Here is a 572241-nt window from a genome sequence, read left to right as displayed (position 1 = left end):
TCATCTAAAAGTTTGTACACTTTCTTTAATTTAATTTCGGCTGCATTTTCTCTTTTCCTCATTCTAGAACTGTGTTTTTAAAAGTTTAACTTCATTGCACTCAAAATCTTAATTTAATTAAGATTCTTATTTCCATTCTTAACAACGGAAGCAAGTTTTCTTCAGATGGAAGTTTTATTTCTTCTTCTTTGCCTTCAGGAATGTTATTTTTGCATAAAGCGGTGAGCATTTTCTTTCTGCGTTATTCTAATACAAATTTGTTTCTATTGCTTGTAAAATTTAATTTCTGATCTATTTGTGAAGTTTTATGACGGAATTCATCACAAGGAGAAAAAGTATTGTAGCAAATTCGCCATTATTAATATCAAATTAGAAAAGTTAGTCAGCAATGCGCATCTCAAAAATGGACATAAAATAGACGTGTTAGCTGGCCTATTTTTTCATCTTCTTTTGCTAAAAGGTATATTTGATTTATGCTCTCTATGAATGCCCGGAACATGAAATCCAGCAAAGAATCTATAACTTCCCATATTTGTTCTTGAAGTGGTGCTCGAAATCAAGTTGATGAAAACTATCACAGAGAATCGCACTGTTCTCTTTTGGATATGAATGAACGGATCCCTTCAAATGGAATAATATGGCAAATTAACTTAATACCGACGTCTCGTGCGTCAAATACGAAGAGCACGATAACAATGATATTTTGGGGATAAAAATCGAAGCAAATAATTGAAAGAGAGGGCACTTTTTTAAAAAGAGATTACAAAATTAAAATGAATGGTGCAAACGATGCATTTTAAATTGTATGAAATTAATTTTCATGCGATCGAATGAATATAATTTCATTCAAAAGAAAGACCAGTTGGTTTTCTCTTTAAAATGGAATAAAAATGAATAATATTTCTTTTAAAATGATGAAATGAAATATTCGCATTCGAAATATTCGCTCATTTCAGTAGTGCTTTAAAAGCATTATTTACTCAAGGATCCCTCAGGAAAAGAGCAAAAGTATGAAAATTTTCCCCTTAATCCCCATTAGCTGGTGTAACAACTAAATGTTAATATAATTAAAATCACAATCTTTCTAATAATCTAAAAATATTTAAATAATTTATGCTTTTAACTGAAACCACTGAATGTGAAATCCTCCATGGCCTATTCTAAAATGGAGTCAGCAAATTTAACCTAGTTTCTGTTCTTCAGGAACTTTCAAAAAGTACTTAGATTGAAAAAGAAGAATTTGCACTGGAACTCAATATTTACATCTCAAGCGAGTCAAAGAAAATTTAAATAAAAAATATATTTTTCACCATTTGTCAGATGCTTTCTTTTTTTAAAAAAAATAAGTCAACATTTACAATAAATATCTGAAGGCGTAGGAAATACTTGCAAACTTATAATTTCTTACAAAATTCCTTTTTTGAAATTTCCTTTGTTCTTTTATTTTTTATTTATTCTTCTTCTTTTGCGTTTTCCCAAAAGAATAAAAGGCACGGTTCTGTTATACATCCTTTCATTTCATTTGCAAATACCCTTATTTGCAGACATAAATATAAATAATTTTCATTTTCTTCCATTCTCTTCGCCATCTCCACATCTCATTAAAAAAAGCGCAAAACATCAAAGGGAAAATTGAAAGGACTTACAAATGAGAAGTAATTCGTTGAAAAGCTGCTTCGTACACATCATGACATAACAATAATTAAATCATTGCTTTAATTGCTTTTTATGTTTATTAAAAATATTTTTTAAAAAAATGTTGAAATTTCCTGGCACGTAGATTTCAAGTTTTCATGCGTTCTATGAAATTTGCAGGAATTGGACCTTTGTTCGGGACGAAGGTATTATGACTCTGAACTTTGAAGTAACAAAATTTAGTTGAAAATTACGGTGTTTCAGTTAAAAAGGAAAAACTACAAAAATGCCGAAAATAGCCTCTTCCCGAACCCTTGCTCACAGCAATGCTGGTAGTAATGAGATAATTTTAACATAGTTAAAAAAAAGGCAGAAATCTTTTTTCAGCATGAATTTAAAAACACTGGACACTATTCTTTCTCGGATTCTGAAACATTCCCGCGCTTTTGGGCATGCGTCAGGGGGAGTAATTATTCGCGGTGATCCGTTTATCTTTCCACTCTTAGCGAAGCGCAAGCATCGGAGAGCTCTAGTCTCGGGATCTTGGAGGGGGTAAAATACATATGGAAGTTTGTTATGATTTTAAACTTAGCAATGACAATTAAAAAAAATAAAAGTGCTTGATATTTAAAAAAAATTGTAAATGTCTCAAAAAATAGAAATTAATTTCTTTGATTAACAAAATTATGTTGTGTTATTGTTTAAAATAAAATTTTTTTATTTACATATTTCATCTGTAATAAATAATTTTGAATAATGTCTGAACATATTTGTTCTAATTAATTAAAATACAGGGTGGTTATAGTTAAAGTTCAAGTGTTTGAAGGACTGTAAAAGAAAAACTACTTGGAGTATGTTGAAGAAATGTAATATATGTTATATTTACAACATGGGGAAATGAATTGCACAATAAAAAAAATTAGTTCTTTCCACAGGTGGCGCTTTTTTACGACAATATTTTATATTTTGTAATTATAACATTTTTCTTTGTTAAGATTTAAAATGCGCAATGTATTACAAAATTTGTTCAATATGGGATCCTTCAAGTCTTATCAAATTTTGTAACGCAAGACAGCGTGATCCACAGTAACACCTAATGTTACCTGATGAACTTCTAGGACATGTCTAGTAATTCTGCTTTTTAAAGCAACAACAGAGTTAGGTTTGGCCTTGTAGGCGCGATCTTTTAACTATCCCCACAGACAGAAATCGCAAGGATTCAAATCATCTGAACGAGGTAGCCATGCATTTTGGAAACATCTGCCAACCATACGATCCTCACTAAAAGTTCGGTGAAGCAGTTGTGTAACACAATGAGAAATATGAGGTGATGCTCTATATTGCATGAATATTGTTGAATCGAGGCAGTTTCTGTCTTGCAAAGCAGGGATCATATTATTTTCTAAAATTTGATCGTAACTATTGTATGTTAAGGTGTAGCGAACTAACCCTGTTGATGTAAGTTTTTCGAAAAAAAAATGGACCAATAATAAAGTCAGCAGTCATACCACACCAAACTGTAACAAACTCTGAATGCAAGGGTTTCCCAAAAACAGTATGCTGGTTGGATGAGCCCCATTCCTACAGTTATGGGTGTTGACTTGTCCGGATAAAGTAAAAGACGCTTCATCAGTCCACAAAATTTTTCGAATCCATGATTCGTCTTCATCCATTTTGGCAAAGAATGAAGTTGGCAAAATCAGTTCTTTGCTGTGGATCGCCTGGTTTCAAGCGCTGCAAGATTTTAATTTTATACAGATAGCGTCTTAAAATGTAGCGCAAGACTTTGCGTACGATCGCCCATGGTTTTGATGAAGTCGTTGCTGCATTTCTAGCGCTTACAGATCGTCGATCCATTAACCCTGAATCAATTGCTTCCCTAATCTCTTCCACAACTTCCTGATTCATAGATCTTCCTCTAGTTCCAGGGAGCACTCCAAGTTCTCCTGTAGCTTCAAATTTATTAGTCATTTTCTTTAAGCTGTTCACAGACATCGGTCCTTTTCTCAAATCGTTAAGACGGCGATATCCTTTCAAAGCAGCACTATAATTGCTATTCTTTTGTTAATAACATTTTACAAATAGAGCGCTTTCTATCTTTGACAAAGTCATGGCTATAGCTCAAAGATACATGATTTTTATCATCATAATGATTTCAAAATTAAAGTGGTATTCATTTTGACATAGACAGAACAAAAACAACGTTTTAATTATCTACAGCGCCATCTATTGCAAAAAAATGAACTAAAATTTTTTTTATTGTGTAATTTATTTCCTTATGTTGTAAATATAACATATACCAAATTTCTTCAACATACTCCAAGTAGATTTTATTTTACAGTCCTTCAAACACTTGCACTTTAATTGTAACCACTCTGTACTTTGGAAATATCTATTTTTCAATAATTTATTGATACTATGTTATATGTACAATATCTGTAAGAACATGCTACTGATGATTGAGTAACCAATATTGGAGGGTATGCAGGGGGTCCCATTACTACTACAGATTACCAATTAATAAGAACCATGTAATTCTTTATCTCGAAATTCACTTATGGGGAGGGGTTTGAGGGGGTTCCTTTTGTTTTAAACCTGATCATTGAATTTTTTGTACATTTTCCTTTCCGGGCAATCAATAGCGTTTCATTAATCATGCCTAAAATCTCACGAATGAACAATAGTCTTCAGTTCATCTCCTAAGTACTCTATTGTTTTTAGATTTTCTGGAAGTTTTTAGACTTACGTAGTTGGTTTGATATTGTCATGCCAAATAGGGATCAGTAATAACAACAATCTAAGTACTTAAGGCATGGTACTATCTTCGAAAAATGTTGAAACGGATCATTAATTCTTGTATACAATTACGTCACGAGGGAGCCTAAACTTTCATACACATTTAACTAGTTTTTCTTTCAACTGTGGGATTGGATTAAGTGATGTAATGCATAAACATAAAATTGTCAGTCATCTAGATGTTTCTAGAGTTTCTGCTTGTCAACTCTTAGGAGCATCCGCCAGTTAGTGCAGCATGAGAAACAGATATTTTTATTTTGAGCCTAACTAATCTATTTACAGAGTGCTGTGTTACTATCAGTTTTATTAGGCTCAACAGCTAGGTAATCTGCAACTGTTTTAAAGGTTTCTCTAACGTACCTCTAGAGGAAGTAAGTAGAAATTGGATATCGGGAACAATGATATCTGATAATTTTCCTGATAGTAAATTCGCTTATATGAAGCAAACACAATGCCTTGTTTTGTCTTTAAAATTTATTTCGGTACAATCAAATCAAGAGTTTTATTTCTCTTCTCATCCATTTTAGCACTGATGATTTTCTATTCGTGCCACTCTCTGGAATGACGTGAATTTTGTTCTTTAAACAAAGATTGCGTTCTTGCACATCTTTTCTCATCGCTTACAATCCTTTACTTATTGTTCATTTTTTTCGAAATTCAAATGCTTCTGAATTGCGAATTGAATTAATATCTTGACAACACTTATCTCTTTCACAAAAAAAAAAAATCGATTTATCTATTACCAGTAACTGATTTTTTCAGCATTGTAATACTGAAGTCGTGAACATGAGTATTTTCTAATACTTCTAATACCATCTTCTAATACCCTTTTCAAATCATGGAAAATTTATAATTTTAATTGTAATCATTTTCACCCATTTTACAGATAATTTTATGAAACTTTTTTCTGTGTTTTTATTTTGGTAGAGCTTACATTTTTTCTGACTTTTTCAAATTATTTTTGTTTTGTCTACGAACATATTATATTTTTATCATTTTAACAGTCTAAATATGGAACAACTTTGATATACAATCATTTTTGTCCAAAAAATATTTTATCGTCAAATCTTAGCGAAATGGCTGAATGTGGCGTGAACGGCAGCAATAGCGTTTCCAATCGTGAGGTTCCAAGGAATGCTGCAGTAAATTAACGGAAATATAGAAAAAAAAATCAACAAATGCAGTAAAATGGAATGCACGCAAAAAAATTTAATCTAAAATAATGAAAGTAAGCAGAATGAGTACGTGCAGCAGGAAAAAATTAGGAGAAATGAACAGGAAAGATCGAAATACAGTAACATAACAAAATTGGCGGCAATGTAACCCCAACAAAGAGCCACCAAAAAATTGCCAACCACGCAAGGCGCCAAATGATTCTATATCAAAGCTTAGCCCTAAATATTTCTGAATGTGTGTTATCAAAAATTGTTTTGTAGTTATTTTTGATAATTTTTAAATATCTTTTTTTTTTCTGTTTGATGTTGCATGACATGATCATGTCATATCGGGTGGATGCTAGATTTAAGTTTAAAGCTAATTTTTCCTTTGGGATATAATCTAATATATAAAAATCTCGTGTCACGGTGTTTGTGTTCGTAATCCTTTGAAACGGCTCGACCGATTTTCATGAAATTTTTTATCTGTATTTGGTAGGTATGAGAATAGATCGTAAAGTATATTTCATAATCTAGGTAATTAGAGTGTCCCTATCCAAAATTTTTTTTCTATTTTTTTGACAATTTTTTTTTGTATTTTTAAAAATTTTATTTGACATCAAAAATACCTATACTCCAAATTTTTACCCTCCTATCCCCATCCTCCCATTTTTTAATCGGATGCATCAGGTGGAACTGGCAAAACATTTCTCATTTCACTAATTCTCGCCGAAATACGATCTAGTAATGGCATCGCATTGGCCGTTGCATCATCTGGCATTGCAGCCACTTTATTGGAAGGAGGCAGAACAGCTCATTCAGCATTTAAGCTGCCACTGAATATTCAAAATAACCGAGACGAAGTGTGCAACATAAAAAAACAATCGTCCCTGACCACAGTACTGAAAAAATGAAAAATTATCATTTGGGATGAATGCACTATGGCACACAAACATTCTCTCGAGGCGTTGAATAGAACACTCAAAGATATAAAAAACAACAACAAACTATTCGGCGGCACTCTATTACTCCTTTCAGGTGATTTCAGAGAAACACTTCCCGTCAGTCCACGTTCAACGTACGCTGATGAGATCAACGCTTGCTTGAAATCATCGCCACTGTGGCGTAATGTTGAAAAAGTCCAGCTAAAAATAAACACACGCGTCCAAATGCTACAAGATCCATCTGCTGACACATTCTCGGACCAATTGTTAGATATCGGCGGTGGAAAAGTTGTTGTCTATGAAAATACTGGATTTATAAAATTTCCCACTAATTCCTTCACTATCTTTGATTCGCAAAATGCTCTCATTGACCACATATTTCTCGATGTACGTACATAATTCATGCGTGGCTGGCAGAAAGAGCCATTTTGGCAGCTAAAAATGTGGACGTCAACGAATTAAACTTCACTATACAGCAATCATTGTCAGGCGACTTAGTATCATACACATCGATCGATACAGTTTGCGATGCTAACGAAGCTGTAAATTATTCAACAGAGTTTTTGAACTCACTGGATTTGCCAGGCATGTCACCACACCTTCTGCGACTGAAAGTTGGATCTCCGGTTATTTTACTTCGGAATTTGAACCCACCACGGCTGTGCAATGGCACGCGATTGGTCATTAAAAAATTGATGAAAAACGTTATCGAAGCCACCCTTTTGAATGGCAAATTCCGAGCCGAAATGTTTTCCTGCCACGAATTCCAATCATTCTCACAGACGTGACAATTGAATTCAAACGCGTTCAATTTCCTATTAGACTGGCATTCGCAATGACAGTCAATAACTCGCAAGGCCAAACGATGTCTGTTTGCGGATTCGATTTGGGCATACCATGTTTTTCACACAGACGATTATACGTTTCATGTTCTCGCATTGGCAAACCATCGAGCTTATTGGTGTTGGCTAAAGACGGACTCACAAAAAAATATCGCACACTCAATTACTCTTCGAAATGAATATTGATTTTCTTTATTCCATTTTTATACTTTACGATAAAAAAATATATTACTTTTTTCACTTTGCGTTTAACCTAGATATCAAACAATGTATATGTTCGTTACGTTAATGAAATACACTGTATTAAGAAAATGAATGGTTGGTCTTCTTTTTTGTTTGTTTTTATCTGCGATCATCGTCCACAGCGCTCCATTCCTCTTTCTGTCTTGGATCCCATTCCCACACACTTACAATACATTCGTTATTTTTTAATTAACATCCAAAATATTCACTAGAAATAATTTTTACGGCAAAACAACATTTGCTGGTCAGCTAGTAATGTAATATATATATATATATATATATATATATATATATATATATATATATATATATATATATATATATATATATATATATATATATATATATATATATATATATATATATATATATATATATATATTACATTACTAGCTTATACTAATTGGTAGCGACAGGTAAATAAATATAAGCAATATTTTCATTGAGCATTAATATCAACACGCATGTCAAAAACTATCTTTTGTAAAAATGTTTTATTGGACATTTGTGCACTTAGCTTTTGTCAGCGACTAAGCTCTAAAAAATTTTACAAGATACAATTTTTATTGTAAACAGCACTTAATTGTCAAACAAAAAATAGCCATAGATGTCATGTTAATCATAGCTAGAATTGGATTAGCTTCTCCTATGACTTGCGGTTAAGCCTGAAATTCCCCAAAGACATGAAGTTAATACACATGCATTTTTGGGTGAACCGGAGTATAACTCCCTTCTTCGCCAAGTTGCGATAACGCGCCAAAGCTGGCAATCCTTATTATGCACTATGGTTGGACATCTGCACCCTTGCTTTTGAACATTTCGCAAGACCGCTGTTGGCGATTTTTGAAAATTATGCCAAGCATGAGGTTAAACTCCGGTCGTACCGTATTTTTTAATGTCTTGGATTTTTTACCTAACGGTGGAAAAAAAGCGAGTAAATTTGAAGTGAAGTAGCCAAGGAATAAGGGTAAAACGCATATAATTTCTTAATCACCAATCGAATGCATAATTAAGTAAGATGGCTCTTTCCTTTGGACAACTTTAATCAAAAATTCGTCGGATTGCAATTAGATTTGAAAGATAAAGAATTTTTCTGTAAAGAATTTCACTGCGTAACTTTATTTACTTCGTTATAAATTTCATTTATTGTATTGAATGAATTAAATTTTATGTTGATAAATTAAAATCGTTGATATTCATTAGATTATAAAGGTTAAATTTTTTTTATAGTTTACTAGGCTTTCCAAAAGTATATATATATATTTTTATAAATACTATAGAAAAAAAATGAAGTTTCGAGAATTATCCTAAATCCTTTTAGTTATGATCAGCATCTACTGCTCTACTCTTGTTCTCTTAATCAATATTATTTAAAAAAAATAACTCGCGATATGTTTTATCAATGAATTTCTCGGTGAATAGTTTGATTGCGGAATTTATCCATTATGCAATGTGGGACATGAAAAATGTTTATGGAAGGCAGTTTGCGTCTACATACAGAAATTATTTCGTCAGATTTCTCCAGCAGATACAATCTAGATGTTCCATATCCTTTTTTACCAATAAAAATTCGCATATTTCCTCCTTTATCATGAGATAGATAGAGAGTATAGATAGCAATGGTGAGAATAAAAAATAAATTTCGCTCAGTAGTTGAAATTAACTTACAGCTACCTTGTGAACCACTTGTGGAGCTTGCAGTATGTGGGATCCGAGATATGATGATTCACCCAGGGATTGATAGTTGCTGGTGACTGAAACAACTTCCAAGTATATCCACAGCACGAACATGGACAGCAACTTCTGTGAATTCTTTCTGGAACTGAAGTGACGATAGTTTTCCGAGTGACTTCCAACTCTGACTCCCAAGGATAGTGATGATACAGACGTGGATAAGGTCTACGCAAAAGCACTCTCCGTAACTCATGGGGACATCTAGCCATTAGATGGACAGTTTCTGAAAAAAAAAAGCCCACTTTTATTACAACAATCCTACATCCTCTAAATAATTAAAGAAGTAAAAGAAATTGGTTTAGTATTTTTTCTTAAATATTAATGTAGTTTTAAATAGTACGCTACAATATTTAAAAAAAATATTATTAATAAAGATCTTGATGTGCCATTAAAAATCTTGATCGTGTCATTAGTCCTAAGCATATAATTTTAGTATAAACCCTTAAACTGACAGACAGCATAACCTTTTTTACCACTAATTGATAAAACTGACAGATATCATCTACTTGGTTTCTACAGTTTTAATTTTACGTGGACAGAAGCAAAATATTATCCTACAAAACTAAAATGTAGCTGTTACTACTAACAACGATTTTATCTTTAGAATTAAGTACTAGAGTAAAATATTAACTCACCAAATTTAGTGGAATAATTTAATGAGAAATTTCACTTATTCCATCTGAATACGATGCTAGTTTAATTGAACTTACTGACTTTTACAAACGTATTGCAATTTTGGTTGAATCTAACTGAAATAAAAAAAAATTCTGACTCTGCTTGTTTATATCTGCGTTGATGTTTAATTTAATTGTACGAGATCATTGCTGAGATGAGCAGTTGGCTGCTGCAGAAGCAGTAGGTTGGCTTTACTTCCAATGATCAAATAAATTTTAATCTATGGTGTAAAATCAAAATTCAAAATCCATTTAGAAATGAATGAGGAAAAGACAGAGAATGAGAATTAGAAGCAATAAATGCTATAAATATCAAAAGTGAAAATGTTTGAAAAGTGTCCACCGCCTTCCGATCATCCCAATGGATATTATACTAGTGGGTTCTTTTCTCGCATTCTTAAATTACTTAGAGAAGAACCAGACAATTTTTACGTTTAATGCATTATTAAGAATTATCTATTTTACACTTTAAAATATAAAGTGATTTTGCGTTAAATTTACACTCGGATTATTTACTCCTGCTATTTCTCAATTTCTCTATAGTATGAACGAAATTTTATTTTCCTGAAAAGTGAGAAAGACATACTTGCATGATTTTCAGTCCTAGTTTGTCTTCATTTTGAAGTATCCAGCAGTGGGGTATTTTCCTTTTTGAATGAAAAAATATCTGACGATACTGAAAATCCCATTATATCTTCTATGGAGATATTGGATGGAATGTAAGAAAATGTATTTGTGGAATGTTTTATTTCAGCGGTAGTTGTTCTTCTCCTGTTTATATGTGCATATAAAATACGATGAATAATACAACTATATTCAATATCTGTTTTCTTTTATTTATAGTAATTATGAATTTTTAAAATTAAATTTGTATGGAAAATTCACAATAGAAAGTGTTTTAAAAATAAGAGACATTTTTATGTCCCATATTAAGCGATTCTCTTCGAAAACTCATGGATTTTAATGCATTTTATTTAAAACCACATCTACTTCTACTCCTAAATCTAGCTATTTCTTTTTAGTAGTTAAAATGCTTGTGTAGAATTGTAGAAAATCTATGCGTTATTTCCTTTAATTTATTGAATTTAATTTTCCTGGAAAGGGAAATGTTATTTAAAAATGTATAAAAAGAAAACAAAGTTTACTGTAAGAACATTTGAGCATGAGTTGATTCTTGATGAATTTTTGTTTAAAATTTTCATATTTACTCAAATACTTGACATACTCTGCAATACACTGAAGCACGAAAAAATGTGGTATGCATGGAAAACGGAGAATTAAAAACTCATAATTTACATTTGAGACAGAGGTTGCATCGTCGAATGCAAATGTGTTACCAAAATTAGCATAAAACGCAATTCTGCAGACACACCCTAAAATCTTAAAAAGGGGCTTACTGGACGTATGCTTCGGTTCGCAAGCAGCGCTAATCCTAGAGAACCAAAGCGGAAAGCATGAGTCGAAGAAACCATTTGCACGATGAGATGCGTTGGAAGGCTGTCGGTATGTTGCAAGTTGGTGCAACACAATCTATAGCTGCCAAGAGCTGAATGTACCTCGTAATGCCTTCCATAGACTGTAGAGCCATTATCAGAGGGATCAAAACGCAAGTAGAAGACATGTGTCTGGATGCCGGAGAATCAACATATCATCAGACGATCATTACCTGTTGCAATGCACCAGACGCCGGTGGACACTAATAGCGAGACAGTTAGCATCGCAGCTCTCAGCTGTTGATGGAAGGACCAGATTCCGACAACTGTGCCATCCAGTGAGCGTGAAGGTGGACTGTCCAAACCTCGACTTGTCGTTTGTGGGTCTTTGTCTCCAGTCCAAGTCAAAGCGCGGTAGCACTGGGTCTGCGTACATCAAAGCTGGGCACTAAAGCAGTGGGGCCATGTACTCTTTATGGATGAGTTTCGATTTAACACTCAGTACGATTCCCGAAGGGAAGGGATATAGCGGAGCCAGGGACACGCTTCTGTGTTTCAAAGATTGTCAAAAGGGACTATTACAGAAGTGGCGGTTTACTTGTCTGGGCAGGCATAACAGTGATCGCCCGCACTGGCCTCTACTTGTTAGCTGGGGGTTTCGACACAGCTCTCTGATACCCGGATATAATCCTATATACTCTTGTGTGCCCTTCTGTCGCTGCAATGGGTACTAATTTGAATTTTTTTGCTAATAAACGCGATAATGAGTGGAGAAATTTAGAAGAGAGGGACTTGAAGATTTATTACTGAGTTTAACATGTAAATTTGTATGATGATGGATATTTCCACCATATTATTTTTAATTATTTTATATTATATATTTATACGAGGATTTTTTTAAACATTTTCCCTTTATTTATGTCGGCCTGATTATTTCACAAAAAAAGAAAAAAAAATCATACAAAGAAGGGTTAAACCATTTTACAGATCAACATTATCTTCTTTCCTTTTACAGATTTCCTCGCATTTTTACATACATTACCACAGCGCCTATTTAAAATATAATAACAAAGCAAAATATTAGTTCGGACATATGAGCTTATTTACATGAGATACAGGAGTACATTCGACTTCCGACTCATTGGTTGCATATTTCGCCTTAGTGGAAATGCCAAATTTGCTAGCAAATGAGACCATTTTTCGAATCTAATAACGCTTAATATTTAAGACAGCAACTTTATATGACAAACCTTTTATGACCTTTGGAATATGACAAACACGTGATATATAAATTTGACATATTTCCGCCATTAATTTGTTGGGAAAATTAATGAAGGAAATATGAATTTTATTGAATTTTAATTAAATCGTTTCAATATAACTTCATATCCATAATTAATTTCAAATCGTTATACAGGGTGTCTCAAAAACCTTGATTGCGGCTTTTATTCCTTAAATATTGATCGTAGACATATACTGCAAATTACAAAGTTGCGTAAAAAAAAGGTACAAAATGTTATGAAATCGATTAAAATTTTCAGGAGATCAAACTTCAAAAAATACAAAATTTAAATTTTTATACGGGCCCCGTACAAAAAATTTCCCAGTGAATAAAATGTGCCCCATTCTCTAATAAGGTCATGTACAAAATTTCAGAATTTTATCATGGAAATTCACAAAGATATGTTAAAACAAAGTTGGAGAAGGATTAATCACAAATTAAAATGCAAATGTTTACAGCTTCAGTATTGATGACGCGACGCAGGAATGCATTATAAGAAAATTAAATATGCTTCATATCTTTAGCTTTAAATACAAATTTTAAAATCTATGCTTCTTGAAAAATACTTTAAAATTTTATATCACGAATTACAGAATATAACTTAAAAATAACACAGTCAGTGAACTTGTAAAAAATGTTATGTAATCTTTCATTATGCAATCTTTCCTTTAAGTTATTATTTCTACCCATTTTTAATACTTTTGAAACAACAAATAGTAAAATTATTATTTATTTATTCAATCATTACTTTCTTTGTTAATTTGTGTACTACCCCTAAAACACGAACATCCGATATGATTTTTTCTCTTTGCGAACTCATATCCAGGCATCGAAAATTAGTTTAAGTCAGCATTTATGTAATTCCATATCTTTGAGACATTTTGTGATAAAATGCTGCAATTTCGTACATGATCTTATTAGATAATGGGGAACATTGGGAATTTTTTTGTACGGAATTCGTATAAAAATTTAAATTTTGTATTTTTTAAAGTTTAATCCCCTGAAAACTTAAATTGTTCATAGCAATTTGCACCTTTTTTTCACGCAACTTTGTAATTTACATATATATCTACGATCAATATTTCAGGAATAAAAGCCGTGGTCAAGGTTTTTGAGACACCCTGTATATTAAAGATGTATTATTTCATTGTCTAATAAATGTTCTGCTTATTGTTGTACGTGGACCTTTATAATTCAGGTTAGTCCCATAACATCACAGCGCTATAAAAAAAGTAAATGTCATGTTCATCTTTCTTGTAAATTTCGCAACATTGTAATGATTTTTTATTTGTTTTATAAAAACTCTTTACAATATAACATCAAGCACATTAATAATTCATGAAACAAAGAAAACGTATGGATTGTTAGAAATTGTTAGAAATTAAACAAAAAAATTTCTTTTCGAAATTCAGAGAAAAAATTGCACGAATTTTAAAATAATATACCTGAAAAAATAATTTTTTGTATTTTAAGAGGGTGTAAGAATCATGCTTGTACTGAAATATTTTCGTAAATAATGGTGGAAAATCGTTCAAACTTTCATTTGATTAATGAATTAAAATTCTAGTTAAAATTTCAATACAATCACTTCGAGATGTACGTTCCCATCCTTCAAAATGCATATGTACAAAGTTTGGTAGTAACGGACTGGTCTGTAGAACGTCAACACACACACACACACACACACACACACACACACACACACACACACACACACACACACACACACACACACACACACACACACACACACACACACACACAAACAATCTCTCACTTAGGTGTATCAAACCTTATCATTAAAATAGATTTTTATTCGAAATTTGATTTCAGTATAATATACTCAACCAAAGCTCTTTTTATTAAAGATTCGAAACTATAATTAACCTGTTTTTAAAAAAAAACTATTTTGGATATTTTCAGTGAAAAAATAATCGGAATGGAACTTTTATTCTTTACAAAAGTAATGATTCGGAAAATTCTGAGAGATGATACTTTTTCAATGATATTTTGAATATTTTCCTTGATACTGCATTTGGAAAATCAGATTCATATTAGGTGACTGTGCTTAATTATTCAAGAAATCATGTTATTCTTTCCCTCAGCATGTATAATAACGTAGATATTTAGAATTTTTTTTCATATTTGAGTTTTGGGAAGATATTTAGCTCAAATCACAGAGTATTGCTAGTATCACATTGTATAAATGCTGCATTTCTAATAAAGATACAGGTAATTCATTATCGATTTAATTTGCATTTGCCTTCAATTCAGGATTTTCTCTTTTATCAAACAAAAGGCTGAAATGTGTAATAGTTACTCATCGTGTTCAAAACTCAACAACCAGGAATGGCAATCAGATAATAATAATAATAATATACGGATCACTCAATAATAATATAATAATCACTCAATACGGCTTTTAAAAGGGTTTACTTATATGTTTGTAATTCAACCTATATATATATATATATATATATATATATATATATATATATATATATATATATATATATATATATATATATAAAGATTGAAATAGATTTATATTGACTAACTATTAAATATTATTTAATAAACCTTATCGGCCGTAAATGTCAAAATATTTGCAACACATTGTTGCTGCAGTCAAGGGCTTTCCCATTTTGTGAGTGTTTTTCCATTTACTCAGCTGAAATGGATTCACTTTATCCATCAGACCAGACAGCAAATCAATTGGGAGGACAGACCTTTCCTACTGTATACAGTCCCTGGGCAAATGAAGTGCGGTTCAATTCTAATACCGTTGCAGATTTGACAGCATCGGAACGAAGAAAAGGAAACAGCAAACAAGGAAAAGATCGCCAAAAAGCTCTTTTCTGGGTCCGGATGATATCCCATGCCTTATTCAAACGAACCGAAGGAGAAACACGAAGCTCTCTCCTTTTCTTCTTCTTCTTTTGTTTCAGACACTTACTACTTCCTTCTGTTTCCTCTTGGATGCTGATGCCATCATCTGACGTCTAGTGGTCAGTCCTCAGCTTCTTTTTCTTTGCCTCGGCTTGCTGATTTTTCTATTTGGCAATCTCGTTTTCTTGGCAGTCGGTGGCAGCAGTCATTTTCGGAGTTGCTATTTTAACCGCCAACGAGAGGGTAGAAAATATTTTTCTTTTTCCTTACTTGCTGAACAGAAGAAAAGAATGACATAGTTGAATATGTAGGGTTCAGATTGGTATCGATTACGGTGTACGTTTAATAATGCTTTTTTTATTTAAAATGAAGGCTCCTTAAATTTTAGATAATGAACCATTGGAATAATAAAGTATATTAAAACTAGGATTTTGTTAAGAAAAATATTTCTATCTCCTTTCTCCCTCGCTTTTTTTTTATCTTGCCCTATTTTAACAATAAATCCAGAGAGTGATACTGTCAAACAAGGAAACGATCAGCCAATGAATGATTTCAATGCAGCAAGTGAGTTCCCATTAACATAGTGATAAAAGAAGGTTACAGTTTTTGTGCAACAGAAAATGAATGAGTGAACTCATATTCATTCTTCCCTTCTGGATTGCTCTATGTAGGGAAATATTTAAGTATTTTTCTGAATGAAGGAGATTTTTTGATGTAATACTATTTGAATTTGTGAAATTTTTGACACTATTTTTAAAATAACATAATTCGTTTAAAATTCACAATGCTCTTTGGGTAGAAAAATTATTTTGATACTGTAAAAATTTAGGAACTTTGGTATGAAAGGTCATTAATTGAAAACATAGAAATTATTAGTGATAAATGAAGGAAATTTAATTAAAAAAGAATAATTTAATATGTTTTTAAATCTTTAAACACAAAAATAGATTTCTTTTAGTTGACTTTCCTTTGAAATTTTGCAAAAAAAAAAAAAAAAAAAGATTCGTGTGAAGTTTCATGATTTAATTATATTTCTACAAAATTTTATTCACAATCAAGCGATTTTATCCGTTCACAAATGAATACACCTACATTTTTAACTCCTTATCCTGCGTTTAAGAAATAATTGAAACTGAAAAGTCGTTTCATTTTATTTTACAATTGTTTTCGCCTTCAATTTTTCAAATAAAGAAAATAGGAGATTTTTTATTTTAGTGTTGATATATTCAATAAATAATCAGTTTATTACATATTAAGGGTGATAAACGTTTTTGAGCAACCAATTTCAAACAAAGAGAGAAAAAATAAGTTGATTTGTGTTTGAAATTTGATTAAAAAAAGCCGAGTTTTCATCCTCTGAGGGATTTATTATTTTTGTTTATAGATTCATGGCATCTTAGTGATTCTATGACAAATTTGATACTTTTTGCTGCTATGTATGGTCTTTTAATGTAAATCTATTTGTAAAAATTGAAATTAATGTAAAACAGATAAAAAAAACAGCAATCGAAACTCTTACTCTATTAAGAATATTCTGATGGCGTTTTTGTAATAGCTTTGTTATTTTTTTTGTTTTTGACTGTAGTCTTATTGATCATTTACTTTAACTTCTTCATTTTTAATATACAGGGTGTCTTAAACAAGATCGTATAAGCTTTGCACAGTCAGATTCGTTGTTTGGAATGCATCAAAATTACTCAAAGAACTATACCTTTATAAGCCATAATTTTCAAGAAAACTGCTAAAGAAAATTTTTGGTGTCATATCTTGTATGTGGGAAAAAAATCATTTATTGAAGCATAAACACCGTTACTTCAAAAACTAATAACTAAATATTAAATGTTACTAAATATTAAATATTTTAGTAATATTTTTGCTAACTTTAGCAAACATACAAATTTATTTTAGTATTTGTATAAGATTACATATAAAGATGTTTACTGTTCTTATTAAGGACATGAAATGACATCAAGTTTTTGAATCACATTTAAAAGGCTGCACCAAGATAGCTTCAAGAGAAGAATACATGGTGAAAATGAATTCTTTTCGTGAATTTTGAGACATGTGTTTTATCTTTATTGAATGTAATTGTAATGCCTTACAAACTGCTAGGGAGTATTTGCTTTGCTATCCATCACATCGCCCTCTGAATGCCCACATGATCCGTAATTTGGACAACAGACTGTGGAGTACTAAAAACGTTGCCTCATAAGCACTCTCCTTGGTGTTGGTGGAAGAATGCACAAAGGGCTTGCCCACCACAGGAAAATGCAAAACTTCGTCGGATGTAGGAACACTTGCCAGGAAGATGAATGCGAGTAGCAGTACTGTGCTCAACTATTACGAGCAGAGGGGCTGTAGCAATACACAACCGTTCAAGGTCTCCATCCAGGTGAATTTCAGCTATGCATTGACTTTCGTCAGTTGTTATTGCTACTACATGAAGTCGATAATGCACAGATTAAAAACAATTCACATGTGATGGGATTTCAGCAGTCACAACAGCCATTTGTGTTCAGGATCCAGTCGTCGTGCAGTTTGTCAGCAGAGACATCAACACCGTTGATCTGTAAATGGGGCTGGAATGCTAGGCAATCGATTAAATGTACCATTTTTACTACCTGAGCGGCTCATGGGACATTCATTTTTTATATTTTCAAGCTGAATTTTAAGTGATGTCCTCAATGACATTCCCTAAATGACATGTAGACTGTGACTCAGCATGATAGAGCTCGGACGCATTTCAGACTTTTGTGCGTCATTAGTCCGATATCAAATACGCAGGCCGCTGGATTGGATGTGAGGGCCCTGCTTTATGGTCACCACGATTTCCAGATTTGATCCCTTTAAATTTCTTCCTATAGAGAAATTTGAAGGAATTGGTTTATAGAGACAGTTACTTCAGTTGCTCTTCTCCGTGGGAAGTGTACTTTCGTAAATACTAATATGTTGGAAGTATACAGTCATTCCATGATGCACGTATGCTAGTCTCCATACACACGGGAGACATTTCGAACATCTTACTTATGCAAAAATTACGCAAATACCGATGTTCATGTTTCAAATAAGGGCTTTTTTATAAACCAGATATGACATCATGTATTTTTTCTCACTCTTTTTAGAAAACTGTGGAATGAAGAGCTGCAGTTATTCCGATATTTTTTATGTATTCCAAACAACGTAGCTGAGTGTGCCGATTTTTTCTGGTCTTGATGAGACACCTTGTATTGTTCAAAAAAAATTTTCTACTACGAAATTAAAGAAAGATGTCCATGTTTGACATTAACTACAAAATTAATGTTGTTTTATTTTCTGCAATTGATTGGGTAATACATATTTCAGTTCCAGCATCTATATCATGTATAAAAAGGAAAAAGATTCTTGTCATAAATTTCTTTTGAAAATTCACAAAATTATGGAATATTTTGGGCAATATTGAGCAATTTAAGAATACTAAGAAGTAACGAATGCCGAATTAACAATATTGTAAACACAATAATATAATTAACAATATAGTAAAATCCATATTCCTTTAAAATTCTCACTTTCCATTCTCCGAAATCTTCCGCAGGCCAACGGTATTTTCTAGAAATAAAAACATCCAAATCTTTACCAATAGAAATCAAAATTTTACTATGGTTTATTTTTTCTCTTAATCTAAATTTAGTTCCTCTTCCCATTAAATCTCTTAAAGAGTTGGATTATATAATTTTTAAATTACCTGTAATGATATGACTTGTTGACCCTAGGTGTTGATAAAGGGCTGATTTTATTTGTTGTTGATTTTAAAGGAAATTAAAATAAAAATGAATACTGATTTTGTTAGATCTAAAGTACGTGGGATTTATTTTAGTAAAACATTAAAAAATGAAATAAAAATTTAAAAGAAAAATTTGTTATTACAGTAATAGATAAATCAGCAAATAATTTCTGTTTAATTTATAAATATTATTATAAAGAACTTTTAATTAATGAATATAACTCTAACGCAACTTATATGTTACAGAACTCAAGGAAAAAGGAATTAGATAAAATAATGTTAGATTTCGCAAAAAAAAAAAAAAAAAAAAAAAAAAAAAAAAAAAAAACCAAAATTAAGACTTGCTCTCTAAACTTTCCTTATTTATTCCCAACAGTTAAATTTCATAAAAATCCATTAAAATTCAGGTTCGTGACCTGTAGCACTGGCAGTTATAATTACTATACGGGTAAACATTCCTTTAAATACTTAAAAATTATCCTGGACAAGATAAAAGATGAAGACAACTTTATTATTTCTAGTAACAAAGAAGTACTGGATTTTCTTAAAGATAACAACATTAATAAACTTAATACTTATGATTTCGAAAATTTATACACCGATCTACCTTCTGAAAAATTAATAAAGGTCTGCACTTTTATATATGACGAATATTTAAATGAAAATGTCATTCCTAAAAATAACTGGCTAGAGTTATGTAATTTTAATATTACTGAAAATTACGTTTTTAATAGTATTAATTTTTGTATACAAGTTAAGGGCATTCCAAAGGGAACAGCTTTCTCAAGTGCTTAAGCTAATATTTTCCTGCATTACAAAGAGAAAAAAATAATTAATTATAATTTAATAAACAAGTGGAGGTATATTGATGACATACTTTTGTTAAACTTAGACAATATTAATATTATTACTAATTACTATCCAAAAGATTTAATTCTAACAGAAACAAATAAAAATAAACTTGAGGTTACCTTTCTGGATTTAAAAATCAAAATTGCTAATGATAAAACAATAGTTGGTATCTACGATAAAAGGGAGGAATTCAACTTTAAAATTACAAAACTATGTAACTATCATTACAATCTAAACTCTAAAATTTTCAAAAATCTAATTTTCTACAAGTTAACAGGTTCAAATGGGTTTGCAATAAAAAAAGTTCCTATATTGATGCATCAAATAAACTCATTAAAAATGAATTTCCTAAAAATTACTGTAATGTCAACTTTTTTATTAAACAAGGTATGGTTTGGGATTAATCCCTTACCTAAAATAAAAATAGAACTTTCCTTGCATATTAGATCACTCAATAGATTGCGCTGGGAGACTACAATTATTATTTACCTTCAATTCGTTAGCTTTGTGTTTTTAAAAAGCGGGAATCACAATCGATAGCTTAAAATTTCCTTGCCTGCTGCTGGTATGTACTTTCCTTTTTGTTTTTCTTTAGTGGTGTAAGCGTTTTAAGTGTTTATTGTTATTTTGTTATTTTTTTTTTTTTTTTACTTATTAGTGGTTTTTTTTCTTCTAATTTGTTATTTTGTATTGTCCTTTCTTTTAAAATGGTATATCTCTTAGGCCTAATTTCAGCATTTTCGGGTCACGATGAATCATTATTAGACTTTTTGTCTGCATTCTCTCACAGAAAAAATCCCCTTTTTTGAATCCCTGCCTGAGGGTGACCCTTGAAAAAGTCTTCAGGCCGGATTCTTTTTTTATTTGGTTTATTTGATTTTCCTATTAACTTTATTTTAATACTTTTATCTGGAATAAAAGCTATAACAAATGTCCCCCGCAAACCAGCTGTGGATATTTGTTATTTCTTTAGTCAAAGATGGCTAGTGATAAATAACGTTGATCTGTATTGTGATGAGGATATTTTAAATTCTTGGTTTAACAGTCTAATATATTTTATTATTAATTTTTTTTATGTGTTTTACCTGAAGTGACCAGGCAACATGTATACGTTTGTGCATAATCTTGATTTCGATTTTTTTTCCAAATTTCTTAAACATGCCTTAAATAGACTTTTATGCAATTTTTTAATATAAAATGAAAACATGTGAATTAAAAAATAAGCAGATACAATTTTATTTTACCTATTTTTTTCTCTGAAATTTTAGTACTTATTAATGAAATCAATGTCAAATAATGGTAAATGGTTTAGAAAAAATAATAAACTGTCTTTAAGTCCTTAAATCGCAATATCTTTGACTTCAAACTACATTTTTAACTGAAAGATGTAAAAAAAATGTAACTTAATTAAAAAGATTAGTTGAAATGATATTTGAAATTTTAACTTTGAATCAATCTGAATCAGTTACCATTATCTACCGTCGAATTTCGAGATCTTGCTAGTCTAGTGTATAAGATGCCGTTACTTTCTAACAGCGTCTTGTCCATTGATATTGTCGGCTGTCAAAGATTCGTTTATTATTAGTCGTTTTGGTTTAATTTTGGAAACATTTATAATATAGAGAAAACTAAGTTGCACAATATTTGTGAACTTGTATTAGAATTCAATAAGGGAACTCAACATTCAAAAATATAGCAAAAAATTCTCATAATTTTCACTTCTCCTATATTGTAAAACACTTATATATAATATTGTTCAAGTTTCACAAAATTATACAACAAATTATTTTAGAGAATTGTACTATTTGGGTCAATTAACCAGGAAGAAACTTTAATTGACGGTGTTTTTGTCTCTTCAGAGTTTATAAAATGTATTGAAACATCGTTAGTAATTGATTATTATAAGTAATAATAATAATTGTCGAATATAGGGAAAATTTCCCTAACGAAGTTTTTCTGCACTGTTTTCGAGCACATACTCTGCGCTCCTGTTTGCAAAAAAATTAATTACTTCTACGCAAATTAAATTAATTAATTATACGTAAGGAAACAGTTTTCTTGACTAGTCATACATTTATTTACATCGAGTCACTTATTATTTTTATATAATTTTTCGGATAAGCAATTCCATATCACGGTTACGAATATTTCTTCAAGACATTTATTTTCTTCATAAGCTACTAATTTCACAAGAAACTCGCTGGGTTTCAGCGTGATCGTTAAAATAAATTTGCTCTGCTTTTCCTCTCGAGCTATTGATCGCTCCCACTTCACGCAAACGTCTACTTTTCATGACTGCCAAGCAAACGAGAAATCTTTTTTACATAACTTTCAAGCCAACGGAATGCGCTGCCATCTGGGGTTAGGAAAGATAACTAATCCCGACAGTAATAAACTGTCAAAATTGTACGCTGCATCACATATTATGAATAAATCAAGAAATTTCACTATTGAAAATAAATGCAATAAATATGAACTTGTAAATCATTCACCTTCATATTCTTGTTTTGAATTAAGGATTCAAGTACATTGCTTTCAATGTTTTCATCACAACTGTATATGCTGGTGTGTATATGAAATCGAGGAAATTATCTAGAAATCTACTTTTTTCACATTCTTGAAATAAAATATGTTGCACTATGTGAGGTTTACCCTTCATTATTTTCACGTCTCATTTGCAAGCAGTATTAGGTCTATTTTTAGTCGGACCTCATAAATTCTGGTCCGAGGACAGATGATGGGGGAACGACATCGAACACTGAAACAGACTTTCGAATCTTTTTCTTCTTCTTCATGAGCACAATAGCCCATTGGAGACCTTGGCTGTATCAACCACGCGCCCTTTCCAGCGCTTTCTATCCCCCGAAATTCCCTTCTTTATCCTCAGAACATTCAGGTCTCGTTCCACATCATCCAGCAATCTAGTTGGAAGTCTTCTTCTGGCCCGGGATCCCATGGGAAAATAGAATTTTTTGAGGCGCTATCTTCAGGGTTTCTCCAGGTATGGCCGAGCCATCTTAACCCTCCGGATAACCAGTATTATCCGTGGTTGCCTATAGAGTTTGCATAATTCAAAATTGAATCTAGTTCGTCAACATCCTCTCTGTAGTACTGGGCCAAAGATAGTCCTAAGAATCTTTCTCTCGAACATGTTCAAAGAACGCTGTGTGTCCAAGTTAAGAGGACTTTCGAACCTGGAACCTATCAATTCCGAGACTTTATCATAAGACTACTACGGCTGTATCGTCGTGTGAGTACCGAACCATCTATTACTACTATATTTTTGAATTATTTACTTTCTTCCGTCAAACAAACAAACGAAATTTTCCATTGCTTCAAGTGTATTCAGAATCAATGTCAAATTTTGACAAGTAGGTTCTTCTTAATTTACAGAGCTTTAAAGTCACAAATTCAATTATAATCACCAGGTAGATTAATTTACGAAAACTCGTATATAAATGGTTTCTTCGTCTGAGTGCTACGGGACTTAAAAGACTCGCTTTATGTTCGTCAAACAGATATATCGGTCAATAAGAGAGACCGTCCAGATCTAGCCAGCAAAATGTTAATGACCGAGCCATTACATTAAAAAAGATCGCCACAGCAAATACCCTTGCAGAAGAGATAGAGTTCAATAAAAAGGCTCTATGAAAGGTCCATACCTGAATTGTAATTGTGTAGATTTTTTCGTAGTATACAAATAATTATCAAACGTTGCATTAAATGAAAAATACAAAGGGAGACAATTTAAGCTTTAAAACATAGCTTGATTTCATTTTTCAAACTTCGAAATCTTCAAAAGACGAAATGTTTTTGTCCTCTTCGAAGTTGTTTGGTAAATTTAGAATGAAATAAAATATTTGGCAATTATGTTTCAATCAAGTTTTGTAAAAGCGGAGAATTTGCCTATAATTTTGTTCCCCTGTGAAGCAGTAAAAATAAGGTACGAATGATTATTTGCACTTATGAATGAGAATACACATGCGGTAAGATTTAGAGTTACTAGTTTTTTCCCTGGAGCGTTTTCCAAAAATAACCGATGGAAACAGTTTTGACTCCAAACAGGAAACTTGGTAACTGAAGAAGAATGCCAAAAACCTGAAGTAAAATAATTTTGCGAAGTTTTCTTTTTTCGCTTTCTCTTATGCGAAAATGTCGAGATCTTAAAAACACTCGACCACAAGATTAGGGTAAATTTCAAAATTTTAATAGTTATTTATTCCGAGAAAGTGGTTTTGGAATTATACCTTTCTACTAATTGATGTGGTAACACAAATTACAAGAAGATAGATAAATGAAATTTGGTATGGGGTCTGAACAGAAAAGAAATAACTATAGCAAATTTAGTTCTCGTCTATTAACAGTAGAAAACATAAATTGAATATTCGACACTTTTCACTATGTTATGAATTTAAACACAAAAAGTACGCAAATATGTGAAAGTAAAATGAGAAAATTTCCTTGTGGATATTATGGATTTTTAAAGATTTTTTTTCATCTAATTAATTTGCCTCTTGCGAATCAGCGAGATTCGCTATTTTACAACATCATTTATATTTATTCATCTGTACTAATAATTTCAATTTAAAAAATTCAACTATTGATGTTAATAGGTAATTGCGATTTGCAACATTTCAGTATCGAAGAAGAAATCAACATTATTTGATGTTTAAATAATTTCGATTAAAGCATTAAAACAATAAGACCCTAAAAGGTAAAATTATTCTTACAGCAGAACATGTTATTTACAACCAAGTTAACCATAAATATTTAAGAATCACAAAGCAGTTAAAAATATTTAATACTGGTATAAAAACTTTTATACCAGTAATGAGTCGCAATTTTTCGATTCACTTATAAATTCTGTTATGTTTCTTAAAAAAATTATTTTTTGTATTTATTTTAGAGTTGAACATCTCTTGTATGTTTTCATCTTTATTTAAAATGTTTTCACAAACAAAGAAAAGACAACCTTGAGAGGATCCCCCCTCCCGCAGCACTAAAATTAAAATTCTTTTTTGTTGTTGTTTACTCAGCAGAGAATGCAATTTCTTTGAATTTGTTGCGTGTCTCTTAGCATTAACGGAACTTTAAAAATGTTTAAGAAGCAAAAGAGTAAGCTACAGAATGACTCTGCACGGAAATCCAGAATTTCCTCGCACCGGTGTAGAGTATTTCTCACCATTTTTGTTTGTCTTCCCCAAACTGCTTTTATCCTTCGAAACAAGTTAAAGTTTTTTAGTTGAAGCCTTTTCAAGTCAATTCCATTTTCTTTGAAAGAAGAAGTTTTATTTTTCTTGTACGTTCAATCCATTGAATCCTGAAAATAACTTCACTTCCCAATTGTTTGGTCTTCCGTTAAAACTGAAAAAATTAAAGGCTCGCAACTGGTACTTTTAAAAATTTTGTTTTAAATTTTATAAAGTCTACTCAATGAGTCAAAAGTCGTTCTCTCTCACACTAAGAACATGATAATTGGCGCCATTAAACTACATTTGAAAATAAAATTTATGAACTTTCATTTTATATAATTCCATATGCAGAAGAAAGACTATATTAATTTATATTTTTATATTTCTAAAAAAATTTCGACATTTAATCCATTTTTATCGTTGAAGAGTATTTACATGCGAGATTTTTTTTCACCGCTGTTTCTTCTAGAATACGAAGTCCTTTTGCACGATAAATGCCGTCCTACTATTGGTTTAGATCCATTATTGTTTGAATCGACTGACATTTTAGCATTTGTCAGATTCCAGGCCCCACCTTTGTCTAATGATTATAAAATGAAAGTTACAAATTGAATGGAACAAAAAAGGAGGCGATTCCAATAAAAATATATTAATAATTTTATTCTTAAAAATAAATTAAATTCTAGGGAAAGGTGGTAATGAAGAGGAAAAATAGATTGTTACCATTCGTTCGTGCAGTATATTGACACAGAAGTTCAAGTTAATGAGCTTAAATCGTTGAGGTTCTGATCATCAATCGACTGATGATCGCATCCGCGGATAGATAGGTGCAAATGATCCGCCTATCTGAACATAACACTCAACGCAATTTATCTGCAAGAATTTATAACTTGTTCGAGATGCATTCCCAAGCCCATTTATACGAATCGTTGACTTTTCATCCATCTATCCTTCCTTTCATTGCCTTTTAATATTAGTAGTCCCTTCTTTACTTCCATTAATCCTTGTCTTGGAAGCCAAACCAAATTACTAGAGTTCTTGATGAGTGGTGTCAGTAGACTTTTTCAGAGAAGCTTGTAAAACTTTGAAATGATTTGTAAAATCCGTTTATTCTTTAGAATCGATCCCTTTTCTCCTTTTCAAATGTACAAGTGAAATTCAAATTATTTTACAATAATGTCAAGCAATGGTTCTAAATTTATTTTGAAATCCATAGCACTTCTTGAAGTAGAGAAAAAGATGTAATACAACAGCACATCGTGCGACAAAATGCGATTCATTTTTCAGTATATGACGCGAAGTTAAATGACATGTGTAATCATGTTGCCATTTGATAATGACGCATGTGCAAGAAGCTCATTATAATGGCTTTGAAGTAGACTCTGAGAAGCAAAAGATGGAGCGATTTCATATATGCTCGTTTGTTAAAACTGTTCTTGTGTGCATTTAATCAACGCGCTTTTGTTAATGTGAAAACTGCGAAAGGATTTCATCAGTCTGCCAATTGCAAGAAAAAAATGAGTCTAAATGTTCCTGAAGGAAATCGTTGTTGTATCGTTCTGCTTTGCAGAAATTATTCGCTCACTACGATTTTCGTTCTTATTTCGAGGCATTATTTTTGGATATTTTGTCAAAATTTATTAATAATAGCATTTTTTACATAGTATAGAATTTCTAATAATAGTATTTTATTTTAGACCGTTATTTCGTTTGTTAGTCACTTTTTTTCCGTCTTCAATATATTTCTTTTTCTATCAAAATAGTAACTATCATTGATTCGAAATCCTTTCATTTTAGTAGCATTGATTTGTTTTAATCCTTCATCGATATCAGAAAATATCTACAGAGATGATCGAAATATCGGTAATATCGAATATATATTGGATATCTAATCGTATTTAATAATCTATCGAATATATATATCGGATATTTTATCCTTAATCGATAATATCTATTGAATCGATTGAGATTATCGTAATGCCGGTAATATCGGATATCGAGAAAAATCGGCCTTTATAGATTCAAGATTTTCATTTCATCTTCTGGATCACGGAAATGTCGTTTTCTAAGGGGGAAAAATGGGATTATATTGTGCCAGGTTTCTAAACAAGTATGGACAAGTGTATCTAAAAATGTGATTATCACTGTAGACAGATTCAAAATATATTGTATAAATACGGATTCTACCAATATTGTTATGGTCAAGTTTATCATCATAGACACCTTTCTCTGTACCAAATTTTATTTCTATCATAGATTTTTGCAAGCCTTTAACCGTGAGGGGAAAAAATGGAAGGATAGTCTTACAGCTACTTTCTTTATCTGATGACATCTAATTAATGAACGAAATGAAATCAAATTTCATCATGATAGAAGGCATGGAGAGAGGAATTTCAGGGGGAAAATGTGTCAGAAGTTGTCTAAAATATGTAAAGCTGTCTACAAATGTAAAAAAAAGTGTTGTGGTTCGGAAAGTTTGGTGCATTGAAAATGCTACGTCTGCTTAGAAGATTCTACTGTTAAATAACAAAATATTATGTTCCGCAAATTTCATTTCATTCATTGTATGGATGTCTTTCTGTACATATATTTTTTATTACTCAAACATTAGAGAAATTTTGAATAGTTCGTTTTCCCCGATCTCTTTGTGACTCTTTTTGTTTCTACAGCACAAAAATCTTTCGAATCTGGGTGTTTTATATGATAATTTTTTTCGTGGATTTCCTATCCTTATACTTTCCATAATCTGTATTTGAAATTTTGTTTTATTTCGTTTTGTAGTTTTTTTTAAAAATCTTTTTATGACCGGCCAGCGTTTTAAAGCATCTCAAAATTTAGTATCTTTAAGAATTTATCTTATTTGCTTTTAGAGATTGGCTTCTTTTCTCGACATGTATAAGAGATAGTTTTTGTTACGAAAATCTATTATAATTCCAAGGAACGTTGCTTCAAAGTTTATCGTATTTTCTTTTCATGAAGCAGAGACGTTACGCTAGAGAAATTTTCTTTTATATTAAAATTTAGCTTTCCACCAATACAAATAGAGGAAGAGGACATTGATCCTGAATCGATTTTTTTAGTATTCAAAAGAATACAAAATGGTAAGTTCGGCTTCTTTATAGTTTTTGCTTGGCCATATAAAATATCACAATTGGTAACATGTTGTAATCTGAGTTCAAACAAATATTCCTATTTTAATATTTTCTCAATAATTTTCAATGCAGCTTTCATATAGTCGATTCTTCATATGCATAATTCAGTTTCCTTAAATGAATATCTCGTTTTAAGCTATGCGAAGCCAATTTTGGGACTAAAGATTTGAAAAGGGTTTAGCACCGACCTTTCTCTTGGAGCTTTTCTTTTCGGAACGAAGACACTGTTTAAGCAACATATTTTAAGGAAGGGCATTGTAAATCTAAATTATTGTATACCGACCGTGTTTGACAACCTTCTGGTTCGATAAAATATTGGTTGCATTAAATTTAAATGTCTGGCGTACCAATTTTCTTTAAATCTCTTGAAATTTCTCCATTAATATATTTTAAGGCATTAAATTATAACAAAGACAACTCATACCATTTTAATTGCCTCTCAACTAATCGGTTTGTTACGTACATCAACATTCGTAAATGACTTGCATCTCGGTGGACTATTGCCGTTTTCGGTAATATAACTTTGGTTCTGATTTTTCATGTTTACTATCTCGATAATAAAAGCAATTATTTTCCACAAATTTCAACGATAAAAGAAAATCATTCTAATAAATATGTGACGGAATAATGAAAATATCTTGAATTATTCCAACAATAAAATCTTAAGTAAAAAATTATTCAAAAATATATTTCTAAAAAAATGTCTAAATTAATATTAAATTTACATAATAAATGAATAGGCATCGATTAAAAACAATTTTTTTAAAAATTTAAATAATGTAAAAGTCAATTTTGTGCAATAATATTATCAACAAATATCGAGAAAAAAGTAACTCACTTAATTTAATCTGAAATGTTTATTTAAATCCTAATTAAAATTTCAAAAAAAAAAACTTTTGCCAAGATACTCATTTGTATCTTTTAAAGTTAAATTTATCAGTGCCAAATTTACTAGCTCTTGATTAAATAGTCTGTCCTATAGTCCGCTTTGCCGCCCCAAGGAGTATTAGGTTCCATTAACATCTCACTGCCACTAAGGAATGTCAAGAAACAAACTTTGAGTGAGATTGACTGGTAATAAATGAGTGCATAAGCACTTGGAAGAGTGTAAGGGCGAGGCTTTAAAAACTTTGCGGGTTAAATGCTTATCTCTAATCCTGAAGTTTCAAAAACACTGTTCAGAAATTTTTCTCAGAGTAACGTATCAAGGATATCTTCTTCCATATCATGCAAGCATGAATTAAATCAAGATCTTGAGATTGATTTTTGCTCCCTTCGCCAATGTTGAATGTTATTACTGCCACCATTAGTTCTATATATTAATGTCATTTACAAGTCGCTCATTAAATTAGAAACCTCTGAATTGAGATGACCTGGAGCTTGAAATGCGACTAACGAATAGCTATTACTAAGAGCAATTCCTAGAGACTTATTCTCTCACGGTGATGATAACTTCCGCGTGGAACTACATATTCATATGCTCATGAATTTTTTATTACCACGATAAATATTAGTTATTTTCCGTGCAGGTCACTATTTTTAAATGGAAAAGATAGTAAGGCTTAAATTCTTAAGCATCCGAATTATAATAAGAGAGTTGCGGATATTGTCCAGCGGGACAACGTCCTTCATCCTTAAAATACATTTGGTCTATCCTACTCTCACTTCAAATCATGCCGTAAATAAAGAATTCCTTTGGCTATAAAGAATGTAAGAATTTTAAAATGTTTGTAGAATGGATTTTTTTTTTGTCATGGTAAGTATATTGCCTGTTTCATAGATACTTCCTCAGACATTCTGATACTTCTCTCTTTAGTCTGAAGGGAGACATAGGAATACAGTTTAACAGAAAATCCTCTAAAGTACTCTACATTCAACAAGAGTTTTTGAGTGTTTGCTGTCTAGAAATGTAATAAACATGTATTTAATTCTTCTTTACCTAATTCTATTTCCCATGTAGCCCTACGTAAAGAAGATTAATATTTTTATAAAACTGTTTCCAAAGTAAAAGTATTCTTAATATATTTTCATAAATAATCTTAAAAATGACGGTTTAATTCACCAGTTTCCATTATAAATATCCTTTATGTTATTCTTTGTCTCAATTCTGTTGTATTTATTTTTCCAAAAATAATTTTTTGAAACCTTAATTTTGAATATTTCATAAATATTTTTTTAAAACTACTATCTATATGCTTAGAATCATTAAGAAAGCAAAAGAACCAGTCCTAATCACACATTCGATTTCATACGGAAGTTTATAGCAATCATGTCATCGATCATACCTGAGGCAATCGGAGAACAATCTAAAAACTTCCACTGCACTGATAAACATTCACAGGAGCAAAACACGACGCAGTTCCTCAGCCTCAGCCACAGCCAATGCACCCATCGCCCATTTCTAATGTCACCAATTTTTTATTTTGCGTGAAAGCTCGCGACTCTTAGATATATCATCAGTGTTCATTTGATCCACATCTTCCTTTCATTTGGAGAAATATAACAAAATAAATCTTTAACAGAACTGTCATCTGAATGAACGTCAATGAATTGCCCTATTTTGAAAGCACTTCTAAAGCTTCCGAATTCTCCATGCTTATTGTGCAAGTTTAATTTAAAGTTTAATCAACTTAAAGCGAATGAAACCTTTGTTTCTGCGATAAGACGTCGTTCTTTAAAGTTGGTTCATATATCTAGATGAATAATATTTATACTGTAAGCGAGCAGTTATTCGCTCAAATCGGCTGGTTTAAATAGAGACGAAAATAATACATGTTTACTTTTTGAAGAATTTGTATAAATGACTTCAATGATATTTCCTTTAATGCAGCACTTCACGAATCCAGATTGCAGGATTCAGTAGTTCTCTGTTGCATTCCTTTGCATGTGGACGTGAACTCAAAGAGCCTATGAAAGACTTGGGTGGAGAGGGATTTTTGGGTACTCTTTGCCGTAGCTACCGAAGAGTCGATATTCGCTGAGAAGAAACGAACAGAATTTGGCTGTATCGGAATGGAGAAAGATTGTTGATCAGTATAAGAGTTTGGATGTGGACATTCTTTTTTAAAATACAGTTTTGAATCGAGTCTTCATTGTGAAGTGAAAATAAATATAGCAAAATATCCTATTTAAAAATATACCACTGCTATATATATAGAAAATAGCACCTTAAAATACCACATTTAACTTTATTAATTTTATTAAAGTCCTTTTTTATGAAAAGATCATCTGGAAGGGTTATTACTGGGACTGATTGGGTGTGTGTGTCGAAAATGCGCATTATGTTTGAAGATTTCCTGAGTATGCCCTGATTCTTTCGTCTGAAAAGTATTTCGAAATTTCCATCACTACTTGCTGATGTAGCCATCTTATTCGCTTAAATAAACTCCTTTTTCAGCGGCTGAATCTCTTCACATCACTTTCAATAAATAGGAAATGCAACATTTATTTTAAGTTTCTGTAAGGAACTTTTATTCTTTTTTCTACATAACTGTTGCCTTTTTTTATTTTTATTGTGGCTAAAATGTAAATTAAATGATGGATAATTTACCACTTCCACTGCCATTACCATCATTTTGTTATGGTTTCTGACTTTTATCATGTTTTATTTACTAAATATAGAAATTAATTTCTTGTTCTTACATAATATTTACTTTTCTGACATTTTATAGTAAAAATGAGTTGATTTTTTATTAATAATCGAAATGAATTTTCGAATAAATTTAAATGTCTTATACGTAAGCGAAATAAAATGAATTCCTCCTCATTTGATTGTTAGCAATTCTACTATATCTAATATTTAAGGCGCGAATAAATGTTTAAAGCTTAAAATGATTCTAACAAATATTTTTGTACCAGAAGAAAAAACAGAGCACAGTAATGAAATAAATCAACAACAAAAATACCTGTCAGTATTTCGTGAACAGCATATATAGCTGTGGAACTGTCGCTTGGAGAAAATTTATTTTATTCCTCCCTTGGGCGCATTTAACTAAAGAATCCGAAATATTTCTCGATGCACAATTCGAACTGGAAATAAAAACCGCCAATATTTTTTGGTAACATTCGCAATAAAATGTTTTGAATTTGAGGATTTAAAAGAAATAAAAGTTACAAGATCAAAGTTTCTATTGCAAATCTTCATAAAATTTCGACCGTACAAAGAAGAATATTTTTTAGTAAATTTCTTAAATCAGAGCTTAAATTAAGTTTATAAGTATTAAAGGCAATGAAATGAATTTTTTTTTGTGTTTTATAAACTAGCATGGTATCAAGAATTGATTCTTTACGTTACACACTCCATGCCAATTCAATTTTTAAGTCTTTAGGCCTTTTATACGTAGCTATAGAAGAGATGTTACATTGCAGCGTAAGTTAATGCACAAGTACACGTTAAATGACTGCGTCATTTGGGCATGACAAATGTTAAATAAACAATTAAGAATTCTGACGGATGACAAATTCTTAACTGTATGAATTTAAAGAAGTGATCTCATGGGATTTTGGCAAAGAAAAAAGTTATATGGTTCATTCTTAAAAAATGTCTTTAATGTCGACTTTTAAATGAGATGATTTAATAAATTAATAACATGAACTTAATGAACTACAAACTAATTAATTACGTATATTCAATTAAACTGATGTGGGAATAAGAATTATTCTTCAAATTATTTTTAATTGCATTAATCAAACCTGTAGATGAGGTAATTAGGTCTAGTGAGGCATAGAAAACTTCATTAGTGTTCATTTAAGACAGAATGAGATGCTTAGGGAGGCTTACTTTGCATTATTATATATGGATATACCTCCTGATAGTAATCAAATAATGTAAAAGAAATAAAAAAAATTCTGAGATAAGTCCGAAATATAAATACGAATAAGTTCTGAAAGTTGCATTATACATCTATGCATCAAAAGCATCTTGTTTCTTTAATGCTCATATTCCTACTAGAGGCAGCTTTCCGATGGACATTCATTTAATGAATAAAGTAATTAAATTTTCTTTTTTTTTTTGTCACCCTGTGTCGTGAATGATTTATTCCTAACCCATTCATCCAGCGGAAGCGCAGAGCTCTCGATTTTGATGATTAAAAAGCCGAGAAAACTCAATTTTTTTTATTTGAAAGTCATTAAATTTCACCTTATTTGGGATTGTTTGCTAAATGGTCGAGGGATTATAAAAGATGCTAAGAAGACAGTATTGAGTTTCCAAAGATTAGGGTTGTAATGAAGTTGCTTTTGTTTTCGTTCTTTTCGTTTAATTAATTTCAGTAAATTAAAAACGTTTAGTCAAGATATTGTAGATTTGTTAGTTTTATTTCCTATCCTTTTTTTAAAGTTAAAGACGAAGCTGTTTATTCATGCTTTAAAGCTTCGGAATGGAGAATAAATGCCATGTGGCTAAATAATTTCTTTTTTTATTAGTTTCTTCATCTTCTATTCTTCTTCTTCTTTTTTGTGTTCATTCTGATGTTTACTGTGGTTTTAAATAAAATTATTCTTGTAGAAGCTTCTTCCTCTGTTATTTTATTGGACCGTACATCTTCTCTTGAATGACGACCTCCCACACTTAAGGAGGCACATACAATTTAAAATAAAACGAAGTTCCAGAATATATTTTTGCTCATTGTAAGTTCAATAGAGCACACATTATATATCTCTTACGTCATGCACATTAATTACATATTTATAGATCGAATTTTTAAATGTTATTTACAACTTTTATTATTCTTTTGAATGAAAACAAAGCGGGTATTATAAATGGAATGAACCCAGAATACACACTGAAAATAGGTTATCAAAGCTTTATTAATGATATCTGAACGGAGCTGGTTTTATTATATGCATTAATTTTTAGCTAGACAGATTCATTTTTATTATATTTTATTTTAGCTTTTCCTCGAGTAAAATCAGTACGGGAGCTGGATGAGCACGCCATCAGAAACTGTTGGAAAGATAAACGTTGACATTTTCACCTTGTCTCGGTTCCTGTCTGGTTTTTCGTTGATGGACCTTCCTGCTCGAATGCCTTGACGCAGAATTAGTTTTTGGATCGTTTCTCACCTAGAAGTGGCTATTGGTGATATCACATCATGTGATGCGATTGAGACACTTCGCAGTGAAGATTCCTTTAATAAAATTTTAAAAAATATAAATTCGACTCTCAATCGGAATGGAACTTGACTCTTAATCAAAAAGACAATGTAAGCAATTTCAGATATAATTATTTATTAATTAATATATTTAGAAAGTAGCATATCGCATGTCAAAGGGCTATTTTTAGATCATTTTGATGTTTTAACTTCTTAAATTACATAAGATTAGAAATAATTATTTTATTTATTATATATCTTTTCACTTTGTCTTGAAATATAAAACATCATGAATGATATTATCTTATATTGGACAGTATTTACGTGTCTACTCATTTTTTACTGTTAGCACTTTCACACATCTTTCATTTATTAAGGATAGATAATATAGCAATGAATAACCTCTTACACAGAAAAGGAATGCGATGCAATAAATTCAAATTCACACGCACAAATCTAAAATGACGTTAATTTAATTAAATTAAATCTCAGAGTATTCAAAGAACTCATACTACAGTTCATTACGACTTTATCTAAAGCCAGAGAGATCGTTCCCCTCCCCTTCATAAAACCGAGGGTTTTGAATAAGACCATGAATGCCGTGAATGGCACTGGTGAATAGTAGTTATGAAATAGAGATCTTTGATTTGAATCTAGCATTTTTATTAAATCTATTGTGGAAATACGTGCTTTGGATACTGTTTTTCTGAAAGATTCACACCAAAATTGAACACAAAATTTCAATTATAATCACAAGATATTATACCGAATTTCATTGGTTTGAGTCTTGGCGTTTATTACTTCATTTACATACGCGCAAAATTGCAGACTAACAGACGTTCAACAGTGAAATGGATTTGGCTCGAAATTTGATTATCTCTATTTTAGATGCTAAACCTGCGCATTAAAGTTTATTATAGCTATTTGCGCTTTGAAATTATTGAATACATTCGTATTCGAACAGCCAGACTGAATTCCTATGAAAGGATTTCGTTAAAAATTGTTGGAAATCTATAAATTGCCTCCTAAATCCGTATAGCAAATGTCACCGTTCTGTCTCAAAGCGTTTTTGAGTTATCGTGTTCACAGATTGACTGAGAAATTGTCACAAATGTGTTTTTCGAACTCGAGAGGAGTGAAAACCTCGAATTCGATTTTTTCTAAGTTTACGGTATTTTCTCTATGCTTCGTATACTAGAAAGCAAAAAGTAAACTAATTTCTTTCAATCTTATGCAGCAAAATTTTTACAAGTACCTGCAAAAATTTGTTATTTGCAATTGCCTATAATGTGTGAACAAATCTGATATACTAAAACTGAATGGAAATTAGAACTGAAAACTTGTTAGAAGATTTATTCTCTCTCTTAAATAAAAAAAAACATTTATGAAATAAACTGTTATAAATAATTTTTTATACTTTAGTCATACATTCTGAGTTTCAGAATAAATGATTTAACAAATGATTCATATTCAAATATTCAATCAAATGAAACCATCTTGCTAACAAAATAAAAAAACAAGCATTCATTTTTCAGTACATATATCATCATTATTGGGAGCCATCCAAATATTTACAACAAAACTAAATTCGCTATCATTTGAGACTTCTTAATTTCATCTGTCTCTTTCCTGTCTACAATTCATTCGGAACTGGCTGATCTCCCCCTCCTTCCCAAGCCAATCAATAAAATATTTGAAGCAAAGACCCCTCCGTCGCTTCATAATCCCTGAGCAAATTAAGCGAGGTTAAATTCCGATACCGAAGCAGAAGATTTGACAACACCAAAATAAAGAAACGGCAACAGCAAATAAGGAAAAGATATCTTTCAGCCAAGGGGGAAAAAAAAGGACTAGTTCATGGTCCGGATGATATCCCCTTCCTTCTTCAACCGAACCGAATGAAAAAGAAGAACCCCAACCCTCCTTTTTCTTTTGTTCTAGACATTTACTCTTTCCCTTTCCGCTGTTTCCTGCTAGCTGCTGAGGCCATTATCTGACGTCCGGTGGCCAGTTCTCTCCGTTTTGCTGATGTCTCTCTGTGCCAATCTCGTTTTCTTGACATTCTGGGACAGTAGCAGTTTTGTTGGTTCTTTTTTCTCTCGAGCGGGGAATGACAGAATATCTCCCCCCCCTCCTCCTTTGCTGTATATATATATAAAAAAAATGGATGGCGAAGCCGAATACATAGGAATAAGACTATTAGACTGCTAAATTCCTTTTTTGGATTATTTTTTAATAAATCAATTTATTGCATTGCTTGTATTATTTTTATGCTTCAAATTCAAAAATCAAAAGTTGTTAAGTACGAATAATGTGTAGACGTTTCCCGCTTTCCCGATGGCTTAAAAGCTAATTTTTATAATAATATTTTCGGAAGTTATACTAAAAAAATATAACCTGACAAAAAACTCTTTTTAAATTTCGAGGTATTTTTTCACAATTTTCAAAGTATCTTTAAGATACATTTGGTGTCTGTATGTTTACTGGATAAACATATAGACACACATTCACTTTTATTATTTGCAGCCATTGCCTACATTCCTTCCTGCAAACAAATAAATCATTTGCTCCAGTATGGAATTTTTTTCTCTTAAAACGGAAGTTTGCATTGGTTATTTAAAGCATCTGTGTATAAAATATAGTTGGCGCTTCAATTATTCCAAAATTCCTATAACATAAATAGAAAAATTTTCACCTTAATCCCTATGGGAAAAAATTATAAATAGGAAAAGTCCTCAATGGCTGTGAATCCATTTATTATAAAAAAAGTATCTGTGGGAGAACTGAAATCTTCGACAATTTATGTTCATAGCTGACTCTACATTGCATTCATACCAAGATTCACTATAGATATTAAATCGGTAAAATATAAACTATCAAGAAATTAATTAGAATATTTTAAGCAAGGGTGGGCAGAATTTTCCAGGGTACGGGCTACTTCTAATTTTTTCCAGGTGTTGTGGTCCACCCAGTGGCGTAGGTGTGGTGAACTAAAAAAAAGAAGGTCTACAATATTTATTATAACTTAATATAATAAATACGGAATATGTACTTACCTACATAGCTACAAACATAATAATAATAGCCACAAATACAATAATATAAAACGATGCATTTAAAATCAAACAATTCGAAATAGATTTAAAAAATATCATGTTATCTAAAGTTAGTTCTCATAGTTATAGTTAGTAGAAGACTTACTGTCCGCCACTCTTGAAATTCTCGGTATATAGTTTTCGTCTGTGTAGCGGAAGCGATAAGTTGTGTTCATTATATTTATGCACATTTATAAATGCACATTTACACAGGTAGATAGAGCAAAAGAACAATGCAAAATGATATGCAATTTCTTTTTTTTAAATTAGAATACTTTACTTCATCTATTAGATTCCAAAAGTTATTCTTAGGTCCCGAGCTACGTGCTTTTAAAATGATGTCATTGTGAAGGAGAAAAATTTCATTTTTCTCAAGAGATAAAGAGAATATAATGTTCCATAATCTGTTTCTTTCGGTGTGCGCCCATTCATTTTGTGACAAAATTTTAAAACGAGAATATTAAGTACATTTTTTTTATATTTTATTTTTATATATTATACTGTTTCAATTTGTTTGATACCATTAACAAATTATGAATTAAACTGTGATTTAATTCAGTTAAATAAAACAAATATTTTAAAAAAACTTGAATAAAATAGGGAAAGAATATTTAGTTTAGAATATATTTTACTTCATGAGTTTTATTTGACTCCAAAATGAACAAAATAAAATCGAATCGGCTAAATATCTTAAAAGCACGTTAATCTATATTTTTTAGAAATTTTTCTCCGTTGACTTGAGAATGCATTTGGCGATGTGCGTGATAGAATATAATTTTTTCTGCAAAGTAAATTCTATCAAAAAAGTAGGGTGGAAACATTAGCTTCTAAAAAAGAAAAATCAAATTTTTACTCTCCTTTTGCTGCTACCTTTTGTTTTTACGACTTTGCAAAGCTGCATTTTAAAGTATACTATTCGGAACTTACATAAAAATGCCATAAGTGAAGAACATCGGATGAAAGCGCCATCTTACGGGAGCCCAAACTCATTAATCAAGATGACGCAGCAAAGAATATGATTGCTAAATATTTCATCGGTCCTCGTTTTTGTTGTGATACCAAGTTTTCCTACGGCTATAAATTTTTCCAACTTTTTAAATGGACATGGAAGAAAAATACTATACGGCGTCTGATGGAATTTAGGATCTTTCAGAGTTTATATTATTTGTTTCTTTGAACTTTATTTATTTTTCTATATTTGTGTGCTCGATATTTGATAAGAAAAAGTTTTTTTTTCTTTCCTAAAATCTATTACCATTCTGAGAGTATTTTAGAAAAGTATTCTATCTTTTCCTTTTTTTCTTCTTTCCATTGAATAAAGAACATTTGTGTCTCTGTTGCTGAATTTCTTTCTTTAATTTAAATGCAATTTTTACAAGCAAATTACAAGAATAAGGTTTTGAGCTGGAATATGATTTTGGATTTTAAAATGGTAAAATGAAAATGTTTAGCTATTTTACCATTTGAAATCATTTTGGCTTGATAATATGAAAATATTATGTTTGATTTTATATCCTAAAAGCGCAGAAAAGCCATATCATGTATTCTCTAGGTATATTTTAATACAACCAGAGATGATTAGAAGAATGAAGAAAACAATGCGTTGAAACAACAATGCAATGTAAAGTTTAACAATGCCATACAATAATATGAAGTAACAATGACATGAAGAAATGTTCAAGAAGTCAAAAAGTATATTCGTACACCAAAATTCCCAAATAAAATAATGTTAGACAGTAAATGGGGCAACTTTATTTAACTTTATGTGAAAGAATAATAGAATATATATATTTCAATTTTTCTGCTTTTTTACTTTATGTTTCTCCAATGGAAGTAAAATCTAGCCAAGATGTCACAGACCGCCCCTCATGTGATCCATGGGTAGCCTTCTTAGTGATTGTATTTATAATTTTAATTGCAATTCTGGTGAAACTGTTATCGGGTATTTGGTTTCAGCGACAGCCTCAAATGAAAACAAGGATTCTGGCTGATCGTCTGAGCAGAATGTTTGAGTACCTACTAAAAGTGAAAAACACACTTAAGAAGCTTACAGTTAAATTTTTCCAATCAGTGGCTGACGAAGAGAGGCAATCCATATTAAAGAGTTCTTCAGCCGGAAAAAAGACGGTTCTTGTCTTTGAACCTCAGGCAGTCCAGGATGGAACGGTAACACCTTTCCCTCATGCAATCATCCATTTCCCAGAAAAAAATGAAACTAAAAAAGTTGAAAAAAGTAAGTCAAACATTGCTAAAGAGGAAATGAAAAGTCATATGATTCATATATTTCCCGATTTCAACATTCTAAAGAAAAATAAAACGGTAGGTTTATGGGAGAAGAAGCTGAATATTTCTGAATACAAGGCAAAAATGCAGAAGCCGTTTGGCCTTCCTATTAAAAATTACTTTCCTAATTTCAAGAACGCCCCAGATACGAACAAAATATTAGGTTCAGTAAAAAGCAGCTTAAGCCCTGTTAAGAGCAAATTAGGAAGAAACAGATTGATTAATGTTGGAAATGAAACAGAAAACAGCTTTGTGAGAAGCGAGTATAATCCCGAGGACATAAGATTATTGGTTGAAGGTTTTAGAACGAGATTGCCACTCTTTTCAGAAAAAGATAAAAAGAAACAGAGAAATTCTACTTCTAGACCTCGTTGGTTGGATCTTGAATCCGACATTTTACAAAACTGGATGGATACCTGTTTAGAAATCAGCAAAACAGCGATCCCAGAAGAAGAAGAAGAAATAGAACCAGAAATGTACATCTCATATAACAAAAAGGATTTTAGCAAAACATTCTTTTCACATCCCAGCTTATTCCCCTTTGCGGCAGTGGTCAGAATATTCAAATTAATTTTGCAAAGTAAGAAATTTTCTTTAAAATATTGTGTGAAAAAAAAAACCCAGAGTACTTACAGTAATTAAATGCAATTTAGTATGCTCGTGTCATATAGAAAGCAATTACTCTCTTTTGTTACTCAATATCATTTTGGTAAAACTGAATTTTTGTTAGATCAGAAATATTTTAAAATATATTTTTGTAAAAGTGACCAAGATATGTATCTGAATTTTTAAAATGCATTTCTCTAATTCATGGATATTAAAATATTCGTCTCAATTGAAAGGCGTTACATATTGTAAAATATGAAACCTAATTGATATCCGAGAACTAGACACTTAATGCCTCAAACCGAAAATAATCCCATTTCCGAAAAGTCATTCAGAATTCTAAGAATTCAAATACAAATTTCCGATAGTGAGCTTCAAAAACTTTTTAGTTTCAATAAAATCAGAATTGCAGCAAACTCAGACACAAAGAAAAGTTACTGCAATTTAAAAAGTATTAATACGGTACAATTTTATTAAAAGTTTCCAAAAAGTTCCTATTTTTAATATTAATAATTAATAATAATAAAAAAATTACATATTTTTATAAAGAGGAAGAGAGCAAAAAGTTTTCCTTGTCGAAATAAATAAGAAATAAAAGAAAATTCAATGTCATTTGACATTTTCAGCAAATTTTATACCTATAAATATCTCAATGAGTCCGGAAAGTGCGAGAATTCCAGTGCCGGAAAGTCTTGAGCCATTTTTCGTGGAAAAAAATGGAATGGAATCGTCTCTACCTTCAGAGGAATTACAGAAAGGGTATATTTAATGAGCTGTCATTGAAATGCATGGTCAGTTTTTAGCCTCTTATGGTTATTGTTGTGGTTTGAGGGAAGGGTTTGCTTAATTTGTTGTTGTTGAATTCACACTCAAGTTTGGTTCAACGATTTTAGATACATTTTATCGTTGTCATAGAATTAAGAGTAAATTTTAACATTATTACCTTCGAATCTCCTTTGGATATTTCTTTCTTCAAAAATGTATTTTTTTTACTTATCAAGCACGAAAACATTTGATGATAAAAATGAAGTTGGTATTTTAAGTTCCGTTTTTAGAATTATTTTTTAAAACCTTTAAATAAAGCAGATGAAAAATATCATGAAATCTTCAATGAATGGGAAATAATTTTAGCAACAAGGACCTTGAAAATGCGAGCTTGTTTTTAATTATTAAAGTAAAATTGAGCATATTTTTACTTGCTTTTTGAAACTCATCAATATTCATTTTTTTAATAATTTTTAGCTTTTTTTATAATTTTTAGCTTAGTTAGTAAAAGAAAACGTCGTAATAAAGCTGATAAGCAGTTATAAAAATATAAATTCCGAGTGACATTATATAATTAATTTAATTCTGTATTTAATAAAGTTAAAGATATAGCAAAACCGTGCAACGTTTTAAAAATCATTCCGATTCAATTGGTTCCTATTCCAGCGACACTCATCCTGGGCGTCGTCATCCTGGCCTTCGTAGTAATAGCCTTCGCTAAAGTGAAGGAAACTCACAGTTACAGCTACATCCGCGACCAGATTGCAAAGACGAACACCTTTCAGAATTTGAAGCAAGCCTTCGGTGCAATCCAAAAATTCCACGCTCCGGAAGAAGTGCTGTATTTGAAGTCGCCCACATCTAGTTGTTCCAGTCGGGTATCCTTGCAAGCCATTCTGGAAGACACGATATCAACACACCATGGTCAAACTTTGTACGACTGGGATTGGATAGAGACGGTTTACCTTTTCAAAGAAGGATCATGTAAATTCCATAACGATTATTCATAAGTGTGAAAATAAAATAGTTTGTACTCTTCAGGGGTCATTGAAAGGCTTGATGAAGGCATTTTCGTGTTTTTATTCAGGGCAGAGAGGCAATGAGGGAAAAGAAGTAACAATTTGCAAATATCTGCCGAAGTCGCAAAATTTACGTCATCTTCTAATCGGCATACATTCTATGAACTGCATGATGCAAATATCATACAAATAGTGCAATGTGAACCGTAATGCATATAATACAATGCTCTACAAGAATCTGCAATTACCGAATGTGTCCCTTTGTTATTTCATGGGTAGTAAATGCTCAATAGGAAGAGTTTTTCAAAATTTTAGTTAATTAAATATTAACGGAAATATTGATGCTTTCTCTATAACTTCAGAGCATATAATCGATCGAAAAATGTTTTTCTTTAAAATTTTTCAGTGATATTAGTTTTATTTCATCACCAATTGTCTTTAATATCAATAAATTTTTAAAATTAATTTTAGACACAAATTGTAACAATAGTTTTTACTTCGCAACGAAACTTAAATTTATTTTTTTGTTTCACCGTCATATTTCATGTGCTTTAGTCAAAGCCAATGTGATGACAAATATATTATTTTCTTGGACATGAAATTCATAAACATAATTTTTACTTTTGCTTTAGGTAACACGATACAGTTTTTAGGCCGATCATTTTTTCTGAAAATTGCTCTATATAGAAAAAGTAATTTGCAGAGTGAAACAGCTGATGTTATCAAATCAAGAAAAAAAAAAAACAATACGGCTGAATCAAGCCTAAAAAATATACTACTATATTTTGGATTAACGATCAGAATTTTAAAAACATTCCTTCTTTCACTTCAAAGAGCAATTTAAATCTTTTTTAATCACACTATTTTTTTTCACTTCCTTTCTCCAGGGCATGTATTTAGTTTGGATCACTGTTGCTGAAAACCATTAATTAATATTTGCTGGTGTTTCGCGCCATTTTGCTTTTTACTTAATATATTTTCAATTTTTATTAAATTGAGTTTATTTTCTTCTTACTAAGTATTCAATGGAAGGCTAAAAACATAAAATCCTATAATAATAACATAAGAAGATTGGACAGTAGTCGAATCATTCGGCCATTATGGAATAAATGAAGTAAAAGACCGTAAAGCAAGCTAATTTTCCATCTCAGTTTTATTTACGAATAGAATCCTATTTCCAAAGCATGATGGTGTCATTGTGCATAAATTTCATTTGTGGGGAAAAAATTCATGAGCAATCATACAAGAAAATCGGATAGAATCATTTTTTCATCAAATTATTCTATCCCAAATGATTCTATGGGTTTTATATTTAGAGCAATATCGAGTGGCATGCTGTTTGTTGAGTGAAAATATGGGCAAGTTTATAAACGAGCCGTCCGGCTTAAAGATGATGGAAATAGTGGTGATGAAATCTTCTTTTTCTCATCATTTAATAATCATTGAAGACAGAAAAAGGCTTGAAATAGGGCGATTTATAGCCCTCATTCTGAACTGTTTTCCGAACGAACAACTGTTTTTTTTTTTTTTTTTTTTTTTTTTTTTTTATGAAGCCTTATTGATCCAACAATGTAACGATTCCGAATCCAAAGTTGTTTCTCATTCTCTGTCTTTTAACATATTTACAACAGCATGTTGAAAAGTTCTTGTTAATTACCGTTCTTCTTCATGCTCCAAATTTTAAATCAAAGAAGGATGTAGCTGAGAAAGTGAAGGCTAATATTTTTTTTCCTTTACTCAGGATAAAAGTAAACTACCTTCACCTTCCGTCTTGCAAATAATAAAAAAATTGTTACTATTGGTTAAACGTAGCCATAAGTAGTGATAAAGCATAATTTTTTCGACGAATTTATGCAACAGAATCTGGCATGACGAAGTCGAATCACAAGTGCACTGCGTACTGTTATTCGTTATTTACCTGGTTTTTTTTAAAAAAAAATCATTTGTGCCCAACGGGGTGCATGCATTTCACTGGCTCAAGAATTTTAATTCCTAGCCGGCAAATGAGCTGAGGGGGTTGACTTCCCAAGTATTAAAAAAAATAAAGTGGCAATAAAGGTTCTTCTTCAGAATACAGTAGTTCGATTTTGATTTGTCGACTTAGAAAAGTTATGCGATCAAAAGGTGGCCAAATTATCAAAACATTTTTTTTTCACATAGATTATAAAATAAAAAACTAAATTAAAATAACTCATTGGCATGTTTACTGTTAAAAATGGGAAATGAATGAAAAGAGAAGTTCAAAAATATGCATTGCACAAGACAGAAATATGCCTAAATCAACCAGTATACAAATCTAATCTCAAAGAAAACTGATTGCTTGCCTAAAATTCGTGCAGGGAGAGTGAAAAAGAATTTAACATTCGTAGTCTATAAAATGACTGCCTACATTTTCGTATTTTAAAAGCAAAATAAAATGATCTGTCAAAGAATTTATCTATGATGTAATATCTCTACTAATAAAGAAGAGAAATGCGTATGCATGTATTCATGCTCTTTAGGCAGAGCGATTGACATAAAGTGACCGAATTCGGCACAAACAAAATTAGAAAAATGAAAACACGGCTGCGATTTAATAAATTAAATATTAAGCTTTTAATTTTTTAAGCTAAAAGTTTCAAATATATTACTACACAAAAATGAATTTTACATCTGTTTCAAAATTTGAAAAAATTGTCTTTTTTTATACTACCAATCTAATAATCGGTAGAATTTTTGCTGAATTTAATCAGTTTTTTAAAAAAAATATATTTTTTGCCGAATACTAGAAATAGATTACATTGTTGCTGTTAAGTTCAACTCATTTTCATTGTTTCATAAATTATATGATTACATGATTGATTTTTTCAGTGTTAAAAGCTAAAGAAGAAGTCCTTTGTTTAATACCAGGGTAGTTTACGAGACCGATAAAAAAAGTGAAGTTTCAATACCAAGGAATTTATAAAATAAATAAACAATATTTACATTATAATAGTGCCATGATATCAAGGACTGATCTCCATTAGAGAGGTTGATATGCACAATGAGCGGAGTCTTTTTAAGACAATTAAAGTCATTTTCTTTAATATCTGACCATTTCAATCATGGATATGATGTTATATTGAAACGATTTAACCGTAATTAAAAATAAGCAACATCCTCGGTGAACTTATGGATCGCCATAGGCGAAAATGAAGAGTTAACAAAGAAACATGATTGATTTATGAAGCAGTAAGAAGGTAGGAATTAAATTTCAATAATAAAGATTACTAATCACTTTTATAAAAATCTTTAAAATTGGTAAAAGCAATCGCTGATAATTGAAAATCACTGATAGTTCTCCTAACCTTTCTGGGGAAATTCGAAAGATTTTTGTACATCTGAAAATGTCCGAATACTTGTGATCATAAAAAAAGACAAAACTAAAAACTTTGTAAATAAACACATCAATAAACCAGTCATCGTAAAACCAGACTCTTCAGATGACTTTAAACAGTACGTGAGCAGAAAAACAAATCATTCATGGATGCTAATTCCACTCCTTCTAGATTTACTTCATTTCGAATGAAATATTTTGTAGCTAACCAAACCTCGAGCGCCATATTGAAACGAATCAACTGCAAAAATCCGCCAGTGTTTATTAAGCTGCTTCTTGACTCCAGATGGAGGGAAAAAAATGAACTTGCTTCCTTGGGCACATTTAACTGAAATATTCTGAAATATTTTTCGAGCCGGAAATGAAAATGCGAATATATTTTCAGGCAGAAGATTTAAAAAGAAATAAAAATATGAAAATCAATGCGTTCTGTTGAACATATCGGAGAAATATAGCCAGCGGGGAGCCTCATTTTCATTCAATGATTCGAGCTCTCGCATAAATTAAATTTGTGAATTTCATCATGAAACGTAATAAACTTTAATTAAGTGATAAAAGCTGTATAGTTGCGAAGGGAGAAATCTCCTTCATTTAAGTCATTAATTTCCTTATCTTAAATGGAGATCATTCATATTTATATGATACGCGTGAAATGCACTGTCACAAATCAGTTTGGGCATTTTTACCAATAAAAATTTGAAAATTCGACAATTATTAATTTGAAGGATAGGAACGTGAACCATGCAATTTTTTGAAATTTTAATGAATTAAAAATTAAGAGAACTTTTGGCGTTCTCCTGTGATTCATTTCCAAAATATAATACCATGAAAGAAATTTCACAGCGTTTCAATATTTAAAATTTTTTTAATGATTTAATTTAATAATTATTTATAACATTTCTTGAATTTTGGCAATTGTTTTAAAAACTGTTTATTTAATTATTTTTTTCTTAATTTCAAACAGTAGCTTCCATTGTCGCCCCCGAGATTCTCGACCGCTTTCACTATTTCATCAGATATTGAATTGCTTGATTGGCTTCTTCTACTGAGTGCGCAGTTCAGACAGTGATGGCTCTTGCTCCAGCAAAAGCCAAAAGTTGCCTTTTGTTGTTGTTTAAGAAAGGCTTTTGTTATTTAAAATGAAAGAATAAGAGCTCTGTTGTAATTTAAATAAGGAGAGAATAAATCTTCGGGAGAGGCCTCGCCAAAATTTCCTCTAATATTCTCCAAGAAAGGGCTTAGTGCCTTTTCCCCGCGTAAAATTGTCAATCTTGGGTGAAGTGCGAATGAACTGCATGCTATTGGTGAACAACAGTTACAAAATATATATCTTTGACATTTTTAAGGAATCTATCGAGCGTTATTTGGAGATAATTTTGGCGATTCATTCCTAACATGAGATTAATAGTACTCGAGAATCAAACGCGTGTTTTATACGCGTTTTCTCCAACAGAAACAAGCATGTGGTAATGAACTACAATTTTAGTCATAAAATGAAATACCAAAATTCATATATTTAAGTCATCCCGACTTTTAGTTGTAAAATTTACATATCGAAAAATTACAGAAGGACAGAAAGTCAACCTCTCGACGGATTTCGCTCCGAATTTGAAATTTGCACTTGGTATTACATCTGTGAGCCAAATTTTTTCCATCGCCCTTTCTTCGTTTTTAAGTTATCGTGTTAACTTATATTCGGACAGACAGACTTTCAGTGAGTGAATTTGCTCAAAGTTTCATAGGAGCCTACGAATTTGTTGTATAGACCCTATACCAAATCTCATTCGTCTCCGGTTTAGATCGTTTTTGAGTTTTGCCACGAACAAAAAGAAAGATAGACATAATACAGATGGACTGAAAGAAAGAAAGATAGACAGATGGACCGAAGAAAGTCTAAAATATGGAGATTCGTCAAAAGTAAGGGTTTGAATTTTTTTTAACGTTGACAATGCTTTCTCCAAACTTTATATATGAGAAGTTAAAGAGTGAAGCTACACTTGTTACACAGTGAAAAAATTAGAAGATGGACAAATTGCCCATCTACGTTTTAATACTTTTATGTTGTCCAGTATTGTTTCTTAATGGAAAATCGCACACAATGAGAAGAATATTTGATTAGCTTTATTTTCAGTAGAGTTTATACAGAAATTCTAAAAAAAATTAATGTCCTGAAATTTAATAAATTTTTTTAGGGAGGGGATATCTGATTTAAAATTGCTTTCTAAATGCACGGTACCGAAATTATAAATTTTAATCTCGGCTGTAAGCAGATAACTCAAAATACATTTTGAGTACAACAGCAATGTGAATTCAGTAATATTACAATCATTTACAAACCGAGTTCTGACCCGAACTACGCGTTGACACTGAAAGCTTGAGTATTCAAATCATTAATATAAGTATCGTTTCTGGGTTAATTATCTGTTTAGTCATTGGAGCCGCAGATCTCCACTGACGAGCCAGCAGATATTTTGCATTTTAGTTATACACAATAGAATGTGTAGCTATATTTTGTTCAATCATTTATATGGGTCATTAAAGAATATAATTACATAATTTATAAAGTAATATCCATTATAGAAAGCTTCAAAAGGCTACGTAAGCAATTAAAATATTTATTTAAGCAATATTTGTGGGGTCGTTTTAGGCAAAATCAAGAATGCGAAGAAAACAAAGAATATTTCGCGTTTGGTTGGGTTTTCAAAATCAGAATTCTTATTTATAATAGAAAAAAATTTAATTGTTTTTCATTTTGTTTTTAAAAGCACACTACCATAATTAATTTTTCAGTTATCGAGAATTTTATTCAGATACATTTTAATGTGTTTTTAGCTTAAATATTAGAAGCCTAATGGACAAAGAATAAAAATGTATATTCACCATGAGCAATCCTATAATTTATTCTCCTAAACAGAATCTTTTTTCAATAAATCTAATCTTCTGCTCTTTTCCTTGTTAAAAGGAAAAGAGCAGAAGATTGTCTAGAATTCTTCCGGTTGCAGAAGGTTGCCAAGGATTCATCAATAGTTTCACCAATACTTGTTATCTACAAAAGGAAAATGGCGTTGCAGACTTGAACACGTTTAACATTCTTGAATTATTTTTATTGAATGTTCTACTTTGGTTCTAGAAATGCAGCGATCAGCTGATCAATCAGACAGTTTAGTATTTTTTGATCCGCACGGATTTTAGAGATGCGATTATTTATAGATGGGGTTTTACTATTACCAGGGTTGTCATTGAATGAGAGGTTTATACACTGCACATAAAAATTATGCATTCATGTGTACGTTTTCTATTTTCTCAATATTAAAAATACGAACAATATAATATAATAAATATTATGTCGTTATTTCTTATTTCAAAATTTTGTTCAATTCTATTTAGAGATACTATTTTAATTAAAATATTATTCGTATTTTTCTATTTATTTTTTCTTAATCTTTTGAATTAAGTCATGATTTTTAAATTTTTCTTTCCTTCCCAATATAAATATTATAAAGAATTTCGTATTTTTTTTGTATAATTTGTGCTCACTTGTTTTCTTTCTATAATTTCTCAAACCTCAAGCTTACTCAAATTACTATTTAATGACAAAAACACTCAACTAACCTAAAAACAATTTATTTACATAGTATACCTGAAATAAAATAAGGCAGAAAATCAAGTCCGTGTTTCTTTAAAATCAGGTCAAGTCTATTTTATTTATGGATAGAGATTAAGATAGCTACAACAGTATAATACACATAATTTTTTTAGCTTTTAATTAAAATGAAAACACAGTTGTCAATGATCAAAACACACTGCGCATGCGTGAATTTTCTACGCCAGTTGGGATAAAGCAAGGCAAATTAGAAATTTTCAATTTCCTTTATTTATGCTTTATTTTAATTTAAAATTACTTCAGAATGAATCCAAAAGTTCGATTCATTAAGAATGTTCAATTTTAAATGCATCAAACACTAAGAAAATAAATAGAATCATTTAAAGTATTCGGTCGAAAACATGTTAAGCCTAATCTCGTAGGCGTGGGGGAAAAAACTGAAACCTTATTCATTTTTGGCGGGATTTGGCCTCGGATTTTTGGAGAGAAAGTTAGTTTTTAATTAATAAAAAATCAATCACTCAATTAGAAGAATAAATAGTAGCCTATGTCCTATTCCAGACTATAATCTATCTCTGTGCTAAATTTCATCCAATTCCTTTCTAACGTGATTGACTAACATCCATCCGTCCATCCATCCAAACTTTCACTTTTATAATAGTAGTATAGATCAACTCCATCTGATCAACTTTGTTTTTCTTTTTCCAATGCAAGGCTTTTTAGATGAATGTATAACAAAATTTTACACATAACAAAAGTTTAAGTTTTTCCTTTCTTCATAGATGTATGGAAAATAAGTTATTTAAAAAATACAAATTAAACATTTAGTAAGCAAGGCCAATGAGCAAGGATGGTATATGCAAGTCAAATATAATAAAAATAAGTTTACTTGATTTACTGGGAAACAAAAAAAAAAGCACATTTATGAATAATTCATATAAAGCAAATTCTTCTGGCTTTCATATATTTTTTATTTAAAGATTTGTTACAAGTTCATAAATATGAAATTTTGTATTCAATGACTCATTTTCTAATGTGCCAAAAATTCCCAGATTTGTACACTTCTGCAATCTCTATCATAATGGGCAGTTTTAATATTTTAGAAACTTAATTATAATTTAATAATACTTAATTTTCAATCCCATGCAAATGGTGCAAATTTTAGTGAATTAAAAAAAAATGTTATTAAGATCCCATAATATTTACAATAACGAATTATAAAAGACTAAAAAGTAAAAAATAATAAAAAAAAGAAAATTTTGATATTTAACACTTTAAAAATCAGTTTTTATTAAATATATTTAACATGGGGGATATAAAAATTGTAATTAAAACGATAGCTAAATGATTAAAATAATAAATATCATGATTTTGGGGCATTATGCTTTTTTTTATAATTCAAGAATAATACTGTTCTCTATACAGAATCAAATAAAATTATATTTTTATAATCAATTTTGAAAACATATCATTTAAATAAATCAACGTTTTGCAATGAGCCGATGCACAAACAAAATTTTAAATACTGATCTTTGCAAAAACTTTTTTGTACTAGAACTAAAAGTCAGTGCAATTTAAAGAACAATGAATACAAAAAAAAAACATCAATAATAAGAAATTTAATTGGCAAATTCATTCTTGTATTTAACGCGTTGCAAATTAATTTTTAATATATATATATATTAATCAAAACTATATTCAAATGGTAATTACTGGATTGTCCTGATTAACGGGTTCAAACTGCTATTTAAGCGAAGAACTTACTCATTTTTTAAAACTTCATTTAGTTACTTCATTTAAGAAGGTGACAGATGTATCTTTATCATGCATGCATATACAAAACAATTTCTGAAATCCGTTTTAATGACATACGATGAAAGCATCAACCAGATCAATCCGTCTAGGATCCTTGCAATAAAAGCATCGATCAGTTGACTTTGTCTCCCCTGCGTTCTTGAAAGATGAAATTTGCGACTCGAAGCAACGCTCTGTTTTATAAAGGAGGTAAATGAACCTTTTTTACTTCAATCTCTCTCTCTCCTATTAAAGAATTATTCTAAATATGCTAATTTTGTAGAAACTCCAAACTCTCTGAGAAGGAAAGAAAATTAAAAGTTTGAAAGGGGATCGAATTTAAGCATTTCCCATGAAAACCTTTAAAGTATATATTTAATTCAGGCTTCCTCCTCTTTACTGCACAATCACTGGAGAGATTAAAGAAATGACATAATGATTTTTCTATTGAGATAACAATGAGAAGAAAATATCATACTCTTTATTTTTATAACGAATTTTAATCAAGAATTTATTTGATAAATAGCTGTGGAAGTCAGATCCGATGCAAAATAGAACGTCATGTCATAGATTCTTCCAAACAGAGTCAGTACGTAATAATTCAATTTTTTGTAGATGGAACAGCCATTTGTAATTGAATGTGTTTGGCACTCAGTGGTATGTCACGAAATGTAGTTTTTCGATGATGCAATAATTTTTACACGTGCGATTGAGTTCTATTGTACGGTGCATGCCATTCTAAACGTATCCATGATTGTAACACTGCACATCAGGAAAGCCGTACCACGTGACATCCACTCAATCACTTGCACATTCTTCATCTGACTACGAATGCGACTTTCGGTATGACTTCCCACCGACTAAAATTTAATTCCTGGTCGTTGAGTTTGGTGGAATTTTTGGTGCAATGCTCTTTCCCCTGTCGCTTCCGTTTCACTCCACAACACACTGTCAGACTTCTGACATTTGCAAACCACTAAAGAAATTCCCACGTGGAATAAGGCAGCTCGAATCAATGATGCATTCTCATTTGGATGCGCCTTAGGTATCATATAGAAGTTAACATATTTATTTATTAACTTTTTCCTTATATTTACTTTCTCGTACAGAGAATGTATTGTGATAGACAAAAAAATTCAAAATCGTAATTTTGTCGAATCTTTACGCTGCAAACTTCTGTGAGTTTGAAAACACATTTTTAGAGAAGTCTGTCTATCTGTTAAAAACGTTTTGAACTAGACGGATGAAATTTAGTGTTAGGTCTTAAAATCAAATTTGTAAATTTTTATCAAATTTTCAACAAAATCTTTTCAGAAGAAGTCTCTCTGTCTAACTATCAGAATATTAATTAACACGATAACTGTAAAATGTTGAAACAGTGCGCAGGTGTTTTCCTCGTCATCTGACCGTGGTTTAAAGTTACGAGATCCTTCCCAAAATAACCCCAGTGTTGTTTTAAAACGGGACGTTAATGTAATTAAACTAAACTAAATATCCTATTGGTATTTACTTAAATTTCGACATGAAGACGATTACCGTATTGTGTGCTTACATCCCTAAGTGATATTCTTGTTGGAGAAGTAACAAATCAAGGAAAATTTAACCCCGCCTTAAAGTTTTTATTTTTTTTAAATGCTTTCAAAATATAACTTAAAATAGTCTTTGAATCAACTATATTTGAAAAGCATATCTGAAAGAACTGGTAGAAAAGAATTTGAAAAACCTTTCATGCCATCAACGCTACTTCTTAATAACTCTGATGATTTTACTATTAATATCTCTGATTAAGGCAACTTATAACTTTACGTTCTAAGAAGTCTCGACTTCGTAGATAAGCTGATGCATCGTTAGCTTGCTGATATAAAGTGCAATTCATATTTCCTTTTGTAGATGGTCACGAATATGCAACACTCCATTAGAAAAATTGTTTTAAAAAAATTATGTTTAGTCAAATGAAATTTGTTAATAGCAAAGTTAGAAAGAAATTTAGCTTGGATATTTTCCCAATAATTGGGAAAAGACACACAAATCTAAGTTTGTAAAACGATGATTATGATATTAAATATAATTTCTCCAAATTATTATTTTGAAGCGAAATTAACGAACAAATGAACAAAATCATTAAATAACTATCAACACCACAATACCGTTACTATCAGCATCACAGTACCATTAAATTAATTTTAAAATAAAATTTAAAAAGTTTTTTAATCATTAAATAACTATCAACACCACAATACCGTTACTATCAGCATCACAGTACCATTAAATTAATTTTAAAATAAAATTAAAAAAGTTTTTTACGAATAATGTTTTCCATAACTGTTTAAAAGTTCAAGCTTAAACTTTGAAATGCATTAGAAACGAATTAATATCTTAAAAATAGAAATTTGAGTTCTAAAATCAATCATTCCACTGGAAAACACTTTTAGATGCAAAATTCTTCTTACTCATCTTCTTTTTAATAAATTTTAGAAAATTTTGAAATAGTCATTAAAAAGTCCACTTATTTCAAATTGGAGAATATAAATGTCATCGTATAAAGAAAATATAAAGAAAAAAGGTCATCTTATAAAGAAGTAAAGCATATTACAGAATACTGAAAATGGGAAAACAGAGCTTCCATAAAAAATACTTTTTTCAATTTCTAGGTGTACGTTTTACATAAAAAATAATGCAGATCAAATAGATCAATATCTAAACTTTATAAAACAACATATTCAAAAATTTTATATGAGATCTCGACAAAATAGAATAATTTTATTTCTTTATATCAATCATTTTCATTTGAAAAGAAACTTGTTTGGATTTTTGAGGAAAAAACCTTTTGAAGCAGGTTTGTATCAAAATATCAAACTTGTAGCAATTTTCAATCCAAAAATATGTCTTCTTGATTACAATGGTAGGAGTGAATTTGTTTGACATTTATGCTCGCTCTTTGATTGCTTTGCCTCAAAATTTTCTTTATTTCAATTTGGAATCGGGTATTAGAAAAAAAAGCAATAGGAATCATAGATGAAACATAAACATTTCACAGTTTGAATTTATTCCAAATCTTCAGAAGGGACAAAAATCTGCGAAACATCTAAGGATAGTATCCACAATTCGGAAATATATCCTTTGATATTTAAAATGAAGGCATTGAAAAAGCAGATATTAAAAATGTTCTCCACCTCTGCAAATATCAGACTTGCTGATAATTGAAATATAAATAGATGATTTAGTTCGAGAACGGGAGGAGAAAAAAAAGACATCGGATTTGTGACGGGCTGGAACCAATCGATAATGGAGTTGGGGCGTTGTTTAAGCTTGGGAATCTAGAATAATAATCGTTTCGTAAAAAAGCCAGGAAAATTAATTTTTAATAAATTTTGCATGGTCAGAAGTCAAGAAAAATGAAATGAGCATGACACCATCGAAAATTTATTATTTCTTATTCTAATAGATCGATTTTTACCCATTTTGATTGAATATTTGAGTTTTAAAAGGCTATCACTTAATAAAATATGGAGTTGATTTTCATTTATTTAATTGGTGAATGCTAGAATTTATTACAAATTGCTATTTTAGTTTAAAATCCGACCTTTGCGGTTACTGGCGTAATATGTGGTAATGCGGTTGAGCATTTCTTATTAATATTTGAAGCATCTATTGCAGATGACTTTGGATGGTGAGGTTCAGGGATTTTTTTTGTTTTTTTTGTTTGGAAAAGAAGTTCCGAGCTGATAAATATTTTTCTTGCTTTCAAAGCTGTCGATTTGGGAGAAAAGGATATTTCTTATGAAAATAGAGTTTTAATTATTTTTTATTCAAATAAAAATGAATATCCAACCGATCGCACAATACATGGTACTTGTTATTATTAAAAGAAGGTAATGAATAACAGTAAACATTTGGTGATGGAAAAATTCGGTTCACACCTGCATTAAAAGATGAAGAGAAGTAGGGAGTAAGAATCCATTTGGATAATTCGTTGAGAAATGAATGGTTCAGGGATATAAGATATTAAAAAAATTACTTTTGTTGAATATGATGAAGCCATGTCATCTGTAAATTTAATTTGTTGCAAATGATTTCATTAATAATCTTTACTCGTAATAAAGGCGAACATGTGCCCGTGTGTATGTTGACACTGATGTGATAATACAGACATTTAAATCTAGAACTATCAAAATGAATACAGATGTATTTTGGAAGGTGAGAATGCATACATTTTTCCGATATATTCAAAAACTTTCAGTTAGGATATCAATTTATTGAAAAATGAAAAGAAATTTTCAGGTTTTTCTCCCATAATTGCAAAAACTAAACAACACAAAAATTAGTTTTACATCATGAAATAAAAAAAAATTATTGACATCGTTAAATTTTCCACAATTTTTGCTTATTGTTAATTCTTAATTTTTTTAACTAAACAAGGGTCATCATCTTCAGCTTAGATTAGCCAATCTGCATTTTGATGCATTGTGTCAAAAAATATCCATCGTTTAAACAGTAAATAAAAACCGCTGCCTTTAAGAATGAGGCAATGAGAAGATCCTAAAATAGAAAATGAATTTCTCAAAGAAACATAAAAATTCCTGTTATGAAGAAAATTATGGAGTCATTTTGGAGCAATTCCTTTTATTCTAAATTGTAGAATCCTGTAACTAAAGTCATTTTTGTAGATAGAGTCATAGTCAGAAGCAATATTTGATTTTACAAGCATAAAAAAATTCTTTTCATTTTTTGTTTGAATAATTTTATGACGGATGAGAGAACGAATGTAGCTGAAATCCCAATTGGGTAGTAAACCTGAGAGACATTTTTATCATTCTCAAATGGATGGATGTATTTAAAAATCAATGTTTCAAAAATTTTGCCGACTACTGATGTCAAAGAGAGGAGTCTATAAGGTTCAATATGTCTACTGTCTTTTCCTAGCTTTAGAATTGGTTGAGTTGTTACAACTCTCCCTTCAAATGGTACTTCTCGATTGAAATTCGATATGAATGGACATTAAAATGTGATAGAACTTGACAGGCGGACTTTTAATAAAGTAGGAATTTATAAAATCCGGACCTGGGAGAGAATTGAGGAACTTCAATCAACGTGTGATTACACGTTCAACAGTAAAGAGTTTATTATAACTATTATTTCATACTGGAGAAACCAATAAACGAATAAATAAAATTTTAAAAAATCGATAAGTTTTGCTCATATTAATAGGAAAAAAAAGATTTATCTGAATATTAGGTCCAAAATGAAAGAAAATGAGATTTAATAATGTTTGCATAATCTATAAGACGAAAATCTCTATAATTAAAATGATAATAAAGATCTCTATAATTTAAAATACTGTTTTTTAAAAAATAGTATTTTTTACATGTATTCACAAAATTCTTATTAACTTTTGAAGATTAATTCATTTTATAAGCCGGACAATTTTTACATTGGATCCTTCCTGTTTGAGGAACATAAATTCTTGCGAGATGTGGATGTTTCTTTCTGTCTTTTTTTTAAATAAAAAAGAAAGCGATACTGCCAGCTCTACCATGATGCTGAAGACTCTGAATAAAATGTGCAATTTGAAATATGAGAATCTAATATTGATTAAAAAAGTTTTTCTCAAGAATTAAAACAACGAAGATCTCGAAAAGAAATTTGATATCGTAAAAAGCTATGCATTTCATTCAGATTGATTTCTTTCTTCTTCTCGATATTGGAAGTATATTTTTATGCTGAAATAGAATTGAATTCAAAAATGATAACTAGTAGGTTTGTCCGAATGTGATGCAGATTTACTATACTGTTGTGTATGAACTTAAACTTCAGATCTAGTAAAGACAGCGAAGAATTAAAATGTGTTAGATTGTTTATGTTGATCGAATCGTATTATATTATTCTCTATATTATTCTCTTCAATCAGTTTGAGGAAATCATCTGCTCTTGGTTTAGCATATTTGTACCAAAAGTTGGGTTTTTAAAATTAAAACCACTGATAATCATATAAGGGATAAATTTGATTTATTAAACTATTAAACAAGGAATTAAAATGGGAATTGTAGCTGACTATTATTAACGATGATTATGTATAACAATTAGATTTTGACATAACAGCTTGAAATTGGAAACTTGAATTTGGCATTTTCAATGGATGCGTCAACTAAAAATTCTAGAATTTACTACAGCTATGACACCGCCTCTATAAATGTCAAACTCCTTTACAATGACCCGTTCCCTGAATAATGCGAAAGGATAATTTTTAGTTGGTATGAGAAAAGGTACTTCTAAATTAATAAAAGAAACCTTGAGAAAAATATTCGGCACTATTTTCTTGTGTAAATGCTTCTAGTATTGCACTGGAGAGGAGAAATTTGATGTTATTCACCATTCAAAGAGGCAAAAACAAAACCCAAAAAGAATAGAAAGAATCTAGATAGTGACGAAAACAAAATATTGAAGAAAGGAAGTAAAAATAAAATTGCTTTCGCATCTGATCCACCACAGGAAAGAATGTATTTGCTAACTTTGAGTACTTGATTTTCTGGGGTTTCAGTTTTCAGATGTATTTCGTTATGATGGAAAGGAAAGAATCCTTTTTCATGTGTGTCATACTTTTGATTTCATTTTTGGTGAAAGCTTCATGTCTGCTTCCGTTAAACAGTTGACTCATTTGGTAGTTGCTGTAATGTTTTACAAAAAATATCCATTATAATGATCTCATTTTATTGAAGTTTTTTTATGAGCATTACATTTTTACGTCATGTGATTCTTTTGCTTTTCATTTTTTTGTTACATTGTTGGCTTAACATGCGTCATGCCTAGGATTCATTATAATAATAGAATATATATTTTTATACGTTTGATACTTTCTTTCTTATATCAGTGAAAGATAAGTGATTCCTTCTCTTTTTCCCTTTCAGACCAATAAGCGTCTGCCATTTTGATGTGTGCGAAGAACACATATTTGAAATGTATGATTATGTGCAACGTTGCTTCCTGTCATAATGCGTTTGTCATTGCATTCTGATTTAATTAAAATTTAATTAATATTACGAAGAAAAAATAATAATTTCTTATCTAGTTAGTTAAAATTTTATGAACAGTAAAAACACTTTTTAGCTCATTCCATTCCTTGCATACTCCAGAAATATGGAAAATATTACTGCAAATGAACAAAATCCTCTTTCTTATATGTTCATTTATTCATAATTCGAAAATTTAAATTAAATATTATTAAAAATAATAATTAATGAATGCAATGAAGGAGTTTTTTAATATTATGCACTCCTTCATTGTAAATCGCCATAATACTTCGGAACAACAATCCATTTATTTTATTAAACTTCTGTTTAATATTCTATAAAATTCCGCTCTTTTGTTTGGGTAATAATGAAAGTGTGTGCAGTTTTCTGAAGGTGGACTTATTACATTTTTTTAACTACAAACTAAAAAATGAAGTTATATGATAGTAGATAGAAAAGAAAGGGACAGAAATAAAGTGTGTCGCAGTCAAAGATAAAAAAGACATTATTCTTAATTTTATTTATTTAACTTTTGATTATTACTTTTATTTTGAAATTTTATTATGTTTTTAAAGATGGGATTTTAAAATCAATCTTTCATCCACCACTTATTGCTAATGCAATGCTTTGCAAACTTACGTGTTCTCAATGAATGCACACCCAATTAATATATTTGAAATTCGTTATTTTGAATCGATAATTTGTATTCCATATAAGTAGTGCTATTTCGTAAGGAACTTGCGAAAAAAATTAATTTCAAAATAATAATTTATATTATATCAAAAATATAATCTGAAAAATGGGTCAACTACATATTCTAACTACAATGTATCCGGTTTGGCACTTAAAAGGAAATATTCTGCTTTTAAACATGTTAATAAATGTGCTGGTTTTAAAAATTAATTAAATATAAGAAACTGAAGCTTTAAATTTCATGAAGTTTTAAGAAAATAATGACTGAAATTCAATTTGAAAGTGAGTGAATCGAGTTTCGTTCAGTAAACAATGAGAAGATATGAATTCGCCATATAAATGGTATATAAATTCTACTACTGTAGTGAAGACCGTTTATGCTCATGCAATATAAGTGGAAAGTGCTTTGCCAGTTCATTTTGGAATCCATTGCGATTTTTAATTGGGCGAGAATGCCAGATTTTTTAATAACACAAAACTATATGGTATGGAAAATGTTTTTGAAATTTCATTTTCTAATCAAATTGCACATCACAACATTGAGATGACGATCAATTAGATGAATTTTCTGCTGGATCTTGTCGCGTGTTTTCAACTTCATGTACAGTGATTCCAGTTTAAGGCAGCGAACTTCAGATGCCCACTAAGAGGTGCGTATATTAGAATTAGGTAAGGCTTAAGACTTAGAAATAATGTTACCGTTAGAGCTCGAAAGCCGTTAATGTGCCTTAATTAATTAACTCGCCTTAATAATTTATTAAATTACCTTAATTGAATGCTCACCTGAATGCCCCCAAAAGTTTAGAAAAGTAAGTAAAGAAAATGTTAGCAGTTTGTAATGCAAAATATCCAAATGTCGATGTAGGTGTCATCGAGAGAATTAAAGTACCCGACGAAGACAGAGCAAAAACTAATGGCCAATCGATTTTAGCTGTGGTTCTTTGTAAAACAAAGGATGGGTTTTATAAATTTGGTACTAAAATGGATATTTTAAAATGGTTGTATCCCAGATCTGAATTCTGTGTTTGCAAAGAGAGATTTGTAACGAAAGTAAAGGTCCCTGCTGTAGAAATATTTTTGCGTCAATCAAGAATAAAACAATCTTTTGGAATCGTGAAGGTTTCAAATAATATGGCTGCAAATGTAAATGTACCACAATTAGGTGTGCTTGCCGCAAAAACCAATTGCTTTGCAATTCAGTGTGTCACCAATCTTTAGATTGCTCCAATAAGTAAGAATTTTATCATATGTTTTACAAATTCATTTAATCAATTGTAATAATATGTTAAACAGTTTGATTCTTTGTATTGAAATTTTTTAATTAATTGATGATTGATTCTATCAACTGATTTGTTGTTTGCCTGATTATATAAACGTGATTCATTAGAATCTAAAAATAAATAAATAAAATTATGTTAACTTCCTTAATTGCAATAATATTTTAAACCGTTTGATTCTTTGTATTGAAGTTTTTCAGTTGATGGATGATTGATTCTATCAACTAATGCGCAGATTGTTCGATTGTATTTACTTCATTCTTTAGATATAAAAAATAAATAAATAAACAACAATTAATTTAAGCGTACAGAAGCGTTAACGAGTGTCTAGTAAGTAATATGCAGATTAACAGGAAAGGTGATTCGCAGATTACCTAGGTAATTTCAGAAATGAAACAATTTTCCGCACTTTTACAGAAAATCCTGCAAATGAATTGATTTTTGCACTTTAACAGTAACAATAATAACTTTTCTGTTATTTATGTACAGAAACATAAAAATTAGATTCTTGCAGAGAGAATAAGAATTGATTTAATCCAAATTATAAATTCTGAGCTGTAGATGCTATATATTTCATTTTCGACCCTCTCTTTAAATGAATGCAAATTAAAATCCTGAATAATACCATCGATCGAAATTTCAGTATACTTTTGAAGACGTTAGTTTAGCTGAAAAGATTAAAACATTAGAAAACATACCATTTTATTTGTAAAACTACCAATAATAAAAAATATACATGTGATGATGCAATAGATGCTAGAGCGTTTACCCCAGGTACTAGATTTGGCACAAATATACTTTAGGAGGCGAAAATATGCACCTCGGAGAGATGTTTTGAAAATTTTAATTCAACTGCATTTTGCCGCTTTTCCGCGATAACATCCGAAAATGTTATTACGCTAAAAAAATTTTATATTGTTTCAAAATTTTTAAAAAAATGTCTTTTTAATAATGCGAATTTAATAACCGCTCAATCTTTATTTTAAGTTTGGCATTTAAAAAATATTTTCTGACACATTTCCAGCATTAGAACAAACTGTTTCCCTAAAATTCAAACAATTTTCGTTGTTTTGTCAAATATTTATTCTCGTGATTTTCTTCCATTATTAAACGCTTAAGAAAAAGAAAAAGAATTTGATTTAATTTTGTTACTAACAAGACAATTAAAAAAAATTGAAGTTTACATAACCACGAAATTTAGATGATGTATGAGCTAATGCATTTACATTTTTAACAGGGCTTTGATGTTATGGAGCCGAACTTTTTTAGAGAGGTTTATTTACGCAGTTATTTGTGAGATAATTAAAATAATGCGGCTTTATTGTCTGGCAATTTGACGGCATCATGGACGATGAAGTTCCATCTAAAAATGAAATGAAATGTAATCAATATCTCTGGCGAAGTAGCTGGCCGCAGAAGGCGACTAATAATGTATTAGATGCAATTCTCAATTTAAGTCATGAGGCCTTTCCTTATTTCATGATTAAATAAGTTTATTATGATATTATATATCACTCAATTTTAAAAGTGCGCGTAGTGTAAACCTAGTTAGATGATATCCTTTAGTATTTATCTGATAGAGACATTCTTTTATAACAGAAGAAAAAAAACCCAGAACATAAGTACAACATTGTGATCCGTAAAGAATGTATTCATCTAATTTGATGTCAAAACATTTTAGAATTCATATCATATTCATATTATTAAATAACACGATGGAATTTTCAAATATTTAACATCATTATATGATCCATTATAAAAACACTTTATACTCTTTAAATATTTATTAAAAATATGTCAATATTTTAAACCGTGTCATATCATATGAAGTTAATTTTTAAAACTTGAAGAGACAAGTCATAAAAATGCCACTTCAACAAAATAAATTATTTTAAATTTGGATCAGTTGATTTTCTAATGGAAAAGCTGCTTGCAATTAAGTAATGTTTTACATTAAAATTTCCTACAAAGCAATTTTAGAACATCCTTAGACTAGATTTTCAGAAGGTAATTTCTTTAGAAACTCACCAATAGAGACGTTTTGACGAATGGGCACAAGACAGAATTATTTTCAAATTCTCTCAAACATGTTGATTATAGACAGAATCCCCTTTAATTAGACGTTTCAGGTCGTTAATAGAGTCTCAAAAATGCAGTTAGTATTTTTTTTTCCATTTTTATGACAGATCTTTCGAATTCAGTCTATGTCCCTGACTGACTTTCAACTGCTGCTTCTATACATTAAAGATTAAAGGAAAGATAAATTTGGCTCACCCTTTTTTGTCATTGGATTAGATATTACTGCGGTGGCTAAAACACAAGATTATCACCCAAAGAGAGATGATGACATGAAGAAATGACGATGTTTTCATAAGATTTTTAAAAGCATGTAGTTTCACACGACCAACATCTAGAAGTTTATTAGCTGTAGCTTTAATCTTTTAACATTCCTTCCAAATTTTTTTGCAGCAATTGCTAACATTAAAACTTTTTACATGGAAGGCGAATATTAGAATAAAAAAGATCAGTATAGACGTAAAAAAGAGCGAATTTATAATTGGTTATCTTACTTTTGAGCGCCGTTTCATTCTGTAAGGAAAGACGAGCATACATTCATTTAAAGTATCCATAAACATGTTTTTAGAAAGACCTTTAAAATGTATACTATGGGACCACCATAATACGTTTTTTAGATCAGAATATATTAAATTCAATAGTAGAACACAATTTCTTATATAAATATGAGTTTTTATGAATAAAAGAAATTTCAATTACGTGTGAATTTTGTTTAAAAAAGTTATAAGATTTTGTTTGCAGTATCTACATTATTATGTGGAACGATTTTGGGTTGTTACGCTCTATATTAGTCATAAATAAGTAATATTTAGTTTTGTTCTATACTTTATTCTGTTTAGTTTTAAATTTAATGTTATCTATTATGTGTCCATGCTTTCTACAATTTATGTTATTGGAAATCATTTTCAGGAGCTTTCATGCATGTATTTTACATTCTTCTTTCCTAGAGCAATTAATGAACTAAATAAGAAACACGAAATTCTGATGTGAAATTAATTTCATACCATTATCATTGCATTCGCAGGAACATTTGTATTAATTAATAGTTCTTGGCAATAATACTTACTATTACAAAATATTTCAAAATGCTTAAAAAGATATGAATGGAAATAACTTATTAAAAATATATTATTATTTAAATTAGACAATTTTTACTCATCTTATTACTTTAAAGAATAGAAATGAAAAAAAAATTCAAAATTTCTTCAAAAAACTGTAAAAGTGCAATGAATGTCTGGCAGCGAAAAATATCCCGAGTTTAAAGAAAACAGTATTTTCTTTAATAAAAGCATAAATAGCCGGGAGAAAAGTAAATGGAAAATAATTTTCCCAACAGAAACTTTTTGCGTCAAAGATTTAAATCAGATGGGATATTAAAGAGCTTCAAGTAAATAGAAAAAAAAACGGTACACACTCATCTGTACGTGTTTTTGTTAAAAAATGGAGTGGGAACAAAATTAATTTTCCCTTGCATCCGATAAAATTATAAGATGGGCATTTTAAGAAAGCAAATGACATCGAAAGAGAGCAAACCGTAGGAGTTTGGCTTGAATAATCTGACTTTCAAAGGAATACTTTCCATCACGAGAAACTGAATAGGTAAAAAAAAAGAATTATTAAAATTATTAGCGAAAATGAAAAAAAAATGATAAAAGTAAAATTTATTAAAGAAGGAAGTGAACTAACTTTTGGTTAAATAGATCGATTTTAGTATTTTATCTTTGTAATAAATTTGTAGAATTCTGTCAAAATTTGACTTACTTCCATTCATAGAAAATTTGAGCACAAAAATTCAATATGCAAAAATTGAGATCGGTTAAAACTGGCTCACATTTCGTTATCTACGATAAAGATTTGTGTTGAATTCTAAGCCAGAACTGTCTCTAAGTTCGACTGTCTCTCCACGTAACTGCCTGATACATATAAACGCGACAACTCAAAAGTGCTGGGATTTAGATAAAAGAAATTTGATCTGGTTGCTAAAATTATGGCAGCTTCCAATTCAATCAGCCGACAAAAAAATTATTAAAATACATGTTTGGTATTTTTTTTAGTATTTTACAAAGCACAAAGCTTATGTGCAGGATTCCAAAATAAAAAAATCTTTACTCGTAATGGTGATGCCCTTGTCTAAGGATCACAATTCTTTTATAGGAGGGACGTCGTAGATTTATTACAAAATATGAATGAACGTTTCGGAGAGACCATTTTTACTTTGTTTTATTAGCAACGGCAAATTCATTAGCCAAATATATTGCTGCAGTAGTACCCATGAATAATAAAAATATTTTCATATACATTTTATTAATTTAATTGAGATGCTTTTCAAGTAAAGTATATCTTATTGGTTAATGTCAAATATCCCTTTGATTTTTTAAAATGAATCTTAAGTTTAAGTCACTTATGATTAAGATGTTACATACTTGTAACATCTTAATATCAAATCATCTTAATCATCTTGTATCAAATTATAAAATGGAGTATGTTTAAAGCTCAGAAATATTTTAATGAATCAGTTCTACAAATGTTAAATTCCAATCCACATAGAAATGACAAAAGGCAAATTTATTTCGGACTCCCAAATCAAACTTACCTATCCTCCATTATAACTTTTTCTCGGACTTAAACGGAAGCAATAAGCTATATTTATTGCCAAAGTTCAAATATAAATAGCACATACAAATTTTAATCTCTCACAGCTGGAGGAAATTATTTTGAACTATACAAGTATCCCTAATATCCTTTAAATAAGAAGCATTGCATCTCTGGCCTGTCAAAGATACAACATTGTATCGTTTAGCATCTACACTTCTCTAACTCATTTTTGTTTATAACTAGAATTTCATACCTAAGAAACTAGAATTTGATTAAAAAAGGATTATTAATGCTAGCTGTATAATACGCTCATTTTTTAAAAACATTTCTTTGTAATATCAGAATATTTTAAGACGTAAGATATATATACATATATTTGTAATATTTATTTTTTCAGTTATAAAATGCTTTAAACCAGTATGTTAAGCAGTTTTTCTAACAACAGCAAGCTAAACTAAGTAATGAGTGGATCATCTTTCTCTTAAGTAAACAAATGTCCTAATTTTATCATTAGTAATCAACGAAGACTGAATCGGTCGAAGGAGCAACACTCTGTCAAGTAGGAATATTATGCAATAAAATAGTTCAGTGCATCAATGGGAAAAATCTATACAGCAAAAAATGTTATACTTCTTTGAATTTTTTTTGTTATAAGAGATTTAGCAATTAAAAATAATGACCAAATCCAAATTGGGATTTCAAATTAAAAAAAAAATAGCATTAAAGTAACGCTTACTGGAAGCAGATAAGCACGGTAGAAGTACAAATGCAACTTCTGGGTTCATTTTCAACTGATTTGTCTCGTAAACTGATCAGAAATTCACGAATTAGAGATAAGAAAACTTGAGGAGAATAATAGAATCAAATAAATGAATGTTTCGAGAAAAGTTTCCCGAAGGCAAAGCACAGAGGATCGGATGACAAGATCATCGAATGACATGGAAGCTTAGATGTATTAACATCCCTTTTTGAAACAATGTTGGGATTATTTTGGGACAGACCTCGTCATTTCGAACTTTAATCAGATATCGGTGATGACATTTGGGCTAACAACCACTTTTTGAAGTTTTTCTGTCTCACAATTCGTATGTATTAGAAAAAAATGGGACATGAAAGATGACTGGAAATATATCGGTTGCAGCTGACAACGACATATCCAACAAGCTAATCATGAAGTGAAAATCTTATATGATTTTGTCCATCCATTTAAGTGACAAACCGTTATTCCGAAAGAAAAGCTCTGAAAGAAGATATTTTGGGCATGAAAATTATGTTATATGAAGGGTATTTGCTGAAAAGTAAAGATCTGAAGCTTTAAAGATCATTTATATAAGAGATGAGACTCACCTCATTATATGAAGGTGAGTATCTATATCACCTCAATATATCTCACCTCACATATTCTTCTGAATTTTTTTTATGTTTATCGTAAAAAAAACCTTGAACGTTCAAGAAATGAAAGTCATGTGGTTGTGCTGAAATTCCGAATGAAATATTTTTAAATATGCACTGTAAATATCAAGATTCTATAAAAAGCTAAGCATAGATTGGAACAAACATTCGTTTGAGAAAAAAGCTGAACTAAGTGGAAAAAGTTATGTTAGAGCAGGTGGTCATAAATATTGAAAATAAAGTGAGTATTTAATCTATAGAGCTATTAAAAATGGCCAACATCCTCTTTTATTATAGAATCATCTTGGAAAAAATGCAATAGCATGAAAAGCCAAGAGATACATTCATTTTAAACTTCTGGAATTAAAGATGAAATTATTCTTGGGACATTTTTGAGTGAGTCTTAGTTATGGAGAGAGATTCACTCGTGAGAATGAGATGACATTTTCTGTATTCCAGAAGCTCGAATTTCTAAAATAAATATTTTCATCCAAATTTGTGATAAGACGACCCACTCAATTCAAAAAGAAACACATCTCTACAACTTTTATTGGTAAAAGTGTGAAATTTTGTGCGTGATAGATGAACGTTTTACACTATACACTCTAGGGTCATTGTCCTATTTTACACTTTAGGGACAATATCACAATTCAATTTTTTAAACTTTTGTCTATCAACCACTACAAAAGCCAAAGAATTTCCTTTCATTTCCTAACTTATTTAACAAAGCTTGATAATTAGAAATGTTTTTGGTAATAAAAGCTTATTCCACATTTCTGGGATACTTTTATATCGTTTTTCTCATTATTATTATTAAATCTTTAAGGAGGGGACCATCCTGGTAATGGTTTCTATTAAACATCCACCTTTCAGCATAAAGAGAAATGACAGATAGAAGAAGAAAAACAGAGAGAAATGAACGCACAAAGAAAAGGCAGCAGTGACTAATGAGTTTCCTTTAGTCAGTGAGGATAAAATGCTTTCATTCTTGTAAAATCTTTATAACTCGGGCCAAGTATCTTTTGTTTTGAACAATATTTTGGAGTCTAAATTTCTTACTGCGGCCTTGGTGAGATGAAATTCTTTTTGTTATAGGGGAATTTATATAATATTATGTTGTTGTTTTTTTCACCGCTCGTTTACTTCTTCGCAGACAATATAGCACCTTTCTCTGTGAGAATATAAGTGGAATCTGAGTAAATATGCCGCAAAACACCCGTGTCTTATGATGAACCAGTTATTTTTTAGTTAAAAAAACTTCGATTAAAGTTTACTAGGGGAATGAAGAAAAAAAAGAAAAAATGACCGCTACAAAAAAACGTCCGTCCATTCCGTCATGACGTCCCATTTCCAAAAGTTTTTATCTCTTCTGCAAAATTTCAAGGGAACAATTCTTGAGAATTTTAAGGCACAACATATGGATGTGGGGGTGATTTTGATTTGCAGTGCTACCACGAGTAACCTATTCAGATAGGCGATTAGCAACAGCGTTCTCAAGTGCAGACAGTGTCCCTTGTCTCAGAAGAGACGGTTTGCAGTTGCTAATGAGCTCCACATGTTTGAGGCAATACGAGGTTGGAGAACCGCAAACATTCGCATTGATTATTTACTGCCTGTATAGATAGCGTATTTGGGCAGAGAACTTTGACATGTCAAGAACTTGATTATTTCCAGAACAATTATTTTTACCCAGAAAACACGATTACTGTGGATCCAGCTTGATCCATCTCATTGGAGCTCTCATCATATGCTTTTTCTGCCATGCTCTTCATGGTTTTAAGCCTAATGGAAATATAGTAGGGAAAAAACCATCGAGAGGTGGCCACATTTTCTTTTACACCTCTCTCTCCCTTCCAAAAAAGGAAATTAACCTCACCTTCTGCCTTTCAGATCAGGGATTTTCTTTCTGATTTAAAAGTCGTTGCGTTTTAACAAAATTTTGCAGTGAATTATTTAGGACAAAAATAAATAAAAAAATAACATCTTTCCAAGTTTTACAACTATGCTTATTTAAATGAATATGCTACTTTTCCTTTGATGACGCATCTTTATTTTATAGTTTTGTTTCTTGGCTGCATAGATGGATTTTAGCAATCGACTTCGTTGACAAACACTTGTTTTCATGTAAAAGAGTTTCACATTTAATACACTCGTGTATTTTCAAGACCAGTCCAATACTTTAGTATTTTAGAGATTATTAATTTATTAAAGCGATTCATTTTATTTAAATTTGAACTATTTACAAGTGACCTATGAAGTAACGAATCGGAAAACTAAATTTATCTAAAATGCATAATAGATTACGAAGCATAAAGTTAAAAAGTAATAATATTATAAAATTTAAAAAGTTCTACGAAAACACGCTTTTATGAATGTACTAAAACAGAGAGATATTCTTATTAAAGAAAGAACATCACATTTAGATCATAACCTTATGAAAAGCAATAAGTGTTAGAAGAAAAAAATTCTTAAAATGGATCAAAAATTTAGTAGATTCTCATTATTACTTTCTCGTATGCCGAGTATAGAGAAATACTATAATCGTCAAAAAAGTTCGAGGACGAGATTTTGTCGAGTCTTCACGTTTCAGACCTGCATGAGTAGGAAAAACACATTTTTGGCATCTGTAAACACGTTAACTGAAAAGCGCTTTGAGCTGGGCGCGTGAAATTAGGTATATGGAATTAAATTTGTAGAGTTCTATCAAATTTTAAACTAAATCGCTTCCAGGGCAGCCCGCCTGCTTGTTTGAGTTCAAATGAGCGAGAAAATCACGAGATGGTCAAAAGAGAATTGAGCACTGCCAAGCGAGTGCGGACAGCCCGATGAACGTCTATCAAACTTTGAAAAACGATGTTCCGATCGATGATTGATCCGAAAAGGTCAATCGAAAATGACCTTTTCGGATTAAAAGTGACTTACAGATAGAATGTGGTGATTTTGCAAGCCTGGGAAGAGGAGCAGTGCAAGCCAAATCCTCGGCTCGATGTCCTAGAGCAGATAATCACAATCGAATGTGCGCCTATACCCAACCAATGGCAAGAAATGCCAAAGCTCTCATTTTGGGATCAATAAACAATGTTTGTCAGCATAATGAGACCGTATATTTTCTAAATGAATGGAACTTAATGTTCAATACACACACTTTTTTGCTAAAATGGGAAGCCAAATGAGAAGTATTTTTTATCCAACAAATATCGGTTCAGTCTAGAAATAGAAGAAATTATAAATTAAAGCAATATAAAGTAGAGGCTGTTTTGCAAAAATTCTAAAACTAAAATCCACATCATGTCTCTCAAAAACGCGTCATCGGTGGAATGAATAAATTTTTCTCCTTCTTAGTATTAAAAACACTATTGGCATGTTGCCTCGGCAGCAGACTGCATTGCTCTGGACACTTCGACTGCGAGCGACGGACCATTTTATGAAGGAGCAGCTTCATTTCTTTTCTTTTTTTCTTTTTCTTTTTTTTCTACATTTCGTTATAAATGAGGCAAATTATAATTCTGCATGAAGTTGAAAGGATTTCAGTTTGTGAGATGAAACAAAATAAAACCTTTTTTGCCACCGAGCAATCAGAAATCTTATTGCTTCTTTCGATTCATTGCGGGTACAGCCAACTATCTTTTTTTATTATTTCCTTTCGTAATCAGAGATTCATTTCAGTAAACTGAGTATTTTTTATTATAGCTTTTTACTTAATGACGTTTGTTTCAGCTTGTAAAATTGGAATTTTTGATTGCTTTTTCATTCATTTTCTTGTGTGATGCTTTGAAATTTTGTACATAAATATATTCTGTTGGCAATATTCATTTCTGCATTTTCTGAACTTAAATATCAGTGAACTCACTTATTTAATTGAACTTCGAATTAGCATGAGAGACAAAATAGGGTGAACAACTCATATAAAGGCATCATAATACCTATAATAATAAATGACAACGTGAACGTTCTAAATAAAGAGAATCCATTCCAATGTCAGGATTCTCGCGGAAATCCTACTTCATTGATTTACATACATTTGGAAAATTGAAGAGGCTCATTTTATATTGAAACCTCCTCAATACGTTTGCATTTCATAGTTTAATATAGAAGCATAAAACATTTTTTTTTTTTTTTTACCTAAACCAGAATATTTTAATAAAGCGAGAAATGATTAAAATGCTTTATCGTTGCGTGAGTAATTCAAATCTTTCGAGTTATAAATTCGCCATTTTCTAGCAAATATAATTTCGAATGAATCAATTCTAACAAAAGACTCGAATAAGAAGAAACAGGAATTTCAGCAAAACAGTTCCAAGATCGTATGAAATATACGGCAATATTTTCATTTGTTTTTTTTTTAATAAAAAACAATCTCCATACTATAATTTCAGAAAGTAATTCAGTATTATATTGTTTCAGAAGAAGAATAAAGAATCACACAGCAGGTTTCCAAAAGAAAGCAAACAAAATAATAATCTTAAAATGATATTTTTTTGTTAGAATGTTTTTAATAATTCTTCTTAGCATTTTTAGTAGCTATCATAAAGATCGTGATTTTATTCATTCTTTGGATTATTGAAAGATTATCGATTGCAATACTTTTGCCTTAAAAGTTTATTCTTTTTGCAGCTTTCATTGCTGTCAATATGTGTCTTTTGTTCGCATTTAGTTTGTAGCTTATATAAAAATTTGTACAAAAAGAATTAAAAAAAACCATTATTGGCGGCTTAATCAATCACATCTAAAATCGCGTAGTTGCCGTAGGACAGTTCAAAATTTATAGGCTAAAAAATATTAGAATTTTTTTTTTCCTTTTAAACCAGTCGCCTTTGACAACCATTTGATTCACCGAGACTAATACTCATTAAAATTTAAAAGTAAATATTTTATGCAACTTGGTCTTAATGGTGTTCTCAGTCAATTGATTTTAAATTTCAAATTTTGATAGACTCTAATTATTTTAGAAGCTTTATACAGTTTTGTTCATTGTGCCATGCATTTTCCGTCTATGTTTTTTATTAATTACATCACAGAATTTTTTTTAAGTAAACGAAAGTTTTTTTAACACATTTTTATTGAAGTTTTTAATTATATCACAGTAAGAGTAGCTGAATTTAAAAACAGGAGCACAATAACAATTTTCGTCAATATTAGATGCTCAAGTTAATTTGGTAATTAAATTAATCAAGTTAATTTAATTACCATCAATCATAAGTACAGCTAATTTTCAAAACTTTCATTAAAACCAAGCTTTGCATTGATACCCGCAAAATCTAAATTTCGGAAAAATGAACAAAACTTTGAACTGAAACTGAAAGTTTGATCATTAACAAGGGAAAAAAAGTCACGATGAAATATAACAGTTAACAACGAAATCATTTTGACTATTATTTCAGCAATGGAATATATTGTAGTAAAATATATTTAAAATATTTTAAAAACTGATTGAAATTCGAAAGAAATATATGGTATCTTTGGCAGCAGAATTACCATCAAATAATAATTATTGAATTTTAAGAAGAGGTAAATACCATTTAGTGCAATAGAGTTTTCGGCAATTATCATGGAGAAATCCAAAATTCTAGTTATTTTTTAATGAAAACATTTTAAGAACAATTAGGACACATTCCCATTTTTCAAAATATTTTGTTTTATAGTTTAATAAGTAAAATGACCTTTCCTATGGAACGATAGTATTCACACACACTCATCTTTATCATTAGAGGGATTTCCCAAACACTGCATTATAATAAACAATTAAATCTTTTCTTGCACAGTAGATTTTTTTCCCCCCATTTCACACTGAAATAATTAAAAGGCAGTTACAAAGCCTTGCTATTAAAAGCCTAGGGCAGAATTTCAGTTTGTGTTTGTTAATATTTTTACTGAACTTCAATGCCACTCATTCCGTAAATTCGTCAGGTTGGTTTGTAGTGGGTGTATGGTGTGAAAACAATTAGCAGGCCTTAATAACGAACGAAGACTTTTAATAAACACGAAGAGACAATCACAAAGGCGACAATGCCGAGGCGAACACAGGAAACAGACAGCAGCACAAAACAACAAATAGTAACCCACAAGTAGTAATTGGTAGCAATAACAACCACAGCACACAGAGCGGCCAGACAGAATTCAGCAGGAGGGGGAATCTTCGTAGCTTCACTCTATGGTCTCTCCAAACGGTTGCAATTCGTCACTGTCTCCTCACTTTAGTTATATCTAATTGCTAACACACTACTACACGACTGGCTACTCCTCACAGATCCGATGTTGCTTCCACAATAAATAACAAGACTTGCCACACAACTCAATCGCTTGAGCTCCAAACAGCCCTAGTTCTTCGCTGGACTATTCCGCCCTTGCTTCTTATCCTCTCGACGACTCGATACTTGCCTACGACTGACTACGATCGATTGCAGCTTGCCGGTCTTTTACTGCTCCCGGGAGGCGGGCCGAGAAGGTTTTGGACCAATCAGGCGTATCTCGGTTTCTATTGGACGAAACGCTAAAATTCTCAAAGTTTCCAGTAATATCTTTTTTATCGCCAAATTCGTAGTCAAGTCGATCAATTATTATGTAGTAAATTTCTTTTAAACCACACAAAGAAAAGCACTTGTCATTCTGTCAGCGCATTTGGGATATCATGCTGTCGAAATATTAGACTCTTTTAATTACTAATGATTTTTTTTAATTCATGAAAATAGGAATGGAAATCCTGATATATATATATATTACAAGATCGCCTGTAGTCAAAATGAATTTATAGCCTCACACACACATTACAGTTTGTACAATAACTTAGTGTTTTAAATATTGACTCCAATATGTATATTTATCATAATTATTAGAAAATTAGTATTTCATTTTATTATTACAAAATATTAAATCTTCTAAATACTCTAAGAGGGGTTATCTTTAATTCCAATATTTATTTAAATCCTGTTCAGAATAAAAAAGAATAAAAATGAAAAAGATTGAAAGAATAACATTTCTCCTATTTCAGAGATATCGACGATTTAACTACAGTTTAAACTAAACACAATAATAATTCCCCTGTTTTTAGAACCTGAAAGATTATTCAACTTAATCATATTCTATTGAACCTTCAAAAAAAAAAAAACTTTTTTAACTATTCAAATCAAGAGTGTCAAATGAGTAGGGGTAATAATTGAAAATGATACAAAAGATTTAGAAAGTGCAAAAGAATTGTGAATGGAGTGCGATTTTAAGGTTAATGCTCAAAAAATGGCATTAAAAACAGAGTTACTCTATTATATTTTATGCCAAAGGAATTAATTTAGCACATTTTGAGCCAAGAATATTGTATAATACTTATAATAGGTTCTTTATACCTATAAATGACTCTTTGAAAGACGTGTTAAATCAAATTTACCGCATATAAATATGTACATAGTTAAATTCCTACCTCCCCCACCAAGAATTTTTATGAATAAAATACGAATAATTTTTTGCAAGATCATTCTATGTATAACTAAACAAAAGATATCCACACTTCGAGACAAAGCTGAAATCTTTTCTCCAAATAAACCAATGTTTCAGCACCATTACTGAATGAAAAAAAAAATCGCCTTTATTGCTAGCTTTGGAGCTAAACACATGCTTTTTATTTCAAAAATAACTATTATTCAACGCAGTAGCCGTTTTTCGGTCCATTTTGATAAGAGGAAAGTTTGAAAAGGCGCTATTTATCATCATGGAGATTTAAAAAAAAGAATTTCGACGTCTCATCAGTCAAATGCTTGAATTCGAAGCATCAGGATGACAATAACGTTGAAAAGCCACGAAAGTGCTGCATTGGTAATCATTACAAAAGAGCACAGTTTTTTTCCCCGGCGGCTTCCGAAGGATGATTTATTAGTTCCTTTCGCCGAGATTTCTTTTATTTGCTTATTTAGAAAATTGAAAGCCTCATCAAAACTTCCAAACGATAAAAGTGGCAGATTCTTTTTTCTAGATAATGGGTGAAGATAGTTTAAATAAATTCAAAGAATGGTGTAAAGCAATGGTGCTTGGATTTGGTCAAACATTTTTTTAACCAGTAAATCTCCTTTAGTATGCAAATTTGCACTTATTTTGAAAGTCATTCTTCTTGGCTGTAGATAAATGGTCTGATTTCAGGACAGCAAAAATAAAAGAAAAATTAAGTGAAAGAAAACTTAAAAATGAAATAGCAAATTTCAAGTTATCTTGTGAGAACATTATTATTTTTAAGTCATTATTTGTCTTATTTAATTTAAGCCATTAACCAGTTTAAACCTGTTTGAAAAAATCATGAGGCTTCTTTATTGGTCTTTATATCTCTCTCTCTCTGTCTCTCTCTTTGTCTGTCTCTGTCTCTCTCTCTCTCTGTGTCTGTCTCTCCCTTTCTCTCTCCCTCTGTCTCTCTCTTTCTCTCTCTCTCTCTCTCTGTGTCTGTCTCTTTGTCTGTCTCTGTTTCTGCTCTCTCTCTCTCTCTCTCTCTCTCTCTCTCTCTCTCTCTCTCTCTCTATATATATATATATATATATATATATATATATATATATATATATATATATAACGATAATTTTTTGAACTTTCAATTTCAATTTTTCTAGATGGGAAACAAAGTTTTGGAGCTCGACCGATTTTGACATGGGAAAAAAAAAAAAAAAAAAAACACCCATCGTTTTTCTAAATATCGAAGCATGCGTTATCTGATAATTTCATGGCTGTTTTAAACCGGTTGAAACTGGTTAGTGACTTAAATTCATTAAGACAATTCGTCAGAACTCAGAAAATGAATCATTTGGAACCGAAGTTGTAACTTTAGTTGGCGATCAATCTCCAAATGGACACCCTTCTTCATTATTTTCTAATAATCCTAAAAGCGAAAAATGGATGCCTCAAAAGCGACGAATCGCCAATTTGTTATCACATTTCTATCAAATATCACATTTTCTATTTATTTCATTTTATACAATCACGTGCTGAAAATGACATTTTTCTAGATTTCTTTTGCAGTAGTCATTAGCTTATTTTTTAATCAGAGCTTTTGTAAATGCGATGGCAACAAGTTAATAAAAGCTAATTTTTTGCGATGCTCGTGCAAATTAAATTTTAGTTTCATTTTGTGAGAAATGAATTGTTGAAAAATATAATTTAATTATATTTTTAAAAATTCAATAAAAATAGAATTTAATTTATAGATCAAAACATTAGTATCATTGAAACGATTATTTTTTGAACTTCAATAGGATGTAAAAATAAATTTTGTGCCGTAATATTTTCGCCAATAAATAAAGCTCCAATTTGTTGCCTACGTACATTGAGGCTTCAAAAATCTCAAGACAAAATAACATCATGTTATCAGATGATAATAGTAATCTTGACTATTCTCATAATTGAGAAATATAATGACGATTTTACTCTTTTGTTTTCACGTTTCATTTTTTCTCTTTTATTTTTATTATTTTATAAACAAAATTTAAATATTTTTTGAAACATTTTCTCGACTTATAAAAGTTTCATTTAATTGAATTCTAAAAGTGTCATCACAACAAAAAAATTTTTGAAAAAGAAAGAATTTCAGAAATTTAAAGATCCATCAGAATTTGTGCTCCCAATTTAAATAAACAGATTAATATTATATCTATCAGGAAATTGATAGTTTTAATCAATAGATGTTTTTATCTGCATTAATTAATATTTTTATTACATATAAACCATTATTTAATATGAAAATATCTTTAAACCCTATAATAAATCAGAACTAAAAATAATTTATTTGTAAGAACTAATTTAATGAAAATATATCTATCTTTATACATAGGTAAAATATTGTAACACAAATACAGCTATTACACCGTTTTTCCCAAATTAAAGCTATATTATTAAAATTCGCCAGTACTAACAAACTAAGAGAAGAAAGTTATTTTAAGTGTAAGAGCAAAGATTTTCCGTCCGATTCCTGCAGTATATTCGGGGTAGAACCGGTTAAGCTGGCGTCCTGGCATAGGGGTAGCGCGTCTTCCCCGAGATCTGGGTGTCCTGGGTTCGCTCCCGGTTCGGGCATGGTTGTTCTTCATCTGCTCTATCTGTGAGATGTGTAAATGTGCTCTCCTGTAAAAAGGGGTTGTGCAAGCGAATATGATGCGTGAGTAGCTAAGACGTACTCTTGGCCCTTGTTGGCGCTACTAAATCAAGAGACGTTCCCTTGGCTTAAAACAAGAGACGTTCCCTTGTCTATGGCATGTGCCATTATAAACAACAACAACAAGAATCAATTAAAAAAAGTGTCTAAATGCTCCTCATTATTCTGAAACTGATTCGATGTTCCCATCAAGTGTTTGAAATATTTTTTAATGCAAAAGTTTGTATTCATACACAAGCTCATTTTTTTTTTTTTTTTTCAAAAAACAACATCTAATTTCGAAAAATCATCAAAATTTTCCTTGTTAAAATATTTTAAATACATATATAACTTTTCAGTTTTGAATAAGTGATTGATGAATTGTTAATATTTGAGATTTTGAAATTCTAATACTAAATGAGGGTTTCTATTTCATCAATATATTACAAGGCATAATGAATATTTGACTATAATTATGACTTGGCAGAAAATGTTTAATAAATATTATACGATTAAAAGCATAAAAAGTATCTTTTAAAATTTTCAATGATTTTGATTTTAGATGATTAAACAAGATGTAAATCATTCTTTCAAATTTTATTGTAAAGTATTTAAAAATATATGGTAATAATAAAAATTTTTCACACCAACTTGATTTTCGTTTTATTTAGAAACAACTTCAATTTTTCGAAGGGATTCATAAACACAAGCATTCTTGTTTTAACTTGACATTTTTCCTTTCAAAATAAAGGAAAAGGTTTTGAAAAAGAACATCACTGCATGAAACATATTTTATTCCGCTAATATTTCGAATGAAGTTTTATTTATATCATTAAGAGGACAAATGGGAGCCGGATACAGTTGCAGGAATGTTTTGTGAGATTTTCTGTTTATAAAAAAACATAGAAGAAGAATTCTGTAAATAATTCTTAGCTTTAAAAAAAATTTTGTTTTTTTATAAAAGCAAATTAAGAGTTTAAAATGCTTCTGTAAACTCATTGTTATTATTACTCTTGTTGATAAAAAGGGAGTAGATATTAAAATATTATGGAAATTATTTTAAGTCTCATTTGGTTGAAACTCGTGCATTCAAATGGATAGCATTATTTTATTTATGATTCATTTATATGCAATGAGAAATTATTTAAAATACGCCCGAGTATATCATTTTTCAATTGCTCCAGAAATTTTTCAAGCTCATTTTACTTATTTTAAATTTGAGATTATTCTATAATTTTTGATTATTTTAAACACTATGCCTCTCAAATGCTATTTTTCTATTATTTACTTGTAATCAAACATATATAAAAAAGCATGCATTGGAAATTCTTATTTAGGTCTGTTTCATCACTCCTAAAAGTAAACTCCAAAAGATAATATTATTCTTCCTTCCAGCTAGAATACCGTATCAACGACTGAAATAAAAACTTTAATAAAGGAAAGTATTAGCAGAGTGATTTATTTGCTAATTTTGCATAAATTAAAATCGGCACTACTTTAAAAAAATATTTTGGCTGATTTTAAACCTATTTATTCTTAATTTTGACTATCCCACGTAAAACAGACAAGATATTTCGAACCATTTCATCATTATCTGCTTTTGATCTAAACCTTTATGCAAACACTTCAAATGAAAATTCGTCATAAATTGAACCACAAAAAAAAAAAATCAGTTGCGAATCCTGGGCATTTGTTTCTTATTTATATCCCCACAAACGAGTTTTGTTTAATTATATTAATGTCCCGTTTTAAAGCAACACTTGGGGTACTTAGGAACGTACCTCAAGAATTTGAACCGCGGTTACATGACGATGAGGACACCTGATCTGGTACCCGCCTCTGCAAACATCCACTCTACACCAGCGGGAGGGTGTTTGGTCCCGTCGGATTTAACGCGCACCAGACTCGCTTACACGACGGCATTTCGATGGTATCGGGTCTCGAACTTGAAACCTTCCGGTTCCGTAGCCCAGACCTTACCAACAAGTCACAGCGTCCTCGCTGTCCTTGAACTATCACACTAAATCGTCTATATGACTATTGTCAAGTTGACGTAGAACTTTTATGTTGCATAGCATTTGGCAATGGGAATATCATTTTAAATAGACATAAAGATCTTAAAACGGTAACTTGAAGAAATGAAATGGAATATAAACAAATAGTAACTATTCAGAATACAAATAACTATGAAGGCTGAATGATCACGTTCTAGCAAATTTTTAATATTATTTTTCAAAGTATTCTTGTTGGAAGCTGCTTTCAGGAACATCTAAATAAAAAGAATTAGGAATAATTGACCTCTTTTGCCACTCTATTCGTAGTGAATTGTTCGAATGCTAACAATCTGCTTACAGGTAATTATGAAAAGAAGAATCAAATTTAATTTTCCCCCACCCATTTCATTCAAATTATTTATTTGCAGCTCATCCTCTTAATTGTCAAATTGTCGAAGAAATGGGAAGGTAAAAGAAAGAATTTCCCAGAATTGTGGTTGTAAATGTCAAACGCATTTGTTTCTTCTTTTTATCTTAATGAGTGTGTTAAATTAAACACTTTTAATCGAGAGATCGTAATAATCCTAAATTGCTTTTATTCTTCTTGTTCTTTTTCACTGAAAAGGGGAACTATTGCCTCAGTATTTTGATTTACTAAAATGAAGCATCAGTCATAGGGAAGTTTGGCTGACTAATTTATAATTTATTATAAATCTTCTCTCAAAAATTTCGTTCTTCTTTCTTTTTAGATTATAGTCTAAAATTATATTTATTTGTCTTTTCAATTTGTATATATATTTTTTAATGCAAACTATTCATAAAATTATATTTATTTATTTTTCTGAGATTGATTATCTTTGATGTTTTCAGTGTAGAAAATTTATTAATTATGCAGAATTCCTGTTACAGAACACTTATTAAGACAAAGATGGACAGTAATTTGCTCTTTTCAGATGAAATTTCTGAATAGAATACAAAATAAATAATAAAAGAAGGGAAATGCCCATTAGAATCACAATGAATAGCGTGACATAGCAGAAAAATATCAATTAATTCATGAAAAAAATAGATATTTTTTATATTAGCATATTTGTGATTCAATGAACATTGGTGATTCCTCCTTTGGTATTATTTTGTCCTAGAAAACTTTATTCGGGCTTTGTCTACAAGAGTGACATTTTGGAGTTGTAGAAAACTGAATTTTGTCATTAATATTTTGAGGTAACATTTTATTGCTCATAATTTGAATGTTCAAAGTTTAATTAAAATATGTAAGTAGTTAGCAACATATAAAAATTGCTTTAGTGGCCATTTCCCAATACAAATATTCGGAGGGAAATTTATCTACAACTGTTTACGAAATGAATAAAAATATACGTCTAGTTTTTTTAACTCGTTAAAAGGAATATACGAAAATATGTACTCCAAAATTGTTTTTTATATCCAACATAATATTTATACATGACATTTGTGTTATACAAATTGTTTCAAAAATGGACCAAACGATTTATTCCTTAACTGTTGCCATTAACCGTATACTTCCATTTGCAAAATGTTATTAAATAATGTGCTCAAAATATATGGAAATACTTTGTCTTGTATAGAGGGTAAAAATAAAAGTTACAGAAATTACATTTTTATATGGCCTTCTTAAAGTATCAATAAGTGAAATATTATATATATATATATATATATATATATATATCAAGTGTAAGACCAGTACATCGCCGGCCGGCCAACCGCGATCTTAAATAATGAGATTATTTTCACATATAAAAAAAGCAGAAAGATTTGAAGTGTCGAATTCGACTATCAAAGAGCATTTAATGCAGCTTGACTTCGGTAATCAGTGTTTTTATTTGAGAGAAAGATGATAAAGACGATGAGAAATGGATTGATTACAAAATTGTCGAGCGAAAACCTCCATGAGATCATTTGAATCAATTGCAGTCAAATTGAAAAGGGAAAATATACGCTTTCAGACAATTATGCTCTGCTGCTGGAATCCTCTAAATGCTGCAAACAACTCCTTGGGTCATTTTTTTAATTGCAAGCCCAACAAGTTATATGAGAGTTGGAGTGAAAACTATCAAAATTATGGTAAATCATTCTTAAATAAAATCGTACTCATCTTATTGAATAAATCTCATTGTTAATAAAATATATATATATATATATATATTTTTAATTTATCCAAATATTTGACGGAAAAATTTTCAAACAACCTAATATGTAAGTGTTTATAGAGAAGAAGTGTGTTGTGCTTTCCTCAAAAGACCTTTTGTATAAGATTACATTTATTTAGAAAGAGCGTCGTTCATTTTCTTGATCAGATAAAATTAAAATCAAGTAATGGCTGTCTTATGAAATATATTAACCAACTTTCGTGTATATTTCTATAAATACTGTGAGCATCATAAAATAACAAGTATTTAAAAATTATTTGACATAGATTGCATTAAAACGTCTGAATATGGAAATAAAACTGGGAGAACATTTTCTCCTCATCAGTCCTGTTTTTTCACATAATACGAATATTTTGAACTCTCATGTGCTATAAGGGGTGCTCAAATGAAAAGGAACTAAACGCCGTAATAACGTAACCGTTACCATATTTGTCTATGCCGCTATGGGGGAAAGTAGCGAGACATCTAGAGATACGATTGGAGTCTCCGGCGCAGATCGGAGAATGCGTGGGCACCCACATGCGCTGGAGAGAGCAGAGGCTCTTATAAAGAGCGCCATCCAATTGACACTATTTTTTGCATTCTTCAAGCACAGAAGAACCATTAACTCCGATGTGTAATGTGAGACACTCCGAAGACTACGCAGGTCCATCATGAACAAAAGACCGGGGCTACTCACGGAGGGTGTGGTTCTGCTCCATGATAACGCGCGTCCACACGTCTCCAGGGTTACACACGCGGATCTGGACAAGTTCAAGTGGGAGCAGCTCGACCATCCTCCCTACATCCCGGACATGTCGTCCTGCGATTTTCATGTGTTTGTCCCCTGAAAAAACATCTGAAAGGGAAGCATTTCAAAGGCGAACTCAAGGACGCTGCGAAGGATTGGGTCTCGTCACGGTCACGGGAATTCTAGGAAGAAGGAATCCTTCAGCTCATTAATCAATGGGATCGTTGTGTTCAGGTCTATGTTGTATACTTTGAATAAAGTATTCGTTTATATAGACAGTGTCGTTTCGTACCTTTTCATTTTAACATCCTTTGTAAATTTTATTCATATAGCTTATGTTTGAAGGATCACATACCCTTAAGTGGACAAACCGATGGGCAATAAAACCTAATTCGAAATAGATCCTTAATTCTATTTCTATAAATAGGGTGTCATTTATCTAATTTATTGTGTGTTTCAGTAATCGCATTTGACGTTAATGCACTACGACGGACAGATAACCAATTTCTCTTTGCCAGAATGAAAACAAAACTAGATACAAAACTACAATATTTGAGCAAAAGCAACATAAATCATTTCTCCATGTCAAGTTCGAAACTTTTTAAAACATATTCACATACAAATTTAATTATTTACAAATTTTGTTATTTTATTCACATCTAAATCTTGAAAACTCTTTAAAATATCAAGATAGAAAATGTATGACGATTAGAATACATTTTGTATACCTAATAAAAAGAAACAAATAATAAAAAAAAACAATATTATATACAAATAATATATATATATATATATATAAAATAATGCTAAGAAATATTTTTGTTTAAAATTGTGGACAAAGTAATTCAAACTTTTCCCTAAAGATTAAAGAGAACGTATTATTATGTTTCACTTTCAATATTTATTTTCATTTAAAAATATATACAAGTTTGATTGTTCAGTATAACAGAATCATGTTGCACAGAATCATAAATATCCTTTACGCATCTACTCAAAAACTGAACTCGAGCCACTGAAAATTTCTTTTTAAGGGAGAAAAAAAAACAAAAGAAAATAAGATGTTGGAAAAAAAAATGCTCGCGTTCAGTGCTTTATGCTTCTTTACAGAAAGTTTTGAATCTAGAAAAGCAGCGTTTTTCCCTTTTCGGTAACGTTTCCCATACTTTTCTCAAAACAATAGACAGAGAAAAACAGAATTTCAAATTATGAAGAAAGAAAAATGACATCTTTCATTTGAGTCCTTGCTTTTTCTCTCTCGTTTAAAATGAAACTGGGTAAAAAAGAAAAGAAAAAAAAAAATGCTGTTATTTAAAATATTCTGATATCTTTCTGCTAGTTCAAATATTTTACTAAAACGTCTGAATCTATTTAGATGTGAGAATTTTCCCAGTGACAAAATAAGTTTTAAATTAAATTTTTTGTGCTCTTAACTCAGTTTAGTCGAGTCGTATGCACTGCGTTATTTCATCGCCACTAAATTGTTTTTCGGTAGGAAAGTACAAATGGACGTTTTTTAATCTTCCGACTCATTTGTAGAGTGCGCTAATTGCATGTTCCTGTTATATAAGAACTTTATTCATACGCCACAATATTCAGAATTTTATAATTTTATTTAGAGATACGTTTTAGTTTTTCTCAAAATTCCTTAAATTCATTTCCATCAAAAACATTATCACAAAATAAATAACATTTTAATCATAAGACTATAGGATGAGGTTTTTTTCATATATTATCGAATTTGATTTAATGATTCTTAATAATCATAGATTTAATATAATTCGAATCGTTCTGATTAATTTGAAGAAATAAATAAAAACTGTGAAAAAATAGTGCATTTCTGAATGTTTTTATTAATTAAATATTAACTTGTGCACAAAGTGAAAGTCAGTGAATAATTTTTAAGGTTCTTAATTCTCTCGAAAACTTTACTTCCCTACAAAGAAATAAATATAAAAAAAAGAGCAGAAAAAGAAGAAATTTCTTGAATTTAAAAAAAACTTTGAATAACTTAAATGATAACTGTACTGTTTATTTGAAAAATTTACTATGCAACTTCAATAAAAGTGCAGTAATGAATTTTTTATAAAATCGCTTAATGGCATTCATTTCTGGTTATAAAAGTTTTAAATTTTCTATCCTTGTCGAAAATTGGGATTTATGCTATTAATATTAATACATTTATATTCCACTTCCTATGAGGAAAAATATGGCAGATCAACTTAAAAAGTATATATAGCTGAAGTAAAATTAAATATTTTTGCAAGTAAAAAGGAAATATGAAAAAAATGTTGATGCGGTTCCTGGTGGGAATATGAGGGCAGTATAAAATTAAGTTAAATATCTAGTGCAAAATAGTGAGCATCTTTTCAGACTTTCGAAATAAAAAAACAACAACTTTGTTAATAATTGAAAATTAAAATTAATTTCTCCATTATTTTATTTTATTTATTTATTATTTATTTATGAAAAATATCATGAAATCTTCAATGAATGGGAAATAATTTTAGCAACAAGGACCTTGAAAATGCGAGCTTGTTTTTAATTATTAAAGTAAAATTGAGCATATTTTTACTTGCTTTTTGAAACTCATCAATATTCATTTTTTTAATAATTTTTAGCTTTTTTTATAATTTTTAGCTTAGTTAGTAAAAGAAAACGTCGTAATAAAGCTGATAAGCAGTTATAAAAATATAAATTCCGAGTGACATTATATAATTAATTTAATTCTGTATTTAATAAAGTTAAAGATATAGCAAAACCGTGCAACGTTTTAAAAATCATTCCGATTCAATTGGTTCCTATTCCAGCGACACTCATCCTGGGCGTCGTCATCCTGGCCTTCGTAGTAATAGCCTTCGCTAAAGTGAAGGAAACTCACAGTTACAGCTACATCCGCGACCAGATTGCAAAGACGAACACCTTTCAGAATTTGAAGCAAGCCTTCGGTGCAATCCAAAAATTCCACGCTCCGGAAGAAGTGCTGTATTTGAAGTCGCCCACATCTAGTTGTTCCAGTCGGGTATCCTTGCAAGCCATTCTGGAAGACACGATATCAACACACCATGGTCAAACTTTGTACGACTGGGATTGGATAGAGACGGTTTACCTTTTCAAAGAAGGATCATGTAAATTCCATAACGATTATTCATAAGTGTGAAAATAAAATAGTTTGTACTCTTCAGGGGTCATTGAAAGGCTTGATGAAGGCATTTTCGTGTTTTTATTCAGGGCAGAGAGGCAATGAGGGAAAAGAAGTAACAATTTGCAAATATCTGCCGAAGTCGCAAAATTTACGTCATCTTCTAATCGGCATACATTCTATGAACTGCATGATGCAAATATCATACAAATAGTGCAATGTGAACCGTAATGCATATAATACAATGCTCTACAAGAATCTGCAATTACCGAATGTGTCCCTTTGTTATTTCATGGGTAGTAAATGCTCAATAGGAAGAGTTTTTCAAAATTTTAGTTAATTAAATATTAACGGAAATATTGATGCTTTCTCTATAACTTCAGAGCATATAATCGATCGAAAAATGTTTTTCTTTAAAATTTTTCAGTGATATTAGTTTTATTTCATCACCAATTGTCTTTAATATCAATAAATTTTTAAAATTAATTTTAGACACAAATTGTAACAATAGTTTTTACTTCGCAACGAAACTTAAATTTATTTTTTTGTTTCACCGTCATATTTCATGTGCTTTAGTCAAAGCCAATGTGATGACAAATATATTATTTTCTTGGACATGAAATTCATAAACATAATTTTTACTTTTGCTTTAGGTAACACGATACAGTTTTTAGGCCGATCATTTTTTCTGAAAATTGCTCTATATAGAAAAAGTAATTTGCAGAGTGAAACAGCTGATGTTATCAAATCAAGAAAAAAAAAAACAATACGGCTGAATCAAGCCTAAAAAATATACTACTATATTTTGGATTAACGATCAGAATTTTAAAAACATTCCTTCTTTCACTTCAAAGAGCAATTTAAATCTTTTTTAATCACACTATTTTTTTTCACTTCCTTTCTCCAGGGCATGTATTTAGTTTGGATCACTGTTGCTGAAAACCATTAATTAATATTTGCTGGTGTTTCGCGCCATTTTGCTTTTTACTTAATATATTTTCAATTTTTATTAAATTGAGTTTATTTTCTTCTTACTAAGTATTCAATGGAAGGCTAAAAACATAAAATCCTATAATAATAACATAAGAAGATTGGACAGTAGTCGAATCATTCGGCCATTATGGAATAAATGAAGTAAAAGACCGTAAAGCAAGCTAATTTTCCATCTCAGTTTTATTTACGAATAGAATCCTATTTCCAAAGCATGATGGTGTCATTGTGCATAAATTTCATTTGTGGGGAAAAAATTCATGAGCAATCATACAAGAAAATCGGATAGAATCATTTTTTCATCAAATTATTCTATCCCAAATGATTCTATGGGTTTTATATTTAGAGCAATATCGAGTGGCATGCTGTTTGTTGAGTGAAAATATGGGCAAGTTTATAAACGAGCCGTCCGGCTTAAAGATGATGGAAATAGTGGTGATGAAATCTTCTTTTTCTCATCATTTAATAATCATTGAAGACAGAAAAAGGCTTGAAATAGGGCGATTTATAGCCCTCATTCTGAACTGTTTTCCGAACGAACAACTGTTTTTTTTTTTTTTTTTTTTTTTTTTTTTTTATGAAGCCTTATTGATCCAACAATGTAACGATTCCGAATCCAAAGTTGTTTCTCATTCTCTGTCTTTTAACATATTTACAACAGCATGTTGAAAAGTTCTTGTTAATTACCGTTCTTCTTCATGCTCCAAATTTTAAATCAAAGAAGGATGTAGCTGAGAAAGTGAAGGCTAATATTTTTTTTCCTTTACTCAGGATAAAAGTAAACTACCTTCACCTTCCGTCTTGCAAATAATAAAAAAATTGTTACTATTGGTTAAACGTAGCCATAAGTAGTGATAAAGCATAATTTTTTCGACGAATTTATGCAACAGAATCTGGCATGACGAAGTCGAATCACAAGTGCACTGCGTACTGTTATTCGTTATTTACCTGGTTTTTTTTAAAAAAAAATCATTTGTGCCCAACGGGGTGCATGCATTTCACTGGCTCAAGAATTTTAATTCCTAGCCGGCAAATGAGCTGAGGGGGTTGACTTCCCAAGTATTAAAAAAATTAAAGTGGCAATAAAGGTTCTTCTTCAGAATACAGTAGTTCGATTTTGATTTGTCGACTTAGAAAAGTTATGCGATCAAAAGGTGGCCAAATTATCAAAACATTTTTTTTTCACATAGATTATAAAATAAAAAACTAAATTAAAATAACTCATTGGTATGTTTACTGTTAAAAATGGGAAATGAATGAAAAGAGAAGTTCAAAAATATGCATTGCACAAGACAGAAATATGCCTAAATCAACCAGTATACAAATCTAATCTCAAAGAAAACTGATTGCTTGCCTAAAATTCGTGCAGGGAGAGTGAAAAAGAATTTAACATTCGTAGTCTATAAAATGACTGCCTACATTTTCGTATTTTAAAAGCAAAATAAAATGATCTGTCAAAGAATTTATCTATGATGTAATATCTCTACTAATAAAGAAGAGAAATGCGTATGCATGTATTCATGCTCTTTAGGCAGAGCGATTGACATAAAGTGACCGAATTCGGCACAAACAAAATTAGAAAAATGAAAACACGGCTGCGATTTAATAAATTAAATATTAAGCTTTTAATTTTTTAAGCTAAAAGTTTCAAATATATTACTACACAAAAATGAATTTTACATCTGTTTCAAAATTTGAAAAAATTGTCTTTTTTTATACTACCAATCTAATAATCGGTAGAATTTTTGCTGAATTTAATCAGTTTTTTAAAAAAAATATATTTTTTGCCGAATACTAGAAATAGATTACATTGTTGCTGTTAAGTTCAACTCATTTTCATTGTTTCATAAATTATATGATTACATGATTGATTTTTTCAGTGTTAAAAGCTAAAGAAGAAGTCCTTTGTTTAATACCAGGGTAGTTTACGAGACCGATAAAAAAAGTGAAGTTTCAATACCAAGGAATTTATAAAATAAATAAACAATATTTACATTATAATAGTGCCATGATATCAAGGACTGATCTCCATTAGAGAGGTTGATATGCACAATGAGCGGAGTCTTTTTAAGACAATTAAAGTCATTTTCTTTAATATCTGACCATTTCAATCATGGATATGATGTTATATTGAAACGATTTAACCGTAATTAAAAATAAGCAACATCCTCGGTGAACTTATGGATCGCCATAGGCGAAAATGAAGAGTTAACAAAGAAACATGATTGATTTATGAAGCAGTAAGAAGGTAGGAATTAAATTTCAATAATAAAGATTACTAATCACTTTTATAAAAATCTTTAAAATTGGTAAAAGCAATCGCTGATAATTGAAAATCACTGATAGTTCTCCTAACCTTTCTGGGGAAATTCGAAAGATTTTTGTACATCTGAAAATGTCCGAATACTTGTGATCATAAAAAAAGACAAAACTAAAAACTTTGTAAATAAACACATCAATAAACCAGTCATCGTAAAACCAGACTCTTCAGATGACTTTAAACAGTACGTGAGCAGAAAAACAAATCATTCATGGATGCTAATTCCACTCCTTCTAGATTTACTTCATTTCGAATGAAATATTTTGTAGCTAACCAAACCTCGAGCGCCATATTGAAACGAATCAACTGCAAAAATCCGCCAGTGTTTATTAAGCTGCTTCTTGACTCCAGATGGAGGGAAAAAAATGAACTTGCTTCCTTGGGCACATTTAACTGAAATATTCTGAAATATTTTTCGAGCCGGAAATGAAAATGCGAATATATTTTCAGGCAGAAGATTTAAAAAGAAATAAAAATATGAAAATCAATGCGTTCTGTTGAACATATCGGAGAAATATAGCCAGCGGGGAGCCTCATTTTCATTCAATGATTCGAGCTCTCGCATAAATTAAATTTGTGAATTTCATCATGAAACGTAATAAACTTTAATTAAGTGATAAAAGCTGTATAGTTGCGAAGGGAGAAATCTCCTTCATTTAAGTCATTAATTTCCTTATCTTAAATGGAGATCATTCATATTTATATGATACGCGTGAAATGCACTGTCACAAATCAGTTTGGGCATTTTTACCAATAAAAATTTGAAAATTCGACAATTATTAATTTGAAGGATAGGAACGTGAACCATGCAATTTTTTGAAATTTTAATGAATTAAAAATTAAGAGAACTTTTGGCGTTCTCCTGTGATTCATTTCCAAAATATAATACCATGAAAGAAATTTCACAGCGTTTCAATATTTAAAATTTTTTTAATGATTTAATTTAATAATTATTTATAACATTTCTTGAATTTTGGCAATTGTTTTAAAAACTGTTTATTTAATTATTTTTTTCTTAATTTCAAACAGTAGCTTCCATTGTCGCCCCCGAGATTCTCGACCGCTTTCACTATTTCATCAGATATTGAATTGCTTGATTGGCTTCTTCTACTGAGTGCGCAGTTCAGACAGTGATGGCTCTTGCTCCAGCAAAAGCCAAAAGTTGCCTTTTGTTGTTGTTTAAGAAAGGCTTTTGTTATTTAAAATGAAAGAATAAGAGCTCTGTTGTAATTTAAATAAGGAGAGAATAAATCTTCGGGAGAGGCCTCGCCAAAATTTCCTCTAATATTCTCCAAGAAAGGGCTTAGTGCCTTTTCCCCGCGTAAAATTGTCAATCTTGGGTGAAGTGCGAATGAACTGCATGCTATTGGTGAACAACAGTTACAAAATATATATCTTTGACATTTTTAAGGAATCTATCGAGCGTTATTTGGAGATAATTTTGGCGATTCATTCCTAACATGAGATTAATAGTACTCGAGAATCAAACGCGTGTTTTATACGCGTTTTCTCCAACAGAAACAAGCATGTGGTAATGAACTACAATTTTAGTCATAAAATGAAATACCAAAATTCATATATTTAAGTCATCCCGACTTTTAGTTGTAAAATTTACATATCGAAAAATTACAGAAGGACAGAAAGTCAACCTCTCGACGGATTTCGCTCCGAATTTGAAATTTGCACTTGGTATTACATCTGTGAGCCAAATTTTTTCCATCGCCCTTTCTTCGTTTTTAAGTTATCGTGTTAACTTATATTCGGACAGACAGACTTTCAGTGAGTGAATTTGCTCAAAGTTTCATAGGAGCCTACGAATTTGTTGTATAGACCCTATACCAAATCTCATTCGTCTCCGGTTTAGATCGTTTTTGAGTTTTGCCACGAACAAAAAGAAAGATAGACATAATACAGATGGACTGAAAGAAAGAAAGATAGACAGATGGACCGAAGAAAGTCTAAAATATGGAGATTCGTCAAAAGTAAGGGTTTGAATTTTTTTTAACGTTGACAATGCTTTCTCCAAACTTTATATATGAGAAGTTAAAGAGTGAAGCTACACTTGTTACACAGTGAAAAAATTAGAAGATGGACAAATTGCCCATCTACGTTTTAATACTTTTATGTTGTCCAGTATTGTTTCTTAATGGAAAATCGCACACAATGAGAAGAATATTTGATTAGCTTTATTTTCAGTAGAGTTTATACAGAAATTCTAAAAAAAATTAATGTCCTGAAATTTAATAAATTTTTTTAGGGAGGGGATATCTGATTTAAAATTGCTTTCTAAATGCACGGTACCGAAATTATAAATTTTAATCTCGGCTGTAAGCAGATAACTCAAAATACATTTTGAGTACAACAGCAATGTGAATTCAGTAATATTACAATCATTTACAAACCGAGTTCTGACCCGAACTACGCGTTGACACTGAAAGCTTGAGTATTCAAATCATTAATATAAGTATCGTTTCTGGGTTAATTATCTGTTTAGTCATTGGAGCCGCAGATCTCCACTGACGAGCCAGCAGATATTTTGCATTTTAGTTATACACAATAGAATGTGTAGCTATATTTTGTTCAATCATTTATATGGGTCATTAAAGAATATAATTACATAATTTATAAAGTAATATCCATTATAGAAAGCTTCAAAAGGCTACGTAAGCAATTAAAATATTTATTTAAGCAATATTTGTGGGGTCGTTTTAGGCAAAATCAAGAATGCGAAGAAAACAAAGAATATTTCGCGTTTGGTTGGGTTTTCAAAATCAGAATTCTTATTTATAATAGAAAAAAATTTAATTGTTTTTCATTTTGTTTTTAAAAGCACACTACCATAATTAATTTTTCAGTTATCGAGAATTTTATTCAGATACATTTTAATGTGTTTTTAGCTTAAATATTAGAAGCCTAATGGACAAAGAATAAAAATGTATATTCACCATGAGCAATCCTATAATTTATTCTCCTAAACAGAATCTTTTTTCAATAAATCTAATCTTCTGCTCTTTTCCTTGTTAAAAGGAAAAGAGCAGAAGATTGTCTAGAATTCTTCCGGTTGCAGAAGGTTGCCAAGGATTCATCAATAGTTTCACCAATACTTGTTATCTACAAAAGGAAAATGGCGTTGCAGACTTGAACACGTTTAACATTCTTGAATTATTTTTATTGAATGTTCTACTTTGGTTCTAGAAATGCAGCGATCAGCTGATCAATCAGACAGTTTAGTATTTTTTGATCCGCACGGATTTTAGAGATGCGATTATTTATAGATGGGGTTTTACTATTACCAGGGTTGTCATTGAATGAGAGGTTTATACACTGCACATAAAAATTATGCATTCATGTGTACGTTTTCTATTTTCTCAATATTAAAAATACGAACAATATAATATAATAAATATTATGTCGTTATTTCTTATTTCAAAATTTTGTTCAATTCTATTTAGAGATACTATTTTAATTAAAATATTATTCGTATTTTTCTATTTATTTTTTCTTAATCTTTTGAATTAAGTCATGATTTTTAAATTTTTCTTTCCTTCCCAATATAAATATTATAAAGAATTTCGTATTTTTTTTGTATAATTTGTGCTCACTTGTTTTCTTTCTATAATTTCTCAAACCTCAAGCTTACTCAAATTACTATTTAATGACAAAAACACTCAACTAACCTAAAAACAATTTATTTACATAGTATACCTGAAATAAAATAAGGCAGAAAATCAAGTCCGTGTTTCTTTAAAATCAGGTCAAGTCTATTTTATTTATGGATAGAGATTAAGATAGCTACAACAGTATAATACACATAATTTTTTTAGCTTTTAATTAAAATGAAAACACAGTTGTCAATGATCAAAACACACTGCGCATGCGTGAATTTTCTACGCCAGTTGGGATAAAGCAAGGCAAATTAGAAATTTTCAATTTCCTTTATTTATGCTTTATTTTAATTTAAAATTACTTCAGAATGAATCCAAAAGTTCGATTCATTAAGAATGTTCAATTTTAAATGCATCAAACACTAAGAAAATAAATAGAATCATTTAAAGTATTCGGTCGAAAACATGTTAAGCCTAATCTCGTAGGCGTGGGGGAAAAAACTGAAACCTTATTCATTTTTGGCGGGATTTGGCCTCGGATTTTTGGAGAGAAAGTTAGTTTTTAATTAATAAAAAATCAATCACTCAATTAGAAGAATAAATAGTAGCCTATGTCCTATTCCAGACTATAATCTATCTCTGTGCTAAATTTCATCCAATTCCTTTCTAACGTGATTGACTAACATCCATCCGTCCATCCATCCAAACTTTCACTTTTATAATAGTAGTATAGATCAACTCCATCTGATCAACTTTGTTTTTCTTTTTCCAATGCAAGGCTTTTTAGATGAATGTATAACAAAATTTTACACATAACAAAAGTTTAAGTTTTTCCTTTCTTCATAGATGTATGGAAAATAAGTTATTTAAAAAATACAAATTAAACATTTAGTAAGCAAGGCCAATGAGCAAGGATGGTATATGCAAGTCAAATATAATAAAAATAAGTTTACTTGATTTACTGGGAAACAAAAAAAAAAGCACATTTATGAATAATTCATATAAAGCAAATTCTTCTGGCTTTCATATATTTTTTATTTAAAGATTTGTTACAAGTTCATAAATATGAAATTTTGTATTCAATGACTCATTTTCTAATGTGCCAAAAATTCCCAGATTTGTACACTTCTGCAATCTCTATCATAATGGGCAGTTTTAATATTTTAGAAACTTAATTATAATTTAATAATACTTAATTTTCAATCCCATGCAAATGGTGCAAATTTTAGTGAATTAAAAAAAAATGTTATTAAGATCCCATAATATTTACAATAACGAATTATAAAAGACTAAAAAGTAAAAAATAATAAAAAAAAGAAAATTTTGATATTTAACACTTTAAAAATCAGTTTTTATTAAATATATTTAACATGGGGGATATAAAAATTGTAATTAAAACGATAGCTAAATGATTAAAATAATAAATATCATGATTTTGGGGCATTATGCTTTTTTTTATAATTCAAGAATAATACTGTTCTCTATACAGAATCAAATAAAATTATATTTTTATAATCAATTTTGAAAACATATCATTTAAATAAATCAACGTTTTGCAATGAGCCGATGCACAAACAAAATTTTAAATACTGATCTTTGCAAAAACTTTTTTGTACTAGAACTAAAAGTCAGTGCAATTTAAAGAACAATGAATACAAAAAAAAAACATCAATAATAAGAAATTTAATTGGCAAATTCATTCTTGTATTTAACGCGTTGCAAATTAATTTTTAATATATATATATATTAATCAAAACTATATTCAAATGGTAATTACTGGATTGTCCTGATTAACGGGTTCAAACTGCTATTTAAGCGAAGAACTTACTCATTTTTTAAAACTTCATTTAGTTACTTCATTTAAGAAGGTGACAGATGTATCTTTATCATGCATGCATATACAAAACAATTTCTGAAATCCGTTTTAATGACATACGATGAAAGCATCAACCAGATCAATCCGTCTAGGATCCTTGCAATAAAAGCATCGATCAGTTGACTTTGTCTCCCCTGCGTTCTTGAAAGATGAAATTTGCGACTCGAAGCAACGCTCTGTTTTATAAAGGAGGTAAATGAACCTTTTTTACTTCAATCTCTCTCTCTCCTATTAAAGAATTATTCTAAATATGCTAATTTTGTAGAAACTCCAAACTCTCTGAGAAGGAAAGAAAATTAAAAGTTTGAAAGGGGATCGAATTTAAGCATTTCCCATGAAAACCTTTAAAGTATATATTTAATTCAGGCTTCCTCCTCTTTACTGCACAATCACTGGAGAGATTAAAGAAATGACATAATGATTTTTCTATTGAGATAACAATGAGAAGAAAATATCATACTCTTTATTTTTATAACGAATTTTAATCAAGAATTTATTTGATAAATAGCTGTGGAAGTCAGATCCGATGCAAAATAGAACGTCATGTCATAGATTCTTCCAAACAGAGTCAGTACGTAATAATTCAATTTTTTGTAGATGGAACAGCCATTTGTAATTGAATGTGTTTGGCACTCAGTGGTATGTCACGAAATGTAGTTTTTCGATGATGCAATAATTTTTACACGTGCGATTGAGTTCTATTGTACGGTGCATGCCATTCTAAACGTATCCATGATTGTAACACTGCACATCAGGAAAGCCGTACCACGTGACATCCACTCAATCACTTGCACATTCTTCATCTGACTACGAATGCGACTTTCGGTATGACTTCCCACCGACTAAAATTTAATTCCTGGTCGTTGAGTTTGGTGGAATTTTTGGTGCAATGCTCTTTCCCCTGTCGCTTCCGTTTCACTCCACAACACACTGTCAGACTTCTGACATTTGCAAACCACTAAAGAAATTCCCACGTGGAATAAGGCAGCTCGAATCAATGATGCATTCTCATTTGGATGCGCCTTAGGTATCATATAGAAGTTAACATATTTATTTATTAACTTTTTCCTTATATTTACTTTCTCGTACAGAGAATGTATTGTGATAGACAAAAAAATTCAAAATCGTAATTTTGTCGAATCTTTACGCTGCAAACTTCTGTGAGTTTGAAAACACATTTTTAGAGAAGTCTGTCTATCTGTTAAAAACGTTTTGAACTAGACGGATGAAATTTAGTGTTAGGTCTTAAAATCAAATTTGTAAATTTTTATCAAATTTTCAACAAAATCTTTTCAGAAGAAGTCTCTCTGTCTAACTATCAGAATATTAATTAACACGATAACTGTAAAATGTTGAAACAGTGCGCAGGTGTTTTCCTCGTCATCTGACCGTGGTTTAAAGTTACGAGATCCTTCCCAAAATAACCCCAGTGTTGTTTTAAAACGGGACGTTAATGTAATTAAACTAAACTAAATATCCTATTGGTATTTACTTAAATTTCGACATGAAGACGATTACCGTATTGTGTGCTTACATCCCTAAGTGATATTCTTGTTGGAGAAGTAACAAATCAAGGAAAATTTAACCCCGCCTTAAAGTTTTTATTTTTTTTAAATGCTTTCAAAATATAACTTAAAATAGTCTTTGAATCAACTATATTTGAAAAGCATATCTGAAAGAACTGGTAGAAAAGAATTTGAAAAACCTTTCATGCCATCAACGCTACTTCTTAATAACTCTGATGATTTTACTATTAATATCTCTGATTAAGGCAACTTATAACTTTACGTTCTAAGAAGTCTCGACTTCGTAGATAAGCTGATGCATCGTTAGCTTGCTGATATAAAGTGCAATTCATATTTCCTTTTGTAGATGGTCACGAATATGCAACACTCCATTAGAAAAATTGTTTTAAAAAAATTATGTTTAGTCAAATGAAATTTGTTAATAGCAAAGTTAGAAAGAAATTTAGCTTGGATATTTTCCCAATAATTGGGAAAAGACACACAAATCTAAGTTTGTAAAACGATGATTATGATATTAAATATAATTTCTCCAAATTATTATTTTGAAGCGAAATTAACGAACAAATGAACAAAATCATTAAATAACTATCAACACCACAATACCGTTACTATCAGCATCACAGTACCATTAAATTAATTTTAAAATAAAATTTAAAAAGTTTTTTAATCATTAAATAACTATCAACACCACAATACCGTTACTATCAGCATCACAGTACCATTAAATTAATTTTAAAATAAAATTAAAAAAGTTTTTTACGAATAATGTTTTCCATAACTGTTTAAAAGTTCAAGCTTAAACTTTGAAATGCATTAGAAACGAATTAATATCTTAAAAATAGAAATTTGAGTTCTAAAATCAATCATTCCACTGGAAAACACTTTTAGATGCAAAATTCTTCTTACTCATCTTCTTTTTAATAAATTTTAGAAAATTTTGAAATAGTCATTAAAAAGTCCACTTATTTCAAATTGGAGAATATAAATGTCATCGTATAAAGAAAATATAAAGAAAAAAGGTCATCTTATAAAGAAGTAAAGCATATTACAGAATACTGAAAATGGGAAAACAGAGCTTCCATAAAAAATACTTTTTTCAATTTCTAGGTGTACGTTTTACATAAAAAATAATGCAGATCAAATAGATCAATATCTAAACTTTATAAAACAACATATTCAAAAATTTTATATGAGATCTCGACAAAATAGAATAATTTTATTTCTTTATATCAATCATTTTCATTTGAAAAGAAACTTGTTTGGATTTTTGAGGAAAAAACCTTTTGAAGCAGGTTTGTATCAAAATATCAAACTTGTAGCAATTTTCAATCCAAAAATATGTCTTCTTGATTACAATGGTAGGAGTGAATTTGTTTGACATTTATGCTCGCTCTTTGATTGCTTTGCCTCAAAATTTTCTTTATTTCAATTTGGAATCGGGTATTAGAAAAAAAAGCAATAGGAATCATAGATGAAACATAAACATTTCACAGTTTGAATTTATTCCAAATCTTCAGAAGGGACAAAAATCTGCGAAACATCTAAGGATAGTATCCACAATTCGGAAATATATCCTTTGATATTTAAAATGAAGGCATTGAAAAAGCAGATATTAAAAATGTTCTCCACCTCTGCAAATATCAGACTTGCTGATAATTGAAATATAAATAGATGATTTAGTTCGAGAACGGGAGGAGAAAAAAAAGACATCGGATTTGTGACGGGCTGGAACCAATCGATAATGGAGTTGGGGCGTTGTTTAAGCTTGGGAATCTAGAATAATAATCGTTTCGTAAAAAAGCCAGGAAAATTAATTTTTAATAAATTTTGCATGGTCAGAAGTCAAGAAAAATGAAATGAGCATGACACCATCGAAAATTTATTATTTCTTATTCTAATAGATCGATTTTTACCCATTTTGATTGAATATTTGAGTTTTAAAAGGCTATCACTTAATAAAATATGGAGTTGATTTTCATTTATTTAATTGGTGAATGCTAGAATTTATTACAAATTGCTATTTTAGTTTAAAATCCGACCTTTGCGGTTACTGGCGTAATATGTGGTAATGCGGTTGAGCATTTCTTATTAATATTTGAAGCATCTATTGCAGATGACTTTGGATGGTGAGGTTCAGGGATTTTTTTTGTTTTTTTTGTTTGGAAAAGAAGTTCCGAGCTGATAAATATTTTTCTTGCTTTCAAAGCTGTCGATTTGGGAGAAAAGGATATTTCTTATGAAAATAGAGTTTTAATTATTTTTTATTCAAATAAAAATGAATATCCAACCGATCGCACAATACATGGTACTTGTTATTATTAAAAGAAGGTAATGAATAACAGTAAACATTTGGTGATGGAAAAATTCGGTTCACACCTGCATTAAAAGATGAAGAGAAGTAGGGAGTAAGAATCCATTTGGATAATTCGTTGAGAAATGAATGGTTCAGGGATATAAGATATTAAAAAAATTACTTTTGTTGAATATGATGAAGCCATGTCATCTGTAAATTTAATTTGTTGCAAATGATTTCATTAATAATCTTTACTCGTAATAAAGGCGAACATGTGCCCGTGTGTATGTTGACACTGATGTGATAATACAGACATTTAAATCTAGAACTATCAAAATGAATACAGATGTATTTTGGAAGGTGAGAATGCATACATTTTTCCGATATATTCAAAAACTTTCAGTTAGGATATCAATTTATTGAAAAATGAAAAGAAATTTTCAGGTTTTTCTCCCATAATTGCAAAAACTAAACAACACAAAAATTAGTTTTACATCATGAAATAAAAAAAAATTATTGACATCGTTAAATTTTCCACAATTTTTGCTTATTGTTAATTCTTAATTTTTTTAACTAAACAAGGGTCATCATCTTCAGCTTAGATTAGCCAATCTGCATTTTGATGCATTGTGTCAAAAAATATCCATCGTTTAAACAGTAAATAAAAACCGCTGCCTTTAAGAATGAGGCAATGAGAAGATCCTAAAATAGAAAATGAATTTCTCAAAGAAACATAAAAATTCCTGTTATGAAGAAAATTATGGAGTCATTTTGGAGCAATTCCTTTTATTCTAAATTGTAGAATCCTGTAACTAAAGTCATTTTTGTAGATAGAGTCATAGTCAGAAGCAATATTTGATTTTACAAGCATAAAAAAATTCTTTTCATTTTTTGTTTGAATAATTTTATGACGGATGAGAGAACGAATGTAGCTGAAATCCCAATTGGGTAGTAAACCTGAGAGACATTTTTATCATTCTCAAATGGATGGATGTATTTAAAAATCAATGTTTCAAAAATTTTGCCGACTACTGATGTCAAAGAGAGGAGTCTATAAGGTTCAATATGTCTACTGTCTTTTCCTAGCTTTAGAATTGGTTGAGTTGTTACAACTCTCCCTTCAAATGGTACTTCTCGATTGAAATTCGATATGAATGGACATTAAAATGTGATAGAACTTGACAGGCGGACTTTTAATAAAGTAGGAATTTATAAAATCCGGACCTGGGAGAGAATTGAGGAACTTCAATCAACGTGTGATTACACGTTCAACAGTAAAGAGTTTATTATAACTATTATTTCATACTGGAGAAACCAATAAACGAATAAATAAAATTTTAAAAAATCGATAAGTTTTGCTCATATTAATAGGAAAAAAAAGATTTATCTGAATATTAGGTCCAAAATGAAAGAAAATGAGATTTAATAATGTTTGCATAATCTATAAGACGAAAATCTCTATAATTAAAATGATAATAAAGATCTCTATAATTTAAAATACTGTTTTTTAAAAAATAGTATTTTTTACATGTATTCACAAAATTCTTATTAACTTTTGAAGATTAATTCATTTTATAAGCCGGACAATTTTTACATTGGATCCTTCCTGTTTGAGGAACATAAATTCTTGCGAGATGTGGATGTTTCTTTCTGTCTTTTTTTTAAATAAAAAAGAAAGCGATACTGCCAGCTCTACCATGATGCTGAAGACTCTGAATAAAATGTGCAATTTGAAATATGAGAATCTAATATTGATTAAAAAAGTTTTTCTCAAGAATTAAAACAACGAAGATCTCGAAAAGAAATTTGATATCGTAAAAAGCTATGCATTTCATTCAGATTGATTTCTTTCTTCTTCTCGATATTGGAAGTATATTTTTATGCTGAAATAGAATTGAATTCAAAAATGATAACTAGTAGGTTTGTCCGAATGTGATGCAGATTTACTATACTGTTGTGTATGAACTTAAACTTCAGATCTAGTAAAGACAGCGAAGAATTAAAATGTGTTAGATTGTTTATGTTGATCGAATCGTATTATATTATTCTCTATATTATTCTCTTCAATCAGTTTGAGGAAATCATCTGCTCTTGGTTTAGCATATTTGTACCAAAAGTTGGGTTTTTAAAATTAAAACCACTGATAATCATATAAGGGATAAATTTGATTTATTAAACTATTAAACAAGGAATTAAAATGGGAATTGTAGCTGACTATTATTAACGATGATTATGTATAACAATTAGATTTTGACATAACAGCTTGAAATTGGAAACTTGAATTTGGCATTTTCAATGGATGCGTCAACTAAAAATTCTAGAATTTACTACAGCTATGACACCGCCTCTATAAATGTCAAACTCCTTTACAATGACCCGTTCCCTGAATAATGCGAAAGGATAATTTTTAGTTGGTATGAGAAAAGGTACTTCTAAATTAATAAAAGAAACCTTGAGAAAAATATTCGGCACTATTTTCTTGTGTAAATGCTTCTAGTATTGCACTGGAGAGGAGAAATTTGATGTTATTCACCATTCAAAGAGGCAAAAACAAAACCCAAAAAGAATAGAAAGAATCTAGATAGTGACGAAAACAAAATATTGAAGAAAGGAAGTAAAAATAAAATTGCTTTCGCATCTGATCCACCACAGGAAAGAATGTATTTGCTAACTTTGAGTACTTGATTTTCTGGGGTTTCAGTTTTCAGATGTATTTCGTTATGATGGAAAGGAAAGAATCCTTTTTCATGTGTGTCATACTTTTGATTTCATTTTTGGTGAAAGCTTCATGTCTGCTTCCGTTAAACAGTTGACTCATTTGGTAGTTGCTGTAATGTTTTACAAAAAATATCCATTATAATGATCTCATTTTATTGAAGTTTTTTTATGAGCATTACATTTTTACGTCATGTGATTCTTTTGCTTTTCATTTTTTTGTTACATTGTTGGCTTAACATGCGTCATGCCTAGGATTCATTATAATAATAGAATATATATTTTTATACGTTTGATACTTTCTTTCTTATATCAGTGAAAGATAAGTGATTCCTTCTCTTTTTCCCTTTCAGACCAATAAGCGTCTGCCATTTTGATGTGTGCGAAGAACACATATTTGAAATGTATGATTATGTGCAACGTTGCTTCCTGTCATAATGCGTTTGTCATTGCATTCTGATTTAATTAAAATTTAATTAATATTACGAAGAAAAAATAATAATTTCTTATCTAGTTAGTTAAAATTTTATGAACAGTAAAAACACTTTTTAGCTCATTCCATTCCTTGCATACTCCAGAAATATGGAAAATATTACTGCAAATGAACAAAATCCTCTTTCTTATATGTTCATTTATTCATAATTCGAAAATTTAAATTAAATATTATTAAAAATAATAATTAATGAATGCAATGAAGGAGTTTTTTAATATTATGCACTCCTTCATTGTAAATCGCCATAATACTTCGGAACAACAATCCATTTATTTTATTAAACTTCTGTTTAATATTCTATAAAATTCCGCTCTTTTGTTTGGGTAATAATGAAAGTGTGTGCAGTTTTCTGAAGGTGGACTTATTACATTTTTTTAACTACAAACTAAAAAATGAAGTTATATGATAGTAGATAGAAAAGAAAGGGACAGAAATAAAGTGTGTCGCAGTCAAAGATAAAAAAGACATTATTCTTAATTTTATTTATTTAACTTTTGATTATTACTTTTATTTTGAAATTTTATTATGTTTTTAAAGATGGGATTTTAAAATCAATCTTTCATCCACCACTTATTGCTAATGCAATGCTTTGCAAACTTACGTGTTCTCAATGAATGCACACCCAATTAATATATTTGAAATTCGTTATTTTGAATCGATAATTTGTATTCCATATAAGTAGTGCTATTTCGTAAGGAACTTGCGAAAAAAATTAATTTCAAAATAATAATTTATATTATATCAAAAATATAATCTGAAAAATGGGTCAACTACATATTCTAACTACAATGTATCCGGTTTGGCACTTAAAAGGAAATATTCTGCTTTTAAACATGTTAATAAATGTGCTGGTTTTAAAAATTAATTAAATATAAGAAACTGAAGCTTTAAATTTCATGAAGTTTTAAGAAAATAATGACTGAAATTCAATTTGAAAGTGAGTGAATCGAGTTTCGTTCAGTAAACAATGAGAAGATATGAATTCGCCATATAAATGGTATATAAATTCTACTACTGTAGTGAAGACCGTTTATGCTCATGCAATATAAGTGGAAAGTGCTTTGCCAGTTCATTTTGGAATCCATTGCGATTTTTAATTGGGCGAGAATGCCAGATTTTTTAATAACACAAAACTATATGGTATGGAAAATGTTTTTGAAATTTCATTTTCTAATCAAATTGCACATCACAACATTGAGATGACGATCAATTAGATGAATTTTCTGCTGGATCTTGTCGCGTGTTTTCAACTTCATGTACAGTGATTCCAGTTTAAGGCAGCGAACTTCAGATGCCCACTAAGAGGTGCGTATATTAGAATTAGGTAAGGCTTAAGACTTAGAAATAATGTTACCGTTAGAGCTCGAAAGCCGTTAATGTGCCTTAATTAATTAACTCGCCTTAATAATTTATTAAATTACCTTAATTGAATGCTCACCTGAATGCCCCCAAAAGTTTAGAAAAGTAAGTAAAGAAAATGTTAGCAGTTTGTAATGCAAAATATCCAAATGTCGATGTAGGTGTCATCGAGAGAATTAAAGTACCCGACGAAGACAGAGCAAAAACTAATGGCCAATCGATTTTAGCTGTGGTTCTTTGTAAAACAAAGGATGGGTTTTATAAATTTGGTACTAAAATGGATATTTTAAAATGGTTGTATCCCAGATCTGAATTCTGTGTTTGCAAAGAGAGATTTGTAACGAAAGTAAAGGTCCCTGCTGTAGAAATATTTTTGCGTCAATCAAGAATAAAACAATCTTTTGGAATCGTGAAGGTTTCAAATAATATGGCTGCAAATGTAAATGTACCACAATTAGGTGTGCTTGCCGCAAAAACCAATTGCTTTGCAATTCAGTGTGTCACCAATCTTTAGATTGCTCCAATAAGTAAGAATTTTATCATATGTTTTACAAATTCATTTAATCAATTGTAATAATATGTTAAACAGTTTGATTCTTTGTATTGAAATTTTTTAATTAATTGATGATTGATTCTATCAACTGATTTGTTGTTTGCCTGATTATATAAACGTGATTCATTAGAATCTAAAAATAAATAAATAAAATTATGTTAACTTCCTTAATTGCAATAATATTTTAAACCGTTTGATTCTTTGTATTGAAGTTTTTCAGTTGATGGATGATTGATTCTATCAACTAATGCGCAGATTGTTCGATTGTATTTACTTCATTCTTTAGATATAAAAAATAAATAAATAAACAACAATTAATTTAAGCGTACAGAAGCGTTAACGAGTGTCTAGTAAGTAATATGCAGATTAACAGGAAAGGTGATTCGCAGATTACCTAGGTAATTTCAGAAATGAAACAATTTTCCGCACTTTTACAGAAAATCCTGCAAATGAATTGATTTTTGCACTTTAACAGTAACAATAATAACTTTTCTGTTATTTATGTACAGAAACATAAAAATTAGATTCTTGCAGAGAGAATAAGAATTGATTTAATCCAAATTATAAATTCTGAGCTGTAGATGCTATATATTTCATTTTCGACCCTCTCTTTAAATGAATGCAAATTAAAATCCTGAATAATACCATCGATCGAAATTTCAGTATACTTTTGAAGACGTTAGTTTAGCTGAAAAGATTAAAACATTAGAAAACATACCATTTTATTTGTAAAACTACCAATAATAAAAAATATACATGTGATGATGCAATAGATGCTAGAGCGTTTACCCCAGGTACTAGATTTGGCACAAATATACTTTAGGAGGCGAAAATATGCACCTCGGAGAGATGTTTTGAAAATTTTAATTCAACTGCATTTTGCCGCTTTTCCGCGATAACATCCGAAAATGTTATTACGCTAAAAAAATTTTATATTGTTTCAAAATTTTTAAAAAAATGTCTTTTTAATAATGCGAATTTAATAACCGCTCAATCTTTATTTTAAGTTTGGCATTTAAAAAATATTTTCTGACACATTTCCAGCATTAGAACAAACTGTTTCCCTAAAATTCAAACAATTTTCGTTGTTTTGTCAAATATTTATTCTCGTGATTTTCTTCCATTATTAAACGCTTAAGAAAAAGAAAAAGAATTTGATTTAATTTTGTTACTAACAAGACAATTAAAAAAAATTGAAGTTTACATAACCACGAAATTTAGATGATGTATGAGCTAATGCATTTACATTTTTAACAGGGCTTTGATGTTATGGAGCCGAACTTTTTTAGAGAGGTTTATTTACGCAGTTATTTGTGAGATAATTAAAATAATGCGGCTTTATTGTCTGGCAATTTGACGGCATCATGGACGATGAAGTTCCATCTAAAAATGAAATGAAATGTAATCAATATCTCTGGCGAAGTAGCTGGCCGCAGAAGGCGACTAATAATGTATTAGATGCAATTCTCAATTTAAGTCATGAGGCCTTTCCTTATTTCATGATTAAATAAGTTTATTATGATATTATATATCACTCAATTTTAAAAGTGCGCGTAGTGTAAACCTAGTTAGATGATATCCTTTAGTATTTATCTGATAGAGACATTCTTTTATAACAGAAGAAAAAAAACCCAGAACATAAGTACAACATTGTGATCCGTAAAGAATGTATTCATCTAATTTGATGTCAAAACATTTTAGAATTCATATCATATTCATATTATTAAATAACACGATGGAATTTTCAAATATTTAACATCATTATATGATCCATTATAAAAACACTTTATACTCTTTAAATATTTATTAAAAATATGTCAATATTTTAAACCGTGTCATATCATATGAAGTTAATTTTTAAAACTTGAAGAGACAAGTCATAAAAATGCCACTTCAACAAAATAAATTATTTTAAATTTGGATCAGTTGATTTTCTAATGGAAAAGCTGCTTGCAATTAAGTAATGTTTTACATTAAAATTTCCTACAAAGCAATTTTAGAACATCCTTAGACTAGATTTTCAGAAGGTAATTTCTTTAGAAACTCACCAATAGAGACGTTTTGACGAATGGGCACAAGACAGAATTATTTTCAAATTCTCTCAAACATGTTGATTATAGACAGAATCCCCTTTAATTAGACGTTTCAGGTCGTTAATAGAGTCTCAAAAATGCAGTTAGTATTTTTTTTTCCATTTTTATGACAGATCTTTCGAATTCAGTCTATGTCCCTGACTGACTTTCAACTGCTGCTTCTATACATTAAAGATTAAAGGAAAGATAAATTTGGCTCACCCTTTTTTGTCATTGGATTAGATATTACTGCGGTGGCTAAAACACAAGATTATCACCCAAAGAGAGATGATGACATGAAGAAATGACGATGTTTTCATAAGATTTTTAAAAGCATGTAGTTTCACACGACCAACATCTAGAAGTTTATTAGCTGTAGCTTTAATCTTTTAACATTCCTTCCAAATTTTTTTGCAGCAATTGCTAACATTAAAACTTTTTACATGGAAGGCGAATATTAGAATAAAAAAGATCAGTATAGACGTAAAAAAGAGCGAATTTATAATTGGTTATCTTACTTTTGAGCGCCGTTTCATTCTGTAAGGAAAGACGAGCATACATTCATTTAAAGTATCCATAAACATGTTTTTAGAAAGACCTTTAAAATGTATACTATGGGACCACCATAATACGTTTTTTAGATCAGAATATATTAAATTCAATAGTAGAACACAATTTCTTATATAAATATGAGTTTTTATGAATAAAAGAAATTTCAATTACGTGTGAATTTTGTTTAAAAAAGTTATAAGATTTTGTTTGCAGTATCTACATTATTATGTGGAACGATTTTGGGTTGTTACGCTCTATATTAGTCATAAATAAGTAATATTTAGTTTTGTTCTATACTTTATTCTGTTTAGTTTTAAATTTAATGTTATCTATTATGTGTCCATGCTTTCTACAATTTATGTTATTGGAAATCATTTTCAGGAGCTTTCATGCATGTATTTTACATTCTTCTTTCCTAGAGCAATTAATGAACTAAATAAGAAACACGAAATTCTGATGTGAAATTAATTTCATACCATTATCATTGCATTCGCAGGAACATTTGTATTAATTAATAGTTCTTGGCAATAATACTTACTATTACAAAATATTTCAAAATGCTTAAAAAGATATGAATGGAAATAACTTATTAAAAATATATTATTATTTAAATTAGACAATTTTTACTCATCTTATTACTTTAAAGAATAGAAATGAAAAAAAAATTCAAAATTTCTTCAAAAAACTGTAAAAGTGCAATGAATGTCTGGCAGCGAAAAATATCCCGAGTTTAAAGAAAACAGTATTTTCTTTAATAAAAGCATAAATAGCCGGGAGAAAAGTAAATGGAAAATAATTTTCCCAACAGAAACTTTTTGCGTCAAAGATTTAAATCAGATGGGGTATTAAAGAGCTTCAAGTAAATAGAAAAAAAAACGGTACACACTCATCTGTACGTGTTTTTGTTAAAAAATGGAGTGGGAACAAAATTAATTTTCCCTTGCATCCGATAAAATTATAAGATGGGCATTTTAAGAAAGCAAATGACATCGAAAGAGAGCAAACCGTAGGAGTTTGGCTTGAATAATCTGACTTTCAAAGGAATACTTTCCATCACGAGAAACTGAATAGGTAAAAAAAAAGAATTATTAAAATTATTAGCGAAAATGAAAAAAAAATGATAAAAGTAAAATTTATTAAAGAAGGAAGTGAACTAACTTTTGGTTAAATAGATCGATTTTAGTATTTTATCTTTGTAATAAATTTGTAGAATTCTGTCAAAATTTGACTTACTTCCATTCATAGAAAATTTGAGCACAAAAATTCAATATGCAAAAATTGAGATCGGTTAAAACTGGCTCACATTTCGTTATCTACGATAAAGATTTGTGTTGAATTCTAAGCCAGAACTGTCTCTAAGTTCGACTGTCTCTCCACGTAACTGCCTGATACATATAAACGCGACAACTCAAAAGTGCTGGGATTTAGATAAAAGAAATTTGATCTGGTTGCTAAAATTATGGCAGCTTCCAATTCAATCAGCCGACAAAAAAATTATTAAAATACATGTTTGGTATTTTTTTTAGTATTTTACAAAGCACAAAGCTTATGTGCAGGATTCCAAAATAAAAAAATCTTTACTCGTAATGGTGATGCCCTTGTCTAAGGATCACAATTCTTTTATAGGAGGGACGTCGTAGATTTATTACAAAATATGAATGAACGTTTCGGAGAGACCATTTTTACTTTGTTTTATTAGCAACGGCAAATTCATTAGCCAAATATATTGCTGCAGTAGTACCCATGAATAATAAAAATATTTTCATATACATTTTATTAATTTAATTGAGATGCTTTTCAAGTAAAGTATATCTTATTGGTTAATGTCAAATATCCCTTTGATTTTTTAAAATGAATCTTAAGTTTAAGTCACTTATGATTAAGATGTTACATACTTGTAACATCTTAATATCAAATCATCTTAATCATCTTGTATCAAATTATAAAATGGAGTATGTTTAAAGCTCAGAAATATTTTAATGAATCAGTTCTACAAATGTTAAATTCCAATCCACATAGAAATGACAAAAGGCAAATTTATTTCGGACTCCCAAATCAAACTTACCTATCCTCCATTATAACTTTTTCTCGGACTTAAACGGAAGCAATAAGCTATATTTATTGCCAAAGTTCAAATATAAATAGCACATACAAATTTTAATCTCTCACAGCTGGAGGAAATTATTTTGAACTATACAAGTATCCCTAATATCCTTTAAATAAGAAGCATTGCATCTCTGGCCTGTCAAAGATACAACATTGTATCGTTTAGCATCTACACTTCTCTAACTCATTTTTGTTTATAACTAGAATTTCATACCTAAGAAACTAGAATTTGATTAAAAAAGGATTATTAATGCTAGCTGTATAATACGCTCATTTTTTAAAAACATTTCTTTGTAATATCAGAATATTTTAAGACGTAAGATATATATACATATATTTGTAATATTTATTTTTTCAGTTATAAAATGCTTTAAACCAGTATGTTAAGCAGTTTTTCTAACAACAGCAAGCTAAACTAAGTAATGAGTGGATCATCTTTCTCTTAAGTAAACAAATGTCCTAATTTTATCATTAGTAATCAACGAAGACTGAATCGGTCGAAGGAGCAACACTCTGTCAAGTAGGAATATTATGCAATAAAATAGTTCAGTGCATCAATGGGAAAAATCTATACAGCAAAAAATGTTATACTTCTTTGAATTTTTTTTGTTATAAGAGATTTAGCAATTAAAAATAATGACCAAATCCAAATTGGGATTTCAAATTAAAAAAAAAATAGCATTAAAGTAACGCTTACTGGAAGCAGATAAGCACGGTAGAAGTACAAATGCAACTTCTGGGTTCATTTTCAACTGATTTGTCTCGTAAACTGATCAGAAATTCACGAATTAGAGATAAGAAAACTTGAGGAGAATAATAGAATCAAATAAATGAATGTTTCGAGAAAAGTTTCCCGAAGGCAAAGCACAGAGGATCGGATGACAAGATCATCGAATGACATGGAAGCTTAGATGTATTAACATCCCTTTTTGAAACAATGTTGGGATTATTTTGGGACAGACCTCGTCATTTCGAACTTTAATCAGATATCGGTGATGACATTTGGGCTAACAACCACTTTTTGAAGTTTTTCTGTCTCACAATTCGTATGTATTAGAAAAAAATGGGACATGAAAGATGACTGGAAATATATCGGTTGCAGCTGACAACGACATATCCAACAAGCTAATCATGAAGTGAAAATCTTATATGATTTTGTCCATCCATTTAAGTGACAAACCGTTATTCCGAAAGAAAAGCTCTGAAAGAAGATATTTTGGGCATGAAAATTATGTTATATGAAGGGTATTTGCTGAAAAGTAAAGATCTGAAGCTTTAAAGATCATTTATATAAGAGATGAGACTCACCTCATTATATGAAGGTGAGTATCTATATCACCTCAATATATCTCACCTCACATATTCTTCTGAATTTTTTTTATGTTTATCGTAAAAAAAACCTTGAACGTTCAAGAAATGAAAGTCATGTGGTTGTGCTGAAATTCCGAATGAAATATTTTTAAATATGCACTGTAAATATCAAGATTCTATAAAAAGCTAAGCATAGATTGGAACAAACATTCGTTTGAGAAAAAAGCTGAACTAAGTGGAAAAAGTTATGTTAGAGCAGGTGGTCATAAATATTGAAAATAAAGTGAGTATTTAATCTATAGAGCTATTAAAAATGGCCAACATCCTCTTTTATTATAGAATCATCTTGGAAAAAATGCAATAGCATGAAAAGCCAAGAGATACATTCATTTTAAACTTCTGGAATTAAAGATGAAATTATTCTTGGGACATTTTTGAGTGAGTCTTAGTTATGGAGAGAGATTCACTCGTGAGAATGAGATGACATTTTCTGTATTCCAGAAGCTCGAATTTCTAAAATAAATATTTTCATCCAAATTTGTGATAAGACGACCCACTCAATTCAAAAAGAAACACATCTCTACAACTTTTATTGGTAAAAGTGTGAAATTTTGTGCGTGATAGATGAACGTTTTACACTATACACTCTAGGGTCATTGTCCTATTTTACACTTTAGGGACAATATCACAATTCAATTTTTTAAACTTTTGTCTATCAACCACTACAAAAGCCAAAGAATTTCCTTTCATTTCCTAACTTATTTAACAAAGCTTGATAATTAGAAATGTTTTTGGTAATAAAAGCTTATTCCACATTTCTGGGATACTTTTATATCGTTTTTCTCATTATTATTATTAAATCTTTAAGGAGGGGACCATCCTGGTAATGGTTTCTATTAAACATCCACCTTTCAGCATAAAGAGAAATGACAGATAGAAGAAGAAAAACAGAGAGAAATGAACGCACAAAGAAAAGGCAGCAGTGACTAATGAGTTTCCTTTAGTCAGTGAGGATAAAATGCTTTCATTCTTGTAAAATCTTTATAACTCGGGCCAAGTATCTTTTGTTTTGAACAATATTTTGGAGTCTAAATTTCTTACTGCGGCCTTGGTGAGATGAAATTCTTTTTGTTATAGGGGAATTTATATAATATTATGTTGTTGTTTTTTTCACCGCTCGTTTACTTCTTCGCAGACAATATAGCACCTTTCTCTGTGAGAATATAAGTGGAATCTGAGTAAATATGCCGCAAAACACCCGTGTCTTATGATGAACCAGTTATTTTTTAGTTAAAAAAACTTCGATTAAAGTTTACTAGGGGAATGAAGAAAAAAAAGAAAAAATGACCGCTACAAAAAAACGTCCGTCCATTCCGTCATGACGTCCCATTTCCAAAAGTTTTTATCTCTTCTGCAAAATTTCAAGGGAACAATTCTTGAGAATTTTAAGGCACAACATATGGATGTGGGGGTGATTTTGATTTGCAGTGCTACCACGAGTAACCTATTCAGATAGGCGATTAGCAACAGCGTTCTCAAGTGCAGACAGTGTCCCTTGTCTCAGAAGAGACGGTTTGCAGTTGCTAATGAGCTCCACATGTTTGAGGCAATACGAGGTTGGAGAACCGCAAACATTCGCATTGATTATTTACTGCCTGTATAGATAGCGTATTTGGGCAGAGAACTTTGACATGTCAAGAACTTGATTATTTCCAGAACAATTATTTTTACCCAGAAAACACGATTACTGTGGATCCAGCTTGATCCATCTCATTGGAGCTCTCATCATATGCTTTTTCTGCCATGCTCTTCATGGTTTTAAGCCTAATGGAAATATAGTAGCGAAAAAACCATCGAGAGGTGGCCACATTTTCTTTTACACCTCTCTCTCCCTTCCAAAAAAGGAAATTAACCTCACCTTCTGCCTTTCAGATCAGGGATTTTCTTTCTGATTTAAAAGTCGTTGCGTTTTAACAAAATTTTGCAGTGAATTATTTAGGACAAAAATAAATAAAAAAATAACATCTTTCCAAGTTTTACAACTATGCTTATTTAAATGAATATGCTACTTTTCCTTTGATGACGCATCTTTATTTTATAGTTTTGTTTCTTGGCTGCATAGATGGATTTTAGCAATCGACTTCGTTGACAAACACTTGTTTTCATGTAAAAGAGTTTCACATTTAATACACTCGTGTATTTTCAAGACCAGTCCAATACTTTAGTATTTTAGAGATTATTAATTTATTAAAGCGATTCATTTTATTTAAATTTGAACTATTTACAAGTGACCTATGAAGTAACGAATCGGAAAACTAAATTTATCTAAAATGCATAATAGATTACGAAGCATAAAGTTAAAAAGTAATAATATTATAAAATTTAAAAAGTTCTACGAAAACACGCTTTTATGAATGTACTAAAACAGAGAGATATTCTTATTAAAGAAAGAACATCACATTTAGATCATAACCTTATGAAAAGCAATAAGTGTTAGAAGAAAAAAATTCTTAAAATGGATCAAAAATTTAGTAGATTCTCATTATTACTTTCTCGTATGCCGAGTATAGAGAAATACTATAATCGTCAAAAAAGTTCGAGGACGAGATTTTGTCGAGTCTTCACGTTTCAGACCTGCATGAGTAGGAAAAACACATTTTTGGCATCTGTAAACACGTTAACTGAAAAGCGCTTTGAGCTGGGCGCGTGAAATTAGGTATATGGAATTAAATTTGTAGAGTTCTATCAAATTTTAAACTAAATCGCTTCCAGGGCAGCCCGCCTGCTTGTTTGAGTTCAAATGAGCGAGAAAATCACGAGATGGTCAAAAGAGAATTGAGCACTGCCAAGCGAGTGCGGACAGCCCGATGAACGTCTATCAAACTTTGAAAAACGATGTTCCGATCGATGATTGATCCGAAAAGGTCAATCGAAAATGACCTTTTCGGATTAAAAGTGACTTACAGATAGAATGTGGTGATTTTGCAAGCCTGGGAAGAGGAGCAGTGCAAGCCAAATCCTCGGCTCGATGTCCTAGAGCAGATAATCACAATCGAATGTGCGCCTATACCCAACCAATGGCAAGAAATGCCAAAGCTCTCATTTTGGGATCAATAAACAATGTTTGTCAGCATAATGAGACCGTATATTTTCTAAATGAATGGAACTTAATGTTCAATACACACACTTTTTTGCTAAAATGGGAAGCCAAATGAGAAGTATTTTTTATCCAACAAATATCGGTTCAGTCTAGAAATAGAAGAAATTATAAATTAAAGCAATATAAAGTAGAGGCTGTTTTGCAAAAATTCTAAAACTAAAATCCACATCATGTCTCTCAAAAACGCGTCATCGGTGGAATGAATAAATTTTTCTCCTTCTTAGTATTAAAAACACTATTGGCATGTTGCCTCGGCAGCAGACTGCATTGCTCTGGACACTTCGACTGCGAGCGACGGACCATTTTATGAAGGAGCAGCTTCATTTCTTTTCTTTTTTTCTTTTTCTTTTTTTTCTACATTTCGTTATAAATGAGGCAAATTATAATTCTGCATGAAGTTGAAAGGATTTCAGTTTGTGAGATGAAACAAAATAAAACCTTTTTTGCCACCGAGCAATCAGAAATCTTATTGCTTCTTTCGATTCATTGCGGGTACAGCCAACTATCTTTTTTTATTATTTCCTTTCGTAATCAGAGATTCATTTCAGTAAACTGAGTATTTTTTATTATAGCTTTTTACTTAATGACGTTTGTTTCAGCTTGTAAAATTGGAATTTTTGATTGCTTTTTCATTCATTTTCTTGTGTGATGCTTTGAAATTTTGTACATAAATATATTCTGTTGGCAATATTCATTTCTGCATTTTCTGAACTTAAATATCAGTGAACTCACTTATTTAATTGAACTTCGAATTAGCATGAGAGACAAAATAGGGTGAACAACTCATATAAAGGCATCATAATACCTATAATAATAAATGACAACGTGAACGTTCTAAATAAAGAGAATCCATTCCAATGTCAGGATTCTCGCGGAAATCCTACTTCATTGATTTACATACATTTGGAAAATTGAAGAGGCTCATTTTATATTGAAACCTCCTCAATACGTTTGCATTTCATAATTTAATATAGAAGCATAAAACATTTTTTTTTTTTTTTACCTAAACCAGAATATTTTAATAAAGCGAGAAATGATTAAAATGCTTTATCGTTGCGTGAGTAATTCAAATCTTTCGAGTTATAAATTCGCCATTTTCTAGCAAATATAATTTCGAATGAATCAATTCTAACAAAAGACTCGAATAAGAAGAAACAGGAATTTCAGCAAAACAGTTCCAAGATCGTATGAAATATACGGCAATATTTTCATTTGTTTTTTTTTTAATAAAAAACAATCTCCATACTATAATTTCAGAAAGTAATTCAGTATTATATTGTTTCAGAAGAAGAATAAAGAATCACACAGCAGGTTTCCAAAAGAAAGCAAACAAAATAATAATCTTAAAATGATATTTTTTTGTTAGAATGTTTTTAATAATTCTTCTTAGCATTTTTAGTAGCTATCATAAAGATCGTGATTTTATTCATTCTTTGGATTATTGAAAGATTATCGATTGCAATACTTTTGCCTTAAAAGTTTATTCTTTTTGCAGCTTTCATTGCTGTCAATATGTGTCTTTTGTTCGCATTTAGTTTGTAGCTTATATAAAAATTTGTACAAAAAGAATTAAAAAAAACCATTATTGGCGGCTTAATCAATCACATCTAAAATCGCGTAGTTGCCGTAGGACAGTTCAAAATTTATAGGCTAAAAAATATTAGAATTTTTTTTTTCCTTTTAAACCAGTCGCCTTTGACAACCATTTGATTCACCGAGACTAATACTCATTAAAATTTAAAAGTAAATATTTTATGCAACTTGGTCTTAATGGTGTTCTCAGTCAATTGATTTTAAATTTCAAATTTTGATAGACTCTAATTATTTTAGAAGCTTTATACAGTTTTGTTCATTGTGCCATGCATTTTCCGTCTATGTTTTTTATTAATTACATCACAGAATTTTTTTTAAGTAAACGAAAGTTTTTTTAACACATTTTTATTGAAGTTTTTAATTATATCACAGTAAGAGTAGCTGAATTTAAAAACAGGAGCACAATAACAATTTTCGTCAATATTAGATGCTCAAGTTAATTTGGTAATTAAATTAATCAAGTTAATTTAATTACCATCAATCATAAGTACAGCTAATTTTCAAAACTTTCATTAAAACCAAGCTTTGCATTGATACCCGCAAAATCTAAATTTCGGAAAAATGAACAAAACTTTGAACTGAAACTGAAAGTTTGATCATTAACAAGGGAAAAAAAGTCACGATGAAATATAACAGTTAACAACGAAATCATTTTGACTATTATTTCAGCAATGGAATATATTGTAGTAAAATATATTTAAAATATTTTAAAAACTGATTGAAATTCGAAAGAAATATATGGTATCTTTGGCAGCAGAATTACCATCAAATAATAATTATTGAATTTTAAGAAGAGGTAAATACCATTTAGTGCAATAGAGTTTTCGGCAATTATCATGGAGAAATCCAAAATTCTAGTTATTTTTTAATGAAAACATTTTAAGAACAATTAGGACACATTCCCATTTTTCAAAATATTTTGTTTTATAGTTTAATAAGTAAAATGACCTTTCCTATGGAACGATAGTATTCACACACACTCATCTTTATCATTAGAGGGATTTCCCAAACACTGCATTATAATAAACAATTAAATCTTTTCTTGCACAGTAGATTTTTTTCCCCCCATTTCACACTGAAATAATTAAAAGGCAGTTACAAAGCCTTGCTATTAAAAGCCTAGGGCAGAATTTCAGTTTGTGTTTGTTAATATTTTTACTGAACTTCAATGCCACTCATTCCGTAAATTCGTCAGGTTGGTTTGTAGTGGGTGTATGGTGTGAAAACAATTAGCAGGCCTTAATAACGAACGAAGACTTTTAATAAACACGAAGAGACAATCACAAAGGCGACAATGCCGAGGCGAACACAGGAAACAGACAGCAGCACAAAACAACAAATAGTAACCCACAAGTAGTAATTGGTAGCAATAACAACCACAGCACACAGAGCGGCCAGACAGAATTCAGCAGGAGGGGGAATCTTCGTAGCTTCACTCTATGGTCTCTCCAAACGGTTGCAATTCGTCACTGTCTCCTCACTTTAGTTATATCTAATTGCTAACACACTACTACACGACTGGCTACTCCTCACAGATCCGATGTTGCTTCCACAATAAATAACAAGACTTGCCACACAACTCAATCGCTTGAGCTCCAAACAGCCCTAGTTCTTCGCTGGACTATTCCGCCCTTGCTTCTTATCCTCTCGACGACTCGATACTTGCCTACGACTGACTACGATCGATTGCAGCTTGCCGGTCTTTTACTGCTCCCGGGAGGCGGGCCGAGAAGGTTTTGGACCAATCAGGCGTATCTCGGTTTCTATTGGACGAAACGCTAAAATTCTCAAAGTTTCCAGTAATATCTTTTTTATCGCCAAATTCGTAGTCAAGTCGATCAATTATTATGTAGTAAATTTCTTTTAAACCACACAAAGAAAAGCACTTGTCATTCTGTCAGCGCATTTGGGATATCATGCTGTCGAAATATTAGACTCTTTTAATTACTAATGATTTTTTTTAATTCATGAAAATAGGAATGGAAATCCTGATATATATATATATTACAAGATCGCCTGTAGTCAAAATGAATTTATAGCCTCACACACACATTACAGTTTGTACAATAACTTAGTGTTTTAAATATTGACTCCAATATGTATATTTATCATAATTATTAGAAAATTAGTATTTCATTTTATTATTACAAAATATTAAATCTTCTAAATACTCTAAGAGGGGTTATCTTTAATTCCAATATTTATTTAAATCCTGTTCAGAATAAAAAAGAATAAAAATGAAAAAGATTGAAAGAATAACATTTCTCCTATTTCAGAGATATCGACGATTTAACTACAGTTTAAACTAAACACAATAATAATTCCCCTGTTTTTAGAACCTGAAAGATTATTCAACTTAATCATATTCTATTGAACCTTCAAAAAAAAAAAAAACTTTTTTAACTATTCAAATCAAGAGTGTCAAATGAGTAGGGGTAATAATTGAAAATGATACAAAAGATTTAGAAAGTGCAAAAGAATTGTGAATGGAGTGCGATTTTAAGGTTAATGCTCAAAAAATGGCATTAAAAACAGAGTTACTCTATTATATTTTATGCCAAAGGAATTAATTTAGCACATTTTGAGCCAAGAATATTGTATAATACTTATAATAGGTTCTTTATACCTATAAATGACTCTTTGAAAGACGTGTTAAATCAAATTTACCGCATATAAATATGTACATAGTTAAATTCCTACCTCCCCCACCAAGAATTTTTATGAATAAAATACGAATAATTTTTTGCAAGATCATTCTATGTATAACTAAACAAAAGATATCCACACTTCGAGACAAAGCTGAAATCTTTTCTCCAAATAAACCAATGTTTCAGCACCATTACTGAATGAAAAAAAAATCGCCTTTATTGCTAGCTTTGGAGCTAAACACATGCTTTTTATTTCAAAAATAACTATTATTCAACGCAGTAGCCGTTTTTCGGTCCATTTTGATAAGAGGAAAGTTTGAAAAGGCGCTATTTATCATCATGGAGATTTAAAAAAAAGAATTTCGACGTCTCATCAGTCAAATGCTTGAATTCGAAGCATCAGGATGACAATAACGTTGAAAAGCCACGAAAGTGCTGCATTGGTAATCATTACAAAAGAGCACAGTTTTTTTCCCCGGCGGCTTCCGAAGGATGATTTATTAGTTCCTTTCGCCGAGATTTCTTTTATTTGCTTATTTAGAAAATTGAAAGCCTCATCAAAACTTCCAAACGATAAAAGTGGCAGATTCTTTTTTCTAGATAATGGGTGAAGATAGTTTAAATAAATTCAAAGAATGGTGTAAAGCAATGGTGCTTGGATTTGGTCAAACATTTTTTTAACCAGTAAATCTCCTTTAGTATGCAAATTTGCACTTATTTTGAAAGTCATTCTTCTTGGCTGTAGATAAATGGTCTGATTTCAGGACAGCAAAAATAAAAGAAAAATTAAGTGAAAGAAAACTTAAAAATGAAATAGCAAATTTCAAGTTATCTTGTGAGAACATTATTATTTTTAAGTCATTATTTGTCTTATTTAATTTAAGCCATTAACCAGTTTAAACCTGTTTGAAAAAATCATGAGGCTTCTTTATTGGTCTTTATATCTCTCTCTCTCTGTCTCTCTCTTTGTCTGTCTCTGTCTCTCTCTCTCTCTGTGTCTGTCTCTCCCTTTCTCTCTCCCTCTGTCTCTCTCTTTCTCTCTCTCTCTCTCTCTGTGTCTGTCTCTTTGTCTGTCTCTGTTTCTGCCTCTCTCTCTCTCTCTCTCTCTCTCTCTCTCTCTATATATATATATATATATATATATATATATATATATATATATATATATATATATATATATAACGATAATTTTTTGAACTTTCAATTTCAATTTTTCTAGATGGGAAACAAAGTTTTGGAGCTCGACCGATTTTGACATGGGAAAAAAAAAAAAAAAAAAAAACACCCATCGTTTTTCTAAATATCGAAGCATGCGTTATCTGATAATTTCATGGCTGTTTTAAACCGGTTGAAACTGGTTAGTGACTTAAATTCATTAAGACAATTCGTCAGAACTCAGAAAATGAATCATTTGGAACCGAAGTTGTAACTTTAGTTGGCGATCAATCTCCAAATGGACACCCTTCTTCATTATTTTCTAATAATCCTAAAAGCGAAAAATGGATGCCTCAAAAGCGACGAATCGCCAATTTGTTATCACATTTCTATCAAATATCACATTTTCTATTTATTTCATTTTATACAATCACGTGCTGAAAATGACATTTTTCTAGATTTCTTTTGCAGTAGTCATTAGCTTATTTTTTAATCAGAGCTTTTGTAAATGCGATGGCAACAAGTTAATAAAAGCTAATTTTTTGCGATGCTCGTGCAAATTAAATTTTAGTTTCATTTTGTGAGAAATGAATTGTTGAAAAATATAATTTAATTATATTTTTAAAAATTCAATAAAAATAGAATTTAATTTATAGATCAAAACATTAGTATCATTGAAACGATTATTTTTTGAACTTCAATAGGATGTAAAAATAAATTTTGTGCCGTAATATTTTCGCCAATAAATAAAGCTCCAATTTGTTGCCTACGTACATTGAGGCTTCAAAAATCTCAAGACAAAATAACATCATGTTATCAGATGATAATAGTAATCTTGACTATTCTCATAATTGAGAAATATAATGACGATTTTACTCTTTTGTTTTCACGTTTCATTTTTTCTCTTTTATTTTTATTATTTTATAAACAAAATTTAAATATTTTTTGAAACATTTTCTCGACTTATAAAAGTTTCATTTAATTGAATTCTAAAAGTGTCATCACAACAAAAAAAATTTTGAAAAAGAAAGAATTTCAGAAATTTAAAGATCCATCAGAATTTGTGCTCCCAATTTAAATAAACAGATTAATATTATATCTATCAGGAAATTGATAGTTTTAATCAATAGATGTTTTTATCTGCATTAATTAATATTTTTATTACATATAAACCATTATTTAATATGAAAATATCTTTAAACCCTATAATAAATCAGAACTAAAAATAATTTATTTGTAAGAACTAATTTAATGAAAATATATCTATCTTTATACATAGGTAAAATATTGTAACACAAATACAGCTATTACACCGTTTTTCCCAAATTAAAGCTATATTATTAAAATTCGCCAGTACTAACAAACTAAGAGAAGAAAGTTATTTTAAGTGTAAGAGCAAAGATTTTCCGTCCGATTCCTGCAGTATATTCGGGGTAGAACCGGTTAAGCTGGCGTCCTGGCATAGGGGTAGCGCGTCTTCCCCGAGATCTGGGTGTCCTGGGTTCGCTCCCGGTTCGGGCATGGTTGTTCTTCATCTGCTCTATCTGTGAGATGTGTAAATGTGCTCTCCTGTAAAAAGGGGTTGTGCAAGCGAATATGATGCGTGAGTAGCTAAGACGTACTCTTGGCCCTTGTTGGCGCTACTAAATCAAGAGACGTTCCCTTGGCTTAAAACAAGAGACGTTCCCTTGTCTATGGCATGTGCCATTATAAACAACAACAACAAGAATCAATTAAAAAAAGTGTCTAAATGCTCCTCATTATTCTGAAACTGATTCGATGTTCCCATCAAGTGTTTGAAATATTTTTTAATGCAAAAGTTTGTATTCATACACAAGCTCATTTTTTTTTTTTTTTTTCAAAAAACAACATCTAATTTCGAAAAATCATCAAAATTTTCCTTGTTAAAATATTTTAAATACATATATAACTTTTCAGTTTTGAATAAGTGATTGATGAATTGTTAATATTTGAGATTTTGAAATTCTAATACTAAATGAGGGTTTCTATTTCATCAATATATTACAAGGCATAATGAATATTTGACTATAATTATGACTTGGCAGAAAATGTTTAATAAATATTATACGATTAAAAGCATAAAAAGTATCTTTTAAAATTTTCAATGATTTTGATTTTAGATGATTAAACAAGATGTAAATCATTCTTTCAAATTTTATTGTAAAGTATTTAAAAATATATGGTAATAATAAAAATTTTTCACACCAACTTGATTTTCGTTTTATTTAGAAACAACTTCAATTTTTCGAAGGGATTCATAAACACAAGCATTCTTGTTTTAACTTGACATTTTTCCTTTCAAAATAAAGGAAAAGGTTTTGAAAAAGAACATCACTGCATGAAACATATTTTATTCCGCTAATATTTCGAATGAAGTTTTATTTATATCATTAAGAGGACAAATGGGAGCCGGATACAGTTGCAGGAATGTTTTGTGAGATTTTCTGTTTATAAAAAAACATAGAAGAAGAATTCTGTAAATAATTCTTAGCTTTAAAAAAAATTTTGTTTTTTTATAAAAGCAAATTAAGAGTTTAAAATGCTTCTGTAAACTCATTGTTATTATTACTCTTGTTGATAAAAAGGGAGTAGATATTAAAATATTATGGAAATTATTTTAAGTCTCATTTGGTTGAAACTCGTGCATTCAAATGGATAGCATTATTTTATTTATGATTCATTTATATGCAATGAGAAATTATTTAAAATACGCCCGAGTATATCATTTTTCAATTGCTCCAGAAATTTTTCAAGCTCATTTTACTTATTTTAAATTTGAGATTATTCTATAATTTTTGATTATTTTAAACACTATGCCTCTCAAATGCTATTTTTCTATTATTTACTTGTAATCAAACATATATAAAAAAGCATGCATTGGAAATTCTTATTTAGGTCTGTTTCATCACTCCTAAAAGTAAACTCCAAAAGATAATATTATTCTTCCTTCCAGCTAGAATACCGTATCAACGACTGAAATAAAAACTTTAATAAAGGAAAGTATTAGCAGAGTGATTTATTTGCTAATTTTGCATAAATTAAAATCGGCACTACTTTAAAAAAATATTTTGGCTGATTTTAAACCTATTTATTCTTAATTTTGACTATCCCACGTAAAACAGACAAGATATTTCGAACCATTTCATCATTATCTGCTTTTGATCTAAACCTTTATGCAAACACTTCAAATGAAAATTCGTCATAAATTGAACCACAAAAAAAAAAAATCAGTTGCGAATCCTGGGCATTTGTTTCTTATTTATATCCCCACAAACGAGTTTTGTTTAATTATATTAATGTCCCGTTTTAAAGCAACACTTGGGGTACTTAGGAACGTACCTCAAGAATTTGAACCGCGGTTACATGACGATGAGGACACCTGATCTGGTACCCGCCTCTGCAAACATCCACTCTACACCAGCGGGAGGGTGTTTGGTCCCGTCGGATTTAACGCGCACCAGACTCGCTTACACGACGGCATTTCGATGGTATCGGGTCTCGAACTTGAAACCTTCCGGTTCCGTAGCCCAGACCTTACCAACAAGTCACAGCGTCCTCGCTGTCCTTGAACTATCACACTAAATCGTCTATATGACTATTGTCAAGTTGACGTAGAACTTTTATGTTGCATAGCATTTGGCAATGGGAATATCATTTTAAATAGACATAAAGATCTTAAAACGGTAACTTGAAGAAATGAAATGGAATATAAACAAATAGTAACTATTCAGAATACAAATAACTATGAAGGCTGAATGATCACGTTCTAGCAAATTTTTAATATTATTTTTCAAAGTATTCTTGTTGGAAGCTGCTTTCAGGAACATCTAAATAAAAAGAATTAGGAATAATTGACCTCTTTTGCCACTCTATTCGTAGTGAATTGTTCGAATGCTAACAATCTGCTTACAGGTAATTATGAAAAGAAGAATCAAATTTAATTTTCCCCCACCCATTTCATTCAAATTATTTATTTGCAGCTCATCCTCTTAATTGTCAAATTGTCGAAGAAATGGGAAGGTAAAAGAAAGAATTTCCCAGAATTGTGGTTGTAAATGTCAAACGCATTTGTTTCTTCTTTTTATCTTAATGAGTGTGTTAAATTAAACACTTTTAATCGAGAGATCGTAATAATCCTAAATTGCTTTTATTCTTCTTGTTCTTTTTCACTGAAAAGGGGAACTATTGCCTCAGTATTTTGATTTACTAAAATGAAGCATCAGTCATAGGGAAGTTTGGCTGACTAATTTATAATTTATTATAAATCTTCTCTCAAAAATTTCATTCTTCTTTCTTTTTAGATTATAGTCTAAAATTATATTTATTTGTCTTTTCAATTTGTATATATATTTTTTAATGCAAACTATTCATAAAATTATATTTATTTATTTTTCTGAGATTGATTATCTTTGATGTTTTCAGTGTAGAAAATTTATTAATTATGCAGAATTCCTGTTACAGAACACTTATTAAGACAAAGATGGACAGTAATTTGCTCTTTTCAGATGAAATTTCTGAATAGAATACAAAATAAATAATAAAAGAAGGGAAATGCCCATTAGAATCACAATGAATAGCGTGACATAGCAGAAAAATATCAATTAATTCATGAAAAAAATAGATATTTTTTATATTAGCATATTTGTGATTCAATGAACATTGGTGATTCCTCCTTTGGTATTATTTTGTCCTAGAAAACTTTATTCGGGCTTTGTCTACAAGAGTGACATTTTGGAGTTGTAGAAAACTGAATTTTGTCATTAATATTTTGAGGTAACATTTTATTGCTCATAATTTGAATGTTCAAAGTTTAATTAAAATATGTAAGTAGTTAGCAACATATAAAAATTGCTTTAGTGGCCATTTCCCAATACAAATATTCGGAGGGAAATTTATCTACAACTGTTTACGAAATGAATAAAAATATACGTCTAGTTTTTTTAACTCGTTAAAAGGAATATACGAAAATATGTACTCCAAAATTGTTTTTTATATCCAACATAATATTTATACATGACATTTGTGTTATACAAATTGTTTCAAAAATGGACCAAACGATTTATTCCTTAACTGTTGCCATTAACCGTATACTTCCATTTGCAAAATGTTATTAAATAATGTGCTCAAAATATATGGAAATACTTTGTCTTGTATAGAGGGTAAAAATAAAAGTTACAGAAATTACATTTTTATATGGCCTTCTTAAAGTATCAATAAGTGAAATATTATATATATATATATATATATATATATATATCAAGTGTAAGACCAGTACATCGCCGGCCGGCCAACCGCGATCTTAAATAATGAGATTATTTTCACATATAAAAAAAGCAGAAAGATTTGAAGTGTCGAATTCGACTATCAAAGAGCATTTAATGCAGCTTGACTTCGGTAATCAGTGTTTTTATTTGAGAGAAAGATGATAAAGACGATGAGAAATGGATTGATTACAAAATTGTCGAGCGAAAACCTCCATGAGATCATTTGAATCAATTGCAGTCAAATTGAAAAGGGAAAATATACGCTTTCAGACAATTATGCTCTGCTGCTGGAATCCTCTAAATGCTGCAAACAACTCCTTGGGTCATTTTTTTAATTGCAAGCCCAACAAGTTATATGAGAGTTGGAGTGAAAACTATCAAAATTATGGTAAATCATTCTTAAATAAAATCGTACTCATCTTATTGAATAAATCTCATTGTTAATAAAATATATATATATATATATATATATTTAATTTATCCAAATATTTGACGGAAAAATTTTCAAACAACCTAATATGTAAGTGTTTATAGAGAAGAAGTGTGTTGTGCTTTCCTCAAAAGACCTTTTGTATAAGATTACATTTATTTAGAAAGAGCGTCGTTCATTTTCTTGATCAGATAAAATTAAAATCAAGTAATGGCTGTCTTATGAAATATATTAACCAACTTTCGTGTATATTTCTATAAATACTGTGAGCATCATAAAATAACAAGTATTTAAAAATTATTTGACATAGATTGCATTAAAACGTCTGAATATGGAAATAAAACTGGGAGAACATTTTCTCCTCATCAGTCCTGTTTTTTCACATAATACGAATATTTTGAACTCTCATGTGCTATAAGGGGTGCTCAAATGAAAAGGAACTAAACGCCGTAATAACGTAACCGTTACCATATTTGTCTATGCCGCTATGGGGGAAAGTAGCGAGACATCTAGAGATACGATTGGAGTCTCCGGCGCAGATCGGAGAATGCGTGGGCACCCACATGCGCTGGAGAGAGCAGAGGCTCTTATAAAGAGCGCCATCCAATTGACACTATTTTTTGCATTCTTCAAGCACAGAAGAACCATTAACTCCGATGTGTAATGTGAGACACTCCGAAGACTACGCAGGTCCATCATGAACAAAAGACCGGGGCTACTCACGGAGGGTGTGGTTCTGCTCCATGATAACGCGCGTCCACACGTCTCCAGGGTTACACACGCGGATCTGGACAAGTTCAAGTGGGAGCAGCTCGACCATCCTCCCTACATCCCGGACATGTCGTCCTGCGATTTTCATGTGTTTGTCCCCTGAAAAAACATCTGAAAGGGAAGCATTTCAAAGGCGAACTCAAGGACGCTGCGAAGGATTGGGTCTCGTCACGGTCACGGGAATTCTAGGAAGAAGGAATCCTTCAGCTCATTAATCAATGGGATCGTTGTGTTCAGGTCTATGTTGTATACTTTGAATAAAGTATTCGTTTATATAGACAGTGTCGTTTCGTACCTTTTCATTTTAACATCCTTTGTAAATTTTATTCATATAGCTTATGTTTGAAGGATCACATACCCTTAAGTGGACAAACCGATGGGCAATAAAACCTAATTCGAAATAGATCCTTAATTCTATTTCTATAAATAGGGTGTCATTTATCTAATTTATTGTGTGTTTCAGTAATCGCATTTGACGTTAATGCACTACGACGGACAGATAACCAATTTCTCTTTGCCAGAATGAAAACAAAACTAGATACAAAACTACAATATTTGAGCAAAAGCAACATAAATCATTTCTCCATGTCAAGTTCGAAACTTTTTAAAACATATTCACATACAAATTTAATTATTTACAAATTTTGTTATTTTATTCACATCTAAATCTTGAAAACTCTTTAAAATATCAAGATAGAAAATGTATGACGATTAGAATACATTTTGTATACCTAATAAAAAGAAACAAATAATAAAAAAAAACAATATTATATACAAATAATATATATATATATATATATAAAATAATGCTAAGAAATATTTTTGTTTAAAATTGTGGACAAAGTAATTCAAACTTTTCCCTAAAGATTAAAGAGAACGTATTATTATGTTTCACTTTCAATATTTATTTTCATTTAAAAATATATACAAGTTTGATTGTTCAGTATAACAGAATCATGTTGCACAGAATCATAAATATCCTTTACGCATCTACTCAAAAACTGAACTCGAGCCACTGAAAATTTCTTTTTAAGGGAGAAAAAAAAAACAAAAGAAAATAAGATGTTGGAAAAAAAAATGCTCGCGTTCAGTGCTTTATGCTTCTTTACAGAAAGTTTTGAATCTAGAAAAGCAGCGTTTTTCCCTTTTCGGTAACGTTTCCCATACTTTTCTCAAAACAATAGACAGAGAAAAACAGAATTTCAAATTATGAAGAAAGAAAAATGACATCTTTCATTTGAGTCCTTGCTTTTTCTCTCTCGTTTAAAATGAAACTGGGTAAAAAAGAAAAGAAAAAAAAAATGCTGTTATTTAAAATATTCTGATATCTTTCTGCTAGTTCAAATATTTTACTAAAACGTCTGAATCTATTTAGATGTGAGAATTTTCCCAGTGACAAAATAAGTTTTAAATTAAATTTTTTGTGCTCTTAACTCAGTTTAGTCGAGTCGTATGCACTGCGTTATTTCATCGCCACTAAATTGTTTTTCGGTAGGAAAGTACAAATGGACGTTTTTTAATCTTCCGACTCATTTGTAGAGTGCGCTAATTGCATGTTCCTGTTATATAAGAACTTTATTCATACGCCACAATATTCAGAATTTTATAATTTTATTTAGAGATACGTTTTAGTTTTTCTCAAAATTCCTTAAATTCATTTCCATCAAAAACATTATCACAAAATAAATAACATTTTAATCATAAGACTATAGGATGAGGTTTTTTTCATATATTATCGAATTTGATTTAATGATTCTTAATAATCATAGATTTAATATAATTCGAATCGTTCTGATTAATTTGAAGAAATAAATAAAAACTGTGAAAAAATAGTGCATTTCTGAATGTTTTTATTAATTAAATATTAACTTGTGCACAAAGTGAAAGTCAGTGAATAATTTTTAAGGTTCTTAATTCTCTCGAAAACTTTACTTCCCTACAAAGAAATAAATATAAAAAAAAGAGCAGAAAAAGAAGAAATTTCTTGAATTTAAAAAAAACTTTGAATAACTTAAATGATAACTGTACTGTTTATTTGAAAAATTTACTATGCAACTTCAATAAAAGTGCAGTAATGAATTTTTTATAAAATCGCTTAATGGCATTCATTTCTGGTTATAAAAGTTTTAAATTTTCTATCCTTGTCGAAAATTGGGATTTATGCTATTAATATTAATACATTTATATTCCACTTCCTATGAGGAAAAATATGGCAGATCAACTTAAAAAGTATATATAGCTGAAGTAAAATTAAATATTTTTGCAAGTAAAAAGGAAATATGAAAAAAATGTTGATGCGGTTCCTGGTGGGAATATGAGGGCAGTATAAAATTAAGTTAAATATCTAGTGCAAAATAGTGAGCATCTTTTCAGACTTTCGAAATAAAAAAACAACAACTTTGTTAATAATTGAAAATTAAAATTAATTTCTCCATTATTTTATTTTATTTATTTTCGAAATGAATGTCATCTTCTTGTGTATATATTCATGTTTTGTTAATATAGTAAATTTTGTTTTTAAAATAGTTATTCTGGTGACATACTACCTGAGCAAGTAATAGTATACCTTACAAGTAGTTGCTCTTAAAAGCTGACAATCCTTACTTGGAAGAATGTCTAACATAACTCTTCAGAAATCTCGTGGTTGTTTTTTCATTGTATCAATCACCATTGCGAAAATCAGAATTTACAGTTTAAGTAAAAAGATCACATGCTCATTCTCAAAGAGTTCATTAAAGACGTTTTAAAATTATTATGCTAATGTGCATGCCTACAAATAAACTGAAAGACAAGGTTATTTTTCAGAACTGGTTTTCATCCATAAGGCATAAGAAATCGTAAGAGAAAAACTAAAACAGTTATCCATAATCGATAAGCGACTACAAAATAAAAGAAATTTTATGTTAAAATGATTTGCAAAAAAGGACATTTATTTACTTGTATTTTTCATCTACTTTTTATATATATACCTTCGTATTTTAACTGAAAATGGAAAATTTCATCCACACCAAAACAAATGTTTATTGTCCTATTTTCTCGTTATGCAAGATGTTTCTAATTATAAACGTTTTGACATTGTCCCTAACTTTAGGCATTCTGACACAGGGGGTCACACTAAAAAAATCCTTGCTAATAGATTGGCCTCTCGGTCACAAAGATTTAAATCATTTTTCCAAATCGTCCGATACTCAGAGACACTCTGACTGTCTAGATAAGCCTTATCAGCACAACCCACAAGGGAGATTATAACCCCTGCTTTCCATCAAAAGCTTTCCACCGTGTCACAACTTCAGTTCAGCATGCGATGCTTTTAAGCTCATTAGTGCCATTTTAATGCACCTCTAACAGCAACTGAATTAAAATATGTAACCACTCGAGTGAATGCCCATACATCATATTCATAGGCTTTAAATTATACAATTCCATTCACTTGGTGCCTCAGCTCTATTCACTGCAAAGGATCAGTGCAATTTCTAGCGTTTACTCTCCCAGTGCATTTTAACTACATGACCTCCTTTCATTAAATTAGAATGAATGCGCCCTTAAATCCGCCTTTAATTACTTGAAAATCCCTTCGATGAATAAGACACTAAAGTACCTAATTAAATAATGTTAATTCTAGCTATCTCTGAAAGATTTGCGTTTCTCTTGATATAAGCAAAGGAAATAATTCGATGATGCTGCCTGGATGTAATATTCTAAGATTCGGCGCGAAAATGAAGGATTAAGTGAGAAATTCGGGAGTTTGAGGCCAATTTGGCTGGTAAGGAAGTCAAACGCAAAGAATGATTTAAGGAATTAACAGTAGCAGATAAGGTGATAATGAATTCAAACAGTGCGATGCAAAAGTGAAATGATGAATAATGTTAAGAAAAGCTTATTTTCATGGATATCCAAAGATTTGAAATTTAAATCGAATGAATTTTTCTTTTATATGAAAGCTTAGAGGGCTAGTAATGTAGTAGTAGTATAATAGTGTACTGGTCTCCACCATTATTTATTTACGAGAAAAATCAGCAAAATATACTACTCCATTGCACATTTTCAGTAGGGAAATTTCTTGACAGATTTCTCTAATTCCAATCACCTTAACCAATGAATACGATATTAATGGTTGAATCTCCACTCTCACACATTTTTTTCCATGTTCAAGACAAATCACATAATAAAACTTTGACTTCATAAAATTGAGGAAATCATAATAACTATATGATTTCCTCAATTTCATTTCCAGTTAATTTCCTATATATATAATTTAATAAGACATATTTCATAATTATTTTAATACCGTGAAATGATCGCTAAAGACAGTTAGCAAAATGACTAAAGTAATAATATTAAATAAGTCACCGTAATCTATTTTGATGTGCTACAGCTTATCAATACAAAAATATAATAAAATTATAGTTGTAATAATATTTATAAATAGAAGTATTATTTCAAATTATATTTGTATAAAAAGTGATAGACCATTTTGATTGATTAGCAATATTTAAAATAATGCAAAATTAATAAGACAGGCGAAACCGGTCAAATTGTTAAGAATGAGGGCTCAATCATTTTTTTTTATCTTTCGAAATAGAAGAAAGAGAGTTGTTGTTGTTGTTTCTAATGGCACTTGCTGTGATTTTAAGATAAGGGTGGGTCTCTTTTTTTCAGTAGTGCCATCTAGGGCCAAGATGACTACTTCGCTACACACACGTCACAACCCTTCTTACGGGGCGGACTTCATTCATGCATTTCCTTCACTCATCTACAGAGCGTAATTTAGAACTGAATCGAAGAACGATCACCCCTTATCCAGTACCCCCAGTGGTATTACTCTCGACATGGAGGACTTTGCGACCACGACAGATTTATACGTGCTCCAGCCATCACACATACGAGGAGTCTTCGGCCGGCGGGGTTCGAACTCGTAACCCAAGGGACACGAATTAAACGCTCTATCACCCAGGTTATTCTGGTCCAAAAAGAGAGCACCCGACTATTGGTGAAGCAGCCATACATGAGTCATGAACATTCATATGAAAACAAAGTTGCAAAATACCTGCAATGCTTCTAGCTAGAGAGCTCGTCGAAACTTTTTCTGTCGAATATTTTTCACTAAAGAATACCTGTAAAGTGCGCTCATGTCCAAAATTAAGGCCACAAAAAATGTTTTTCAAAGTAATTCTAAATGACTACAAGTAAAATTTAAACAAATTATATTTTATATATTATGAAGGACCGGTAACATAACATTAACCTTTGTTGTGGGAAAAAATGTTGTTTAGCATTAGTTTTTGAGTAACTACTGAAATTAGACCGTTTAGGCATCTGGGAGTTTTGCCTGCAATTTTGTGAATATTGCATTAAAACAAAAAATTTAACCTGTTTCCAGTGAGAATGAGTTCTCATTATCGTTTAGAAGATTCCCTTAGATGGAGAGCTGTTGGCAGGCTTGAAGTTGGGCAGTCTCAAGCGGAGGTGGCTCGATGGTTACAAGTGGCACCGAAAGTGGTATCCAGGTTGTGGAATCAATTCCAAACAAGTGGTATTGTAACCAGGAAGGCCGGCCAATGCCGTCACAGAGCAACGACGCCTGCACAGGATCGCTATTTGGCATTAACGACGGCATAGGCTGACAACGGCTCCTCAATCTGCTCGTGATCTTACTGTTGTGTCTGGAATAAGAATTTCCTGACAAACAGTATACAGACGTCTAGCAGAGAGGTCCCTTTATGTCCAGTTGACTGCATCCAACAGAAAAGCTCGGTTGTGTGGTGCCGAACACATCAGTCTTAGGTAAAGCAAGAATGGGGCGTTTTCTTTTCAGTGATGAGTCGAGCTTTACCACACAGAGTGACACTCGTCGAATCTTCATCTGGAGAGAGTGACAAGCTCGCTATCTTCACTCCTACGTAAAAGAAATTGACAGATTTGGTGGCAGAGAAATCCTTGTCTGGGGTCGCATAATGTTGGGAAGTCGAACATCATGCACGTCTTCGATGCGTGTACTGTCAGTGCACATCGCTATAGGGAGGAGATCCTTGAAGCCTAAGTGAGGTTATTCCGGGGTGCTTTTGGCCCAGACTTCATGTTTATGGACGATAACGCCCGTTCACACAGAGCCCAAATTATTGATGATTTTCTTGAGGAAGAGGATATTCGACGTATGGACTGATCCTCGAGGTCTCCGGATCTCAATCTTATTGAACTTATTGTTTGGGATGGTCTCGGAAGAGTCACTGCACAACGTAACCCCCCTCCTAATACCCTACTAGAGTTAAAAGCAACACTTTTGGAAGAATGGGCTTTGTTGCACCAAGTATTTATTGACACCCTCATAAACAGTATGAAAGCTCGTTGTGAAGCCTGTACAGCAATGCACGGTGGTCACACTCCATATTAGACAGGCTTTTCCGGAGATAAATGCTTTGTCTTTGATTCATAATTGATATACCCTGTTTCTTAATTCCCAATTAAAATCTTTTCCATCTTGATATGTGTCTGCGTTCTTTCTTCCATTGTAGTGAACCTCTGTGCCAAATTTCGTGGCAACACAGTGAATAGTTTTTCATTTTTCGCATATTTTATGTTTGTGACCTTAATTTTGGACATGCGTGTACTTTTCATCGATTTTTTTTTCAAAAATGAGGAGCAGTGATGACGTGTTTAGAAATCATACACCTTTATATGGAAAGAAACCATTTGAAATCAGTTTAGAGCTTGTGGCTGCGGAACTCTATCGTGGGTTATCCCCATAAGCAATATACAACGTTTTTGAAATTTGCCTCAAAAGAAGACAGGCAACCATTGATTACATATCGATCTTTTTTTATATATAAACAACCAGCGAGAGTTATAGCCTCAAAATTCTCTGGCGTGTACTATAATAAAAGTTCTGGCCTTGTCCCCCACAAGAAATTCCGGACAAGGCATTTGTAGAAAGGCCACTAATGCCTTGCTTGGTATTAATCAGTAACAGCCACAAAATGTTGCTCTTAGGTGTCCCTTGGGAGTTTTTTTTGACGATTAATACTTTGTATACGGTTAACAGTAAAAACGAATTTGTATTTTGAACGTGTTTTTCCCATATAATTGGGAAAAAAATTTGATTCACAATTAAAATTCTGGTCGGAAAATCAGAAACTAAATTTCATATAATTAAGTCACTGTGTTTTTCAGTTATCGCGTTTACATGCTGTGAAAGTACAGACTGACAAACGGTCAATTTGCTGACAAATTTGGTTAAAAATTTGATATTTTTTGTATTAGATCTGTGCATTATATTTTATCTATGTAACTTTCTTCATTCTGTGGTTATCATGTTGACTTACTTTAGGACACACGAACAGAACAGTATTTCTCTGAATGTATTTTATTCAAAATTCGATAGAAATCTGCAAATGTGTTGTAAAGACCATATACCGAATTCCATCCGTCTAGATCAAAGCATTTTTGAGATATCTTGTCATCAAACAGAGAGACATAAAGTCGAAAATCTGTTTTCCGAACTCAGGGGACTTTGAAATGTTTAGGTTCGTCAAAATCTCGAGTTCATTTTTCTCGGTGATTATAATACTTTCTCTAGACTTTGTATATGCAAAAGTAAATAGAAAGGAGAAATAATGAGATGGCAGAACATGAAACTTGACTCTCATTAATATTACAGTTTCATATTAACCTTCCAGGAAATGAATCAATACATGTAGAAGAAATCCCAAAGAAAAAAAAAAAAAGAAAAAAAAAAAAAAAAAAAGGAAGTATCTTTCTCACCGGGATTTCAAATTAAAGCAAAAATCAACAGTGAAGAAATTTCTATGAATCCTGAGATCACTTTATAGTGCGATTATTCTTTGTAGAAATCAAACATTGTTTGTTTGTTTTGAATATGAATTGATATTCCATTTAATGTCCCTGTTTAATGAATGTGGCAGTGGAAAACGTTCTAAATGTTTTTTAAGACTTATTCACTCTAATAACTGATTAAAAAATCCATTACCCTTTGGACCATGGACTTTTGAATGAATATTTCTTCACTACCATGTAATTTGGAAATACTTGATGGTACTTTTTAAGCAGTTCTAAAAAAAATAAGCTCTACGCATAAAAACATATTGCAGTCAAAGAACCTCTATTGTCAGATTTTTAAAGATAACAATAGAATCTATGACTGAAAATCATTAGTTGATTAAACATTGTACTTGAGAGACGCATTGCACCGGAGGTAATATAAATGAGTTGACGACAGCGATTGCGCTTCAAGAGCAATTGTTCTTAAATGGTTGTATTAATTGATTTTCACGTGTGCAATGCTTCTGATGATGAGATAAATGTGTTGCATTGGCAGGGAAAAAACAGACATTCATTCAGTTATCATCATTATTTTCAAATATTTTTTTTTTTCTTTGAAAGCAGGAAAAGGAAATTCACCGAACTTTTTTACTATACAAGGCGTCTCTGAATTCATGGACCAAAACTTTAAAGGTGTGTAAAATACATATGAAGAAGCATTTTTTGTATAGCAATATGGTATCTGAAATGAAAAGTGTGTACGTACAAGTACGTGTAAGTAAGTACAAACAAGGCGGAAAAATGTAGTGTCTACCAGATTTAAAAAAGACTATGATAAAAACTTCATTGCAAAACTTTCAGTCACCGCTGCACTTACTGAAATATTATATAAGTAAAGAGCTTTCTCTTCATTTCCTCAACATTTATTGTTTTTTCCGCCGAAACTTTCCATTTTCATCCCCACATATCTATGCAAAATATACTTCTTTATACGCATTTTATATATCCTTAAAGTTTGACCTAAGAATTCAGGGACACCCTGTATACTTTACAAATTCTCAGTGTATGGAAAGCATACTTTTATTTTTTCACACGTTTAGCCATTATGTAGAAACCTACTCAATTTATTGACAAGAAAAGTTGATCCTTTGCAATGAAACACTTTCACAAGTTCACTGAAATTTTCCCAAACTAGCATGCCCAGCCGAAAAGTATGATGCAAGCAAGGCAAAAGCTCATAATAAGTACGGTGAAAATGACGATGCATTGAGAAGCAAAGCTAAGTTTTTGCTTCTATGCAAAACTGATTGTGAAAGCCAATTTCATGGAACTTGTTCGCAGCAATGAACATATAGGTAGGTTCAAGTGTGATTAGGCAACGAGCAGAAATGGGATTGGTGAATCAGAAAACAAGCGCACGTTTCAACAACCACTATCTCAGTTTTTGTAGTTACGCTTTCAAATGGATGACGGAGTGCATATCCTCTTGCAGATATAGAAAACCGGGACTCAAATACTTCCTCACTTTTATCGATTGCGAAATAAATTCACTGACAAAAACTCCTGAAACTTCTGTAGAAAGTAGGAAAGTGTGTTAAATGAAGATCTAAACGATGATGAAATTATTCTCTTTATCTTAATAGCAATTTTGTCCCATTTTCTAACTTATTTTACTTATTTTTAATACGCAGTTGTAATACATATTTAATGAGATCGAATTGGCAGAAAAGCATTTTCGGATTCTTCGAAATTTCTTTATTACTCATTTTCACTTACTTGCTTCTTTTCTTAGATTTTTCTTTGATCTATTTTGTAATCTTCACCTGAAGGTATAATAACTGTTAAAAGCAGGATTTCATGCTCGAGGACCTCATTCTTCCCTCTTTTATTCTTTCTGTGCAAGTTAAAAAGAATAGTAGTGTATTTTCTACGTTTGATGGTTCTGGTTTGGCATAGTTATACTGTTGTCCCTTTTAAAAGTAGCTGTGAAATTTTTTTTTCGTATAGAACTCATCATCAATAAAATATGATGTAATCTTAAACATCCATTCCAAACTTTCAAGTAGTATTTTTAAAACCTTGGAGGGGAGAGAGACAGCTCAGGTTTCAACCTCGTTATCGTGTTTCAAAATAACAACATCTATCCCATAATAGTCCCAGTTGCTTTAAAACGGAACATTAATATAACTAAAACTAAACTTAACTAAAGCCAAACTTTCAAAGGATAGTAGCACCTTGATATTGATAAGCATTATTCTTTACTTATTTGTATTATTCTTAACTTCTTTGACTGTAAATGTTACTTTTAAGATAAAGTGTTTTTTTTTTTAGAAATGGAAAAAGGTCTGAATTTTAATAAGAATTGATGTTTATACTTATGCAGACAAATATACAATGTTAATAATACGCAAATTTATTCGCGGAGTCTTATCTTATCTGCTGCTGTGCGCAGAATTTCCTGGTCTTCAACTTTCATGCGCATGGTTTTTAAAATGGAATGTGTCCCTTTTGATTAATTTAAGAAAAAACTAAAAAAATAATAATAATAAATTTCATTTAACAACCAAAGCTAATCTCGCAGGAGGGGAGAAATTTGGAATAATTAAACTACATTCTAAGTGGTTAAAGCAATAAAGCCAGTCCTAAATCTTTTCAGATTTAAACAGCCGGGTCACTCACCTATACCTAAATTACTAAGATGTAGATTTGATCAAATGTCTAAAATACGAGTAGCCCGCAGCAAAATGTCAGAGATTTTCGGTACTTCATTTTTAATACAAATAGGATTAGCATAGGATGAAAAACAACCTTGACTTTAAAACTTTACATAGAAACAGCTTTATTTTAATTAAAGTTACTGAATCAACGGATGAAAGATACTGCGTGCATACAAAATCATCTTGGTGTGCAAATTCACGCTTAGCAAGGGATTTACTGTATTTAAGATGGTGAGATAATAGCCTTTCATTTCACTGCAAAGGGTCTAAGTCATTTAATATTTACAGTTGAATGGGACTTCCTTTGAAATATTTTTTGAAGATTTGAAATAAAAATATGTTTAAATTCTGTATGCTAAATCTATTTTCTATTAAATCTAACCATGTTTAAGCCATTTTCAATATTTTATTTCAGTATTGATATAATATATTTTATAATTTTTCTCTTTTTTTTTTATTGGTCCTTTCTGCATCTCCATTTTGTAAACTCTGAAACATAAATATTTACACAGTTTTAATATCCACGTTTAATGAAGTATACTGTTTGTTTATTCTTTCTTTTTTATACTCTTTTTCCTAAAACAATTTGCTTAAATATTTAAATTATGTTAGGAGCAAAATATGTTTAAGCAAGTGATAAGATAATTAGAAATTTTCACCAAATTATACAACTAAAAACATAAAAAAAATGCAATTGCTATTTATGTATTTTTTTTTGTTTGTTTGAAATTAATTAGATCAATAATTAGTTGCACGCACAAATATTAAAGGGTTACAGAAATTTTTTAGCTATCATCCGCTTACTAATTGCAAATTATGTTAATAATATGGCAAAAGGTCAATCTATTTATTTAAATTAAATACAATTATGCTATAAACAACTTACATATTTAAAAATGTAGTTTTTGCGCCAAATATCCTAAAACAAATTTTCAAACGGTATGTTTTCAAAATCAGTCATTGCATCAGAAGTAATCTATTTTGCAACACGCTTAATTTTAAAACGGCAAAAAGCATATACTTAATATTGCTTTCAATAATGATTTCCGGATATCTCCGGAACTAATTATTGCGTAATAAATAATATATTCCGCAATGGATTGCAGTTACCCGATTGGATCCGACAAATAAAACCCATATAGATAGTTTTCTCGGTAGACTCGAAATTCACAAAATGGTAGTTGGTTCCCAATTGTATAGTCACATTCAGTTTTTTTTTTTAAAATTTAGAATAGTTAATATTTTATTGACATGTTATTAAGCTTGATAAGGATATTTCGTGCAAAATATTGCTATAAATTATAGCTCTACCAACAATGGAAGAACAGAGACAGGGAATTAGATTGATTGAGTTTTCAAAATGAGAATCTTCAAAGTTGACAGAATAGTCTAAAAGTTTGCTTTAAAAATTTAAGTACTTCCGATTTTATATTTGAAAATGAATTGGTGATGCATTTTTCAGGCTAGTTAAATGTTTCAATACTTTTTTCCTTTTTTTATAAATCAAGTTGTTTTTTCCTAAACATGAAGATCCCTAGAATTAGAATCTGGCGAATAAGTTTTGATTCAGGGTAACGATTGAGATAAAAATTCTCTTTCTCAGTCTTTAATTATTAATGTAGAACATGTTGCCTAGTATGAAAATCACTTTAGTAGAAATAGTGTTGCAAATACACAACATAAACAGTAATAATTACAAAATTGCGATATTGGTTTAATATGATAATTTGTAGTATCACTGAGCAAATTCCTTTTTGCTCTCTCTCAGTGTATAACGATATATTTTGAAGTCCTCAGAAGTTATTTCAGGTCCAGGTACTTTTCCGTTTCCGAGGGCCTTTGCCGACAGTTAAATTATTTTCGCCAAATCGCCAACAACAGCAAAAATCATAAAAAATCGCCAACATTTTGACGATTTTTTTTACGGCCCTTGAAAACGGAAAGTTACTCTGGTTTAAACTGTCGGATAATTCACATTGTATTCGCTCTTTAAAAGGCATGTGGTACTTACTATGTGACACGATCTTGGCGCGTATTCTCGGAACTCGAGAGGCGAACGTTTTCTATGAAGCTGTATGAAATCAAAGCATTATGGCTTCCGAAATAACATATGCAATAAGGAATGCAGCACTACTATCGTCATTTATTTATTTATTCTTTTAAAACTTTCAATAGAAATATCCAATTATGGTATCGCATGACAAATAAAATACATATAGATGACAATATACAAGCAAAAGAAAGTACAGAAAATAAGGAACAATGAAACACAAAATAAACAAACAAAAATACTTACATTTCATCGAACAATATAGGATCAAGTAAAAGAACACAACAATCAATTAGCAGCTTTTATTCGAGAACATTTAATCTTAAAAGCGTTAAAAGGTGCATAGAAATCATGAAGATCTTCAGAATTTTATTTAATAACTATAAAATTTGTACGAAAAAAATTGCAGAGTAATATATTTTATAAATAAATTTTGAAATAATATTCTGCTTTTCAGAATACTGTTCGGCATAACAAAATGAGTACAATTGAGTATTTCAGGCTAAAGTACCATATAATTTAGGTTTCTAAAGGAAAGTAGGCTGTAAGATGCATTCTTTCAAGATTTCAAATAATGGATAAAATAAATTTTACCAGATAATGAAGAATTTGTTCTGAAAAAAAAATATAATTATAAAACAAATAACATAAAAATTTAATTACTATACCTAGATTATAACTTTTTTTATTGAACGGATCTTATATAAAGTTAAAATATTTTCTTACAGAAAATCCTTTCTGTGAGAGTACAATTAGAATCACAAATGGATCACTCCGAGTCGCCCCGAGGCATCCCGAAAAATCAAAATGACCGAACGACCACGACTGCACTGCTGAGATCTAAGATTGATTCCTAAGGACAATCACCGGTCACGGTACAACTCCTCCCGTAGGAGCACGCTATCGTTAGCAAATCACCAGCATCGCACCATTTGGACGATGAGAACCAACCACCATACTGGAAGCTTCTCATTCCTATGTCTGAGGTGAGGTGCCACACAATAGGTGAAGGCGTACGGCAAGATGTCCAACAAGATCGGTGTAACAGGCTAATGGCGCTATATTCTGCATTCGAACTCGAAACACAGGCGACAGAACACAGCCGAAATTTTCTCAAAGACAGCATTTGCAGAAAGGAATAGCCTTTACCCAAATCACTAACCAAATATCAGCACAACATAACAAAGCTCCGTGTAGTACAACTGGATAATTCACTAAAATCCATACTCTACAAGGGCAGGCTCGGAATTTTATAGTCTCTGTGAGAATGCATCGTACGCATGAGGCGAAGCCAATGACCTTGAAACTTGATAAAGATATCATCAAAACTCCTTCACGTTCAAGAAATAAAAGTCCTTACTCGAATATGCAGGAATTCCAAATTATTGCACCCAAATTCGTCTCCAGGTCGCCAAATTTTTCCCCAAAGCCGTGGATCGACGACATGGCTCCCTTATAAATAAATATCTGTAAAACTCTCTTCCTTACTATGAGACATATTGCACAAGGAAGCAGACTTTGCAACAAACAAGCTTTATAGCAAATAATTGAACGGTGAATCAAAAATTAAAAATCTATATTATGGCTCTTTATAACTCCATTTTTTTTATTTCTAATAAAATCAGAATTATTTGATAATAGTTTGCACTACCCTACTATAAAATTGTATATAAACTGCAATGTTCTTCCTCGCAAAATTCTTTAAAGTTTCTCTTATTGCACGTCTCATATTGCTATAAAGTTTCTTTTATTATATTCTTATTGCACGAATCCTCTTCGGGAATGACTAAGAATAACTCACAGTTGGATTCTTAAAAAATCAATTATGAGGAAATTAGGTGAAACGAATGCTTTTCCAGCAGGGTAGTAAAGAATTAAATAATTCTTAGGTCAGAATTCCCTGGTTTAAAATTTTCTCTAATATGTTTTTAAGAAAACTCCAGAATAGATTATTAGGAACAATTACTTGAAAACTGAAATTGGTAAGAAGTTTAAGATAAATGAGAGCGAGACTGTGTTGCACGCAGCTTTTGTGAGGCATAAGTGCTTTTTTAATTACAGACAAATTTCCTCCTTAATTAGATGCTAGGGATTCTAAGGAAAGTTTTAGAAATATAGTTACTACCTTTTTCTTTGTTCTGTCGTATCGCTGCCAGAAACTCGTTAATTATCATACCATCGGTGTTCTCTTGAAAAAACTGTTATATAATAAAAACATATAATAAATGTAAGTGCTTTTCGCGAGGAATAAATTGCCTAAAAAATAAATTTTTACATTCGAAGGAAAAGAAATTCTGGAATTATACTATTTTGTTTATGGATAGCATCAAAGAATACACTTCAAAAAAATTTAAGGAAATCATGCTTATTAGAATTAAGAAAACATGCTTTAAAGTTATCAGAAAAGAAAAGTTCCGTCATAGTAATAAATTAATAGAAATATAATGACGAATAATAATTAGTATAAGAAGTAATTTTTCCGAAAATACTTCAATAAAAATTTTTACATGAATGCATAAGGGATTCAGTCCAAAAATAACTGCCAGAAACTTTGTTTATTATTGTCAGAAAGTCCAACCCTGTTTAAGACGACGAATCAATCATTCAGGCGACGAATCAATCCTTCGTAAACATAGTTCGATCCTTAGCTCATGATAGAATTAGTAGTGTTATAGTTAGGAAGAGAGCAAAAAGTTATAAGAATACAGAAATTTTATGATCAAGATTTGATTTAAGGATAAATTTGCAATACTTATCCAATGTCATTATTATTACTTTTTTAATTCTTTATTGAAATTTCGATATAAATTTTGGACACATAAATGTACTTTTCCTCTATAATTCTTCTTTGCATGCGAGTAAGAATTGAAAAGAAAAACTCTTCGGCAACATGGATTAAAGATTTGTAAATGGCAGAAAGCCCCAGAAATTGCGTATATTTTAGAGCAGTTTCCAATTCACTATATAGTTATAGTAGTAAAACTAGTAATGTAATTCACAAAACTAGAAACCTATGATTGTCAAAACATCACAGAATATTTGATGATTGCTGAATTTAAATAAGCACAAATTTGATGCAAAGATACGCTTTCACGATAAAATGAAATGCGTACATACAAGGTAAGCTGGTGGATTAGTGGCATTATAGAAATAAGAAAGATATTAGTAGTTGTTTTGGGCTATGATGATGATAAATGTCGTTTAGAATATAAATAGGATTATTTTCATGATAACTTTCTCTTAAAATTTTTATTCTCGCTTTATAAATTCAATACAAAATTATAATTTCTCTTTAAGTTAAAATGGGAAAAATTCAAAATTTAAAGTTATAAAGATTAAAATACAAAATAATTAGCTTTCAGTAAAAATTTTCTCTACAATTAGACTGAAAAAAAATGAATTTCTAAATTTTCAAATTTAATTGGCACAATGTTTTGAGTTCTGTAATGTCGGTTTGAATTTTTGAATAGTGGGCATCTTTCAAAGATGCAATCAGGATCACTTAGTTCGAGAACATTATCCTTTTTAGTAAAAATTATTTTGTGAGTTATTTTTTAATATTTATTATTTTATACATGGACAAGTTTTCGAATTGGTTAAATAGAATTACTTCATAAAAATTTTTCTTCTTTGTAAAATCAGCATAAGTAAGCCTATCCTTTGACCTAACTGTTTCGGAAAACTTAAAAAATATGCAAGAAAATGACAATTTTATGCACGCGTTGGCAAAATTAATGGAATAACCGTTTAATATTATATCTTTTACCACTTTCTCGGATAAGAAAAAAAGAGAAATTACAATTCAATTGACAATTCGAAGTTGAAATAATTATTACTGCATTAAAAATTAATGTATTCTTTAAATCATAAATGTTAATCTGATACCTTGGATAATTTCTGTCTAATGTTTTGAAAAATCAGAATTTAAGGGAAATATTGATAAGATGTCGTTTCAAATGTGAAGCTTCAACATATCTAGACATAACTGTTTTCATTAAGATTTCAACTTTAGCAACACATATTTCACTCTCCTAAATATATCAATTCCTTTATTGAAAGCTGAATTTCTTGTTGCCATTTGAATGGTTTACGCCAATCCTTACCTCCCATTTGGTCAACATGGCCAGAATATCAAGTTCAACATCAGTCACCAATGGTCACTGATTCAGCCACTTACGTGGCGCTTAACTTGTTAACTTTGCATTTACGGCTGTAGATTACCTGCCTATTTTTACTAAAAGGGGCCATTTTACTCATATATCACAATGAGATTTCATGAAACAATAAATTTTAATGTAATTGAAACAAATAAATAATTATGAATTTTTTTTTCATATTACCTAAATTTATTATGATACCTAAATAGGAATTTGAACCACAGATTATGATACCTAAATTGGAATAATTAACTAAGAATTAACTAATCATACATTTAGCGACATTCGACTTTTATTGATTTGTGCATGGCTCAGCAAAAGGATATGAATATTTTTTATGAAGGTTCTGTGTGTCGGCCATAATAATGTGCATTTTTCATGCACACACAAACAGTTTAGCTTACAATATTTTTATTAATATTACGATGCTTGCATAAATTTTGACACGCTTCATGACTAACCATTTTTCTCCATTCAACTTTTAAAGATTATTTTATGTAAACATGACCTATAAAAAATATCTGGCGCATGCATAACTAAAACATAATGTTCTAAAAAATACCTTATACTGTCAGTTTACCAATATAAAACAAACAAAATTATAAGAAAAAAAAATTCTCTGAGTTTCCACCATGATGGTAATGGAATTTGGATTTTATATTTTCTAAATCGATATTTTTCTGCTTTCTAAACAATTTTGTTGCTAAATAGGATCGATTTAACGGCCACAGGTGTCTTTAATATCTTTCACTGATCTTTATAAAGTCATTCGCTACATATTTTCAACAAAATCTGATGTGAGAAACGTCTTTCAAAATTCTTTCCTCATTCTTTTAGCATATAAATAAGCACTTACTTATAGTGGTAATCTTTTATCTATGTATTATTTTTTATGATTTTTTTTATTTGAATTTACTTTTAGGTTTTTAAATACTCTATGTTAAGAAAAAAAAGGACCCGTAAAAATATATGACACGTTTAGCTAAATATTTATGCTAAAATGCTTGTTTAGTTGAAGGACGCCGGAAAAAACATTTTTGCATATTTTTTGTAGAATTATTTTGGAATAAAGAAAAGATTATAAGAATAATCTACCCATATTCTTCAAGTATGATTGCATGTTTTTTTCATGGTTTTATAAAAATCATGTTCCTCATTACGAACAGTTTGGGGGAAGATTCCTGCATAAATCTTTTTAAAATAGCATAAATTTCATAGAGCATAAAATATTAAAAATATAATTCAAGAAAGAATAAGTAATGAGTTAATTTAAATGCAGAATTTTTCCTAGAATATTTAATAGCTTTTTCATAAAAACCATACAAATACTGTTTGTTATAAAGCTTGTTCTATCATTTTAGCTGTCTCTGCGAAAGATTAAAAAAATCTGTTAAATTATCTTAGCATTTTCCTGAAAGAAAAATGCCTTAGGAAAAATGGAATCTTTCAAGAGAAGCATTTACTTGTTTAGGTTTATCGTTTTTCTCAGCCCAATGACACATTATTCTTCAATTCCAAATGTTAAAAACGGCACTATTTATGAAAAAAATATGCACGATTTTAAATCTTTAAATCTAAGATAAACAAAAATAAAAATGGAAAATTTCGCATCGCAGCAGTGTTCTTCCGTTGTAATGATAATTAGAAACAAAGGGGGGGTATATGTGTCAAAGATATTTGGGAATTTATTTGGAAACATTGTGGCATAGTCATTTTTTAAGCCAATTTTTCCGATTTGATTGCAAAGCTACTGCATTCTCTACATCAGGCAATTTACAGTAAGCATACAAAAAAAAAAAAAAAATAACCACTTTATTCGGATGAAACTTTCTCATATTTTAAATCTAGCTATGAAGGAACATACATTGTTCTCCCATGTGTGGAAAGTTATTAAATAAGCCATACCCACTGGAGTCACAATTTTCCTTCTTCAGTCAGAATCTTAACTGTTAATGAAAGGAAAAGTAATAATATGTTAAAAAAGAGAGAGATATATATATAGGAAAAAAGTGTGCTAAATATTATTTAAAAGGATGATATCTAAGATGTTTATTTTTATTATTATTAAATACCTTTATATTTGCATTTTAAATCCATTTTTTAAAAAACTCGAACTACTTAGACCAATGCAAGGCTGTAGGAAAAGGATACCCCAGATTTAAATTGTTATATTTTAGCTATCAGAAACAACTTAAAGTATCTTTGTATAAATTATTGTACTGAATACTTTATATAAGCCCTGAGAAGAGAACTTTCCCCCACGTTTAATAGATTGAGTTCTCGAACCACTTTTATTTTTCTTCCCTTTATTATTATTATCTGAAGCCTCATTATTTCATCCTTTAGCAATTCTAGCAACAGCATTCATTTAGTAATGGATCATATATTTAAAATAAGGATTTAATGATGAATATTTTGGAATTTTTTTATAGAATATTCTGGCTTTTTATGACTTTTATAGAATATTTTATTCTGCTTGACCTACTCAGCGAATTGTTTTTTCATTTACACTTTCTTGAAAATATTTTACTGGGATAATTTTTCTATAATGTCACATTCTGAAATTTGTTTGCGATGGCGATAAATGTCTCTAAGCCCAAGCGCCCTCCCATGAACGGCGGGTGCTGATTGTTTATTTTCTCTGTGCATCAAAATGACGACTGCAGTCAAAAAGAGTGCTCTAGATTAAGAATTCACAAAAGGTGAAAATGTTAAACATGCGGTCGGTGAAATGAAATTCGTCCTCTAAATAAATGAATTCCCATTCACTGGTTTCACTGATTAGGAGAGAAAAAAAGCGGAGAAACAAAAATGATGCTCCAGCTTATGAATCATCTGAAGAGACCATTTTATTTAGAGAAAATGAATTCAACCAGTTAGATGGGAAGAATAAAATCATCGCAGGATTAAAACAAAATTGTTGTAAAGGGAATTGTTTTTTTAACGAATGCTATTTATTATTTTATAACTGGAGAAAGGCCCTAAACGCATACCAGAAATATAAAAAAATAATTGTGTTAATTTTAGTACTTAATAAATAAAGTGAAAGTGACTCCTTTCAATGGTCTCGGTGATTATGAGTGTATGGCATTTATAACTTTAGAAAATAGATTTTGAAATAACCAAGACCACAATGCCTTTCTTATAGTATAAATAGAAAATTTATATTTTCACTGTTATTTTGCAACATTCTACATCAAAATGTATTAATCATGGTGTCATAAAAGATAAAATGACATCCGAATAATACCGAATGAAATTAGAATTATCTCGAAGTAAAGGTTATTAGTTTTAATGTGTCCTCCGCTGTCCTTAAAAATACAAAAAAACTATACAATTGGAAGAAAATTTTATATTTTTTCGTTTGACGTCCTTCAAAGCAAAAGTTTCTATGAATTTTCATAATTAGGAGGAAAGCGGTTAGTATGGGTGGTAGTAGATTTCTAGGATATGTTGAAATATAGCATCTCATTAATTGCAAAAAGCGCAGGCCTAATCCTTCCAGTTCAGATAAGTGGTTGACTGACTTATTACCTTATTAATTTTCTTTATTAGTGAGCCATTTACTTTTGTCGATTTACTGTACTGTACACATAAGAATAAAATAATGAAGTGGGTTTTGTCACTTAGCTTATTTTATTTAGATTAACTGGTGGTTTTCTTAGCTGACTATAATCGTTACTTCGTTTTTCACATCAATATTCGTAGGATAATATAGGTCATAGGAGAATCGGGAGTTGCAGGCCATATGATTAGAACCTAAATTTCGCTAAAGAAAATGTTGCCAACGTATAAGAAGAATATTGCAAAAGAGGATGAAGGCAAAAATTCTGAAGATTCCATGAAGGCTGAGATTACAAATGCTTCGGAAAAAAAGGCCCGATGGAACTGCTTTTGGCCATTATAGAGTACTTCGAAAAAACGAATAAAAATAATGGAATGTTTCGAGGCAACATCTGAACAAAGTCCGCTGTGAAGCAAAGTTGGTAGAACGTTTGAAGAATACAAATGCACTACTGAAACAGAATTTCTGAAGTTTACGAATGGCCTTGCAGAACGCTTAAAGTCATGACTCAAATTTTATAAGATAACATGGACACCGATTAAAATTTTTATTCGGGTCTTCAAAAAAGTATCTAGAATTAATATACAAAGTTCAACACATCAACCTGTTTAATGCGTTGTTTAAGAATTAATAAGTTAAAAAAGCTTTAAATAGCTCTTTCAACTAATTCGAAAAGTTTTTCTTTAATCGATAACTTAACATTTTAATTATTATTATTACCGTTACAATTATTTAAAATCAAATAACTGATGATGATGGAAATATAAGAAGATTTGCTTATAATATGATGATTTGGATACCGAATACAAATATATAAATTTTTGTTTAAGAAAATTAATTGATTATATTTTAAATCTTGTGTTATTTTGCTTTGTCAATACTACCTAATATATTTAAATTTGTGAAAAATAACAATATAAACATTTATTCTCAAAAGTAATTTGTAAAATTTAGAGAAAATATTTTAATAGACACTATATAAAGATGTGTATTCAAAAGAAGATTTTAACTGGTTATACCTCATCCCAGTGAAATTATGTAAATTTTATATAAAAATAGTTGATAGTATTTTATACTATAAGCTGTTTTCCTTTATGAAGATAAATTTTTAATGTCAAACAAAATTTAACGTAAAATAACAAATTAAAAAACGAAATAATTTTGAGAAGGACTTTGAATCTCAAGTTGAGATCATTTGCAATTGTCATGTTCTCTTATGATGACTCCATTTGAAGAGAAGATAAAGTCATTCCGTTTAAATGGTTCTACTTTTAAAGGATCTGGCAGGTTTGTCCTCACCGCCGGAGGCATTATTTATCTTAGGAAACTGCAGCGAAAATTTGGCTCAAAATTATTTTTTTAAGCGGTTGAATATTAATTAAATGAATATTAAAACGGAAATCATATGTTTTCGTCTCAGTTTTTCGTTACACAAAAGAATAAAAATAAAAGAAAAAATATGTCTCCGTTCCTTGTCAAAATTCAGAACAAATGGTATTAAGTAGTTAGAATTATTCTGTGACATAAAGATGCACTTCCTTTATTAGAAGAAAAATATAAATAGCCGGAAATAAAGTACTTAGAAAATGTATTTCAGATTCAAATCATTTGTATCTTGCATTTGCATTGCAAGTTTCAGCTTCAGTTTTGCAGTTTCAGTTTACAGAAATTGAAAGGAATAACAGAAATTTACATCATCATTTTTAAATAAAAGTATTCCGATAGTTACACAGTCTTGAAAAGATTTCGCAACAAAACTAATTATTTTTCTGCAGATGGTTGAAAAGTTTGAAGATAACGAATTTGTTAAAGTGTAAAATTGAGGCAAAAATGGTTTGAATTTCCTTTTAAACAGTTTCATCATTATTTTTCGATAGTATTGAAGATAGATACAAGAAATGAAAAAAAAATGAACCAGGATTCATAAATTTGTAATACTTTCGATCATATATTCAAAATCAATCAGTTTTAAGATATGAAAGACGAAATACACGTCCGAAGTGAATTAATCAAAGCGTACAAATCGACCTTTTTGTTGAAGACAGCAGGAAACATCCGACTAAATTAAGGGAAGGAGTTGAGATCACGCCGAATGGATACTAATTTCGAAATTTCTAATTCTGCGTGAGATTATCATAAAATTATTTAATGGAGATTTTTTAACATCGTATTTAGTCGAAGAATTCTTAGAATTCTCATTTCACTAGTCATTATTTCCAAGACTTTTATTCTATTCTTATTATAAATAAAAACGATACTGGAAAATTCAAAAAAACTATTTTTGTTTGAACAAAATACCAGAAGTGGCAGATATATAGAATAGATGAATTTTATTTTAATTATTGAAAAAAACCTTAACAGTTTATTAAATGAAAGTTTTCCTAATATCGTAAAGCCGTGGTATTTATTACTACATTCCAAACGTGCTGCGTTACTTTTTTCAACTAGTCATTTGCAGTTATTTCAAAAGAAATCTAATTAACTTTTAATTCTGAGACTCAAAAGAATTACAATCTATTTATTGTTTTTTATCTTTATTCTATGATCAGATTTTAATTTGCTTAAAAATCTATTTTCTTTATCAAAAATAAAAGTAAAAAATATTTAGCAATCGGAACAAATATTTCAGTTAATGATTTAGATAAAGGCCATAATAATGAGTTAAGATGAAGAGTTTAAATAATTTGAAGTCATTTTAAAATGAAAATAAGTTAGAAAATTCTTTAATCCTATAGCGACTGTGTGTGACATTTGAAATTGTGTTTTAAATACTGACAAAAAAAATATTTTTGTTTTATGCAATTTGTTAGTCATGAAACAATTCAAAGAACGTAGTTGATTCTTTTCGTTATAACAACCCTTCATTATTTTACTTTTATACCGACGAATCACGGACTGTACAGGGAAACGAGAGAGCAGCAGCACTCTGCTTCAAAACCGAAGACACCGCCCCGAAAGTATTTAATGTCAAATAAGCTTCCCATTTTTATGAATTTTGAATTTGAAAAACGTATATCACTTGAATGACTTAATTAAATGCCTTTATATTTGTTTTTACAGTCATCTATGAGTGTCAAAAATAAAAGTCCTGTTTCTTTTTCTTATTATATGCAAGAAGGGAATGAACTCTTTCAAAGTCATTAAATTCTGTCAATTAAAATGAGAAACAAAAGCAATTTTCTCTCAGTTTAATAATCCTACATTTTTTTCCTTTAACATTGTTCATACCAATTTCATTAAATTTGGAAAATATTAATCCGACTTCTGTTGGGAAATAAAAGCAATATTTAGTTTATCTTGTAACAGAACGGGTGGAGTGCCGTCAGGTTTTTTTCTTCAGGATTAGCGGTTTCCGAAGGGCTCATTAATAATGAAGAATGGAAAAAAAATCGCTAAAATAATCGACTTATTCATTATGAGACTTGTCACACGCATTTTTCTTGAAAACACCTACTGGAAATGTAAGTCGTCGATTTATTTTTTTCTAATGCAAGGAGAAATGGAATTGGGAAATGCATTTATATTGCAAGCGAACTTCTTTCAACTTCATTGTTTACGCATATCGCGAGACAACTGAACCAAAATTTTGTCTCCATGTTAGTGGCAATTTATTTGAGAGAAGATAAAAAATAAAAAGTTCTGAGAAGGTCATTGCTGTTGCTACTGAATTCATATTAAAATATGGTAGCATAAGTTCTGTTTTTTAGTTGCAAGAAGAATATATCTTTAATTGTATACTTTAGAGTAAAATTAAAAACCAATACACCAAAAAGAAATCTACTAGGATTGCCATATTAATTTTCAAAATGTTTCCTTTGTTCTGCGATTTCCAAGGAAATAATCTTTTAAGAAGGCTTGTCGTGAACTTAAAACGACGAATAAATGAATATTTTTATAAAGAAAAACGGTATAAATTAGCATAAATGAATCCCAAATCATAACTGAAACCTAATCACGAAATAAAATCCATTTTAAAAGACACAATGAAATAATCAGTGCATCCGCAAAACAGTAAATGCGAAAGGCTTGGAGGGTGTCAGTAATGAAGGTAATTTGAGCGGAAGTAAGTGATAAGAAAATATATTTGCGTGCAGGCGCTGAATAATTTTTGTAAATTGGTAGAATTTCTTCATATTTATTTTCAGCCTAAAACGCATTGATGCTTGCCGATTCTGTAATGGTGAAATATTTGGATTTTGAAAATCGTTTTACTTATCTTCTGATGGAAGCAAAGACAAAATAAAACACTTGAGGTAAAATTCCCCTTTAACAGACGACAGTGATCCATAGCATTTCATTTATTTTACCTTTCGCAAATAGAGAATTTTCCAAATGCTTCGACAATCACATCATTATATCGAGACTTCTTTCTTTTCAAATACAGCATGGAGTCAACAAACTTCTTCGAGTGTGTTGCCAAATGACATTTCTTTTAATTTTGATTTATTTATATCCCCCACAAATATTTTATTCAGCAAAGCAAAACTATAAAGGATCTTAATAGAAAGGAACACCGGCTGAAAGGTATCCATTTGGCTAATTTTAATCAACAATGAAGAAATAATAATTACAATAATTCATAAGACAAATGCTCCGAAACTATTTAATTCTATGATTCGATTTGCACCTTTCATTTGTTATTCACAATCTTTTAATAAAGTTTCTGTTTGAAATATATTTTCTTTCTGAATTTTATATTTTTATTCGTAATATTATTCAAATATTTGCATTAAAATGCCATTAGATCTAGATTTTTGATTAATTTACAAAGAGTAATCTAATTTATTTAATATATTTTCTATTAGAATAATATATAATATAATAAACATTCATTAACGTTGCAAGAGTTAGACATATTTAAATTTTACAGACTGTTCGAATCGTTTGTTTATTTTATTTGAATACATATTTAAATTTTACAGACTGTTCGAATCGTTTGTTTATTTTATTTGAATCAGTTAACAGAATTCTTATTTATTTATATACGTCAGTTAATCTGTATGCTAGGCAAAGGAAAATCGTCTTAAAAAAGATCGGAAAATAATACAATTTGAGAGCAGTTTGCTGAGTAAGTATTCCATGTTTGTGTTTTTTAAATTTTCTATTGATTTATTATTTTTTGAATATAAATGTAGTGGGAAAACGTTATGATCTGTGACTACACTAGAGACTTGTAAAAATTATGTTCTTTAACAGGGTATCCCAGAAAATCATTGAATAAACTTTTATTCCTCTAAATATTGCCCCTAAATATATATTTCCAATTACAAAGCTTCGTTAAATAAGATGAGCAACCGTATGAAAATACTTTGATTTCTGTATCGGAATATAATAAAAATTACTAAAACTAAATCTTTATTCGTAATTATAAAGCTTCAATGAATAAAATATTTTTCTTACGTTCATCTTCGGGCGCATAAAATTTAACGCTTCAACTTGCAGATATACACTAATTTTTAAATTTAGAGAGACTAAATTTATTAAAACATTTGTTCCGGAAATATATATTTCTTCAATTCAGAGGGATCGTTACATGCAAATATTTTATTTGTAGTTTATCATCCAATCATTATGAATTGAAGGAAATTTGATAATCCCTCATAATGTTTCTCACTTTGATTCGTCGGCCGTGCGATTTACAAAAAAAAGAATGCCCGAAATTGAACATTAATGTTAACTCAGAGAAGTACTGGATTGCTGAGCAAGAAGATAAAAGTCTTTACTCTCACTTGTTTGCACTCACTTAAACGATATTTAGTAACAAAGAACGTTTGGATATACGGAGAATTTATATTGTATATAATTGTTATGCCGGTCTCGTTGTTAAAGAACAGAAATGTCTTTTTCCGAATTCCTGATATCCTTTATAGTAAATCTGTTTACAGAATGGTTTAGCGATTCTAGTCTACTAGATCTTTATTTTCCCTGAAAGGACCTGGGAGTATAGAGTGTTATGCAATTGTTGCAGAAATTGACATTTTGGTTAATTTTTATTGTTACCGCCATGCTAGTTTATCTAGAGCTCAGCATTCCAAAAGGGACAGTGTAGAGATTATTTCGACCGAAAAACCGGCATCCATGTAGTAATAGATAACTACAGGATTTACACAGACAAGAGCATGGTTAATCTCTGGATCTTTTCAACGGGGGGTCCTTCCTTAAGTAAAATCATATTTTAAAATAATCTAATCTAATCTTAATCTGTAAAGTAGACTTAATCTTCAAAATGATTCCTTTTGTAACGAGACGATCCATTCATCATACAAGAAATTCATCCTCAGTGGTCATTTTCTATAAGCATGTGGTGTGGAATATCGCTCTGTTTTGAACAACACAGACAGAGCGATAAATTTAATGAGTTGCGATTTGTATTATTTCTAAAATAACGAATGAATTTATTTTGGCAGCACACAGATATCGATCCTTATTGAATAATTCAAAAAATGTGTCTTTCAATTGCAAGTGATGAACTCCATCGAATAGGCGGAAATAATGATAAAAAAAAACAACTTTGAGTAGTTGGCAAACATGTTCATTTTGAACAAGTTTTTGAGCACATCGATTCATGAATTACCTGACCAGTTTTTAAGATTTAATGATAGCTAATGAATGCATTTTTATTTTTGATTTTGCACTGATTTTCTGATTTGTCGCAAGCATATTATCCTTGAAAATTACAATGAAAATCTTACTCAAGCACCAGTCGGAGATATGCCAAAAATGGTCTAATTCAATACATTTACTTCAGAAAACTTTACAGAAAAGATATGAAACTTTATGACCTTATAGACGAGTGTAAGGAAACATTTTACATGTTAACATTTTTTCACTATGAGGGCCGTATAAAAATTTAACTTTTGTTATTTTTTACTGCCCCTCTTCTTTACAGAAGCCAAATTATTTTCATACATTTTGGTAACTTATTTGATGAAATTTTGCATGTGGGAAAATATATCTAACTGCGTAAGGACATAAACACTTATTCTAATTTTTAGGACATCCTGTTTATAGAGATTTATACAGGGAAAAAAACAATCATAGGATTTCCATTTGCAATACAGCGAAAATAATTGCAATGTGTTGTACGTTATGGTAGAAGTCATATTACGATAGTTATATTCTATTAAGATAGTTATAGCTTCTAAGCTAGGTTGCGATAAAAATATTAAAAGTTTCATTTATTTTGTGTATTATTCATTCCCTTATATCAAGTTTCTCACCTGCAATTTTTTTTTTTCAAATTCAATTTTTTTCTCTTAAAAATATTTCTAAAAATATTTTCCCCACAAACTGGATTTTGATTCTAATTAATCTTTGGTTTTTTATGATTTCTTTAAATGTTTGCGATATTTTTCTCATTCTGCTTTCATTGTATGAGAAAAACTGTTATACTGTAACAGAAAGCATTAAGTTTGTATTGCATGCATGTCTATGGTACCCAACTGTAAAGCATTGGCACATTTGAGAATAATCAATATTCGGTTTCAGCCAATCAATAGTCAATATTAGCACATATGAAAATAATTAATATTGGAAACTAGGTGGGGCCCGAATCGAAATCTGGAAAAGAATAAATAAGCCTTGGCAATTTTTTTTGAGAAAAAAATATTTGACTTCCCCATTACATCTTTGAAAATGAATTATTCTTTTACAGGAACAGATACAAACCTGTTTTATAAATGAACGTTTTGGTCAGCGATCATTTTGAAAGTATTTTTATAATAATTATGATGAATTTAATTTAAGCACCAAATTAATGATATATGATATTTATATTTTGAATTGATAAAATATTTTATCTCGTATCTCAATTTTATAAGTTTCCTGAACTCCAAATAAAACATGAATTTCACGCTTCCTTCGAAATCATGACATTTTTTTTATTCAATCTATTTTTACATCTGGATAAATTTTCCAACTTTCTCTATACCCTAACTCTCTAATGTCCTTCAATGTCATTTGCGTGCACACATAAAAAGAAAAAATGTAGAGAATCTTAAAACTGTATCCAAAGTTTTAAAAAATTCTTAGAAACCGATTTTCTTCTGGTGTGATGTTGTTGCAGTAGCTTCGATGAAGAATTTCACATGCATCGTTCTGAAATGCGAGATAGAACTTCATAAATTTCTTAACAAAATTGTTGGTGCCTTATTATTGTTTATTTTTCGTGATACGCTTGTGGAATCACATAAAAAAAAAATCGCAGTGTAGAACATCGCGAATCCAAGCCTTAAATCAAATTTTAATAATGTATTTGACGAATCTGAAAGCCCTTTATGACATGGTTTGTGTTTTTAATCATGTAGGAAAACTCTTCATTTATTGGGAAAATTGAAAACGTTTTAAGAATATCTAAAAAGTATAAATTTCAAAATAAAAAAGTTAAAAATATTCCGAATTATACAAGAGAAAAACTGAAAAACTGCGATATTAACACAAAACGGTATTAAAAAAATTACTATAAATGCTAAAAATGACTGATTTTTTATAAAAAAATATATGCAGAAAGCTTTTTTTAAAATGAAAAAAAAAAGAATGATGAATAATAAATATAAAAGTAAGAAAAAAAAGAATAAAAATAATTACAAATATTAACAGAAATACAAATAAAGAATATAAATTCAAAATTGAATAGAAAATAGGAATCTAAATGGTTGTTTTAAAAATTTCTTTCTCCCCCATTTGCAATTCTAAATTAAAAAAAAAAAAATACAATATTTTTCGTTTGGATGTAAATAAATTATGAAGTCTAAACTTGAATATTGATCCATTTGATTCAGTTCAATAGATACAAGTCAAATAGAACTTAAGTATAGAACTCAAGTTTACATCGAGTTAAAGATTATTTCCAATGGAAGCATTTTTTTAGAAGAGAAATGATACGAATTTAAAAATAATCCTCTCACAAGAATTATATATTTGGAATACAAGTACAAACATTCAGAAATATTCTGTTTCCTTGAAAGTATGATGCACTTTTAATTGATTTTTGCATCAAAAGAACTAATATAATTAATTTTCAGAGTGCAAATTATTTTTTAAGCACAATTTATATTTATCACATAATGATTCAGCAGATTCATTCACACTCAGCTACAGTCGCTCCAAACCATACTCGGACTTCAAAGATACACTAATACAGTCAAACTTTTTAAAGTAAAAATGATAAGAAACGTAGTTAAATGAATTTTCGATGGTGTATACATTGCAATTATAAAAAAAAATAATAAACATTATAAATTCATTCATTTTAACCAGAAATTATGGCAAAAATATTGATGCACAATCCAAACTCGGACGGATAAGAAAGTTTTAAGAATTAGTTAATATTTCAAATAAATTAGTAATTTGTATGTAAGCCCTTGTTTCTTATAATCATTTTAAGACGTCAGATTATACCAATTTTTCACAAAAATTAATTTTAACAACACTCTTTTCTCTGCAGCAATACACTTTTCAATCCTTCTTTACTGTTCCCGGAGAGTTTTTCTTAAGGTACTTCCATTTATTTTCGATGGAATTTATATCGGGGATTTGGGGTGGACTATCCATGATATGAGGATAATCATAAAAGAGCCAGGTAAGCACTTGATAAACTTTATGTTTTGAGTCATTATCCTAATAAAATCGCCAGTGGTTACCAAGTGAAAGTTTCTGTACGCATCCTGGCAAATTTTTCTTTAAAATTTCGAGGTCTGCGTTCTGATCCATTCTCCTATCAATAAAATTAAGAGTTCCTGGACCAGCAACCGAAAACGAGCCCCAGACCAATACTATCACCATGCTTTACCACAATTGCTTTCAAATTGTTTGTGCTCAATTCTTCGTTCGATTTTCTCCAGATGTAAGGCTTGCCATTGTATCCAAAAAGGATCTCATCAGTAAATCAGTAAATAAGTTTGCTCTCGTCCGTAAATAAGACAGTTTTTCAAAGAAAAAATCCATGTTTTCACGCTCCTTATGAATTTAAGTCTTATGGTGTGATTTCGCTTATTTATGAGTTTTTGTCTGGCTTTTTTTCCGTTGAGATATGTCTTATGGAGCATATTTCTTATTCTTTATGGGCTGACATTTTTTTTTTCTTTTCAACAATAATAGCTAGCTTTGGCACACAAAAAAAGGAATTTGCTTTCACTTTTCTTATTAAATATCGCTTATCTGCTTAAAGGAAAATCTTATTCTGGACTGTCTTAGGCTCATTTTCCATCTCATTATTAATTTTCACGCGTGTCATGAGCCGTTGAATAACTGCTGTTGGCAATCGCTGACGTTTCTTGCATACACTCTCCATCTTCACATGCTTAATAATCAGTTTACTTAATTTAATGCTCACTTGGCCCCTTTACCTTGATATTTCAATTAAATTAGTGTTTACTTCCACGGTAAATGAAAATAACACAATTGGGAAATTCCCTTGAACAATTACTCCGTTAACCATACAGTTGGCAGTAATTTTTACAGAGAGTTTCAATTATTTGAAACTTATTTATGAGATATCCGAATATGACTTACTGCTTCCCTTTCACAAATTTTTATGTCTAAATTGTTAATTATAATTTATGAATTGGCGCTATTCGGTTTTGTTATTTACTGTTGAAAACACTTTTCGCGTTTTTTCTAATTGATTTAGTTAAAATATTTTGGCAAAACAAGTTTTTTTCTTATGACGTCAAAGTTTGGCTTGTGGCTAGGGTTTATACAAAAACCGGTTTTCGAATTCGATATTTCCAAAAAAAACCCGGAAGCCGTTTAGCCGTTTTTCGAATTTTTGTCAAAAAGAATTGAATTGGGAAAAATAAAATTCTAGTTTTTTATTTTATTTTAATTTATATAAAATAACAAAAAAACGAAATCAATATCAAAATCAAAATATAAAAAACAAAATTAAAGATTACATATACATATTACTTACACAAAATAATTTAATTTCTCCTAAGAAAATAGGATTTTAAAAAACATAAATTCTCATTCTTATTTTGGATACAATATTGCCTGAAATTGAAAATACTCGTTCACTAGTTACTGAGTTTGGCATCAAATTACAAATCTAAGTTTTTTGTTCTTTTATTCGTTTGTTCAAATAATGAAAATTCAGCTTTCAGTGTCTTTGGATTTGTAAGTTTTTCTTCAGGGTCTTCAAGAAACTAATCAATTATATTATTTCCGACAGTTATTTTATGAACTGCTTTCAAATGATTATGTAGATTGCTCGTAGATAATCCTTTGCAGCTGAACATTTTATTACAATGATTTCAGATTGCCTTGTCTATCCCGAACTTTTTGAAACTATCCCAACCTTCCGACTTACTCATTTTTATCTAAAAAGGAAATTAAAGTTATTGAATAAATATTTTTTGACGTTTATTCTACAATTTTATTATTTTAACTATTAATATTAATGCAATTTAAAATAATCTTATCTACACATTTTCTAGGAATTTTGAAATAAATAAACACTTCTTAATCTAATTCCAATGTTTGCTGAAGACATAATTTATGTTAAAACGTTGCGAAAGAAAATATGGAATATTTTAACACCCTGTGTTTTATTTAAAATTCCATTAAACAGAAGCCAACACTTCTTATTTTACACTAATTTTTGATAGGAGAAATTTATATAATAAAATTTAAATTTTAAAATGTAAAATAGAAAATATAAACATAAAAATTAAACATACTTAATATTTACGTTATTTTTACCAAATATAACAACTTTATATTTTTGTTTCCAGTTTTCACCTTCACAATATTAAGCAAACCTGTCGTGATTCGAGACGGATCAGATTCTGAGACCACATTTCGACAATTCCATTTCATTAAGGGGTGAGATGCCGAACGATGAGCACATTTGATCTTGGATTTCTCGCATTAAATATTTTTTTAGTTCTATCTTTTTTTCACGTGTATGTGAGTGTTATGTCTTTTCTGACAGCATTTTATTTTAACTGAATATTTCGTATTGATATGGCTAGTTCAAGTGGTGTAAAAAAGCTTTCAGGAGTGGTACGAAGAATATTTTATATGATATCATTAAATATTGTGATCAAGAAGCAGAAAACGGGAAATTATTTATTCCTTTCACACTTCTTCCAAACGAGCCAGTCAAATTGCTGACGTTTCTATTAGCACCGACTTCATATCGATAGACAAAACATCCGACGAGAAGCAAGAGATGAACTTTATCAAACTTTTGTTTCACCTAGAAAAAAAAATGTAAAGGGATGTTCATGAAAAATATAAATTGACGAATTCGAGGCGCAACTGTGCAGTGCACAAGCACTGGTCAACGCAACTCGCAACGTTGAAAAAATGTGTTTGCTGTCCTTTGCATAGAAGGAATAGCAAATCAAATAAGTTTAAAATTAATTTTTGCATAATAATGTGAATTCTTAAAACCGGTTTTCTTAATTTGAAAAATTTGTTTTCGAATGTGACAAATTTACTTTAAAAAACCGGGTTTGAAAACCGTTAAACCCTACCTGTGGCGACTATATCGCTTCCTTCTGAAGCGTTGTTCTTGAGCTCCAAATTCTGAATGTGTTGATGAATACTTTATTTTCCATAAAACCATTGGCGCATTTTATGTTTCAATTTCTTCCAACTTGAACAAGATTGCCGATCTCCTTGAAGTCCTTCACATAACTGAAGTAAAATGAAGTAAAAATGGTGTTGAGCAAAGCTTGAACTCATCAGCACAGCGAATAACCAGGCATTTTGATTTCTGACAGCAATTCATTTTACAGATGATGTCTTTCGACGCAAGAAAACGAAGAAAAGATCGTTGTTGACTTATTACCCACTTAAGTTTCTGAACGCTTCTCTCATTCAAATGTTGACGATTGTTAGCTCAGAACATTCAATGATTCAACTGCTCGTAACATAAATCTTCAGAGATTCGCTTTCCAAATGAATCATTTGACAATAAATCTAGAGCTGGTGAAGATGTTGATCCTGATAAGGATAAGACGTTTTGCGAATGCCAAGAAAAACCTTGCTACGGGAAAGTGCTTGTTTGACTCCATTTTCAGGAAGTACGGTAGCTGTTTTCGTAAAAGATAACAGAATCTTTCTGGTGAAGTGTTTTTCGAATTTAATTGGTGCATATTAAAAGTAGAGAATACGAATAAGAATTACAAAAAGAGCCGATGCAACGATGGTTTGATTTATCATACACTTATTTAGAGCCTCCTTTTGAATGTAAATCCTAAAATTCACAAAAGGCCTTTGGTTACAAATGCATAACTAAATAGTATCGATGCTTTTTAAAAATATATTCAAATACTGGAAGAATAAAGACATAAAGTATAAAAAAATTATTTTTCTAAATTGTTTCCGCTTTAATGCTTATTTTTTTTTAATCTACTGTAAAAGTTAGTATACAAAAAGAATTTTGTTTTGAAATCAAATACATTCTTAATATATTTCAGAATATTTTATTTCTGTTAATATTCAGTACATATAGATATGCTAATATCAGCAAAATGTTAGCATTTTAACTTTTGAAATCCTTTCCTTATTCGCAAGTAGGAAGCAAAAATTAAAAAAGCAAACTTTTCACATTAATTTCTTTCTGAAATTTTTAATCCGTAATTTTGCTTTGATAGTATGATTCAAGGTATAAAAAGGAAATATCTCGAGTTTCTTTTATCGATTATCTTTATTTCAAAGAAAATGTAAATCTCTCGAACTGTTTGTTGCGTTTTCCGTTTATGACCATGAAATATTATTATTTTAAAAAAAATCTAAATAGATATGCAAAGGGAGTAGAAAAAATTTGACACGTTACTAAAGAAAATAATACTCATTTTAAATTTATTTATTTCACAATAATACCATGAAGGGGATGTGTTATAAAACTATAGCGCGCTTTAAAAAGTATTGATTCAGAATTAACTGCAATGCATAATTTACATTAAAATATAACAATATTTAGCACCTTAAAATATTTTTTAAAAATTAATATAATATTAATTAATAATTAATAATAAAAAATTAATATTAATTAATAAGAAAACTGAAACTAAATTTGTTTGTGTGCTAGTGCTCTGCAGGGCAATCGATTTGCCCAAACTTATCCATATTTACATTAGAGATGAGAATATTAACTTCGGAGCTTTTTTTAAAAATTCTAATTCATTAAAACCTAACCACAATTTGGGCGTTTCTAGTAATAACTATTATTACTAGAAATTATTACTAACAAAATATTAAAAAATTACGTCGTTTCAAAATTTAAAAAATTATCATTTTAATGATATCAATTTAATAATCATACAAATATTTCTGAAATTTGGAATGAATTTGGCCTTTCAAAAATATTGCTTGGTTCATTTCCAAGAATATATTACATCTATTTCTCTAAAAATCAAACCGCTTTCATAGTTTCATCAAATAGTTAATCACCTGATTTTCTTCCGTCATTACAATGAAGAAGCTAAAGAAGAAGGATTCTATTTAATATTTATATCATTTACCAAATAGAAAAAAAAAGCGAATATTTAAAATGTTCACTTTTGAAGATGAATATTTCAAGATTTAGAAGGATCGGATATTTAGATTTTAATGGCGCTATGATGTTATGGATCTGTCCTCATTAGAAGGGCTCATGTACATGATAAACGGAATTTAACTTAGACAATAAAAATAACAAGGTTTTAATGTCAGATAATTTAATGGAATCATGAATATAAAGTCATGTTAGTATATAATACGCTGAAATACGAGGCACACAAAGGAGTCAGTCAAATGTAAATAAACCGTCATAAGAACGTCTCCGATTCCTTATTGCGAGCTTTTACTGCTGCATTTAATTGAACGCTTCCCTTATCTGATTAATGGAGATATGTATTATGAGGAATATTATGAGGAATTTTCGGAGAAGGATTCGTTACTTCACGAAAGAAAGAGGAAATGTAAACAAAATTAAGATTCCGGCGTCAAACAGAAAGTTGAATCCAGCTCAAAATCTGGCTTAACGGTCGCCAGGCAAGTAAAGTCTATAATTGCAACGTTAAAGCATGAATTCCGTTATTTTGATGAATACCATACGCTATTTTATGTAATGACTAGAAATTCTGCGAAATAACTGATAAATCACGATATTTCATGAAATAACTAAAATTTCTTTGAAACAGCTGAATGACACTAACGGTAAACACATACATTTTAATGGATTCGAAGTTTAATCTATTGTAGACTGATTCCATTTAATTCATATGTTTCAGTCGTATTAAATAGCATGGCGAATTTTAAATCAATACATTACGTATTAATAGTTTCTCAATTAGAAAAGTCTCTCATTTGGGCGAATAAGTGGGTCGCCAAATGAATAGGCAGTTTCTTTAAATACTCCATAATCTCGTGTTTTTTTAGGTTAATTTTCTTTTATAACTTTATAAGAATATAATTTAAAGTTTTTTTATAAAGTATATTTTTATATTAATGCTGTCATTTTATTTAATTTCCTAAAATCTAAAGCTTGTTTTCTTATATTTTTGAAAAGAAATGAACTCGATGCATAACAATATTACTGTAATGTAAATAATAGCAATTCACATAACAATTGTAGATTTTCTAATGAGTGTATGATGCAGTATTGTGACGACTTTTGTGAAGCCAACTCTGCTTTTTTTTTCTTTGAGCTGTTCCGAATAATTATATAACCGAACAATTTAATAAAATAATGACCCATTCAAAATAGTCATTTCAAATATATGAAACAATAAATATACATATGTAGCTATATGTGAACAATAAAAAACTGAAATTGTTAACTAAAAACAATTATTCTGTTTCTTAATTATTATTGAAACTTTTTTAAAACAAATTAATGAATAAAAATGAATTAATTTTGCAACAAATTTATTTTTATTCATTTTCGTTTCATTTGATTTATTTCATCCTTGTAAAGTTGAAATTCTGTTGATAGTTATTTTTATTCTTGTAAAATGAAATTCTGTTAATAGTTTTTTTTTAATTAATTTTCTAATCAGCATATTGAAAGTGCATTGAAATCTTTTATATCTGCATTCTCAATAAAAGTTTACTCATTTGATATTTCCAGAATTTTATAATTTTCGAATCCATAAACTCCATTAAATATTTATTCCTTACCAGCATCATCACCTGATAATCAATAAGTGATAAAATTATTTCGAAATTCTATAATATTTAGGAGAATGGATTTTGAACTAAAAATTAAATAGTAAATATCATTGCGAAAATAATTTTTATTAAGTTTATTTATTTTATTAAACAGCAAAGAAAATACTCACACAACTTAAAATCGTTAAGCTCCGATTATGAAAAGAATGGAAACTGCTGCGTGTAACGAAAGTGAAGCTGCAGACTTCTGGATCAGTAATTTTGCATTAACTTTTTCCACCCTTTCTCTTAATACCTCCTTCAATTAAAAGAAGTAACGCGGTCGGTGCCGGCAGTGTTTTAAATTTAAATTTGATTTCTCTTCTAATCAAGCAGGTAGAGCTCCAGAGAGTTTGTAGAGGATTAATGGTCTGAGAACGACTCATTAATAACGGAGCTTGAAAAAAAATCCCTGGATTAATCGGCTTTTTCGTTAAATGACCTGCCACTCGTAATGGGGGATTGGCTCCTGCGAGAACACCTGCAGTCGACTTGCGAGTCAACTTGTCGATAGTTATTTTCAGAACAAAGAAGAGAGAAGGATTGCGGGAGAGATTAAAAATAAATTTATATTGTTAAAAAAGAGCCTTTTTGTTTTCAGCACGTTCAATGCAAGTGAAATTTAATTTGAATAAGGAAATGTTATTCATAATATCTATTATATTAAATGCAAGCCGACTTTAACGCTCAACAAAGTCTTAAAGAGAAAACTAGGCTTTTAGAGTATCTCGTACCATTAAAAAAGTTTATTGTGTTTAATTTGAATTATATCGCTTTCGTGAAATTGGATATTTTTGGATCTTTCAACAATATATTTTAATGCATCAAATTGTGATAAATATTTAAATTATGATAGTTGTTACATGTTTATGTTTATGTTTATTGTATGTGTAATCGTTCCAATGCAATTAAATCTCATGACATGATAGCGTCTTCAAAAGCATATCTTTCCGTTAATCTGTCTTTTCAGTGCACACTGTCGTTCACTCAACTATAACTTCCCCTTCTTATTCATCCAGCGAACTGTTTCATTGGTTACAATTGTAAAATTATACTGCGAATTTTATTTGCATTGTTGAAATATTCCTATTAAAAAATAGCAACTTAATATACCAGCCATATTACTTAATATCACATTAGTTGTTTTGAAATGAAAGAAAAATGTTAAAAAAACAAAATACAGTAATGAATTTCTACAAAATATGAAAATAAAAATGGAATTATTATTTTTCATCTTCCAGAATTAGAAGAAAAATGCTATTAAATATTTGCAAAAACAAGAGAAAATTTTTGAAATTCATTGCAAAGATGATAAGTGTTCTTTCAAATATGACATGAAAATATCAATATAAAAGAATAGAATATGACTCAAAAGCTAAAAAACTGACGATTATTACTCAAAGAACTCATAGAAAGTTTGCAGGCAGGCGGAATAAAGTAGAAATTATTTGATAGCTTGAAGAACGCATTCTTATACAGCAACCCCAATTGGAGAGAAAGACAGAAATGCTGAAGGGAAGAATAATTCACTCCCTGACTTGTTCTGGCTTATTCCTTTCACATCATCCTCTTAGTGCAGTTCACAGAAATAGGGATCCTTCGCTGTACTGACAAAGAAAATGGGATCGTCTTTCATTGTAGTATTTCCTGGAGGAAAAAAATTGGAAAACATGCAACTTGGATGCTCATGAAAGAAAAAACAAACAAACAAATTAACTAACGTATACATTGCTCAACTCTTTTCGGTGGAGCAAATCGTGTCTTTATTCAAGGAAAGTTACATTTCTCCATCATGGAAGATCAGGTCACATTCCATTGTTTGTTTATTGTTTTGCTTAAAAAGTCAGTATATCAATTGTTGGATTGAAAAGTCACCAATTTTCAATCCATTTATTATATTTTGAAACAAAAAGTTCGTGGGAATTTTTGTTTTTCTAATTTAATTTATTTTCGAGGAGTAGAAGGAAATCGAAAGAAATTTTTAAAGTATACTTTAAAAATCCTTTAAAATGTATCGCTAAAAATATTACGTTCTGTACAGATATTTTTTATTTATTTCTCTAAAAGAATTTAGCAATGAGATTTTTCCATAATTATCGTATTCTTAGATTTTTATCACATAATTTTAAAAATGTCATTCAAATTTACACTTAAATGAATCTTAACATACTGATTGAAAAGAGTTGATCTGTAGAATTACTGATGTACGAAGCAATTCCTCAGTTTCATTATTAGAGCTCATTTCATTATTCGTTTCATTTAAGACCTTCTTTAACGAAAATATAATACGAACTCATAATAGATCTAAGTCTTTTTTTCTCCAGAATATGTAAAACATATAAAAGGCAATGAACTATTTATGGAAACAACAGTTTCTTCTTTTTTAATGGTGTTATTTTTTTATTGTTTCATATTAACTCATAACAAAAATATCATAAAATATGCAAAAAAAAAAAAAAAGAATTATGTATTACACAGCGAATGCTAATCAATATAAATAAACAAAAGCTAAATGCTCGAATAGTTTGACTCTTCAAACCCGAACTTCTGAATATAGTTTCCTCAAATTTTGTTTCTCCGTGAAGAATAAGAGAAGAAGAAGAAATTTCAAATAAAGTTTGTAAAAATGAAGTGCTAATTTTTCAAATTAAAAATTAAATTACTATATATAGAAATGATAATTTTATTTTTAGTGTTGAAATTATATTATAGATATTAAAAAATAATTTTAATCATTTGCCTCCGAATTTCCACTCCGGATGTTAAAACTAAATTTTGAATCATCTTTTAAAATTTATTACGAATTCTGGTTGAAAAAAATAATTTTGGTGGTGTTTCGAAATCATTCGTTATCGATCAGGATTTTTCAATATAAATATTATTTGGGGCAATTGTTAAATTTTATTTTAAATAGTAATAAAATTGTAATCGGCAAAGGGAATATGTGTATTATTACTCTGAACTTCATGATGTTACCAGAAAGATCCATAATATTTTGTTCTTGAGAAACGCAGACCCTATGAGTTCATATTAAAACTTCCGAAATAATTCATTTGAAGAGGAAAGTTTGGGCTATGACTGCACTTTTAAGCGAGCCTCTCATAGATTTTATATAATGATGTCTGTTATCATAACTCAACTGAAGTAACATCAAAAATATAGTTTATTTTTATAAACTCTACTTAGCGAATTAAAAGCACATTATAGTCACACGGCAAACATAATCTTAATTATGAATAGGTGAATAAGTATGCAATACCAGAAAGGAGAGAAAAATGATGTCCTGTGAAGTATCTCTCTCCTGATCTATTCAAATATGAATTCTGTAAGGGAATAAAATATTTATTAAAGAAAACTTCTTATTTATTTATCGGGATTTTAAAAGCTAATATTTTATTTAATATTTATTATTAGTCTTTAATGAATGATTTTAAAATTGTATGAATCAAATTTACTTAATTACGAACTTTGAACAAAACAACACATCCGATTTTTGTTACTTTCTATAATTACTTACGTCATACCAAATAAAATAAAAACTACTCTCGGCAAACTGGATTCCAAAGGTAGATTTCTTTTCATCTAAGTTAGTTTTTAAATAACTTTCAATTCTTAGACAAAAACAATGAAATATTAAAGTTTGAAGCATTCGTCGATACTGAATTTATTGCTATCGGACAGTCCTGTATTTATTTCAAGATAAATGATAGGTAAATGATGATTAGGCAATGAATGTTATGAAAATAATATACAAATATAGGTTGTTACAAAGTTTATATTATTGAAATCCATTGAAGTTTGTAAGTAAATCCAAAGGTTTGTATTAGTTGGCAAAAACTAAACATTTATTTTTATATTTTAAATATATTTGAAGAAATTAGCTATTTTTTACAAGTATTCTTCATTCAATTAAATGTGAAGAATACCGGCTTTTGATAGAAAGTAGGAATTTATCATTTGAGTTCTCATTTCTATTGCAGTAAAAATTGTCTACTTTTCTTAACTAATGTTGGAATTCAGATCTTATCTGTTGCAGTTTTGAATATTTCAATTATATCTATTAATTGCAGTAAAATAAAGTTTAAAAAAAAACATCATCTTTAAAATATATATATTTTGGTGTTTATGTATTAACTGCTTTGTAACTGTTATGTAACAAACTTTAGGCTTAATAGCATGCCGTAGACGAACATTATATTTAACTGTAGCTATTGAAAAACTCATTAAAAGAAACATTTCCGTTCATTTAAGGTTCTCATTTGAATGATTTGATTTAATTTTTTATCTTCAATATTAAGGAAGTTATAGCGAAATCAAAATTTCTATCCTTCGCCATTTTCAGCCCCTTTGAGCTAGATGGCCCATTTAAGAACACATCAGAGGTTTTAACAGTTTTTATAACATAACTGAAGTCACAGAATCCAATACTCACAGACACACACACACACACACACACACACACACACACACACACACACACACACACACATACACACACACACACACACACACATACACACACACACACACGCACACACACACACACACACACATACACACACACACACACACACACACACACACACACACATACACACACACACACACGCACACACACACACACACACACACATACACACACACACACACACACACACACACACACATACACACGCACACACATGTGTGTGTGTGTTTAAAGACGGAATTTTGCAACTAAATTTTTTCACTTAGTTCTTAGTATGTTGGGGTTTTAAAATTCTATATAATTGCTTATACTCGATTAAATTAAACTTTTTCCATATTCTGAAAACTTAATTATCACTTAATCGTTCATTTGATTAAACTGTTATCCCATTCGAGATGCACCATCCTATTATGAATTTCAGACGAAAATGGATTTTAAGATCGCATTTAACTCTTTAAGAAAAATATAGCTTCCGATCATTTATATTTATTAGATGACTCACATCGCACTGCGCCTTACAATTATATATCTTGAGTTTTAATTACCGTTTCATTTGGAAGACAAAAAAAAAATCGTTTCCTGAAAAATACAAATGAGGGAAAACAGAAGAAAGCGGATTGTCTTTTGTGTGAAATTCGAATGGACAGTCTATGTAAAATGATGAAATTGTCTCCCTAATGAATTATTTCACTGAAAGTCTTATTAGCCTGTCGAGAAATGAAAACATGGGGCGGTTCACATTTTATTTAGGAGTAACAAGAAATTTAAAAGGCCAAAACAAAGTTATGCCTCGAAATTATAAAATGCATGTTGAAAAAAAAAATTAAATTAGGTAAATATATATTGCAATATTTTTATATTATTTTATAAAACAATATTACCTTCTTAGACAAACATCTAGAAAAAAGCACGTTTTCATGGAAGAACAGTATATAGCAGGGTTTAGCATGAGAAAATATGAATTGCAAATACTTTCAAAATAACATTATTAAATGAATGTTTCATATGAAATCCCTTTTATTTAAAAATGGATTTTGATGGAACTTATATTCATAAAAGGCGACATTCTTGTCATCTGAAATATTTTGCAATGACCTGACCTCGACAGAAATGATTATCAAAAGATATGGTATTGTTGTAGTTATATTATTCAATTTGATGTACATTCTCAGACTCTTGAGGGTTATTTTATTTATACAAAGTCATTGTTGTATTTTAAAATTGTCTGATCTTTTTTCTGTGCCAGTGTTTTAAAATTGTTTAAGCTGGAACAATTTTATACAATAGTGGTTCTTATGCAGAAAAACGTTATTTATATCAATAATTTTGTGCAACAAAATATGAACAATTTTATAATATCAAAAGCTGTGGAAATTTTAATTATAACAGTAAATAACCTTATACGAATCATTTCGATATCAATAATCTTATAAAATAAATTACTTTATTTCTCTCTCATTTAGTTACTAGTTTCGCTGTTGCTTTTGTAGAAAAATCATTCATCCAATCATCTTCATTTATCTCAAATCGTATTTTAAGAACTTATCCTCAATGGATTGACTCATTTAATTAAAATTTTATTCCATACTAGTTGCGTCATTTAAATGAAATATGAAAAAAAAAAATGAAATTTTTTTAAATGATCTATTATGAGAAGAAAATAATGAAAATAAATTTTGAGCCTTTTTGTACTGACAGAAGAGTGATTATGAAGACTATTTTAATCAAAGTTATTTCGTCACTGTCCTTGTAAACAAAGAATTCTTGGTCAGTATTTTAGTACTCGGATGAACACTTTAGGGAATGTTAAAGAACACCAGATTAAATGAATCAATTCTATTTGCAAAATGAAAAGACACATTTACAGATTTGTGACCTTTCGTTAAATCTTGTTATTCTACCCATAGATTTAATAGTGTTTCGCAAAATACCTGTTTCCTTGTCTGGCTCATAAACCCTTTTTATTTATCTCCTCGAATCTCGTGAGTCAGCGATGGATAGCGACTAATCGATTCTTATCCTTATGACTTCATTACAGTTCAATGAGATAATCATTTTTGCTGACATTTTCCCACAAAAAATTGTTAAATCTGTAGTATGAAATGCCAAATTTTGATATATAATATCTAATTGCAAAAAAACTGATTAGTAAGAGAGCATAATCCATTACCACTCATTAATATCAGGCACTCGAGAAATGTCATTTTCTTCATAAAATCCTTGATATTTTGGTTCTTAAGATATGTCACTCCATTTTCTTTTCTGCATTAAAGCTTTCTGCATTTTCTGCTTTTCTCATAGAGACGAAAAGCCATATTCGTCTCTATGATTCGTAAATTTCTTAAGATGGGTCATTCCGTTGCTTTTTTCACTTACACAATGAACTTGTTGTCAACTCGAAGTGTTTCGTCTGCATACAAGATTTCGCTTTTCCAAGATAGAAAACTCATGACGAAAGATTAGTACTATATGGACTTTTTTCTTTTATGTCCATCCCAATTGGTTAATCTAAAATGTCAGATATGAAGTATTGTCTTGCTTCATATCTGATGTCTGCGGTGCTTCATTTGACCTTTCTGTTCATAAGATTGATATGATTGTTCCTCGTCCAAGAGATTTTAGGAAACCTTGCTTCATAGATTTTAAAAGAAAATCGCGTCAATTTATTGTATTGCGGCTTCCTTCGAATCGGAAATCCACAAACTTCCACTCAACATCTGCCAAGAGAAATTCGATCTCTGGAAGTTGAAGTCAAATTGACACATTGATAATCTAAAGTGGTTTATCGGCAACAATAGTAAATGAAGTTTTAGTTATGTTAACGTCCCGTTTTAAAGCAGCATTAGGGATATTTTGGGACGGACCTTGCAATTTTAAACCACGTTCGGATGACGTGGACGACACCTGGCACCTCCCTCTCCAAACTTCTACGCAACACCATAGAGAGAAACTATGGCCCAGATGGATTTAACATGCACATGAACCGCTTACACGACAGTTCTTCGGTGGAATCGGTCTTCGAACTTGAAAATCTCCGGTTCCGAAGTTCGAGATCTTACCACCGCGTTAGTAATAGTAAATGAAAGATAAGTATCGGGTATATGATGAGTGTGATCAATGCTTCGGCACACAAAATTTCGTTACCATAAATATAATCATCAGTATGTAACTATTGTGGAATATGCATTATCTTTTGACCGGTCTGTGTATTCTCTCATTGCGAATGGATTCAAATCACGTGACGTTCGAAGGTAATCAGAAGGCTCGAAAGTTTGTCATCCCACATCCAATAGCACATTGTCTTAAATTTCTGCCAAGATATATGTCTTACGGCCAGTAGATTAATATTTGAATTGAAACATTTCCTTCTCTCTTCATTTCATGGATTTCACATTAAAAAAAAGCATTTCACTTTTCTTTTTTCTGGGACTTCACATAATAGGGAAACATTTCTCTTTTATATCAACTTTTCTTTTAAGAGTTTTTGCAACAACCACACAGCTTCTTTGTTATTCAAAATTTTCCACGTTGTAAAAAGAAAAATTTGAAAAAAAAAATTAAATTTCAAATTGAGTTTTGAATGCTGCAGACTCCCGACTATCCATCTGCAGAAGTGTTCGACAAAGTTGAAAAAAAACTTATTTAATTTTTCCTTAGTAAAAAAAGGTGTAATTTAATGTTAGACTTCTTAAAAAAATTATCAGCTTCTCCTAAGACTGCCATCGTCAATGATAAAATGGGATCAGTGTTTAACGATCTTAAAGCATGGCTTATTGATTTCTGAACCTTTCTAATAGCTTAATATTTGCTTTAATAGCTTAACCTTTAATATTTGATTATAATATATTAAAATTTTTAGTGGATTTTAAATTTTGAATTGGTACTTGGAATTTATTGCAACTAAACATTTAAGTGTAAAATGGGGTTTATTTGTATGCTAATTCTTCATCTCTTAGATTAAACTTTTTACCAGCTCTCTAAAACTTAAAAATAGTATTGAGATTATTTTTAGCACATAAGGTGGGTTTATAAAAATTTCTTAATAATATTTAAATGACATTTTTAAGGTTAAAAATTATTTTTTATTGCACTTATAAAGGAAAAGGACTTGTGAGAAGATTTAAAGTAAAATTAAAAGATCTTAAATAGGCTAAGCTTCTATTTAATGAAGGAATAGTTTAATTTTTTATAATCCTTTTTCAATTGCTCTATTTGAATTCCCATAAGCATGTCGATGTGCCAGACACAGCATAGAATATAATAATTTTAGTTTATGAAATCATTAAATATTATATTTATTGAAAACTCTGAAATTATTACATTACATTGCTTCCAGAAGACGTTTGCATATTTTAAATTGTAATATAAATCAAATATTTTTAAGCGTAACTTCACTGCATACTCTTTTAAATAATTTTATGCGTTACGTTAAGCTATGTTAAATGGCAAGCATTGAAAACAATTTATCATAAGTTGAAAATATTGAATTAAACTTAGTACTGGAAAATATTGTGTTATAAAGTAAATATAATACTTAATCTTCTATAATTCAGCAATAAGATACAAACCTAAATTATTCTAATGAAGCTAAGCAGGAAAGATAAAATTAATTTTAATTGTAAATTTATTTTCAGATCATTAGTTAAGAATCTTCATAATAAAGATAAATCTATAACCTTTGACTCAGCACTTTTATTTAATTATTCAGAACATGGAAAATCTTAGGTACTCCAACATCGATATACATAAGATACCTTAACCTGCTGGTCACTTCCAACTTATACAAATGAAACTAATTTTTAATTTTTAATTCAAAATTTCAACAACTTTTTCCAGATATGTTTGATTTTTATTTATAACTACTGCCTAATTATATGATACTATGAGTTTGTTTTCAGCGCCGTATTTTGAATTTCGAAAATTGGACACAAAGATTGTGATCACAGTAAAAATAAATTATGAAAAAAACTTTAACTTTAAATATAAGAATTGGAATATTTAGAATATTAATTTTTTTATATTGATATCTAAAGAGCTACTTTAATTTATTAATATTAAAATAAAAATAATATAAATTTATTTTTAATAATTTCATTTGATCAAATTTTTTTATTACTTGTTGAGGGTTGCGTCTTGAAGACGAATATATGAACCAATATTATTCGCAATAGGGTTATTCCAAATGATAAAATGTATAAAGCCTATTTTTCGGTTCTGAATTCTCTTGTTATCGCAATTATTTTTAATACAGACAACAATAATTTATTATTACTAATTATCCCTTCAAATCAACCATTAGATCGGCGCGGCATGACGAAATCTGGATTTTGCACCTTAAAAAGCAAATTCGCCCTGTGTCTAAATTTTGTGAGCTTAGGAACGCAAGAAATACATTTGCTTAATATAACCTTTCTGCCACAATGTACGAACTTCATTGCAAGGAAGTACCATTCCTTATTTTCAAATATCTCTAAAATGCTTGAAATAACACATTCTTTTTTTATAAATCAAACAAACATCTCCAGTTATAATATTCTTTTAAAAAAAGTCAAATTAATTCACAGTTTTACAGACTTCCTTCACTTGATTAGATCCATGCTTTGTTCACGTGGTATCGGAATGTTAATCAAGCTTAATCGTGCAGTTGTCATTATGATGATCAGTCGAGCCATTCTTTATTAGAAAAGCCATTCTTGTGATTGGTGATTATAAAGAATGTAAGAAGCTCTATTGATTAACTATGATAATGAACATTTTGACAGCTAACAAGCTTTTACTTATTGGTGCGAATTATGCAATTTTGAAACATATGCGTATTAATTTTTAAAACATTATCTGCATATTGCAACCGTTATTTGAAGTTTGGGACAACCTGTATTTATTACAACGCTACTCAGACTCATTTTGAATATGAGTTATCTAAAACGGATATATAACTTGAAATGCTTTAATATTTTTTAATAAATAAAAACTATATAATTTTTTCAAAACAATAATTCAAAACACATATTAAAAATTCTTATTATAAAAAATTCGGTACCGGCAAATAAAATTCTTCTATTAAATAAAATTAAGAGCGCGCAAATAGCTTTTAGCTTCCATGTGTCATTTGAAAAGAAATATCCCCAGCTTATATGTAGAGAACACGTCAGAGTTTTCAAGATTTAAACTTATTTTCTTAACACAGCAGAAAGAGCTGGTGGTAATATTGGGATTAGAATAAAGTAAAGCAACTTTCTTTTCGAGAAAAACTTTACGTGAAGGAGCCGAAGCTGGCTTCAAAATTAAAATCTGAGCTTTATAAATAAGAAAATAAGAATCACAAGCTTTTCTTTCTTGGTTATATTTTAGGAATTATTTCTGAAAGCTGAGAGATAAACTTTAAAGATACAGCTGCAAAATTAATTTATTTTCTGCAGTCTGTGAATAAAATTGCCCAACTTGATTTTTTTCCCATCATATTGCCATTTAAAAATGAATTTGTCATGAAATAATAAAAATTATTTGTAGCTGGTTGTGTGTATTTAAGCCAAGGAAAGATGCCTTCTTGTCTCTTTTCTTATTTATTTTGCCCACACACACATATAACAACACATGGACGATGACTTCACATATATAAGGTAACACATAATACTATATACAATTAAAGTAGAAATTGCCGCTAACAAAGAGCGAACGAATACTTCTTTTTGCCGCTAACAAAAGAGCGAGCGGTGCCTACTTGCACCAGTTTCACACCAACTCTCAGGGAGAAGTGTTTACAAAAACAGCTTAAGTGCGCTTCCCCCACATTCCAAACATACATATGGGTTAGCGCATACTGCGCCATCTATGTTCAGTATTAATCTTTACTGTATGAATACATATACAAAGAAACAAAAATACAAATAAAGTAATTAAATAAAAACAAAATATTATAAATAATAAAATCACATAAACATACTCCCACCCATCAAGAAGTCATTCTTGATGCACAGGTAAGATACACAGTTTAACTATAGACCTTTTAAAAAGCCCTTTCAAAGTTTTTAATGTTACTACTCTTATGGCCCCATCCTTACCAGGATGTATAGCTACAATCCTACCAAGAGGCTATGTTGCTGGGGGAATATTGTCTTCTTTAATAATTGCAATATCTCCGATTTTTTTTGTTTTGACATATTACTTCTAAATCTACAACATACAACACAATTTAATACACATTTTCTAACTATTCTTTTAACATTTAATATCCAAAATGTTTGGCGTAAAATACCCATTAACAAATTACCACATGCATGCAAATTTAAAATATGAAAATATTGTACAATCAGAATACTTAATTTATGCTGGTTAGGTAATATGATAGGATGTTTTGCATTATACTGCAAAGATGCATTTTGAAGACGCCCTCCCACTCTGAGCAACCCGTCCTTATCAATGAATGGACAAAGTGCTGATAGTGGGCTTTTCTTTGGCATTCGTTGGTTTGACCTTATACAATTGATTTCAGCATCAAAAAATACAGTTTGAACATATTTTACAATAATAATACGAGCAAAAATTCTTTCCTTTGAAGTTATAGGTCCAATTATACCTGTAGAATTATTAACTTTACCAGTTTTACAATTATTTATAAATCTAATACAAAAACATAATACATTAATTAACTTAGTATATGACGAGTATTTTTCAATTAATGAATCTATTAAGTCATTTTTCAAAATTGCAGCAAATACACATGCAGTTTTTTTCTTTTCCTTAAGGACAGAGTCATTGTTTTTTAATACTGGTTGCTTTGGCCAGTCAGCCTCTGATGATGTTAGGAAAGTAGGGCCCTCCCACCATAGACGACAGTCTGGCAGATCCTTAGGAGACAAACCTCTGGATCCTATATCTGCTGGATTTTCCTTTGACGGCACATACCTCCATCTATTTTGAGGGATGAGGTCCTAGATCTCTGAAGTCCTGTTGGCAACAAAGGGCTTCCAATTTCGAGGAGGTGAAGACAACCAGGAAAGAACAACTTGAGAATCTGTCCAAGCATATATATTAATAACATGATCATTAAAAGTTTTAATTAGAACAGATAATAATCGGGCTAACAGGAGAGCTCCATTTAACTCCAGCCGTGGAATGGATACAGGCTTTAGCGGAGCTACCTTGCTTTTAGCTGCTAAAATAGTGACTTTCGTAACACCATTATCAGTTCTTTGAACCGCATAAATTACACAGGCATATGCTGATTCCGATGCATCCGAAAATCCATGAAGAGTAATTTCCTTTTCTGTAGTTAGAAGCCATCTCGGAATAGAAATGTGACATATTTGCTGAAATTCCTTTTTGAATTTACGCCACTTAACTGCAAAATGTTCCGGTAAGGCACTGTCCCAATCAAGTTTCAGCAACCATAACTGCTGATAAAAGATTTTTATTAATATTGTGCAAGGTGAAAGAAAACCCAAAGGATCAAATAGCCTTGCTGATTGTGATAGAAAAGATCTTTTGGTGATTTCATTCTCCAAATTAAAGTCAATTTTAAAAACAAAGCAATCAGTAGAAGAGTTCCAAATAAGTCCCAGAGTTTTAGAACAGTTTTTTGGATGAATTTCCACATTAGATTCATTAGCACTCAGGCATTCAGCTAAATTATTTAAGACATGTGGAGAATTAGAACGCCACTTTCTTAAGTGAAATCCTCGGACATCTAGAATTTCCGACAATTTTTGAATTAACGCGATTGCTTCTTCATTAGATTTTGCTCCAGCCATCAAGTCACCCATATAAAAGGAATTTTGAATTATTTTAGATATTTCAGGATTTATAATTTGAGAATCCAAGCCTATTTGATGTAAACATCTAGTAGCTAAAAATGGAGCGGATGAAGTTCCATAAGTTACAGTAGAAAGTTTGTATTCCTTAATAGTGGAATCAGGTGAATTTCTCCACACTATTTTTTGCAAATTTTGATCTTCTGAATCAATTAAAATTTGTCTATACATTTGCTTTATATCGGAAGTGAAAGCAACTTTATTTAGTCTGAATCTGACAAGAATAGTAAATATATCTGGTTGCAATAATTTTCCTACCCCCAAAACTGAATTCAACGAATTAAAGTTAGGCGGTTTGCAGGATCCATCAAACACAACTCGAAATTTGGTTGTAATGCTGTCTTTCTTTTGCACAGCATGATGAGGAAGAAAGTAATCCGGTTTAGAAAAATCAAAATCTTTATTAGGTGACATATGCCCCAATTCTTCATATTCACTCATAAAACTCTTGTATTCCATTTCAAATTCTGAGTCAAATTTAAACTTCCTTTCCATAGCTAGAAGCCTAGAAATAGCCATTCCCTTTGTATCTCCTAACTGATTAATGTCCTTATAAACAGGTAATCTTACAACAAATCGACCCTGATTATTTATCCTGCAAGTCGATTTAAAATGATTTTTACAAAATTCTTCTTCATCTGACATAAGAAACTTTTTATCCGGCAACTCTTCCATTTGCCAAAATTTTTGCAAAACAGAATCAATGTTACAATCACTTTCAACGGAAATCAGATGCGATTGTGTGTACGATGATGAAATAGAATCTCTTCGAATCTGACCTGCGACAACCCATCCAAATATTGTGCTTTGCGCAATTGGTTGTCCTTCAGACCCACTAATTTTTCCATTACGAAGGATTGAGAAAAAGCAATCAGAACCTAAAATTATATCACATACTGATGGCCTTGAAAAATCTTCATCTGACAGAGGGATCCCCTTCAAATAATCTAACTCTTTAATGTTAATATTCTCAACTGGGATTTGAGAAGTAACCTTATTTAAAATAAAAGCATTAACTGTCAAACATTCTTCACTAAATCTTGACCCAATTTTTAAATTAACTGAGCCACGTGTGGTTCCTGCTTGAACCCCACTTATCCCACTTAGAGACACTCTAGCATTCTTTCTTTTTAGTCCTAAATTATTTATTACATTTTCACTGACAAAACTGGACTCCGAACCACTATCTAGTAAAGCTCTGAATAAGAAAGAATCACCCCCACTATTATACAGTAAAACCTTTGCCGTGGGAAGGAAGGTTATAAATTTGGAGTTGTTTAGACATGTGCTAGAACTAACAGGCCTTTGAGGTTCCACTGATTTATTGCGTTGCGTTTCTCCCCCTGGGCGGATGTCGTCTTCGGAGGGGTGTTTTGGGGTTTGATCGTTAGGTTCGGGTTCGGGTTCGGATTCTGAAACACGTGCACTATTTACTACCCTTTTAACATCTTCATGCAAGAATGAATTATGGTTTCCTTTACATACGATACACTTTAAATGGCAATTAGTGCAATCCTTAATTTTATGAGAATTCAAACATAAAAAGCAAAGATAGTTTCGCTTTACAAAATTCTTCCGAGCATTCAAATCCATATTTCTAAATTTAATACACTTAAACAATTTATGCATTCCCGAACATTTCAAACAATTTTTATCACTTTTATTTCTTTGAATATTTTCACATGCAACAAAATTAGACTTAGTAGGAATTTTAGCATCAGATTCATTATAAACCATTAATTCAAGAGATGAACATCTGGTATTTAAAAATTCCAAGAATTCTTCCCACGTAGGAAATTCTATTTCTGAAGTTTTCACAGACCAAAGTCTTCTTGTTTCAGGATCTAATTTTTGCAATAACAAATGAATTAGCCATGGATCTCTGCTAGATGCCTCTTCTCCTAAAGATTTTAACCCTCTCAAAACCTCATCACTCGTGTCAACTATATTTCGCAAATTCGTTGAATTGGCTTGAGAGATGCCTTTTTGTTCCAAAAATGTTTTGATTAATGCATTAATAATTTTCTTCTTCTTATCATACCTGTCCATTAATTTTCCCCATGCTTCTTCATAGGAATCATTGGACAACGGTATGTGCTTAATTAAAGAAGCGGGTTCATCAGACAACAAACCCTTTAAATACTGAAATTTTTGGCTATTGCTTAGTGAAAGCTGCGAATGAACTGTGGATACAAATAAATCCTTAAAGTTCATCCAATCTTCAAATTTACCAGAAAACACTGGAATAGTAAGTTTTGGTAAACGAAAATTCGAAATAGATTGCACTGAAGAATTTTGTGTTTGAGCAGAAGAAAATTGAGATCTATTAAAGACATCAATTTTATTTTGAAACTTTAATTTCAAGGAAAAATATCTATTTTCGAATTCCTCTATTTCAGAATCCTCAATAGTTAATTCTGAATCTAATTTTTCGAATTCTTTCAAAATTTCTTCTAACCTCTGCAAACGAATCACTACTTCATTTTTTGATTCTAATTCATCTGCAGAATGTTCTAATCTAGTTAAGGAGGCCTTAACCTTGCCTCTTGCGACTTTAATTTGCGTTATGTGTTCCTTATATCTTTTCGGATCGTCCATGTTGAAAAGAAATTATATAACAAATCGTTTGCGAAACGGAACCGAAACTAAAGAAAATTATGTTCGCTCGCAATTCGAGAACTTCTTATTAACTCTTCAGATGTTCTTCTCTTTAAACATCAAACTAATAATCAATAATAATAAGAAACAAATGAAAGAAACTTATCTGTTTCTCATGCTGACATCTCGTCGGTGCCTCCAATTTTATATGTAGAGCTGGTTGTGTGTATTTAAGCCAAGGAAAGATGCTTTCTTGTCTCTTTTCTTATTTATTTTGCACACACACACATATAACAACACATGGACGATGACTTCACACATATAAGGTAACACATAATACTATATACAATTAAAGTAGAAATTGCCGCTAACAAAGAGCGAACGAATACTTCTTTTTGCCGCTAACAAAAGAGCGAGCGGTGCCTACTTGCACCAGTTTCACACCAACTCTCAGGGAGAAGTGTTTACAAAAACAGCTTAAGTGCGCTTCCCCCACATTCCAAACATACATATGGGTTAGCGCATACTGCGCCATCTATGTTCAGTATTAATCTTTACTGTATGAATACATATACAAAGAAACAAAAATACAAATAAAGTAATTAAATAAAAACAAAATATTATAAATAATAAAATCACATAAACATTATTTGATTCTGGTATAAATTTCATTCTTTCGGAATAAAAGTTTTTTGAATGACGACTTTAATTAATTGAATTTAAAATATCGAAACGAAATAGAAAATGGGAAGGATTTTAAAAGTCTAAAGTAATGTAATTTCATTTCAAAATACTGTAATTTATCTATTACAATCAAAATGGGGTTTTAAAGGTAAAAGTCTGATATAACATTAAAATTTTAGTTGAATTCATTTTTATATTCGATTTGATTCCACTTTGAAATATGAATATGCATTTTAAATTAATTATAAGGGCTTTTAAGTCAATGCCTTTGACAATGAATATATGGTATATCTGTACGAAATCTGAACTGTAACAATCCCATTCCTCAAAAACAATCAAATCAGGAATTTAATTTAATCATACGAAATATCGATTTTCAGAGCGGTGATATTTGATTCATGCTAACGTATCTAGTTGCATGATTGGGAATTGTGACTTAAAAAATAAAGAAGTCCCCTCTCAGGGATTTTGATTAAAATATAAATTTGATACTCAAAAATTGCAAAATGGAGATTGATTCTTTTTTTCGCAAATTAACAACTTAGCCATGACCATAATCAGATATCCCTCCAAGAATAAGCAAAAAACAGAGTGAAAGGAAGAAAACAGCTCGGAGCAGTGAAATCTGAAGCTCCTTCGATGCTTATTGAACCTGAATGCTCTTGGAAGTCAAATAGAAAGCACTATGATTTATCATACCAGATCACTTGCTGCTGTGAAACCTCGTTTAGTGGAATGATGCACCACTGATGCTCCTTGTCATCATTACGAGATGTTTCCTACAATTTACGAATTATTTCTCTATTAAATTATTCTTACGAATTATTTAAACAAACATTCGCAATGTGGAATTTATGCAGTTATGGAATCTCTTTGAATGGTTTTGTTTTTGATGTGATAAAGCTATGAGGAATAAGAAATTGCTTTTGCTTTCCCCTGCGAATTTATCAAATTATACTAGCATTCTTAGTACTCTAATAAAATTTGAAAGCTTCAGCTTACTGTCTTTTGATTTTCTGCCATAAGAGCTGGCATTGGATTTCTAAAGTGCACAAAATATAATATTATGTATATGAAAAAAAAGATATATCTAAACAGATTCTTATACAGCATCTCTTTGAGAATTTGCCAAATCTGAAACTGGATTGTTTCTCAAAGAGAAGAATGGATTCTTACAGCACCTAAGACGAGATGTTGACATCTTCCTTCCAATAACGAAAGAACATGCATTTAGTAGCGTGAATGTTAGGTGTAGTATAATTGTTTTATTTGTATTCTATATATATAGTTTATGCTGTGCACGAAATCTTATTATGATTCGGACCTAGAGATTATTAATCAAATCAAAGCAAGGGAACAAATGTCTTTGAATGCAAGGATTTCTAAAAGAACTATTTTCTACAATTTCAGGATTTTTACAAGAACTATTTCCTACAATTTCAAGGATTTCTACAAAAACTAATTTCTGGAAAAATAAAAGAGTAGAGAATATGTCGACGCAACTACCCGTCATTGCACAAAATGCAAGAAAAAAAAGAGAAAGAAATGAGAATTTTTAAAAAGAGATTTTTAAAAAAAAAAAAAAGAAAAAGACAGCTCCTTTTATTCCGAACTAAAGAGACGATTATAAAAGTTGATGCGCGTAGATTTTCAGCAGCAAAAATTCCCAAATGAATTTATGAACACGAACTAAAAGGCACCGATGGCAGGTTTGCAAACTCAAGAATAAAGGAGAAAAAACCCTTGAAAAAAAAATGACTTAACATTTCGAAAATAAAAAGTACGAAAACAAGATAAAACAACAACAAATATGGAAAATACAAATAGAATTTTATTAACAGCAGTTTTATTTTTCCATGTTTTTTTTATTGGATGCTTGTTGCCGTATTATTCTGAAAAATGTATGGAACTTTCTGTTTATTCAAGGAAGCATGTTTTGAGGAAGAAAGGTTTTTACTTATTTGCTTTAGCGAGTTAAAAAATATATTATACAAAAAAGGAACTTCATTACAAACCGACGTCAAATATGCACGCTTAAATAATTTATTTATGTCGAGTTTTTACCCAAATATTGATTCTGATGAAGTTCAAAAAATAATACGAATATGTTTTTATGTATATAAACTAATATCAAATAAATTAGCAATTTAGCGTTATTTTTTCTCAAAATTGAATTTATCTTCTTCAAAATGTTAATAAATTGAATGCTTGCTAGTTTTATTAATATTTTACTTTTTAGAACACTAAAATTTATTATATATTTCAAGGAAATCAAATCCAAATGAATAAACTCTGAAAATATCAATTCCTTTTGGTGCTATGTGTATTTTAAAAAAAAATACACTTCTCTATAATTTTACTATTACTTTTTTTGTAGTAATAGTATAAACAAAAGAAAGAAAACCGAAACTTTATGAAGAAAATTTTCGATTATTTTATGCTTCCTTTGAAACCATCACACATAAGCTATTAAGTTGCTTAAAAAGCGAGATAAATTTGTTACAAATATTTGCAATAATACCATTGGGTAACTCCTGAGGTTGGAGCGTTATAGTCAAGTCGATGATTTAATTGTGGGGTTTGAGCAAATTTTAATATGTGAAAAAATTTTACTTTAATCACAGATAATGAATATCATATTGTAAATTTTTTTTAAAAAAAAATACTCTATTTGAATAAAAATGGTCGCCAACTTGAAATCGCTCTATAAATTCCGACAGTTAGGTAATTTACACATTTTACTCAATAGTTCAAAGGGAGTTTAAGACTGAGATTAGATCTCTGTCTACAATGGCGCAATCAGTTACATACGTGCATACATAATAAACCTCCAAAGTCTGCTGGTGTACTGTCAAAATTTCTGTACAATTATTAAATTAAAGTATCCGACTAGGTTCGGAGAAAAAATGACACACAATTTTTTTTTATTGTACCAAATAACAAAAACAGACTTCAAAGACCATTATTCGAAGAAAAAATACAAATTATTGTTTAAAAAAACTGTTTATTCAATGAAAATTAAGCAAAATGTTCAATGTTAGGAAAAACAGATTAAGTTAAAAAATAATGGAAATATTGAATTTTTATTTCATTTATATATAGCTCAAACTACATACAGAATATAACAGACCACAAGCTAAAAATTATTTTATTAAATAAAAATTTTATGAGCATATGAAGTGATCGTTAATGATTTTTTGCCAAGATTTGTCTATGTTTTGAATTTAAAAAGTGTCTGTAAAACATGTCTAAATGAAGCTACCTTAAAATTCTCGGTCTATAATACTCTCAAAAGCATACCAAATTTCATTAAATTTTATAGGACTGATTTGGATATATCATGTTTTCCGTGATTCAATCACAGTGAAATATTCCTTCTTCAGGAAATGTTTTTAGATATTGTACTTGTAAATTAGCTCATCCAAATGCGCTGGAAATAAATCTAGTTTTCACGCGCTTTTTAACAAAAATGTAAAAAATAAAGAAACTACGGCTGAGTAGGTAGAGAGTTAATATAAACATATCAAATATTATTTTGAAGAATTTTACGGTAAAAATAAAATAAATCACCCATTTTCGGTTAAAAATACCATTGTTTTCGATTTCATTTTTATTTATTGTATATTATTGAAACTACTGTATTCATATTTCTATATCACATATATTATATACAAAGTCTACTTTAGAATCTAGAAAATGTAAACTTTATTTTTAGATAATAATTTTAAAAAATCAAAATTTTCCGGAAAAATCATATTTACAACTTAATCGGATACCTTAACGTAAAAGGTTAGAAGTAAATTTTCTTTACAGAAGTAAAACATTTCTACGTTAAATTATTAGAATGCATAAGAGATTAAATTTAATGCAGATCTTGGTTAAGATAACTAGAAAACCTGCTAGCTGAAGAAATAAGTTGATGATGAGTTTTGTTCAAATAGTTCAGATGTTTTAAAATATTACAAGCGTCTTAGTTCGTCAAGGATTCCTAAGATTACCAAACAAATGAGAAAAAAAATTACTCTTTTTCACAGAGAATACTAAAATGTCTTTTAATATCAACGGAAAAACAATCCAACAATCCTGCATGATGATTTGACAAACGAAAGTTTGTGCTGAATTTGCACCTTGTATTTTCCCCTAATAAACAAAAAGGAATGAAAAGGGCACGTGGCAGAAACGAAATTTCAACTCCTGAAAATGCTTCTAATCTTTTGAAATCGATTTCACAGGCGATAAAATATATCTATGGATTATAATTTAAATACAAAAGTAACAAAAGAGTTTATAGTTAATTTAAAAAAAACAAATTAAAAATTAACAATAAATAAAAACAAACATTAAATAGTTCTGTGCAAAAATGAAAACAATTCTCATTACATTATTCAATAATAAGGGTACTTACTACGCACACAAAAATTTTTTTATTATCAAGTGATTATTATCTTATTATCAATTATTATTATTATCAATTGATAAAATAATTTTTAGTAAGTATTACTTAAACATTTTGTTAAACCATTTGATGGCTCAAATTTGCTCAAATCATCAAGAACAATTGGGATGAAAAGAGTCGGTGTTTGTTGCATGATAATATTCAAAGTCAGCAGTTGATTGCTATCCACACATTTGTTGACAAAAATTATTGTTTGTGCATTGAATCATTCACTGTATTTCATCTGGTTATACTATCACGTAGCATACTATCACGTTTTTTTTCCTTTTCAATACTTAAAAGTTAAAAGAATCTGTTTTGAGGATATTTCGGCCATACAAACATATTTTATGTGTGCGACGGGAGAATAATGAAAAGCAAACTAGAGCATACTTTGAATTAAGTATTAAACTTCTAAAATTAGAATATTGAAGCCGGATTAAAATGAATTATAATTTCCTAATTAACAAGTTGCTATCTAATATTTTGCTCACAAAAAGTAGAGGATATTTCAAGGTCAATATGAAGTGATAAATAAAAAAGAGCATTTGATTCTTTTTATTCATCTAAAAAGAAAATTATGGTGAAAAGATGGTTATTCTATTATAGACATTTTCAAATAGTACATAGATATGAAAATGTCCTGAAAGTAGTAGCTGTCTGCATTTTCTCTTAGCTTGAAAGTATGCGATTTCTCACCTTCTGCTAAGACTCTTCAATCTGATGAACACGAAGTCTCAAAGCTGAACAAACACAGAGACACTATGACAACATCACTTAGAAGCGCTGTAAGAAGATTGTGGTATCTTTTTCAAAAGATTAATACGTAATGCAAAGATTAAAGAAGAATCTCCCATCTGCCACGACATCAAGAGATGAGCGCTGTTTGATCTTTTTGGCAGAGCAGAGCAGACACCACAATGACGAATATGCAGGGGCATCGTTAGAGTCCTTTTAAGCTATTGAAATGGAAAACGGCGTCCCGTATAACCAAGGAATTAACTATAACAAAGTGGCTACGTTAAATTTCTTTAGAAAAGTTAATGTCATTAGCCGCGAAACAAGATAGAAAAAATAACTCAAAAAATAAAGGATATCGACAGAAAAATCCAGTTAGAAAGATGCACATATACCGTAATAAAAAACACAGGAAAAAATTTTTATGCTCTTATCTGCAAAGCTAACGAAGATTTCGGTATTAAAATTATAAACTTTCAGTAACTTAAAAAAAAAAATGATTCATCTTAAAATGGAAAAATGTATTCTCCGGTATTCCCCGAAGGCATTTTTCAGATCTTTTTATAAATATTTTTGTTTAGTTCCTTCTTCACTTAAATTTCATTTCGCCATTGTTTAACTCAGAAAACTATAAGATAATATCGGAGAATACAATTTTCTATTTTAGAACAAAACTTTTTTAAATCGCGGAAAGTTCATTATTTTAATCACAGACATCTCCGTCAATTTTACAAATAACTCCATGAAACTTTTTTCCTATGTTTTTATTATGGCGCAGAGTACATTTTTCTAACTGAGCTTTTTGACGGATATCCTTTATTTTTTTTAGTTATCTTTTATAACTTTTTTATTTCTAACATCGTAACCTGTCTTAAGAAATTCAGCATAACCACTTTACAAAAATACACGTTACTTCTCTGGTTATACGAGACGTCGTTTTGAATTTAAAGAACTTAAAATGACTTTACCGACAATCCTGTATATCAGACTACATCAAGATGAGTTCTATCAACAGCAAATAATGTGCGTTCTGCCTGAACACCGTAGAAATACATAATGCAGAGCGATAATCATTGACACTTTTTTATTTGATAAGTCACTGTTCAGTCTAATTATTGGCATTTAAACTGGTGTAATCGAGGGAAATTAGAAAGTCACCGTTTCATGAGAGAAAATGACTCTTTCCTCGATGGTGCAATTTCGAGGTGGATTGATATCATCACTAGTGGCTGTAAATTCCTGATATGATAAGAAAAGTATCGTTATTTTCATAAGACATCGATGAGGGTGTGCGTCTTAAAATGAGAACTTTGCTGGATCAGTCGGAGATAATTCTTTATTCATATGCTATAATAAAACTCCCAACCACCGAAATCTCATCGACGACATGCTCCAGAAATAAACACATTGACGGACATTCATCTTTTATAGCTCTTAATTTCATTAAGTATTCTTAGAATTTACTGAGAAGATGTATGGCAAACATCCAACATATACCACAACACATAAGAGCTGGAAGTTGCCCTGAAGCAAGCTCTATCCAAGAAGCTGGAGAACTGGCCCCAAGAACTGGCCAGTGACCATGACCCTACTCTAGTCCTATCAGTGGGTATTGACATCCTTTTTTTAATTTCTTTGCAAACGAAGATTAAGAAAGAATTACCAGAACTACCTCGTCCCTGTCACAGCATTTGAAATAATTTGAATGATACTAATCGCAATATTAATACGGGATCTGAAACTAAATACCATCATTGACCATAATCGAATCTTCCGCTGATATTGCGGTCTGTCATCTGGAGGTAACTATGTTTCAAATCTATTATTTTACTATCCCCCCCCCACAGCAGAAACAGACATCCTTTTATAGGGTGGATTCTATCTAATGTACTTGGGGGAGAAGGTGAAATGTGCTATGCCTAATCGAACAAACACAAGCCTTATCTACAACAGATTACTTCTGATAATTCATTTCACAACAGTCTAGCACCGAAATTTTTCTGCAGTGTTTTTCAAAAGTATAAGTTACCCAAAATTCAGATACCATTCCACCTGCACATTTAATCACATAACTCGCTAATTTGGGCAAAAGTAAGGAAATTAATTCATCCGCTACGTAATAAATACATCCAATTCATTTCGATGACGGAAAGTAATTTCTTTCTCAGAAGATAAAATCTCCAATTACATTTTAAAAACAATCCTTCAACTTTTAAAAATAAGGGAATGTATAGTTCAAAAAGATATTGTTCAGATTAATTATTTGTTCACATTATTATACAAATGAAAATGCCCCAAAAGATTATTTTCGTTTAAAAGTAATGAACGGTAACTTTATTCGAAAAGATATTTTAATTTATAGTATAATTTCAAAATACAAAGATTTAAATTTAGCCACTCATTTTTATTTATTCAACCTGTATTCTTCAAGTTATTAATAATAAGTTTTTTCTACTAAGCGCTTTTATCTTAATGAATCGTGAGAAAGGATTTTTAAATATTTAGGAATTATTAATTTTAAAGAAATAAATAATGTTGTTACATTGTCTAGATTTCGATTCAGAGCTTTATATATAGATTACTGACAATATAGAATCTTTTTTCCTTCATAAAACTATATTTAAATATGCATAATAGATTTTAATAACAAAAATTCATTAATTGAAAGAAACTTTTATTCAAATACCAGAGATATTTAATGAATAAATAGTTCTAAAATTTCTATAAATTTCATATTCTTCATAGAAAAAATAAATTTTTTGAATTTTATCTTAAATTAAATTAAATTAAATTCGATTATGAAAGTAAGGATGGACTACTTTAGAGAAAGCTAAATTACACTGAAACATCCATTTTGAAACTAAATATTTCTTATTCCAATATATTATTTATAATTCCAAAAAGTCTGAAATAGAAAATAATTGTGTAATTTTTCTTAATATTACAATTTGCTAAACATTTCTTTTTCAAAAGAATTTAATTTGAATACGGCAATATTGCTTTGCTTTAAATTTTGTTCATTTTTTTTTTTTTGACATAGAAAATGTTATGTAACTGTATCAATAGCTGATCGTTAAAAGTCATAAACAATCATAAGATTGCCGAAGTAATATATTAATCATGAAAATAAGAAAAAACAACAAAATATATAAAATAATTATTCAACTAAGAATATAAAATTAATAATATTGTACATTTCTATCACAGAATTTTATTTTCACCATTATAACACTTAATATGGAAAATACTTTATCGCATTAAATGATATTTAGATGGATAAAAAAATATGAAAGAAATAGTCATAAGCCGATTGATATGGTAACAGATTAAATGCGGAAATCGTATCATTGCTTTTTTTTTATCTTTAATGATTTACATGTCACTAAGATGACATACATTTCGGACAAATTGGGGAGAGCAATTAAGCAAAGAATGATGTAAATAAAAAACATGTGTTTAATTTTCCATAACTAGAATTCAAAATTTTTATTAGAACTGAATATCTACGTCAATTTCATAGCTTTTAGTACTGATATAATATTAAATAGATTTCAAAATTATAAACAATTTAATTATCTAGCTAATATTTACAAAATTAATTAATTATTTATATTGCAATTACTATATGAAATAAATAAAAAAATATAATTAACTGTCTGATGCCTAAATATGCTGAAATGGCAAAAATTTAGTGCAAATATACTCGAAAATCAAATAAGTTGCAAATGGGGTGGTTATTATTTTAATACAAGTAAAAGTCATTATGGCGATCCATGTGAGTTCATAATGTTTTTCTAAAAACTGTGCCAAAATCAAGCAAACTTTTCTCATTACATAACAGGAAAAACAGTCTGGATCAACTGCTTTTTCTAATTTTTAATTAGAAAAAACTTTAGACTGTAAAAGTATATTATAAGATTTTAAGCAAAAATAATTCTTGCTTTAAAAATCCTCTCCAGGCTTCCTTTTAAACTAGTTTAAAAATATTTGATAGTAGTGTTCAAAAATAACGGAAAATGGATAGGCGTAATATTAAATCATCATTTACTCGAATTTAAAAAATGAAACAATTAGAGGTTTAACAAACTATACATATTTTATGAATTTATGTATGTGTACAAAAGCATTAGCAGCTTTTGTTGAGAGCCTTGTCGACTCATTATATGGATCTAAAGCCTTTAACAAAAACTTTTCAATTTTTTTTAATAAAATGTCTTATTATTTAGCATGTAAATTTTTTTCCATTCTTTTCAGGAATGTCACTTGATATCAAAATATAATTCTACTGAGCTGATGTTTATTAAAAATATTCAAACTTATAACTTAAATGTATGAAAATTTAAATATATATCAATCATTAATAAGAATATTTCTTAACCTGTTAACCGGGTAATTAATTCATATTCTATTTGTTTCCCACGGAAATATTTCGTCATACACAGTTAACAGGTTAAATATTTTCTGTAACAAGCATTTTTCAAAATTTTATTTATGTTTTCTTATGAATTTTTAGGAAATTTATTGGCACAATGAATGGATTTTTAAACCCAAATACTCATCATTATACAAATTTTTCAGTCACAGCTACATATACAATACAATGTGATAAGCAAAATAGATTGTTTTACTTTTAAGTGTTCATAATCGCAAACATTAGAGCGCTTTTAAAATAAACGGATGTTTCTCTACTATTTTATTTTCACTTGTGGAAGGATTTATGTAGTTCCTTTGCATCTTGTATACATACGTTTTAAACAAAAGAAATTCCCACAAGCTTTTAAATGACTATCGGCAAATTCAACCGCCAATAGCAGCTCTATTCATTGCTGAAAGTTCTTCGTTGTTTACCTGTTCCAGAAAGATTTTAGAATGAGCAATCTCTCGAAATTTTCTGCAATAACATTTTCCCAAATTTTTACTGAAAAAACATTGGAATTTCTGTAATTTCTAAAAACTTTAAATAAACCTTTGTAAAAAAAAACTTTCCTTGTGAACATCTACTTTACAACAAAAAGCTATGTGCCAAATTCGGAAAATTAAGACTTCTTTATTTGTCATATAAAGCTTTTTACTCCACTTCATCATTTAATTTACAAAAAGTAAACATTATCATTTTAGAATAGTACGTTTATCAAATTGATACGATTGAATAGATAAGAACTTGAATTCTTGGTCGGTTTCAAAAATATTTTTTTTTCTTTTTTAATACATATCACCAGAAAACAGAAAAGTTACGAGAGTCGGAAACAAAGGGGACACATTGTCAATACAAATTGCAAATTTAGATATATTTGAAGAATCCGTGCCAATATAAAGTATTCCTTTGCATAACCCCTGAGAGTAGCATTATTTACGACTGCAGAGTGTAAGCGATACATTTTCTGCATTTGCATAAGAAATTCAAAATTTCTTCCATTTTTATTCATATTCGTGTACTCGTCATCAACTTTTCATTAGCTTAATGATGACTGTGAAACTTTTGCAAACGTGTTGTCCGATTGCAAATATAATACTCTCAAATACAAATGATTTAGCAAGCCGATCACTTTATTTATAAGTCAGATTTCACATGGAAGAACATAATCTAATACTAAATTTATGGAAAAATCAGTTACACAGCATAAATGAATCTCAAAATATATGAAACTCCAAAAATAAGACGTAATATAAATACGCAATTTTTTGGGGAAAAATGCTTGTCTTAACGTATTATAAAAAAATGAGATAAAAGTTTTTTTCCCTATTGTGAATATAGAGATGAAAAAGAACAACAGCATGGAGTTCTGTGGAACTAGAAACAATAGAAGCACATCGAGCCGCAATAAAGAGTTTTAGAGAAAAAAATCTATGAAAATTCCTTGAAAATTTAAATACAATTCTAATCAAACAAAAATTCAAATGACTAGAGTAGTTATATAATAGCCGGTCTTTTTTGCGATTTTGTTTTGACCATCAAAACTTTGATTATTATTATTATTTTGCTTTCCAGTGAATACATGAGTTTTTTTACATAGATATATTTTGAACAGATATATATATATATATTTAGATATTTAGATATTTATGGACTATTTTTAATGGATATCATTTTATTTTTGTCTTTTTTCCTCTGTCCTCTATGTTTTTAGCTTCCTTTCAGTAGAGAGTGCATTGCATTGCAAGTGATGAATAACTAGTCAATATAATAATAATTCAAAATAAAATTCTGAGTAAATGTATTTGATTTTTTAAAATGTATCTGTCTTAAAAACCTTTTTCTATTATTCATCCGAAATGTTGCATATTTTGAGAAATTATTTATATCCTTATGGGAAAAAAAATTACCATTCCTTGTGAAAATTTAGAAATAATTAATTTCGTAAAGATTTATGAGAGATATTATTCACTTTCCCCTTTTTAAAAAAATGTAGCTAAAATGCATATTACTAACGTAATTACTTCTTGACTGAAATATTGGAGAGAGAAAACGAAAAAAAAAAAAAAACACTCAAATTATATTTTAAAAGTTGTAATAAATGAGAAAACTCTAGCTGTAAGTGAATGCATTCGTTGTCCTTAATGAATAGAAACATGCACGCATGAGGAAAGTTTTAGAAGGTTAAATCTGCTTGAACCACGCTAATCGATCAAGAATGTCTGACACATGTTTGGGGTCGATTTAGGAGATCTTTTGTACTCCTTTCGAAATATTTACCCTGCATCTCAGAAGAATGTGAAATTTAGTAGAACGTATATGAAAATGATCCTTTATGACGTGTCAAACTTTGGATTTAAAAGTTTTACATTAGAAATAGTACCAAATAATAGTCATTGTTTGTTCCGCTTGCACTTATTTCAGTATTTTTTTAGTAATAGTAAATGTAATAAGCGAGGTGGAAAAAGAATCCGAAGCTTTATTCTTTCAATAAGAATAAATCCGATCGCAGTCACGATGAATCTTCTATGCAATATTAAATGAAATGGACGAGCATTTGTCATTGATTAAAGATGCCACCCTAATATTGGAATACCACTCATCATGATTATAACGAGTAGGCTATAACCAGGAATTCGATGTTTTTATTGTGACCTAGTAAGTGAATCCTAACTGGGACGAAAAGTATGGATTTTATAATCAGAATAGATAATTCTATTTTCTGATTGTATTGTTTCTTATTCTGTTTCGCTACTTTAAATCTGTATTGCTTAAAAGAATATAAGCCGATATACAACAACAACTCTTCTCTTCGCTAACGCTGGAGCTGGCAGAGGGTGTTTTTTGTTTGTCTTTCCAAACGAAATACGAATGTGCTTCAGCATCTTTTAACATTTCCCCCAAGAAAGGCAGAGTGACTTCTTTTTCACAAATGGAAAAGAAACACTTCCTCTTAATCAAGAAACATTGACTGGCGGATTGGACTAAGCATGTTATAAAGAATGGATTGTTGAAAATACGGCTAAACATTTTTTAACTATCAAAAGTTTTTTTGCGACTGTTCATTCAGTTTCATTAAAATATAATCGTTGAAATTTTGAAGCAGCATAAAAAGAATTTTTATGCAGTTATATTTTTAGAAAATACCGTAGTAAAACATCAAAATTTTGTAAATTTTTAATTAATTAAAATTCCAAATAAAATTTTAAAACAAAATTGCTTCAAGGTACACATTTCCAATCTCCAAGGTTATATATGTGTCAAATTCGGTATAAGGCAAACAGTGTGATCTGTTGAGCGCCAAAACATACTCTTACTCACACACATACACATACATTCATCATTATTAGTAGTAGAAGATAAAACTTTAAATTGTCTAATTTTAATAAAAAAAAAAAAAAACGAATTCAAGAATTTTTGCTGATTTTTCTACATTCTTTTTACTAATTCGCAGAGATTTTACTGCTTTTCTTTAGCAAAAAATTTCATTCATCGCCAAGATATTTTTATTAATATTTATATAATTTACGGAAAAAAAACGTTATTATTATTTCTATCTGATTTTAAACAAAAAACACATCCTTTGTAGAAATCTTCAATAGTTCGGGTAAAATGTCAATTTCAATGCAATTATTTTTATGTAGAAACTATAAAGGATACAATGCAGAAAGCATAAATGATACAATGCAAAAAGTAAATTCAAGTATACAAACAAATGAATTAATGAAGAGCAGTCATGAAAAAATTATTCCACTTCTCATTTGATAATTGATTTATATGGATATGAAAGAATATTTTTTACAGTGAATATTTTCAAACAATATTGTTAAAAAGGCGATTGTGTGTGATAAAAAAAAACTATTTTTGAAGAAGTGAAGGAAAATTTAAATCCCTTTTACCCCACTCGTGACTTGTTTAAGATTGCACAGTCAACTATTAAGAATGTGTTACTATTTTTGTCAAAAGTAAATAAAAAGTTGCGAAATACTTTTAAAATGTTTGAAAAACTCTTTCTTTAAATATTTTTACTTTTTTTAGAAAAAATTCTAGACAAATAAAATATTTTATCTGTTATTTAAACAAAATTGCTGTTTATTAGATTAGTGATGTACATTGTACCTGAGCAGCTTTCAAAAAATGATTTCTTCATTATTTTAATAAGAATTGTAATCAAAATTACGTGGGTAAATAGCCTGCAGAGGTTTCAAAAGGAAGAAGAAGAAATTTGGATGATTCTAAGAAATTAAAAAAGAAGGGAAAATTCTTAGAATTGTATGAAGTTAAGAAAATTTGAAACTTTTGACTTCAGAAAAGAAATAATCAAATACTGTAAATCAGAAATAGTATAAGAATTTTAAGAAAAGTTTAGAGGAAGGGAAGAGATTTTCTTAGAAGTGAGGACATTATTTCTATAAATAGCTAATACAGATCCCTTTAAGTATGTAACTCTGGTGGTGTTCGAATGTTCATTTTTAGAAATAAATTCTTAGAAAAGAGTACAATAGCATTAGATAAAGAGACAGCTCAAAGGCATCAAAACATGATATAAATTGGTTAGATTATATGTTGAAGAAACATGATATAAATATACAACAGGCTGTAAATGGAGATGAGAATGAATTAGGAAATAAAATGTATACAGAAGATGACTTTTATATAAGTACTGTTTATTGATTTGGAAGGTGTCATTGCCATGATTGTTTGAAGGGTTTCCGTGATTCATTAACAAAATCAAATATGTGTAAAAGACTTATTAAAAATTTAATTACATGAAAAGAGACACTGGCTATGAACTCTTTCAGATCTGGGAATGTAATTTCGATCACGATAAACAAATTCAGAAATATGTGAAAAAAGAATGGAAAAAAGATTTTCTATAACTATTAAATCCTAGAGATGCCTTTTAGGGAGGAAGGTGTGAATCCACAATTTGAGATACGAATTCAAAGGAAAAGGAAAATAGCAGAAATATAGATATTTGTTTGCTATATCCAACAGTCAATTACACTTATAATATTTAATTGGCCACCCCACAAAGAGATGTTCCTAAAATATACAATAAGCAATTACACAATTTACCGCCTCAAAAATTTTATAACTTGGTGCTGCCTTATAGTGGTAAAAAACTGTTATTTGCACAGTGCGATGCTCTAAAACCATGAACTGTGAGCACAGAATAATGTCTGTTAAAACAATTGTGGAAAAAAACGCAAAGAGTGCTACGAAATCCAAAATAACGAATGTAAGCCAAGAGAGAGGTGATTTATCGGGACATGGACTACGGATGAAATAAAATTAGCTATTGCAAAAAAAAGTATGAAGTTGATACATATGATGGCATTTTGAAAATGGAACAGATAGGTTATTCAGAGATTATGTGAAACTCTTTTTGAAAATGAAATTAAAAACTGATTATAAATAGTCAGAAAATTCCAAAACTGAAGAATGATACAGAAAGAAGAAATTGAATGTAAATTTAAAACAAAAAAAAACAAAAAAGAAAGAAAAAAAGAAAATATCTGAGTTGAGATTTGTAGCAAAGATATGTCTAAACTCATTATGGATAAGTTTGGCCAACGAGATAACCTACCTCAGGATGAAGTGATTATAGAATAGGAATATTTTTGTAGAATTGGATTAGATGATACTCTTAAAAAATTTAAATATGGAATTTTTGAATGATGATTACTTAGAAATGAGTTCTAAAATAAAAAACGAATATACTAAAAATAATTTAAACATAAAGTAATTATAGCAGCGTTTACTATAAGTTCAGTACGAATACAATTATACTTAATACCCAATAGATTAAGAGATTTTGGATTTTATTATGATTCCGACAATGTTGTATATATTGTAAACTGCACAAATAAAGTCGAAACAGGTTGCAGGCGGATGAATAGATTAATGAGTTGGGAATTGGTAAATATATGGTATCATGGATACCCGGTACCAGTAAGGATTATGGATATATATACTGAACGATGATGCTGCAAAAGGGAAAGTCAAAAGATTCAAAATGTTTTATGAAAATAGAAATGTTTTAACTTTCAATGATAGAATGAAAATAATGACAGAGAAAAAAGAATATTTAGAAATATGGAATAATTAATTTAAAATCGGAAGAAAAAAATACTACAGTCAATATACTAAATAAACGATACATCCTTGGGTATGATAAACGAAACATTTTGATGCTGTACCATTTGAATACTAATTTATAAAAATAATTACTATTCAATGGGTATAATTCGTATAATTAATATTACAGGTTTCGTCTTCCCTAATTGTAAAATAATTAGAGAAGTTTGTTAAATTCATCCCCGACAACCATAGGCTTACTGCTTACCGATACCTTAACTCTTTTCACTCCATTGATGTTTATGCAATTACTTTAGGTAGTTTATGTGCAGACTGATGTCATATTCATATCCTAGTCAATAGAGATTTTTTATAACTCTTTAATTTTGGAATATTTAGATATATTAGAGGATATTATTGAATTCAATGAAGCTGCGCAAAATACAAACCAAACTATTCGTAATGAAGAAAATTCAACTTAAAAAAATTAAATATAATAAATGAATATCATAAATATCATATGAAGATAAATATAAATACAAATATAATATATAATCAATATAAAGCGCATTAATACAGCGAATATTAAACAAATACAAATAAGTAATATATACAATATGTTAGAATAATTAAAGTATCCGTTGTTTCACAATAGATCCTAAAACAATAACTGTTCATAATAGATCGTAAAACAATGCTAACAATAAAGCATAAAATAATCAACAAAATATAAGACATAAAATTAAACAGAAATTAGAAATTATTTGCTCAACATCAGAATACCATTCTTCCCAAAGATATTAATCTTTTGGTGATCTTTTCATATTCAGAGACATGTTGTTTTACGCTGCTTTGTTATGCTGAATCTATTTTCTTCCTGCAAGATGTCCAAGAATTCCAAAATTAAATAAGAATGTCGAAGCTTGCGCGTGGTGTGAATATTAATTAATCGTATTACTTCACAGTAAAAAATAGTCTATTTAAAGATGATACTGAAATCAGAGTTTTGATCAAATTCAGCAAATGCTCGAGGAATTTTGAAACAATCGTCCCTAATTATATGAAGCAAAGAATGTTCTTTCTGAATTAAAAATAGATTTGTTTGTAATGCTTGTAGTAAAATGTGCGCAGTTTGATGTGAAAAAAATGACTAATCACCTTTTTGTTAAGAAGCGGAAAAAATTTCTAATTAAAATGATTAGAAACCTTTTTCTTATTTCATTCTTTCTAGAGATTTTCATGTTAAAGTTTCTTCTGAGCTTTCCAGAAATTTAGCATTATTCAAATTCATCTTCATGATCTCAATATGCAGAGGAGTCCTCTTCATCCATCCTCATCTAATTCTTCCATACAAATTTTTATCGATCACGTGTCTTCGCTTCTATGAGCGTAATTGTCCCCTTTTCTAGCACATCAGTTAGTTAACAGTGGAATAATAACTTACAATGCATTCATTTCTGTAAACAGTTTCTTGTCTTAGAACACATATTGAAACATATATCAACTTAAATTATTCTCTTATCCTGTTGAGATGATATGAATATGAATCATGAGAAAATATGATTTCTGCCTTTTCGCTTTCGTTATGCGTGCAAATAATTTTCTCCATATTTAAAATGTGCAATGTTTTGGTGATCTTTTTTAACGTTCAAATTATACATTGTTTATTTATTGCCTTTATTTACTTGATGTTTATAATTTATTTTCAGTATCTATCTATTTATTACTCTTGCCTTGTTTCTTATAGTTTCATTAAACACATGATGCATTTGAATTTCATTTCATGTTTATTTCTTTGCTATTTAATTTATTATTTTTTATTTGCATTTAATTGAAGCTAAGTCTACGAAACATTTTAAACTAAAGAATTAGGCCACCCAATCAGGACATGAATGGCATGATGAATTTTTCACCTTTTCACTTTGTCGTATACAAAGTAGACAAAGAGAAAATGCTGTCATCAACAAAAAAATTCGAATTCGAGATTTTGTCGATTTTCCATGTTTTAGAGCTATCTGATCCTGAAAATATTATTTTTTTGAAAATCATATGCATCTATTTATTAAAATTCAAAAAAGGTTTTGAGCTACTTGGAGGAAATTCAGTGAATGATCTTTGTTCTAAATTTGTAGGTTTTATCAATTTTGCAAGTCTGTTTGTCCGGTTGCCCGAATATAAATGGACACGTTAACTACAAACCTATGAGAGCTAGATGGATAAAATGTGGTATTCAGATTTAATATCTAAAGAGTAAATATGTATCACATGTTGAACCAAAGGGTTTGTTGAAGAGTTGAACGTCTGTCAGTCGGTACTTTCAGAAGCGTGTAAACGTGATAACTCAACATTTCAATGATTTAAATATATATTGAAATTCGGTTCGTAACAGTGCGACTATTTTTTGTTTCTTTGGCACTTGTGCATTCACCAAATCGGTTATAAGTTTTTTCCTTAGTTGTAACTTGTTTGTTAATGTAATTGTTTTTGGTAATTTAGTATTATTGTGATTAATAATACACAATTACGTTTTCAGAGAGACATTTTCCGGGAGACCCTTCTCTTCGTTTACTACCACTGCGTCTAAAGAGTACTACATCTTTCAATGTTTAGAAGTAACTGGTTTTCCCGTGCACCATTTAAAGAAAGGGTTAAGATCGTTCTGCAAAGGAATAGCATCTAAATTGGATTGTATTAGCTGAAACGACTTAAAGTCGTCAAATAAAAGTTATTCAGAGTACTTTAATACAGAAGGAGGGACATTAAAAAAGAACAAAAAAAAAACAACAACAACAGAGGTCCCTGATTTCTGGTCTGTGAGACATCAAATGTACTTGGAAACGCATGAAAATGAATATACTTTTATGCTTCACCTTTTATAAGTGAATGTGGAGATTCAGTGTTTAAATATCTATCCTAGTAGTGTATACAATATGATTGATATACTGTCCATTTTGGGTGAATGTTGAGAATTAATAATTATAATATTAATAAAAAAAGAAGAAGAAGGGAACATGGATTTTAATTATGGATTACGGGAGAATTTTTTACTCAGTAACAAAAGTTTAAATTAAATTAATTCTTAGCCTATGCTACGAAGTTATGTGAAGATCTATTTATAGAAAGATAAATGCATGGAATATATGCCTTAATGATACGTCATTCATTATATATGAATTCACGAAAACGGATCCGCTAAATGGAGGAAGCGTTTGGGTTCGACCCTTCGGATCCAGTTCAGCGAATAATATTCGCTGAATGAACATAAAACGAATGATCTCTGATCGTTCATTTTGGGGATATAAGTTCTGGACTGAACCCTTCATATCGAAATGAGGTATTGTTTAGGAGTTGGATGATAAAATAAAGAAATTTGACACGAAATGTTTTGAAATATTTTTATGATGATCGGAAATCAAGTGCTAATAATCAAAAGTTTAAATATTTTAATTATTTCATGGGCCAAATATAAATTTCCATTATCTTTCCTGCTAACTTATCAAATTACCATAAAATTTACGCACAATACAGTATTTATTTTAATATTGTTAAGAACACTCCGTCCGGCAGAGGTATGGGGAAAGATGTAACAAGCTTGATAATAGATAACAATGCACTATTCCCAAAATATAGCGAAAACACAATAGCAAAACAAACCGAAGCGAATTCAAAATAAGAATTAAACAGCAGCACACAAGCAAAGACATCGCTACTAAATAATCAACAATGCAAAGTGGTCGGAGAAAACATGTAAGAAATCAATATTCCAAAGTGAAAATTCGCTCAATAATCTTTTCAGCTCTGACTCAAGGGATTTTTATAGTTAATATGACAGGGCAAAGAAGATTCTAGAAACATATCATATCTTAACACGCCATCAGAATAGTGCCAAAATTCTTGTAGCTTCGAGAATATTTGCTTTTTTGTCAAGTCGCCAAATTCATTAACAAATGCTTGCTGAGTTTTGCCGTCGGTTCATTAGCATGTCGTCCGTTCAGCTGTCATTAAAATATCTGTTAAAACTCTATTTCTTGCTACGAAACTAACTGCAAAGAGAAAAAAATATTACAAATTCTTAATAATATTCATTGACTCTCCTAGAGCGGTCATAACTGGCAGGGAAGGGAGAGTACGATTTGTGGACGAACATTAATTTATTATTCTGTATGCTTGATCTGCTCGGGAATTTAAGTTTCAGCTCATCATTAAAAAATTTTGATGTAAAATTCAATGTTTTATTCAATTTCATTCTTGTTTCGAAGCAAGAATTATTTTTAAAAAATGAAATAATTCCTATTTTAGTTCTGTTTTTCCATACTTTCAAGTATTCAAAATGAATATTTAATGATTTTGATGATTTCTCCTATTTTAAAATACAAAAAAAAAAAAAAAAAAAAAAAAAATGTAAAATAAATGTCAACAAATTTGATTGTAATATTATAAACCTTTTATTTAGCTAGAAAGTGCATATCCTGTCATCAGTACTAACTCTTAAAAGATAAGATAAAAATTCCAAAAATTCTCTAACGTTGCAAAAAATATTGACCAGTAGTTTTCTCTGAATCTATTAATTTTATTTTAGTAAAATTTAACTGAAGAAACAATGCTGTGGCTGTAATCTTAAATTTATAAAAATAAATGTCTTTTGCTTTTGTTTTTCCTTTATTAAAATTTAAGTAAGTCAAAGAAAGCAATTTATTAATTTTTAAGAGATATTGTAGATATACTTAGTTTTGCTTTGCAATGCATCAAATTTCTTGTTTCGTTTTCTTTACTAGTAGTACTTATATTTTCCTCCTACTACTACTACCAGAAGCATCATATATATATACTATATATATATATATATAGATAGATATTTAATATATATATACTTCATTAGTTTGTCAATTCTTTTATAAATTGGGTATGTTTTCATCCATATTTCTAAAGCTGAACTTTATAAACTGTTAGCAGACGAGGCAAACAGTCCTTCATTAATAGTCTTGATACATAGAGATGAATAATTATTATTAATAATTAATTTAGTGCCAATTGCTTTGGATGGACCAGATTTGCAGGAAATGATTCCCGCTTTTTGATTGATGTCTGTTTGTTCGAATCAGATAACATTTGTACAACAAATAATTCAAATAGAGAACTTACCATTTTTTAAATAAAAAAATCAACTGATATGTGGCACTGTTATACAAATAAAACATTTAATATACTTTAGAAATGTTAAATAATAAAAATTTTAGGAATTAACCTGCTCTATATATCTCCTTCACGTTCAACAGTCTCAGAACCATATTTTCCACGGATGACTGGAGTACGTCTGCCGGAGTATCTCGAACATATCTGTGATGGTAGGTATTAATCTTCAAGAAATTCCGCAACCAAAAAGTCGCAGGGGAGGAGGGGGGGGGTATCTGACAAAAGAGGAGTACATGATAGTTGAAAATGACACTTATCACCCGTGAATCCAAGGAATTCTATTCTACCAATTTCACAGGATCAGTGTGAGGAGGAGGAAGATGATATCCTGAAGTCACCCACGCTGTTGATGTTGTGGGATTACAAAATTCCTCGGTATATCATGGCAAAATTGATCTGTGATGGAATAGGTTTGAATTGCATTTGCAACTATATCTCTCCAAAATACTGTCCAATGATAAGGGCAACCGTAAAGTCGCACCATACTGTCAGATTTTCAAAATGAAAGAATTGTTCTTGGATAACGTAAGGGTTTTCCGATGCCCAAATTAGACAATTATGAGTATTTACTTACTCATTGAGTGAACTTCGTCACTCCACAGAATCCTCCATGACCGAGTGCTAGTCAACTATCCTTCCAACAAGGAACTAAAGTGCAAAGGTTTCATGAACTTTTGAGTCCCCGTTCTGCAATAACTGTAATCTAGATTTTGTGGAGACAAACATGTAAAATTCTCCCTAAGAATTTCCGTATAGTGGAGTACAACATACCGAATAATGGGAAATAACTGGCACATTCACACTGCCATGCAGAAACTAACAGCTGTTTTAAACGACTAAAGGAAACACATTTTCGACATTACAAGCCGGGATTTTCTTTCGTTTTTTATCTGAAAGAATGCCAGGTTGCTCTGTAACATCAACGTTCCATATCAGCTTGTGTAGGGTACGTGGTGTCATCTGACATCTTCGTATCCTCTTAATATTAGGGAATTCTTTTACCACTGCAAAGGAACTCTGTTGGTTCTAGTAGAATAATTTTATCAAAAGCACTTTTTCTTGCAATGTAGGCATGATGTGCAGAGAAATAATTAATTATCGTGCAGAACCCTTCTACTTGTTATCCAATCAATGATACTAATAATCATAGCCTTTAATGTAAATGATGCTTTATATTTTCAATATATTAGAGTAATTACCGTTTATTTTATTGTGTTATCTATTGGTGAATTTTGATACAAAAAATTACTGCATAAATATTAATCGCATTATTTGTATTACCTGTAGTTCAAATTTTATTTCATTTGAACGCATTCTAGAGCTTCTTCATTGGGAAACTCATTTCCTTCTAACCCCATACAGTCGCATCAAATAATAATAAAAATAATCTGTTGCTTGTAAGTAAATATAATGCACAAATCATACAAAAAAATTTTAAAAGTAAATTTTTTTTTAAGAGAAACAAATTTCATGTCCTTTCATTTGCAGATATTTTTATCTGTGAAACCAGTTTGTGAAAAAAAGGAAAAAGAATGATTATCTTTTAAAAAAAAAAAAAAAATTTCTTCAATGGAGGTGGGAGAAATCCTAATTTTGATTCATTTTTTAAAAACCTAGCTCCGAATTAAAAAAAGAATATTTAATTAGTAATTTTCATAAGAAATACCATTTTGCGAATTTGCTATGCAAGTTTATTTAGGAAAAGAGCAAAATTGTTTTTTTCAGATATGGGCGCATTCACAGGTAAGACGACTTATTACTAAAAGTACTATGGAATTTTTTATTGATCTCTAAAACCTAGATTCCACTCTCCAAACCTAAAATTTAAAAAAAAATCTGCTAATTTTTTATTTTTATGTATGCAAAGAAAAAAGAAAAAATCAAAAAATAAACTATAAATGCCTAAAATAGTATTTAACAAAAAATAAATAGAAAAATTTGGGCTATGTGAGAAAACATATGGAATAAAATGAAACATATGGAAATCATTATTCATCTTCAATGAGCTGATGAATGTATACAGAATTGAATGAAATGCCTTTTTGACTCGATTTTGTCATGTTTAAAGAAAGCAGTAAGCAAAAGTAAGATTTGAAGTTTTTCGTTAAAATGACCATCACCTCAAAAAACCAAATATTGTACCCATTAATAAACTTTCCATAAAACTTTTGTTATTATTTTGGATAATTGAAATACAAATCCAATAGCTATTTTAGAATTTTAACAAATAATTATCAATGTATTTTTAAAGTGATACAGAGCTGTGACTCAATGTCACCGGTCATGACGCCTAAAAGTATAGTAGCACTGCTTTCATTCCAGTTTCATACTGCCATGCATTGCATTTCTTTTTATTATTGAAAGCAAAATTATGCGAGTAAATTATTAATCTCCCCCTCGTGTTTACGTATCATAAATTAATATTAGAAACTCAAACAAAAAGCAAAAGGAAAAAAACTTCAACTGCATATCACAGGATGAAATCAATGCGAATCGGAGAAGGAAATTTTCTGGAAAACGTATTGAAACGTGAAAAGAAATTGTCTTCACTCCAAATCATGAATATAAATCACTTCCGGCACAAAAATGAAATATGAATATAAATTGAAATCGAATGAAATGAATAACTCGAAAATGAATCATTTTGTTTTTAATAAAAATTGCAAAATTAGACCAAGATCAATCAAATATATATATGAACTGGAGATACATTCTGAAGTTATTAAAATAAAAAAGTACATTGCAACTCATTTTATAGATTTTGTTGTATGCATTAGAATTCAAAAAATGGCATCCATCAGTGCTGAATTTCGATTCCTTCCTTTTGCTATAAGTATCAGTTTTTAATTGTATTCTCCATGTTTTATTCATCTTGCCCCTTTAAGCGTTTTTATCTTAAATTATTTACATTGTATTGTATTGATATCTTAGTTTTGCAATGCATTTTAAATCTTATCCACATTTGTCTATGACATCGCTTCGTTTCAGATAAAGAGAGTATCTTTTCATTTAATGGCTCGGTAGGGTTTCCGGAAAATGTTATGGTCCCCTTTTGCGGTCCACATCGATTTCATCCCTTGATGTGCGGTCAATGCGTTGACCGTCTTGATCCATCTTTCGCTTTGCATTTTCTTTCTGCTTCTATTATTGATTTATGATTTGTTTCCACAGCGTTGTCTGAATTTCAGCTTTTTCTGCACTCGTATCGCTAGCTTTTTAGATTGGGCACTCGTTTTATGTATAGGTCTTCATCTTTATACGCTTTTCTGGTTTACTCTGATTTAATTCAGTTTCTTACTTTGTTCAATTTTTTTGTTGCTATATTTCCACTTATATATATTTTTTAAAAATAAGTAGTCATTATATGATACATACATATATATATATATATATATATATATATATATATATATGTTATATATTATATATGTTTATAATCTCCACCATTGTTCACACACGCACATGTGGAACAGAGCCGATCCATCGCTAATATGACATCTGTGAATCAAGAATTGAATGAGCAAGCTCAAAATCTATCTGAGGGCTTCCTTTTTACCCCAGATGACTTCCTTTTATTGCATATAACATCATTAATATAATACTGGCCAATGAAATGGCACTATCCTAAAGTCTGTTATATTTTATGCATGAGGTAGATTCAACCATTTACGACAAAAGGCAGTTATAAAACCTATGATGCCATCTTCAGTTCTATTGCAAACCAATCAAAATTGCTTCATCATCATAATTTGGCCTATTTAATTCTGTATTCATTATAAATATTAGTGAAAATTTTTCAATGACTACTGACATGCATCAACATATTAAACCATTTGAATATTCCGACTGCATAATCATATCAATATTAATATTATCGGATGATCTGCTTTTAATTTTCTTGGATGCTTCATTACGTTTTCAATAATTTGTTACATACATTTCAATAAGAATACATAAAGCCGTTTACATGAAAATTAGCCAATTTTCGGACTTTACATGATGTTCGAAACTTAGTAACATCAGTCGATATTTTAAGTTATTAGCAGAAATGAAAAGCGATATCTAAAAGTTTTGTAATAATTGAGTACAGAGTGATTTATATATTTTTACTTGTACGAAATTCACCAAATTTGGCGTTCTGACTTCTACTCATTTTTTTTCGACATCTGAAGTATAATATTTATAAAACAAGAATAGTTACAACCAAGGAGTTAAGAGTATCTAGTGTATTAAATGATTTTAAAATGCCAAATAAAATATAATTTTTGGGGTGCACTGTTTATATTTACATTTCTATGAAAAAGTATTAAAATCAAATGATAGTTTTCAACAATTTAGTTTTTAATTTCTAACACATCATTATAAATATTATTGTATATGGAAGTCGGGTTTCAATTCCTCTTAAGCAGGAATCAAAGTCAATTTAATTAATTTGATAATTATTATAATTAAGTTCTGAAAATATTAAAATAGTGTGATTTCATCGAGGGACACACGTATCTATGAAATTTCAAACCTATTTCATGCCATAAATTGAGAGGGAAATCCATAAAAAAATTCCATTTTTATAAACGCAAAGGAAGTAAAATTTATTAAATTTGATAAAAATATTTATTAAAAAAGTTTTTAAAAGCGCAGTTTTATTTGTTTACAAAATATCAGCTAATTTTCTTCCCTTTTGGTGGCTATTTCCTACTTTTTAGTTTTGAGAATTACAGTTTTTTAAAAAAGTGGTGTCACAATAAAGAAATCGAAATATTTTATTTAAAAAATGGCCATTTTTTTAGGTTTGGAAGATCATAATGTAGTGCCTTGTTAACGAGAATACCCAAAAATACAAAATTTTTTAATTCTTTAGAATATTAAAAGATGGGCTCAAAATTGACTTCAAAACTGCATTTTTACAAATATGAAAAAAAAATTTAAAGTGTTTGAAAATAGTTTAGACAATAATATTTGCTAGGTTAGTAAAAAGAAGAATTGTTTATTTCATTCAACCATTAAATTATAACTCCTTATAATAAATATTATAAAAACTTTTTTTATAAAACGAACAATTTTTTCTTCATATTTATGTATTTCTTATCGGAAGAAATGAAAATTTAATCAATTCAATCGAATTTTGATTTTAAAAAATTAATTAGAAATATAACAAGATAATTATATTCACAGAATATTAAAATAGTAAATTCTTATCGAGGACAAAGCATTGAATACAGTAGGAAGTGAGTATTAGAATCAAAGAGAAATTTCTCTATTTGCAAACATGAAGTAAATCGAATTATAAAAATTTGTAAAAATACAAGCCTTTTTTTCAGCTCATGGCATTTGTATTGGTTTCAAGAGAAAACGTGATGAAAATCATAAGGAAAGGATGAATTCCGATACGAATATCACGAGAAGTAGCTTCTACAGAATTAAGATATTTGCATTTGAGAGTATTGAGTCTTACTGTCATTGCAGGGGAGCTTCCGTCATGAATAGATATCTTTTGAATATACCGAACTTTCATTTGAATGAAGGTCATCAAGCCAGGTGAACAAATTATCAGGTCATCTGCCATTAAGTATTCTTAAAAGATCTATTCATAATTTTAGTTCTTGCTTCTAACGGAAAGTGGACTGATTTTTTTAATGCACTATACCCTTGAATATAGAAGAGAACGAGAATTATATAACTGGATACTCGAGTCTTTAATCTATATGTAAATATTTCTAAAATTTTCAGATTGAAAAATAAGCACAATGAAAAAGAATAATAACAATATATAATAGCATATCACTGTATAATGAAAGTTTTTGATTATGCTTACAAGTTAAGCGATGATGTTAATAATTCTGAACAACATGTACATTTAAGAGATGGGTGAAATCATTTACAAATTTCTAAATGAAAAGTTATTAAAATACAAATAACTGTACTTACCCACATTGCTAAAATTTATACAGAGGTTGTAAATTTATTAAGGTCATCTGTTAAGAAAATTTGCAGTTTGATCATATACTCGTAAATATTTTATTATTAAAATTTTCTTTAAAATTTACCAATATCCTTAAAAAAATTCAAATAATAATGCAAAATATCCTATAATAAATATTTTATAATATATACTGCTTCCAATTTTAAGTTTTGAAAACAATATTATAAGCTTTGTACGTATTTTATTTGTTTAGAAAATATAAGAAAAAAGAAGAAAGAAAAATGAAATGGAATCTTTCGTTTATCGAAAAATACTCAATTAATAAATTTTATAACTTTTGCAATAGCCTAAAATGTGTTTTCGACGCATTTTTTCTAAAGAGAAAGTTCTTTCATTTCATTGCATTGTTCCAGCCAAGACAGAGTTAAAAATTAGGAATCTTCCAAATATTTTCCTTTTTTTATTATTTTGAAGATTTAAGGGTTTTTTTTATAAACATTTACTTGAATTGGCTGATTTTTAGAATACCTTAGTCAATATCTTACCAAGCCTCTTCTTATAATCTCTCTTATCTTCAAGACTTTTTTATAGCTGTTTTAAAGTAAAATTAGTTTTTAAATGAAAAAAAAATAATTTTCAGTTGCTGTAAGTAATTTAAATTCGTAACGACGGTTATGAAGAAAGCATTAAAGATGGATAAAAATAAACAATTATTGGAAAAAGAAAAGATTAAAAGATGAACAGTTCGCTTTAAAATGAAGTTTAGATAAAGCGATTGTTTAAAACTAATCTTTTATGAGCAGAAAATCAGAATAAAAAATATCAAACAATCTTTTCTTGCTCACTCTATTCGAATACTACACACTTTTTTTTAAAATTCGCAGCTGTGTTTATTTTTCCTTCATTCAAGCATATGAAACTTTATCTTTCTAAAATTCAATTTCTATTCTTAACAAATAACACTAGACTCCCAGCATTTTAATTCAATTCAACACAATAAGCATTGCGAATGAGGCAAGCATTTGAAAACTAGCTATAATCGATGATTGTTAAATATGTTTCGCTTAAATCATCTGCAAACATCATTTAGATTTTTGAGGTTAGCAGTATTTGCTAAGGATTCTTCTGGAATGAAAAAGTGTTCATTTATTTCATCTATTTATTTATACGCGTAGAAAAATGAATGTGTGGATTCTAAAACAATTTTAAACAATGATATTTTTTACAAAAATTCGAAACTTAAGGAGAAAAAAATGTGCTTAGTGTATTCTTTCGAATATTGATAAACATGCACTTTACACAAAAGATAGTTATTAGGAGTTTGGGAAATTATTAAATAGAAGTTTAAATTAAGTTTCTCAGCAAACATTGTAATTGTATTTCAAAATACAATTTCATGATCTTTCAATGGCAATAACTCGATAAACTATTTGTATACATTGTACTATATACACATTTATGTCATTTTTTTCTTTTACTTAAAATGCAGGTAATCTGGTTTAAACTTCTACACATTTTAGGATATGTAAAGAGGTAATATAAAATTATTTGAATAATTAGTATGAAACGCTTTATCACGATAGTGTTATGAAGTCTAAAGGCATTATTTATTTTACCGTTTACATTTACATAATGCATTTATTTAGTGATAAACTAACTGCATCTTAAATTTCAAATGAAAATAATATTTTAAATTTTACTTGCCTAATAAGCATAGAGTAATGTTACTGGTTAGCTATTTAAGTGAAATTAATAGATGAATGAAATTCGAAAAAATCAGTTCAGTTGCTGGGGGTTATGTCAAAGTTTTACTTGGCGAAACTTTTAGGGAATGAGTCCTGAAGATGCAAGTGACTTTGATGGTTTCTCTAGGAATCAAGAATTTCCGTACGAAAAAGAATGAAATTCGCATTGATGGAGATGGGCAATTCAGTTGTGATTTTTTTTTCTTCCATAAAAATCAACTGCAAGAAAAGTTTTTGAGATTTCTTTTTCAAAAATTGCAGATTAGAAGGAACAAGTGGTCATCACTGAATTACTTGGGAGTCATGAAATTTCATATGAAAAGAAAAGTTACGAAATCAGTACAGTGGTTAGAGATGGGGGACTTCTTTGCTTTTCCCAAAATACGAAAGCATACGAAAAGGATAAATACTAAATCCTTTTCAAATGCATTTTCAAATTCAGAAAATCGCAATAAAGCAAAACAAAATGCGAAATACTTCCATTTAATTTATAGCCAAAGTACGAGAGCTTGAAAATGAAATAATTTTGAAATGCAAATTTATTGATTACCTTAATCTGACATTAATTGGTACACTGAAAACCGAAATCCAGAATTAAATATCCTACTGAGCATTTCAACAGCGAATGAATGGTAAAAATCTATTACAATTCAATCAAATTTCTACAAATTGACAAAAATTAAAGAAAAATTCTCATGGAGAAAAACTACTATCAATGAAATAGTCTTTTGAATTTTGAAAATGATGCCAGCATTTTTTATTAATAATGTGTTTTGAAATTATTGAAAAAAAACTTTTAATTCCCCCAAAAAATTTTATTTATAAAAATTTAAATTGTGAAATTTAATTTAAAGACCTATCATAGTGAGAATGTTTAATCCAAGAAGTTGGAAGAAACAAATTTTAAAATTTAGATTCAACTGTCTTTAGAATGTTTCGAAGATTTTTTGCATTACGCAATTAACAGGTAATATGTTAGCTTAAAAACATTACCACTTTAAAGGAAAGACCTGTAATAAATACCAGGTGTTTCGCTTCGAGGCAAAACGAATCAAGCAATTTAAAAGTGAATCGGGATCAGGTAGCAATTCAAGGTCGGAAACACAACCGTGATGTGTTAGAAAATTTTGCTAGGGAAAAAGTCTGTTCTGGAAAATCATTCTTGAACAATCACTTACGAAGATATTAGGGTGGATGGTTTCTCAAATAAGGTTGTTTGCAGTTGCTGAAAATAGCTGGAAATGCTATCTGCAACGGTGGAATCCTTAACAGTAGGCGTATGTAACACGATGAGGTGTCTACCAAACCACCGTATATCTGTGTTAAGTAATATGCGATACTGCATGAATCATTTCTCCAAATAAAAGACACGATGCCTCTTTACGCAGAGGACTACTGGCGAACAAATTGAGAAGGAATCTTAGTCCATGCCATTTTCTCCATGCCACCATAGAGGGGTGTAAAGGAGATGTGGATCTTGAACGAAATGCACCTATGCCAAGAGAGGAGTAAGATTATCCACTGACCGATCAAAGAGACGAAGAATTATTTCCCAACGGAAAGAGGCAAATCCTAATAATTTAATGACCCAAAGTTGCGCCTTTCAGTAAGACGAACAATAATTCCTGCTACATCCTCCAGTACTATACCATCTGCGAAAAAACAATTAAATATTTAAATAGAAATATTGTGATTTTATCGAACCTCAATGGTTTAATCATACATAGTCTAGAATAACCCAAATCTTACCATGTTAAAGTGAAGATGTGCTAACTTCAATATATATATGAAAGCAGCCTTACAGCATCTGAAGAGCGCCTTAAGCAGAAATCCGACTTATGTGTAAGAGTAGTTCTGTAGAGCCACTAAGGGAAACTGGGCCTAATGCGAGATCCATAAATGAGGAGATCCAGCAGCAGCCTCTCATCTCCAGAGCGTATATAAATGCACCAATTTCTGAACAATGCTGCTTAAAAGGCTTACTACGTTCCTCAACCTTAACACATCAGGGTATTTTACAAATTAGAAAACAAAGTTAAATTATTTAATCGCATTCATATTCATTAAATCCTATTCTAAATAAATTTCCATCTCAGATCTATTCATGAATTCATTTTTCATTGTTCATGTAAAATATTAATTACTTTAATACACAGGGTTTCGACGAGAGGAAAATCTGTACGTGTTTTCAGCCCCAATTTGAGTAGAACTTTACCTTCGAATAAAGAAAAGAAATAGCAGAAAGGGAAGAAAATCGTCCAAATATAATTAAAAAGCATTTTTTAAAAATTTTAAATGATTCCTGTGGATAAAATAATCAATCATTTGAGGGGTGAACTCCAAACTGAAAGAGCTATCATTAAGACTTCGAATTGGAATATCTATTCATCTCACGATCCTTTTCCATTCGGGTTTCTTGAACCTACAATAAAGAAAAGTTAATTTGCATTTTCAAAATAGATTAATCAAAACTATGTACCTTGGAGATTATTTTGAAGTTCTTTGGAAGGTTTGCTATTAATCATAATTTTTTTTCAAGGAATTTAAGTTAATCGAGAATGTCATTTAATTAAATATCGTTATTATTTGTAGTGAGAACAAATAAAGTAGATTCAGTCTTGTTTGCAGCTTCAGACTAAAGGTTGGTGTTTTTTTAATCGTGAATTGTATTAAATTTGGCAACCAGTAAAGTGTATTAAATTTTAAATGTAATAAATTATCTTCAGAAAAATATTTAATTAGATTGCTCCGAAATGCGATTGAATTATCTATTTTCAGCACAATGCAGAGGTAGAGATCTTAAGAAAGTCAAATCTAGTTTGTACTTATTTCAAATAAATAAATCTTATAAAATATGTTTAAAAAGGTAAACGATTGGGAGAAGACAGACAAATAATCCTTCGCATAGACATCATTCGATTCAATAAAGGCGTATGGGTTAATTCTTGATTGACAAATTACTGTCCAGGAATATGAGTTGAAGGAAGAATAATATCTATTCATCCGTTAGATGCAGTCTTAACAGAAATTGTTAAAAAAAATGGCGAATTCATGAACGATTCGGCAAGAATTGTTTATTGAGATCAAGTTGGTTGTTAAAGGTTTCTCTAGATGTTTCCCCGAATGAAAAGTAAATGTGTGTTAATTTTCTTCGGAAATTTTCCAGAAACAGTATCCGCTTTCAGATATTGGAGTTTAATCAGACTTTTAACTTAGGTGCTAGATAAGAATTCCAAGCGTAATTCGATTTATAGAATTTTTCACATTTCCTTTTTCATTATGAATCGTTGATTCGTGGATTTGCCTATTAGGCATGCTAGACTAAATGTGATTGTAACCATCACCGCAGTAGGAACAACAGCTTGAAATATCTAGCTAAATCTAGACTTTTCAAGAATAGAATAATTGTCACTTCAAACAAGATTCAATCACCGTCTATATATATAATTAGCCGTCTTATTGAACAGCTCGTTCATTGGAATCGATGCTCGCTAAAATTTTCAATTAAATATTTTATGTAACTTGGTCTCTTAATAGCTTTCCCAGTAAATTATTTTTCAGATTCAAATTTTGAGAGTCGCCTAACTCATACTATTGCAGAAACCTTACTCCGTTTCGTTCATTGCACAATTTATATCAGAAACTTTATGTCAGCTGCTGTACAATTTAAAATTTAAATTGAAGTGGAAACGATTACATTTTAATTAATACGAGAAAGTTTTGCTGAAACCCAACATGTGTTTTAAAATATGAGTAGAGAAAACCGAATCGCTCAGCAAAGAAATACTTATGGTAACTGTAGAATATTTCTTTAATAATTTATGAAATATCTCCGAGAATTATTCGATAAAAACTTTTCCATCCATGATAAAATTCACTTTTCAGCTGTACTTTTAAAAGGATTGAATGGACGTAAATAATAATATTTTATTCTGTTTCAATCATTATATTTGTGGAAAAATGACGAAATCTAAATTTTATACATTACTTTGGTACTAAGGAATCATGTACAGTGAAATATTCTGGCCAATCCACCTTATAAATAAAGAAAAAGTTTCTTCTTTCTGTGATCAGATCTGATAGAGTTAGAAATTTTGAATATCAATGTTTTAGAGCATTCAAAAATTTTATATATTTATACTAATCATCTTTGGAGAATTCCAAGCAATGATTGGGATACCTTCTTTGAGAAGGTCAATATAGTTTTCTAAAGTTGCGCGTTTTTAGAAGACAGTGATATTCAGATTTGCATAACTAACTCACTCAAGAGCATTCAAAAATTTTATAATTTTAGGATAATCAACCTAGGGGAACTCAAAGCATCGATCTTCTTTGAGAAAGTCAATGAAGTGGTCTAAAATTAGGTGGGGTGGGGGGGGGGTTATAAAATAATGATATTCTGATCTCCATAACTCATTTTTAGTTCCAATATAGGGGACATTTTTTATTAAAAATGTAAAAGTCTGAAGAATATTTTATTCAATAGGATTCAAAAGACCGAGAATCTGTATAAAAATATGAAATTAATAATTCATCTGAATATTTACTAAATCAAACTGCGTAAGATAGTATTTTTTTGCTTTATTTAAGCCATTTTTTCTATTACATTTTCTATCCATTTTTATCAAATTTCCTGATAGATACTAACTACTTTGTAATTAATTATTGGGACCTAAGTTTGCCTTAAATACTAGAAATTGTTGAATAAATAATCCAGATATTTAGAAAGCCCATGAAAACTTTTTTGTTGTACGCATCCTTCGGGAAAACGTCATTTTTTTAAAAAAATTATTTCATTTTTTAAAGCCATTTCTAGCTTTCATTTGTAAAAAGAGTTCATTTAATCGTTTGATTTGTAAAAAGAGTTCATTTAATCGTTTGATTTGAGTTTTTGTCAACTTTGGCAATTTGCAGATAAAAGCTAATTTTAGATAGATCAATTATAGGAACCTAACTATTGCAACATATATATATATATATATATATATATATATATATATATATATATATATATACAGAGAGAGGGAGAAAATTAGAGTAATTTTGTTTGGATTTTGACCGCCTTGGATTATGTTATAAGAAATATAAAAACATCAGATGAGTTCGTAAATGGTCCACCTAGTTCAAAAGGTATGTAAATGGTGGAAGGGGGGGAGGGAATTACATTCGCTATAACTTTCTTAATTTTGAAGATCGAAAAATAAAGCAAATTAACCTAATTAGCACATCATTAAGACTAGCAACTGTTGCGTTTAAAGTTTTTCGATAGTTGCAACTATTTAGAAATGATGTAAAAATGATCAGTAAAAATTTCCAGAAGTTGCATGATTTTTTTTTAGTTCTTTTTAATATATTCATTGTTTCAAAAAATTACAACTTGGCATTATCCACTACCGTGTATTCGATTCTCTTTTAGAGCCAATTCTCTTTTAAAAATAATCCAAATTATTTTTTTAAGTAATTATTTCGCTATAATATGTACAAATATGAAAAATCGCTCATCCATCACGAGATATTATTCACCAGTACTTTCAAGTACAACAAATTTCTTTCAATGGGATGGAACACTGTCGGAAAGTTTTAACTTTGCTGTCCAAAGAGAATACTTCTCTTGAAATGGACTATTAAAGTGATAAACTAATTTACGAACTGGATATCCGCTATCCTAAAAAAATATAAAATATATTGCTACTCAAATGTTGAATTGCATTTTACAATATTCATTATATAAAGGATATTTTTTAATGAAATTTCGCATATTTTGTCTAATAAACTTTGCCATTAAAATGCATTCTTTTATTTGGGAGGCTTTAGTCATTTGGCAGTTCTTTGGTTTCGATGTCTGCTGTGTTACTGAGAGTATAAGGTGCTAAAAGAACAACCATTATAGCTTTTATTCATGGTGTGGATACTTGTACTGAAAGCATAATAGCGATGAATCGCCAATGATATAATTTTGTTTACGCTGTTAAATCTAATTGATATGCAACTGATGCACACATATCAAAATATTTCAATAAGCATTTTATTAAGAAAAGAAGACCATTTTTCCCCACTATATAATAGAAAAATGAAACGATAAATGTGTACTTTCATCTAAAAACGTTATTATCTGCATTTAATTGAAACAAGAATAATCAGAAGCGATAGTTAATTCAATCAAAAATTAATTTCATATATTTAAGATACAAAGATTTTTTTTTTGTTCTTGCTAACTGATACAAACCTTTGGATTGACTAAAAATCTTCAAAGCTTTTACCGACATTCGTCAATTATTTCTATATTATTTGTTACCCAAATATAATTTACTGAATGGTGCGATAAAAATTAAAAAAATAATGACGTCAAAAATAACATTTTATTGTTGCTCCAAAAAATAATATTTCATTGTTGATGAATCAAAAGATATTTTAAACATAATAACTTAGATGAAAAGGAATCTACCTTCGCCTTATAGCTCGCCGAGAGGAATGATCTCCGGGCACACATAATGTGCTCTTTTGTTTTTATTTTTTGTGAAATAAATTATTGAAAAATATACTTAAAATGTTTTTAAAAGATTGATTAAATATATAAATTTATTTAAATATTAAAAACTGTAAACATTGAAAAAGTAATTATTTTGAATTTTAAGATGCAAAGTTCCTTTTTGAATTGTAATATCTTTGAAGATTATTGCGGAAAATTCCAAAGTTTTGTTAAATTAAATGCCAAAGTTTTTGATTAAATTGAAATTCTAAATAAAATTTTTAAAAATCCCTTCGAAATACACATTCCCACACTCCAAATGTGTGCATCGTCCAAATATGTGCTAGTATATAGATCGCCAACAAACATATAAAGATACATCTTTATTATAAGTAAAGATAATCAAATATTACTCGAAACTTATTGTAATTATGAATAGTATGTTTTATAGAGGTACAGAAGGTGATAACAATTATCTCAAACACTAGAGTTTCAATTAAATTAAAATAAAGTGTTGCAAAATAAAAAAATATACTAGATATTTCCTTTCTCTCTACTAGTCTCCTTTAGCAACGTTTATTTTTTTTTAGTGACCTTTTCTTTACAGTTTTTACAAAGTAAAAACTGTATGTATTGCGAAAAAAAAGTGGAAGTGCAAACCAGCTAGGGGGTTAATGATTAGCAAAACCAAGCGACTGAATGTTTTGATGGATGAATTGGAATTTCATTTAATGCCATTTAATAGCATTCTTATTTGTAAAGCATCAAATTGGAATTAAAATATTATTAAAATGAAGGGGAAAATTCTACGGAAATGAAATCGAAATCCATAAAAAGTACTTTTTTGAGTCCTAATGATATACAAAAATTAGTTTTGTAAAATAATTGTTTTGAAAGATATGGACATCCATTTCTCTAGGACATTCACTTATTGGTGTCGGCTAACTCAATTTTTGCGTTCTTTTGATTTGAGCCTATATTTTGGTTACTTTTTCTCTCCTTTCCTCTGACAAAATAAGCCTTTTAATAACGCGGTCATCTCCAGAATATTTCTAATATCGGGAGATGACCGAATCATTCTATATAATAATATTTAGCAGTTCCATTCATTAGCAACACGAAACGTTGAATTCAATGCAATTGTAAAAACACTCAATGAAGCAATCTGAAATGAGTACGCTGTTTTGTTTGCATTTGAATGTTACCAATGGACGATAAGCAACAAGGACGATTTTTTTCTTCATTTTTGCCACGGACGTTATCATTTTATATAGAGATATATTATTTATTCTATTTCTTTGCCTTCTTGCGTTATTCATTTCTTCAAATTTCGAAATGAACATCACCGGTATTTGCCTCATGATAATTGCATCATCTCAGCGTTGTTTTAAATATAAATGCTTTAACTGGATGTTGTTATGAAAATAGTATTACAAGAGATCATACGGCTTCTAGAAAAAAGAAATAACAGTACTTTCACAGTGAATACTTTTTACTCGAGAAAGTACAAACATAATAATCAGTGATGCAATTGTACAAAAGAAGATCTAAAACAGCCAGATTATTTAATCTTATTACATTTGTTTTATTTTTTATCTTTATCATAAGGATGAATGTGCATTTGAGTGCATTTTTCCTCTATTGACTAGATCATTTAGCCTATAGCTACTACACCAGGCTCACTTATGCTTTCATTAGATAGAAATATGCATCTCGCAACGTTTCTTTTAATTTTAATTAGAAATGTAATAAGATAAAAAAAAATGTGTATTTTAGGTGTTTTTCAGCGACAATCTCCACAAATGTTACACAACAAAAAGAATTTTTACGTCATAAAATTTTTAAAAAGATATTTTTCCAGTGACATTAAATTTGACATATAAATAAAGTTTCTATTTTTAATCAGTTTTTGAAAAAATGTTTTCAAAATAAATAATAATTTATATTAATCGAGTTATTTCTAAACATTTAGTACTTGACATACATCTTGTGGGGAAAATGATTTAAATGAAATAGAAAAATACCATTTGAGTCAGTAAAAATTTGACTTAAATGGTAATTTTCAATTTGAATACAATTTGAGTCAATAAATGATCCGATAAATTACGAATTTTATGTTTTTATATAAACTCTCTGTCCTTTGAGTCATATTTAGTAAAATATTCTTCAGACATTAATATTTTTAATAAAAGAATGTCAACCCAATGACGACTAAAAGTGAGTTAGTTATGCAAATCTGAATATCACTGTCTTCTATAAACGCGCAACTTTAGAAAACTATATTGACCTTCTCAAAGAAGGTATCCCAATCATTGCTTAGAATTCTCCAAAGATGATTAGTATAAAATTATAAAATTTTTGAATGCTCTAAAACATTGATATTCAAAACTTCTAACTCTATAAGATTTGATCACATAAAGTTGATACAATTTCTTTATTTATAAGTTGGATTAGAAATAATATTTAACTGTATATGATTCTTTAGTACCAAAGTATTTTATGAATTTAGATTTCATAATTTGTACAGAAGTAAAATTATTGACTAAAACAAGATACAATATTTATATCATTTAAATGCTTTTGAAAGTAGAACTAAAATTTGTATTTTATGAGGAAACAAAGAAATTTTTGTTGAATAATCTTTAGCGATATTCCATTAACTATAAAAAAATATCTCTTGAGGAGCACCTAAGACGGCGTGATGAATGATTCATTGTTATGTTCATTTAATAAACATGCATGATTTAAGCAAAAAAAATGCTTTCGTATTAATTGAAGTTTAATTACTTCCACTTTAATTTAAAATTAAAATTCCATTTTAATTTGTAAATTAAAATTAAATTTTTAAAATTCAAATTTTGCTGGAGTTGACAAAAAAAAAAAGAGATACATAGTATAATGAATGAAATAACAAAAGGCTTCTATAATATAATGAGTTATAAGATAATAAAAATTTGATGCTTAAAAATATTTTGGAGAAGAAGCTATTAAGAAACATAGTTATATGAAATACTTAATTGAAATTTTTAATGAGCATGAGTCCCGTCGAATAAGCTGGTCGCCAAAGACAGTCATTTTGAAGGTATTTCCATAAGCATTTTAAGATTCGCAGAAAAGTTTAATAGTAAAAAATCAGTCCGAAAGATGGAGAAAACGCAGTGTTTCTAAATGCTGAGTACTCGTTAATTATTGAATAAAACACTTTCTGCAAGGGTTGGTTTGAAGCAATGGCTTTTTCTAAATAAAAAAGAAGAAACTAACTAGTATCGAACTTTATTTAGCTTATGAATTGAAGTGCTGTTTATTGTATATTTAAGAAAGGTATACAAAGTACTTCACACAGGCATATTTCACGTTTCAACATTTTGCACATAATGATCCATTGTGAATATAACATTTTTTTCTTCACACAGTTTTATTTTACATTTAATAAACATGAAAGAGCCGCAATTACGCAAGTAATTCGAAAAGAAATTGATTAAATGAAGAATTGTTTGTTTTTCTGACAGATGGGTCTGAAAACTAAAATATTATTTTTCAGTCACCAGATCAACACAAAGCTTCTTACTGATAGTAACTTTTCGTATTGTCTTAAACAGATACACTGTAGCAACAGCAATCGCTGAGGCTTGAATTAAACAATGTGTTAGGTGGCGGATTACAAAGGTGATGAAATTTTTGGCATGGTCGGTTGCTCACTACGCCAGTTGAATAAACAGATTTGATGCTGCGAGGAATTTACTTTTTTTTATTCCGAAAGGGGGGGAAGGGATAGATTGTACTATTTTCTATGAATATTTCCATATTTTCATCTCTCGGTTTGAAGTTCGTTAAAATTAGAGATTTATGTAAAATAAATGAAACAGAATAATAAAAAGGAAACCATACAACCAAACTTCGAAAATATGGATACAAGTAGTTTACCGTCTGGAACAAGATACTGGATTTCATCTATTATTTCACTTCAAATTGCCCATTTTCCAATCCTATTGAAATCTTGTGCATAACCTTCTGCAAATTTATTTTCATTATTGTTACTGCAATAGCTTACGAGTCTTTCATACTTCGCAACCCTGTGATTATAGCGGATACAAATTAATTGTTAAGGCTGCAGTGGCCTAATGATAAATTCTAGTTTTCTAGAGCGGAGTGCTCTTGGTTCAAAATCCATTTCCGCAACTTTTTTATAAATTTACGTATCTAAATTTCTTTCTCTCTCTCTCTCTCTCTCTTTATACACACATACATTCTGTTTGGATATTAAATAGTGTGGTTTTTTTCGCTTTCACTCTACCAAAATTTTTATAAAATTCACTATCATTTTGCAGAATTTTATTGTTATTTGTAAATATTTGTCAAATATTGTAGGATTATATTTATTGTATTTTTTATTTATTTGATGATTTTATAGTATAAACTTATTAATACCTGGCCTCCTCTTTTCTGAAGTATTTTTCGCCCGAAGGATATGTCAATTGTCTAAAACCAAAGAGATAAACAATCTCTCTTGAGAAATGAATGGATCGAAAGTTCGGATGGAGCGGTCAATCACCTTCGGATTATCTGAGACAATTCATTACCATGTGGATTTATTAATAATTGGTACATTCTTCTTCAGTTCAAATCATAGTCATAAGGGCAATTCCAGTGAGAAAAAAAATCAATCACAGACTGAAAACGAGAAATCTCCAAAGAAAACATAGCTCTTAAAACATATATTTCTAATATCGAGTATTTTCTAATAAATGAGAAGGCATAAAACTATATCATAACATTAATGGTTACATTGTGACAGAAACAAGTAATTTACTCTCATTTTAAATTAAATTAAATTTAAAATTTAATTTAATTAAATTACTCTCATTAATTAAAGGGGTAATGGAGTAATCAACTAAACTAATTAATTTTAAATGAGGGTAATTTAATTAAATTCATTAGATTCTCATTTCATATTAAATTAAGATAAAATTAATTAAGATTAAATTAAGATTTAGATTAAAGAATTTCCTTGATATTAATCAGAAAAGGAAAACAAGTAGAGGCAAATAAAAGAAGATATAACAAAATGAAACAAATAAAATATAATTTTATATTGTATCGAATCAAAGCAAGACATTAAAGCAAAATCCGTCGCTCATTTTTATATTGGTACAGTAAGAATAAGCTACACTCTGGCTGGTATAGTAAGAATAGGTACTGAAAAAAAGTCAGATATTGAAAAGCTTCCTTTTTATCCCTGATCTACAATAAGAAAATTTAAATTTAAATAATCTAAAAACTAAACAGTGTTGCGTCCCATAAAAACTGTTAATAGAACTCGAAAAATGAATTTTTGAATAAATAAATCTGGTTTTTGAATTTTAATAGGTTCCTATTAAATGTTCAATTTTCGTATGTTAGAATGTTTATTTCAAAATCTGTTATTACAAGAATAATTCTATTCCATTTGATAAATTCCTTATTTACTTTTAAAAAATAATACGATTTATTTTTCGCTTACCACTTTTCAAACCGGATGAGATAAAATGCGATTTCCAGTAAAATACTCAGTGGAAGCACTTATATTTTCAATGATCTTTTAAAGATCTCATTAAATAAAATGTTTTCAATTTCCAAATTTACGAAATGTATAAAAACAAAGTACTTTAATCATCAAAAATATTTTCTCATTTTTTCATTAGTTTAGATGTTTTAAAACCTTCTGATTGTAAAAAAAAAGAAGTATAAAATGCTTAATCAATTACTGGCTATTTATCTACATGGTGCCAATTATCTTTAAACAGAAAATTTGAACACCTTTTTTATTATTCCACTTATTTAATAACAATTGCCTTTCTTCGCAGTGAAAATTTTAAATTCATTCATTTGTGTGCAAATTTCTATTATTAAAAGTTTAAAAAAAATACTTTAAAATTGTATAAACGGGGAAAAAATGAATGCTGAGTTCCAAGTGCCATTGTTTCAGAGTTCATCCACCATTCAAAGAATTTCAGGCCTGAGCAGTGACCATTAAATTGAAACTTGTTTTCCCAAGGTGTCCTCTATCCACCAAAACAAAATAAACTTAAACGAAATACGCTTCTGTAGTTTGGAGCAGGATTTAGAACTTGTTTCAACTATTTCTTTAAAATTTGGATTTAAAACTTGCTCGTAATTGCATCGCTGTGGTAGCGGCTCACAAAATGGATCTAATATCTTCGCAATCAGTTCGAGTATAGATCTTATAACTAAATCTATGGAAAATATTGTCGTAAAACAAACTTAAAAAAGGTTTTTTAAAGATTATGGAATTAAAGGCTAAATTGTGTATACATATATATATATATATATATATATATATATATATATATATATATATATATATATATATATATATATATATATTAATTAAGGTGCTTTAATTAATTAAATTACTTTAAATGCATACATTATTTTCTTTCAGTTCCATTGCATTATTTGAATGACGTTCATGCTTTTTTAGCACAAGAAAACTATAAAATCTTACAAGCGGTGGGCAAAAGGTCGAAAATTCAGTTCGGGATGGGATTTAATGTAATGGTAGTATACATTAAGAATGTTCGCTCACGAAAATATTAAAGCCAGTCCATTTCGAGAAAATGACCCTGAAACTTTCTGAATAGCTTATATACTACTAATGTGTCACCGTTGCCGAGCCAAGAATAGTATAGTGGTTAAGACACTGACCTAGCATCCAGAAGATGCGAATTCGGTCCTGGACTAGTATTTTTTGCTTTTTTAAAAATATTTTTTTCTAATTTATTTCAAATTAATTTAACAATTTACAAAGAGTATTAATTCCTCTGTTTTTCCTTTTTTTCCCAAAAAGAAATATTTATTCTCCTAATTCTGGGACTATAATTTAATTTTTAGAAGAAAAATCATTATGAGTATAAATGCATTTTTTAAAAAAATATTAACAATCACTTAAATTAAATTAATGATTTAAAGACGGTTTCAATTAATATGATACTCATTTTTATATGCAAAAAATAAATACATCTTCTCTTAATACATAAGTTATGACTTGTTTTTTTAAAGAAAAATAATTACGTCCATGTATATTGTTCTTGAATTATAACTGTAATCTAATTTTTAAGTATTAAAATAATTATAAATGTAATTTTAACTATTAAAATATTTCAAAATAACTATTTTAACTTAAAATTCATTAAACGCTTTACATTTTTGGATTTTAATAAATATAAATTATTTATAATAACTCAGCAAAACTGTATTTGTATGCAGAATGAAAGAGAGCAGCTGAAATAAATGAAACTATACCCGCAAACATTCAAAGCGTTAATAATCGAAAAGACAAAGTAGAAAGCAGGTGTTAAGTTATGGAATGCACAAGCAAATGGTTCAAAACGTTTAGTAACATATGATATGCTTTGTGCGCTGTCCGATTTTCTGAAGAAAAACGAATATTTTTTTAAGGTAAACGAATTTTTTTTGATATCAATTCTTTTAAGGATTCTCTTGTGGATAATTGTTATTTATGAATTTTGCAAGATGTCAAAATATATCTATCTTGTTTTAAAAGTTTTTACGATAATTTTTATTATTTTTGCACGTAATAAAAATTAACAAAATATTTCACGTCAGCAAATATGTCAGTCATTTAATTAACATTTATCATCATTTAAGTTTTATATGCAAATATTTTTCCTACTTAAATAAAAAATTATAATTTAATATTTATTTTTAAGGGAGCTTTATTTTTAAAGCATTTATTTTTGATTGATAAAAGAGTTACACATTAATTGAAACTATGTGTAGTTTTATTTAAATGTTTTTTAAAAAAGAAAAACGCCTTTATATCTTAATTTTTTTAAAGAAATTATAATTCAGGAATGAAGAGAAAATATATTTATTTTTCCATATAAAAATGAGTGTCATATTAATTGAAATTATCTTTAAGGCATTCATTTAAGTCATTCTGGATAGTTAAAAAAAGGTATTCATACTTATAATTACTTTTCTTCAAAAAAAATGAAATTGTAATCCACGTATTAGGGGAATAAGCATTTATTTTTGAATAAAAAAATGAAAAACAGAAAATTAAAACTGTTTCTAAATTGCTAAATTAATTTGAAATAAATTAGAAAAGAAAACAAAATAGAAGAAAACGCTAGCACCGGATCGAACTCGGGTGTCCTGTTTGCTACACCAAAGTTTTAACCACTACACTATGCACGGCTCGGTAATGGCGACACATTATTAGTATATAAGCTATACAGAAAGTTTGAGGGTCATTTTCTCGAAATGGACTGGCCATTGCGCTTCAATATTTTCATGAGTGAACATTCTATTTGTGTACTACTTTTATACTAAATCTCATCACGAACTGAATTTTCAACTTCGTGCCCTTCCCATGTTAGTTCGATAACTTTAAATATGGCACAAGTTAATATAAAAGAGAAATTTTTACAAAAAAATTAAAAAATAGGAACATTTGTTAATTAAGCTCCAAATTATAATGTAATCGCATTCAAACTCTTTTTTTTTAATATTAAATGTCTGTTAATATTAAAACAGTCTTGTATCTTGTTTACAAATAATACGGTTCTCTGAGCATATAAGGAGAAAAGAATGAAAAAAAAAAAGACTATGAAACGTCATTAATATTATTCAACTATTTTAATTAGAGACGGAAAATTCGATTTAATGTACAGAATTGGAAAATACTTTTTTCTATCCTTTTTTTCTAATACTTCCGATTTTATATATTATAAAGAATACCACAAATCAATCACTATCAGGCAAGTAATTGAATATTTTGTGGTATCCTAGTAATATTCTATCTTCCTTGAGTACGTCTTTCCAAACCCTTTACTAAGGCGCAATTTAGCCAAGAATAGCTCTTGCGCCAAAAAAACACCAAAGCCAATCATTGTACCCTTTACATATTGGGATCTTTCTTTTTGCTCTTCTTTCGCGGTTCTAAAGTGTCGTAAAAAATTTTCTACAGAAGAATGTAAATAATGAGCTCTTTTGTTACCTTAATGCTGCCAACATCTATTTTTCGACTTTAATGCAAATTTTTAATATTTTTCAGATCTTTGTGACGTGAGTGGATGATTTGCTTCCTTCTCATTTTCGTTCATAATGTCTATAAATGTAGTTTCAAGTATCTGTTCATATGTAAAGTTCCTCAAATATTTCTTTACTTTAAATTCGGGTTCAAAAGAATGTATAAACCTTAAATGAAGGAATTTGAATCCTTTTGGTAAAAATTTAAGAAACTATTTCATAAACCCTCACCGATTGTCCTGGAAAATCAAATTTTTGTTGACAATAGTTGCTTCATCGCGAATCAGCCATTGGATGTGTCTTCCATATAAAGAAATGCATGGATATTTCTGTAACCTATCTCTGACATAAAAATGGCAAAAACATTTTGAAATCTCCACAAAAAATTCAGTAATGTTAATCATACTTTGCTTCTTGCATATTTAATACAAAAACATTCCAATTTTCTCAAGATGTTTAGAATGAACAACAGAAATCGAAAATTTTTTGTCCCTGTTCAGCAAGACTGCTTTGGAACAAATATTAAAAGAATTTATAAGCAAGCGCTACTCATCAGGATTACTTTCGATTGTGAAATGGTCCATTAGCTCAGAGATGCCATTACATTAGTTAAGGTTTCTCTCTATTTAAAAAAAAGGGACTAAAAACTCTCTCTAAGATCGCCTATGCTAGAAAGATGAAGAAAAAATGAAAAAGGACGATGAAAAAAATTTATTTCGAGACAAAAGGGGAACTCTTAGATAACCTGTGAAACTATATATATATATATATATATATATATATATATATATATATATATATATATATATATATATATATATATATATATATATATATATATAAAAACTAACTTACTTGGAATCGCACTTTTATATGACCATAAACAGTTGCTCTGACTCACCCGAAAGTACATGACAATATTTCATGAGCGGAAGGCCGTCATAGCATAGGAGGGAACTATGCTTAATTCATAAGGGCCATCACTGGCCATGGTACATGTCCTTCCATAGGAGGCACGTTCCGTCATCGGTAAGGGCTAAGTGACGCCGTATCATTTCTATACCCACTAGGGTACCAAGAACCAACCATCAAACAGCACTTTTATATAACCACAAGGCTGGCTACTACAACCCTTCCAAGTTCATACGGAGGGATAGATTAAGCCACCTTTCCGGAGAATACAATCGACCTCTCCAGAATCCGACGACACCACACATTTTGGGGCAGGTTGTGTCACCAAATCTTCCTTGTAACAAAAGCACCTGTCCAGGTGAGAATTAAATATGCATCTTTAAATAAATAAAATATTTTCAAAATAATCAAAGTATTAAAAATATTGAAAGGATAATTTAGATAGATAAAAAGTTCGCTGCCGGCCTCGACAATGGGCTCCCCCACCTTTATAAAATTAATTAATTATAAATGTTTAGTTTACTTACAATCAAATTTCATTTTAAAGTTTCAAAAGTTATCTTGGGGATATCTCGAAATTCTGAAACTTGACAATGGTGTCAAATAGGCTGTAATCTTCTATTTGCGCTTCTGCGTCAAGCTAGAAGGTGTGGCCTTCAATACCGATTTAATGTGCGCTAGTCTTCATATCATCATATGAAGACTAACGTTCAATCGTTTAAATAGGTTTCATGCCTGGAAACCTCCAATTTCGAAGCCGAGATCTTACTATTAGATCGCTTCGACCATTTTCATAAAAGAATTTTAATTAATAAAAATGAATGAAGCGATCCATATTTATCAGACGCTTTGAAAAATTCGAACAGAACTGTAAAGTACATAAAAATTATTTTAAACCTTTCCTAAGAATAATTCATCAGATAAGAGTGATATTGTAGTAGTAAGCAATTCATTATTTCCGATTAAAAATAAATTCTTTATTGTGTTGGGGGGGACAAAAGGGGATGATGCTTGCGAATGCCTTACATAATGCATTTTCAAATAACATGCTAACTGAATGTGTCGTGAATCTAATGCATATTCGCTAAACTATTATTCTTACCTAACCTTACAATAATATGAGATACGCATATAACAATAACATAAGAATATAAGCTACGCATATAATACAGCGACTAGAGAAATTCTTTAATGAATTTGATCAATGGTCAGTTTTGACTAGTAGTAATTAATCTTTTTAACTGGTTAATGTTGTTTCAATATTATTATTTCCTGAAGTCGTTTCTTTAAATCACAGTAGAATAAAATCATTTTATATCTTGATAGTAAAATTCGCATATTTAAGTTCTTCATTTTATTTATTTTGGATTTGTTATCAGTTTTAAACAAACTCCTGTTTTGGATATTTACCAGCCAATCATCAAGAAGTGATTTTGCAGAACAATACAGATTTCAAACAAGTTTATTCGAGAAGCTGATCTTATTCTTGCTAATAATTCCACATAGCTAAAGCATAATAGTTTATATCAATGATCAAAAGCGAAATGCATTTAATTTTTTAAGAATTAAAATGATTTCGCTAGCGTTCCAATCTTATCGTTAAATATTACTTGACATAATACAAATATAAAATGGTCTGATTAAAATGATCATTTAATTTCTATGTAATAGTTTCCAACCTATTAAAAAGTAGCGTTATATTTAGTGGTTCTTCTTCAGGATTTGAAATTTTTTTGAGATTAAATTGTCTGATTTGTAACGACCTCATTTTCACGATGTTAAATCCTCATTCAGTTCATAGAAGAGATTTCAACTTTCCAAGACTCTAAAAGATTTCTTCCCGGTTTTTCTTTAAAGTGCTTTGAATCAATTCGATAAAAGCTAAATAGAAATTAATTGCATAAATTTATTTGAATTACTTGGATAATGAGATTAACGTAATAACACTCATTACTGCATTATGATTTTTTTAGAATCTGAAGGAAAAGGTATTGGATTGATTTCTCGTGTTCTAAAGAACTATTCCGTCAAAGGTCAAAAGCTTTTTTTTCCCCTTCATGTATTGTTACTTACTTTTTAAGAAAAAGCGATGAAGATTGATTTTTTTTCCACAGGTGTACGTTTTCTTTTCCTTACTTCGATTTAATTTTTCCGATTCTCTCAAACGGAGTTTCAGAAAAGTCTTGACATGTGAAACTCAAGATACTAATCGATTTAATGTTTATATTATCAGAAATGTTTGAAAGCTCCAGTCAAATATAGAGATATAGATATTTTTAAATGTTTTTTTAATTATATTATTTTTGCAAAGATGTAACTTTGTAATCGATTTTTCATTCACTTTCTGATATGATGGAATGCTATATATTGTTTTGGTTTCGATGACAATATAACACTCCAATAATTTTATTGCCTTTAATTTTTATTTAATACATTAATTTATTATTGATTTCATACAGTTAGCTCATTTTATCAGTTATTTCAAAAATATTAATTTTAAGACTTCACAATATTTAGGATGTTTCTTTAGGCAGAATGCTAATGATTTTAAAATAGAAAACTATAAAAAATATCTTTAAATAGACTATTTTAGCTTCATTATAAATGTTATTATTAATTAAGAGTTGCAAGACTCACCTCCTTCATTTAAGCGTAATATTGTCTTTTAATTGCAGATAGAAGAGTATAAATATATAATTGAAAATTGAAATATATCATTTGCAATTATTTTAAAAGAAAAATGATATATTGCATAATTTAATACTGAATGAATTTATCAAATGAATTCTATCTCTTATTTAATAACGACTACACTTTGATGATTATACATTTTAATTTTTATTTACTACCAAATATTTCACTTCTATTTGAAAAACAATAAAGTCGAAACTAAATAGTTTGCTAAGAACTGAACCGAGTTGAAGAGAAGAAGAGTATTATAAAACTAGCTAAATTAATATTCAGTAATTCAAATGTTCTTTTTGATTTAATAAATAAATATTTTTTATTTATAGATTTAAGCATGGTATTTAATATATTGCAATTAAGTAAATAAGATCACAAAATTTTTGGAAGTTTTTAAATTTTGGATATTAAGTCCTAGACCTTTTACGAAGAGGAAAATCGAAGAGGAATATCTTTTGTGATGGAAAATGGAGGTCTCAAGCCATAATTAAAAAAAAAATTCAAACTTCAAAAAGATTTCTACTTGCTCATAAAGCAAACAATAAATAATGATTTAAAAATATATAAATATCATTAAGTTCTCTTTGAATTTATAAATTAGATATAAGCTTTCATCAAGCATATTACTCTTATGAAAACCTATTTTATTTTTTTTAAATAAAATTTCAAGAAAATGATTAATTGTTCTTTTAACCAAAGTTTGGTCAGAAAGCATTTCTTCTTACCTTTAACGTAAGGATTTCTTCAGTTTTAGAATCCTGAAATCCCAAGGAAAATTTATCTAAAATTGAAAAATAAGTCATAATTTTTTTTTCTATTCTTTCCAAATTACAATGGATTATAAACAAATTAATTTCTCCGCTTTCTGCTTTTTTCATAAAAATATTCTCCTTAAGAAAATCATTGATAACTTATGGCAACACAATGATAATAATAATAATATATAGTAGTTAAAAAAATCAACATTGCTTTTAATTTTATTTACGCCTATCAAGAACTATCGTTGTGGTTTTTACAAATTTAAAAGATGAGAGTTTTCCTCAAAAATGAAATTATTTTATTCCTTGAATTTAAAGAAATATTTGGCCAATTTAATAGAATTTTAACACGATGATAATTTTACACTAGCATAATTTCTGGATGCAATAATCTTAAAAACAACATGTAAAGTTTTATGTATTAGACCATGGATTTATAGTTTTCAAATTTGGCAATTAGCTACTTTTTGGCGAATAGATGTTTACTATAAAGAATTTTTCAAAATTTTAACTAATTAAAATTTTAAGGGTTTTTTTCACAATAACTTTGGAGTATAGAATCGTACAAAAATATTTTTACGACATTTTAAAATTCGCACAATTAACTTTTCCATGGTACCAATTTATTTTCATAAAATTCTTGCTTTAATTGTAACAAAGTTTTTAAAATTAATATTAACCAATGTGACCATATTTTTATGTGTAGTAACTACATTCAAACCAATTTTATCGTTTCATTAAATATTTCGCACACTCGCTTCATTACTTAGTGATAATATTTTCTCACTTGACATTCTTTCAGCAAATTGGTTGCTGAAAAAAAACTCGTTACGCATAGATTCAGGCGAAGACGAATCAAAACCTAATCAATGTTACTATGATTAAGGTTAGAAAGTTTTTTTTAGCCAAATCAATGTTATTATGATTAAGGTAAGAAAGTCTAATCAATGTTACTATTAAGGTAATAAAAAGGTGATTAAGGTAATAAAAAAAATTTTTTTCGCGTAATCAGCATTACTATGATTAAGGTAAGAAGATATTTTTTAAGCCTAATCAATGATACTATGATTAAGGTTGGAAAGTTTGTTTTAACCAAATCAATGTTACTATGATTAAGGTAAGAAAGTCTTTTTAAGCCTAATCAATGTTACTATGATTAAGGTAATAAAAAAATGTTTAAGCGTAATCAGTGTTACTATGATTAAGGTAAGGAAATATTTTTTAAGCCTAATCAATATTACTATGATTAAGGTAAGAAAGTTTTTTTAAGCCTAATCAATGCTACAATGACTAAGGTTATTGAAAGGTTATAGAAAGTTTTTTCTAGCCTAATCAATGCTACTATGATTAAGGTTATTGAAAGGTTATAGAAAGTTTTTTCTAGCCTAATCAATATAATTAGGTTTTTTAAAAAAATCTTCTCTTTCAGATTTCTTGACATAAAATAATTTCATATATTTTTAGCTACTTTTTCATATAGTAAACTAATTCGCTTTAAACATTATTCCATGTTTGCAAAATTTAGTGAAAATTAAATTTTTCCTCGCAAATTATTCAAAAAATAATGGTTCCTGGCTTTCTGATAAGGGCTAATGTTGCAGGAAACTGATAAGAGTTATTGAATGTTTGAAAATGCAGTGCCATTTCCTTTCCCAGATAAGCAGTTCCCACATCCTATAATCGCACAGAAAATAGTTCTCTGGCATTTTGTCTTTACTTCTTTCGTTTTAAAATGAAAGCAAACAAAATTAATCCTATTCTTGACTAAATTCTTTGACTCTTTTTTTTACTTTCCGTTTAGAATAACTATACATTAAATATTTAATTTTAATATATAAATATTAAATATAAATGAAAATTAGATTCCATCGATAATCGATGTGAACATTTATACAAATTTATATTTCCATTTTAAATGGAAGTTTATTAGTTTAACTAATAAAATGAAGAAATTTTTACTTTAAGAAGAATTATAAATTCTTAAAATATATTCATAGAATAAATTTGAATAATCAACTTTGTTTTAGTTAATGCGAAAGGGATTTGCTAAACGGTTTTTTAAATTCTAAAATAGCACTGTTTATTTATTCAGCCGAGAAGAATATCGTTCTTTTGAGAATTAAATAACATGGAAATTTAATCTGTTACAGATTATATCCTCTTTCAAAAACACTATTATCTGGTAAAAGACCAAGATGAGTTTTGATGATAAAATATTTGAATTATAATCTCTTTTAGTATGTTTTGAAAATTTCGTTTATTAATGGATTCACCACTTATATTGTTGACAAAATATTTTTTTCTCTTTCGAAAATTAATTTTTATCATCATTTTTAACAGAATGAATAAAATTATATTCATTAAATTGTGAAACAAAAGCTTTCTTTAGGAAATCTCAACATTCGTCCTTTAAATATTGTAAGAGAGACCCACAGTAGCCTCCGCCTGGAAGGTTGTGAACTCGAGACAGGAAACCGCCACTTATCCAGCATGTGCAGGGGATGAAGCATTAGTATCCCGTTGAAGACTACCGCCATCTCACTGATGCGATGTGGAAGTTCAGAGAGATGTATTTCTGCATAGATGTCGCATTAACCACAGATCAGAGTACAAAATTATGAAAGTCATTCCAGTACAGCCCTTGAACAGGATAAATAAAATTGTTCAACATTTGTAAAAACGCTGATACTACACTCATATTTAAAATTTCAGACATATTCAACCGATATAATTCAATCATTTTTCCTTTCATTGACTTCTTAGTTTTAATAGTAGTAATGGAGCGTCACCATAAATGGGGATAGGAAATCTTCATATATGTAAAATTTTCTCAGATTTCCTGAAATTATCATTAAGATATGATTTTCCTGGCATGTAAATGGAATCAGTATCCATATGAAAATAAGTTTTATAATTTTCAAAAATTACTTCAAGCATAGACATTAATTCCGTAATAAATTTGTAAGATTCCGAGACTGTAAGAATTCCTTCAAAGAATTTCTGGGATTTTAAGTCTCATTTTATCTTTCTTTCTTTTTTTTTCTTTGATATTATTAAAGAAATTCTTGTTTATTTATTTCTAAATAAAAACGCGTTTGTTGCTTATTTCAGCTTCGAAAAGTTGGCAATTTTTTATAATCGACAAAAAGTATGTGAGAGGTAGTGAAATTTTGAGAGACAAAGTGAGAGGTATTTCAAAATATTTAGAAGTAGAAGAACAAATCAAAACATAATTTATGAAATTTTTCAAAAACATTTGAATAGGGCATTTTATCAGCAAAAATGATGACAATTCTTTATTCTGCAAAGCATCTGAAATAGGATCCTTGTAAATAAAGAATATCATATATATATATTTATCTTTGAAAGAAAATAATTCATTTTTATTATAAAGTTTTTAGATAGTTATTTCTAATTTAAGATCTCAGCTTTTACTAATTATTTTTTCACAAAAAAAATATATATATTTTTCTCTAAATTTTTCTTTTTTGTAATAAAAGAGTGTCATTTTAAATGTTTAATTCATGTAATCTAGTGTCTCTGGCGTAAAATGTTACGGTATGGATTCCTTTCCAACGTCTGCTCTTATTTTTATTATATTTTTCACTTAAATAAAATAAATTTTACTTAACGCGAAACCGAGTGCAAAGGTCTAGACGGCGAAAATCCGCTCAAGTTATTTCCCTTCATAATTCAAATGAGACGCAGCGCCCTCTAACGACAGTCCGCCCGGTTACCGTACAACCAACGATCACCAAACATTCTGAGAAGCCGGTCACCGGTTCCCTCGAAAACATCGTTTGTTCGCTAAGAGGAAAATCGTCTGATGTCGCCAATCATCTGGCATTTCGCTCGGTGTATTAGTGCACAGTTGTTGGCAACACCGTGATGATTATTGCGTAAAGTTCGATTTTAGTTCGTAGAACTCTGCTTGTCAAATTTCCACGCTTGCTTGTTCGAAGTTCTACTAAACTGTTAGCGTTGCAGATCTAATTTAGTTTGCTTGCTTGGTACTAATTTTTAAAAGAATATTCCTGTTTTGGATGTTTTTTGCTTCTTTAAGGATTTATCGTCACTGATATTGCTTTCAACAGTTGAAAAGTAATAAAGTTACCAGGTAAGAAATTGTTTTATTCTATAAAAAGAACACAGAAATAAATTTGAAAAACTCTGAATGGCATTTGAATTTAATTTATAAAATAATAATTACTCTTTATGTAAAAAAATGATTTTGCATAATTTTGAATAAAATAAAGCATTAAGCCGTCCAAACCTGAAATTCTGAATTTTATAATCAATACGAATATTTGTGCAATTTTATTTTCGCCTTTATTACATTACAATTAATTGTTTTTATGCTCAATTCTGAAAAATATTGCCAAATTAATCTAGAAATAATAACTGTAAAATTAAATCACTTGCATGATTTTAGTGGTATTGAAATTAAAAAAGTTAATTTTTGTATTTAATAAAGTTTTTATCTGTACGAATTGTAAATAGAAAAACCTGTTTAAGAATTTTCTAATATACATTAAATGCTTGCTTAGAAAATTTGATTTACTATCAATTTTAAGATAGTTTATTTATTTTTTAATTATTATTTTATTTCATTTTTATTATTCTATGCAATTTAATTTGCACATTACATAATTACCATCAAAGATTTGCAATCGTAATCAAGAGATCGCATACTTTGAGCTCTTTTACAAATCGTAAAAATAATAATGATTACCAATTGTATGCTCACTATGGTGAATTGATTCATTTTTTAATCCAATATGAAACTGTCCGATGATTTATACTACATTCATTAAAATTTTGAAAGCGAATTCTTTGAATATGAAGTCATTACTGACAACAGGAGTAATTAAATTGTAAAACACAGACACTCAAGCCTCTAAATGTTCCGAATTTAAATTAATAATTGGATAATGCATTTTAAACTATCTTATTTAAATCGGTTTCTAGACACATACTTTACCACCATTACTTATAAAGTGAGAACAGACTTTAAAATTTTCAAACTCTCAGCAATTTTTTTCCCGTGTTTACAGTGTTTTAAATATTATATCTACGAATTATCTAATCTTAGTTTTAACCTAGTTTAACTGATAATAGTTCATATAAAAGATTAAAAGATTTATCTGCATATTAAAACTTTTAAGAATATTTTAAAATGTACAGCTCAGAAATAAAAATGAATATGAAAAAAATCAATGTTAGTAAATTATGAAGGTCTCTTTTTATTATTTATTGAAATTTAAAATTCTGTGGTAAAAATATAGCCATGAAATAGATTTTATTTCGTATTTATTTCGCAAAACACTCCAAATCGGATATTTTTAAAAACTGAGGCAAACTTACCTGATGTCATTTACAAGCCTTTTCTTTTTGTCGTTCATATTATATCCATTCTCATCCTCTCTTCTCAGTTTCATTCTTGGAACTGGGCTTGAAGGTTTGTTCCGTACTTTTCACCAATTGTTGCGCAATATGAATTTGCACTCTTGTTTTACAAGTTTTTTTAAACCCTACTATCCTGTTTGACTGCAAGATGCATCTCTGTTTACGTAAAAAAAATCGGCGTATCATTCTTTCTTCGTACCCCTTCATATAATAAAAGCGAGGAAAGGAGGGGGGACCGAGCTAATTTTACATGCTTCGAAATTTTTATTTATTTATTTATTTATACTTTTTTGTTCATTAAACATTAAAATTACAAAATTAAATATCGTACTTGTGGATGCCTAATCCTCTACATGAAGCATCCCTGAATCGCCATAGCGGTCATATTGACCGATATTCTGGCTAGAGGGTGAGTAGATGCACTACTTCTAATTTCGATTCAAGGATTTTAATGGTTGCAAATGAATCGTATAATTTTTTTTAATTATTGTTCATGCATAAAACATGCATCTCAATGGAATGCAATAAAGTTAAATACTTATTTGCACATGATAACCAAAAAATGTGGTACTGGAAGTTTTATTTAATTACTTATTCTTATATGAAACTGGGTTGCTTACATTACTACAATTTTGATATTCTGAATAATTATTATTTGACGAAATTTTTCTATCGTCAGAAGATGGATTGTCGTTAAATAAGGAAGACATCATATATCAAGATGCAAATCGGAAGCATCAAATTTCAGGGGATACAAGGATTGGAAGTAAAAGAATTATAAACAGTTTTAAATATTTTTTTAGAAATTTAATATATTTAGAATCTGGTTTTATGACAACATATTATCCATTTTATGTCAAAGTTTTAATTTCTTTTTAGATTAGATTTTAATGAATATATTTATTTCAAGACCTTTTTAGATTAGATTTTAATGAATATATTTATTTCAAGGCAGTTTTTTTTAAATATTTTTTTAAAGAAGCAAAAGCAATATGAATTGTTATTTATCATTTTTCAAGACACTCATTGGATATAAGTTACGAACTGATTTCAAATATTTGTAACATTATAAAAATATTTAAAAATAACTTTAAAAAACTATTTTTTTCAATGCATTAAAAAGGGAAAATAAATATTTATCGAAAATCAAAAGATCAATGGAAAATTCATGAAAACATAAGGCACAAATAGGGAAAAAAGTAAATCGTATTTATGTGCTTTCCTCTACTCTTTTCTGTGCCTCGTGTTTGTAAGATTTTTGTTTTGATTTTCATAGTTTTTTTGTTATTGTTGTTTTTATTTAAGGGGGAGGAACTATTTTACTTTTTAAAGGCAGATGAAAGCGCTCATATTTACTATTTTTTAGTTCATAATCTTTATTCATTACAAAATTTATTATAGCTGAACAACATTAAAGACTTGTCCGAAAATCGAATAGAGACACATTGGTGTTGCAGCGTGCTATGCAAATCGATCACTGTACCGAATTTGCTGGCTTTTTTTCCACGACTACATCCAAATCTTAAATACATTCATCTTGAAGAAAATTATCATTTTTAATTTTCTAGAATTCTAAGAATAAATATTTTAATTATACCTATCCTATATATTTAATATTCTTGTTCGCATTAGTAATATTCCTATTCAAAGAATAAGTTCTTATCTTTACAATCTTTTTATAATATTTAATTTGATCGTTAATTCAATTTTTCATGAAAAATATGGATGTCAAAATAAAACTATGAAAGCGTGAGATTCTTCTAGGAAAACAAGTAAATTTTAATCACAGCTGTAATATATTTTAAATTTCTGTGAATATCCAAGAATTTTTGTAATTACATTGCATCTTCATCTATTATTTGATTTCCAATAAAAAAATCTTTGTACGTTTTATAACAGAAATTAAATTTTTTAAAACCTTTTATATTCTAAGTCTAAGTCTTTATTTTAAAATTCTCAATTAAAGATATCATAGAATCTAAAAATTAATATTCCTCGGATTAGCTTATAGATGAGGCTACTTCTTTGAAATCAGATTTAACTAAATTAATGTATTAATTGTTAATAAAGAGCTCTCAAATATTTTAATTCTTTCTCATCAGAAAACAGTGGGTGTATAATATTTCAGGAAGCGGGGACGAATACACAACGAAGCGAGTGAGAAATGGATGACATCCTTAAACGTGAAATATGCGAATTTAAATAAAAGCTTTACAATTAACTAAAAATTTGCTTGCATCGAAATTTCTGATGGTAAGATATGTAATTTGATAACCATGTCATAGACTGTAGAAAAAGTCAATTCACAAGACACACGCAGTCAGTTGCATAATAAATAGGACTGCGCATGAAAGTCAGTTGCTGAGATTAGATATTTTATTCTCATTTTCCTCTTGCGCAATACTTTATTAATTCTAAACCTAAATTGATGCTGCATGTGTTACAACAAATGATTTGACACCATTATATGATTTTTCAATTGCCATTCTTTGTATTTTTTCCCACTATTAGTAAATAGTTTCATCCCCTTTAATCGAAATATTTATATGTTTTATGAACTGTACATTAATTTTCAAGAATGTTTTTCAAAAATCTCATATTATTAAATAAACGAGAATATTTTATTAGTTTTGTAAATTAGTTTGTTTTCTGAGAGGCAAAGAGTAGATATTTTCAAATATTTAAGAAATGAGCTATTTGATTTTTGCAATGTAAATAAATTTCCCTTTAAAAAAATCCACTTTGTAAAAATGATTCTCTAGACATTTATGAAATAGGAGACAAAGAAAAGAATTTGACACTTCGAATCAATCTTAGAATTTTGAATACCGTCTTTTTAGTAATTTTTTTTAAAATTTTCAGAATTAAAACAGGCAAAGGTAAATGAAATACGTAACTTATGTATTTAGATAAAAATTCTCTTTAAAATAAAGACATTTTTTTTCTCTTTAAATACGATAATAAGTATTTCATTTAAAATGCATCGCCATGAAAAAGAATAAGAAAAATAATTATATTTGGGTAACAAATGAATTTACTAAATGAACCAGCAAAGATTTTTATACAAAAATATTTAATGTTTTGAACAAAACTGTTTACAAATATAACGCTAAGATTTTTTTTTACAATTTTACGTGGTATTGAGTATTTTCAATCTCATCTATATTGCACAGTGAAACATATTTTCATCACTGTTTTTTAGCTTTTTTCATTTTTGATTGAACAATTTTTTGAACATATTTGATACTTGAAATAGTTTAGTTTTAATTTAATTTAATTTTATTATTGTCAGTCTTCACTATCTTTAAAAGGAGAATTATTTATTGAAAACAATTTCATTGAACTAGTGTGTTTGATACCTTTTAATTAAATTTATTGAATTCATTTTCATGAGAAAGCTAAATTCGAAATTTGTTTTTCCTTATTTTCAAGTCCTTATTTACATCCATTTACATAAAATTCAGATGAAATTTAAAAAATAAACATGCTGTAAGGTTCTATAACTATAAACGGATTTATTTTTGAACGAAATGCCAAAATATTATGGAAAATAACTTGTATATCATAGAATCAGGTTATTAGTAGGGAAAATTATATTTATATAATCGGAATAATTAAATTTATTATTTTATTTTATACGTGTGTGTTAACTTATGGCATAATTAATAAGAATAGTAAAAAAAGAAATTTTTGATTGAGTTCTTTTGCCATAAAATGCATGCTTTTTTGCTTGCATACTTCTTTTAATTGTGCAACAATTGAAATGCAATATATTGCATCAAAAACAATGGATATTATTTCATTTTTATGAAAATTCTGCCTATATTGTTTAAGCAAAACATTCGGAATATTTTAATTATCTATGATAAAATTATCTCTTAGTGGGAGAAAAAAATCACCTCACTATGGAATATATTAACCTGCCAGATAGCATAAGCGACGGCATTCTTGATGTCTCCGTCATGTTCATTGAATTGATTCCTTTAAGATATTTATATCCAGTCTTTAAGATGCTCGTTTTAAATTACTCATCAGAAATTTGTTTTATAAATGATAAGAAAGAGAAAATTCAAAGAGAAAAAAATTGGAATTTGACGCAAAAATGTTTCTGGATCATTCATAATAATGTTTTAGCCATATCCAATAGGAAGATTATAAGATTAATAATTTCCAAGTAGGATAAATGTCAAATAAAAGTGTAAAAATAATTAATTTAGTTGATTAAAAATACCTCCCAATTTCGTTTGAATGGAAATGATCTGAAAATATTATTTGGGAATAGTAACTTGGAAAGTATTAAGAAGTAAAAACATTTTTGCAGCTAATTATTGAATTGTGAAGAGGCTTAGTATTTCAAAGAATCAAAATGAATATCAATCAGAACTTTATGAAAATTCAAAAGTTAAAGAAAAATATAAGAATTTTTGTATTCTTTTTGAAAGATAATTTATTGTGAAATAAAGGAATAAGTCGTCATATTGCTAATATCAATGACATCAAGAAAGGGGGTGCATCTCCGCAACTTTTGCGTTGAACTCAAAGTCTATTGTAATTTTAAGAAATTCTGAGGACACAATAAAATTTGGCAGTGTAGGTTTGAAAATGCTCGTCTAGAACCAACTTTATTAACTTCCGAATGTATCTCCATTGCACAGCACAAGGTGACAGCTGATCTGAAAGAATTCAGCTGAGAAGGAGAGAAATAGAATATTCTACGCAGCTCAGTTATTTGCTTCCGTTATCTCTATCATATGTTTTATGCATAAGCAGACGTATTCGGTTTAGCACAAGCAGAGAACGAAAACACGTGTTCCGCTAGAAGAGGTACATGACGTTAATCCACATATTTGGATCAATTCATTCCTAACGTGATGATGGATCATAATGAGTACCATTAGATTCATTATTTGTAAAGTGAGAGTAATAATATTCCAAACATATATATCACCAGTGAGAAAAAGTCTTTGATACCAGATATTTGCATCTGAAGATGATTACTTATGTTTTGGTTAGAAAAGGCTTTGAACTCTTACGTGGCTATTTTAACCTAATAACCGGGTAATTGACTTGCGTTTCCCACTGAAATATTTCTTCAGAGCCGGTTAAAAAAATGAATGCAGAAAAGTGCATGATTTAGCTCAAACCTTAAGAAAATTTTTTATTATTATATCTATATAAAAACTACCTAAAGCAACGTCATATGCAGTTGTGAAGATTTTAAGAGCTAAGTGCATTTTACTAATGCCCTGGCATCAAACGTTTCTCCCTTCTATGTTTCTTACTTTTTGAAAATATTTTTATAAATTTTCTGAACATGTTTTACTAACTTGCCTATTAGATGTTATTTTAATTGGACAGCTTTAATGCACTCTAAATGAATTGACTGAATGAAAAATGCAATGACAGGCAATTTTCAGTTATCACTTAAATGCTACATTTTTTAATGAGTCCAAATGTTTTTTGCTGCGAAGTAAATAGCTATTGTAATAAAAAAAAGTTTTTTATCGAAGGGCATGAAAAATTGACTTATATATATGAGAAAAATTTGAACAAGATGTTTAAGGAAATTTTAAATTGCTTAGAAAATACATAATTAGCAATAAGTCACATTCTAATTTATCCATTAACCATAAAAATAACAACTTTTATATTTTTAATGTGCTTTTTTTCGAATAAACAAATTAAATAATACGTCATTCTATTTTATTAAAGACTAGCATTTTGTAGCCGTTTGATCTGTGTTTGTTTAGTCATAAATTCAAAAAATGCCTCTTATCCTAAACCGAAAATAAACAATTACGATGCAATTTATTACATAAAGGGTCGAAAAAATATCCCTTATACACAAACTTTGAAATCGAATTTTTTTTACTTTTTTTAAAATAAGTTACACGATATCTCTCAGGGTTCTGAGAAAATGTTTGCAGTTTCTACAACGCGAACTAGACAGAGAGAAAGTTTGCAATGGCTAAAGAATTCAGCATCGACATTTTGTTGAATCTTCACCCCTTAGATCTCTTTAAATAGGCAAACATTTTATTATTTTTTGAAAACTTTGTTGGTATTTGTCTTTCCTTTTAATAACTCAGAAGCGAAGTCACATGATTATAATTGGAGTCTGTTGTATATTTGTAGAAATAGCCTTATTTCTGTATCATGCATCAATTTTCTATAAATGAATTATTATAATGTTTGCATTTGATTACCAGTAGAGATGTTATCTATTTCCTTTTAATGAACTAATTCAGTTCAAGTCCATAAAATTCCATGAAAAATTAAATATAAATAAATTATTTATTATGCCAAAATATTTTTACATGCAATCTTTGTTTTTGAAATACATTTTCTGTATACGTTTCTCGCAAATATATAAGTTCCAATTATAGCATCGAAATGATAAATTTTGTAAGTTATGAAACTAAACTGGCGTGATTAAACATGAATGAAGCCTACGCATCAACTGTTATAAGAATTTTGATACAAAATTACAATATTTCTTTAAGTAAGATAAAAATTTCGTATGTTGAAAACCACTGTTTATAAATCAGCTTAGTTATAACAGCACAAACAGATATACGGAATTCATTCGAAAATAATCTAGAAAAGAGTTGTCGGAAGAATGAATTTTTGTATATACCTCATCATACGTTTAAAAATCAATATATACAGTGGGTAAAAAAAGTTTCCGTACGCATCTATGACTGTTAATTTTTGGCACAAAATATTTTGTTATTAAATGGAAAATTTTAAAATTGATTTAACACAATTTCATTTATTATTTATGAATATTAAAAAGGAAAAACTATGAAGAAAATTATATACTTAAATTGAAAGAATAAAAAAAATGCCACTAATAAAGAACAAAAAAGTTTCCGAGCAGTATTTACATAGTACATGAAAAACCTTTTTCTTGCTGACCAACTTGCATTTAATGATCGGTTGGCCTTCCTTTGGCCTTTATCACTTCTCTCAAATGTTGTGGCATAAACCTCATCAGTGTTTTTGCTGTTTCTGGAGAAATACGACTCCAAATGTCTTGAATGACCCTTTTTGAGTTCAACCTTGTTCTTTGTGTCATATTTTTTTAGTTCATGGTCGATTTCTTCCAATAAATGTCCTATAAGGATTAAATCGGGAGACTGGGGAGGGCTATGAGGCTGTTTTTTAACATTATAGAGATATTTTTCTTGACAAATCTTGGAGCTGTGCTTAGGATCGTTGTCCTGTTGAAATGTAAAGTCCATTCCAAGGGACAATTTATCTGCATTGGCTAAAACTTTTTTTAGAATGTCAAGATGGATGTACCTATCCATATTTTCATTTATAAAACATAAATATCTGATACCAGCAGCACTTATACACCCCCATACCATATTCCAACCATTACCGTACTTCACAGTTCCACATAAATTCTTAAGTAATATAAGCTGTTTTGATTCCCTCCAGATCATAACTCGACCATCTGACCCACGGATATTAAATTTTGATTTATCATTAAAAAGGACCGATTCCCAAAAAGATAGAAGCTGGCTTATATGCTTCTTTGTAAACTCGAGACCCTTTTTTTGTAGCAGAGACTTATAATAGACTTCTTACAGGCCCCACATCTATTATAACCTTTTTAAATGACATTTCTCACAATTTCAGATGCGAATTTAATGTTGTAATTAACCATTAAATCAGTTGCAAGTTGAGGTGCACTAATCCGAGGGATTGTCTTGCACCTTACACATGATATTTCTTTTATGCAAGTGATTTAACTTCGGATTTCTTCCGGATCGATCTCTATCCTCAAATGTTAGTCATTTCACTGATTTTATTTCATAAATAATCCATCTTTTCGCAACTGAATCACTATTTCTCGAATGGATTTCTGAATTTCCATTTTTCAACGATCAGCGAAACATTGGAATTAAACAACTGTTGTTATGCCGTATTCTTTACTCTGACAAACCATCAAACTTCGAATATTTATTGTGGATTAGTTGTAGAGCAAGTCAGGAGGAATTTGCATTTTGCGTACGGAAGCTTTTTTTGCATGATACTTCGTCATTTATCTTAAAAATTGCAAACGGACTTGATGAGTTTTGTAAAAATGAGAAATTTATTATAAAACTCCCTTTTAAAGACTCATATTAACATTATAGAAGTAGTTTATAAAGATAAAACGCAAAGATTAGAAATAATGATAATTTATTTTTACTTTAGTCTTCCGTACGGAAACTTTTTTTACCCACTGTATGTATATATGTGTATATGAAGATTTCTATATATTTAGAAATAAAATCTCGAATACCTTACATGAACTTACTTTGTAAATCTAATATTATACTCAAAATAATGCACGAAGCAGATATAAGAAAATCTGTTTTAAGGTTTATTTGGAAAATGAAAGGAAAATTTTAGAAATTAGATTGCACTTTCTTGTCTTAAAGTCTATAGGCATACAATCTATATTAAAATTAACGTATCCTTCTACAAGTAAGAAACTCGATTGTGTTTTATTGTATTTAAGGACAATTTTGAATTTTTATCCAGTTACAGATAAGTTGCATCGAGCAGAATCTAAACTTCACGAAGTTTAAGCCGATTAGATTTGTCTACTGTGTGTCTTGATTCTGACAGTTCATTCTTTCTGATGTTTTGTCTGAACCATATACAATCGAACATAAATTTTGCGACATAAAATCTCATTCTCTGCTACTCCTAACTTATTTAAACAGAGATGCTGCAACATTTCTTTGCTGATTCTGGTGCAATTTCCTACATTGTCGTTCGCACAGCCATCATTTATCAGTCGAAATTGAAACCATTAGTAAAAATATTTGAAAAGGTTAGTGTTGAAAATTTCTTATTGAAATGGCATGTCAGATTTCTACATCGAATTACAGAATGTTTGAAATTTAAATCGCTTTTTAAGTTAAAATATCAATACATTTTAAAGATAAAATTAACTTTGGCACGCTTAAGCATCTTCTTTCCTTGTATCGAAATAGCAAAATATATTCGAAATAAAATATGGCATGTATTTAGATTTGTAAATAAATTTTTAAATGGTTAAAGGCATAACTATTCAATTTTGTTCTTGCAAATAAACGAATGAATAGAATTTTGAACCCACTTTTCAGATTAATAGAGTGTATGAATGTTCATGTGAGGTACATCAAACGAGATTCACAAATTAAATCATGAATCATTTTCGTGGAAGAACAGAAGAGTGTGAAATAATAATTTAGTCGTGTGTAGATATATAAATTACGCTATTTATCATTGAATTTAAAACCAACTATAAAATTCTGAATTTTTTGACAAGTCTTATCAATGGTTTTTATTATGTGCTATCATTTTCGAAGACTTTCAGTTGTGTGCTTGTTTTACTAAAATAAATCCAAATTTCTCGCCAAATGATTCCTTGAGGTTTTGCCACAATATTAACATTCCAACGATTTTTTCCAGGTGTCTCAAATTCAATTAAAAATGATACCTTTGTGTCAGTAAATAGCAATTTGTTATGGCAGTTCATAAGGCCATCTAATGCAAACCAAAAGTAATGACATTTAGAACGCAGTTTATTTAAATGTTTGTCACGACTACCAGAGAGTGTTTAAAAGCCACATTATGTTTTTTTTTTTGTATTCGCATTCTTAACCAAAAAAAAAAAAAAAATTAGATATTTAAAAAGGTTCCGAATGATTTTTAATTATTACCTTTAAATGTACTTAATTTCTTTTAACATTAGTTAATGAAGAATTTTCATTTCCTAAATTTAAAATCTGGGAAACAGTTTGCATAAAAAAAGGGTGGGCTACGAGAGGGAACTGTTTCAAAAATCTTATTTAGACAATAAAGTCATAACTAATATTAGAAACCCATTACAAGTAGTTGAGAAAATATTTGAAGCTATAAGGTTGAAACCTTTGGAGAATTTTAGAGGACCCGATTTCAAAAGAAGTTCATTTCTTATACAAATGAATACCTGGTATGTGTCGAGTCTGCTGGTACAATGTTCTTGACTATCATCTTTGCTTTTTGAGGTAACTTCACAGTTGCGAGATCCGTCTTCACCAACCTTCGTGTCATTTCAAAATAGATCAAATAATAAAATTAACATTTTTAATTTTATTATTTTAAAATTAAAAATAATAAAATTGATAAATTAATAAATCATGAGAAGCCATTGTATTGTCTTAAATTTTGATTGGCATTAAAATTTGCATATTTATTTTGTATATATTGGCAAAAATAATTAAAATCATATTAACCTTCTTTACTGCCTCTTACGTTTTTGCCGTTTTTCATTTTTAGCTCATAAGTAATTTCTATTATATTTTCTTAAAATCACATGTATAAAATATTTCTAAAATTTCAATGAAAAGAATAAAGGCAAAAATAATTTTGGATTTTATTCATTTTGAAAGCCGAGTTTTCAGATCTCAAAGACTATACGATCAAAATAAACTCTTATATAACTTTATTTAAGAGTTAAAACTATTCTTAGTCTCTGTGAAGTGATTTAATTAAACTAAATGCATTCTAGAATGCTTGAGAATCTGACAATATTGTTCAAATTCTTATTTTCTTAATTAAAAGTCAATAAGTGATTAAATGTGTCATTAAATAATATTTAATATGCAAAAATTCCTATAGTAACAAGTTCCTTTTGAGGTTTACAATTTTTTCAGTTTTTTAATAGAGCAAACCAAACTACTGTTTTACTACTCCGAAAGTAGCAAATGACATAAAAGAAGAAAAGCCTGGTCCCATTTGAAAGATGAAACAGTCCCCAATTTTTCTTAAATTATGTTGAGTCGTATTGAATAGAGATTAAGTTCAGGCATGAAAAAGACGAATTCGCAGGATTGGCTTTTTACGAAGATATCGACAATCGTGCATCTCGTTTTCCACGCTGATTTTGATTTTGTACATTAGAATCCATTCACATCTTATAATGCGATTTAAGCGGAAACAAATTACTTTGATATAAAGGTGAAATTGTAGGATTCGTAAGGAGGTATGTTGAAAAGGGCACATATCGGATAATAGAAAACATTAGCCGCAAGTCCCATTTTTGAGCGGTCGAATAATTTTTAATACATTCAAGTAATAGCCATTTCATCAAAAATTCAAAATATAGTATTTTTATTTCATATACGTTTTAAAATGACTCATTTCTGATGTCATTTTTAAACTGTTCAGTTTCATTCTTGTATCTTATGATGGTGTGCTCGACTCTGTTGCTTTACATTGACAGAATACCTAAGCAGAAATTTAAGTGAAAACAGATGTCTAAACTTTATTTATAAATACAAGTTTCAAAGAGTGATTGGTAGACCACTAAGAGTTCAGTCGAAATGAAAATTAATTCGATATTTTAATTTAAAATTTATTTCCTAAAGAAAATATTTTTAGTTAATAACATTAACACAAATATCTTTAAAATCAATGATATTCAGAACTATCTTAAGCTACTGAATGCAAAAATAGCACTTTAATTAGCTTCATACGAAATAGCGTTTTGGTTTCTAAATATTCAGATGGAAGTTATGTGAAAACAGCGTTTTCTGCTGATCGAGGTTTTTTTCTCCCACTTTATGTAATGCGCGAATTGTATCAAATTCTGTTGGAGTTGCAACCACTTTTCCCAGACACGACCATTCCCGCTATGCTCAGCACGTAAATGTTGCTGTCATCGCTTTTCGATAACTTTAGGAAGCCTAATACCGGGTAAAATCAAGATAAAAGGTGATTAGAATCGTCTAGGCAAAATAAACTGTAATGATGTTTTTGGTTGAATATTTAATTTGGATTTTAATGCAGGAATTTTGGATTAAATTTAGGCTTAATACATATGTTTCATGATTTCGAAATCAATTTACTTCAGTATTTAAGAAATGTGTTTAATGCATTTGCTGCCTGTTTAACATATTGTAAGTTGCTAAGGTAAGCAGCACACGATTGCTTTTTATTTTACTAATGCAATGTGTGCATTATGTGTAACTTCTGTAAAGACGTACTCGCCTCATGTCTAAGCGTTTTTTTTATTTCAAACATCAATCCCATCATTTTCTTGAGTATTATTTTCTTTGTCAAAAGGTAAAAACCAATAACTTCATACACTAAAACCAGCTGTAACCAAATTTGGAAAAGTAACATTTCATATGATGCATCCTTTTCACTAAATGTACAGAATGCTATTTTTATTGAAATCGAAGCATAAAATTATTGATTTTTTCTCACAGTTATATTATTGTTTCATAATGACAAGGGTATTCTTTCCATCCATGAAATTCTTGCACAGTTTAAAATATTTCTAACTGTACGTAAGTGATAGACAAAAATTATAAAAAGAAAGAATTACAAGATTTTTTTGAAGTTTTATTTTTAGAATTGTGACCTAAAAGCATTTATATTTCATTGCTGACTTTTATAGAACCTATTTCTTTACATTTTTCAATCGGCTTGCATTTGGAAGTCCTATGTTTTGATTTCTAGAATTGGGTTGTAAAGCGTCTTTGTATATCTTCGGAAGGTTTTAATTCTGCTTACAAAAGAATGCAATTTTTTTTTCTTGGAGGAACTATAAGTGAATGATTCGGAAAAATTATATTAAATTTTAAACTTAAAATTTAACCTAAAAAAAACCTGAACCCTTAACTTTTTCTGTTCTTTACTACGAGTCAAAAATTACATACAAATATACTTAAAATTAATTTTTTTTTTTTTTTAATTTCATATGAACTTTATCAACGCCTATCGCCGAAGCTTTTCAAGATTAGATGCATCTACATAACAGATTACAAACTTTCTGTGTTAGTCATCAACAACATTTGTGGAATGGAAGGGATACCATTACTGGTACAAGGGGAGCTTACTGGAAATCGGTCAGCGAAGCATTATTTGATTTATGACCCACCTCAAAATGACTGCAAGTCAACTTTTCGCGAAGCTGCTCTCGGATGACGACAAAATGAATGGATCGGGAGGCATTTTATAATGCTCTTTGTTGTGGCCATAAACTAGCTGACGGAATTTGTGAACATTGTTTGGGGGCTTAATATAGATGCCTTACTGGTACCAAAATTTGATAGATTGCCTGGAGGTGGCTTTTGCTTCGCTGGCCATTCATTACTAGATGAGGTCGGCTTTTTAAAACGATCGTAAATCAATCTAAGAGATGTCTGCTCCGTTTCCATTGCAAAGTATAAAATTTTTCGGGATTCTCTCACTTTGGAATAATGTATAATTTATTGAAAAAGGGATGTATTATTTAGAGGCTGTTTCTTTTTTCCCTCAAATGGTTTGGCAAGATGAAATGAACAGAATTTTGTGGGTATTAAATTCTATTTGAATTTGGTAATAGATTGTTTCCGACTAGTGTTTACTGAAGGTGTTAAAATAGATCACATATTATTTTGCTCATGATCATTGTATCTTCTGTAAACAAACAAAATAGAAGGTTTTTATCATTGTTTCGATACTTTCATTAAAAATTATTTATTTGCAATCTAGTAAAACTTATTTTTGTATTTTATGTTATTATTAACTATATTTATGTAATATAGTTAAATGATCATTTTTGTCCATCTCAAACTGTACGGAAACTAAATTGCTTTTGTCTTTTATTAATTTTTGTGCTCTGATTTAAATATCCAAAATTGAAATTCTCTAACCAAATTTTTTTTTTTAATGCTTAAATGTTTTAAATTGATATTTTTTCAGTTATAAATATTAATCTCATGAATTAAAAGTTTTTGCTGCAGCACCAAAAAAAAAAAAAAAATCAAGTATTTTACCTTTCTCTATAGAACATCCATTTTTAAGTCTTTGAAGTCTTTCACTGATTAAAAAATATTGCATTTAAATAAATTCTGAAGTCAGGAAGAAATTACATTACGAGAATTCACTTATCGTTAAATGAGTACTGAGAATGTTTAACATTCTTAGAAATTTTAGGACGTTTATTAGTCTCTCTCGGATAATTACTTGCAAAAACGTCAACAATCAAAAAGGAATATTGAAATCCTTCATATTGTGCAATCTGAAAACGCACCAGTGATAAACTGAAAAGACTTCAGCCGAGTGGTTCGCTATTGCGAGCCAGACATCGATGTCAAGAAGGATGGGGGAGAGTAGAATACGTTCGCTCATAGAGAATATTCATTTATCAACCCCCATTCTTTGTATGTCAACAGACACTGAGCTTCTCACCGAGACACTGAGTACACACCTGGTTTCCCAATTCCATGTTGAGACGCACAATAAAATGCACCAGGGCCAGTAATAATATAATGTTCGAAAATATTTAAATTGTTAATGTAATATTTTTTTCATGACTGTATCGCTTTCTTTTAATAATTATCATTCAACGCAAAAGTTATAAAGACTTATTCAATACTAATTTCTTTTTTGAAAATCTTATTAAATGAAAGTCTTATTAAATGAAAACAAAGTTTAGAACTAGATCGCAATATTTGAAGAAAGTCAGGTAACATACAGTACTCATCTGGAGAGAAACAGTTTTGCTACATATATTGCTTCAGAGTAAATAATCACTTTTATATTCAATGTGTACAACCATATAAATAAATTTCAGTTCATTTTCGTTAACCTACAAATCGCATGGAATCGGGAATGTGAGAACGAGTGAGAGATGCATGTTCCGGCCCTCAGCAGAAGACTGCATTTAAAGGAAGAGAAATGTTCTTAATTTTCAGTATTTAAGCTTACACCATTAATATTTACATTTGCCTTTTTCACATTTTTTGTCCAATAATTTTGGTCAATTTTTAAATTTTCAATAACACTCTTTTCAACCATGATTTGTTCATTTTTTAACTCATTAAAATTATTATTTTCTTCGCAAAATTTATTACACAATCATTTGTATTGCGCTCGACATATATGTATGCCATCCTTTGGTTTTTATTACGCACCCCATAAGGGCATTTTAAAAATAAATTTCGCAGTTAACTCTTAAGATTATTTCTGAAGATTTGCATTTTATCGATTGCTCTACGTTGTATAAGAGATTTTTTTAATCTTTATAATTTTCATAATATTGCAAAATAAAATATTTTCAAATTTTGTAAGATTTTTTTATTTGCAATAATTTATTTCATTAAAAATAATGGTATATTTTATAAATTAGATAATAATTTTACGCTGAAATACGCTTTTCAACTGCGATAAAAGGCTTTTAACAAGTTCAGATGTTACACTTTCCACAGACATTAGGCGCCGGTAACGACTGATATATCGCACTCAGATTTCCCAATTAATACTTATTGCGTACCTGATACCCTGGAAACCTACTAATGGCTCGATGTATCTCATCCTGTACAGTAATTAATCTCCCTATCGGATATCAATTAACTTAATTATTAGTGCATTAGGTTCCAACACGACAGCCCAGACAAGAACGAGAATCCATTTGTTGCCTGGAATCTCTCTCGGCTACAATTAGTGTGATTAAGGAGGGGCCCATCCTTTTATCCCAAGTAGTCTACTTATTTGTATTGCTTGTTTCATTATTGTAAGAAATAAATCGCTCTTGTTGGGATAGATTAAGCTCGGAGATCTTCGATAAAATGTTCACATGCCATGCTACATTCGAGCTGCAGCTTACTTGTTTTGTTGGAACTATTTTGAAGATTTTTTTTTCTTTTTTTAACAAAGAATGAGGTAAGAGATTTGTGATGAGAGCGATTATTTCATCGAATGATACTTGTGATAATTTGGGGAATTTCAACTGAATTCCAATTACTGAAATGATGGTAAATGCTTAGAGTTCTGAGAGATATGGGGTAATAATATAGATTGCATCCCTTGAACTTGATCATATCATCGCGTCTATCTAATTGAATGGGGACAATCGTCTTGGCTAGAAATGATTAGAGGGAATAAAAAGAACTCGGAAACGGAAGGCATAAATGAACGTTGAGGTTAAGATAAGTCTTCTTGCTAAAAAAAGAATAAAAATATCACAGGATTAAAGAACTTTTATATTAAAATTCTTTTTAACTAGTAGCAAAATGTGGGGGATTTTTTTTCTTGAAAAAATACTACTTTTTTCTATGTAAATGATAGTATCTTCTCATGTATTACAAAGTTAACAAGAAATTCAGAGCCAATTTCATTTTTGATTCAATCAATATATTGCGTTGAAAACTTTTAAAATACAAGTTAAATTTGTCTCTTGCTATGTATATACATACACCCTCCCCGCGTAGGTTTGTATTTTTTAAACACAAAATAATAAAGGCAACTCTAAATAAAATAAATGCATTTATCCGTAATAAAATGCTTTTTCACCTCACCATCCTCTTTAAATCTGACTAAGAAATATCTGTGTTTTTTTCTTTCGTCATTCTTTTATCCCTTTTTATCGAATAAAATGTGGGCAAGTTTTTTGTCGACAGGCATTTAAAACATATTAACATCACCTTAGTATCAACTAATTTGTGTTTTATGTACTCGGTACGCCGAAAGGCCGTATCAAACTTTCATATAAAACCCCCGATCTAAAACTTATTTAACATATCTCTACTGAGTTATGCTAAATAAATGAGCAGATTAAATAAATAGATACCAAATAAAATGTTAACAAAAAGTACTTTTCTGTGAAGGTCATTCGAATTCTTTGTGCAACATTTGGTGGATATTTTCGGTAACATTAAAATTGTTAAACTCGCACCACAACCGCAAAATAAGAAGAAATTGTATTTTATTCATTGTGTGAACTGTCTCTGATAAGACAACACGGATGGAAATATCATCCCTGAATGGAATCGTTAAGTAGAAAAGTATTACTAATAATCAACCACATTCCATCCTAAATTTCATGCGTTAATAGCATTAATCTTTCAATATTTGGGCACATCCAACAGTTTAACAGTGCATATCGTCGAGATCATTTGTGACTTCGGTTCTGGCCCTGAATAGGTAACTGTTCAGGGATAGCATAAAACATCTACTCCGACCCGCCTGAAGACTCGCAAAAATTTTGAATGATAGGAGCGCCGTAACAGCGAAATTCTGAATGATCGAAATAAGGCCCTAATATTGAAATATTAATACTATTAACGCATGAAATTTTGTCCTAAGGCCCATAATACAAAACCTCCAGTAGAAGGCATTCCCTACATCGGTAGGGAGTAACTGATTCCAAACTATTTCTGTAAACATCAGTATGTCGAGACTAACCATCATACTGAAAGTTTTTCATGCTCATATCTGAGGTGTCCCTTCTTGGGGGGGAGGGGATACTGTTCAAGAATAAGTTTATCTTTATCTTGGATCGTTTTCTGTTAAAACCTGGAGTTAGAGGAAACAACAAATGAAAGGTAATCGAATCGATAGTGGAAATGAAATGCTTCCAAGTTGAATTGTAGTACTTAAATCAATCATTATTACTGCCAATTTTCATGCTAGAAAAATACTCAGGATATCAATTTTATATTAATTTATGTAAGCGTTGGAGCTCATAGTTTACAACAGTGAAAAAAATACAGATATATGTTCCTGTTAATTTTCAGTCTTTTAATTTAAAACAGGACATTAATATAACTTAACTAAACTTCAGTCCTTTGATTTATCTCTATTCCCGAAAAGTAGTCATATGGCGGGCTTTAACCTTTTTCACTCCTATATCGAATCTGACTCGTCATTTTGAAAGATGCATCGTATTCACATTCTTGTTGGATAATTATTCTCAAATCCGTATAATAACAAAAATTCTCATATTAATTTTTAGAAATTTTTACAAACTTATAAATATTTTCGAGCTTTCTAAGTACTAAAAGGATTCTTACACTCGCATGTTACGTATAATTATGCATCTTTTTACTTTTTTGAAAGCAAGGGGCTAATTTAACAAAAATTCAATAGAATGGACACTGAATCTTATTACTTCAGATCTAACAATATCACAAAGCGACCCATAAAGACTTCAGCAGCCTTCAGGCAACTGATTGATCGGATATTATGCCGCTGATGCCTTCTTAAAATTTAAACAATATTTGAAACTTTAAAAATCTGCTGCAGTCTTTTTAAAAAAAATATGTGTTTGTACATCAAATATTGGATCAATACAATGGATTTAATAACATTCTTTATATCAAAAGATTTTCATAATAAAGAATACAAATACGCTATATAAAGACTGGAAATTTCACATTTCACAGTTTGCTTATGAAAATACATAAAATATGATTTAAAAAATACCGCCCTGAATATTTGAGTAACGGAGAAAAAGAATCTGGGATTTATTAGAGTTTCAAAACAAACTGCATGAAAAGAAATAAGTGAACGAATATTTTTTAAATTACCCAATAGATAAGAACGCAAATCAGAATAAAAAGATAAAAACAAAACTTCAAGTCTTCTAAAATACTTTCTTTACAAATGCACAGAAAACGATTTTCTTATCTGTAAAGAAATAAAAAAAAAGTATTGTTTATTATTCCAAATCCAATTTTAGTTTTTATCTTAGTCTCGAAATACTGGTTCGCAGCCTGGTTTCTAAACAAGGAAAACAATTCACTTAAGATAATCGTGTATTTATTTAATCTCTAATTGCCAAAAGTTATGTCATGGGGACTATCGAGAAAAACCAAATCCTAGTTTTTGGCTTCATTTTCTTAATATAGGAGTATTATTAAGTTAGTGCTTGTATTTTCTATTCCACCAATCTTTTATAACTTCACAAAGCAAATTATTTTGTGCCCGAAATCCGTTTAAATATGTTACATGGTTTGTTTAAATCGCTTATAAAATTCGAGTTTTCTTGTCATTTGATACCGCAAAACTACATATAAAATGAAGATATTGTTTTCTTGTTTTTCTTGAATACTATGTAGTTTATTTGTTAATTGTTTATTAAACTTATTTTTATGCTTAGCTTCATGCGTTCATCGTGCCATTTAATGAGCTCAACAACACTGTTGTTTCTGAAAATAATGGATTGCGTTCCAAGATTTTTAGCATAAATCCCAGCTACCGAAATAAAAAGGAATGCATTTATAAACTAATGTATTTATTTCAACTTGAAAAAATGAGTTGTGCTAAAGGTATTTCAGTCAAATAATTTTTTCTTCTTCTAGCGCAGAAATTAAAATTGTGAAGAACTTTTCCTGTTTCTATTAAAGCTTTATCTTTTACTTCTTCCAATAATAGCTATAATAATTTTAAGATCATTCTTGAAAATAATATAGAAATAACAATTTATATTAACATACTTATTTTTTAGCAACAAATATTTTTATTAAGATCATAAGACTATATTCAAACTTACGTATTCTAAAAGTCATTGCACTATTTTAATATTTTTATAGACTTTAATACGTAGTTATTATTTAATGTTAATCGAATTTTGATTCCATTTTAATAAAGTCATTTTAAAGGAAATTTGAGAAAAAATTAATTTATTAAATGTAGAAAAAAATTAGCTGTTTGGTTCGATAATATAAGTAAATAAATTTCTTGTTGAGTTTGTTACACTTGGCCAGTAGAAAATCAGAAATGTTCATGGAATTCCATGAAAAAAAGACTTTTTTTTTTCCTTTAAAATTGCAATTTTTTTTATTTCAATAATTTTCACATAATTCAACAATATGCCGTTCTTTTTCATAAATAAACAAATCATCAACTAATAAATATCGATTATTTACTGTCAGAAACAGAGGCCAACCGTATTTCTGCGTAAAAGCTAAAAGGCGAGATGTTTATTATTAAACTACCAAGAAATTGAAATTTCTAGCTATGTTTATTATCAGCTCCGTATTTGGGATTTTTTTTTTCAATTCTGATGTACCGTTGTCATGCATCTACTCTGGTGTTCAAAGTAAAAGTCTCAAACACAAAATCTGTAGCAGCTGTAGAAATATTTGTTTTAGTGCAACGAAATTTGCCACAGATTTTTTGTTGGAAGAAAACATATAGTAAAATAACCATAAGCAAAATTGGTGGTTAAGTAGGATTTGACGATTTTTGATATACCATATATGCTGATGCATTAAATATAGGGAAATACTGCGTGAATGGACTGTATTATACTATTATAAAGTGCACTGTATATTACTACTATTATAAAAATCTAACAATGAACCGTCATGCTGTTAGGGTGTCGTGAAATGCTTGGTAATAAATTCCTTTCTGTTAAAAGGGCTAATTTTAAGGCCTGCACGGTCCTTGAAAGGGGTGACGTCTTGCAATGCTCTTCTTAGACCCTGAAAGTATGTTATATGGGATCGAGATTCGGAAACTTCATTGTTAGCCCATAAGGCTAATGTCCTCTTCAAAAATCTTTACTATTTTGAATTCTGAATGTTAGCTTGCATTATCAACAGCAAGATAAAGATGTGTAGTTAACCTCAGACAAATATAAGGATATTTCTATAACTTTGTTTGGTAAAATGACCTTTTAGAAAACATGTGCACGACTGCCCAGTATGATACCAACTCGAAAAAGCTTCTTCTGCTACCAAATTCATCCATTTCCATTATGTTTAATAAATAGTAGTATGTTTCAGATTCTCTAAAGATGAAGACATATCGAAAATAAATGTGTACTGAATCTAGAATTACTCTGCTAGGTTATCCAAGAGTGATGTTTTCGGCTCTACGACAAACAAGCTCTTCTGTGTTATAAATGAAGGCAGATTATACTGAATGTTGTTCGTTAGGTGTCCTTTCTTTTCTAAGCATCTATATACTGTTTGCTTGGAAATTATTTTTCAGATTCAAGAACAAGGCCATGAAAAAGATTTATAGCTTTTGCCTGCCTATGTCGTTGTAATTTTCATAACAAATATTGATCCTATGCAGGTGTTGTTGCTCTAGGAGGGCCTTGGCGAATCCTCTGGTGATACTAACATTTGCTTAGATTTGATGACACGACATAAAGGCTTCATTTGGGAGATCCATTTTTCTCAAGCTATTAAGAATGTATGTGAAGAAGAGACCATTTTGAATGTATCTAAAACCCTAGGAAAAAGTTAGGGAATTATTTTGTAAAACGTGGAAATCAGAGAAAATCAAACTTTAGAAATGATGCCTATCCGGTATTTACAAAACTTCAAAGAAACTTAAAAGAATTCAACTATTCTCATCGACCTATGTTAAGAGAATTGTAAAATTTCAATACACAAATACGGCATATATGAATAATTTGGCAAACACTGATCAGGTAACTTTGAATTGTTCAAACTGAAATGTGTTTCAAAATTATTCAAGAAATGAGTATTCTAAATGGATTACGAATGATATTGAATCACAATTTCCATGTGAACTATCGCTTCTCTTAAAGCGCGTTTATTGACAAATCTGCTGTCGCATTTTTATGGTACATTTGATTAGAGAGCAGATTGAGCCATCCCTCCGTTTGCACTGTACCTGCCAGTGTGCATTAGTACTTCCATCAATAACCGTGTCCTCGTTCAGAAAAGTGACAAATGGACCGCTTACCAGGGTTTCAGGCCGTCGAAACAATGTTTTTCCACGACATCTAATTGGAAATCGATAAATATATGTTATAGTCCGACACACGCCACCCCTAAAAGCGAAATCAGTATGTATCGATCTAGCGTCTTTTTCCAGCTTGCTAGCTTCTGAATGTCCTCCTAAAGATTCTTGATGTTTTTCGCTCTTTTGTAACAAAAGTGTGAGTAAACGCTCCCTCGCTTTCCTTCTTTCCCTTAGCTGGCGTCGATGAACTGGTGGGTGCCAGAGCTTTGCGAAGCTGAGCTTTATGGGGCGCTTTATAGTACTTTTTGATGTTTCCCAGGAGAGGTCGATGTGTAAGAAAGAATAGTAAGATACTGCAAGATGGGCTCTCAGTTGCTAGGCTCGATAAATGCCGAACCTTTCAAAAATATGTTGTGTCAGAAAGTATAATAACTAGCAAATTTGTTCTAGCTCCAAAACTTGTTTCTCAATAATCACTTAGTCAATTTTCGATTTCTGCTGTTAATCCTATAACATCTTGCAATAAAATATAACTGCAAATTCCTCACTGAATTGACATTTTCAAATGTAAATCCTGTTCAAAGGGTTATTTCCAATTCTATCATGCTACTATCTATTAATATTTTAAGAAAACTAATAACATGATATTTGATAATTTTATTTCAGGCATTTATTAAGATGCAAGCCGCTGTACTGAACGGCTCTATAAGCATCTATTTGAAATCTAAGTAAGAGTGTATTTGATATGCATATGCATGTAAGAAGAAGCAAAATATTCATATCCTTTATATCGAATGGTTTCCGAATTCTATATTCAACCACTTTAGAGGCTTTTAATTCCCTCAGTCCTAAATAATAAGTAAGTAATTATTATTCTAAAGCTTTCAGAAAGAGCGACTTCTTAAGCTCATCGTTTTTGACATATCTGTGAAGATTGCTGCCAGTTCCTACTCCAGTGCTTGGTAAAATATATTTAGCTGTGGGAAAAATATGACGATTTTGGGTTGATACTAGTAACTTCAGGAGTTGAAACTTTAATTCAAGATATCTAAAATTTTAAGAGAAGACAACCTAAAATCTCGTAGATCATGGATACATAATATTTCCTTGATTTTAATTAATACTTGTTGTACTACTTAATGCTATGTAGACTACTTAATATTATCTGTAACTGCAATTAGAAACAGAAATCCATTAACTATTAAATTCAGGTAATGCTCAAGTGCATTTTCATAGAGGAAGATGCAAACGAACTCAACAGAATGCCAACCACATGCTTGAAAATAACTACATTTTTTAAAAAAAAATATTTTTGGTTCTATTAATTTTTTACTGATTTTTTTTATCTCATGAAGATTTTAAAACGAACATCCACATTCGTACAGTGCTGTAATGTTTAAATTTTCTTAAATATTTAATTACAAATAAAATTAAATAATAATTTAGTATTTAATTTCTTAATATTTAATTATACTCAAAATTTGATATTCTAATTTTGAACTTTTATTGACAGAATAATCAAGGTCCGATTTCTAAAAACTATACGTAGCTAAAATTTGTAAGAAAATGCAAAACTAAATGAAAATGCCTTTGACAAAAATATGATCCGATAAACTGGAACATGAAAAAAACTGGTTCTATTAAGATATATAAATTCTCTAAATTCTGGCAAACTTATAAAATAAAATGAAATTTTATTCGTAGAGCGCAAGCTAAAAAATAAACATTAAAAAAAGACATAATATGTTAATTGGATCCATTAAAAATGCTAAAGTGTACACAAAATGACTACAGTTTTAAAAGACAGTATTTAAAGATAGACTATTGCGTTCACGTGTTGAAATACTAGCAAAAGTGAAAATGTTCGGAATAAAAAAACTAATGTTGGTAAAAGTGCGTGTTTAATGGATGTGATTAAACAGTAAAATAGATATAATGTTTCAACAAAAATAAATACACCAGTTTGTAGAATGGATTAGTTGTTTTGCCAACTTGTGTGCTACTTTTCGTTGCTATTACGTCAAAGACTGCGTTGTATGCTAATTCTCTTTTATTCTAATATGTAAAAATACCTTCACGAGAATGGAATTATCTGAATAACATTCCCATTTAAAGAAATTTTATTGTGGTGAGAGCTTATTTTTATTCCCCAGATTTCAAATGAGAAATTCTCTTGTAAGAACTGCAGAGGGGAACGTCGGTGTTTTGAATATCATTAAAATGCAAGAATCTTCAGATTTTCCCTATTTTTGGAGATTTTTTGATTTTTCTGGAAAACTGACCCTTGCATCGTAAAATCCCGAAAGGTCATTTATTTATTTTTTTATGAATGAAAGGTTTCTAAATAAAATACTTATATTCAGCTTACCTTTTTTCCAATATTTTCTTGATATTCATAAGTAAAATCAGATCTTAGATTTCCTATCTCTGTCAAGTCTCTTAAGATTAGAAAATAAACTGCAGTTCGTTAAGATTTTTCCTTTTAAATTTATAAGCACTCATTAAAAATGCTAGATAAACTATTTCACTACTGTATAATTCGGATTCATATTTTCAAGATATTATTTTTTTATTAATATATAATTTTAATTTCCTTTTTGCTAGAATTGTATATGTAAATCTTTAATAGATTGAATGTTTTTACTTAATGATAAATGCATGTGTATATATGAATTTTGTGCGTATTTTTACTATAGTATGTAAAGTATCTTGGAATCGTATAAAGTATACCTTCACACACTTTGCCCCGGTAAAAAAATTATATACAACTTTTTTGTTTCATCCTAACGAGGCTTTCAAAACTCTTTGGGCTAATTTCAATGTTTAAAATCAATTTTTTAAAATTTAATTTTTAAAAAATGGAATCAGTTAAATGACACTCAAATTTCTCAGTATTTCGTTTTCTGAATGCAATCATAAGTTAAGATTTAATACATAATTTCGAATAATATCTGTCGTCAAAATGAATAAATTTAATTAAAACAATTTTTAAATTAAATGCTTATTATAAAAATAGTTTTAACTGTGTGTATAATTATAGTTAATACTTTTAACAACGTATATGATAACAGTCTTAATGCTGTTGTGAGTGTACCGAAAACAGAATTTTAATTATATTCTACTTTTTAATTATTACAATTCATTTTTAAAACTGCAATGGAATTCAGAAATCAATTTCTTTTCTCAAATTCTATACTACGGCTCTACTAATATTTAACTTCTAAGAATATAAGAAAAATATACTATAGTCGAGAATTTTTATGTTAACTTTTCTAGCACATTCGGCAATGGGGGAAAATTGTTTACAGAATTCAATTTTCACAGGCATGAAGCATACCTAGCTAAATGAAAGAACACAAAAAATAAAAATCGCTATTTAATATACTCCTTATTTTTTATTTCACCATTTTAATTGTTTGAATGTAGTTTTTGTTGTTCTTCACGTCTTTTATTCATCCTTTCACAATTATTCAACTTTATTTCATTTTCGTGAAAAGTCTCTCAAAAGAAAAAAAAAAGCTTCTAAATTGATTTGAGAATCTCTAACTCGATTAAATAACATCGCTCTTAAACATATCCTCATTCATTTTGAACAGAGTTTTCCTGCTTTCAATCGTATTTATGGAGTTGTCGTTTAAAGATAGGGCGAAGATGCTCTCGATCGGTCAGTGACCGAAATCTTTGTTCAGGTTATCTTAAGTGTACAATGACGAATATATAAAGGTGGATTAATTTCCACAGGAGAAGACTTCTGTTTTTGCTTAAGAATGTTTCTGTTATTGTCTCTGTATCGTTCCATATCCTTGGAGAAACGAAACAACCAGGTCGTCTTTCTGGTCATTGTGAAACAATGGTCCCTTCACAACAGTCCAAAATAAAAACATTTTTTTTTCAGCATAGAAACGTTGTTATAAAAAAAAAGTACTGTATGCTTTCACCAGCCACTACATTATGTTCCAATAACCGGTTGGATGCACAGCTTACCTGGAAACAAAAACGATAGGCAAAGAAAGTTTTATTCGCTTTTTTTTATGTATGCGTTTCATCTTGTAGATACTTTTCTTTCAAACTGTTTCATCTTTTCGTCATTGTGGATGGCATCACTCGTGATGTCAGTTTTTGCAATAGAACAGTCTACAAAGAGTGAACGGTCAAGGCATCATGGGTTTTAGGGCTCGCCGAAATCGATGTTCGAGGATGTTTTGTTCTAAAGAAGCTTATTTCCATCGATGTCATTTTTTATTGCGGTTTTCGAAATTATTCTTAAGTTGGTCCGAATAAAAGTAGAAGAATGAACAATAAAACACTTTGGTTACTTTGCAGAACATATTCAAAAGTTGTTGCATTTCTCCTCACAGAAAAATTTTGATATAGCGATCTTCTTTTATGGCTCCGAAAATTAAAATTTAAAAATACTAATAAGCAAAACTGGAATGTTTAACAATAACTTACTTTTATTGGAACTTATTTTTAAAAATATCTTATCAATAAATTATATTTTAATGAATTAGCTTGTATTACTTCTTTGCACAAGATTCTTTTCATTCATTTGAAATTCTAATCCCTCTGGCGATTCTAAATTATTTATATCTAAAATAAAAAGATATGTTCGACCCTTCAGTAAAACAGTGTATTTTTAATATAAGAAATGCTTGATCCATTAATACTTTTGGTGATTTTTTTACGGCAGTCAATAAAACTTGAAAGGAGTGTGCCATTCATTATTTTTTCAAATCACATTTTTAATTTCCAGTAAGATGACTCTGTTATCGTTTGATGAATATCATAAGATGTTATCGTTTGACTACGACAACAGATAATTTTGATTCGGAACGAAATGTAATTTTTGTTTCAAACAATGATAGCTTTGAATTTAGCTCAGATTTTTAAAAAGAAAATTACAATGTTTGGTAAAATTTTTTTAATAAACGGTGATATGTAGAAAACTTACTGGTGATTTTAAATTATTTACAAAAAATTTTTATATTGAGATCAGCCTGTAGATTATTGGTCTGAGCGAAAAAAAATTAGGTCAACCTTTCAATAAATAGCATGCCTCTGAAGAAATAATTGAGAAATAGTAAGTCCTCATAAATAAGTGAAATCTTAAAGGCAATAGAAACAGTCTCTTTTTCATATGGGTATATTTCCGGGGGAAATAGGGATACTTTATGCAGCGAATCTATTCTAAAATTAATCTTGAGCAATCTAGGATATAATTTCTTGGGGATTTTTATTCTGTAACACACTATTTTCATCACGGAATCGGAATGAAACCTACTAAAAATTATTATGAATTGAAGTTTTTCATAAAATCACAATAAGAAATTGAAAGTTGATTGACATATTATTTAATTTCATAAAATTTATCAGCAAAAGAATCGCAACAATATTGATTTATTTAACTGAAAACATCAGTTAACCTCCCTCAGAATACAAAATGTTGTATAGCCATGCATAATTTTAGTTTAGACGAAACATTCATTAATGGCACAAAAGTTTCAGAAACCTCAAATTAATAATATCTTAAAAATTTTATATAAATTTAAAGTTTTAATTTAATTTGAAATAGCTTAATTTTCTAATACAGCTTTATTTCTTCAATTATTCGCTAATGGCTGCTTTGGCAAGGAGTTAATTCTCAAGGGATATTGATAGGGTTTAATTCTGACAATACAAAACTTGTTACTCCTGATTCCCTTAATAAACAATTTATAAATTTCATATTGTGGTAGATGTTAATACTGTGTTATTTAAATAATGTTACACCTGTTATATTAATTGTACTTTCCAAATAGTGTCATGTTTTTGATAATGAAAGAAAATCAACAAATTAAATGTTTGATAAAACAAAGAAATTTGAATTTTCTTGCCGTTGAAAAATATAGGGTTAAAATTTTTCAAAACCATGTTTAAGTAATTGTAAGAATTTGAAAAAAAAAAACTTGCACGATGGTTAAATTAATATTGAAAAGACAAATGCTCGTAAAAACGATATAAAAATCATTTTCTTCATGAAACTTTTTTTTATTAACGTTTATAAATAATATTGATAAGAAATTGATATAATAAAGAATATTCATATTTTGTAACAATATTTAATGTACTATCACTAAAAATCCACCAAAATATCGCTTGATTTTTTTAAAAAGTCGTTAAGAGGTACACATTTTCACCTTCCAAGGTATATTTGTCCTAAATTTGGTAGCTCTAAGTCAGATGGTTTGCCCTGAAATGTGCCAGAACTCTTTGTTTTAGATTTTATAGAAATCCCAATTATCTTAAAAACATTCTCATAAAATTTGATTACAGCATTTTCAATAACATTGCAGTTTCTAAAAATTGCCCTAAGAGATTATTAAATTAAAGGTTAATTGAAATAAACATCAGATACTCTGGAAGAAAGAGTCAAAAAGTAGCAGTTCATTAAAGATACAGAATTTCAATGTATGGCTGGAAGCAATTATTGGTCTGAAAAATGGATTTTTCCATAGGAAAAATTCCCAAATGGTACAGGAAGATATTTATTACATACGTGAAATCAGTCTCTCCTCTTTTCTTCTGCTTGGCTGTCGTTTTTAAAATAACGACCCTTTCTGTCAGACTGCTTTACCCCCCCCCCCTTCTCGCATTTATAATTTTTTGGCTCACTTTTGCTTGGCAAAGTCCCGATGTCTGGCGCCATGGCGGTGATAAAGAGGCCCATTTAATAAATGCTCCCGACTTTTCAGCCGGCGGAAAGCCATTTGTCGAGACGTGGGCTATTGTATTAGTTATAAATGAATGGATGAAACGAATAAAAGCATAGCTGCCAGAACTTTGTAAGAATTTTAGGTAATTTCTCGAGGGTGGTTTCTATTGCATATCATTGTGGTCCTCGGAGAATATTCTGCAAGGAACATTAATAAGTGGCGTGTTTGTTTTTATTGAGTTTGCCTTATGGATCCATCTACAGCTACTGAAAGATAATGAAAAAATTATTGAGTTGCTTCTCATGTAGATGCGTGTTATTGGCAAAAATTCTTTTTGGATAAAAGAAGGGCGAATCAGAAGTGAAGTACTTTGATCTTGTTTGGATATTTGAGGCAACTGATTCCTTAGGGAGGATGGCATTTATATCTATGAATATGTATTTTGGAAACGGTCATTTAATGAAAATGAAAAAAAATTCGTGGTGCATCAGGCTGGTTAATCCATCGTCATTTCTTTTAATTAAAAGAAGGTGGAGCGTTTCAGTTATGACGTAATGGGATTCATAATTCCTTTGAGTCTTTCATTACATTTCACGTAAAGGATTGACATCTTTCATTGCTTTATGGTTTTTCATGTTCACATCCTAAGTATACTTTTAATTTTCTTTGCAAAGCATATTGTACAAAGAAAAAGATATAGGAAACGTCGAAAAAATTCGACATCGAGATTTTGATGAATCTGCATCTTTAGAACATAGTACGAAAAAAAAATTATTTTTGAAATTATACTTATCTGTCTATCGAGTAAACAATAGTTCGAAAGCACAAGAAGCTAGATGAATATCTTTGGTACATTTTTTTCTGTCAAAACTGGAGAGAGATAGTTGATAATTCAATCCTAAAGACTGTTTTGTTGTGTTTAAATGAAAAATTATTAATTGAGTGAAAAAGTTTAAATCGAAAATTTTTGATATTAAAGTCGTAAAAAATTTGCTTTAAAACACAATAGTAGCTTACTCGGATTAAAAAATTTTAAAACGTGCAAATTTGGAAAAATATGTTTAAAATTTTAACAATTTTTAGAATTCCACTTAACTACTTGTTACATGGAAGGAATAATTGGTAAAAAGTTCTGGTTAATGTCTGCATTAGCTTTAAAAAAAAATCCGACGTAATAAAAATAGTCATCAAAAATATCTAAGTATTTTTCTATCAATCAGAATTCACGGGGCGAAAAAAAAATGCTAGTCTAAAAATGTTATTATACTATTTCAATTGGTGTAATAACGATCGGTTTTCAAAAGAATCAAAAGAGAAAGTAAAGTGTAAAAATTAATTTCGAAAAAGAAAGACTTGCTTTGTAGCGATTCAATCTCGAAAGGTTTAAAAGTAGTGCTCATGAGCGTAACGATGATTCGAAAACCAGTTCAGGCTAAAAAAAAAATAAATAAGATGAAATGCTAAGTTTAAATTTTAATTTCAACACTTTTTCAAAAAAAAACCCAATTATTATTGTGATGATATCTATCATTTTAAATCGTTAAATAACGCTTTTATAATAAGATTTTTATCAGTCCAGGAATACTGATTCTTTAAATGGGGTTATAGGCATTTTTCTACGACCCTAGATTTTTTTAATAGTAAGTCGAAGGATTTTTCAAAGAATTAATGTATACATTGATTTAAAATTATTAACCGTTTATTCCTTTGCATGTAACTCTATTTAAAAGGAATTTTAAACATTTGATTTAATTTCAAAAAATAAAACATTTATTATGAAAATTATTTTTTGAAATTTGTATTTTATTTATTTATTCTTGATCCAGTTAAGTTATCGTGAAATTTGACAGCTCATTTTAGAGATATTTTCAAGCCTTTTAATTCAAATTTAATTCATTCAGATGAATAGATTTTATTTAGTCGTCAAATCCGGGGGTTTCAACTCTCCCTTTTCCCACCTCTATTTGATAATTTATTCGAATGCAAATTTAAAAGTTTATTTTGGGGAGCCAACGGTGCAACTTAAGCTATAATAAGGTTCTTGCTATATATTTTTTGTGATTTTGATATATTTTTAGGACAATTCGAGTCGACTAAAAAAGAAAAATCTTTTAAAAGAGTGCATAAAATAAATCGCTCTGAAGGATTTTATCAGAAGTCTTATGGCTACCTAGTTAATTTCAAAACAGTGAAAGAAGGACTAAACATTTCTGAGCTTCTTAATAACATAAATTAAGAGCTGGAACACAAGAGATGTTGGAAATAGAAAGAATGTGCCAAGTAAGGAACATAGTTTTCTTTCAGAGAAAGGAGTGGGTCGATATTTAAGACAGGCGTTTCTCTGTTTCTCTTCTCCTAGAGAAAACAGCTATAAAGATAGAGAAACGGGGGGAAACTTTATACTGGGGTATTACAGGCTGCTGCTACGGATTGCAATTATTTTCAGCTTATTAAAATTTCATTCCCGATATAATATCTAGATATTTATTTAAGATTAGGAAAATTTTTAATCTGTATAACAAACGTGAAAGTAGCAAATAGCTTCTATGGCAAAAAAATTCTAACTTTTAAAAAGATTTTCTTCACATTTCATTCACAAGTTGTATAAAAAAAAGTATAAAAGTATAAAAAAGTATAAAAGTATAAAAAATAAAGTATAAAAAATGTTTCCCTGAAAGTTTTCTGACAATTAATAAAGATATTTTTATTAATTTATATTCTATATTTTACTTATAGAAAAGATTATTTTATCATAAGCGAGACATTTACAGCTGGATACATAATTGAGATATAATACTTTTAGGAACAAAGACAGACTTATATACTGATGCATCAAACTTCAGTTACAACAAAGAATTTTCCAGCAGCACTACAATGTAGCAAAATATGTTGGCTAGTAATTAACAAAACTTCGAGTAATAAGGGCTAACAAATGCCGTATCAATAATATTGTTCAATATTTAGCAGTATTAAAGTGTGAAAAAAATTTTAAAAAATACTGATAACTTAAAAATATAGCACAAAATGATTAGTTTTAGTTTAATTATTCACTTTATGATATTCTGCTTCAAAACATTTATTGGAACAATTATTTACTCAGAAACTCTCCAGGGCTTCACTTTTTTTAGTTACATTCGAGTGTCTCAGTCAAAAAGTGCTCGAATATCTGTGATCTCATCCATTTTCTCCTCTCACACCTCTCAGTTTGTGCTTAGTATTTTCTCCGATATTAAATGAGATCTATCCATGAGCGTTTGCAAATCTGCTTGCTTTTTGAAGACAGTTAAAATTGTCATGTATTGGACGTACAGGCGATCCATTAGATGGTCCATGCACTATGCCCCCCTCCTCCCAGTGTATCGTTTCGGCTGGCAGTTAACCATATGAGTGATTAATCGGCTGAAGATCAAAAGAAAAAGGTCCCATACTTGAACTCAGCAATATTACTGGTGACTGACTCTGAGTCAGATTCAAAGCTTATATTAATTCCGTCTAGCATCACGGCAAGGGGTGAGGTTAGAAACCCCGAAGCAGATAACTGCTTCCCTATAGGTCGATGAAATCAAGCTTGAATCTTTCTCAAAACTATATAAACTCATAATTGGTTAACAAGTGATATGTCTTCAAATAAAATATTTTATATAATTTAAACTGCAGGTGCATTCCCTATCATTTCACCTTTTATTGTTCATACTTTTTATAATCATTTATTGGTAAATACTTAAGAAATATTATAGATATTTGATTATAAAAAAGGTAAATGTCTCACAATCTCAGACACTCGGTAATTTGATACTATTCGAAAATTTTCAAATGGAAATATTATTTCATAAAATTTTGAATTTCTCCCGCAGATAAATTTTGGGACCAGCTTTACTAAATCACTTTGATTTTGAATTTTTCAAAGAACTCTTCTGCCAAAAGGACAGCAGATTTTCGTATCAAATTGTTTCTAACTGAGCATAATGTGTGAACAACAGCTTATAATGCGTTGTTCTTATAATGCCGAATATATATATATATATATATATATATATATATATATATATATATATATAATATAATATAATATAATATAGGTGCCGACATTCTCTAATTGAATGTTGATCCGACATATCAATGTAGGCTGAATGTTCATAAAACTAATTCCTGCATCTGGTATTCATAAATGAGAAACTAGAATGTTATAATGTTATTGTCTGCAATGGAAATTTTAAAAGGAAGTTCGGAATGTAAAAATGAAAAAGATGTCATTTGGCGTCATTGGTAAAAATTTTACCGAAGCCCACCAACACTTCTTATTCTTCTGCAACTTAAAATTGAAAATGGATAGTACCCAATCAGACAAAAACATTATAAAAATCGTTGTTATTCCATTAACACTCTTGATAAATTTCACTCTATTTCAAATTCTGAATCTTAAATGGTTTATAATCAACTCCATCTAGCCTAATAAAAAAATTAGGAGAAAAAATATGAACAGTTCCAATTTAAAAAAAAAACACTCTACAAAAAAAGCTTTGCCAAAATATTTTTCCGCATCAGACTTGTACGAAATAAAATAAGAAATAACTTCACCTATTACCGTATATGCTATTGCCATAGGAAAAAAAAATATTTCGTAATAAAATGATTCCACTGTCATTATTTGAGACTCCCGAGATTATCGTAGTAAACTTTGTCACACTAAAGATTGAATGAACATAGTGCATCCAACCTATATTGCTTTTCATAAAAATCAAATAGCCTTACTAAGATCTAGAAGTGTAATTTGGAAATAATAATAATAATTCCAAAGAGGTATTTAAAGGAGCTATCCTCCTTTATTTCCCCTAATTCTTCATACGAACTTGCGAGCTGTACGTGTTTTCCTATCTATAATAACTACTGTACGTAGCATATACCAACCCTCTAACATTTATGTTGACCAAAACGATTTAATAACCTTTGCCTGAGCTCTTTTTACATTTATGAGATTTTAATGGCTAGTGGCCACATTGGAGAAGTAGTAAGATATGGGATATGCCGAATATAAATATTAGTTCTAAGTACGATTTTCATGAATATAAGGGAGCGTAGGAATACGGCTCTTTACTCATCTGTGAGGAATCATGCTATGCTGATTTTATGCTTGCTGTATACTTAATATCACATCCAGCTGAAATAATTCAGTTTCTTACAGAAATACCAAATTTATACGTTATGTAATTATGAGAAAAAATTATTTCTATATCTTCAATGAAGCAAGTAATATAAGTAAAATTGAGCAATATATTAGCGTTAAAGCAAATTTTATTAGTAGTATTTAAAAACAGAGACAGCGAAAAAGTTATTAGAATTTCACAATAATAATAATGATATTTTTATTTATTAATAAATCTTTAAATTTTCTCAGAAATTTCGTTTCTGTAAATTACTTCAACTAAACTAGATCATCAATAAAAAAAATTTATTTTAACCAACAGGCCCCAAAAGATGTAAGTGTCGATCATTTCTCCGCATCACTTGAATAGCATTAGTCCGATTTAAGTGTAATTTATTCAATTAATTAATACGGATTCTGAATAATATAGGCTTCATTTTTATTATTTGAGTTCAACATTATTATTTGAGTTTTATTATTGAGTTTTATTTGAGTTCAACGGGATTTCGGCTTGGTATTTGAAGGATATTAAGATAACATATTTATTATAAAATGTACCTGCATGTATGCAGCTTATGGTTTTTTTTTCTGTTTCTTCTATCTTTTATTTAATGCCAAGATGAAATAAAAATACAACAGAAATAATGTTTCATAAAATCTTCATTGTAGCTGTAGAAACATAGCCTCAATGATGCTGTTCAGTTTAACTACAGCGACATTGTGTTTTGAAACTACGTGAGGAGACTAATTTTTAAAATATTTCTTAAACTTGACGAAAATAACTGAATTAACATCATTTTTCCATATTTTTATATTTTACTAACAGAAGGAGGCTTAAAAACATCGTATCCAGCATTTGATTATGTTCACACTTAGGGTCGATGCTGAATATTTACATACATATCATTTCAGAATAAGACCGTTATTGGACATAAAATGTAGGCAAATATGTAACGTCGTGGTTTTAGTGGTAATTTTTAAAAAAAGAATTTTAAATTAATTTAGGATTTAAATTAAACTCATAGAAACTCCTGCTATCGCTGCATAAATATACAAAATGTTGTCTTTACTCCAATTAACTATTGAGAAATAACGATACACTTTACTGAAGTGTACAATAGAATTGCTTCATTTCATACTGCTTGTTCTGTTGCAAATTTCAGATCCGACGCCTAAAGACTTTTTTAATTTCAAATATTGATACTGCTCTGAATATTTCAAATCATTAAGAATGATGAGGAATTTTAATGAAATCTCTTTCGAATTCTATTGCATACAAGTTAAATGTTACATATTATAAGTTTTTAAAAATAGAAGTGTTTGATAATGCCTTTCAATTTAAAATATTGTTGAATCTTTCATTCTAGACATCGACAAATTTGAAGTTACTTTCATTTGGATTAAATATTTGTTAATGCATTCTGATTTGTATTAGAAAGTTAAGTATGTTTGTTGAAGCTTGATACTTAAGGTAATGATAAGGCCATTGCAGTAACGAATGAAGTTTATTTGAATAGATATTTGCTTTTCTCTCTCATTCTTTAAAGTACACCTTAATTAACGAAAACAAAAAAGTTCAAATTATTGGATTTTTTAAAATTGAATATGGTTATTTAGAAGTTTTGTTCTCGAATTGAGAATAAAAGAAGACAAACTTTCGTCAAGCCTACCAACAAATGGAAGTCAATCTTTGCTTCGTTGATAAACATTATCTGCATAATGGTCGAGTAAAAGGCGCCTTCAGTGTTATGTTGGTAAGGAAACATACGTAATGTCTGTTTAAGAATAGTAGAAAGAAGTTTATTTTAATAAATTTATTATCTTAATTTATTCATCTGTGGGTGAATTAAAGAAAATAAAAATTTATTAAGTTAAGGAAAAAAACGCAAAAAGTGCTATAAACGTAAGGTTTGTTTAATATGGAGAAAATACAGAATACAAATCATGGTACACATGCTGCCTGTATCTAACGAAATAAGAGAAATACTTCCTGAAATGAAGTGAAAATATATGGTCCCTATTAAAAAAACTGAAATCTTTTAGATTATTGTCGTGGGCTTCAAGGAAGTCACTACAACACTTCTCGGCATGTTGAGAATTAAGTTCATGTGGTGTGCTGTCCCTCTCTTGAATCGGTGTTTACTATTCCAGATTAGACTAACGAGTTAATGCTATGCAAGGCACACCGAAGCATATCATATATGCATTGAATAGGATCCAGACAATAAGGGACAACCAGATATTCCAAATTATATCTTCTTATTCAAGGTAATCATTTGCGATATTTTTATACATATGAATCGAATTTGCATCCATCAGCAGACGAACTTATTATTGTCGAATTACATTTTGTCAGTCATGGTCCATTGGACGTGGAAATTTATTGAGGAGCCAGAATAATGCCTTCCAGAAACAATAATCCGTATCTGCTGCTACAGAAAAATTTAATGACGTTTCTAGGATTTAAACGGGTTTCTGGTTCTCAGCGCGGGTACACGGTATGAATCGGATAATAGCACATAGTCAACTGTTCAGGGTTTTAACAACATGTTTTCAGAACCTGGCTAATAGGTTCAGATAACGAGACTGCCCGATTGAAAGGCCTGTGAGCATATAGATAATATATTTTCAACTATTTATACATGATTTGACTAGAAGTTGGTGTCCACGAACAGCTGTCCTCAAACCTCCTTCAATACTTCGCCTCTTTCAGTAGTTTTATCAAATATCTGTTTCGCAGTAACGTAACCGAGGAAAATCTGTACTCAAGCAACATAGAGTTCCATCCTTTTTGAAATTTGGTCGCAGTTCGGATACGCGTGTTAACCGGTTTCTAGAATACGTTCATCATCATTCAGCAACGTATTTAACCAACATCCTTTTATACCACGTAAGAATCGTCGTAAATATTCTGACTCATATATAGTAGATTCACAGATTTCAAAATTTTTATGTTGTCGGTTATCAAATGAATAGTGAAAGGGGGGATGACACTGCCCTTAGTAATGAAAGCAGTGCAAACACATTTAGCTCATTTGAATTATAAATACTAAAAGACGTTTTAAATACATGAAAAATATTAGTATTTAACTTTTATTTTATTTATCAAATAATGTAATTTCTTATGTTTTTTTTATTATTATAAACAAGTTCTCAAAAACGATAAAGGTTTTTTTGGAGGAAAGGGAAGGGTTGACAGAGTTATAGGCCGTTTAACACTTTCATCCCTGATAGGCTTAGACGTCCCGGAAATCATTCCCTATTAAGTAAATAAATTCTACTTTTACTTGGATTATTGTAGAAAGAACAATTTTTACATGAGATTTAACATTTTGATATTGCAAAATCCAGATTAAAAGGTTTTTTGTAAATACAAATGGAAATTACCACTTTTTTAATAGTTTATTTTCGGCATGAATTGAATTTCCCTTTTCATTTTTACAATTGCACAATATTGTTAAAATTTATTCCATTTTGAGAAATCATTATTTTACTTTGCCATGTTATAAAAATCTAACTGTAAGAAATAGAAATATTGCATAAAAAGTAAAATAACTTTCAAAAGTTCTGACAGATGTCAGTTCTGACTGTCGTCTTGCTGACATAATGTTACTAAATTTGTGGGAAAGGATCTACAGAATTACATATTTTAAAATCATTTTTAAGCTTTTTGTTTTTCAAAAAAATTTAATGCGTTTTTTGTAAAATGCGCTATTTTTCTATAACTGCATTACAAGTAACTGAAATTGTGTGTTGGCTGCTATGAATTTGTTCCTATTCTATCCTTAATCTTGCATTTGTGCAGCTTGAGGATAGAACAGCGACACATTCATAATCTTACATTTTAATTTTATGTTTAATTACCAAGACAGAACAGTATTAATTTAAAACATTCTGAAATAATTCTTCTTTAATAGTATTGTATGGAGAAGTATGTTGTGTTTCACTGTGTAATTTATGTTGTCTTCCGTAAACGGCTCCTATGAGAAAGCCGAATTCAACGTGACAGTGATTAGTTTTCGAATTGTAGACTGACAAATATAGATTAAATCAGCTGCAAATCAAACTAATAAGATTTAAAAAAAACAGAGAGAATAAAAAATGTGATGTTAAATACTTAATTATAGTAACATTACAAAATATGTTTTGTGTAATACGAACCAATACCTTCCTTTAAATGCGCATACAATGTGAAATTCGATTCTTTTGTGTTGGTAAGTTATGTTAAGTTGTGTTGATTATTTTTGTTTTTAATATATACCTACGTATATTACAGAGAATATCAGACTCTTTTCGAAACTAAATTATGTTGGTATGTATGAATCACATCTAAATACTGAACTACATCGCATCTCAGTAATATTTAAAATTGTACATTAAATATTGAGTATACTGATTGCTCGCTATACAAGTGAAATGAATGGGAAAATTAAAATTCATGAAATCGACCTAGCTTTTATGATGGATAGCTATGTTAAGGCTTTATATTGATTTTAAAAACGTTTTGGCTAACGAATTGAGGGCGATTTTTATCTTAACTAAATATACGGTGGTCATGGTGTATTTTCTGTGCATCAAAGTCGTTTCTTTGACCAAAGTTCGATTCATCAGTATGGCATCGAAGAAAGATCTATAAATCACGTGATCAAAGCTTGTGCGATATGGCGAGAACACAAACTCAGATGGCCAAGAAATGGGATGTCTCTTGAAGCCGGAGAACTCATAAAATTTCCAGTCATTAAATCTTCAGTTAGGGACTCTTGTCATAGCTTTTATATTTGGCTCTCTCCTAATGTAAAAAGTTAAAGCTCATTTAATTTATTTTATGCATTTTTAGTGCTTCAGTACTTAATATAATAAAAGCCTTATTTTATATTACATATTCTTTTTCTGTACCAATATGCGTTTTCTCTAGAGGGTTCTTCATTGTTTGCAAGGGTCCAGTGTCATCAAATGTAGTTTGTTCCTTTGTGTTTGGCGGGGTTGCTCTTCGGTGACCCCATCAAGTTTCCCGCGTGGCCTCTGGCTAGGTCGAGGTATCGCACAGTATTGCAATATCTCTCAAAAATGGAGAGCACAAAGAATCAAGCAGACTTTAATGACATATCTAGGAGTCTTAAACTTTTGCATGAAATGAAAACTTTCAGAGTTAAATACAATGATTGCAGTTTAGCAATTCTGTCACTTTAACCCACAGAGAATGTTCAATGAAGTAGTAGGTTTAAAATCTTCTCGAAAATGGAAATCGACAGAGGGCAACCTGATCTTTCCATGCGAAGCAAAAATTTGAGAAATTGGCACAGTGATTGTTTGTGGAAGCCTAGTTCTGTGGTTTCTCTTATTTTGAGTGTGTAGATATTACATTCTAGGAAAAATTTTATGCTGCGTGGCGGATCATCACCATATCAGCTTGTTTTCTTGCTATCTGCAAGGAGTTTTTTTTTCTCAAAAGGTCTTGAAGGAAATGTCTTGATACTATATGGAGAGCATTGGAAGGAAAAGAAAAACTACCCTTCTTACTAAATCTGCGTATACCAATAATCACCGGATAGCATTAAATTTTTATTTCCTCTAAAATTTAACTAGACTTTTTGTTAGAAACATGAAAGATGCATCATATAGTTCTGCATCTTGCAAGTATTTTATTTTTAACTTGACTAATCTCGGATAATTAAGTTGTAAAAGCATTGGGAAGTGTTCTGAAAATCCTGAAGCTTCAATCGCTTAGCATGGGAGTGGTAGGATGTGGTAAGATGTAATGATTTAACTTAACGAGTCTTAAAATTTCCTACATTTAAACACCACATGCGGTGTTTCAACAAAATGTTATGAAGTTTCATAATCAAACAGCAACGGAGATTAAACAAGCCATGCTCATGCCACACGCAAGCACAAAATAAAGACTTGATTATCTGTTTTATATGAGTAAAGAATTCCATGAATATTTAACCGTTCTTCCCTTCAGAAATAATTGCTTTCTCTGCCACTGGCGCGCTGCTTTAACTACGCAATTTCTGAAAGTCGGTGGTTTCATTTATTTAATGCTCGGAAGAGGTGCTCGGCGTAAAATGCTGCCGTATGATTTACATTCTGAGGGAGCTCTGGCGGAATTTATCTTCCGTTTCCGGTCAGAAAGTTAAGTGTTAAGCTATGTCGAGTTTTATAGCTGGAAGAATAAACCGGTGCCATTAAGTGAATTTTCCAGTACTGCGCTGTTGATTAATTCCAGGCTTGCAGGTATCTATTCCATTCAGAGAAGAGGGTATGCTTGTCAGTGATAGTACTCTTGTGCAACAGTAACAGAAATAAATGCGAACCTGATCTTTTAGTATATCGGGGAGTTAGGACTGCTTTTTTGAGCACTAGTTATGCAAAGAATTTTTAATAAAATTAGATATTTTGTATAAGTATTTTCTAAATGAAACTCTGATTCATACCCAGGAAAGTGTGTTTTAATCAGTATATTAATAATTTCCTTATTTTATAGGTATAATCCTTTATTCCTAAGTATTTATTATCAAAATTATTGGTCAGAATTTCCATTTTTTTCCTACAAATTGATAGAAATTTCTTAAAAACGATAAATAACTACATTAAGTAACTATCATTTATGAAGGGCTTGCAAGGTTTGGTTCCCTAACGATTAGCTTCTCATATATTTCCAAAAAAAAAAAGTAAATGAATGATTCGCTGAAAACAATTTATTTCAAACAGATAAAGATTTTGAATTTTTTGCCATTTCTTAAACCCGTTTTTTCCACCGTCGTATTATTTTAATACTGTTACAAGCCTGTAAAGTTGCTTCCCAGCACGGTTAGTTCTATCACCAGAAAGACTGATTTACAATAATCCTCATTGGATGCTGCTCGGGTGCCGAACCAGTGATTCCAGAGATTGGCGACAAACTTAGCGGCCATTTGGCGACTTGGTGACGAATTTGGCAACAAAATAGATAATGCTGAAAACTTTGAGAATTTTAACGATCCGTCTATTAGGAACCGAGATACGCCTGATTGGTCAAGAAGATTCTCGGCCCGCTTCTCGGGAGCTATAAAAGGCCTGCAGTCTCAAGCTGCAATGAATCGTGATTGGAACCAGATCGGAATCGTAGACAAGTAACTAGTCTTCGAGAGGACAGCAAAGCAACAGATGAGTGCCAGCGGCGTAGTTGCTGAACTAGGCTGTGTGCCGAGTCATATTGTCTATTGTGGAAGCAGCATCAAGTTGTGTGTGCAGTAGCCAGTCGTGTGGCAGTGAGTCGACAGTTTGACACAGTTAAAGCGGGGATACAATGGAGAAGTTCAGCCGTTTGAAGAGACCGTAGAGCGAAGCTCCGAGGATCCCCTCTTTTTCTGGATTCTGCCTGGCCGCTTTGTGTGTTGTGGTCGATTGCCACTTGTGTGCTACTGTATGCTGTCCTGTGTGTACGTCTCGGTTGTATATAGTTGCCGTCTTTGTGTTTAATAAACGTCATTGTTGTTTTCTACTGAGGCCTGCTGATTGTGTTTTCGCATAATACACCCACTACAAGCGAACCCTGTGAAATCCGTAACAATACTTATTTAGAAGATTTTCCTTTTTTTCCCCTTATAAGATTGTAAAAAAACCCAACAAAAATCTAAATTTATTTAAATTGCTTAGAATCCACATTTCTTCCTCTATCAAGTTAAAATGAAAAATGTTGAATTGATGATATTTATAGCGAGTAAACTAAAAAACCACTTCTCGAAACAGAAAAGCGGTAGCTAACTTTTAAATAGAGAAAAAATTCCAACCATTTCTTCCTCCAAGAAATTTCTGTTGTTTATTTATCTTGATCTTGTTTAAAATTAGCATATTATTAGATTTCTAAAATTTAATTCATGCAATAAGTTAATTTTTTTATGTCTTTCTTCTTTAAGATGTTCTTTGTATTAAAACAAAAGGCTGTATCCACTTAATTTTAAAAAATACAGCAAATTTCTACAAAATATGCAAACAATAAAAATTCCAACAAAAAAAAATAATAGAATGTTTAGATGTAATCAATATTTCTGAAATGAAATTGTAACATTTGCACTCTTTTTACAATTAATGTTCCTCTTAATTTGCTGTATTTAAAGTTCATTCAATTTATATCATCATTTTATAGTTGATATTGACAAAATTACCAATTATTCAGAGTACAGGCTTTGATTATTTTATTACAGCATAATCAGAAGATTATTATAAAAGGAAATAACCTTAATATTACAAGTTTGAAAAATCTCATTACATAATCATAATGGTTTTTACAAGTTTAAGTGATTTTTTTTTTTCCAACTCAAAAAAAGTTGCAAATTATTCATCTTTTTCGTGATGAAGAATTGCATGAAACAGAGATTAAAATTATATAGTTCTTGAAAATTATTTTTAAAATAACTGTATCTGCAACTGCTACTTTACAAGATTTACAATTGTGCTAGAGCACAGCGCGTTTCATTTTTCATAGATCCCAAATTTTATTAAATATTTTTATGGCGATATATACAAAACTCTAGTTTAAATTTAAATGCTTGGAATAAAATAAAATTCAAAGAAGCATAGCTATTTCAAACTTTTTTTATTCAAATTCTAAATTATTTTCCGGCTCATTCTTGTTACATTCGAATTTCTGGATATTTTGAATTTTCGAATTGATTCCTTCAGTTTTGAATTATCCAAGTTTCCCTATGTAAGACTCCTGCATCTTTCCAGATGCAAGAGAGAAATGCGCACTTTAATCCTTTATGAAGGATAGTCATGCTGTAGTAAAAGCTTGCGGGATAATGAGAATCCTTTCATAATTCTAAATGGAGGAACGTCCCTTCCAGTTTATTGAATAGTCGGTTTCTAAAACAAATGTCTGTTTCTGGACAAATATCTGTTTAAAGATGCAGCCATCTTTTTCCCATTATCTTTTTTCCCCTGTCAAAAAATCCCCCTCACGATTCACTTCCTTCGCAGGCGTTATCCAATTTCCTTGCTTTTCATTTCCTCATTAAAAGCGTCTGAGCGTGGCCAACTTATACCTCCTGCGCAAATGTTTCGGCCTCAGAAAACTAGTACATTTTTGGAGGTTCGTGCAAATTAACTTCGCACCCTCGCCGTGTTCCGGAAGATATTCCCCTGTGTCAGCGTAGAAACAGGATTTTAGCGAAAATGTTTAGTTTCTCTCAAACTACAAGCGGAAAATTTTGTCACGGAAAAATTATTTTCCGTCCTTCTCTCTCTGTGAAAGAATATTTGAGTATTGAAAATTTTCACTGTTTTCTGATTTAATTATGAAGTTAGTGTTGGAGGAAAAGAGATCTTTGCGTTATTAAATGAGAACCCCGTGAAATGTATTAACATTTCCGGTTTTTGGGTAGGATTAAATCTTGGTGCATGCTATATATACTTTTATGCCTATCTCTGAGGTATTTTCTAGATTCTTGATGTTCATAATTTGTGATTTATATTAAAATGCCGAGTCAAACTATCGAATTTATATTAATAATAAGAATCCTCTTAAATGTATGAATATATTTAACCATTTTTAGCATTTATTTTTTTCTAAACTCAAGTTATCGACATTTAAAAACAAGTTTTGGCACATATATGTGGATTGCTTGCAGTTCCCCCTTAAGAAATTGGCAATATATATGTGACCATCGGAGAAATATAATTTCAAGGCTGATTTAAAAGATTAAATTTAAACTTAAGAGATGAGCAGTTGTAAGAGAAGGCAGATGGATCATCTCAGATTCATATTTTCTTTAATGTTTAATCAAATATTCAAAACCCAACTTCTGATTTTAAGGTATGACAATAATGCTTAATGGGGAAAAAAATTCTTGATACTGCAAAGTGAAACACAGCAAAGAAGTGGTCATTATAACAGATTTCTTTCCTTTGTAGAAATGAAAAGAGCAAAATAGGATGAAAATGATCTTTTCCACATTCCATCCTTTAATCAATACAATATAAACAAAAAATTATGCACCATTAGCAATAAAAGATTGACGCATTATGTAACTAGCCTTAAATAAGACGCGTGACTAATAGAATTCAAAGAGGTAATTAAATTGCATACTATTTGTGGAGATTGCAATTATTTTTGTATCAACTGAATGATTTTCAGTTTGTTCGTTGAAATTTTTATATTTATTCAGGAAACATTGTTACAAAAAATCCAACTTGAATACCAGTACTAGATTTCAATATGAAGCTACATACGCTACACCTTTCTCAAATCATCTCATTCATAACTAGTCAATGCGTCGTCATTCCAGTAACTCAATTGCATGTCAAATGCGTAGCATGATGAATCATCGGATTCATTTTTCACATGGCACATTGCTTTCGCTTCACAAATCCATTCGACAAAGAAAAACAGTTACATGAAAAATCCATTTTTTCCGCATATACAAATGCTTTTTTTCTCGAGGATTCCGTAACACATCTCCAGGGAAGATTCTAAAGGGTAAAATAAGCACCTCAAAGAACAACGATCAATAGACATCTAATGCATGGCCCGTTTCCACGAATTTAGTACCTATCAATATTTTCTATTTATGACGTCGTTCTAGGCGAATCGCATGCTCCATATCTTTCTCTTTTCCACAGCGGATAACTTAAAACCCGGGTTTGTATGCAAATGAATCTCGCTTCCGATCGAAGATACGAGAATATATGAATGCGAAATGACGACATTGACCACTTTTCCTCCTGTTTCCAAGGCGAAATGAAAGCCTCTTCCATTTCTCCATACCCCCACACACTTCCTCTCTTTTTTTTTCTTTGCAGTTTTTAGAATTAGCCATATCTATTCAAACTTTTTTCCACGATCGTATCAAAACATTCTCACGGTCATTATGATTTTTGAATATTTAGTATTAAAATTTTGTGTTACTATTTTACTTGTTACCGTTTTAATTTTTAAAATTTTGATTTCAACTACGGTTACTACATGAACTTCATATCCATTCAGTTAAAAATAGATAAGATATCACAAATGGGTTGCTTTGATTTAAAGTGTTTTTAATTTTATTATCTATATACATACAATTATCATATTTTGCACAAGCAGAAAAGGATTCTATTTTTTTACGCAAGTGAATTTTATTTCAGACTCACGTTTGCGTTCCCCAAGTCACACAAAAATGGCCTAGCCTGTTGTGGATTTGGACCTCCCTTACTTTTTTATTATATTTGTTTCTTTTTTTTTATTATTAATGGAACTCTTATTGATAGCGTCCAATTATTTATACTTTGTAGAAATTCCGTTTGGGCACGCTTTCATTGAAAGTTTACAATGATGGCATTTTCATTCAGGAGGTTCTCGTGGTATAGTTTGTTAAGAATGATTGATTAGTTTTGTGATTTTATTGATAACTGGCAGGGGACATTGGATTTTTAACTAAGTTGTGGATTGGTAAAAAATTAGCAACCTTCAAGGAGATTAGGAAGTATTCAATGTTGAATATGATCTCAGTGAGGCGGGAAATTTACTTGAGGAAGGGTTTCTGCCTATACCAGATCATTTACAATTTTTTTTTTAATTCAGGAGGGAACTTCCGATGCGAGACAGGGTTTGATTTCATATTTGATTGGTTTTTATCAAAAAATGCGCTTTCGTCACTGGACTCAGATGGCAGGTATTTTGAATTCTTCTTAAATGGATGCTCTAAATTGTTTACAATTGTTTCGGCTTGTTCGGTGCCTAAGTACACTATGTGCTACGGGCCAATGATGAGGGACATGCTAACATTTTTTTTCTTGGCGGGTGTTTGATGAGTCTCCAGATGAAATCACAGTCTGCTGAGAGTTCACTTATAAATAAGGGCCTACTATTTTGCTCTTCATCAACAAGTTTCTGGGGGTTATTTTGAGCTTGGTAAAAAAAAATTTCCGTTGTATCTTCGACAAATTACTAAACACGAAATAATCTATTTATGACTGCAGTTTGGTTCCTGATAATAGCAGAAAGTAGGCCCAAATAATATCATTTTTGATGGATTTAATTGAGATTTTAAGGGCTGTTTGATTTACAGGGCATAAATCTTCATGTGAAAATCTACTCTTATATATAAAGTACGCTACAGTGGTGATTACAAACCTATTTCAAAATCCGGAAAGAGTTAAAAAGTGGGCATCGGCCAATGATTCAGAACACAGTATCATTCGCATACATTCAGATACATTTTCAAGCTACTTAATTAGAATAGAAGAACGTAAAAAAAATCCTAAATATAATTATTTAATTTATCTTGTTTCATGCTTGTTTAGATGGAATTTTCTATTTTTTGAATTCACTTTCTGATCTATTATTTTTAAAAACTTGCACTTTAAGATGCAGAATATTTGTATTTAAAATTATATACATGTGAAAATAAACAAAAGCATTATTAGACAATATAAATAAGAAAAAATCAAATGAAAAAAATTATATTGACCCATTATGAAAGTTTCTTTACATTCGTGCACTTCCCCTCGGGGGGGCACCTCGAAATGAGGATGAGATGCTTCCGGCATGGTGGTTGGATCTCGCCACCCTGGAGGGTACAATAATAGGTGGGGGATCTGACTCCCCCACCGATGACGGGACGTACTTCCTTCGGGGAGGGTTGTACCGTGGCCGGTGGCGGCCCTTAGGACTCAACCACAGTTCCCGCCAATTGCTGTTGCGGCGGTCCAGTCATTCAGTTCTATGGTTTAAATCCGTGTGCCTTAGGGCGGGTCGGAGAGTTAGAAGGTTGACTTACATTCGTGCACTCTAGCCCTTCAACCGGCTGGAACGTAGAAAGTCGCTCCAACGTGTCTCTTGAAAACCGGCTGGAACGTAGGAAGTTGATTTCCGAAAACTACTTCTAACCCGGCTGGAACGTAGGAAGTTGCTTTCCGCAAACTGCTTTAAACCCGGCTCCAACGTAGAAAGTCGTCAATGCCTTCCCCCTTAAATGCAGTAAACGGGGTGGGTCATCCGCTTGTTAAGGTCATTTTGTGGTTTTCGCTGACAGTTAGAATTTGGGTGGTCCCTCCAATTAGGGGAACGAACTCACAAGAAGGGGAAACAACGCTTTTCGTAAGAATTCACGATTGCAGGATCGATTGGTGATATGAGCTGTATACTTCATTTCTGATTTGAATATTTCATTATTTTGCCACAAATTTAATATCCAAATGAAAACTATTATACTTATTAAAGGTAGGGAATCCCTCATATTTACATGTCATAATCATGTATAACAGTTAATGATTGTGATTAGTTCGCAAAACAGTACGTTTGAACTTTTAATAATACTTTTATTAAAATGCAGTAAAATAAAAAAAAAATCCTTATTTAAAATTTTTAAATTTATTTTCATCCCGATTATTAAGCGAGACAAATATTTATTTATAAATGTAATTTTAACTATTGCTTAAGCTTTGTATATAGATTTTGGCCAAGCATTTAATACGTAATCAAAGGCAAATTTGAAAATTTTTTGGATCTAATTATTTTTTACTATTTAGAGTGAGTTTTTAGTAAAAGCGTTTTTAATTATTTTTATAGACGTTTTTATTTAAAGTATCTTGATAAATGTAGTTACTATTATTCTTTTTTACTGCTTAATATTATTTTTTATTTAATTATTTAAATACAAGCGTTCTTTACTGCTTTTTGCAAATCATATTTGTCTTTCTTTTTTTTTTTGGGGGGGGGGAGGCAAAGGTAGGACAAAAACCCGCTTCTTTTATAAATATAAAAATATTTTTTAGAAATTATATCTTTAAAATATATAATTTTATTATTAATATATATTTAAAATCTCTATAAAAAATGAAAGCACACTCAAATGGGAGGAAGATTTGTGTCTTGTGACGAGCTGCGAAAAGCGTATATGAAAAAAATTACTTAGTAATAATAAGGACTATTAAAAAAAAGTTTAGCATATGAAAGAAAGAAAATATATTTAATAAATGGAAAACGTTTATTTATATTCAACAAAATTCGATGATCAGTATGATATTGCTTTGAAGAATAGAATTAATAAATGTATCTGTGCAATAATAATTATTGCTTTGCATTAAAACGGCATTAGCTATTTAATGAAATTAAATAAATGCATTAAAGGCTGATACCATTTCTAACTGTTTGAACGTATATTACAAGGCTGTGGATTCAGAACTTTTTTATCTGGATCTCGGTTGCTTTCAATTGCTAGTATTCGGTAAGAAAATCCATGTCTTTCTCTATGTGAAAGTAGTGTTTCGGCTTGTCCGCATTGTTAACAGAAGTTTTACGATCAAATCAAGCTGTAAAATGTCGGTAGGTTTAGTGCTTAAAATTGCCCAAGTTAAGTTACAAAGAGAAGCGTTACATCTAGTGACAACAGCCTATTCAATAAAAATTAGTGTCTCAAAATGGGTTATATAGAACATGTGCCAGGCAGATTGTACAATAGAAGTACTTTTAATACGAATCTCGCATTGAAAGGAAGGATATTTTCCCTTGCTAGGCATTCAGCAAGACAAGAATGAATTCTTGAAAGATGTTCTGAGTAGTTCTTTTAATCTTTACCATTTTTGAAATTTATGAGTCTTGGATGTAAAAGATTAATTCATCACTCCTGAAAGAGCTGTTCTTTTTATGAAATTAACATGGGTATTATGGCAATAATATATGAAAAAAAGTTTTTAAGCTTTGCTCTTTAATCAATTTAAGATTTTATGTCAAACAAAGCGTGTGTTCTACTATTTTTGATTTTCATATCCATTACAGTTTTTTTTTTTTCATAGAACATTTAAAGACGTACTTCTTAATATATTTAATAATAATTAATGACTAAAAAGTAAAATAAAAAATACGATTTCTCTGTTCACTAATACAAGGCAAGTGGATTTTATTACTAAATTTGTTTATATTCTGATTGAAATTCGGCCATTGATCAGATACTACTGAATATTGTTTCCAATAGAAAAATTGCTTCCTTTAGGAAATTTATTTCTAATGCACCTCCTAAGGTCAATCCTAATAGCAATTTTCAAAAATGAGCTAAAAAGTTTTCACCAATGCTTGATTCTGCACTTGAACTTTATCTAAAATATAACAAAATTTTTAACAAAAGCATACCACTGAAACATACTCAACATTAAATAATTAGTTGGATCATATCTTGATATCAACAATGGAAAACAATTAGGTTGAAATGATAGAAGCAACAATGGAGACAATTTAATTTCACTTCCATCAAGAAATATATTGATGTAAAATATACTTAAATTCGATAAATTAATATACAAATGTCAAATTAATTAATTTACTTTACTTCGAATTACCACGGGAAAATTTTAATTAAACTTTTTATTATGCTTTAAAAATTAATAATTTACGAAAATATTAGCTTTTGCATTTTTTAAAAGCTATTTGTGAATATTATTTTTGCTTTGATAAGAAATGGTTACAGATGTTAAGAAGATTTTAACATCATGAGACCCCGATGAGTCATCTGTGACTTGACCACCAATAACTCGCTGCTTTACCACACCAACATGATTCTCCGACCCAGTCTTTGCTAATTAATTCTATGACGTAAAAAATTTACGTTTCGCTCTATTTTTCTTATATATATAAAATAACTTATACATATATTATTTCTGATTTAGCACAACCTTTTTAATATGTAATGTCATTGTTAAACCACTTTTCTTCCATCCAATTTTTGTGACCGGAGGATTCATGAATTACAGATTCATGAATATCTATAATTTGTTTTATTTTAATTAATGTGCCAAAATTTGTAGCAAGTATTTTTATTGTTACAATGAAATAAAAACCTTATTTTTCATTTACGGGTTTTAAACGTTGCTGAAATTATGATTACTTACTCTAGATTGTTTTTCTTTTATTTTATTGTGCATCCATCTTTTGAAATTCACATGCAGTGAAATACTTTATAAATATTTCCAATGAAATTCGTTTGAATTGTTCAGAAAGGAAGAGCATGGAAGCAACGGTCTGAAAGGGTAATTCTTAATTTTTGGACACATGCAGCTAAGTCTCGTTCTTATCTACGAGATAATTTACGAATTTTCATAAAAAAAATCATAATGTTGTAACTTAATAAAATGGGTACAATTGAAATTTTGATTTCATTGATGGAGTAAGATGAAGGAAAGATTCTTCGCAATGTTTGTCAGCAGAGAAATGCATGGATTTATGAAAATATTTCTGCACTGACTATGAGCCATTTTTACCAAGATTTCTGACAAGATTAGGAATGATATAAGAAATTGACATTCAAAATATTCACTTATTAAAATATGAATGAAATGATGATTTTTATCAGATATAAGCCTCGTGAGTAAATGGATACATTAATATGTTTTTTTAGTATTAAAATTAACTTTAAAAATTTATTATTTCAACTTATTTTTTTAATCATTTCAAAATAAGATAATAAGTCAAAAATATTCAAGTTAATAATATTTTCATCAACATATTATCAATAAAATATTCACCTACTATATATTGACAAAAGATTGTTTTATTATTTTCAGAACTTAAAAAAATGGAAAAAAAAAATACAAATTTTTATTTATAATTTTCAATAACAGATTTATATCTGAAATGAATGTAGTATTTTTAAATTATTAATAATAAATTTTTATAATTTATTTTAATCAGAGAACTATATATTTATCTATTATATATAATATGCGAGTAAAATGCTTACAACTAAAAATTAGAAAAAACTTAATTAAAATTCACTGAATGTCAGTAAAAAGAATGTATTATATTCGTAATGCAATTTGATGAATGATAATTCCTTTTAAATAATTTATTAAACAAATTTTTCTATTACTAATAAAAATTTATAAAATCATATTGAGGAATTTATTTTTGAACAAATTCTATTTTCTGTAAACATTGCAGATTAAAAGACAAGTTCTTAGTTCTCAGAGTGAAAACCAACTTCTTAGTTGAAAAACCGCATGGCAATTGCCCTGCGTCGACAGATTTATTACTTGATTGATCAGTCAGTCCTATTCAAAATCCCGGGTGTTCAGGAGGTGGCGATGGTTGAGACGCGGGAAAGTTTATCCCCTGTTGTTAATGGTCAGGGGAAAGCAAAAACATACCAGGCCGGTTTAGGAACGTTCTGCCAATTTCTTTTCTAATAAATTGTGTTCAACCTTTATTTTGACTGCAGCCGTTTTAAGAACATTCTTAAGCTAGACAGTCGGCGCTCGATGGGCTAGAATGTTAATCTTTTTGCTGATTTCAACAGTCATTTTTCTTCATACGAGTATTCCATGAAACCTGGTTATGACATTCCATTGTCTTTGTCCTAGCGAAACCGTTCGCCTTTGTTCATTCGTAATCGCTCATTAGAAGGATAACCAATATTTTCTAAGAAAACTTCCAAAATGTCTGCGAGATTGATAAACATGCTCATATTACAGCTAAGGTTCCTGAAGCTATTGAACTTGCTGTTAACTGACTTAAAATAATTTTCAGCCTTATGATTGTCCAGAAAATTCTTAATAGTATAAATAGATGAAATCAACCATTTTCGCTCTAAATAGTTCATATTTAGAATCCACGAAATTAAAAACGCTTATGGGCTGTTTAATTTGACAATTATAAAAAAAATCAGATTTTCTACTTTTCCCATGAATTTTTATTCCTATATATACAAAGCAAGAACTATCTTGACCACGAGAGTCTCTGAATCTTTTTTATTAATCTTAGTTTTATATGCAGCGGTGGCAAGATGAGTCTATCTCGTCCGACTAAGTGTTCACGAATGATGCTTCTTTCCCTATGGCATTACTTCGTTTCGCTATATCATAAACAGAAGAGGCTAGAATATTTCTTAGGATCTGCTTCCATTCCAATTGGATAATTAAACAGTTTTTAAATAAATATTCATTAATTGGCGATATAATTTATTTTTAACTGCCCTAATTTTATTTTTTAATAAGTCTTAGATTTAAGAATCTTACGTTTGAACAAATAATTTTGAAAAGGTTTTATTGGAAAAATTGTGAAAAATAAATGAAACGGTATCTTTTAAACGCGTAAGCAATCAAAATCTATTTATGCTGTTTCTTTTGACTTCTTTACAATATTTATTATATTTATATTTTCTTCTTTGCAAAATTTCTTTAAATAAAATTGTGGCCATTCAGTGTGTATGCACTAAATACTTATTTACAACAACTAAAAAAAAATGGCTGTTTGCAAATTCGGAATTCTTATTATCCTATTTTAAACTAAAGAATTCCTTTAGATTTTCATTTTAATATATGTCTTTCCATTGACGTAGAATCGAACGTTGGTTCGTTGCAATGAAGTTCTTTTTAATTTCACTGTAATTGAGAAAATAACGAAAAAAAGGATTTTATTTTCTTTCCTAAAGCCAAGGAATAATTAATTTTTTGCATATTAATTGGAAAAAACAAGGATTTAGAATTGATGCAAAAAAATTATATTAACTGTGCTGTAATAATAACGGTAAATAGTTGGCGGTTTTATTCTAAACATTACTTTCTTAATTTACTTTTTCCGTGGGAAATTGCGTTTTGCTTCTTTGCAAATAATTTTTAAATTTCTATGATTATTAAAATGATACATTAAAAAAAATCTGTCTTTCACTTGAACTCTCTGAAACATGAAAAATATATTTTCTTTCTTGAAGTCTTTCGTAGTTTATTTGTTTTAAAAACATTTTACGTGCAATTTTTTTTCTTCTTTTTCTGCGTATGCATATTTTTTTAAATTTACCTTCCTATATATGTAACTGCTGTCTGGCATCGGTGTCAGAAAAAATATGTATACTTTAAAATGTTACAAAAAATATTTGCTCCTGTAATTACTTTTCCTCTTTTCGCTTTTACTTTCATTTTGTTATCTCAGTATGTACCTAATTTAAATCTTTATTGCTTAATTTACATTCTCGGTATCAAATAAAATCTCCGCAAGCCCAGCGTTTTAATTGTGCAGACAATTTTCATATTTCGCCTTAAAATTTAATTTTTTTAGATCTAACCCTTTCTGCTGTTACAGTTTCTTAAATAACAAATTAAATCATCGCATTACCACTTATTATTTTTGGAAGCAAAGAGTTTCGAAATACATCTAACTTTTATTCATCCTCTCTTTCATTCATTTCTTCATGTGAGCATTTCAAAAGTTACAGTGAAATGCACAAAAGTTCAGCTAGGTGGAAATGTTGTTCATGCGCAGTCTCTATAAATTCTGGAATGTGATAATAAAATTACTTGAAAAGTTAGTTGGAATAGTGCGCGACAATAGAGAATGTCCGCATTTTTGCATCCTTTGATACCTGGTTTTTTTTTTCGAAAGAATGTATTCTTTTGATTTCTAGACAAAAAGTAAAGTTACGTACCATTAAACATACTCCATGAGTATTGCATCCGTGAGAGTTGGAAATTTAATAATAACCAATATATCATTTGTCGACACAGATCTAGCTTGAAATGTTAATAATCCTTCAATTTAGATCTGAGTTGCTGCAGGACGCAATAAGGTAAAAAAAAAAAAGAGAGAGAGAGAGTTACAAGAAAATAAATCGCTTAAAAATGCTTATTTTCTTTCTAAAAAAATAAACATTCCCAAAAGATTTCTTTCTCAAAAGTGGGAAGAAGTCAGAGAAATATGAAATGATTTTTTTTTCTTCTCATGCATCCATCAAAGCATTCGTTTTGACTTTCTCCATTGTAATCTAATTTTAATTATTCTATGGCTTTTCAGTTTTGTTTCCAGAAATGGTCTTTCCGTTTCAATTGAAAAATGTTTACCTTCTTCTCGTGCATGAAATATACAGTATACAATGTAACTACCAAAATTCGAACTCGAGAGTTTGTCGACTCTCCTTGTTTCAGACCTCTCTGAATTAAGAAAGCACATTTTGGCATTATCTTTGCCGTTTATGAATACTTTTACTCAAAATTTCTTTGAGCTATACAGATGAAATTTGATATATTGGACTTTTATGTTTCAGACTGAATTTTCAAGGAAATCCAACCAGAGAAAACCTGATTATTCGTTTACAAGTGAACCCGATGCTTACGAGGTGTAAATAGCTCTGTAGATTGATTTTGTATATAAATATAACATCTAAAATGTAGATTATCAAATTTTGAACTAAATCTTAAAACGTTGACTGTCTGTAGGTCTGTACTTCCACGCATGTAAACGCAATGACTTAAAAAATGAAATTTGCTGTATAATCTTGTAGTTATAACTGTCATTCCATGTCCTAATTTGTCTGGAAAAAAGGCGTCCAAAATACATAGTTCCTCGATAGATACGGCAATGACGCTAGATTCACGCCCAACACCTATATTTCATAACTTTTGTTCTCTAATGTCCCATGCAATTCTCGATCTTCCCGAGATCCATAAATTTTTGTTGCAGGAGGGATTTTTATTGGAAAGTAGGCGAAAAAGGTTCGGGAAAATATTTCTCGCTGATTTTGAAAAGAACTCATATAATGAAAATTCTTCTACTTATCCTGTAAATGTTTGATATTTCAAATATTTTATACTTAACAAGAGGTACCGGATGATAAACATAATCAAATATTTATTACAATTATTGAAATGTTATTAATTAAATATTTCTGCTTAACCTGTTTTATTTCGGGTTTCTAAAAATGAAATTTTGTAATCCAGTTCTAGATAACAGTGCACTATTTTAATATTTTCAGAACTTAATGAACAGTTAATCATTAATTGAATTAAATTTTATTCAGTAGCATGGACACTATCAGGTAGTGAAGTTTGGATTTCGACATTGAAACAATTTTATAAATCATTTCGACATAAAATAATTTTATTGAGTATCGTCTAAAAATTCCTATAGTTCAGTACACTAACTGGTGTTTTTATATGCTTTTAATGAAATTGATTTAAAGAATTTTCAAGATTTATAAATTGTCTTGAAATCATATCCAAATATTATTGTTCACACGCCCGTATCTTTGTCTCTATATGATAACCAATTTTTAGATTCTGCATTGTTAATCAAATCCCTATTTATGACTGACTGATTTGTATAACATGCTGTAATTCTTTCTAACAATGATGAATTCAGCAGGTATTCCGAATTGAAGTTCTAAATCCAAAACTGTATCTCAAATTGCTATAGAAACTTGTAACTCGATCGATATGCTTGCAAATAACAAGTTAATTCTCCATATGCTTCAATTTGACTTATTACAAAAAGTTTCACAAGGTATATTTAGACTGCTTGCGTCATTAAACCTTTGCTTTGAAGTTGAATTAAAATTTCGGTATATTGTGAAAGATGACTATAAAAATTTAACGGTAAGACATTGAGAAATTCAATTTCTTCAATCAAAAAACGAGGATTTTGGAACTCATTTAGTTAATTTTAGTTTAACACTGTAAATTTATGGTACAAACTCTTCAAAATTCTCATGAATACTTTTGATTTTATTTGTTTTCAACATTCACTCAATAAACCCTATCAAATTACTTTTAACACTTAAAGTAGCATCTGAACATCCAAATATAAGATTTTAGATTTTTAAAAAGTATTGTAAAAAACAAATCTTTAACGATCATCGCATAATACTGAAATTTTTGTAGCATTCAAATGTTTTATAAAAGCAATTATTAACCAGGAAAATTACAGTTAATCCCTTATAAATTTAAAATCCGTCCTTCTGTGCTTTTTTTTTCTAGTCTAGTTTTGTTCCTTAAATGCAGAATGGCGGAAACTAAATCCGCAATTGATATTTTTCCATTAATATCCTCCTGGAAGCAGGTTTTTAAGCACCTAAACGGGCTGAGATGGCCTAGTGGTAAGATCTCGGCTTCGGAACCGGAGGGCTTCAGGTTCGTGTCCCGATTCCACCGAAGAATCGTCGTGTAAGCGGGTCTGGTGCACGTTAAATGCGTCGGGACCAAACTTCCTCCTTTCTGGTGTGGTGTGGCACTTTGAAGAGGGGTGCCAGTTCAGACGTTGTCCCCATCATCAAAACATGGATACAAATTACGAGGTCTATCCCAAATTTGCCCTAGTGTGGCTTTAAAACGGGACGTTACTGTAACTAAACTAAAAAAAAAAAAAATTAAACACCTAAGACTTGAATCATATTTAACGGTTAATGTTTAACAAAAACCTAATGTTTAAATGCATATTTCTGGATATTAATCTTTGAATTTGATGAATAAATCTTTAATACACTAAAAAAATTTTGGAAATTTCCTCCTAGTAAAATAATGCATTTGCGCGATAAAACTTTAATAAAAGTAACTTTTAACAACGAAGGTGAGCAGCTCTTGTATTATTCATCTGTTACTGGATGATTGATCATCTTCTCTTTCATCCGATGAGGGTTTTTTTTTTCACTTTCATTCCATTGATTGCCTTCATTTTCTTTTGCAATTGCAACAAAAAAAAAAGGCTTTATTAGATTTTCATTATTTTTTTCCAAATGTGTTCTAGCGCAATCCTTATCTTTCGAACCTTTTTACACACATTAACGTCACTTTAATAACAATACGAACCATCTGCCTGCCTTATTCCACATTTACTGCCTTTACATTGTGGAGAATAGCTTTTTTATGCTCTTTGTGATGATGTGATTTATAAAAGGAAAGATAAAGAGACCGTTTTTCTCGGTTTATTATAAATAAAGTACAGAAATATCTTGTCATTTTTTTTGTTCGTGTGTTGTGATCCTTCCCAGTATTATGTTTCATGTAAATACTTTAATCCTACCAATAATATAATTAGTTTATGATAATACGTTTCATTCAATGCAACAGTTTAACAGTTTTCTTCTATTTAATATCAAACTGAATCAAATAGTACCACACTATGAGAAGCATTCAAAACTCGCCGTACACTTTTGGATATACTTTTTTCGATTTTTTTTGAGGGACATACCAGAAATGAATGTATAAAATGATTTGGTACCTTAGAAACTGGTACTTTTACCAAAGAAAACTGGTTATTATTTACAACCCCTGTTAATGGTACTATTTACTGTGGACATTACTTGGAAGCATTGTCATAAAAATTCCATGAGTGTTTAAAAAAATGCTGGGACTCTTTTTCATAAAACTAATCTCGAATATTTTAGCATATATATATATATATATATATATATATATATATATATATATATATATATATATATTTTATTCTCTAGTATATGAAGTGTAGAGAAAGTACTGAAATCATCAAAAAAATTCGAACTTGATATTTTGACGAATCTCCACGTTTCAAATCTCCCTTAGTTCGTATAACGCAATTTTTTAGCATTACTTCAGTTTGTCTGTGAACGCGATAATTTAGAAACTCTGAATTATACTAATGAAATTTGGTATGAGGACTTAACACCAAATTTGAAGATTCCTATCAAATTTTGTAGGCCCGCCATGCATGGCTGTCCAAGTATGAAGGAACACGATAACTAAAACATTTGAAAAGTAAGGTTGGTAAATTTCAATCTAGGTTTCAGGTTTGGCACCTAAACCATAGGTTCTAAATTTTGAATCAAATCCGTCAAAAGATGGGTCTTCTTTCGGTTTGTACTTTCATGTGAATGAAGCGCGATATCTCCCAAGCACAATGCAGGGGGTCACCGAATGATTCTGACAGTTGCAGACTATCTGCGTAATTCGAAGCAGTTGTGCAATAAGAAAGAGAAGGTAAAGGCCCTCGAGGTAAAGATTCTGTTTTCTAGACTTCCTTGTTAGATATCTCATGGAGTAAGATTTCAAAAGATGACAAAATTGCTATTGTTTGTACTTTCTAAAATTCACTATTTATAGTAGAAAAGTTGATCGGATGGGTTCTGCTAACTACCTGCTCATCGGTACAGTTCATATCGAGGTATTCCAACTAGAAAAGGTGGTGGTTTGTTTCCCATGCGTATTTGCGACCCTTTGGCTTTAAATTATTTTAATATAATTTATACTATTTCATTTGAATTGATTTAACATGCAGTTTATTTAATTCTTCAATATTTTAATTTGTTGTTTAAATATATACATATATTTAATAACTTTTATCATTGGCCTCTTATTGTTGTCTTCATGACATATTACTCTAAGATTTAAACACAAAATGAAGAAGTAATGCGCCTAACTTGTTTAACAATTTCTCGTATTATTTAAGAATAGAAACAAAAGTTATCAAATTTTTAATATTAAATAAGTGCACTGATTCGGGATGGGAGTTTCTGAAATTTAATTAACATTTTATGATTTTGCCATATGATCCCTTATACCGATCCCATTTCCTATATACCGAAGTGGGAAAAAAATGACAGTAAAAAATTTCGGCTTAGTCAAAATGATGACAGTAAATTGTACTTTGTACGTAATTTTGCATCTATCTAGCAATCATTATTATAGCTACAATACACAAACGGTTTCTGTTAATGTGTGAGTGATTTTGTAATTTTAGCTCAGACTGATATCTGTACAGGAGTATAAAAAATTTCGCCATTTATGCTACTTAATTTTTAGATAATATTACGGTCATTTTTAATAGGTTTTTCTCAGAAATTTAGTAGCGATTCGTGATAGTGGGGGCGGGGAGGTAGTTTCATTTGGTCCAAAGACCTGACTTGGGGCACCAGAGGATTAGGCTGAATAATCTCAAGCGCATGCTCACTTTAACTGAGCAAAGTGAAATGACCTTCTCGCGTTAAGTGGTCCTCCCATCCAAATCAGACTAGAGATTATTCAATGCATTCCTGAAATTCTCCTTATGATATATACAGATAACTTCAAGGGTCATGGAAGTATTTATGGCAGTGATGCATTCAGGGAAACTTCTGTTGGTACAATTGATATTATTACCAGCAACTCAGTCCATTGCTCTCTGTTCAGGTAAAGGTTTATTGCAATTTATAAGTACTTGCACTAGTTGATATTGCTGCTGGGCTGTATCTGAATGAAATATAGATTTTAATAGAAAGTTGAGTTTCTATACAACGCATTTCTGAGTGGATAATATGGGCGGGGGGGGGGGATAAACTTAGATGTTTTAGATTTTATCTCTCAGCTTTCCTTGCAACACTCCTTCCACTTTTAACAAATCCATCTCATGCCAAGCTCCATGGTAATGAGCTAGTTGATAAATTAACCAAGAATACTTCGGTTGAAACTATGAAAATAAACTTACCAGAAAATAACAGATGACTCTCACATTTTATCCGTGACATACCAATGCGTTTACATACAGCAGAGATAGAAATTCTTACCAGATTGGCATTGATGTAGAGCGGATCAGGTATAGTTTTCCCACATTTTCAATTGTTTCAGTTTTGCCAAAGAAGACGTCTTAAAGAACCTGTTTTCATTCTTCGACTTTTTGGATTCATGGAGATGGTCTGGCTAGACCAACTGGAATAGTAACAATAATAAGAAATATAAAAATCACATACATTTTCTTATTCTCCTTTGTATCAGTAATAAGACATAAACGACCCCCAACTTTGAAAAAATAATGTTCCTAGATCTGAACATCGGAATTTATGGATCATCTGCTTTTATCCTTTTATAGTCAGTTAACTCGTGTTTGAGATGCTAAATATACGTAAAATAAACACGACAACTTTAACCAAATACACATAGAAAAGCACTGTGTTATATGCAATGCATCATCCATTCTATTCAGCAACTTAATCTGTTACTGTATTCAAAGAATTCTCTTTGTAATTAAAATGTTGAAAAGTTACAAAATCTTATTTCGCTTTTTTGATGTAAAAGGAGTTATTTGCCGTGAATACCATGATTTTAAATATTTAAAAATTAAACAATACTTTTCACTACAAAATAAAATTTTTACTTAGTTAAATATAATTATCATTCATCCTTAAGTATTCATTGAAATTTACTCATCGATGTTTTTAGTTATAGACACAGAAACTTTCTTAATTCCTTTTCATTCTATATATATATTTTTAAAAAAACATTTTACATAATCGCAAAATTGAAAGGTACGTTTATATAAAAATCTACTTCATCAATAAACCTGTAATTTTTTTCATAAAAATGATTTCTTGTAATACATTCTTTCTCTATCGTATATTTTTGAAAATAATACCAGGTCAAATATTAATCTTTGCTTCAAAATAAATAGTAAGGCTTATTTTTAAGAAATAAATATCGTTTTTTCGGTAAGCAAAATCTCAGTTATTCTGAGAATTATTCATTATGATATTTCATATTTATTTGCATTCAAGAAAGAGTGCTCTTTGATTTTCTTGATTATTTTTCCTAGCACGTGGTATTATGCGCAAAACATTTTATCGAAAAACAATAACAACATGAATTGTTATCACGAATTGACAAATTATAAAATGTATTGAATTGGAATGAAATATTCGCAGTAATGGTGATTTACAAATTCTACTGATTTTGTCAATGAACATTTATTGAAAAATAAAATGAAAATGATTCATTTACTTCAATGGAAACAAAATATCATTTTTTCTGGAGTATTACGCTTCGTTGCCTTACATTTTCTTATTAACATAAATAAGATTTTAACGAGTGTAGCTCTGTTTGGTTTTGGTGCTTATCATAGACATAAATAACAAATGACATAAATCCTTGTCTGCTTGTTAGATTAGATCATAAAGTATGTATATTTAGTTGAAACTTCAATAAATAGTCATGGCAAAGAAGACTATGTTAGGCTATGATGACTGAAATTGGAATTTTGGATAGTATGTTTTTATGTATTAAAATGCGGAAAAGGGTGTAATCCTGGTAGACGTAACATTTCGAATTTTTAACGAGGTACTTCTAACAAGGAAAACTACGTCTCGAAATAGTTTGAAAAGACATTCATATGTAAATTTCTGCCACATTGTTGAGTCATTTCCGCCGGCACTTCTCTTGATAATGCTGTCTTTAATGTTTATCATTATCGTACGCGACGAACCATAGCTCCTTGTCAAGACTTGAAGAGAGAAAAAAAGGTTGTAAAGCCAGTAATTGAAAGTCGGCGGAATGAATTATTGCACTGTAGGTCATTTTACTGGCTTTATAATACTGGCTTTATAAATGGCTGGAGATCTTTGTTTAGCTGTGTATGATGAGACTGAATGCTATACATGTTTCTCTATGAGTGAAATTTTCAGATTTAACTAAAGTTATATTGATTTTCTCATAATCAGTCCTTTTTGAGTTTGGTAGGAAGTTATTTATATATGTTCACTATAAAATGAAATTTCTAAGGAATTTTTTCTTAGAATTGAAAATTTGATAATAAATTAATGGTGTACGGTACAGGAACTTGTTGTACTACCTATAGGTTGTACCGAAACTGTTTATAATCGTTTAACAATTGTTAATATTTAACAATACATATAAAAATTTCATAACTTGTGCGCTTTGGTACAAATGCAAAATTTTGTCAATTCTAAAAGGTTCGAATTATTTCCCGCTGTTTTCCAGAACCATTACTGATAATGGCGTAACCTTTTCAACATTTTTTGATGCATCTGGACGAAAAGAAATTCATTGGAGTGAGATCCGGTGAGTACACAAAAGCTTCATGAAGCCCTACTATCCTAATAGTTTATCAGAAACGGTTCTCACAATTGTGGCATGTGCCCCACCCCTTGTTTTCAAACAACTCTTAAATGCAAAACCTAACGTGTTTCTGTATATAATTAAGGAATAATCTCTAAAAGTAAATTATTTTTCCCATCAAATTTACATGTAATGCAATCTTTATTTTTTATCGGGGATCGAAAACAATGAGCAAGTTGATTGTTTATCAGTTGTATTTAAAGAGCACTATTTTTGGGAACTTGGTCTCATGAGGCGCATATACCTTGCATGTCTCATTACTTCTTTAAAGACCAAACACCATATAACCTCACGAGACAAACATTTTTTTGTCACTCCCTTCTAAAGCATTGCCAACCATTGCATGTATTCGGAGCAATTCGGGGTTTCCGATATCAGATAAGCATTTGATTTCGAGTGACATATTTGTGACAAAGCTCAATGCTTCAGATATTGATCTATTGGTGAGACCAAGCCGACGTCTGAAGCAGTTGCGATCATGAATAGTTGTTTATGTTTATCGAGGGCAATGGCGCTTCAAATGGATCAAATCGTGGAAATTATTACTATGATTTGTCGTTTCGTTCGATAATCGTTTTAAAAATGATCGTTTGAAACAAACGGTTCTTTATTACTTATACTAATGTTTGTGCAGCTATGCACTATTTCTGTGCTCATTACTTTTCTATTGTTAGAGACATATATAAACGCGTTTTATTTGTAGAAAGGTTCAATTTTATTGATTGTTGTTAAGAAAGGTTCAATTTTATGGATAGTTGCTAAGAAAGGTTCAATTTTATTGATAAAAACTACATTTTTATGTACGCTGCACAAACAATAGGAAAGTAGGAGTTTCTTACTGCGATTTTCGTATTAATATTTATAAACATTTTTAAGACAACTTTTCTGTTGTGAATGCAGATTTTAAGTATTTTTGCAATTATTACATATTTTGAAATTCAAAATTTTCAGTTTTTATATTTTGAATTTCTTTAAAAAAAAAAATCTTTGCATTGTGATCGTAGTGTTCTATCGCTGACCGGAGGTGTCGTGTTATTGAACCGGACTTTTACTATGAAAATAAACATAAATGAGGTATAATGAATGAGTTTTAATCATATAAAACAAGAAGGTTTTAATTGAAACTTGATTTTTACACAGGAAAGGTTATTTATCGTTTCCACAGTGTTTAAAAGATTCCTTCATTTTAAAATATATTCAATTTTTTACTGTTTAATGAAATATTAATATCTTTACTCTGAAATTTAAAAAAAACTCGTCATCGTTTTCAATATTAATCTTTTCCGAAAAGTTAGTAGAAGGCTTGAGTATTTCCTTGCAGTTTTATTGCAGTGGCCGTCCATGGTGAATCCACTACATTCTCAGTTGGAAGCGATCGATCCATGAACAAATTGTATTGCTGAAGTAGTAGTGACGGTATATACAACGAAATATCTGTAAAAATTGTTGTGACGATTTTTTATTTGGATAGATAGCACTGACTCGACTTTTTGAGAATAATTTAAAAACTAATAGATTTAGAATTAAGATATTCATGGTTTGTGTATTATTGGTTGAAGTATGCTTAAATATTTTTAATCATCTTTTCTTCGAGAATAATCTTTGGATCCTCATCGATATAAAATAAGTGAAATTTCCTTTGAATATACAAAGCATATTCACCTTACACACTGTTACATTAGTGTTTCAAATTGGATCAGAAATACCTTGCGACAGACCTATGAGATCGAAGGCCCAATAGAGCTAACGCTAAAAAATGAACAACTATTTTGCAATTAAAAAAAAATCATCTTGTTTCAAGAATTCCTAATTTTCTCCAAATAAGATGTATTATATCACTGATTTAATCAAAAGTGCAACAGAGTACATTTCATTTAAAAAAATTTATAACTCATTTTTGATTAGGAACAATATAAGCAGAATTTCCTCAATATGAAGTACCTAGTCTGTAGTATGCACTCACTACTATCATTTCTTAACAGTGTAATAAGTAATTTTCAATATTTATTTTGAATGGTGAAATGTGATACATTTTTATTCAGTACAACAAGTATTCCTTTCAAAGAACAACAAGCTAAAATAGGGAACTGCTGTATGATCTCTGCTTAAATACACAAAACAGCTACATAGAACTTAAATACACAATTTTTAATTTTGCTACCAACTGCCAATAATCAAAGAGTTGGAACATTTCAGCTTTTGCAGCCTTTAAAAAAAAATCTATATTTTAACTTTCCCTAGACAACAACTCAGTTGCTTCTCCATTAGAATATTTTTCTAGTAAGTTAATGGATATACACAGGTGCTTTTCAAACAAATAATCAAAATTTTACTTCCCTGGGGAAAATGTCCTGCAATCATCCTTTAGATGGGTTTACTTCCCTGTACTATTGTATTGCGCCATAAGGAATGACGTATTTTAATATTAATTAGGAGACAATTCCATAAGCATTCTAAATGGACAAAAAGACATTGCTCTAAGACATTTTATTGTGAATTAGAATTTTTTTTTTTCCCCCGACGATAGAACGAGCTTTCCAGTCTTTACGCCTTCTGAGCATGCGCATAATCCATCTTATTGTTAAATGTAAACATCTCTTTTCATCTTCCTTCTCGCCCTTATTTTTACTAAATAAAAGCATCCTGACAAAAGGCGTGAAAGCGCGAAGGTTTTTCCTAATCCGAGAATAAACAATGTGTCTCTTTTTTGTTATAAATAATTTTGCTATATAATGTAGAAAATCAAATATACAATTTTAGAAATCATCGCATTCGGGTTTCTTAAAAATTTAATACAAAGGCACAATTTTACTGCAAACATTATTCCTTTAACCCAATTTCCTTGCGCGCATCATTATGTTTCGGAGTTTTAACATTCCAATACACAAATGGATAATTCCACGGCAGTTTTTGTTATTTTTAATTCATCGAGATAAAAGCACAAAATGTGAATCCCGTGAATTTCCCAGCGCAAACAGTACTTTTCTTTGTGTATTATTAGTATTCGAGTAATAAAATAGAAACCCAAGAATTGTTTTCGCATTTAAAAAAAAAAAATCTCTTCTCAAAATTCTTTGCAAGTTTACTGTAAAATTCCAGATACAAAGTCTTACCAACTCGATCAAAACACGTTTTATGTAGCTTTTTCGGTTTAGTAGGCCTATTTATCTCTGAATGACTTGAAGCACGAAGGGCCTCTGACCTCTCGGAACCACTGGACCGGTTCAAGGAAGGTCGGCCGACTTCGGGGTTATAGGTAGCTTAGGATGATACTGCGGCTCATCTGCCCTTTCCCCTTCCGCTCTTAATAAAAATCTCCCACGTAACAGGTTTTGGAATCTACCGGCGATTTGATGATCCCTTGTGCTACTAATGAAGGCAACAAAGGAATCGGCGTGCAAAACGAGATGATTCTCTGCGATATTCGAATTTCTATAGAATTGAGGTGGTTTCCTCAGGAAGGGAGGGAGAAGAATTTTCTAATTACAGTAAGTTCGCCTTCTAATATTGTTTTCACAGTGTTTATTTGATTTTTTTAAATTTTTCTTTCGAGATTTGAACTAAGAATGTGCAAATAGTTCCAACCTTAATCAGTGGCGTGTAAACTCTCTTTTAAAATGTATAACCGGTCTTTGAACTTTTACCTTTTGGGTGCAATGGTTGTGCAGCTCTTGGTGTAAGTCAAGAACAACGCTGTTTTTAAAATATGCGATTGTTGTGTGAAGGCTCATTTAATTAAATTAAGTTTCATTTATGGAGCTTAAATACGATGTCTTAAAGGGGAAAAATGGAAAAAAAAAAAAAAAAAATGAGGCGGATGAAATGCATTGCGGAAAGGAAATTGAATTTAAAATTCCATTTCGCCTCTTGAAGGAGAATGTGAAGGCACAGTATAGCATTAAGACAACACCCAGACAATGGACAGCTTCATTTCACGTCAAGTGACTGCATTACCTGAAATTTGTTTATGCTACGTGCTTTAGACAACTCGGCTAAACAGATGTAGATTTTTACTTGAAATTGTACGAGAAGAAGCCTTTTATGCACTTTCTCTTCATTCACAAAAATGATGATAATGAGATTTAGATATTCAGATTGAAATTCAGTATGTTCTTTTTTATTTCACTTGAGGATAAATGCGATTATATTATTTTAAATAAAGCAAACAATAAGAAAAGTGCGTTACACAAAAAAATAATTATGAAATATAATGTAAAGGCTATCGATTTTAGGGAAGTGACGATACATTTTCGAGAAGTGATTTCATCAAAACATGTTAAAAATGCCCTCCCCCCTCTAAATCAAAGTAACTCATAGATATATGGATGATAAGTTGAAAAGAGGTGAATCTTTAAGTCTCGTGCTTCAGAATTTAGCCTCAGCCCATTCCGTTCCACATCAATTAATTCTATTAAAAACTTACAAAAGGAGCAATTTTTTTTCAAATTCCAATCTGATATAAAATTCTGAGGCAGTATACTTTCATTTTCCAGCAATTTATTTTATTAAATAATGTAATACAACAAAAAGTTGTATTTTTAGTAAGACAGCTAAAATATATATTTTGAGTTAGTTGATCTTTTTACCCACGAAAAAATAAAATTTAATCAATTTTTTTCAAAAAAAATGATTTTAAAGAACGATTTGTAAGCAATTTTTATCGAATTAAGTAAAATTGATGCTGGACACAGATGTTCAAGCCATAGAAGATAAACTATTTTGGTCAGACTACTGATCTATTTGGAATATTATTTCGACAAAACAGCGATAGAAAATTGTTTAGCATATATAAATATTAGAATTCTGCATATATTGAGACAAAAAAAAATTGATATCTGGATTCTGCTACAGTAATCAATTATCTCTTATCTCGCACATACAACGCTTTCTGCTATGGGAGTGGACAGACTGGAAGCTTTTGTTCAAGATTGACTAAAACTGAAATAGTAGGCGGGCTTTAAGCCGATATCAGTGAATTAATTTAAAGCAGCATCTCAACCAAACGTTGTATTATATTTATTCATCTCAATAATACAACCAATAATACTCAATAATAATAAGTATCACCCTCAATAATACAACCAAGCTTTGTATTATATATATTCTTTAAACACAACTTGTCATTTGAGATTATCGAATCTAACAAGGGGCGCGTTATATGTACACTGAATAGCAAAAACGTGTCAAAAAGCAAAATTTGGGTGAATTGGATCTTAGTTGCAGAGTTGCATTAAAATTTTGTGAATAAATATTTATCAGTTGTCTTTTCTGATATTAATGTTTCACTTCCTGATATTATGTGAGCTTGATATAAATATTTTGAAGCCGAAAATGGTCTCAGATGTTTAGCTTTCCTTTTGTGGCTTCCAATTAGAAATGCCTAGTGCCGACGTAAGGAATGCAATATTCTTTGTTTTCTTATCGCCAAAAATAAACAAATTTCATTATTTTGTCTTCTACAGGTGTCGCTGTTTCCGAAAAAAAATATTCCAAAATGAGATTTATGCCAATAAAATTTCGGAAGTATACTAATGATACCATTAATTTACATGGTTAAATAAGAGCAGAAAACATTGATCACAAATGCTTGCATAGTCTTATTTTAAAGCATTATAAGTATCTGTAACGTGTATAATTTGAAATATAAATTCCTTCTAATTTTTTAATTATCTTCCTATTGGAAATACAAGATTTGAAAGCTTTTCACTCAGGTTTGTTTATTGCTACAGATTTTGTAAAGTCACAAGTAACTATTTATAAAATTTTTATATATTATTTAGTCTATTCATACGCATTCAGAATTTTTTATAAATGTATTTAGTATTATATTCATTATATGAAATAGTGTAGTAATAATGATATATTTTCTAGTATTACCTTATTGTTAGGAATGAGTCAACGAATTTCAATTTTGGATTTTGGAATGTCTTTCCATCTCGTTATAGGATCAATTTAACAATAGTTAAACAATAGCAACAATTCATTATAGGTTCAATTAACAACATTATTTCAATGAACACTACATTAAAACATTTCTTTTATTGAACTCAAAAAGTCATATCTCCTATCTTCTGACTCAAAGAAAAAATTTCTTAACTATAAAACGTGATTTTAAAAAAAAAGTAATGTTATTTGACAACAGTTTTTACGACATAGAAATGAGATTACTCAAATTCATGTTAACCTCAAATGAACCGTACTAACTCAATTTTGGGATTCTTTGCGCATTTGCAATAAGAAAAATGATATTATATCATAATCAGACTAGGAGACATTAAATAACAGGCGTAATTATATTTTATATATCATTATATTTGTAATTCTCTTCAAATAATACTCATTTCCTTCTGGTGAACACCATTTTATTTTCGGACACATTTTTTGTGCCACTTCATGTAGACTGTTACAGATTAGGACACCTCTCACATTTGGATGCCTCGTCTCTTACACACTCTACGTTCTGATACAAAAAGAATTAACAGGAACTTTGTACTCGACAGATACGCCATCTATCGGCGTGAAGCTGTAACATACTCCCCACCTTGAAACCCCAAGGTTTCAAGAGATTACAATGTTCAATAACATAAACAATATTACAACTTTTACACAAAGCTAGTAAAAAACACACAATATACATAATAATCAACATCTTTAAGAAATAACAATCAAAACTTACAAATTTCAACATTAAATATTACAAATTAATTATGTTCCATAGGCAATACACAAATTTTAGAAATGGCTCTTTTACAAGTACTGGACTGTGTGTTAATCTTAACAACACGAATTTTCTTATCATCACCATAATAAATTTTAATTATCCTACCCATAGCCCATTTATAACAAGGCAAATTATCTTCTATTAATAACACTAAATCTCCTAATTTTACATTATTTTTGTCAAACATCCATTTAGATCTCTGTTGTAACTGACTTAAATAATTACGATGCCAAAATTTCCACATATATTGTACAAGTCTAGTTACCTTTTGCCATTTCTTGAGATGACTTTCTTTTAAATTTGTCAAATCAGAAACAGTTACTATATAAACAGCTTTAAAACAAAAACATACAAAATTATAAATATAAATTTTTTGCAAAGCACCTTTACGCTGAGCCGTATTATTAATATAAAACGGCCCACAGAAATCGGCACCAGCACAATTAAAAGCAAAATCTGGAGACACTCTTTCCTTGGGCAAATTGCCCATGATTTGAGAAGGTGCAATTGGTTGGGCTTTGAAACAAATGATACATTGATGAACGATTTTTCTACAGCTATTACGTCCATTTAGAGGCCAAAATTCTTCTCTAACAAGATATAGCAAGGAAGAAGCACCAACATGTAAATATTTATTATGAAAAGGTTCTATTATAATTAAAGTTAATCTATGGCTTTTCGGCAAAATTATTTGATGCTTTTTATTAAAATTAAAATTACTCTTACCCAACCGTCCTCCGACTCTTAACAATCCTTTAGAATCCAAGAAAGGATTCAAAGTTTTTAATTTACTACCAGGAGGCACACAGTGGTGTTTTTGGAGACTATAGACGTCTTTGGCAAACTCTTGGATTTGGATATTTTTAATTAAAAATGTATCTGCATAGTTCAATTCCTCAGCATTCAGTGGACCTGTTGTCTTCACTGCTTCTTTTAGATTCTTGACAAACCTGAAAACATAACTTAAAATACGAACAATTTTACTATAATTATTACTTATATCTAATATGCACTGTAAAAAACTGGGAATATTACAAATGGAAAGATTAATCATAGGATCATTATTCAGTTCAGAGTTCTTTGCAGTTCCTTTCACCTCAAGAAGATATTCATCATCTGAGACACCAGGATCGTCATTGAAGTTTGGACAGCTACTAGATGAAAGAAAAGACGGTCCATTCCACCAAATGTCCAACTGTTGGATCTTTGAAGGGAAAACTCCTCGTGATATCAAGTCCGCAGGATTCTCAGCAGTATTTACATAATGCCATTGGAAGTTCTTAGTATACTCTTGAATCCTAGCGACTCGATTAGCCACAAAAGTTTTCAACGATGTAGGTGGAGTTTTGATCCAAGCAAGCACCACAGTGGAGTCCGAGTACAAATGTACTCCATGAATGTCTAGTTGCAAGGATGACAGAACCTTAACGGTAAGCTTGGAAAGCAGATCCGCTGCACACAGCTCCAAACGTGGGATACTAATTTCTTTGATGGGAGCCACTCGAGATTTGCTGCATAAGAGTGACACCTTTATATCACCAGACCTTGACAAAGACCTGGTGTAGACAGCACAACCATATGCATTTTTCGAAGCATCTCCGAAGCCTATCAGGTCTACTTTCAGAACTTTAGAACATAACACATGACGATCTATGTTTACATTTTTCAATTGACTAAATTTTTCCCACTCTCTATTTAAGTGTAAGGGAACTTCATCGTCCCAATCAATTCTCAAAATCCACAATTTCTGCAAGAACATCTTCGCTGTGATTATCAAAGGTCCTAAGAGGCCTAAAGGATCAAACAATCTGGATATGTCAGATAGCATTGTTCTTTTTGTTGCAGGTCTCACAATTTTTTGAACACTAAAACTAAATGTATCCTTTTCAGGATTGAATTGTAATCCCAAAGTTTTTAAAGTTGCTGAGTTGGGGTTATCGAAATTGTATTCTCGGTCCGACGTTGGTACATTTTGTAACAAAACAGGATTATTTGAGCTCCATTTGTGAAACTCCATACCAGCTGTTTTTAACAAATGTATTAACTGGTCTTGTAGTTCAATGGCAGAAGATAAATCCTCGGTACCACTGAGTATATCATCGACGTAAAAATCTTTGCCAGCAGCAGCGGCTAAAGGATAATTGTTCCGCTCATCACAGCATATTTGTTTTAGTACTCTGGTCGCCAAGTAAGGAGCGCATTTGGTTCCGTAGGTAACAGTGAGCAACTTAAATACACGTAATTTCTCTTCCTCTAAATCTTTCCATAAAATACATTGTAAATCACACTGATCTGGATGTATCCCAAATTTGACGATACATCTTTTTTATATCGGCGGTGAAAACTATAGAATGTTTTCAAAACCTCAACAAAATAGCAAACAAATCATCTTGGACAACAGATCCTGAATACAAATTATCATTAAGCGATTGTCCAGATGACGTTGCCTCTGATGCGTTGAAAACAACGCGTAATTTTGTAGTACGACTTTCTGGCCTAAAAACGCCATGATGAGGCATAATGTACCTTGGAGTTTCGCAAGTTTCCTGCATATGCCCCAAATTCTCATACTCAGTTAAAAATTCGCTGTATAGTTGCCTATACTCTGGTTCTCTCTTCAAACGTTGCCAAAGTGAATTAAATCTTTTAGTAGCAATGTGTTTTGATTCGCCTAAACATGGGGGGTCTATTTTAAACGGCATTTTAACAACATAGCTTCCATCGTCATTTCTGGAATGTGTTTTCATGAAATGATCTTCACATATTAAACTCTCATCAATTTGTAACTTATCCCCCTCAACATCTTCAATTTCCCAAAATTTCCTTAAATTTGCATCCAAATCTTCTATTACTAACCCACAATGAACAGTAGTTTCGTTTTCTATTGGAACACTTCCGGTAGCAACAAACCCAAACACAGTATTTTGAAAAACAATGTCTGTTCCCGGAAACCTAATTTGACCCGATCTTAAAAGTTCATAGAATATTTTCGCACCTAATAAAATATCCACATCTCCAGGTTCATTGAAACTCACATCCGCTAAATTGAAACTATCTAATTCTAGCGTATCAATGTCAAATTGTTTCGAGGGGATACAATCTGTTATATGCGGCACTACCAATAACTCAATTCCCTTTTCAAAGCTTCCGCTAACGTTCGAAATTTTTGTTTTTACGATCCAGTTAATAACAGAAGAAGATTGATTTAGTCCAGAAACCACAATGTTTCGTCTTTCTTTTTTCAAATTCGCGATGCAAACTGGATATAGCTTTCGTTTGGACGTTTTTTCGCTTTACGGAAATTATTTAAAACTTCTTGTGGGGGTGGACTGAAATTCTTTTAACACTAATTCTTTTAATTTGTCATACATACACAATTCATCTTCATTTAAATATATCATTAAATTGGTAACTTTTTCGCCTAAAATATTTAATAGGATCTCTGATTTCAATTGTTCTGGGACATTTTTGGTTTTGAAAGCTCTTTCAAGCGATTGGAAAAATAAATTATACGACTCTGCTCATGTAGGAACAGGAATAGTTAAAGTTTTGACACTTTTTATCAAACTTTCTAAGCTAAAATTAGAATCAGAATCACTATTTGTTACATTAACCTTTTGTGTTACATCTTTTTGTAAATTCGCAAGCTCAAGTTGTTTTTCTAATTGCGCGAGTTTAAGTTTTTCCAATTCTACTTTCTGTGCTTCATTTTTCTCGTAAAGTTTAAGTTTTTCCAATTCTAGTTTCTGTGCTTCATTTTTCTCGTAATCTTTTTTCCTATCAATTATTGACTCAACTATAGTTTTTACGAATTCATAATTATCTTTATAGATCTCGCTCTTTTCAATTAAATCTTTAATAGTAACTACTTTGGCACCTGAAGGAATATCAATTTCTAGTTCCTCGGCAACTTCAATTAATTCACTCTTTTTAAGTTTTGAAAGCATTTTGAGAAGAGAACTCTGAATATATGCAACTCATAAAAACGAAACTAATACACAAATTTGGAAAACAAAAGTATACTCACAGTTACCCTGAAACCAAAACGGGCATAATAATCCAATCATCGGATAGTCCAATCATAGGAATTTACACTTTATATCCATTGAAGATCACTCTAAGGATTCAGAATTCACTGAGAACAATATCAAATAAACACACGCGGCAAAACAGAAACACTTGCCGACTTCTCACAACTCTCGATGGTTCAATACTGCGTAGTCGACGGACCACTTAATGTAATTCTCTTCAAATAATACTCATTTCCTTCTGGTGAACACCATTTTATTTTCGGACACATTTTTTGTGCCACTTCATGTAGACTGTTACAGATTAGGACACCTCTCACAGTTGGATGCCTCGTCTCTCTCACAGAATCGTTCTTACACACTCTACGTTCTGATACAAAAATAATTAACAGGAACTTTGTACTCGACAGATACGCCATCTATCGGCGTGAAGCTGTAACAATATTATTGTCGAATAGAATCATCAAACTTATTCTGAATAGTTGCATTTAATCAAGTAATCAAATCAATGCTTCTCCGCGTAACTTGCAGAATGAATAATTTTTAGAATCAAATTGAGTATTATGCGATCTTTATTTGAAACAGATGACTACATCTGAATAAAATCTTAAAACATCCTAAAGCAAAACACGTTTGTTTTTACATATCCATACCATAGAATAGTATTGTAAAAAAAAAAAAAAAAAAAAAATCCAGAGCCGCCCTCAAAGTTAAAAAAATCTTGCTTTCTCTTATTACCTGTTTGAAGCAAATGCATTCAACCAGGTAAATGTTCGCATAATCAGAGGAGCTCATTAGACAGACTCCTTTCCAAATGCGTTTCGATTGATGAGAGTCTCTCCATCTCACCCAGTATCGGGAAGATGCTCAACTCTAGGCAACCCGGCTCTCATCATCGGTGTTAGGACAGACTGCTGCTCTAGCACTCCAATGAAGAGAGCAGATAATATTAATGGAAAATTCAATTTATCATAGTTGAATGGATATATTGTTCTAAATTTTCCGTTCATGCACATATGTTATACCAACGTATAAGGATGCCTTACGAATGATTTTGTCTTAAATTTGATAGGAGTGCTAATCGTGTGTCGCTCTCATCATTTGACCATAGCTCAAAGTGAGGAAGATTGTTCTGTAATACTCTCGTGTAGGTTTAAAACCGATTTTAAATCTAATTAAATTCGTTCACCTAAAATAATTGCTGAGGTTCAGAAATGAGTTATGTTTACATTACTTATAATATTTTATCGTCTGCATTAAATATTTTCATTTAATCATCATAAAATATATAATATAAATCTTAAAACTGCCATGAAGCAAAGGAGAATCGACGACAAGCGATATATTCGCATTCATTGTCTTAAGGTATTTTAATGTGAATGTTGAGAAGCATTGAAATGTTTCTGCATACATTTATGAAGTTACAAGTTTTCATTTATGCAACTTTTTGCAACAATATGAAGGTTTTAAGAAAAAAAACTCTTTGAATAAAAAAAAAATCAGTCAGTATCTGTTACGTTTCTATGAAACGCTTGATCCTGGACTCTTTTAAATACAAATGCGTTAACACGTTAATGCGATTGTATTTAAACTAACGATTGATTTGTTTCGGCATTCCTCAAACTTTTTTTAATGTAACTGATTTTTTTTCTGATATTTCATTTTCGCATTTAAAATTTATAAATGAAAGTCAGCATGCCATAAAAAGATAGTCTTTTATAGAAATGTTAATCATCCATAAATGGCAATACGACCTGAAATGTTTCTTCATTTCGAATAATTTCCAATTGAACAAATATTTATTGTTGTTTCGTTTTCATACTTATATTTTGATATATCGCGTTTTCTTTCATTTATAAATTAAGAAGGTTTCTAATAAAATAACACGTTTTACTTATTTTAGTTATATTTATTAATAGCATGCATATTATAATTTTTATTGATGTCCGGGAGAAAGGGATTTCCTGTGCTCAACAGCTAGGCTTGCTCAGATACCTATATTTATATATCCTTTTTTTTGCTTGTAAACTGTTTAAAATGTACAGTGAAATATATTATATATTGATATGCATAACTCTGTTCCCTCTAACCTCTGAACCAATATAATATTTACCATGAAAAATGGAACCTCATTAATAAACCATCTCCAGTTCTTGCCAAACAAGTATCTTTCATCTATTATTCAGGAAACACCTTTTATTCCTTGGTGAGAAAAAAAAAAAAACAAAAAAAAAAAACGTCAAATCCATCTTTTTCATTCACGAAACCGACCGATTCTGCGGCAGATAGTGAGCCCACCCTCGGTAGCATTCAATTTCAACAGCCGATTAAGGGAAGTCCTTTTTGCTTACCGAAGGGTCCGGCTCCCGACAGAGATTAATGAGGGAAAGCTGTGCGTGACGACCGCGTTTCCCAACTCTGCTGCATTTTGTTGCTCCCATAAAATGGGGTTTTGGTACGGGGCAGGACCCGAAGATGGACGACACTTTAATACTCCATATCTTGGGCCTGAAGATAATGTGTTGGAATGTGGTGGTTTCTTCATCAAGGAGAATGAGGTATAAACTATGATGAAAATGAATTTAGGACTTGCTTAATGATTTATTGGAAGAGATTTGGATGAAATAGAATTAGTGGAATTAATTTGGGAAAGTCGATAGATGTAGTGAAATGATTTTAGATGAAACAGATTCACTGGAAAAGATTTTGATGAAAACTCTGTGTGATCGTTGACTTCTTTATTTGAAAGAAATTTGAAGTTATGGAATGGATTATTCTCATATTTCAGTGCATTCGCCAAAACACTGCATCAAAGAATGCAGTTAATGGTGAAATATTATAGTCTGCGCTAGATGGAGAGCAAATAAATTTCGAATCAATAATAATAAGAGAATGGATGTTTCCTGTTATAACAAATATATAAGCATTGCTGGATTGTAACCACTGCAAGGAAATCGCAATATTCGATTTTATATTCCGGTTTCTCAAGAACTTTTGCAAGCCTAAAATATTTTTAATATTATATGTACAAACAATTCTTGGCAAAAATAAAACAATAAAAATTTACATAAAAATCATTACCATTTGTTCCACAGCTTGTAAAAAAAAAAAAAAAAAAAAACCTTCAAAATTTATTCAGAAACATTTTGTAGTTACTGCTGTGTGTTGTATTATTGTTGTATCTAAGAATATCAATTCAAAATCCAGTAAGTTCAATTTTGCATATTTTCGTTCTTTTCAATATAAATAATGGATTTTGAATTTAAAAAAATAGCAAATTGAACAGTTGGACGAGGAGTTATCATAACTTATAACAATAAGTAAAATCAATATTAATAGTAAAATCATAAAAATTCAGATATCAAGTGAAAAAAAAAAACGAGAATTTAATTTAGTCAAAGTTTAATAGTTTTAGTTTTTCGGCATTATAAACTAATGAATTAAGAAATTATTTACGTATTTTTTTACAAAAAAAAAAGGAATTTCTACGTCTGTGCAATTACTTATATACTTAAATTGTAAACCAGTATTAAACTAGTTATTTGATAACGTTTATATAAAAAAGTTCTGTCGCAAATGAACCATCTTATTGCTTTAAAATATGAAATTAATAAACATAAATTCAGTACTACAATAATAAGGAGTTTAATAATTATTAAAATAGTCAATGCCATTTCACTTTTCAGTCACCGTTGATGACTATTTTGTTCGTTGTGAATACTGATTACGTTTCATTTAATCTCCTACATATAGTCTGACATGGTTCTTATTAATAAAGTATTTTCAAATTGTGATCAAAATTTTAGTAGCGTTATTTTAGTATCTTTAGCTTTGTGGCTTTGTTCTGATGATTGTATACATGAAACTCTTGCGGAGTCTGATCGAGTGTGGAGGTGAAAGCATAAAACTCAGATGAAGCTGCTTTATCTAACATTACATTTTAAGTTGTTCTGTGCAGTGTCGTAGCTTTATTTTCTTATTCCTCATACAAAATCGCCTACTGACTAAGATGAAATGGGTTGTGTGCCATTTGCATTTATCATGTGAATATATCCAAATGCAAATTTGATAGATTTGAAGCGTGACTCAAAATGAAATATATTGTAGAAATAATGATAAAAGTTTCAATTTCACAACGACTGTAATACGAATAGTTCAATACGATATGATAGCATAGAGGAAGTAACACGATAACATTGTTTCGAATCTGCACTCTTGCATTCTTGTGCACTTTGTCTCATGGTGCGAAAGAGAGTTTGCAACCATCTAATGAACCATGAATGGTCACCTGGCCATTTAGCGACTTTGGTCAAATAAACAGAAGGTCTCGAAACTACTGGAATTTGTACGATGCTCTGATTAGGAGTCTATTTACAGGATCCTTCTAAAAGTTTCCGTGACCTTCTGTGACAAATATAAAATCACATGAGACAGAATTAAAGCGAGTAGTTCAAAAAATTCTCTGCTTGGAGTGTTGATCAAGGAGTTCATTCTCCCTGAGCGCTTCGTATTGCGGTTCTTGAACAACAATTTGCTGCTGATATGTTGTCGTTTTTTTGCAAGAATGTTTTCCTGTACACTATGGCTGCGTTTTTATGCTTTCTTGTAGAGCAAAGCATCGCTATTCGTTGTGAAGCTTGTTATTTTTTACCTCACCCTCATTAAACGGATTTCCGATAACAGTATGAAATATTTATAAAAAAATTTCAAAGTTTCGGGAAAAAATTTGATAACTATTAATAAAGCATGTACAAGAAAAATGAAGGTTTTCATAAAGACAATCTTTTACATTTTAAAATGGGGTGAAAATCGTTTACTATGTGGTAGAATTTTCAGAAGTGATCGATCCAAATGAGAAAATTTTGCTTCAAGTTGATTTTTTTTAATTAAATAGCCACCTATGGCAAAGTAAGTCCCCAACTCAACGCACAAATATAATAAATACAACTAACATTTAACAAATATATAATTTTATCTGTTAAATATTTTAACAAGGTAGAAATAATTATTGCAAAAAAAAAAAAAAAAAAAGCTGAAGAAATCAGTCTTAATTTCCTCAATCAAAAACACTTAGAGACTCGTTAGTATCGAAAATGTATTATTCACATCTTCCGTGATGAAATGTCACTTGACTGAATGCTTCAACATAGAGTGACGTTTGAGTTTATCTCTTCTTTTTAACTGTTAAATAATTTTAATAGAAAGTTTCTTAAACGAGGGGAAAAGTTGTTTTTTTACTTACTTATTAAATAATTTGAAATAAAATTTTATCAAATGAATCAGCTAATAGTTATTTAACTTTCAGAATACATATGCAAGTAAATCGTCATATATAAACACTTAAACATTTGAATCGTATTGTTAGAATAATGACTGTTCTGCTAGAATAATGACTATTTCTTAACAAATGGCGTGCCCTCATGAAGAAAAACTCAGTTTTTATTAATTTAATACGTTTGAATAATTGTCATTATCTGTGAATGACAAAATGCACGAACACAAAGTAAGTTTTTCCTAAACTATGAACTTGTTACCATTCAATAACTGCCACATACCATGGAAGAAATATAAATATCTAAATCGAACTCCATCACATGCAGAACCATTCCATCGTCTCTTTTAACGCCTATCTTGATGCGCATCATTTTTCTAATATTGCTGAAAAAAATTATAAATAATCTTATATTATGGGAAGTAGATTTTGGTGCTTTTGCACTTCGGCGTATCTGTGTCTGAGGCGGGCGTTTCTCCAGAAAAGGGCAGAATAGATTTCAATAGATCGTTGATTGATATTTTAAAAGCATGAGATCACTAAGAAAATAAATTCTCAACAATGATCCATTTTTGCATTGATACACATATCTTTATAAAGCATGTGAGAATTTCAAATGTGTGCATAACAAAATTTACACTCACAGAGAATTAGTATTCAAGCATATTGTTGCGGTGAGTTGGAAATCAAATAGGATGTTAATTGTTTATTTAGGAACTGTAAGGTCTCGTAACGGAGTGAAGTTGGTTTTTGAGAATCAGGGAAATTTCCAGAAAATTCTATCTCCCACTTCATCATATAATAATTCTTTAGCCCAGTTTCGGAGTTGGTTCAGCTGTTAGACATATCAAAACCTACTCAGCTATGATTTCTGTGATTCGTGCTCCTGTAGCTTTTTCTCTATTGCGATGGAGCTTTCAATATAAACGCATATTTCTTCTCTCATATTCATTTCTGTTTTTTTTTTACCACAAATTAAATCACTTTTACCTAAGAAGCATGCCTCATCATTTGTGCTTCTCTTCACAGGTGAGATGCGGTGCTACGAAATACATGTTTCATAATTTGCTATAAGTTTCTTTTGGTGTGCATATGAATAAAAAATTCTGATTATTCAAGCATTTTAACTCAATTCTTTATTTGAATTTTGTGATTTACTTATTCTTAAGATACATCCTGCCAAACATTTCACTTTATATTTGCTCAGTTTCATGTAAAATTTGTATTTTCATAGATATAGGTAATTTTGAGTGTTTTACTAAGCAAAAGAAATATAATTATTTGAAAATATTTTTAATAGTATATTGACACTAAAACTACTTTTGTATGCACATATTTTAATATGTATAATGTTAACTATTTATTCTCAATTATTATTCACTTAAATAATAAGCTAATCGATTAATTATCGATACTATTAAATAATTGGCTAATTAATTTAATAGCAATATTTCATATACCAAGTAACTTAGCATTTATACAAAGGAAAAACCCGTAAGAATTGAATAGTTCTCATGCAATAAGAAAGTCTCGACTAAAAATGTCTTTCCATTATAGTTTTCAACATAATTAAAATTAAAATTACAAGTTATTATTAAGTTAATTAGAAACCTTAAAATGAAAATGAATTGAAATGTTTCAATAATTACTTCTTAGCATATTAAAATATTAAAGCATATTAAAATATATACATTCAAAAATTTTTAGCATCTATAAACTATGAATGGAATATATGTTTGAATAATTGTATGCTTTTTGCATGACATGATAAACATGCACATAAAGTAACTTAGGCTGTATAAACTATTAAAGCACAAAATAAATTTAAAGTATAATGCCGAATTCTTAGTTAAAAATATATAATTAAAATAAGTATGTCATTAAATCTTTATAGATGTGAAATTAGCGTAATAAACGCGTAATTTAAAGTAGCAATAAACTTTAAAAGAAGGATTTGGAGCGCTAATATGAGAAAACTTGCAGGAAATCCTAATTTTTTCAAGGACGTTATACTTTTAACATTGCAATAAAAGTCAAAAACATGTAGACAATCTAGAAATATTCTTTTTAAATTAATTTCATAAAGAAGCCGCCGAATAGTGATGGTAATGAAAACTGAGTATACATACGAAACGCCAAATATCGAAAATAGCCGTTGAATGTTGACTGTACCAGTTACAAGGCAACATAGATTTGAAATACATTCGTTTGATCAGGGTTTAGGGGTTTGACTCAGTTATTTACTTTACTCTACAGTTTATTGAGAACACTCAGGCAACATCTAATTTGCTTTAAAAAGGAAACACCTTGCGTCGAGGGACAGTTTTCCTCCGACAAAATAATGCTAGATCTCACATGTCTAGAATGACCCTCTCACATGTCTAGAATACAAATTGAAGGAGTTTGAGGCCTCTCACCCACCAAATGATACAACTATCGCCTTGTTTTGCTATCGAATATTTTTGTCGATGATATCTTAACTCGGAAAATACTTTTCAACATTTTATCTTTTTTTTCTCCTCACACCCCAACATGTTGGAACTGCCAAGAAGTCTTCCATCTGACAAAGTGATGAGTGCAAATGCTTCATAATACTACTCTTGATTCATTTCTAGTAATTTATTGTTTTCTGTTTATTCGCTAATAAAATTTGATTTCAAGAATTCTTTTATTAACAGAAAATGACATAATAACAGCAGTGTAAAAGATATCATATATCAAAATTTAAAGACGTCATACAAAGTTTTAAAAATAAAGTATATTATAAAAAAAAAGTAGAATTCAGTTATGATGAAAACGAGCATTAGAATTTATTCTATTACTGATCTGCAAATGCAAACTCAAAAGTTTACATCCATGCAGTATTGTATTAAATACATCATAAATATTATATCTACAATATGGATATTTTCTCTTGGTTACTAAGTATTTAAATTTAGATTTCATTCATTGAGTTCACTTGTTTTTCATAATATTGGTCGGATTGGATCTGCGGCATTTATTTGTTGCTATTATAAATATACAGTCTGGTTTCCTTTACTAACCACGCTGAGCGGTAAATAAATAATTTCTCTTAATTGAAATCCAGTGCCTAAGCACGCTGATGATCCTAAATATTTTAAGAGAATTTGCATCGTGCGACCATTTCCGGAAACCAAGTAATAATCGAATTAATGAGAACATGAGAGGAATATGCTCTGAATTGAATATTTATAGACTATTTTAATAATAATCACCTTAATGGTCCAACGTCACAATCGTTTTAGATTTCCTCCACTCGAAACAAAACAGATCAGAATCCCCCATCTCTGCGACATATCTTAATTCAGTTTAAATCAGAATACAAACGATCTTTCGATAAAGTTTTGACAATATGTGATAACGGAAACATAACTCGGAAAATTTCAAGCAACTCTCAAGGCAGAATGAATGGCATGTTTCCTCTTGAGGTATCCGGCTAATATTCTTTACGAATCAACTGTTTGAAACGGTTCTCCCAATGGAATATCTTTATTTCTACCCACTCTTTAAAGAATACAAATAGCCGTATTACTAAATGGAAAGAGGCAGAATTTAAAACTTACTATTGAATATTTTGAGGTGCATAATTAATGCAGAACTTGTCATTTTATTTTCCGGTTAATAAGGCATAGAACCCGATTTAGATTTAAAATGAAGCAAATAAGACATGGACAGATAGAGAAAAATAATTAAAGAAATTAAGACCTCTTTCACAATGATTAATATAACATTCAAAATAAAAAATAATTCAAATATCTTTGCTTGAACAAGGTCAGTATTTATGTTTGTTAATGTTAATATTTTTGGTCAAGTATCGAGAGCTCCTTTTTTTTATTTGCGTTTATTTAGTTTCCTTACATTTTAGTAAAGATAGATTTTTAAAGCAATTTTTTTTATTCACTTTATGATTTACTTGATTTGGAAAATTTATATAGATGTGTGTTGCAACAGCAATTCAATATTTTTTTTTACATTTTCAAAAGTTAAATATTAAAGAACCGATTCATTTAAAATAATTCTTGATTTCATATGATAGAATTTGCTAGTAAATTCGATTAGTAATTAATAACTATTAAAAATGCTAAAAATTAAAAAAAAATGTTATTTTAAAACTGTATTTTTATCAAACTAAAATAATTTCCTATTGTTTGGAGCATTTACAATTGCATACTCTTAAAATTGTTACTTTATTGTAATTATTTGTGTGCACTCCAAACGCATCAAACGAAAGTCATCTCGAGAATCCATAATTCATCTTCCTTGAAACAAAAGCATGGACGTCGCAAGACATTGTAAGAAAACATGGACGGTTGCGTTAGTCAGGAAACCACTCACGTTGACTTCATTCAATTGGCAGGACAATGATTTATTTTTAAAAAGATATTCATAAATGTCTGTCCCTAAATTTATTTATGATTTGTTTGACAGCAAGTCCATTTTCGGTCTTTTGTTATTGTGTAAAAGTTATATATACAGATTCTAACTTTACATTAAATTATAATACCATAATTTTTAAAAAAAATCCTATATTACAGGGTGTTTATAAAGTCCCGGACCCATTTTGATGTTTAATAACTCATAAAATAATAAAGATATGAACACACTTATGACATTTATTGATGGAATAACTCATATATTTTCCTTTTCAGGTTTGAATATTTTTACTTTTGTAAATATCGTTTGCGCGTGTGGTTAATTTCAGATAATTTCATTTTCCAGTCTAAATATCTGTACTTTTCTAAATATTGTCTGCTTATTAATTGCATTTTTCTCTCTTTTGTTTTTGTCACCTATTGCAATGTTATGTTTACTTTTGATGCAATGTAGTACTTTTGTATGTGATGTTTTATTCGAGCGGATATTAAGGAGAATGCATACACCACAAGAGAAAGCACAGATTTTATGGTGGTTCATAGAAATGAAATCGATAGTGCAAGCACAGAGAAATTTCAGAAGAATTTACCAAAAAGATCCTCCATCCAAAAACAGCACCTTGCGGTGGAAAAAGAATTTTCTAAAAATTGGAAGTATCGAAGATAAGAAACGTTCCAGACGTCCTTGTACAAGTGATTTTGATGTTGAGCGTGTCAGAGAGACATTTTTACACAATCCTAGAATATCTGTGAGATCAGCGGCAACAGAATTGGATATGCCAATTTCGACGGTGTACAAGGTTATTAAGAAAAAATTAAGACTGCATGCATACAAAGTTCAAATTGTTCAAGTTTTGGAACCGAACGATAGACCTAGGAGGATGGCCTTTGCAACAGATATGCTAAGAAGGATAGAAGATGCTGCTGATTTTCTGAAGAGCATAATGTTCTCCGATGAAGCATCCTTTCATGTTTCTGGCATTGTTAATCGCCATAAAGTGCGCAAATGGCTCTGTGGATGCCGACATGCTTGTCGCTACCTGGCGTGAAATTGACTATCGACTTGATATTCTCCGTGCGACGGAGGGGCACACGTGGAAGTTCATTGACAAGGGTCATGAAACTTTTTGAGTCTATTTAACCATTTATGTTATTAATTTAAATCTATCTTTATTATTTTATGAGTTATTAAACATCAAAATGGGTCCGGGACTTTATAAACACCCTGTATTTGATTTGATGAATAATATTCCAAACATTTGCCGTTAGTTCAGTTTATTTTACAATCATTTTATAATCTATTAGTCTTCGAACGGTATAAAAAAAGTAATATAAAGTAACACTACAAAAAAACCATTTGGAATTTTCTTGCAGTTAATATTTTAATAAAACATATGGGTGAATACCTCATACATACCAAAAAATTGTCGAAAAATTGTTGTGGGGTGAAATTCAAATTATTCAAAAAGTGAGTTTAGAAAATAACAGATAATTTGACGAACTATTTACAATCTACACTATCTCTTACATATTATTTATTAGATATTGAAATGCAGTCATCTTGAATTCGTTTTTCATTTTCGAGTCTTTCTCTAAAAATGTTATTTGATTTCTTAGACTCTTGAAAAAGAGTAGTTTTGAAGCAATGTCTCTCAACCGCATTGACAAGATTTTTTTTCCTCAGCATGATTTAAAATATTAACTTTGCCTAACAACAGGAATAATGTATGGGGGTACAATTAATAAAAAAAAAACTCACCTTTCAACTTTCAATTAATTGCGCAAATTCCTATTTCATTTCAGTTTCCAGTATATTTCATCATAGATGGATCAAGTTTGTTTCTTTTAACATCAATTTTTAAACAAACATTGTTTTTACATAAATTGAAAATTCTATGCTAATAGTAGATAAAACGTCTTGTTGGTATATATATATATATATATATATATATATATATATATATATATATATATATATCGCTGTAGGGTTTTGTTTTAGTCGAGAAAAAAGGATGATGACAAAAAAACATAATACTGTATTATTTTAATATCAAATAATTTTTTCGAAGATAAAATTGCTATTGAAGTTACTTGTGGGTGCTTTCAAAACACATGAAGGTTCTTCATTCTCCGTTTCTGTTCATTTTCAAACAAACTTGTCTTTTCTTTTTTAATTCGTTACAATTTTATTAAAATGATTTGAATGACTTTTTCCTACAATTCCTTTCTTCCATCCTTTCCTGGAATTCTGTCTCGTTTTTGCTGAAAAAAATATTTATTTTTAGAATGAGCAATTATATTTCTGTGATATGTATTCATTGTAAATGCGTTTATGAGATGTTAGAAAAGTATTTTGTGAAGCAACATTTTCATTTATTGATTTACAAATTTTTGAGGGATTTATTATTTTTAATGAACTATAAAAACACAGCATAATTACATTTAGATTTTCAAAACAGTGAATTTAACAAATAGTGGAAGCAATTAAGTGACTAATATTCAAAAAAATCTCTATTTTAAAAAAAATTTAGTGGGTAAACTCCAAATGAAATATTTTGTATTCCAGATTATAAGTTTCTTTAAATATTGTATCATTTTATAGCAACTTGGATATTTAACATCTACTTTAAGATGTTACTATGCTACTGAGTTTTTGAATATTAATATGTCACTACTTTTGCACTTCATTTAACTCCTGGTTAGAAAACTTTTAAATTGCTTCGAATATTACGATTTGTGGAGCATTTTTACGTTACCTGTCGTAGAGAATTTTAAAAATTCTAGATTTTCTACTGTTTGAAACTGTTCAATTTAACATATGCATTATTTTTAGGGAAGATGTGGTAAGAAGATTCGTTTTGAATACGTAATTTTTAAATTGATGATATTAAATATTTATGAATTGTTTCATTTTATGAAGTCCATAGCAAGGTGTGAAGCCATCGCTAGAATAGGGAATAAGCGGTTTCCTCATTCCCGAGGAAGCAAAATACCATTATTGAGATCCTTTGCCGATAAAGAATCACCTACCTATAAGATTCTCTTAATGATGTCTATTTTGTATAGTTCTGCGTACGCAAATTGCATACGGCTGCCAGATCTTTCATCTTACCCCATATGTTTCAGATTAAATGCAGTTTAGTAAATGAATTTTGTTATGTAAAAAAACAAGATCACACCATCACTCGATTGCTTAAAAACTGTGTTTAATAATGACAAGACAAATATTTGATTCTGATGAATCTCTACACATGTCATTTTATCTACTTTTTATGAATATGGTGTAACTAGGGATTGCAATACCGGTATACCGGGATACCGAATACCGGTATTTTGAGCCATTTGTACAATTTTGTAATACCGGTATTCGCAAATTTAAATACCGGTTTTTCGGTATTTATTAGAAATTTTTTAAATTGCCTCCACTATATGTTCAGCGATAACCAACATAACAAAATAGTATAAGTTTTTGTTTTTATGTTTCCCTAACGGGCGAAATTAATTAACTAATGAATGGCTTAATTGCTTAAATCTAAATTAGCGAAACATGGATTATCCCTGAAAGAAGATATTGTATCCATAACGGAGCAACAGTTATGAAAAAAGTTGGAAAGTTGATTGGTGCAAATCAGCAATTGCGCTATGCTCATGGAATTCAATTAGGAGTAATAGATGTATTATACCAAAAAAATAAAGAACAGAAGAATCCAAACACTGTGGATATAGAAACTTCGGCCACTGAAGACAGAAAGAGAGTGATATTGACAATGAAGATAATGACAATGAAATTGTGGAAGAAGATATTGCGAATGAGAATGAAATATTAACCCATCAAGAATTGCTTCCTATAATTTATAAAGTTCGAAAAATTGTTAAGATATTTAAACTTTCCCCTACAAAAAATGCCATATTACAAAAATATATACTAACTAATAATAGATTCTAAGACACGTTGGAACAATTTACTCCTAATGATGGAACGATTTTTGAAATGTAGAAATCCAATCCAAAAAGCAATAATCGACTTAAACCTGTAAATTAATTTTTCAAATAGTAAATTCGACATTATATCCAGGACTATATCAGCTCGACTTCCAATAAAACTGACTATTGAGGCATTATGTCGGAGAGATTTTAATTTATTAACAGCTAATGCAACAATAGAATTCATGTTGCAATCATGAAAGAACAGCACACATCACTATCTGAAGAATTATATATTACATTGAAAAATCGCACAGAAGAAAGGCATACCGAAATAGAAAATGTCTTATGGTATTTACATAATTATAATGATTTTAAAAATGAAAATGGAAAAGAAGAAAAGAAAATAACCAATTCAAATCTGATTAAGTTTATAGTAAATTTTCTTAAATTTTTTTACCCATAAACCTATCCACATTCAAAAGAATTCTGTTCAGTTATCGAAGATTATGATGACACTAATGTCGATAGTGAAAAGGAATTGTCTCTTGAACAAAAATTAGAATTGGCGATAAATAAGAAAATTTCAACGAACCAAAATACAATACAGAAATCAGCTATATCCAAAACCATCCGATAAGAAATCGATTTATTTGAAGATGAGGGATTTAGAGGTAAATACTTGGAAAGAGTATATCGCGCATTGCTAACAGTACCACTAACTATCGTAGATGCCGAAAGAGCGTCTTCGACAGCTAGTAATTTTTGCACAAAACTACTTTTCAGGCTTAATGACAGTACAATCGATGCATTATGTTTTTTAAGATCACATTTCAAAAATTTGTATAAGTACCACAAACTGAATAGTGATATTTACAATTTTTTGTGAATTAAATAAATAAGTTGTTCCTTTACTTTTTTGTAATTCTTTATATACTGTTATAATTTATAAGTTACATATTATTTTTTGTGATATTTACACTTTCTTATAAAACTGACAAATAAAATAAAGAAACGCCTTGTTTTCTTTCTTTATCTAAAATTTCTAATACCGGTATTAAAACCGGTATCCCGGTATTAAGATCTAAAAAATACCGAATACCGGTATTGAAATTTTGGTCCGGTATTGCAATCCCTAGGTGTAACGTGGGAAGACCGCGATTTCACGGATTTTAGGTTCATTTATTTAAACTCTTCCTAGACACGTTGAGTTTACCTCTCAAAATCGTACAAACTTGCAATCAATGCACACCACAACAATTATATTGTGGGGAAATTTAATCATCCATTTTTAAGACAGCAACACTGGAATGGTCCTACAATATTTTCCGAAAAATGTTTTATTTAAAAATGCAAGCTTATTCCATTTGTCTATCTACATCCACATAATCTTATAACCTCAAGGCCGCCCCCAATCCATCCCTTCTTTCGTGGTCTAAAAATTCTCTTCCTGCTTTCTGCCCTCTTCGGAAATTAAGAACTCAAAATTAGACCTTCCTCGCCTCGCATCTTCCCTATCCGATTAAATCGCCGAGAGTTGGGAGGATCTAAACACCGCATCTGCTGCTTTAATCGATCCCGCTGAATTTCTGAATACCCCCAAGTGGTGCTACCGCCCTTCCAAGATTGCCAGTAGGACACGAGCGGCCCGTCCAATAAAAGGGAATACTCTGCTTCCCACCCCCGACTTTGGACTGCCGAAAATAGTTCGCGACACTCAGTAGCAGGCGGAAAGGGAGTTCCCAGACTGGAAATGAAATTGCCTTTCATTTAAAGCCCCGCTCCGAAGCTGTCCTTTTTCCTGCTGGTTTTCTTAGCCTCTCTCTCGGGCGCAGTACTGCCGTTGAAAATGTATAAAGGCACTGAGGATAATAAATAACCTCCGCCTTCTCACCACTGGAAAGGACTACTCGTTTTAATGGCCGGTAGCATTTGGGGAGGTAAAGTTTTTATGTGCAGACTTTGGATGAATTTAGATAAAGGGTAAAGCTTGAACAGTGTTGAGAATTCTTGTACTTGCTACTTTCAAAACTCCTTTGCGTAAGTTTTCAGTGTGGAAAAAGAGTTAAAAAAATGTAATAATAGTAAAAAAGAAAAACATTGCAATGTGCTTTAAGAAATTAAATTTCAGCAACTCTTGTAATAGTTTTTAAGCGTGAATGTTTTTGTGTCGAAGGATGAAAATATTTCGAATTCTTTCTTTCAATCTGTGCATCCATTTTTAGTCATTCAGGGGAAGTTTTGCCACGCGCTCACCTGATGCGATGTGTGCACTTTGATTCAACAATGCGCATGAGCACTTTTGGATTGCTTTTCTCTTTTTGTCTTTCTAAAGAATTTTAAAATTTAGTAATCCATAAAGAATAATCAACTTATTAAATGTTTGCAAATTTTTAAAGAATAAATTTTGATTAAACAATGGATTTTTAAAATGAATTCTAATTAGAATTTTGTTTCACTTGTTTGTATGCATTGAGGTTATTTTTATTGTTATTAAATATAAAAAAATAACATGAATGATGCAGATTAAAACCCTTTTGGTGGGAGAAAATGTGTTGGTTCAGATTTATTTACAGAACTTAATTTGCTTCTTAAGACGAGTCACTCAGCATTCCCAATCATTGTTCTTCTTTTCGATTAACCTTTTTATTTTTAACTACTCACTTCTGACGCACTTCCCACAACCCTTATTTCTTCTTGAAAATTTCTTATTTAAAGATTTAGTTTATTTAAAGAAATGTTTTTTGTGTTAACAATTTAATTTAGACAAACGACTTGAATGAACCTAATAAAATCTGAGGGATTTATTTTTCCTTTTGCATTTAATTATATTTTTTATAATAATGCTTGCCATACATCCAAAGAAAAGGAGAAAAAAATATTGAAATAATTTCGTTTTAACTTATGATAACTAATGATTGCTCATCAATAATCATCAAGTATTTAAGAAACAGGTTTTTCTATGCAATTTTTGAGTTTGTTTGAGAAATGAAGGAAGAACTCCAAACGTGAGATAATATCGATCAAGCTTTCACTCTAAAGAAGAGGAGGCTCTTTTCACAACTTTTGTATTTGTGAAGGGGATTAAACATGTTATTTCTTTAATTACTTTTACTTTTACGGTGCTTTTTATTAATGACTATTTAGTAAGTTTTTCAGTCTACGAATTTCCATTTCCCACGTTCATTTGAGGGGAGAAATTCTGCTGCATTTTCTATTTCTATTTATGTGTGTATTGCGTTTTCATTGTTTTCGCGGATTATTAACTGATCCACCGTTTATTTCTACAGTATATCACAACTTGTGAATATCTGTTCGATAAATGCAGCGAGTTGGGATAAGTAAAATTGGGAATATATGTTCTAGATGAATGCAACAATTTTGAATAAGTACACTTGGGAGTATTTCTTCTAGATAAATGAAGTGAGTTGAAATAAGTACATTTGGGAGTACCTGTTCTAAATGATTGCCAAAATTTGGAATGAGTATATTTGAGCCATTTTTATAGCACTTCATTTTGAAAATATTACTTAACTTACCTTAATAACTTGGTTTCAGTTTTTCAAAAAAAGGAAATGAAGTGTGAAATATTTTTAGTTAACTATTGAAATTAAAAGATATCTTTAAGAATGCATTTCTAATAAGTAATATAATTCTTTTACAGTGATCCTTTCTATGTCATTTCCATTTTCAAGGAATTAAAAACGTTCAAATCCAAGAATAAATTGAAAAGGGGTAAGTTCTAAAATTCGTTAAATGTTGATATTTAATGTATTATAAATCTTACATTAAATATTTCTAAATTATTTTAAATTTATAATTCTTCTCATCTTGCTTTTTCCCTGTTCAAAGCTTACATTCTTTATAGATAGATACATTTATACTTAAAAATAAATATTACAATTATTTTCAAATTTTGAGCATTCGTTATTCCAGAAGTTGAGGATACGCATGTATTTCAATGCATTTATTAACTGAAGCTTTATTTTCTTTTCATATTGATGTATTAGGATATTTTGTCCTCTGCATTTAGATATCAACTATACCACTCTATTGTGAGGATTTCAGAGAATCCACCTCACTCTCTTCCGCGGGATAATCTACATTTCTTTCAATCGTCTTAAAGATTGCTGCATTTCGCTCCGTAATGAATCATACAATTTGAGAGATGATTTTTTATTTTTTTATTTTTTGAAGGAAAGCATTGGCAGTCAAAAGGTGCGGCAAGTCTTCTTTTTTAATAAGTTGAAAGGGGGGGGGACACTTCGCTATTCTTTTCTCTCTTTCAATGGATATTTTGAAATTTCATTCGTCTAAATAATATAAATATTAAAATTTATTTCAAAATAGAATATGATTATCAAAGTAAAAACTATCGCCCCAACATTACAGCGCTCAAGTAAGAAACCTGTGTAAATAATCTTCTGAGAGATCTGTGTAAGTAACATAAAATAGCCAATCATATTCAAAAATCGAAACATTTTATTGACTGAGAAAAATAAATTGGCAAGTGGAAATGTTCGGCTATTTTTTTATATGTAGGGTGTTGCCGAATTCGGTCGACACATTCAGAGAGGTGATGGTAGGCATCATAAGAATAAAAAATGACCATGCAACATAAGAAGGTAAGCTTAAATAGGTAGTACGTCGTTTGTAGGTCAACAAACGACGTTTAGTAAATGAAAGTCTCAAAAATATAGGGAGTCCGAGAATTGTTGGAAATGGTAAAAAATGAATTAAAAAATAACAAATGATGTTTCAGTTATGAATTCGTTAAGCGAAAGTAAATTTTTTAAAATCTTTTTTATGTAGGTAACATGCCGATTAGGTGATCCAGGGGGGTCGTAAATGACGGAAAACGAAAAAGTAGTTTAGAGCCCTTATCTGCAAAAATATTAAAACTCAAAGAAAAATAAAAGCTTGAAAATGTAAGAAATTTTATACTCTTTAATTTGATATAAGCATGCAGCGTGAAAACTGAGGAAATAAAAACTAAAATGAGCACCAGAAAACATCGCTTCAACATCGGTACCGATGTTTGCAGAGGTTGTTGCCAAATTCGAAAGATGAATTCAGTGAGGTGATAGCAGGTATTAACGAAACAAAAAATTACAACAAAGCACAGGGTCGCAGGTGGAGTTTATGCATGAAAATTGCAAAAGCAGATGTCGAGAGATCAAGTCCATCCTTTTAATGAACACCGATCATTTCATTGGCTTCAGATGTTTCCCCAATCATTTTTATTTAATAATAAGATTACTTAATACCAAAACACATAAAATACTCGAAATTATTCTGTTTTATTTATTATAAATTAATTTTATTTTTAAGAGCACAACACAGTCAAATTCTTCAATAAAGAAGGAAAACACGCTTTTAAAGCATACAACACTTTCCTTATTTAATATATTAGTAAGATTTTTTTTTCTTTTAATGTTTACATTTCAATAGAAATTATTTTGTAAAACGGAGAGAATGAACAATTCGAATCTTTGTTTTCAAAAAAGTTAAACTTCTACAATAAATGTATGAATGAAGATGCACTAACAGAATTTTCTGCGGCAACTATAACTCCAATTGCATGTTTTTAAGTCTGTTCTTTATTGTATCACTGCTTCACAATAGCTCTTCCATTTTTCTAGAACTTTTCGCTACTATGTATATTTGAACGATTTCCAATTATAAAAAGGTTTAATACACGACAAGAATAATGGAAATTCTCTTCAAGTATTAAAAGAATGTGACTTTAATATTCTGTTTTTATGAGTTTAATTTCGGAAGAATATGCTCGATTCATTAATTTAACTTTTAATGATGTCACAATCGAGTTATATATATATATATATATATAAACGATGTATTGGTGAAGAAAAATCATTTTTAGTTTAGTGGAGGAGTGCACGGGCGAGAGGGGGAGGTAGAAACTCCTCAGAGTATCCAAAAAAATATGCGTTACTGATTGCATCGTAAGAGTTAATTAATGTCAATGAGTTTTGCAGCGAGGATGTTAATACCCACTCAGACGGCTGTTTATGTTAGAGGTGTAATTTATAAAGTTTAATTACTGCTCTGGCATAAGAAGGGACACTTCAGCAAAACCCTCAAGCAAATGAAATTTTTGCCTTCCAATCTTCAGCTGTTTTTTTATTCGAAGAGAAGGGAACACAGAGTTCATCCGTTATGTCGGTTAATAACTTGGCTTCTAGGAAAGAATGGCACAGACTTGAAAAAAAAAATGAATATTTTCTGATAAAGTTTGGTAAGGATATCTAGAATAAATATCAACCCTGCATTTTATGCATTCGTTCGATAAAGCCATACCTATTTTTTCCATCGGAATAGCAAAATAGATGAAAAATTATTTATGCATATTTCTCTTTAGCACTTCCTCATTTGAAATATTATTTAATATTTCGCTCTTTATCGATCACTGTCCATTCACTTATGTTAAAGAAAAGACGCATTTTACATATTTATTCTATTTATTCAAGTGTATTTTGATAAAGCTTCTATAAAAAATAGGAAATTCTTTAAACGTTTGGAATTATTTCAATTATATAGTACATAATTTTTTTCATAAAATTATCATTTATTGAAATATATTTGAAAAATTCTAAAGAAGTATTTACAATTTTAAAGATTTATTATGGAACTTCCATACTTCTTCTTTGCTTTCCACATTACATCGATTGCTCTTCATCAGTTTCATTATCACTAGAAAAGAGGGAAAGTGTACATTTTATGTATAGTTGAAGGTTAAAAAAACAACCTTAAATCTCCGTATTTCATAATCAAAATTTGCCTTCAAATGAGCGAGCAATTCAGTTATTTTTTATTGCCATTTCTCTTTATATATAAATAGTTTGTTCTCCATTTTGTTCAATTTATTTTGCTAAGATATATCGTAATGAAGTTCCGAGTAAATCCAAAAATTTGTGGTTAAATACCGTTGAATGATTAACACTAAATATCTAATAACTTTTTTTTTACAAACAAGTAATATTTACATGTGACCAACGAGGACACAAATTTAAAATAAAAATGATTCTTAAAAAAAGCTCTTACAAGCAAGATATCAAGCAGCATTATTTTAAATGCAGTGTTAGTTATTATTGAAAATCTGTTACGAACATATTGTTACGAAATTTCCGGGGTTCGTTTGGATAGTGGGAGTTATATGGTGTGGAGAACGCTCAATCAGCAGGCGGCAGTAGAAAAAAAACAACGACGTTTATTTACACGAAGACACACAGGACAGCACAAAGACGACAACTATATACAGCATAGAAGACGATTATCTTCAGCCGAGACGTGCAGCATACAACCAGACTCTACTGCAGACAGTAGCGCACAGTTTAGAGCAGCACTAGCTTCATTCCGTCGCTGCTCCGCTTATCTCTGGAAGGCCAGTTCTTTACTGTCGATTCCGACTACTCTTTTCTCTGTCGCTTCCGACTACGACTACCCCGACAGCACAGACTGCCTCCTTTCATAGGTCTCAGGAGGCGGGGCTAGAAGCCTCTCAACCAATCAGGAACGTTCGAGGCGTATCTCGGTTCCTACTGGACGATCGGGAAAATTCTCGATGTTTCCGGTATAATCTATTTTGGCGCCAAAGTCGTCAAGTCTCGAAGTTTGTCTCCAGGATCTGGGACCTCCTATGGAAGTAACTATGCTGGGAAGCCGCATCACAGATTCGTAACATTATACAAAACTCATATTTTAATATAAAGATTTGATCAGGAGAGCATTTAGGGGATTGGCTAGAAATTGAATATGAAAGAAGTGATTTTGCCTCTTCCTGCTTCATAGAAAGCGATAATAATTCACAAATTTTATCTGCGGCTTTATTCGTTGTGCACAATATTGTGTAAAAACAGCACGTAAATTTTAGAAAATAAAACGTATTTATTAAAAATTCCCTAATTTTTATGTTTTTGCTTTTAATTAATACAATTTTTAATCAGCCATATATATATATATATATTTTATTAAAATGAAAATAAAATACTTTTGAATATCCTAGTAACTAAAATATTCGCAATAGATAACTGCGCGTGAAAGAAACCTAGAATATATTTTTCTTATAATTTCAAAGTCAGACATATAAGGCAGAATACATAATAATTTCAATTGCATAACATTAGATTCAAAAAGATATTGATACTGGCGAGAACTAAATTTTGTTTGCTCTCTAAGAGAAGCTAAACAATGAAGGGTCTTTCAATGATCAGCATTTTTTAAACTTTGAGTCATTAAATAGAATTATATGAATTCAAAATCATACTATTCTTTTATATTATAAGTTAAATAATTAACTTAAGTTGCAGCAAATTAGGTATCATAAATAATAAGTATTTCTGTAAAACAAAAAACGCGCATATTGAAAGATAGTTTGTATCAAAACTCCAGAATTTGTCCGCAACAATTTTGCTTGTAAACTATATTTTAATGTAGTTGTGAAATGTGAAAGATTTATGAAAATAACTATCCTTTAAGATGTCTGTTTTAGAATTCCTTATTAATAAGTCAAGATCAATTTTCAAAAACTACAAGAATATGTGAAAAAGATTATAAAATAAAATTAATTAATGTCTTGAAATCTCGGAGATATTTGATGAAAAAAAAGTTACAGTGAAGTGGTAGCATTGTCATAAAATCTCGGTTTAAGGACTGGATATACTCAATCCAAAGCCTTTTTAGGAAAATGGCCGATTTGAGCAGCACAGAACATTTATCACAAGATCTGTCGCTAGAGAAATTATCAGGAGTTCCTGATAACTGCTTATATTGCCTTTTACTAGAATACTTCTAGATACAAATTATTTTGTTTTTATGAATTGGAATTTAATTTAACCCGTAAATTTAGAATATGACCTACCTATTAAAATAGTGACTGAATATGATCCGGGACATAAATTGAAATATAAGTTGAATAATTCTTAAGATTAACAAATCTTAAAAATAAGTATTAAATCTCTTCTAACATATACTGTCTGAATCTATCTATCTTCTAACATATACTACTTTGAAACATTCGAAAAATCAACATCTAGAAAGAAATGTAATTTTATATTCATAGCTTTAAAAAATGAGTTATTATGCTCACAATACTCTTTATGGGACTTGCTTGTCGAAACATCCACAACTTAATATAGAATTTGATTTCTTTATATTCAAAACCTATTTCGATGCTGCTCTCCTTGGATGGAACTGTATTAATGAAGGCGTTCATTTAATCGATGTCAAATAGCTGCTTAAAAAATTGTTTTGGCGAATGTTTTTCGTGAAACAAGAGATCAGCCACAGTTCAATTACCGAATGGTTATGTATTGCATACTTTTAATTAAAAAACTAATTTAAACAGATAATGCTTTGATCTGTTTTTAAGCTAATTATTCGTCCATTAGTCAATAGCAATTCGGCTCTTCGTTTCTCAGAGATTGAACGAAATGGAATAAATCTGTGTTATCATCTTTAGCGAACGAGTGAATAATTTAGAATTGTTGGTACAAAGAAGAAAAATCCAATTAAGAATTATATGATGGTATACATGTTTTATGAAGCTAGAAAGGTTAAATATTTAAAAGATCTGATAAGTGAATAATATAATTATTCCAAAAAAGTGAAAAAAATATTATATACTCAGATTGTTAGATTTCGACTTAAAGTTTTAATTAAAATAAACATTGTATAATAGAATATTGCAGATGTAGGTTTTATTTTATGGATTATAATATAATAAATATTCCTTTGGATTTATTGTTATTACTTTTATACTTTGTACGTGCCTGAGTTTAGTTGATCAAATGCCAATGCGCCCGCTTCTCATTGGAAGGATTAAAGGTTTAAATTCTGTTTTCAGCGAATATGAACATGATGTACGATAAATCTAGTTTAGTTGGTACAATGGTGATCTAGTAGGAAGTTTTAGAGAGCAAAATTCAATTTAAATCTGTTTATCACCCGAACCAATGTCCATTTCATAATGAGCCGATTTAACATTAAAGCAACCCAATAAAATCAATCATTTGAATGAACGGAATTAAATCACCCAAAGTTATGAGATTCATCTTCCCGTTCAATGATAAAAGCATAAAGTTAATTCAATTTTTTAAGAACGGATTTCCTATTTTTTATTACAAGGTTTTTCAAGGAAGGAAAACTGTAATTTAATTAATTGCAATTATAAACTTATAAAGTGCTTTTATATTTAATTCTATGTTTCCATTAGATTCATAGAAAAATAAGAGTAAAATTTCTTTATGAAAATTACTTTGAAGAACAAATAAAGCTTTATTGTAAACTTATGCCTGCTTTTTATCGAATGGATTCCTTTAAATTTAGAATCATTTAAAAGATGTTCATCCTCTATTTAGCTCCTTTCCGAAACTTATACAATATTGAACCAATTGCCTGAATATGATTATTCTAATTTCTAATAATAAAAAACATTTATATAAATTATTGAATGACATTTTAGAAAATTAATTAACGATTAGATTATGTTAAATGTGAAATTTATTGATCAAGCTCTCCTTCAAAAAATATTCACTTGGCTCTAAGTTACTCTTTATAACATAAGAAATTCGCTGGAAGAAATTTTGATGTCAGTGGGATTTTAAAAGAGAAAGTAATTTATCATCGTTTCATTATCTCTAGAAATATAATACTCTACCAATGTAATAGAGGATAATTTTGCAGTAGAGGGACTCTCATATAGAATATAGAGTGGAAGTTCTAACATTAATGCTCCTAAGGGGCACATCTTCTTCAGGTGTGACGATTCCGAGGTGCCCTAGGGATGTAATATGCCTTAATCATCCTTATTTCTTCCTTCCCTCGACGGTAAGCGAGGGAGCTCTCCGCATGAAGTTGTCACCACTCTATTTGCTTCTTGCTTCTCATGGACAGCCGAAACCCCATGCGTGTTGGCCGTGCGTGGCTGCTCAGTAGACGAGTGTTCCCCTGTGTATTAATCGGTTGGTAACTAGCAACCTGAGTGGTTAGTCTTCTAGGGATCAAGCGAAGGGATCGGGGTCATTTCTTGGGCTTGGCGGTAAGGATGGTCACTGTCTCTGGGAATGATTACGAGCGTACAGGTCCCGGCTAACATTGAGGTAAGCTCCAAGGCTGGGAATATTCAGAACTGGTGGCTGCCTTCCTTTGTTGAATTTTTTTGGTGGAAGTTGAGGTCAGTCCTGAATTACTGTATGGGCAAATACTTCAACTGTATACTGTATCTAATACTTCAACAAATTTTCTGACTTTTTTTTTAATTAAAAGAACATATCATAGTGATGAGCATTTCATTCTGTTTCTCTCTTTTTATTTGAAAATGGCATGCCAGTTCTATAGTTAAAGTCAATGACACTAAAAAGCTTCGATCCGGTGATTTACTGGTCGAAGTAAGTCGAAGGAATGTTAAACAAATTATTAAATTAAAAATGCTTTCAAATATTCTAATCATTGTTTCTCTGCACCCATCTCTGAACTCTTCCAAAGGGAGCTTCTCCTGTGAAGAGTTACTTCATGTTCCAATTGGAAAAATCACTAAGGAATTGCAAGGGCAGGCAGTAGGTCATGTACGGCGTATTTTTATTTGGATGAATAGAGAACTCCTGAATACAAAACACTTAATTTTGACATTTTGTTCCTCTAAACTACACGAAAAATTAAAAGCTGGTTATATACGCCTTGCTGTTAGAGCTTATGTTCCTAATCCATTATACTTTTTCAAGTGCCAACTTCCCGGGCATTCTAAAACTTCTTGTCATGGGACTCTGACATACGCCGGTAGTGAAGAAGCCAATACCATAACTATACCAAAACTGATTGCTCTTCTAAAGAGAATTGCAAAAGAAAAAGGCTCCTTTCTCACGAAACTTGGGGTTTTTTTTTTTTTTTCTGAAAATGGAAAAATGGCATCATTTCAATAAAAATTAAAAATCAGATGTGCTATCTGGAACTCTTGAAGCTCATAAAATCTGAACCGCCTAAAACTGGAAAAAATTACTGTTCTGACATTATCTGAAATTGTATCCACTCAATGAGATTTAACCGATCCTACTTCTGGTAGGAGTTTGAAATCATCCGGTTCTGCTACGATAACATTTAGCACAGTTAACATGCCAAAACTTTCGTCTTTCTCTACTGCATGCGAAGACACTTCCACTTCACTTGATGAAACTGGTTTTCAATCTGTTGCGCACACGAGAGAATATAAAAACATATAGCATATTTTTTAAAAACTTTTCTTCAGTGTAATTTTCTTATCACCCAGATTTTTCCATTAGCTTTTAGCCCCCAAATCTTTCAGATCACCAAAATACATATATATACCCCTTATGCAATGTTTTAACATTTTATCTGCTTGATTTAAGTCTCTGTATATTTTTCAGAGTCCTCCAACTGAAATTTTAGATGTGTTTTGTGTTAAGCATTTTACAATTTATGATTTCTCTTAAGTTTATTTTTCCAATGGGTTTTTACAACGTATTACCATTTTTAAATTTCATGATGTTTTAACTCCTTTTCTACAGCACCACCACATATTTTATCACCATGATCCTGTTTATTCATCGTAAGTTTGGCACAGCGTAACCAAAAGTTGCTCTTCCGCCAATAAAACCCAATCAAACTTACCAACCTAAACTTGATGTTTCGTCTGTTTATCAAGTGTAGCATAATTTCTGAAATGAAGTTGATCATAAATTCACGAAATCATTTTAGTTTAGATATGTATTAATTAACATCTTTGTGTACATTTTCATTGTAAGATAATAAAAAGGTTTCAAAGGAGTATTTTATTTAAGTATATTTTAACGATGTTGAAGTACTGCAAAGAGTTTCTTTTTGTTTATGTACAAAAAGGTTTCAATAAATCAAGCGCCGCTCTATGAAGCAAATAGTGCACACAAATTACAATTAACAATTTACGTAACAGTAAAATAATGTCGATCTCAAGTGTGAAAGCGTCATTCATTATTTCGGAATCAGCTGATACTATTGCGTGAATAACAATAGATTTTGATATGTGTATTATTATAAAGCCAAAGAAGATATACAATCAATGTAGCAAAAACTTATAGTAAATATTGTAAAGAAATTAAATGTTAGAAGAATTTTAAAAAAAATTCTAAAAGATCAGAGTTTTTAGAAATTCCATTGTTTTCCGGCCTTGGGATAAACACTAATCGCGTTTGAATATTCTCAGTAATTTTTAATCCAAAGACCTCGACCGTTCACCGGATTCTGGGTCATCAACATGAAAGCATTATCCGCCACAAAAACCCATCAAAAATTGGGTGATAAAAAAAGACGAAGAAAGAGGAGGAAATGAAAGTCATAAAGCTGGAATCCTTCCAGAACGTCGGCCCCGTTGTTTTTCCTGCCGAGCAAATGGGCATTCTTTTGTTTACTTCACCACCAAGTAATGTATGCTAATATCGCGAGTTAAAGCGGCATCTCGCACGAATTAACGAGAGAAAACGATCTCCCCTGTTCCGCGGCTCATTATGCAAATGCCGCCGATTACTTTTATTAGCATTGTGCACGCAGTAATTAAGAAGACATGCAAATTGAAGATTCGGGATTCACTTTCTTATCAGATTTCAACAGGCTCGTCAGCACATCTTCCCTTCAGGTTGGATTATTTAACTAAACTAAATGCCTTTTCTTTATTTCTAGATGATATGAATATTCAGAAAATATTGATATCATGAAAAAATTTGCCACCCAGGATTTTAATGAAAATCCAGACTTTTCCCTTTTTTGTCCCATCCCTCCAAAAATTGATAGTTTTTACCTATACATGGAAACTGAAACAAAGCTAAATCAAAATCGAATCCAGATGAAATGTTTAAAAAATCGGGTTTAGCCTTTACAGTAACTCAGAAGATTTTCATCAGATTTTGGATTGCATTCGTCCACAGGAAGAAATCCCACAGTTCTTTCCGTTCATTTAAATGTATACTTAAACCCCTGAGAGAGATCGTCCTGAGTCATTTTCGTATACATCCAAATAAAGGTATCGTCCATCCTCTTAAAAATTGAGGACATTGGGTTAGACAATGAGCACTCAAATTTTTAATATTCTGGAAACTGGCGGCCGAAGCAAGGCGTAATGTGGTAACGCACATGGAAATGCCTCTGTTCCTCACGTCTATGTAAATTCCTTATAATATGGTGTGTTTCAAGCATCATAATATTAAAACTGAGTGTGCATTTACGTCTCTTTCATCCAATAGGCTATAAACCCTCATACCAAATTTTATTTATTTAAATCCTTTAGGTTTTGAATTATCACATTCGTATATAGACGAATATACAGAGCAACAGGCGATTCAACCCTCAACTATATTCGATCCAAGTAATTTTTATAGATCTATTATAATTCATGCATCAAAACTGTGTAACAATATTTAGCTCTTTCCAGTTTTTAGTGATTGTGTACATATACACACTAGTTAGATCAAAATTTGATATAAATCTACACATTTAGCTAGAGACCACATAAAAACCTTCATCTAATTGAATGTATTTTTTTATCTTTCACAAACACCACGCCTTCATAATTAAAAAATGTGTTTCAGGTATGTCAATAAGGTGGAAATTCAACAAAATCTTAAGGTCGGGCTTCTTGACGACTACATTGCTTTCAATGTGTATTCTTTTTAAAGGGAAAAATAAAATCAAGGCAGTATTCATAAATAAATTCATAATACGAATATTGCTATTCACAATGATTGAAAATGCAGAGAGCAACTTTTATTCGTGCATTTGCTTATTTCCTCATTGTCACTCTTATCCAAGGAATATACTGGTTGCAGTTTTTATTGTTTTATTTGCACAAGTCTATTCTAGTTGTTGAGACAAAATAGGTGTTTTTTTTTGTGGCTGTTACTAATTTTTAAAAAAGTGGATGGAGATGAGATTATAAATCTGATATCATTGAATAGATATTATTATTGTTTTTCTATAATATTGCTACAAAAATAATGTACCCTCGGACGTCTAACGAACAAGGTAACGAATAATGACGACTTAACCCCCCACCCCCCAAAAAATACATGCAAGCAACAAATCGTCCATTAAATATCAAAATGGCTCAACGAGCTCAGAAGAAAATCCGGGACAAAGTAAAGTACCAAATTCTCTAGAAGAATCCAGGCCTTGGCTCCTAATAGATATATTGCTGTAATTCTAGATATTGTTTCTAAGCATTTTTAAAAAACATAATTTTTCTCGCCAAAAACTTCTCTAAGATTGGGGTCATTGACCTGTCCTTTCTTCAGTATCCATTAAAGTATCTGTCTCTTTCATATTATAACACTTGCAGGGAAACAAGCAATAAATCGTTATATAATATAAAAATAGGTCAATAGAATGTTAAGTTGTGAAGTTATCATTGACGTCGTGAAAACTGTTTTCTTTTTCTGAATTTTTGTGTTAAATATTCTTCTTTTAGGTCAGTTTAGAATTTATCTTTGAACTGCGAAGAAAATGGCATAATCGCTCACAAAATAATGATAGATTATTCTAATCCAATTTTTTAGTTTAAAAATATAATGAATCAATACATTTTAATATATTTATAGGTTTTGGATATAAAATTAATTTTTGAATTTGAAAAAAAAATGTTTATTACTAATTTTGTAAGACATATATCTGAAATTCGTTAGAATGTTGGTTAATTACTGGTATACTTATATTCATTATATTGGTATTTCTTAAATCTATCATTTACCATCACAAAAACAAAAAAATTCTAATTTAATTTTCCTGACAGTGTATAAATTTTTTGAAGTCGAAATTATATGAATTAATAAAATTCAGCGACATTCAGAAATCCAATATGCAGGGCAAGATGCTGCAAATTACAGAATCCAGAATCATCTAAAGTATTTTCCGACTGCGATTCATTACTTCTTAAGAATAGTTTATTTCTTCCCAGACGTCTTGTAAAATTAATTATTCTCGGGTCTTTTTTGACGACAGAATCCTTTATCTGAAGAATGAAGCGACATAAATTTGTCATCTTAATTAATTTTCACTTCTCACTTCTCTGGAAAGCAGTCTTCATTAAGTACTCTCGGAATTTGGCACATTTTCGCTTTATATAGTGCCAGAACTGCAAAATTATAGCGGGTATTCTTTGTCACTTTGGTGAATGTTGCTCGTCATGAATTGATTCATTGAATTCTTCCTCGTCGTTAGAACTTTTTTTCCCCTTAAGAAAGAAAGATTTTCCTCTTAATCTGATTTGTTCACTCACCAGTGATTCTCTGAATTTTAGAAATTCGTATCCGTGGATCTCATTAATGAATGGAAGAGGATTTCATTTTCTGTTTGCTTATAAATCAGAATTAAACACTGAGACAATTTATTTTGATGTCTAAAAATAGAATAATGTGATTGAAAAAAAAGGCGTGAGAAATAAAAATTGAGTTATTCTTGACGTAATATGATTTAGCCAAAATTAATGATTCTCTTCGCTTCACTTATAAGACTTCAGACAAAACGTGGAACTTTTTAAGAGATGTTGTGTTGTTGATTATTTTGCGTACAATAATAATTCAACGGTAAATGAATTGCCATAAATATTTAACTAGAAAATAATCGCAATTCACAAACTGCAACTGTGCCAAATTCTCAAGTTATGGCATGAAAACAAAACTAGAAGTTTTAACGTATTTGATTATATCATATCTAAAGCAATGAAATTTGAATCAAAGGACTGGAAAGGGAAAATTAATTCTCATTCTAAAAGGGAAAAATTAAGTTGGCTACTCGCTCTAGTGGCATCCATACTCTCTGTCGTGTCTGCATTCTACAAACCAAAAGCTTATCGATTCTTTCTGTTTTTTTGTTCAAATATCCACTGACGGAAATACTGGCATAATTTAATCTATCTTTTCCAGTTATTTAGAGTAAGTAAAGTAGAACTCAACAAACCATCAATATGACTCAACAAAAGAGGTGGAATTTTTATACAACATGCAAATACTTTATCATTGCATATTAGAAAGCAAAACCGAGGCTTCATATCAAAGTCATCTCATAAAATATTATTTTAGTTTCAATATGTTGACCAACAAAGAAATATTTAAATTATCTAGAAAATTTTGTGTGCTACTTTATTATAACTAACCTTTATGATTACGACCTTACCTTTGAAGATTAACTCCTTCGCTGGGGTTACTGGTCATTACATAAAATTTAAATTGAATTTTTTTTACGTAAATTATTCTTAATGATATGTTCTGAGCAAAGTATTTTTAAACTGCAATGGTTATGCTATTCTATAAATATATTACTTTGAAACCTTGTACTGTGGTATTCATTGTGCTCTAAGCCTTTAATTTTCTTTAATTTTCCCAAAAATCTGAAAATTAATTTTAAATGAGAAGTGATAAAGCTGATTAATTCAATAACATGCTGGGTAAATTGAAATACATTGATAAAAAATATAAGGATAGAAAGACCAATTATCAACTCGGAATTTTGCATATATTACAGAATACATTTTATGATTTTACGCAATGTCTCAGAAGTATATGAAAAGAAAAATTCTAAGACCGTATAAAAAGTGTTTAAAAATGAGCCAACAGTTAAATGATTTCACCATTTTATTTAAAAAGGAATAATTTGCATAGTATTAAAAAAATCTTAATTCTAGTATACTTTAAATAGAAATCTATTATGGAAATGTTTTGGAAAATCTTCATATCTTGATGAGCAACATAAGAAGAACAAAAGCAAGACAAAATATTAGAAGCAACATTTAAAATATTGTTGTAAAAATGTACTTAAAAGCATATATAAAGATGAGTTCAATCGAGACACAAAACATTTTAAGGGAACTAAATTGGTATCGTTAAAAAGATAATTTTTGGAATTTTGAAACTTTTCAAAAATTGCTTTTGTACTATAATATTTGCAGTTTTTTTTTCATGCAAAAGATATTATCGTAAAATATTATATGTACCAGTGTTGGTAGCTTTTCATCGAACTACCTGACCTATAAAATACCAACCTATAAACACATTCTCTTTAATATTAGTAGAGATCGATTTGGATTAATGATACAATTATAATGTTGCATATATCTAGCGATTTCCTTTTTTAGGAAAATATTCAAAACTCTTCCTATTCACTGTACACGGACAGTGAATGAAAACAGCCGAAACTGGAAAGCCTCATTTTATGTAAATTGTGCGTACGTTTGAAAACATTTTAGATCAAAAATCATTCTTGATATCTATTGAATCCAGATACACCGGCACAAAGATATATTCCTGAAATGCAAAATGGGATTACTCAACTATTTATTCTTTGAATTTTTCAACTGAAAATTTATTAAAAATTAATATTTATGATTTTATATTGAAAGACCAGAAAATTTTACAATAGTTCTATTCTTTTGAAGAATAAAAAAAAAATATCCTTCATTTTGAATTTCTTTGTTTTGATTTGTTTACCCGTCAAAAACTTTCATTAGCTTTGAGATGAGATAAATGCTCTTTTGGTTTATGTATTATTATTTTAAGAAATTTAGTGCATGTAATAAACTAAAATCCATTTGAGAGACAACGTAACGTTGTTTAGAAAAAATATTGTGCGGTATTCCTTTTAAGCAGTGAATGATTCGATTGATATTATTTATCTCAGGAAACATCTTTTAAATCTCGATGTTTAATCGATTCGAAAAAATCGATTGGAATTTGAGAAATCGTGCCTACTCTATATCACATAACTCTCTTCAAAAGTAGGCTTTCCAAACGCACCATCTTCTCTTACTTTCCCGAGGCGCACAAAGAAAGAAGAAAAAAATCTCTCTACCTGCCGGCTCTGAACCGGATTTTCGGATTCCTCTTCAGTAAAATGCTTTCTGGAAGGTTTTCCTGATTTTTTGTTCCTATTCATGGATATCTGTATTGAGTTACCTCGCACTGGAAACCTTAAGTGCCCGATATACTTATCCCGGCACTTTTATTGTCCTGGAATCTCGCTCACTGACCGGATTTCTTTTGGGTTCTTTTTCATTCCTTTGAGTGAGCTCTCGCTTTGCTTTTATTTTTGGGTTATTTGTGTTCTGGTATTTGTTGTGTGGTTATTTGGAAATTTGCATGTAAATAAAAAAAAAAATTCGAGAGGAGAAACTTTTGTAGAGAGGAAAAAAGTATTCATTTTTTTCGGTTGACATTTACCGATATTTTTCGGTGGAGATGTTTTTATATAGTTTTTTTATATATATTTTTAAATTAGAATTTTTAATTTATACTGCAAATATTATTAAGCATTATTTTTTTTTAATTCCTTGATATTATTTTCGTTTGTTTTTTTATTGAATTCAATGAAAAAAAATCGACGAAATGTCTTGTATTTCGATTTCCTTCCCCGATAATCGTTGCTTTCAATTATAATCAGGTTGGCGGCTATTGCGCAAGAAAATTATTATTATTCGATAAAAATCATGATCTATTAGAAGCTATCTATTTTAAAGGAGGAAGCAAATAAATATTAATTTGAAAAACCCCACCGTTTTTTGTTTTTTTGTTTTATCTGAAGAATACACATTGTTTTATTTATTCATTTCTCTTCCTTTTGATATGGCGTGATAGTAAGAACTGCCTTCGATCATTTATTTTTCGATAACAGAAATTGAGTTTCTTTAAAACACCGCAGAATAACAATGTTTTAAGTTTGTCTCCGTCAGGCTTTATTGCGTCAGAGATTATATTCTGTTGGCAACAATATCTGTATCATGCCTTTTATATTGATAAAGCTTCTAAACTGCAGACATTTCATCGGGTGCCAATATTGACTTTTGGGGCATTAGTTTGTTGAAAACTGAGTTTGAAATGTGATAACCGAGAATTCAAAATTCATATATTTATATAGAGATTGACATCGGTTAAAGACAATGCAACAGCAGCTTATAGTAAAAATCATATTTTTACATCAGAAGGGGCGCCATCTGTCGATTTAATCTAAAATGTTCTGAAGAGTTTTAGAAGAGTATGGCTTATTCTTTGAACGGTCAAGAAACGGTTTGAATGGACTAGGATCGCATTATAAAAGAGTGTCTGATATCACATGAATCGAATGAGTGAAAATGGCGAATCCGACGACCCAAGAAAAATATATATACAACAAACTATGTTGAAAAAATTGCTTCGAATACTATAAAAGTTTGGAGCATATTCATATCTTTAGTAAAGCTATTTATGATATGTATTTGAAACAAAATACAATCTAGGAGCATTTTGTGGATAAGGGAAATCCCAGAGTTTCCGAAATGAATGCCAATCACTTCTTAATTGTTCACAGCACTGCTAAAACAACTCGAAGTGTATGTTTTGGTTTTGTATTTACAGGATTCTGTCTCTCCCAAGCGATACCTTTGGGGTTTACTCATTTTTAGAATTCTTCAAACTAATTTGGCAAGTGATCATTTCTTGCAGCATGGCAATATTGCTAATTTTATCCTGGAATTATCAAGTATTGATTATTTCAGGAACTTTGGAAATTCTTGTATTGGAACTTTCGGAACCCAAATTCTATTGCAATTAATGGTTCATAATTCCTTCACTTAATTTAGATTTCCAGAGTTTTTTTTAATTATTTGAAGACACTTTTAGAATCTCAAAGCAATCAGTGATATTAACAGCAATGACGCAAATTTAGCTTTGTTCTAAACGAATTCTGCATCTCCCGATTTATTTTTCATTTCCAAATTTTTCTTGAAGTAATGTGATGATTGAAAGTTTTTCAATGCAGTAGAAAATTTTCAGCTTATATTTATATCACGATGAGAAAGAGAGACATTTTTTCCAGTCGTTCCCCTCTGCCTTAAAAAGAAACGCTCCATTTCTTTCCGGAACGATAGTTTTGGGACAGAACTACGATTCTGGTACGCAAAAAAGGAAAGTTATTTCAGCTTTCAGCGATATCACTTGGCTTTCAAATTTGAAAAACTGAACGCGAGATCTCTTGAAGCAAATGCTCTCGGTCATTCAAGTGACGTTTTTGATCTAAAATGAAGCTTGAGTTATGTTTTTATTTTGCTTTTGGCTTGAATTTTGGGGAAAAAAAGAAATGGTTGCAGCTTTTCCTTACCCTCGAGGTTCTAAATATAATTTAAAATGTTCTCTCGTATCTTTCAAACGTTTAGCTTGTATGTTTATGCAAAAAAAAAAAAAAAAATCTTATCGTATATTTTGAAAACTATTTCCTGACTGAATGCATGACTTCGAATTCAAAGAAAAATATTTGTTTTTCTGCAAATTTTTATAGCATGTATTCGATAGTTGTGAAGATATGAATTGAGTGGAAAAAAAAGTTTTTTTACGAAGCTCAAAAAGGAATACTTTTGATACAACTTTAATATCTCAAGGGTTTTAGGCATTTCTGTTACTTTGGATATTTGGAGAGAAATTATGCTGATTGAACTATTTGTAAGCTAATATTAATTGAAAGTGAGATTATTTTCCTAACATTTATTAAGTTCACGGGCTTTGTTTAAAATTATAGATATCCAACGTTGTCAGTTTAACTTTTCAACTAATAACGAGCTATGCATATGCTCTTTTACTTACAAAATAAAATCGCAACTACTTGGAACTTGGTTTGCACATACAAATAAGATGCCTTAAAATTGATCTTGGATTATAAAAAGTGACAAAAGTCTTTGTGATAAAACTATATTTACGTTTTATCTTACCACGTTAGTTACGTTCATTTAATTCCGTTTTACGTGTATTAATTTCAACATCAATTTCAAATATCATATATAAATACATACATTAATTTAAACAATGTTGTTTGGAAAACAGAATTTGTATTTGAACCGCAATGAAATGTTTTTAAAATGAGAAAATTGGCATTATTAGATTTTTTATACATTTTGTGCTCTCATAAATGTTCGTACAGTTTATGCTGAGCATATGTTGAGGAAAACGAGTATAATGGTTATGTGCATTTAACCTGTCAATGAATGGCTTGATTACGATTAAAATAACTATAAAAAATATATGTGCAAATGTGCGCAATTTTACTATGCTTTCATAAACTGAATACGCTGGACTATCCTATGATAATAATACGTTTATTTACTAAAGTTTCTTTCAGATGAACTCAATTGTTAAATTTTTTTTGATATATTAGTTTTTTTTTAATTTAAATTCATCCATTCCTTTCTATAACTGTTTTAAATCCGACAAATATCATTTTTATTCCAAATTCCCAAATTATTCTCTGCACAATGAAATAAATATTACGGTAAAATTTCTCCCTTTCAGATTTAGTTTAGAGAATTATGCCATGGCTATTCATAAGGCTAAATTTTATTAAATTTAAGCTAATTGACTGTTCATTTGGGGCGGGGGGGGAGGATCATAAAAACTCTTTTAAATACTAAAATCTTCTTTCGCAATGTTTTTTCTCTTCTATAGACACATTTATCAATTTTACTACCTTAGTATTGTGCAATAGCTTACCCTTAAAACTTGCATCCAATGCAATTATCATGGGAGACGGCAATATATTTTTTATATTGCAATTAGACAAAGACTTCCGATTGTAAAATTTCCTTTAATAAAGTAGATATTTGTATGAAATTGATATATGTGAAGATTGATAGTATAAAGTTACAAAAATTGTATTATCATATGGGGATATCATCATATAGTTATTAAAAGTGGTACGGAATCAAAAAAAAAACAATACATGCATTTATTTAAAATGGATTGAATTTGGCATTAATTGGAATACTTAGAAAAGTAATTCAAAATGAGCACCTTCCACGCCTATAGAGAGCTGCATTCATTTAACAATATTTGCGGATTCGCGACATCAGCTGTCACATCAAAACTAGCTTGAATCAATTGGCAGTGAACAAACCTCGTGAATAAAATTCGAGAGGAATCAAGTCAAATGATTAACAATTCTCAATTATCAAGAAATTTCTCATTCAACCAGTTAAAACGAGCTGAAGAAGAGAACTATTTAATTATAAAACGATATGTATAAAAGAACTGGCAATTGATAAATTCATTCAGATACCATGTGATTTAAAATTAAATGAATGCGTTCAACACAATTTAGAGTATTGTTAGGCAAAAAAAAAAAAAAAAAAAAAACCTACTAGCGACTTCTAATCTACTTCTGAGTATGCGACATCACTCCTTTATAGAAAATCATTACTGACGATGAATCTATCGTATGAGGAATGGATATTTTCGTTCCAAAATTGATCATATTCATGATTGGTGCTTCCATCCCGATTAAGACAACATCTGTCTGCCCCAAATTATATTTATTTGTATAAGTATTTGATTATACTTGATTATATTTGATTATACTCGGTCATGATCTGATTGTGCAGGATGGTTATAATTAAACTTCCCCTATAAACAGCATCATACAACACAAGCGGATGAATGGATTGCAACGAAATTTGATATATAGACTATACATGACATGCGCTCACGCAATTTCGAAGAAACATTTTAGTTCCAAAATGTCCGCCAAAGGGGGCCTTTTACGGAAAAACATTAAATTTAACACAATAAACGACGAAAACCGAATACAGAAACAATATTTATTGACTAATTTCTGATCACCTTGTCATCGAACCACATTAAGTAAATATAAAGAAAAAAATGACAGTACGCTGTTTCTGGGAGAAAGAAAAAACAGTTCAGTTTTCAGAAACAAGAATAGATTAGGACGAAATTGCACAAGAGGAGCAGTTATTAATCATATCCAGGACGATGTAAGGATATGTGCTCCATGCGATCACCCTCATTCACCTGCAAAATTTCAAGTAGATGGACAGTGTGTTCAACAGCAGATCGTAACTGATCAGTTATGATGCCTCGCACATAAAACTTTATAGAATTTTCAGATTTTCCGGTTTTTTTTTTTTCATTTTATTACTCATAATTCTTGTTCTGGATTGTTAATATTGTTTCTGTATTCCATTTCGTCGTTTATTGTCTTAAACTGGATGTTATACCGGAAAAGGCGCCCTCTAATGGATATTTTGGAACCAAAATTTTTCAAAATCCGTGAGTGCATTTCGTATATAGTCTATATATACCAAATTTCGTTGCAATCCTTCACTCGTTTGCGTTGTAGGATGCTGTATATATGCGAAGTTTAATTATAACCACCCTGTATATGTCCATGGAACCCACGAATACTATATGGACATCAGTAATAGCATTGAAGTATTTCCTGCGCAGTTGTTTGTGGAAGATTGAATTCTAAACCGACTGACATACACTAGCAAAAAGATATTCGAAAAATAAGTCATGATGAAGAGTTATCTCATCTCACACTCTGTGTTGGAATTCGACATGAATGACAGTCGTCAGTACATTAAACCAAGAACCAGAGGTGTCCAGGTACCAAAAGCCATCGCCTGCTGCTGCTCTTCCCCTACCTAGCTGTTACGTCTTATCATTGGCAGAAAGGTTATTCAACTCCAAATTATTATATCCCCATGAGAAGCGAGAATGGACTACCCGGTGACTCTTTATTCGCGCATTCCCGATGCCTTTTTGTAGAAAGAACTTCAAATAAAAGAAGTAACATTTTAATTATAAGTTTCTTTGTTCACCTTTTTAGCGTTTTCCCCCTTTCATATGTCTAATCTCTATTGTTTGGTGTTCTCATGAAAAGCAAGACATTTTTTTTTTTTTTCAATCTGTAGCATTCCGATATTTTAATTCTAGTCCCTCGTGTGTACAATGATGTTTTTGATCAGCATATCGTGTTTTAAGCTTATTCTCGAATTTTGAGTCATTGCCTGCGAACATATTGCAAAGAACTCCCCGTTTTAGTTCATCCTGCAAACTCGGAATTCTTTTTTGTTCAGCTGTGATGTTCCTAAAATGAGCCGATAACAAACTCGCTTAACACGCTTCCTTTTTCCCACCTTATCTCTAAAGTGTTCTTAAAGTTAAAACTCGCCAAATGTCCACGATAACGCCGATGCCGTTAAGCGAACTGACGGCGTACTTTTCGCTTTCAACAGATTAAGTATGAATCTGATAAAAGTTGACTGCTCTTTGCATAAAAGCCTTTATGATTTAAACAGCTAAATAAAAGCAGCAGAAACAAACGACCAAAAATATTACAGTTTTTTTTGCTTTTAATTGAAGTGTTAATATATTCTTAAAGCTTCGAAACACTTATAAGATGCTTCTTTATTAAAGACGAAGTATAAAATCCATGAGTAAATATTCTTTCGCAATAATTGCACGACACAATGTATGACACTTAAAATGAAGAAAGAAGCATTTTTATGCGATTTAAAATGAAATGCCTTAGTAAAGAGGAAATATAAGGATGCTGTGCATAAACCAAAATAACTCTCAATTTCTTAAATAGCTTGTTTAAAAGAAATTATTTGCATGAATTTGAAATTGCTTTAATAAATCGATCAAGTATTTAAATATCAATTAATAATTAGCTGAGTGCATAGCAAATAATTTCTGTAGTCAGGATTCTTGGAAGATAAAGGAGATTAAAATGAATTTGAAAGGAAAAAAATTTTTCCCCTCCAAAAAATGGGAAGATATCTTAAAACAAAGAAATAAAGACACAATGAATCACGAAATTTAGAGGAACTTTTCCCTCTTTCCAAAAAAGAAACATTAATCCCTATTTATAGAAATCTGTAATCTCAAAAGTACATAATGGACGTTTTCTAAGCTGGCTGCCCATGAGAAGAGATGCACCTTCCAGTTTACAGTCTAAGAAGAAGAATGACTCCCTCTCGATTTTGAAAATGGCATTAGAGTTATGGAAAAAAATCTCTCTTCAATGCCTTACGAAAGATTAAAAGAAGGTTGATTATCACGGTCATGTAGCTTGTTGAAAGTCCTACTTAATACTTATCAATAAATACAAGCGTTTCATTTCAAAAATGAATAAATCAGTAAGCCTCCACAGTTTTGGATTAAAGCTCTTATCTCTCGAGACAGCAATTTTTGAATCTTGAGAATCAAAGGGCATCAACTTATAAAAAGAAAACAGTGTATGATTTTTCAGCAGCATAGCATTACAGTCAAGATTTTGGAAATGATGAAATGATTTTCGCGAGTATGGCAACCAAGTATTAGATTAAATGGTAAATTTTATATTTTAAACAAAAATTTAAAACGGTAGAATAGCATTTAAGCCCTTTGGAAATGACCTTTGATTTAAGCAGGCGGAGAGGGGGGGGGGGGCGTTGGCCTGGTGGGAAAGTCTCGGCTTCGGAGCCGTAGAACCTCTGGCTCGAGACGCGATTCCACCGAAGAACCGTCCTGTAAGCGGTTCTGGTGCGCGTTAAATCTGTCGGGCCAAACCTCCTCCCCCTGGTGTGGTGTGGAAGTTTGGAGAGGGGGTGCCAGCTCATAATGTCATCCTCATCACCTAACCATGTTTCAAAATGAAGAGGTCCGTCCCAAAATAGCCCTAGTATTGCTTTAATAAAAACGGTACGTTACTATAACTAAACTTTTTTCAAGCAGGACAATGACCCCAAACACTGTCCAAAATACAATAAATTTCCCAACACAAGATTCGCCAATATATTTATATAAATTTGAAGGAAACATTAAGAATTAAAAAGAGTGATTATCGTAGAATGGAATAGTATTTCTTTTGAGTAGCCCTCTAAGCCCATCCAACTTATGCCCAAAGGAGTTGCTCATAAGTAAGGAGTATGACATCAGATGTTAAATTGGCAGTTAATGACAGTAAATTTTTTCTGGCCTTTTTTAAATTTTGAAGTAAACTTTTTTACAGTAGCTATTTAAGTTGTTCTTAAGTGAAATTAATTTTAAAAGTAGTTATATTTTGAAATTGTAAATAAAAGCTATCGAATTAAATTATATAAGTTATATAATAAAAGAAAATATAATAAGTATCTTCATGATATCCCAGTTTTTTTTATTCATGAATATTTGTTACATCTTTTTATGCTGATCTTTTCTATCAAGTAACTAGCTCACATTGTCATATATCTAACCTCATGGCTAACTTTGCTTTGGGCAATATTTTCTAATTCTTTTACTTAACTTTCCGAAATTGTTTAATAAAATTTAAAATAATATCAGACACTCATAAAATCTTACAATATAATTCATATGACATGCAAAGCTTGTAAAAAGCTAATTTTTATCAAAAGATTTGGAAAAAAAAAAAGAAACATGTTCATTATAATCATTATAAAAAAAAGGGTTTCTGAAAGCGGAAAAGAAATTAATTAATGAAATGAGACGAATAGTGGATCAAATAAAACTTTCGGAAAGGAAAAGGCTTATTTGGGGAATTAGGTATCTTTTTCCTGATTGAATAGATTTATTTTGTGAAATTATGCGAAGATTTTTTTTTCATTTCCCTTTCTCTGTTGTTTTAGAAGAAATTTCATTTATTCTCAGAATCTGAAAGGTAAATACTTTGGTTTTTCTAATCTGTGACATTATTTTTAATCCTTAATTTCTGCGAAGCTATTTGAATTATTCGAAAACGGAAAGAGTGATTTATTTTTAAAAACTAAACAAATTATGAAAGTTAGATTTTGGAGAGACCACTCTCGGTTTTATTTAAAGATAAATTCAAGCAATTTTATATGTGAAGCAAAAATGTTTATTTTAGGCATGCTTAATATGTAAAAATAGTGAGAAAAACTTAATTATCTATTGAAAAATTTAGATAAATCGTTTTAAAGTACATTTGATTACACAATGGGCAATTTGAATTCGTATTTTTTAATACAGTTTGCTAATTTTTTTAATAAAATAGTTTGTTATAAATATCTCTGAAATATCACAATAATATGACAACATTTTCGAGGAAATTTCAACTTAGGAAATGAAAAATGATGCTTTTAATGGCCATTGTACCCATTATTAATATGCTTTATGATTATGATGAAGGTATAATTCTTTTAAAATTGAATTATATTTAATCTAAGAAATGTTTTCCTTTTCTAAATTTTTGAACCGAATAAATCAGAAGAGCCACCTTTAACATATCACGCTAAAACAAGCAATAAAGCAGACAAATAGAGGAATAAAAAATAGACACTGTGAACAAAGATTTATCGACAGTTTCAATGTTTTAAAAGTTCCGCAAATATTCAAATTAAAAAATAATCTGGTAGAGGAACTCGTGAATTGCTAGAGGGCTCTATCGCCCTGCGTTGGGTAAAAGCGCATATTGGAAGTAACTAGTAAAATAAAGCTGCAAAAAAGGCCACTATTTTGCCTAATACAAATATGCAGTTGAAAATTCCATAATGAATTTTCAAACTAAATTTTTGAAAAAATTATTACAGAATGAATGGTGAAGACGTTGGAATTTTGAAAGAAAAGAAAGATTCACCTATGAAATATTTAATGATTCTTATTAATATTTAATATGTGAGTAAAAAGTTTGTTTTTTAAGATTTTTATCAGTATCTATACTTTAATTTTGCACACCGACATTTTATTAACATTATAAAAATTTGATTATGGAATGCAATTTAAAAATTGTTGCACTAATCTCTAATCTAATAACTAATTAAAATAATCACTTACGTTAAATTTTTTTATTAATTTCTTTCCATTATATTTGCAAACTATTTTGTAGAGCAATACTTTTAAAGAGCAAAGGCAGAGAGAATTATTCTTTTTTCCTTAACTAAATCGTGTTAGGATTATTAATTGCACCCTCAGGTTCTAAAATGAACATATATAGTGTATAATTATGAGGCAGTTACAAGTCTGAACTCCTAAATGGCTCTATTTAATTCCCACATTTCCGCTCATCGCTGTGCGGGCAATTTAAGGGAGCATCTGTTTTTCGGAGAAATGGCGCTTAAGTGCCCTTTTTTTTAATTTATTTTTCAACCTTCATAATCTTTTTTCGAATGTTTCGAACATTATATTTAAAGAAAAGCATCTTTCATTTCTACCCTCGGGATCACTGTGAAGTTGGAAGGAAAAATCTTTCATGTGCTCATATCTGGAGGCAGTGAGAAATAAATCTTTTCGACTTTTCCCATTTTCATTTCTGTCATTATAATGGCACTGTCGCAATTCTGATTTTCTTTCACTAACTTAATATTTTTATAATACGTTTATTTTTATCTAAAAAGTGATGCCGATTTTATCTTGGTTTTAGATATCGAAAGTTTACATTTCAGTTTGCATTCCAAATCCGATTACGATAATGATCTTCGCCTTTTATGGGCCACAAAATCCATTGAAACGGGAGATCAGTAACAGCTAATTTTAATACATAAGTCGATGTTCTGAGATTTAATTATGAATGAGACAATGTCAACTAAAAACAATTGCGGAGAAATCTATAGCATTGAATCATCAACTGACAGCGACCTTCTAAATTATACAAGTTTGAGTGTTTTTAATACAGATTCCGATTTTATATACACTAGAGCTTTAAGCACAAACACTTTTTTTTGTGTAACTTCCATGGCATTACCTTGATCATTGCAAACTTTTGTCGTCTTGCCGGTCATCCTAATTATTAGATAACAAATTGTTAAGTGGCTCCTTAGCATTTCCGAAAGCACCTTCGAAAGAAGTGCTTTGACGATTGAATGGGAACATTTCTGCTTCGCAACTGAATTTCGGGGATATTGGCGTCCAAGAACTAGGATCTCAATCTCGCCAAAGAGTCTTCCATCATCATAAATAGTAAATCATCCTATGAAAATTCGATGAAGTTTGTTCATTTTAAAATCAAAACGGTTTGCTTGAGTGCCCTTTTCATCTTCTGATCATGGTTTAAAATGAACCTTTCTTTACATGATCATGGAAATTTCCTCATAACCGTTAGTGAATAAAAAATTGTACTCAAAACAGGCGTACTGTAAATGAGTTGTTGCAGGCAACTTTTCTCATGACTATTGCTTACTAAGGAACATAGTAGTCAAAAAAATCGAATGTCACAATCATTATAAGGGGTTTGAACTTGTCATTACTGAGGAACTTGTTGTGGTTGGAAGAAACGTGCGATTTCTTGAATATTTTTTATAACTAATCTGAGACTTTTGCTAATAAAAGCGATAATGAGAGGAGAAATTTAGATGAGAGGAACATTGAAGATTTTGTTCTGAGCTTAATATGTAAATTTGCTTGATGATGAATATTTCCATCATACTGTTTTTTAATTATTTTATATTACATATTTATACGAGGATTATTTAAACATTTTTCCTTTCATCTAGAGCATGAATTGTATCACCCTAATTTATTTCACAAAGAAAAAAAAATCATGTTAAGAAGGGTTAAGCGATTCCTTTCTAAAAATATTAATATAAGCTTGAATTTTAGTTCACTTCCAGTGAAGGCTAAACGAAAGCTGTTACTGCTCGAATATTATAATTTTAAATGAATATTTGAAGATAAAACCTATACCGAACTCGCCAAGCTTCCTTTTCGTACCAATGTGAGGATGTTTTATTCTCAAAGGCAAATCTAAAGTGCATGCCGATCTTTGAGATAATTGAATTTTGACTCGGTTATCCTCCAAATCTTACCATCTTATTATACATATAATTTAAAAACAAAACATTAATTTAACAAATCAATAATTCACATTTATTAAATAAAATGGATGCATTCTCTCATTGTTTTGTGTGCTCTTAATGACATTCACATTTTTTTTAATATTAAAAGTGTGCTTTTACCGAGAGATTCAGTGTTATCATATTAATATTGTTCCCAGATGTCATTTTTATAAGAAGAGTAAATACTTTTTTGTACGTCCCCATTTCCCAATCACGTTTCTGGCTTGAAACGTATAAATTCCACGTATTCCTTTTCATAGAGATACTTTTACGACGACGTTCAACTTTCCAATCCCCGACCAAAGTGACGTTAAATTGTCACGTTTGCTATGCGTCAACTTAAGACAGCGGGTCACGGACGCTTTCCAAACAACTTTTGGTTTTGATTCGCCACTGATCCCACGGGATCACATTACTTATTCACCGTAACGGATTCACGTGCACCGTATCCTGTCCAGATTAAAAGCCAAAAAAAGAGAAAGAAGCCAAATCTTTTTATTTTTATTTCGCCAACCGTTATCAACCTTGTCGGCGAAAGATAACACTTTCTCTTGCTGCGTTTGGAGAGAGAGTGAAACGTGTATGACATTTCGAAAGGCCGCGTCCCCGTTCGCCTGCGATGCTGCTATCTGATGCATCGCAATAAATGAGATTTGGTGAGGATGCCGGCTCTATTTGGCTGCGTTTTTGGCGGAGAAATGACGCCAGCTGGGGAAGGATGAGATCGAGTATATTAGTCTTCTTTACGTGTGTTGGAGTTCCTTTTCATCCTAAGAGATTGTTTCGGTTTCAGGAACCGGTGGAGGTTTCGGAACTTCTCATCTGGTGTTTGACTTCCTATCGACGCGGTGTTAACGGTAAGTCAATTTTAAAGTTTTTGAAATATGAATATAGACTAATTAGAAAAGTTTACTTTTTCAGATAAAATAAACATCAAAGGGATGTTTATTGTTGGAGATTTCTAAGATTTATGATAATTAGTCTTTGATTTTTTTTTTCTATTCTTGAAAAAAAAATATCTTTGCAATATTTTCTAAAATGTTTGCTTTCTCTCTAACTAAAAACGTCTCTTTAGGCTAAATGTCTATTCTAATATTTTAAAAAGGTAAATAAAGTGTTTGAATTGTGGTCACTTTAATTATAATGATTTTCTATAATGATCCTTTAATCGTACAGAGTAAAAGTATATTCTGGGTGAAGTAATATATAGTATTGAAACTTTTTGATACTTACTTTTCAAAAATGAAAAATCTTTTTCAATAATATCAATACAAACTGAAATTCTTCACCCTGGATTTCTCTCTTATTGGAAATTATTAACGATTAAGATTGAAATTATTACTTATTAAGATCATCGATCCAATAAATAATTTTGAAAAAAGTTAAAACTTAATTTTAAAAAATGGATTTTATTATCAGATAGTAACATAATGCATTTTGTAATATTTTCACAATATGTTATCATGTATTTTGAAATAATAAATAACTTTAAATTATAATTTAAAATTTACGTTAGATGGAGGTTTGGTAATTTTGTTATCATATTTTTAAATTGTGTTGCAATTTCTTGGTAGCTGCAGTCAAAGATTTTTAACTATTTGATTACTGTAATCATAGAGGGAGCTTCAACGTTTAAGTAACATGTAGTAATATTCTGCTCAAATATCCTTATAATGAAGTATTAATCTTCCAGGCTCATTCACTTCCACCAAATTCATAATAAAGTATAAATACTTAATTACTATGTGGCTATTCTCTCTCTCTTCCATTTAACATTTTTGAAATAATTCGATTTTGTTTATAGCTTTGGAAAGAAATTAAATTGCTTTCAGGGGAAAAAAAGTTATTTAAGGTGCATTGAATAGCATAATTGGTGAAAGATATGACAGGAATTACTGTTTATCCTTATAAGGAAAGCAGATTTAGATGAATATGCAATAAAATCCTTAATAAAGATCCTTTACTTTAATTCGAAATAGAAGTTCAGTAAATATTTTTAAATTGGAGTATTAGGATATAGGGAAAAAATAATTATGAAATTTAATTTTGATATTAAATAAAAAATTATTTAAGTAAAACTATTTATTCAATTTTATTATTCAGTAAAACTTTGCTTTCTAAAAATTTCCCGGCTTCGAAAAATAATTTTATATTAAAGTAAGAAATAATTAAGAAATTAAATAATTTTATTAAGAAATTATTAAATGATTCGAAATTAAGTGAGCAAAGATTAACTAATGGCTTTGTTGTATTTAAAAATCACTACTTGATGTAAGGATATATAAAGAATAGTATATGAAAATTATAACTTCAAAGCACTGAATTATTTATAGAAAACCTGAAATGAATAAAGAGTGAAAAACAAAAGAACTTTTGAAATCCCTGTGGCAAAATTATAATTGACTGTTTAATGTTTAAATTACTTGAACATTATTTTAATTACTAACGATTAAAACAAAATATGCTCATCTTTATAAATTGCATCTATGCTTCTTAAACATGTATGTGAGATAACGCGTTGTCCCAGTTCTTTACAACATCTAACAGTTCCAAATCATAATTACACATCCACAACATCATCATCTGTCCAAATTCGATCTAAAACGACCTCAAACTCTTGAAAAAATATTGCTATTCGATCTTGCTATTTCAGTCTTGCAAAACTTTAGATGTGCATCGTTTCCGATATAATTAATCCTCTCCTCAAGCTTGTAAATCAACAACCAGGTCGACGTACTTATTTTGTCAGAGGAGCGTTGCATACTCTCTTAAGAATGGTCAGCGCGCATAAAAGCATCCGAGCCCCGATGGCGCGGAACGCGATTGGGAATTCTCGCCTCATTTCTCGTCTTTATCATCCTCTTTTCATGCGCACCTCCTCATCCCAACGATCGACACTTCACTTTGCAGCTTTGTTTACACTCCGTTTTGTCTCGCCATAAATTGGATCGCCAACTTTCCTTCAAAGAGCCGCCGAGCTTGAACCGATTGTAAAGAAAAGGGGAGGCGATGAGACCTTTTATTAGTGAGCTCCCAGGGGACGCTGCACGAGCCCTCTCAGCACTGGAATCCATCACTTGTTTTGTTTGAGAATTAATGAAGATTCGCTAGGGAATTTCGTTGACGTGACCTCTTTTCCTCAACTTCTTGCAAAGTACTGGTGATCTGTGGAGCTCTGTTTTGATTGCGATTTTTATTTCTGCAGTGATGGCTCGTCAACTAAGAAATATAATATACAGGGTGATGTGCATTTTAAGAATGATAATCTACAATGGGAAAAAATGAAATCGTTTAGGCTGATTTAAAATTCCCCTTTCCCATATTGATCATCAATTACAGAGTGTTTTCATTTTTATTTATTTATTTTTGATAAAATGTGAAGATTGTTAACGGGCATGAAGAAAAAAAATTGCAAGAGAGGAAAGTGTCCCAAAGAAAGGTTTGTCGGTAGAATGTCCAAAGACACGTATATAATATATATCCTAAAAATTCAAAATTTCAATAAAAATTGATTTATAGACCATTAAGAGGTAATTTAAACCATTAAGATTAGACCATTAAGAGGAAACATTTAAAACATTTTCAGTCAAAATCAAAACTATTTGGTGTTTTAACGTGTTTTTATGAAATGAAATAAATACAAAATGTGATATTTTCCATGAAAAATAAAAGAAGGAAGGCGGAAAAAAGTTTTCTGTGACGTTTTAAAAAAACTATATTATTGTCTCAACTAAAGTTAACTCAGTTTTATTTTAGACATGCGTCATTTTATATGTATAGGATGTCTACTCGAATCGCAACGAAACAACCCATTTCTAAATCCTTATCAAATAGTACATGTATCTAATAAAAAAGGATCTGAATGAAATAATTTTATTCTATGTCATTTGAATCAGTAAATTTTCTGATGAATTACGAATTTTAAATTTTTATACAGATCCTTTTTTCTGTAAGTTCGATTTAATAAAATATTCTTCAGACTCTAATATTTTAAATAAAACAAGTTCCACTCTTTTGCATTTAAAAATGATTGAATGAGATATGAGAATTTGAATACTTCTATTTCTGTAAAAATCCTCCATTTTATACCTCTCCATTGACCGTCTTGAAGAAAATACGCCAATCAACGCTTAGATTTTTCCCAAGACTAATTGTCTAAAATAATAAAATGGTTTGTTATCCTAAAATAAAGGTATGCAAAGCTTTATAGCTTGGTCAGACTTGATTATAGATGATTGAACCTTAAATTGTTAAGATAATTTTACTAAATATGATTTATACTATCGAAGGACTAGATAAAATTTAACTTCATAATTGAATTCAGCTTCATCATAAAATTTCAGACGTACATTTATTTATTGAAATAAAATGAAATATTTCTTCACCGCATTTGAATCTTTAAATATTTTGTGGTACACCTACGATGACAATGCTGAAGGATTCAGTTTTCTGTAGCCAAATTTTTAAAAAAATGTTTGGTTTCAGCAAAAACAGTCTTCGTATTTTTTGAAGTTTTATCTCTTCCATTTCAAATTCAAAAACGGCAGCTGGCAGCAAATTAGAAAGTTATATAGTACAAAGCTTCTATGATAATATGAGTTATGTAACTATCGAAATGTAAAGCTTACAAATATTTTGTTGAAAGAAGCTATTAAGGGACCAAGGTACATAAATATGTAATTGAAAATTTTAAAGCGCCTTATTTTTGACGAATGAATTGGCCGCCAAAGGCGCCTAATATTACAATAAAAAAATATCCAGTATTTTTAAATCAAGTCTCTTTTGAAAAATGTGTATAAGATCATTTCTCTCCCTTTAAAAATCGTCATTCAAATAACTCAGTAAATATTTTCTAGTTCAATTCCGCTAAATTAAAAAAAACAAAAAAAAAACACCCTCAAGCATTGCAGCATGAGTGTCTTTGAAAGTATCAATATTTTTAAAAACTCGTCCATTTTGTTCCTTCTGCATTCTCTGTAAAGGATTTAATGAGATTACCACACCAGAAAAATGACAAATGGCGATGTCGCATTTTTAGTTGCCTAGTCTTAGGAAACAAGTGGAAATAGGAAAAAAATAGGATTCGGATCATTTAAATACTTGCTGTCGTGATTCAAAAATCCTCCCTTTGATGTTAAGTGAGGAACCAACCTTAGCATATCTCTATTCTCATTTGAAAGCAATTTGTTTTATGGCTTCAGTTTCTGACATAAAATCATGCAAATCGGTTCCTAAACACCTTTGTGTATTTGCAGAATAGAATATTGTCTGACCATTCCGAACACTTGCTTTTCTCAAAGTGTTTTCAAATCTGTGATGCATCCAAAAAATGAGAATGGCAAATAGCATAGGATTAGTATCTCAGCATCGGGACTGGAAGTCTGCCTGCCCGGAATGTGCATCCGTCGAAGACCCGCTATCCGTCACTTTGTTTATCGCATGTACAAATAGTCTATTCAGTCCTTTGGATCGAATATCTTCTTGTGTGTTCTATTTCCCGAGTCGACCGGCCACTAAAATAAGGTGGTAACCCTTCTAGGTAGAAAAAAAATCAAAAATTACATTCCTCATCTATCTTGGATGGAAAATAAGTAACACCCATAAAAAAAGGAAATAAGCACCAATTGTATAATAATATTTAAAAAAAAATTTAGCTCCCAATAGGGATGAAGAACAAGAATTGCATTAAAAACGCTTAAGGTATCCGAGCACGTTAAAACGATTGATTTTCGCCAAAAATGACATTTTTAAAAAATTATTTTATTGGATAAATCAGTTTTTGAGCTATCCAAAATAGGTTTACTTTTATCTCTACGTTAATTAGAAGTCAAGATTTTAATATTTTCGGAATGATCGGTAAACTAGAAGGGGACATTTAAATAACCGGAAGTACTGATTTAAAGGGCCAAAAACATGTTAAAATTTTTGTATAAATACAAATTTAGTTTTAAATACGGAACATTTTTTGCACTGCAAAATAATAAATGCCAATGAGAGTTTTAACGGTGTTTTGTGGAAATTTGTACCTAAAGATGTCTTTGTTGAGCTCCGAAAACTCAGATGAGGGGCATTTATGTCTGTAATACATTTTAACAAAGGTTTTATAGGATTACTGAATGTTCTTAAGGTTATTGGAATGTATAATAGTGCAAATACAGTTAGAGCATTTGCTGAACTCGACAAAAACAGAATATACGAATTTAGGCGGCATTCACAGGCGGCAAATACAAAATTGCCAGAAAAAAATGATTAAGAAATGGAAATTATTAAATGCTGAGGAGGAAGAAGGTATAACCTATAAATGTGGTAAATTTTAAATATGTACACACATGACATAACATATTATTAAAACATGATAGTGTACACTTTAAATGTATTTTTCTCAAAATTGATTTTTTTTTTCTTATTTTTTGCTCACTTCAAATCAAATAACTCAAAATATAATTATCTTATTACTATGAAATTTGGTGTACTTTGTCTTTATACTACTTTCTAAACCCCTGGGGGCACCTCAAAATGAGGATAAGATGCTTCCGGCATGGTGGTTGGATCTGGCTACCCTGGAGGGTACACAAATAGGTGGGTGATCTGATTCCTCCCATCGATGACGGGACGTACTTCCTTCGGGGAGGGTAGTATCATGGCCGGTGATGGCCCTTAGGACTCAACCGCAGTTCCCGCCAGTGTTGCTGTTGCGGCGGTGCAGTCATTCAGTTTTATGGTTTTATTCCGTGTGTCTTCATGGCGGGTCAGAGAGTCAGATGGTTGACTTATACTACTTTCTAGGGAATGAACTAAAAGTATTTAGATTGAGAGAATATTTTTTTTTAATTTACAGCCTATTGTTTGAACAATAACTTCATAAATTTTCTAAAAATTTCATGATAAATTCTTCGATTAGTTGTAAAATTTTTATTTATTATAACCATACGATTGTAGTTCATTCCCTAGAGAAAACTATGTAGTTTATTTTGGTATAAGGTTTGTTCGGATGAGAGTAATAGTTTTTAGTGTGGCCAGTTTGAAGTTTTTAAAGAATTTGCTTAAATTTATGCTCTTAAATGCCAATTTTCAAAAAGTTTTAATGTTTATTTCAAATATTTACATACTATTACTAATTTTGAATAGTTTTAAACCCAGAAAAAAGGTAAAATTATGTATACACCATGTTTTCCTAATAAAATGCCCCGAACGTGTTCGGAAACCTTAAAAAACATTATGGCTTGTCACTGAATTTTTAAAAAAAATAATTAAGTATACATATATGTATGATTGGAATAGTCTGCAGTAATCGGAATGGATGGCTGTTAAAATATCGTAAATTTTAAAAATTACGTTTTTACAAAATAGTAATGCTGAATTCTTCTCTTTCAAGTTTGTTGATTGGTTATACTCTAGAGATTTTGAGAAAATGTTGCCGGCTGAAGCAGTATCTTCGTCACTTAAGCAAGATTCAAACTGAAGTCCATCTCCAAGCAATCCTCATGTTACTGCCAAACGGATCATCAAAAGGAGCAACTAAATCAATAATAAATTCATATGTAAAATTTCATGTTAAAATTAAGGTGGCGAATAATCGATAATTTAACAACAGATTGTTGTTGTTGTTGTTGTTTTTTACTCCGTAATCACATGAGTGATGATGATAATCTAAAATGATGAATAAAGAGGCTGGGTGGATGCTGTCCCAGTTTCATTGGCTTGCTTTTGATTCATGGATCTTTTAACATTGACCACTTTTCCGGCTGTGATCATATTGTTGAAGATGAATTGTCTTTTTGTCCAACTAATAGATTTTACAGAAAAAATCCTATAAGCAGAGTAATTATATATAAACAGGAAATCAAAGAAAGTAAATTGCCTCGTTGACATCAATGTCTCAAAAGAATTCATTTGTTCGTTTATTTATTTGTTTTAGGGTGTCAATGCGGTATTGGCAGCATTCAATATAATTCTCTCATTTAATAAAAATTATTATTAGATGAGCAACTTTCTGAATCAATTAAACGAGTCATATTTTGTGCTGACGATTCTAAAACTGCCAGTGAGAGCCCCCTAAATACCTTGAAAAAAATTCCATTGACATACCAGAAAACTCTACTTGTCAGGGGGTATAATATTATAAAATAAATTAATACTCCACCTTGCTTTGCCATCTGGAATTTTCTGCATATGACCGTCATTATTACAGCAGGAAGCGAGGAACTGAAGTTGATGAACTAAGGACTATCATGTCCATGTCCCGATTTTTGCTGGAGATGCATCCCGTCGTTGGAACGGAAGTACTCCATACCAAAACACTGCAATGCTCACCAGAGAACCTGCTTACTAATCCAGCAGTTTTTCATCATCGTATTCCTGATGCCTGTTGATGCTGCTAGAGGAAAGATACGAGGGAAAGAATATTTCACCTCTTTCTGCCGTTTAATTGAAAAGTTTAGTTGCGATGTTTAAGAAGAGAGTGCACTAAAACAGAACTACTAAGCACTTGAGTGATTAGGTGTTTCAATTTTAGGTTCAAAAACAAGTTAGGATCAAAAAATCATTTTTCAGTTCCCTAATTTCTTAGAAATTTCTGCAATAATAAAAAAAAAAAAAAAAAAAAAAAAAACTGTTCTTTATTTTGATGTGATAAATTTCCTAATTTGAATCAAGTTTTTTGTTTGAATCGTTAGGGCTTTGAAAAAATTTTAATCCTTGTCCGTGTGCATCTGATATCCCAACTATCTGTTCAACCGAGATTCTCGTCATAACTTTTGTTAGGTTTTAGGGGCACATAGATTTTTCCATTCTTATCGTGATCCAATTCAGATTTATAAATTCATTAATTAAAATTTAGTATTTTATTAAACCTAAGACTTATATTTCCAACTAAGAAAAATGCTCGAAATGACCAGAAAAATTTTATTTATAGTGATCAAATGAATACATGAGATGTCTGAAAAAATTGTCCAAATTTTCATATAATTCATTATATCTATTTTACTGTTTGTCATACCCAGTCGCATATTCTTGACACCCTAACATTTTAAACAAAAAAAATATTCGTATTCATGAGATTTAAGTGATCGAGTTATGAAATTTTGGATATCATTATGCGAGACCATTTCAGCGACCGCCCCAAGAAGGATAAGTAGAATTCATGCATGGTGTTTCTCGAGGTAGCCATTCATTGATCTAAAATATAGAATGTTGAAGGCTTTAGAACTCGGTAAGTTTTGGTTGCAAATGAATGGAACTTTTTTATGTAAAATTTTAGTGTGTGAAAAATAATTTACTAAATATTGCTAAGAGGACCGAGGCACTGTACAAAAGTTCAGATTTTGTGTGTTCTTCAGCGGTACTTTTGATTTAATGGCATAAATTATAATACTTCATGTTATTTAATCTTTTCCCAACTTGAAGTATTTACAAATAAGTATTCGGTTTGAAAAACTATTTGATCCACTTACGATCAGAGTAAATATTATTATAATCTTCCATAGAAGTAGAAATGTTCTAAATGAACCATTGCGATAGGCATTATTCATATTTGAACCTAAAATCTTTTCCATTTTCCAATGAAACGGTTCATTCGTACTCATGTTCAATTCACATTATAAAATGTTATGCGCCAAAGCCTTTTCATTACAGGTCGGTTGCTATTTTTGTAGTTACAAGAAAATGGATGGTACATAGCACCTCGTTTTCAAATAAATTTGCTTATAAAATAGCAACTTTCTGGTACACCTGCACAATAAGAAATAATTCATATTTAGCTTCATAGATTAGAGAAAAAATTGAATACGTAAATTAAATCTCTTCCCTTCAATTGGCTTGAAGACAGTAGAGATTTGTGGCACTGCGGATAGAGAAACCGACAATTCATCAATGGATTTGGTTTACAATGTCTTTCAGAGTATGGCTCTAATATTAAAATCATGAGCCAAATTTCAACTAATCAATAATTTTCTTCTTTCAGATTTGGAAGGCTTACAGATTACAGACTTTTAGTTGATAAATTTTATTCTAAATTTATTACATATTCTGAAATTTTGTCATACTGCATGCCAATTTTATCCTTCTTGTTCGTTTTGCCTTTTTTAATGATTATTACATTCAAAGATAAATATAGTCACAAAACGATTTTTCCAACTCTGGAATATCTGCAATAGAAGATCGTGAAAATTTCGGAGTCGAATGTGTGATAATTGCTATACTTGTTCTTTAACTGATACGTCCCTATCGCGAAAGTAAAAACAATTTGGAAAAGAAAATTACCAAGAAATATTCTGCTGAGGCAAAATTAAAACTGCACACTGGACTACACCACCAAAGACACTTTCATATAATATTTAATAATAATAGATTTATTAAATAAAAGAATCGGAATTCGACTTAAATTATTAACAGAAGGTCATGATTAAAAGAAATATGATATATATCAGAAATGTTAGTTAAAACGAAAGTTAAATCACCGGTATGTTATGTTCTTCAGGAACTCTGCGCCATTTTTTGCTGTGTGCAGTTGATGCGGAGTCGCCACCGCAGAGTGCTTGGTTCCAGGGGCTTGTCCAGGAACAAATCTCGCCACTTTTGCAGCTCCCAACAAAGGGCTCCGATCGATCCATTGCCCCCTCAATTGAGTCCGATAGGCTTTCAACGTTTTCCTTCCAGATTCATTGGAGCTGACAGCAGAAGCGTCTCCCGTGTCCTGCCTCGCGAACATTAAGCACTCGCCACGGCCTCGAAATAGAGTTAATAATGAGGCGGCGGAAATTACCATTCCGATAGAAAGGGCGCAGGGTTATGTTTTGGACCTCTCGTAAAGGAAGAGGGGAGCTTTTAAACCACCGCTGAATTTATGACGGTTTTTAATGCCTCTAGTCATGGAATGGCGAGTTAGGATGAATATTTTACCTGCTTGGAAATGTTTCAAAATGCAGGGTGTGTTTTTTTCACTCTTGCTTGGGTAAAATATTAAAAAAAAATCAATGGATTATAATCTATTACGTTTATTACCTATTATGTTTTTTTCTTTATATTGAAAGTTTTGTTAAATTGGGAGATCTATTTATTTAAAGATTTATCAGCCATTGCTAAAATTTATTCAACTCTGAAATTTGATTCATTTCCGCATTTAAGAGAAAACAGGCAAGCGAACAAACAAGAAATTTCAGTATTCCTTCTTTGATTTCTTCTTATGCGAATTTACGCGTGAATCTTCAGAAACTTTAAAACTGATTGACTTCTGATGATTTTTTTCAATAATAAAGACTATATCAATAATAGAGACTAGAAACGTGGAAGATTTACCGCGAACAAAGAGCAAATTGTTGTGAAAATGAGCTGCTAATTAGGTTGATTCAATATAATCATGCGGAATTTTTTAATTTGAAGGGGAATAGGGGCAGTTGCGTAGAGTCTTTTTTTTTGTTTTCTATTTTTTGTTCGGAATTCCTTTTTAATCCTTAATTTACCGAATTATTTTACCATGAAATATCTACTGCTTTCCATTGAAAATATCTCTTCGTGTTCTTATAAATACTATAAGAAAAAGTAGTCATATTACGAAGATACCAACCAGAATTAAAGTGTACTTTAAAGTACCGTCAGAAAATAAAGAGTTAATTACAACAAAATTTAAAAAATACACTGTTTTCGTAAATTTTTTCTGTTGATTTTTATTCGCCCTTCAACTTTCTAAAAGGTGGGTCGGGTAGAGTTAAATTAGTAATATTAGTATGAGTATTAAAGCTTTTAAGTATATGTAATGATATATTTTTAAATTACAAAGATAAGACAAAATTTAGAACCGGTAGCTGTACAATTAGAAATTCGGCTCTGAAGTTGAGTATACAAAACAACATACTTTAACGCATTCAATTCTGCTGCTATTTTCGATATAGTTTCAGTCATTTACAAGCTCTTATTCCACGTGAATAAATTTTAGTGTTGGAGGTGGATAAGCAACACTTATGCCATTGCATACTATTTCATTTTCAAATGAAAAAAATGTTACTCAATCTAAGGAATTGATTTATTCAACTTTGCGAGAGAATTTTGTAAGTCCTTCAGTAGTAAAAAAAGTGGTTTGCAAGATTTCGTTACTGAAAGTGTTAGTCTTGAGAACGATCCATGTCCAAGGTCAGTAAAAGAATTTAAAAACGAAAAACTTCAATTTTTACTGGATAAAAAAAAATCCATATCGAACTTAAGAAAAGTTTGCAGAACAGTTCAGAATTTGTAATGATTCCAAATGAAAAGCAATAAAACTTCGATTGTATACAATGGGAAAGATAGAGAGAGAAGGAAAATGGGTTTCTCATAAACTGATGGAAGAAGCCAAAAACCGAACAGCTGATATCTGCATGAATTCTCTTTTTCTGTACAAAAGATTCAGTAAAAAGATTTCTGTTTACATAAGATCATTACGGGTGATGAAAATGGGATTTTGTATGACAATTCTAAATACAGAAAATAATGGGTTGATCCAGATCCGCCATTAAAATCGGTTACCAAAACGAATATTTATGCCAAGAATGTATTACTGTGTGTCCGAATTGGAAAAGAATTATTTACTACGAGGCTCTGAAACCTGATCAGATTGCTACAGCTAAGCGTCACCAAGCCCTACTGAATAAGTTAAGTGATGTGTTCTGTTGGCAAAAACTGATCATTTATAGGCCAAAGAAAAAGGAAAATGATATTTTTATATGACAACGTTCGTTTACATACAGAAAAGTGAACCCAGAAACCAAATTAACCAAGTCTTCTCCTAAGACCGGGAGGCTGTGCAGCATGCGTTTTATATTCTCTCCAACCTATCTCCATCTGATTACTATTTATTCAAATGAACGTCATCATATTTTTTTTAAAAAAACTAACGGTTCATGAAGGTGAGAAATGTGCGAAGTTCTGTGGTGATTATATTGCTTCGAAATCACTAAGTTTCTACCGCGAAGAGATTCATAATCTATCCGATAAATGACGGAAAATCAGAGATGATAATAAAGGCAAACATTTCGATTAGCAATCATTGTAACGAGCATATATGCAATGAATTTGAATTTGCCGCAAAACAAAGTTTGCGGTCCGAGTTTTCATTTGCGCACCTAACACATTGTTCCATTCATTTCTCATCGTTATTTATATACGCATTTCTATTTTTCGACTGCCACAATTATTCTGATAAACCATTTCTGGAACAACAAATTAGCATTTGACATATACAGATGTGATCTTCTCTTAAATAATAATCGAATTGTTTTTTTTTTTTGTTTTTTTTTCCAAGAAATGCAAAACATCAATATTTGTAAATATTGTGCAGCTGAATTTTTCCAGCACTACAAATCTTTCTAGGGGTGAGGGAAACAACGTTTTACAGTTTGAAATAAAAGTTTTTGACGAAAAATGTTGCCAAAAATGTTCACTTTATCAAAAAATTGTTGTCATAGTTTTATTCTTAGATAAAAAAAGCAATGTTATCATAAATGTAGGCTAATATCATAAATTTAGTTTGCGAGACTTCAGTGGCCTTTATTCCGAAGATGGGGGTGAACTGCGATGGTCTGATAGTAAGACTTCGGAGGGTTCCAGGTTCGATATCTTGGTCTGAGGCACGCTTAAACCATAGGGAAAAAACATCGTCCTGCTGGTTTGGTGAGGAAATTTGGTGAGAGGATGGCGATTTACTTTTTGTCCTTGTCATCTGATAGCGGTTAAAAATTATGAAGACAATCTCAAAATAACCCTAGTGTTGCTTTAAAATAGGACGCTAATATTGAATTGAAATGAACTTCGGAGACGGGGGAAATAAATGGAGTTTGAGACAAAATAAATAGGGTAACAGAAATCGTTGAATTTTTTTGTGTTTGTTTGTTTGCTGAAATGCATTCTTTTTCTAAGCTTATAATCAGTTAGTTTTAGTACAAATAGAATAAACTGTAAAAAAATGAACTAGATCTATCGATTATTTTTTTCATGCCATTCAGAGAAAAAAATAAAAAGTTATCGAAAATAATAATTAAATGTATCACAGAAATTAATAATTAAATGAATAACACTGAAATAATGTTTTAGAAACAATGGTAAAAATAACATTTTCAGAATTGCTAATGATAATTAACTATCGCCACATTAACGCCGAAAAGAGGATTCAATTCGTTATCTCATGTTTTTTAAGCAATTGTTTATTTTCAACAATCGGTTCTCGTTTTCATTCAGTGAAAATAACAAAAACAATTTCCTTTAATATTTTCGCCTTACGAGCTCTCAGCATGAGAAGAAACGTCTTTTTTTCTAGTGCCTAACACATACCATTGCCTTCGACAGCAAAACACAAGATGAATTCTTTTAATGTTTATCTGAGCTGTTGCAAATTGAAATCAAAAAAGTAAAACTGTTACCAGTATTAATTTCTTTCTTTTTTTTTTTTTTTTTTTTTTTTTTTTTTTTTAGTTAATGTACTACGAACACTCAAAAATATTTAAAATGCATATCATACGTAAAATATAAATTATGCAACAGTTCTGAGAAGGCATACAAACTTTCAATAATTATTGGGTAAATATTTATCATGTGCATAAAACATTCGTAAAGTGAAATTTTAATATAAACATGAAATCTTATTAACACTCAGAATTTATTCCAATTTAGAATTACAATAAATGATTTTCCATTATTTATTTTTGTTTCAATGCATAATCCCTCAACTCCTTTTTTTTTTTTTTTTTTTAATATTTTTAACCAAATGTATGAAATCATCCAAAGCTCACCAAAGGTAATCGCATAAGGCGCTATGAGGAACTTTTGATGTTCATACTGTAAGCAATAAATTAATAATTAACCAATAGTTCACTGAGATGAAGCCAGTTATTGGAACTTTTTCTCTACACAAATGTGAGCGAATTTCCTCGGAGAGTCCTAAAGGATTGAACCTTCTACGATTTGTTAAAGCTAAATCAGACTTTTGACCTCAGGTTCTATCTTAGAACTCGAAAATCATGTTGGCAGTCAGAAGAGGCCTCTCTTCTTTGACGTGATTAAAGGATTTAAGTAGATTTGACCGGAAAGTTCGCCGCAATCCCTCTGCATAAACTTTATCATAAAATAATTTCTGATAATGATAAAGATAATAAAGATAATTTAAAATCAAACATTCTGTAAGAAGAATACTTTAAATAAGGGGAGACTGTGCGGGATAAATTTAAACAGTTCTAATTCTCTACAAAAATAATTCTGACATAGTTAAAAAAAAAAAAAGATAAATTGGAAGCATTTTTGATTAAAGTATTTATGGCATCACCATCAAACAATTTTCTAATCGTCATTTTCCATACTAAATGTCGTCTCGAAACATTCTTAAAATGACTTCGGCTTTATTTCAATAGTGAAATGGTGTCAAGTGAAAGAGAAAAAAAACATGAAAAGTGCCACAGTCGCAAAAAAAGATATTGGAATTAAATTGTGTTTTTTAAGGTCCATTTACTTCTTGTTTACAAACAATTCAGTTTTGAGACAGGACCGTTTGGAAAGCTTCCAGAAACAGCAATGCATTAAAACAATGAATGCCATCAAAATAAATTGTATCTCAAATGAATGAGACGAAAAACCCTCATTAACGCGACTGACTTAACGAGCGTTGCACTTTTTTTAAGCTTTTTATTAATACAGATGATAGCGGCCATTTTTTAAAGATATGAATCGCATTTAGAACATTATTCTCGCTTTAACAATCTCTTTCTGAAATGATGCGAGCACTCTCATAAATGAATCTTCATTTGTAATGGCTTCATTACTATCCATAAACCAAATTTCTATCTAATAGGAGGGCCATCTCGGTCATTTTATATGTATTATTATTAATAAAGTTTACTTTTGCTAGAGCTTACGTTTAATTTTTTTTTTAATTTTTAGCTCTCTAAATGAATATTTGTAGATTTAATAATCCCGTTCCTTACACAAACATTCATTTTCGTATTTTTAATATTATCATAATTGATTTTAGATTGTAATAAGGGAAAACACTTTAGTTTTGTTTTTTGTGCATTTATAATAGTTGAAAATAAAAGGGTCCAGTGATCAGATGGCAAACTTTCATAAAGCATGGTGATTCTCTCCTTTGGAAATCCATGAGCATTCATGATGAAAAGTTCTATCTCGAGTATTGTGCACCCTGTGCACTAAGAACATATTTTTTAATCCCTGAAGACACAACCTTCTTTATTTATGTCTCATAGAGAAACGAAATCGCTCTTTTTATCCGATAGGGACTAAAAGCTACCTATCTATTCTCGCGGTCGGGTTTCGTTCTCGAAATGCTCCCTGATCAAATACCTTCGTGTTTGCCGACATATTATTACCAGACCCGACTTTTTGGCTGAGCAATTCCCTAAATTCGACATGGGCGTTTGGAAAGGGGATTCTCATTTCTAACATCATCTTTGTCCTGTGGTTGTTGCTCAGCTTTACAAGGTCTGTGTCGAAATTGGTCCCGGATTGCTTCAGTGCTGATATTGGCGCAGCTTAACTGAACTAAAATCTAGCAGCTCCCTCATCACTGCAAAATGGGTTATTAAATTAATAAATCAAATTTAATTTGAATAATACTATCAGCGTAATGAGAGGGTTATGAAATTATTGAATGACGAATGCAAATCCTTTCATGCGCAAAACTAATTAGCTTTCAGATGTTTTGAATGCTGCTGTTACACATGGACACAGTTATGGACCCAAAGGTTAGACTGGTCCGCTATCCTGGATAATAGATTCATTCAGAAGTTTGGATAAGAATGACAGCCTTCTCTTCTTGTGAATCCTATTCACTCATTACAACTCTTTGTATAGTTTCAAATGGATCAGCTTGGGGTCATTCTTTATGCAAACAGCAAATTTCGTACATTATGTTTGCATGTATGAAATGTATAAAGTTATCAAATGGATGCAGAATAAGAAAATAGACAACGGTATAGAAAAAAAAATATTAATTAGCACGTTGCCTTAGCTTTAAGCAAACTTACTGTTTGGTATTCAATTTTTAGCGGCCTACTGATAAATTCGTAGTCCAGGTTCGAAACCCGATTCCGCTAAAGATCCTTTTTGTATCCAGGTATGGTGAGCTTTCATTCTGACGTCGAGGGTCAATATTTTCCCGCTGGTATGGTGCAAAAGTCTGTAAAAGGAGGACCAACTCAAATATCATCCTCATCTTCTGACCAAGTTCTTAAAATTAACAGATTCCTTCCAAAGTAACCTTCATGTTGATCCAGAGGGAGCTTTAATGCAACCAAACTATTCGATCTTTAGATCAACTATGTCACTTACTTCTCCTTTAAAGCTGCTATATTGAAAAAAATTCATTTTCTGCGTGTTAACGTATAAAAAATTTCTGTGTTTATTTTCCAAGCATAAAATGTTTTTCTTTAGCTACCGTTAAGGAATTAGATTGATTATCTAAAACCAACATTTCATTTTGTTCAGGGTTTTTAAAAAAAAATATTTCTGGGAAATCCTTTTTGAAAACGAAAGTAGATTTTATTGCCCACATTTTTATCTTCAGTTTTATAAATAACTAGCCGCCTTTGGCGACCAGTCGGTTCTCAAATCTTAATGCTCGTTAAAATTTTAATAGTTAAATATTTTATGTGATTCCTACTTTAATAGCTTCTTCATTAAAATATTTCAAAATTTCAAATTTCAATTCACTCATAATATTATAAAGATCTTCAGTCATAACGTAATCTGTATCTCTCTAATTTTCTGTTAGCACCCATAGAATTTATGCTTTACATTAAATTAAAGTGTAAATGATGAATCTGCAATTAATATAATAATATTTTTTACTGAAACAAAGCATTTTTTTTAATAATATGATTACTGATAATAGAGTCACTGAGCGTTTAAACTTTATGGGCACTAAAGAATATCTTTCTTAATTTATGTATTATCTCAAGAATTTGTCAACAAAATTTTCTCAGATTCATCATGAACAGATCGATTCATTAACAATGTTTCATTTTAAATGCATCAAACACTAAGAAAATAAAATGAATCGTTTAAAATAATCGGTCGAAAACAGGTTTAAAAAAACTACTTAAAAAACGATGTACTTAAAACTATAAGCATATACAAAAAATATATATAACTAACATAAATACAATTTAATTACAAAAGCATGCAACTAACCTAAAAATAATTTAAATCATTTGAAACAGGTTAAAAAAAAAACTACTTAAAAAACGATGTACTTAAAACTATAAGCATATACAAAATATATATAACTAACATAAATACAATTTACTTACAAAAGCATGCAACTAACCTAAAAATAATTTAAATCGTCCGTTGATAATAGTTGTCATGGCAACAATCGGAACAGAATGCGCATGTGTGAATTTTCTTCGCCATTTACGGTAACGCAAATGCGCGAATTTTTCTACGCCAGTTGGGGTAACGCTATGCAGATTATACATTTTTAATTTCCTTTATTCTGTCTTATTTTAATTCAAAAGTACTTCAGAATGAATCTGAAACATGGATTAATTAACAATCTTTAATTTTAAATGCATAAAACATGAAGAAAATAAACAAAATCGTTTGAAATAATCCGCCGAAAAACGTTAACCCTAGCATCATTTCTGTTGGGGAAAAAAAAAAAAAACTGAACTCTTACTCATTTGGCGGTGGGAAAAATAGAAGATTTTTTTGGCGGAAAAGTTGGCGGAGGGGAAAATGGAAGATTTTTTTTGGTGGGAAAGTTAGTTTTTAATTAATAATTAAAATTCTAATTAAAATTTCAAAAAAAGGGACCCCAGGTGCACATTCCCGGCCTCTAAGGTATATATGTACCAAATTTGATAGCTGTATGTCAAATGACCTTGCCTGTAGAGCGCCAACACACACACACACACACACATTGAGCTTTATTATAAGTATAGATAAAGAAAAGTGGTTTTCATTCGTACTTAAATGACCTTGAATAGAAGCGTATTTGATCATTATTTTAATTTTAAACATGGTACATGTGTAAAATAGGCGTAAAATTGTAACATCCATTTTGGAAGTTAGCATCATTTTCGCACATTTGGTGGTGCGAAACATAACATTTAAGATACAGAATGCAGCATTCTACTGACAAGAGCTACCAAATTGGGTGTGCAGTTAGTTATCTTTGCAGCAGGAGTGGTTCTGTATTTCTATAGCTTTATTTGCTAGCCGTCTAGCTGAAAACGTTTTTTGGGTTGTCTTTTTCATAGACGGACATAATGCACAAAATAGTGTTTTTCAAAATCAAGGAGGTCTAAAATACGGAGTTCCGTCAAAATCTCGAATTCGAATTTTTTTTTTACGATTACAATGCTCTCTCCGTACTTCATATGCGAGGAAGTAAAATGGAAAATTTGAATTCGCTTGATGTGTGAAGTGAACTTTGTGAACAGAGTCTGATGACAAGAATGTCCCTTCAACTGATATGAACAGTGGATGTCCCGTCTCTTTATCTACACTCAATGACTGATGCCCATTGATCAAATTTATTTCGAATCGAATTTCAGACCTTGGGGAAATGAGGCTGTCAACGCCTCATGAAGAAGTAGGACCTCGTGGTGCATACATAATTGAATGATAGGGTCATGGAACTGGCTTATTAGAATGTCCATTTCATGGAAATATGCGAATGTGTGCATTCAGTTAGGTTCGGGTTGAAATACTTTATCATCCAAGTAGAATAAAAAGATGGATTGGAGGCATTTCAATCCAAAATGGGGTGAATTCCTGTCACTATTTCTCTTCAACAATCCTCATTGAGTTGGAAATGAAGAATTTATTTTAACAAAAATGCATCGGAGCAACTACTATCTCAAACACTTTTAGATAAATGTATGTAAAACTTATAAATTTTCTTGAAAACAGAAAGAAATCACAGCATCACCTATGAATGGATTTAGAAAACTAACAAGATAATAAATACACATCAGAAATGACAAAGCAACATAATACATTTTACAGTACTAATGAAAATTTCAAGTTCGAGTGCTCAGAACTGAAACCATGATGCGAGCCCGCCTAATGATTCTGATTGCTGAAGTGCAATGAACAAAATGCTTGCTCGCGCAAATGGCTGACTTCATTCAGCACCGCCACTGTGACGTCATTCCGCAGCTTTAGGAGAGTCGTTAGATTTTGAGTTTCTCCCCGAGCTGCACCTCATTCTACACATATAAATCTCGGGCTTGTAGATCTTTCGAATTCGGTCCCAAGAGCCATTCGTTTCCGAAACGACTTCCTCAATGACATAGGAACTCATTTGTACGAACTTGCATGTACCTCGTATTTCGTAGGAAAATTGTATACTTGTGGAGTTTTTTCCCTCGTTAAGCTAGGTGCAATAAGCAGGTAGTAAACTAATATCTTAAAATGTGTTTCTGTGTGTGTCTATTTCGTCTTGATTTGTTCATTTTCACGACAACGCAACTGAAGAGAACCTTGCTTGAAACTATTTTTAATTTTGTTCTCTTTATCTTCGGATGGGAGGAAGAATGGATTCCTTGCAATCAAGCTTCATTGAAAATTGGATCGAAAAATCAATCGCATCTCTGGATGTCTTTATTTCTTAAGTTCGAATAAGAATGAATCAGACTCGTTTAACGCGTTTCATTATCGTGTTTGATTCTTGTTTAATTTTTACATTCCGGCTCCGATAGAAACTGAAAGTTTTCTTTCCAGTAAGAAATCGATGCCTTAAATGTTATAATCGGTACTTTGCTATGTATTTAGTATTGTTGCTGTAAACGTTTATTAATAGTATTTTCAGCAAAAATGAAAATTCTGAAGTGAAAATTTAAATGAAAATGAAATGAAATTTATAGTCATAAACTGATATGGATAATCGAATGAAACAGCCTTCAAAATCAATAATATAAACAATGAAATCTGAAATGCCTTTTTCAAGAGTATTATAAAATCCTACTTTCCCTACAATTTTATTTGCGGGTCCTCGAATTGAACTGAATTTGCCACAATGTTCGAACCCTTAAATAATGTCCAAATGTACTATTTGTATCTGTCTCTGATTTGAAAGATGGCTTTTCACTTCTGAATAAAAACAATGCAACATTATTTTTATTTCAATCATTCATTCATTTTTTCAAATTCAATATATATACAAAGTAAAAATTCAATAAAAAGTATCATCGAAATTTGTTTGTTTGCCATTTTCAAGAGTGCCTGTGTTTGAAATACGCAAACATGAAAGAATTATATTTGTCATTGTCAATAAAGAAATCAACTTGTATATATGTCTGTATGAACGCGATAACTAAAAAATATAATAAAATGCATCTTATATGCCTTTACTCAGTAACTCAAGTTAATAACAGTTTAAACAGTTTGAGGCAATGGTGTCACGTAGTAAGGATGGATTGTAGCAAGCGACAGTTTTTTGGGGCTACAAAATTTCATAATAAATAATATCTTGCAATTTGAACTAAAATTTCAAAGCCTTTCTTTTCATATTTTTGTTGCTCATACAATTCGGATCGATTTCAATGAGCACGGAGCTCTTCATTGCTCAAACTCTGACGAAATCTTCTTTCATTGAGGAGAGTCCTCTCTCTCTCTCATTCCGGCAGCACCTGTCCGTACTAACTAGGGCTGTGACAATTTTCGGTTTATCGAAACAAAATTGATATTTTTCAAAAATAGTTTTTTTGATGACAGCTTTTGAAAAACATCGATCTATCGAAATCATGATCATAAATAATAGTTCACAATAAATCGCGATACAAAAAAAATCGATATTCACAATTTGCTTTTTTGATTTCGCTTCGGTTACCGGCTAGTGTTTATTTTTATTGCTATTCATTCTTTTTCACCTTTATACAGAATTTTTGTAAATATTTCTATAAACAATGTCATATTTTAATATATAAAAATATTTATTTTAAGCCTGGAGTAAACTGTTTTCTGTTCCCTAACTGAATCATATCATTTTGAAAAATAATTGTGGTAATTAGAAGGTTGTTGATTGTCCTTTGTTTAATCGCTAAATATTCATCTTCAGAAATAAAAACAAAAAGGATGAATTCAGATTAAATTTACAATTTTATTTGAAGCTCGCATTTTCACATTTAAGTGTAGTCGCATTAAAAAAAAAAAAAAAAAATCGTTAAACTTCCGCTTTTGCCTAGCGACATATGATAAATCGCAATACAATAAATCTATATTCACAATTCACTTACGTTTTCGATTTCGTTTTGGTTACCAGTTAGTATTTATTTTAGTTGTCCTTCATTTTTAGTATCCATCACACAGAATTTTTGTTAATATTTCTATAAATACTGTCCTATTCTAATAAAGAAAAAGACTTGTTTTAAACGCAACTTATAAATTGTAACATGCAGACATTTCCTGATACACTTTATTAAAGGGATTTTTATTAATTATTTTCTAAATATTTTTATTCAAAAGGAAATTAATATTTTTATTATAAAAATTGAAACTTCCTTTATTTGAAGTCGTTCTGATCAGTTAATATGTTAAGAGATGCTATTAAGGACTTATAATAGATATAAATAAATAATCATAACGCGATATATCGAAAAATATCGATATGTGTTGGACGATATATCGCGATGATAAAGTTGCATCATCGTCCAACTCTAGTATTAACCAGCTGTCTTGCGATAATTTTCCGAGTTTTATTTTGAACTCACGATGAATATTCATTTGGATAATTATTAATTCTTGGATGAAAAAACGGATTTCGATTGAACAATGCAAAATAATATTTACTAACAAAGATACTCGACATAAAACTGTACATTCAGAAAGTGCTTTACAGACGGAATTGATAGAGAAACGAAAGGAATTGACAGATGTTGCTTTGTTATCCAAAACATATAAGAAGAACATTGGTACTTCCATAGAACGTCAGAAACGCACAACGAGATGGCATATTTTTGACTACAGAAATAGAGATGCCAACTTGTCCCATGAAAATGAATTGAGACAGAAGATATTTCCTTTCATTAGATATAATAATTTTTGAAATTCATGAAAGATTTGAACAGCTACGAAATTTAAAGGAAAAGTTTTCCTATTTAGCGCCAGTTAAACTACTATACTCAGATGACAATGAATTGAATGTAACCTAGACAACACATCTGCCGAAATTAACAAACAGGACTTCAAGCTCGAACGGGTTCGATTATTGAATTTCATACTTGTCACAAGCAACGAAAATAAATTAATTAATACTTGGATTATTACAGTTCATCGTGAAATATAAGATGAGAAATACTCTCCCAATATTATAATAACACTCAGAATAATCCTCACATTTGCTATAAGCATTGCCAGCTGTGATAGAAACTTTTCAAAACTAAAGTTAATCATAACAGCAACAACAATATATAATGCAAATATTTTAAGGCTTGCCAATCTGTCAATTGAGCAAGAAATATTATCTTTTAAACACTGTCAGAGTAATAAAATACTCCAATCTTATAAAAAAAAAGTAGACAATTTTAGTTGTTTATTTTTGCATTTATTAATTTTTCAACGGCAATATATACACTATCATTTTATTTCTTTGTCTATGTTTTATGTTTTATTCGTTTTTATAGGTTTTTTGATCTTAATTTTATGTAATAATCTTGTCGAAGCATATCATAAATACTTTGTATAAATGGTGTAGATGTAAGAATTTTTGAAACAAATGTTTGTTATAAAGCATGCGTACATGGCTTCTTTATTTGTACTACGTATAAATTTATTCTAATCGAAAAGCTTTTTTTTTTAATTAATTTTGGCAAATTTTGAAGCATTTTTGGACTTAAATAAGGAGGAGGCTGAAACCACGGGCTTGAAGATTATTTATCCTTTGTATAAATTAACGCAACAACGTTGAAATGCAATGAAGTAGATAAATGAAATTTATCACCTTTTTTTGCACCAAAAATTGTAGATATTTACAAAATTTCTAGCACCGGGGAAAATGTACTTCTGAAAGTGTGTGTGTAAAAGAAACATTGAACTGATAAAATTTAACGTAAATTTTTTTTCCTAAAACGCTTTATGCATGCATTGAATTTTGCCCCTGATTTTTCTTCATCGGAAAGGATGTTTGTCCTTCTGTGTGTGAAGGCGTATAGAATAGAAATAAAAAAAAATCAAGATGGATGAAATCTGTTTACTGAACAAAAATTGTTGATCTAAATCAAACTTTTAAAGAATCTGTCTGTACCATAGCATATATATATAATAAACAAAACCTCACCCCATTTAAAAGTCAATATTAAAATGACAGAAATACTAGAAATTAGAGTGAACACTAATGACATTTTCTCATGTCCTTGCTTCTCCAAAAGTTGCTTCGTTCAATCACTTTAACGTGAATATCAATTCTCAGAATTTACTTAATTATCTCACAAAAAACACAACCATGCAAATCATGTAACATCACTTAACCTTGCACTGCTCTGCAACGTCACACCCTTTTCCCTTCCACAAAATATGTAATGAACCCTTGCTTATTGGAACAATAGCATAGCGAGGGGGGAGGGAGAGGACAGTTACAGGTCCTCCGGGCCTCCTACAGGCAAAGCTTTAGTATATTTTTAAATTGAAAAAGGGCAAAAAATTGTGCTATGTCCGAGTGCGATTCAGAGTTACTAAGCCACTGCTGACAATGTAGATACAGGAGTGAAACTGTGTTCATTTATCCGCATAGTGCACTGAAAGTGTATATCAAAAAAATACTTAAACTATATCTTTATATACTTCAATAAATAACGCGTTTAAATGCTCTTTGAAAATATTACTGAAATATGATCAATATTATTTTTCTTGTAGAAAAAATTTATACATCCTACAAATTTAATCATTTGCACACCATTACTTTTTTTTTTTCAATTTTGGAATATTTTATTAGACTCAACGTCTTTTTCATTTAAGTAAGAAGTACCATGAGCAAAACTCATAAATTTCTAACAAAATAAATACCATAGGATTTTAAACTAAAATTTTTATCAACGCATTCACCATTTCTAATTAAACACTGCATTTTTTTATAAAATGCTAGTTTCAATTTTTTTTAAATGTTTTTTTCTCAAATTATTAAGAAGGATTTAAAAATGACTTGTTTAATCTTTATTTTAATACAAAATTCTCATTTTTGTATGCAATTGTTTCACAATTTTTTAAATGTATTGAAACAATATTAGTCTTAAATTTTTCTAATAGGAAATTAGAAAATTCTTAATAAATCTAATAGGAAAGGCAGGAAATCTCGAGTGCAAGGTCTCGCTGTTTTTTCGAAATAACTAATATTGCCTCGAGTTTCGGAAGGAGATAAACAACAGGAAGAGACCATTAATAATTGGCGCGATTGTTTTTTTTCCCCTTCTATTTTTCATGTATATTTTTTAATGTGAACAGAATAATTTAATATTTTTCAGTGAATAAGACCGACGTATTTGAATGAATTCATTAAAACTTTGAAATATTACTTTCAAAATGAAATTTAGTATTTCATCCGAAAAAATATACGTGCGTTTATTTTATTGCTAGACTCAAATTGAAATTTATGAAACTAAAACTAATAGAATTTTCATTTACAAAAGTAATGATTTTTATGAATAGGTATATTGTTTATCATTCTTGAAAACTCTATTTTTAGTATTTACTGAAATAGAATTTTGAGTGAAATAGCTTGGAATTTAATATAATTATCTAATTGCCTGCATGATTTTTTTTCATCAAATTAGTAAAATTTGAAATTTGTTTACAATAGTAAACTTGTTTAAGAAGTTGAATTCACAAACAGAAAAAATTTTACATAAAATGCAAGTATACTTTTGCTTAAGATGATGAGTAGATATTTAGAAATTTTATTTTTTACTAAATTAAATTTCTGATAAAATTTAAAACAAGAATACATAAACACGTTTCTCTTTTTCCTTTCGACTTATTCGCTTTTAGCAGTATATAAGAGAGAAAAATAAAGAAATAAACATATAAGTGATAAAATTATTTTTAATATGTTAGTACTTCTTGCGTTTTCTATTTGAAAAGCGACGAACGTATTTTAAAGGGACCTTTGAAGGTAAAATGTTCAAATTTATGTTCTATTTCGAAGAAAAAATAGTTTCAAGTTCAGTTCATTGTGTTTGATTTTGGATTTTAATTAAAGCAGTGTAAATTAAAATTTTATTTAAAAAAAATTCTTGAATCTTCAGCGACAAACTGTCGAATAACTTGACACTTAATGAAAAAAATTTCAGCACTGAAACATGTACAATGAAATAATGAAATAAATGTACAATAATATGTACAATGAAATAAATGCTTTCCCCATTTTTATGCATTCTATTCCGTCGATGCTAGAAGACGAATTCAGCTCTAGCAGACGGAAATGATAACGGCCGGGACAATTAGAAAGTTGAAAAATGACTTTCCCCCCATCTTTGGCAGAACGGTGTTGACACCTTTCTCGGATGCGCACGGGTCAAAGTATGTTAATTATTTCTAATGATCGTTCTACACCCCTCTACATAGGCTTGGTATCTGTTCAGTATTTTCCGCCATCTGTTCACTATCAAGATTAATCTCTTTCAAGCCCGCTTGTGCTCTCAATGAGTTGTAGCTATTGCTTCAGAATATCGATAGTTAATGCTCTGAAAAGCGATGTTAAAAGTAATATTTTCCCTTAGATAGGAATATTAAGTTGTGAGCAAGTACAACTGGTCCCGATGGTTTAGTATTTAATGACAAATGCTGATTTATTTGTAATCACTTTTGTGTCAATTTTCAATTGCCAAAACAAAACTTCTTTACAGTTGTGAAATTCTCAACAGCAGAATTCCTCAACCGCTATATAAAACTCCAAATGTCCAGTGAAATTCTTAATTGATATGGAAAAATTAGATACAATTTTATTGGTTTAAGTTTTTTAATTGGCTAACCAAAGTAAGAGTTGTGGAAGATAATATTTAGTTTTTTCTCATTTAAATGAAAAGAAAATAATTTTAAGGGGGAAAAAAGGGGCAACTGAGAGCATAAAAAAAAGTCTCTAAACTATCGAAGACTACTATGGTTCAATGAATCAGGAGTAAATTTTTAAAAACTGCAGGTTTGGAAAATATTTTTAATTCATTTCAGTTTAGGAGAAATTTTTGGAATTTCATTAAGTTTGTATTATATAGAAAGCAATAATTGATTTAAAAAAATCGTATCGGTATCTGCATACTTTCTTGAAAATTTCAACTTAGTTAAGAAAAAGAGTGATCGAAAAATGAGTATAAATACTTTTCTATGAATCATAATTCTCTGACCGAAAAATATTCTTACTTCAAAAGTTTTTCATTTTAAATGGCACCATAATGATTGATTTTCATTAAAGAAAAAGACAAAAATTGAATTTGAAATAAGCATTTTGACTTTGTTATTAAGCCTGAACTCACTTCCCAATTACCATTATTTTAAACAAAGACTGCATTTTATGTGTTTCGAGAAGCAGACGCATCAGAGTTTTTCGTTTTCCAAATTTAATTAATATAATTTTTTTTGAAAATATACATTTATAATACTGTTTGTAATTGAAAAAAAAATCACTTTTGCAATAAGATTATTTTTTGATACGCAAATTTTAATTGAAAGAAAAGTGCGTACGGGCATTTTTTTGACGAGTTTGTTCTTTTCAACGAACTTGAATTTTTCAAAATGTAATGAGAACATTGATCTTAAATTTTTACCAATTATTTTCTTCTATATAATTCGTACTCAAAGAGAATTTTTAAAATTTCTCTCAAATTATGAAAAAAAAATTAATGTTTTTCAAAATTTCCAATTTTTATAAAATTTATTGCTGATCTTAATTATGATAATTTTTTATAGTTCATGTTATGTCTTTTTAATACCTATAACTTTTTAACGTAGACTTTTCCTCTCAGATGAATAGATTTTTTATTTTTATTTTAATGTGAAAAGCCAATGTTTCAACTTCCACCCCTCATCCGAAAATATATTCACGTGCAAACCTAAGGTAGCCTCTTCTACATAGCCAATTCAATATCTTGAATAATAAAAAGGTTGTTATATGCAGGCTTTTCCACGTTTTGTTATTTTTCATGGCTGTTAGACAGGATTTACGATCGTTGATTGCATGAATTTTTATTTGCATCACAATTTTTATTCTTAAAATTGCAAGCTACTTCACCTCATTTTATGATATTCGTTTTAATTATTTTAAATCAATTAAATCTTAATTCAAATGGCTATAAATTATAAATTAATTATTACTATTTAAGAAATAGTATTTATCTTTACATCCTATTTTGCAGCAGCAATATTATCTTGAAGATCCGATGTATATCAGCAATAAATTTGAAGATTTAGGCAAATGTTTGCATTAACAATAACTAATTTTCCGAAATTTTCATTTCATTCTATAAAACTGTCATAAATTTGTAAGAAAAGAAATATTACATGAAACTGTTACTAGCATATCCAGATTATTTTTCTGCGTTAAATCACCTGCTAATTTAATTACGATAAAAATGGAACACAGGACATAACAAGCATAGATACCAATCATTTCCCTTGTTCCGACTTTGATTTTTTTATTTATTTGTTTGTTTTGTCTTGTCGATATTCATAGGGGCTCTCTCAAAAAGACCCATTTTCTATTCGTTCGCGTGATGATGGCAAAAAGAGATACTCTTTTCGCAATCGATCCCAGTGTCCCGAGTATAAAGGACCCACCAATAGTTGGAGGCGATCCTGTTTACCTTCCAACTCCTGTAATTAGATTGCGTACTCTGGGCTAATTCGATTATCGGCTCCTTCTACACAACGAACGCGTCAATATTGGTTTCCAATGATAAAATTTGACTTCGCATGTTCAACGGAAAAAAGTGCGCAGCCATTGCAAGTTCACTCGATAAATTGTCATTATTTGGGAACAAGATGTCTCATGATTGAAATTGTTTTTTCATAAAATTTGGTAATCTATGATTTATTCTAAGTAGAATAATTCGATAATCTGTTTGCCTTTTGGCTTATAAGATTATAGATTAATTAGAACATATTTTGCGTTGCATCTTACTGTATAATTTAATATTGTTCAGATTTTCTTCCATATATACAAACTTTAACTGGCTAGGTCAATTCGTTGTTCAATAAGTTGTTGTTTTTTAATTTGTTGAATTGAGTCCTCTCCTGAAATCAAGAATAGGATTATTGGTGACATAATGAGAAATTTCGTGTTGTGAATAAATATAATTGATTATCAATCATATTAGTGAATAAGCTATCTTCAAGCATAATATCGTCATTTGGAATCTGAATCCGAGAAAAATTGAATATATATTGTATGTATAGTTTATTGTATGTATCCGTTTCATGACCTGCATTACTAAAAGAACAAAATTATGAAAATTTTACATAGCTTGCTGACGAATCTGGACTCCGTACAGAGAGAATCGGATATTAAAACCATGTTCCTCGAAATATTAGCTAACCTATACGACCATAGGACAAATAAATCTTAGATTTAGGATGACATTTGAATCTTCTCGAATTCTACGCCGCATCCACTTAATGACCTTTGTCATATCGTAAAAAATTTAATATGTTTTATCTGTACCCAACAAAACTTCGAAAGACGTGAGCCTCCGAAACCGGTTCTACTGCTGCCATGACATGAAATGATATTTTATACAAGAAAATTATTTTATTCAAAACTGTAATAATTAGAATGCCCTAGAAGGATTCTATATTATTTTGTAATTTTAATCCCCTTTTCTTAAATGAATGCATGCTTACTTGTTAACTGAAGGTCTTTTGTACTTACTAAAAATCTTTCTGTAAAACAAATTGGGTTCGAAAATATTGTCACTCTTTAGAATTTTTCTTTAGAAAATCGTTGTACAAGATTTACTCTGTAATATAAGGATAACATTTTGCCATGTACAGACTTTTCTAACTCTTTTAAAACGAAAAAAAAATTTAAGTCTTATGAATAATCCTATGTAAAAGAAATTCCTATTAGTCATTTTTTAATAGTTTTGATGAGCTTTTTCCCCCCTACCTGACTATTTCATATCTTGCATACATAGTCATATATTATGCGGATGTACACCAGACTTTGAGACACATTTTACTCGATCATTTTTCTCTTCAGAAAATCTTAATATTTCCAATTTGTAATATAATTATTTACTTACTTTCTTATCTAAACTTCTCCATTCGTTTAGTCATAGAAAATGTTTAGCGCTATCTTATTAGATTATATTTTGAGGAGAAACCGCAGAAAAACGCGTGCTTTCTACTTCTGTCGTTTTACGTGAATTTCGACAAAATGATGACAGACGAATCTGCTCATTTTAGGTCTTCAGTCGCCATTGTTTTATGAGCAAAACGTTATAAAATGTCGCCCCTTTTTGATGCTCTTAGTATTTCATCTGAATGATTGTCTTGATATAGCTACTAAAGATTATTCCGTAATCTTCCTAAAGAGAACATCATGACAATTTGTTCACTGCTGTTTAAAAGAAATCGGCAGGCATTTTTTGAATAATTAGCATAGATATCCGTTTGCTTTTTTTTTTCTTTTGGATTGAAGTAGTTTTGTAATTACCTCATGTCAGCCAGAGCTCATTAGCCCAAAATTTTCTTGTGGTCATTAACCCGCTTTTTTAGCTTAAATTGGCGTATGCTAATTAACAAACCTCGAATAAAAAATACTGGTAATGGGGATTCTTTTTTTTTGTGTGTGTGTGTCGTTGAATCTCCTCCTTTTCGGCGAATTTAGCTTTTTTTTAATGCTATGTCTTCAACATTCACGTGTCACATCTCGCATCCATTCTGTTCGTAAAAAAGGAATTGGAGTTGCATGTATGTGTTAGTTTGAAACATTGCTACAGTATTTATTCTTATACTAGCCGCCTTTGGCGACCAGCCGGTTCGCCAATCTTAATGTTCGTTTAAATTTTAATAATTAAATAGGTTAAACCGGAATTTAACCCCCTTCTTCGCCAAGTTGCGATGACGCGCCAAAGCTGGCAATCTTTATTATACACGATAATTGAACATCTGCTCCTTTGCTTTTGAACATTTCGCAAGGCCATTGTCGGCAATTTTTAAAAATTGTGCCAAGCAGGGGGTTAAACTCCGGTCGTACCATTAAATATTTTACGCAATTCCAACTTTAATAGATTCTTCAGCAAAATATTTTCAAATTTTGATAGTCATATAATTCACTCATAATATTATAAAGGCCTTCAGTCGTAACGTGATATGTATCTCTCTAATTTTCTGTTACCCATCTTAGAATTTATGCTTTAAATTAAAGTGTAAATGATTAATCTGCAATTAATATAATAATATTTTTTACTGAAACAAAGCATTTTTTTTAATAATATGATTACTGATAATAGAGTCACTGAGCGTTTAAACTTTATGGGCACTAAAGAATATCTTTCTTAATTTATGTAATATCTCAAGAATTTGTCAACAAAATTTTCTCAGATTCATCATGAACAGATCGATTCATTAACAATGTTTAATTTTAAATGCATCAAACACTAAGAAAATAAAATGAATCATTTAAAATAATCGGTAATAAACAGGTTTTAAAAAATTACTTAAAAAACGATGTACTTAAAATTATAAGCATATACAAAAAAATATATAACTAACATAAATACACTTTACTTACAAAAGCATGCAACTAACCTAAAAATAATTTAAATCAGGTTAAAAAAAAAACTACTTAAAAAATGATGTACTTAAAACTATAAGCATGTACAAAAAATATATAACTAACGTATATACAATTTACTTACAAAAGCATGCAACTAACCTAAAAATAATTTAAATCATCCGTTGATAATGGTTGTCATGTCAACCATCAGAACACAATGCGCATGCGTGAATTTTCTTCGCCAGTTACGCAAACGCAAATCCCTGAATTTTTCTACGCCAGTTGGGGTAACGCTATGCAGATTATACATTTTTAATTTCCTTTATTCTGTGTTATTTTCATTCAAAAATACTTCAGAATGAATCTGAAACATGGATTAATTAACAATGTTTAATTTTAAATGCATAAAACATTAAGAAAATAAACAGAATCGTTTGAAATAATACGCCGAAAAATGTTAACCCTAGCCTCATTACTGTTGGGAGAAAAAAAAAACTGAAGCCTTACTCATTTGGCGGTGGGGAAAATGGAAGAATTTTTTGGCGGGAAAGTTAGTTTTTAATTAATAATTAAAATTCTAATTAAAATTTCAAAAAAGGGACCCCAGGAGCATATTCCTGACCTCTAAGGTATACATGCACCAAATTTGGTAGCTGTATATCAAATGATCTGGCCTGTAGAGCGCCAACACACACACACCTTGAGCTTTATTATAAGTATATAGATGAATACATATTGAAAATAGCGTTGTTTTTTTATTTTTTAAAGAAATATTCGTCCTTATTATGGGAGATGAAAGATTTTTTTCTGTCATTAGAAATTCATAAAACTGGTATCCGATATTCCAAATGAGTTAGTGTTATTATATGAACGCGGATGAGTATTTGGCTGGTAAGACATTTTCTATATCACCAACTGTTCTTAATATTATGTTGCGGTGTATTTTTCTTCTTTCTGACTGTCAGAAAAATAAAATATCCCATTTCTCGTATCTCTTCGGTAAATGGCAGTTCCATGTCAGGCAGGCACATTTTTCTGGTCTTTTGGCTACAGTAATGAATGAGGCCCACATCAAGGACAGTAGTACGTCCTGTTCCGATTGATTCATCAGCATCGCAGTCTTTTCACTTCTCCAATACGCCTCGAAAAGCATCGCCATCCTATTTTTAAAAACGCAAATAACGCCATTTGGGAATTACACTCGCTGCTGCTGCTGCTTTTTACTTCTTCCGCGGAAATAAGTTTCCGCTTCGTATCCGTGTTCGTTCCACCGTTCGTTCTGAACCCATCCCCCACTCGCCCCTTTGACGTTCTGCTTCGATTTTCCGCCGAAGAGTCTTGAATGCTTTTGGATGACTGGAAATTTGAAAGGAAACCACCCCCATCCTCTATTCACAATCGCAGAATCTTGGATGAAATGCGAGTTTTGCAGTGATTCATACAGATTGGATGGACTGCAAATTTCTCTCGAGGAAATATTTTCTGCTGGAGAACGAATCTTTCTAATGGTGGTAATGATTTCAGGTTTGAAATTTATCCTCATGAATGAACTTAAAGAGCAAATTAGTTCGTATCTCCATTCCAATGATGATTTTAAATGGCTGAAACTGAAAAAGGGAAAAAAAAATGCTATTACTTTTAGGTCTAAGTATTCTTTAGAATTCACGAAAAAAAGTTTTCACGCGAGAAATCTAATGTTAATTCCCTCTCTAAAATGGATTCAAATGCATGATTCGTACAGACTGAGGCAGATTACAACTAATTCTCTATCAACGGTGCAATGTATACGAAAGGTGAAGATTATTGTGATTTAAACCATTTTTCGAAAAAAAAAAAAAAAAGGAATTTAGTTTGAAATTATATCCATTGTACATATTCAATTCAGAACAATCCTTATGTTAAATTTGGATCGAATGAACATCCCTAAAATAATATTTTTACAATTTTGTTTTCGAATTTATTACAGTTCCTTTTCATTTATGTTAATTTATGAAAAGAAAATAAAGTGGACTGTGCATCAATGCAACTTGAACACATTCAAATCATTCTTAACTTATTTGAATGATAATTCATTTTTAGAATCTTCATTTTAACTTTAAATTTTTTCACAGAAAATAGTTAAGCCTGACTTTCAATCAAATATCAATGCATAAAATATATAATGTAGAACAGAAAGCTTTCACAATACATGTATAGTATGTTAAAGTTAATCCTATAATAGATTTCTTTATTTTTTTTGTATATGGGACACATTTATGCAAATTTAAATCATTTTTCCTATCCTCATTTAAAAAATAAATTCGTCCTCGTATTTTTAATCCCTCATTGTCTGTCTATATCAAAACAAACTCTTAACCCTCCAGCAGCGTATCCCGCGATTTCCACGGGTTGGCAGTCAGTCCATTCTCTGTTGCATCCCTCGTTTTTCGCAGTTCAGAGTGTTTATTTTTACGATGACAGATTTTTATTATATCATATTATTATCGTATAACTTATAGTAAAAGTTCACTTTCTTTGAAAAATATTTGAACTTATTTTCAAACATCGTATCTAAATGGTGATTTTAAAGAATTACGCATCCAGAGGGTTAAAAGTTTATCCAAGGATTATTCCTTTAATCACTGGAGCAATTTATCCATTCTTAACGATTTCTACGCCTGGATATTTATTTTTTTGAAATTTATTATCCATTTGCTTCTTTCCAGCACAAGAAGAATAAAATACTTCTTTTATTTTGGTCCCTTCGAACTGAAATCCCAATTCTCTGTCCAGGAAAGAGATTTCGGCACCTAACCGCAAAAACTCTATTTCAGTTGATCCATGCAACCATCGGAGGGAAAAAAATAAATCCACGAAAAGTTACCAGTTTATTTACTTTATGTGTTCAAAGTTACCCTCCCCTTTTTTCGCAAGAGATCTACAGTTTGCGGATCACCAAGCCGACAGATGAAATTTATGGCTTGGCAAATATTTTCAGACGCGTTTTTTTTCCCATTTTTCGCTTGTTGCGGTGTGTGGATTCTGCTAGTTCTTTTAATCGCGTGTACCGGAGACCTGTTTGAACCAAGATTAAGTGCAATGCACGATAAGGATTTTTTTTTTCATCTTTCTACATAGGCATAGCCATATTTTATCTGTTTTTAGACGTTTTCTACAGAAAAATGGAGTTTATGAGCTAACAACCAAAATAATTGCTACGAGAAGCATTCATCTTGTCTGCTCTTGAGGTGAATGTACATACAAATTTAAATTGTCAGTATGCATTGTTCATTATATATTTCTTTCCCACCTGGATTTTTTATAAATGTGTGTCATTTGCAATGTTTTGTTAATTATGTGTAACATCGAACCATTCAACAGCCAATGTTCATTTTCACAACTGCATCTCGTCTTAAAACATCTGCAACTTTCAACAGTAATAATAAATACTTTTTTATTCTTACATTCCACGGATCCGCTGAAAGAATACGTTGCATTCGGCAAAATGTGTTTATTGATATTGAAGATGTAATGCCTAAATCGTAATAATTGAATGACTCATCATTACGATTGCTAAACTTTGTTTCCCTCACAATCATTTTGAGGATTACTATAGCATAAAAATTATCTTAGCTGAACAATTGGATCAATTTAATTAACTTACCATTTAAATGTCATATGACACTTTTTAGCATATAATATCGTGTAATCCTACAACCATATTATAATTAAATGATATTGCTTTAGTCAACAGATTTTTCTCAGGCAATCAAGTATTAACTTTGAAATTCGAAGAATGGCTGACTCAAGATTCTGATCTTGGTGCACATGAAATATGCCGCCCTTGGTCTACCGTCTTGACGGCTAATGTGACAAAATTTTGATCACTTGCTTTGCAGTTTAAATATTGCTTTCGTCATTTGATTACTAATAACATAATGAATATCCTAGAGACCAAATTTCTACTCAAGCAATTAAAAAGTTTAATAATTTAAAATTTTTACTAAAAAATATTAGCCATCATAGAAAACCGTCATTCAATGCGTTAAAATTTACAAGATCATACCTTAAACAGATCTTTTAACATAATGTTAATTTTTCAAATCAAATCTTCGAAAAATTATTAAAATTTGCTGCTTTTCAGTTATGAAACAAAAATATTATTGTCACACCACTACAACCCATGCTATTGAATCTGATGATGATTAGAAATTCATTTATCTCCCCCCCCCCTAAAACAATTTGTGTTTTGTTATTGACTTAATTCATATTAAATTTGAGTAAGGAAATTCGACCAGTGGAGAGAAGTTCGATCCTGCAGTTTAAGAATAGGCCAATGAAAAGTATCAAATTTCACTTGAATTCTATGTATAAATTATTTTGATATCCAGACTAATTATAACTACACGTTTTGCCGTATGTTTCACTTGGGTCTTTTATGGATTATGTCACTTTGCAACGGTCTCTTGAAGTTTTAAATGAATCCCGTCATAATTTTGCTTGTTTGGTAGCAAATCGCTCAACAATAGAAATAAAGTTTTAGAGAAAACTGCTTTATTCCACCATTTACAGAATCAAATCTTACCTAAGTGATACAAATGAAGTGTATTTTGCTGTTTAAAATAATTGTTTTTTTATTCAATTGTTTTTTTGTTTTTTTTGAAATATGACCCTTTTTTAAATTTACAAAAATCAAAGTAATTATTCTTTAGTTTAGTTGTTATCAACGTCTATTTAAATTAAATTCTTTCGTATTCAGCATTATTAGAATAAGTTTATTCTAAATTATATTCATGCTATTATATGTTAGTTTTTATTTAGTCAGTTTACTAGAGAAAATAGAATCTCCCTAAAAAGCGAACTGTATTAAACTTTAATTCTACTTGCAAGAAAATTTATCTGACAGAACTCGTTACTAGATGGTATAAAAGATAAATTTAATAAAAACGAATTAATTTTGCTTCCCCGCAGAAAGGGAGCCAATTTTTCTCTTCAGATTGCGATGGTGAACTGATTACTTGAATGTTTGCTTGAAACTCGGGGTTTCCGAATGAGGACATTACGGTTAGTAGATGTGATTACGGGAGGATATAAGACATATTGAGCACGTTATGGTAAAATATCATTGAATAATTTTCTTCCCATACTTTATATATCCCAGTGGATTATCCAATGCAAACTCGAAGAGATTTAGTGTATCAAAATGTCCAAAGGTCAAACATCAGGCATTTCTGTCCTCAATGTTCAAAATGAAAGAAGATGAGAAATTCATAAATTAACGCAACATTTAGCTAAATTTCTGAGATTATTGAAGAAGTGTTTGTGTACTATAGGACAGATTCCTGGGTTTAGAGTTGAGCAATTTAACCCAAACTACACTGTAGAATGGGATAGCGCATTTAGGAACTTTTTTGCTGTAATTTTAATTAAAAACTAAGGAAAGTTTTTATGGTTTACCTTTATAAATGGGGAAAATATTACAATGCGGAAAAGATTCTTTGCACCAATAAAAAAATTCAAAAACAAAAGTCTGCTACCTACTTAATTGTTGTATATTTTGTATTTAAATTATATATATATATATATATATATATATATATATATATATATATTGCAACAGTACTTTTCATTGTTATAATGAATTCTCAAATGATTTTCATTGCAATTACAAATATTTTGTATGTTGCATTCTTCATAACCTGAAGGTTTCGCTTTTTTGCATATTGAGTAGGATTCTTAATGCATGATTTTAATAAAAATATTTAATTTTGGGAAGAATTAAAAAAAAAATTAAGTTTCGAAAATAAGGAAGGATAAAATCCATTTCTTGAACATTTTGAAAATGCTGCTCGGTACTGTAATATTAATGAATGTACAAAAATGTACAAGTATTATCGCCTCTTTAAACCTTTTATTTTGCTTCTTTTTGTTTCAATGTATTAAATAATTTTATTGAATTAATAAACAAATATTCTCTAAACTGTTATAAAAATTATATAGCACATATGAAATTCCACAAGAAACAAGATAATAAATGAAACTGAATAATTTCACTGATTATATGTTTTATGAGCTTGTTTCGCTCGAAATGACTGCGTTTGCGGAAGTTTTATCATTTTCTCTTTCAGGTAAAGCTTAGTTAAGGTATACAAAAAATAGAAGACTTTGAATGGTGCATAACAATGAACAGAATAGATATAAGACTTCAGATATATTATAGGTCAACCAAAATTCAAAATTTTCAAATTCTTTTCTGAAGTCAAGAGACGCAAAAAAGATTTTATCGAATTTTTCTCGCTTACATATTAATTTAGGACTACATGCTCTTAGCCAAAAAATGCCAAAATTGTTATTTTTAAAAAGTATTTAATTTGAAATTGCAAACATCTCATTTCAGTGAAGCTTAACACGAACTCAGTAACATGAAATTAAGATTCAATGAAATAAAAGAACACTTCAGTAACTTATTAATTTTAGGCATAAGAGATTTAATCTTAGAAATATCACGTCATCTTGAAAGCGCCAGAATACTTATTAAGAATATTACAATATTCATATAGAAATTGTCAATGCGATTTAATGGATGCATTCTATAATCTTCCGTCTCTCAATGTTTTTGTTAAGGCAATAAAACTTATGCAATCGAGTATTTCAGTATAATTCTTCGTGTTATCAATTTTATTTAAAAAGTTGTATAGAATGAATATTTCTTTGATATTTCTAACCCAGTATATCTTAAATTTTAAGAATATAAGAGGAAGATTTAGATAAAATAGCAATTGCACCTACCATTTGTATGAGACGTCCCCTGAAGGAACATTTACAAAGCTCAAAAATTATTGAAAAAGAATGGCACCTGATTCTCTGATAATATAGAATTTTTTTTTCTCTTTTTATATCCAGTAGATGCACTTCTGAAAAAAAAAATCTTGAAATCTATCCCAGAAATCATTCAATGCCTACAACCTTCCATCAAAACCAAATCTAGCTTTGCTTGTGAGAAAACGTTTGGAAAAACCCACGAGAGCGTGTTGAGTACACCACGAAAATGAAGCCACGATCAAGCGACATTTGTACTCGGCCTGTTAGGGTACACACGAACGACGCAGCAATAACGGCCGACACTTAGTGTCTCTCTCTTTTCTCTTTGCCAGTCGATCGAAGAGTTGTTTGTCCCCCCCCCCCCATTTAATCTGAAATCTTTTCGGCTATTTTCCCACCGGAATTCCATTGCTGGAAAGTATTGATTTCAAGTTTTATTTGTATTGAACCCTCGAAATTTCAAAGGCGAATGCTGCTATTAACTGCAGTGGTAAAAATACATCAGAGTGATTCTTGTTTGTGACTATTATTTCTATTGTTTTATCTGGTTTTTGTGACTATGTGTTTTTTTTTCTTTTATTCCTTTTGTTAAATACCATTGATATATTTTCAGTGACTTCGATCTTCAGTTTAAGTAGTATAATTCAGATCACAAATGTGACACAATTATATATTTTACAAAAACAAGAATTTTTGTTCTTAGCTTCGTGTGTAGTAAAGAGATCCCAGTATGCAATTCAGCCTTTACGCATTATTGATCTTATTTTTATTATCTTTACCCATTGGTTGATAAGATAATAAAAATATATAATTCCAGATTATGACAAATTAACAACTTTTCACTCTGGTTGCCTTTTTGAATTATCATGTCTGAGTGCGTAGGGGCAGATAAAGTTCAAGTAAACGCATTTCTTTCCAAATTCAAAAGACATTAAAAACTTCAGTATAAAGATTAAAATGCGAAATTTCATCCGGCTTTTGATTTACAATTTAAAGTCACCATGTTAGCTGTTAGACAATTCAAAATTAGATTTTTGAAATCTGAAACCTATGCTCATCAAAATTTCGTGATTGAATTTTTCTTCGATTACAAATATCTCGCATACGTGAGTGGAAAATCATTCCCTTAACGATAAGATTACTGAAATTCAATTTTAATCATTATTGGATGTGGGAGATGGCGGATTTTCATCTGTTGAATGAAAAAAGGCCTCAAAAGATATCAGTCATCATCATGCAGTTGGCATCATTTTTCATTCTTTTTACTAAAAAATGCCAATGGTACGTACTTAAAATCTCTCTTATCTGGCAACAACAGCAATGTCAATTTGCGATTTTTCCAGATAATAGAAGGTTTGTTCTAGAACTTTTATTTTGGTGACGTCATCTGTTGAAATTCCAATATGTGAAGTCCTTCGATCAAGTTTCTCAATCTGTCGCAATGCCAAATTCTACAGAAAGCGAGAAATGAGTAAAACGCATTTCATATTTCTGAAAAATACAAACATTTAAATATTTCCAATTATATGAAAATGGCGCGCAATATGTGGCTATATAACTTGGCATGTACTGTTTGTTCTCAAGAATGCGGAAAGCTAACAATTTCACTTCGGAATTTTTTTTAAAAAACTCCTGTCTATGCAATACAGCTACAAACTGACATCATGGACTGATATAGAATGGATATTTTTCGGCAATCTTATCTGCTTTTCCATCACGTTTTCTTCTCAACAGGTTATAATCCATTCTTCACGTTGTCTTCTCAACAGATAGAGGTTATAATACAGTCATTATAACCTTTTTTTCCAATGTGTGTGTTGTATAGAAAAGAAACTATGAGCGAAGCTGAATTATCTATGTCTTTTTAAGCTTTCGCCTCTTCTAATTCATCACATTTTTATCTTATATTTAAATCCTGATTTTCATTTATTGATATCAGTTGATTAAATTCTGACTGAAAACATAAAACAGTGTGTCGTTGATTTTGCATTTTTGAGTGAAATGTGATCTTAGTAAAAACGTTTCATTTTCTCGCGATTAAATTCAAAATATCAAAAATTCTTCATCGTGTAATCTAATATGATAACAAAAGGTAAAAACTTAAATGAATGGGAAAAATAGTATGTTGTTGTCTCAATGGCTTTTGCAAATATTTTATCAATCCAGCTATTGAACCTTTGACTTTGCGTGGTTTTGTATCAAACAAATGATCTTACTTCTGGTCTTATGTGATCGCAAATGTAACAGCATGTATGTAACATCATGCAGCATCCAGCAGGATGTTGTTTCACACTAATATATGATTTTTCTTCTTTGTCCGTGTAGAAACGTGCTCTATTCCAAAAACGTGCTTGTTTAAATTCGTTTCATTAATTAATAATATCGAATTAAAAGTTTTTTCATTATTTTTCGATACTTATTTAAGTGATTTATTTAATAATTATTATTGGTGTATTTTTTCTATTATTTCTACTTACCTTAGAGACATAGATGTTCTTTTAGTTACTTGCATAGCGGTTTTAAGAAAAGAAAATGTTAAATCAATGGAAGAAAACGTACTGAAAATTATTCTTTATTATTACGACGTAATGACAATCGAATATTTGCTGTCAATGACACACAGTATTGGAAATTTTAATTTCAGGCAAGTGACAAAATTCTTCAGCGTGAAAAATAAAGGTGGGTTCACACGAAGCCAACTATTGCACGCAATAGAAGGTCACGCCTCCTTCAGGAAAATCACGTCACTGCAACGGGACTATGGCAAATGGTTGTCCCGTCGGGACAACTATTAGCCATTGTCCCATCGACGTTGTCTCAACACGGGGACAATGTAAAAACAACAGCAGAGAGACAACAATTGCGCGCAACTGTTAGCCTCGTGTGAACCCACCTTAACTGTTGACGTGAATCATTTACTTGTTGTCTCGAATGATATGCGAATCAAATGATACAGATTCTTATGATGTGAGAAACATTCTTAAATAACTAATGGAAAGATTAAAAACTGCTTGTTATCCCGTAAATGCACATCTTATACCCGAGTACACATAAGCAATTGTAGTTTATTCGCTTTGCTACTACTGTTATAAAGGGAAATTCGATACCATTTTTGTACAAATAAGAATATTTCTCACTTTTTTTTTCATATAAATCACTAGCATTACAATATCTCTGATTTAGAAGTTTTTTTTTTTTTTTTTTTTTTATTAAAGAGGTATTTCACTATCCTCACTACAGACTTCGTACTAATCTAATATTTGTTTTTGCTAAATTGATTTCACAATATACAGTATCCATCTGAATCCTTCTCTTCTTCAAACTATGACCTGTTGCTTGCAAATAATTATATACACACATGAAAAAACCGTGTGAATTCGCAAGCTAGGTTTGAATGAATGATTCTCATGTACAGGTTCTTAGAAGTATTTGAAGATACTAAATGACTCATTACATTTGTTATGCGAAATTTTTATCGATTTCTCTTGTTTCTGGCTGTTCGAAGAAGTTATTATAAATAGTTTTTCGTTTTATCCACTTTTGGTAATGAATGGCTCTCTATATTCAGTTTTCATTTTTTTTAACCTGATTTTGCTTCAAGTGCCTCCATTTGTAGATGTATGAAGGAAGAATTGTACTGACATAACACTGAAAATGAACTACATTTTTTTACAGTGAATAAGTCTTGCGAAGTAAATGATATTTTATTTTTAAAAATGTTTGAAATGACTGATAGTATGGCAATTTAATTTGCATATTGCAATAACTTCATAATGCCTTCTATATTAGAAAATGAAATCTAAACCTTGGAGCTGATTTCTCTGTGCTGCTTCTGAAAAGAAAGAAGAAATTTCTCATAATATTTTGAAATCATAATGTCATTTCAAATTTACAAACATCATTCAGTTTCCATCATTCGTTTTTTTTTTTTTTTACAACTTTTTTACGATTCACTACACTTCATGAATTCTCATTTCTATTTTTTTATACATTCCAAAGCATGCAAATCGGAAGAAAAAAAAGTTTTTTCCCATTCCTTCATGATACCTTTTTCTCCATTCCAATACTATTTTTAGGGGAATATCGCTTTATTAGTCTGTTTTTAATTTTATTAAAAATTTTGGCTGTCTTTCAAATGCACAGCGGGACAAAATTAAAATGGCGATTTACTCCCTCGTCTTTTTCACCCATCCTGAGGGAGAAGAAAAGAGAATTTAATAAAAAAAATTCTCTAAATCTGCTTTTTTTTCTGTCTCCTGAGAAATACTACTAAATAGAAATAATCTCTTCTCTTCCATTATGTAAATGAAGTTTTAGTGCTCCAGAACTCGGAGTAATTGAACCTTCTTCAGAGTTAAGAACAATGGCGGGTTCAGAAGAGCGACGAAGATTGCAATTCCTTTTCTTTAGCCGAGTATTAAAGTTTTCTTTTCGAAACAACTTTCAACGCACTCTTTCGGGTGAAGTTCCGATGTAGCATCATTTTCTCGTATAGTTTTCTGTCGTTTTCTTAAATTGATGCGTAATTTATGGAAATTGTTATTTTGCACGACAGAGTTATTACAATATAACTTTGAAAATGATTACATTCTTTTTGAAGAAAGTATCGCTTTTTTGCGAAATGGTTGTAATTTCTAAGTAAGGAAAATAAATAGGAAAATCGTAAGATAAATATTTCTATTTAAACTTGGAACAACACATTTTGGAAATAGGACAATATTATATAAAACTTGTATTATAGAGAAACTAAATTTCAAAACAAAATGCAGAAATATGGCTCATAAACTCTGTGAAATGGAAAAATATTAAGTGTAATGTATGTTATTGATGTTCATGTTACTGTATGTACCAATGACTTGCACCACGAGAGTTGATAGATTGGTTTCTTGATAGCAACTATCTATTGCGAAGGCTGAGCAGAGATAGATCGACGCTGAAGGTAGCAATGACGCGCATCAAATCTCTTATTAGAAAGTTCGTGATCTTCCCTAAGGTGATGGAAAGCGTAGCGCGAGTAATTGTGTATATCTTATAAGACTCGCTGGATTGGGTGGAAAAAATGATCTTCTACATAAATTCAAACACAGGGAAGAGAAGAATGAATGCTAATCCGATGCATGAAACAAAAAGGATACAATATATTTTTCATAGTACAATTGTACAAATTCTTTTGTTGTTGCTGCTAACATGGTGAATAACGCAGAAAATTGGTGAGGTCTATAATGCTTCAAATAAAGATCTATTTTGAAATCGTTCAGCCCACATTTGAAATCTGCTTTTATTTTTGATTCAATCTAAAATTTTTATTTCTATTAATAATATAAGAATGTGTACTTAATTGATATTCAAGGTTTAGAGGCAAGTATATAAGAAAACAAAAGATTTAGCACATTTGAAGAGATCTAAGTCATGCTCTTCCCACCATCTCTTATACCAGGAGTAGGGATTGCAATATCGGTATACCGGGATACCGAATACCGGTATTTTGAGCCATTTGTACAATTTTGTAATACCGGTATTCACAAGTTTCAATGCCGGTTTTTCGGTATTTACTAGAAATTTTTAAAATTGTCTCCACTATATGTTCAGGGATCGCGAGCATAGCAAAATAGTATAGGTTTTTTTTTTATGTCTCCCTAAAGGGCGAAATGAATGGCTTAATTAATTGCTTAAATCTAAATTAGTGAAACATGGATTATAACTGAAAGAAGATATTGTATCCATAACGACTGATAACAGTTATGAAAAAAGTTGGAAAGTTGATTGGTACAAATCATCAATTGTGCTATGCACATGGAATTCAATTAGGAGTAATAGATGTATTATACCAAAAAAATAAAGAACTGAAGAATCCAAATACTGTGGATATAGAAACTTCGGATTCCAACTTTGAAGAAAGTAAGAGTGATATTGACAATGAAGATAATGTCAATGTAATTGTTGAAGAAGATATTGCTAATGATGATGAAATAACCCATTAACCCATCAAGAATTGCTTCCTATAATTTATAAAGTTCGAAAAATTATTAAGATTTTTAAACGTTCCTTTTTAAAAAATGATATATTAATAAAATATATGCTAACTGAAAATAAAACAGAATATATGTTAATATTAGATTCTAAAACACGTTGGAATAGTTCACTCCTAATGATGGAACGATTTTTGACACTGAGAAATCCAATCCAAAAAGCAATAATCGACTTAAACCTGTAAATTAATTTTTCAGATAGTGAATTCGACTTAATATCCGGAACTGTATCAGCTCTACTTCCAATAAAACTGACTGTTGAGGCATTATGTTGGAGAGATTCTAATTTATTAACAGCTAATGCAACAATAAATTTCATGTTGCAGTCACTGAAAGAACAGTAGACATCACTATCTGAAGAATTATATATTACATTGAAAAATCGCACAGAAGAAAGGCATACCGAAATAGAAAATGTCTTATTGTATTTATATAATTATAATAATTTTAAAAATGAAAATGAAAAAGAAAAGAAAATAACCAGTTCAAATCTGATTAAGTTTAGATAAATTTTCTTAAAAATTTTTACCCACAAACCTATCCACATTCAGAAGAATTCGGTTCAATTATCGAAGATTATGATGTCACTACTGTCGATAGTGAAAAGGAATTGTCTCTTGAACAAAAATTAGAATTAGCGAAAAATAAAAAAAAAAATTTCAATGAACCAAAATGCAATACAGAAATCAGCTATACCCAAAACCATCCGACGAGAAATCGATTTATTTGAAGATGAGGGATTTAGAAGTAAATACTTGGAAAAAGTATTTATAATTGATAAATTACAAATTATTTTTTGTGATATTTACACTATCTAATAAAACTGGCAAATAAAACAAAGAAACACCTGTGTTTTCTTCCATTTTCTAAAATTTCTAATACCGGTATTAAAACCGGTATCCGGGTTTTAAGATCTAAAAAATACCGAATACCGGTATTGAAATTTTGGTCCGGTATTGCAATCCCTAACCAGGAGTATAAAGGCAAATCCTCTGGACTTCTGTTTCCACTCTCAAAAAATCATGCAAATTAATGAACGCCAAGTCTTCTATAAGTCTTCAATTTATCGGAGATTAAGCCTTCTGACTAGGCCAGGCGCTCCGTGAGCCAAATCATTAATTGCACAGTAGAAGGGATTCTCAAATCGGCAGGAATGTTTGGGCACTTTAATGCTGACGAGGATAGTAAGGAAAGTGCCGTTCTAATGGTTCGGAGAGGGGGGGGCTTCCAACTATGTTGTCGTCCTCATCATCTGGCCATGGTTCAGAATTACGAGGTTTGTTCCAAAATAGCCATAGTGTTGCTTTAAAACGAAACGTTGATATAACTAAACTAAACTAAACTAAATCCAGTATTCGCGTGTTGCATCTAAGAAGGAAAAAAAGAAACTCTACATGTAAGTGACTTGCACGTGGCATTTTAGGTGCTAAATTTGCAGAAGTTAGCTGCGTTTTCAAATGTGTTGCGGTTGAGTTGAAAAGCTGATGCTTCTTAAGTATTTCCATCTAATTAAAGATTCAAACTATAAGTAGCTGATGCACAATAGCCTTTAATAAGTATTCATACTTGAATGTGAATCTAATAATTTAAATAACATGTTTGTTTCTTACTAAGTTTTGTAAGCAAGTAATTACATTAAGACATATACATTTGTTTGAGTTTAATGATTAAGGATTGCCTTTAGATTTCTGTAATGGAAAATATCCATAATAAAACCTGAAATTACCTATTTTATATATGTGTCTGCTAATTCCCTTAATTTTAATATTATTTAATATTTATTTGTATCGATTTCCATGGATAATTTGCACAAATAGGTAGTAAATATATTTTTTATTGAAGGTTCAACAGTACCTCCTTAAAAAAGTATTCGGCATTTCTATAAATATTATGAGGAAATTGCTGATTGCAGTAGATTTCCCTAATGAATAAGAATAGCAATGATTAAATTATAAAAAGTAAAATTATTTGAATTTAATATGTTTTAAAATAAATGAATCATCAAATTCTTAGGAGAAAAATGAAACTCTATTCTACACATTCTCGTTTTCCTACCTAATTATAAATTGTTTTATTAATTCCAGTAAGATAATTATTGGAAATTTCTACTTATATGTAATTGCTCCCGTTTTTCCCTCTGTTTATTTCAACTACTTTCTACTATTCCCTTTTCGTTTTAATATGCATTCTCAATATTAGAGAGAGAGTCTTGTAAAATGCAACAAGATTTAGTAAACAAGAAATACGCCTCTAAATTATTTATATTTTTATTTTTAAAAGAAAAAATTGTCTCGTTTCGAAAACAAATGTCTAAGTATTCAGTTATAAACAACATTCCGAATAAATTTATCTTTATCTTCGCTATTTCTGTTTAATTAAGTTTTAATTTGATTTTGAATGAACGATATTGTTAATGGAAAAGCACGACTGAATGAATGACAGAAAATATTTCTGAAAGAAAATTGCTTTTTCATTTAGTCGAATATTTATATGCTGAAAACTGAAATAAGTAAACTTACCAAAATGCTGGAGAAAATGTATGATGAAAACAATTGTATGTTATTTATTTCTTTACATTGTATTTTTTTTCTCAATTCATAACATGGACTTTTAAATTTTTTTTAACAGCATAACAAAGTTTTGAGATTTTTTGATTTAAATACAGTTTAAAGAATGAGCAATATATTGGACGGAAGCTTGAACGTCGAGCTTCTAAGCCATCTTACTGTTGACATGATATTACATTAGAAATACTTTTTCCCGGTTGGCCACAGTAATGTCTTTTCATCAATAATTCAATAAACTAAATTTTCTCTTATTTATATGGCTTCGGTTTAAATGTCGTGACTTCCCTACCCTAACATAATTTCTAATAACTATTTTGAAATCTTTAAGAAGATCATTTCACAAGAAGCCATAGACATTTTTTTTAAAAAGAAATTTGCGGGTTCTTTTGACATAATTGGAATAGCAATGCATTTGCATCTTTTTTTTCAGTGAATTAATATTGTTTTATTGTTACCTGAAATCAGCCATATCTCATTAGATCAAAATTTTTCCTGTGGTGATTAGCTCACATTTTATTATTACATAAGTTTATGACGGCATTATTTATGATGGTGTTATGAATTACTAAATACCAAAAAATATTGCTTATGCTTTGTCGTCGGTATTAAATAAAGCATACTTGTCATCTATATTGGATAAAACTAATTTTGTATGCTATTTCTTTCCCAATAGTGATCACATTAAACAGTTCTGATTTCTGTATTAATTGATGAAATGAAATATATATATATATATATATATATAAACATTTTGTACATACAATCTGTCAAAATGTTTCTTTTTTTTTGCAATTATTTTTATAAGGTAAATATCAAATATTTCTAAACAAATCCAACTATCGAAATCCATCTATAAAATAGCAAGTGATAAGAATCTTTTGTGTTTCAGATTTTGTATATTTAAATTTGATATCTTATATCATTAAAAGCATTCAGATAAAATGTTTCCTAAAATTATTACCTCAAAACTTATACGAAATACTCCTTTAAATAGGAAAAAAATTAAACGAGAGTTTAAACATTTATTCTTTCAGGAAAGCATTGTTGCTAAAGTTTGTGATAAAGTGTAATACTTAATTATTCTTCAGGAAGAGAAAAAATGTGGACATCAGATTGTGATCCTATTGCTTTTTCCCGTAAAAATGCACAAAACAGTCTTCTTCTGCTCAATGAAAATGTGTACAAACAATAGGATGAAATATTGATTTTTCCAATACTAACACTAAAACTAAGCAAAAAAAGAAAAAGTAGAAACTTCCGATGGTTTTAAACAAAATCTTAAGTTGAACGCAACCAATAGTTTTATAAATTTCGAAAAAACTTTTTAAAATTTTATAGAAAAATCATGCCACGTTGGTTATTCCAATTACGCATACCAAACTATAAATTCTTTACTATAAATTAAAAAAAAAAGATTTTTTTTTTTTAGTTTGAAGAAAATTTAAAATCTCTTTTTAAGGTTAATGAATATATTTTATATTTGATACCTAAATATGAAGGAAACATCGTATTGAAAATTTGTACAAAATAAATCCAAAGGAATGATTTGATCCTAAGAAAGGCAATATTACTCCCTGAGCTAACTTATTTTCAAAAGATTTAAAGTACTGTTTCTTTTAATGCAGCTTTTCGTCACTAGGGAACAGAAATAATTTGATACTCTTTGAGGAAAAAGTCAATAATTCAATAAAAACAACATTATTAAACACGCGTTTCGGTTTCAAAATGCATCCCTTCCCTGACAAAGTTGATTATCCAGTTTTCTCAAAAAAGAAAAAAGAAAGGAGATAGGAAATTATTAGCCATCTGGCTTTCTTGCAGCTTCTTTTTTCTTTTCCGAAACCCAATATCCGCAAAAACACATTCATCGGAGCTCTTTTCATTTGTTTCCTGCGAACGACGAAATAACGAACTTAAAAAGCAAAAAAAATTCAACACCTGAGGCCATCTTCCGAACAAGAAAAGAACTTGGAATCCTTTTATACTTCTATTTTCCTCTTCCCTCTGCCAAACTCCTCCAGAGGCAAAGCTTCTCGAGAAATCCGCCATCTTTATTTGTGATTGTCCATTTCTATTTTTTATGCTTTCACCCTCTCCCCCCAACAAAAAGGCAGGAAAGGGGTCTAGTGGGTTTGTTTAAAACATGAGTATTTCATAGAACTTGATCTTGCCAATCCCCCAAGGGGTTCTGGAAATGGGATCTATTCGTAAGATCCGGAATATTACAAAAGTTTTCCTTATAGACAATTTTCCTCTTTATTTCTGTAAACCATTTAGATATCTTGGTCAAAATTTTTCAGACTTGAATGGAAAGGTTAGTATATTTTTTTTTTCAAGTGTCTCAATATGTCGCAATTTCACTTAGATTTCATGAAAGACGCTTCTATATTTTTTTTCAACGAATTTATTTTGAAGATTCATGGAAGGATATGTTGAAGTCTTCATAATTATAATAAAATACACAATAAACTACATAGAAAAATTGTATGCAGTTGTATAATAGAAAATTAATCCACATTAGTTGTCTGTGCGGGCGCAATGATATTTCTATGATTATAGTTTATTTTAAATTATTATCAAATGGAAAAGCATATTTTTAAGCTAAGCATAATTTTTTCTGTTTTATAGCAAATTTTTAGAAAATGTAGATCGATTTTCTTTTATCTCCTCTATCAATAAACAGTGAAACTATTTTCGCTTGATGCAGCAGTTTCTATAAAATAAATATCATTGGAATATTAAATGAAATTTTAACACTATTTCTAACAGTTAGGTGTTTTATTGCCCATTCCTAAAAAGCACTACAATAAAAATATTACTCTTCGAGAAATAAAGATAGTAAGTACTCCTTAGTATCTTCATTTCAATAAAGATAATAAAGATAGTACTCTTAGAGAACCTTTAGCCTACATATCATAATATAAATTTCACTACTTAAATTCCTTGTTACTCGCAATAAAAGATTGTATTAATAAAAGTAACCTATGAAGGGGAATTTTCAGGCGAAGCATTTCACTGTCTACTCAGTTTAAGGATTATCTCGCATATCGATATGCGGGAAGGGCCACGGTGACCTGGTGGTTAGGTCAAGGCTTCGGAACCGGAGGGTTTCAGGTTCGAGACCCAATTCCACCCGAGAACCGTCGTATAAACGGGTCTAGTGCACGCTAAATCCATCGGATCTAAACGTCTTCCCGCTGGTGTGGTGTGGAAGGTTGGATAGGCGAGTGTCAGCTCAGGTGTCGTCCTTGTCATCTGACCACGGTTCAAAATTACTAGATCCGTCCCAAAATTACTCTTGAGTTGCATTAAAACGGGACTTTAATATAACTAAACTAAACGGTATGTGGGAACAGTAGTGTCATTTGCTGTATAATACGTTTAAACAGGTGTCATTTTTCTAAAGGTAAACTGAACTGAATTTTCATCATAGTCCTCCTAATTTTCTTGTTACTTGGGAGAATGATTTTGTTTTCAGTGCGATCAAATATTGATCATATATCAACTAACATTCGGTTTGGTTTTCTTTTAAGAAACTGTGTTGTTTTCATAAATGCCTAAAATGAAATTGAAATGCTTTATAAAATATAACGCATCAAAATTCAAAACTTGGATATTTGTATACATCTGCGTTTTACTCAAGATGACGAGGAAATTTATAATTTGTAGAGTTCTTAGAATAAAGGATGGAAATAACATAAAATACATTTTAAGGACTTCTGTAGAACAAGGAAAATATCATGATCATTCCCTCTTTCTTTCTTTTTTTTCTTATTGAAGTAAATGTTATATAAAATTTTATTTACAAAAAGTATATGCTTAAATAACTTCTATACTAAGGTATTTTCGATAAATCAGAATTTTTCATTGGAAAGAATTAGGGGAACAATATGATTCCAAAATTTGGTCTAAAATTTTTCACAGAGTTTCATTTGCGTCCAAAAGGACTAATTTTGATGACATAAAAAAAACCAAGCAACGCATGAAAAATTCCTTTTTATTTAAGTAATAATACAAATATGATCATTTCCAGCCCATGTTGGTCTCCTTGGAATAAATAGTTTTCACATAATGAAACTGTTTCCTCTAAATTTTTCATGTTTTATGCATTTACTTTCTCGTATTCATACTGCAGCATGAATAATATTCCCTGTGAAACCTAAAACATTTATCAGAGTCTTAAAAGACAGATCTTAGACATATGAATGCATTTTGTGTTTTAGTAATGTACAAAAATGCAAAAAGTATATGAAGGGAATGATAAAACTACATAGAATACATGCAACCCAGGAATTCACTAGATGAATCAGAAAAACGAATATTTATCTGCTAGAAAAACATTAGGAAAAAAACTACAGCTTCTCCACACACATACACACATATGCCAGGTTGTTTTGTGGAAAAAATCCAGGAAAACCATTCTCTCGAATTCATTCCTTCCGTCGGAGAAAATGTAAAACTTTCCCGCACATGCGAGGCGTAATCGATTAACTCGATAGTAAATGGAATATGAAATGTGACGTTTTGGAAAAGCGGAGAAAAAATACTTTCCGCGAACACCTTTACCAACTAAGGCGAAAAAGGCTTTTATATTACTGGGCTCGTCCCACGCACAGCACGCGATTGTGGCTTTTGCAAATGCATTACGTCGAACGTCATCTACAGGCTGATGCTTATTTATTTACGCTTAGACCCATTACGCCACCGCAACATCTAGACATGTGTCAGTTTTTGTTCTTTGTTCGGTCATGCCATTTGCGTAACTAACGAAACACAACGGCACCATTTGGACGTCTGCTTTCCGTTAGTTACGGAACAATAATTTTTGGTTGGGGTCACGGTGTTCATTTAATTTGGGATGGGCACTCGAGGAGTTGCCAAGTCTGGAAAAGATCCATTTGAGCGTCTGGGACGGTTCTCCACTACGCCCAACAGCAAGGACTGAGAGAAATGTGCTCTGATTTTTCTCAGTAGTGAAAACCCTGTTCTGCGTTTCCCATCCGTTCGTTAGTGACGTCTTCGAGAGTCCAGCCCTGTCTGCGTCTGCTCAGGTGTTTCAACTCTTCTAGTTTATCCTCGCTATCTCATTGGAGCAGAGGTTGATTAATCCAGTTATTCGTTTCATTAGGCGTGAATATTGAGGGCTTGTGATGTGGTCCGTTTCCCTCTGAGAGGATCATTTGATCAAATCTCAGTTCTCACTTTTTGTAACTTAATCCCCGTCTACTCATTGCTACGAGGTGCATAGAATACGGCAAGGAAGATTCATAAATATGCAACAGAAAAATATATAAAGCAGGGAATGGAAACAAATACAGAAATTTGCATAGAATAAATAATGCATAAAAATTTTATACATAATCAAAGAAACAAAAATGAGATAATCAAAATTTAACATAACTCGTATGCTATACATAATGAGAGATTAAATAATATTAGCAGCAAACAAACCCAAAATTAAAACTTTCTAATGTAAAATTAGAAGATTTAAATGGATAAAATTAGAAGAGGAGACAAATTTATTCATAAAACTAGTACAACACATATGCGTTATTCTCACGAAAACTGCGAACCTCGGCTAAGGTTGTGAACGCTACGAATGATCAGTTTTGTTTTCAAATTCCTGTAGATAAACGTTTTTGTTTCACAATAAAATACCGAATATGTATTTAGATGTCTATTTCCCAAATGGTTAAAGTCAAAACTTGGCACAAAACTTCAATTTTCGTAACAGCATTCTCTACTGAATTTAATGATCCTAAATTAGTTGCGTTTTTTTAAATTATTATTTATTTATTTATCGCTTTAGACGCGTTCGGATTTACAGAGCGACAGACGGCCCACTTGTAGATGGATTTGGTTCGGATCTGTATTTTAGATGCTAAAACTGTTCACTGAATTTTATCCAACTAGCTTTTTATATTTCGTAATTATAGGACAACCAAACACATTTCCTGTGAATGGATTTCTTTCAAAATTTGATAAAATCTACAAACTTACTGCTAAAAACATTTACCAAATTTCAAGCTCAAAGCATGTTTCTGCTATCATGTTCGCATACAGACAGACATAATTCCAAAAATGTGGCTTTCAGCTTCAGGGAAATCTGAAGCGTGAAAATTCTTGAAGATTTCGAGATCGAAATTTTTTGTGATTTAAATATGTTTCTCTTTGTACGCTTCTCGTAAGACCAAGAAGAAGGTTATCTGTCAATTGATACATAATTTTATAATCTTGTATGAAAACACGGGATGTTTTGAAAGTATTTATCCGAATCATTTAGGCTTCTAATGTACTTTGAAGCAAGGGGAGGGGGGGGGGTAAAGAAGAGTATCCACAATTTTCGAAGGTCGCATTCTCTGCTTATGAAAATAAACATTTTCGATTTCTCAATGGTTCTGATTTTTAAATCCATTATCACACACGCTGAGGAATCAAGAAACTTAGAATTTTTTTTTCTTTAATATGTAATTTAATTCACATTAGCAAAATGAACATACTATCTTTTCAGGTGGCACATACTTATTCTCAGTTTGTTTTTATTAAAAGTCTTATTGCAATAATTCTAAAGCGCAGTAATTAATTTTTTTAAACCAATTCATTGAATTGTGTATACTTGCAATCACCACATACATCTATCTAGAAAAGCATTTGACGCAGATCCTTTTTTCGGATAATGTCTTGTTAATGCAATCATTGAGTAGCAATAAACTTTGGCCAAATCACAATTTATTTGACAGTCGCAGACTTCTTCTCGAGATCCCACCCAAAAATACTTGGCTTGGAGGCTCCTTTTATTAGTTCTTTCTTCTTTATGTGCCGGAAGAGTAATGGATATTGGGTTAAGTTGCATTCGCTTAGGATTTGCCTCTCTTGGAAGTGCGCTTGAGAAAACTCGCAATTCACGAAAGTTTCTTTTATGAAACGTACTGAAAATAACTGGAAATACATAAAAAAAACCAATCAATTTTTAATTCGTTAAAATTTCAGATTTGATTTGATTTGATTGTTTTTTTATGGCGCAAGGGCCCATACTGGCCAAGCTGTGCCAAACTCGAAAATTTCAGAAGTCAATATATTAACTATCTTACAGTCTGTAACTGAACATATCTGAAAAATGTAGGGAGACAGATGAATAAAATGGAAAATGGGGTCTTTATAGCAAATTATCGAATTTTATCAAATCTTTAAGAGATTCATGTCAATGTGAGAAAAAAGTAACTTAAAAATGCAATAAAAAGATTCATTACGATTTAGTATATGGTGTCTTGCCACCCAAACTGTGGATCTGATCTCATACTGTTTTCCGTCGATCGAAAGAGAAAGGCACTCTTCACTGAATGACGAAGCGAAGCAGAAATATAAAAGAAAGCTCGGGGTAGGAAAATGAAGTTTTAACAATAATGTTCTTCATATTTTATAACTAGGAAAACTCAATAAGGAATGAACAAGGGGTTGGCCTTAGGGTGATAGGAGTCAGTTTAGTTGCAATGGCACTAGATGCAAATCAGAATTTTTATGCATATTATGGAATGCGTGCTGATGTCCAAAATTTAAGCGTCATTAGTAATTGCGTTAATAATAAAATATATCTAAATCGGAATGGCGGAAATTCGATAGGTGAGTGCAAAACGATAATGAAATGAGAAAACTATGCTAAAGGACGATAATAATTGCTTTTATTATCCAAAGAGACAATTTGAAAGAAAACTGCGCATAAGAGAAGTTCATACATTAAAATGTGAATGCGACAGTTTAATAAAGTGTGTAGTCACCTCTATCAGACATGAGAGCTGCTCAACGGTTTCTCATATTTCCTATGACCGAACTGCTGTAAGTTGCCTCGTGAACATACTACAACATGCTCGATAAGATCAGGTGAGTAGGTATTGCAATACCGGGATACCGAATGCCGGTATTTTGAGCCATTTGTTCAATTTTTTAATACCGGTATTCACAAGTTTAAATACCGGTTTTTCGGTATTTACTAGAAATATTTTTAATTGTCTTCACTATATGTTCAGGGATCGCCAGCATAGCAGAATAGTATACATTTTTTTATGTCTCCCTATCGGGCGAAATTGACTGTGAATACAACGTTGCATCGTACAATCAAGAGAAGTGATAATATATTGTTTTACTAACGGATTGTAAACCCTCCGCGCTTTTGAGCATGCGTTAGAATGGGTTTAATTCGACAAAATAGAGGTGAGAGGAAAGATGAAAGGATGAGATGTTTACATTTAACAATGAAGATTCGCGGTTTCGTGAGACGTAAACATTACGATAATTAGTAATACAGAATGTCTAACGGTATTTACATAATTATAATGATTTTAAAAATGCAAATGAGAAAAAAGAAGAGACTAACCAATTCAAATCTGATCAAGTTTATAGTAAATTTTTTTTAAAAATTTTAGCCACAAACCTATCCACATTCAGAAGAATTCGATAGAGTTATCGAAGATGATGATAACACTCATGTCGGTAGTGAAAAGTAATTGTCTCTTGAACAAAAATTAGAATTAGCGATAAATAAAAAAAAATTAACAAACCAAAATGCAATACAGAAATCAGCTATATCCAAAACCATCTGGCGAGAAATCGATTTATTTGAAGATGAGGGATTTAGAGGTAAATACTTGGAAAAAGTATATCGCGCATTGCTAACAGTACCATCAACTAGCGTAGATGCCGAAAGAGCGTCTTCGACAGCTGGTCATTTTTGCACAAAATTACGTTCCATGACAGTACAGTTGATGCATTATGTTTTTTAAGATCACATTTTAAAAATTTGTAATAGTACCACAGACTGAATAGGGATATTTACACTTTTTTGTGATTTAAATGAATAAGATGCTCCTTTACTTTTTTGTGAGTCTTTATATACTGTTATAATTTATCCGTTACAAATTATTTTTTGTGATATTTGCACTCTCTAATAAAACTGGCAAATATAACCAAAAAAACACCTGTGTTTTCTTTCTTTTTCTAAAATTTCTACTACCGGTATTAAAACCGGTATCCCGATATTAAGATCTAAAAAATACCGAATACCGGTATTGAACTTTTGGTCCGATATTGCAATCCCTACAGGTGAGTGAGTACGCCATAGCATCCGCTGGATATTTTCCGTTTCAAAAAAAATCGTTGATCGAACTTATACAATGACAATTGCACCTCAAATAAAGCAAGCATAATGCTCAAGAATTTCGCCTCTGTATCTTTTAACGGTCAAAAACTCTGTATCAAAGCTTTGAAGATCCTTTCGGTAATCCAGAGCGATCCAGTCCTGCCTTGACCACAGCACGATTCCTTTCACCGAAATTAATGTCTTTCCGTAATGTTTCCAGGAATGAAGCCGGTTAAATATTTTCACCATATCGTTAGCCAATGAAAATCATTCTTCAGGATAACGACCCAGTGTTCCGAACACCAGTTTAAAAGGGCATATTTATGTGTGTGTGATGCTTACTGCGCTACCTGGCTGAAAATTCTCGAATTAGCATGGCTATTTCAAAAATGGTATAAGATATAGAGAAAATGTCAAAGTTGTAGAATATTATCAAATTAGTGCAAAAAAAATTGCCTTATATATATTAATAGAAAGAGCAGAAACCTTAAAATCACTTTGTTCACATTTTCAGAAGCTATAACCTCAAAATATGGATAAATGAAGAACGTATTACTTTTCGGTGAAAAAAACTGACATTTGGCTTCAGTACGTTTTTCTGGAAGGGAACTCAAACAGAAGTATATGCCATCTTTCCAATAAGAATGCGGGACTTTTGATGATGTATTGTAGCTTGCGTTGACGCACCAACTGAAATGATAACAAATGTGCAAAATCAAATTCCAACAGTATTTCATATCTATATTGTTGATGACAGAGAGCAATTTGAATTACGAAAATAAAAGTACCCTCATATAACTAATTGTATATCTTTTTTTTATTGTACTTTGACATCAAAATGTCTGAAATCGCAGCCAAACCGATAATTCAAAACAAAGTCTTGAATTATTTCTTAAACATTTGAGAATTTTATTTTTGGAATGAATGTGTACAGGGTTCCTTTTTGTACTAAATCGATAACAATCTACAACGTTATAACTGACTTTTTGTCCTTAGGCTGTATCGTTTTCGAGACGTTCACTTCCGATTTTGTGTTCAGATGACGCTATAAAGGGTCTCATTGCGCAGCGCATAGTTATTTCTATGTATCCGGGCATCCTCCTCGCAACTGCAGTGGCCGTCGTTCTAAAGTTAAGGAATTTAAGTAGGTACTCTGAATGTAAAAACTGCTTTTGAGTTCCCATTCTACAACTTAAATATAATTGAATAGGAAAAAAAAGGAAATTTCTAGGCTAATGATGGTAACTTTTAGAGATTACTTTTTAATTTAAGAGCTTAACAACTTTAAAAAGCAATAGTTTGAAAAATTCTTTGGTCCCAGATATTCGACATTACCTTGATTTGACACTTGATGCAATTGCACAAATAGACATCGCAGCAAGAGTTGCTTAAAATAGAATTTCACTAATAAGAAAATTCTGATAATGAAGTAAATATTTTGGAACAAGTTTTCTCAATGGAATGCCAATGCCACCTGGTTATATTTTTGATTATGAGAAAGACATTTTTGGTTTGTGTCAGATTTAGCAATCCGTATTCATAACCATAGAATTTTAAGAGATGATGATTTTCATATTCACCGCAGTTTCATAGTGACAATATGATTTCATTTTTTACTCAAATTTGCAAAATCCAGTGTCTGAAGTTGGATCTTGATTATATGGATTAGATGTCAATATCAAACTAGTGTTGAAAGTTCGACGAGATAGTGATGTGGGGATTTTTGAATGACCAAATATTTGCATTGTGCGTGTTAAAGACACTTTATCTCGTAAAGCAGGTTTCTTCTGAGGATAAAACTCAAACAGAAAAGTGTGCATCATCCTGTGTGGCATCAAGCATCCAACGTGCGAACTCCGCCCGATTTGTGATTTTTATTGCAAATTGTTACCTGCGACCCTATGTTTTCTGTTAATTTTTCATCTACTTAATGCTTACTATGCTTGCTCTGAATTTGTCTTTCGAATTTGACAACGCTCTCTGCGAACATCGATATTGATGTTGCAGCGATGTTTTTTGGTTCCCATTTTAATTTTTCTTGAATATTTTTAAAACTCCTCTGTTCTCACATTACACGCTTATATCAAATTACACAATATAAAATTCCTTACATTTTCTAGTATTTATTTTTCTGCAAATTTAATATTTTTGCAAATATGAGTTCTAAAGTACTTTATCGTTTTCAGTAATTTACGACCCCCTTGATCATCAAATAATCCGCATCTTACCAGCAGGGAAAGATGCTTTTAAGAATGTGCTGTCACTTAAAAAAATTCATAGTTGAAACAGCATTTGTTATTTTTTTATTAATTTTTAACAGTTTCCAATAGTTCTCCGACTCTCTATATTTTTTCGATTCTCACCTGTCATTTAGAACCCCATTTTGTATGGTGATTCTTTATACTCTTGATGCCTACTATCACCCCTCTGAATTTGTCGGTCGAATTCGGCAACACCCTGTGTATTTATATATACATATATATATGATATGCCAGATTCTAGTTTGAATATATATTTCCGCAAAATATTTCTTTTATTGTTTTTTTTAAATCCACAAAAAAAAATCACTGATCTCAACAGTGCTTCATGGAATGCTTGCTTTTTTTATTTCCTCGGAACGAAGCTAGTTCTGAGTGTAATGGCATTGTAACTTTTGTCCAATATTATTAAAGTGCTAACAAATAACAATAAAAAAATCTGTAAGTTTTATAATAGCAAAAGGATTTCATTAATTTTCTATCATGTTTCTTCTGTATCTCTTTAGATTATGGGTTTAATAAAATCTCATATTTTGGAATTTTGGAGAAAAAAATATTAAAGAGTCCGTTCTACTTCCAAGTCACGGAATTTGTGAAAAGGAAAGTACAGACAATGAACTTTTTAATGGGTTTAGAGCAAAGTTTGATTTTTTTAAAATTTACCATGTATTGAATATTGTCTGTTAAGCATCTAACATGATAAGGTCTTCTCAATGACAGGCATACATAATTCTGATCATTTTTATCGGTCTCATAAAGAACGTGGATATACACCTTGATCGCAAATATTTTAAAAATTACAATTATTTCTCTTAGTGCACTTCGAATGCTATGATGTAATAGTGAAACCATAATAATAGCCGTTGTGCAATCTCAAAACTTGACCATGACCTAATGAATCAATTCACATTCAGCGAAAAGTCATGCTCCTTTTTAATGTAGTTTTAACGCATTAAAAAAGTGCATATAACCTTATTATTCGTATGTAATGAAGATAAAATGCTCTTTTAATCAAATTGTTCATTTTTCTTTTCTTTTAATAATCATGCTGCCTCTGAATTTACCAAAGATTTCTTGACAGAATAAAATAAATCGCTTCTTCCAATACAGCAGCATGGATTCACTGAAAATAAAAGTTAGGTTGACAAATGTAAAATCATCGATTCTTGTCCTTATCCAATTTTAGAGCTTTGGTTCCATCAGTAGCTGTAGAAATTTTTTTATTTGAACTTCCACATAATAAAACTTTGTCACAAGGCTTACTGTTTCGAAATATTGTTTTCATGTTTTCGACAATCAATTTTTAGTATCTGTTTCCCTTTTTTATGTCGATCGATAGCCACGGGCATCGTCGAAATAAGTCTGTGGCGAAATATGTATATGTCTGAAATATGAAGAGTACTGATTTCATATATCGATGACTGTAACCTTTTAATGAATAAACAATGGTTCTCTCTCTCCCCGGCGACTTTTAAGGTCTTGCACCCTTTCGTGTAGGCGGGTCATCGTGGGGTAGACCAAGACCATATATCGAATGCAGTTTCTGATGTGGATGCTTTCGACGGAAAAATAATTTCAAATAATTTTAGAAGTAAAATTTCCCCATTTGCTCTTTTTGAGATAAGTGTATGCTGAACAAGAAAAAGTATGAAGAAAGGGGGGGGGACAAAAATGCAATCTTCATTTTCTAAAGCAAATAAGCTCGTTTATGACATATTTTTCATGGAAATTTCGTATTTCATAAACTTATTGAAAATTAGATTAATTTGCTGGCTCTCTTGAATTATACTTGTATGCTAGCTAACGTGTTCGACTTCTTTAAACTATTTTAATCTAATCATACTCGTGGGGTTATTAATATTTTAGAGTGGTGTCCTTAAAGATATTCCTATCATCCATTTACTATCTCTCTTTTAATACTTGCATCGTTTATTGCCCGTTGCACTCGATTATAATTGATGGGTTGATGATATTTTGTTATGGTAATGTGCATTTATTTCGTAACCATTGACAGTCATCCTAATACATCATAACCAAGTCTGGCTTTTGCGTGGTGAATCCTGCCCAATCACGATAACCACTTCTGGGCTGATTCGAGTAAATGATTAAACAAGCAGCTGTCGGAATATTTGATACAATTACTAGAATACATAACTACTGAATGTATATTAGTGCCATGGGGAGTCAACTCCAAAGTATCCATTTGGAGTTAATGGTTGTTTTTACGATATTTTACATTTAAAAAAAGTTACGAATCTACATATTTCCTATTTTATTGTTGAAAAATTTCAAAACCATTTAGGAAATTGCCTGCAATTGGTTTAATTTGCTGTTGTGAACTACAAAATATATTACTTTTTGAAGTAGCAAACTAAAAATTTATGAAATAGTGGTTGGTTTCCCATATCTTAACTGTAGCTTTGTTATTAATTATATCTCAAAGACATATTTTATAGGTATCTACTGCAGCATTTCATAAATCCATTATTTTACATTTTACTTTAAACGAAAGTACATGTTGATCTGATCCAGTGCATTCATACGTTTTCCCTATTTATGTAAGACGACCTTCAAAGTAAAATATTCAAGTCTCAACGTCTGTTTTCATGTGTTTCTTCATTTTATAGTTTAAACCAGTAAAATAAGCGGAGGAATGATGTGACATTTTATCGCATTTTAAAATTATGATGATTCATTAGAAATTTGGTATTTTGTAAGAAATTAATTTATTTTGCATTGAGTTTTATTAAAAGGCTGTATCATATGATTCCATTTTCTTCTGTATTGAGCTGAAGTAAGCCAATTTATAAAGCAAAATCTCTTATTGCATAAAAGTTATTCTTAGGAAATGATCTATAATTGACAAAAAAAGGATTTTAATTTCAATAAATTTCGGTTCTTTAGGCCCTTCTGCATCTGGAAAGACCACCCTTGAAGTTCGTACAATGTTTATCTGTGTTGATGGTAACACCAGAATATGAGTTGGGTCGAAGAAGATTGGAAAAAATAACTCGTTGACTTTTATCAAAATCAGTTGGCACAAAACTTGGGACTATCAAATCTGCCAAAGGAAAGAGTTATTTCCCTAATCAATGAGTCAATTTTCTTCGTCGGACCTTTGAACATCACAGAAAATAAGCAGGTAAACTTACAAATATTAATAAGCAAGTCCATCGCATGAAAAATTGTTAAAAGAATTAAACACAAAAATTAAAATAGTACGCGATTGTTTGAATTTTAAGACGGCGTGAAAACCGCTTTCTTTGGATAAAGTTGACAAGTGAATCCCACTGATAATGTGAAATTTAATTTTGGATATTTGATATCATATAAAAAAAACCTGTTAAGAATATTTTGATCTATAATACAACAGGCATAACCACTTATTTACTGATATATATGATATCTTCATGTGTGAGTAACTATGTATTCATGCGAAAAGTGCTCTTATTTTTCCCCTTTAAGTAACTATATTTTTCTTTAAAAATCCAAACGATCTTTTTATAAACTTGTATTTCACTTGATTTGATCACGTTTATGGAGATCCTCATCTGTTGAAATTTTGTTCATTTCTGTGTTTTGGAAACAGCACAATTCTGTCAATAATTTCATTATTAACAGAATATAATAATAATCAATAATTTGATTATTATTTAATCTATTCATTTAATTGTGATTAGTTTCCATACAAGTGATGACAACTTTTTGTTAGTTTTTTTAATTGATTTCAAGATTCTATAATTTGTATAATATAATAAATGATAGCTACTTTAAATCGATTTTGAGAAAGAATCGATATATGCACACAAAAGAAATTAAAATTTAGGTTTACTTTTAAAAAAAATTCTGATTTATAAATGTGTTTTTATTGAAATAATTTAATCCGAAAATTTGGTTTCCATTAAAAAATAAGTGTATTTACCGTATTTCTTGAATTTAACTTAACTATGAAATATTATATGAAATCTATCCAATGCTTTTCACTCTTTATTTATATAAAGAATTGTCTAAAATATTTACAGTTAGCTAACTGAATGGTGTCTGATTCGAATTTTTGCTAAATGTACTAAAGTGTTGATTTTCAGGATCGATTTTAATGTTCGTCTCTAAATGAAACGTAGTTAATCAAAATAATAATATTATTTTCAAATTGAAAATATTTTTTTATGAAACAAATACTTTTTGGTCCACGACACTATTTGTATTTAATTAAAATTGATACTTTAAATACTTTTCGAATCCTATTAAATTTCACCTAACAACTTGATGTCATTTGGATAATATTCATCATTTCCTGTCACAAATTTTTGAATCACAATTTTCGAATCATTGATTTAAATTGGTAAAGCATATTTTAATGCGAAAAATTGAACGCTGGTAAATTGAAATAACCTCTAGCGATTATCAGCATTCAGATTGTTGTCATTCGATTTGCCTGGACGACAGTGTCAACAATCTCTAATATCAAGAATATTGCTTTTCATATTATAAAAAAGGATTTAATGCGTGCTATTTCCATTTTATTGACAAAAGACATTGTTCAGCCAGACAAAATATTTCTTTAAACTCCTTTTCAAAGAAAACGCAAAAACGATGTCTCCACTTTCACTTCTGTGTTTTTTTTTTTTTTTTTTTTTTTTTTTTGAAATAGATGGTAAAATTAGCCTGAGATTAGTATGTTCGCAATATCTTTCATTCAGGATACGCATCAGAGTCACAAATGCTTTTCTCTCTCATTATACAACTGAAAGGAGAGATCTACAAATTAGAAGACAAGACAATGAAGTGGGGATTTGACAGTCCCGTCTTCGGGATCTCGTCGGCTGTTTATGTTCAATACCTCCAAAGGTTCATAGTGTTTGTGTGCGTCTGTGAAAGGTTCATAGTGTTGTGTGCGCATCGCCATTGCGCTATGTGGAAAGTTATTGTTACTACGCCTTTTCCCTAGAGAATATATCTCAAAACTGCACAGTTAGCTGCCAGCTCAAGTTTTATATCCTCGTTATTTGGCGCAAATCAAAAATTGGAGAAAAATTTTTTTTAATAACTTTCCGACAGCTCAAATGAGATATTAAGTTTACGAATCATCTATCATTTAAAGGCAAAACAAAACAAAAAGAACGTATCTACACAACATCAGCATTGCTTTTCTATTGATGTTGTGCGTCAAATTTTTCAAATCATTTTATTAATGTAAAGCATTTGTGCAATTAACAATATCTGCTTTCATCGTATATATTATTGCTGTAAGCGGTCACAAAATGCCATATATTGTTGGTAGCTCCAGCTGTTGGATCAAGATTTCGCCAGTTTTTCTATTTGTGCGTGTGTGTGGGGGGGAGTACCTGTGATATTTTGATACGATAGCAACAATGTGATGGACTTGATTTGTTGCATCTCAACATTTTAAAATGAGTTGATATACACGGTGTTATTCGAGATTAATATCCATACATCCATAACATTTTAAAAAACTAATTTCAAGTAAATTATTATAATGTACAAAAAATTTTTATTGACTGCTTTTAATTGAAATTAGGGTATTAAGTGAAAAAAGACTATTTTGATAAACTTTGATAGCTAATTTTCTCTATAAGTTAATATTTTTCCTATTAGCACTGCAAATTTTGTTCTCACATTCTTAAACTATAAGAAAAATTGTCTTCGTTTGAATTATTGACTTAAACTTGATTTTAAGCATGATTAAATAATTATCATTTTGAGACTAATAAAAGCATCATTGTCGAAAAGCATGCTGAAATAAAAAAAAAAGATTTTTTTTTTTAAATAATGGTATAGCAGTTCAACGTGTAAAAAAGGTAAAAATGTACGTTCAATTCTAATTTCAGTTTTTGCGCTTTAGAAAATTCACAACATTCTATCTCATGTCTTTATTATATAAGGCATGAGATAGAATGCTGTCTCGTGTATGTAAAATGTAAATGGGCAAAATTTGGTTGAATTCATCCCAGTTATATAGAGGATGGCATGGAACGTGCATGCATACGTATAGACGGATATTTGTACATAAACACAATGATTTTTATTTATATTAAGATCATGTCATTATCGGTCTACCATAATCTCTTTTTTTCTTGAAATAACAACTAAAATAATTGTCATTTTTTTGCGATCTCTTAAATATTTACTAAATAAAGTCTTATAATTTGTACTCAATAAATATCAATGATTTTCGCGGCAAACCCTTTCGGCCGCATTTCGGATGTGATCGCCAAAGAATCCGAAGAAGAATCTTTACGTGTGAAAGTGAAAGGAATTCCTTTATTCTCGCCAACAAAAGAGAGCAGCCATCCCGCAACTGCCAGACACACACACACACGCTATTAAACGAATGGAGGAAGGGGCGTGTGTAATCGTCGAAATAACTTCTGTTCTTTTCACTACGTGTCGGCGGACGAGCAGACGGTTTTCTTTCTGACCACAGCACGCAATTCTTCGGAATGGGAGGGAGGGGGAGTTTCGGAACGAAGAAGAGGGTGGTCGGTGACTTGAAATGATAGACCATGCCTTTAGAAAAAGTTTTTCCATTCGTTTGTGGAACATCAGCCTTAAATTGCCTTCTGGAATTCAAGTAAAATGTTGTTCTAGAACAGGAACATTTTTGTGTCGGAAATGGTTAGCTTTTAATATTTAAGAAGCGTTTCTCTCCAGTGGATGGAAGTGTTGCCTTTTATGTTATACTTGGAATGAACGTACACGACATTTAATTTCATAATATGTTGGAAAAACTGGATAAGTTTTGCGGTCAATAATATGAAATGTTTGGAATTCTGAGAATTTTCTTTAATGATAAATTTTATGTGATTGAGAATTTTCTAAATATGTTTACCAAATTGTTATCATTTTGTGGGCTCAAAAAGCCTCTAAAGCATGTTTATCGCCTCAATATTTTTCACTCATTTTCATGCGACATACCTCAAATCAAGAGATACGAACTGACATCTTTTAAAAAAAAAGGGGAGAGGCAACGCGTTACGTGACTTACTCAGCTCATCGTGTCACTGTGACATCACGTGATTCCTTCTCATATTGTTTGAGTGTGTTTGCGCGCTCATGGCAGGTTCGGCACGTTCATGTGGCATTCATTAGCAAAAACTTCGAGCGAGTACGTACACCCTCGCTACGAAAGGACCCATAAAAGTGTTTTAAAAAACATATTTTTATTATTGTACGAAGAAGTAGAATTACTTTTTAAAAAAATATTTGCTTCTTTTCAGTCTTCATTTTATAATTCATTTTCTCTTTTTTCATACTATTATGAACTCTTGAAATCTTTTTTTATTCATATTTACGGACTGTTGGTACACGTTATATAAAAGAAAATATGACTTCAAATCATTCATTCACTAGCAATGAAGTTCTAAAAGTATTTAAATAGAGTATTGCCATCGAGAATACTCAAGTATGCAAACGTTTATAACTAGCACATTAGGAAATGAATAAAATTGTTTTAGCAAAATTCCGTCTGTGCATACTTGAAATTTCCATTCCCAAATTCAACCCCATCTTTAACACATGAAATCACTACCACTCCTAATGATTGCCCTTTCACTGAAAAAGAAATAGCACAGGTCATTGATAATCTCCCTCATGGAAAAGCACCAGGATATGACGGCATTGATAATCTAATTCTAAAAACAATAAACAAAAATTTCCCGATCCTCTTCAAAGAATATTTTAATAAATGTCTTTCACTAGAAAAATTCCCGGATCCATTTAAAATAAGCAATATCATCCTATTTCAAAAAACTGGAAGAGACCCTAAACTATCCACGTCATACAGACCAATAGCTCTCTTGCCTACTATAGGAAAAGTTCTAGAAAAATTACTCACACAGCGTCTTATTTATTTTCTAGAATCAAATAAACTCATCAACAATAACCAGTTTGGATTCCGTGAAGGAAAATCCATAGATGCTGCTCTTGAAAAACTTGTAGAAAAATTTATGATGGAAAAAGGGAAAAAGACAATATTCTGGTTCTTTCAGTGGACATCAATGGGGCATTTGATAATATCCAACACCATTCAATAGTTAAATATCTAGATAAACTCCAATGTCCCCAAAATTTAAGAAACATCTTTGAAAACTTGCTACATGCCAGAAAAATAATCCTCAACACACAAGAAGGCTGGGCCATAAGAGAACAGGAGCAAGGCTGCCCCCAAGGATCGTGCAGTGGTCCAGCTCTGTGGAACTTGGTGGCGAACGATCTGCTTAATAAAATCTGGCCTGCCCATACAACTATCCAAGCATTCGCCGATGATTTTGTTCTGGTCATTAAAGCCAAAACAAAAGAAAATCTAAGACAAAATGCCCAAGAATCAATAGCACAATTTATATCCTGGGCTGACATAAACAATCTAGAAGTGTCCACGGGGAAATCCAACTTTATTCTGTTTAGTAAATGGGTAGCAGGACCCAGAATCTATTGGCAGGGAGAAAGAATAAAGCAGACGCATGCCATTAAATACCTAGGTGTCCATATTGATGATAACTTGAATTGGAATACCCACCTCAAGCATTTAGCATTGAAAGCGCAACAACAACAATTCAATTTTTTCAAAATAGCTGGCAAATCTTGGGGGATAACACTTCGACACAGAAAAATTTTGTACAGGACAGTCATTGAAAGGATGCTTGCACACGGAGCTGGAATTTGGTGCCTTCACCCAACGGTTAGATTAGCAAGAAAGCTCTCTTCCATCCAAAGAGGCTTTCTGCTAGCAATTACGGGAGCATACAAGACCACGCCTACTGCAGCACTTCAGGTTATCCTTGGCTTGCCACCACTACATCTGCAGCTTCAAATGATGGCAAGAATGACTGAACTGTACAGACTCCGTGGAATCGTACATGATATGCCACATATCAGCCCACACGAGTATGAATACAGAGCTACGGGCTGGAAGTCACATCCTTCCAAACATCTCCAAGCACATCAAATTTCGTTGGAAGACGGTGGGTCTCAGAATGTAGTACTCGGGATCTATACAGATGGATCAAAATCCTCAGCAGGAGTTGGGGCTGCATTTTGTGTCATGCAGGATGCAGTGACTATACACCAATGGTCAACCAGCCTATTGAAAGAAAACAAGCTGAATTACTAGCACTCAACAGAGCAGTCAAATACGCAACCTCTCTTCCTACATCAGATCCCGTTACTATTTACGTCGACAATAAAGCAAGTACACAAGCCTCAAGTTCTCCAAACTCCAATAGCCAATTAGCAAGAGATACATTTACCCTTCTTCTTGCAAACCCTCACATTAAAATCTCATGGATCAAGGCACATGTAGGCTATGAAGGGAATGAAGCGGCTGACAAACTAGCCAAAACAGCGGCTAATGCTAATCAAGATCGGAATATAATGAAGCTCCCAAGATGTCACCTGAAGAACATCCTCCAAACCGATATGATGACAATATGGCAAAAGGAATGGGAAGAAGGCGAAACAGGCCGCTCCACATTCAATATAATACCGAAAGTTTCTCTATACGCTGCCAACTGGAACAGAACGGATGTCCTTTTCTTCACTGGACACGGTCCATTCCCGACATACCTACACAGATTCCATCTGGCCAACTCTCCTTACTGTAGCTGTGGGGAGATAGGATCCCCAATTCACTATGCCACCGAAAGCCTACTGACTCTGTCATGGCACATGAGAAAGCCAGAAACAAGTCTCGAAGAAGAATGGTACAGGAGAGTTGTATCGAATACCCTTTCACGTGGCAAGATCCACTCCATAGTAAACCATATTCACAAATACCAAGACCTATTCAAGACTACACATTAGCTGAGACCAAAATGCCACATGTCAAAATCAGCCGAAATTATAACTTCAAAAGTCCCTCAAAAGTGCAGTTCTCGCGAAGGAAATCAAAACCACAGGATTCAGACGGACGCCACAGATTTCTGACTCTTTAGTGATTACTTATATGCTAATATATGTCATACAGATATTCTCAATGTAATTTATCAATTTTTCAGTTAGTAATCTCATTTCCCTGTAAGTTCAACTCAAAGTCACCATTTGTTTAAGTATTCTTTTCCCCTCTATCCAGTTATTACATCACCAAAAAATTGAATATAGTCATGTAGGATTTGACACCAATGTGATTCTCTCTGGAGAACCCTGGATGGTCTGTCGTCTCTTTCTTTTTATCTTCTTTCTTTCTTTTTTTTTTCCCCTTTCATCTTGTGCTCATCCAACTGGTTAGATAACTTAGTGTTATAGGCACCGGGGGCACAGGATGGCGTTATGTTATGTTATGTGCATACTTGAAACAAGTCATATTAAAGGACAAGAAACGTGTAAAAATTGAATGAAGCATTGGTTGTTATTGGAATTCGAGAGTCATATCATATCCAGAGTTTTAATAATAACTTTAAAGATGGCGATATCTCATCTTTGGAAGATTCATGTTCCAAATCTAGTTCTCATTGTGCTATTAAATTTTTCAGATATCAAAAATCTTCAGCGTATTTTGGAGTAAAAATGTGTGTGTTTGAATGCATCCTTAAGTATCGCAGCACTCCATGCACTAGATATGATTTTAATCTGAGAAAAATCAGATTAAGATTAAAATGAATCACGTTATGCATATCTTTGGTGATAAGTTTGCAATTTGCTTCGGTCAAATATTTTATTCTTTCTTGTGACTGAAAATGTCAAACTTTTAAATTTCATGGACTCGCATTTTATCTCTATTCTTATGGATAGAATGGATTCCCAATGATCTGAAAGGACAGGCCGGTATTTTATAAATGCCTACAAAAAATTAAATTATTAAGCATGTCCCTCTTGCAGTAGAACCCTCTCTTATTCATTTTCTCCGATCTTAGGGTCAGTTATCCTTCCTCTCTCGCCAGTATTTTATAAATGTTTCTGTATTGTCCTGTTCGTATTATGAATTTATTACATGAAAAGAAATCACAGGAATAAAAATATCGTTCACATTTTAAAAATGGAATTTTATTATATCTGATTTCATTACAAGAACATTCATTCATGTACATAGTGTAAATACTTTAAAAAAACACTTGCGTAAAATATGAACTTAATTGTATCAAATATTTACTGTCCGTTTCTAAACAATTATACTAATGTGAAAAGGTAGACCTTAAAATGTCAAAGCTAAAAATTTATCTACCTTTTAACAATCAGATTTTAGCTTTTGATATAAGTATTAAACAGTGACTACTGCGCCTTTTGAGCTCTTTCCTCCACTTTACACCAGTCGATACATTTTGGAAAGCAAGTTATTCCTCGTATCAACGCGGAAGATTAAATTCGCGGCCAGGTAATTTAAAGTCAACTGCAATAGGAAAATGAACATTTCAACTCGTTTAAACATTAAAGATATCATGTTCCAAACGCAATTTGCAGAATTTGTAGCATCTAAAATCGAAAACAAATTGACAAAAACAGATTTCGACAATAAGTCAGGGAAAAAAACCATTACATAATCAAAATATGCCATTCGTTCGGGAAGTGTGTGGTGCGTGCGTGCATGATTATATAAATCTATTGTAGGCAGTTATCTACTATTAAGATTGAATTTCAGGTCTGCTTAAAACACTTAGGCTATAAAGAAATGGTTCCTAGTTATATTGTAGTGAAATCTAATTTCAAAGTGATTTCTTCTATCATTTCTCCTTTAGAGGATTTTGCAAAATCCAATCGGATAGCTCAGATTCTATTTCACTTTTTAATCAACAACAACAATTTTAATAGACACATGAACCAATCATCGCGGATGGATTCAAATCCTTGAAACCGTGCTGTCCATACTTGTTATCAAAAGTTGTATCTAAGCTGCGAATTCAACTCTCTTGCTTCTATGCTCTTCTCTGAAATTACAACTGTTCATTTTGCGCTTATTGATTTGCCTCCGATTCTTAAATATTTTTTTGTATATAAGTATCCATGAGTCTTTTGGATTCTTTAAGTAGCTCCTCTAATGACAATCCGCTTATTAAAGAAATCCGCCACTTTTATCGACATTTATTTTTACAGGATTTCCGCATCCTACTTTGGTATCCTCACGTGTTGATATTGCAGACTTGTCCGCTAATCATTTCCTGCAAAGAGAGCGATCGAATTTTTGCCCCCATCCATTCTTAACGATGGCATCCACTCTGCCATCAATCAGTGTGTTTTACTCAAAGGCAAGAGAAAAGAAAAAAGAAATAATCAACAAAATCTTTCACAATGAGTTTCTAAACTTAACAGATGCTGTGATTTCATTTTAACAGGACTTCGTGTAGACGTGTACGCATAAATGTGTAGCTTTTGCGGTCACTTCCAACTTGTAACCATTATGTAGACACTTTTTGCTAACCGAGATATTTTAATAGACTATGTAGTCTTAACAGTCTATTAGAGTGTGTAAAAGAAACGCCTTTCAAATATTTTCATTCAAACAATTTTTAACTTATATTTTTTATTATGAAATAATCCACATTTTAACATCGTTATGTACTTGATAAACTTATGTTGAATAATATTTAGGAGACCACCAATAAAAGGTCATAATTTCCGTTGGGAGCATTTGGAATTTTATATCAAAATATTCCTTATTATAAATGGAAAAATAATTTGAAACTTGAAGATCTTTATCCTAGTTTGCATGACATCCTTTTTAACACTATTGAAATTTTTATTAGAAATAAGGACATTTATAATAAAAATAGATTTCTATATGAAACCAATAATGTTAAAAACTTCATGTATCAAGAATTCACCGCATTGATATTAATCAGATTTCTCCTTTTAATTCAATTGTGCATTTTCATTTTCGCCTGCGATTGGACTAGTACTTAAAGCACAACATAGCTGACGAATACAAATCGGAAAATAATGTTATAGATTATATTCTTTGCTTTACCCAAACATTATTCAAAAGTTAGTATAACGATGCTTGCTTTAGCAAAGAAATGCTTTCTGCCATTAGATTGTGTGATGAAAAACTTTCTGATTTTCTTTTAAATGAAATGGTATGTGAACCGATTTTCACTGAAGTTTTTTAGGAAAAAAAACCATAATTTACAAGTGTTACTTCAGGTGATGCCTAAAACCTTTAAAGTTGTTTGTTCCACTTTTCTTTTATCATGAGTCTTTTAAACTGAATTGAAATTTCGAAATCTTAAACATTTGTATTGTTTCATTTCGTGATCTGTAACTTTTCTTAAATTGATTGCAACATTTACATTAAATTTTTTCCTTTAAAAAAGGCAACTGTAATTTAAAAACACACACACACACACTTTTCCATTTTTTTTTAGTGGCATTTCTCTCATCAAGGAAATTTAATTCCAACTGCAATATCCATCTCTCCTTCGGAAAAAAAAAACAGATCTTTTTAATACCAATTCATTCTCTCCTCTTCATTTCTTCGGGAAAAACGATTTCGCTTTTGTTTCAGGATACGGCTTTTTTTCCCCCATCGCTTTAGCCCCTTTATTTGAAGGAAAGGTACAACGAAGTTAGGAATGTGGAGAAAAAGGAAGTAACAAGATAAAAAAAGCCTTGAGAAACATAAAAAGCTACTTCGTTTGAAAATGATTGAAAACGTGAAGAATAATTATTTCTGTAATTAGATAATAAGGAAGGTTTCGGAGTAAAATAGCTTAACTTTTTTAAAAGTACCTTCTTATTAAGTAATTACTTCAGAAATTGATTTTACATGATTTTTAACCATTGATTCACTATAGCTGCTATACGAAACATATATTTTTTTAACATAGATACTTGTTGATTTGTAATTTGCTTATCGATGAAGAGAGGAAATCAAGGAAGGGTAAGATTTAGACCGCATTGAAGTGCACACCTATTATTTTATTTCCTTTTTATAACAATTCTCTGTGTTAAATTTTTTTATTCTGTTGAAATTATCATGCTATGTTTGTGACAGGAGTCATTTTAGTATTTTGTCTTATTTTTATTGTTAGATGTATGCTAAAACGAAGACATGTGAAAGTTTGCTTGTGATTTACATAGAGGGGGGAAACAAATAACCTATAATAAATTTTAAAAAAATAGCTAAATCCAAATTATCTGGTGACAAAATCTTGGGATAGAAAATGGTTTCCGTCCAGAAGGTTTGGTGCACATTAAATCTATCGGAACCAAATGTTCTGCTACTCGTGTAGTGTGAAATTTTAGTGAAAGAATTGACATCTATTATATCGTATTTGTCATCTAACCGAAATCTTAAAATCTCTCTTATGTTATGATGCTAATATAATCTAGAATTATTCATTCGATTCCCGATTTTGCATATTATTTCAAACTGCCAAGCTTTACTGAAGAGGATAGTAGATAATGAAGCGTTGAAAATTTTGCTGATGATTTTGCATTCAGTGTCGTACTTGTTTCCTTTGGGTAGGTTTTAAAAGAATGTGGTGTAAATTCTTACAAAAAAGTAAAAACATAAAAAATTCAGTTGATGTTAATATAATCTAATCTATAAAATATATAAATTATAAAAGTAAAAGCCACCGACTTTTGTCTCTCGTTTTGAGTTCAAAGAATGTAAGAATAAAGTTATTTCAAGATTTAAAACATTCAAGATGAACATGTGATTCTCTTCAGATGCTTAAATGAAAATTCTTCTCATAGAGAACACAATATAGGATTTGTGCCCCGCTTTATATGTAACAATTATCTTTATCATCAAAATTATCCAAGAAATGATATATTCGCTTGATAATTTCAAAAATACTAAGCTGTCTTTTGTTTCCGGCAAACAGCGTATCTAGTTGCTCTCATTTTAATCTGAAATAGCCATTACGTTTCCGGCTATTTTTAACCAAGTTCTTGAAAGTCCTTTGATAAACAGATATACGAACCCAATCGGTTTATTTAGATATCTCAATGACTACATCTAAATGCACTTACATTTGAAATTCTACAGGGAATTACATAATAAAAGGTCATAATTTCCGTTGGGAGCATTTGGAATTTTATATCAAAATATTCCTTATTATAAATTGAAAAATAATTTGAAACTTGAAGATCTTTATCCTAGTTTGCATGAATCCTTTTTAACACTATTGAAATTTTTATTAGAAATGAGGACATTTATACTAAAAATAGATTTCTATATGAAACCAATAATGTTAAAAACTTCATGTATCAAGAATTCACCGCATTGATATTAATCAGATTTCTCCTTTTAATTCAATTGTGCATTTTCATTTTCGCCTGCGATTGGACTAGTACTTAAAGCACAACATAGCTGACGAATACAAATCGGAAAATAATGTTATAGATTATATCCTTTGCTTTACCCAAACATTATTCAAAAGTTAGTATAACGATGCTTGCTTTAGCAAAGAAATGCTTTCTGCCATTAGATTGTGTGATAAAAATTTTCTGATTTTCTTTCAAATGAAATGGTATGTGAACCGGTTTTCACTGAAGTTTTTTAGGAAAAAAAAAACCATAATTTACAAGTGTTACTTCAGGTGATGCCTATAACCTCCAAAGTTTTTTGCTCCACTTTTCTTTTATCATGTGACTTTTAACTCGCTAACTTGGCTAGATACATTCAAGCAAGTGAAACTAAAACCACCACTTGTGATATTCGCTTGAATAAAACTGAATAGCATGTGTTATGATGTGTTTATTATCTCTTTGATTGAAGGCACACAATATCGTAGGCAGTATAAAGTTACTGCATTGTTGGTCGTGAAAACATGGCTTAATACAAATTGGCTCCATTCTACAAGTTATCTGACAGTCGATATTAGATAGTCCACAAAATATCCGATAAGCTAAGTGAATTCAGTGTTATGCTTCTTGTTGAACTTCAATGATACTAACTGAATATCCAAACTCACCATGTGGAAGCATGAAAGTTTACGTCATGATCAAGACTATGTCTCGCACTTTCATTTACTGTTGGTGTGTTAAAGATTTGTAATCTTCTCTTAGTGTCTTAATAATGATTTGAAAGTCTCTGGTAAGATTATTCTTTACGAACATTGAGAGCATTACGAGCTATTGCAAGTATTTTATTAAACTTTTAGTATTCCAAGAATTCACAACTAGTTCCAATTTCTTCGTTCCCAAAGGAATACATTCGGAGAAACTTCTCTTTTTTATTGAGAAGTGACATAAAAGATTTGTCAACTTTCTCCTCAGTGAATGTGAATAAATAAAATTTTTAAGACTTCCTTCTCTCGAGAATATAGCTGCTGTGAAATGTGTTCGATCACAACAGCATTTAAATATTTCAGATTTTGAAATTTTTACAAATATATATTTTAGACATTAAATTTATTAAAATTATTGAAATTTTTAATAATAATATTCTTTTAGTAATTAATTTTTACATGCCATTTATTAAAAAAGTAAAATTGTAAAAGTAAAATTTTACTCACTATTTTTAGTTCAAATATTCATTTCATGTTGTTTTCTCATTTTAGACTAAATTTCTAATTAAAATTTTAGGTAATTCTATTTCTTACAGTGATTCCTTTAGCTTCTACTTAGTCACTTTCCATTGCCTTTCATAACTCCACCCGTGCTTTGGTTGCATTAATTATTTACTTGTAAAAAGCTTGATTTGCATTAAATAGATCTCAGAAAATTCTGCAAATATATATCACAGAAAACGAAATTTAACGAAATTGTCAACAGATGTTTACGATAAAATAAAAATAAACAAATTTTAAATTTTACAGAAAAAAAAGTATTCTTTCTTTTTGGATACAACTCACATCAAATTATATTAGACATTACTGAATAATATTCATGTATAATATTCATTAAAAAATATATATTTGTCTGGTTAACTGACCAATCTCACTATTAATTAGTATTTTTAATATCTCACTACTACCACCCCCCCAAAAAGTGCAAGATGCTCGCCATGTCCCTGATTTCCAATATTTTAAAATAGAGCATTTAAAAAAAAAATCAATTCGAAGTGTAAAATAACTATACTTTCGGGTGGGAAGTAAACATTTCAGGAGATGTTTCATTTGCATTCACGCATAAAAAAAATAAGAATAAATTTAAATGGAACGCTTAAAATAAATAGTTTTATTTCTACGGGATCTGCAGTAGTCATATTTTAAAACAAATAAATCAATTTGTATCTAATCTTGTGCTGAAAAAATAATTTTCATTCAAAAATTAATCATTCAAAGAAATTATATATTTAAAGAATAAAATCTAAATGTAAAACGAAGTTGATTTTTTTCCCGCGCTTTTTCTTTCTTTCTTTTTTTTTTTTTTTTTTCATAAATGTATATTATGCATAAAACTAAACTCTCCCTCTCTCCTTGATTTTTACAATTTCTTTTCTCCGTTTCAGATCTGGGTTTATTACTTCATTAGTAGGACTATCTTTCTCAGAAAATAAAGCTTATCGAACTGAGATATTTCAGATAGCACCACACAAACAAAACTCGTACCTTTCACTTATTAAAAGAGAATTTCCTTCTAGGATCCATCAGCATACCGCATAATGTTTCCCGTGTATTTTTAAATCTACTTACTCTCTTATGCAGCTTTTTGTATGTGAATACAAATTCATTTCATTTTTTCAAGGAAATAAAATGTTAACTTTTTATGTTGGCATGAAATAAATAAAATTTTGAATTCTTACCAACAAAAACTCATAGGAAATATGGAAAAAATATTTTTAAATCGATACCGCAGGTTTAATGAAAGAAATTAAGTAATATTGTTTCTCAATGAATTTAAAAGCACGAGAGCTATAAGTTTATGAATAATATCTTATCTGCAAGTGCACAAGAGTGATATTTTTTCCTCTTTGGCTCGAAATGGTCTTCAACTATCAAAGTAGGGTTTCGTTTTTAGTTTTTGCTTTAAAAAAATCATCTGTTATGAAGTAAACTCGGTTGGATTCAACATATTCACAAAACATATAAATATATAAATAGTACTTTGCGAATTATAATTTAAGAACAGATCTCTTACTTCATCCCATATTGGTTTGGTTATATTAACGTCCCGTTTGAAGCAACACTAGGGCTGTTTTGGGACGGACCTCGTCATTTTGAACAGCGGTCAGATGACGAGGTCGACACCTGAGCTGGCACCCCCCTCTCCACACCACACTAGCGGGAGGACGTTTGGTCATGACGGATTTAACGTGCAACAGACCCCCTTACACGACGGTTCTTCGGTGGAATCGGGTCACGAACCTGAAACCCTCCGGTTTCGAAGCCGAGACCTTACCACCAGGCCACCGCCCCCCCCCCCCCATATTGAGATCATAATTACAGTTATATCATATCTTTAATATATCTTCTATATGCACTGTCTCTTTACTATGCATTTGAAATTGTAAATGCATATACATAATATTTCTGCATGAGATAATGACAACAGTAGTACTGGAGTTCTGTGCTAATGGACAGTTGGGTTGGAGATTCGATTCTAAGATTCTAAGATCACCATATCATTGAATCTGATACGCATAAAAAAAAACATCGGACCCTGTCGCCATGTCTAGATGACGTAGAAACCTCAATAGGAAGGTGTCGCGTCGGGTATTGTTCTCTTCATATGATTCTGATTCAAAAGGAGCTCCACTCCCAAGTAGCTCCACTGTCACTTCAAAATGAAGCGTTCATTTAACTGATCTAAGGTGCAGGGGGTGAGAAAAGGGTCCAGAATACAAGCCTTATTTGGACAATAGCAATTGGTCACTGACCACAATTTGTAAATAACATTGATAACAAGGCTGGTATTAAAATCCTTCTGTATAAAAGAACCGTAAAGATGATAAAAAAAAAGGATGATTAAAACCGAGAGGATAATAGAGGATATAATTAGGGATCTGAGAGATTCCCTTCATGAACAGAATTAATTGCGTTCGCACTGCTAAAGACTAAACGTAGAAATAATTTCATGTGTTATGTATTTTCAAATTGATCTAGCAGATGTTCATAAGATTCAGGCATTTCAACTTCATGAAATTTTGCCTTTAAATTGGAGCAGATTTAATCTCTGCTACCTTCAATTGCGGGTGGTTAGAGACTGTTTCTATAAAAGAAAAAAAAAAGAAAACTTTTCTTCCTGGGATTCATAGCTCTTTTCTAAGGCTTACATTTTTAAGCGTATTAATGAAAGAACGGAGTTGCTTCTCCACTGGACATGGTCCTATTTCATGTCAGAATCTTCAAGATAAAGCGAGAGTCACGATAAAGAGCGCTAAAGGTTCATTTTTACTACTTTTTTTTTCAAAGAATAGCTAACATTTGAATGCTTTAAATGTGCCACATATCTTTGTAATTTTTTTTTTTTTTTTTGTCTTTTTCTTACAGTTTTGAAATGATTTTTTAGATCAACCATGAAGAGTAAACATCTCAACCCTACTAAATCAGGAAAAAAGAAGGAGTTTTGATTTTTGATTGTGAAAACCTGACACATTTCTTCAATGCGCAGAAATGGCGAATTTAAAAACAAAAAAATGGTTATAGCGTGGCAGAACCATTTAAGCTTTGGTCTCTGAAATAAACCATCCATTATTGACAAAAATGGCAAGCCGATGTAACACGACTAGCAATGAGTCGTTGGCAAATCGCGTGTTTCCCAATTGCACTTGATTATCATTAATCATGTGTAATTAAGAATTTTATAGATACGGTTATTCACAATATTATTCATTGCGCCGTGATTGCTACACTTTTGATTCAGCCTGTTGCATTCTAAAATTTAATTCATTTCCAATTCTAATAATAGAACGAGATGCCAAATATCATCCATGCTCTTTTGAATCATCACATTCACATGCATTGAAATATCGATATTTTGAGTTTCATCAAAAAATATTCAGGTGTTTTTTATGATAATGATGCTTTCTCTTTTTATAATTTGTGTTTAAGAACTAAAAAATAAAATATAATAAGATACCATGAAATAGGATAATATTTTCAATTTTAATAATATGCTATTTTAATTAAGAATCCATGGACTATTTGAGATATTCATGAATTCCACGTAATTTCCGCGTTGAGTTCTTGCGTCTACAAACACCTTGAATTTAACCTAATGAATGTTTCAAAATATGATTAGTCAATGCACTTATTGCAGATAAATCAATCAACAGATAAAAGATAAATAAATCAATCAATCAATTAGCTAATCGAAGTTAGAAACAATACAGAAAGTAAAGTATAGCGTGTTTCTTCCCCTATATTAGGTAGCAAACTTCGAAAAAAAAATTGGACGCCCCAAAAAAAATGAAGTTCCTAGTGCGTCCCAAAATGTTGAGAGTGGAGGATTCTTCCCTATAATACCAGAAATAAATAAAACAAAACAAGTTACATCGAAAAGACGTCCGCCAACTTTACTGTATGCTGCTTTTTTTTTTCTTTTGTGCAGCAGACACAGAACCCGCCTTCCTTTCTTTATCTCCATACCTGCCACTTTACACTCCTGTTGAGAAGTTATCCCTCTTCTGTTTTCCAGCAAGAAAGCCGGCCTCCCACAAAAGTGGCTCATCGTGGGCGAGTTCGAGAGAAGAAATTGGCTCGATGTTGAGCCCTTCCAACTCCTCAGGATGCGTGTGCTCATCTCCGAGACTTCCGTTTCTCCCCTTTCCTCGAGTCTTCATTTGTATGCTCGAAGGGCCTCTTGGTAAGGCAGTAGTCATCTCGGGAAGGAGGCGGGGCTGTAATGAATGCACCCGGCATCTCTTCCTTGTATCTTTTCAGAAGCGTGATCCCTCCTTCCCTTTTCTTTGCTAAGCGTGATCCGACTGGCAAATGACTTTTTGGAAGTTTTGAAACGAATCCGAGCTTTTCCCAAATTAGACGGTCGGTCCGCGACCGATGGATTTCCAGCACTGCTTTGCCTCGTTTCTGTAAGGGATGGGATTTCGCTGCAATTGTTTATTCAGCTGAGTGTTTTATTGTTTGTTTTGTTTGTGGAGTGAAGGTGGGGAATTCATTGATGTAAGTCAATGATCGATACAATGAAGTGAAAAAGAACTGATTGTTGTTCCTAGAGCCATTCGGAACATATCGGGCCAAATCGATATGAATGGATTGAAGATTTTCAAGTATAGTAGATGAAAAATGCGAAACGTTCATTAAACTTTTTCATTTTTTTCGATGAATTTCCGAATTTAAAAAATTTATATAATAGTCTTATTATTCTATATTAATAGTCTTTTATATTCTTGCCAGCCGTACTATGATCCATTTGAAATACTCTGTAAATTGGGAGTCTAAAATCTAGACATTTGTATTGAGTGCAAATACATATTTGAATGAAGTGGTAAAACAGAAAAATTTATAGATTCTGAAACATGTGAAGAAAACTGAAATAAGGACCTTTTTTAACATTCATGCAAATTTTTTAATCATTATTTACTAATTAAGATAAAAAAAATTCTGCCTCTTCAGTTGCTTAGTGGGTAAATATCGAATAAAAATGTTAAGCCAATTTCTTCTTATATATCTTCAATTGGCATGAAAGACCAATGTGGAGAAAAAAACTGGCTATCTCCATATGCCAATATTACGCAAACTTTGATGTTTGATTTCTGATATGGTATACATTTCTCTTTTGTAATAGAAATTTAAAAAAATGTTCATAATAGAAAAAAAAATATTCATAAAAATGGCACAATTCATTTTCAGTGGCCGCATTAGGGTTAAAATTCTGAATTCCCGTGAAAAATCGGGATTCTTTTGTTGTAGAGCTAAACTACATAATTCTTATTCATTAAATGACGTATTTTCTGTCCATTAAATGTTAAATAAAAGTTAACAATTCGAACCCCATTGCAGTTATCCCTTTTGCTTACTTCAAGTCAGCAAAATACTTCAAGTCAGTCATACAAAATTTATAATACTTGGTTGTAGAGACGATGGGACCAGCGGCATTCTTGTGCAAATTGGTAAATGACCACCCAACGGTGAGATATCAGCCTTTGTGGATTTTGAATTAAATGAAATGAATTAAATAAAAGGGATTTTAGTAAAGACAGAAACCCTCAAAATCGATATTGTCAGAAAAACCCAAACAAGAGTGGGGGTGTATATCTGACTGTAAGAAATGTTGGACCGCATACTTTCTATGACTGATGGGCTATCCGGGTCTTAGGGTTTTCATTCTCCGACGAAATTTTATAAACGAACTCAAAATACGGCATTAAGAAAAATCAGTCTGCGACATAAAGCTTTTGAATGCGGTTCAGGCTTCGAGATATCAGCCAAAGGACATTAAAATAATCATAATGGATGAGGGACGTTGCTTACGAAAGCTGATTTACAGGAGATTGCATGAGAAAGCTGATTTACTCATTGCCAAAACTATAAAGTCTGAAAGAACTTTAAAGAATCCCTCGAGAAATGTTGATGCAATAGATTACATTAAGTAATAAAATATGAGCTATCGCACTTTCCAGTGATGGTATACTCGCAAAAGAGATTTCATCCATTCTGACAATTAAAACGATGGCTGTGTTTCATTTTTCAAAGTTTCAATGCCAGTTGTTGAAACTCGCAGAGTGCAGGGAACGGAATAACGATAATAACATTGAATCAACTGTTCTCTCTAAAACCACAATGCCAAAATTTGATTTTAAAAAGTTTGAAATGAACACGTCATCTATTGATTCGATATAACATAGTACACTCTATTTGGTTGAACAGGTTGTAAATGGAACTGAAATCGCAACCATCTTCTTTTGGTGACTTTGCATCATTTTATTTAAAAAATTTTAAATCGGTGAAAAGTTGAAAAATGTACTTTTATCAAAACGAAACGTATAGAATCACTCACTTTAATGAATTGTTCAGAATATTTTTTATTATTATTTAAAATATCACAATACGTTTGTAAAACGATAAAAATTACATTTTTGCACCTAAATTCTAAAATTTTAAACCCTTTACGAAAAATTAAATGCAGCAAATAGTTTTTGAATATATATAATATAATGATTTTAAATATAATAAATTAGTTTGAAAATGAAGTATTTGGAAGCTGTTGTGAACCCAAAACTATAGCTAGAATAATTTTAATGTAAACCAAATGAAGTGGGGACATTTTTGTTATTTTTTTTTTTTTCAAAATTTTAGAGCCCGGTTCTCGAATGGAATATTTAAGATTTAAAAAATTAATTTTTTTCCATTGATTCATATGCAAATATGCACATCCTCAGTCATATTAGAATTTGATATTCAAAACAGGATTTCCTATTCAGCACTAACATAGTTCCGATTCAGAAGACAAAGAATAAAAGTCTGCCTTTTTAAATATTTATTTTTTTAACAAGGAAAATAATTTTTTTAATTTCAAAATATAAGTTCATAATTTTTTTTTCATTAAAAATAAAAAAGTATAAGTAACGCACTTTTCTAACAGTAAAATGATTGGCGCTTCATGTAATAATTTCCTTATCTTTGAGAAATTTTTCATTTTCGCTGCATTAAAATGCAATATTTCAATTCTCTAGGAATGGTTTCTTCCTTCAATGCACTTCATTTATTCAAGATTATTGCTTCAAATCTATTTGATTATAATGCATAACTATACTAAACTATGTCTAAAATTTGACTGCTACAAAACTCTGTGTTTTGCTGTCATGTTATTTATACATGCTTTGCACTACAATTTTTTTTCTTTTATATGCCCTTAGTAATTATGATCAGCTCTAATAAAATATAACCTATTTCTAGAAACAACTGATCAAATGTAGCTTTTAGCTTTCATTTTTATTTATTTATTTTTTATTTTAAATAAAAGTCTATTGACTCTTTGGAAATATTACATTTATATATGAACTACATATTTCAGTTTTTATAAATATGGGCGGAACAGATTTATTGTTTTTACTTTGCCCCTATAGTAGCGAATTTAAAACGCAATTTGTACTAGAGCATCATTTTGATATTCTTGATAGATTTATTATAAATATCATAGAATCTAAAAGACAAGGAATTCCTTCGAATTTTATTTTCCAGTTTTCTAATCTTTAAACTACAATCTGTTTCAGGATCCCGAAATTAGCACTTCGCTAATGAATGAAAGCAGAAAGAAGAGTGGTTGTTATGCCTCTTAATATAATACTACTCATATTCTGAGCTCACCCTATTGCTAAATGTAAACATTTCTTCCTCTCATCTTCCCTCTCGCCACTTTATTTGACGAAAGAAACGCCTCTTGACGCATGCATAAAAGCTCGGAGGGCTTCAGAAACCAAAAATGAAGAGTGCTTCCATACGTGAATAATATGCATTCAACAATTTTTCCAGAAGAAAAAGTTTTATTGTGCGAGTGCTCGATGGATTGCAGATACGACATTAAGAGAATCAATTTAAAAATCAAAGGCGATTAAAAACCATTTTTTTCTCATTAAAACTCATAAGGTGGAGAAAAATATAGGCAGATAAATTCGGAAATGTAAAAGCACATGATTGCAGATAGATTGCAATGATAGCGTTGCCCCAATAATGACCTCAAGAATGGCACTCCTCATTAGAGTAGAATAATCTCTATAAATCAAGTATTTGAAATATCCAATGTTTTGGAAAGCAGCTGAGCAAATACATGCGTGCAATATTTCAAAGCTAAGAGTCATCTTTCCAAACACGATGTTTTAAATCATTTCTGTTCAAAGAGAGTTTCATCACGCCATTTTAACTTCAATTATTTTATAATACATCAAGGCCGCTTATATTTCTCTAAGCATCTGTTCCCTCTTTTTTACATTTCTGTGAATTAAATATAGAAATTAAAAGTATTATAAACATAAAAATACACAAAATTTTGATGTAACTCCGTCATTCAGTCTTCCTTCTTTGTCTGTAAAATGCAGCAAACTTGATGGATAGTTTACTTCTAAAATATGCATAATTTATACAACCCAGAGGAATCCAGTCTATTCCACTTTCACCACTTTTCTAGGCGCCATATGCGAGAAACAGAACGCGCCTTCATTCAGTGGTTGAAATCGGTATATCACTGTGATAGCTTGCATTCTGTGTTGAGGAAGTTAGGCGCACTTTTATTTAGATTCATTTGTTTCATACGGGAAAAGATAAAATGTTGTGATCGATTTTACATTCATGTCTTCTGATTCTAGAATTCTGACACTTCTTGCACTTGTATGTTCTCGACAACAACACACTACTTTTATATTTGATGATAAGTTTCCATTCAGTAACAATTCAGTTAAGTTTTCAAGATATAGTTAATATTTTATTGATTTATTTAATTAATTTTGTGTTAAAGCAAATGCACCATCTCATAATGAGTTTGAGAAAGAGTTTTCAAAAGTTTATAATATTTATAATAATTAATATTAAATTTAGTAATAAAAGGTAGAAGAAAATAATAATAAAACCTCTATTATTCAATGTACTAACAATGGTGCTTTTTTAAAAAGATTATTAAATTCTAAACTCGATAATAAAGTTTCCTAAAAATTCTTGAATAAAGAAGTTTCAGAATGATCCTTCTCGCTATGCATTTTAACAGATAACTTCGGTAATGAAGGACTTCGTTAATGTCATTACTCCAAACTCATCATTAGTGCATTTGAAACTCTCCTCAGAAATGAACTATTTTCTCCAGCCAACGACAGAGTTTCTCCAAACGAATATTTATTTATTAGTACTGAAACATATTACCGCCTCAAGCTTTGGGTTCATTCCAGATCATTATACATAGTGAACAAAAGAAACCTCTATTCTATGGATTTTTAGATGAATTGGCAGGGCAGTGTTTCTCTAAAAAGAGGGTATCATCTAATTAGATAGTAAAAAAATCAAAGCAATTAACTCTTTGGGCCTACGATTTAAAAAAAAACCCTAGTTACAGATTTTTTTTACTAAAAAAAATGTGGGGAAAACATTCATTTCGATTATTTAACATAAAATCTTACTCAAAATAAGAAAAAATATTTCAGTAGATCAATTTTTATAGAATAGGACATACATCATCTCACCACAGCTTCAAAGTTATTATAAAATATCAAAAAATGTATTGTTTTTGTAATAAAACAATTTATTCGCTTATAATTTATGTATATTAAACACTTACTGCATTTTTTTATTAAACATGCTGTTTTATTATGTATTATAAAATGAGCGACAAAAATTCACTGCATCTCATATAAGTTGCTGGTTTCCGCTTACATATTTCTTTACGCATTTACCTTTAGTTCATAACTTTGCCAACTGAATGAAAAGTTTTAAATAAAATATTAAACTGTCTGACTATGAGCAACTTCAACTTTTCGACTTGAGCTGAAATATATTCCACCATGCATAAAATGCTAAGCAAAAGACTTGACAGTTTTTAACCCACCTAACCCCAAAGAGTTAAGAGGTAAATTAATTTACGAAATGGGATAAAATTCTTTATTGTTTTGTAACTTCAGTTCAGAGATCATGATGAGCAGGTATTTTGATAGAAAAAGTACCAATTTATAAAAAGAATCATAACTGCAAATTAAGTGGTGCATTTACTTAAATTATATAGCACACATACATATCATCATAAAATTTTAAAATATATAATTCTGTGTTTTTTAATCTTTTATTTTTGAATATATGATGTTCTAACGGCTGATTCTACATAATAAAATATCGACTCTTTTTATGTCTTGAACGATGTATGCTTATTGAAGCATTAACTTTTTTTTTTTTTACATATAATTGAATTTTTCTTTTACAGATACTTGCCAATCCATGAATCGCTTTCTGCAATATTTTATTCACCCTGAAGAATCTTAATATTTGAATTAAAGAAGTAAAGGTAAAATCGTAAATAATATTTTATTTTTATTTTTTCTTGTTTGCAAATTTGAAACTTCGTAATCAATTTCACATTCACGTTTTGATAGGCTGGAAATGGTTTATACGCTTTCTGATGAAACTTTGTACATTTGAATTCTTTCGGCGGTAATATATTTAATATATTGTTTCCTTATCTTAAGAAATTAACAATTGATCATTATTTTAATCAAATTTTGAATTTGAAACAGTAGAACCCCCTGGTAGTGGAACTGTGAGAGTTTTTTTCTCTTGATGAAAAAAGCTAAATAATTCCACTATTTGGTATAATAATAAAGGTGTGCTTTTAATTAAACCTCGTCACAAGCTTATATTACTTTCGGGCAAGTCGGAAGGCAATTCCTTTTTAAAGATTCCATTTTGTTTCAACAAGTTAACTGGGAAATTTATTTTGAAAAGTTCCTCTTGCGGTATGTAATCAAAATCCAGTGATGACTTATGTACATGCCGAATGCAATACGAATGATTGTGTAATAAATTTTGCGAACATATCATAATAGAACAATTAAGGTTTCATTTTTATAAGATACAGAAAAGTATACATTGGCTGATCTAAAATGAAGATTTGGATTACCGTGTCAATTACAGTTAACTAATTAAGTGCAGATTTTCTGTTGGTTAAGATTCGTACTGACAAATCAAAAGGTTGCGGATTTAAGAACTAGCAATCTTCATGCGAAACTTCTAAACTGTATATTGTTATGTTTTTATATATACTAGTAGAATGATTGATTTTTAACTTTTAAAATGGGACAAAAATTGTAAAACTTAATATAAAAGTTGTTCAGTGTGATGAGACAATTATTCACCTAATCTTATGATTATTTTATCTTCAGTCATTAAGGAGCAATAAGATAATGAAAATTTTATCCTTGAACCTTCTATCCCCCCCCCTCTCTGAACTGTTAATCCCCCTTCGAGGTGAACGTGGATCTTCACATTTCCTCGTCGGTTCAAATCCTATCAAAATCCCTCCATTGCGTTCAATGGAAATCATGCGCAAAGAGTTATGTAGTAACGCTTCGATTAAAAGTCAGTTTCTGTTCTCCGTCATCGCCTAAAAAATTATCGACAAACAGACATCCTTCAAACAGAACACGAATTACACCCGCCTGTGTAAAGCTGAAGGTGACTGCACAAAATAATGATGTCGGCTCTTGAGGAGTCAATTTCTATCTGAAACATCGAGGTAATAGCCACCCATTCACTCTTGCGTTACAGGTCATGTCAGAGTAGCTCAATGTGTCCTGAATAACATTTCTGGATAAAGTCGCAGTAGTGCTACTGTTATGTATTTTTAAAATGTTCCCATTTCGCACTTAAAAATATAAGACCTTGATTTTATTGTTCTGTAAAATAATTTTAGATGATTAAAAAATGGAAACACATTGAGCTTTAATCATTTGCAAAACCATAGAAATAGTCAATCAAAACGGCCAGTGATGTCAAACGCATGCTCAAATTTCGTAAATCAATTATCTCTTTTTTCTTTTCCATTGAAATTCCTCCGTGGTAATCCAGGAAATATTTACAAAAAAAAATTGTCTGTTGTATCAGGAATTCGCCTCATTTATTTGTTCTATAGATATAAGAAAAAGCAAAATACAATACTTCGTACTATTTTCGAATTCTTATATTCAATCCCTTAAAAGATTTTAAGAACATTATCTTTAATTAATAAGGATTAACTATTACTATAAAGCTGCCAATAGAAGACATTCTAAATTTCATCACAAGGTATTCAAGAATTGCTTGGCGTTTTCTTTCTAGAACTTTCAACATATTATTAGCTGTATTAGAAATATGGCGCTTGTAAATTGATACTGACAACGTTAAATATATTAAACGTAATGTAATTTCAGAGGTTAGCAATTTTATGAGTAGATAAAACATTCTTTGATCTCAGATACTTAATATTTTCTTGATTTAATAGTTGATGTTAGATGTTTTAATATCCACTAAAATAAATAGAATTTTAATAATTAAAAATACAGTTAATGCTCAATGGTATCATATTCATAGAGAAAAATGCAACGCACATACTCTACAAAATTTGTAAAAATGCTTATTTTTTTAAAGAAAATTATGGTTAATTAATTACTTTTGTAGAAATATTTTCAATTACGTACAGATTTTGTAACTTACATTCACACGCATACAATTTTTAGAGTGATGAATGTCCAAATTTTCTTTACTGCTTTACCAAATATCTCAAAATCCAGTATTCGTAATGGTGAAAAGGGGGGAAAATGAGCGTATTCTGAATTCTACGCAGTTAAAAAGAAGCCAAAAGTCTGTAGTTTATCAATATAGGAAAATTCCCCTTTAATACGTTTTAATAAGTGTGTGATTTCAAAAAACTTGTGTAATAAAATAAATAGCAATTTAATAAGAAATAAAAATTTATCAAATATTGTTTATTGCAAGCAAGCTAAAAAGAAATCTTAACAGAAAGACATACAATATGCTAACTAGGAGGTTTAAAGATGTCAAATTGCTAAAATAAGAGATTAATTAAACCAAATAATAAAGGAAATTGCAAACATTTTTAAAAAGATATTATTTAAAGCCGAATTACTGAGCTCCCAAATCAAAATGTGCTAATACTAAGAAAAAAAGGAACATTTCTGAAAGAAATACCTTAACTTCGGAATTCCCAAAAGTATTTTCAAAAGTATGATTAACCATTTGAATAAGTTTAATATTTTAACAAAAAAATTAGTTATAAATATTTTGAATGTGTTAATACCTGTTGCTATTTTTTTTAATTTGATGTAAAAAATAGTTTTATGCATTAATACGCTTTGAAGTCATGGCAGAAAGATATAAAATCTCTTTATTCCCACTTAGCCATTTTTGGGGCGGGCGTAGGGGAGGAGATGCTTGGCAAATAATAATGCAACTTCAAGGTACTAAAGAACATATATGTCAAAATTCGCATGAAACAGTCAAGTAATCAAGTGTCACATGTGGATTACCCTTATGATCTGCCCTCCTCATAGGTCAAGCATTCTTGTATTAAGGCCATAGAAGAGTTTGGTAAGTTTGCTTGGATTTGTGGGGGACTGTTGTTCGGATAAATAGGATTCACCTGCAGTAACCTCGTATAGAGAGAAAATGAAACGTAACTTTTATAAATCAAATGAAATACATCTTAATTCTGAAATATAGATGATGTTTCATCGCAAAGCAGTAGAGACTCCAGCATTAAACAACAGGGTTTCTTAAACTGTGGATTGCAGCTACAGAAGTCCCGCAGAAAAATATTGCTGCCTTTCCTACATTTCTAAATTTCAAAAAAATGTATAATGAAATGTTTTAGGCTTCATCAAAAAATTATTAATATTTTTTTAATAAATTAATTTATTTTTTAGCTTTCATTAATTAATACTTCATTTTTTTAAAACTTATTTCCCCAACTTTCGGGCAGCAGAAAGAATTATGTTCTCGAGCTTAAGTGTTTAAAGAACCATTCTATTTTAATGTTTTGATTTTGATTTTAGAAATGAAAGAGTCAGATTAACAGTAATTATACTATTAATAATCCTGAACAATAATTATACTGTTAACTACGCTATTAATTACCTAAAGGGGCGAATTTTTCGTTCCTGAATAAAACCATAAGATTAAAGTTATAAGATAAAATTAAAAATTATAAGCAAAAAAATATTATCGTTAGAAAAGTGATTTTAACATTGAATTGCCTTACAGAAATACCAAAATTATATGAGCGAATAGCATAAATCTTTACTCTGTTTATATATCAACATGTGAAAATTTTTCAGAAAAAACTTTTTTAATTACGAATGTTTATTTAGATTTTAATTTTAAAATTACGAGCTAGATGAAATCTCCAAAATTTTAAAACAACGGAAATTTAGGTTCTGTGCGTTACTTTAGACACATTCTCTTCTATTTTTTAGCGAATTATAGAATGTTTCTCTCCTTATTCTAATGGAGGTTTGAAGGCACATTTCACCACCGCATATCGTCTCTTTCATTCAAAGGCTCCTTTAAAAAGGGATCAGTTTGTTGCCATATGGACATTTTTGTTAGTGCTCGCGTTTATTTTAACTTGACTCTTGGAAGAGAAATAAGTGGAACGAATGATGCATTCACTCTAAAGACATAGCACGAAAGTTTCATAAAATTAAAAACAGAATAATGTAAGTATTTTCTATTGAAAATAAGTGAAATAAAGTGAAAAATCTAACTTTTGTTTTGTTTTCGTATTAGAGCCATTAAAATTTCAACACTGATATCCTAAATTCTTGTAAGGTTCTTGAATGTTCCGAAACATTGCCCAGATATGAGAGAGGAGTAATAACATCATTTTGTAATGTGTATGTACAGAATATAATACCTCCTTTCTTTATACAATATCCATAAATAATAACTTGGCTGTATTATTCTAAAATATTTTACTATCCAAATTATTTATGTAACATAGTAAATAGTGAAGTAATTACATCAGAGTAGTAATCGTATTAGTAAACTGTTTAACATAAAGTATCTACTACAGTTATTGTAAAAGCATTATATTCCCTCAAGCAAATTTTATATTTTATTTTTGTTTTACTTTCGTCTTTCTTTTCTCGGGCTAATTAAGCAGTAAATCTTTGGTAAAGAAATGAAAAGAAAATGAAATTTGAAAGCTCCTTTTCGGATAGAACTTGTCCTTACTGTCGGGGGACTCACGTTAAGTCAACAACTCATAACCTTCCAAACATTTTTGCGATTTTATTTTATTCCGTAGAGCAGAGCAAGCTTACAAAGGATCTTCGAGTGGCTGCAGTGCATCTTTTCTTGTACGACGCAAAGTTCCACTCGAGCTGCAACAGAAAACAAGAATGGTTCAAAAGGAATTGCCCTCAACAGTCTCGGGAAGAGTAATGGCTCTCGAATGGCAGGGTTTCTAGCAGACAACTCCGAGCATGAGTAATGCATACAAGCATTTTGTTGCTTTTATTTCTCCGGCTCGAAATTTGTATCAGAAAACTTTTCCGGTCCATTTGTCAGCTTGCATGATGAATGTGCGCTCGAGATGCATCTTTGGCATGAGCTTTAAAATTTGAAAATACTTTAGGAATGGCCTGTCTGAACTGAAAGCTTAGTATTGAATAATCCTGAGATCAGAAAGTAACTCTTAAAAAATTCATTATGGAAGTGCAGTTAATTCCCTAGATAGATAGATAATCAGTTAAACTGTGAATTAATTTGATAACAAAAAGGAACGATGAGTTCTATAACTTAACTACAGTAAATAAGTTGTAAATATAATTCTTTTTTGCGAGTTAGCAAAATTAATTTTTAGTTTTCCCAAAATTAATTAGAGATCGCGGTAATATTGAAGTAAGACTTGCTAATACTCGTATTCGGAATCAGGAAGTTCAAGGTCTGAAACCTAATTTGGTTATGCTGAATCTTATGCTTAGTAAATGCTGAATCTGTTTTCTAGGATCGTACGTCTTCCAACTAGTATAGTGTGGTAATTTAGAAAAATGAGTGCCAACAGATGTCTTTCTCGTCATTTTGCCACTATTCACCATTTCAAACTAAGATATTCATCTCTAAATCGCTCGCATTAGTACGAAACAGAAATTTAATATAACTTATCTATAACATGTGGCCAAAGGAAAAAGGATACTTTAGGCGTAATAGTGTTCATAGGGAGTTTCTAATCATGTTCACCGTTCCCGACGTCCGTAGAAAATCGCTCTATAGTAAAGATCAGAAAAGGAGTGCTTAGTTTCATTTGCGGCAAAAAAGAGCATCTACTTATCAACAGCTTTAACTACGTAACGGTTAATAATAAAGGTACAGATCGCTGAAATGAAAAGGGACCAATAAAAAATAAATACTGTGGCAAACTTTAGAAATAGGTAACGCTGACTTAAAAAACATTAAATTATATGCGATCAAGATTACCTTGGCTTAATAGTAAAATTTCGATCAATCAAACATCTTCCTTACTTTCCCAATATCCTCTTATGTGATTTTCGTGCTTTTTAGGCCTCGTAAGAAATTCGCTGAAAAGTTACGACTCACCTGTGACAAGAAAGTGCAGAATGTCGACATAAATAGCGTCCGTTATTAACGTAGGGGTTTCTACATTAAAGCCGTATGCTCCTTTCCTAAATGTAGGAAAGGGATGCCGGATTCCATGCATCAGTATCAAGGCCAATTATATGAATGTGTCTTGTTGCAAACTAGAAGAAATTAAGATATTTTATTATAATTTAAATTAAATTAAAATACAATATTTCGCTTCACACGTATATATATATATATAAGATAATAAGAATTCAGACCTGCATCAGTTTTATTCCATTATTTAAATAATTCATCGAATGTAATACTTGATGTAAACTCTACTAGTTTAAAGTTAGAGCCTAACTCATTGTTTTACTTTATGCTTGTTAATTTAAATTTTAAAGGAATGTAAGTGGCTAATCTAAGAAATGAGTAGCTGGGCTATGCAGCCAATGTTTATCTTACATTGGCTCTATGTTTATATTACATTGGTTTATCTAATTCATAAATAGCTAATTATTCATAAAATGCGCAATTTGATACTTTAATAACTTGAGCATTTTTCCAGAAACGCTTACATTTTACACATTACTTTTTATCTTGATAAATGCAGAAAGCAAGCATTATGACGCTACACCAAATATCATATTTCAGAAACATAAACCGTGTATTCTATATCTTAATATGAAATACTATAACTATCTTGGTATGAAATATTATCTTGGTATGATGCTATAACTACCCTGATATGAAATACTATAACTATCTAGATATGAAATACAATAATTAGGATTTAATGCACATTAAATCCCTATTGAGGACGAGAGTATATAGAGAGTAAGAATGAAAGAATTTTCTGAGTCTTTTTTAAATTATCAGCTGCATCTAATTTTCTTTCTCAAGGATGATTTATGCAAAAAAAAAAATCCGAATGTCAATAATTTACAATAAAATATTTGATCTTGAAAGGGAATATATATATATATTTGTTAGCGCTGCAGAATTTTTTTTTCATGCTGACATTTTGTTACGTAATAATAATAAAATATCATTAGCAAAAAATGACATTTCGAATCATATTTTGTTTTATTATATTTCGCATGAAATAGTTGATGTGCACTTTTAAAATCTGGTTTCGGAGTCATAGGAATGTGTGTTCAAAATTCGATCCATGAAAAAGGACGCGTTTTATAACTTACTTTGTAATCCAAATATGTGGAATATTTACCTTCCCTTGTATTTTATTTATTTATTCTTTCCATTCTAATTTGTTAATTTAGTTAAAACTAAAGCATTTGTGCCTGATTCATATCAACTACATTGTTATATAGTTAAATGTTGAATTACTTATTTACACTTAATCATTATATATTTCAAATTGCATCCCAATTTTTTTTTCTAACTTAAAAGCAAACATATTTCTGCATAACCTTATTTGAATTTTGAGTATTTAAGAAAACAATACAGTATTTTAACAATTTAATATAGTGTACAATTAAAATTGAATGTCAGATTTTGTCGCTCGAAATGAAGAGATTCTATTGAGCACGGCTCATATATAACCCCAAATTCGACATTTATCTAAATTAAACTCGAAATCTGATTCTAGAAAGTATGTCATTTATTTGGATCTCTGCATTCAGTCTGATTCATTGAACTGATGTTGAATCAGTTTGTACGCTGTTTTTTATTTTATTTTATTAATGTTCTGGTTTGAAGTGTTATTTTGATATAGATGACGTAATAAGATGAAAAGGTTCTTACTTGAACAGGTACATCTATTACAAATGTTTATAACACACTTGCGGAAGTTATTTGAATCCTCAACATCAGTTACTTAATATTCTTACTCATATGCTATACGTAAATAGAATTATTCAAGTTTTAAGCTAAAATTAAGTCTTGTTCAAAATGTTTTGTGTCTTACTTATAACTTGTCAGGAGTTGTGTTGACTCTTTATTTAATCAAAGAGACTATATTACCCAAACAGAACATTTCATCTGATTAGTCTAAGAAGAAAACGAAAACATTATGTGGATAACGTGCACCAAAGTCAGGTATGCGACAGATCTTCTGGTTGAAATCGGATCACTAACCTTAAACCCCAACCTCAAATCTCAAACTAGACCGTTTTCTCAGGCTAGATTCATATAAGGGCGAATATTGAATGCATGATCAGTTCTGAACTCTATCATATGATCAAGGTTCAAAATAACGAGGCGCATCCCCAATTGTTCTTGTCTGTGTGGGAAGACATAGATAGTGTAAAAGACATAGAGAGAGATATTTAATCTAGCAAATCACGTGGTGTTGCTGTATTGATAACATAGGGCATAAAAAAAAATTGCTTTTTCCTTATTCTCTTCATTGTGAAGTACTGTTTTTCATGAAAAAGTAGTGTTCCGAAAACAATTTAACAAATTTGTTGTCAAAAGAAACGACATGTTGGAAGTTTGAACTATCGTAGTAATTCCAGTGAAGTGACTTCCTTGATTGATTGAAAGGAGAACCAATGGGCGTATGCGGCGGAAAAGCCTTCTGAAATAGTTAGGCCTTGTATGGTGTGACCGCTATCAGGAATGGAAGTGTGGGGCCCAGCTGATCTCATGGAAATACAGTGTTAAGTACTTATTTGCTTTTATCCATTTGATTTCTAGAACAAGGATTTAAGAATTCATGAAATTCAGACACATGTAGATCAAACTTTTCTTTTGAAAATAGCAGTTAGTCCAGAGTGTCTGAGCTTTAATAGTTGTGTAAACTTGTTGAAAGCATTTCAGCTTTTAGTATGAGTTTCTAGGTGGAATATAAGTAGAGAGGTGTATTTTTATAGGTGTATTAAGAGGATTTTGTATGTGTGCAAGTATAGATACATTAACAGTCTGTCATTCTAAGTGTGTTTAAGTCAATGGCATATATTTGTAAAAATATATAATAAACGATAAAAGTATTAAAATAAACGATTGGACTAAATTTTAACCCTTTGCAATCCGTAAAATAATTCGATGCATAATTATTCACCTAATACAAAGATTTGTTTATTTCTCTGAAAAAAAATTATACATAATTGTTTTAATTCGAATTTTTAAAAAAAATTATCTACATCTTTTTACCATTCTAAAGGCGTTTTTAACAATAAAAATTGAAAATAAATAAAACGCCCAAATGATGCACCGTCTGAGAGGAAACAGAGTGCTAAGGGATAATAAAGTGTGCTACGTACAACACGTGTCTGCTATTTATCCAAGCATCTTAGGAATGCTTTGTAAATTTTCAATTGCTCATATATATGTGTTTCTATGTTCTTTGGTGTTCTATCATTATCCCAAATAAGCTTTTGGATATGTTATACTTGAGTGTAAAACATAACACGTTCAAACTAAATTTATAATATTACTAAACCTGAAATAGTCAATCCATTGTTAGTCCTTTTTAGCGACTGAATACAATACATCATTCGTTAAAAAGAAACTGATTTTTGTTAGCTCTAGTGATGAATTAACAAAACACTGAGATTTTTTTTTTCTTCCAGATAATATTTTCCATTCAATAAACTTCTCTTCGGGATTTCCATAAGAATTCCATAAAACCTCCCTACTGCTATTTCTTATTTTCCTTTAGAATTGCTTCCAGTAAATGGATCTCTGAAATTTACTTTCTCAGCATTTAGAAACCATTTTCTTCTTCTATATTCATGATCTTTTAAAATCTTTGCTGATATATCCCTCGCTACTTATCACCCACCCAATCCATTCCAGTGTTTGTAAAAAAAATTTTTTTTTTTAAACTAAAAGGGGAAAACTTACTGGCGAAGAACTGACGCCGGAGAAAGAAATAAACTGAATGATTTTTTTCTTTTTCACATTCTTCCATTCTTACTGAAGATCCGAATTCGCTCTCCTGGTTTTTCCTTTACACGTAAAGAAGGGAGAATAAGTGTCTGGAATAGCAAAAATGTCACGATCCACACGGGGATTTATCACTCTGAATCCTCATCAATATCGGAATGAGGCAGGTGGTTCCACCCCACCCTCTGAAAGAGGAGTGTTGAACTAGAATGGGGAAAGAATGTTTTTAAGGATTCTAGTTGAGTCGGATCTGAAGAAAAGGAAGTGCCTAAGTGGGAAGTTAGAGGTTATTTGAACTATCGTTTTCATAATGATAGCGTTTTGTTTTGGAAGATGATTTATCCACTTAATCTTTCCAAACACTGTGAGGGGGAGGCACTATTTATTTTCAAGGTCGGAAAACAGAAAGTTAAAATCAAAAATAATCATTGCACGTGCGAATGAGTCCTATTATCGATTCCTACTTATGAGGGACAAAATTTTGCTTCAAGCTATAATCATAGTTAGCTGATGCAAAAACGCTTTTCCATACGGTTGGGTTTTAAATTGTGTAAATTTTGCGATCAATGAGTATTTTTAATCGTATGATTCAACAGCTTTTGGAATTATTTTTCAATTCATAAGAATTGGAAAAGGCGAAACGCACGGTTTTTGTACAGTTGATTACAGGCGCATGTCAAAAGGAACAACTTGATTTTTCTTCCGCATTGATAAGCTGAAGATTGCCATTAATAATAAATATCTGTTGAAAAAGTAAAGGCATTGTATAGTATAATCAGCTCCATAAAAATTCCCTATATTTTCTTTTGTCCCTATGTTTTCCTTCCTATTCCCTATGTTTTCCTTCTTCCTTGGGACGATATGTTATCAATGTGATATTAAACCTTGTTTCTCCACATTGGATAATCTATTTCAAGATTAAATACATCTCTAATTAAATGAAAATAGAAATCATGAATTTTCATTCTAAGGAAGGTTAAACTAAAATATAAAACTATTGAATAATCGGGCATTTAAATAATTATGATCTACTATTGAACGGTCGATATGTCTATAATTTGTAGTCCATTCGAAGTTATTTATGTCTTAAAGTTTTCAAAAATTCTATATGTAGTGCAAAAATGTTAAGAAATTTTAGAAATTTTTCGATTCTGTAGTTTACTACTATTATCTAAAATAATATTTTAATTGAATGTAGGTTTTTTTTTTCTAATTAAAATAGTCTAATTTTTCTCATTTTTTCACTTTTGGTTTTTTTCTCGTTTTTTTTTCTATTTTATTTCTTAACCTTACTAAATACTTACTAAAATATATTAATATGATTTAAATAACATATTATTGAGAGATAAATGATATCAAATGACGGCAACGAACGGGAAAAAAGAAAACATAAGCAACAAATATTTAGGTATTAATACAGTATGCACGAACCGATAGACAACTACAAAATATACGTATAAATATACGAAAAATAAGGAAATAGAACGCTTAATTAAATGCTTTCTTTTCGCGAAAACCATCATGAAGTATAAACAAATTTAATAAAATCCATTGCCTAGTTCAAAAAGAAATTTATATATATATATATATATATATATATATATATATATATAATCTTTGAGCAAAAAATTCAGGAATCAAATGGAAATACTAAATGAGATACATTCAGATATCTGATAACTTCTACTTCTAAATTCTATAAATGTCCATAGTAACCTTTATGCTGATTAATAAATACAGAGAAGATTTTTTACAGTTTTCGGATTAAATGTAGTATATATAAATCTATCAGCTTTACGAGCTTAATTTTTCGTTATTGAAACCAAAAGAATGTTTAAAAAATACCTTTAATAATAAAGCACCTAATAAAATCGAACCATTTCAAAATAAAACAGAATTATTATAAATGTTAATGTGTTTCAGTTTATTTATTTATTAGGAAATATTTAATTAATGTTGCTTCGTTTTAAATAGTGTAATATTTGTTTGATACATCGTTCTCTGTTCATTTTTCATGAATTCCATTTTCCCTCCCTTCTAGAACTTATTACTTCGCAAACAAATGCTCAACAAATCTTGAATAGAAGCAAAATATTAAAATTTTCTATTTATTTTTATTCCTTAAGATAAATTGTATTCGAACCTCCTTTATGACATTTAGTATAACTTTCCGATGATATGTGACATTTAGTATAAAATATCCGCATATCATCGGAATATTTCATTTGAAAGATATTTCTTTCCTTATGACTACAATGCTAAAGTAAATTACTTATGAAATATTGAAAAATTAAGCTTTTATTCGGAACAAAACAAATATAGCTCATTTTTCCAAAATTATATAATATAATAAAAATTTATAAATCCATAACTTTGTTTAAGCTTTTTTTCTATTTCATGTACGAAGTGCATAAGGAGGAATTATTTTAACCATCAAAAACTTCTGCCACAATATATTGATGACTATATTTTACCCCTCTCTGAATCCAAGACCAATTTGGAAATATGTCGGCGAGTCTGACAGTATTTGAACACATTAATTTATAGAAGCAAAGAACTAAATGAATAAAATTTGAGTTCTTTCAGAGTTGTATATAAATACCAAATTTTGTATTAAATCCATCCACGAATAGAAATGAGGGTTTTCTCTAATGCACCATATGCGAATAGGTGACTCCAAAGCTCAACAAGCTTGGCTCATGGAATTTGGCACACACCCTTAGGATTAAAATGACAGGCATCAAAGTTTGAAAGAAAAAAAACTTTTGAATGCAAGAAAATGCTTTTATTTAGACCAATCAAAATAATGAGTCATGGATAAATTTCTTTTCCGTTAGACAAATTCCAAACAATTTTTTTTGTAGATTGTAAAAAAAAAATTCCCTGCAGATTATAAAAAAATAGAAATGATAAAAAGCTGCATAGGATTTTTTTTACTATTTTTTATGGATTTTTTTCTCCCTGAAATCTGGAAGAATATTTAATAAATTCTCATCACTTTAGAATTTCTTACAAAACTCCTGCTTTTATTTTAGTTAAGTACAGATGTTTTCTTTTTAACCTGAAATGATATTCCATTCTCGAGTCAAAAAATCATATCCAATAATGATTTCATTTATTAATTTCCTTTCTCTAAAAGTATAAGAAAACCTCTTTTCGTTTCGGTGTTCCTATGATATGGAATGAATAGTAAAACCATACCACTGGTTGCTATTTCTGTTCTGTAGATGTCAGACGCTATAATGACAAAAAAATATTTATTTTTTATTCACCCCTTGGCTCAGTTATCCATTCGAGTACCTCATACTTCAGAAATACCAATTCTATACATGCCTTCAGGTCTTAATAACAAGCGGAGTGGGTATGGAGGCACATTACCATACTAGGGCGAATTTAACTCTATTTTTTTCTGTTAAGAAAGGATCCCAACCCTTTTCCTCAGGCCGAGCTTAGTGGCCTAGTTAGAGATTTAAGCCTTTCTTAATATAATATGGAGTTGAATTGTAAGGGTCAAGACGGAAAAGATAAGACTTAGTTTCATTCTCCTAGCACAGGTACCGAGAGAAGAAATTCATGCTAGCAGTTTACTGTTTTAAATGCTCAGGGTTGGAAACAGAAAATGGAAAGTGTGTACGAATCGGCATTAAAAAAATGATTTTATAAGCAAAAAGAGTAAACACAAATATATCATGAAGAAATAGTCCTTTAGCTCTATTTTCCAGTTATAATAAAAATTTTGTGCGGTTAATTATAAAAAAAATATTGATTTTTTATTGCATTTATTCTTTTATATAAAAGTCCTCATATTTTGCAGAAAAATACTGTTTGTGATGGAGGGAAATGGAAGTCATTTTTGGATTTAGCAACCTAAACAAAAAAGTTATCAAAATATCCCATAAAGCTTAAAAAATATTTTTTTTGTACACCTTTGTAATGTTTGGCTTACAAGGCAGGCTACGACACATTTTCTATTAGCATATACATACATTTATACATTCTTTAAAAATGTCCAAAATAATCTTTTGTACTTAAAGTTTGTCATCGTTGTTTCCTTTTTAGTGTTGACACTTCCCATGAAGAAAATAAACTATTATTTGAAGAAAAAGATTTTACGTCATCTTAAAATTGAATTATGCCGATTTGGTTACCATAATGTCTTCGTTATTATTATATTATTTCCTCATTTAAAAAGAATGTTAATTAATAATTACAATATAAATTCGTCATTTTTAAGAACAGCAATTACTTATACAGAAATAATAAGTTTAATGGGTTTCACCGGATGCAACACAAATCACTCAACAACGTAAATAAGAAACTGCAAATATTCTCACTGAGCGATCCGGATACTAAATATTTTCTGAAATATGAATCTTTATGTATTGTTTCAAAGCAAAGTTAGAATGCGTTAAAATTTTATACTTCTTTTGATAAATTGTGCTCTAAACTTGACTCTCCTATACGAAAGGTCGAATGCCAAATGTTCACTCAACAACGTAAATAAGAAACTGCAAATATTCTCACTGAGCGATCCGGATACTAAATATTTTCTGAAATATGAATCTTTATGTATTGTTTCAAAGCAAAGTTAGAATGCGTTAAAATTTTATACTTCTTTTGATAAATTGTGCTCTAAACTTTACTCTCCTATACGAAAGGTCGAATGCTAAATGTTCACTCAACAACGTAAATAAGAAACTGCAAATATTCTCACTGAGCGATCCGGATACTAAATATTTTCTGAAATATGAATCTTTATGTATTGTTTCAAAGCAAAGTTAGAATGCGTTAAAATTTTATACTTCTTTTGATAAATTGTGCTCTAAACTTTACTCTCCTATACGAAAGGTCGAATGCTAAATGTTCACTCAACAACGTAAATAAGAAACTGCAAATATTCTCACTGAGCGATCCGGATACTAAATATTTTCTGAAATATGAATCTTTATGTATTGTTTCAAAGCAAAGTTAGAATGCGTTAAAATTTTATACTTCTTTTGATAAATTGTGCTCTAAACTTTACTCTCCTATACGAAAGGTCGAATGCTAAATGTTCACTCAACAACGTAAATAAGAAACTGCAAATATTCTCACTGAGCGATCCGGATACTAAATATTTTCTGAAATATGAATCTTTATGTATTGTTTCAAAGCAAAGTTAGAATGCGTTAAAATTTTATACTTCTTTTGATAAATTGTGCTCTAAACTTTACTCTCCTATACGAAAGGTCGAATGCTAAATGTTCACTCAACAACGTAAATAAGAAACTGCAAATATTCTCACTGAGCGATCCGGATACTAAATATTTTCTGAAATATGAATCTTTATGTATTGTTTCAAAGCAAAGTTAGAATGCGTTAAAATTTTATACTTCTTTTGATAAATTGTGCTCTAAACTTTACTCTCCTATACGAAAGGTCGAATGCTAAATGTTCACTCAACAACGTAAATAAGAAACTGCAAATATTCTCACTGAGCGATCCGGATACTAAATATTTTCTGAAATATGAATCTTTATGTATTGTTTCAAAGCAAAGTTAGAATGCGTTAAAATTTTATACTTCTTTTGATAAATTGTGCTCTAAACTTTACTCTCCTATACGAAAGGTCTAATGCTAAATGTTCATTCAATCTAACTTATTATGTTTTCACAAACACACAAAAAGTATTTGATAAATTTCCAAATAATTCGGAAAGTGTGACATAGAAAGCCTCTATCAAGTATTTCACAATTTGTATTCACTTGATATAAGAGAAAATAAAGAATGATTAAATATATTTTTCCATCGTGATATATTTTAATTTGGAATTTCTGTGCACTCGACAAATAAAGAAAAAGGCTCTTTTAGGACATTCAATGCAGAGTATATTTTAATATAGATTTAAAATCTGTTTTAAGAAATACAAAACTGTTTCCTTGTCTTTTTTTGCAGTCCTTCTGTTTCAATAAACTGAAATCAGCTTCTGTATCATTTAAAGCAAAACTGATTACTCTCAATTACGTATAATGAACCAATATTCAAGTCAAACAATTAACCTTTTGCACTCGGTGCATGCAAAATCATTCACTCACCATTGAAGACGGTGCATCATTTCAATGCTTTAGTAATTTATTTATTTAATTTTGATTGTTGAAAATGCCTGCAAAATCGTAAGATGCAAATTAACTAAACGGGAGAATTAAAATAATTATATATTCGAAGAAATAAACTGTATTAGATGAATAATCATGCATCAAATTACTTTTCCGAGTGCAAAGGGTTAAAAGTCCTCTCAGTCTAAACAGTTTTATTGCTTCGAAATTTGCATCATAATTCATTCTGAAATAGCTCGACTATTACAGATTTGGGAAGATACATTCTTCCCTGTTATCGATATCCATTTATTCCACATTCCTGGCGATTCATTTACCAAAGCGAAATAAATTCCCGCCATGCGTCTTCCGCTTTAAAGATTCGCATTCCCATCAAACAAAAGGATTCCTTTTCATCGTTCGTGGAGACGGGCTCCGAAATCTCATCCGTCGGGGTTACTTTTCGATTCTAAAGGAAATTTTGGTTGGATGACGCTAATAATAAAGTTTCAAATTCAATTCAGCTCTGTAAGGTGATACAGAATATTTAATTCTTTGGCTTCATTTAACGAATTTCTTTTCAATGAATTCTATTTTAATGTTTCCGTATTCTAACCTTTTATTGAGGCATATGTTGCCAGATGTATCAAAAGGAATATCAAGAATCAGTTTTCTTTTGATGGCTGAGATGTTAAAAGTTTTAGACGGAAATATCAGTTCAAACCTCATAACGATTCGGATTCGTTATTGCTACATGACGTCTATGCAGTCGGTGAATTTCTTTTTAAAAAATGTGTGGGAACTTCATATTATTTTGGTCCGTCCCCAAATAGCCCTAGTGTTGCTTTAAAACAGGAAGTGAATATAACTAAACTAAACCCACACATTCACTAACATTGCAAATGTTGTTTTTTGACTCCAGAAAAGATGAACTATGGAAATTTTCAAAATCTTGAGTTGAATATTTTCATGATTAAGATTATTAATTTGCATCTGAGAAAGTATAAAAATGTACATACCCATGCTCTCTTCTTGCCAGTAAAATAGCAATTCAATAAATGAAAATAAAACAAGATTCATTTGAGCATTGATTTCAAATGAAAACATAACCTCGAAATGGCATCATTACTTTCTAAATACACTTCACTTTTCCTACACCTTCTTTACCTTTGATCCTATTGTCATTTTAGTGGTATCCTTATGTAAATATAATAAAGTCCTTTTAACTATTCTTTCAAATAAATACACCAAACAGAGGTGCTCATGAGAGGGATGCAAACACCGATCCAAAATGCAATGAATTATTCACATTAGCCCTAAAATAATATGCTGTAGGTCTAATTTTATTTTATTTTTCAGGATATTTTATGATATATTATTATGCTTTTAATAGCAGACTTTATTAATTAATGTTAAAATGTTTTTAACACTTTAATTTAATTATATCCGGAAATTATTACCACATTAATAAAATGGTGGCACTTTTATGGCAATCTTTTGAATAACTATTATACTAATAGATATACAAAAACTCGACTATATGGAACGAAGAGGGAAGAAATTTGGAGAAGAATATAAGGAAAGAAAATGTATCCGATTGACATTCAAAAACAGTAGTGTTTTTTGTACGTTAAAGGCATGGGTGCTTTAAAGCTTGTTATTTGCATATCATAATATATGAAGACTAATTATATTATACGATACTTTGGAAGATGGAAATGTGCATTTGGGAGCGATTATTTTTGAAATTTTAATTAAAATGTTCATTAATTAGAAATCCAGCCGAAATGTTGGCATCTTTCCACGATAACTTCCAAAAATATTACAGAACAAAAATGTTTTTTACATTATTTTAAAATTAAAAAATCTTTTCAATGATACCAATGTTTTAACCTATATATTTTATTTTTAATTAATTCTTTAAAAATTATTTTAGCCATATTTTCGAAAAATTTATTTCGCACAAAATAAAAATACGGTTTTCCTTTATGAGAACGTTATGCATGCATGGGAAAGATTAGCTTTTAGCAGCGCGTTGCCATCACATTTATAAAAACTCCAACTGTAAAATAGTTATTATTGCAAACTAAACCTAGGAAAATGTCATTTTTAGCGACTGGACGTTGGATCTCAACGGGATATAACATGTGAAAATTTCTAAAATATTAAAACATTCAGTATTGTTTTAAAATGATTTAAAACCTTAATTTGTTAATTAAAATAATAACTATTTATTTTAGTAAAGATTTACGAAAACTAATTTTAAAAAATTTATTGATCTTAAAACTATACAATTTGCATAGCAATATTCCTTACTATACAGAAATATATACTAATTTCGATACATCCTAGTAATCGATATTTGGAAGGTTTTTTTTTTTTCATTCATAAATCTTGACCAACGCTCTTCTCCATCCATTCGCAATTACTCTGTGCTTCACGGGCACTTTTCATCGTTTCTTATGCACATGGATTTCCTGATTTCCTGGCTGGTTTTGTTCCTTCATAATGTGCAACTGTCATACGTTATTCCAGTAGTATATTTTCAATGCTTTTTTTTTGGGGGGGGGGGTCAGATATATTGAATCTGGAAGTCGGTTATAGTAAGATCTATAAAATGGTGAAATACTCTATTTTTACTTCTTTTTAATTTTTACAGTGCACTTGTAATGTGCCAAATATCAATCACATACATCTGCACCATCGGTCGTACAAGTCTGCGTCCCTGTACAAGTGGGTTGTGAACTGCTGGTCTTTCTCCTTTTGCGCTCTTACTGCAACTACAAACAAGCTCCATTTCAATATATGAAGACAATGACTGATTTATTATCTTCGTTTTCAAAATTTTTTAATCCTGGATAATCTTGCTCCATTCACTTCCCTGAATCGTTTTACTACTTTTCAACTTTTCTTGAGCCGTTCTTATTTTTTATTTATTGCCGTTCGTAATATGGATTCAATTTCTATTTTAGCTTCAATCAAAAAAATTCTTTACATTTGAGGCTTATAATATTTTTAAATAAAATTATGTAAAATATATTAAACAACAAGTAGCAAAAAGACAATAAAAAAGGAATAAGTGGCCAATTAGAATTTTAAAAAATGTGTACTTTACAGTTACTTCCTTTGCACTCCGTTTAGGACCTGCACATAAATCACTACAAAATTTCTAAATATAGCCCAGTTTAAATTTCAGCTGCTTTAATAATGTACAATGTAGCAATTTGGTCGAATGGAAATTTAATGTCTATTAAAATTGTTGATTTGAAGAGAAGAGCTGTTCCTTCACCTAGCTGTAAATTCTCAACCCCGGCATAATCAGGTATTTGTAGCTTCATTAACTACGATAAGGAATATCTCTTTTCATGCGTCATATTTTGGTGAACGTGTCGCGCATTAAAAAAATTTGTAACGCCTTTTCGGTATCTTGAGTACCCCTTTCCCGGAAAAAGATTAGTTTTTTTTTTCAGCCTCTGTGTTGATTACTTAATCGATAATGGTTATAAAAATTTATACTGTCTTGGAAAAATGCACCTCATATTTTATCCAGTCGATTTCTTGAAGAGCATCATTTTATTCTGCTAATCTTAATAACGCATAAATTTTATGTGGGTGGTTTCGAGTGCAGTGCAGATACGGGAGGTGAGAGATATCATCAAGGTAGGGAAGAAAGAAATTTCGGAACATCTGGCGATAATGCCATTTTCTAAAAAAAAATTGATCATCAATCCTCAAAGAATTTATAACTCTAGAACTGAATAAAGCAAATAAAGTGCCTGCGTTTAAGCTTCCATTTAATTCTTCATTTGGCAGGACCTCTTGCTTTCTTCTCTGATCATTTTCGTATAATTCAGAATGGTACATTAGAAAAATATTAACGGAATATGGTTTTTGTGTTGTATACATTTTTTGTCGTCATTTTTTAGATTGTCAATTATATTGAATTTCACAAATCCCTTGAAAATACATATGGAGAAAGCACTTTTTTAATGCAAATAGAAAATATTTTAATCATTAAAAATTGGATGTTGGAACTTTGACGAATTTTGTAGTATTAGACTGCTTGGTGACCCCAAAAAAAATTCTATATATTTCTGTTTAGCCTTTGATTCAAAAGTAGGGATGCAATTAAGTTTGAGAAAATTTTAAACCAAATGCTTTTACTAGAAAGTCATTTATCCATGTATATATATTTGATTTAATCAGTTGATGCATGTCTATTTTTTAATTACCATTAAAAAGTTTTATAATTACTCTTTGATTTTTTTTCAATAAGTTTTGCGGAGAGTCCTATAAATATAAAGAGGTGACATTCATACTTATTGCTATAAATCGTCAATACAATTTGGGTTACAATTATAGATTCTTTATTGTTTCGTAACAATAAAGAAACATTCAAGTTTTTCCCGTACACTATACGATATTGTTATACTTTTTAATTACATATTATTTTTTTAAAAAATTGAATCTTTATTTTGGGGAAGTATATTTTTTATTTGACGTGTTTAATCTATCAGACTGTTTAAGATAAATAATTCTGATGAAATTTTATTTTGCATTTAATCCATCTAACTCGTTCATTTTTAATTGTGTTCATAAATGTCAGATGACAGGCAAAATCCTGATAATTATCAAATTCTAGGAGTTATAAGGCATCAAAAGGCATCAATGAAATGAAATTTTCAATATATTTCCTTTATTTATTTATTTTTATCTTTCGAAAATGTCAGATAAAAAAAATTAATATTTTAGAAGCAATATTTTATTTAAAATGGTAAAAATGCCCGCAATGGCCGCTGTTAACACGTTCCAATTTCATCCATCGTACCCGATCTTTCTTTCTTCCTGTCTGCCCTTTCCCCGACGTACTTCCCGTATTTCTCCGAGAAAACCGTCTGCCTGCAGAAAACAACCCTGACACGTTTCCCCGAGGATGACAGCGAAGTCTGCCAACTAAGAAGATAACCCAAGTATGAAATAACACATGAAATGTGTTGCATGAGAAAAAGAATGCTTTTTTCCACATTTTGGTGAGCAGATTGACTTCAAGGGCAGACAGGAGTGCGAATTCCCAGTTGAAGGTAGCCACGGTCCGTCGCCTCCGATGTCTTCCATCATTGTCTTTCGCTTCCTCGCGATCTCGCCTCTTTTCTGACAACTAATCTCAAGCCTAAGTCATTCGGTTCTGCCATTGCCATCGACGTTCGCCAAAGAAAAGGACATTTTTAACACTCTCATCCGTCATTTCCCAGATGCGATTGCGGTGCTCTGCTGTCTTCTCAATGAAATATATCCTGCTGATGACTTCGCGAGATAAGGTTCAAAAGAGCTCAAAAGGAAAAGAAAGCGAGTCTGAATGAGATATTTCGCCCATTTCTAACTACTTTAAGAAGGACGTCATTTCTTCTCATCGATATGCCAAGCTGGTTTTGAATAATGAACATGTGCACTTCAATTGTGTAAAAGCGTTAAGGAATTTTATAAGATGTGAACAAATTATTTTTCTCCGAAATTTGATTTTTTTTTTTTTTTTTTTTTTTTTTTTGTGGAATTGGGATTAATATATATTTATGGAAATCATTTTTAGAAAAAGGCATTAACCATAAACTGCCCATTTTTTTCAGAACATGAGTAGTGTAAATATGTGTTAATTTTTTTTATCAATTTTGAGTTTAATTTTTTAATTCAAATCAACTAATAAAAAAACGATTTATTAGAGTTTCTTTTCATGAAATACTATGTTTTTCGTCTAATTGGAAATTCAATTAATAGTTAATATTTAATAATAACTTTTTAGAATATCTGTAATTAATTAAAAATATGTAACAGTTCTATTTTTCACTTTTTTTCACTTAACTTTTTTTTTTTTTTGAAATACTGAAATGAATCAAATCTGGCCTTTTCTCTGCGATTTTTTTAGGTCCAACGTTTGATGTAGATGTACAGTACTACATACCATATTTCTTCCATATATCATATGGTGACTTTGACTCCAGATGTTTTCAAAAGTCACTTGCAGGACTGAGTCTGAAATCGTTATACTCTAGAAGTATGAAAACAATATTTGGCAAAAAATGAATATTCATTGAGTCGATCAATTATATAGACCAATATATTTTGGAAACAGATTTTTTAACTGATTTTATATGTATTTCATCCATCGGAAACAAATATAGCAAACCTTCTCTTCCATTTCTTGTTTATAAGATACAACAGTAGAATTTTCTATGAGAGCATTAAATTAGGCTTTAGATAGGTTTGAACTAAAAAAAAAAATATTTAATGAATTTTGTAAAAACAATTTAATTGAAATAGTACATAGCATCTCTTCTGTAAAAGTCTGGTGTAATCATTCTTCTTATTCTTCACTACTAATACCACAATTTTTGATAAAATGGTTTAATGGCTGTTCAAGTAATAAATATTTAAGCTTAAATCGCAGTCAAAATCCTTGGAGTGGTTAAGCAGTCTTTTGTTAAACCAGCATAGTTTTCAGCCTTGTAGTTGCCATAAAGTTCACTTCCCGTCCAAATAAGATATCGGTATTTCGCTTTCCCATTAATAGAATTTACGATGTGAGGGTGTTAAACTGATTAGGGGAGCATCGGAAATGAATGGCATTAAGTTTTCTGTGACACTTTTAAAAATTTTTTTGTTCTATGAATTATACAAAGCAAAAATTGTGCTTATCATTAACTTTCACAAGCCGTTACTTTAGTTTCATTTGTAGAAAATACAAGATGGTTCTGTTTTTTTTTTTTTTTTTTTTTTTTCCTTCTAAAGTTACAATTGTAGAATTTTTTCAAACAATCATAATCTTTCTCGTAAATCACTCGTTTCAAATATTCTGTGATATTTTTTGATTCTTTTATCACATAGGTCTGATAAACAAAAATATTTCGTCTAACCTGCATACTGATCAAGGAAAAACTTAACCAAAATGTTGCTGATATTCGTTCAGCTTGCTATCCTACATGATCATCACATTTCTTCGTAAGAAAAAATGTTAATCTTCTTCTTTTTATTTTTTTATTGATTCATCTATTAAAGGAAGCAGCAATGAATCTAAAGAAATAGAGCAGTTTAAATCAGAATAAATGTTTTCATATTTGAAGCCAGTATATCAAATGCGATAAAAATCAATTAAATTTTAGGAACTTAGCAAAAAGGCGTTTTTTTTTTTTTTTTTTTTTTTGTTACTTAGTGTTGTTTTTCAGTACTTTAGGATTTTCTAATTATTTCCGTACATTAATTCGTTTATACATTTATATTACTGAAGGGAAAATAAAGTGCATAGGACAGCAAATGAAAGATATGCAGAGGAAAATCGCGATAATTGTTGTAAAATCCTGAAATTTTTTATGGTTTGCTTTTGGGATGCAACCGTTTTTTTTTGTTTTTTTTTGTTTGTTTGTTTGTTAGATTACTACTTCAAATTTAGATAATCCCAAAAATTTTCGACACTGTACTTTTAAGTACTTGTACAATATATTCAGATTCGTCGAACTGGCCGGGCGAACAAAACTGTTAACTGGAACAGAAATTAAAACGTAGTGTTCAAAGTTGCAATAGAAAGAATTTAAAATTTCATGATTATTTAGATGTACTGACTTACCAGAAAGCCTCATGACGCATTTCATTAGAACCTTTAGAAATATTTGCCTTTTGTTATGTGAATGTAATTGTGGTATTAATCATAAAAGAAATTGTTTGAATTTATTATTGATTGTCGATAATTGCCCTGTTTAAAGTTTATCCGGAGTGCGTATTTGATAGAGATTTTTTGTTTTATTTGAAATTCTAACAATAAAATTAATTTGCAGGAAACAAAAATAGGTTCCAATTCTCACAACGAATTACAAAACAATTAAATGTGTGAATTACAAAACAATTAAATGTGTCCTCATGATTTATTCACAGCTGTTCAAATGTTTCGCTTCGTAACTTCCTGCTTTCTTATGTTGTGTATGATTCATTTAGAAGGTTTTGAATATCTCGCACTACAATGTACGAAAAGCTGTGCGTCTATTTATTTGTACGCATTTTCTGAGATTATGTAAGGCTTGATCCTACCCATTGCACCATTGTAATCGATATTTTTTGTTCGCCATTTCTTCAGAAATCTCTCTTAGAATAATTCAGCAGTTTGAAAAGTGGTGTATCATAAACATTTATTTATAAATTTGGTCACCTGTAGAAAAGATCCAAAGTTAAATACGCCCTATTTGAAATATTTCAACGATCAGAAACCTTCTCCTACCTTCATACAGTCTGTCAAAAAAGTATTGGGACACATTACACATTCATGGATTTTTATCATAATATTTCACTTAAATATACAAAAGAAAACAAAACAAAGAAGTAAATATTATTTTAGTATATAAAAATCATAATAATTCAAACAAAACTCACATATTAATGCAATTATGGTTATAACTGAAAAGTAAAGCAATCAAGTAAAAAAAAACGTGCTCACAAAAGTATTGGAACAATTTCCAATAAAATTAGTAAAACAATGCAAACTTAAAAGTTAATATATTATTGGTCCACCTCTCATAGTCTATTTGGCATGGATTGGATCCATTTTTTGCAAATGATTCATCGATTTTGGCCCACTCTATGCCAAATGTTTTCTTAAAAACTCCACTCTTAGCAAATGTTAGAAATTTGATATTCATACAGCTTTTCCTGCAAATAATCCATGCATGCTCAATGGGGTTAAAGTATGGCCTTTGTGCAGGAGTCTTAATAATACTAGGACAGTGGTAGAGGACCTATAACTTGCAAATATCACCAGGTTTCGGGTCATGATCTTTCTATTATCTTATAGTTAACTTATTATCTTTCGGGTCGTATAGTTTAAAATGTCTTGAGATTCCCAGCTTGCTGGCACTTTCCTTTAAACTTCGCTTGAGAATGCCAAGATAGACTATTTATTTATCGTATCATCATGAAAATGCAAGTTCCCGATACCAGTGCTTGCCACACAAATCCAGACTATTTTCATGCCACCTCCCTATTTGACAGTAGGCCGTACATTTTTAGACTTGCAATACTGTATTTGGTTTCCGCCAAACTCTTTGTTTGCCATCTGATCCTAAAATGTTTTTTTTTTTTTGTTTTGTTGATGATGAAAACAAATATAACATTTTTTTTTATTCTTTTGGCTGCTTTACATACATTTCAGTAAATGCCAGCCTAGCTTGTCAATTTGCTTCGCTGATGCAGAGCTTTCTTTCAAGTACTCTGCCATGATATTTGTTTTTTTAAAATATTTCTGATAGTCAGGATTTACAGATTTTTCCAAACTTCATTTTACATTGCAGAATCAATTTTACTGCACTAGTTTTTGGATTAAATTAAACCTGTTTCACAATCCATCTCTCTTTGCATTCATTTCATGTCCTTGGACACCCTGATCTTTTCTTGTTTTAAATACTATTTATTTTCTTGAACTTGTGAATAATGTTAAAAACAGCAGACTTATTGAATTTCAAGATATGTCCTTTACAGCGAACTGATTTTCCATTTTCCCAATGACTTATTACAAGATTTCGCACATCAATCGATACATTTCTCGCCATTTTTTTTATGGGAAATCTTATCTGTTGAAATTTTTATGTTTAAAATGATAGTCGAAAAAAGTGGTCGGAAATTCAATTCTATTGAAGTTCTATATGTTTGTTAAATTTCTCATTTCAAAAGTGTCCCAATACTTTTTTGACTCCTATCTGCCTTTGAATTATATTTGAAAAGCTAGATCAAACTATAATTTTAAAATACCAATGAAGTTTTCCTTGCAAAATGTATACCAAATGTTAAAATATTTCATGATTCATTCTGTTTTTATTTTAATGTTATAAATAGCTTTGTAGTTATTCATGTCAAGTGTCGTAATACTTTTTTGAGTGACTGTATGTAAATGAAAATAACGGTTGTTTTTGTAACAGAACCATTTCTTTTCAAGAGAATCAGAGCAACATGTTATACGGCACTTTAGAATATCGTTTGGTATTATAAAATATCATATTTCGAATATTGCATGCGTCATAAAATATTTGTGTGCTACTTAATATTTATGCAACATCAAATCCATAACTCTTGCATTCTTGAATTTTATCACAATTTTATTGCACCAGTTGATATCACATATCTCAAAAAGCCTTGTCCATAAATTTCAAATTTTCATTCCAATTTTTGAAATTTTAACAACTTTCTATTAATTTGCTATACAAAATACACTAAACTTTGTATATTTCTTTCTATCATCAAATGACTTGTGGTTAGAGTCAAAATTTCCCTCTTCAGCGAACAGAAGATTTAAATAAGGGCTCATAAAAATGACACATTATATGCTTTTTTCAGACATAAAACGAGGAAAAATGAATAATATAGGTGAACAGACAAGAAATAAACTTATTTTTGTCGTCATGTTTTAATAGTTCAGTTATAGAAGTGTAGTAAGAAACAGTAATTATCTTTAACATCTTATCTCAATGTAACCTTTTTGCACTCGGAAAAGTAAATCGATGCATATTTATTCACTTAAGACAAGAACTTGTTCATTGCTCCGAAAATATATAATTGTTTTAATTGATATTTTTTCCGAATTATTTTCCACGTCGTCTTACCATTTTGTAATTATTTTTAACAATTAAAATTAAAAATAAACAAATAAAATGTCAAAATAATGCACCGTTTTGAATGATGAGTGAGAGTCACCATCCGAGTGTAGAAGGTAAATTTCATAAACATTTTATATAAAGCAGAAATATGAAAAAAAAATTATCCTTTGACCAGAAGCTTTTCTTTGAAAAATGGTCTTCATATTCTACCATCCCCCCCGGAGTATTTTTTTAATTGTGCTCTGAATAGAAAAGGTACTTTAATTGTAACTGCTCGGTAAACATGGGCAAGATTTCACCAGTTTATTATTTTGGAGGTGAAACTCTTTTTAATTACGAAATGTCATGCTTACTTGGTTTAATTTTCTTTATTTTCGCCTTATTCTGCTAAGCATCTATTTCTGAATACAATAGAAGCGGATGCCTGCATTCCACGGTTTTCAACCCTGACCTTCGAGCCCAAAGGCCAGAGAATCCACTTCCCAGTCTGCAGTAACGGCCGCCCTACACTTCCTCCATTCGTGTCCCAGTTATCACGTCCGAGAAGATATTTCTTGTTCCGCTCCGGCGAATCGGAGGCCAATTTCCGTCCCGAGTTTATGGGCAGACCAAAAATTCATCATTCACGCTTCCCCCAGTCACAGGAAAAGTTTAGTGGAGTGAAGATAATCCGCCATTGTCCATCATTTTCATCGCGATAAACGGGTCATTTTTCTTTTGAGATAAATTAGACCAATAGGGTTTGCCCGTTTGCTTTTTTTCAACCGAAGGTTCCTTGCGGAAGGTCAGTCACCAAATGTGGTGACAACTGGCAAGAAATTCCATAAAGAATGTAATGCGTGGGATGAGTTCCCAAGGTAGCGGTATCCAGTCTCTTGCCATGAAGAAAAGATATAATGAAAAGGACCACAAGCATGCTAGAGATATCAAAGAATGTCAGCAGGAGGTCAATATAATTGCAAAAATTAGAATGCAATTACGTCATCTTTAAAATAATCGATGAAACTGGCCGTCATCGGTGACCAGCTTTACTGCTTAGATTGGTGAATTTTTATGCCTTTAAATCATTAAAATAGAAGAATTTCTTAAAAAATATTAAGCATTTATTTTATACTAGCCGCCTTTGGCGACCAGCCGGTTTGCCAATCTTAATGTTCGTTAAAATTTTAATAATTAAATATTGTATGCAATTCCTACTTTAATAGCTTCTTCAAATTTTGATAGTCATATAATTCACTCATAATATTATAAAAGCCTTCAGTCATAAAGTAATATGTATCTCTCTAATTTTCTGTTAGCTCTCGTAGAATTTATACTTTAAATTAAAGTGGAAAGGATTAATCTACAATCAATATAATAATATTTTTTACTGAAACAAAGTATTTTTTTGTAATATGATTACTGAAAACAGAGTCACTGAACATTTAAACTTTATGGGCACTAAAGAATATCTTTCTTAATTTATGTAATATTTCAAGAATTTGTCAACAAAATTTTCTCACTTCATCATGAGCAGATAGATTCATTAACAATGTTTAATTTTAAATGCATCAAACACTAAGAAAATAAAACGAATCGTTTAAAATAATCGGTTGAAAACAGGTTAAAAAAACTACTTAAAAAACGATGTATTTAAAACTATAAGCATATACAAAAAATATATAACTAACATAAATACAATTTAATTAGAAAAGCATGCAACTAACCTAAAAATAATTTAAATCAAATCCGCATCCGTTGATAATATTTGTCAACAATCAGGACACAATGCTCATGGTGAATTTTCAACGCCAGTTACGGTAACGCAAATGCGTGAATTTTTCTACGCCAGTTGAGGTAACGCTATGTAGATTAGAAATTTTTAATTTCCTTTATTCTGTTTTATTTTAATTCAAAAGTACTTCAGAATGAATCTGAAAGATCGATTCATTAACAATGTTTAATTTTAAATGCATCAAACATTAACAAAATAAACAGAATCGTTTGAAATAATCGGCCGAAAATTTGTTAGGCCTAGCCCCTGAAGCCCTGAAAAAAACTGAAGACTTACTCATTTGGCGATGGGGAAAATGAAGATTTTTTTGGCGGGAAAGTTAATTCTTAATTAATAATTAAAATTCTAATTAAAAATTCAAAAAAAGGGACCCCAGGTGCACATTCCCGACCTCCAAGGTATACATGTACCATATTTGGTAACTGTAGGTCAAACGGTCTGGCCTGTAGAGCGCCAACACACACACACACACACATTGAGCTTTATATAAGTACTAGCCGCCTTTGGCGACCAGCCGGTTCGCCAATCTTAATGTCCGTTAAAATTTTAATAATTAAATATTTCATGCAATTCCAACTTTAATAGATTCTTCAGCAAAATATTTTTAAACTTCAAATTTTGATAGTCATATAATTCACTCATAATATTATAAAGGCCTTCAGTCATAACGTGATATGTATCTCTCTAATTTTCTGTTACCCCTTGTAGAATTTATGCTTTAAATTAAAGTGTAAATGATTCATCTGCAATTAATATAATAATATTTTTTACTGAAACAAAGCATTTTTTTTAATAATATGATTACTGATAATAGAGTCACTGAGCGTTTAAACTTTATGGGCACTAAAGAATATCTTTCTTAATTTATGTAATATCTTAAGAATTTGTCAACAAAATTTTTGCAGATTCATCATGAACAGATCGATTAATGAACAATGTTTACTTTTAAATGCATCAAACACTAAGAAAATAAAATGAATCGTTTAAAATAATCGGTCTAAAACAGGTTTAAAAAAACTACTTAAAAAACGATGTACTTAAAACTATAAGCATATACAAAAAAATATATAACTAACATAAATACAATTTAATTACAAAAGCATGCAACTAACCTAAAAATAATTTAAATCATTGAAAACAGGTTTAAAAAAAAACTACTTAAAAAACGATGTACTTAAAACTATAAGCATATACAAAAAATATATAACTAAAATAAATACAATTTACTTACAAAAGCATGTAACTCACCTAAAAATAATTTAAATCGTCTGTTGAAAGTGGTTGTCATGACAACAATCAGAACAATGCGCATGCGTGAATTTTCTTCGGAAACTTCTTTTCCCTTTCCAGCTGTGTTGCCATAGAAACCGGCGCACAGCTGTTTACACGTTTATGTTTATCTATTCAGATTTTATAATATCTAATCAGAGTAACGGTGAATATCAGTGTGTTCGTGTTCGTCAATAAATGTTAATTTTTTTAATAACATGATTAACGAAAACAGAGTCACTGAGCATTTAAACCTTATGGGAACTAAAAATATCTTTCTTAATTTATGTAATATCTCAAGAATTTGTCGACCAACCGGTTCGCCAATCTTAATGCTCGTTAAAATTTTTATATTTAAATATTTTATGCAATTCCTACTTTAATAGCTTCTTCATCAAAATATTTTAAAACTTCAAATTTTGATAGTCATATAATTCACTCATAATATTATAAAGGCCTTCAGTCATAACGTAATATGTATCTCTCTAATTTTCTGTTAACACCCGTAGAATTTATGTTTTAAATTAAAGTGGAAAGAATTAATCTGCAATTAATATAATAATATTTTTTACTGAAACAAAGAATTGTTTTATAATCTGATTAATGAAAATAGAGTCACTCAGCGTTTAAACTTTATGGGCACTAAAGAATATCCTTTTCAATTTACGTATTATCTCAAGAATTTGTCAACAAAATTTTCTTAGATTCATCATGAGCAGATCGATTCATTAACAATGTTTACTTTTAAATGCATCAAACACTAAGAAAATGAAACGAATCGTTTAAAATAGACGGTTTAAAACAGGTTTTAAAAAAACTACTTAAAAAACGATGCACTTAAAACTATAAGCATATACAAAAAATATATAACTAACATAAATACATTTTAATTACAAAAACATGCAACGAACCTAAAAAAAAATTGTAATCCAGTCCGCATCGGTTGATAATAATTCGTCAACACAATGCGGAATTCAGAACACAAAGCGCATGCGTGAATTTTCAACGCCAGTTACGTAACGCAAATACGTGATTTTTTTTCTACGCCAGTTGGGGTAACGCTATGCGGATTAGAAATTTTTAATTTCCTTTATTCTGTTTTATTTTTATTTAAAAGTTCTTCAGAATGAATCTGAAGGATCTATTAATTAACAATGTTTAATTTTAAATGCATCAAACATTAAGAAAATAAACAGAATCGTTTGAAATAATCCGCCGAAAAATACTAACCCTAGCCTCATTACTGTTGGGAGAAAAAAACCCCGGAAGCCTTACTCATTTGGCGGTTTGGAAAATGGAAGATTTTTTTTGCGGAAAACTTGGCGGTTTGGAAAATGGAAGATTTTTTTGGCGGGAAAGTTAGTTTTTAATTAATAATTAAAATTCTAATTAAAATTTCAAAAAAAGGGACCCCAGGTGCACATTCCCGACCTCTAAGGTATACATGTACCAAATTTGATAGCTGTATGTCAAATGACCTGGCCTGTAGAGCGCCAACACACACACACACACACACACACACACACATTGAGCTTTATTATAAGTATAGATAGATGACTGGGAAATATGAATACAACTGAATCAATTTACTACAAATTAAAATGTGCATGCTTGAAAAATAAATGCGATAGTGAAAATCTTACTATGGAGATAATGATTGGCAAAATCAAGCGACTGAATGTTTTTATGGATGGTTTTGAGTTTCATCATAACATTTCAAAACAGTTTGTGCGTAAAATTAAATTTAAAAAAAATATTACATTTAAGGGGAAATTATAAGGAAATAAACTGATATCTTTGAAAAGGGGATTTTATAACACAAAGATCATTTTTATAAAATAATTGTTTTGGAAGATATGAGCATATTTTTCTATAGGCAAATTATGGAGATTGTATTGCTCTATGCTACCCAAGAAGCACATATATATTGTATAATATTATATGACATTAAACAGTATTCACAATAATGTATAACATTGTTAAATGTTAAATTATATAATATAATATTGCACAATATTGTGCAATAGGATATGCTACCTGGATATACAAACATTATGATATTTGCTTCGATAATTGTTTTTTTTAGTTGAATTTATTGAAAATTAATATGATTATCAAACTGAAGTTCGTTACAAGATAGTGCCTTTTCTGTAACATGTACATATTAGATTGTAAAACTTTCTATCAAAATAAATAAAAAAAAAACCTAAGATTCGTGTGTTTTTTAATTTAATCATAATCTAATTAAGGATTTTTTCCGTTGATTACTCATTTTATAGTTTTATTTTAAGCACCTACAAGTATATCATTGACACTTTTTCTTTCATATGCTTGTTATTTAAAGGCGAAAAGCTGATTTTTGTAACTTTTATTTCTGTTATCACTAGTTCGTTGAGATAGCCATCTGCGTGATATTTCGACGTGTCTTGCAGGGTCAACTGCAAAAACTTAAAGTAATAAAAATGCTATATGCTTTCACCGTGTCAAAATAAAATTTGATTGGAATATTTCTTGGGGCACGATACTGTTGAGTTATTACGCAGGAGGATCTTAAAAGAAGTTGGTGGCGGGTAAGACATGATTTATGTGGTCAGAAATTATTGTAATCCTTAAATCCTATTACAGAGCCTGAGGCTAGTTATAAACATAAAATATCAACAGTTCTCTTAAATCATTCATTTTAAAGTACTGGAATTCCTCTGTCTTTTTATAGCAGTTGGTTCTCAAACGGGGAAACTGTAGAACAGCTTGTTCTTACGATTGACTTGTAGTGAAAGATACTGTGATCGGTTCTGATTCATCTAACGAGAAGTGCCTTTCCAGTGTTTTGGCTTTATAAAAGTTCACTTTGGCGTGCAAATTGAAGAATAACTTGGTCTACTAACAATCCTTGACACTCATGCTCAGGAGCCAAGAGAATAGTTTAAAGAATATTGGAATGTTACAATCGCCATTATTTTGGTGAAAAGCGGCCCTCTTTTATTCATCTTACAGATAATATTTCAAACTGATAAAAGGGGGCTGATGAGATATTCGTTAATTGAGGTTCAAGAATTCTTTATTCTGAGTCTTCTGAATATTCTCAGTCTTTCATATCCTCATCATCTTTCATACACATTGTTTGCTCTTCTTAGCCACTAAGTGTGGTAAAACTGGATTGAGTTTAACCTGGTGAGTGTTTTCTTCCTACTGATAAATTTATTGACTTCCATCAATTCTTTCCGCGTGAAATGCTGGACTGAAATTTGAAATAAACAACCATCAAGGATTCCAAAGAGTAGATTCGTTTTATTTCATAATCAGTGACTCCACGTAGTTATGTTGCACCTAGTTAAATATTCCCTAGTATAATCAAATGTATTTCGAAGGTAGTAATATATTTAAAGAAAATTTTGTTTGAAAGTTTAGTAATCGACAGCTTACAAAATTGTACATTTAAAATGAAAGTAGAAATGATACACTGGGATACGCATGCAGCCGTTTTCCGATGAAATTTCCTACGTCATATCAATTTGAGTTATAATTGAATGTAATTGATATGCATTTTCAAATTCATTAAACCGACCCTAGTTTGGTCGTAACCACATTTCAATTCTATATGTATAACTGTTATGTAACCCAATATGCAGATTATGCTCAATATGCAGTAACTCAATATGCATGACAAATTAAGCACACAGAGTATCCTACATCTAGGTTCTCCTTCTTCGTTTCTTGTCATTCGGCCTCCTAACGTACGAGGTCCATATTGATTTTCTCCTCGACAGTCCTGACAATCTTTTAATCAGATATTGAATTTTCTAATGTTTAAGTCCTTAATTTCAAACTCTCCACAGCCGCCCCTTTCCCGTCTGCCATGAGCCCGATGTCAAACCCAACATCACTATTGTCTCATAGTTTGCCTCAGATGCAGCTGACACATTCTTTTCTCCTCATCACTTCCCTTTGATAATAAACTGTCGTTGGCAGGCGAGCCTAATTTAAACTCTATCCCATTTTGTAGGACATCGTGCCATCCCATCCGCTCCTTCCAAATGGCGTTCGATGAAAGGGGGCCAATAATTTACAGAAAATGGCCGGGATACCAACGCATTGGTCGCTTGAGTTGATCCGGAATGTCCCGGCGATGACCGCGCTGGGCGGGGGAGTGTATCGTGTTCGTCAGCGGAGAATGGTCAGTGACGTTGGTAGAACACGCGATAGTTGATGATATGCGCGTTTGATTATCATCGACCATGATTAACAGAAAGGCATGTAATTTGAAGCCACTTTAGCGAATATAGACGTTCAAGTAGGCAATATTCGATTGTGCGAGAAACTCATTCGTCATGTTTGTGGGAATTTCTTAATAAAAGAAAGAAAAAAATAAAAACATGAGGAGAAAAGGGTTCTTTTTGCAATATCTAGTGTGCAAAAAAAAAAAAAAAAAAAAAAAAAATGTGCACGGAAATATAGCATGAATAGTTTTTTAAATGTTTAATTTTTTTTTAAAATGAGCACTTTTCTTTTTCGTGGCTCTTCCTTTCTCTTTCCCTCCACGACCATGTCGATTCATGAGTTTACTTAAAATAAATTTAGAAAATAATGATATATATCTTTAAAAATCAAAAGTAAGCATGCAAAGGGCCCTTAAAGTTGCCAAATACTAATAAGATTAAAAATTCCAGATATTTTTAAGCAGTATCTAGAATGCGGAGAGACGTTGTCACAAATCTAAGGATGCTTTAATAATTTTTTAAAGAATCACAGGTCTTGGTTTCTTTAATTTGTTAATGACAAAGTAAGTTTTTTGTTCAATAGCCATTAGCAGCAATTTCTACTCTTTTCAAAACTCGCTGAAAAGGAGAACAAATAGCATGTAATAAATAGACAAATTGAACAAATCGCAAGTTGAAAAATAAGAAAATAAATTCTAATAATAAATAAATGAAAATTTATATATATATATATATATATATATATATATATATATATATATAATTCGCCTCAATGAAACTTTTTTTTCATTCACTTTTTTTGTCCTGCAGTATTAAATAAGTTTCAACTATCATCTGGAATTTGATAATGATTTGCTTTTCCTGCAGAAAATGTTGAAGTATGAACATTTATAGAAAACATTTCTTTGTAAAAAATATATAACCGCTTTTTTAATTTCATTTAAATAGAGGAATTCTACAATCCTAGTTATTCGAAATCATAAAGTGCTTGCAATATATAAACATAACTTAAGGATATTTTAATTTCAAATGTTTCAATTTTATGGAGAATTTTTTCTAATAATCCGGATAGTAAAGCAAGGTTTTACTATCCGGTTCTCTATTTTGTTGATACAGTTATCGTTTTAAGTGGTAAGGCTTGATTTTTTTTCTGCGATAATGCGACAGGATTTGCGGATCGGATGGCCTAGAGACAAAATCTAGTTTCCAACCTGTAAAATGGAAGACGCAGTTTTACAAGAAATACATTATATATGGAAAGAATGCTTGATACACATTTAAATGCATCATGGGACAAATATCCTCTCATTTGCATAGTGTGAAATTTTGAAAAATTAGGTGGTACCGATGACGTGCTTGTCATCTGACCACAATTCTTCATTATGTCGTTTACCCTAAAATATGCCTCGTATGATATCAAATCAGAATTTTAATCTAATTTAAAATGCTTATGGTAATGACTTTGCTTGTTTAGAGTAAGTTATTCCTTTATCCGTATACTTTTCAGATTCCTAAAAAAATAGTAATGATAAATAAATAAAAATGTGAGATGCACCACGGGAAAAAGAAATAAATAATTATAAACGCTTCTTACGTGTGCCATACTACCCGTAATGAATCGCGATTTGAACATTCTCAGCCGCTCTCAGTTAACAGGTCATAATTTTTGAGTCATGACATCCTTGGATATCAGCACCGAGAAGTCTGTAATATTTACTAGAATGCTCGTGAAAATTTGAGGAATACGATAACATTGACAATTTAAAATAATATCATGATTTTAGAAGTCAAAAGCTGCTTTATTAAACCGGAAAAAGCCTCATTAAATTGAATTTATATGAGCTATGGCTTCATTCATTAAAATTTTAACTCTTTATAGCCCAGTCGTATAGTAGTAAAAAGTATCAACATGTAGGAAAAAATGCACAATAACATTCTTTATGAATTCAAGTTGTTGGCTTGACCATCTAAAACAAGGCGTTATGCTTGCTCTCGCAGATCGGATAAAAGGTGGCAAGTGGTTGGGAAAGTTGCAAAGCTTCCATCTTCGCCTTTAGTATCTCGGAAAAAAAAAGCTCTTAATATAAGTGATTTTTTAATTTGAAGTCCTATTCTGTAAGCTGTCAAATGCTAAGATAATTTAAAATAGGTCAACAGTAAAAAAATTTTAAAAGCATAGATTTGGGGGAAATTTTAAATTTCTTTTTCAATTTAAAACAAAATTTTTGTAATTAAATTTTGTCATTCTTCTAAAATAAGTTTTTCTGTCCAAATGCATAAGACAGAAAAAAAATCATATCCTGAAAGATGTTATTCTACGATTCCAGATGGCGTTAAATGGGTGATTTTCCAGTAGAAAAAAAAAAACAAAAAAAAAAAAACAAGGTTAGAAACTAAATTTTAAATTTTAAAAAAATCTTATTTTCTGGCAAATGGTTCTTGAAAACTATGAAATACTGTTAATGTTTACGAGCATAATGGTCATTAGAAAATGAATTTAGCCTTATTGTTTCATATAAAATATTGATTAAACGTTTTCAACATACTTTTACTTGAAACCGAACATTGTAATGCCATCCGAAATCAGTAAAACAACATTTTTAACTCATTTTTTTTTCAGCAAATTCAAAAAAATTTTTCACGACCGAGTATCATTTGACTGTACAAAATGAGCAGATAATTCTGATTGTTAAATAGAATTTCAAATTTTTGTTGATTAAATACCATTCCTGTATTCAATGAAAATGAATGCTACAGCATTCATTTTCATTGAATACAGGAATTTATATAAGAATCATTATATTATCAGTATCATCATGAGTATTCATTGAATACTTTCGAATTTCTATATTCCACGTTTTCGTGGATTGAACTCTGCATTTTAAATGTTGCCCTTTAAAGTAATGGTTTATCATCATTTTTTTTATACTGTCCAATGTGAAAATTTTGAAAAAAAAACAAACGAAAATGACTTGAATAGTTTAAATGATTCAAGGTGCGCTTCATTTTCTTGTAAGGATTAGAATATCAATAAGTATCCCAAATGTTGAGATGTGTCAACCAGTTGGGAACTGAATCAAATTCATAGATCAAAGGGTTAAAACTGGCATCTTTTAACATTTGCTGAATCTTGCATTTTAAGGGAAAGCAATATTCAACATTTTTATGCTTAGTCACATGAGTACATCTGCAGCTTGTATTTAAGTATAATTGGCTCTTTTGTGTCAGTTAATTACAATTCTATTTCGATCACAAATAAGCCGTTGAAGTTCACTAGATTCCAATAAATAAAATAGCGGTTTTATGCTCAAAATTATTTTTACCCGATGAATACTGATTCTACTAAAGATACTCTTTATCGCCCACCGCGACAAAATTTTTGCAAACTTGTAAGGAACTGGACTTTCGACAAGAAAAACTGCCATGAAAAGAAAGATGGCGCCGCTGCTAACCAAAGTGGATGAGAATGCTTCTGGCTTAAATTTCAAGCAATTAATCAACATTGTGTTGCAAAAAGTGACTCGGCGATATTGATTATTTTCGGTGGCGATAAAAAGAGGCAGTGAATGCCTGCATTGATCTTCTTCCGGTTCCCATCCATCTTTCTTCTTGTTGACTAAATGCTGATTTATTGGAGAATTATGGGCATCGTGAGGGAATGAGACGAATGCGATTGCGATTAGATTCAAATTCATGGCTCCTGTTTCCTTGTTCTAAGCTCGATACCGTGGGTACTTAGAAGACTGTTCCCGAGAGAGAATTGCACGTTTTGTTCCTTGCAATGCGAATTCATATTCTTGTAGGGCTTTCTTCAGTAACTTTAGCGTATCAATATTTTTACTATGACGATATGGAAAAAATATTTAGTAAAGAAATGGTAGTCCAACAACAGATTTTCATTTAAAGTAAATTCAAGAAATTAATTTTGGCCTTCATTTGTTAACTATTTTTCACCATTTTTAATACATGTTTATGCGAATGGATGCTTTTGTTGAAAGTATTGAATTAAAGTATAGAATAAATAAAACGAATATAGAATGAAGTATAAAGACAGTATGGAATGACAAGTGAAGGTTGATGATAAATTTTTTTTATTGATTTCTTTTGATTTTGGCTTAAATTGGAATATTTTTTATTTAGGTTTGTTGAAGCCATTTGATAATAACTTGACTCCGTTTCGAAAATATGGTTTCATTGGTTTTGTTTTTAATAGTTTAGATCGAATTTATAAGCAAATGAACCAACAAAATATAAAAACTTTATTACTAATTCCTGAAGCACAAAAAATGAATAAAAGAGGATGTTCGATATTTTACTCAATCGTGTTTACGATTTCAGTTGTATCATCTTGTTGCCAACTTCAACACAGACTTGTTGATAACTGTTTCCCAGTTCTGAATTTCTTTTTTTTGCTGGGAGAGCGTATTCCTAGTGCCGAATCTCGGTCCTGCATGCGGGACTCCTTTCCACCAAAAGATCCATCATGTGCGTTTGCAATAGCCCCCTTTAATTTCGTAAGGATCGTAGAAAAGTACGTGTGGTGTAGAAGATTGGAGACAGCGATGTTCATTCAGAATCATTTATTCCTCCCCCAAATAGTCCAAGTGAAGGTTTAAAAAATGTAACTTTGACTCGGCATACTTTCAATCTAATACTCGGCAAATTTTGATGGTGTGGTTTTGTTTTTATAGTGACTGATTTCCACTCAGATAATTGATCTCACATAACTGTATTAAACTTTGAATATACTGAGACATTTACAATGCAAGTTTTATTAAAAGACATTGAAATGTGCCTAACATTCCATTGCATTATATAAATAACTGTCTTTGGGAACCACTTGGGTCGCGGGATGAAGGGTCGCTAAAATTTTCATATTTTAAACAATTGGCTGTTGACGGTTTTCTTATTAAAGTATTCTTGAATTTAAAATTTGATAGATATATAACGCGCACTATTTTAAAAGCCTTACTCCTTTCACATCATTGTATTATGATGCAACGCTACGGTTTTCTATCTACCAAAACCAGAACTTCAGTTCGAAAAACAGGACTGTTCAAATTTCAATTGATACAAAAAACATTCTTGATGAAGCAAAATAATTTTATTTAAAATATAAAATTATTAAATATTAAATGATAGTACATGAAAAAAAGTTTGAACAATAAAGTTTTGTGTATGGTCATTAGATTTTATATTTAATTAAAATGTCGCTCATTCAACACATTCGATGCACCACAAAAAAGAAAGATATAAAAATGTTTTTTACCCTCCTGTTATTCCATTGAAAAATTGTAATATTTAACCATCAATGATAATCTCCCCGAAACATCCTCGCGTCATCCGCAATCAAGGTCTAATTCCAACGGGTCCGCATAAAATTGTGGACCTTGGGCAAGGCCGCGAATTCCTTGCCTATCATTGGTGAACAACAGTTGTGAAATATAAATCTTTGGCGCTAATCTAGTATTCTTACTGAATCTATAGTGAGAATATGTAGTTCCTACGCTTTTTTACAGGGTCGATTGACACCAAAATTTGACACAAAACTACAACTGTAGTCACAAGATAGCATACCAAATTTCATTTCATTGATGAGTCACTACATTTATGAGCGTAGACAAAAAGACGATGGACTGTTTGGCAAACTTGGTTCAAAGTGTGATCTCTATCTATATCTACTATCTATTCATCTTCTGTCTTGATGTGTCTATCTATTATAGTTATCGAGTTCACTTGTGCTCGAACAGCCAGTCAAAATGGATGTGAACTGATTTCGTTCAAATTTGAAAGCATGCATTATGTTGCATCATAATTCCATGCAATAAATATCCGCTGTCTGACTCAGTGATTTGAGTTATCGTTCACAGACAGACACGTTGCCAAAAATGTTTTTTACGACCCAAGGAAATCTGCAATGTGGAGATGCATCAAAATCTCGAATTCAAATTTTTTGACGATTTCAATACTTTTCTCTATACTTCGCATATAAGAAGAGGAAAAATGAATGCACTTTGAGAATGTGTCGTCATCGCCTTCATATGAAAGCAAATGACTTGCTTAATTATGTGAATACTGTAAATTTCTAAAAAGTATATTAAAAGCATATCCTAAATATAAACCATTCAGTGAGGAAAATATAAGCCATAGGCATTGTGCCTTAAACAACTATAAAAGAAGAAATCAGATCAAATATTTGTATTGACAATGAAAATGACTCGTGTTTAAATACGCACATATTCATCTTTATTATAAGTAGAGAATGACTATTTCTCATAATGCATTTAAATCTGTTGACAATTCGCCATTTTTATTGTTGTTGTTTTCACTTAAATATTTTTACACACTTGTAATCCTCTAGGCCCGGGAAGGGCGGAATCGAGTCTCACTTATTCCACTAAAATTGGATGGGCGAGTCTAATGTTGGACTGCATATAAGTATCAGTTCTCTACGTAAAAGTTCTTTGACTTATTTTTAAGCGATTTATATAAATAATGAGTAATAATAAATTGAGAATTTATACAAAAGAAAATTCGAGAATAGAGGACTAACCATAAAATAATGACTCTATTATTTAATTTGCTTAATGAACTGTCAATGTCAAATTTCGATATTTAATAGAAATCGATTTTTGCTCACATTTATTAATGAATTAAAAATTTTTAAACTGGTTTGTTCTCTTCAATAACGCGCTATTTTATGATTTACAAAACTGAATCATTAGTTTATTAATTCACTTTTATTAAATTTTGATTCCATCCGAATAACTTTGCGTGGGTATTAATTTGAGAAAAAACTGATTTACAGATTCTAAAATATTTACAATAAAGAGTTATAAATAAAAAGTAGAAAATGTATTTTTAATTTCTACTGTTTAATATATTTATAAAGGTTTTTAAGACTATTTTTATCAGCTTATATGACCTAGCATGACTCTGCTTTTCTAAAACACATTAAAACATTGGATAGAGATTTGGATAAGTTTCTAATTATTTGTATCCAGTGCTCTTGGTTCAGTTTTTCTACTTCATCAATCATTTTGCCCAAGGCGAAAATTATAATAGTTTTCCCAAGAATCTATAGCTGAGAATATAACGCTCATTACATTTCCCTAATATGCCATTATTTCAACGCCAATAAATAGAGTATAAGTCTCTTGTAACCGAGCAACGATTTACAACAGATTAATACCACTAAAAAACCGTTGATACTTTCTTCTAATTTAGTTTTAAAAGTCTTTTAATTATAATTAAATTTCTAAAATATTTTGTCCTTAAAAAACTTACTCTTTCCTCCTATTTAGTTCTGAAACTTTGATTCGTTAAAAATTCAATATTTTCAAAGAAATAAAACTTCAAATTAAAGAACTCTTTAAGCAACGGAATGCCGTTGTAGAAATCTTATTTACTTCATTTTTGATGCTCTTTCTTTCGTTCTGAAAATTAAAATCTTATTTTCATTCCACTGGCTTTTTTTTAAAAAAACTTTGTGAGGAACAAGCTTTTTCCCCCGTTTTTTGTAAAGAAATCCGAAGCTATTTCTAATCTAAGTATGACAAAAATACGCACACTATAATTATTTACCCAAGCGGGGAATTTATACAACCTCTTTATATTTTAGGAATTGAAGTTTTGAGTTTTGGGTTTGAGTGCTCAACACAAAAAATATTTATCTTTGTGGAAGTAGATATAGTTTAATTTAAAAACTTCCAAGGTTCAAATCTCAAATTTTCAAGAATTTAGAATAATCCAGAATTAATTGAGCAAAATATTTGCTGAATTAATCTTAACGAATAAGTCTTACGGAGCACTCTACGACCTCCCAAAATAATTATCTTTTGTTGAATTGTAGAAATGAAATACTCGGCGAAGTATTTTTTTTTAGCTTGATACTTTATAATTATAATACCTCTTTGTATATAATGTTTGAAATCAAAGTAAAATTCTCATTTTTTTAAATCTTTTTCAGTGTTTGATATAAAAATATTTCCCAGATTGAGCGACTTTTGGAAAAGTTACTTAAAACTGTCTATAAGTTAATACACCAAATAGTGACTCCAGTTCTTTCAGACGTTTATAAGGACACTCATCAATAGATTCATCTTTAATACCTCAATAACTGATTTTTCTTTTAACTTAAATCTCTAAAAGACATTGTATCTTACAGTGTGTTAATTATTAAAAATATTTATTATTTTAACTGAGAATTTTAACATTAAAAAGACTTAAAAGGCATTAAATGGTGTATCAGTTCACTAACACACTATTTAGCATTGTAGGTAATATAAAGTATACAATTTAAGTCCTCTGTCAGAGTCTCCCATGATTTATGAAACTTGGAATTTGCTACTTTCGCGATTTCATTCAGTTAATGGATCACTTTTATTTTATTATCATATTAAATTGATACTGTGACGAAGGTGCATATAAAGTAACGCACCTTCATAAAAGTATTTGAAAGTATTGCATTAAAATGTTAATTCATTAAATTCCTCTTTTGAAGAGTTAATCTCTTTCCCTTATTATACAAAGCTTAGAGCTGCTTGAAAATTGTTTTGCAATTACAAATGGGCTGCGATGGTCTGGTGGTAAGGTCTCGGCTTCGGAACCGGAAGGCTTCAGGTTCGAGACTCGATTACACAGAAGAAATGTCGTGTAAGCAGGTCTGATGCACGTTAAATCCATCGGGGCCAAATGCCTTCCCGCTGGTGTGGTGTGGAAATTTGGAGAGGCTGTGCCAGCTCAGGTGTCGTCCTTGTCTTCTGACCCGGTTCAAAATTACCAAGTCCCTCCCAAAATACACACTGTTTCTTTAAACCGACGAATTAATATAACTAAACCACCTTGCAGCTAAAATTTTCTTTCGCTTTATTTTAGATGAAAATGCAAAATGCTAATCAAACATTTTTCCCTCCTCGCATGGAAAGTATCCAAGAAGAAAGTTGCAATCTTCAAAAAATTCGTTCTGAAAATTTCGAATAACATCCGAATCCAAAAGAGCTATTTTTGTAAATGTAGCTGTCAACATACCACCTCAAAACAAATTTGAACTAAACGGATGGAATTCAAGCATTCTATTACAACTTAAAAAAATGCATATTTCTCCCAAACTTTGATGAAATTTGGCAGATGACATTTTTCAAGTGATTTTTATTAGATTATTTTTTCTTTCCATTCGGAAATATTTATGCATCTGAATTTCTTTATAAAATATTATATACTATTTTGATTCTATCTAAATTTGAAACGCCATCTGTGAACTATATTATAAAGCTCACTAAGCTGCTCTATCGCCCGATTCTTTGTCAGCATAGTTTCAAGCTATTCTTATAAAATTAAATAAAAATTTATTGAGATTTAAGGAGATAGGCCTTGTGGAATACAGAAAATCACAGTTTTGAAGAAGTGTACGGATAAGTGTATAAAAGAAAGCATTGGTGTGTCATTCTGTGAAAAAGCTTCGATCATATATTCCTGATATATTAAAAGGGGCCGCGATGCCCTGGTAATAAGATATCGGCTTTGGAACAGGAGAATTTCAGATTCGAGACCTTATTCCACCGAAGAACCGTCTTTAAGCGGGTCTGATGTACGTTAAATCCGTCGGGGCCAAACGTCTTCCCACATGGTTTGGTGTGGTAGCTTGGAGAGGGGGTGCCAGCTCAGGTGTCGTCCTCGTCATAGTCATGTTCAAGTGTTTACATCAGATGCATCGTGGTAATTTTATTTTGTAACTTTTAACCTTCCTTACAGAAAAAAGAAACTATGCCCTAGTAAAGAGTGATCTAACAATGTACGGTTAGATGTTACATAAATTCAGTTACTTTTGTCATGTGACTGTGAAATATCTCCATCATATGTTTCTTTTATCCTTTCCCATTTGAAATAACGACGGTTATTTCCGTAAGGACTTCCATTGCATTTGTTGTCTCTGGGAAAGTGCGGCACCTTTTGATTCTTTAAGTGGAACTTTCTTTTTTGTATCCTATCAAATGATTTTTTGAACTTATTCAATGTTATATACAAAGAAAAATTCCAGTTCAACAAAGAATGCTTGAACTGTGTACATTTTTTTCTAACAATTTCACAACGCATCGTACCAGAAGGTTTTTATTCTATCTGTGGTCTTTTTCCATTTAGAATTTCTCGTTCGACGGCAAACTTTAAAGTCTTAAAAGCGCAAAGTTCCATTGCTTTATTTGTAATGGAATTTCTTTTTATCCCAAACTGTCGTGTCTTGGCTCTTGTTGTTTGCTTTCCCAAAATGAAGCGGATGTCTTTCACGCTGTTCATGATTTGGTACTAAAAAGTGCAGTGATAAGAAAAGTCAATTTCGAGTAGGCTGCCGAAGAGAAAAGGAAAATAAAACTTCCAAAGTCCTGATTGTTTTACACCCCCCACCCTTTGTATTGATTTTCTCTTGAATAAAAGGGCAAAAACTTCCGGGCGGTAAGAAGTTGGCTTTGTGTTTTCTTTATTCTCTGCCCTATCAAATATTGCATTATCTTCTCTTCCATGGAAAAATTGATTGGGCAGATTAAATGCTCGAGAAAGAATTTGAGAGAAAGCAATCTAAGAGGTAATTAAGTTTTTAAACAAGCTGTCATGTGCAAGATTTAAGCTCCAAACTCTTTTTGAATTATATCCAAGCTGGTCATAAAGTATTATAAATTTATTATAAATATTTTAAAATGTTAACTTTCAAAATTATTTTACGTATTGTCATCATAAGTGTCAATTATTACCTCCAAATACAAATGTGTCACTGAAAACTTCTTGGTGAAAATAAGGCATCCAAAAATAAATTATTTAAAAATGAACTAATGTTTCAGATTTAAATAGGATTTTACATAAAATTAGCAACTTAAAATATTTAAATGAAGTTAAAATGTTATGGCAGTAATGCATTAATTATAATTGGTGTATTCATTTTGATTATCGCTTAAGATAAACTCCTTACGGAAACATCACCAACTGCGATTATCCTGGATGTTACAAATGGGCCACATCGGAAAATTTTTGACAGATCTTCAATAATAACGATGATCTCTAGAAGATCAAACCCTCTCTTAAACAAAAATTATATATAATACTAGCAGCCATAATAATTGTATTTATTGGCTACATATACAAAAGAAAACGAAAAGCATATACTTTTACATCGAACCAATTTCGAGGTTTCATTTTCAATAATTTTTGGATCTTTGACTCTAACTCATAATACTTGTATAAAGTTTTCAGATCAATGAGATTCACTATCTCACTTTTTCCATACATGTGGAAGTAGCTTGAACAACACGCATCGTATAATTGGCCTTGGAGAAACGTGGAATTCCTAAGTTGAACTGAAAGAGTTGATTTTTCATCTTTATTAATCGACACTGCAAATTCAAAGAGAACTTGACATTAAAAGCACCGAAATTTGAACGGCGTATCATTTGAGATGAAAGGAATGTAGAGACTGTAAACGATGCTTCCCTTGTTATTACTTGTAAGGAGGGTTCTATGAATTACGAGCTTGCTGACGCATAATCTTGTTTCATTACATAACTCAGCGGATTTAAATTTGATCAACATGATCAGCGAAACAATTTTTAGACTCAATTATTTGATGGCATTCCAAGTGAATTTGAAAATTCTGTAGATTAGAAGACAACTTGCTCTTCGTCTTTCATAGTGTCGAAAACTTATATGTAGTGGAATATTTTGGTAATTTTTTAAGGATAATTTATTTCATTAAAACCAGCCGCCCTTGGTGATCCATTTATTCATCCTAATTATTGACATTTATGGCTGTTAAATGATTTATTTGGAATGCATTATTTCTTAGATTCATCTTGTTATTTGATACGATTGAAAAACACGAATTTGCTTAATGCAAATGAAAAAGTGTACCTATCGCGGAATAAAAGTGAAAGTGAAAATTCTACAATGAAATCAATGATTATCAAAAAAATGCGATTGAATGCTTTGATGAATGAGTTTGAATTCCGTCAGAGCGTTTAAAAATCTGGCTAATATTAAGCCTATTCTTGCATACGGTATTTACCATCGACTCTTTTACATCTTGTTTTCTCGGACTAAAAGGAATTTTTGATGACACCAAGAGTCCTTCCCTGAACATTTCTAATATTATTTCGCAGATCCTTGAATTTTCATTTTGTAGCTTTAAATAAAATGCAACTGTAAAAATGTTCAAGCCAGCAATCTGAAATTCGTGCATTTTGACTGTTGCTATTCGATAATATATAATAAGAGAATTTCTGTACGTTAGCGCTTTATGACTATAAATTACCATTCTTTAGAATTAAAATTGACAAATTTACATGTGGTCCTTTATTTTCAGGTTTAAACCTTTCGCATTGGTTTTATTAATAAGGTTACTCACATACCAATATCAGATGAAGTGAAAATAAAATTTGATGCACAGATATATTTTTCAGGGAGGAGGGGTAGGGGCCCTTCACTCCACTTTCTTCCGTTTCCAAGAGTCATTTTGCGAAATTTGAAAAAGATCACTGAGTATGCGCCTTCTGCTATTACACTTTAGAATCTTCTATAAACGCATTGCCCAAGATCTCAGGTTCTCATCCATACTGTCTTCTTTAAAATGACTCTTAGAATTGGACAGAATTTAATTATTAAGAGGAAAGTAACTCTTCCCATCATCGGTTCCCTCGTTTCGGAAACCATGCACCATTAAATCCAAGGCTTCGCCCTTTTGCCCAAATGGTAAGCTTGTAAGTTTCCGTGGTATTTATTTGACCAGATCGTTTCCTTACATTTTGGATAGATTTCTCAGCTTGAACCAAATGAAGTAGTAAGTGTGATCCTGAATGCATTGCGAAGGATTCAGATGATGTATAAACAGTATTCGTGAGGTAGGATACAATACGTCCTCACCGGATGCCAACGTTCATATAATTTTTTTTTTTAATATTTTCGGTTGTTTTAACATTTTTTAAAAATATTTTTGGGTTTACTTTCACATTTTGGGCTCCTCTTCCCAGATAGAACAGCCTGTTGAAAAAGATTGTACAATAGTGTGCGATTTTGTTTTGTATATTATATACTATTATATGATATGAGTCAATATTCCACAATATTATACAATACTGCGAATAGTGTCATTGATATATTCAATATTATGTAGATATTAAATATATCAATGTCATACACTATTGTACAGCATTTGTGTGCCTACTAGAGTTCACATCCATGCTATTTTAGGAGCCTTGTTGCATGATATGTCTTTAATATTTAATCAAATATTTGTCCATTGTTCAAATTTACAACCTTGATTGTAAGAAAATAATGGTTACCACAAAAAGAAAAAATCTACCAGGACAGTAGAAACTTGAATATAAACAGTGACGAATACAACGACAAAATCTGTATACCAGACCTGGATATTAAATACTTTCCTTAAAATACTTATACATAAATAAGTATTTATAAATATTTATAAGTATTTATGTATGCATACTTATACATAAATATTTATTTTTAAGTAAAAAGAGGCCAAAAATCATTTGAAGTGACAAGTGAAAAGGATTGTCGGTTGGCATATTTTAAAGCATATAACTTTGAAACCAGTGCGATAAAATAATTATAAGTGACAAAACATTAATAAAATTTTATTCGGTGAGTTTTTTGCCACTTAATTCTTATTTCTTGAAGAGTAGCAGAAGTTGTTTGTATCTTAAATCTCTATATATTTTAAATCTCATTTTTTTTAATCTTCAGGCAAATGTAAATTTATATTAATTATGTGAATAAAAGGTAAAATTTCATTTCTTTTTTCAGATATATTGCTAAGAATGTAATTAAATAAATAAGTAATTAAATATGCTAAATTTTACACATCAGTGGAAGATCAGTTAAAAAATATAAAGCAAAATAAAATCAAACAGTAAAAGAAGTTGCTACAATTTTAAAAGTTAGCCTTTAAAACACAGGTAAGATAAATAAGTAAATAAAAATAATAACTAAAGTATCCGAAGAGCACAACTTAACATCAGTAAACATTCGCGAGTGAAAGATTTGACTAAGCACTAAAGTAGAATAAATAATTCCTCAAAAATGAGAAATGTAACAAACTGTGCTAAAAAATGAATTAAAAATATTTGTATAAAAATAGAATTTGTTTACTGAAAAATTGTTTGTTTTAATCTTTTAACAGCCCAAAAATAAATTTTGTACAGTAATAAGCACCAAAGTTTTAGCAAAAAAAAAAAAAAAGACTCGTTAAAAATTACTATTTACCCTACTTCAAAACCCTTAAAAGGACATAACTTTTAATAGCATAATTAATTTTTCGAAATGATAACGAATAAATATGTAAAATTCCGTTCGAATCCGGGGGTGGGGGGAGGAGGATTTTAAAAGGCTCAAGTATTCAATTCTATGTCTATAGATATATAGGCATAACTTTTGCGCATGTTAATTTGTGACCAAAATAACTCGAATAATTTTGATTGGATTTGAGAGGGCGGGAAACATATTGTAGAGAGGATGAAACTTTCAGTCGAGTTCTTTCATGAGCCATCCAGCTCAAAAGTGGTGTAAATAATACGACTAAAAATATAAAGACAATTCAAATCATACGAATTGTTGTCTCATCATAACAAGAATAATATCACGAGTTTTCTGGTTGTTGCAATAGCTTGAAAGTAGGGGCTAAAAAAGATTGTTCACCTCCACACCTATTCAACTTCAACTGCTTTTTAACCGATGAGTGATACCTCTTCGGAAAGCTGGTGTGTTTTTCTATACAATTTCAAAACGTGTATTCTCCTCCAATTGAGGGACAACGGTGGTCTGGTGGTAAGGTCTCAGTTTCGGAACCGGAGGACTTCAAGTTCGAGACCCAATTCCACCGAAGATCAGTCGTGTAAGCAGGTCTGGTGCATGTTAAATCCGCCGGAGCCAAACGTCCTCCCGCTGGTGTCGTGTGGAATCTTGGACAGTGGAGTGCGAGCTCAAGATGTCGTCCTCGTCATCTGACAGTGGTTCAAAAGAACAAGATCCGTTCCAAAATAGCCCTAGTGTTGCTTTAGAACGGGACGTTAATATATTGAAACTAAACTCTCCTCCGACTGAAGACGGAAGAGAATTCCTTATATATATATATATATAATATATATACAGTGGTGGCCAAAAGTGTGGACATTTTTTGAAAGTTTCATGTTTTTCAACTTTGCGTGCTTGTAGAATATATTAATTTTCACTTAAATACAAATGTTTATATATCAAATTGAAGGTAATTTAATGTAAAATTTAATAACAAAAACAGTATTACAATATCTGTATTACAAAAAAAAAAAGTTACGCTCATTTTAGTAAGATCTATCTTAGATTTGCATTTTTTTAAAGTGATACTTACACAATCAGTACTTAGTAGGATAACCCTTATTTTTTAAGACAGCTTCACAGCGTCTTTTCATCGAGTGAACGAGTGTTTGGAGTTCATCTTTCGTAATCACATGGTGTCAAGAATCAATTATAGATTCAATAAGTTGTCTTTTATTGGATGGACGCTTTTTTCGTACAAGAATTTTCAAACGACGCCACAAATTTTCAATTGGATTGAGATTAGGACTGTTTCCTGGCCATGGTAATACATATATGCCTTTATTTTGAAACCATGCTTTGCATACTTTTGCTGTGTGGCATGGAGCTGAATTCTGCTGAAAAATAAATGGCGATTTGTTGGGGAAGAAATCCCTGATGGAAAGTATCAATTTTGGTTCCAGGATAGTTTCGATGTATTTTTTGGCATTCAGGATGCCATCAATCACTTGAATTCGACCCACACTATCTGCAGAAATACATGCCCAAATCATGGCATTTGTTGTAGTTTTTATAGTTGCTTCAATGCTAGCAGGATGAAGTCCTTCACCTACTCTACGTCTCACATATTTTCTACCATCACTACCAAAGAGCGATATTTTAGTCTCATCGCTCCAGATTACTTGCTTTCATTGATTTTCTGACCATTTAATGTGTTCTTTTCACTTAACTCGTTTTTCGCGTTGCTTTTGATTTAAATATGGTTTTTTCCTTGGAATTCTAGCGTGTAGTCTAAATCCTGATAACCTTCTTATTGTTGTCCTGGAACTTACTGCAATACCCGCTGCATTCATTCCACATCTAATGGCATCTGATGAAATTTTTCTATCTTGAAGGCATAGCCGTTTAATTTTTCTTTCGGCAGTAACACTTGTGCACTTTTTTCGGCCTGATTTGGCCTTATTTTCCACTGATTTCGTTTTTTCATAACGTAAACAGAACTTTCGTACACCAGAACAAGTCACTGAACCACCAATTTGTCTTGCAATTTCAGCATAAGACAGGACGATTTCTCTCAATATGACAATTCGGCTTATTTTTGTAGATGTCCAATCAGTTCTTCTTGTTGGTAACATTGTTTAAAATTAGTTTAATTAGAAAAAAGGACTTAAAATATTCAAAAACAGCAATACTCTAATTGTACTTGTATGCATCATTTCGCAAAATATTTCCACAACAATAACTATTTTAAATACCAAATAACCTAAACTATAGTTACAGACATTTGATGGGGTCCTCAGAACAGTGTTTGTGATTGGCTAGTACGCTTTTATTGCAAAACACGTCATTATTCAAAACGATTTGTGTTTGTTTGTTCTACTAAAATGAGCGTAACTTTTTTTGTAATACAGATATTATAATACCGTTTTTGTTATTAAATTTTACAATAAATTACCTTCAATTTGATATATAAACATTTGTATTTAAGTGAAAATTAATATATTCTACAAGCACGCAAAGTTGAAAAACATGAAACTTTCAAAAAATGTCCACACTTTTGGCCACCAAAATATTATATAATATGGGAAAATAATAGCGCTTATCAGAAGGTTGTTGACTGCCCTTTGCTTAATCGCTAAATATTCATCTTCAGAAATAAAAGCAAAAAGGTTCATTCAGATTTAATCTACAGTTTTACTCGTAACTAGCATCCCATACTGGTCAAGCGTACTGGCATAAAAGTAATTCTCTTCTACTTTCCTCTCGCACTCAATTGCGTGCGCATTCCCAAACGTAAGCACGCGCATGGAGAGATCGGCTTTACCACATATATCTGAACAAGCATAATATGCTTTCACCTCCCGATTATCACCATAAAAATTTTTTGAACATAATGATAATATAATAGATTTTTTGGTAGACAATATGTGTGAAAAATTTTGGATAAATTTGATTAATATCGTTTTTAAACAAATAATTTTACTTGCAAATGAACTGAATAAAACCTTGATTTTGAATGTAAGAAGCGTTGGATGCACATCACCAAAGATTTTATCCCCTGAAAGATAAAACATTTATCGATTTAAAAAAAATATATATTTTTTCTGCTTTAGCCATACTTTAATCATGTTATTTTTTTGAAACACTAAAACATTTATGATACTCTATTTTTTTTTTTATTATTATCGTATATGTTTGTTCGATTTAAGAGCAGCATATCGTCGACATCGACAAACTATTATTTTTTAGGGGCACTTTAAGACAAATCCAAAATAATAAATCATATTCTTCCATCGTTGAATATATTTTATAAAACGTATTTTAGAAATTTCAGATATTTAAATTGATAATAATTACTTTAACTTTTATCAAACACGAGTTATTCCTATCTCATTAAGGTAAATATTGAATGCTCTTAAAAATGCATTTTCATGGTTATCGCGATTTGAGTGAGGTCATATAAATATTAAAAACTCAGATTTAAGAGTACAGATATATTTCTATTTCAACAAAATAAGTCCACATTTCTAGCTCAAATAGCAAGTCAATAAAATATTAAATTGTTCTGCGCCCAAAACATAGCAATCCTGCATCGTCATCCTGTTTATCCCTTCCTAAAATTAGATAATGTAAGCGACCACACCCTCACTGTAAATATTTGAGCAGTTCTTCCCGCAGTCTTAAGTTGTACAAATCATTTTGACCTTTGTTTACGTGCCATTTAATAGCTAATCACTGACAGCATGGTAAGTTTTAGTGACTGAAGGACGAAAGGATTTCTTCTGTTTCACATTTTTTTTCTTTTATTTCAGTTATTACATATCCAGTGTGAATGTCCTTGCGTGCTGCTGCTACAGCTATTCTTCAACCGAATCACCAGTGCCAAGGTTTATAGGATACTCTCATAGGATACAGCAGAATTTCTTTAGGAGCCAAAACTATGATGACCAGATTAGTACTGATTTCAAGCAAACAATGTCAAACGAAGGACACTGCTGATCATCTCATGAAGTGACATCTGTTTTAGTTAGAAGCATTCTCAAACTTCCTAAGTGCAGCTAGGTTACAAAACAAAACTCTAAAAGGAATTTGCTTTTCCAAAAAGTTTTGAATTTTACTTAAAACCATGATGAAATTACGTCTCTACACGTGTAAAATTGTGTTAGCCACATCTTTGGTCTGGTTTATCTGTGGTGTTATTCTTATGATGTATTATACGGATTGTATTGGTGATAACAGTGAAGCCTGCCAATCCTTCAGGAATCAAAAAGTGAACAGTATATCTTTGAGAGCCCAAAAATTCTTCAGACTCACAGAACCTTCAACAACATCTGCAGATGAAAACTTCCGATTCTGGAGTCCTGTCGGTAAGTGAACTTAAAACTGTCCGTTTGGTTTACATAAATTGGGTCGAATCAAGTTGGCTAAGGTGGGATCGCCACATTTAATTTTGGGGAAGGATTTCTTCCCAAATGTTGTCGCAAGTCCAACATATTATAGATAACGAGCTAATGCGTTTTTTGATAAATTGATAAGATTTTAGTATGCTTGGCGAGGAAATGATTCTTGCTCATTAGGTCTCTCCAGGATTGTTGTGTACAGTTACTCAAAGTATTCGGGCGCTAAGATAAATCATCAAGTAAAAAAAGTCAACTATATATTGCAAAATGAATTTTTTTTAATTCTATCATGTGCGAAAATGCATTTGCTACTGAAATAGTTTTTTTCAACTTAAAATATAACTAACGCTACAGCAATTTTTTAGAAGATTTTCGATCAAAAAAAATTAAATATTTCTAAAGTTACAAACAAAAAATGTTTTCATTGCTTGAAAACATTATATTATTATTTTGTAGGCCAACTGTTTTTTTTATTGCTACTTTACAATTACTTAGGATTAATTGAATTAATTACTTGTACATATCGGGTTCGTTATTTCTCCATATATCGATTAGTTTGTCTGATATTTTTGCTCGTAATATTACTTTCATGTAAACATTATTCTATAATATCGCAAAAATGCCGTATAGAATTACGATTGAAATTTTTGTTTGGCATTTTAATGACCATAAGACGGTAATAAAGAGCCTATATATATATATATAAATATATATAATTGTTTCGTATTTAAAATTAGTCAAATTAGTATTAAAACTAGCTCTTTTTTTAAAATAATTTTACTTATATTTCTTTTAAAAATGTCTAAATAACCAAATTTTTTGACTTCGATGTTAATTTTATATGTTCCACACCTACTCATGCAACTACCATGCTACTCACACCATGTTTCACTCACTGTAGCACGAAGATTTCTAGGTTCAACGGAGTGTTCCATTTCCTACACCTTTTGCTTTTCATTTGATCAAAAACATTAAATTTATGTTCGTCAATAAAAACTGCAGACTCCTAAAGAATTTTTTTAATAATAGGTGGTAAATTTGTAATCTCTCCTTCTGGTTCACTTCACTACTAAACGGTTTCTTCGTTGCACAACTCGATCATGACAGCTATATTTTCAGTATATTGCTACTGTTTAATAATGAAATATTTTCGCAAAATGTTTTTCAGCTTCTGGTATTAATTTAATAGCACTTACCATCAGATTGATAGTGATTTTTTAACAAGCCACTTTTGTTCATGAAATTTGAAAATAGTTGATGTTACGGCCAAAGCCCGAAATCGGCCAGTTCGCGAATTGGCCGGCCAATTTGCGATCTGGCCAACATTGCTGTAAATTTACCGGCCAATGTCCGATCTTTTCTTGATTTCGGGCTTTGGCCTGCCAGTTCGCGAAATGGCTTGGGACGATCGGCCAAAGTAGGAAGAAAGGAATCGAGCAGATTGTTTTACACACTATTAAAGATGAAGTATTTAAAAATGAGCAGTTCTGTGTACTATTTCTTTAAAGTACAATTGTTTCAGAAACGAGTTCAAATATAAGTGACACCTCTGAGTTAAAAATAAGCTTGTAATATATAAAAATATGATCTCGTGTTGTTCTGTTCTCATATTAAAGCCATAATAGAAATTATTCAGTGAAAGTATATACTGTAACAACGTGATAGCGTGAAGATTAGATTTGTGCCTTTCAAAATGAACGAATTATAACTTGAGCAAAGGCGTTGCGTATCGTGTATGAATACAAAGGCAAATTGAGTATTCAGTTTTCAATTACCTTTAAGGATGGTCCTTAGTCTTTTTCTGCTCCATGGACCTAATGTTAAAGATCCCAGATCACATCGTCTCCCGAAATATTGCTTCAAAAAATATGAATTTTTTTGCAAAAGCAAATAGCAAAAATAAGGGCTAATTAAAACAAATATGAAGGACAAATAGTTTTATTAATATCATTTAAAGACATTTCTTTGTTGGCGCCATCTGTCAAATTTCACCTACAACATGTCCTTATTTATATTTCATACATAAATGTCATTATATTTATTTACCACTAGTAGCCTTTGGCGACCAGCCGGTCGCTAAAATTTTCAATTAATGTAACTTGTTCTCTTAGTAGTTTTTTCTGCAAAATATTTTTGAGCTTCATATTTTGGTAGTTGTATGATTCAGTCGTACTTTTATGTAAGCCTTAAACAATTCTGTTTCATTGTACTACTTTCTCTAATGTTCTGTCAGTATCCATAAAATTTCTACTTTAAATTAAAGTGGAAATGTTAAACTGCAATCAGTATAAAAACTTTTTATATTTAAGCTAACAATGTCTTTTTTTAAATATGAAAATTGAAATCAGAGTCGTTCGGCAGTGAAATTATATGTGCACTGCAGAATAATTTATATAATATCTTAAAGAATTATTCAACAAAAATTTCTCTGATTCATCGTAAAATTAATTTTTTACTTTCAAAAGGACGATGCAAATAAAAATATTTTATTTTATTTCAGTCAATAAATGAACTTATGAAAACATTACGAATTTTAAATTTTGCGCATTCCAAATGATTGCGCAAAATTTAAAATTCGTAATTTTTTGGTCCCAAGGAATCATATTCTGCGAAATACTCTTGACACCAACTTTTAAATAAATAAATAAACGTCCTTATCTTCTGTGATGAATCGGACCGATTTATGAAGTTTTTAGGCATTTGTTTTAGAACAATCAACATTTTTATAATCACATGGCAATCACTGTCGAGAAACCCTGCAGAGGATTAGCGTATCATCATTGAGACAGTCGGGAAAGTAGTTTAAAATCACCAGTTTTTATAGAAGATTGATGTTGAAATTTCATAAATCAGTCAGTTTTAGTGATTGATTTAGTTGGTTGGAGTTCAACAATTTTTATTAAAAATATTGGTGTTTCAAGAATATTTTGTTAAATATTATTCAAAGGGCAGAGGACCTATGTAAAAATTTAAAATTCCTGATTCATCGGAGCACTTATTGACTAAAGTTATATTAAATATAATTATTTAGTTCCTTTAGATCATTTTGTTAGCAAATGTATGCCCAAATTAGCTGATGGCTGCTTATTAGAATGATTATCCTAAGTATATTAAACTATGTTTGCCTTAAATTAAAGTGCGTCATTGAATTAATAATATAGGTATTATCATAGCTCATAGAAAACTTTTCCTCCTTTTACTTTTCAGAAAATACCTTTCTTCATTTTTTTTTCTCATTTTACGCAGACACCTGCCGAAAATAACTATTTTGTTCATTAAATTTGCAATAATAGTTGATTTATTTTTTTAATTTAAACTTCTATCAATGTGATGGCAACACGTTGATAAAAGCTATTTTTTTTTAATTTGACGTGCTCGTGCAGATTAAATTTTAGCATAATTTAATCTAAGCATAATTTATAAATTAAATTTTAAGTTTCAATTAAAAAAGCTTTAATTTGATGCAAAAATCGATTTTGTGCTGTAATATTTTCTGTTTGTAGCGACAAAACACCGAAATTACGCTTGGTTTTTAATTAAAATTCTAATTAAAAAATTTTAAAAATCGTTCCACGGTGCACATTTTCTACCTCCAAAGTATATATATGCCAAATTTGATAACTGTATGTCAAACGGTTTGGACTGTAGATCGCCAACACACACACACACAAACACAAACATACATTAAACTTTATTTATAAGTATAGATTATCACATCGGGCTTTGGCTAAGGATTCCCAGCCACTTCGCGAAATGGCCAGCCAAAGTACAAAATACAATATTAATTGCAAGTAATTCGTACTTTGGCCAAACCTCTTGGCCAATTCGCGAACTGGCCGTACTTCGGGCTTCGGCCGTAACATCGACATTCCTCTCCGTGTTTCTTCTACAAAGCCCGTTTCCCTGTGTATATAAATTATACTAAATTCGATGGTTTACACATTTTTAAAAAATCATTTATTTTTTTAATAGATTTTAATTTTATGATAATCTACACTGAAATTTTTTTCAATTCTTATTTTTGGTTTCTGTCCACCCATGTTTCACGTTACAAAATACTTTCTGATTTTTATTGTTAAGACTGGTTTATCAAAGGATTGCCGTATTTTAAAGCTAGAAAGCATTTCATTTCTTTTGATTTATCGTCAAAAGACTTCCATTTTTCTCGTTGTCTGAATATTTTTTGACATTTTTCTTTTTATTTGTAATGAAAAGTGTAAAAGTAATCATTTCATATATTTCCTTCCTCTGCAATTAAGTTTAATAGTTTTATATTTAATATATAAAAATCTTGTGCCACGGTATTTGTGTTCGTACTCCTCCGAAACGGCTCGACCGATTTTTATGAAATGTTTGTGTATTTGGTAGGTATGAGAATAGGTCGTAAAGTATATTTCATAACGCTAGGTAATTAGGGTGTTCCTATCCCGTCATTCCACGTTCAACGTACGCTGATGAGATCAACGCTTGCTTGAAATCATCGCCACTGTGACGTAATGCTGAAAAAGTTCAGCTAAAAATAAACATGTTCGTCCAAATGCTACAAGATCCATCTGCTGACACATTCTCGGACCCATTGTTAGATATCGGCGATGGAAAAGTTGCTGTCTATAAAAATATTGGATGCATAAAATTGCCCACTCATTTCTGCGCTGTCGTTGATTCATAAAATGCTCTCATTAACTGCATATTTCCCGATGTACGCACACAATACATAAATCATGCGTGGCTGGCAGAAAGAGCCATTTTGGCAGAAAAAATGTGGACTTCAAGATACAGCAGTCGTTGGCATCACATTTTTTATCGTGTTTTAAACTAAATTTATTGAAGGGTTGATCGTCATCTTTTTTAACATCGCATACGTGTCAACGCGATAGGTAAAAAAAATGTGTGGAACTAAAATTTGGTACATGATTTTTTTTATTAAAATTGGAATTGTGAATCAAATGGTAGTTTTATTTGGTAAAAAATAGACGCGTACAAAATGCCGACTCGGTTATCTTTATTCTATTACGAAACATAAAACTCCTGTGTGTGAATCTCTGAAAATAATAATCTAAGTACTTATGAATGAATGATGAAAGAACCAAAACTTGCCAAATGTAGTACAAAACCAAATTGGCATTGAAACACTCTAAGCGTGCTTCTAACCTATGGGAACATTCTGTTCACGCTGTTTAAACAAAGTGTATTGCTTGTTTTCGCCAACGAATCGCCAATCCTTCCCCGTTCATTGATAAGTACCAAAATGTGGGTCCTCCAGACGTTCACGAATTGAGCGAAGGTCCAAAATTTTATACAGAAGGAAGAATTCTCTCTTTATTGGCGAGACTGGTGTTCTTTTATGAAGACAATATCCGTTCGCAGTGGAAGGGGCTCTTTTCATCCATATATAATCCGGATGATTTTTTATTACAATCCTTTGTTATCATTTCTTATAGCTATCTAAGATGACGAATTTTATCGTGCTTGGCTAGAAACCGAATACTCAGCTTTTAATCTCACCGTTGGGGCTTTTTTTAGTTCGCATCTATTTCGTCAATGTGTTATCTGGTGCCACTTCCTCATTCATTTATGAATTCTTAGTGATGTTTTTGTAGTAAATAATGTTCTTTTAGTGATGTATCTATAAATATATACTTCATTGAAAGTAAATTAATAAGTAAGACATGATAGAATATTTTACACACTATTTCTCTATCATGTTGAATGCACCCAGCGATGAATCGCCTCACATGCAAGATTATCTATTGACTCTGTTCGCCAGTCATATTATGTTAATGCTCATGAACCCATATTTCGAGTGTCAAATAAGGTTGGATGGATGGCATCATGCACAGGTTGATACTGGATGACGCCTGGCACTTTTAGAGTGGATGCATCTCACAATGGACCTTTTTCCAACCATAAGCATCAAAACGTTGTCTGTACGTAAATATTAATTTGAAAAATTCTAGTTCTAATCCAATTTTTCTTTATGTATAAACTTTGGTTGTTTTATAAAAGTAAGTACTTTTATAAAACTGAAGACTGATAACAAGAATTCGCTCTTTTTTTTTTTAATTCTCTCGTAATGCATGTATTTAGGAAATATATTTTTTTTATATACAAAGTATCATCTTGATACTTTAAACCAAATGGATACAATCGTTTTGATACTTTGAATCATGTTGATATACTGTTATTCAACTTTAGGGCTGGCTGGTAACTGATTCTAACTAAAATGATTCCAAACTGGGATGACCCTTCTACGGAAGAGAGAATGGCCTTGAAGTTTTTGATGGTTGGAGGAGAAAAGAAAAGGAAAGGCTTTGGTGATAGAATTAGTTGAGAAGGAAGTGTGAATTCTACAGTGTTATGTACACTCTTAAATAGAATAAAATATAGATACGGCAATACGCGATATATACAGTGGCTCCCAAAATTGAGTATACACTATACTCTTTCTTTTTTAATTTTATTCTTTTTGATCTTAACATTCCTATTTATGGCTAATATTTATAAGAACGACAAAATATACATTAATAAAAGTATTAGGCTAAAAAACAAAACGGAGAAACCAATAATATTTTTATTACAGCAATTTTTATGTCAAACTTACAAATTCCCAAGTCACAAAATTGAGTATACATCTTATAAAATATGCGACTTGACTACTATTATTAATTTTCAAATGAATAAGTAAAATAATTTTGTTACTTTAATTCGCAATCATATATTTCCAAGCGAAAGCAAACGTTTTGGTTATCATAATGAGCTCCAGAAATGAGACAAATGTTGAAATTCGGAAACTTGTTATTCGATTGTCTGAAGATGGTAAATCTCTTTGAGAAATTGCAAAGGAAAATTCAATGCAATCAGGGATGCTTTCAAAAAATTATCCAGAAGTATAAAATGTAAGGACAAATTGCTAATAAACCTGGAAGAGGAAGAAAGGAAATCCTGACCAAGAGAAGAGTTATTCGAGAAGAAGCAAACAGTCCTAAGGTGAGTGCTACGAAAATTGCCACATCTATTTCAAGAACAATTAGAAAGTGTATTTCTGCAGAAACAATTCGAAGAGTAATCTGAAAAGCAAACTATAATGGTCGCGTAGCCAGAACAAAACCATTCATTTCCAAAATAAATCGAGAGAAAAGAATTTTATTTGCTAAAAGTCATATTTCAAAACCTCCGGACTTCTGGAATCAAGTAATATTCAGTGACGAAGTAAGTTCAATGTTTTTGGTAGTAATGGTCGATGTTATGTTTGGAGAAAGCCCAATTCTGAACTTCTTCCTAAAAACACTAATGCTTCTGTCAAGCATGGAGGTGGTTCATCTCTTGTATGGGGCTGTGTGTCTGCAAAAGGAGTGGGAAATTTAGATTTCATTGATGGAATCATGGACAAAATCAAATATTTGTATATATTGAAGAACAATTTAAAACAAAGTGCCCAGAATTTGGGTTTAGGGTCAAATTTTCTGTTTCAACAAGATAATGACCCGAAACATACAGCTGAAATAGTTAAGTTATGATGGTTGTATAATTGTAAATTGCAATTGCACACCCCTCCTCAATCTCCAGATTTCTATGCGATTGAAAATTTGTGGGCACGATTAGGAAAATCAGTTCAAAAACACAATATTAGGGGCAAGGAACACTTAAAAAGAGTATTACAAGAAGAATGGTCGAAAATATCCGACGAAACAACTCAAATTCTCATCAACTCAATGCCACACCGTTTACAAGCTGTTCTAAATGCAAAAGGATATGCAACAAAATATTAATTTATCTTTTTCTCTTTTTGTTGACAGATTTTACTAGATGTATACTCAATTTTGTGACTTTGGAATTTGTAACTTTGACATAAAAATTACTGTAATAAAAATATTATTGATTCCTCCGTTTTGTTTTTTAGCCTAATATTTTTGTTAATATATATTTTGTCGTTCTTATAAATATTAGCCATAAATAGGAATGTTAAGATCAAAAAGAATAAAATTAAAGAAGAAAGAATATAGTGTATACTCAATTTTGGGAGCCACTGTAGTTTTAAAAATATCACGTATTGCTTAATATTTTGTCTCGTATCACTCACTTATTATACTAAGCTAACGATGAAATCAAGGAAATGAACAGTTTCGTATATCTGATTCAAAGCATTCGGATGATACAGTATCACTTAACACTTGGTTCAAGCAGAATTATTATGGTATCTCTTTTTGCTTTCTTCGGGCTGGAATTATTTAGTTGTTACACTTAGATTGCATTTCATTCATATTTATCAGCCCGTGAGTGAAAATGACACTTAGAGTAATTAGATGTAAGAGCAGTATCCGGTTGCGCATCAAGAACTCCAAAATTGTGTCGGTCATCCAAAAACTCGCCGAAGTCCACCAACTTGAATCAGCAAGTATTGTGAGGAATAAAATATTTTTTCTATGTTTATATGGGTCAAACCCGTAAAACTAATAATAATAAGTAATAATAATTATTTTTATTGAAAAATTTTAATAGTAATTTAATGAAAAATGAATTTTTCTTCAAATAGATTTCAAACTTCATATTACATATATTTTTAAAAGAATTAGAATTAAACACGTGATCCGATCAAGTAAACCAAACTCAAAAACTTTCGTCGAGATTTATATCTTATTCTGGTTAAATTGAATGCCAGATTTAAAACTTAGCGTTAGAAAAAAAAAAAAATTTTGTCAACAATACTGTGTTATTACGTCTAGCTTGTAAATGATACCAATCGGATTCTGCCAAAAGTCTTTTACCTTACTTGCAGTAGGCTCTTTCTTGAAATGTATATTATTTTGATTAAACTCAATTTCATTTATTTCTCATAATATTCATGAGAGAGCAGCTCTAGCTCACAAAAAGTTAATAATCCTCAGAACTGAAGTGCCTATATCCACGGTCTGTACACTTGAACTATAACTCTTTCTCATCGGCTAGTCATTTAGCTGCTTTCGATAAGATATTTTTGATTCTTGTTTCCAAACAAAAATAACTTTAAAAGAGAAAGAAATGATGGTTCATTATGTTTGATAAAGTTTTTGAAGCATGATTTTATAAATATAAGTTATAATATAATTTTAATTCAATTTTATAAATATTAGTTGTAATTCATTCATTAAACCTCTTCGAAAATTCTTGATTTTTTTTTTTTTTTTTTTTTTGTCTTTGCAAAAAAAATTATACAGGATAATATATAGTATTTTCATTCGTAAAATGTGTTTTAGGCGTTAATTAGCATGCTATTTGTTATCTTTGTAAAACATTATTGAAAAAATAGCGATTACTGGCATTCCCAGAATTTCTTTATAAACCAATTAAGTATTCTGATGTATTCTGATGATGATTAGGTGTGTGCCAAAAGTGGCGTTACACCGGTAAAAGCTCATAAATAAAATTTAAAAAAATAGAATTTAAATAGCTATTAAAGGGCTAGATATTCATTTTTTTTTTCATAATCTTGTATACTAGAAACTAAAAACAGCCAAAGGCGGGGGGGAGTAGGCTCATACTCACAATTGGATATACTCACAGTTGGACGCAATTATACACCCAAGCACTAATTAATATTTTATGGATTATAAGTTTACCAACGCAAATAAACCAATTCATTATTAGCTGCATACGAGGCCAAAGCTTTATTTTCTTTTCCTCTCGGCAACACGAAAATATTTAAAACCCAATAGGATATTGGAAGTTTGAAATTCCTTCGTCTTTCCAAGAGGCAAAAAAGGTCAAATGGACATAAAAATGTTTAAAAATAGCTAATGCCGTTTTAAAGCTCCAAGACAAGATTGAATTCAAATATCATCACACTCGGAAATAAATGAATGTTAGTAAAAAGTCTACAAAAATAAGTATATGTCCAGAAGTTATCATTCCTTCTCTTCATTTTGTAATTAGCTCATTGTTGTAGTTTTGTAGTTGCTCATTGTCATTGGTATTTTCAGAATACCAAAGGATGTATAAATCAACTTACTGTACCAGGTGACCGACTTCATAATTTTTTTATTTATTTGAAAGCTAATGCATCTTCGATTTTTCCCCCCTCAAAAACACGAAGATGAGAGAATTTAGCAACTCTTTTAAATGAATCGGATCGGAAAATTCTTCATTCTGGTCATTTCATTCAACGAGGTTTGTATGTAAATGAAAATTTTTAACTTACGAATCTTAACTTCTATTTCGAATTGCAAGCAGCATTGTATTTGCTTTGGTATTTGCAGAATCAACAGCTGTAGCTACCAACTAGAAAGAAATGCAAACAATTTCTCTTATTATAATAGACAGAATTTTTCGCAAACTGTCAAAGCAAAAAATGGAATTCAAAAAATTCCTTAATACGAAAAATATATTTTCATTTCTGTAAAAGGGTTCGGAGCGTGCCGTGACTTTCCAAACATAGGCTGTGCTATTTGTAAAATCATATTTCATTCTACTTCATAGAAACAAAACCTCTCATCCTTTTTCGAAATTTGAAGTTTGATTATTTTCTGCAAAAGCGTGAAATGCTTCTAATTCGTCATCAGAAAATGCCTTTCGACGAAACCATTATTAAGCTTTCATTTTTGTGTCGCACTCTAATAGGATTTCCCTTTTTCTCTATTATCGGGTACCCGTCCTGACATTATTCATTTGAACAGGGAGCCCTGCGCAAGCCTGCTTTTTCAATTTATTCTTCGGTGCAAAGAAAAATGAGTCTCTCTTCTGTGTGTTTCGCCATCGTGGCTGCTATTTCGCGTCATTCTCGACCTCATTTATTATGCAGCGAAAAATGGTTTTTAGAAGGAGAATGCAGACCCAGTTATCTATTTGATTAAAACGTTGTGCGGCAGTCTTGATTTTTTTTTCTTTCCCTCTCTACTGGAAATAACATAATTTGTTTTTGTCATGTAACTCGATATGCGTAAAAGAGTGCCTTCGCGTTTCATTAAAATTAGACAAACTAATTAAAATACTAATTTTCTCTCTAGAAAGAGGCATTTATTTTATTATTTATTCTGATGTAGTTCGTTTTCATTTTAAATAGAAATTTCTTTCTTTTTTTTAGAAAGACTTAGGAGTTAGTGGTTCGTTTGTTTTAGATTATATGCCGGTAATGTAATTTAACTTTCGCTTTATTTTAAATATTCCGAATTATTTTATAATTACAAGAAGGAAACAAATTGTCTCTGAAACGCGCATCTGCATTTGAAAGTGACAAAGAGGAGTGTCATCTATTGTTTGATTTTTTTTTTTCTGCCTCTTTCATCTACACGCAAGTTTTGCAGTATCTGCTAGCTGCGTGGTTCCAGCTTACACGTCACACAGCAGGCACTTATTTGTAGTGCAGAAAGAACATTAAGTAATTTCTAAAAGCAATTTGTGACGTTCTTATGAATTTCTGCGTCTACAAACGTTTTCTTATTCATATATTTGATCATTATGCATTTATGCAGTTTTGCATTGACCCCCATAGATAAACACGACCCCAACTAAAACAAATATTAATATTTGAGGGAAGTCCGTGGGTTAAAAACCTGAAATAATACCTACCGGGGCTTAGATTTTAATTTTCTGTTCCGCAAGACAAATATTAAAAACGGCAACCAAATCGATCTCGAGGTTTTGAAGAATCCTCGTTTCAGACCTTAAAGGTGCAGAGACCCCCCATTCAAGAGTCCATAAAATGAATGTGTGGAATGGTACCTCCCAGGCTGCGAACATAACTTAAAGCCACGTTGGGTCAAACGCGTAGAATTTAGTTTGTGGTCTTTACATGAAATCCATAAATTTAAAACGAAAGCCACTGAAATCTGGTTGAGCGAATTTTCATCGAATAGGATAACTACAATATATTAAGAGCAAGAATGATAAAATTGAGTGCAACTATTTAGCATCAAAATTATAAATCCTTGTCAAATTTTGAATCAAATTGATTGGAAAACTGTCGATATATCTTTCAAATGATGGGAAATGCAATAACCCAAAAATGCAGCGACTTAAGTGTATGAAATTTAGTATATGAACTTCGTAAAAAAAAACTGTATTTCTATTTCCAATTTTGGTTTCAATAGGTTAAAAAAAGGCTTGAAAAATACATATTAGGTTTACCTAACATATGTATTTTAGGTATAACATTTAGTGTACCAAAAATATATATTGGGTTTTATTTTTACTCTCACGTTCGGAGCTCTCAAAATAAAAATCTGAGCAGTCGTGGCGTTTATCTCTCTACCAAAACTCCACAATTTTATGAGGCAGAATAACATTTTAATGAAAGAATATGTAGTGGGGATTAAATCATTACCATATATTACAATTTGTTTGTGTTGGTGCTCTGGAACGACACATTTCACACTGTCCTTCGCTTGTTTACTTTTTTTGAGTGTACCTTTTGCCATTATAGAAATTTCCCTCTCAACGCGCTTGGCTACGGTGAGCAAGCAAGTAGGATATAGCTTCAGAACCGGAGGGCTTCAGGTTCGAGATCCGATTCCGCAGAAGAACTGCCGTGTAAGCCGGTCTGGTGCACGTTAAACCCATCGGGGCCAAACCTCCTCCCGCTGGTGTGATATGGAAATTTGGAGAGGGGGGGTGCCAGCTCAGGTGTCGTCCTCGTCATCTGATAGTGGTTCAAAATGATGAGGTCCGTCCCAAAATAGTACTAGTGTTACTTTAAAAACAGGACATTAATATAACTAAACTAAACTCTTAACGCTCCTAAAATCGGATCATATCTGTAAAGTTTAAAAGTTGTAAAAAGAGTAGTTAAATTCCGCATAGATTTGGACATATTTTTTTAATTCAAATTGCATTTTCCTTCCATTTGTTTAATAACTTCACTCTTTTGTATTTTCCTTTGAAAATAATTGCTCTCGTCTTTTTGAATCAAACAACTTTGTTTTAAAACAAGCTTTTAAAATTATCCAAGTCTTATGTAATTCCATTTTACTTCAAGAAGGTAACAAATTGAATTTAGAACTCTTCTCTTCACACAAAGGAACCCTCTGCATTAAGCGAGTAGCAAAAGCGTACACTGAAAGTACACTAAAGAAGTTCGAATTTACTTTGGAAAAATTTAAGCTGAAGTTTTGCAGCCCCACCCCCGTATTTGTAAACAACACCTACGTAAACTGGAAGCTGCTTTCCAAAGTGTACTGTTACAAAAATCCATGAAAGAAACCGATTTTTACTTCCAAGGCAAATAAATAAAATTGTAAATGTGCATTGTTCCATCTAATCTTTTGATTATTCGCAATTTTGGAAAAGAAGTCAATTATGAAAGGCAATAAAAGCACAGACTTCTTTTGCAAAATTGTAGAATAAATTTACGAGCGATTTTTTTAAAAGAGACTATTTATCGGAAAAAATAAAATTCGATAGCTCAAAATTGTATGGCGTGTTTTACATATATAACATTAAATTGCATAAACCATGTAACAGTTTTTATTTATATACTAGCCACCTTTGGCGACCAGCCGGTTCGCCAATCTTAATGTTCGTTAAAATTGTAATAATTAAATACTTTATGCAATTCCTACTTTAATAGCTTCTTCATCTAAATATTTTAAAACTTCAAATTTTGATAGTCATATAATTCACTCATAATATTATAAAGGCCTTCAGTCATAACGTGATATGTATATCTCTAATTTTCTGTTACCCCTCGTAGAATTTATACTTTAAATTAAAGTGGAAAGGATTAATCTACAATCAATATAATAATATTTTTTACTGAAACAAAGTATTTTTTGTAATATGATTACTGAAAACAGAGTCACTGAGCCTTTAAACTTTATGGGCACTAAAGAATACCTATCTTAATTTATATAATATTTCAAGAATTTGTCAACAAAATTTTCTCAGATTCATCATGACCAGATCGATTCATTAACAATGTTTAACTTTAAATGCATCAAACACTAAGAAAATAAAACGAATCGTTTAAAATAATCGTTTGAAAACAGGTTAAAGAAAACTACTTAAAAAACGATGTACTTAAAACTATAAGCATAACTAACATAAATGCAATTTAATTACAAAAGCATGCAACTAACTAAAAATAATTTAAATCCAGTCCGCATCCGTTGTTAATAATTGTCAACAATCAGAACACAATGCGCATGCGAGAATTTTCTTCGCCAGTTAAGGTAACGCAAAAGCGTGAATTTTTCTACGCCAGTTGGGGTAATGCTATGCAGATTAGTAATTTTTAATTTCCTTTATTCTGTTTTATTTTAATTCAAAAATACTTCAGAATGAATCTGAAAGGTCAATTCATTAAAATGTTTAATTTTAAATGCATCAAATATTAAGAAAATAAACAGAATCGTTTGAAATAATCGGTCGAAAAATCTTAAGCCTAGCCTCATTAGAGTGGGAGAAAAAAAAATAGAAGCTTTACTCATTTGGCGGCGGGAAAAATTAAAGAATTGTTTTGGCGGGAAAGTTAATTTTTAATTAATAATTAAAATTCTAATTAAAAATTCAAAGAAAAGGACCCCAGGTGGACATTCCCGACCTCCAAGATATACATGTTCCAAATTTGGTAGCTGTAGGTCAAATGGTCTGGCCTGTAGAGCGCCAACACACACACACACACACACACACACATTGAGCTTTATATAAGTATAGATTTCAAAATTATGTCAAATGTTTACCGGCTAATGAATATGCATTAAAGAAATTTGGCAGAAGGCACTTGGGCTTAGTATTATTGCATTTTTAAACTTTTAAACTAGAAGTAAGTCATTTGGAAACGTCGTAATTTGATACAAAATTGAATTCGCAAATATTCTGTGATGGATACATGAAGAAAAAATTATGATCATTCTAAAAATAGAAAGTATCTTCTTATTAGTCAAAAGGTTAACTGAAAATCTGTTGTGTGGTAAGAGATAGAATTAATCTATTGGAACTTATCCATCCTCACTTGCACTACTTTGGAGTGTAGATTCAAGTCTTAAAAGTCTTTTTCTCCGCATTACTGCAATTCTCAAGCTCCAACCCAATGTTAGCCATGAAGCTTCAAAACTGGACATTTCTCCAGGATAATCTCTTAACAGTTTCATATCTAAATAAATTGCTCGTTCTCTTTTGAAAATGGTTTGTTTCGATGACGGTAAGAGTTCATAGAATGATTGGCAAGTTTCGGAATTCCATACAATATTTTTAAAGAATTGTGATATTTATGAATGAATGATTGAATTTTGATTATTCGTTTGAAAATACGATAATTCGATACACGCATACAGACAAGTCAGTTAAGCATTTAAGATATTACTTCCGCTGCCATATCCCAATTCTACTCATGTAAAAAACGTAGACATGTTTATCACTAAAAAATGATTTTTCTTGCCCAAAAAATGATTCCTAATGAATCTCTTTCGAAAAATGTCAGCCTATTTTTCCATTACTGCCGCATGAATTCTGAATGACCCCTCGTGCATAATTTCCATATTCTGACATTCAAATTTCCATCGAGTCCCATCTGCACACACGCGCCTTCTGTTTGCACGCGGGATGCTCACGCTCAGAGAGTGCAGAATCCCATCACGAATTCAGCTTCGATTTTCGAAATGTCGTATCGCGAATTTTAGAGAAAGAGAGGAAAAAAAACCCATGAAATAGCGCAAATCTTCCTCCTGGAGGAAATCCCGATTCCCAAAGCGAATCTTATTAAATTTAAATGTAGACATAGCGGCCCGGCGACTGATAGAAAAGTATTTCGACATCTGTGTATTTTCCGAACGAAAATCGTCTTGTACTTGGAATGCGGACTCATAAACTGGGAACTTCGTCTTTTATGATGGATAAGAAGTCTGAATGGATTCGAAGCACGTCCTACAGAAATACAACTTCAAAAGAAAAATAAACGCGCAGAAGAAAAAAAACTGAGTGTGTGTGCTTCTTCATTTCCCACCTAGCATACTGATTTTAGTCTTTATCCTATTCAAATGCTGAACTATACAATAAATACAACAATGAAAAAAAGTGTGAAATTTTTTTTATTCTGCTTATTTTGTCCATAAACTTAACTAAATGAACTGTCCATTTCAAGCTTAACTAAATTCTTTTTCCCTCAAAGAGCTTCAAGAATCATCGGTCTTCTAATTATCTTCAGCTGCAAGAGAAAAACTGGAAATTTTTTAAATGATGTCATACTTTCCTTACAATAATTATTTAAACAAGTCTTGCCGAAAATCAACGAGTTGCATCCGGAATTTCTTTTAATACGATTTCTTGTCTTAATGAAATATCACCTCCAACTTCGGGTGGACATCCTTATAGAACTATTCATCTGGGCAAAATCGAAAACATCCATACTGATTTTTGACACAACTCATACAGAAAATAATTCACTTAATCAGAAGAAAAGTTGTAAAAAAAAAGATAAAGGTTATTCGCTCTTATTTGACACTAGTGATAACTGCAGTTTGTAGAAAAGAGAATTAACACAGGAATATAGTACAGCTCTAATGAATTCATATATTACTTGAACAAGATTAAAAATATGTTTCCTTTAAAAAACGGACTTTCAATATGTATTTCAATATGCATTTTTTTTTCTTTCCAGAAATCACTTCGAGTTTCCTTTTTTTCTCATATCAAGATCGTGGTGAAATGTCTTAAATATTATTTAAAACCAGAAGGCATTGTGATTTTAATCTCATAATTGGGGTGCCCAAGTTTGATTCGCGAAAAGTTTGAAGCTTATGACCTAAAATTAAGTCATTAATTAACATTAGAGTGTGACACGATAACGGCGAGGAGTCCATAAATACTTGAAGTGTTGATTGTCTGGACAGTCAGTAGAGTCAAAACGGCTGCATATTTCTGAGTTCGATAGAAGATAAAGGAGTTAAATATTGTAGATATTAATAAGATATAAATATGTGTATCCAGTTTGAAGAAAAATGTTTGATTACGTAGATTTGTAGTACGAGTGAAGAACTATTTTTGTATAAGTAGCGCTAAGAATAAGCGCTAAATCTTTACCTAATGACAAAAGTTTATTGTATAAACATTACTATAGGTATACTCTTTATTTTCTCCTAAATGTAGCACACAGAATGCCTGGCATTACTGAATGAAGAGCTCTTGAATGAGATAGACTCCATTTAGAAAGTCTATGCATTGCGAAGATTCTCACGGCATGATTTCCCGAAAATGTCTGCAAATCTTCTCTGGCCAGGGTCCTTAGAACAAAAACTTTCAACCCTGTTCCGAAAAATTAAAATTTATAATTATCTTAAAATGAATTTCTCAGAAAAATGAATCTGCATCTTCTTACCATTATACGGGTATTTTTAACAAAGTAAATTCAAAAGGATGCACTGTCTTGAAGGGTGCTTGAGAGGAGACATCCAAGTACAAAGTGTTAAGTATTGTTGTTTCGCCGGTGTTCTCGTGTTAGTGAAATTGACTAGTGAATGCGACTCAGTTTCAGGCGGAATCGGGATTCGATTTCAAGGAAACCTAGACAAAAGTTAATCTTTCGCTTTAGCTTCCTTACAGGAACTTTTATATGGAATATAAATTTTTCTCTTAAAATTGTGACCGATTTTCCTTACATAAAAATAGAAATTCGTGAACTTTATGCGGATGTGATGTGATCCATTGTTATTAATATTAGAAATCAGTATATGAACAATTTTTAACGAATCAGTTTACCTTAATAAGATTTTTTTTGTTTCTCGGACCATAATCACTGTTTATATTTCTTTCTTTTTTTTCCAGTGGTCAACAGCAATCCAAGTCACTGGCCCGGCGAGATGGGTCGCGCCGTCATCATTCCACCAGAAGAGGAAGATCTGCGCAAAGAAAAATTCAAACTCAATCAATTCAACCTTCTGGCTTCCGACAGGATAGCTCTGAACCGGACGCTGCCGGATGTCCGGGCCGAAGGGTGAGATAACCATCTTCGTCTTGCTTTCTTAGAACTTCTTGCTCATATCTATACTTGAGTCCTTTTCCTCAAAAATAAAGCAGATTCGCAGTGGAATCTGAAGCGAATAGGACAATTTGCAATATAATGTTACTCGTGACGATAAAAGAGAAGAGTTTCTAATATGAAATAAATATTGAAAAAAATGGCTTAATTTAAGTTACCTTTGAAATGGGTTCATATAAAGTTATTATTATTTTCATTTGTAATTTCCCTGTTAAATACGTTAAGAAATGCAGCAACAACGCTCTCTCTCTCTCTCTCTCTGTGTTGTTGTTGTTTTTAGGAAATACCCTCTCAATGCTGTATATAGAGATAATGCCACATTTCGTTACATAAAATTGAATGATTTAGTTTGCTTGAATTTTATACCCCTTAACGGATTCAAGCGATATTTGGCGCCTGGCATTTAGAAGGATGAACCAGGGTTTCAAACATTGCCACGCCTTTGAGGAGGCAAATGAATAGTCATTTTTTTTTTTTTTTTTTTTGCCACATCTGCAGAAATTTTTCTTGTATAAAAAATATTCTTACTCTCCTAACATTCAAAAAAATTGATTTTTTTTCCGTGATTCTAATTCCATTTCCATATATTTCTCTTTAACACATAAATTAAATAATATTAGGGGAAAATTATTTAAATATTAAATATGATGCACCCATAATAAGATTTTTCAAATAACACGGCTTTATTGCTTTCTCCAATTTGATATTTGAAAACTTTTTGATGTCTGTTATGTCATTTAGCTATCTTTAAAAGATTTCATTACATTTTAATAGATCAACAGCCCGGCGACCGTCAAATACTGTTAATCGTTATTAAAATTAGAAATTTTCTATCGGTTTCAAAGCCATATTTTTAAAAATGTGACAACAGATATTTTCTTCTAGCTTTCCTTATTAAAAATGTTTGGCCTCTTTTTAACTTTAAATGACCTGAATTTTAACATTTTCCCCCTTCCATTATTGTCAAAACATCCGGACACAAAATCCGAAATGTAGGTTTTTCAACTTTTGATTAAACGTCAAAGAAATTTGGAATACCACGGCTCCAAAAATAAAGCGATTATAAAAATCTGCGTAAATGCAAAAATATTTCAACAAAAAAATTAACACAACAAAATACATTCTCAAAAAATACAGTCATTTGTATTCCGTTGAATGCTAGATGTATCTTGCTACATGGAAATTTAATTGAGTTTTATCTAAATATTGTAATTATTGGAATTCTGATTTTAATGGGAAAGTAACAACAATCATTAAGACAACTGTGTTATCATATCGAGTTTTAAAGTAGTATGTATAATAAAGTGCTATTAAATATTTGAGATCAAAGAATTTTTGAGACTGTCTTCTAATAACTACCTGTTCATTAGGCTTCTTATATTGACCTGTGTTAACCGAGAAATTTCTTATTTATCGTGCGCCCAAGTCTATTTTGTCCAGTTCTAGAGTAATAAATCCAAGCAAATTTCACACATACATATGTCAAAGATGAGAACATCCTTTATCCAAATTCTTTGCAGCAGTGATTAGTCAATTATTGTTTATTTTTGCCAATAATCCGAAAACTACGTATGGAGTTCAATATGAAAGTATGAAAATATTGCACGATAATGTACTGTAAATGCAATGTACTTTTTCTTGCATACAAATGGAACATATAAATAAAGACTGAACTCCTCGGTTAAGACCACGGTACAGACGATTGATTTACCATAAAATTATTATATCTGGCAAGTAATATCTTCAGAAACACTTTTTTAAAATATATTGACCCATTTCTATAAGTACAATTTCTTTTAAATGTGTTTCCCATTCCTTTCAATCTATAATTTTATGCCCTTCTTGACAGGTGATATCTAATTAGAATTTCGAAAAATAAAATTTTCAGAAGAACCAATCAAAGATGTATTAGGAACTAAGAAAAAAATATTTATTTTGGTCAACCTAAATCTTGAAAATTCATAAGAGACAAATACGTGAAATGGCTACCTCGCAAATTGCCAGTGTTCAAGGCACGTCCACACATCATTTCATAGATTCGTTATCAGTAATATACATTTACTTATGCAATGGATTTTCTGCCTTAATTCTTCTGCTATGCAACATTTCATCCTTATTTTGGAGAAAATTATCAGTGACAATATATTATCATGATGCATGTTATGTTGAATCGGAATATTGCATCTTTCATATGTGCAGTATGAGTAATAAAGTATAACTAGCTTAGTAATATGATGCCCGAATCAACACTGAATGCTTTAAAATGTTTGTCTTCGCTTTTTTATTTGGCGAAGTCCAGTTAATGCTGCGATTATTCAAGTAAGTAGGGGACGTTTAGAGATGAAGAGCGCATGCGTGGTACAGGTACTTCTATTTAAAACTTCCATCGTTCAGACATAAATAATAAAAAAAAGGGCAATGCTCTTGCCCACAATTCCATCTCCGATCGTCCTTCCTTCGCTCCATATCCATATTATTTGCAAATAAAGGATATAATTTTTTATACCTCTGTGAAATCCAGTACAGTGCATTTATTGTTCGTGTTGGTTTTAAACTTAAAGTGCTCTTCTCACTCTTCAGGTGTAAAAATAAGAATTATGCTCAGAAGCTTCCATCCACCAGCATCGTCATCGTGTTCCACAATGAAGCGTGGTCGACACTCCTGCGGACAATCCACAGCGTCATCAGGATGTCTCCCAAGGAGCTCATCGAAGAAATCATCCTAGTGGATGACGCAAGCGAAAAAGGCAAGTCGATGCTTTCTCTGTTTTCTTCAAATAAAGGATTTTGACAAGGAATACCGATATTTGACTTAGCACGCTTGTCGAATGAAACAATATGGCAATTTAGTGAAAAATATATTTTCTTTAGATGAAAATCAACTAGCCATCCCATTCCGCAATAAAAAGAGAGTAGTTTTATTTGCCTATAAATATTTGTGTAATTAGCAGCTTCAATCAATGATGACTCAAAATTACAAAGGATGCTATACATATCCGCATGAGAATGATCTAACGAGCGCTAATACTTAATGACACTAAAAATATCATCTCTCTTACAGCAGATAAACTAATATCGAGATAACTTGAGGCTAATCAGTGTTATTTAAAAAGTTTTTTTTCATTGCAGTTGAATCCTTTTGTTTTGTTTGTCCTGTACCAGCTTTAGAGGATGGAGGAAGTATAATTTATCATATACAGTCTGCCGAAAACTTTCTTGCATAGTCTCTACTGTAAAAGTGTTATCACCCACCACCACCGCACATAAACACGCATAAAATTATGAATCCTGGGTATGCAAATGCTTGACATTGGCAAGCATTTTTATTGAATCCATCCTGGGATCTTTGACGATTTTTTGGAAATTTTTTCTTGTCGTTTAGCGTAGATATCCGAAAATGGGAATAGTGTTTCTACTGCACCGTACTCAACCGACTGGAACCAAAATTTGACTCGGAACTGCGATTGTTGCCACAAAATTATTTTTAAAAAATGCAAAATTTCATATATTTCAGTCATTGTATTTTTTTTTTTTTTTTAGCTATTGCCTTTATATACTTGTGAAGTACAGATAAGCAGAAATTCAACTCCTGAACGGATTGGGTTCCAAAATGCATAGATATCTATACTTTAGATGTTAAATCTTTGCACTAAACCTTATCCATCTAGCTTTACTCGATTTCTATTTATCGTCTTAATTTACATTCAAACAGCTGAACAAATAAACTTTCTTTGAATAGATTTCACTCAAAATTTGATCGAAATTTACAAATTTGATGTAAAGATCAAGTAAAAAATTGCATCCGTCAAACTCAAAGTGTTTCTGAGTTATCCCTGTCGCTGGTATTGAGACAGACGGTCAGGTAAATAGACATAATGCAAATATATGTTTTTTCCTATTTCTGGAAGATTCTTTAAAATCTCGAGTTCGAATTTTTTTGTACTTTTACAATATTTTCTCTATACTTCGAAAGTGAAAAAATAAAAAGGAGCTCCCAAGCTTCTTTCTGTTGTCGAATCTATTTTCTGCTGCCCATCGTATATGAAAATTTAAAATACCATTTTCAATCTAATAGTATATACTAACAGGTGCTGTGACTAAAATGTTCATAGATATTTGTTTAATTATTTAAAATTATACAAACTTTGAAATTTGTTGCGGCAATGTTCTTTTTTGAGGCTAACAATAGATTGCCCTAGGAAAATTACCCAAAATACAAAGTTATTTTAATATACCTTGATTATATATTAATTTAAAATTTTGGGTTAAGAGGTTGTTTTTATAGTTATATCTGTCAGATTTGGATATTCTATGAACGTCAGATATACTATTTTTTTAATTTTGTGACTTTTTAAAAAGCACCTGTAACACTACAATCTGCACGTTAAAATCGAATGCTACATCTTGCATGACAAAATATTTATTGTGAAAAATTCTGGGAGAAGTTTTATTTATTTCTGCAAAGAAATATCCAAGAGCATTGAAAGTTTTATTTCATTGCAGCTGAATCGAAATTACTCCGAAAGCAGCAAAATGAAAAAAAAAAATTGTTGCGTGAGCGAAAGAAATGAAATACAATTATTATGAACAATTTAAGAAATATTAAAATTAATATCTTACCAATCGTGTAGGAAAAAAAAATGAACCGATCCTTATTCTTTTTGCGCTTTATTCCCATATTTCTTTGGTGTCACAGTGGCCTGGTAGTAAGGCTTCGGAATCCGATTCCACCGAAGAACCGTCGTGTAAGCGAGTGCACGTTAAATCCGTCGGGACCAAATGTCCTCCCTCTGGGGTGGTGCTGAAATTTGAAGAGGTGTCAATTCAAGAGCCATCGTCGTCCTCTGATCGTGGTTCAAAATGACGTAGTCCATCCCAAAATAGTCCTATTGTTGGGCTAAAACGGGACGTTAATATAACTAATCTAATCCCCTTTTTTTTATCAATATATACTATTCCTATCAGCATTGCTTACTATTCATAAATAGGTATGAAATTATACCCACTTTACTTTGAGCATTTAAAAAAAAGTAGTGCATTTCATTTACTGATAAATGTAAATCATTCCCTCCTCCATTCTTTGGCGGCAACTTAGAGTACTACACACATGCTTTTTAATTGCGGAAGATTTCTTGTATGAAAACGCGTATACAAGATATATGCTTGTTAAAGACATGGAGCAGAGACCTTACAGACGCGAAATCAGTTTCATTCGAAATCTTGTGTCATTTTTTTCTCATAAATATTTTTACTCATCAAGACAAATTCTGACAAGACTCCATATTTTCATGAAATTTATTCATATCGATACTGAGGTAAACTGAAATTTATTGTTTTGAAATTTTATTTGATCCGCTTCTGCCCTTCATTTAAATATTAAATGAAAATTGCATAATTTTATGTTGAAAGAAAACAGTAGTAAATTAAAATATGAATCAACACTTCGTGAATCATAAAAATGATTTGAATCCTTTAAAACATGTCTAGGGAATAAATGTAAAAGGTTCTGCATCCAAAAGATTAATACTAAACGCATTCTCTGATGCCGGATGTTCTGAAATGTTCTGATGCCGGAGATTTTTAAATTCCATTTATGTTTATATACAATATCATAATAATTATACAGATTAATTTTATGCAATTGAAGGTTTTCGTAAGAAATATTGAGAACTTAAACATCAGTAAATTTGACAAACACAAATGGCTCTCATCATGCTATAAAATATGGAATTCGTTATGCGTTAATTATAAAAATATGTTCAATATGTCTGTAAAATAAAACGGCTACAATTTTGCGAAGTATATGTTAAGAAATAATACTTCATTTTTTATTCCCTTCTTACATTTTGTAAGTGATATTCCAATCACTGTCGAATAAAAAAATTATAGTGCGTCACAAAGACCGAGATTTTCCACTAGATTTAAAAGTACTGAATATTAAAAAAATAGGGTAATGAAAAGCACGTTTTCTTACTTTAATTTCATACTTAGAGCCGCTAATGAATTTCTTACATATATTCTTAAATTACAACAACATGGAAAATGATATTTGATTCAAGGAATGTCTGGTCACTATCATCTTAATGAAAAAAAAAAAAAATGTTGTCGACATTTTGAAATGTGTGAATGCACCTTTAAATACATCGTTTTAAAGTAAATACAGAAATATTAATGTAACGGTAAAACAACTTGTAGAAATGAGCTGAAATTTTTCAGACAGCTTTAAAAATCCCTTGTCCTTTGATTTATGCCCAAAATAAATATGTTGACTTCAAAAAATTTTTAAGCTGCAATTTTGAAATTTTTTCTACGTAACAAAAAGATTTACGGCAAAACCATATTATTTTTTAAGTCATTAATAAAAATACGAAATTTTATTTTAACATTAAAAGATCCAAATTTTGTTAGCTCATAATTTCTAATTTGCTTTCGACTTAAGAAATAAAATTTGGCTTCCGGAAAGAACATTTGATATAATTTTGAAATTTCATTAGAAAAGGGGTATTGCCAGTGGTAATTTTGAAGTTTTTCTTATTTCAATACATAGACGGGCTCTTATGAAATTTTTAATTCAAAAATCTTTAAAAATAAGTTAATTCCTTTCGAATTATATCTTTTTTTATAATTGAATGACGAAAAATGAATGATGCCAGAATAAAGCTAGGTTGCTCTTCTTTTTTTTTCCCGCCTCTGTACATTGTAAAAAAACTAGCTTTAAAAAGGGAATAAAGCCATTATTTAGCTAAAATGTAAATTTACCGCTCTCTAAACAGGAATTAAAATTGACAACCCTGTCAGTTGAGGGTCGCACATTTTCTAGAAATAATAGATCCGTCGTTAAAAGGAGGTGATTTCTGATTTAAGAACTCCTCTGACATCGTTTTTGCTTCAAGGTTGTATTTCTGCAGCAGTGTATTTCTAGTACGTGGGTCTGTTGCACGTCCTGGTGTATATCAGATCAAGTAATACCCTAGTTGTTTAGTCAAATTCAGTTTCAAGAAAACTGGCTTCTTGTGGCTTCAGAGTTGTACATTAATAAAATTAAATTAAGCTCTTCTATTTTGAGCTTCGATCTTTTAAGTTAAGCATGTATTTTGAATTTCTTTTATGTCCTTTATGAATAAGGGAAATTCACGATGACTTAGTCTCAGACATTATTGCTAATTTCCAATTAAACAAAATCTTCTTAATCTACATTTATATTTGAAAACTATCTCTAATTGAAAAAGCCATGATATTAAAATTTCCTGTTTGTTGATTAAATTATGTTTATATCAAAATATAACTTTCACAACCAACCCAACTCTGTATCTTATTTCCACAATAAGAAGGCATTTTTTTTTCTTTCTCAGAAAAAAATGTTCCCTTGCAGTGTATCTGATTTTACTTTCAAAGTGCTTTCTTTTTTAAAATATGAAAAGTTTCAAATATTTTTAAAAATCTGCATCTCTATATTCTGAATCTTCGAAGCATGCATACTTCACTCGGATAGTATAAGAATAAATCTCAAATATTCTAAAAAAAAATTTTAAGAAAAGTGAGTTTTTTCGGAATAAGTGTACTACTGTTGTTATCACAAAAGTTTCAGAATAATACATTATTCAAACACATGAGATTTTCTTTAGAAAAATTTTCCTAGCACACTTTGCTTTGTAGAACATTGTGTAACATCTTCAAAGTCAGTCAGCATCGTGACTTTTAATTTTCTTTCCCTTTTTGCTTAAAATTATTCAAAGAATGTTTTCAAAAACATATAAGAAACGCCTTTTCCCAAAAGTCTTAATGGTGAGTACATTGCAATAGGGAAATTTGCTTCGAAATGCGATATTTAGTTATTTTAGGGATCCAGTGTATGTGTGTGTGCATGTGCTTGCCATTCAGATATGGATTTTAATTCAGGGTGACGTCATTTGATGGGGAAATTGAGGGAAAATTATTTCAGGATTTCATTATATTTATAACAATGAATTATTTACTAAAACTAAAAAGTAAGAATTAAATTTTTAAAAAAAATTATCATTTATGGTGCTGATAAATGTATTTTAAAATCTTATTCTAATTCATTGTTTTTGCGCAATTTTCAAAAATAACTGAGAAATGAAATGGGTGTACTTCATAACTTCTTTCATTTGTTGTATTTTGTTTGAAATTTGATGCAGATTACATAATTGCATAGTTATGAAATTTTGCGTTTATTGCATTCATACATGATGCTCAAAATGAGGAGTTTTGCATTTTCTCATACGTGATACGGGCAAAGAAAAAATATCGCAATCATCAAAGAATATGCGAAGAACCCCTCCGAAAGAACCATTTTTGGAATTATGCTTGTGTCTTCCTTCCATACATACCCAATTAACTTATGGAGGACCGACCATCACAACCTCGAGCTCAAAGGCATGTGAAAACGTTTTCTGTGTGTCCAGCGGCCGCCCGATATCTGCACGTCTATCAAAATGGTAAAAAAAAAGTCGCAAGGCTTATAAGAATGAGAAACGTACAACTGCTGTTATATCTTTAGGATTACATGTTAATTTAAAGAACTAAAAAACACAAATATCTGCGAGGCATAAAATTTTATATGCATTTTTTCATCAAATTTCCGTATTTCTATCAAATTTTTGACCAGTTTCGTCTGTGTGACCATTTGACCTATTTAAATGACAAAAAATTAAATGGACGAAATTCGGTGCGCATGGCTTTGTCATCAGTCATTTTTTTAAAGCATGGCTTTATCATCAAAAATATCAAAAGTGTGTGAAATTTTAAATATCATCCGACATTGCTTAACCCTCTTATTATTCGTTTATCTGTGAATGTAATGACCCATATGGATGGAATTGCGATCAAAAGGGAGAATGGTCACACAGACGATCGTCGTCTGTTTTGAGCCCAGTCAGTCGAAAGAAGGATTTTAAAAAGGAATTCTCTTTTTAATTTTAAGCCAAGAAATACGAAATGTGCCATATTGTGCAAATAGTTTTTGCAAATCTCTTACTAATTTTAGCCGTTCATTTGAGATGAGTAGGCCCCGGCTATGACACACAACCGGTCTACGACGAGGTTTGCCGGGCCAGAACGATAAATAGCTATTCTTTATAATTCCTCTAAATGCTCGCCAAATTTCCTGCTAAAAATGACTAAGCTCCAGTAAACCTACAGCGTGAGTGCAAATAGCACTACTTAATGAGAGAGCGCAAATGCGAATGAGTGCAAGTTCCACTATCCTTGTAGACCCCAATGGTAAGGTTTCGGGATCGAAAGGTTTCCAAGTCGAAATCCGATTCCATCGAAGTCCCATCGTATAAGCTAGTTCGGTGCCCGTAAAATTGGACAGATGTCGTCTTGATAAAAATGCGGATAGTGCTGCGGCATCTCTTTGTCATCTGATTGCTGCTTAAATTTAGGACGTCCATTCCAAATGGAATGTAAATTTAATTATATCTATATAAGTTCACCGCGGAGATGCAGACTCTTGTAAGGATAGACGAACAGCACACGCCCTATTTCGTTAATGTAGCATCACCGTCAAATACCACGGACCATCCGGTATTTCTAGCATGTATTGATGTATATTATCCCATTAGGATGTCAAAAGTGCACTCGTATCTTTAAGTAATGAGTGTGCGGATAACTGGTTGAGACAATTGTTATGTATCATTCCCCAGTTGATTTTTTAAGCCTAAAAATAGTTGTTTCTTAAAGATTCCTTTTATTACTACAGGTGAGGAATATATAATTATATAGGTGAAATTCTGGAATTAATTAATTATAATATTAACTCTTTATTTGACTTCTTTTATTTAGGTTAGTTCATAAAAGTTGCAGCTCGATTATTTTAACTGACTTTTATCGTGGCCATGTTATCTTCTTCAGTATTGGTCAGGTAATATGCATCTTGAGAGAATCGGGTGGTATGGGCCGTATAATTAAAATCTAACTTTCAATTTCGGGAATAATACTATATTCGTATACTTGACTTAAGGTATGAGGGGATTTTTGTACTTGGTGCCAAAGTTTGAAAAGAATTCTGAAGGTGAGGATCAAAGTAAGTTACCTGGGAAGGCAATGAAGCTTACAACTGCAAATGTTTTTGAAAATAAAATGTTAAAAAGGCCTAATATTTTCAGCCTTTATCATGAACCAAATAATATTTTACAAGGAAGAGGCCAATAGAAAAAGCCCCAACCCAAAACAAAAACATTTTTTCGCATACTCTCTAATAAAGGCTAATCCCCTCACACACACACACACACAAATAAAACTGTGGACGATCAGCAAGGCCGTGAGTGCTATGAGTTCAGATTCTTCTCTTCATCTTATTTTATCTTATCTTTTCTGTTCACGCATGAGACCTACGTGCTTTGCAATATAATAAAGAAAATCTGTACTATTGAATTAGCCACGTGCCTTTGACTGACGATAGTTACAAAAAGCAAGCAAAAGACTCTTGTTAAATATTTTTGGCGATCATTTTGGCGGTTTAAGGAAGTACACAGTTAATACACAAGTGCCAGAAAACAGAATACGTATTTTGGGCATCTTTTTCTTTAGTATATTAAAAGCAAAATTTGATAGAGTACTTGTAATTATTTGCAGCGACTGAGTATTTGTATGACGTTTGTAATCCCAAATAACCTTATACTAAATTTCATTTATTTAATTCATTGCGATTTTGAGATATCATGTTTATACGCATGCCAAAAATATGGATAATCAGACCGTAACAGTTTTGTTAAAAATTTGATAAGAATCTGCACTTGAGTAGCCAAAACTGCAAACCAAATTCATAAAGATGAAGTTGTTAAATTTTTGAATGAGTGATTTGCAAAAGTACAACTCGGCAGATGGTAAAACCCTTGACGGTTTTGATTCCAAATTTGATATGGATCTACATGTTAAATGTTGAATCGATGTACCAAATTTTATTTATTTGCCCTTTTTTAGATATTCTGGATATTGAACGCTTGTATTCGGACAGACAGATATCCTCTAAATGAATGTCATTTACTCTTTCACAGATATCTACAAAATGAGTGTCCATTTTCATCCATCTAGCTCAAAGCGTTCTGAAATCCCGTATTCACAGACTGATAGACTTACTTCCAAGAATTTATTTTTCGAACCCGCGCATTTGTGAAACTTAGACATTTGTCAAAATCTCGAGTTCGAATTTTGTTGATTAAAATAACTTCTCTTTGTGCACTTCGTATACGTGAAATAAAAAAAAAATGATTTTCAAAAATCATTTAAAGTATGTGGAACTTCAAGTGGAATATTTCGAGACATTCGCAAATAAATATGAAAGACAGTTCGTAGATTTTTCGTAAGATTTGGTTTCAAGATTAGAAATTTTGTTTTAGTAACGGCATTGAATTTTTCTTGTGAAGTTTGAATTTGTTGTGTCAATTTAATAAGCAAAATTGGATGGCTGTTAAGTCTTGAGCAGTTTTTCTAAAAAGTCATCCAAAATGAAGTTGTGGGGAATCTCACTCAAAAAGTTTGATTTGCGGTGTAGGATGTAAAAAAAAATACCGCTTCTTGAAAGGCTTTCAACTACTGACTTAATATTTCCCTATTTTAAACAAATAATTAATAAGATAACGATTGATTTCTAAAAAAATATTTCTAATATTTTAACTTTGTTCCAGGACCAAAATATATCCATTTGTGTTCCAAAAGTTAGTTTTTGTTTTGAATCTTTTATTTTTAATTGTAAGTTTAATTTGAGGTTCGGTAAAATGTCTATATAAAAATTATTTGCTATATGTAATTTGAGAAATCTCATTAAATTTGCTTAGTGTAATTTGCACGAAGAAAAGTATTGAAAACAATATCTTGGTCGGTTTTAGCTCATTCCAACAAATAAAGAAAATTATTTGCAAAATTTATGTAAAGTGATAATGTTAGCCACTGTTTCTTTACAAAAATAATCACTAGGAAAACATTCTCATTCCTTTATAAAATTTCAAAAGGGCAAATTTATCAAAATCTCTTAATCACATTAATAATTATCACACTATTCATCATTATCTCAGATCATTGTCACATTTTCTGTATATATTCTTTAAATACGAGATAAAGAAAATTGTTAAATATGTCTTCATTGCAGCCTTTTATATCTTTCTATTTCGTAGCATATTGCAGTTGTTTCCTAATAGAATATTTGAACTATAAAGAAGAAGGGTTAAAAATACACCTAAAAATAGGTTACTAAACTTCCTAATAAATTTAGAATAGTAATGGGGGGGAAAGAAGCTAGTAAAGAAAATAGAAAATTTTGTAACAATTTTAAATTAAAAAGATTATTTTATTTTCTTAACTTTTTGTCCAAACATTATAAGAAATAATACTTCGAAATTTTGCCTTGAATCGAAAACAGTATACTTGTTGCTATGAAGCTTGTGACTCATATCGATGATATTTTCATAAAATCTTTTGTGCATCCTCTGATTAAATTAAGCTTCCATTTTTATCTCTATTCAATATTCTGTTATTGAAAGAGCAATCTCCAACGTATTATCCTTTTAAACCTTTGGAACAATTCCATATCATTGACTGTATTATGTCGGCGATACAATAATGGATTATTCATTGAACCGTCGAAGATTTATTTTGCCCTCGCTTCTCAGAAATAAAGTAGTTAGGGCGACATTAAATTGAATTAGTTTATTAGTCAAAATTATATTTTCAAATGCGATCCTTCGATAAAATGTATCGTTTTTATTTTATAATGTGGAATGGTTTATTTCCATTTAAATAAGAACCTGCATTTCCGGTTTTGTGATTTAAATTCTTATTTTGATTATTTAAATTAACTGTATCGTTAAGTGATTAGGATAATGAGTCGCTCTTAACGTTCGCCAGCATAGTGGATTCAATTATTTTCCAATCTTTTTAAAAACCACTTTTTATGCAATTTCAAATGAAGGAGGCCATCAAATTAAATTCTCTATGAATCTGATAGAACATTCATGTATATATTTATATATTTTCTTTTCAAGAGCAATTTTATTTAAATCGTACCACGTTACCTGACCTCCATTTCTGGATGAAAATTGACATAATTATGAAAAATAGCTTGAAAGTACCAACATTTCATGTCAGATTTGTCATTTTCAAGGAAAGTTATGCGAAATGTTGTTACTAATTTAATTTAATTTTCTGGGGAGATTGTAATCGAGTTTTAAAGGAAAACCTGGGAAAATTTTCTGAATTGTAAGATGAACCTTATATCAAAATAATTTCGTATCTCATGTATAAAATGGCCGCTCCCATTGTTTTAACATATATTTCATATACCGAGTAGCAATTATATCTGAGAAGTCCAAAAATTAGATTTGATCCTTAAAAGAACTATCCACAGTTTAATAATGCATCTTCCTGTTTGGTATAATCGAGCTGTTTCTCAAATGCTGTTCACTTAATTAAAATGTTTCTGAAATATTTTGAATCATTCGGGAAAAGATACCTGGAAACATCATGTAAAGATATCTATGTCCGTGTATAATAAGTTCTCTATCCCTAAATTACCCAATTTCATTTCCAAATGACAGATATATAAATCGGTATAAATAACTATAAGGAATGTTGAAAAAATTATAATTAATTTTATATTTAAAATTTTCTCACAAGTTAAAATTATAATGAACAAATTACTAATAATAAAGGTGCAAAAATGCAAATGTGGTAAATGCACATCACTGTGAAATTCAGACTTGAATCCATTTGAAGTATTGTTTCGCAAGGCAGTTTTTAAAAAATGGATGACCAACAAAAAAAATAAATCTATGATTCTATTACTACCTGTCGTTTCGAGAATGGTTCATTGATTCTTTCTTATTCTTCAAACTATTTACATTTCCTCATTTTCTTAATACCCAAGGCTGTGTATGCTTTTAAAAATACACCTTTTAGTATCAGAGGCGGTCTCCCAGCAGGTAGCTCCAGATGTCTATAAAATAGAAAGGTTAGTAACTCGTGACGAAATCCATGCACCCGGTCAACCTTAAAAGAGTCAGGTGCGAACTTTTCCTGAGTGGCATTTGCTCTTCCGGTTATTTTTTCTGAAGAAGCATTGACCATTCGAGCAGACTTTCCGTGATGAGTGCGCATCCTAAGATCTGGGTTACTCGTGGTTAATGCCTGGACTCGGATATTTCTCAAACACATGCGACCCTCAAGGCACACACACAACAGCAATGGATGATCTAGAAATGGCATATCCATATACATAATAAGGAAGCTCAGAAAAATGTATAGTATTCAGTGAAATAAAATTCGACTCATCATTTACCTCATCGAAAAAAATAAAATTGGCGCAGTTCATTGGAAATGCATTTGTAAACAATTGACAAACTTTTGTCTCCTCATTCAAATAAATATTCTTGATCGTGCATATTTTTTTTACATAACTTTACAGCTTTTAAGGTTATCTACCAAAAAGATTTCCGATTTAGCCAATCATTTAAACACTTGTTTGAGATCATCTACTTGAATAAAAAGAAACCTAATTATATTTTTGGGTGGAAGAAACTCCATAAAATGATTCTGCAGTATAAATAAAATAAAATTTGACTACTGAATATTAAAAAAATGCATCATTCGATTCAAGAATGGAATAATGCGGTTCATGATCCCGCGAAATCTTTTGCGTACTTTCTCATCTTCTGGGTCTTCCGAATTTTGTAAAAAGATGACGGGGCCGATGCCCTCGCAATCTGTCCACAAAACTCGTGTTCACTAAAAATGCCTAATGATAATAATAACGCCAGACTGATTAGATTGAAGGTCGACTCATACGGATTTGAAGAGATAGTATTCGCAAATATTGGGTAGAGAGTGAATACCTTCGTTCTCAGAATCCTTTTGATTCTTTACCTCGGATTAAAGCAGTCGCTCTTCCCTCTGAAGGTGCTCTACGTCATGATCATTAGCGGAGCTCAAGAGCAGAGTTTGTAGGAGAGACGAAGCAGCGTGTGTGGAGTTTAGAACTCATTCCTCGTCCACGATCAAATTTGTACTTGTACCAAAATCGGCTCATCTTTTACCTGCAAATGGAAGGGGGAAATACAGATGTTTTTTTTTTTTTTTTTTATGTAGAAGTATTTAACCTTACTCATTTTTTATATGCCCTTGCAATAAATTATATGTAAGCGCAGCAATGATGCATATATTTTATCTATTTTTCTGTTATTTTTTTTAATCCTCTTAATCAAAAAAAAATCACTTCAAATGATCCTTCTTATTAGAATTGTGATTTTAAAAAAATGTCTTTCATTTCAAACTCTTATTAATTTGCCAGTACACGATGAAGCTGATTGGCTAAAAATCAATATTCTTTTTTTTTACCTTGTATTAGGAGAAAGACGCCATGACTATGCTTTTTTTAGTTAAATAACCGATATTTTAAATTAAATATCGATAAAAAGTAGCTAAAATATTGGATTTCTCCTTTCCAGAAATTATGTACACACATTTTGTAAATATTGCATTCGCATATTTATTTGCCTTCATGCATCAGTTAGAAATGTTTTTACGAAATGTTTGTAAGAAATATTCCTAAAAAAATCATTGCAACATCAAAAAAAAAACCAAACATTGTTTGAAATTTCATTTATCCTCTCTAAGTTGAAAAAAAAAATCTTTTTGGAGTTGTAGTGTTTACAAAGAAATCGAGATTAAAAAATAAAACCCGACATTTGAGCCGCAAATGAGTTTTGTTATGGGGTGTTTACTGAAATGTTGCAAATTTTGTGTGAAATTTTAGGCGGAAGTTTTCACCTGGGAGTCTATTTGTCTGTCTGTCCATGTGCTTGTCAAACCGATTACTCAAAACCGCAAAAAAAAAAAAAAAAGTCGTTATTCTAAGAATTGTATGTGTGTTATCAAAAAGTGTTCCTCTCGGAAGCTGAACGCGTCTCGATTAATACTATTAGCTATCACCAGTAAGAGCCCAACCTTTCACGCAGGAGATCCTAAAATTTGAAGTAATGCATCTCCACATCATTATAATATCCACCAGGTAAAGAAGAATCTCCTTCTTCACTGACAAGAGTCTAAATGTAAAATACTGTCCTCCTCATACTGTTACATTGTAAGAGTATATTAAACTTTATATCAATTCAAAAATGGATTGTTTACCAATTTGACTATTCGTAAGAATTTGAATGTAATAATTCAGAAAGCTCAATGAGCTGCATAAACGAAATGGCATTTTGATGTTAAAGTTATAGACCTGAATCAAATTTTCGATCTGATAGTTCAGCAAAAGAAAGCTCTAAATGCACACATGGTTCATTCTAACAAAATGCGCCATTCAACTCGACACGAACCATTTAACTTAAACATACACGAGAAAGTCCAGGGGCGCATAGCCTCACATTCAGTGCTACTGATGAAAACTTTTAATTTCAGCAGGAAAAGATTCTCTTTACAGGAATCAAAAAAATCTTATTCACAAATCATTAGATATTTTTCAATACTAAATTGAACTGGATTCATTAATAAGTGTTTTAATAAATTGTTTTTTTATTTTAGATTATCTTGGACAACCTCTCGAGGAATACGTTTCCAAATTGCCTGTGCCCATTAAAGTAAGTAATAATCAATTTATTCATGAAATTCTAAAATTTTGTGCATAAAAAATTGTTTTCGTATCCTTGAATGAGCAGAATAAAGAAAGAAAATAGCAAGAAATAATTTTAAAAACACTTCAAAATAGGTAACTTAATATTCCATGGGTAGGGGTGTAAAAAAAATAGTTTTGATAATTCAGGAGTGAAGCTGATGAATACAAGTATTTCTGTAGAAGAAAGAACAAAGATCAGCAAAATAATATATTGCATTAGAGCAGGGTCAACTCTGAATAAAAATTCTAGTAAAGTATTCTTTTTTCGAATTCTCGAACCTTTGTAATCAAGAACAGTTTTTTAATTTACTTTATTTTAAAAGATTTTTCTTTCAAATTTCACGAATTTTTTTTATTTAAATTTCATTTCATCCATTTATGCAGATAATGAAAAAGAAGTATCGGGGGTGCATTTCCTCAAAAGGTGTGACGAAGGAAGGGGAAACTAAAAGAATGAGCAAGGTGTCTCAGAAATACAGAACAACTTTTAAAAAATCTCTCATTCAGAAATGAATGAATATAGAGAGATAATACTTGAAAGGAAAAGATAGAAAAGAAACTGTGTTTCCTTTTATCAAGAAACCATGATCTATTGTCGACATAGTTTAAGATTCATGCTCAAGATAATTCCGAGTTTATAAGAGTGATAGGCTGCTATCCAAAAGACAATTGAAAAATGCTATCGACTCAAAAGTACTCTTATCTAAGGAGAAATTGTACTCTTTGCTTCACTAAGATGACAGAACATGAGCGACAGACATATTGCTGATCCTCGTTTGTTTCTCACTATAAATACCTTTTCGTAATTTATCGTTTACAATTTATCATCAAATGAATGAACTTTTCCATGAATTAAGACACATTCATTGAATGAATTGACACAATTGAGCATTCATAAAACTTGTGAATGTGCATGTTTCTTCACATATGCAATCCAAATCCAATGCCACAACTATAAAATTGTCTAATGACATCAGTTTTTTTAACTACGCAATCAATAGATAAGTGTCGGTACAAAAAAAAAAAAAAAAAAAAAAAAAAAAAAAAAAAACTACAAAATTAAAACTTTCTTTCTTCATCCATTTACGAATTATTGATTTTAACACTTTCTCGAAACTTCTGAATCACCCTTATACATATTAACAATTAAATACCTATTAAGAATATTTTTAAATAAATGGATTTTAGATAGCAATAGAATGAAAATCAACACAGTGAACTAAATTGTCTTCCTAGTCAATGATATTTAGTCCAATCAAATTATATTTTGTCATGGGAAAAAATACAAAACAGCAATTTTATTGATTTAAATTATTTAATTGGCAGTATGTAACAGGTCTGTGAACTAACATTCGAAAGATTAGGGGGTGGGATAGAAGTTGAACCAACGATTTCTCGCTTATAAAGAAGCAGAAATCGTTGAATCTGATGGTATTTTAAGTATTTAGAAAAACCATAAATGGCCGTCGAATGATAAAAAATTTTAATTATGTCAGGAATAAGTTTTTAAAATGTGCAAGTTTGGAAAAAAATTGCATTCTTTTTCTCTTTAAAAAGTAAATTTTTTTGCAATTCCATTTAAGCATGAATTAAATTGAAAATAGCATTAAATAAAAATAGATCGCTTGATTAGTTTTTGAAAATGTTGACTTTATCGACCGAAATGATGTCATCTAAAATTGTCTTATTTATTGTTAAGTAATAAATACAGTTTTTCATCGCAATTCGAGGATTGAAATAGATCCTATTTAAAAAAAGTTTTTCTACGATTTCAGATGATATCAAAGTGGTCTTCTTAGTACCATGTTGGAATGTTCCGGCTGGTCCATCTCAGTCTTTAAGTCATTCAATGTTTTTCCTCGTTGATTACAATGCAGTTTCGTAACAAAGCATTCATCTAACAAATCTAATACATTCTTTATATTAGATTCTATTATATTATTTCTATTCTTCTTTTCGTGACTAACTCCTGAAGTGCTGTTTATTTATTGTTTTCCCGACAGCCTTTGCCTGATACAATTGCTGATACCAAATTATATCAAATATAGAAAAGTGTCCTTTTAAAAGCGGCTTAACTCAGTAGTTCTGTCCAGTATTTTGTTTCATTTAGCTTAACTGATACGGCTTGCAGTTGAATTGATGGAAAAGTATTGTTTGCTTCTACAAGAATTATTAATGCGAGAGAATTGTATAAAATTCCTAAAATTGCTTTTGGCTATTTGTAATTTCTTATGATTTTGTTTTTCGTAGATCTTGAGGACAGGCAAGAGGTCTGGACTCATCAGAGCTCGTTTAATAGGTGCTGCCCAAGCTCGAGGTCAGGTGATCACTTTCTTGGACGCTCACTGCGAATGCACTGTCGGGTGGTTGGAGCCCCTTTTGGACAGGATAGCTGAAGACAGGTGAGGAGGAAAATTAAAACTGTGCGAATTGAATCAATTTCTTTACTCTTGCTCATAAAAATACACTGCAGGCGATTCAAAATTAACTTTTAACTCGCAAGAATTTAGTTTAATTATATTAACGTCCCATTTTAAAGCAACAGTAGGGTTATTTTGGAATGGACCTCGTCGTTTTGAACCGCGGTCAGATGGCGAGGACGACACCTGAGCTGGTATCCCCCCTCTCCATACTTCCACACCACACCAACGGGAGGATGTTTGGTTCCAAAGGATTTAACTTGCAGCTCACCCGCTTACAAGACTGTTCTTTGGTGGAATTCCTGAAGCCCTCCAGTTCCGAAGCCGAGACTTTGCCATCAGGCCACCGTGACCCCTAACTCACGACAGAGTTATTATCCTGTCATTTCGTTGTTACTCATTCTGCATGCGAAGTTCACAGATTCTGACACAGCGCATTGTTAATCCTAATAATATATAAAGAAATATGTCGCTGGATAATATCTCAGTAATATTTGTTCCAAAAGTAATCAAAAATTTCTTCAACAAAACGAAGCCAAGTCCGAAGTCGGTCTATTTATTTAACTCTCACTTGCAAAATAAGTGCTCATAATAGAACTGTGTGCTTTCTCCACTAAGCGAGACAGATTTCAATTGCTGTACTTCTGCTTTCTAATTTTGCTGCGCTTAGCTTTCTGCTGTATCCATTAATTGGATAAGTGGATTTGTTTCCCGATTGGCAATGCTTCTGTCATTGGATGAATTATTCAGTAAAAGTTTTTCTATATTCCTAATTATGAATCATATTGGACCATTAATTTATGACGCAAGAGTCAGTATGTTCCGATTCCAACAAAGTTTCATCATGTATGGAAATCTAATGTAAATTAAAGCTGTCTTTTGTCAAAAAATGAATTTCAAACGGCGATAACCCGCCAAGTTTGGCACTCCTCTTTCTCCCCACCTGCGCTCGTGAGATTGCCAGAAAAGAAAAAATGTGAAATTATGTGCAGTTGAGCTTTAGATTTCGAAATGATAGAATAGGAATCCATTTTTATGCGTGTTTTGTACATAAATACATTCGATTGAGGAAGTTGTTATTTTGAACTGAAAACGCAATTGAAAATCTAACTTCTTAAGGTTTGTCTAGTGTTAAACATTAATATGTTTCGTCTTTTTCGTGCAAAATAAATGTTTTATACTAAATTCGAGTATTTGATTTGCACCATTTTGACATGTTTAATTGGATGCCACTGAACCAACGTTCGAACTCGATTCAAACAGAAAATTTCTTCCTTTAATTGCCCTCTCGTGTACAGCGTTGTTGTAAGTGAAGACATGCTGCTTTAGGTGACATTACTTAACAACTATTCAAATTTATGAAATCCATCTCTGATCTTGATACCGTTAGTTAACAAACAAACAGTCTTAATATGTGTTGGGGTTTGTTTTTTTTTCACCTAGATAGTAATTCTCTCTTTAATAAAATAAAATTGCTAATGCCCGATTCGTTAAACCAAAGTATGGGGTGGGGGAATTTCAATCCATATCCAATCAGCAAAATCCGTCAAGGATTTCACCATCTGTCAAGCTGTACTTTCGTAAACATGTGAACAGTATGTTTTAAATCAAACTTGCATTCAAACATTTTAAATCAAACTTGCTTTGCAGTTTTAGTATCCATTTCATAAATCTTATCAAATTTTTAACGAATCTGGTTATCTGACGGTCCATACTTTTTCATGCATAGAAACGCGACAACTCAAAAATGCAGTAAATGAAATTTAACGTGTGATTACAAATGTAATGTTTGTCAAATTTCAGTTTTAATCATCGGAAAATAAACGTCCAAAATACATGTTTTATACATTTTATGATACTTGTATATTGCCCACTTACCAGCAATTAATTTCTAAGGATCATACTCTAGATTTACGTCAAAGATCAATCTTCCGTAACTATTGTTCGCTAGTTGCAATAAATGCATAAACAGCAAACAGTTTTCTTTACTATATTACGAAGCTCGAAACTCTCGTGAGGAACTTTGAAAATAAAAATCTGAATACTCATGACATTAAAAGCCTTGTCTAAGAATCATAATTTTAAGGAGGGGGGGGGGGAGAGAAACAACACCTTTGTTATAGAGCATACGAGAAGGAAGAGGTCCTCCCGCTTTTTACATTTCGAGATAAGCATATTGAGAAAATAATTTCAACTCCAACATTGCCATTTCACTACGGGTGGTCTCTCTAAACATCCATAAAGTTTTTACCTAATCTGAAATAATTCTCAATAGTAATTTGATTCTTTTCTTTTTCTTTAACTTCATAGTTTTTATATCGTTCCTTATAGTAATACTGCCTATGACATATTCTCATGACATAGGGAAATTTCTGCAGATTTTCATCGTCCATGAATCCCAAATAATTCTTCATTAAAGAAGTAATAAAATTTTAGCCATTTTTGGCTGCCAGCTGTTTTACTTGGTTTTTTTTTTTAATTTTTATTAAATCCATTACGCATTGTTCGATAATTATGATTTCAAAGTATCTTTAAGCATCACATTAAAGCAACATTATTTTAACAGCCTTACGCCTGTTCTGCGTATTTTGCACATAAACTTTCTTAATAGGGTTAAATCCTATGATATCAGTGTCAGGGTCGTTTATCTTCCGATTGCACGCTTTCTTTCGCCACATTCTAATTTCACTTTTCTTTTACATCATTTAAATAGACCACTTAATAAACAGAATCTTTTTTTTAAAGCTTTCACAACTGAGGGAAAATCGCACAACTAATGAAACAATGAAAATGGTTTCAATATCACTGTAATAATGAAATATATTTGTAAAAAATTTGCAAAAAATATTTTTGAAAAAATTGTCAAAATTCAAGAAAGCATTGAACGATAGTTAAATTTTTCAAAATTAAGATGTTTGTTTTATAATAATATTTTTAGAAGTTGTTACTAATGAGAAACGTTACATTTTTTTTTCTTTTTTTACATTTTTAAAACAAATCACGAAAATTGGCATCTCGATACTCATAAGTGCATTTATTCCAAATTGGTATCTCTAAGTCAAACAGTCTGGCCTGTAAATACTGACCGTCATGTGCATACATTCTTTGTTATGCTTTCCTATCTTAGACAGTAAACAGAAAAGTCTTGTGGTTTCCATCGTAAAGAATAATTTGTAATAAATAGGAAAGTTAGGTTCATATATCTTAAAGCGGTGGAAATATTAGGACGAAGGAAGTTTTTTCACTCAACTTTCTTACAGTTGAATAGAGGCAGATAATGCATTTTCGAAGAATTATCGCGTCACCGCAAAGAAAATCTTTTGTTTTGAAAATTTGCCTGGCAGTTTTAGAAGTTATTGGTTCAAACTGGATTTTCAAACCCTTAAATTCTTCTGCATTGTAACAAATGCGTGTGACATTTTTTTATAAGCTCTTAGTTGTTTTTTCTCCCACTCTTTTTCAATCTCACGATTCCAAACTTAGTTGAAATTAGAAAAGACAGAACGTTGGAGGAAGAGATTCCTAATGTATCCAAACTCCCGAGACCTTCTTACGTGCACTTTGGCTTGCCGATAGGACTTTATTCTGCAACCATTCTAAAACCACGCATAGAATTAGGAAATGTCCTTCATAATCATATCAGCATCTAGTTATTTTCTTGATCAAAAACCTGTAGCTGGAATAAACAAAATAAGGAAACGAAATCTTGCCAGGATGTTAGCATAAACTCGTGATGCAATAATGCGTTCCTTGTGTTGCAGGACCCGTGTGGTGTGCCCCATCATCGATGTCATCAGCGACGCTACCTTCGAGTACGTCCCAGCTTCTGACATGACGTGGGGCGGCTTCAACTGGAAGATGAACTTCCGCTGGTACAGAGTGCCCCAGCGAGAAGTCGATCGCCGGCATGGAGACCGCACGTTGCCCGTCAGGTAAATTCATGACGACCTTCTCTTACTGCACGTCTGTTGACGACAAGGACCTGTCCCCCTCTCTCCCCCCCCTTCTTATTTTCCGGAGTTAAATTCATCAAAAATGGAAAGTTCGCAAAATAAATATTTCATGACCAAAAATGATATTTCTTATAAAAATAATAATATTATGTGCTAAATATTATCATTTGTTCAAGTATTTAGAATCGCCATCCCTTATAGTGTCAAAAATGAATACTAGGAGCAAACTGTCCTTTATGTTGAACTGCAGTAAAAGTATCATCAGCTGTTTAGAAAGGTGATGAAAATACTGAAAGCATTTCTGGCTAACTTATTACATCTACGCACAGTATTAAGGGAATAGAAATAATCCTATAGTCGAAATACCGATGAACATTAACTTCCACGCAGTGCAGAACAAGATACTTAACATACTTGAATCTATTGAATTTCTGAGGCACACGGATTTGTGAGATTTAAAAAAATATATCTTGCAGCGATATCTGTTTTTATGCACATGACTATGAAAATCGGCTGCGTTCAGAGAGCGTGGTTTGAAGAATTATCAAATCCGAAGATTCTGCCTTCATCATCGTCAAATCCCAACGGTTTGTTGGAAGGATTTAATTTCATAAGAACTAAAATAGATTACACCGTTATATAAATAATATAAAGTGAATAACATAAAAGATAAAAGAAATTATTAAATACTTAGTAAGGAGATTTAATACCAAAAAAGGAAAGTATCGATGGTCCAATTAAATAAAAATTTAAAAACATTCAAGTAAACGTTGCAACATTCTAAATTAAAACTAGTTCAAAGGAAATAAGACGTATGGCTAATACTTCATTCATAAACATGCAAGCCTTATTTTAAATTGACTAAAAACAATAAAAAAAAACATTTTAACTTCTTTTCATACCAATTTTTTTTTATTTTGATATTTTATTGAAGAAAATATCAAAGTATTAGTATGTGAAATGTCATGGTTCATGAGTGGATTTGATGATTTGTGTCCAATAATCTCAGTTTTTAATGAACTCTAGCAGGCATTTTAATATGAACGTGAGACTGAGAAGACTACAAAACAAGTTTGGATTGCATAAATATCAAAGCTGCCATTCGGAGCACCTCCTTTGAATGATGAGCGAACGACGGCGTCGCATACGCTTATTGCTTCAATCGTCTTTTTTTCCTCTTCTAAAGGTGCAAAATAAAAAATGGCCACCAATATGAGTAGATTATGACGCTAATCTCGATATTTGATACAACCCATTTTCCTGGCGAAAAACGGGTCGCCAAGAGAGGAAAATAAATATTATCCATGTATCTAATTGTTCATTTATTCTGTATTTCCACTTTTTTTTCTGATTAGGAAAATTCTAGGTTATTCTATTTACCACACTAATACAAAGTGAAAGTAGAAATGAATTAGCATTTAATCTTAATTGCAATTTATGAATTACAATGCTCAAATCACTTATCTTCCGTTTTATTAAATCCAGTATGAAAAACGTAAACATTGTCATTTCAATGTAATTCGGATGTAAAAATGTAATTTCAGATGCAATAATTTTTCTGTCAGATTCTCATAAAATCGTTGCATTTCACACCAAAGAAAGCGCAGTTGAGATGCAGAATGTCGATACGAATTGCAGATGGGGGGGGGGGCATTGTTTAGTATTAGTCCAGCTGAAAAAAATTTTAATGTTAAATAAAGGTATAGAAAAAATTTCTTGTAAAGAGAAATCCGCTGTAAATCGTGTCGCAGCGAGAGATCTATTTATCTTGATTAATTCAAAACTTAATTAACAATTAATTATAAGTTTGGTGCATTTGGCAAAGGAAATAAATGATTCATTTTTGCAAAAATTCCAGAACTTGATAATCTGTTTGAAAAAATTATTTATGGTTCCTTTTGTCAAAAAAGCTCCAAATTGGAATTCAAAATTAATTTTTTGTTCACTTTTATTTAATTTATTTTGTTTGTGAAGATGAAATTTTGTATAGATTGTTTACCCATTGTCTACTGGGACAATTGTAATATTCTGATCCGAAACGATCAAATATGAGAGCAGCGTAACAAAACCATTCTTTGATTTACAGCCTTATATAGGTACACAAAAGCAACTTGTTCTCATCTAGGTTAATATCATTTACAAAGTTTACACAACAGTTGAAAGTTTAATCATAAAATAGTTCCTTGATCAAATCGGAGAATAGACTCCAAAAAGATACTAACAGACTGTTTACTTAAATGGCTACTCCAAAGGTCGCTTCAGAAATCCTCTGATCATTATCGGGTGGACCCTAACACAGAAACCCAAATCATACGGAACTTCCCACAAATCAGGAACAACTTCTTCGAACACCGAAGTCTCCCCGAATTCTCCTTCGACGCCTCTCACTGCTCTCCTCTCGACTTACAAAAAATGGCGCATTTTATTTCAAACGTATCTCCGCCTCTGATTTTCTCATTAGTGAACTTGGGTTCCTTATCACCTAATAGCTGCTTAGCAATGCTTCCTCAATGGTCTCCAATCGATCTTGGAAATGTTTGTTAATGATCCAATTTTGTAACTGACCCCTCATATTATATGAGATTCAGCTATTTTAATGCTTTCACAACTAAATTGTTACCTAATTAATGTAATTCAGTTTTGATCCCATATCAATGAAGCCGCCAGAAAATGAATTTCAAGATGCATGAAAATTATAATAAAAAATTAAAAATAAAAATAAAAATAAAAAAATTTAGTACATTAATAAAAAAAAATATTTTGATAATTTTTTTGTCAAGTTGTTTCAAATTTGTTGAAAATATCTTCTTATAGAATGAAAGAATATTAATAAGATTCATTTTATAATTTCTTTATGTGATAGCCGGATAAAGAGAATTGTGCAAAAATAAAGGTAAAGTCATAATTAATTTTTTTTAGAAAAAAAGTACCCTGATATCCATAGCCTACTTGTAGATTCTGGGCTTAACCTTCGGAGGATCGAGACCCGCCCACCCACATCGAACATTCGCTATATCCAACTCTACACTGTTACATGCACATTAAATCTGGCATTGAGAATCAAACATTTTCTTCTTAAAGATTAGAAAATAAAATATCTATTCAAGTATCACTGACTGGTTATTATTTGAAATTGTATTGTACATACTAAAATAATTGCTTGGCTACAAAAAGGAGCACTAAAATTGAACTTGGAAAGGAAAGTTATATGAACTGATTTGAAATATTTTTCGAGACGTAATGATTGCGTGGTTTTGCTTCTGCTCACCGATGCATAAATAACTGATAAGTTTTCCAATTTGTTGTGAAACTCATCAATTGTAAATATCACTGAATTAGGAAAAAAAAATTATTACTAAAAGCATAATTAACGAAACGTTTTTGTAAGCTGATTAATCCAATAACAAAAAAAAATCTGTCTAAAAGTTTTTGTCTCTAAATGTCCTGTTAACATTTCTATGCATGCAGATAGCATCATTTACAAAAACTGTTAACTTCTCTAGATTCCTTGTTCCCATGTTCGAAATTTCAAAACCAAAATCTGAGCAAAAATGAGAAGAATGATTTTGGAAATAATTATATTTTTTGTTTCATTTCCTCATAAATGATTTAAGGAGAATAGTAAATATATTTTTATGTTTACATCCTATGAGAAAAGTCATTAACAAACAAATTGTCAAAAAAAAATTTTTTTTTTTTTCCTTCAGCTTTAAAAAAAAAATGTCCAGTCCATTTTAAGCTTTTTTACTCCATAAACTGCAATCACGGTTGAGAAAAGATGAACATATATATCTTAAATAAGAATAAATATTTCAAAATCTCTGTTCTGCTTGCTGTAACAAGAAGAAGAAAAAAAATGGAAGGAAAGAATATTTCTTCTCCCTCACTTATTCCCAGTCCGATGTAGCTTTTTCTTTCGTGCGTTTCGGCAATAAATTTGACTAATCAATGCTTCCACGTAACTTCATATCCGAAAAGACTGTTGTTGCTAAAATAGGAATGGATGGTTATTGCATAAGGTCTAGAAGTTGTTAGGAGATAATTGTCACGGAAAAGGGTGCATAGCATGAAAGTTTTTCCCTTTAAATTGTTATTTAAATTAGCGTTTTATATCTGAGGCTTTGAATCTTATTAATTTGAGTTTCTCCTAGATCTAGATATCCATATTTAGTTTTAATGACTTTATTTTTCTTTTAAATCAGTCGATCAGTCAAATTTCTAAGTTTAAATCAGTAGATAATCTTTCATTCCGAGGGAGGGGGGGAGCACCAAGAATTTTGTGAGTTTCCAAAAAAAGGTATATTTCTTATTTTATAATGAATGCGAATAGAAAAGCATTTTTATAATTACTCTTAAATAAGAAAATACATAAGTTTTGAAAAAGTGCACTTTTGTTAGTGCATTATCAAGTAGAAGATTTTTTATGCTATATCTAGAAGTCAAAGCAACATTCATAAGACCATGAGGTACTGAGAACACTCAGATAATGAAATCAAACCACAATGTTTCTCAAAAAAATGAAAATTATCAAAAATTATTAAAAATGAAGAAATTTTATGAGTGAGATTAAAATTTCTGTTTAGTCAGAATATTTCGATATCTCATACATTTATGATCTTTGCTTCGACCTCCCGACTTTTGATTTTAAAAAAATTTTACGTTTTATTTAATTAAGGTGTACCTTTTAACTTGCTTCTTAATCTTTAATATACTTAATGAGTCATGAGTATATAATGGGGTTTTTTTCTGGGATTTTTTCTCAAATTCACTATTAAATGACACCTAGCGATCATTAAAATTGATACATTTGTAGTTAGGTTCTGACAATATTAGAAAACTGTGATGTCATAGAGAATATAAAACTTTACCGAATATCATAACTCTAGATTATCAGAAGTGGCTGTAAAATCGTTTACCAAATCTATCTTTATATACATAGGGTGTATCAAGTTAGAGAAAAGCTTGAAAATACGTCTACATAACTACATACAGAAAAATAAAAAAAAGACAGCAGATTTGAGTTAAAGAAATAACATTCATTTAGGATTAAACTTTTACATATACGCATTGCTTTTTTTTTCCTATGAATTACAGAGAGGTAAAAATATCTATATAGATTGTATTTTTCTTTGAAACGTTAGGATCTTGGTGTCCTGATGATGAGGTCTCAGCTTTGATACCTGGAGGCCATTATATCACTTATTTTAACTTGATACACATTAAATCTCCAGTCGTTGGTCAAATGTGGAGTGGATGGAAACTTGGAAAAAACAATTGCCAATTCAGAAGCCGATTTGTCATTTGGCCAAGGTTCAAAATCTCGAAAGCCCCAAAGTAATCCTTCAAAATAGAATTTCAATGTAATTAATTTCGGATCTAAAACTGGATGGCAGAACATTTGAAAAAAAAGGGGGATCTAATGCATCGTACGTGCGCTTTCTTTAGTTGATTTGATGTATTCAATTCATCAGTCACAGAACAAGACGTCATTGCGTATGCCATTTTACGTTTGGCATGCTGGTATATATAAGACGGGATCCCCGAAAAATTGGAGTGGCATAACTGACCTGCTTCATGAGACCTCGAACTGAATGTACTCTGTGACTACCCTTTATTAAAATCCTTGTTTGATACTTAGTTATAATTTCAAAAGTTAACAATCAGAAAGTATGGCCCAAAAATGACCTAGTTTATTGATTTTCTAGTAATTGCGGCAAATCTGTAAGTCCTTCTGAACCATTTTTTGCCTATAATTATTTGCTGTTACAACAGAAAACAAAAATTCTGCATAGCATTTTTATAGTATTGCTTATACATTTTTGCTCTAGTTCCGGAGAATTTTTCATAATCAGTGATTTTCCAGACCTTGTAATGATTGATTAATGAAGCGCGCTAAACAGATTATTAATATTCAGAAGAGCTTATAGTATAATTAAATTTTATAAAGTCTACTTTGATCTGTAGCCTTTTCAGCTTTATAATTAAATTTCACTTTGTAATTAACCAGAGAACTTTCCTATTCATTTTTCTTAAGGTGTTAGAAGCATTTTGTTATATTGAGGTTTTAATTCTAGCGAATTTATGCACTGACTGTTGTTCTTCAATATTTTATTTCATGAATTAATTAACGTTTCGAAATTAAACCTGAATAATGGGAGGTAAAAAGACGAAAATACGCTGCTCCGAAATGGTTTAAAAGAACTTGCAGATTATTTGATAAAACTTTTCCGTCGAAATAATTAGTGAATATACATAATAATAATCATGTGGTACTTTAGTTGCTTCGGTCCAAAGAATATTAGTGTTTGTTGTACTATTGTAAACTTGTCTCTTGGGAACTTCTGGAAAGCTTTCGATTAAAAATTAGCTAATAACCCAAAAAGTTATTTTTTGTATGGCATTTCAATTAATCCATATCAATTATACTTGATGCTTCAAGAAAAAACATACAATCTTGTTTTAGTTCTAGTGTTGACATATTTCTATGAACTCTCAATGAATTTTTTTCATTAACTACCAAGAATATTTTAATAATTTTCATTTATTAACGCACCTGCCAACTTGAATCGATACTATTAAAATGTTTTTCCAGTTTTATTCTAATTCCAATTTCCAAATTGTTTTCCAATTCCAATTCTGTAAAAATTGTGGGTTTTTATGCGGCTAGTGGTGATTCGTCAAAATTTCCAATCCAGTTTTTTGAGGATTACAATATTTTCTGTATACTGCGTGTACGACCTAAATAAAAAAAAGTAGTTAAATAATTTTTTTAAATATCATTTAAATAAAAAGAAATTATGCGAAAGTACATTAAATTGGGACGACTTTGCCACATTTTTCTTTCTTTTCCTCATCACTTTGTAAAGTAATAATAAATAAATCATCATAAAATCAAAATCAAATCATCATTTTCAAAATCATCATAAAATTGCAAGAAATGTATGCCATATATATGCTATTTCATATTTTGAATTGTAACGCGTTTCGTATCTGGCTCCCATATTAAAAACTTAGAATATATGTATTAATTGGCTTTTATTACAGTATCTGGGTAGTATCTGGGTAGATATCTACAGTATCTGGGTAGATATTTTCTAAAATACTGTAAGTTACCGAATCAACAGGCCGCCACTGAATGCGACTCGATTATTGTACACGCTTGCTACAAAAAACGAATTTCTCCGATATCTTGTGGCGCAATGGAGAAGCATTGAACTGGGTTTTGTCGGCCTGAAATATGTTTCGTGAGTTGCCTTTAGAATTTGCCTAATGCCTAGTTCCTTTATGTCATTTAATGTCACGTGTCACGTCATATTTTCATTATGGGTAAAAGTACATTTGTTCACAGGGTCAGTTTTCAGAAAGGTTAGATAATTTTAAACACTTGTTTCAGCTCAAAATTGAATGATTTTAAATATCTAAGAATTATAGCCTAAATGATTCCGGAATAGAATTCTTCCCGTCTAAGTGCATTCCGAGTACCCTGTTTGATGTGCCATTTGAAATATGACATTTATTTAAATCGCGCAGTGTCGAATCTTCAATATATTTTGACGCTTTTAAGATGACTGGAATATTGTAAAGATGCCATCTTAGTATTTCAAATCTTAACTCTTTATTTACCGAATTATTTTACCATCGATTTTTCAAATTTATTTTTGAACCATTAGTTAAGTTTTGATACAGAATAAACCCAAGAAGAAGAAGAAAAAAACTTTTTTAATTAAATAAAATAATTTAATTAATTAAATTAATAATAAAAAAAAATTTAATAATATTAATGCTTGATATGTACTGCTTTTTATTGGAGATACATTTTTTGTGTTCTTTCAAATACTGTTAAAAAAAAGTCATATTGTAAGGATATCAGCCGGATTTAAACTGTACTTTAAAGTACCGTTCGGTAAGTAAAGGGTTAAAAGAAACGAAAGTGCTTTACTGGCTGAAATTATTTCCTAAAAATGTGCCCATTTTGTTTACTTTTTGGATTCCGCCGTTCGGTCAACTGGCAAATAATATTCTAAGATTAAAATACTTCAACTGCTTTAATTCACAGGGAAGAGGAGGTGTATGGTGATGAATAAGAAATAAAAACTGCATATTGAGATATCTTCACCTTTTTTTTCTCTCTCATCCTTAAAAAGAATGTGCAACCGGAAGGTTATAAACCGATTCCGATTTTTTAAGATTACCTTTTAGAAGAAGTTGAGTACTTACAAGTCGTGCTTTAACAACCAGACGAAGAAAAATTTTGAAATTTAATTTTGGAGTCAATTTTCCGCACTCTTGGAGGTTCTTATGAATCGTGTAAAAGGAGCGAAAGATAAAAATTAGTTTTATTATTTTCCACGTCGTTTTCATTTCATAATTTTATCGCTATAAAGTGGTACAAAAGAAGGAAAATCCGGCAGCTTATTATATTTTATGCGAATCGTCTATATTCAAAGTTCATGAAAACATTGAATGGAAGAAGACAGTAAGGAAATAAGCTGAATCTTATAGAATTACCTTATTTCCCTGCGCCTTTCAAAAATTACAGAGGGACAACAATGAATATCATATTGACTCTTATATTTGAAATAAGTATGTTATATTTACCATGAATTTATTATTATCGTTAGAGACTTTTTGAAGAGTAAATTTGGGTTTTTAATATCCAAAAGCTGTTTCTATTTACAGTCTTATGTGTGTTTGTGTTGAAATCTCATCAAGAATGTACAAAATCAATGAAGAGAACAGCTTTTGCATAAAACGATGTGTTGAACCGTCTTCTTGTTTACAACACAATCATTCTCATGCTTCCGCCACTTCACTTTGAAAAATGTAAATCTATTCTCCGAAGAAATTAAAAGCATTCCTGGCGGGTTTTGTTCAGCGCCACGCTTTTGTGTCTTTCGGCAAATACATCACGCCGCAGAGCAAATGCCCGATTTTTAACTCCCACTGAGGGCAAGGGCCGCAATCGCTCCACGCCCGACCAGTGGCGAAAAAACGAGCAGTGTCGGAGGCGCGGGGTTTTCTCGCCGCTAATTTTTCTCCCCGTCATTTGGGAAGAAGAGCTCTTTATTTTCCACTCGCCGCCTGCGTCGAGAGTCTTTTGTTCGCGAGACAAACACTGGAAAAACGCATTTAATTCCCCCTCCGAGTGCGAGCAGGACTTCAAAGTGTGCAGACAAGTGTAACTTAAAAATGCTCCTGGGGATTTGAATGTGTCGAAGGATCCCCTCCGCCTCCTCCGTTCAGGAACTCCCTCGAGAATTTTTGCCACGAGTGTTCTTGTGCATAAAGAAAGAATAATGACTTGTCAGGAGTTTTCTTCTTCTTACCCTCATTTCTTTTCTTTACTTTTCCCGTTTTCTTTTTCTTGTCGATTTTGTTAATTACACATCTTGGAGATTCTTTTGGGAAAGAGGTGGAGACACTTGAGACAAAGATTCGCGTTATCTGGCGCATTAAAGGTCAGCTGACTTAAGCATAAAGAAAATTGAAATGGTCGGTGATAAAATACACGAGCCAGCTCCAACGTTTTGGTAATGAATGAATAAATGTATGTTCCTCTTATACGAATAAAATATTTTGGAATAAAGTTCACATTGCATTGCGAATTCTAAAATCATTCATGAATTCGCGAATAAAAGTATTTATAATGAAACATTTAACTGCCGGGGAGTTAGTAAGATAATGATCAACTGACATTGATGTTCCTCCTGTAAAGTATAAGCATAATTGTAGTTTGTACTAACAAGGAACAACAACAAGCAGTAATTTGCTATGAATGCCGTAGTAATGTATCTACGAAAGATACATTATTATGCGGTGACGATTCTGTAAGGAACAGAACGTGGAAGTCGCAAACAATAGTCGACTGACAAGCCATGGATTTTTTTTTCCTATGAGGTACACAAGCTTATGTACTATTGAATAAAATACTTTGCAAAAGCAGGACACTGTATCTAGAAATGAAGTCTCTATTCAAACCCTACTTTTGTTTATCTTTTGTTTAAAAGCAAAGCCAGACGACTTTTGACTTGCATTCATAATCTCTTTTTCTTGCAAGAATATACCCTACTTCTGCATATAAATGCTAAAAAAAATTTCATTCTGTTCTATATGTGTCACAAAAGTAAGGAATTGGAATATTCGTTAATGATTAGCAAGAATTGGTTGAATTCTCTCGAAACAATTTATTAAAATATTACACGTCAGGATACGTTCTTCTGATTGACACCTGAGGACTTGATACGTTATCGGGGCTTCCGTGACGCCAAGCGGAATAAAAAAGTCCTGCTTAGGGCACTGCGTAGTGAGAAGCGAGTTGGAAAAGACGAGCGCCAATCTTAGATTCCATTACAAGGAAAATATTTTCAAAATTTATTATTCGCTTTTAAAACAAAAAACAGGCAAATGAAACTAGAAAGAAAGTTAGGGAACCGAGAAATAAAGGCTAAACTGTGAGCACCCTCGCTTCGGCACTGCGAGATGAGGTGAGAATCATGGCCTCTTCACCTAAAATGGCTTTTCAAACTAAAAACCAAAGGAATGCAAAATATAATTTTTGGTATGGTATCTTTCGATGTTTTCAAAGATAAAAATATCTTGGATACGCTAAGCATTTCGGGTAATTTTTCTATTCTTTGAGGATTATTCAAAATAAAATGTGGCATCTAATTAAGAATTTAAATATACACATAATTCAAAAGTTTAATGACTGACAAACTAATGAATTTCTTTAATTTAAGTTGACCAAGGATGTTTTTTGTGGTCTGAGAATCGGGAATTCAATTCTTAATTCCACTGATAATTCACCGAGTAGAGCACCCTTGAAATCTCGAGGGCTTTCTTGCAATAGAGACATTGAATACTCATCTGCGATATGACGCAAATTATGACACGTATTCCGTTGTACACACAAAATTTTGATTTTCACTATGTATTTTTATATTTTTCTGTATCGTGTTTCGAATAAATAAGAAAGTTATTGAATAGTTGAAGTGTAATTACTTCATGCTACAAATGAAAGCTCAAATCCACTCAATTTTCCGAAATTTTTCACAAATTGAATTTCAGGGAAAAAATGATGCAGAAAAAGAAGAGAGTGCAAGACTTCTAAAATAATATGAATTGCATGTCTTTGAAAATTTAAAGTTCAAAATATTATACTGAAGAAACCATTAAGACCAAGCTATATACAGAAGATTTCTTTGAAATTTTAACATCCATTAATCTAAAAGAAACAGCTAGTCGCCAAAGGTTGAATAGTATAAAATAGAGTACGGCTCATATTTAAAATTTTCTTTTTGTTTAGTCCGTGAATTCTTCAAAAAAACTTTTTCAAACAATCCATTATAACATCTTGATTATAATGGATTTTTTAAGTGGTATACATTTCAGGCAATTCAGACAGAATATAAAATTCGCACTAAACGTATCAAATATTCTGTGTTTCGTGGAATATATCCAGATGGATTTCCATTTATTTCTTTGCTTTTACTATAATAAAATATAATGGAATGTTTGAATTTGAGCACGAAAATTATTAATGTGTATTGGACACGCGCAAATATCTTTTGAGACATTTTTTCTGAATTTTTCTCAAATTTTTGCTTTGTTTAAAAATCTGTTCCATATAATATATATAAATGTATATAATTAACTCGATATACAGCAGAATTATTCTCTTTCTGGCTAATATATATTTATAGATCGTTCTCTGGTTATTTCTTGTTTCTTTTGTAAGAAAGTTCTAAAAAAAGATTTGGAAAGATTTAAATTGACGTTTGGGAAAGAATAGAAAGTATTCTAATATGTGTCAGACACGCGCAAATATCGTTTGGAACATTTATTTTGGATTCTTCTCGAATTCTTACCAAGTCACGTATCAAAAAGAAATCCAGCTAACTTTAACTGTGTTTCAAAGAACTTAAAATAAGGTCTTAATATATTTCCATTAATATTTCAGGACTCCAACAATGGCTGGTGGATTGTTTTCGATCGATAAAGATTACTTTGAAAAAATTGGCAAGTACGACGAAGGAATGGATATATGGGGAGGAGAGAACTTGGAATTGTCTTTCAGGGTAAGATTATTGCAGCATTTTATTGTTTGTTTTTTCTTATTCCCAACTATTTGAAACCGGATGGACTAAAAATTCTTCTTTTGCCCGCTGTATTTTCAAGGGAAAAGAAAGATATTAAAGTCAGAGACCTGCTTCTATTCTTTTACTTGAATTGTATTTCGTCTTCGCGATCGCAGCATTGTATTTCCTTTCTAGATCAAGATTTTATTATTATTATGTTATTCCTTGAAGCTTATATATTTGAATGCAGTTTCTCCAAACACTGCTATTTTTGTACTAAGATACAGGATATTCATTAACTACTGAAGAGGAATTTCAATTGTCTAATTTTGATACAATACCAGTGTTGCAAATTTAAAGTCGAAAATCAATGCACAACTTAATTAGTCAATGTTATATACAAATTTAATCAGACGCCTCATTGAAAAGAAAGAAATAATACCAATACCTGGTAAAAGTGAATTTTAGTGTGCACCCAGCTCCGCCAACAATGCCAAGTCGCCAATAAAGATGGCGGATAAAATAAACAAATACTTCCACGGAGCAGTTACGATTACCATTTCCCGCCATATAATTAAGACTTTTACTGATAAGTATTGTTTTTTTTTTTTTCCTCTATACTGTCCGGTGCCTTCTACAGATGAAATTCTACGGAATGTTTTAACTTAAAAAACATCCTACGGCTTCGCTAGCAGCGGGAGCTGGAACCTAGTAGCTTCGCTAGCACATTCAACATAAAGACTATGTGCATAACAGAAACAGTACATAACCAAAAGAAAAGGAAGAACGGAGGAAGAAGCAATCGGAACATTCTCCATACAAAATTTCAAACAAACATCCTTTTCCCAACTTCATCAACTCGTAAAAAAATATATTCCACTCACCCTTCATCCATTCTGCCGGTTCGATATCAAACCATTCTCAAAACAAAATTTCAAACAAGCATCCTTACCTAACTTCATCAACTCGTAAATATATATATAATATATATTTAACTCACCCTTCATCCATTCTACAGGTTCGAAATACTCCCGACATAACAAATTATGAAGGGAACCAACCGTTAGAACACCAAAAGAATTAAGAGAACTACGAAGAATTCCATTGCAACTGTGTTTTGAAGTGAGAATGCAGACGATTTTTTAAAGCGCATACTGACAATTAAAAACTTCAAAAGAATAAATATTTTCTGTTCGTATTCACATTAAAAAAAGGGGTGAAGAAAATAAATTTTAATTATAAGCTTAACTTTCTTTATTTAATAAATTTTAATCATAATAAAGAACAAAATTAAAATCTTTAATCGATATTTTTTTAATATTTTTAATTTAACATTTTATATAAATTAGTTGTAATTTATGTACAGCTCAACCATTGCAAAAAGTAATAAACAAAACAGCATTAGGGTTGCTAGAAAAGCATTCCAATATTGGAGACAAACTTGGGTGCACACTAATCTTCACTTAATCCCCAATACCTTTGATATTATTCGTTTCTCGCTTATTTTGGAAAAAATGTCGATGGAAGTGGTCTCCCCAAAACTTTCTCGTTTACTCTTTATAAAAGGGCTGTCCCCTCTCTCCACATAAAATTGTGGATTTTTGAAAAGACCTTGAAAGCCATAAATACACATTTTCAGGAAAAAAATTTCTGTGCTTTGTAAGATAGTAAAGAAGACTGGTACTTGTATATTAACTACGTGCCATTGGCGAACAATAATTACGAAAAATTGATCTTTGTTGGCATTTTCACACATCTCACAGATAGAACAGATGAAGAACAACCATGCCCGAACTGGGACTCGAACCCAGGACGCCCAGATCACGGGGAAGGCGCGCTACCTCTATGCCAGAACGCCGGCGTTCTGGTAGTGTACTGTTCCAACGGAAGGGGAATGTTAACGAAGAGTGTGTTCAACTGTGGGGATCCGCCAAGAAAGATCTGTGAAGATCCGCCTGTATTACCTGAGAAAATCATCTCTTTTTGCAGGAGTCTGCAGCAACCTTTGTTTCAGGATATGTTTGAGAATCTGCGTGAACCATACGAACACTATCTACGGAGGGGCGGTGCACACTTTGAACACTTGCATTACGCATACCGTGGTTAATCAACACGCTAATAGTGTGTGTGTATATGCATGTATGTTAATTTCTTTTGAGGAAAAACAAACTCACAGATGATAATAATGTAATTTTGTTCATCCTTTCATTTCCGTACTGTATATTTTGGCGCGTGCTGTAATAAGATAGTTTTTTTAATGCATATCATATTAATAGTTTAATAGATTGAAAGTCAATAAATTGGCAGACTTACACTAGTCACCAAAGGCAGCTAGCTTGATAAAAAATCTGCACATTTGATTTAAAGTGCATGCATCAAATTTCATAGGTCTTGTTTAAAGTATATTTTAAGTATCGTGTTCACAATTTGACAGATATAATTCCAATAATGTGGTTTTCTGACTCGGGAAAAGATCTGAAACGTGGAGATCGAATTTTTTGTAAATTTCACATACGGGAAAATATAAAAGCTTAAATCTTTTATTTATTCAATAAATTAACATGTATATATTTGTTAATATATTTTTAAGGAATATTTTAGACTGTAAAAGTACTTTCAGACACCCTGTTTCGGAAAATGCAAAAATAAACAAATGTTGAATATTTCATTAAAAAGTCAAATTTTTAAAATTATTTTTAAATACGTTTTTGAATTCCTTAGACTTGAAGATTTTGGATTCTCAAATGCGCATTTCTCGTCTTCCTTTGAAATTTCGAGCCTCACTCTGGACTTCGTGTGTGTTGGTCTCCCGAGGAGCTGGTTTCATTTATCGTGGGTAATGAAGGAAAACGCGTTTTCACATTTTTATTTACGTCTGAAATGTCAGCGAGTTCCTCGGAAATTTCGCTTTGATTCTTGGAAAAACATGTTATGGATTCCTCTTCAAATGAGGTTTGGGAAGATTGATTCTCTCCGTTCTGGAAACTTAAGTAAGAACTTGAGCACTGTGCATTTAGGGGACCATTGATGTTAAAATCTTTCTTCTTGCTTTTATATATTACATATTTCCTCTCAAAAGAAAGATCAAGGCTCTGCGTTGTACAAATTGTATCTTTGGAAGCAGTTGCATGCACGCGTCGTTTTTCTTTCAAGTGAGTCGAACAGAACACGGATTGCTGGCTTGTTCCGGTATTACTTATGTGAATTTTCTGCTTTTTCAGTTGCAAAATTTCTGTAGGGCTGTTTGACAAATTTTCGGTTTGAAATGCCATTTGATTTGAAAAATATTTCCTATTTCTGTGGCCTAGTGAACTATTGTTGCTTTGCATTAAAATTGGCCTTCGATAATCGTAAATCTTTCTTCGAGTTTCCACATGACGACTTCTCTCTTTCTCGGCTGCTTTTCTATTTCTTAAGAAAAATCGTATGGCTAGAACTATTAAACCTACCGTTTCTCTCACGCCAACTAGAGACTTTGGACTTTCATCGAACACATCATTATATTTGTTATTCCTCTTTCGTCTTGAAAGCGCAAAAGAAATGCAAGTTATAGCCAAAGCAAATGCAGTGATACCGGCCAATCCCATGATAACTAAACCCACATTTCTTAAGCTATCGGGTCTATTCGAAAACTGATCCTCTATGTCAAAAGACGTCGCCTCTTTTCTTTGCCTTGGGGATTCTGTGTAAGGGTCGAAATCCCCGAAGAAGAATATTTGGATGCCTTCTCCTTTGTGATTTCCAGAGTTCAAAACTGTCTTCTCATTGAACGAGGAAGAGTTGGATCCATTTGTTAAGTTGTTATTAGTTAGATAGTCATGAACAAAATATCCAGAATTTCCTTCAATGCCATTATTTGCGTGATTTTCTCTAAAAACTGAAAATGAATTGTTGAAACCATCAAAATAGTGAAACATGTTTGAAGACACACTTGTAATGGAATTTGTTGCACTTTTTGCCGACTTCTGTGACTTTGCTTCTAACCATCGAAAATACAGCTGCTCTGGAGACAATGTTGTTCTTAAAAAATTATTACTCAGATTCCAGGGATCTGATTTAAATGTATTTTCATTCTCTATCAGCTTACGTGACGGGGATTCTATGCTTTTTGAAAGATGGTTGTGAGTTGGATGAGTTCGTATATTTTCGTTTGAAAAGCCACGAGAAACCTTTTTCTTTAAATTGTAATTCATAACATTTAGTTTTCTCTTCTTAAAGTTCTTGCCAAGCTGCTGTAAATATTCTGAACTTGATATTTTATAAGGTGTATAATTCAACTTTGGTGATTGCTCAAGAAATTTATATTGGATGTTCTCGTAGTAGTTAGGAATTTTTCGAAACGTATTGTGCTCAAGTTTATGAATTTCATATTTACGACTCTGGATACTTTTTCTATTTTTTATTCTCGGTATCTGACTGTAAGAAGGAGACTGTCGATCTTCAATATACATTTGCTTGCGAATCTCTTCCAGACCTTGCTTTGCTTTTTGCTTTAAGATAGTGTTTGTATTTTTTTCATTTCCCAGTGAACTTTTACTTTTTGTATCAAAGGTATCGCTTGGAAAAGTTGCTTCTAATTCAGCTATGTCTTCCTCTCTAATGTCTCGTAATATTATAAAATCCTTCGGAATAGAAATACTTTGAGTGAGAAAAAATTCATCTAAAGCAAATCGTAATTCAAAAGTTTGAAGGAAAGTTGATATAGCTATCATAAATATCATGCCTTGCGTCTATTGTGCTATTAAAAAAAGTTTTAAAAAATCGGGCTTTAAAATAAGTGTTTCTATTCATTCTAATGTTAATGCGTCAACAATGAAACGTTCAAAAATTGTTATTTAAAACAACAAAGAATTCTTTTGGCATTGTTTAGATAATTATTTTTGTATTCTTTTTATTAGCATTTATTGATGAAAATGGTATAGTCAGATAATTATGTGATTATTACATTAATAAGACTTTCTTATGAAAACTGTAAGTTTAAGCAGTTACTGGCTCTGCATGTATTTTTTAAACTTTTCCTTTGCTCTTCTATTAAATGAAGATGTGTTTTCTTTTTGCATCTGAAAAAATCCATTTCATTTGGTTTTCAGAGCAAATCTGCATTGTCATACTTGTAAGAAACATTGTTTTGTTTCTCCACTTGATAGCTTTTAATGATACTTTTCATAAAAGTAGAAACATATTTCTGCAGTAACGTACGAGTTGGTGATTTGCTATTTTAAAAGTCTCCGAATTACCATACTGAAAGGTAGTTACAAAAATATGTCACTGTTCACTTTCAATTGTTGATATAAAACAGTACTAAGGGTCGATTCGCTGAATTCTGCCTTTGTTGCGGATTCGATTTAAGTTTTCAGTGACCTTTTTCTTTACCGTCTGTTGTTGTTATAATTGTAGATCCTGGTCCGGAGTTTTAAAATGGAATCAAAATTATATCATCGTATTTTATTCAGTTGAAGAAAAAATCTCAATGAAGTTGTTCATTTTTTTTAATTGAGTGTTAAAATTATTCAGTCCCATATGTGGAGATGCTTTTTAAGCTATCATTCTTTCAATTCAGTATATAATGCATACAAAACTAAATAAATTATAAAGTCATATTTAATATATGTAAAGTGTGCTTTGATTGAACCGAAGCGATGATTGCATATTTTCACTCTGTGTCGTTTTGTCAACTGCAAAACTCAGATCAAATGTCTGAATTATACTTGCTCGTTACAATAAATCTGAGCATATATCTCGTTTGTATTCTGAAGTTATCTTTTTATCCGACATTTTGAAAAAATATATCGGAACCCAAAACAACACTTTTTCTGTGTTTTAAATTATTTTTGTGGCTCAGTTTATTAACTTTATAGTTGTAATTTTTACATATTACGCTGGCAAAGTAAACTTCTTGTCGAGTAGCATCCGCTTTGAAATCATTTTTGATCGATGATTGCTTAAATTTCTAACCATCGCCATGGTATCTTTCTGATTCAGGCAATTGTCGATTTCATTTGGTTACTACTTTTAGCTCCACGAAATGACACTGAAATTCAATCTACTGTGATCTTGAGCACATTCTTCATATCACTGTGAATGCTTTTTCTATTTGGTATTTTAAGCGAGTCTCTAATAGTACAAAATGCCCATGTAGTATTTTTATACTATTATACTATATTGACAAATATTATACCCTATATTTATTCTAATTGGTTAATTATTTTTAAGAAATAATCACTGAAATAAAAAAAAACTGAAACTGAAATAAAAACAAAAAGAGTAATTCATATCATTAGCTGCATAAATCGTCACAAAGATATAACAAAACAATTATTAAAAATCATTTCCCAAAAAAAAAGATATTGAAATTTTTGAATGTTTGTAAAACAGATTCCTATTTTCTATGTATGATTATCGCGTTGCAGGAGCTTCGACAAAGTAGCACAACTAAAACAGCACGACTGACCGGCACTATCTTGCATACTCCCTAGAAAAGATGTTATTACCTTCCCCTCCACCACAGCATAAATATTGCGAATCTTAAGTGCTCAGATTTTTATTTTCAGAGTGCCATGCATTACAGTTTTGTAGATATTAGAATGCTAAAAAAACTAAATATGCATTTTGTAGCGCCTTTTTCTCGATCCATCGTAACTACAATTTGACATTGAACTTCCGTCTTAATAATATGAGCATATACCAGAATTCACTTATTTATGCTGTTGCTCATTATGCTAAGTTACTTGCGTGCAAATGCACAAACAAACAAAAGTGTTTAACAATTTGATACGGATCTACACCTTAAATACTAAAGCTGTGCTCCATTATTTTTTTTTCTATCAAGTTCTTCATGTTTTACAGTTACTGTGTTCACGGCACTCTTACAGATGGACAGCTACTGATTGTGAATTTTGTTCAAAATTTGTGAGAAATCTACGAATTTAATGTAGCACACGAAACTTCACAAATGCAAACCAGATTTTCACCATGCAGTTTAAAGTGTTTTTGAGTTATCAGTTCACAGACAGATAAACATAATTTCGAAAATGTGTTTCTCCTATTCGAGGAAGTCTGAAATTTAGAAATTCTTCAGAATCCCATGTTTGAATCATTTGACAAAATTTTTAAACTTCATCTTGTATAATTCATATGCTTCGTATTTGTATAATTCGTATACTCTTTGTATACTTCGTATACAAACAAGTATACGTATACTTTTGAATATGAAACTGTTTGTTTACTTCGCTTAGATGTTACCATGTTCGTCGGGCAGACTTCATGTGAATGAAGTTCTTTCGAAATTTGACATATCTAGCAATGTGGTGTAAAGATCACTGAATACCGTTGAGTAGCCGTGTTCACAGGCAGGCAGAGCAAAAGACATATTCCTAGAAATGTGTTTTTCGAATTCAAAAGATCTAACACACGTAGATGCGTCAAATCTCAAGCTCGAAGTTTTCGATGATTACGATACTTTTGCGAAGTTTCTGACAACTCCAATAAAAACTGAGAAGGCAATAAAAATAAAAAATGATAATAATAATTAAATCGAAACTGCATCTTTGGTGGAAATCATCTTTATACTAAATTGTACATAAAATCAGTTTTCGCTTTTATACAATCAAAGATCGTCTCATTTAAAAAATCGATTACTATTAATGAATCATTTTGAAAACAAAATAATAAAATCAGTTTTTTAACTAAAAGCAGTCAAAATTGAGCTTCATTTTAAGTTGCATTTTTTGTTTACTTAATGCTGCTGTTTATGGTTATAAATTATTAGCTTTTTTTTCCCCCTAAATTTTAAAATGCAGTAACATCTCGAAATTCTCACTGCAATGCATTAAAATTCGATAAATTTTGAAAAAAATAATTACTATTTACAATTATCCTATTTTAATGTGTTTCTCAAAATCATACAAACTTTGTTATATTTTTATATGTGGAGATAAGGTTTTATTAAACATACCAAACTGTAGAAATAGAAACAACAAAATCATTTTTTAAATATCATCAGGTCATAACGAATGGCTAAAAAAAAAATCCTGTAAACGATTTCAGATAGAAATAGGAAAATCATTAAAAAAAATCATCTAGTCCTAATAATGTGCCGTCCTTTATTACGTGCCTAATAATGTACTTTGAATGCTGATTAATGAGAAAATAAACACATATACTACAGTCAGTTACAAAATAGACATCAGAAATCCACAACCCCTCCTTCATGAAAATTATGACCCGCCATCGGTCGATTGCATTATCATTGTTATATCCTCCAAGGGAAGCGAGACTCCACTTACTTAAACGGCGACTTCTCATCCACATACTCATACTCCACCACCTTCTTTTCGTGGGCAAAAATATAAAAGTTATAAATTTCCATTGGCCTATTGTTAGCCTTCAGCATGTAAAGTTGGATGAATTTCTATGTGGAAATTAAAGTGGATGAATTTCTTATATACTTCATTATTCGCACTATTGTACATTATGTTAACAATGTAGTGAATACAAATAATTGTAACTTATGGGCCGATCCTGATATAGTGCGACGTGACAGGAAACTAATCTCTTGCATCTTAATCTTAATCGTAAACGAATTCGTACGATACTCTCGTCACTCTAATGGCCGACACGCGGTCAGGCTTAGCTCGTAGGATGTAAATATGTTGTTGTATTTTAATGCTGGAAAAATAACTTTATTTTTGTAATAAGAAAGCATTGTGATTGGAGTCTAACACCCAACAGGAACATTCCAGTCTCCACATGGTTGTTCATCTTATGTTATTTGTGACATTCTAATGGCCAACTGGTGTGGTCTTGGCGTTCGGACCGAAAAATTCCAAGTTCAAAACTCCACAGAAGAGCGCCATGTAAATGCAAGTTAAATCCATTGAAAGCAAATGTCCTTCCTTTGGTAAAGTGCGAAAGTTTAGAACGCGAATGTTCCCATTCAAGTGTCGTTCTCGTCACCTGACCGTGGTTCACAATTACGAACTCTGTACCGAAAAGTAGCTTAATGCTTTCAGTTGCGTAATGCTTTAAACTAAACTAAACCTATCCAATTTATTTTTCAAGAGTCAGCCTAGCATGCTGGCAGTCTAGATGGGTTTTTTTTATTATTATTTTAATAACATAAATAAAACTTTTCATACATTATGTTTAAACTGATGTGATTTATTACAATATTTTTTTCTCCTTTTAGATATGGATGTGCGGTGGCACCTTAGAGATAGTTACTTGTTCTCATGTTGGACATGTGTTCAGAAAATCTACACCTTATACATTTCCTGGTGGTACTAGTAAAATAGTTAATCATAATAATGCGAGACTTGCGGAAGTATGGTTAGACGAATGGAAAGATTTCTTTTATGCTATTAATCCTGGTAAGTTTATTTCGTTGATTCGATTGCATCAAAGCCACACATATAAATCGAGTTATATGCTGGATACCACTGTTGGCAGCGGAATATTTTAGTTTTGACGAGCTTGCAGGGCCATCTATAGAAAATCCTCGATACAAAAAGTTAATTATCAGTTTTCTTTTAAATACTGCCACTCTGAAATTCCTTAAAGAAAATTAATTTCTGAAAAACTATCTTTGCTTTTCATTAACTAATGTAATAGAATCAAAATACTCGACTTTATCTGTAACTATAGTTTGGAATTAATCCTCTGCGCTTTATATGTAATCACAAAAATGCGATTTTGAAAGAATAATAGAGGTAAATGTACCTTAAGTATCGATAGTTTCCCCTAACAGCAGTTCGATAATAACAATTTTTTCTCCGACTTTAGAATCGGTAGGCACTCTTTTAGTCAATAGTTTCCAAACTATCAATACTGCCGTTACTTTTGAAATGATCGATATTTTTGACAGCTGATCATTTACATTGAGAACAATACCATCGACAGGTGACGGTATTGTAACGATAATTTTATTATTCACTTGCTTTAATGCATTGATGTAAATATATAGTTTTGTAGGATTGTGCCTGAATCCATTTCTCTGTATATTTCTAAGAAAATGAGTATAATTTATATGTATTTTGTAACCAGGGCGATTCATCTGTTCAGTGACGCACTGAATATAAAAATAGGGTTGTCAAAAAACAATGGGAGTTCAAATCTACACTGCCATCATTCAGTCTTTACAAAGATAAGTCTTTCAAAAAAAAGGCATGTCGTGAAATAAAAAGGTTATAATGAATTTTTTTTGCGATTATATATGAATTTAAATTGAAACAGCATAAATGAAATTTGAAACTTATAAATAGTTTGCAAGCTCTAGAAATGCAAATGATTGAATAGATTTTCCTCAAAATTTGTGCGCAAAGATTATAAACTATAAGAGAATTTTCTAAAGTAAAGATTTAGAGTTAACATAACTATTAGTTTTTATTATCATGTGAGAACACGATGTTGTTTTGGTTAGAGAGTTTTGAAGCTCGAAATCGCGTAGGCAATGAATAAAGCATAAATGGCAATTTTCATCATCTTTTAATCGCATATATTTTTATACCTGCTTTTACCAGTATTGCATTATTATTATGTATGCTTCTTTGAAAGCAGATGCGTTTTTAAAACGTTCACCTGCTTTTACCAGTATTACTTTATTATTACATATGCTTCTTTGACAGCAGATGTGTTTTTAAAAGCTTGACGTAGAACTGTGATATCATGGCTGGTTTTTTATCTCAAAATCAGTCGAGCTCCAACACTTTGCTAGCTAGAAAAATTGAAAATGAAAGTTTAAAAAATTATCATTCAATATAAATGTATATATAAACATTATTTTGTTTGAAATAGAATGCAGTTTCAATGACAGAAAGACTCATTAAAGTTCACTTTATTTTCTCTCCCGGGAGGCAGGCAGGCATGTTTATATACAAGCGGCGTGGGCAGGCACGTCCGTTCACAGCAACAGATTAAGCAAGAAGTGGCGTAAAAAGAAGGAGAAACAAATTATTCCTGTCATATACTGTGATGTTTTAATAGGGATTTCCATGGCTTGCCAATAAAAAAGCGAGGGGAACATAGGGATGTTTTAGACGAATTTGTCAAGTCAGCGGTATTTTGTCCCTTCACTCGGAGTGTGGGAACGTTTAGGCTTTTAGCCGATTCAGAAATTTTACAAAGCTTCTATTGAATTTAGATAGAAAAAATGGAATGGGATCAGGAAATAAGAGAATGATCTAGAATGAAGTTAATATGGGCTAAATTGAGCTAAAAATTAAGAAATTAAGTTTAAATTAAATTTTAAAATATCATTACCTTTATATATAGAGAGAGGGGGGATAGAGACCCATAGAGAAGTATCGTGATTATATCAAATCGGTTTAAACTTGCTAATAAATTAAGACAAATAATTACTTAAAAAATAATGTTCTCACGTGATAACTTAAAATTTGCGATAGTAGATTTCATTTTAATTTTTAATTAAAATTGTTTTCCTACAAAGAACATGCTCAGTTATTTTTAGTCTTGCCATTCCAGTTTAATGAAATTAATATAGATGTTTCAAAATACTTTGTTAATCTGCCTATTAGATGCCACTTGAAGTAATTAAATAATTTTTTATCATATTTTAAAAATTATCAAGAACTTTTGGAATAATTAACTTTCGGCAGTTTTTAAAAATTGTTTTGCGTTGTCTATAGTTTTTCTAATACAGTATGAAATTTAAAATTGGTTTGTGTAAATGATAAACAGATACTTTCTTTGTTTAATTGCAACAAAAAAGGAAAATCGTGCAATCAGATATTTGTTGAAACATTTAAAGTAATTTTAATTTCATGAAATATATTATTAAATAAAATGTTACTAAATGAAATATATTACTAAATTAAATATATTTAGAAATTTGCATAATGGCTAATTCAGATACAATTTGCATTATGGCTATGTTTGTATTATTTTTTTAAAAATCATTTTGAATTTTTTCAAAAATTAGTTTTGTACAATTATAGAAAAATCTGACAGAAATGCAGAGCGCAGCATTCCTGACCTTACATGGAAGATATGTTCCTCTTAAAGGTTGCTCAAAGGTGTTGAATAGATTTTAATTAATTGAAACCAATTAAAATTTCAAAAAATTGTTATCAGTTACGCATACCCGGCATCCAAAATATGTATGCACGAATTTGGTAATTGTAGATCAAATGAAACTGGCATACGGAGTGTCAACATACATTCAGTTTTATTAGAAGTAGAGGTGGGAAACTCAGTCAAATCTTCACACAATAAAGATCAATGAGTCCTATTAGCATAAAATGTCCAACAACATTGTTACAATATCTACCAATTCTGTGCGGCATTCAAAATGTTGGACAACGTCGCGGAGATATTGCACAGTATCTGGTGCTAATAGGGGAAAGGCCATCATGCAATATATCTGTCGGTAATAAAGGTGTGTGTGCTTGTGTGTGTGTGTGTGTGTGTGTGTGTTTGTGTGCGTGTGCGTGTGTGTGTGTGTGTGTGTGTACACGCACACATTCGCAAATAACTTACCTACATACAAATGTAGCATCCTAGACATGCTCATACATATGTTCATTAAATACATATGTATATGCATTTAATGCTAGTACAGTGCGATACATAATATGTATATTACGAAATATGTATTTTAAGATGTTTCTAAATAAAATTGAAAATATTATATTTATTTTCTGTTAGTGTAGATTATGAGTTATATTCACATGAAATAAATATATGAAGTTCAGATAACAGTTTTGCTCTGTAACATAAAAAAAAATTGAGAAAATATTGAAAACTATATTTAGATATGGGGACAATTTCAACAAACTAAACATGCATTGTCATGTTCTCCTGTTCTTCAGGTTATTGTTGAGTCAAAGTGAAGGCTACATTATAACTTCGCAGGTTCTTTCCAAGACTAATTTTTTTTTCTTCGGTATAGACTCATTTTAAAAACGGTTGAGAGAAACGCTTGCGTTCGGATACTACTAATACTACCACAAAGATATTGAGGAAAATCATGAAAAAAATATCTAAAATTATATGAATGAGGAGTCTGCAATTCATGAGATACCAGATAAAGTGGTATCCGACGATGGTAGTAAGTTCACTTCGGAAAAATTCAGTAGTTACTAAATATGCCAAATTTTCATGGTTCTGTATCATCAATAAAACAATGGATTCACTGGACAGCTAAAAATGTTTTAAAGAGAATAATTTCTGGTAATTGTAAGCAGAGACTCACATTTTTTTTTTTAATTTATTTATCTATTTTTTCTTGCCTAACACGTCGCACGATCTAAGAGTTTTAACTCAGTCAAATAACTAATGAAAAGACGACTTGGAACAGTCATATATTTTTTTTACAGTCTTAATATGTTCGGAGGAGAAAATAAAAAGTCGCTTAACAAACATTTATTTTATTGTCAGTTACCTTTTCAATCGAAAAGTGCAGTTTACATCAATAATTATTTATCAGTTCAGATTTGAATTCAAGAGACAGTTGTTCAAAAAGTAGATACATTTTCCTACAAAACCATTACTTTAGATGATCAATAGATACATGTTCGCTTTGATTACATGAAAAATCGGAAAATCCTAGTTCAAATTTGCCGTCTTCTCCGGAAATTCAAAAGAATTCATCTTGTTCTGTCAGTCCCGCTACTACATCAACAATGGCGGCTATTTCGAAGTAGCAAAATAAGCTGATAATCTCCTGTTAAAATTAAAATCCTGATAAAGACACCTGATCTCTTCCTTCAAAACTGACTTCCCCTTATTTGTCCAATTTTCTGATAAATTGCTGGAGCATAAGCTTCGGTATGAGACTTTCTTCAATCATGGGTGAAAGGGGATGTTCATCCAGTTCAAGAACTTTGTTATATAGGAGAGAAAATATCCACATACCCTCTTTAGAATAGTCGGGTTTCTTTATCTTAAATATAGGAGGGAGGAAGACTGGCAACTACTCATTTCAATTAATTCTGTGTTTAAACTGTAACTGTATCTTTAACTGTTATTGCTTTTTTTTTTATGTGCGTTCGTAAGAGGCCAATTGTTGTGGGCAGTAGTTGGCTTATCGAGACATCATTGTCCCCATCACGTTGTCTCAACTATTCGCATTAAAATGATACCGGGAAAGCAGCAGAAAGAAAACAATTGCATGAATTAAACTCGTATGAATGCTCCTTTATTACTTCTATTTGCGACAAAGTAACTGATATGAGCACATATTTCAAGATACTTAAATATGCTAACATAATACAAAATCGAAACTACATTAATTTGATCTATTGATCAAACTTTTGAAATATATGCTCAGATCAGTTACTTTACTGTCTTGCTCTACAAGAAAAAACACTCCTCAACAAGTAACTGATGTGAGCACATATTTCAGAAGTCTGATCAACTCAGTCCTGATTTTGTATTATGTCAGCATGTTCAAGTGTCAATAAATGTTTCCATATTGCTGAAAGTTCTTTTGAAATCTCCAGAGAAAAAATTACTAAAATGAGTAATTGGAATATCTCAAAAGGCTAATTAGTAAATCCTAAATAAATTTATTCCCAATAATATGTATTTAATTCATAACTTTATACGAGTATATGTATTCAAATGCTGCATAATCTTACTCATAACCTCTTTATGGAGTTATTATTTGCTACATCTAAATAAAAAGAATAAAAAAACTCTGAATTCATTAAATTTTTGTACTCGCATATGTCGTGTCATTCACATACATCTGCCATTTATTTTATATCCCATGCTCTTATGAACTGTGAAGTATATGGCTGTTTACCTATTGGATTTAATCAATATGTAGATTGATAAATAGTTCTGTTATAATTTGCTCTAAGACTAATATGATAGTCTGATCTAATTAGCTATTGATTCTCAAATTATAGAAATTACAATGATTGACAATTTCAAGTTTATGGTAAAAAATATTTACTTGAAATTTTTAAATATTGTTTCTTTTACTATCACCTTCCTTCATTTTTCGATTTAGTATAGTAAATCAGAATGAAGGCATATATGTCAGCCATGAATGTAAAATTAAAATGTAAGAAATAGTTAGGTATTTTATTTTATTCTTTTATACTGTAAATAGCTATTTAAATAGCTTTATCACAAAATATAAGTAATACTTATGCTAGAATAATTTTTCAGAATGAAAAAAAAAATATGAAATATAAAATTAGGTGCATAACTACTAGTTTCCAGCATGTTTCAAAAAATAAGAACATGAAAAATGTGATTCTATTAATTGTTCTCTAAGTTTAGTACAAAATAATCTTACCATTAAAAAAAGTTAATGGTTAATCTTTTACTGTTATGCTGCTCCTGACTTCTGATATGCACTGAAAAGAAAAGCTCCTTTATGCACTATTATTTGAAATGGCAGTTCGTGAGAAAAAGTTTTCTTTGAAATAATTAGATTTTTTTTTTTTCAAGCCGGAGAAAATTAATAAATGATCATCTGGAATACTACCTTAAAACAAACTTTTACATCTTTTTTCATAGAATAATATAAAGTGATGTTAGGTTTATTTATTTGTGCTTTTCTTTAAGCCTGGGACCTCTTGCATGGGCCTGAATGAACACTTGAATTATTTTCAAATTCAGAATACTTTTACATATAAACTTTGCAAAATTAATTATGTTGCATGAAGTTTAGGCATATTGAAAATAAGTTAAAAATCAAAGTTAAATTTTTATAAAATCTAAAAATTGATAATACTGTAACTGCTAATTTTATGTTTTGGAAAATAGTATATACCTCATAAAAAAAAAAATTTCGAAAAGTTTCAAGCATGTTTAACAATGAAAAAATTTTTTTATATTAGAATATAAATAAATTTTTATAAAAATAAGGAAATAACTATGCCTAATTACACTATTGTTTTTGTTAAATTAAACAGATTATCTATTGTTTGCTCCAGAGAATTTGACATTAAATATTTACATTAATTTAAAACAAATGAAATGAAGACAATTAATTTTTTGTCATGCATGATTCTACTTTAGATTTCTTAATTTTTTTTTTCTATCTTTAGATATATAAATAATTATTCAGTTTTTTTTTTATTTGATTTGCATTGTTCTTTACATACATATGAAAGGAATATCAGATTTTTTCAATATTTCGAATATTCCAGTGATTTTCAGCTTGGTAAATTATTTTTTGAATTTGTTTTTAAAAGTTAAATGCAATAATAGCAAATATAGCCAAGTTCATGCTAAATGTTCCGATTTAAGAAACTGAAATAAATTTCTACCTTTGTGAAATGAACTCTTCCTACAGTGACCTGTTTCTTTAGCAATCGTCGTAGACATAGACATTTGTCAGGAAATTTCATGGTGCGCACACAGTTGATGCAAATGCAACTGCACTCTTTGTATAGATATAGTGAATAATTGTATGCATGAGTTCAACAACAAACCACTTCTTCAATTGTTCGGGCTGCATAGTAGCCCAGTAGAAAAGTGTATTACAGTTAGGTTACCCAGTTTACCAAATTATTAATGGTAGCAATGTGGAATAATGGTAACAATTTGAAGCCAAAATTCACAATTTGCTGGTATTACATTCCCTAGTGATTTTGTTGGACACATTTCTAATGGTGTGGCAGAAATAGCATTATTTCTAGCATATCTTTTTTGGGGAGAGTTGGTACATGGACCTGGTAACAAGGGCATTTAGCTTATCTGAGTATGAAGGCAGGATTATAAAATACTTTCTAAATAATTTTTAATGTTGAATTTAATAAAATATGTTTGATTAATTATTATTTATCTGATACAAATATTTTTTACCTTTTGGGGATACTATCCATGGAATTTTTCTAACCAGTATCAAAAAATAGTTTTAAAAATCATTCATGGTGTCTTCTGTTTACAGTTCTTCAAATGTTTACAGAGTGATCTATCTGCTGAATGAGGAAAAATCATCTAATTCAGTTTTGACTCAAACATAGAATTATATTAGGTGTACAGTAAAGGTCTTTAAAAGTTTTAAGTATTAATAGCATTTTGAAAACCAGGCATACATATTTTTGACATTTTCTAAAATCATTTCATAAAACTTTTATATATATGCACCTAAAAAGCTGAAAACTATTTCATAACAGTCAGTCAATAGAAATGGATGTCAGGGGGAGGGGGCATAATGCCTAAAATGAGTTGTAAAAAGGAAACTTGTTACTGTAGTTCTAATTTTTAGAATTTAGTATTTTAAATCATTTTTCATTTCGGGTGCCTGCACAGCAGATAAAATGTGTATTAAGCATATCATTTCCCCCCCCCCCATAAGTATGATAGCAATCAAAATATGTCCCAAATCGGTACAATGTGCATACTTTGCCTTATTTTACTTATTGTAGATATCGCCTCTAGAAATGATCTAAAACTAAAAATCATCCTTGCACATGAGAAAATTAACTTGCAATATAATGCATATTATTTGAAAAATATAATTTAATCATACGTTTTATTTATCTTGTTACTTAGTCACAGCTGCAAGTAATGTACTAAAACTTTTGTTGTCAATCAAAATTGTAATTTTTTTAAATGAAAATTGCTTATTTTTTAATAACTATTGTAGTAATTATATTTTTTTATTTATATAAAAATAAAGTTTATTATAATATCATTTAATCTGTTTGGAATAGTTTGCATTCATAATTCACTATTTTGTAAAAAGAGGGCACATGTTTGTTTGTTTTTATTCATTTGCTTAAAAATGGAAATAAATTTTAAAAATGTTTGGTTATTTTATTGGCGTTTTTTTGTTTGGTTTTTTTCAGTTGCCAAAAAAGTTGCTGCTGGAAATGTGACAGAGCGCAAAGAGCTTAGAAAAAAACTACAATGTAAATCATTCCGATGGTATCTAGAAAATATATATCCTGAATCCCAGATGCCCTTAGATTATTACCACCTTGGTGAAGTAAGTATGTTTTATGTAGAATTCAAATGTTATGCAGCTTTTGAATTTTTAAAACTCTTGTTAAAATCTAGAGCATAAATTCTTATATTCCTAATAATGTTAATGTTTCCTTTGTTTTCTTATAAATCATTAAGTTAAATTTAGAAACAAACAAAATGATATCATGAAATTTCTATAATATTCTTTTTAATAAATATAATTGTGTTATACTACTATGACAAAAAAAAATAGAGAAAATGTTTCATTTAAAATGCATCTACCAGTTAAATCTACCATCTTTAACCATTTATACAATTTCCAAAAATATCTGGCAACAATCAGAAATTTGTCATTTTGTAGTTTAAAAATAAATTAATTTTTAATATAAGCAACAAATTTCAACTTTGCTAAAATATCAAATGTAATTTGAAATTTAGAGTATGCACTAAAATTTGCATAAAACAATTTTTGTAATAAAAATATTTTAATTATTGCCAAAAAAAAAACCCCTTCAAATTGCTTGTCAAAAACTGCTTATAACTACTTATTTAAAACAAGAGTTTTTAAGTGGAATATAATATTTAAAAAAGAAAATTCATCGTAGATAAATCACACTCTTGAAGACCAGCCATATCATTTTATTGTTAGCATGTCAGTCAGATCAGAGAATTGGTTCTTAGTAATTCCCATTTAACAATTAGAGGCATTATTGAACAAAATCTTATTATGGAAAATGCCTAAAACTAGAAAAACTATGGATAAATAACTCATGGATTTAGTAATATGATAATGTGTCATATCATGTTGTTATTATTCATAATTTTTTGACAAAAAAAAATCAAATGAAATCCATAAGTTCCATACTCACCTGATAAGCACTATGTTGATTTTTTCTTCTTTTTTTCATTCTTGACTGCATTTTCAATGTTACTACTTTCAGTCCATTAATTGGATAAAAGAAAATTCACAACAAAATGTGAAGATGTTTCGCAAACTAAAAATTTAAGACATGTTTTAATGTTTAGAAAAAGCATTAGCAGAAATGGTTTACAATTGGAGAAAATTACTTTATAGGAGTTGCAATAAATTTTAATTATAAATTGATATCTTTTGTTTTATGCCATCTTTCCAGATAATTTGATTTAGTGTTTCTCCATGTGTCTCAAATATATTTGGAAACGAATAATTATTTTCTGATTTAACTTACTTTCTTGTTACTCAACTATTTCAAAGTATTGATATATAACCTATATCAATATTGATATATAACCTGGTCTTATATAACCTATGATTTTGATAGGGAAAATATTTCTTTACAGTGCTAATGTATCATGAGATTTCGATAGGGATTTTTGTTACACGGGTGGACAAGGTAGGGGAAACACAGGAAGATTTTAAAAAAGAAATTGTCTGGTCAGCGGTATTTTATCTCTTCACGCGCAGTGTGGGAAAGTTAGATTTTAGCTGATTCAACAATTTAACAAAGCTTCTCTTGAATTAATTAAGTAGCGACAGTGGAATTGGATCACAAAATAAGAGAATATTTTAGAATGAAGTTACTATGGGTTAAATTAAGATAGAATCTTGAAAATTAATTAAATTGAAATTAGAGTTAAAATATCATTACATACATATATATATATATATATAATGGCTTATTATGACCATTTGTAATGACAGAAACTGTTACTATTCTTTGAACGTACTAGTTCTACTTACTAGTTCTGAAACTGTTACTATATAAGAAACTGTTAATATTCTTTTTTACTTTCTCTTTAAATATCATTTTTTTGTTTAATTTGTTTCCTCATACTTTAATTGCATCAGCTGAATGAATTGATTTCTTACAGGCTAGATTATGATTGCCCACTGTGTGCCATTTAACAGTCTTTGCTTTTATGAAAATGTTGCTCAGAAAATCCTCCTGGTTTAAAGATTAATTTAAATATAAATGAAGTTAACATTTCTATTGTTAAGCAGGAATTCTATTGATGCAGAGATCTCTTTCAGTGGAATTAAGTTGTATCTGCATTATCATGAGATTTTAAACCATTGGCAAATAATGCAAGTGTAATTTTGTAAAATGCAACTGAAATAAGCATGTAATGTTTTCTAATGTTTATATCTTTCTTAAAATTTAATTGTTTTACCAAATAAAATATTCTTATAAAATCACTATTATGTATCCATATCAAGATATTAATCTGACAGCTTAATTTATCTTTTACATATATTTTGATCCAGTATTCATTTGAATATAGAATAATTTGTGTGTCTATAAAGTAGAATCTCTAATCTTAAATTTTCTAATAGTTATTTATTTTTTACTGAAAAATTATCTGAATATAATTATACAGCTCGAAAATACATATTTTGTGTTTAAATGGCTCTGCAAAACATCAGAAGAAAAATTATGATGCAGTTATTGTTCTAAAGTTAATAACTGCATTATATGTGGTGTGTGATAGTTTGTGCAGAATATCTTAGAGAATGATCTTAGTATAGCAACAGTGCATAGTAATTATTTCTACATAGTTTAATTTCAGTCCTTTAATTTCAAATAATTAAATAATGGGTTTAGAGAAACTTAAATTTTTAACTTGATAATGGGTATTTTAATATAGAAATTATAATTTACTTTGAAATAAAATTTCATAGTGATTTTCCACATCTACACTTTTATTTATAAAAAAAATTGTTATTGAATATTTTAAAAAAATGTAAGGAAGTTGTAAGTTAAAATAATTACATATATAAGGATAAAGATAATATTTATTATTAATAAGGAAAATTGAAAATGAAGTCCTCCCATCGGATTCATTTTATTATTTTATAATAATGAAATGAATCGAATTCTATATTTTCAAAAGAAAATATCAATAACTTTTCAATAATATTCAAGAGGAAAAAAAAATTTCAAAAATGCACATGAACAGACCAACAGAATTCCCTTTGATACAAAATAACCTTCCAAAATATGAACAGATTCATAATTTTGGTGTTAAATTCTCATATTAAATTTTATTTCACTCTTTTAATTATCAATTATGTTCAAATATAAACAGAAAGACAGGCATAATTTCAAATATTTTGGTGTGGGGATAGAGATAGAGAAATGATAATTCCTAGGACTCTAAAGCATAACATTTTACAAAATGTCAAGCATTTTAGAAATTACAACATTTTTTCTTTGGTAACTTCAAGATTTAAAATTATATTAATTTAAGTGTTTATTTATAAAGGTACTATAATCATTTTATTGTGAATATGCATTCTTGACGCATATTGCATTAAAACATTTTATTATTTTATAATACTATATGCGATTCTAGAACTGCTATATTTGATATTTTTAAGAAGTTGTATTCTCTAATGCTAACGATGCTTCGTTCTAAATTGTAACATTTTCTTCATGGCCTTAGATAAAATCATAATTAAATTAGAAATACAGAAAATTTAAAAACATCTTATTACTGACTTTTCAACAGTTGTATGGATGGTTTTTGCACCACAAAACTCTACTAAATCAAATAAAATGCAACAGTTGTAAGTAAAAACTGATCATAAAATCATTTTGAATACTGAGACATTCATTCAAATTTATACATTCTAATTTTTAAATTAATTTTGTATTTATCAATTTTGTAATTATCTCCTTATTTTCTTGTATCATTTGTCTTCAAATTTCATTGTATAAAAAGTTTTGAACTATGAAAAAAAATTTTAAATGCTCATTTTAGAATTCCTTGCAGCTTCCTTACTGACAGTACTTTAAATAATGTTGTAAATACCAATGTTCCCAATGGACGAAGGGAAATTTCAGGACTTAGGACAAACTGTTGTTTAAAAATAAAATAGTGGATAGCAAAAATTCTCTCGAGTAACCTCAGTCTTAAAAAATCTTTTAATACTTTCACTTTGGTGAAAGTATTAAAAGATTTCAGCTTCGATGGATTTAGATATACCATATAAACAAAGAATTAAATCTATATTCTGAAAAATGGTGGTGCTGCATTTTTTTAAATATATAATTTCTATAATTCTTTTGTCATTCTTGAATAAATTTTCCATTTGAATTCTTTTACACAACAGATTGCAATTGATTTAATTTAACATTGTAAATTTCACTCACATGCAATAATATAATGAACTTGATATACAAAGAATAGTAGTTAATTATTTATTTTATAGCTATCTTTGTTTGATTTGTTAAATTTGATTAACAATCAAACAAAACTTTGAATTTAATATGATTATGCTCTTGAAGATTTTTTTAAACTTTTTTAAAATGCAGTTACATTGAATTTTTTAGGACTAATTTAATACAGACATTAAATATTTCATAATCGCCTTATGTTATGTAGAATAACTTTAAATGTCGAAAAAAAATTATTTATATTTTTGGCCTTTTTTTCCTTTATGTCGCTGAATCTAGGTTTATTACCCCTATTTTTTTAATCTAGTCTTATGACTTCATATTAATTCCTGATTTTTATTCTGCACTTTTCAGATCAGAAATGAATTTACAAATAAATGCTTAGATACTTATAATAGGAAGAGTGGCGAAAATGTAGCAGTAAGCCATTGTCATGGCATGGGTGGAAATCAGGTAATATATAGTATTCACATATTTTGGTATATATTTATTTATTCATTGGTTTTATTTATATAAAAACACTTTAAATTTTATGATATTCAGAAACTAATTTTGTGTAGGATAGATATTTAGTTCTATGTTATTTATATTCTCCTTTCATCATGAGATTATCACTAGCCATAAAAAAAACTCATATTGTTCTTTTAAGAATATTTATTCAGTGTTATTTTTAGCAAGCATTATATCAAGCTAATTATTACTTTTGCTTATTCTAACAATAAAAGCAAGCATAAATAAAGATTTACCACTTCTGATTTTATAAGTTTTGGTGCATGTTGAAGTTCTACTTTAATGGAATGTGACTGAATATAACAATTAAATTGAAAGTGCCGCTAGTCATGATGAAGAAGGAAAAAAACGTAAAACAATAAATAAGCGATACTGTTTCTTAGCTCCATACATTTTTCTATTTCTATCAAGATTCTTGATGAGCATGAATTTTCTGGTGTTTAAAAAGCAATATGGCTGTTTTTATAGTTGCTACTCATACAACACCTTTTCCTGGCAATGCTTCTTCAAGTTTCCCCTAGAGCTACTTCTGGAGTTGTTTAATAGTGCACAGTTGAAGCACATCATACAACTTGCAAATTATTCCTTCTCATTTGACCGAAACTAAAGGCTCCTACAGTAATTCTTTGTTCAGTTTTTTAAGAACCATCATCTTTTTTGTCTGAACTAGTTTGTATCTAGATGGCAGGAATATGCCATCAGATTAACCAGCTCATCAATCTGTAAGAAAATTGGATAGAGGAAAAACTTGAAAGTTCCTTTAAATATTGATATTTTTTTTTTTAACTTTACTCTACAAAGTGTTGCTTAGATTGTGAGCATATACAAATCCTTAAATAGCAACCGCTATACATATTGACTGTTAAATGATGGGGTGTTAATTCATGGTAATTTGATGTTTTGGGTGCACTATTTGCATCCACATCATCAAGATCTTCAAGATCCATTAACTTGCTTTTTAAAGGCCCCTTTAGATTTAAGTTATCTAAAACATATTGTAATATTGTTTTGATCATGGAATAGATTTCCCAAATGACTATTTTTTAATGTTCTTTGGACAGCATGGCATCATATTGAAAATTTAAAATTGTAAATGCTTTTTAATCTTCTTATTCTGCTCATCACTTCATTATTGCTCATTTTCTTCATGTTACAATTACTTATTCAGGTTAAAGTCATCATGGCACAACCCCTCATTTGAATTGCTTCATCAACTATTTTTGATTAGGAATTTAAGAGCTGAAGTAGAAAAGACAACAAAACAAATGAAAAATTAACAAAACAAACAAGCATAACTTATCAGTCATCTTGCTAGTATGTATTGTCAAAGTTTCTTTGTTGGAATTTACTTGGAAAAAAAATTATTGAAAAAAAAAAACTATAATTTTCCTTACTTATCTTCACATTTTTGGTGGCATGTTGACAGAATCGCAAATTTGAAAACAGAAGGTTTTGAACCTGATCTCACTAATGAATCGCTATATGAGCCTGATGAATATTAAATCTGCTTTTAGGCAAACTTTGCATTTCTGACGTTAGAAGAGGGGATGCTAATTTCAAATGTCATATAATTAACTGAAAGTGACTCATAACTCTGAAGCTCACTCCAAAATAGTTCTCAAACTAAAAGGTTAATATAACTGAAATTGCTTCAAATTTTTTATTATTTCGCAAGATAATTCAACTATCAAGCTGTCATAAAAATCATATTAATAGAATCCCAATGAGCCAAATGATATAAAAATCAAAAGAAATAAGTTTTTAACTAAGTAAAACACAATACTGAATTTTCATTATTCCATTTACTTAATAATTGATTGGCATTAAAGTTTTCATGTAGCTTTATGCAAATTGATTTGATTTTCTGAAAAATATGTCATAGCTATTGAAAAATCTCAATTATTGAATGCAGATAATGTACAAAGTTTTGTGGTATTATGCTTTCCCTATATATATAATATATATATATATATTGATTATTAAGGTACATATGCACTCTACAAGACAGGTCATTAGACCAAGAGCTACCATATTCGGCATATAAATACTTTGGAGAGTTGGAATGTACACTTCATTGATTTTTTTAAAGTTATTTTTCATTAAAAATTAAATTTTGATATTTGTTCTGTGAATAATTCGCAAGAAGGTTACTGTACAAAAGTGTTTTGAAATGCCCAAAAAAATTACATTTTTAATAATCATATTAATTTTGTCTTCATTTTGGCAGTGCTTTTTTTTTTTTTTTTTTTTTTTTTTTTTTTGTCTAATTTGTAACAGTAAATTATATTGTTTCTTACTTAAATTTAAACTATTTTCATTTTTCCATCAAATATTTAATCATATGATTTTTTTCTCATGAAAAATTAAAAAAGAAGGATTCTATTTAGTATCTGTGTAGTTATGTGATGAAAAGTGGAACTATAGTACCATAAATGTTAGAAGTTAAATGAACTGGACAGTTATGCTTAAGCATTATAATGCCATTAGATATTATAAGATAATAAGACATAAGATTATAATGTTATGAGATGTTATTAGGATAGTGCATATACACAACGAAAGAGAACATATGTAAGGGTATTATGTTTACAGCTATAGCTTTAATTTCTGTCACAATTTTTTTTTTTTTTTTTTTTTTTTTTAAATTCTTGAGTTAATTATACATATTAAGTTATACAGTATTTTTTTATAATTTAATTTACAATTCTTAAGATTAAATTGCAGAAAAATTATTTTAATTGAAAATTTGAAAGTAAATACAATATTCCTACCAAACCAGTGGTCATCAAACCCAACTAATATTAAATAATTTTTTAATTCGATTTATATGAATTTTATATTGCATGTATTTAGAATATTTTGAAGACCTGAAGACTGTGCATTTAAACATACCATTTCTACAAAACTCTGTGTTGAGATGAAACCCCATTAGATTCAAATATCCTGTTAATAAAAGCATGAAGAGAAGACTTTGTTAACTGTGTATGTTCTCAAAATTATGAGATCTATCTCATTATTCATACAGCCTCAACATAGGGCATTAATGTAACTTCAACAGGAATCACCTTTTTTTTTTTTCACTTCTTTATATTAAAGGGCAGATGATTTAATTTCAGGTAATTAAAAAAGTTCAGATTGATTTTAAAGATGTGAGATTGATTTTAAAGATGTGAAGATAATATTTTTTCAAAATCTTTTTCTTTTAAAATGTTAACTAATTTTATGTCTACTTCACATTGCATTGCAAAGATTACAAACCAATATTACATGTAAATTAGCTTGAATTTTAAAAAACCAAATTTATAAAATTTGATGTATAAGCAGTTTCTATTTTCAGCACTAGTAAATAAAAAAGTATTACTGCTTAGAAAAATATTTTTAAAAAAGAAAATCATAAGGTGCCTTTCATTATGTATTATAATTGAATTTTCTTTTATGAAAGGTGAGAGCTAAGCTCAATACAGAGGAGCCTATCAACTTTTTGTCATTTCTTCTACAAACAGCAACAATCTATTTAAATTTAAAATGGAAGTTTTTATCGTCTGCACATCTATGCCATTTTTCCCCAGCTGTATTTTTCCAGCTTAACAGTTAGTTATGGAATATTGTATTTGGCCTAAAAATATTTTATCATATGAATATTTGATATTTGCATTCAGTGTGGATCAAATTTAATATTATAAAATCTGTTTATTATTTTCTCATTTGATTTGGAAATAATTTTGATTTAAGTGTAGTTTAAAATGTATTATTTTTAAATTTAAGTAATTAGCATATTTTATGCAAATAATAAATGCATTTATTTTCAATTTTACCTTTTGTTCATTCTCTTTTTGTAGCAATCTAATTTTCTCCTTCATATAATAGTTGCATACATTTATTTGTTTGCTACAGTGTTTGTTTTTGTGTCTTAATTTCTGTTTGTATGTAATATTTTTTTACTTATTATTTTTTTGTTGCAAAAATCTATTAACAGAAATGAATTTTCTTAAAAAGAATTTCTTTCAGGTATTTGCTTACACCAAAAGAAAGCAGATAATGTCTGATGATAACTGTTTAGATGCATCATCCTATCGTGGACCTGTAAAATTAGTTCGCTGCCATGGTATGGGTGGGAATCAAATGTGGGAGTATGATGAACAGGTATGATTGTTCATATTTGTTTTTTTTTATGTGCACTGGAAATTTATTAATAAACTTAATTGATTTATTCAAACATATTTAACTGTCTAAAGGATTTATTAATAGCCAACAAATTAACACTTTTTGTTGGAATTTTTTTATTCTTTTAGATCTTAAAATCATAATATAGAATTTTCTTTATAATGTTTTATTTTTAATGAAGCTCTAAAATAATTCAGCTTTTAAAACATTTATATTTAAATTTAGTTTGCTAAATATGTAATTCATTACAATTAATCTTCTAAATTATAATTTTTACATTTTTATGTTTCTCTGGAAATATTCTAACATTGCTTGCCTGTATTTTATAGTGTAATATCATTTGCAAGTAATTAGTTTATAACTGCTTTCTAGTAAAGTGAAAAAATTATTCATTCTGTAAAGGTTTTAGGCATGATTTTTTTTTAATAATATGAATATCCTGAATTAAGTAGGGATGAAAACTAATTTTGTCTAATGTTTCTTTATCTATTTTGTTATTTATTAGACACATATTATTTACTAGCATAAGTTTTTTTTTTCTTTTTAGTTTCAAAATTTATAAATAAATAAATTTTTAATTGTTTAAATTGGCTATATTTATAATACAATAAAAGTTATACTAAAAAGTCATGAAAAGAGATGCTTTTAAATTCAAAATTATAGTCAAACTAGGAGATTACCCATCTGCTCACTCCACTCACCATCTCCAAGAATCATTTGATTTTTTTGGGATTGTGGTGGATTGGAATGAGCGAGGATAGAACTTAGGACCTTGTGGTTTACAGTCAAGTAACATAACCACAATACAAAATCAATTGCTCAAGTAGCGTAGCTGTTAACTGGCTTATAAGTTATTCACTACAGGATCACTACTTAATACGAGCCAACTTTTCTTGCTCACCATTTATTTCTGTTAGTAATAAGGTTTTATAAATATATTCATTACTTAGAGTGAATTATTTAAATTGTATGAAGTACTAAAATGAATTTTTCCTCAAGTTTTATAACCTGAATGAACAATTTCTAAAATTAAAATGTTCTGGTAGCAAAGAGACACATAGGTAAATATTAGAAGACAAAAACATATAATTCTAAATTGTTTAAAAATCAAGATTAAATTTACTTCTCTTTTTCTGTTTTTATAAAATATATTTCATTAAAATTAATTAGCATAATGTTTGTAACATCGAAATAATCAACCAAGATGGCAAGTATTAATTTGCCATATCAATCAGCTTTAATGAACTTATTACAAAAAAATGCCATATTATTTTTATTGTATTACTTTAAACTATATAAAAATCAGTAATGATAGAGCATTCTGAGTGGTTAGTTATGCATCAAAGTGGCAAAATTAATAAGCAACGAAAATTGGCAATGCATGACCTCTGGCTAGGTGAGGTATTGCTTGCATACTCTCCCTTGTAATAATTAAAATGGCTCAATTTAAATTCATTTATCATATTATTCAATTCCAAAAAAATAGTATTGAATTTAAAATCTTAGACTTTTTTGTAAGCATGTAAACAATCAGAAAATATGAGCTGTTGTTAAATGACTAATAAATCTAGCATGATTTTCCATCATCATAAACATATGGATATGCACTGTGGATATGGATTCAGCACCGTGTCAAAATTATAATTACTGCTATCTTCAATGCTTTATTTAACTAAATATTCAAAATAAAAAGTTTCAAGTTGAACATATATATATATAATATTTCTTATTTTGATTCTCTATTGCAAAAAGTAAAAGCGTTATCTAAATTGAAGCCAAAACTTTCCCTACTTGCAGATATGATAAAATACATAATATGCAGTTCATCTGATGCTCATATATGAGTTTAGACACTATTTTTTTAATATATATATATATATATACCTGAAACATTTCATCCTTTGCTTTGCTATATGGTAATGGAACCATAATATTACATTAGAAACATTATGTTAAATTTATTGACCAAAATGATTTGCTGTATATGGTTGTTAAGCTGATTTCATATGTGCACTTTACATATCATCTGGGAACATATTTTCAGTTCTTTGTAATGAACTTTTTGTCTTTTTTCTTCTTAAAGTACATCCTTATTTTCTCATGTGCAAAGACGGGGGAAGATTTTTTATAGCATCATATTTCAAAATATTTATTTCTTAATCCTGCTAACACTCAATTATTATTATCTAATTATTTTAAAGTTAAAAAATAAACTTTTTTGCAGCAATGAAATCTTTTAAATATTAAGAAAATATATAAGTAAACATAAAATATCTATTTTTGATCTGAACATGAAAAATATCAATTTGGTTGCTGAGAAGATGGTTATTGTATTATAAAATTTTAGTTGGTGGAAATTTCATTGAATGATGCTTTTAATGAAAGATTTTATTGTGATCTTATATGCATAGTCTATTGCTTGAAAATGCTTTCAATAAATCTTGCAAATGGATTTACATATTTCAATCTTGGAATGAAGAAAAACAGAGGTTGAAATCAGATATGAGTTCCATTTTCATGGGCCATTCCATAGTTGAAGATTTTGTATGCGACTTTCATAATTCTATGGAAAAACTGGATTTTAGAAATGTCTTTCTATTTTGATAGGTGGTCCATTGGTAAATTAAAGGGGGGAGGGGGGTTATTTGTTTTTTGCATTGAATGATGAAATTCAAAAGCAGTTCTCCTCCTTATTAGTAAATATGAATAGCTGTAGCCTTCATGTTGTTAACAATTTGTTTAAACATATCAAAATAATATCCACTTTTATTAGTAAACTTTGTTATTCTTATATGTATTGTATATTTAAGGATTCACCAATGAGAAGGAAAAAGTTTAAAAATTTTCAGATAGTTGTGATATTTTCTGAGAATTTTTACAGAACCAGATTTCTAAAGGATGCAAATGCTGCTCTTTTTCTTCTGAACTGAGCAATTAAAATATGGAAGGACTTGTGGTATTATAATATGTTGATAATGTTAAACAGAACAAATATTTTGCTCCAAAATCTAAATCATAAATTCGTTGCAAAATAAAGAAAATATCTGATTCTGGCCATTTTTAATATTCTATTAAAGAGTCTGCCTATTGTTGCCATTTAGGGATTAAATGTTAAAAAGGTTTACTGTGCAAAAAAAAAAAAAAAAAAAAAAAGCCAGCAAAACAATTAAGAGATTTGAAACAGAAGTAAATTGTAGAATAATAGATAAACCCACTCTCATTTATATACTTGCCAGTAGGATGAGTTTAGATTCAGGGAGGGAAAAAATAAGCTCATTGCTGCTATAATAATATGAATTCCATTCTTTATGCTCATGTGAATTGCTAAGAACTACAAAAAATATATAGTTCTATTATAACAGAATTTAAAACGTTTTTTTTTTTTTTTTTTTTTTTTTTTTTTTTTAATGTAGCTTTCAACTGAGTAGAATTTTTGAAGTTTCCAAGAATTTAATCCAAAAATCAAATTGATATTTTTAAAAAAATGTTTACAGGGTCAGAAATTGTAAGAGGTGATTTAGGATTCTGATGATACTATCCTATGGCCAAATAGTAATTAAAAAAGATATTTTTCCTTAAATAATAATATTGAGATTGAAAAGCATACAAATGAAGATACAGTGCAAAATGTCTGGTTTCAGGTAAATTGAAAAAAAAAAATGACTACTCTAAATATTATATGTCAAAAACATGGACCAGCAAAAATAATAATCACAAAATGATAGAAGAATGAGAAAAGGGAATGTATGACAGATGAACTAAAAGATTTAAAATTTAAAAAAGAGGTAAAAAGTGTTCACCATAGAAGTGTTTGAAGTTCGTTTGAAATTAGAACTCAATAGTTGTAGTTTAGTGTCTAACAGTAAGGATGTTTCCAGTGCGATCAAGAAAAAGCACTTTAAAATATAAATTAAATTAAAATTAAATTATAAATTCAAAATCAGCTTAAGAAGTATGCTTCTTTCTTCAAAATCTAGAATTAAGCAAGAAAGTAATGATACATTTGAACATCATTAATGAAAGTATTATATTTAAATTTATTATTTGCATTTTTGTCTATAGTATGTAATTTTTTGATGCTTAAATATTCTATCAAAATGATTGAAAGTTCATTGAATTTTTTTTTCTTTAGTAAAAGTGGGAATAAATATTATAAAACTTTTTTCAATAAATCATTAAAAAAACTTACATTTTAAAAATAATGAATATATATATATATATATATATTCTGAAAATTGTTCCATTTTTTATTATTAGGAAAATAAAATATTTCAAATTATTTTTTCTTTTATTGTAAATAAGTATTATGTATACTATTATATATGTTATATTGACTATTGATTTTTTTTTTTTTTCATTACTGGAAAATATAGTGACATCTTAATAAATTTTTCTCATTAAAAGTATTGGGCTATTTACTGTTATTCTGTTTCATATGCAATGAGTATTTCACATGATGATTTAGTTATAACTATTTTTCGCCTTCGCTCCTTTCAAATTGATTAATTCCATTAAATTCAGTCACTTTTCTTACAATTATAACTTCTTCTATAATATGATGTGTCCACTGATTTATACATTTATTTAACAAATTCTTTCTTTTTGTCATGAATTTTTATATTCTGTTTTCCAGTTTAGGTTGAAATATTTCCTAATTATTGTATCATTACATACTTAATCAAAAATGCAGAGGTTTATTAATGTAGATTTTTAAATTAATAGTAAATACTGAATAATTTCACAGAAAAAGATATCCAATATTAATGATAATTTAAATTAAAAAGTAAATAATTAATCCTTGGTTTGATAAAAATTAAATGTTGCTGAATATTCTTTCTCTTCTTTCTATTAATATTGATGTACTGTAATTGTAGAATTAATATACTGTAGAAGTATAAAATGACTCATTTTGCATATAAATATTACTTTATTTAGTATTAGTATGATTAGGCAGTATAGTGCATTTCTTCCTGCATTTAAATTGTGATGCTAAATGGATTGTACTGTTCTTATATTTATAACTGGTCAAAAGCTAAGTTAAATTATTTAGATGAGTTTATCAATAATCATATCATTTTCTTTTTTCTTTCCCCCCTAAAAAAATAAGATTTTAATGAGTGTATATTCATGCTTTTAATGCATGCAGTCTATAATTGTAATCATTTTTTTAATAAAAAGTTTCTTTCATACAAAAACAAAAATTGCAATAAATTCCATAGTCAAAATAGCATACTTCATTTTTTCGAAATTTTAAACATTATTATACTTTAAAGATTTTGAAGGGCCAAATTTAAAATTGCTTGGGAAGGTTTTTGCTTTACCAAATTAGAAAGGGAAAAAAAATCAATTTCTTACAGAATGAAATGTAATTAAATGCTAAAATTTTGAAATCCTTTAGGAGTGGACTATTTTACAGTAAAAAACTCCACCTATATACTGAAATATATTCTTGCTTAGTTAGTATTAATAAGTTATCACCAATCCTTTCAATGTATGTTTTAAAAATTTTATTATATATACATATATATATATATATATATTCATTTAGGAAAAAACAATTCAGCATGTAAATTCTGGTAAATGTCTTGATAAACCTGAATCTAAAGACCCTACACTTCCTGTCCTGAAGGATTGTGATGGGAGTTTGTCTCAGATATGGATAATGAAAGGCAAATTCAAGTGGCAAGTTTCCTAGATTTCTACTGCCCAACAACGATCAAACCTAAAACTTAAGTAAAACGGATGCACAAGGTCCTTGGAACACATCTGCAGTATTATGAACTCTGTTTTTCATCACTTGCTTAGTTCCTTGGAATTCTTCAAGAATTTAGAATTATGGGGGTATTTTTTGATGCATTAAATGCAAGCCTCAAGAAAAACTGTTATTTATTATTGTGTTTATATAAATTTTATAGTTCCTGAAATGTACATCATTTTGATTTCCATTATCAAAATTGTTACAATTTATTTATTTTTAATTATTTATTTACAAGATTTTGAATTATATGAAAAGAAAATTCCAAAGAATTTAAGATATGAGAGCAATGAATTGTGTTTCAGAAATGTAAATATTTGTTCATATATAAATATACTTGTCTGAGATATTTTAAGATTAAGGTGGTCTTAGACTGAAATATGTATAAAAATGTGATAATTATGTTTGTCTGTTTTTAAATTATCCAAGTTCTGTATAATGTGAGAAATTTCTTATTATAACTCTAACCTAACATTAATTTGTCAGTTACAAAAAAAACATTATGTAATCTTTTTGTCATATACTCAACTTTTCTTTAATATATAAAACACAGTGTCCAAGAATTACTGGGCTTATTTAAAAATTAAGCTTTTATAAAGGTAGAAAGATAAGTATAAAATGTCTGTACTACTAACTTCAAAGCCGATAAATTTGGATGTGGCATCTTTTAATTGCTCGTGATATCTCCAAGTGAAGTTCAGTTTCACACCACGTGTTGGCAAGCAAATGCAAAGTTATAGAATTAATAGCATTTGATATATTGCTTCATTTTTCTGAATTAATGCTAAGCATTTAATCAATGTGTTAACATAATCTCACATAAAAAAAGAAGTAAAGGGAGCTATATATGGTGACAAAGAAGGCCATGGCCTATCATTCTGATTAGAGATTTCACATGCAGTCCCCAAATAGTTACACCTAGTATCTTTTGGATTATGATACTAAATGTTCTGCAAACAAAATCTATTTAATAGTGCATAACATAAAAAAATAACTTCTACTCAGAGAATTTTTACATAATGTTGCATTATGCCCATTAGTTTTTAGACACTGAGATTTATAATTTTCTTATATTAGACACTCTGAATTTTATATATAAATTTAACCGAATCTTCTTTAATGTTTAACAGCTTATTTCATAATTTCACTAAAATTTAAACACATATGTTCTTTGTCAATTTTTTATGGTTTTTAATTGAATTTATTATTTTTTTTAAAAAATTCACTCAGTAAATTGTTAAATCTTTTGAAAGTTTTAGTATTTAAAATATATTTTATATTTTGTGTTTAATGACATTCAGTGAAATGAAAAATATTTCTTATTTCTAAATCTATGACCACTTTAAGAATGCATCATTCCATTTATTGAATATAAACTATACTTTTATATAAAATAAATTATTAGCCAAGTATTTTAAAATGAAATATTATGTCATTATATGGTGCTGTCAGCAGGTGACTCCTTTGTGCACATGATAATGGAGGCATTAATTTGCTTTTGTTTCTATGTGCCAATGTAGGCATTAATACATTTGTGATATCATTGTCCTCTATTCTAAAATATTATTTGTAGTGTGGATTGTCTACTTTATATCTGTTTAGGAAAAATCATGCGATTCTGAAAATATTATTTACTATGATTATTTCACTACATAAAAGAAGTTACTTTTTCTCTTTCAAGCATTGTTTTATGGAGTGAATATTCATCTATTGCAAATTCACATTTTTCCTGAAGTACATTTGTAATATAATTATAAAGAAATATCATTCCATTAAAAAAAATACTATTTTGAAATAAAAATCTGATATGATTGCAAATAATCCAGAATATTAATGTGATACACTCAAATATATTCATTTTCTCGAACAATACTTAACTGTGTATTCTATTTAGGATACATTAATTCTTTAAAAAATGCTTTTATGGCTATACAACTTGTTAATCTGCTTGAGAATGAGACTTCTCTATAATTCTGTTATTTACTATCACATCTACACTGAATTCATGTTGATAGAAATGTCTTGTGGATGAGTTTATTCTAATCAACAAACTGATTAACTGAGTTAAATAACATTGTTTAATAGTACTATCCTGGAATTTTTCCATTACAAAAATAAGATTTTTCAATAATTCGATTTAGCATGCTTTTTTACAATATGTTTCAAATTTTATTTTAAAATTCGGTTTTTAAGTTGATTTTTCAGATAAATTAAATTTTATTTCCTCGAATCTATTTGAATATCCCAATAGGCACTCACTTGGGACATGAATTAAAAAAAAAAGGAAGTAGGGAGCTTTTCTTCCATTTACATTCATTGAAGTTTCAGAAGAAAAAGTCATGAAAAATTATGAAGATTTAATTTAATTACCAAACAATTTCTTAAAAAATTATTATTTTTAAATTTTTTTTTTATTTGAAACTCACCATTTTTTTTTTTTTTTTTTTTTTTTGAAACGATTTATATTTCAGTCCTGAAAAATTAATGGTCTTTGATTTTTATTGCAAATAGCTTTGTTTGTTTTTACAAAAATTTTGCTGACTGGTGAGGTGCAAATACTATAATGATATTTAAGTCATTAAATTTATTGGTCTATATTAAAAGGAAATTTTTATTTTCAAATGAAAATTATTGTTAAGTGGATAGGAAATTCATTAAACTAAAATATTTTCTTTTTTCCTCCTTTGTTAAAATAAAAAATGTTATGAATTTGATTTTTTAGACAATATTTTTTGATTAATACTGTAAATAAATGTTAAATATTTTATTAAAAAAAACTCATAATCACTTTAAATAAAAGTTTATTTTCCAGTGGAAATAGAACTTATATAAATGAATTAATTGATTGTAGATGGATTACATCTATAGTAATGAAACAATATTTAAAATAAACTTTTATTCTGTGTGCAAAATATGCAACTGAAAGCATTATAGTCATTAAGCTCACGGTGTTAGTAAATCTGCATGTTTTTAAAGCCCAAGTTTAAAGAAAAAATGGATTGCACATTCTGTTTGAGACCATGGTAACTAAAAAAAGGAACACAACCCTTCTCCTCTTTACATGAAAATCTTAAATTCGAATCAAATTTTGTGTAAAATCCCTTTGAGGGAAACGTAACTACCCATATTCATACGAACGTAATTGTTTTTTTTAAACTAGA

General features: G+C 30.4%; 3 protein-coding genes across 12 annotated transcripts; 1 reads left to right on the top strand and 2 right to left on the bottom strand.

Moving 5' to 3' along the window:
• The first annotated feature begins 228347 nt into the window (after window positions 1–228347).
• Window positions 228348–570760, top strand: LOC129968548 (polypeptide N-acetylgalactosaminyltransferase 13-like). Of its 10 annotated transcripts, XM_056082550.1 has the most exons (17): window positions 228348–228682; window positions 318851–318921; window positions 346560–346623; window positions 407140–407377; window positions 430936–431016; window positions 483000–483554; window positions 501315–501483; window positions 504109–504275; window positions 518068–518123; window positions 520409–520560; window positions 524340–524510; window positions 536491–536608; window positions 545796–545976; window positions 554377–554516; window positions 559006–559104; window positions 563158–563304; window positions 568874–570760. In XM_056082550.1, the coding sequence occupies exons 6-17, from the start codon at window positions 483314–483316 to the stop codon at window positions 569018–569020; spliced, it is 1788 nt and encodes a 595-aa protein (XP_055938525.1). In that variant the 5' UTR covers window positions 228348–228682; window positions 318851–318921; window positions 346560–346623; window positions 407140–407377; window positions 430936–431016; window positions 483000–483313; the 3' UTR covers window positions 569021–570760. The 10 variants fall into 10 exon arrangements, with proteins under 10 accessions (XP_055938525.1, XP_055938529.1, XP_055938533.1 ...); XM_056082554.1 differs by lacking the exon at window positions 318851–318921; XM_056082558.1 differs by lacking the exon at window positions 407140–407377 and having other exon boundaries at window positions 563170–563304.
• LOC129969018 (uncharacterized) lies at window positions 298465–299396 on the bottom strand. Its single transcript, XM_056083414.1, has 2 exons — window positions 298665–299396; window positions 298465–298518 (listed from the first exon to the last, which is right to left on the bottom strand). Exons 1-2 carry the CDS (start codon window positions 299394–299396, stop codon window positions 298465–298467), a joined length of 786 nt encoding a protein of 261 aa, XP_055939389.1.
• On the bottom strand, window positions 299926–302489 carry LOC129969015 (uncharacterized). The gene is made up of 2 exons (XM_056083411.1): window positions 302446–302489; window positions 299926–300718 (listed from the first exon to the last, which is right to left on the bottom strand). Exons 1-2 carry the CDS (start codon window positions 302487–302489, stop codon window positions 299926–299928), a joined length of 837 nt encoding a protein of 278 aa, XP_055939386.1.
• Window positions 570761–572241: the final 1481 nt, after the last annotated feature.

This window comes from Argiope bruennichi, chromosome 5, assembly GCF_947563725.1.
Source record: "Argiope bruennichi chromosome 5, qqArgBrue1.1, whole genome shotgun sequence".
NCBI classification, from domain to species: domain Eukaryota; kingdom Metazoa; phylum Arthropoda; class Arachnida; order Araneae; family Araneidae; genus Argiope; species Argiope bruennichi.
The sequence above is the reverse complement of the archived record's forward strand: the minus strand, read 5'-3'. Positions and strand labels throughout refer to the sequence as shown.

Bases quoted from the DNA above. Each gene is read 5' to 3' on its own strand.
- LOC129969018 (XM_056083414.1), bottom strand. From the start codon at position 299,396: ATGCTATCTGACATATCCAGATTGTTTGATCCTTTAGGCCTCTTAGGA. The intron at 298,519-298,664 runs GTGAAAGGAACT...TTATGTTTTCAG, and splicing joins ATGATGAATATCTTCTTGAG to GTTTGTCAAGAATCTAAAAG.
- LOC129968548 (XM_056082551.1), top strand. From the start codon at position 483,314: ATGATGAAATTACGTCTCTACACGTGTAAAATTGTGTTAGCCACATCT. The intron at 518,124-520,408 runs GTAAGTAATAAT...TGTTTTTCGTAG, and splicing joins AATTGCCTGTGCCCATTAAA to ATCTTGAGGACAGGCAAGAG. The intron at 559,105-563,157 runs GTAATATATAGT...TTTCTTAAAAAG, and splicing joins ATGGCATGGGTGGAAATCAG to AATTTCTTTCAGGTATTTGC.
- LOC129969015 (XM_056083411.1), bottom strand. From the start codon at position 302,489: ATGAGAGCCGGGTTGCCTAGAGTTGAGCATCTTCCCGATACTGG. The intron at 300,719-302,445 runs GTGAGATGGAGA...TTCGAACGTTAG, and splicing joins GAGCATCTTCCCGATACTGG to CGGAAGCTTTGAAAAGGGAA.